The sequence below is a fragment of the Ictidomys tridecemlineatus genome, chromosome 2, assembly GCF_052094955.1.
Source record: "Ictidomys tridecemlineatus isolate mIctTri1 chromosome 2, mIctTri1.hap1, whole genome shotgun sequence".
In the NCBI taxonomy this organism is placed as follows: Eukaryota; Metazoa; Chordata; class Mammalia; order Rodentia; family Sciuridae; genus Ictidomys; species Ictidomys tridecemlineatus.
In genome coordinates this window covers 164115822-164640624 of record NC_135478.1, presented here as the reverse complement: position 1 = coordinate 164640624, position 524803 = coordinate 164115822, and the positions used below count along the sequence as shown (strand labels likewise).

Here is a 524803-nt window from a genome sequence, read left to right as displayed (position 1 = left end):
GGTAGGGTGTCTGGGGGGAGTTCTCCTCCTGGAGGGGCGAGTCTACTCTACCCTGGCTGCAGCAGTGTAAGAGCTCCCTCCTTGCATAGTCAGATGGAAGGGGTCTCCAGCCTGGAGGAGGGAGTACCCTCCACCCTAGCTAAGGCAGTATACAATCTCCCTCCAGACCCCCAGGTGGGATAGGTCTCTTCCATGGATTGTCGAGTCTTCTCTAACTTGGCTGCTGTGGTATACAACCCCCTCCCCCCATACCAAGATGAAGTGGGTCTCCCAGCTAAAGGGTTTAGTCCTCTTTCCCCTGGCTGCAGTGGTATACTAGCTTTCCCTGACACCCAGGTGGGAGGGATGTCCCGCCTGGAGGAATGAGTTCCCTCTACACTGGCTACAGCAGCATAGGAGCTCCCCACAACACCCAGGTGCCAGGGTTTTCCTGCCTGGAGGGGCGAGTTTCCTCTCTCCTGGCAGGGGCAATATATGAGCTCCCCCAGACAATCAGGTGCCAGGGAACTCTTGTCTGAAGGGGCAAGTCCCCTCTATCATGGATGCTTCAAGATAGGCACTCCCCTGACCCCCCTGGTGAAAGTGGTCTTCTTCCTGGGGTTTTGAGTCCCTGCTACCCTGCCTGCAGCTGTACACCAGCTCCACCCCCACCCCCGTTCAGGACACCAAGATGGGAGGGATGTCCCATCTGGAGGGGCGAGTCCCATCTACCCTGGCTAAGTGCTGAGAGCCATAGCCCAGTCAGAATGACGCATGGCATTTTTGCCAGAAGTAGTGGTTGAGAGGTGACAACAGCGAGTTCTCGTGGAGTTCCCCTTGAGTTCCAGTTGAGCTCTGGCGGGGGATTCCTGAAGAGTTCTCATTGGTTGGGGAAGTGCTGGAAGAGATATTTCTGGTTGCTGGTTCCTGGAGGAGCTGGTGGCATTGGGGAAGGTTCCCGGAAGCGGAGCATGTGTGGAGTGTGCTGGTGGAGTTCAGAAATAAAGTTTGTTCCTGCTTCAGTGGCTCTGATTTGTGCCCAGCCAGACTGCGGCAGCTAAGGTGGTTCCCCTGACACCCAAGTGGGAGGGGTCTCCTGCCCTGTCGGAATGGGCATGTCCCCACTAGCCTGTCTGCAGCGGTATATGAACTCCTAATCCCAACCCAGATGGGAGTGGTCTCCTGGGTAGAGAGGCAAGTCTCCTCTACCTTGACTGAGAGGTTATAAGAGCCGCCTCTGACACCCAGGTCTCCCCCCTGGAGGGACGAGTCCCCTCTACCCTGGCTTGGGCGGTATAATAGCTCCCCACAACACACAGGTGAAAGGAGTCTCCCGCCTGGAGTGTAGAGTCCCTCCTATCCTGCCTGTGGCGGTGTAGGAGCTCCCCCTGATACCCAGGTGAGAAGGGTCTCCTGCCTGGAGGAGCAAGTCCCTCTACTCTGGCTGCAGAGATATTCAAGCTCCCCCAGACACCCAGGTGGGAGGGGTCTTCGGACTGGAGGGGCAAGTTTCCTCTTACCTGTCTAAGGCAGTATACAAGCACCCCCAGAATCATAGGTCAAAGAGGTCTCCCACCTTGAGTGGTGAGTCCCCTCTACCCTGCCTGCAGCGGTATATGAGCCCCCTGACAACCAGGTTGATTGGTCTCCCGCCTAGTGTGGTGAGTTCCCGCTATCTTGACTGCAGCGGTATATGAGCACCCCCCTCATAACCAGAATCGAGGGGTCACCATCTGGAGGTGTATGTCTCCTCTAACCTGGCTGCTGCAGTATAGGAGCTCCCATGACAACCAGGTGTGAGGAGTCTCCCGCCTGGAGCATAGAGTTCCCTCTACCCAACCTGTGGCAGTATAGGAGCTTCCCCAGACACCCAGGTGGACAGGTCTCCTGCCTGAGGGGACGAGTCCTCTCTACCCTGGATGTAGCAGTATAAGAGTTCCCCCACACCCAGGTGGAAGGGGTCTCCAGCCTGGAGCAGGGAGTCCCCTCTACCCTGTCTGTGGCTGTTTCAAGCTCCCCCAGACACCCAGGTGGGAGGGGTCTCCTGCTTGGAGCCCGGAGTCCCCTCTACCCTGGCTGCTGCAGTAATCAAGCTCCCCCAACACCCAGGTGGGAGGCTCCTGACTGAAGTGTTGAGTCCCCTCTACCCTGGCTTTGGAGGTATAGGAACTCCTTCAGACACCTAGGTTTGAGAGGTCTTCTGCCTGATGAGGCAAGCACTCTCAACCCTTGCTGAGGCAGTAATCTAACTCTCCCTGACATCCAGGTTGTAGGGGTCTTCCATCTGGAGGGGCAACTCCCTTGTACTTTTGTTCCCTGGACACCCAGGTGGGAGGGGTCTCCTGCCTGCAGGGCCAAAACCCTCCACCCTGGCTGTGGCAGTATATGAGCTCCCCCAGACACCCAGGTGGGAGGGGTCTTATGCCTGGTGAGGCAAGTACTCTCTACCCTTGCTGAGGCAGTAATCTAGCTCCTCCTGACTCCTAGGTGGAGGGGTCTCCCATCTGGAGGGACGAGTCCCTTCTACTTTTTTCTCCCTGGACACCCAGGTGGGAGGGGTCTCCTGCCTGCAGGGGCAAAACCCTCTACCCCGCTGTGGCAGTATATGAACTCCCCCTGACACCCAGTTGGGAGGGGTCTCGCGCCTGTAGGGCCCAGTCCCCTCTACCCTGGATGCAGGGGTATTCAAGCTCCCTTGGACACCCAAGTGGAGGGTTCTCCCAACTGGAGGGGCGAGTCTCCTCTACCCTGATTACCTTGGTATAAGAGTTCCTCCTGTTTCCTGGGTGGGAGGGGTCGCCTCCCTTGAGGGGCAAGTCGCCTCTACCCTGGCTGCTGGAGTATACAATAGCCCCCTGACACCCAGGTACTAGGGGTCTTCGGCCTGGAGGGTCGAGTTTCCTCTAGCCTGGCTGCGGTGGTTTAGAGGCTCCCCTTGACAACCAGGTGGGAGGGGTGCTTTGCCTGGAGAAGCTAGTCCCCTCTACCCTGGCTTCTGTGATATAATAGCTGATACCAACACCTAGGAGAGAGGGGTCTCTCGCCTGGAGGGGTGAGACTCCTCTACTTTGGCTGGTGCCATATAAGAGTCCCAGGATACTCAGGTGGGAGAGGTCTCCCATCTGCATGGGTGAGTCCCCTCTACCCTGGCTGCAGCAGTTTAAGAGCTCCCACAGACACCAGGGTGAGAGGGTTCTTCCGTATGGATTGGTGAGTCCCCTCTATCCTGGCTGTGGCAGTATAGGAGCTCCACCTGACAACCTGGTGGGAAGGATCTCCCGCCAGGAGGGTAAGTAGGTAAGTACCCTCTATGCTGACTGCAGTGGTATATGAGCTTCCACAGACAGCCAGGTAGGAGGACTCTCCCGCCTGGAGGGGTGTGTCTCCTTTACGCTGGCTAAGGTGGTATACAAGTTGTCCGTGCACCCAGGTGTGAGGGGTCTCCTTTCTAGAGGGGTGAATCCCCACTATCTTGGCTGCAGCAGTATAGGAGCTCCGTCCCACACACAGGTGTGAGGGGTGTCCCGCCTAGATGGGCCAGTCCCCTCTACCCTGGCTGCGGGGGGGGGGTAATAGAGCCCCCTCCTACACCCAGGAGGGAGGGGTCTCCCTCCTGGAAGGGCAAGTCGCTGCTAGCATGGCTGCAGTTGTATAGGAGCCTCTCCTCCCCTGACATCCATATGGAAGGGGTCTTCCGCCTGAAGTGCTGAGTTCCCTCTACCCTGGCTAAGGCGGAATACAAGCTCCTCCTGACACCCAGGTGGGAGGGGTCTCCTGCCTTGAGGGGCGAGTCGCCTCTATCCTGGCTGCTGGTGTATAGGAGCTCCCCTGACACCCAGGTGGGAGAAGTCAGCTGCCTGCAAGGTAGAGTCCCCTTTAACCTGCCTGTGGTGGTGGTATAGGAGCTCCACCAGACATCAGGTGGAAGGAGTATCTTGCCAAGAGGGGAGAGTCACTTCCACCCTGGCTGCGCAGTATAGGAGCCACCCCCCCTCCCACGAAACCCAGGTGGGAGAGGTCATCTTCCTGGAGGGGCAAGTCCAATCTACCTTGACTGCAGAGGTATAGGAGCTCTCTCAGACACCCAGGGGGGAGGGGTCTCCTGCCTAGAGGGGCGAGTCCTCTCTAACCTGGCTGTGGTAGTACAAGAGTTTCCCCCATTCCCAGGTGGGAGGGGTCTCCCGCCTGGAGGGGCAAATCGCCTCTATCCCGGCTGCCTGTGTATAGGAGCTTCCCTGACACCTGGGAGGGAGGAGTCTCCCGCCTGGAAGGTAGAGTCCCCTCTATCCTGGATTTGGCGGTATAAGAGCTCTCCCCTGATACCCAGGTGGGAGGGGTGCCCCTCCTGGAGGGGAGAGTCTCCTTTCCCCTGGCTTTGGCGGTAGAGGAGCTCCCCCATAGATCCAGGTGGCAAGGATCTCCCGCCTGGATTGGCGAGTACCCTCTACCCAGCCTGTGGAGGTATATGAGCTCCCCTGACAACCAGGTGGGAGGGGTCTTCCACCTGGAGGGGCGAGTCCCCACTACCCTGGCTGTTGAGTTATAGGAGCTTCTCCCCAAACCCAGATGGGAGGGGTCTTCCACCTGAAGAGGCGAGTCCCCCCTACCCTGGCTGTGGTGGTATACTACATTTCCCTGACACCCAGGTGGGAGGGGTCTCCTGCCTGGAGAGGCGAGTCTCTGCTGCCCTGGCCTTGGCTGTATACAAGTTCCCCTGGACACCCAGGTGGGAGGGGTCTCCCGTCTGGAGGGGTGAGTACCCTCTACCCTGGCTAAGGTGGTATACAAGCTCCCTGCTACACCCAGGTGGAAGGGGTCTCTGGCCTGGAGGAAGGAGTCCCCTCTACCCTGGCTGCTGCTGTATAGGATCTCTCTTGACACCTAGATGAGAAAGTCTCCTGCCTGGAGGGTAGAATCACCTGGACCCTGATGTGGTGGTATAGGAGCTCCCCCCAACACCCACGTGGGAAGGATCTCTTGCTTTGAGGGGAGAGTCCCCTCTACCCTGGTTGTGATGGGATAGGAGCTCTCCCTGAAAACCAGGTGAAAGGGGTCTCCCTCCTGAAGGGGCAAGCCAGCTACCTTGGCTGCAGCTGTATCTGAGCCCTCCCCCCACCCAAGTGGGAGAGGTCTCTTGCCTGGACAGGCGAGTCCGCTCTACCCTGGCTGCAGCAGGATAAGAGCTCCCCCTGACACCCAGATGAAAGGGGTCTCCTGCCTGGAGGGGTGAGACCCTGCTATCCTGACTACAGCTGTATAAGTGCCCCCCAGGTAGGAGGGGCCTCCCAACTTGAGGAGTGAGTCCCCTCTACCTTGGCTAAGGTCCCTTTTACTGGCCACCTCCTGTAAATCACCTCTGTGCCCCTTATGGTGTGGTATCCTGGCAATACCCGGACCCTCTGCTCCCCCTCCTTCTTTCTAGCCTGGGCTCTTCAAATGGGTCCTGGCTGCCAACCAACCCCACCCAACCTCTGCACCAAAGGTATCCCCTCACAGTATCCATTTTTGCCCCTCCTTTGGTCTAGGTCCCTCTCTGAAGATCTACTCATCTGCAGCAGAGGAGCAGAATTGGCTGGCCTCTCTGCCCTGAATGCTCCCTATGGGAAACACAGCCCTGCCACTTGCCTGTGTCCCCTTTGCCTCCTGAAACTTGATGCCTGGCAGTTAACATGCGATTTGCTCCAACCCAGCCCTGAGAGATCCCCTCCCTTCTCTCCTCTGCCCTCTTGCCTTGCATGCTGTCCCTACCCAAACCCAGCCTTCCCTAATTCTGACATTTGCACTCTGGTACCAAGGCTTGGGCTCTCACCTGAGCCCTGTATCTGTTCCTTATGTCTCTTGGTGTAGAATGGATTCTTTTCTTGTTGGGTCTATCCTGGGGGTCCTTTGCTTGGGCCCACCAGCATGGTCCCCTAGGTGCCCCTTGAGCTTCCCTCTATCTCCTGGTCCTCTTGAAGCCCTTCCTCCCCTTCCCTACTTTCCCTTCGTGAAATCTCCTGCTTCTGGGTCTCTCATCATCATGGGTCCGGTTGCTCCCTTGCCTGGACTTCTTGCTTGGTACCTAGCTCTCACCCCTCTCCACACCACTGCCACCTTGAGTTAAGCCCTCCCGTCACCCTCCTCCTGGCCCCTTTCCTTGCCAGCCACCTTTGCCTAGTCTCTGGCTCTGGATACTCATCTGTGCCAGTGCACATTATAGGAAACAGAGCCCTGCCCCTGGCCTGGGCTCTCCCTGGGCCGTTGATCATGCCCCCGGAACCCTGAATCCTGCCCCCACTGCTAGATCCCCTGCCTTCCCTCCCCATCCTTGTCCACTTACCTGAGACTCCTGCCCCAGCTCTGGCCCTTGGCTCTCCATTCCCTGGCCTGGCTCCTCACTTGAGTCTCTGGTGGCCCTTCTTGCCTAGTGTTTCCCTGGGCTTGGTGTGCAGGTCCCTCTCTAGGGCTGCTTCCCTGCTCCCCTTGGCTTCCCTGTACTGCAGTACCCTAGTGCAGCCTCACCTTACAGGCCCCACCCTTCCCTGCTCTCCCCTGGCCTGAGCCCTCCTCTAGGTCCCTAACCTGGGCACTTGTATTCTGGCCCACATTCCGTCCACACTCGTCCTCTGGCCCTTCAAGCTGTGCCCTCCTTTGGCCCTCTTGTCCTCCCTGTCCCTGCGAGGCCTCTTTTTCCTGATCTCTTTCCCAGGATACTCATCCAGGCCAGGAGAATGGACCTTGCCTCTTGGCCCTACAGGCTCCATTTGTAAAACATACCCCTTCCCCTTGCACAAGCCATTTGGCCTCCCTCAGCCCGGGGCCCTACTCCCCAACACTGACACCATGCAGTGGGCCTGGTCCTTGAGTCTCCCTCCTTTGTGCCACCAGCTCCCTGCCTTGTCTCCCTCCCCTCACCAGCCCTGTCTGTATTCATGTGCCCCTGGCCCCGGGCCTTGCACTTGGCTCTCCTTTCCTGGGCCTGGCTCCTTGTTTGAGCCCCTGGCCACCCTTCTAGAGGACCCTGCTAATGTACCTTGATTTCAGGCCCCTTACTTGGGGCCCTGATTTGCCTCCCCTCTGTTTTCCTTTTGGTGTGGTATCCTGGCACTGCCTGGACCATACCCTCCACAGCTTCTGCCTAGACCGGGCTCCTTGATTGGGTCCTTGCTTCCCACCAACCCCCTTGCCAACATCTGGACGAAAGGTATTTCCTCACAGTCCCCTCCTTTGGCCCTCCTTTGGTTCTGGTCAGTCTCTGAGAATTTACTCACCCAGGGCAGAGGAGTGGAATTGGATGACCTCTACATCCTGAAATCTTCCTATGGAAACACAGCCCTACCCCTTGCCTGATCCCCCTCACCACCAGAACCCTGACACCTGGCAGTGGAAGTGTGCTTTGAGCCAGCCATGCCCTATGCCATTCCCTCCCTTCAATCTCCTTCCCTCTAGCCTTCCTTGCTGCTACAACCCTAACCCATTCCTCTCTGACCCTGAACCTTCACCTGAGCCCTGAGTGCATTCCTGAGCCAGTGGCATGGTGTCCTGTGACTTTGCCTGGTGTCATTCTGTTTTGAGCCCCCTGGCGTGCTCCTCTTGGTTTGCCCTGTGCTTCCACCTGACTCCTCCTTCCCCATACCTTTGTGTTTTACCTGGGCACACCCAGAGCCTCCTGCACATTGTGTCTCTCATTTTTGGTCGGTTGAGTGGGACCCCTACTTGGGCTCCTTGTTTGGGTCCTGGCTCTCGCCCCTCTCTGCACCCACCGTGACCCCGTGCCGTGCCCTCCAGTTGCCCTCTTCCTGGGCCCTGTCCCTTGCCAGGACCCCTTTGCCCATTCCATAGCCTGGATTCTCATCTGGGCCAGAGCACCTTATGGGAACAAAGACCTGCCCCTCCCCTGGGCCCCTTGCTCTCCTTTGGCTCTTGGTCCTGAACAAAGAACTTGGACACCTGTCAGTGGCCCTGGGCCTCAAGCCAGCCTGTCACCTCTCAGATCCCCTGCCTTCCCTCCCTGGCCCTGTATACTGTCCTGAGCCCCCTGCCCCAGCCTTGGCCCTCAGCTCTTCATTCCCTGTCTTGGCTCCTCCCTGGGGCCTCCAATACCCCTTCTTGCTCCATGTTTCCCTGGACTTTGACTTTGTGCCCCACTCTTGGGCCGATTTTCTGCTTCCCTTGGCTTCCCTTCTCTGAAGAACCCTAGTGCTGCCCGCCTGCCTGGTCCTGCCCTTCCCTGCTCTGCCCTGGCATGGGACTACATCTAGGTCCCTAGCCTGGTCTCCTTGCTGGGGTCCTTGCCCCCAACCCAACAACACACATCTTCTGGCCTATTCCTCTGTGCCCTCCTTTGGACCTCCTATTGTCCCTGTCCGTGCCACGCCCATTTTCCTGATCCCTTTACTAGGATGCACACCAGGGCCTGAGACTTGACCTGGCCTTTGGGCCTTTGAGCTCCCTTTGGGAAAATGTAGCCCTGCCCCTTGCCTGGGCCCTTTGGCCTCCCTTAGCCTGGGCCCTGCTCCCAAACCCTGACACCCAGTAGTGAACCTGGTCTTTGAGCCCTCCTCTCCCTGCGCCACTTGTTCCCGTTTCTATTCTCCCTCCCCTCCCCAGCCCTGTCCATTTTCATGAGACACTGGCCTAGGTCCTGCCACTTGGCTCTCCATTCCTTGGCCTCATCCCTTGTTTGAAGCCCTGGTTCCCCTTCTTGAGGATCATGTCCGTATCCCATGATTTCAGACCCATTTTTTATGGCACCCTTCTGTGCCTCCCCTCTGTTCCCCTTGTGCTGTGGTATCCTGGCACTGCCCAGACCCTCCCCTCCCCCTGTCTCTTCCTAGCCTGGAAGACTCCTTGAAGGGGTCCTGGCTCTCCACAGATCCCGCTCCCAATTCCGGACTCAAGGTATCCCCTCACAGTGCCCCCCATTGGCCCTCCTTTGGTCCTTGTCTCTCTGTAAGGTTCTATTCACCTGGGGCAGAGGAGTGGAATTGGCTGGCCTCTGGGCCCTGAAGTCTGCCTCTCGCCTGGGCCCCCTTCACCTTGACACCTGGCAGTAGACTTGGGCCTTCTGCTGACCTTGACCTGCACTATCATCTCCCTTTTCTCTCCTACCATCTAACCTTGCATGCTGCCCCTACCCCAACCTCCCTAACCCTGACATTTTGTGCTTCAGTTTCTGGGCCTGGCTGCTTGCCTGAGCCCCAGCCCACATTCCTCATGTTGCAAGGAATCGCGAGGTGTAACTTCACATTGGGTATGACCTTGGGTCCCTTGCTTGTGCCCCTTAATGCACTCCACTGGGTGCCCTTTTTGCTGCCCTCTATATCCACATCCTAGCACCAACTTTTCCTCTTCTTCCACTCATGCTTTCCCTTGGAGTGCTGGCCTCCTGCTTCTTGGGTTTCTAATGCTCTATTGGTGAGATCAGTCCCTTGCCTGGGATCCTGGCTTGGGTCTTGGCTCTTGCCCCTCTCCCCTCCCACTGTGACCCTCCATTGTGCCCTCCCATTGTCCTCCTCCTGGCTCCTGTCCCTTGCCAGGCCCCCTTTGCCTGATCCCTGGCCCTTGATTCATGTCTGGGCAAGGCGCCTCATGGGAAAGAGAGCCTTGTTCCTAGCCTGGGCCTCTTGCTCTCCCTGGGCTCTTGGTCCTGCTCCCAGATACCTGAGACCTGGCAATGGCCCTAGGCCTGGAGCCTGCCTCCCCACTGCTGTATCCCCTGCCTTCCCTCCTCTGTCATGTCCACTGTCCTGATTCCCTGACCCAGCCCTGGCCCTTGTCTCTCCATTCCCTGGCCTGTCTCCTCACTTGAGCCTCTAGTAGCCCTTCTTGCTCTGTGCTTTCCTGGGCTCTTACTGGGGGGGCCCTCGTTTGAGCTGCTTCCCTGCTCCCCTTGGCTTCCCTGCAGGTCAGAACCCTAGTGCTGCCTGCATACCGAGCCCCGTCCTTCCCTGCTCTTTCAGGACAGGGCCCTCCCCGAGTTCCCTAGCCTGGTATTCTTGCTGGGGTCTTGACCCCCACCCCACCAACAAGCGTCCTCTGGCACTTCCTGTTGTGCCCTCCTTGGGACCTGCTGTTGTCACAGTCCCTCTAGCGTCCCTTTTCCTGATCCCTTTACCAAGATGTTCACCAGGGCCAGGGGACTGGACCTGGCCTTTGGACCTGCAGGCTCTCTTTGGGAAAATGTAGCCCTTTCCCTATTTCTGGACCCTTTGACCTCCCTCAGCCCAGACCCAGGTTGCTCCTCAACCCTGACACCCATCAGTGGACCGGTGCCTTGAGCCCTCCTTTCTCTGTGCAAACCGCTCCCCTTTCTCCCCTCCCTCCCCTCCCTCCCCTCCCTAGCCCTGTCTTTTTTCATGGGACCGCTGCCTGGGCCAATGCACTTGGCTCTCCATTCCTGGACCTGGCTGCTTGCTTGAGGCCACACTTCTCCAGGACCCTGTCCCTTTCCCCCTCCTGTGCCTCCCCTCTGTTCTCCTTGTATTGAAGTGTCACCCTCTTTCTCCACAGAAAAGTATTAACTAGGCTTCTTCAGAATTCTTCACCATGGCTGATTTTAGGACTGTAAGAAAAAGAGTCTCTGCAAAGGAGTTCAATGTAGATAAACTTCCTATTTTCCTGTTGCTCTGTTTTACTTGGCAACTGACCAACAAGATTTCAGCACTCCAGGTGCTGGGCAGCCCCTAACTAGTTTTTCACAAACATATCCAGTACAGTAGTTTTAGAAATGGCAAACAAGGCTGCTGGCCTTGAGCTGTGCTTAACAGAGATGTCTACATTTTTAAGATAAGTTACCAACTGGGCTCCATGGTAACAACTAGCAGGGAGAGTAAAAATGGGGAAAAGAAGCTCTCTCCTTCTCAGGAGAGTTAACTTACCCAAAACAGTGAATGAAAAAGCTGCTTTTATATGAACTTCTGCAGACTGTGAACTTCTGAGCCTCTGTCCTTACATGCTGGGTATAAAATTCTGAAACTACTTGAACTTGGGGTTCATGGGATCGATTGATTACAACAAAAGATGTGCCCTCTGAGCCTGGCTGTAGCCAAATAAAACTGTTTCCTACTATGGTTGGTGCCTTGCCTCATTTGTCCCTACAACATTTGTGGTGACCCAGATGGGACAGAGGAGGTAGGGAAGACTATTCTGACTCTCTTGTCTCTGGGGATTGGCTTCTCTGGGGCAGTGGGGGAGCACTTCCCTTGGTGCACCCAGGCCACTCTTGGCCTAAAGGAGGATCCACTCATCCAGTGCCCTGGGGTTGCCACCCTGGAGCACAAAGGGACCCAAAGGCAACAGGAACCAGAATTTTGGAGCATTGCCCAACTGAACAGGTAGGACCCGGGTCCATTTGTTTTTTTGTTTTCGATGCAAACACTTTATAAAAAGGCTCTCAGACTCAGTTAAAAGTCAGTCAGACACAAGTATTCAGTAGGTATTAGCACAACAGAATCTGAAGTGCGCTTTGCAGATTCCACTGTAAAATATAAACATTTTGTAAAATATATATACAAGTATATGTATATACATACATATTTATGGAGATAGATTACTGGACATGTGTATAATTATTACCATTTTGTTGATTTACTTTCCTTTTGAAGAAAATAAGCTATTGGTAAAGCTTTCGCAGATACACATTTTCTTTTTTCTTTTTTTTTATTGGTTGTTCAAAACCTTACAGAGCTCTTGACATATCATATTTCAAGCATTAGTTTCCAGTGAGTTATGAACTCCCATTTTTACTCCAAATACAGATTGCAGAATCACATCGGTTACACATTCACATTTTTACATAATGCCATACTAGTAACTGTTGTATTCTGCTACCTTTCCTATCCCCTACTATCCCCCCTCCCCCCCATCTTCTCTTTCTATTCCATCTACTGTAATTCATTTCTCTCCTTGTTTTTTCTTCCAATTCCCCTCACAACCTCTTTTATGTAGTTTTTTTTATAACAATGAGGGTCTCTTTCCATTTCCATGCAATTCCCCTTTTCTCTCTCTTTCCCTCCCATCTTGTGTCTCTATTTAATGTCAATCTTTTCTTCCTGCTCTTCCTCCCTGTTCTATTCTTAGTTGCTCTCATTATATCAAAGAAGACATTTGGTATTTGTTTTTTAGGGATTGGCTAGCTTCACTAAGCATAATATGCTCTAGTGCCATCCATTTCCCTGCAAATTCCATGATTTTGTCATTTTTTAGTGCTGTGTAATACTCCATGGTGTATAAATGCCACATTTTTTTAATCCATTCATCCATTGAAGGGCATCTGGGTTGGTTCCACAGTCTAGCTATTGTGAATTGTGCTGCTGTGAACATCAATGTGGCAGTATCCCTGTAGTACTCTCTTTTAAGGTCTTCAGGGAATAGTCCGAGAAGGGCAATAACTGGGTCAAATGGTGGTTCCATTCCCAGCTTTCCCAGGAATCTCCATACTGCTTTCCAAATTGGCTGAACCAATTTGTAGTCCCACCAGCAATGTACAAGAGTGCCCTTTTCCCCACATCCTCTCCAGCACTTGTTGTTGTTTGACTTCATAATGGCTGCCAATCTTACTGGAGTGAGATGGTATCTTAGGGTAGTTTTGATTTGCATTTCTCTGACTGCCAGAGATGGTGAGCATTTTTTCATGTATTTGTTGATTGATTGTATGTCCTCCTCTGAGAAGTGTCTGTTCAGGTCCTTGGCCCATTTGTTGATTGGGTTATTTGTTGTCTTATTGTCTAATTTTTTGAGTTCTTTGTATACTCTGAATATTAAGGCTCTATCTGAAGTGTGTGGAGTAAAAATTTGTTCCCATGATGTAGGTTCCCAATTTACTTCTCTTATTGTTTCTCTTGCTGAGAAAAAACTTTTTAGTTTAAGTAAGTCCCATTTGTTGATTCTTGCTATTAACTCTTGTGCTATGGGTGTCCTGTTAAGGAATTTGGAGCCTGACCCCACAATATGTAGATCGTAGCCAACTTTTTCTTCTATCATACGCAGAGTCTTTGATTTGATATCAAGGTCCTTGATCCATTTTGAGCTAACTTTTGTGCATGGTGAGAGGAGGGGATTCAGTTTCATTTTGTTGCATATGGATTTCCAGTTTTCCCAACACCATTTGTTGAAGACGCTATCCTTCCTCCATTGCATGCTTTTAGCCCCTTTATCAAATATAAGATAGTTGTAACTTTGTGGATTAGTCTCTGTATCCTTTATTCTGTACCATTGGTCTACCTGCCTGTTTTGGTACCAGTACCATGCTGGTTTTGTTACTATTGCTCTGTAGTATAGTTTGAAATCTGGTATTGCTATACCAGATTCACACCTGATTCACACTTCCTGCTTAGAATTGCTTTTGCTATTCTGGGTCTTTTATTTTTCCAAATAAATTTCATGATTGTTTTATCTATTTCTACAAGCAATGCCATTGGGATTTTGATTGTCATTGCATTAAACCTATAGAGGACTTTTGGTAATATTGCCATTTTGATGATGTTAGTTCTGCCTATCCATGAACAGGGTATATCTTTCCATCTTCTAAGATCTTCTTCTACTTCTCTTTTTAGGGTTCTGTAGTTTTCATTGTATAAATCTTTCACCTCTTTTGTTAGGTTGATTCCCAAGTATTTTATTTTTTTTGAGGATATTGTGAATGGAGTGTCTTTCCTTATTTCCGTTTCAGAAGTTTTGTCGCTGATATACAGAAATGCCTTTGATTTGTGCATATTGATTTTATATCCTGCCACTTTGCTGAATTTATTTATTAGTTCTAGTAGTTTTTTTGTAGACCCTTTTGGGTCTTCTAGGTATATAATCATGTCATCTGCAAATAGTGATAATTTAAGTTCTTCTTTTCCAATTTTTATGCCTTTAATTTTTTTCGTTTGTCTAATTGCTCTGGCCAGTGTTTCGAGAACTATATTGAATAGAAGTGGTGATAGCGGGCATCCCTGTCTTGTTCCAGATTTTAGAGGGAATGCCTTCAATTTTTCTCCGTTCAGTATGATGCTAGCCTGGGGCTTAGCATAAATAGCTTTTACAATATCAAGGTAAGTTCCTGTTATCCCTAGTTTTTCTAATGTTTTGAACATAAAGGGATGCTGTACTTTGTCGAATGCTTTTTCTGCGTCTATCGAGATGATCATATGGTTCTTATCTTTAAGTCTATTGATATGGTGAATAACATTTATTGATTTCCATATATTGAACCATCCCTGCATCCCAGGGATGAATCCTACTTGATCATGGTGCACGATTTTTTTGATGTGTCTTTGTATCTGATTCGCCAGAATTTTATTGAGGATTTTTGCATCTAGGTTCATCAGAGATATTTGTCTGTAGTTTTCTTTCTTTGATGTGTCTTTGTCTGGTTTCGGGATCAATGTGATGTTGGCCTCATAGAATGAATTTGGAAGAGCTCCCTCTTTTTCTATTTCCTGGAATAACTTGAAAAGTATTCGTATTAATTCTTCTTTAAAGGTTTTGTAAAACTCCGCTGTATACCCATCCGGTCCTGGGCTTTTCTTGGTTGGTAGTCTTTTGATTGCTTCTTCAATTTCATCCATTGATATTGGTCTGTTCAAATTGTGTGTGTCCTCCTGACTCAGTCTGGGCAAATCATATGTCTTAAGAAATTTATCAATGTCTTCACTATCTTCTATTTTATTGGAATATAGGTTTTTCAAAATAATTTCTAATTGTCTTCTGTATTTCTGTAGCATCTGTTGTGATATTGCCTTTTTCATCCCTTATGTTAGTAATTTGAGTTCTCTCTCTTCTTCTCTTCATTAGCACGGCTAAGGGTCTGTCAATTTTGTTTATTTTTTCAAAGAACCAACTTTTAGTTTTGTTAATTTATTCAATAGTTTCTTTTGTTTCAATTTCGTTGATTTCCACTCTGATTTTAATTATTTCTTGCTTTCTGCTGCATTTGCTGTTGTTTTGCTCTTCCTTTTCTAGGGCTTTGAGATGAAGTGTGAGCTCATTTATTTGTTTGTTTTTCCTTTTTTTGAGGAATGACCTCCAGGCGATGAATTTCCCTCTTAAAACTGCTTTCATTGTGTCCCATAGATTCCGATAGGTTGTGTCTGAATTTTCATTTATCTCTTAAGAATTTTTTTATTTCCTCCTTTATGTCTTCTGTAACCCCTTGATCATTCAGTAACATATTGTTCATTTTCCATGTGATATTGGATTTTCCCTTCCTTCTTTTATCATTAATTTCCAGTTTCAATCCATTATGATCAGATAAAATGCATGGTATAATCTCCACCCCTTTATATTTATTGAGGGTTTCCCTATGGCATAATATATGGTCTATTTTTGAGAAGGATCCATGTGCTACTGAGAAAAAAGTATATCCATTCGATGATGGTTGGTATATTCTATATATGTCAGTTAAGTCTAGGTTATTGATTGTGGTATTGATTTCTATAGTTTCTTTATTCAGCTTTTGCTTGGAGGATCTGTCCAATGGTGAGAGAGGTGTGTTGAAGTCACTCATAATTATTGTGTTGTGGTCTATTTGATTCTTGAACTTGAGAAGAATTTGTTTTATAAACTTCGCAGCACCATTATTTGGTGCATAAATATTGATAATTGTTATAACTTGTTGTTTAATGGTTCCTTTTAACAGTATATAATGTCCTTCTTTATCCCTTTGGATTAATTTAGTCTTGAAGTCGATTTTATTCGATATGAGTATGGCCACCCCTGCAGGCTTGCAAGGACCGTGTGCATGGTATATTTTTTCCCCAACCTTTCACCTTCAGCCTGTGTATATCTTTTCCAATCAGGTGTGTCTCTTGGAGGCAGCATATTGTTGGATTTGTTTTTTTAATCCATGTTACCAGCCTATGTCGCTTTATTGGAGTGTTTAAACCATTAATTTTTAGAGTTACTATTGATATATGGTTTGTACTTCCAGCCATGTCTGATTATTTATCTCTTTTTTTTTTAACTTTCGTTTGTTTCTCCATGATTAGCTTTCCTCCCTCCGTCTGTCTTTACTGAGGTACTTCCCACTATTGGCTTTGGTTATTGTTTTTCATTTCTTCCTCATGAAGTGTTTTGCTCAAGATGCTTTGCAATGCTGGTTTTCTGGCTGCAAATTCTTTTAGTTTTTGTTTATCGTGAAAGATTTTTATTTTGTTGTCGTATCTGAAGCTTAATTTTGCTGGGTACAGAATTCTTGGTTGGCATCCATTGTCTTTCAGTGTTTGAAATACATTGTTCCAGGATCTTCTTGCTTTCAGCGTCTGAGTTGAAAAGTCCGTTGTTAACCATATTGGTTTACCCCTGAATGCAATCTTTCTCTTTTCTCTTGTAGCTTTTAATATTTTCTCTTTGTTCTGTATATTGGATATCTTCATAACAATGTGTCTTGGTGTTGGTCTACTGTGATTTTGTATGCTCGGTGTCCTGTATGCATCTACAATTTGTATATCTGTTTCCTTTTATATTTCTGGAAAGTTTTCTGTAATTATTTCATCTAGTAGATTACTCATTCCCCTGGTTTGAATCTCTATCCCTTCCTCTATCCCAATGACTCTTAAATTTGGTTTTTTTATATTATCACATATCTCTTGTATGTTTCTCTCTTGATTTTTAACCAGCCTATCTGAGTTGGCTAGACTCTTTTCAAGATGATATATTTTGTCTTCATTATCTGACATTCTGGCTTCTACTTGCTCCACTCTATTAATGATACTCTCATTTGAGTTTTTAATTTGGTTTATAATTTCCTTCATTTCTAAGATCATTGTTTGATTCTTTTTTATAATCTCTATCTCCTGATAAAGATGCTTAACTTCTTCTTTTATCTGTTTATGTAATTCATTCTCAATGTGTTCTTTCGCTGCTTGAATTTGCTGTCTCGTATCCTCTTTAAGGTTCTGTTCCATCTGTCTAAGATGTTCCATGAGTTCTTTATATGACCATTTTTCTGTTGACTCTATATCCTCCTGAATATTTAGCCTGCCCTGCATTGTTTGCACTCCTTTTCTTCCTTGCTTTTTCATGCTGTTCATATTGCTTCTTGTTCTGTTTGACTGCTGAGTTACTGTTTACTCCTATAAATTTATTTGATTCTTGGGAGGAAAGGTATTAGAAGGGAAGGGAAGAAGTCACTATAGAGAATGAGAGCAAGCAGGTAGCATTCAAGGAAGGGAGAATAAGAAAATTGAGAAGAAATGGAAAGACAGAAGAAACGAAGGAAAGAAAAAATAGAAAATTAAAAATAATTTAAAGAAAAAAATAGAAATGAAAAATAAAATTAAAAAATAGAATAAAATAAAATAAAATGGATTAAAAAAACATTTAAAAAGACAGTAAAAAAAAAATTTATAAATGCAGTCCTAGAGTTCAATTAACTGCTCTTCCAGTAGATGGAGCTATACCCACCGGGCCAAGTTTCTCCTCTCAGTAGGTGGGAGTCAATCACTGTGCAGCAGCTCTTCCTCCCGGACTGGGCGGGTCTCCACTCCTGCTGTTCGCTGTGTGGGCGGGGCCTTTCGCAGAGCCCATCAGGGGTTGTTTGCAGCGCTGGGCTGGCAGGTGGGGGGTGGTCGTTTGCAGCTCCGAACCACCAGAGGAGGTTCACAGAGTCGGGCTGGCGGAGGCCGGCAGGTAGCACCGGCTTCCACACTCACTGCAAGGGTGTAGGCAGTGGCTGCTTGGCAGCAGCCGGTGGCGGTTCACAGAGCCGGAGGGGCGGGGCCCAGGCAGGCAGCGCCTGTCCCCTCGTTTGCTGCAACGTGTGGACAGCAGGCGTTTGGCTGCAGCCTATGGTCACTCACAGAGCCCGGCCAGAATGGGCCCAGGCAGGCAGTGCCCGCTCCTAGGTTCGCTGCAACGTGTGGGTAGCTGCAGCTTGGCGGGGCCCCCTGCGGTTCCCAGAGCCCTGCCAGCTGCGGCCCAGGTAGGCAGCGCCCGCTCCTATGTTCACTGCAATGTGTGAGCAGCGGCCATTTGGTGGCGGCCGGCGGGACTGTGCCCCTGCTCTGTGTTGTCGAGATTCAGTAGTCTGTGACAAGCTGACAACTCCAATTAAACTTACTGATTCCAGCCGGTCTCCTTTCAGTGGAATTTTGCTTGAAGTTTCTCAGCAGGATGCATGTAGGTGTATTAATGAGTATCTCTAATCCCCTTACCACGGAGGCATTGAATGTGCTACCTCTTCGCCTGCCGCCATGTTGGGTCCTGGTCCATTTGTTTTTGAAACCCATCTGACTTCCCCTTTGAGGCATAAGCCGGTAGAAAAGAGGTTTGATCAACCTCTGTTGGGTCCTGAGTATCCTCCAAAGTGGTTGGAGCTGAAACAGACCTGGAGAGTCACCCAAGTAGTCTGTGTTCCGGGTCAGCAAGTAGAGGGGAAACCGTGACGCTCTTTTTGTTTGGTTTGGAATTGTTGGAATTTGGGCAGTATAGAAATTTTTTTCTGACCATATCTGTGGAAAAATATGTGAAAGTATGTGAATGAGAGGGAAAATGGAAGGGTTCCTACCTAACCTGAGGGCCAAAGAGAGTGTGGAGTCCTGATCCGCAGTTCCAAGGCACCTCATACAGTCTATGGTGGAATTTCCCCAAACAATGTCTAGGTGAAAGCTACAGGTTGGGGGTTGATGTGGACCCGCAAGGCTAAGAGGGCCCTAAGTCCCCACGAGGGGAACAGCCAGAGACAGATGCAGCAAGTCTTGTCTTAAATGTGTGACACCAATGTAGAGTGGAACATGGGAGGCACACAAAGGAAACTGAGCCTTCTGAAATGTTTGTTATAAATCTTTAGGAAGGTTTTTCTGGTAACTGTGGGGTGAAACTCACTCCACAAAGGTGGCATACTCTCTGAATTAGAATGGCCCACACAGAAGGATCTTTAGATGAGAGAGTCATTGCTGAGGTCCTTTTGATTATTGTTGGAGTCCCTGAACCATTTCTCTTACATTGATTGCTGTCAAGACAAGTACAGAAACAGCTCCCTTGGTTGAGAGCCTGTCTAGATGGACAGTCCAAGCTGATGTTATCCAGGAGCTTAGTGGTCTCTAAGATCCAGTGGAAATCAGCTAACCAGAAAACCTGATGGAGGAAAAACAGGAAGGGAAACAGTTTTCCCCATGAGCCAGAAGAGGACCCACCACCTTATGTACCACTATACCCAACTTTGCCAAGACCACTGGGTCAGCAAACTGTCCCCTCAGCCCCTCATCCTCAGAGGCAACAAATAGTGGCCCCCAATACTGGCTATTCCTTCCTCTGTCATGTCCTCAGAGCCAACGGCTTCCTAGAACCAAAGACTCTTTTACCTCCCAAGATTAAGGTGGGAGATTTGTCTCAAGACCAGAGCCACAACCCAGATGAGAGCACTCCAGATGCCCCTGCAAGAGACTCAAGGACCTGCCCAAAATGACCAGAGGAAAACATCTGAGGGAGATAAGGCAGTTTTGTATGCCAGCCTTTCATTACCATAGCGCTCATAGGCTAGAAAAATCATACTCCCTCCTACATAGAGAAACCCTGGACTATGACTCATCTGATGCAGCCCATTATCCAGACCTAGGATTGGGCCCTAACTAAGAAGAAGGGCTAAAAATAAAAAGATATCAAAAAGCCCTCATAGGAAGTCTAAGAGAAAAAAAAGAAAGTGTGCCCAAGAGTTAGAAGGAATCGGAGTCAACCCTAGGCCTAAGCCAGAGTTGCATCTGCAGACAAACAGAGCCAAGCAAAACCTCTCACTGCTCCAGCATCTCCCCTCTTGCAACTTTGATAGCCCTGAACATTTCTCTGGGCCCACATCTGCCTAAGGCCCCTCTGCCTTATGAAACTGGCAGTAATGATCAAAAGAGATGTATACAACTAACTCAGAGCTGAGTGTCAAGGCCACTGCCACTGCTGCCCTCTCCATGCCCAGAGGTGCCCAGGAGAGGAGAGGCACCATACAAGCATAGCTGCTACAATACAAGTTTGTCAGTGAAGAGATGCAGAGGCTCAAGCAACAGGTGACCAATGCAGCCTTTGGGGAACAGGCTCAGAGAGACATTTGCCAAAAATTACAAACCTAGAGGGCTTTACTGAGAAGTGTGCCAGAGAGCAGATGAAGATGGCCACCACAGTTTTCATCAATTGAGACCCAGAGGCTCAAAGACAGGCAGACCAAAAAGATAAAGAGGAGGATGGATCTCCTTACAGCTTCCTCACCACAAACCCAGAGTTCACTCAAAGGAGGGGTCTCACTAGAACAAAGTCAATGGTCCAAATGTTTATCAGGAAAAAAAAGCATGGCCAGACAAAAGAGGAAGGCTCCAGTGGCCCAGGCAGGTAAGCACCCACTGCCATGCTCAAATACTAAGCCTTGAACAGAGAAGGAATGAATGTTTTCCCCCAGCCTTTGGCCTCAGCTCCTCCTTTCAGTTTCTTCCCACTTGCTTGGAAGTTGTTGATTGACGAATATAGCAGAGGTCCGTTAGACACACACAACTGCATCTGATGCATGGGACCCAGAGCCTCAGGAGAGTTCAGATGCTGCAAGCCCCAAAATGAACCAGAAATATATTCATGTTAATACTCAATAGTGGGTTATAGGGTGCACACTCCAAAAGGACATGCCATCCTGGCTCCAAGCCAAGCGCTCTGAGCCACCAACCAAAAGGGACATAGAGCCCCATGCACCTAGGCATAGTGAACAAAAGCACAAGCAGGGCAGCTACTATATACAATTAGAGCAGGCTCCCACCTGACAAGAGGAGAAAGCCACTCACACAAAGAGCAACACCTAGGTCAGTACAATGTGGCTGCCACACCAGGACCTGCACGGAACCTGCCCTTCAACCTTGGCAGATGGCCCATGGCGAGACTGACAGAGGTGCCTTTTATACAAATGATGTCCTCCCAGGTCATCAATCACTTCTAAGATTTACATTAGATTTGAGAGTTGGAGAATCACAGCAGCCAAGATCCTGCAGCAGGAGATAACAAAAAATTTCCTGCATCTTAAAGTGCTAGAGGACCTAAATGGCAGTTCCTCCCAGGGGCTTGAGTACACCTTCCTTGGGTCAGCACTGGACTCTGACTTAAAAGCCCATATCTATCAAGAAAAGGTCAAATACTTTGGTTACCATCTGACTCAGCAACAGAATAGACAATAGCCACTGGGCCTCAAAAGACACAGGAAATCTGCCCAATTATATTCCCTTCAATCTGCCATCACATGAGAGAATTCTTGGGGGCTACCAGATTGAGCCATATATGAATCCCCAACTTTCAGTTATGGCAAACCCTTCTATGAAGCCCCAAAGTGGGGAGAATGGGATCCTCTAATATGGGGGACAACTAAGCAAAAGGCCTTTGAGGACATTAAATAAGCACTCCCAGTGCATCTGGACTGGGGCTCCCTGACCTCACAAAGCTTTACTTTCTGTATGTCCATGAACAGTCTAGAATGGCTGTAGGAGTCTTGTCATGGACATCTGTCCAAATAGCTGGTCTCTGTAGCTCCAGGCTGGCTACTTTGTTTATGGGCCCTTGCAGCCACAGATCTTCTGGTGTTGTAAGCTGATAAACTGGCTATGGGACAAAAAAATGGTTTTCAGGGTTTCTCATTCAGTTTTGACATTGTTTGAGTACAAAGGACAATATTGGTTAACTAATGGTCAATACCAGGGCATATTATGTGAAAACCCATGTATCCATATTGAAGTCATCCAGACTCTAAACCCAGAAACCTTGCTGCCCATTGGACCTGGACAATCTGATCACAACAGTATTGAAGTTATGGATGAAATGTTCTCCAGCAGACCACACCTGGCAGACTACCCTTCAGGGACTCTGATGTGGAGTACTTCATAGATGGAAGCAGTTTTATAAAAGATGGGGTATGTTTTGCTGGATATGCAGTGGTCACTCTGGACTCCACTGTCGAGGCAGAACCTCTGCCTCAGGAAACTTCAGCACACAAAGCAAAACATTGCTTTGACTCAAGCACCTCAGTTGACAGCAGGAGTCTGTGTGGATATTTACATAGATTCAAAATATGCATTCACTCCCCATCATGTTCATAGGGCCTTATGTAAGGAAAAGGGGCTAATTAACTTAGGAGAAAAAAAAAGGCATGATGTATGGGCAAGAAATTCTTAAACTTTTGGATGCACTCTGGGCTCCCAGAAAGGTTGTGATTATATATTGCCAAGATGATTGAAAGGGAAATACTGTGGTTTCTCAGGACAACCTGAGAGCTGACAGAGAGGCCAGGTTAGCTGTCTGCAAGAAATGAGAAGAAAATCCAGTCCCCAGTTTAAATGCTGCCCTTCTGCCTGGCTGACTATCTAACAGAATAGGAGCCAACAAACTCCCAACATGAAAGTCAATGGTTTATGACTGAAAAAGAAAATTTTCTCCCAGGAGTATGATGGTGATTTTCTGATGGCTGGTATAGCCATCCCAGAGATTCTAGCCCCACCCTTTATCAAACAGTTCCACAGAAGAACACATCATACATACAGCACTTAAGACAGTTCTGAGTCAACATTTCTATGTCCCCTGGCTCACAAACATCACATGGATGATCTGAAAACAATGTGAGGTTTATGCTCACAACAATCCTTGTTAGGGGCCAGAGCTCCCACCAGGAATCCAAACTATATGAGGAGCACCTTTTGAAAGTTTACTTCCAAGTAGACTTCACTGAACTACCATGCTCAGGGGACTATAAGTAACTTTTGGGTTTTAGTGTGTTCCTACTCTGACTGGGTGGAAGGAAACCTTTCCCACCCACCTTGAAAAGGCTAGGGAGATAACCAGGATGCTTCTCTGGGAAATGATTCCCAGATTTAGTATCCCAATAACTATTGGCTCAGACAATGGGCCAGCTTTTGGGCAGAGGTGATATGATTACTGACCAAGAGTTTAAACATCAGATGGAAGTTTTATACTGCCTATTGGCTGCAGAGTTCTGGTAAAGTTCAAAGGATGAACAGGACTTTAAGTCTCAATTGGGTAAGCTGTGTCAGGAGACTCACTTACATTGTGATGAACTTCTTCCTATCACACTGTTGAGGATTAGATCCACTTACCCTAGGAGGACTGGATTCTCTCCTTATAAGATAATGTTCTTGAGGCCCCCCTCTTATTAGGGGACCATTGGGAGACTTTAGGGAGATAGGAGAATTCACCCTGAGATAACAGCTTCAGACCTTAGGGCAAACTTACAGGTTTTAAACCAAAGGGTTAGAGAAAGATTGCCACTAAGTTTGACCACAGGTGCACACTCCTTCAAGCCTAGAGATTGAGTCTGGGTCAAAGAATGAAATATTCAAACACCTACACTTCTTTGGAAGGGCCCTTTCCCTGTTATTTTATCCACCTCAACTGCAGTCAAGTTTGTAGAAATAGGTCCCTGGATTGACTACACCAGACTCAAGACTGCAGCTGCAGACTGGGTGAGCACTCCAGATGCAGCTACACCCTTGAAGCTGACTGTCTAGGGAAAAAAGGAGCACCTGAGAAGCCTGAGGGTCAGAAGGACAACATTCCTGCTCCAGTCACTCTGGAAGCTGACTAGTGTATACATGGCTGAAGCTTGAGGACACTAAGGCCCCGCTTCAGCCACACAGGAGGGAATGACTGATCAATACACAGTGAAAGATAAACTTTCCACCAGAACCAATGAATTATTTAAACCTCTAAGATAGTTGTTATACTATAATGCATTGCCGTGCCTTGCATATATATATATATATATATATATATATATATATATATATATATATATATATATATATAATTCTCTGGTTTTTGCCTCTGGTTTGATAACAGTAACTCCTACTGGACACTGGGTAAAAAAAATCATTTATTCTTTTTTATCTTGCTTATATAAATTTTCTAGGATTTGTTTGGTGTTATTAGTTTGGCTTTATTAATTTATGCTGTTTAACCTATGCTAACCAAAATGTTAGTTTATTATTTAGTTTGGTTTCCTTTGATAACCTTAAGGGGTTCTGTTCTACTCCTATTCCAACCATGGAGATCATGTGAACCATATGTCAAGACAATCCACTATAACCAAGAGTGGTAAAACTTATATTTAGGACCTGTCCTGCCAGAGGAATACAATTGATTGATGACTGTTTGGAAAGACAAAAGAGGTCCATTGGGAAGAAACTTGATTTACAAGGTCACCAATCTTGGGCTGAAGATAACTGGCCACCCCAGAAGATTATTGCCACCTTTGGTCCTGCAAGCCTGGCACAAAATGGCAGTTGGAGTTATAGAACTCCTGTTTACATGTTAAACAGAATTATTCACTTCCAAGCTATACTAGAAGTTATTATTAATCAGACTGCCACAGGCTTTGACCTCCTAGCCACACAACAGACCCAATGCGAGTAGCTAACTAATCAAAACCACTTGGCATTAGATTACCTACTGGCTGAAGAAAGAGAAATATGTGGAGAGTTCAACAGCTCAGGCTGTTGCATCCAAATGGATGATAATAGACAAATAATTAAGAATATCACCAACAATACAAGAAAATTAGCACATGCACTAGTTCATACCTAGAAGGGTATTAAACTTTGGGTCCCAAACATGCTTTTGGGAGATGGTTGTCAACTTTTGGTAGATATAAAAGCTTAACTGGTATAGTGAGTTCTTCAGTTAACCTGTTTATTGCTCTCATATTTGACTCCACTGTGCATTAAAACTCATGGGTCCACTATAGAAGCTGCTGTTAAAAGGATGACAACAACTAAGGTTTTGACATTATATAAAGCTTTAAGCCAATGTAATGGGAATGATGCTCTTAAATTTAAAGGAATAAATTATGGGGATCATGATTAAAGGGGGAATTGAAGTGGCACCCTCTTTCTCCACAGAAAAGTCTGAACTGGGCTTCTCCAGAAATCTTCACCATGGCTGATTTTAGAACTGTCCACAAAAGAGTCTCTGCAAAAGAGTTCAATGTAGATAAACTTCCTATTATCATGTTGCCCTGTTTTACTTGGCCACTGGCTGAGAAGATACCAGCACTCCAGGTGCTAGGCACCCCCTTACTAGTTTTTCACAAACATATCCAGTATAGTAGTTTGTAGAATGTACAAACAAGGCCATTGGCCTTGAGCTGGGCTTCACAGGGATGCCTACATTTTTAAGATATGTTACCAATTGGGCTCCATGGTAACAACTGGCAGGAAGAGAAAATGGGGAAAAGAAGCTCTCCCCTTCTCAGGAGTTGTCCTTGAAGAGTTAACTTGCCCAAAAGAATGAAAGAAAAAGCTGCTTTTATGTGGATGTTGAATTCTGCAGACTGTGAACTTCTGACCCCTCCCCTTACATGCTGGGTATAAAATTCTGAAACTGCCTGAAATTGGGGTTCAGGGGATTGATTGATGACAGCAAAAGCTGTGCCCTCTGAACCTGGATGCAGCCAAATAAAACTGTTTCCTGCTATGTTTGGTGCCTTGCCTCATTTGACCCTATAACAGTACTGTGGTATCCTGGCATTACCCAGACTCTCCCCTCCCACTGCTTCTCCCTAGCCTGGGCTCCAAGAATGGGTCCTGGATCCCCACAGACCCCCCACAATCTGGCACAAGGTGTCCCCTCATAGTGCCCTCCTTTGGCCCTCCTTTGGGCCAGGTTCCTCTCTAAGGATCTACACATCTGGGGCAGAGGAGTGGAATTGACTGGCCTCTGCCCACTGAAGCTCTAGTGCCAAGCTTGTCCTGCCCAATCCCCTCCCTTCCATCCCTGCCCTCTAGCCTTGTCTGCTGCCCCTACCCCAACCCAGCCCTTCTAACCCTGATGTTACACGCTCTAATCCCCGGGCCTGGCCACTCACCTGAGCCCCTGATCACGTTCCTTGTGTCCCATGGCTTCCCGGGGGGTCTCTTGTTTTTGAGTCTGACCTGGGGGGTCCCTTGCTTGGGCTCCCTAGTGAACTCCCCTCCTTGCCCTTTGTGCTGCCCTGTATCTCCTCATCCTAGCACCACCCCTTCCTCTCCTTCCCCTGGAGCTTTCCCCCCAGAGCAGGCCTCCTACTCCTTGGGTTCCTAATCCTCTTTTGGGTGGGCTGGTCCCTTGCCTGGAATTCTTGCTTGGGTCCTGGCTCTTTCCCCTCTCCAAACCCACTGCGACCCTGTGCCATGCCTTCTCATCACCATCCTCCCAGAACTTGTCCCTGGCCAGGGCCCCTTGACCTGGTCCCTGGCCCTTGATTCTCATCTGAGCCAGGGCATCTAGTGGGAAACAGAGGCCTGCCCCTCATGTGGGCCCCTTGCTCTCCCTGGGCCCTTGGTCCTGCACCCAGAACCATGACACCTGGCAGTGGCACTGGAATTCGAGCCTAGCCTGCCCCCTACTGGATCCACAGCCTTCCCTCCCCAGCCCTGTTCACTCTCTTGAGCCCCCTGCCCCAGCCTTGGTCCTTAGCTCTCCATTCCCTGGCCTGGCTCTTCGCCTCACCATCTGGTGGCCCTTCTTGCTCTGTGTGTCCCTGGGCTTGGACTGCGGGCCCCTTGCTTGAACTGCTTCCCTGTTCCCCTTGGCTTCCCTGCACTTCAGAACTCTAGTGCCTTCCTCCTTCCTGGCCCTGCCCTTCCCTGCTCTCTCCTGGCCTGGGCCCTGCTCTAGGTCCCTAGCCTGGGTTTCTTTCTGGAGTCCTGGTTGCTTCCCTACCAACACTGGTCCTCCAGCCCTTCACGCTGTGCCTTTCTTTGGCCCTCCTGTTGTCCCTGTCCCTGCCAGTCCCCCTTTCCTGAACCTTTTTCCTGGATTCTCACCAGGCCCAGGGAACTGGACCTGGTTTTTGTCCCTGTGGCCTCCCTTTGGGAAACTATAGCCCTACCACTTGTCTGGGCCCTTTGGCCTCCCTCAGCCTGGGCCCTGCTCCCCAACTCTGACACCCAGCAGTGGACCTGGGCCTTGAGCCCTCCAACCCTGTGCCACCTGATCACTTCCCCTCCCTCCCCTTCCCAGCCCTGTCCATTTTCATGCAACCCTGGCCAGTGCCACTTGGCACTCCATTCCTGGGCCTGGTTCCTTCCTGGAGCATCCGACTATACTTCTCGAGAACTTAACCCTGTCTCTTGATTTCAGGCTCCATTTTCAAGTCATCACTGTGTCTCCCCTCAGTCCCCCTTGTACTGTATTATCCTGGCACTTTAGGGACCCTTCCTTCCCCCTGCTTCTCTCTAGCCTGGGCTCTCTAATGAGTCCTGACTCCCCATGACCACCCCCCAATTCCAGAAGCAAAACATCCATTCACAGTGCCCTCCTTTGGCCCTCCTTTGGTCTGGTCTCTCTCTGAGGATCTATTCACCTGGGGCAGAGGACTGGAATTGGCTGGCTTCTGCATCCTGAAGACTCCCTATGGGAAATACAATCCTGTCCCACTCCTGGGCCCCCTTGGCTGCTGGAACCCTGACACCTGGCAATGAAATTGGGCCTAGTGTCAACCTTGCCCTGTGCGATACCCTCCCTTCCTTCCCCTACCCTCTAGCATTGCATGCTCCCCCTACCCCAACCTAGCCCTCCCTAACCCTGACTGTTTGTGCTCCTGTCCCCGGGCCTGGCCGCTCACCTGAGACCCTGACCTTGTTCCTTCTGTTGCGTGGCTTCATGTGGCATCTCTTGGTGATAGTCTGACCTGGAGGCCCCTTGATTGGGCCCCCTAGCACACTTCCCTCCTTGCCCTTTGCTCTGCCTGTATCTCCTAACCTAGTGCCGCCCCTTCCTCTCCTTCCTCTCTTGCTTTCCCCTGGAGCATGGGCCTCCTCCTGCTTGGGTCTCTAATCCACTATTGGTCAGGTCCATCCCTTGCCTGAGTCCCTGCCTTGGGTCCTGGCTCTTGCCCTTCTCCACACCCAATGCAACTCGGTGCCATGCCCTCCCGTCGCCCTCATCCTGGCCCTTCTCCTTTGCCAGGCCACCTTGGCCAGGTCTCTGAACCTTGAATCACATCTGGGCCAGGGTGCCTTATGAGAAAGAGAGCCCAGGCCCTCACCTGGTCCCCTTGCTCTCCCTGGGCCCTAGGTTCTGCACTTGAACCCTGACACCTGGCAGTGGTGCTGGCACTCGAGCCTGCCTCTCTCCTACTGCATCCGCTCCTTCTCCTCCCCAGCCCTGTCCACTGTCCTGAGCCCCCTGCCCCAACCCTGTACCTTGGCTCTCCATTCCCTGGCCTGCCTTCTTACTTGAGCTTCTGGTGTCCCTTCCTTCTTGATGCTTCACTGGGTTTGAATGTGGACCCCTCACTTGCACCGGTTTCCTGCTCCCCATGGCTTCCCTGCACTGCAGAACCCTAGTGCCGCCCTACTACCTGGGCCCCCCTTCCCTGCTATCCCATGGCCTGGCCCTCCTCTTGGTCCCTAGCCTTGGCTCCTTTCTGGGATCCTGGCCCCCACTCCACCAACACAAGTCCTCAGCCCTTCACACTGTGACTTCTTCAGCCCTCATGTCACACCTGTCTATGCCAGTCCCCTTTTCCTGATCCCTTTCCCAGGATGCTCACCACGGCCAAGGGACTGGACTTGGCCTTTTGTCACTTCAGGCTTCCTTTGACAAAATGTAGCCCTGCCCCTTCTCTAGATCCTTTGGTGTTTGTCAGCCAGGGCCCTGCTTCTCAATCCTGACACCCGTCAGTGGACCTGGGCCTTTACCCTTCTTTTCCCTGTGTCACCCACTCCCTTTTCTTCCCTCTCTCACCTTCCCAGCCCTGACCCTTTTCATGCAACTCTGGCCAGGGCCAAGGCACTTGGCTCTCCATTCCTGGGCCTGGTTCCTTGCTGCAGCCTCCGAGCATCCTTCTTGAGGACCCTGTCCCTGACCTGTGATTTCATGGTCCATTTTCAAGCCCCCTCCTGTGCTTCCCCTTGTGCTGTGGTATCCCGGAACTGTCTGGACCCTCCCCTCCCCCTGCTTCTCCCTGGCCTAGGCTCCCAGACACCTACCAAATCCTGAAGGATAGGATCCCCTACAATGCCTTCCTTTGGTCCCGGTCTCTCTCTGAGGATATACTCACCTGGGGCAGAGGAGTGGAATTGGCTGGCCTAAGTAGAAAACACAGCCCTGCCCCACACCTGGGCCCCCTTCGCAGCTAGAACCTTGACACCTGGCAGTGTTCTTGAGTCTAGGGCTCAATCCCCTCCCTTCCATCCCCTGACTCTAACCTTGCATGCTGCCCCTACCCCAACCATCCCATCCCTAACCCTGATCCTTCATGCTCCAGTTCCCAGGGCTTGGGCACTCACCTTAGCCCCTGACCGCATTCCTTGTGTCCTGTGGCCCCTGGCTGCCCTTCTCAAGGACCCTATTCCACTTGGTGTTGGGTCTGACCAAGGAGCCCTTGGCTTGGGGCCCCTTGCTTGGGCCCCCTAGCGTATTTTCTACCATGCCCTTTATGCTGCCCTCTGTCTCCTCATCCTAGCATCGCCCCTTCCTCTTCTTCCCCTCATGCTTTCTCTGGAGCACAAGATTCCTACTCCTTGGGTTTCTAACCCTCTGTTGGTTGGGACAGTTCCTTGTCTGGTTTCCTTATTTGGGTCCTGGCTGTTACCCTCTCTTCACCCACCGGGATCCCGTGAAATGCCCTCCTGTGCTGTCTTCCTGGTCCTTGTCCCTTGTAGGGCCCCCTTGCCTCGTTGCTGGCCTTTGATTTTAATCTAGGCCAAGGCAACTTAATGGAAACAAAGTCCGGCCCCTCACCTGGGCCCCTTATTCTCCCTGGGCCCTTGGTCTTGCACTTGGAACCCTGACACCTGGCAGTAGTGCTGCCACTCGAGGTCCCCCCCCGCTGGATCACTTGCCTTTCCTCCCTAGCCCTGTCCACTTTCCTGAGCCCCCTGCCCTAGCGCTGGCCCTTGGCTCTCCATTCCTTAGCCTGGTTCCTCACTTGAGCCTCTGGTGGCCCTTATTGCCCAGCATGTCCCTGGGCATTGACTGTGGGCCCCTTGCTTGGGCCGCTCTCCAAATACCCTTGGTTTCCCTGCACTGCAGTCCACTAGTGCCGCCCTCCAGCCCGACCTTGCCCTTCCCTGCTCTACTCTGCCAAGGGACCTCCTCTAGAAACCTAGCCTGGGCTCTTGCTGTGGTCCTGAACCCACCCCACCAGCACCCATCCTCCAGGTCTTCATGCTGTGCCATCCTTTGGCCCTCTTGTGGTCCCTGTCCCTGCTAGGCCCTCTTTCCTGTTCCATTTCCCAAGATGCTCACCCAGGCCAGGGGACTTGACCTAGCCTCTTGGCCCTGCAGGCTCCCTTTGGGAAAACATAGCCCTGCCCCTTGCCTGTGACCTTTTGCCTCCTTCAGCCTGGTCCCTGCTCCCCAACCCTGACACCTACTCTTTGATCTGGGCCTCGAGGCTTACCCCCCATGCCACCTTCTTCCCTCTCTCCCCTCCCTATTCTCCCAAGCCCTGCCAGGTCTCTGGAACGTGGCTTTCCATCCTGGGCCTGACTCCTTGCTTGAGCCTCTGGCTGCCCTTCTCAAGTACCCTATTTCTGTCCCTGTCCATTAGTTTCAGGCCCCTTGCTTGCACCCTCTCCTGTGCTGCTCTTCTGTTCCCCTTGGGCTGTGGTATCCTGGCACAGTCCGGACCCTCTGCTCCCCCGATTCTCCCTAGCCAGGGCTCCTCCAATGGGTCCTGGCTCCCACCCACCCAGCAACTCTTGCCCCCGCTTCTGTACCGGGGGTTTCCCCACACAGTGCCCTCCTTTGGTCCTGGTCCTTATCTGAAGATCTACTCACCTGGGGCAGAGGAGTGGAATTGGCTGGACTCTGGGCCCTGAAGGCTCCCTATGGGAAACAGCCCTGCTCCTCACCTGTGCACCCTTCGCTGCTGGAACCCTGATTCTAGTAGTGGTTGTGGGCCTTGTGCCAACCTTGGCCTGCGTGATCCCCTCCCTTTCCTCCCCTGCCTTGTCCCATACATGCTGCCCCTACCCCAACCCAGTTCTCCCTAATCCTGACACTTTGCACTCTAGTCCCCTGGCCTGTCTCCTCGCCTGAGTCCCTGTCTGGATTCATCCAGTTGTGTGGTATCACGTGGCATCAGGTGGTGTTGCTTTGTGTTGGGTCAGACCTGGGAGCCCCTTGCTTGGTGCCCCTACGGTATTCCCCTCAGTGCCCCTTATGCTGCTCACCCGCCTGCTGAGTCCTCATCCTCGCGTCATCCCTTCCTCCCCTTCCCTGCTTTCCCCTCGTGAGGTCTCCCTGATCCTTGGGTCCCTCATCATCCTAGGTCGGGTTGGTCCCTAGCCTTGGCTTCTTGCTCAGGTCCTGGCTCTCGCCCCTCTCCACACCCACTGAGATCCTGCCCCGAGCCCTCCCATCCCCTCCTCCTGGCCCCCATCCCTTGCCAGGTCCCTGTCCCAGGATTTCCATCTGGGCCAGGGCCTTGCTTATGGGAAACAGAACCCTGCCCCTCGCCTGGGCCCCTTGCTCTCCCTGGGCCCTTGGTCCTGCACCCTGAACCCTGATACCTGGAAGTGTCCCTGGGCCTCGAGCCTGCCTCCCGCTGCCAGATCCCCTGCCTTCCCTCTCTAGCCCTATCCACTGTCCTGAGCCCCCAGCCCCAGCCCAGACTTAGGCTCTCCATTCCCTGGCCTGGCTCTGTGCTTGAGCCTCTTGAGGCCCTTATTGCCGAGCGCATCCCTGGGCATTGAATGCAGGCCTCTTGCTTGGGCCTCTTTCCCGCTCCCCTTGGTTTCCCTGCACTGCAGTCTACTAATGCTGCCCATCTGCTCGGCCCTGCCCTCCCCTGCTCTCCCCTGGTTTGGGCCTTGAGACTTCTTCTCCCAGTGCTACCACTCCCATGTCTACCCTCCTTCACCTCTCCAGCCCACTGGGCCCTGGCTCGTGGCTCTCCATTCCTGAGCCTCGTTCCTCGCTTGAGCCTCCAGCCACCCTTTTCCAGGATGGTGTCCCTGTCTCTGTCCCTTGATTTCAAGTCTTTGCTCGAATTCCCTCCTGTGCCACCCTCTATTCCCCTTGTGCTGTGGTATCCTGGCACATCCCAGATCCTCAGCTCCCCTGCTTCTCCCTAGCCTGGGCTCCCCCAATGGGTGCTGGCTCCCCACTGATAACCCCCCCCCAATCTGAGACCAAAGGTATCCCTCATAGTGCCCTCCTTTGACCCTCCTTTGGTCCTGGTCTCTCTCTGAGGATCTACTCATCTGGGTCAGAAGAGTGGAACTGGCTGGCCTCTGGGCTCAGAAGGCTCATTATGGGAAACACAGGCCAGCCCCTTGCCTGGGTCCCCTTCGCTGACCAACCTTGACATCTGGCAGTGGACTTGGGCCTAAGGATGACCTTGCCCTGGGCAATCCCCTGCCTTCCCTCCCCTGCCCTCTAGCCTTGCAAGCTACCCCTAAGCCTACTCAGCCCTCCCTCACCCTGACCCTTCACCCTATAGTCCCCAGGCCTTGCTGCGGGCCTGAGCCCCTTACCGTGTTCCTGGTGTTGCACTGCTTTGCCTGGTGTCTCTTTGTGTCTCCTCTCACCTGGACGCCCCTTGCTTTGGCCCCCTAGCATGCCCCCTCTGTTCCCTTTGTGCAGCCTTCTGTCTCTTCATCCTAGTGCTGCCCTTTCCTCTCCTTCCCCTAGTGCTTTTTCTGGGAGCAAGGGCCTCCTGCTCATTGGGGTCCCTAATATCTTTTGGTGGGTCTAGTCCCTTGCCTGGGCTGCTTGATTGGGTCCTGGCTCTTACCCCTCACTGCACCCACCATGATCTCCCATTGTGCCCTCCCATTACACTCCTCCTGGTCCCTGGCCCTTGCCAGGCCCCCTTGGCCTGGTCCCTGGCCCTTGATTCTCATCTGTGTCAGGGTGCCTTATGGGAAACAGAGCCCTGCCCATTGCCTTGGCCCCTTGCTCTCCCTGGGTCCCTGGGGCTGCATCTGGAACCTGACATCTGGTGTGGTGCTGGGCGATGAGCCTGCCTTCCCCTGGTGGATCCCCTCACCTCCCTCCCCAGCCCTGTCCACTCTACTTAGCCCCCTGCCCAGCACTGGCCCTTCGTTCTCCATTTCCTGGCCTGGCTCCTCTCTTGAGCCTCTGGGGGCCCTTTTTGCTCCATGCTTCCCTGAGCTTGAACTGTGGGCCTCACTGGGGCCACTTCTCCGCTCCCCTTGGATTTCCTGCACCTGAGAACCCTGGCTAGGGAGAAGCAAGGGAAGGGGAAGGTCCAGGCAGTTCCAGGATGCCACAGAACAAGGGGAACAGAGGGGAGGCACAGGAGGGGGCCGGAAAAAAGGGCCTGAAATCAAGGGACAGAGACAGGGTCCTTGAGAAGTGAGGCTGGGGGCTCAAAGAAGAAGCCAAGCCCAGGAATGGAGAGCCAAATGGGAGGGCCAGGGTGGGCTGCCTGAACAGGGACAGGACTGAGGAGGGGAGGGAGAGGAGAAAGGGGAGTGGGTGGTGCAGGGGAAGGAAGTCTCAAGGTCCAGGTCCACTGATGGGTGTCAGGGTTGAGAAGCAGGGCCCGGACTGAGGGAGGACAAAGGGCCCAGGCAAGGGATAGGGCTATGATTTTTCAAAAGAAGCCCACAGATCCAAGAGGTCAGGTCCAGTCCCCAGGCCCAGGTGAGCATCCTGGAAAGAAATCAGGAAAAGGGGCCCAGCGGGACAGGGAGGACAGGAGGTCCCAAGGAGGGTACACTGTGAAGGGCAGGAGGACGGGTATGGGTAGAGTGAGGGCCAGAACCCCAGCAAGGAGCCCAGTCTAGGAACCTAGAAGAGGGCCCATGCCAGGGAAGAGCAGGGAAGGGCGGGGCCAGGGAATTTGGGTGGCACTAGGGTTCTGAGGTGCAGGGAAGCCAAGGGGAGCAATGAAGTGGCCCAAGTGAGGGGCCCACAGTCAAAGCCCAGGGATGCAGGGAGCAACAAGTGCCACCAGAGGCTCAAGCAAGGAAGCAGGACAGGGAATAGAGATAGACACCCAGTAGGGAAGTAGCAGGAATAACTTATGGGTGAGAATCCACCAAGGAGGAGAAGGCTTCCAGATCCAGGCAGAAAGCTTGGCCTTACACAGGAGGAAGAACAGCTCCTCTGCTTCAATGCAAGATAGAGGCAGAGAATGGGAGATGCATTGAGGCAGAGCAGCAGAGAGGAGGAAATTCCCATCTTTGATTCTTTTCTTTCTTTCTCTTCAGTAAATTATGATGCTAGGCCATTTTGTAGAAAGTGATTTGTGAGGGTATGTTGAAAAGGGGTCAGGGGATAATGGTCAAGGAGATGGAAGAAGTCATTGAGTGTAAGTTTACCTGAGAAAACTAGCAGGTCTCCTGGCAGTGTTGAGGATTGAGCCATTTGAAGATGTTGATGAAGGTACAGTGGTACTAATCTCCATTATATCCCCTAGTTCTTAGGGGCAGGCTGGAGACTTGATCCTGAGCTACATGGTACAGGTACTCAGACAAGACAAAGTGGAAAAGGATGTTAGAGCAAAGTCCATCATTCAAAAATGTGGACTATAAATAACATCTGCTGGGGAAATGACCAAAAAAAAAAAAAAAAAAAAAAAAACAAGCTGAAGGCTTGGGAGAAAGGAGAGTAAATAATGTTGCAGAGGTCATGGGCAGAGAGCAAGATGCTTAGATTATATTATTATAGTGGTAGAGATGTCAAGGAACCAAGCTAAGGATGGGTGGGTTGTCCAGGTCTGGATCTCCTCACCTTTTAAACTCTCTTCATCACATTCCAACTGCTGCCACAGTCCACCCAACAGCTTTGACTAAGGTCTCAGATGACCTCTATGTACTCAAATCTTATAAATATTCCCCATCCCCATTTTGCACAATTTCTCAGTGTTATATGATACTAAACTGCTCTCATTCTTGCAAAAAGTCTCTTTTGCTGGCTTCTAGGATAACACATTGCCTTATGTCTCCCAATGAGAAGTTCCAGACATTGAATGCTGTTGCCCAGTCTCCTGTTGGGGCCCATCCTCCCCTTGCTGAGTGGTACATTTGGAAGTTTCCTATTAAGGCTTGGTCCTTAGCTCTTTTACTTATATTCTTTCTTGGCAATCATATCTGGGGCTCATGGCTTAGCTCATCATCTTAGGAATTTCTTTTGAACTCTAAACCCATATATCCAATTACCACTGGCTATTCCTCTTGGATGTCTTAGAGATTTTCACGTTCCTTACCTATCAACCTGCTCTTATATGTAACTTACCCTCAAACCTGTTTATTTTCTAATGTTCTATCTAAGTGAACCTCTTGTTCCTAGGCAAGTCAGAAATTTAAGAGCCACGCTGAGAGGCTCTGAACATAGCTCAGTGGTAAAGTGCTTGCCTAACATGCATGAGGCCCTAGGTTAGGCCCTGGTACTACCACAACTCCCGCCTCCCTACACACACACACACACACACACACACACACACACACACACACACATACATAAAGCTATCCTTGATGCTTGCCTTCCTCCCAACTCCCTAAATCCATCCATTCACTTCTATGTCTAGTGCTATGACCCGGATCCAGGGCATCTCCCACCCAAGGTACTACAATTCCCATTCCCTCGGCACAAACCCGCTGATCATATAACCCTGACTTAACCCTCTCTGTTACTTCCCACTGCTCCTTGAATAAATACATGTTCTCATCATGTGGTCCTCAGGCCCAGGATGGCCTGAACTTTGCAGCTGCTGCAGGCATGCTGCCCCTGCAGGCATCTGCTTTACCCACCTGCTCCTGCCTGGTTCTTCCTATCCTTCACCTCTCAGTTCACACTTCCTGAGGGTATCCTTTCTGACTCCTCATCCAGGCTGGTCTCTGCCACCATTTCTTCTCATAGTTCATTGTGTGCCTTCCCTTCCTAGCTCTTACCTCAGTGTGGAATTACATATCTCTCTAGTTGGTCATTTGATTGTGTCTGTGCCCTACCCTGGACTCCATGCTCCATTAGAGCAGGAATCACATCTGGTTTTGCTCATTCTTCCTTCTTCCACTTAGTAAAATACTTGGATCTTGAGGGTGCTCTGATTGTTTTTTCTTTTTTAGTTACTAGGAACCACAGGATTTAAGCAGAAATGTGTCTTAGAAATCATCTGCTATCCATAATTTTCTAGCTAAGGAAAAGGTGTGGAGAGGTGAGAGATTGGGGGTTTGTGTACACATGGTGACATACTAATTAACAATGGAGTTAGAGTATGAGTCTTCATCTCTTTCCAGTCCAGGGATCTTTCCACCTCCCCCTAACAACTATTTATTGGATATAAATACTCTAGTAGTATTCTCTCCCTCTCCTTTCCTTTTTTAAAAGTAAAAAGCAAGAGCTGTCTGATCTTAAACTGTGCTCCTGTGTGTACGTACACTCTACAATCACAAAACATCAAACCAGGATATTTTATGTATATTTTAGTTGTAGATGGACACTATACCTTTATTTTATTTTCTGTGGTGGTGAGGATTGAACCCATGCCAGGCAAGCACTCTACCACTGAGCCCCAGCCCCAGCCCCTCAAGCCATTTTGGCAGACAAAGTAACATGCTCAGCATCTTAAAGATGTGCTCCCCCCTCATCTCTACACCAACTTGCATTAGTGATGAGGATGCTTCCTTGGGACTCAAGAGGTGGCTTCTTCCCTTCATCCACAGTAAAGTCACTGTGCCATCCTGGAAGCTGTGTACTTGTTAGAGAAAGTTACAAATACATTTCCCATGTTACAGCAGGTGATCATTTTCTGCACATCATATCACAGTATGATTATCCAAGTAGTTTGCTCAGTTTCCAGAGGTGGCTTTTTCTGCCTATCTGCATGTTTGCCAGCATGCGTGCTAAATAAAGCACATGGGCCCTCTGGTGGTCATCTGTAGGAAAAAGCTCATCTGCTGGAAGAGACTCGACTAGGTTGGAGTGAGAATTCTCAGTTCCTTGCCTCCACAAGCCATTTCTCAAATTAGTCATTAAAACTAAACTAGGGCCATTATAAACCATCTGAATAAGACAGTTTATGCCAGCAATGGACTAATTATTTTTCTGGTTAGGCTCACATTTTGCCAGACCCTGTTGCTAAGCAGAGCAATGACTGATGTAAACTGGGGCTGTGGTCTGTGAATTTGGCCCAGAGATGGAGGGAAAAGAAGAGTCTGATGGTTGTTCTCAAATGAGCAACAGACATTCCCTCCATGGGAAAAATACTGAGCACTACACAGCATCTTATAAATCACTTATACAACATGTAATTCAAATAACTGCATAGAGACAGGAGCTCTGAGCCAGTGGGTCTTGTGGGTGCAATGCTGGGACAAGGGACCTGTGAATAAGGGACAGGTGGTAGAACATGGGAACAAATCGATCTTGGGCTATATGTAGAGTTGGATGGTTTTGAGACAACTAAAAGAATGAAGTGAAGAGAGGGGAGTGGACAATATGGAGTACTTTTAAATGTCCAAACTGTATCATCAGGCAGGCCACTTAAGAAATCCAAGTTGCCTGTGGCTGAGAAGGCAGAGGTCCATGCAGGCAAAAGACAGGGTCATAGCTGACAGCAGGCACTGGGGAATCAGACTTTGAGATAGGAGGCAGTGCCTATTCTTTTTAGACCTACCCTCAACATGTTGGTAATATCTATTCTTGCTTTTCATTAAAATATTTTTGATGTGCCCTATTATCTTCTTTATATTATGTTTAGATTTATGTTTAATTTTCTCTGCATATGACAGCCTTTTAAAGTAAAAAATCAAAAATTTGCCTACTTTAAAACATTGGAGGGCTGGGGCTGTAGCTGAGTGGTAGAGCACTTGCCTAGCATATGTGAGGCCCTGAGATCAGTCCCCAGCACAAACAAAACAAGTGACAACAACAGAAATGTAAAAACCCCACTAGGAAATATGTTTGAAAAAGTTAAAAATCACAAAGAGATCAAGAGGGTTTAACAGTTGCTTTTTTTTCCACATTTGCCTATATTGTTACATATACCATTACTTAGATATCCACACTCCACTCCACATGATAAATTACAAAAGAGAGAGGGACTTTTAAAACCACATTTAATTTTTAATACAAAATCTGTTGCATTATTACAGAAGTGACTCCATGCACAGATAAATTTAGCATGTACCATTATGGAAGGGTAAAAAACTGTACTTTTATTATTCTCCTGAAACATTGACAAAATAAAGTAACTTTTCTCTTGTGCTCTCTGATGCCAAGGCAAGTCCATTGTATTTTTATTTTTGTCTTTCAATGGATAGGTTGATCTTTCAAAAGTAGATATGGAGAAATGAAAGCATTAAGGGCCACCTTAACCTGGGATTACTTCAAACTATGCTTTACCTGCATTTACCAAACATGCCAGGTATTAAACCTACTGTGCTCCATAGGCAAAGCTCTGAAGATTTCAGCTAGAAACCTGCTGTGGAAAAGTTCGCTATTTCCATGTCACAGCAAAAAGGGAGAAAAAACACAAAAGGTACTTAGATGCTTTCCAATCCCACACACTGCATGAATTAGCTTACTTCTTACACAGTGCAACATAAACATTGTTTACTTGTTTATTTGTATGTAACACCTATAAGCATATAGCATCTACACTTTAAGTATATTTACAAATTCAACAAAATATCTACATATAAAAAGCTTTACTTAAAATTAAACTTGATGCAAGTTATGAGAAACCAATTTATTGGCAAATGAAACTGAGCATTCCTTCAACCATAGGTTGTTATAGATTTTCATATTTAGAGGTAAACCATTTGATAGATATTGTTTATGAATAAGATAGAATATATATATATTTATTTCTTAGACTGCAGATGTAATTCCTTAGACTGTTGGCCTTTTAAGCACTTGTCAAATTTCTTAGATTCTGAAGTGTGTCCATTGTGATTTGCATATACATTGCTTAATGCTGCAGAGAGTTTCAAAAGCTCATATAGGTAAAGTCTTACAAATATAAATTATGTTGGCATGCTGTTGTATGCTTTTAGTTTTGCAATAACTTGTTTATTTTTCTATTAATTTTATACCATGTTGACATTCTTACTGAATGTGACCTGTTGGAATGGAAACCAAACTATCATGTTGTCTAGTTGATAATAAAATTTTTCTTTGTAATTTATGGGGAAATGTCCCTTAAAATAAACTGTCTTCTTACTTTAATTTTCCTTTTTTTTTTTTTTTTTTTTTTGTTTTCAGCATTGCAGTTTTCATTATCTCTGCTTTTCAAAAGTTACTTTTTGACAATGACAGTAATCTAAGATGGAGTCCACTGTACTGGCTGATACAGAATGCAGTATATTATGGAATGCTTATTGTCTGAAGGCACTGCATGTATCTTGCCCTGTGTTTTCTGGAAAATTTTTTGAAATTTAATTACAGTGATTTGTTTTCAATTCTTTCAGTATGGCACAAATGTCCAAATGCATTGCAATACACACTGTTTATGCCTAAAAACAACCAAACACAGATAATGTACAAAGTAGAACACTGTGCTGCTGTAATACCTGGAAGATTAAGAAGCCTATGAAGTAACAGGAGCAAAGAGCAGGTAACAGAGTCTCAGTAGCATCAGCAAATGCAACTGTCATAATTAACTTATTTAGCAAGTATATACTGTACATACTGTTCCTACCAGTCTCCCCAAAAGACTAACAACAGCTAGACATAGGATCACCAATTTCACAACAATGTCCACAAAGACATTGAAGTTCTAGAGAATACTACAGTAACACTCTTGACAATGAAAACGGAATTCATATTTAGGGGTTCAGCTGAGGATAGTATAAACAAAGTATCAAACCATGTTTTAATAACATACTTAACTTAGGTATGTCCTTTAAATGTGTAGCATTTCTCATGTATCCTATTGAACTGTATCTTGAAGAGGGAATAGCATGATTTGTTGACGATGTTGCATCATTTTGATCAGTTCTGAGGAAATCGAGACAACCCACTTTGAATGAAAAAGTATGCACTTTGCACTGCAGTTCACATTGACATGTCATTTGTGTTCTTGCTCTAACTTTTCTCATAATATTAACATACAGCAGAAAACATACTTTCTACCCATATGTTCATAGTATGAGAAGGCTGACAAACAAGTGCTTAAGATAAACATTCTAGAGAAATCAGACATTGGCAAAGAGCTTAAAAATTAAACAAAGGAATTCATGGCATTGACAGGAGAAGGTGCCTCTGAGCTCTCGTTTCCCTCTGCCGGTTCTTTCTCTTTCTTACCACTGTATTGTCCAATAAAGGAGCCATCCTCGTTGAATTGGCCATTCACCCCCTCTCCATAGTCAACCAAACTATCATCGCTGTCTTCTTTTTTCACAGTCCTGTCTGAAGGTGTTCGACTTCCTTTTTTCAAAGGCTTGTGGTCTTCTGCATCACTGGAATAAAGAGGAAACACTGTTGTCATGACTGGCAGTCGGTAACATCTTTTTCTTTAAAGATCACGCATGCAAATTATGGAAAAGCACTTGGAGTCCTGAGCTTCTGTAGCCAAATCTAATTGTCAGGCTGACTCCAGTGACTAGTATGGAGCTGGAATGAAGAGCAGTGCAGAAATGGTTGAATTATGAAGTCTTCAGTCGAATGGATGGCCTGCAATTGTGCATGTTAATTTCAATGAGAGAGGCTGACCCCTGATTTGAAAGCAATCCAGAAATAATCACAAGCATTAAAAAAGGAAGAATAGAGAAAAAATGGAGACCACTATTTTTAATTCAAAGTGAGAAGAGAAACTTACAGGAGGTAGAGAAGTTATTAGTATGTTAAACTGCATAACATCACTGATTCCTTGGACATGAATGGAGCATGATTTTGATTAAATGTGAAACATGGATTTTTTTTTTCTGAGCCAGAAGGAGAAGCAAAATCCTGCATTTCGAATAATTTTGTTATTGGCCAGACTTGTAAACTTCAACCTTACCTTTCAAGAGACCTACAAATTCCATTAAAAGGATGCAGAAGAAACAAATGAAAATAGCCTAAGAAGAAAAGCAAAATCCTTATACTGATAGTACACAGTATTTTTTTCCTATAAAACTGTTAGTCATGGGTAAAAACTTATTAATTTGGAAACATACACACTTTAACTTAAAAGCTCTCCATAATTTGTAGTATGAATGGCATGCCAATAGTCTAAAAAGCATGAGTGCTTCCAACACAAAAAATCAAAGACTTCCTGCACTCATCTTAACCCCCTCTCCTTGTGCCATGTGTGTCATCCAGCTTGTCTACATTGGATGGGAAGCTGAGGGACACACTTTAATAAAGCTTTATAGGACTCTATAGTAATTGTTATTTTTTCTTATTTCTCTGTTGAACACCTAAGCACAATTTCTAGGAAGTAGAAGAGGTATTTAAGGATGTCCACCTAATTACATGACTGTTCACGTAACTAGGTATGCACATTGGCCTATTAGATATTAAGAAATATCTTAATAGGTAATATTTGGGCAAAAAAATAGTGGAAAAAAGGGCAATGGCATAATCCAATATTTTGTTTTCTTTCAAAGAACCAAATGCAAGTCAAAATAGGAAACACCCAATATTAGTAAAGAATAAAAAGTCTTAATGTAACAAAGAGGTTGCTTAGCTGTAGTAGTTTATCTAGTAAATTTTAAGATGCACCAATATTCTGTCTTCTTTGTCAATAACTTCTGCTAGTGGTTTCATTTTTTTCTTCAATAATAGTATCTCAAGACTGGGAAGTAATGCTAGCCACATGACACTGGCTTTTGCTAATGAAAATTACCTATTTAACAACACACAAGTTCTTGTTGAAAATCTATATTATCACCACCACTGATAAACAACTGGGGTGGAGTCACAGAACCTTGAGCTGCTTGTCTTTGGGGGCATTTTGGAGAGCATAACATTCAGTTTCTAATTTGTTATGAAAATAGCTTAGACTACATCTTTGGGATTTACTCATTAATCTGTAGGCTTTGCAGGAATAGTTTCTGTGAAATACTGAACATGACTTGATGAAAAAGTCAGTTCTGCTGAAAAGTTCAATAATGAGCAGAATTTTGTCACTCGGATTCCAACTATTAGCCTTATTCTGCTTTGTAGAACGAGCTTCCCAAGGATACTACAGGAAATTTTTGTCTATGACACTACTTTGATCCAGCCATCAGTGCACTCACCCTTTCATCCAATAAATGTTTAATGGGCATCTAGGGAATGGGGATAAAGGAGCAAAGAAGACAGACTGAAACGCTGACCTCACAAAATTGACTTCTCTTAGGGTATAGTACAATTAACTATCAATATAACAAGAAAATTAGTGATGTTGGAAGGCAATTAGTACGATAGAAAATTAGTACTACAGAAAATATATTTGATTAGGATGTCCAAGGAAGGACTCCTTAAGAAGTAGTACTGGATAAAGCTTAAGAACTATGTTGGCCAGGTGGACAGCTGGAAGGAAAGCGATTCTGGCAAAAGTCACAAGACAGTGTAAGTGTCCTGAGGTAGGGGTGAGCTTGGCAACAGCAAGGAGATGTGGCTGGAACTGGAGGAGCAAGTGAGAAGCAGAGATTAATAGGAATGAGGAAGAGACTGGGCTATATCAGTGACCCATGGGACACTGAAGATTCTCCCTGTAACACTGAGTAAGATGGGAAGCCACTGGAGAGTTTTCAATGGCTAAGTGACAAAATGTGATCTACATTTTGAAAACATTATTCTGTTATCAAGTATTGAAAATATACCCCCTAGAGATAAGGCCTTTGTAAAGTACAGCTAATTTGGTACATGCCCATTTACTATGTATTAATCTATGATTAATTTGTGCTACACAGAACAGCAGAGCTGCAACACAGACCACATGGCCTGCAAAGTCAAAAATATTTACTTGAAGGCACTCAATAACATTGATAGGGTGAATTCATGAAAAAGTAACAATAAAGAGATGGTGGGCATTTCAGAAATTTTTCAGAATTCTAACATTAAAAAATTTCATTCCTTCTTTAATTTTATGATGGCAGATAAAACATGAAAATATATTTTCCTGTATTTTATGTTTAGGATAAATTTTAAGGAGTTCAGTGTGTTTTTTGAGTGGAACATGCTTTAGGCATGTGCCCTTATTAAATGCCTACTGAGTAAAATTCAGCAACAGCAAATAAATCTGATAATTATGTCTCATTGTCCTGTAGTCACTATCCTATCATGGTTTCATTGACATCCATGACCAAGAAACTCTTTCCAACCCACTCTCTAAAAGCCTGTCATTACTTATTTTGCTCACACATCAGTTCACATTTGTAAGAAGAATAAATCTGAAGTATGTAACAAAAGTGACACAGCTTGGCTTTGGTTAGGCTTTGTGAGTGTGGGTTAGCATGCTTGCAACATGATCACATTCACATGAATGGCAAGATTCCCATGGCAAGAGTCTCCATTTATGCAGTAAGTTATGAGTTCAAGTACCATAGATACATGGTTTACGTGCTGTGTTCATTCTTGTTTCAGAAAGAATGGATCTAAAGAATAAGAAAATACTTACACAGTTGGTTGAATTGTTTCTCTGACTTTTCTATATGCTAGTAAGGATGCAGATCCTACTGTCTGTATAATTAAAGAAACAAACAAACAAAGCTGCAGGCTTCCACATGAGGATAACTGCTTAGGGGTGGGTATTGGAGTGAGTGCATGGGGTTACAGCATATGGAAAAAAATCAAATTTGGCCACAATTGAAGTTCCATCCCTCTTTGCACTATGAAATGTCCTGTGGCTCAGAGCCCACCATATAGAAACAGTTTCATCCTCAGACTGGAAAATAAGCAAATTGCACATAGAATAAATTCACATTTAGGCAATCATCCTAATTTTGTGTGTGTCAGTATGATCAGCATTATATTTCAGTTTTGGAATGAAGGAGAATGAGAATTAGCAAGTGATAAAGAGCTCAAAACTTTCAGAAGGTGCAAAGCAGAGAAAGGACCCCAGTGATTTAGGGGAAAAAAGTGACACTAAAATGTATTTCTACAAAAAAAATTCTGTAATAAACAGTAGTTGGAACCGTTTTCATTAATTGTGCATCTAAGAAAATAAAGATCATCTGATTTCTTTAAACAGAAATGAAACCAAAAGGAAAAAATTCCGAGGTAGTGTCTGAAAATCACAGGACAAAGCCACTCTGTAACACAGGGTATTCAGGAATTTGGGGAAGTAGTTTTGCACGTGGTGTTGTCCTTATGAACTTTAAGATTCATTAAAAAAAAATCACATGTCTAAGTTGTGTTTCAAGTTGGAGACACCCATCAGAACTTTATTTCCTTTGGCCCCTCTGCCATCAATGCCATTATATGTGTCATCAGAGTTTTTGTCTTCACTCCAATTGGGTTTGTATTCAATAGGCCCAAATAAAAAAGTCTTTTCATCTTGAGAAATCATGGAAAAAGTTAAAGACAGTCATTTGAAAACGCTTCACGAACATAGCACACATGAATTCACACCAAGACAAAGGAAGATGATCAAACAAATGTAAATTAAATAGTGATTATGAGGCCAATAATCTAAATACTTGCTATGTACTGCTCTAGAGAAAATAACATATTCAAAGTAGTTGGTATATAGCTCACAGTACAGAAATCATAGAACCAGCAAAGAAAGCTTTGACGACCTTCTAATACTTGAACAACTATTTCCCTTTATAGATGAAAAAAAAAATCGAGACCTTGTCAAACTGAGTACCATATAAAAGAATCACAGGTGATGGTTGAGTTGACAGTAAAATTAACAGTCTCTTGGTTCCAAGCTGGTTCACAAAACTCAACCTCAATTTTAATCAAGTCATAATAGTGTAGTTTGCATCGTTACTCCAGGAAAGTCACATTGTTTTTTAGGTCATGGCTTTATATCACCATCATAGCAAATGATATTTGAGATCCATGAAGTGAGCAGTACATTGCCATATTCATTTAAGCATGATAATGGAAAACAGGAATCCATCACCATGTGGAAAATATATGAAGTGCTTATGGTTTATTTTCAACTCATGCAAATATATAATAAGTTTTCCAGGCTATATTAAAGATGTTGCTTCTTAACAATCAACAAAGGAGCAGTGTGAATATCCTGTACAGAATTATAACTATGAGAATTCTAAAAACAAGCTATTTTAGTGATTACATGCTCACCTGCTTACAGGAGAAATGTGTAGAAGAGTGAGTTAAATCAGTGAAGACACAGCTTGTAAGTGTAAGATGCAGCTCTCCTGGACTATGGGCATTTGTAGGCTGCTCTCATATGCTATAAAAACCTTGGGTGCAGAGGGAGGGGGTACTGCAGGAGGTTTTCCTATGCTTTCAGCCTCAGAGCCAACAACTAACATCAAGACAAGCCTCACTACAAATTTTTCCATACCCCGAGATACAGAATTTCTGGGAAATTAAAGAAACTATAGTTGTGTCCGTTGAAGAGAAGATCAGAATGTGGATGCTCTTCCTTGTGTCCAGACAAGGAAGGCAAAACCCTCGTGTCTACATGGAAACGTGCACAAAACCCATTCTGTTGGAAATATATGGCTTTTCTCAATCAGCCCTATATTTCTCACTGTTGGCATTATTTTACCCTCATGACACTGACATGGAAGTACCAAAAATGAGCTCCAGAAATGGGGCATTCTTAACACAAATATCTTAGATACAAATGCCACCTGGAAACTACAATAGTGAAATGTTTTATTATTTCACCCAAAAGTCTTTTTCTTCTAGTGGGAAAAAAAAAGCAAGCCTCAATTTGAGCTCAGTGCAAAGATTATAGAAATACCCTTTTGGGACACCAGAGTGATGATCTTTTAGAATACTTAAATAAATATTTTGCTACTGTTTTTAATCATGTCTAGAATAATAACTTCTTTCTTTCTGAAAAGACCTATATTGCCTAGGCAAAAATATTTCTTGTTTAAAGAGATGTTTAAAAAATCAGCAAATAGATTTTATTAATATTTCTTCTTAATGATTAAGTCAAGAATGTATCTTCAAAATTCTGTGAGTTAACACATGGACCAAATGGCTGTGATACTGCTTTATAATTAACTGCTTATAAAATGAGATACTCATCATTCCATGAACAACAGAAGTATAAGTATTGCTTAAGTAGAGCTACATATCTGAGATTAAAGGGTTTTGTTTACAATGGTTTTATAAAGGCACATTTCTTTATAATGCAGATCTTGTAGGAAGTAGGGTCTTTCATATTCTAATTCTCCCTATAACTTGCTGGCTTTGCTAGATTGATCAACACAACATGGGCCTCTGGAACATACTCTGCCTCCAAACATACTCTGCCTCCAAACCTATCACTAAAATGGAAATTTATATTTTAATGAAAAGAGAGAATGTTTTAATCTTGAGGAACATGTAAACATTTAGGCATGGAAGTATTTCTAAACTGAGGCCATGTGTACAGCCAGAGAGAGTACTTTGCTGTTTGAATCCTGCCTTGGGAGACTGTTTGCTGAGGGGCAGGGCCAAGAAGACAAAGAGAAACAGGAAGCAGAGGCCCACCTGTATTCTCCAAAAGTTCCATCATCTTCTTTCATCGGCTGAATTTCAGGATCTGCATGAGCATCTTCCTTTTCTTTAACTGAAAATTTAGAAATAGCATCATTATCTATTGAACTTGTACTTCATTATCAAAGTTATACAGCAGAGGAAAATAATTCTCTCCACAAGTAGATGTTATAGAACCATAAAAACAGAAATATTATGTAGTTGTGCATGTAATTGATACATTTGTCATTGCTGTGGGAAACTAATAAAATGAACATTTGTTAACACATAAGGTGACTTTAGTAAGTTTCCAAGATTTTTCCCCCATTTCACCCATCTGTTTATTATGTATATTCATGCTAACAAATTGTTTTCGTAAGTCTATTTTTTATGCAGTATTTTTCTTATAACCAGAAGGTAAATGGTCACATAAAGAAAATATAAATTTGATCTGGGGTTGTGGTTCAGCAGTAGAGCACTCGCCTAGCACATGCAAGGCCCTGGGTTCCATCCTCAGCACCACATAAAATAAATAAATAAAATAAAGATATTGTGTCCAATATAACTAAAAAGTAAATATTTTAAAAAATATATAAATTTGATGGACCTACTAAATTGAGTGAACTATCAGCCTAATAGAGAAAGCATGTCACATATCACAACATCAAAACTGGGCCTATGAATTACTTCCTTTGGAAAGCTTCATGCACTGGTCCTCCATCCCACCACTTGGTTTTTAGGTACTGCTTCAGTATTGGGAACTTTTGTGGAGCCTAAGAGAGTAAACTTGCATTATCAGAGAACAGACTGATTTGCTCTTCCAAATGCCCTATGCCTTTGACAGTAGTTAGAATGTCATTATATAAAAAGGGATTAAAAAAATTGAACAGAAAAATGCAAATTTCTGTATCTAGGGAAATATACTATTGCAATCTACACAATTCTTTTTAGTTTAATGAATAATTATAAAGTAATTTCAGTATATTTTTTTCTTACCTGGATATTTACCACCCTTGTTTCTTCTGATGAAGCAAACAATCAGCAAAATTAAGATAAGGAGCGCAACAGCACACATTAGACCTATGAACCAGCCCTGAGTCGCGATATCCACTTGCCGGCTTGCCATCGCTGGAAAACAAATCAATGGTATTGGTTGGAATTCGGTAAGGGGCAGAGAACTGTGGTGGCTTCTTGTAATAAAAAAAAGCCACCTTAATATACAAGCTTTTATACATTTCCCATGTGGCCCCAAATTGGAACCTGTCAGTTATTGATCAGGAATTATATAATTACCTAACTTTGTAAAATCTTCATCATTTAAATAATTTAAGAAATATGAATGCTAATAACATTAAATGGTATCAAACCCTGTTAAACACTGTGTTCACAGTTATGTAAAATATATATTCTCATAGAAACATATTCCCAAGCTAATTAAAAATTTATTGTTTATAGGATAAATTATAATATTGATACAATGAAAGGAATATAAAACTGAACTTTAAACAGAACAGAATGTATACATCTAATGGAGTATTTTTCCTTCAAAGGAAACCACTTTTGGAGCCTAAAGTGCCATTGCAATGTTACTGCTGTTTTTCAGAGCTTTGGCAATCTGTCTAAAAAGAAGATGATTCACGTGAGAAGTCTGTCACAACCCTATTTTATATAACACCTCAATTCCAAATGGAAATTTCTATAATATTGAATCTACTCAGATGATCAATATTTGTTATTTCTTAGTTTCTATCAAAAATATTTTAAAATATATTTTGATCAGTGGAGTTACTAGAATAAATGACCAGTTTGAAGAGAAAATACTCATTCACATGTATATGTTTTCTTTATCTCTTCATCTATTCTGCTTGAGTAAATAAATGTGAGGCCCCTTATTCAACCAGTCATTTCTTAACAAAACTTCTAAGAAAACCACAGGAAAGTGACCACTTCTGGTGCTATTCAAAAGTGTTAATTATATGGGACCAAGTGCAGCATCAATGGCTATTCAGACACACCCATGCGGATTTGTTTAAATAAATTTTCATGAATACTTTGTTAAAGGTCTTGATTTTTTTCTCATTTGACCATAAATAAGCAGGGTAAAAAATTTTCTTCTTTGACTTCATAGACATGCCTATATTATGCTTTCACTTTGATTGAATTTCTTCTGTCAACATTTCTTGTAGTTGGGTTAGATGTGTATGATCTCTGGAGAAATAAGCACAGCTACATGTATCCCGGGTTCTTCTATGTATTGAAAAGAAAGCATCTCATTGCCCCCTTTTCTCCATAGAAAGTAAGGGAGAAAATAATATGATAAAAATCAAGTGTGAAGAGTAATGTAAAAAATGTCTGAAAATATGTTCAAGAAATAAAATGAGCAGTGGAAACATGGTATCTGGAATAAAATCAAAGGCCAATGGCTTTCTGTGCCTCATTAGTTAGAGGGGTTTTGAGCTGTACCATAAGCAGACAAAATTGAAGAGTGAGTATAGGCAGTTTCCCTCTCCAACACACATCCCTGAGTCATTATGGTGAGGATGAAGATAATGGTAATAATAATGACAGCTAACACTTTTGTAGGCTTACCATATGCTAGGCACTGTGCTGAGGTCATATTTAATCTCTACAACAATCCTTTGAGGTAAGCATTAGGAATAAACCATGCCCAAAGAGGTAAAGAGCTTGCCCAAGAGCTGGAGATGGACACATGTTTGTCTGGCTCTGGTGAGATGTTACTAGCTAGTACACTAGCAGCTGCTACAATGCATTCCTAAGCATAGTCTAGACATCAAATCTACAAATATCTGAACACAGAATAAAATACTGAGATAGGTAAAAATGTTTGAAAAGTTAATCATTACATTCTCTTTGCAATATAGTTCTGTCAATTTGCCAAAGGTCTTTGTGTGCTTCTTATTCTAAACTGAATCCAAAACCAAGAAGCATAGTCTCTTGAGCATTTGACTTAAGTTAGGAATCTGGTTCTAGTATGCTTAATGATTTATTGCCTTGTCCTAAACAATTTCAACATTGACCTTTTCATCTATTTACATGCAATTGATAATGAAAAAATGCAACAAGATATTCAAATACTAGCACAGAATCTGTCTTAAAAAATGGAATGTCAGGCTAGAAGCTTGCTACTACACAACTGTGCAAAAACTGGATGTGTTTTCTTGACATTGGAAAACAAACACCCACACTGATTCTGAATTTTTGCCTCTCTTTTAAAGAAAAAAAAGTATTAAATATATCCCTAGCTCATTATTTAAGATTAATCAGGCACAATAAGCTAACAGGTACATGTGTACACACACACACACACACACAGTGCACCAGAAGTTGACACAAAACAGCTATTCTGCAAGTAGAAATAACTTCTATTGATTTCCCATCTGAACTTGGGATATAAAGCCCAGGATGACAGGATGAGGTTCCCAACCTCCTTAGGACACTCTAAATCATCTTATCTGTAACATAAAAACTCAGGCCATAACCAAGATTGTGAAGATCATAAACACACACACACACACACACACACACACACACACACACACACACATGAACAGACATATAAGTGAAGCCTATGGGTCTTTTCCTTCTAGAATATGAGTTTCAATGAGTGGGAATGGGGTGAAGACTAAAAGAGAGTTTTCACATTTTCCAAAGTTTTTACAATAAAATTGTATACAGGTATTACTGAGTAATCCATAAAGTGACAAAGTTACACATATAAAGACTATTCAAATATAAGGGCTGGGGATGTAGCTCAGTGGAAAAGTGAACCTGGGTCAAATCCTAAGTATCAAAGAAATAAATAATAAAAATAAAATGAGGTAGAGGAACAGAATTTTTTGTTGTTGTTGTTGTTGCCTAGAAGTTAATTCTAACAACTGTCCTCCCCTCTCAGACTGAAGAGCTGTGGATAATCTGTGCGTGGTGGTAGGAGGTCTCTGAGGAAGGTGCCCCTGAGTACTCATGGTCACCAAATAAGCTCAGAAGACAGAGAGTGACAGAAATGGCACTTTGTTCTACATTACTGAGAAAGAATCCACTATGTTTAAAAATGTTCTGTTCATTTTACAATAGAGATTTTTATAAACAGAAAGGGAAAAAATAATCTTGACAAAAGGTTGGAGGCAGCTGACAAAAAAAAGCTGTTAGGCACAATAAGAATAAATTTTAGTCTTAGAAATGTCAGAGAAGTGACTTTAACTGAGGGACAGAAGTGAGAAGGGGAAGAGAAGTGAGTGGGGTTAATGAGCGGTCACACCCGGTCACACAGGTGGGCTGGTGTTAATGAAACATCCTGCCAGGAACAAAGGGGAGAAGCACAGCCTCAGGTGCTGCCTGTAGTCTTGTTTGATTCATTTTTTTTTTTTAAAAAAATGCCTTAAAACTCCAGACTGTTGCCAGACATGGTGGCGTATGCCTGTAATCACCTTGAGAAACTGAAGCAGGAGGATCATGAGTTCAAAGCCAGCCTCAGCATCTTAGTGGGGCCCTAAGTAAGTCAGTTAGACCCTGTCCCTAAATGAAATACAAAAAGTGGCTGGGGATGTGGCTCAGTGGTTAAGTGTCCCTGGGTTCATTCCTCAGCTCATACAAAAAATCCAGCACACACAAAAAATCTGTAAAAGGCAGAGATGGTGTCACATTAAGAGGATTTATGAAACAACTAGGTTGAATCTAAGTTCCCACAAATTAGCAAAACTCAGAGAAGGAAGCAGTTCATGAATTCAGAAAATTTTTTTAAAAAAAGCAAAAAAAGTCAAAAGGTATGTTTTTACACCTAGGTATGATTTCACCATTGCCTCTTGCATGTGCAGGGAAGGAGCAAGAGCAGGAGAGGACAAGGACTGGTGTCAACCTGCAGGGCTAAGGAGGAAGCTCCAAAAACTGGGAGGAGAGGTAGAGGCATTCCAGAAGCAGACAGTGTTTGCTCCTAGGAGTAACAGGTGTGTGCAGTGGGTGGTACTGGTGAAGGAAACTGACCAAATTATATTGATTTATTGTGTGTATGTTTGAATCTATAACAGCAAATCCCACCATTATAATCACCAATAGTTTATTTATTTTTTTTAAGAAGGAGTAACAGGTGAACTAAGGTCACTAGAGTTTTCCATACTCATTCTATTTAACAGTTACATCTAGATGGAAAAATTGATGGTAACTGCCTGTGGCCTTGTCCTGTCTCTCATCACTGGCATGAAAGAATGGCCCATCTGTCACAATCACTCATCTTGAGCTTCCTGGCAGTTGCCACTGGGTTTAGTTTTGTTTTGGTTTCGTCTTATAAAAGAACAGAAAATGCTACAACTTGATTTTGAGGGTGAATCTAACTCATCTGCAAGTCAAGAACACACAAAGCCTTTAGGTCCAGAACAGCAGAACAGGTACAACAAGGGCTGACTGAAGCCGTCATTTGGGACGACCCATTTCCTTGGATTATAGCATTTGACCGTGTGTGGGGTCTGGTGAGGGCCAGATGCTGAAAGGACAGGCTTCTAATTTGGCTCTACCATGTTCCACCTATTGGTCTGGGCAGGTTCTCCGCCTCTACGTACTGACATGAGGTGTAAGTGGACAATAATAGTGCCCACCTCACAGGATTGCTGAAAGGACTGAAGGAAAAGCCACTTGCCTGGTATAGAATAGGACCGACTAAATGCTGGGACTACTATTCCCATTCTAGCTGTATATCTAGACTGGAGCTGCCAAAATTTTCAAATTAAAGTTTATTATTAATAATAATAAACAAACACCTTGTAAAATGAACTATGATTGGTTAGCTATGCCCTATTAAGTTTAATATAGGGGTTCTCTGGAACTATGTATATAAATGGATATGAAGATACAAGGAGCAGAATAATAGGGAAAAATATTTAACATTTATTCCAGCATATGGATGTTTTTAAAATACCACTTGATAAGTTTTTGAATATTATCCTTTGGTTTTTAAATTTTGTAACAAATATGGTTATATATTTCTTAAATTACAAGAAATTATTTTAAAAATCATCATGCTTTTTTTATTAAATACACAACAAAAAAATCCATTTTGCTTATGGGTTCTGCAAGGATATGCAATATTTCCTCAAGAATACGTGAAGTGACTAAACATAAGATGAATGTATGAGCCACAAAATGAGAACATACCATACAACTCTTATTTAAATTTAAGTAATCAGGGATTGCTTTCCATCTTGAAAACAAATATGAATATTCATGCATTTTACATGAGCATTTCTTTTTACTTTATAAATGTTACTTTTTTGTGTATTTTGATAATGTTTACATAACTAAAACATAAGGAAGTCAAACATGTTGTGACAAAAATGTAATATATGAAGTATAAAATTTCTTGTTCCTTACAAACTTAATATTTATATCAGTCATCTAATCAAATTGCAGTATTCTGCTGGGTTGAGATCCATTTTTTTATATAAGAATTGTGACTCTCTTACAAATTATTTCAATTTTAACAGCATTTAAAAAATTTCAGGTTAACTTTGAGGGAAATTTTATACATATACATTATATAAAAATTGAATTATCAAAATAATGTAAGTGAAAATCATATTTAAGTCTTTTTTTTTGTTAATGGTTTTTGGCAATAATGTGGCTGAAGGATAATTTGCTCAATTGTGTAGTTCATTTGATATGAAGAGCCAAAGACAATTAAAAACCAAAACTCTCAACCCAACAGAGCCCCACAGAAAGGCATTCGTGGCCCTACCCACAACACAGGTCCGCCAGTTCCGGTCTCTAACTAGAGCGCCACCTCTGAGCGAGAGCCAGAACTGGTGTGGTGTGTGCCTCACCTGGGCCTGTCTCAAACACATCCTCTGAACTCACAAAACCAGAGTCCCCCACAGCAACAACTCGAACTTTGTATGCTGTTCCTGGCATTAGACCCTTTAACCCAAAGAAGGTCCGAGAACCATTTACATTTTCTTTTCTCCATTCTTCTTTGCCTATGGAAATTTTGCAAAAAACAACAAATTTGAACATTTTAAGGGTCCAGAAGTCATATAATGCTTCAAGAAAGGAAAATCTTTACATGCTAAAGATAAAATCTAGGATGCTTAGAGTTATCATTTTAGATTATTATAAATCTGATCATGTTAAATGAATGAATAGAAGACCTATATGAAATTATCCTCAAAAATTTCCTGGATACTTTGTTTGCATATTAATTGCATATATTTCCATTGTGTTAATTCTTCTTTTTAATACAAAGAGAGCTTCCTTATCTGCTTTTTGCCTCATGAAACTGTTGAGCTTCTCTAGAAATGTTTATAAAAAGAACTGTTACACATTAAATAGGTTAAATGAACTATGGGAGGGATTAATTTTCAAAGTTCACAAGATGAATTTTTCAGTAAACTAAATGCCTTCAAATTTGTCCAATTTATAGACTCAACATTTCCCAAGTGTTGATTTTTCTGAGAGGATAGTTACTTCTTAAAATATTTATTTGTATGATAAAAGCTTAACAGAAAGTTAGACTAAGTTCAAAATTTTGTCCAAATATTCATTGACCATCTAGCTTATATACAGAGCACAATGAATTAAGCATTTTAATAAACTGGGTTTAATCAACTGGTCTTTAATAAACTGTTGAATATGAAAGTCGCCATCCCCCAGTAGATGTGGCCAGGATGGAAACAGTATGCCAATTTGGGAATATATCCAAACATTAAGACAAAGTTTTAATTTTCTGTAATTTCTTGTAAAATTTTGTTGGATTAGTTTGGGTAAAATGAATACTTTCAAGGCAGTTTTATTTCTGCTACATTAAGATCCAATTTGAAAAAATAAAAATGTCTTCTTTCCTACCTGTACCTACAAATTATTTGTTATTACTCTTATTTATATGTGTGACTTTGGAACCAATATTAAATACTGGTGTGAAAAACAACAGATGTAATAGTGCTCATGCCCCTTGTCATTCATAACATGATAAAAGACACTCCTCATTATGTATAAAACATATAGACTGACAATTGGCTATAATTTTTTCAGATAACTGATTTACAGGGTCAAGTTATTTTTCAAAACAATCCATAGTAAATCCTTGGAAATGTTCTTAATCTCTTGAAAAGTATCCCCCAAATTAAAATCAGGGTAATGAAATAGTTTCTTACTGCCTGCTACACCATATTCAACATAAAAGTTCACTTGCTCTGGTCCCTCATACTCCCAACTGATATTGGCACAGGTCTCAGCAGCTGCAGCAGTAAGATTGCTGATCCTGGGACTTACTGCTTGAACTAAATATACAATAGAAAAATAAAACAAACAAACAATCATATTGCAGCACCATACACACAATTTGAAAACAAGTTCAAATGTTCCAAAATTGTGCAAATAAGATTAAGTAAGAATAAATTTTAAAGTTTGGGGTTTGCTCATACCTCACTTTCATTACAGAAAAGTTTTTCATTTGTTAAAGTATTAAGAAATAAATAATCAGAAATAATGATATGTAATATTAAAATTTATAAGTTCTAATATACAGGTTCTGAACAATGTAAACTGTAATCCATAGATACAGTACCAGGAAATACCACAGTCCTCATTTACAGGTGGATGGATTTCACAACAACCCCAGGAACATATATCATTACAGTACATGTGAGACTTCCAGGCAAAACCCAATACTATGAGGCTATTTCTCAATTATATTTGTCAACTCAGTGCAGGTCTTTAAAGAATTTTTGCAAGAGTGAGAAAGAATGCTCCTTAGAATGTGGCTTTTCACCTGCTTTGAGGTAATGTTGGATTGTTAGAGTATGCTGGAAGAAGAGCTGCAAAAAAATGCCAAATCTGCTCTATCAGAAGTTAAGAAAGTAGAAATAAAAGGAGTAGGAATTATTTCACTTGACATATCTTAGAAGGCAAGATGATCTTACCTGTTAACCTTTGGTTACATAGCATTTTTTTCAAAAAATGTACTATAACTATCTTTTTAAAAATCCAAAGTACACAGTGCATATGGTACTATCAGCTTGCTGACTAAAGGCATCTCAAGTGACTAAAAATATTATTTGAGTATCCTGAGATTGACAATTCTATGAGCCTGATCTCAATATCTTAAACCAAAAATGCTAAATTTACAGAAAAGTAACTTACATCTTAAGAATAAGATTAGTTTGTTACCTATTAATTTATTACCCATTAATGAAAGTATTAATGGCTTATTCAGACTCTAAGATTCTAAAATTTGCTATATAATTTAGAAGCTAAACACTTTTGCAGAAACAAATGTAATGAAATAGTATTTCTTAGCATCAAAACCATATGTATATTAAAGAAGTGAAATAAAAAAAAAACTTGACCTCTGAAATAGAATTCAACAACACATGTTCCTTTTGTGCCTCTTTGTACTAATTATCAGATGCAATAACAGAGAGGAAAATTTGATTATTAAATTATGCATTAACTAATTTTAGTTTCCTGACACCTCCTTTTTAAATAAATAAACAATGACAGGAATATGATTAATCAACAGAGAGGGTCATAGGGGCATGTGTGTAAAATATCAGTGGCAAAGAACCCAGGCAAACCATTAAGTTCCATTAAAAAGTTTTAGAATCACAAAACTGGGGAGTTTAGTCTTGAAGTAATTATAGAAGATGTTCAATGAAGAACCATAGTGAAATATTTCTTAACAGAAAAGCATTTAGCTTTTATTTTTAAAGATCCAATGTACTATTATATATAGTTAGTACTAAAGTATTGATATAGGAAATGCACATTTGGCTTATTCTTAAAGGAACCCAGATATTACAATTTCCTAAGGTTATGCTGTTTGGTTACTTTTATCGTACAGAATTCTAACTCTTATACCATTTTAAATTAAAATATAAAACACTTTTAAAAATAAAAATTGGGAGGATTGTGAAGAACTTTCATTTTCATCCTTTTAGAGAATATCTACTCTGCATGGAAAAGGGAAATATAGAGGAGGATGAAATTTCTTGTTAGATTGAAAAAAATATCTTAAGGAAGGAAATTCAGAATTACAAAATGTGCCTGAGCAGTTTAAATCATACCATCATTTTATGTAAGCAATGTCAGATTTAGCTTTTTCTTCTTAGTTAAACATTATTCTTCCTTTTAGTTGAAGATACTGATTTAATATTGGGGACTTAATGAACTTTCAGAAACTCAATTTTTCCTTGTTCTATAATCATAAATAACTCACAATTCAAGGCAATAATACCCAATAGTAGAATCCCACCCCCCCCCCAACTCTTCTAATTTATTTATTTGTCTGTTTATCTAGCTAGCTAGCTAGCTAGCTATTTTACTGGGGATTGAACCCAAGGGATGCTTTAGCACTGAGCTATATCCCCAGCTTTTTTTTTTTTTTTTAAAAAGAGACAGGGTCTCACTAAGTTGCTTAGGGCCTTGCTAACTGCTGAGTCTGACCTTGAGCTTGTGATATTCCTTCTCTCAGCCTCTTGAGTACTTGGAATTATAGGCATGCAACACTGTGTCTGGCTCCAAACACTTAATAAAGATTTCTTTTAGTTATAGTTTATTAAAATAGGGGGTGGTGTTTTTTCCCTGTGAAATTTATATCCTTTTCAAATATGAAAAGTCAATGGAAAATTCAGACAGAATTCAGACAGGTTACACAGGTGGCCCTGTTGATGCACTTTCTCTGATGTACAGCTACAGCACAAAAAAGCCCAGCTCTAATTACAGTTATAGAGCAATAAATTATTACAAAACAACTAATGTTTTCAATCTATACCTAATCCTGGAATAGAAGCATACATATAAAATAAAATAAGCATATATTTTTCTACAATATTGTAGGAATTCTGAATTTTTACAACTTTGTCCTTTACATTCTAAACAACAAATAGAATATTATTAAGAGCACTGAAAATAGCTACAGTTCTATTCAAACTCTCTAAAATATGTCACACATTTTATAATTTACCAAGTGTCTGAATATAAGCAAATTTCTAAGGAAAGAGAAGAAATACATCCAACTTAAGCTCACAAGGGCTGAGTAATTTTGGGTCAAACCCTTACTGTTTTTGTTCTTCTTTCCTTCACTCCTATTTGTATTCATTTGTCTGCTACATGCCTGGGAAGAGCCCCTATTATAGGTCCCTCACTTGAAACCTCTACCTAGTGGCAGAGACTCTGCTGCTGTCTTAAGAACTGAACCAATGGCCAGGCATCAAAGGCTAGAGATCTTTGGAATTGCCATAGGCGAAAGACATATTACAAACAGCTAATCAAGCACAATTCCCCCAACAAGGCTTTCTGACACAGAGAGCTATCAGACATAAAGGAGAACAACAGGCATCCACTCAGAATTGTTTCTATATTTCAGAAGGGGGAGACTTAAGCAGTTTGGTGAAGACAGGATGGAGTAACACAGTTGAGCAGAGCATGCAGGCTGACTGGAAGATCCACTTGTAAGCCATCCAGTGAGAGACAGTCCCAAACCAGTCATAGGGTGTTCTAAGCACACAGTGTTGTGTCATGTCAGTCAAGTGTACTCTGTGTCTACAAGGAGTGCAGCTAAGTCAGATGGCATCAGGAAGCTCAGCTGATCTAATCCCTCACAGGTTGTTTCACCACAGGACTAACAAACCTAAATTCTTGATAAGTGACATGGCCCCATTGGTCTGTGACAAATCCACAGTTTTGGTCCTGTCTGATCCAGCCAAAATTATATTATGAAAAGCTAAGATTAGGATTTGCACCAGGGATAAGTTGAGAAAAAAATTTGGGGGAGAATTTAATATGTGGCTTTCTACTTGTAAAAATAACTAGAAATTAATTTTAAAGCCATGATCAGTCAAGATCTTCTTCTCCTTTTGGTGGTTCCAAGCATATTTTATTTTATTTTTTTACTCATGCTGCACTTCCCCACATTTAACATTGCAAATTAAACACATGTATAAAGTCATGCAGATGAGTTATTTTACCTTTGCCTGCACCTACATCAGGTGGAAGAATACCAGCTTCAATGAAGGGAAACAGAAATAGGACACTATATAGTTAGATGTAACACACCCATGAGCATGTATAGATACAAAAAAACACTTATTAAAAGCTAATGCATGCAAGAAGAATGAATTGTACCACATCAGGTACAGGGGACAGTACTATGTTGGTGTCCCCAAACTTACCCAGTATGCAAATCCACACATTACTTTATGTGCATTATTCATACTTGTTAATAAGAAGGCTTATTATATTTTGCACCAAATTTTGGATAAAAATGTTAATTTCTTTTGCAATGGAATATAATCAGTTGAATAATCCTTAAGCATTTTATACTTTAGAGACATGCAAAACCAGAAAATCTTTTACAATATTTTTGATCATTTTCAATAAATCTAAAATTTTCGGAAGGATTTTTTAAATAAGTAGAGAAAATTTTAATTCCTTTTCTATGTACTTTAGTGGAGCTATTTTGCTTTCTCTTTATGAGATAACATGCCAAAATACTAAATCCATTGCTCAAACACAAAATAAACACACTATTGAATAACTGTCTTGATTATTTACTAGAAAAACTAAATCAATATGTGGACTAGCAAATTATTTCCAGTGAATCATGATTAGAACTAGAATTGTATATATATGGGTAAGCAGCATGTGTGTATATATGTATTACAGGTATGAGTACATATGTGCATGTGTGCATATAAAGTTACATTCAGGAAAAAAACATTGCCTTGAACTTTGAACTCAGGTATGGCAAATATTGTAATTTCTTACTCCCACTCCAACATTTTAAGTTTTTTCATGTAGGCTAGAAAAAGACACCAAATAATTATTCCAATATGAACTACTGATTTCACTATATATTGGAATGAGAAATTACAAGTGTTTCTATTAATTAGGTCAAATGGATACTCTACGGTAAACAGAAAAGAGAAAGCATAAACTGAAGTTAAAGATTTTTATTCCATGATACTTATAATTATATGGATTTTATACATACCCATCTTACCTTCATCGGTAGTTGTCATTGCTTCTTCTGTAATTTGACTTCCTGACCCTGCTGATGTTTGTGCACACAAATAAAACTTATAACGAGTGCTGAAATTTAAATTTTTTAAAGTCCAGCGTGTCTTGTTGGCAGGAATTTTTAAATCTATCAGAGGGCCTAATTCGTGGGTACTGTTAACTGTCAATAAGAAATAACAAACAAGTTCATTCCCCAATAATTGTACATAATTACTTTTAAATAATTGTGTCAAGCAAAAATATCCATCCTGGTTTACAATGACTTTCATAATCTACTCATTCTTTGCCTAAAATAACTAAGTATAATTTTTATAGCTTTTATAATGTTATACTGTATAAAATAGTAGAGTACAATGCACATAACATGAAAAATGTTTTATTTTAGTTTATAAACTAGCAGAATTTTATGGTTGAATCATTAATAGCATGTTTTATGCTGTTTTTGCAGGTGGAGTCACCTGTGTTAAATAACCCCAAATCTTTCTTTCATCAACCTGGAGTCAAAGGAACCTCATTTTACCATTTTATATTCAGAGATAATGCCTACCTAATCTAATTACTGGACCCCTCCCCCCAATCCTACCATCAGAGATCTGTATTATTCCACTGAGTACTTAATTTTTAATTATATATATAATTTTTATTTAAAAAGTAAGATTTGAAGTTCCTTCTGTAACTAGTACTTGAAGGTACATGTATATATTCTACAGATATAAAATAAAAGTCTATATTTTAAGATAACAGTTAAATATGGTTTTTTAAACACATATTTCTTCTTTTCTTTCTCCCAATAACTTACTTGGCTGAAATTTTAAGGTGTATTCAATCAAAATGCCATTTGGGTGACTTGGTGGATCCCATTCCAAAGTGAGAGAGTCCCGTGTGGGATTAACAATCTTCAAAGACGAAGGCGAACTGGGGACTTTTAATGGAAACACATAGTCAATTCAAAAGTATTAAACACTTCAATGTGTATTAAAATAACATAGTTTTTTCATGTTTACATAATAGATTTAAAGCTTTGGTTTTCAGTAACTTGTACTTGATTCAGTTGAAAATACATTAATACAAATCTGTGCCAGGAATCTATTTATTGTCTTCTTTTTCTCTAACCATTTCCATTTAAACTCATGAAAACCATTTTTCTCTCAAAATACAAAATGACTGCCTTTATATAAACTTAAATCAAATATTTTTAAAGAACATAGTATTTACTTGATTTATAGAGGGTGTGTCACAATAAAAGCAAACTGGTTACTATGCAAAACTGACTTTACCAGACCTCTGAGGAGAAACAGCTGAATTCTGGGTCATTAAGGACTATTTTCCCCAGCAAAACCAGGTGTCACCAAACAATTGACACTCTTCCTGCTGAGCTTTGGGCCCACGCCAGCCTACCCAGGTGCAGAGCCACTCATACCCTGAGAGCTGACAGCTGCCCAGGATCTGGTGCTAATGGACAAAAGCCCAAGGCTGGCACACCCCTGGTCCTGAAAAAGGCCTGATGAGTGTTGGGTTTTCTATAGCAGAGACTGTCAAATGGCCAGAGGAAACATCCTCGTCTTTTATTGACTTCCTCATGGGAATGATGGATGGTGGCACATTTCCTTCCTGATGGCTTCTTTCCCTACAAATGCATTAATGGCATCCCCCGCCCCCCGCTGTCTTTATTCTAGCCAGAAACCAGGGAGTCTACCTAGATTTTTCTCTCTGCCTCATTTCCTCCATCTCCTGAGACACTAGTTCCTGGCAACTTCACCTGCTTAACTTCAACCATATCCATACTCTCCTCTCTTCTTCTTTCTCACTTCTCCTCCTTTGCCAGGTCTATCTATAACCATGCCTAGTATATAGTTACAAGCTTCTAAGCTCCCTCAAATAAATAAGTGGTTCTTAACTTTTGGGGATCACAAAGCACTTTGAGAATCTGATTACATCCAGAAACTCTCTCCCTAGAAAAATATGCATACATTTTGCCTACAATTTAAGGAGGCTCAAGGAGCTTCTTATAAGCTGAAATTGTCCCCCTGAGAGATTATAGTCTACAGGCTAAGAGCCTCTGGACCAGTTTCATATTCATAGCATCCCAAACCATGCACAATGTGGGGCCTCCCTTGCTGACCTCCTTTTCTTACCACTATGACCATGCAATCTGTAGTTTCCTATAGGAGCTCTACTATTTCAGAGCTTTGTGTCAGTCACATCACTTCCTTTCTTCTTTATCCTTTAAACCTCTGATTGTTTCTTCTATGACACCTTCCCCTGAGCCATCCAAAGGACCAGTGTGGGGCCTCAGTGGTGAAAACCTTGGGTGGAAGCAGCACTGCCTCTCTAAAGGGAAGTGAGATCAAGGACAAGCAATTGTGGGATGGGAACTCGGGACTCAGAGGCTGTTGGGCAGCTGCCACATCATGAGCCCTCAACCAGGAGCCAGGACAGCATGCATTTGAGAACTGATTTTATCAAAAAGATTAAGGTATTCACGGAAGCTATCTGGCCCCTTATTATGTCTGACTTGATGCAAAATTCAAAATAGATCAAACCTATTTTAGTGCCTTCTTGAATCTCTCTCCTTCTTAGTATATGATCCCCTCTCTGCCTCACCCACTAGGGTCCCACACTCTTCTTGCCAAATTTCTTTTTGCCTTCTCCTCCATCCACATACATTTGATTTTCCTTTGCTGCTCTCCTGCAGTGGTCCATACTTGCAGGGGCTTTGACTTTTCCTTCATTTTTCCAACTCATTTGGTCAAGACTTCCACCTTCTAATTCAGCTCAACTTCATAATAAATTATGAAAGTGCACTAAGAAAGAAGCTATAGAAGTCAACCACAACTCTTAGAAATGATTTCCTTTCTCAACATTTTTCTTAAGTATCACATTTAGATCTCATGCTTTTTGGATGAGGCTACTGACACTTAGAGAAGTCACAAAATGTGCCTCAGGTCAGAAAGCTAATAACCCAAATAATCATCAAATAAGCAAGTTTTCAGATAGTGTAAGCAATGGAGAAAATTTTTAAATAAATGGAGAGAGCCCTTTAGGGCAGTATATTGGGTTGTGGAGCCTTCTAAAATGTCCAGAGTTATATGAAATCTTCAAATCCTTAGGCCACATAGGAGTGACTTTACCACCTTTTGTGTGTGCTGTGCTTATCTCTAGGAAAACCACATTTGGCTTCCAGAACATATTTTACTCCAAGGCCCAACTGTCAGGTAAAACCTCTCAGGGCAGGCCATATGTTCCTGGATCTCAAAGGCATGCCCCCCTCCATACCTCCTTCTGGAGTAGTAAAGACTCTGTCAGGACTGGCTGGGCCCTCTCCTTTTCCATTGACCACACGGACATTCAGTGTGTAGTGGCTGAAGGGCTCCAGCCCAGGCAGCATGCCATGAGTCTTGCTGCCTTGGAAGGTGAGGATCTTTTTTTCAATGTGACGTCTGTTTCTTTTGGATGAACTCTGTGCCTTCCAATAGTAAATCTGAAATGGTAAAACAAACAAAAGTCAAGGATGAACAAAGGAGGAAACAAGATTCCCCGAGCTCACAAAAAAAAAAAAAAAAAAAAAAAAACAAAAAAACACCTTATTTTCCCAGAAAATTCCTAAAGTTCATTTTATAAGAAAATTAGTAGCAAAACTGATGGATATTGATTCTGAGGCAAGAGGAATAGCTGGGTCATACTATTTTGTTACAGGAGTATAAGTGAAATAAATGAAATAGCATGAGACTAGTAAGGTTCTCTCCAGAACATGAGGCAAATGAATAGACAATAAAAATGATTTAAGTCTTTTATTATATAAAATATTCTAAAAATAAAATTACTAGCCAATGTTTATGTATTTTTCCAGAGTTAATACATGTTCATGTACAATCATTTAGTTTGACCCTAAAAATCACAATGAGGCTTTTATTATTTTTTACAATGTAGGTGAGTTTCTGGGTTACTGAGTGACTGTCTCAAAGCCACAGGGGATCTTCTATTGCAAGTTTAGAGCTTTTCTACTAGGCCAAGCTATATCACTCAAAAAAATGATTATTTTTAAAATTAAATTATAGACATAGGTTTTGGAGAAATAGGTAAACAAAGTGTTAACTTTGCTAGCAAACAGAATTGTTGTTTATTAAGTTCCTCAATTTTTCTTAGGAATTTAAAGGCGTTTTTCAAGATAAGCCGACATGTATAATACAGAATCTAGCCCATGTTAGGTGGGGAAAAACGAAGATAATGCAGTATAAAAGTGGCCTCTAGGTGTCAGTGTTAACAAAACAAAGGTTTTGTGTGTGTGTGTGTGTGTGTGTGTGTGTGTGTGTGTATGTGTGTGTGTTTCTTTTGCTCTTTATCAATCTCTATGAATCCTTTTTCCTATGCATCCCAAGAACAAATACAGTTGATGTTCATAAGAATGACCCAGTTGGTTTATATGATCTTAAAATATAATCTGAATTATTTTAAAAAATGCCTAAATTATTATCAGGATAACTGTGTGTTCAATACATGTGGTTCATATTACTTTGGAATGAGTACAATTCAATATGTTCTAGTTCTTTAAAATTTACTTTTCCTCATTTTGTACACATTGTTCAGTTGTCACAATGTTAGATTTGGATCTAACAATTTGGAATGAGTACAATTCAATATGTTCTAGTTCTTTAAAATTTACTTTTCCTCATTTTGTACACATTGTTCAGTTGTCATAATGTTAGATTTGGATCATCTATCTGGAAAAATGGTGACAACTTTTTTTTTTTCCCTCTTTGGAAGAGTGATGTTTGGTATTAATTCTAGCTGGGGCGGGGGGGGGGCGGGGGGGGGTCTTATAGCCTTGCCTGAGGCAATAAACAAATGAGCTCTTGAGTTCAACAGCTCATGAGGAGAGGAACCAAATAATTCCAACTTTACACAGTGTGTGTGACAAGTGGCATTTGCCAATATCCTGTTACTAAGGGGAGACCATGAAATGTCTCCCATCACTTACCCGATAGCCTTGTAGGTGTCCTCGAATACTTTTCAGAGGTACAGGATCCCAGTGCACCTCTGCCAAGGTGCTGTTCACCACATTCACATGTACATTCCCGGGAGCCACCATAGGGACTAGAAAAAGGATAGGGGCAGGCAGTAGAAGTATCAGTGTTATTTTAAATTTCATGCAAAAAAAAGTCTCTATCTCTAATAATTTTTATCTGAAACATGTCCCAGCCTATTTTATAGATTCTATAGAATCTTATTCTAAAGACTGTTCAGGATTGAAAGTTGAATTTTTGGTTATCTTTATGAGAACAACATTTTTTTTTAAGTAATCCCTTTCTTACATTCTGAACTTCTTTGTGTGTGTGTGTGTGTGTGTGTGTGTGTGTGTGTATGTGTGGTTGTCTGTGGTTTTGGGGAATCAAAGCCAGGACCTTGACATGCTAGGCAAGCACTCTATCACTGAAGTATAGACAGTCCCAGCCCTGAGCCTCCTATTTCTTACATAGCAAACTTAAATTCATAGAAATTAAACAAAATAATTTCACCTTTCTCCTTTGCAAACCTAAGCATCTTTGGAAATGGCCTTGGTTTACACCTTGGTAGGTTTCTTTGGCTGGGGAAGAGTAAAAAGGAAATGGTAGGAGACACTTACGGTCTTCTCCAGAATGTCCCATGACTACAGCTGGCTCTGGAGCAAAGCCCACGTCATTCAGGGCCTGAACTTTTATCAGGTATGGGACAAAGGTTGGTGTGCCGGAGACAATATATTTGGATACATTTGCCACCACCACAGATGTCCATTCATCATCACCATCTTTCTGGCGCCAGCTCACTTTGTACTGAAGGCCTGGCCCATTAGATTCAAAACCATTCAGGGGCTATGGGAAAAGCCAAAGAACCTCAGCTTACAAAACAGATCGACTGCATAACCTTTTATGGGAACAACAAATCCAATTCCCAGACTTAAAGCGAGCATTGAGACACTGAAATACAAGCTATTCACCATTTTCTCCAAGGACCTCTTATCTTTTTTTTTTTTTTTTTCATTTGTGATGAGATTTAAGACTTGTTTGGGATCAACATTTCAAAGATTGCAAATTACTATCTTAAAGCAGTAAATACCACAAAAACCTTTCAAAGCCTGGCTGCATAACCAAGGGTGGGTAAATCTTAAAACATTTCAGTTTCTAGATTCCTTTATACATTTCTGTTTGTGTGATAGTATATCATTACCTGTTTTATTTGAAGACTGAAACTTATGAACTATTGCCCTGTTTATTAAATAAGGTTAACCTGTCATACTATCCTAAAATAATATATATTTGTGTGTGTGTGTGTGTATATATATATATATATATATATATATGTATGTACACATTTGTATACATATAAGTATATGTAAGTATCTAAGGTTTAAGGACTATACAAGTTAATATGTTATTTTTCAAATCCAAAAAAATACATAATTACTATTACTACTAATAAATCAACTACTGGGAATAGCTTGATGCATGTGCTCCAGGTAGTTATCTTTTAATAATGACAATAGTAGCTACTATTTTTGAATACATATATGTGCTAGGCATTATACATGTTCTACATATATTATTCCTTTAATCTTATGCAGTTGCTTCTACTGTTATTCTCATTATACAGATGCCTAACAGATGTTCAACAACTGGCTTAAGATCACACTATAAGTAGCAGATCTGGAGTTTGCACTCATTTGTTTTGGCTTCAGGGATCAACCTTTTTAACTACTACACAATAATGCCTCTTAAATAAAGATGAATGTGTGAAATTGGATTTTAATGAAGAAGACAGTATTTTAAAACAACTTTTTCTTTTCACTCTAAAAAGATTGAGGAAAGTTGAAAGCTTCATAGCTCACCTTCCATGTAATCACCAAATTATCAGGCTCTGAACCCAGTCCTTCCACAGCCGTGGGATTTTTATCTGGTTCTAGAAGTTAAGCAGCCACATACGTGTAAGCTTTGGTCATTTGCAAAGAGTGGGAAACTTCTGTATTCTATTTCATATCCCTGAAGTCCACCCTACCTGTGGCTTTTGTCAGATACTGTTCAGACGCCTCACTGGGCAGGCTCCTCCCGATGCTGTTCACTGCCATCACTCGGAAGGAGTAGTTCACATAAGGAGACAGCTTCAGCTGGGCTGTGGTCTGTGTTCCAGAAACTTCAGTTTGGTGGTGCCACAGCCCTGCCTCATGCATTGCATCTTCGTATTCAATGATGAATTCTGGGCATAACACATACACACACACACCACAAACCCAAGACAGTGAGTTCAGTCAACCTAGGGGTAAGTTGTAGCCATAAGTAATAGGGCAATCAAGAATAGTCAAGCCAAGTGCAGTGGTGCACGCCTGTAATCCCAGCAGCTAGAGAGGTCGAGGCAGGAGGGTTGTGAGTTCAAAGCCAACCTCAGCAAAAGCAAGGCATTAAGCAACTCAGTGAGACCCTGTCTCTAAATAAAATACAAAAAAGACCTGGGGATGTGGTTCAGTGGCCTAGTACCCCTGAGTTCAATCCCCAGTACTCCCCTACCAAAAAAAAAGAGTAGCCAAACATGGATTAGTTTGCTTTGAAAAAAAATTCACTAGAATATTTTTATTTTAGGGTTTCTTTCATTACCCTCAATACCAAAGTGCACTCAATAGTACCTAGTATTCTTTCTCTAGCATGCTGAGTTTAGTTTAGTTAAAACTATTTAGAATTGATCCATACACTCCAAGGAAAAGTTTAAATATATGAAAAGATGATCAATTTTTCATAATAGAAGGAATTAAAATAAATACAATAAGGTGCCACTTTTTACTAAACATATTAACAATAATCAAAGGCTTAACACATCTTGTTGACTGCCACAGAGAGAAAGAACCATTCTCAGACTTCACAGGAAGTGTAAATTGGTACAACTTCTATACAGGACAATTTAGAAAATCTTAACAATATTTAACATATATACTCTTAGAGAAATTGCACTTCTATCAATTTATTTTGAATAAATATATTCATGCATATTGTTCAAAGATGCATGAAAAATAATTCACATTGTAACATTGTTTGCAATTGAAACTATCTGTTTGCAAACAAGCTAAATATCCACCAGTAGGCCATTGATTAAATCAAGTAGGTCTATCCATGCAGTGGAATATTCTTCATGTTATAAATGAGTGTGGTTGCTTCATATGTACTAAAACAATGACTTCCAAACATAGTCTTAAGTGAAACCAAGTGTGGTATAAAAGAGTGTGTGCTGAATACAACCATTTGTATAAAAGAACATTTCACAAAGCCATGTTCACTTGGATATACATGTACCACCTCTCAGAGGGAAAGAAGCATTCTCAGACTTCAGGGGAAGTGTAAATTGGTACAACTTCTATACAGGACAACTTGGAAAATCTAAAAATAGTTAACACATTTACGCTTACAGAAATTGCTCTTTTATCAATTTATTTTGAATAAATGTGTTCACATTTCCACAGAAAATGCTTTCAAGAGATGTGACATTATCACAATATGACATAGAAACATAATGTTGACAATGTAAACCACCTCAAGCTAATTTCACAGAGGATAGACACTGATAATATTAGTACTGTCAGAAGGCTGGCATCCAGGAGCAGAAGGAAGATGCACTTTTTCAGTTCAAACCCTCTATAGCTACTAAAAATTTGTAGTATGTTTCTGTTAACTTTTGTAAAAATGTTTATTTAGGCATTCATTGATTGCCTACTATATGCCAGGTATCATGATGTGAACTGAAAATACAAAAGTGAAATACTATACATGTTACAGTGGTCTAAAGCTAAGGTCCTGGAGTGCTTTCAGTCTACGTTCCTTTGCCAGTGATCTCTAGTCTCATCAATGGATGACTTCTTCATTAATATCTGCAGCCCAGATCTCTCCCCTGAACCACAGAATTGAATATCCAATCTCCTACTCAACAACTGTACCTGAGTGTCTACTATTACTATAGCATCAAACTGGATATGAACAAAACAGTTCAATCTTCTTCCCCAACTGGTAGTGACAACTCAAGTCAAAACCTTAGAGTGTTTGTTGGCATCTCTCTTTCTTTCACACTTTCAAGAGTACTGTTAGGCTGTACTATTAAAGTATATCCAAAATCTGACCATTTCTCCACCTCCATCCCTCTCACCATCATTTCAAACCACTATCATTTCTCCTATGTGAATTATTACATAACCTTCTAATTCAGTAATTCTCAAAATTTCTTCTGCTTATGATATATTTGGTGTTTCAAGAATTTTTTTCCCACAGGTTTCTTAGATCAAAAGAAATATTTGATGTTTTCATGTATTAACTAATTTGGTCCATGCAATTTAATATGTATTTATGTCTTAAAAATTTAAACACAACTTCCCAAATCTAATAAACAAATTGGACACCACCACCTTCATTTCCTACTCCATACTGATTTTTCACATGGCACTTGCTTTTTTACCACAGAAAAATGCTTTCCAGAGATGTGACATCATCACAATATGACATAGCAACACAATGCTGAAAATGTAAACCACCTCAAGCTAATTTCACATGGTGCCTGACAGATATCACTATACTTTTTATTTTTAATTTTTGGTATTGCAGATTGAACCAGAGGTGCTTTACTACTGAGCCCCTTTGATTGTTTCATTTGAAGACAGGTCTTGCTAAGCTGTTTAGGGCCTCAATAAGTTGATGAGGCTGGCCTTGAACTTGTGAGACCTCAGTCGACCAAGCTGTTGTGATTACAGGCATGTACCACAGTACCTGGCTTTTCACCATTTTTTAAATATCAAATTTTTGAAATTAGTTTAATACATCCCTGTGAATTTGCTGAGATATCAGTTCACAGCAGTTCACTGCAGTTCACAGTGAAACCACAGTCTACGTGATCTCAGTATTCCCCCTCTTATTCTTTTATAGACTATTTTCAATGAAATAGAGTTATTTATAATGATGAGGGCTTCCCAACCTTACAATGGCTTGCCAGGCCCTGCACAATTCACACTCCTGCTCACTGCCCAACTCTTCAACTCTGTGACCTTCTCTCCTATTTTGCTTCCTCTGGCTCATTCACTGCAGCCACACTGGCTTTCCAATAGACATGTCCCTGTCTCAGGGCTTTTGTTTTTTCCCTTTGCTTTCCTTGGAAAGTTCTTTCCCCAGATTATTTCAGAGTGTGCTCACTGACTTCCTCCTCCTGTCCCGATTGACATACTTAAGTGTTAGCTTCTTTGTGTGGCCTTTCCTGACCTCCCTATTCCTAATTATACCACTGACACCCCCATCTCTTTCTCCTGATTGTTTTTTGATTGTCTAAACACACACATGCACACACATGTGCACACACACATATGTTTATAGATAGATATCTATGTGTTTGAGTTCTTTAGAAAGAAGATGTTAAGACAGAAGTGAAAGAAATGTGTTTAGGGAAATGTCCATGGAAGATGAAAGGGAGAGGAGACAGAAGTTGGCAGGAAAGACCTTCAGACCAATGCAGGTCTGATGACTAATGGGAGAGAGGAAGGAGAGAAGAGTGAGTGGGAAGAGTGCCCAAATGCACTATAACTCTGTGACAATCTCAGCCATGTCAACAAGGAGCCCCATCATAAAGCTTACCCATTGGAGGGGTTATCCATTAGGTATGGCTGAGCTCTAGAATCCTTGCTATGCTTGTTCCTGGAGCACCCCTGGGAGCGTGTGGCTCCTGTGAACATTACTTATCCTTGAGAAAGGTGCAGCTTATGGAGGCTGTCAGCAAGTATCCCCTGCAATGGGTTCTCTCTTGAAGGTAAACTGAGCAGTGACTTTGTCCTTGTGTGTGTGCATATGTGTACGTACACATATATGCATGTATTTGTAACATTATGCAAAATGATGTAATATTTTTATCATATGTGTGTCCTCATCAAAAATGTGCACTCCTTAAGGGCAGAGATTTTTGACTATTTTGGTTTAGGACAATGTCTGGCACGTAATTAGCAATCAATTTGCATCCGTTGAATGAATGAGTGAATGAAGGAAAGAGCAGAAATGCCTTGAAACCTAACAGTATTGTTTATCATAGGCAAAATCAGTTTCCAAAAAAATCCTAACCTGCTAATTCAGAGTCATGTGTTGTATTAGCTGGAGACTCAGCCTGTTCTGATCTAAGACACTGAAAACTCAGATGAGAAAAAGGGCACCACTAAATACAAGAGAGAAAAGAAGCATTTGGTTGATTTTATTGGGAATATTCTTCTTTGCCTGGAGGTGCAATAAATCAACACACTTATTATTTCAGAATAATTTTATATCATCATCAGAAAAGTATTAGAACTTCCTGCAGTCTCTACCTGAAGGCAATCACATATCTCAGGCCCATGACTGTGTCTGCTCTCTGTAGTATTTCTTCAGTTTTACAATTAAACCTCGATTACTTCTACTCTAACTTATTAAGTTCCTCCCGCATCCTTACGGTCTGGTCCCTCTTTTGACTTTTTTCACAGGGATTAAGACATCAACGTGAGGAGCTGACATTGTTGAATCTGCCACTTTGTAGCAGGGAGCCATAGAAAGAAAGGGACCTATATGGAAGTTAATGGACCTGATGTCTATACCCAGTTCTGGTACGAACTGTGGATTTGAAGGGACTTTACTCAATGAGTCTCATTTTCCTAACATTTGGAGGGGGCCTTTTGGCACTTGCTCCTCCTATCTTTTTCTCCCAGAAGTAATGGGCAAATTGAATAATGGACTTAAGATGCATCTTCCTACTGCAGTAGAAATTTTCAGGACTAGTGACACACACCTGTAATCCCAGTGACTTGGGGAGCTGAGGCAGGAGGATCACAAATTCAAAGTTAAGCATGCTGAGAATTAAGCCAATCCCCCCAAACCAAAAGATGAACATTTTCTCTGATATGTGGAAGCTAGCCCACCATAAGCAGGGGAGGGGAATAATAGAATTTCAGAGGATTAGACAAAAAAAGGACTGAAGGGAAGGAAGGTGAGATGGAAATAGGAAAGATAGTGAAATGAATCTGATATAACTTTTCTATCATGAACGGTTGCATGTGGGTGACTGCACATGGGAGTCTAGTGGATAGAAACATCTGGTGTCTGGGAATGACCAGTGGACATTTTCTCTGGTCAATTGCTCAGGGGCAGTGTGAATTTCTATCCTGCTCTGCTGAAGCCCACATAGCACCTGAGATGGGTGTGATCTGCCAATATGTCAATCAACCTGCTGACCGCAAGACATCATGAAGCAAGACTCTGCGCTTGAAACCTTATCCCTCCCTTTGATGTATCCCTTTAAATAAACCACCAGAGCATCTTTTCTTTGTCTAGTTTCAGCACCCATGTGGACTAGATTTATCAAGGGCTTTGCTTTTATAAATATATTTCTGGCCATTTGTGTTTTGTTATTCACTAATTATTTGAGACTTTAAGTTTTAGGGTGGCTTACATCCTCCTAGGAAGGAAAAAGAACACCCCAGTGAGATGCTGGCCGACGTCCCCATTACTTTTCTATGTACATATATGAAGATACCATACTGAATCCCACCATCATGTATATCCACAAGACTAGAGCCCTAATTAGAATAAGATATATTCCATGCATGTATAATTTTATTAAAATGGACTCTACTGTCATGTATAACTAAAAAGAACCAATGAAAAAAGATAAGTTCAAAGTCAGCTTCAACAACTTAGTGAGGCCTAAGGAACTTTGCAAGACCCTGTCTCAAAACAAAACAAAACAAAAATAGAAAGTGCTGGCTCAGTGGTAAAATGCCCCTGGGTTCGATGCCTGGTACCTAAATAAATAAATAAATAAATAAATAAAAATTAAAAAAGGTGATTCTTACAGATCTTAATAATGACAGTGTATTTGCTTCATTGATATATTCAGAAATTAGTGTCCTGTACTAGAAGCTGTAACCAGGAATCACACCACCTCTGAAGAGAAACATACATAAATCTTTTAGTTCTATTGGTAATAAAGCAGAGAATGCCTGTAAGTACCGTCATGAGGAACTGCAGTTGCATAATAGAAAGTGATTCCAAAACAGCCACTAAACTTATCAGCGATAGAGCAAATGACACCACATACTTGTAATGGGGCTGTTGTTGTCATCGCCTGGGGTCCAGGACAGCTGAACACTTTTGTCGAGTTGATTAGTCAATTCTAAATCAAAGGGAGGATTTGGCACATCTGTAGACCAAACACACACATCATGGTTAGCTATCTGTTTTTAAGAGGTTCTTCTTTATTCATGACACTAGCTATTCAGAGGGGACATCTTAAGGACAAAGCATACATGATGGTCAATGAGCATGCAAATGAAGTGAGATGGAAACAACTGAGGGTGCTGGGAACACCAGGGCCCAGCCAAGACAACCCATGAGGAGCTCTGCTGCTTGCTTTTCAAATGGAATGAAGTAATTTGTAACCAAAGCCAGGGAAGCAAACGGCTCAGGTTCATCAGCACTCTCAGTGTGCATCTTCAAATAAACACGAAAAGCACAAACATAAAGAGTAATGTGAAAGCTTAATTTTTAAGACACGGGGAACAGAATAGCAAATGCTGGAAAGCACATTCAGGCAAACAGATGTACTGTTAAAAGGAGATTCAAATGTTCTTTCTGAAACATGCTGAATGACAGACTTGAGGAGGGTCCTGAAGAATATTTATACTCTTAAGAATAGTAGTCCTCAGCATGCATAGTGTGTTTACTCTCAGACACTGGACACCGGTTGAACAAAGGTAACCCAGAAGCAGGGCTGCCTTATTGAATGGTGCCTCTGGGATCCAGAGTTAACACTCTGCCATGGGCCTTTTTTGAACCTTGCTTCTAGAAGTATTTCTGGTTCTTGGGGAACTCGAGGCCATATAAATATACGGGTTATTCTTTCTCATAAGTAGTAAAGCAGTAAACGTCTACCAAGGACACATTTTATATATAAAATAGCAATATATGTAAAATCTAGTCAATTTATGATTATGCCACAAAAATGAATTTTTGTATTTATGTGTTGAATAAAGATAAGGATTTCCTTTAAAAAAATTCTGGAAATGATTTCTATTTTCCAGAGTCAGAAAAGTTTTACATGACATTAATGTGCCCTCTCTCTGGGTTTCTAATGACTTATCTGTTGTGAATGAATAGTGGGTCAGCTTTCTCTGACATAAAAGTAAAAAATGTTCTAAATATCCATTTCTTCCCTGTTTAAATTTCTTGAAAATGGATCCCCAAAGCAACATTTATTTTCCAAAGCAAATTTTAATAGACTGAAATAAAATCTAACTTGTGGAACAATATAAGAATTTTTTTTCATTCTTTAAAATATGGATGACAGGTTTTGATAAAGCCCTGTGCCACTTGCTTATTTTACAAGGAAACTGTATCAAAGAGGAACTTTTGTCAAATGGAATGATATTTGTAATAGCACCTGCAATATTTAGAAACAACTGGCAATAAACTCAGTAAAAGTTCTAAGGTCATGATGAAGAAATGATTTATTACAGTAAATGAAGGACACAACAATTGACAAACCCCTATTCCTTAAAGAAACATGATGATGTGATAAAGAAAAAAACAAATTCTTTTTTCTGCAAATGTGAAACTGACAGAAAATAGAGAAAGAAGACTCATTAGTTTACCGTAAATGGGAGCTGGAGTTGGAGTAGGAGCTAGAAAGGACATTAATATAAAGGATTTTAATCAAAATTAGTAATGGAAAGATACAAGATAGCACAAGAAGACAAAGACTGCACGTGACTAAGTTAATAAAATTAAGCCCTATGCTTGGCTGTGAGATATGGCATTGATACACATGCAATAACAATTTAGGCATACAAACCCTTAACTTTTAAATAAAAGTAGATTATTCCCCCCAATTTTCTTATAAAAATGCCTCCAATATCCACCATTTTATCTCAGTCTGCTACAGAGCTTATCCTGAAATGATCACCTTGAAGGTATCTTTCAAAAAAGAAAAAAAAAACTATGGTTTTAAAACTATAATGAGCAAACATTTCATATTTACAATTTTCCTTTTTCTTTTCAATCGAAGACGTGGAAGTGGGCTGTGTTGTATTTGTTCTAGTTCTTACCGACAACGCTGAGCACAGCACTTGCAGAAACATTGTCCAGAGTTGTGTTGGCCACACAAGTGTAGGTCCCACCGTCATTGTCATTTACATCAGCTACCACCAAATGATCCTTGTCAACAGTGAACCTGTGAATATAACACACTCAGAGCTGTTGAAGTGGACAGCCAACCACACCCCAGGACTGTCTTACTGTCACAAAAGACACTGTGAACTTGACAAAACAGAAAGATATTTTTTTATGGTAAGAATTTCAGCAAATTAGAGTGAGAATCCTACATAATATGTTTTACTTTAGTAATGGTTAGAGTTGAAAAACAATTAGACTGAATAAGAATCTTGGGTTAGGAGAGATATTAAGTATAATGTCTTTCAACCAAGCCTCTGTTGTCTTAGGAGCTGCCTCAAAGCCCCCAGGGCAAAACATCACATGGTAGCTCATAAATAAATACTATTATTGCATGTCAATTTAAGAAATTTTAATAAAAGTTTCCAGCAGCATCCTTAGGTGAAGTGGGGGCAGCTTCACAGTTACCCCTGCTAGAGTGCTTGATTAAGGTTACTGCTAAGAAACATCTGAAAACTACTTATTCAGCTTAATTTCTATCAAAAGTACATATTTTAAAATAATCTATTATTTACTACAGTAATTTTGTGTCATTTTAAACACATGCATAAGGTCTCAAAGGAGAAAGTAAATTTTATCTGTCTTAGCACTAGACACAGGAAGATTCAGAGCAGCAATCTCCACTGAGAGTTTTTTAGAGGTTACTATTAGACATGAAAAATTGCTCCGTGGGTCAAAAGTCAATGTATGCAGGACTCCTGTCTGAATTTAATGAGGTTACATAAATCATAAACTGTCTTCCAAAGTAATTTCCAAGTTAAAGTTCACCTGACTTAACCTGATGGTCATTTCTTCATATTTCCTTCTCCTTTATAATCAGCTCAGATTCCACAAATAGAATTGGCCAGTTGAAGCACAGAACTAGATGGAAACTCTGGGCACTAGATTGGAAGGCCAAAAAGATTTTGGGGGGGGACATTCACAAGCAACAGGGCTGCACTCAGGCACCACAGGTTTAGATCAGCTGCAAGAAAACTATGGAAACCGTTTCCACTGGAATACAACACACCTGTAGCCACTGTGATTGCTAAGGCATATCCAGCTCTGTGTACTCACCATGTTTACTAAGTTAAATTGAGGGCCTGAGTTGGAAAACACTATGACTTTCCTTCAAGTCCAAATTAAAGGACTGCAACACACTTGTTTTTTTGCTTTTCCTTTTTCCTCCATGGTGTTAGGGGAAATTAAAAGAAAACTCACTCTCCAAATAAAAACTAAAATACTACAAGGATTTCCACCCTCTGATGCTTAGAGATCATATTTCTGCTCCCCCCCCCCCCCGCCCCCGCTCTTTTTTTTTTTTTTTGTGGAATGGGACTGAAAACATCTGTTGAGACTTTGCTGTTTAAGGTACAATACAATGGATGTTGTCCAAAGCCTGAAGGGTTTTTCCCATCCCAAATTACATAGGACACACATACACACACACACACAAAGCTAGACAAACATTCTCAGAGTCTGATTTCAATTGCACAATACCTTTTTGGTCCAAATATTTTACAGTAGGGAGAAAATATGTATCTCTTTACTTTGCACATAGCAGACTTCAGAATTAAAAACATCACCATTAAGTCACTATACAACAAATCTTTAGCTCAAAAACAACTTAACAAGAGAACAGAAAGAAAGAAAAATTGTCTTCAAATACCTTTCATCGTTGGGCAGCTCGCTGTTGTCCTTCAGCCATGTGACAGTGGGGACTAAAGTGTGATCATGTTTCACTTTGCATTCAAAGGATACTGTGCTCCCTCTTTGTACAACAGCATATTCAGGCTGTTTGATGATCCTGGTTGGATCTGAAATCCAGTTATTGTTAGCCATTGGCCAAGCTGGAGAAGTTGCTCAAAGTTAAATAATACTTAAAAAAATTCCTGGCTCTGCCTTACCTTTGATTTCCAAGTGAACATCATTCTTTGCCATCCCTAATTTGTTCCTTGCAACACATGTATACGTTCCTGAACTATCCTTTTGTGCCACAGGAATTTCCAAAGTTCCATTTTCATGTAAAATATAAATGTCTTCACGAAGAGCACTTCCTTTGGCTCCTTTAAACCTTCATTACGGAAATTATCATGATGAGAATAAAATGACTCATAATTTGAGTCAAACATAAAATGCCATGCTCAAGGTCAACACAATCATGATCTGCAGAACAGTGTCAAGTTTAAAGACATATGGAATCTGTACAAGCATACTGATGCTTGAATGTCAGGAGGTATACATAAAGAGAAGATAAGACTAGAGAACTTAACAAAAATGGTGTTTTCAGAATTAGGCTAATAATATGTAAGTCTTAAATTATAATTTTTATGAGAGATACATAATTTAATAAATATATTATTACTTATTTTATCCTAAATAGGTGCTAAAATAGGCAGAATAGGCAGAGATAAGATAATTCTTTTTATCCCCCCCCCACACAGTAAAGTATTATAACTCTATCTACAGGCTGCAATTTTAAAGGGATTTTGATTTCAAGGTTATATAGATTGTGTTTTTGAATGTCTGAAAAGGAAAATATTCAGGGAGAATAAAAAAACTCATATGTCAGATACCAGAAGTGAAGATGGACGAGAAAAAATGAGAGAAATTCAAACTATCATATAAGAGTGAATCTTGTCATCATCATGAGGAAATTTGCACCAGCATCTGGTTTCTGTTCTCTGTGGTTAAGGTGAGGGCCTAGGGAGATTTTCCTTTAATCCTAAACCTGGCTTCATTCTCATCTCAGTAGCTGAAGTCCAGTACAGAATCTGGAACCTTACAGAGGATTCACAAATGTCTGTTTCAATTACTGTCAGCACTTGCCTTGTCTCTCCCCAACTCTTTAAAGCCAGCAAGGTAGTCACGGGAGGAGGATGTGTACCAGGAGTGGTGAGTGACAAGGGATGGTCTGAAGTGGGAAGTAAAAAGACACAGGAGAACTTGACTGGACTCAATAGAAAGACCTGGTGGGAGAGGAACTACAGAGAAAATCTGGTGGTAATAATTTCTGTTTAGTTTGCATAACCTCTCCCCTATACACTACATGATGCTTTATTATTAAGGGAAGTCTTCCAACCAGTGCCACCAGTCACTGTTCATAAAGTCCCAGGTGATGTCCATGGCATTTAAAATAAAGCAACCTTAAATCTTAAATTAAAAAAAAAAAACACATTTACTAGCTTTGTGGTTGGTAGAATGTGCTGCTAAATAGGTTATATGTGTGAAAGTATGTAGCACAGAACAAGTAGTTAATAAATATTTGTGCATGAATGAATGAATTCAATGGTTAATAGTATGATGGATTTTGCAGTGTGTTTCTCCTGTTTGTTCTCTGACTAAAGCCCAGCATGTAAAAATGTGAAAGCTTTAGCAAATGCAAGTGGTTAACAACAAATAGGGCCACTACTTACCACTCAATGGTAGGCAGAGGAGACCCAAAGAAGACACAATCTAGCAAAGCAGGCCTGTTGGCAATGACCTGGTAGAGTGTATTTGCAGGTGTGAGGATTCGTGGTGGCTCAGCTAAAAACATTTAAACGGCACAATGAATATTAGAACACATTTTAGGTTTACAGTGTATTTACTGCACTTTGTATTAAGGTCATTAAAGTTTATGGTATAGCACAACCAACATGTCTCTTCCTTTATGTTCCTATGAGGTATGACACTACCAGTCATGGTGGGAAAAAAAATTTCCTTTCTTTTTGTCCTCAGCACAGTGTCTGGCACAAAAATAATGGCCTAGTGTATTTTCTTTGAATGACTGATGCATCATCACCCCACTGGGTGGGAATGGTGAGGAACAAATAAGCTGACATAAAAATCAGAGTGATGAGTGTGGTGACTTATATATAGAGAGGACTAAAAAGCTTCTTACAGTCAAGAAAACACAGTGAAGAGACAATCAACAGAAGGGAGAGAATGTTTACATACCATACATCTGGTGAGGGACTAACATACAAATATATAAGGAGCTCAAACAATTCAAATGATATGTAAAAACAAATAATTCAATTAAAAGATGAGCCAAAGACCTAAATTAACTAAGGAAGACATAAAAATGACCAAGAGGTATATTAAAAAATGCTCAAGACACCAATCATCAGAAAAATGCCAACTTTATCCAAAATGACATATCTATCACCGGATAACTATTAGAAGGGCTATTATTAAACAAGAAGCCAATTCTGTCATTTGTGACAACATGGGTGAAACTAGAAGACATTATGAGAAATGAAACAAGCCAGACTCAGAAAGACAAGTACTGCAGAACATCATTTATATGTAGAATCTAAAATGGAATATATAGAAGTAGAGAGAAAAAACAAACAAAAAAACAGAAGTCAAAGCTTCAACATTCACCAATATCTTAACCACTTAGCTATGTGATTAATCACCTTTATTTCAACATGAAGAAAAATAATAAGTATCGACCAGCTTCCTGGTATTAATTTTGTTTGAAAAGAGAGAAGAGTAATCTTAAGAGTTGAAGTATGACTGCTTGGTACCATAAGAACACTTTTGCATAAATTTGAACAAGTGTGGATTTTTTTTCCCAGTATGAGAAATGCAACCTTCACATAAACCACCCATTTCAGAATATGTGTGAGTTCTACATTGTCATAGTTTTCTGAACATATTTTAATGAATTAAGTTAATGTACATCTATGATTTGGATAATGGCCAAGCATTAAAATTAATAGTTCATTTTCAAAAACTCAGAATCATGAAATTGTTATTCAAATAGTCAGTTTCTAAGGACAGAAGAGCAGGATTATTTAGTTGCTAATGGCAGACAAAAGCTATTTTCCTTTTGGGGGTTTAAACACTGTAATCATCTGTGAATGGACTAGCCTATTTGATTATTTTCTACAATGAAAAATTGCCTTTATGCCAACTGTGTTATGAAAGAACATTAAGACTTGACTGATGTTCTTTAGGCCAAATATTTTATCTTATCCACCTTCATATATTCCTTATAGCTCCAAGAACTGTGCATTGAATCTAATAGAAGCTCAATATATTTTTGCTGAGTGAGTAGAAAATAATAGTAGACATTAATTTAATTTGCCATGTCTTTAATAAAGGGAGAGCTTACCGAGCACATTTACAAATGCATTTGCCAATAAATATCCATATTCATTAGAGGCATTGCACTGATAAACTGCACTTGATCTTTCTTGAACATTTGAAAAAATAATGGTATCACCATCTATTTTTCTGCTGGGGTCATCAGGAGCAACTGTTGGGTTTAAAAATAGAAAGTGTATTATATATTTCTTTTTCCTTAAAAGACACACTTTAAACTTATAAATCCCAAGGTCTACATTGTATAAGTAGGATAGAAACACAGACTGCTCTAGGCATATGAAGCAAGAAGAAGACAAGAATCCAGGCACAATCTATTTTTTTTTTCAAACTCAGAATTTAGTTGCTACATGGTGTTTAGGTATATGCACAGTATTCATTTAGTCTTAAGCAGATTAATTCTATAACACTAAATATTATTTTGAGAGATGCAGAAAAGCAAGCACAAGTTTGGATGAAAATTGCACAAATTCAGAAAAAAATATAGTTTTGTTCACAAAGAGACTGTGGATACTTAAGAGGAGGCCAGTTAACCATGAAAAAAAGTAACAACAGCTTTGCAAAAACTACAGTCACTCCAGCACATATAAACTTGTCACTTTTAAGAACCCCTTCTTGGAACAAACAAGTACACAACTAAGTATGAGGCTAGCAATCAAATGTGAAAATATTCACTTTCCTGCTTTGAAAACTCCTGGAGCTAAAGAAGAAATCAGTTGTGTAAAATTTCTCTTAAAGGCAGCCTTTTCAGCTAAATCCCTCAAGTACTTTAAAGATGCAAAGAGTGAGGTTGATCCTTACTGAAGTGGAATAGAGCTAGCTGGTAATAGAATATGTGAGGATTTAGTCCAAGGCATGCCCAGCAATTTGGAACTACTGTAGGATTAGAGATGAATTCCTCTTTTTTTTTTTTTACTGTGAATGCTAAACTGTAGTTTATGGTCTTACATGGCTTTGAAAGTACACTGTCTCAGCACACAGATCCAAATCAAAACTAAATAACTGCACCATTTTTTTTCTGAACTTTGCAACTTGAACTAGCTAAGAGAGCTTTACTTTCATTCTAAACACCATCTTATCCCTTTGATGATACAAAAAGGATGTGCATCTAAGACATATTTATTGCTGCACTGAGACTTCTCTATCACTCTGAAATAAAGAAATATTGGTTTATATGTGGCCTATTAACTTTTAATTAAGAAACAAAGTATAGTTATTCATCATTTTATTATACATACTCAAAGCATTTTGCTCACTCATTCTACAATAGACTTTTACTGTTAACGCAACAATTCACCACAAACTTAGTGGCTTAAGACAGCATAAATTAACAATCATTTAGTTCTGTAGATTGGAAGTCTAACAAGCGTCCCAATAAACTAAAAGCAAGGTACCAGAAGGCCCATGGTCTTCTCCTCCATCCTTAAAGCTATCAGTATTGCATCTCTTCAATCTTTCTTCTGTAGTCAATAGTTCTCTTCGATGACAGCCAGGAAAAAAAAAAAACTTTGCTTTTGAGGACTTCTGTCATTAAATTGGGTCCAAACCAGATAATCCAGAATAATCTCCACATTTCAAGGCCTTAACTTTAATTAATGTGCAAAGTTTCTTTTGCCATGTAAAGAAACATATTCACATCCTAATCCATGGATTAGGATGTGGAGGAGGCAGGGTATGAATTTGCCTACCACATATTTTTTTCAGTTTATTTTTCCAGTACTAGGGATGGAACCCAGGGGTACTTTCCTACTGAGTCACATTTCCAGCCCTTAATTTTCTTTTTTATTTTGAGACAGGTTATTGATAAATTGCAGAGGCTGTCTTTGAACTGTTGATTCTCCTGTGTTAGCCTGGCGAGAAGCTGGGATTACAGGTGTGTACCACCCTGTCCAACTCCTGCCTACTATATATTCTATCACATTTATAGACTGAAAATCTTTCAGATGTTTCAGACCAGAATATACAAAAAAAATGCACCATAAATTAAAGATTACAACAAAGATTTTAGCTTCCAAGGATTCTCAATACTCTGATTCAGGAACTACTCTTCATGGACAGATTAATGCCTTCATTCCTGAGCAAGCATGAGAGATATTTTTTACAAAAGTAGTTGTATGACACTGATCACAATCAATAGCTAACTTATAAAATCATTTTAGGTACTTTCATTGGCTCAGTTAGTGGTGAGGGTGTGTTAAAATATTTTGAATTGATTTCTTAGCTCACATTTGCTGGTTTTGACTTTAATCTCTTCAAAAATTGCTTTAAGGAATATTCTCTCCCAACCAGAAGACAAACACAAGTCATAATTTTCAACAGGCTACGGATTCATCAATAAATGATAGGAATGTCACATTGGACTGTGAAGTGAAGCTGAGGTGGGCAGCCTTGGACCTGAGAAGATGGTGTATGTTAGGACAGCTGTGCTCTTTGTCCTAGATGCCCATCTTGTACCATTGGGCCTTTCTGACTCATGCTCTCAGGGATACCCATCCACTGCCTCAATGCTGGAACACAGAGCAGCATTTCTGGAGATTTCTCTGTGGGTTATTCTTACACCTTGTGGACCCAGCACTTGTCTACTCAGTGTTGGAACTCTTCAAAGGGATGCCAATGCCAGCCACATACCCACTCTTATGCCAGGCCGTGTAATACAGTGACACGTATTTCAGCACAGATCTCTGGGCCAAATCTTCCTGGATGGGTAGCAGACTGTGTAAGCAAAGACCCTCAAATTCCTTGAGTATTTTACACTCTTAAAAAAGCCACACAATCATCATAATAATAATAATAAAAGGTATACTACCATGATCATGGAAGACATAACTCAAATGACAAAGCTAGAAGAATAATTTTTCCCAAGTGGAGATTCATCAATCACAAACATGCCTCATTTCTGTAGCTCAGAGTAGTGTTTTTCTTTGGTATCAACTCTTTGGGAAGGTATCGTTTCTGGAAAGCCATCTGACTGTATCTGCCTTGTTTATACTAAATGGAGCACTCTTCAAATATTTACTTTTGGCAAAGTATTTAGGAATAAAACAAACTGTTTTAGTATAAGTAATGATTAAGCAAATCTCTTTCTCTCCATGGTAGTTTGGACTACATTTTCCTTAAGCACTTATTGAAAACTGCAAATAAAAACAGGAACTACCACAGTGACATATGGAAACTCAGTTGGTAGCTGGACATAGAATGAAATCACTAGTGCAGAGACATCTGAAGCCCTGGGACACTGTGCGTTGGCTTGTGGGTGGGAGTAACTTACCAACTTACACACCCAAATTACCTAAAGAAGTAATAATTCATCCTAGGAACAACCAATTTCTATTGTTGTAAACAAACATGTGGAGAAAGACATTTAAGGGCACAGGATTAGCACGTATAACTTGAAGCCCCAAAATTAAGGTCCAGAAGTAGAATAATAGCTTTCAGAAAACACTTTCTGTTAATCTCACTGATAGCCGGCTAAATCTTTAAAATGTTTTTTAATAACTATTCATAATTAATTTTACAAAGAACTTTATGAAAGAGGTTAATCAGATAGTATATGCCTTTTGGATATGGGAAACTACAGACGGGAGAGCTTAATGGTTTCTTTAAGTGAAATTAATGCTGAGGTTTTCTGAAGTAGTCAACTTTATAAACTTTCCTGGAATTATGAGCATTCAGGAATATTGTAGAATCAATCTTTGGGTGGAGTTGAATTTTCCTTGTCTTCTACTTATTCCATCCCCTTAAGGGTAAACAACCAAGCCCCTTACCTTTGAGAAAAGGAAGAAGGAAGATGCTTTGACAGAATCTCAGGAATATCCTCCAGTGGGCCTCATTCCCTGGCAGCTTACTATGTGTTACTGGCTTTCAGTATGAGTGAAATATGTGATCGTGGCAGGAAGATATCTCCTGCCCTTTCTTGTCACCTTTGTTCTTTTCCCTTCTCATATCTGAGAGAAAAGAAGCCTTTCAACCTAAGAATGTGATATTATACATGTTCCATGCTGAATGGCCAGAGATCTAACACAACTTACATAGGAGATGATAAAAGAACTGCAGGCATCAGACTCTCCCACTTCCTTCTGGGACAGAGACAGGAATTATGGAGTCCACAGCCTTGGCCTTGGGGGTTATCAGGTTATCATATCACCAGGATGGCATGGTGATATGGCATGGACTCTCCAGTGGGGAAGGAAGGGAGGAGAAGAGGAACTTATGAACACTTATCTATTCTGGGGACAGTACAGAAATGTTTTATCCAACCTGCTGTCAGCAAGTTCTTTTTCTTTCTTGTTCTAGAGTTTAGCTCCCCATCCTCTCAGACACTGCAGGCTGCACAGTAAAATCAAGTTCTTTGGCACCAGTTCTTATAGCTGTGTTATTTTTTTACTTCTGTAGATTGTTTTGCAAACATTCTGGGTAGTTTGTGGGCAAATCCTACATTTAATATAATCTATTAGTTACCTCAAGGAGAGTTGTAAATAACTTAGACCCAGTGGGACAGAGCTTTATAAGCCATTGAGATAATTAGTGCAGGTGATTTGGAATTGATCCTTTCAGTTTGTAAAATAGAAGTTTCCAGATCTGAAATGCACAGTCGCAAACCAATAACTAATTTTGCTAGCCTATCTCATCTTACCCCTCCCTTGACCTGATCCTGCTTCTCCTTTTACAATATTTGTGTCCACTTGGCAGCCAGAGCCTGCAGAGTCACAGGAGGCAGTCAGTGTCTTTGGAGTAATAGCCCACAGAGTAGGGGTGGGAGTCTGTGTGTCTGGCAGTATGGGCCCCTGACTGTGTCTCTGCTGGGTGGCACAGAGGATAGACCTCAGGCACCTGGCAGGGACACTGCATGGCTTCCTATACAATGGTATTGCAGAGGCACAGCTGTACCCTGGCCCAAGCTGCCGGTCCACCCACAGTTTCTGCAGTCTCTTGGATAGAAGACATTGCCAGCAAGCCAGCTGGTGCCCATAGCCAACTTCTGGGGTCTATTCTAGGCTGATAATCCTTACAAGGCTCATTTGTGCCTCCATATATAGCAGCAGATTTTGCTATTGGTCCTATCTTCGCCTTCTCACATCTCTCTGCCTTCCTTCCCCTATATTCCAGCAATGCTGGATGCATCTGTATGGAACACAACTCAACAAGCTATGGATGAGAAACAAGCTGTTTTCAGAATGGTCCCCAAATCTCAAAACAATTCTTTTTGGGGGGTCTCTAAATTCATGTTGTAACCACCAAGCAGGGTGGAAAGGAGAAGCTCAATCATCCACTGATTTTTTTTTTAGCATTTTTTTCCCTCATTTATCCCTTATTTTGAATTAGGAGATGCCAATCTACAGTGGGGGCATGTTCACTTTAACTTAGCTACTTAAGGCTCAGTATCTACCCAAGAGACTACTCAGCAGAAGTTGTATGTGGACCAGCCACTGAGAGCCAGGAGTGGGGAACAATTGTGCCTCGGCAGTATCATTGTGTAGGGGTCCTGCAAGTCCATCACCTTTCAGTTCTGGGAAGTCCACACAGTAATCCATGCACGTCCATCTTGAACACCTTCAGGAAAGCTTCCCATCACCTTGGTGTAGACACAGCACCTACTCCCAGCACCACCTGAGGGCCTAGCTCCTTGCTTTGAGGCCACACTGTGGTGTTCCCCACAGTGCAAACTCTAGAGCGACTGCTCTGCTGCACACCAGAGGCCAAAGCACCCCAGCTCTGTAGGAGCTACAGAATTCCCATGTCTTCTTGGCCTCCTTTCTTTTCTGTCCCAAGGGGATTTGAAGAATACTTTTGGGATGGAAGAGATGAATTTATTTGGAAGCTGATTTGAGAAAGCTTGTCCTGACTCTTTCTGCTCTAGACCTATTTGGATGATTTGGTGTTAAAGAAGAAGGGACTAAATTGTCTCTCAGAGACCACTGCCTTCTTCCACCAAAGCCTTTTGTAGCTAATCCTCCCCCAAAACAGTATGCTTAAGAGGGAGTATGTATGAGTGCATTTTCAAAGTTCTTAACACAACTATAGTACAGGCTTCCCTCAAAGGTGCTGCTTACACTGGTGCTGTGGTCTGAATGTCTGTGGCTCTCCGGAATTCATACCTTGAAACCTAACTCCCACATTGAAACCTAACCCCCATGGAGGGAGTACTGAGGTGAGGACTCTGGGAAGTGATTAGGTCATGAAGGTTCCCCACTCTTGAATGGGGTTAAAGTGCCTTATAAAAAGTTTGAGAGAACGTGTTTGCACCTTTCGTCACATGAGCACACACAGAAGGCACAGCCCTAACCAGACAACAATTCTGTGGGAACCTTCATCTTGGACTTCCTAGCCTACAAAACCATGAGCAACACATTTCTGTTGTTTATAAATTATCCAATCTAAGATACTAGATTATACCAGTAGGAACAGACTAAGAGCCAATTTGGAAGGACAATGAGCAAATCAGGGGAAAAGAGCAGCCTCATTATTTAATCTCTTAGCCTTGTCTCAATTTTCCCTTCTTAGGGCTGCATTCTGACTGCTGAACGTGAGTTTAATCGACAGTGTCCCCAGGCTTCCCCATTTTCCCTACTGAGTGGCTAGATGGGAATTCCCTCCCACCTGTGTGTTTTGCTGAGTCTAGCTCTCAGAAGCATATTTAACCTTCCATAAATCACAAAGAACCTCTGAGCTGCAAAAACAGAAAACAAAAACATGGTGCAAAAGTGCTGAACAAGCTCCATCACTTACCACTATTCTGTATGTATCCCTAAGAAAGTCACATTACCATAAAACCTCCTTTAGTTCTGGGCTTTCTTTCACTTTTTCTCTCAATTTTCACTCATAACCCCCTGAGAGTGGCAGCAGCCTCCTTATATACAACCACAAAGTACTGTCACTTTTCCTTATCCTGATCATGAATAAAATTGGGTGTGAAAATACTGTAACCCCTTTTACTGGCCTTTTTAGAATCTATTTTCTCTTAGGAACCTATTTCCTCTGAGCGTAAATATAGGCTGTCTAATTTGAAGTATCTGATGACTACTATGTTTTGGGACACAAGTGACTTTCCCCAAAGTACTCACAGAACAGGGTGTGATTTACTCAGTCTAAACCTGTAGTTATCACACTTGATGATGAAAAACAGGACTTGTGCCATCTTAAAAATACTGGTTGTTTTCAGATCAGTCTTAGTGGGGAGAGTAAGTTTCAGGAAAGCCAGTTCAATGGACCTTTTGATTATGTAGAAGCGGACTCAATATTTGACTCTGACTTAGAGGCAATCAGGGGTCTAGCTGCTTTCTACCATAAGCTGAAGGTTGCCTTTATTATGCAGATATTGTCTGCAATATCTTTGTGGATGACTGTGACATTGACTGGGAGGTGAACTGAGGAGGGGATTTGAAGAAGAAACTGATTGTCTCTCTCTGGATCTAAGAGGACATCTGGACCCCAAGAAGTAGAAAATGTTTGGAGATTCCCCTGCCAGCAACAATTCATGGTGAGTAGATGGAGGAAGATGACGGTAGTGGGTTGTGTTCACAGGAGTCCAAGGGCATTGAGGGGCAATATCCATTTTGACGTTTTTGTCTCCCTTTGCTATTGTTCCCTTCTACTATCTTCAAGCCTCTAACCAAGTTTTTAAAAGTCTGGTCTTAGGAGATTAATGGGAGGGCCTGTGGCCACATTTTGGAGGACCATTGTGGGCAGCATAGCAGCAGCTTGGGAAAACCTGGCTAATAAGAACAAGCTGGGAGTGCAGCAGACCAAGGAAGGTGGCTGTAGGTGACAGGCACAGCCAGGGTATATAGGCATCACTCATGGGTGATTTAGGCAATACTCAGGGAAGGTCAGCTTGCAACAAATTGCGCATCCTACATAAGATCAGACCAGGGGATGTGTTCTTTATATGTTAAACGGGATGGTGATCTCTAAACATGGAGAATGTGGGAACATCTGGGCTACACTTAGGACTAAAAACTCTTGAAAGTAAGACAGCTGTGCTTCTTATTCTTGTTAGATCCATTGGCTCTAGGGCTACTCTCCTTGCCTGTCTCTTCTGATTCCTATGATTTTTTCCATAAATCACTTGATGTTTGATTATAGAAGATAATATGAACATTTTTGGTGATGTGTATTTCTGGCCATGTCACTCTTTCCATGTTATAAGGTAACAAAACAGAAGTATTGCCAAGTCCCAGTCAACACAAGCATGTTACACACACACACACACACACACACACACACACACACACACACACACCACTATTTTAATAATATAAATTACTGAAAGTCATAATAAATATCTAAAGGTAATGAAATAAAACTTTAAAGATCATTCAGCACATCTGTTTAACTTCTATATGGCTTTCTTCCTTGATCAGAGAAATTTCACCATTTGTTCACTGGTAAGAAATAGATATGCTTTGAAAATATCCTGCAACTACAGTCAATCAAAGAAACTTACTTTCTATTGGGACTCCATTTGTTAACCAGCTAATTCTGGGTTTGGGGTTTCCATTAGCTCTACAGATCAGGGTCCCATCCTCTCCTGGGGACAGCACAAGATTTTGAGGTGCCATGATCCAGTAAGGAGCCGCTTTATTAAAAGAAGAGAAAAAAATCAAAATATGAATCACATAAGTATAATAGCAAAAGAATATGTTGAACTATTTCAGTAATAAAAATAGTTATTTTGCAAAAAACTGTTAGTCTCATTTTTTAAAAAGTGAATAGTAATGCTTGAAACTTTTAGATTTTCAAAAGGATGTTTAAAGAGATTCCCTGAATGTTTAAACACACTCTAGATCTCTTTGACACAAATTTCATTTTATATTTAAATCTATTGGACATCAAAGAGGTGTCAGATTTATCTGAGGTTTTAGAGTAATTTACAGGTATAAGAAAGGTTAAGAAAAAATGAATTTAAATTCTGAGCCCTGCAAATTACATAAAATTATAAAATTAGGAAGCCCCTTGAGAAAATTTTCATTCTTGAAAAGCTACAAAGGTAGCTTCATCATACATCCTTCATTCAGTTTCCATACATCCTTCATTTAGTTTCCTCTGATGTCAACATCTTATTATAAGCAAAGTGCAGTTATTAAAACAAGAAATTAACATCAATGCAATACTATTAACTACACTCTACACTTTGTTTGGATTTCCCTCTTTTCTGCACTAATGTCTTATTTCTATTCTAGGATCCTGTCTCAGATACCACACTGTATTGAGTCTTTATAGGTAGGTCCTTACCTCCTCCAATCAGACAGTTTCTTAGTCTTTCTTTGTCTTTCTTGACTATTACAATGATAGTTATTTGGTAGAATGTCTCCCAACAAAGGTTTTCCTGATGTTATCTCATGATTAGCTGAAGTTTTGGGTTTTAAGAATACCACCAAAGGAATGGACCAACTTGTTGTACCATATTGAGGGAGGACATGAGATCAACATGACTTCATCTGTCTTGGTTAAGGTGGTGTCTGCCAAATGTCTCCACTGCAAAATTAGTATTCCCAGCATTCCACACTTTGTTCATTGTGAGTCATTAAGTGTGCTCAGGAGAAGGGAAGTAAGTTCCATCTCCTCAAGAAAGGAATATTAAAAAAAATCAGTGGACATGCTAAAATTTCCCCAGTTATTCATGCTTTTAGGGAAGAGAAACATTTTGAAGCTATAGAAATATCCTTTTTCTCCTCAAAATGTGACCCATTAATTTTAATGTTCATCAGTGAACCTTGCCTGCAGCAGTTGCCCTTATGGGATAATGGTGATTTTTGTATTTTCCTCATTCCTTCTATATTTATTAAATGGAATTCTGTAAGGAAGATTTGAAGGAGCAAATTTTTAACCTGGTGTAGATGCATTCTCAATAGCAATGAAAAGAGATTCAAGGTACTGTGAGTGCTGATATAAATTTACATTCATCATTACTGAAGAACATTATCAAAGGTATATTTAATTGAAGTATCAGGTCATTGTGTGAAAGCAAGAGGAATGCCTCTTAAATAATAATTTACCTTTAACTGTGACAGAAATGGTATGATGGATGGCTCCTAATGCATTTTTGGCTATACACTGGTAATTTCCAGAATCCGCTTCTGTAACATGAATAATCTGCAAGGTTTTCTTAAAGTTCCGATAAAATGTCCGGTTGATGGGTAGTATTCCATCTTCTTTTATCCAGTAAATAATTGGGGTAGGCCTGATGGGATAAACAATGATGTTACAAAAAAAATGTTCATCTGTGACTACTTTTGAGGGTGAGTTTTCATGCAATTGTATAACAAATTCTTTAGCATCACACTTTTATAAATAATGCTCAAAACCTACATTTAAAATGGTAAGATACCATTTTCACATAACCAGAACCATATTAATTTGTGGCACACCATACACTTTGACTTCAGTGATGCAGTGCTGCTATGATAAGCTGTTTTACCAAAGGGACCAAAGTATTTTCTTCAAAATCCTTATCAATGAGGAGCTCTCAAGTATTTTTACATGAAGGTATATATCAAGAGAATTTCAATTAAATCAATGATATTGAGCTATATTTTTTCATTAGCTAATGGTAAAAATGTGCAGAGAAACTGGGTGTGGTGGTACATGCCTGTAATCCCAGCAATTTGGGAAATTGAGACAGGAGAATTATGAATTCAAGGCCAACCTTGGCAACTTAGCAAAACCCTATCTTAAAATAAAAAATACAAATGGGAATGGGGATATAGCTTAGTGGTGAAGCACCCCTGGTTCAATCCCCAGTACTCCCCATGCGAAAAACAAAAAAAAAAAGTACTGAGAAAGGGCTCATAAATATATCTGTGTCCCCAGACTTTCACACATTTTCATAGCAAACAATAAGAACTTTTCTATTTTATAATAGGCTAATTGATGACATGAATTATGTGATTAGAGGATCAGTATTTTTTCCTTAATTTCTTTATTAGTTATAGTTAAAAATATTATTATATCAATTGTTAAAAATTCAAATTTGTGTATTATATCATCTCTCATTCAGCTGTGTTTTTTCTATCTTTTCTACTTCTTTGATGGTACTAGAGATTGAACTCAGGGGTACTCTACCATTGAGCTCCATTCTCAGTCCTTTTTATTCTTGATTTTGAAATGGGTTCTTGTTAAATGGCCAGAGCTGGTCTCTGCTTTGCCATCCTTTTGCCTCAGCCTCCTGAAAACCTGGGATTACAGGTGTGCCCAACCACCTATGCTTCTTACTAAACCCTGAAATATGGAAACAGATAAAAAGCCAGGATATAGGCTTGAAGTTAAATCTTCCAAGTTCCAGCCTTATCCTTAAATTTCTGTCTGATTTTGGATCTCTGACCCTTTGGAGTCTTAGTTTCCTTAGCTGCACGACCTGACCTAATGATTTCACAAGGTTTTCATGAGGACAAAATAAAGATCCATTCAATACAAACAATTCCTAAGCACTGAACTAGACACAGAGCACAGAGTTATGTGCTGGGAAGGTAATGATAAAGTTTGGTCCAGACCTTAGGAAGATCATAATACTTGTCATTAGAAATGCAAGTTGACTTAACTGATAGTTTATAGTCTTGGTTTGGATTGTTTGGAAGAATAGAAATAATTGAGCAATTACTGAAATAATATATATTTGATGAAATAGCTTCTAATTAAACATGTTGTGCATATAAAAAGAGGTAGAAGATGAGAAATCATTTTGAAATTTGAACAACTATATCGTATGGAACCTGAAAACATAATCTGTTCTCTAATAGTTAGACTAATTTGAATTTCATATGATCTGAAGATGAAAGGGGAATGGGGATAGAAACATAATATCATAGTTTCCCCTTCGAAGAGCCATGACTCATTTTGGAGGACTGCTACTCTATTGAGCAATTGTTCCAAATTTGGAATGTTTTGATTCTTTGGGTTTAAAGTTTGTTGTTCTGTAAGAGATAGAGTTCCAATCTTGGTTTTATAATATTCCAGAGTTTTAGAAATTCTTTCAGGAATATTGTGAAATTTCCAAAGACCAACCTTACTTTATTTCATATTTTATATAATATAGGTTGAGCATACTTAATCAAAAAGCCTAAATCCAAATACTCCAAAATTTGAAATGTTTTAAGTGTCATGTTAGCATTCAACGAGTAAAGTCTATGTAAGTATTACAAAATTTAAAAAGGAGATATGAACTCCAAAACACTTCTGGTTCCAAGCATTTTGGATAAAGAATACTCAACCTGCAAATCATTTGTGGGAAAATGAGGCACCGAATTTCAGAATAGGTAATTCTACTACAGTAGGTTGGAGGTTGGAGATTAAGCCACTTTCTAACAAAATAATAAAAATTGGACTTTTTCTTTTTAATTTCTTTTTTCTTTTTTAATTTTGGTGGAAAAGATGGATTTTTAACATATCTTTAAAGGAGGTTGTTGCCAGTATTCAGTCTAAGGAACTGTCATATGTAGTGTGATTTCCTGACTTGGCCAGCAGAGGCCTCCAAATGCTTCCTGAAGTAGTTATTCCTGGACTCAGAAAAGATCAGGCCACTAAATTACCAGGTCAAGAATAGCATGGATCACAAACTGTGAAGGCAGCATGCTTCTGGGATCCCATTCAAGGCTGTTAGAGGATATTTTCCTATCGAGGCCCTTGCTCTAGCCAGGGACTGTGTAGAAACTCGCCTGTAATATAGACCCATCCTAATAGTTGCTTTTGTGTCTGGGTGAGGTCTTTGCAATGCCTGTCACAGGCACATCAGTTCTGAGATGTGCACAGATGAGACATTTCAAAGAACCAAGGTTTGGCCTTGTGACCTGTTAATAGGAAGGAATGTAAGGGACAATGTGCTAGTTATGAGGCTAGGCCCTAAGATGCTTGGTGAATTTCTGTTGTTAGGAGAACAAGCCAGGATGAAACTTGCAACCAAGAGCTAGGCCAACAACCAGCAGACCCTGAGAGTCACAAACCCTCTTCTGAGTTGTCTAGCAGATGCATGAGCATGTTCAACTTACAGTACAATTTCCCTGCAGACCTCCAGACAAAGGATCAATAGTAAACAGCTATTATTTTTAAGCCACTAAGTTTTTAGAAAATAGTTTCTTGCAAAATTATATGTCCCTATTATAACATAGCAATCATGAGGTAACTACTGATACTTATTTCAATGCAAACACTACTACAGTAGTGATTTATCTGAATAATGCGAATCATGCACTCTACTCTGGAAATTAATTGATGCTTGATGAGATTAGTATGACAATGACTCCTCCTATGATAGTAATGCTTCTCCACCAGTCTGCTATATTTTTATAAGAAATGTACATCAGGGCAGTGTGTGAACTCACAGGCCTTCTGCAATGCACTCCAATGAAAGCACATTTCCTCTTAATTCCTCTTTGTGACTTGCATTGCCTTCTGGAGTTAAAAATGTTGGTGGCCTCTCTCTACTTGATTTAGCTGCAAAGAAGAAAATAAATATGCATTAAAAATTATGAATATATATTTCTAGAAACTCAGTCACTGTCAAAAAAAAACCTGTCTAAAATTCTAATCCCTTTTCAAGACTATTTAGCATTGATTATGAAATTTATTAAACTACATCCACTTACTCATTGAAACAGGAAAATACAAATACAAATAATTTGGGTTGTATAAGCTCAAGTTGTAGTAAGGAATGTTTTCCTTTTGTAAATCCTTTTAATCTAGGTTAGGGTTTTACAAATTTTCTGTGGATTGACAAATTTCAAAATGTTAACATTGAAAGGAAAATTATGTTATCAAACTATATATCCCTTAAGATTAGTGCTCAGCTTAAAAACAAAATTAACTGTCTATCTTCTAGAAGATATTAGGTTTTTCAAAAAGGTGTCATTATGGAAGAGGTACTTTGGTTTACACTGGGGATAACTTTACAGCCAAATCAATTTCCAAACTCAAAAGTTTATAGAAAATAAAACAAACTTGGAGGACTACTGACAGAGGTCAGGCAAATTATTTGCCATAAATTAAGAATAATGGTAGACTTAGATAAATTAAAACCAGTTTCCTCAATGACAAAATAAAGAAGGTCTTACTTCAGAGATCTTAAGGATATTTATGCAGGTCAACTTTTTTATGAACTCTGCAAAATATAACCTTAACTTCTGAAGGCCTCTTGGAAAAACTTGAAGTAGAAATTATAACATCTTAAGAATCTATAGCTCTTCACTATTTTCAAACTTAAATAAATTACCTACTTGGTGCTCATCAGAGCTGAATGAATAAGTAATATATGAATTATTCTCATTTCTCAGAAGAAAAAACTAAGTACCAGAGAAGAGAAATTAGTTTTCTAAAGAATTTAGAGATTTTAGGGGAAATTTTCTTTTCTAAAGTCACTTTGGGAATGGTCTTCAGGCCCATATTTTTTAAGAGTATATTTAAAATAAATGAAGCAAAATAAAATAGCAGGAGTTGGGCTATGTCACTGATACCAAAATGTTCATATCTAAAGTGTGAAAAATTAATATAGTAGAAATTCTGTTTTCTGCCTTCTGGATAATTAAGAGGGCCCTTTATACAGAACCCATTATTTTTATTGATAGAAGTACCACATTTTCCTTTAGGAAATTTTTTTTTCAATTTAAAAGAATGAAGTTAAATGCTTTATTTTTTAAAGTTTAATTTCACTGAAGATAGTAACTTGGTTTCATACAAAACCCAGAGAAATAGTATTACTATTTGTATTGCATAATGTCATGTGAAAATGAATTGGAAATGTGATGATTTACTATGGAATCCACTTAATGTTAGTCACTAAAAGCTTTGATGTAGAAGTATTCTAGCAGGTTAATACACCAGTCGACTCTTATTTAGTTCATGAGAAAAGTTTATGAATAAGACAAAAAAATGGAAAATATAATTCAAAACATATATGAAAGATTTTATCCAGATCAAGTGAAATGGTTATTTTACATGAGAACAGTTAAAAACAAGTTTCATTATTATACAGACACCATGGAAAATGTTTTAGTGACATGCTTGAAAGTTTACAGCTAAATTTTATAGGAAACACACATTGATACTAGTGATACTAAACATATAACTAGAAATTTCATAAAGAAATAAGGTTAAATAGCCATGGAGGTGAAGTTAGTGAACTAAAGTCTACAATGAAGGAGAAAATCAGTTACAATCACCATGACTCACCACCATTAAACTCAGTGTCACTCAAATTAGCAGCTATAGTGTCATTCAATTCATCCACTGAAATAAACAGAATATTATGAAGAGGGCACAAAAGTAGGGGAGAGGGGTCAAAAACCACTGGGCAACAAAAACAAAAGTATACAGCTGTGCTAAGTACCATCCCTACCATGTAAAAATGGTGCTTAACACTGTATATGACTAACTCATTATTAATTCACTCAGCCACCCCCAACCAGTAATATGTAAATCTGTGACTTATACAGCAAGATTGTCAAATAAAAGGCATTGTGGGGCATAAAGTACGCATCGATGTTCAGAATACCAAGTGATTCAGAAGGTCATCATGGAAACAGTAATGGCAATCACACCATACAGTATTTAGGATACTCATGCTCTTTCCATCTGCCACCACTAGTGATCCTTCACAGGTAGTTTCCTAATCAATGAGCCTATTTATCTCAGTAGAATTTAATGGTTTATAATTTTTCACATGTGTAAACATCACAGAAAGGAAAATTTGGAAATGAACTCTTACCTGAAACTACCTTCACAGAAATAGGTTGTTTTTGCTGTATAGTTTGAGTGTGATTAAATCTGGCATAACAGATATAGTCTTCACGGGTATCTTCTGGGAGAACATTGGAAAAATAAAGGTCTCCATTCAGACCTTGGGAAACCCTCTCACTCTGTGGAAGTCTTTGAAAGGCTGGAGAAAGGCAGAAGGAGAACCAGATCATTCCATCATAACATGGCCACACTCCAAATTAGCAACTTAACTACCAATAATTCTGTGGACACTTCACTTAGGGGAAAAATACACACACACACACACACACACACACACACACATGTACACACACAGATATAAATATATATATTTTAATACTTTTTTTTAGTTGTAGTTGGACACAATACCTTTACCATATTCACCTACCCAGTGCTAAAGATTGAACCCAGGGCCTCTCACATGCTAGGCAAGTTTTCCACCGCAGAGCCACAACCCCAGCCCAATATATATAATATTTTAATAGAGTTCTTAAGAAAAAGCAATTATATAAAAAAATGGAAGACACACTAGAACTTCAACCCTAATTTCATAGATGGAGGAAGAGACGAGATTAGAGTCATCCAGGGAAATGTTTTATTTAAGCAAGTATAAATAAAGAAATGTTTTACAAAAGTTTGTATGACTTTTCCTAAACTAATCACCCCTGTCTGTGCATATCTTAGAAAATGCTTTAAGAAAGTTCATAAAGATGTTAATATGATCTGTTTCTATATGACTGCTGGTCCCTGAGCAAGGAGTTGAGCATACCAGAGCCCCAATCTTGTCTGAGCTTATGATCTAATTAAAGAACCAGGCAGTGAGTGGGAAATTAACTAAAGGGTGAGATGACGACATTATTCAAGGCTGCAACCTGCCCCTGAGAAGCAACCCTTACCCCAGTACCCCTCTCCTCCTCCACTTTTTCCTTTCTGAATTACCTATCATCTATTGACATACTACGTCTTTTACTTTTCATATCCCTGCACCAGAATTCAAGATCCAGGAGAGCAGAGACCTCCATCTCTTGTATATATTGTTGTGGCTCTGGATCAGTGCCTGGCCCTTCAGAAGGACTCCCTCAAATACTCACGGAAAGATTAAATGAATAACCAAGGACATGCTGAATTTCTAGTTTCAGGCATGATAATTCATTTCCCCTCAGGTCCAAGAAACTGTCTAGCCTTAGGCATGGAGAGAAGGTCTGTTACCCAATGGAGGATGCAAGGAAGTGGAACTCACTATCTCTGCAAGAAGTTACACTTGGCTAGCTAAAAGGTCTCCTGAAGCTCCTGACTCAGTTAACAGAGCCTGAACTGTGAGAGTTCTTTAGTTCCAAAGTGAAAGAATAAGGAAAAGTTGCACATCTTAGTGGCCTTAGGCCAGGTATTTGTCTTTTGACAAAATTTCTTCAGCTTGAGTTGAAACAGGTGCCTGGTCTAACATTTCACAAAATGCAAAATCATGGTTAAAAGGCTCCCTCAGGCAAGAAAAGGCCAAGAAACTTGGAACCAGAGTTTAAAAGAATACCATCAGTTATATGTGTAAGCCAAGCTCTTGGTCAAGATAGGGGTTTGGTAGTTGTTGTAAATTCATAGTTTTATCCCCTGGAAAACAACAGTTTTAAAAATACTCAGAAAAAAAGAAGGAACATTTATTTAATGAATGCAAAGAGCTAAAGACAATCATATATATATTGTCTTTTTTTTATCCTGCAGTATTTTATGATTCCTGGGTGTTGGTAGATCAGATGTAAGGCAACGGGCTTCACTATGGTGGTATCATTTTGCTCTTTGAGTTTTTTTTGTATTATGCTTGGAAAAAATGTATGAAGATATGAATAATTTAAGTTATCTTCCAAAAGTGCTCTGTGGAACTAATTGCTTTCTCATATTGCAAATGCCATTTCCATCTGAAAGGTCAAAAGCTTTGTCAACAGCTTAATATGTACATAAATGATATAGCAAGCTGTGCAAAGTGGGAAAAAATTAGTTACATACTCAGATGACCTGAGAGTTTACATGCAGTATATCTTTTTATTAAGCAGAAAGGAAACCATTGCTGATTAGGACCAATGACCAAACACTGGGTCTCTTTTTTGACAGTGACATATGGAGAGTGTTGTTCTCAAAACCATTTGTCACTCATATATTGGGTTGGCTACTTATTCTTTCAAAACCTGTAAAAAATGTTATAAAGTGAAAATAAAAATGTGTTGTCATATTTATTTCTTTATATATTTGTTTTTAATTTCTTTGTGATACTTTGAGTGATTTCACATAAAAGTTAAAAAATGAAAATTGAGTGTTAAGAGTCAAATTTTCTCTTTAATAATACATGTAGCCTTTGGTTGCAGAGGAAATCATGCCACTGGGAAGAGACTTCTTGAAGTACTTTCTTTACCTTGCTCTTGGGGCACCACTCTTCCTGTGTTCTCTTCTGACCTCAGTGACTGCACCTTCTCATTTCCTTTCCTGGTTTCTCCTTAAGTTGGTGACCTCTTGAGGGCTCCTGGTTTCAGTCCCCCAGGCTCTGTTCTGCACCACCTGCACCCACCCCCCTAAATTCTCCCATCCATTCCAGTGTTCTAAGATGTGCTGTCTATGCAATAACATTGCACACACCACTGATCATCCTTCTGATACATGCACCTCTGACTCTTATTGGGCATCTGGACATGAACGCCTTATAGAACTCACACTCTGGTTGCTTAGTTTACAAGCCAAGCCATGTGTTTCCTCTGAATGCTATCCTATTAGCATAGGAAAATTGGGAGGGTAGAAGAGGCAGAGCAGTAAATAATTCCTTCAAGGAGAAGATCAAGGGAAGACAAATTTGAAACTGACTAATAGGTGGCTTTCTCTTTGCCTCAGTTTCCTCATCTGGAAAGTGAAAAAAATCATAAAATACTCCTCATGGGGTTGTTTTTAAAAATTAATGGGGTGGCCCATGTGATGTTCTTAGCAAAGGGACTGGCACTTAGTAAAGGCCCAATGAATATTAACTATTGTTGAGGATAAAATAACAAAAATATGACACGTTCAGAACAGTTCAGTTTCCTCCCCACTGAGGGCTTCTGCTATTTCAGGAAGTGGCAATCCATTTTATCAGCTGTTCAGTCTCCAAACTTGGTAGTTATCTCTTCTTCTTCCTCTCTCTCCTGCCCCCACCCCAATACATCCTGAGGGCTCTACCTTCAAAATAAATCCAGAATCTATCTCACTCTACTGCTACCACCCAAGTCCAAGTACCTTCAACTATTGCCTAGAGTACAGCAGAACGCCTAACTGGCCTCCCCTTTAGTCCTCTATACTCTCCATACCCCAGCAGAAGTCACTCTGCTACTATTTATTTTATTTCAGACAAACGCTCCTTCACTGGTTCGCCAGTTTATTCAGAGCAAAAGCTGAAGCACTTTTCTTTGAGTCCTGTGACTTCCATGATCTTGTTCATCTTCCTCTCTCTTGGATCTCTCTGTCTGGACACACTTGTCTTTTATACACACCAGGATGCTCCTACCTTAGGGCTTACACCTGTGCTCCCTTCTACATGAAACATATAGGGGCCCCACCTGCTGTCTTATTTTCTTAGGTCTGGGCTCAAAACTCTATTTTCTTCTCTTTTATAACATTTATTATCAACCAACAAAGATTATCTAAATGCATTTATTGTCTGCCTCCTTCTCCAACCCATCCTCTTAGATAGAATGTAAGCTCAGTGATAGTGGTGTATTTGTGGTTTATTTGGAGCAGTTTCCATTGTATAGTAAGTGCTTGATAAAATTGAAGGAATAAATGAAATGGCATGTTATTTATTTCAATGAGCAGTATTTCCCTGAGCATCTCTATGATATTTTATGAATACTTCATGAATCCCCAAAAGAAATAATTTATTATGACAGAAAAAAAACTTTATAAATAAACTCTTGAAGAAAGAAAATTCTTGTTGTTAAAACTTACAGTTATCCATCCAAAATATTATAGCTGGTGGTAATCCAATTGGGGGTCTACAGGGAAGTACTAAAGATTGACCATTTCGAAGTATTATTGGTTCAAGTTTTTCTTTGGTCCATAACGGTGACCCTATTAAATAATTTAAAAAATAACTTCTGCATTATTTTTGAATGAAAAAAATTTAATAAGTACTACAGAGAAAGGCAAACCAAACTTTTTGGGAAATAGAAATTTGAAATTTATGTATTTCAATGAGAAAATGACATTTAAATACAGTGTTAAAGGTTAAAAAATCAAAACATAGTAAAAAACAAAGAAATTATCACTCACTGCCATTGATAGTCTGAATTCTAAGTCAATGATTTCATGTCTAAAAATGTATACTAAACACATCATTATAAAGACACATAACTTTGATCTAAGCATGTTCTCCACAATGAGTATACCTTTGAATATCATACAATATTATTTAAGTCCACTAATTTGTAAGATTGACATGAGAATATATATGCTATGTCAGTAGTTCAGAAAAGGTTGGATTTCAGAATGAGCTGGCTTTATGCACATACATATATATCTGCTGGAAAGAAAGGAAAAGAATATTTGAACAGTGGCTATTTCCTTGAAAGAAAGAACACTTGAATGATTTTTAAATTTCTTTTTTTACTTGTAATTAATTTTTCTATAATGAACACATTATACATGTAATTTTAAAAGTTTTTTCAAAATGACCAGAACAGCAAATGCTCACTATTCTTTAAATATATGCATACAGGCTCTTGAGGTTTTCAAGAAACTTTTGGTACTGACCACTGCAAAAAGAACCACAATAAAAATTTGAAACAAAAGTGTTAAAAGAAATCACCTTCACCCATATACTGAATTTATTTTCATCTAGCTATAAAAAAAAACTTATACAAAAGGCATGTGAGAAAAAATTAGATCAGTTCCAGGATGAAACTTTTTTTAAAAAATAAATCCTGGTCTTTTATTCAGGACTTGGATAAAAGACACAATGGATTGGCAAAGCATTAGGCTGAGAAGTTTTGCTAAGGGAAAGCAGAAAGGAGCAATAACTTTCATGCAAAATAAAGTAAGAATATTGTAATCGATGTCATTGCTTTCTTATTACAGTATTTGGATGGTGATGTAACAGATGCTGAATCTTGGATTAATATTTTTCTATTTTATTTTGTGTGTGGTACTAGGGACTGACACCAGGAGTGCTTTACTCTAGGTACTACATTCTAGCCCTTTTTTTTTTCATTTAAATCAAATGGGGTATAATTTCTCATTTTTCCAAGTGTACAGGTTGCAGAATCACATTGGTTATACAGCCACATTTATACATACAGCAATACTAGTGTCTATTTTATTCTGCTGCCCTTCCTATCCCCCCTTCACCTCCCCCTCCCCTCCCATCACTTCTCTCTACCCAATCTAATGTGACACATTTCTTTTTTCTTTTTTTCCCTCACATCATCATACATGTATTTTGTATAACGATGAGGGTCTCCTTCCAGCTTCCGTGCAATTCCCCTTCTCCCTCTCATTCCCTCCCATCTCTTTTCCCTGTTTACTGTTAATCTTCTTCTCATGCTCTTCCTCCCTACCCCATTTTGAGTCACCCACCTTTTATTTTTGAGATAGGGTTTCTCTAAGTTGCCCAGGCTGGCCTTGAATTTGAGATCCTCCTGTCTTAACCTCTCAAGTATCTGGAATTATAGGCGTGCACCACCATGCCCAGCTTGGAACAGTACTTTAAATGATCATATTTGAAAAGTCTCACTTACTGGATGGGCGGACGACAATGTTATTAGAAATTGCAGCACCACGCTCATTCCTCGCCGTACACTGATAGACTCCTTCATAAGTCTCTGCTTTCCCTTCACTCATAATGTTGATTATAAGTGTTCCTGATCCAGGCTTCATGGTGACCAGAGGGTCTTTATCTATGTCAAAATGAGTTCCATTTCGTGTCCAAGAAAAGCTGCCCAATACATCAAGAGTTAAGTTTATTAATGATCCAGAAAAAATAGGATTATTTACTTTTCAACAAGTTCCTAATAGTCATGAATCCCTAGAAACAATCATTAGATTTTAATATAAAGTAGAAAAGCAATAATTCCCCATATTTAAAATGTTGCTCTGAGTCATGACTTAGAAGAAGGTGATGGTTATACATTTTGAGGTACCTGTCTTCTTCAAAGCTCAAAGCTAACACACATTGCCTGTCACTTATCCAAGGAAACACAGGAAACAGTTCTCTCAGGCATATTCTCTTTGAGTTTTATTAGCATTTTTTATTGCAAACCCCATTATTCATAGAGTTGATAACCTGTCTATAATAATCAGCTCTGGGCTGAAATGTGACAAGAAAGTATTGTCTATATGAGCTGAAAATTGATCAGACCCGTTTCAAATTACCAAAATGCAAAATGGAGGCTGGGATCAGGGTAAGAGTTACAAGTTCAGGGTGTTTTAAATGTTGGTTATTAAAAGTGGTAATTCTATATAAACTCTATTTTGAGAATTTTTACTCTGAGAGATGGTTTTACAAATTCCTTGAAGGTATGCCAAATTGTCAACTGAGATTTCTCTTTCTTGGTTTGATTTACACAAATGCCTCCTATAAAAGTCACAGTGCTCATGCGATTCAATGCTTCATAACTAGTAACAAATCAGTGATGGCCAAGGCCACTTAAAGGCATCCATCTCTAAATGTGCTTTCTGGGCCCACTTAGATTTTCCTTTATCTGTTCATCCTCACAGTGGTGGTTGCCACAAGGGGACCGTGGGGATGGGGCTCCTGGCACTTGGCAGGTAGAGGTCAGGGATGCTGCTAAGTGTCCCACAGTGCACAGGACAATAAAAAAAAATATTCCATAATGAAAAAATTATCCCACAATAAAAAAATTATACAACCCAACTTATCGATGGTGTTGAGGAGGAGAAACCCTATCCTATAGAGAATTACAGAAGGTAGATATTAAACAAGCAAGAAGTTGAAGGGGAACTTCACCAAAGAACATCATGTCAGGGCTTGTGTGGTAAGAATTTCCAATAATATGGCAGAATATCATTTTAAAGCAAACCTTTGATAAGGATTTTGATATATCACGATATTTAGTGCCAGTTAATTTTCTCCTCAGGTGCTGATTTATAATAGTAGTAAAATCCTATAATAGCCAAACTTGGAAATAAAATATCTAAAACATTTCACTTCTTTGTTACTTATAATTACATTTATTATAATTTAATAATCATTAAAGTTATTACAATTTACTAATTATTAAAAATCATTGTATTTTGATAACAACCTAAGTGTAAAATTCTAATGTACTGGACAAGCCATAGATCATCCACTATAGGACCTTGGATAAGTTATCTAGTATTGCTGGGCATCAGTTTCCCATCTAATAAATACACCAATTTGACAGGGTTTTGATGGATTCATGCCAAGATCCACACGAAGAATCCTGAGTACTGAATCCTGACAAATTGGAAAACTATTCAGGACTATATTACAGATCACTATAAAGGTAGTAGAGATCTTGAAAGTAGTGAATTTAACTTCTTCTTTTTCTTTTTAACAGATGAGGAAACTGAAACCCAGAGAAATGGGATTTGCTCATGTCATAAGGCCATTAGTGTCAGAGACAGGATTGGAAGGCTCTTTCCACATCTTCCCATAAATTATGAGCATTCTGCAGAAAATCTGCACATGAAAATGCAATAATCTGGGATTTTAAAAGGAACAAATTGGCTCTAATTAATCTGGGAGATAAAACCATAAATCAACAACTGATGCTTTAGGAATAAGCAATTGCCTTCTGTATCTTGGAAGAGTTAAAATGAACTGTGGAGTTGGTAAGATAAACCAAAGGGTAATCTAATCAATCACACTGAGAAATGTCTAACTCAAAAAGAAGAGTTCTACATGGCCTACCTTATTCTACAGAGTTTCCAAATTTATTTCTATACTTAGAGATTCCTGGACATATTTTCAGTACTGTCAAAAAGCAGAAAGTACACTCACCTTGGAGGAGGCTTCCCTTTGGCCTCACACTGGATCACGATATTCTCTCGAGGGTCAATAATGTAATCTTTTGGAGACTGGTGAGTGATGGTTGGAGGTTGTACCACTACATTTCAGAAGGAAGAATAAATGTAAAAAAATAAATCATGTAATATCATACAGCAACCACTTTTCCTAATCACTTGCAGGACACTACATTTGCTCCAAACATCTCTAGTAATTTCCAATGAGGCTGTGCATACCTCAATAGACTTTCAACCTCAAGTTGAAGTTGAGGCATGACTTCCTTGGGGTAACTTTACACACACTCACCAAGTCCATTTTCCCACACTAAAAGTTTGGGAAAATAATCACCAATATAATCCTAATATTAAGACATTTCTTTCTGATGTAACAATGAGAAATCCTTCTAATTCTTTTGGTAGAAATGATGTCTTTCAATGGAATTCAAGTTGGGATGTAAATTTGAGTCTTTCTTAGGAAAGAGTAATTTATAGTTCATTAGTGTGCTTATGTATTTTAAAATACATTGGGAACACGTTCACTTGAGAATCTTAACTTTAAAAGATCATTAAATTGGAGACCTGACATGCCTTATTAGAACCAGAGGTAGGTGAATTAGGAACAAGGCAAAAACAGTCTTATTTCAAAGATAATGAAATTGAAGTTCTGTGTTCTAGAAGACAATGTTTCCATTTCACTTTTCAAAGTGTTATCTGATCTTTTATTATGAAATTGTAGGGGGAAACTGTTTTGACTCTGAACAATCCAATCTGAAGAAAGCCAGTATCTGTACCTCTGCGGCTCTTCAATTTGCTCTAAGGTCACCATATCTTTCCTCTTGTGAAATCAGAATTACAATGTCAGAACAGGAAGACTCTAGAGAAACAACCTATTTCAACCCTTGTTTAGAGTGGCAAATGGCGTGACTAGGAAGGCACAAAGCAGAGAACAAAATTCTCTAGAAAATTCTCTGCTTGCTTACTCCTGCCACTACCTTGCACAACTCCAGGAGAGCTGTTTACACACACCAGTGGTTCTCAACCAGGGCAATTTGCGCCCACCCTTCCAGGGGTATTTGGTCATATCTGTAGACAATTTCAGATGTTACAACTAGATAGGTGGCTGTACTGGCCTCTCACAGGTAGAAGCCAGGGATGTTCCTAAATATCTTCAAGTATACAGGAAATCCCCCACAGCAGACTTATTTGGCCTAAATATCATTAGTGCTGAGCCTGGGAAACCTGGCACAGGCCACATCATGAAAGGCATTCCCAGAGTCCTGCCATGCAAGGGCCCTGATCCAGTACGCCTCCCCTCATCTGAAACTTTCCCTGAAACCCTCCTTTGAACTTTCAATTTCCTTTCCTTTGTTGATGCATTTGACTTTCTGGATCATTTTGGTTTCTCATCTTCTGGATCTTACCTGTCCTCTCTGCCCACATTCTGTGCTTGCTTTGTGAAAACTCTTCCACCTGCCAACCAAGCATTTTCCAAAGCTCAGTAACTGCCCCCTGCTCTTGTCCTTATTGAGGTTAACTGTTGCTGGGGCAAAATTTATTGCCTCTGCATATAAAGCTTTGTAAATCTGAGAACATGGTTCTCTTCTCTTGCCTTGGTCTGCAGCTTATTGCTGCTGTTCACTAGGCATTTCCTACTAAACATCCAAGTAAGTCCTAAATTCTAAAGCTAAATTCTTTCTGGTTATCATTTATTATGCACTAATTAAATGTAGCCTCCTGAACAATATAAGTTTCCTTACCCTTTAGCAACATACCATCGCCTTTTCATCTTCCAACTAACCTGCCTCCTCTTTTAGCCTTTCACCACACACGTAAATCCCACATTTTTCTAGCCCTTTCAATTTCCAATGCTGGTTAACAGATTGGTCCAGAGGTTCAGAATTTGTATGTTTGTTTCTTACTAACTGTGGGACTTAGGCAAGTTTCTTAATTTCTGTCTGTCCTAGTTTCTTCAGAGGGAAAGTGAGGTTTAAAAGTAGTATTTACATCCTAGGGTAGCTGGGGGAAATAATAAAATAATCTGTGTAAAATTCTTAGTAAATGCCAATATTAGAAATGTTTGCTATTTTAAAATTATTGCCATAATTATTTTTATTTGTACCAGATTTACCTATGAGGAGTGATTGATTGATCTCTCTATCTCTAGGAATACAGTTTGGGATGATGGAAGGAAGCCTGGGATTGCACACCTCAAAAATGGTGAGCATAGGCACAAATTCGGTGGTTTCAAATGCAGAGCTTCTCTCATGTGTCTACAGCTGAGCCAGCTTAGATGTCACTCCTAGCTGCCAGGAGTTTACCATCTGGAGGTACCTTTGTGAACAGTGCTCTGGTCACATGGCAATGAACAAATGTTTTGCAGTAATAAGTAGTAATAAGTGATTTTACATAATTTTCCTGGCTAACTCAACATCAAAGGAAATTTTCAAATGACTGAAAACTGACTATATTTTTTTTCAGATGATACATGCTGCCCAGCTGTCAGAGACAGCAAAAGGTTTTGCTTAGATTAAGCATTCAGAAATGATATAAGTGGGGGCTGCTTGTCTTTTGCATACTTCAAGACAATATTCTTGTCTGCTGGGTTATTCTACCGATGTCATTTAGAAACACTAGCCTGAACAGTTCTGAAGGCTGAAGCAGCAGTAGAGAGACAATGGCTGACCTGGTGAAGCTTCGGCATGCACCCACCTTCTAAAAGACACCAAAAAGATGTGTCTTTGTTCTAGCAAGCATGTAAAACTAGATAATCATTCTTGTGTATGTGTGTTGGGGATGGGGGATACTGTGGATTGAACGTAGGGTTGCTGTACCACTGAACCATATCCCCAGATGTTTTATTTTTTATTTAGAGAGACAGGTTCTCTCTAAGTTGACCAGGCTGGCCTCAAACTGTGGATCCTCCTGCCTCAGCCCTGCCCCCTCCCGTCACTGGGATTAAAAGTGTATTACAGCTTGCCCAGCGACTTGGAGGGCTGTGGATTTTCTCATTGAGTTACATCAGATGTGAAAAAAGCATGGAAGTTAGTAGAGCAGCATATTGGCAAGAGAATAATACCCAAGTCTTCACAATTCATGCAGGTAATATATTTGAACCTTGATAATCAAATGCAATATTTAACTATAGTAAACACACACGCTTAAAAAGACACTTGTCACAAAACATAACATTGTGCATTTAATTTACAGTACTAACTCAAAAAACAAAGACATAGTCAAAATTTCACACTGCTTAGTAATTTATAGAAAGACACTTACAGTCTTCAAGAAGTTTTGCTTTTTCCCCATCAATATCAGCAGGTGAGTGGGCAAACAGGATTAAAGAAAATCAGATGTTAGTAATGAGAATGTTAGAACCTGAAGATAAAATGGGTGTCTCCTCCTCAATTTGATTTGACCTAAAAACCCATATTGTGAAGGCTATAGTTGTGAAGTTGTAAGAGAAAGAAACTGGCATTGATGCTTTTGTTTGCTCCTGCAGCAGCTTCTCACATAAACATAAGAAAGAACAAAAGCAATGCTATAGGCAAAAAAGGAAAAAAAAAAAAAAAAAGAAGAAGAAAGAGATTCTTCCAGGAATAGGAATGGCTAATTCCAACCCATACATATTGTGCTGGACATGTAATTATGTTCAATTTGAAAAATAGCTGAACTCTACAATTAATTTGAGTTGTCACATACTGTGTATGTCTGATCCTATTATCCCAGACATCACTATGCACATGATAATCATACCTAACAATGGGACATCGCTACAATGACAACGCCCCATTCACGCCAAGCCCAGCACTGATTTCAGAATTTTATATTTCTATGAGTACTCTTCAAGTCTGTAATGAAACTTTTTAGGCTGTTAGCATCTTTCTGCTTCCAAATTTCTCAATCATCCAGGGATGGCTGGGTCCTACCTTAAGGAGTGGTTCACATACTAGAAAAAGGGTGTGAGGAACAGGGGCAAGGAAGAAATTACATTTGCATGCAGTTCTAATCATTCTGCTGTGCTTCCTGTCATTACTACTTGTAAAGGTTAATGCAGGAGTGCCTGGGTTATCCGTGACTTTCTTTTCATCATGGTGCTGCCTCTTCTCCATTAGCAGCGATAATTGAGTTAGCCCTAGGTGCCCGTTTCCCTCTGATTGTTATTAGATTGAGCATTCAGATTAAAAGGGAATATATTTAACATGAGAGAGAACAAAAGCATTTCTCCCAAGTATTTCTTTCTGTTGTATCTGTTGGGGAAAATGCTTATTTAGGCATTCCCATTCCAACAAGCTTGAGTAAACACATATAAATTAAAGCTACTGGATGAGCATTTTTTTTAAAACAAGCAAAATAGTGCATTTTATTGTATTCTGCAATATAGAAGTACAGCAAAGGAAGTGAACAAAGTGTGGGACAAACCACATCTCTTCTTAATGTCTTCCCACTGGCAGTTGTGATTTCTATGGCAAAAAAAAGTGCATCCTAACAATTGAATAGCCCCAGGAAAGTGCTGTCTTCCTTGCACCTTGGAAATCTTGCCAAACAGATGTTCTATTCAGAAAGCTAATGGATTTAGAGAGGTCATGCAGATTAGGGATAAAGGATAAATCAATTCCGGAGTACAGTAATTGTCCAGATTTGAAATTCTGCTTTCGATGGCAAGAAAAGTGAACAGTTGGAACCTAGAATTATCTTTATTTTTCACAAACAGGCCACCCAAAGCAGACAGAATGTGGTATCTATTTTACTACTGGGACAAGAGTAGACTAAATAGAATAGCTGTTGTTTGCTTCATTTTAGTATTTTTGCAGATTGCTTATTGTCAAAAATTTGTATCTTAGTCTTTGATCATGTCATTTAAATTAAAAAAAAAAAGACTATTCACTAGGCTTGTAGCTACGACACTTTTCCTAGTTCCAGACTCATATTTAGGATTCAAAATTAGAAAATGAAATAAATGTGCCTTGTCTAAATCAAGATAAATTAAGTATGGGTGGTTTGGGATACAGGGGATCTAGGGTGGAGGAGTCCATCCAGTCCTTCGGGAGCTCTCTCTGCCTAGGGAGGGAGAAAGTGACATGGTGATGGGATAAGTGGGGAGGTCTCCAAGATCCTTGTGAAGAGTTTACATGGTTTTCTTGCAGGACTATTTCTACAAAGAGCTGCCTGATGGGAGGATCTGGGCAGCTGCACAAGTCCCTCCTACTCAGGCTATTCCCTCCTTGGTACACAAAAGGCACCTGAGGGAGAAGGATAATGAAAGGGTGGGGACAGTGCTGCTGGCAGTTTCAATGGCCATTTCTATGATGTGAGCCTTTATAAACACCAGGCACTGAAGGTAAATGCCAAATTAATTTCGATTAGCTTTTCAGTATCACGCAGACACCTTGTCCATCCACACAGTTCAGGGTGATGGCAAATGCTGGGAGGTTTTGACTCCTAGGCCTAAGAGCTTTAAAATGTTAATACTTACGATCAAGAGGTACTTCCAGTGCACTAATCATCTGGCACAGGAGGAGAACCAGGGGCACTCTGCCTACAGATAAGCGCTTCTTTTTCGGCATTATTTTAAGCTGCATTAGTTTCACTCCTGCTGAGATCCACAAGCTGAATTTCCTTTTCTTCTTTCACAAAAGATTTGTGTGCAACGTTTAAATAATTTTTCATGCAGGGAACTGAAAAGAGATGGAATAAGAATAATAATTATAATGTATTAAAAAGAAGGAAATGAAGGACGGAAGTCGGCAGCACAGAAAATCAGCCCTGTATTATACATGAACTCTAAAAGGGAGTTAACTTTTAAATATTTAACTCCCAAGACTGGGATAATTATTTATTCATAAATCAGCTAAAATCAGTTCAGAAATATTTGTGGTGATATCAAGCAAATCTCTCCATTTTCCCATCCTTATGGTTTTCCCATTTTAAATATTTGAACTTAAAATGCTCAAAGGCCACAATGTCTTTCTTAACAGAGAGGAAAACTTGGCTTTTAAGCTTTTTGGAAAGCCATCACTTTGTGACTTTAGAGGGGAGGTTTAAAGCTTTTCCAATCTGAAGACCACCTCTAGGAAAGTTCAGGGCATTGCTGCAAATTTCCTTTAAACCCCAAACACTGATTTACCAGCTGAACAATGCCAATCCAGGCCATCACTGGCTCTCACTCAGAATATGACCCCAGACCTGGCTGGGCTCTCAGGTCCAAGGCTTCCTCACTGCGGTCACCCTCCTTCACAATGCTGATTAATTTTTCTGACAGGGTCTTCTTTGATTCAAGTTTGAGAATAGCCACACACACTCTACCAACTGAAGTCCATTCTCTTCCTAAACAAGTATCAAAACACCTCAGTATTCCAGCAGCAGTTTATCCTGCCAACCCCACCTCTTTCCATATCCATATAACTGTTTTCTTGTTGAATGACTTACTTCTGTTTTTTTCTTATGTCAACCTTTCAATATGTCTCAATTTTCTCACCTTCTTGTCTTTTTTTTTTTTTTCAATTTTCTTTCCAGGTATGCTTATCCATCACATTTTCTCATCTAAGTTCTAATTATTTCTTATATGTCAATTAAAGTGACACCTCCAAGAAACTAGCAATCATTTCACCACCACATCAGAATTCCTAAAATTCCTTGTTTTAAACATCACGTATATTACAAAAGATATACAAATAAATAGATCTGTGCATATGATTGTGTTATGCATACTCTCTTTCTGCACCTTCAGGCAAGGTCTCCCTCATCACCTTACATCCTTCTCCCATCACTTAGTAGAGTGTGCTTTGCACATGGAAGCATCCCACTGGAAAGTCCAAATCAATACAAAATATAGATGTTGTTTTTTCCTTGCAAGCTCCCACCTAGAGTGATAGGTTTGATAATGTCTTCTCATTCATGGAGACAGGTGGGTGTGATCCGTGGCTCTCTTGAGCAGTTGAGCAGTTAGGAGGAATATAATAATCACAAACTGGGGCAACTCCTACAACTTTAATTACTGAATAATTTGTATTATTTTTATAGTCGTGTGTTTTTATGATGTTCATCTTTCCCATTCATGATATGCAAGTCTCCTCAGGGCTGGGAGTATATTTGTCCTGTTCCCCAGTACATCCTCATCACCTGTCACAGTGCTTGGAACATGAAAGTATATAAACATATTTCTAGGGGAAAAGAATGAATGAAAGGAAGAAAGAAGAACACAATGGAGACAATACCTTTGAAGTTGAGATTGTCTTTAGATACTCTGACCATAGTCTACCCAAAGCAATATTTATGTTTATATTTATACTCTTTGGTTTGAAAACCAAAATCTAATCAATATGATTATAATTAGTTGTCATATCATGTCTATATGTGGAATAAAGCTTAAATGCAAAAAAAATAAAATAAACAAGGCTGATAATGTGTTTTGCTAGCAGCTAAGTTCTGATTTACACTTGGTTAAATCTATCAGAGGACACTTCTTGCAAAACAAAGAAAAAACTGAAGCTAAAAACATTACAAATATTATGTTGCAAAGCATCCACATCATGAGTTTTTGTTTAAGAACCAGGAAACGAATCTTTCTGTATTGTGATCTATTAATTCTCATGTCCAGGAAGAAATGAGATATGAATAGAAAAGTGATCAAAATATAAACCAGAATGCCTTTCTTTGTGTGCCAAAGAACATCTCTCCATTCAATCAAATTTACTCAGGTCTCTAGTGATTTTCCTGTCAAAATGCTAATTCTGAAGTCATACATTTATTCTGACAATAAAATGAATGGCACAAACAGCAACAAAACAAGTAGATCTTACTATAGTAGAAAAAACTCAGACACAAAGGACATATCTGCCTGTTTCCTGTGCCTTGTTAATCCAGATTATTCCATTCAAGTACCTAGCTCTCTGAACAGGTACTGGAAAACTCAAATACCTTCCAAAATTTGTACTAGTGTATTGTAATCACGTAAGATCTTCAACCACTACATACTACTTCTATGTTCTTCCTTTATTATTTACTTTGCTTTGATGCCTTAACTATCTTTCTCAAAATAGAGAAAACTATAAGACAACTTTACATGAAGAAAAGTATCAATGCACTATCTTTACTTTTTCAATGTATACATGAAATATACAATAGTGCATGAAATCAGCATCTGATAAGTAAAAACTCAAAATTCTAAGAAAAATTGAGAGAACACTTACTTAATGAGACATGAGTAAATAAATCTTCACACTGCATGGAGGCCATGAACAACTGTAATTGAAGATGTGGTCTCTCCTCAGAAGTTGTAAGTTAACTGCACCATTAGCCACAAGATCATTCTAGCAGAGGCTCAGTTAGGGGAGGACAAAGCAATGGTCTAGCCCATCCTCTGAATCCTACTCACGGAAAGTCACACACTCCTCCTAAGAATGCCCTCATAGGTGAAAACCCAAATGCTCAAGGACAGCATTAAGTCCCCAGCACTCAATCAAACTGAAAAATCAAATACAGCTGCAGAAAATTGAGCTTTCTCTCAGTAAAAGTAATGTGCTCTGAATGTCTCACAAAGAAAAACCACTGCTTCACACTCTCAGTACTGATGTCAACGCCCTGCCCACCCAGAGCCTATCTACTTTTACTTCACCTTGGAAGATAATGGCCATTCCCCCTTAATTGTGAATCATGAACAAAGACTAACTTATGTTATGTAATTATGTTAAAATGAAAAACCCCAATATGAAGCAGCAATATTGTTTTCAGTTAAGGTTAAGGAGCATGCTAGCTTATGATTTTCAAAATATATTTGCTATAGACATTTTAAGGTATGCTTGAATGAGAAAAGTTCTATTTCATTTTCAGAAAATAACTTACCCTCATATTGAAAATCGTATATTCTATTAAAATGACCATGAGTTAAAAATAAACAGCAAAGTCTTTTGATATTTCATTTAACTCCACTAAAAGCAACTTTTCATGTTACCTATAGAACCTGTGAAACAGAAAAAAAAATCTCCCATCTTCAACAAACAAATTTCTAATAAATAAATATAACAAACATATCTTTAATAAACTTTTCATAACTATAAACAAATTCAATTAAAGCTTCCCTTATTTCTTTTGCCTCAAATTAACTTTAAATCATAGAGCATTATTTACTATTTATTTCAAAAGAAAAACCTAAGGTTTTGACAAAAGAATTCACACTGAGCCTGAGAAAAGGGTGACCTATTATTTAAGAACTCTTGTTTCTGGAAAGAAAAAAAACTTTGCTTTTCTCTCAAGTGAAAGTTGAAATTATCTTAATTTTTTTTTAATCAGCTCTCCAGAAAAATTGGAAGGCCAAGCATTATTTACCATTTCCTTCGGCTTTGTTTGTGCTCTTCAGTATCCAACATGGGTGGTCCAATGCTGACTGCACACACAACATGATCTACATTCTCCAAGCCAGTAAATATGCTTATGTGATTGTGACTGGACACCCGATGACACACTATTGCTCTGATAGCCCATCAGTGGCTGGCATCACTCACTGTATAACTAAGTAGGCGTGGCATCATCCTGACTGTGAGTGGTGTTTCCTAGCAGCCAACTCTAGAATAGTCACTTTTTATATTTAAAATATTTACCCAAAAGAATAAGCACATGAATGCCCATCCCTAGTTGATGCCTGGATACTTTCAATCACAGATTTGAGTCTGAGAATGTAGAAAGAAGGTTAGAGAAAAATCATGAATAAAGTCACAGTTACATCTATGCAACTGTACAAATAAAAATGAACCTTGTAAAAAAGTTGTTTGGGGTTATGGGACTAAAGAACTTGTAAGGATCTCTTCAGACCATAGTATATTGTAAGAAGCTTCAAGGACTATATTTCTGTATAGTCCAAAAGAATCTCTCATAGTAGAGTTTCTACAAGGAATCTGGTAACAAACGTGGAACAGTGCCTAAGGAATGGTGAACAATTAACAGGTGTTTTGTTTTACCAGAATACAGATGACGGAACAGAACCTGATAATAGCTCAAAATCTTCATTCCTTAGAGTTCGATAGCTAATTATCTTATTCGAGACTTATGAGAACTCCAGACAACAGGAAAGCAGGTATCATATCCATTTAACAGATGAGGGGCAAAAAACCCCAATCACTACGGTTACCATTATTGAGCACTTTTCTGTGACAGTCATTGCCCTGAAGGTCCTCCATGAATCAGGTTATCCCATATTCCCAACAACCCCCAAAGATAAATTTTATTATCCCACTTACTGATTAGGACTCCAAGGACTAGGCTGGTAATCATGTGCTGAAGGACTCACACATGGATTGTGAGGTACCAGACCTAGAGCTCCAATTCTGAAAAGTCCTGATGCTTTCAGTCACCGAAAACTGTGAGAGGCCCTAGCATTCCCCTCCCTTCTATATTCTCCTACTTTGCAATCAGCCAATAAGCAAAAAGAATTACCAAGTTTCGTCACTGACATTTTTTTTTAAAGTGCTAATGGATTCTGAATATCTATAGATCTTCACACTGTTACTCATAGCACCGCTTCAGCAGCCTCTGCACAGTGAATTCCATGTGAAAAATACATCCTGAAATTTTACCACATGCTGGCCCTGGACTTTTAAAGGGACAGCAAATTAGGATAATGGAGACAAGACATATTTTTAAAAGCTGATTTTAAAAGAAGGCAATACATGTGCATGGTACAATATTCATAAAATATAAAAAGTTATTTAGTGCAAAGGCAACAACCAGAAGCCAGTTTCTCCCTTGAAAGATAGTCCCTGTTATCAAGTTTTGTGAATTCTTCTAGAGGTAGTTCATAAATAAACATAAAAATATTAAACAATATTTTAAGGATGTTTTGAATTCAGAAGATTATAAAATTTTGACACTGAAGTTAGACCACTGATAGGTGGGAAACAAGAGTTGATAAAGTGTAGTTATTCACAACACATGAAAAAAAATCTCTGGAAACTGACTTTTCCACATTTCTTTTAGTTAGCAGAGCAATGACAAGAAAAGAAATAGTATAATATGAAACAATGATGTAATTAGAGATCTAAGACAAAGGCTAAAACACGGTTAATGGAGAGACCTTATATGTGAGATGAGTAACAACCTGGCTGACGATGCACCTGTTCCACTCTTGTTCAGTCAGGTGTCTGAGACAGTCTTCAGGTTCAGCTTCAGGGATGAGAGAGCTGACTGGAAACGGAAGGCTGGCTGGACTAGAAGAGAAAGGGACTAGTTCTTCTAAAAGGATAGAGAATCCCCTTCTTCTTCCCTACTTCTAAATCCAATCACAATTAGCTAAGCAGAAGGGTGGAGACAACACTCCAAATGCTTCCATGCTCAATCTTTCTACACTGACCCTGCCATCCTGGCAGAGGCTAATAGAATCAGGGTGGGCATCTGAACAAAGGCAGGCAGCCATGTGGAGCCTGAGAGATGACTCCACTACTTGAGAGGACTGAAGAGTGACCAACCAAGTTGTAACAAATTCCTTTCTTATGAGGATCATGAATGAAAGGGAGACAGAGTGAGTCAGCATTTGGAGTAGGAACCAAGGACAAAGGTCAAACAGAGTCAAAGTAGCATGAGCAAGTATGAGTCAGTAGAGGACATTTGAAGTGTTGAAAGCAGAATGAAGCTGCTGGGCAGCCAAGGATCAGTGGAAGCAGAGACAGACTGCTGAGTGACCACAGCATTGATGCAACACTGGACAGGAGATAAAAAGCACCTGCTACTCTTGCATGACATGATAACCAGGCCTTTAAATCTAAGTGGCCCAAATCACATTCTAATTTTCTCTGAGGATAACCAGTGGTTACTGGTTGAGATGGCTTTCTGTCTTTCTTGCATCTTGTGAATTCTGCAACAACCTTTATTAGTATGGAAGGTAGAACATTACATTGGGGACCGCCAGGAAGCAGTCTTCCTGGTATTCCTCCCTTGTCTAGTCCTCTTTCACAGTGGCTCTAGGTTTGACCATGTGATGTGCTTTGGCCACAGGATTTTAGCATGCATTACACAAGTAGAGATGTGATGAGTGTTTGTATGCTGGGGCCTATCCTCTTGTCCCCTCTAGAAGGTTTGAGCTATACCACTGATGGAGAGAGATCAATAAAAAGAAACCCTGGGAGAGAAAAGACCATTTTGGACTTTCTGGTCCCAGCTAACTCCAAACTGAAAGCATATGAGAAAGTGACCTTTAAACCATTTACAACAGAAGAACCACTCTGTCAACTCTCAGAATTATGAGAAATAAATTGTTTTTCAGGCCACAGAATTTTGTGGTGGTTTTTTATACAGCCCCAGCATCAGTGAATTTATATAAACTGGAATTGGCTGTTTCTTGCAACCAGAAAAATGCCAATTTGCATGTTAGGAGGAGTGATGATCCAAATGCATAGGTCTCCCTGACAGATCATATCTGGAAACATAGGAATGTTTAAAGAATATAGTCTAGTGACATAGGATTTTTCTTCCCTCAAAACTTTTCTATTATTTGTTTTTAAACAGATTTCTTTGTGCACATGTTGGAGCAAGCAAAGGGTACATACTTCAGTCATATTTCTCACACAATATTTATTTAAACTCAGAAATAAATAGGAGATGGTTAACATGTTAATTTAGTATAAATATCTTTATTCTAAAATTATTGTAGATTATGCCTATTTGGGGTCTTAAGTATTATATTGCACAAAAGCAAAAAGTAAGCTTGAGAACAGGGTGAGGCAGTCCAGTTTTGACAGCCTACCCTCTTACCACCTCTATAAATCACACTAAAGTTCTGATTGAAGTCGAAGGCAGTGGCACAAATCTGTAATTCTAGCGGCTTGGAAGGCTGAGGCAAAAGGATCAAGAGTTCAAAGCCAGCCTCAGCAACAGCAAGGCGCTAAGCAACTCAGTGAGACCCTGTCTCTAAATAAAATACAAAATAGGGCTGAGGGTGTGGCTCAGTGGTCCAATGCCCCTGAGTTCAATCCCCAGTTTCCTCCCCCTCCCCTGTCAAAAAAAAAAAAAAAAGTTCTGATGCAGTTCAGCCCAGCCCTATTCCTCTCACTCTCCCACCAAACAGTAGACTGAAGAAAGGCTCTTGGGTTAGGTGGAAGAAAAAGGCCAAGCCCCAGAGAGAGACCTACTCCTTTACCACAAGGTCTACTTCTCAAGGGGTTTCTTCAGATAATAAAAAAAGAAACAAAATTTCAAATTTTAAAAATGGAAAGTAGGGAATTATTGTAAAGGTGAAGTCCGAGAAAGGGAAATTTAATTCTGAATATCAGTGTTGAGAGTGACCGATTTGGAAACATTTCTAGATTAAAAGAAGCTCTGGCTTTGTTTATCTTCTTATACACTGAAATTTCTACAAATATCATGAAAAGATATAAGGATCAGAAATAATTTATTAAAAATTTTAGACACACACATACAAAAAAGGCCATGTAGGATATTAGTATTCTAAATGTGTTCTACCTTATCTACTTGTCAAGCAAACAACACACGGAGAATGGCAGCCATTTAATAGTAGATAAGGGCCTTTTGGAATGCCTGGCTGGCTAGTCACTTTAAAGAAACTTATGTCACATTTCAAAGAAAAACCCTATTATACTTGGTGAGCAGGATGAGCTATTCAAGGTAGGGATACAGCACACAGGTTAGCATCTCAATGTGTGTTTCTTTACTGATGTGCATAGGGAGTGGTAGTGCAGGAGAAGAATGAGTAACAGAGAATTAATCTCTATACTCCAGAAGAAATTAACCTAGAAGTCTCAGTGCCCAACACAATGCAATTTATACTTCACTTATGCTAAGGTCCAGTGAATGTGTGGGGCCTCTGTTCCAGGCTGACAGGCTCCCACTTTGTGATGCAGCCATCTCAACAAGTAGCTTCAAAAATCCCATATCCTCCCGCTCTTACCTTCTTCTAACCAGAAGTGACACACACATGCAGCTGAGCTTGGTGGTGCATGCCTGTAATTCCAGTGGCTCAGGAGGCTGGGGCAGAGGGATCAAGAGTTTGAAGCCAGTATCAGCAACCGTGAGGCACTAAGCAACTTAGTGAGACCCTATGTCTAAATAAAATACAAAATAGGGCTGGGGATATGGCTCAGTGGTCAAGTGCCCCTGAGTTCAATCCCTGTCCACATACCCCCCCACACACAAAAGATGTGACACACACATATTTTGTTCACAGTACATTGACTGTAAGTAGTCAATGTCTCCAATCTCAAGACAGTCTGGGAAATGTTGAGGGTATGTGGAATATTTAGTAAGAACTACCCTCTGTGCCACATAGAACATGCTCCATTCCTAGCAAATCTGAAGTGCCTTTCTGGGAAAGAGTTTCAGAAGTGACATTCTGCAGGATAGCCATCTTCTTGCTTTATCTTGTTGACGAGTCAGGGAACAGAAAATTGGGTGAGCCATGGCTGATGGACTGTATGAGTGTTTGTTGGCTGCACCCAGCTCCTTTGTCTCCCTTCCAGCTGAATTTCTGAGTTATTCTTTTCTATAATTTGGCCTTTTTCCAATCATAGGCCCTGGTTTGGGATTGTGGAGGCAAAAGACTCAGATTTATCAAACCCAATGTACATCACTCTTGCCATGTCAAAGATTACTATAATCTTCACAACAACATTTCAAAATAAATTTTGCTAAGGTATCCTGGCTATGCATAATCACAACAGAACCATGAAAATGAGGAATGGAAATTGACATGACCTGAAGAATTGTATTTTCCACTTGCTATCAGGCTGGAGAAGGTATATTATCATAAACCAAACAGCTGGAAATCCTTCATTCCAGCCAGAGGCTATTTCATATAAAGAACAAATATCAGTCACTCGCTGATATGTGTTTTGTACTATAAAGGATTTACCAGTAAAACAGCAGAGTAATGCAAGAAATTTACTCCTGGCATAGTTAGTTTTCTAACAGGCCGTGTAAAAATCTGCACTTAGCAAAAATAAATAAATCAATGAGGGGCCACTTTCTTAAAAGAAAATTTGCCAGATTTATGTATGCAACCTTATTTACTTATTTATGCATCCTTCTCCTGAGCATTTAGAAAACAACTAAGTTTCCAGGAAGTTAAGTATAATCTCTTCAGGAGGCTATGTTCTCTGTAAAAGCTAAGTACACAAAAGCGTCAATGTTAGAAACAATATTCTCTGTAATATGATATTTCATCAATCTAATGGTTTAAGAGCTTTGGAGTAGACTGCTGTCTGTGCTAAAAGACTGACTTCTCAGGAACCACCTTTTCTAAGACAGGTACTTTTGTTTCCACTCCCAGTTACGCAAACGCCATAGCATATTCCATTGCAAATAGAGTAAAGGAAATGGCAATTCAAAGAGCAGTTGAGAAATATCCCCAGGAAGAAAGTATACTTGGTCTAAGTGTCCATAACCTGGAAGAATCAGGACAGAAAAGCCTCTGGTTTGTATCAAAGTTGGTTGATTAGAACATTAAGCCTAGAATTGCTGTCCAAAATTTTTTTTATGGGTAAACTGACATTTATTTCCAAAGACAAATATTTGTATTCTTCTGGAAAGAGTTGGGAATTAGGAAAAAAAAAAGTAAGTCAGGAAGACAAAGGCAATGCACTGAAAGAAGAGATGTTATAGATGTAATGAATTTCAGTTACATTGTGATTATTTGTTTTTTCATTTAGAAATTATGGCAATGCACCCAAAAAACTGGGCTAAAATTATAAAAACAGATTTCTTCAAGTATGTTAAAGGTCTCACAATCAAGAAAAAGAAATGTATGGCTGTGGGGGATGCTCAGGAATGGGCAGAATAAACTGCTGAGTGTCCAGTCCCTGCTTGTCAGCTGGCTCTGGATGAAGTGGTGAGCTGTGGATACCCTCCGCATACATGTACCTCAGGATGAGGGAAGCATCTTAAATATGTCTTGTTTGTCTCAGGAAGGCTTTCAAAGTTCAGGTTTTGTCTCCTTTGAGAATTTTAAATGGGAGTATTTTCACCTTTATGTGTATCTATAAAGCACCAATTTAAAATAAACAGACATATAAATAGAAGGAAGGGGAACAGGGGAGGGAAGAGAGGAAGAAAAGAGGAGACACCAGGGATTCAAATGGAGCCTAATAAATTCCATGCATGTATGGTTATGTTGAAATGAACCTAACTATTACATATAATGCACTAATAAAAGTATTTTTTAAAATAGTCTTTTCAGCCCTTGCTAGAGTATAAATCATTAATTGTTTTGGCCTCCTACTCCTCTAATAAGCCTTGAAAGAAAAAACCTTTTATTTTTGGAAGGTCTAATGGCCTTCTAGAAACAGTTCTAGATTTGTTGCTATCCATAGGAGCTCAGTGATGACATTTGATTTTTATCAAAGTTGGCTGTAAGAACAGCCTTCATAATTTTTCAGTTTTGTCCTGTTTTTTAACTGTATATTCAACTAGTTCAAGAGATATAGTTCTGCTTGGTAGGGTGGCTCACACCAGTAATCCCAGTAACTCAGGAAGCTGAGGCAGGAGGAGAGTGTAGCTGGAGGATGGCAAGTTCAAGGCCGGCCTGGGCAATTTCGTGAGATTTGTCTCAAAAGAAAAAATAAAAAGGACTGGAGGTAAAGTCCCCCAGGTTTCAATCCCCTGATATTAGAAAAAAGAAAGAACCATCTAGTTCTTAGATACAACCTTTTCAAATGGAATTTAAGCTATCAGCCAGACAAACAAGAAGTTTTGAAAGATGAAGTTTTGATTGGCATTGAGAACAAAGGTTTGGATGGAAACAAACTATCCTGTATACATTTCTGAGTAATGAGTTCAACAGGGGGAAGTAGCTGATAGTAACTTCTACATTAGATACTGAATATTTTGACTGGAGGAGGAGCTTCCAAAACTGAGAAGCAAGCTCATATCCTGTACAGAGATAGCAAAGTCCAAGAGCTGGAGCATTTCTAAAGTGTCAGTACTTAATGGACAGAATTCTCATTTTTACTAAAAGCCTTGAGGCTGTAGCATTAGAACAATTCTAAGTGCACTGAGTTCTTTGTACGATTGGTCAAATGTATTATTAAAAACATACATTATCACCCATTAAGTTTCAGATACTGTGGGATTCCAAAGTGAATTTGATAAAATTTGTACCCCTGAAAGTATTCAAATCTGGGCTGGAGAGAGGTAAGTGAGCTCTGTGAGAAGAAAAGTGAGTGTTAAACCATGTGGTGAGGAATCCACTAGGAGCAGAAGCTAAGTCTACAGAAGCATGAAACAAGATGTGTCCAATTCTGCTTAAGAGGAAAAACATCACGGGCCTTGGAAAAGTAACAAGAATACTCTACACAGGGGAAAGGGAAACTCAGGGAGTCACAGAAGCCAACTATGTTGTGTTTCTGACAGTATTCAGACAGAGCCAAAGGACTCAAAGAAGGAGGAATAGGATAGAAAAGTCGAGTTGGTGCCTGGGTATAAGGGAATTTAAGTGCTGTGTGAATGAGTTTTGAATGTATTTTATTAGATGAATTTTACAGTATTGAGCTGGGTACAGTGAAAGAACTTTTTTTTTTCCACAAGGAGCATGAAGAGTACCACTTTCTCATGCAAAGAGTGAAATGTGCAGGAAATTTTAGAGAGTTCAGTGAAATCCAGCTCAATCATTTGGGAATTGATTCTGTACAGATCAATGGCTGCCTGAGGCTGGAGACAGTGGGAGAGGAAATTGATGGCTAACAGGCAGAAGGGGACTTCTTTTAAGTGTTCAACAGTAGGGATGACATAGGACTGCTGGGCCAAGTTATAATTATTTAAACTGACAACAATATACCCAGCCTCCTGCCATCTATCATAACCACAACCACTAAACCATAAAACTAACAGAGACTGCCAATTCCCTGTTGGAGCATTCAGGAGACTCTCAGTCATTGTTTGGGGGAATAAAACTCAGTAATTTTTCCATTTTTAGCATAAAATGCAAGAAAATAGCTCTGTGATCTTGGTTAGTAATTGCTTAGATATGACACCAAAGGAAAAAAATTGATAAATAGAACACCATCAAAATTAAAAATATTTGATCCTCAAAAGACATGGATAAGAAAATGCAAAGACTTCCCACAGACTAGGAAGAAAAGTATTTGCAAATCATATATCTAATAAATGACTTGTATCCACAACATAAAGAAAAACGCTTAGAACTCAAAAATAGGAAGGCAAACATCTTAACAAAGCAGAAGGGCAAAAGATTTGGATAAACACTTCTCCAAGGAAAATACATGAATTTCTAATAAGCACATGAAAAGACACTCAATGTCACTTATCACTAAGGAAACATAAATTAAGAGCACAATGTGGTACTGCAACACAGCCACTTGTATGTCTATATTTGAAATGACTGATAATATGCAGTGTTGGTAAGGAAACGGAGAAACTGGAATCCTCAGATGCTGTTATGGGAACACAAAAACAGATACTTCAGAAAAGAGTTTGACAATTTGTTGAAAGTTAAACACTGCCTTACCAAATGACCTAGCAGTTCCATTCCTAGGTATCACGTAAGAGTCATGAAAAATATACCTACACAAACACTTGTATGCAAATGTATACAGAATTATTTATAATAATAAAAAATGGAAAAAAAATCCAAATATGAATCAACTGGTAAAATGATAAACAAAATGTGGCCTATTCACGTAATGGAATACTACCCAGAAGTAAAGAAGAATGAATTCCTATACAAAATGCAACAGCCTGCAACGTGGATGCAAACCTCAAACCATGCTAAGTGAAAGAAGGCACGATTCCACTGGTGTGAGCTTCTAGAAAGACCCAAACACAAAACCGACATTCCAGGGGCTGGAGGGGGAGGCAGGGGTTTTCTGTTGATGGTGGTGGTCTCTTTTTTGTAACTGGGGATTGAACTCAGGGGTGCTTAACCACTCAGCCACATCCCCAGCCCTCTTAAATATTTTATTTAGAGACAGGGTCTCACTGACTTGCTTGGGGCTCACTAAGTTGCTGAGGCTGCCTTTGAACTCACAATCCTCCTGACTCAGGCTCTCAAGCCACTGGTATGTGCCATCATACCCAGCTGATGGAGGTGTTCTATAACTTGGAAGGGGCGAAGTCTGCCCAACAATTAAAAATGTGCTAATACTCATAAAACCACCTTTAACATGGTTAAATTTTGTGGCATGTAAACCATACCTTAATAAAGTTGTAAAAAAAAAAGTTGAATACTACGTTTTCCAAATTAAGACACTCTTCAGAGGACATATTCCTGACTATATCCCTGGGTATATCCCTGGGTGAATGCTTCCACATATAACACTCATGCTAGTCCCAGTATAAGTTAAACAAATCTGTTTCTAAATGCAAGAAACTAAACAACATACACACACACACACAAAAAAAAATGGCAGACAATATATTAGTCTATGACTCTAACTAAATTATTGAAAGATTTCAAGAGGAGAAATGTACATAGAATCATATTCTAATGGAAATAAATAAAGCCAACAAGAAGAAGCTATGTTTGTCATTTTCATAAAAAATTCTATCACCATCTGCAAATCAGTTTCCTTAATAAGAGTTCATGACAATTTTCGGTTTTGCTCAAAATGGTTTTTGTGATATATTAAGCTTCACTTCTACATAACTTGATTTCAAATCAAAATTACTTCCAGCCTTACATTCCCTTCCAGCTCATCGGAGGCACGTGAGATGTAAACCTAAGTTAGGCAGAGAGGATCTGCTCCCTCACAGTCTCAGATGAGTGCGTTTGTCCCCTGCTTTACACGCCACACCGCCTCCTCCCGCTCTACCTCGCCTGGCATGCTGAGGATTACAAACACGTTGAAAAGCCAATGCTATTTATTTCTGTCTCACTAAGAAAAATAAGCCACCAGAAATAGAGATTAGAAAAAAAAAAAAAAAACCATCTAACTGAGACTCATCTACTGTGAAAACTGTTTTTCCTTAAGTAGAGACAGAGCCTGGGCCTCTTCTGCCTGTTGGGGAAAGAGTTGGTTGTCTGTGTGCTGTGATAGGATTTTTGCCAATTTCCTTCTCCAATTAGCACCCTGAGCTCTGGGCAGTCAGTCCTTTTGTCCTAAGGGGATGACAACAATCCCTTCGAACCACAGCATTCTTCCTACAGTGCTTTCTCTTAGTTATTCCCACTACCCCTGCTGTCCAGCCTCCTATTTCCCACTCTTCAGGAACTCTTCACATCCTTCTCCTTTCTAGCCCTAGGTCCTACTGGGCCATTCCTTTCTGACCCCTTTCTCTCAACTCCTTTCTCTCCTTGATTTTACATCATTTCACTCTTGCATAGATATCCTAATTAAGAACAGGCTTGCCTATTGACAGAAAGCCCGAACTCCCCATGTGGTTTGCACAAGTTGGGCAAAGTGATGGAATGAAAAGAGGAAGGACTGTGGAGTCAGACCCTCTTTTAAATTCTGGCTTCATCACTTAGAAGCTGAGTTGCACTGATTATGTTAAATAAACTCTGTATGTTAGTCTCCTCCCTTATAAAATAGGCAGTGGAGAATGAGAAACGTCACGTGCATAGCAATGTGCCGGAAGCACAGTGGACCCTCAGTAAACGGTGATTATTATAATCACACAGCCCATCAGCAATACCTCCCTTTCTTTTCACTCACTTTGTCACAAGCCCACAAACACATGAATCTCCATGCCTTTCACCGTTGTTCCCTTGCCCTGGAACACTTCTTTCCTGGAGAGAATGTTCCTATTCACTGGAGACACCCTCAAGATGTCAACCTTTGGAACTGTGTTGTCCCAAACAGCAACCACTAGACACATGTGCCTATTTAAATTCAAATTAATTAAGGTAAACCAAGATTACAATTCGAGTGTGCAATAACCATGCGTCTGGCCAGCGCCTGTCGTGTTGGACAGGCAGAACAAAACATTTTCCTCATGGCAAAAAGTCCTGGTGGACAGAGCTTTTCTAGAGGAAGATGTCTTTGCCCCACTCTCACGAAGAATCCATAGGTAACTTTATGGTTTGAGTATTGATTCTTTGTTTTTCCTCCATAAACTATGAGTGTTTTCAAGTACTACATAAACTAGTATTAATTTTCGAAATTAAACATTGAATGATGGATTAAAAAGGCTTTAAAAAAAATCTCAGGCTGGGGCTGTAGCTCAGTGGTAGAGTGCTGGCCTCCAATGTGTGAGGCACTGGGTGTGATCCTCAGCACCACATACAAAATAAATTAATAAAAAAGATTAAAAAAAAAAAAAAAAACTTTCAGTTGTCTGGAGGCTGGAGGCCCAGAGCCACAAGGAAGGAGTTCTGATATTCATGCTTTCAGGAGGCTGGTCCTACATTGTCTTGATTTGCTTCCTAGTCCATTTCTTATCCCATTTCCAATCCTTCATAATTCAGTTCCTGATCTCCCGGATCTGGCCTCTTGCCTCTTTTCTGATGTGTGTCATCCCAGCTGGGCTGCTATGTCCTGCCCTTGTGGTTTTTTCATGGCTTCCTTTTGAGCCTCTCTTTTTATTCTTTTGTAAGATTTTTACTTGTTTCTAGCTCCTCTGGGTCTCTAACCCAGCCCAGCTCTAGACCTGTGGCTAAGATTTCTGGACCTATAAGAAAGGGGAATAAGCAATATAGTTTCCAAGGAAACATCTAAAGATAGGTCATTGAACATGAAAATTCATCTAGCAGGATGCAGAAGTGCACACCTGTAATCCCACTGACTTGAAAGGCTGAGGTAGGAGGATCCCAAGTTTGAGACCATCCTGGGCCACTTAGAGAGACCCTGACTCAAAATGAAAAAGGGGCTGGGAATGCAGCTCAGTGGTAGAGTGTCCTGGTTTAATCCCAGTACCCACCCCCTCTAAACATACACAAAGTCTACCTCTTTGTCCATAGTGCCCCAAACAGTAACTGGCATAATGAAGAGTGTATGGGCTACTATTTTATCAGGAGGAATGAGGTATATGGAGAAAAGCAGCTGGGAAAATAAGACGTATATAAAAAATGGAGACGTATATAAAACCACTAAGCATGACTGATTGCTCAATCCATAGACCAAGCTCCCAAGGAGATATAAAAACTGGAACTCAAAACTGGCCCTAAAATGGAGTGGGGACAGGCAGAAGAATTTATTTCAGGTCCACTTGGTCAAATGTTTACTCCTTTGCACCTGTGGTTTGTGCATTCCAAGGCACGAGCTCTAGAGGGTCCTGCAAGTGTCACATAGGCACCATCCTTGGGTGAGAGATGCAAGGTGTACTGGTGTGAAGTTGGTTGAAACCCTCCTGGTGCTGGAGCAAGCTATTAGGAGACCAAAAGAATAAACAAAGACTTTAAAGTGGTACATAAAAGGTGTCTATCTTGAGATATATAAATAAAGTTTGCAAATTCTCGAGTCATCAAGGGCAGGATTTTTGGAGTCTGGCAAATAGGACATTTGCTTTGCAATGTGGGGTATTGTCATACTCAATTCCTGACAAGGTTCTAGGTACTCAATTCCTGGCAATCAACTGGTCCATAGCACAGAGGCATCCTGAGCAGTCTAGTAGGGTGCTAGGTTCCCAAGTGGGGCTGTGTTGAAGAGGAATTGAGGGTGGGATGATAGGGAGGATTGCTGGGTACAGAAGGGCTAGAAACACACTTGATCCACTGCATAATTGTGCCTGGAACTCAGAAAACTCTGAAAAAATTTCCCATGTTCTCTACTTTTATTTTATATTATTTAAGTCTTAAAGCTAATAAAATCACCCTGGAATACATTTTCACCTTTAATAAGGCTTCCCAAATCATTGTAAAACCACTTGAGGCCCATGTACTTGTTGTGGTACTAAGGGTGGAAACATTTAACTTTCTATCAGATTTTCCTTAAGTCCAAGCACCGCTTTATTTGTTTTTAGCATTTATCATAACTGCCTAAGCTTAGATCTATTGTAGACACTGGGTGTAGCTCCATTTTCTTCCATATCTTGTCCACAGCTGGCAGATATCTTTTGGAGAATAAAAATTGCAAATTCTGTGATTTGCTGTGTCCATTCATACTTTATTCATCAACAGATTTTTAGCAAGTTTTGGCTTCATCTCCATGAATTCTCAACTTGAAAGACTAAAGACACTCTAAGAAATTATTTATTTTATCTCCTCATTTCTAGACAGAAAGACAAAAAAATAAAGGCACCCCTATAAGAGTTGCTATATTGGACTTCAAAGTTCCCTCAGTTGGTCCTCTTATTTTAGCCACAGCTATAGGGACCTGTTTCTCTGCAAGTTTGAGCAGTTTTGTACAGATATGCCTGTACAGTGGCCTCACCTTGTCCCTCTTAAAGAATCCCTTGCCTCTTGTCCTAGGCATCTCTGATCTTCATTTTAATAGTCTTGTAATCCACACTGCACTTGAACACGCACAATCCAGCAGTGAAGGGGAATTAAGGCTTTGGGAGCCACTCTTGACGAGTAGGGATCTGCAGTCAGTGTACAAACACATCCCTGTTTCATCTCCTGGCAGAAAAATCTGAGAAGATTTATAAACCTCCTGACTGGTCCCAGGGGGAACATTCAAGGTAATAATGCATCCTTGTGTTGGCTCTCTCCTTTGCTCTGTTTCACTGCCCCTGTCCTGCTTTTCTGCTCCCTGAGATTACATTTCCAAACTACCACAGCATAAGGATTGGTCTCTGGCTCAGCATTTGGGGGACTCCAGGCTAAGAAAAATGAGCAGAAGTCTTGAGACCAGCAAAATCTTATACCTTGTATTTGTGTCCCAAGAGTACAGCTCTCAAAACTGGCCCCTGGTATACCATTGCCACTCTTACCCAAGGACTCCTCAATTGCAATGATTTGCAATGATTTGGACCCAGTCCAATAGTTTCAAAGTTCATCATCTTTCTACATTTGACGAATAGACAAACCTTACTACTACAAGTTTTGAGCATTCTTTTTCTCTACATTTATTTACTAAAATTCTGAAGGATAAGCTTTATTCAAGGTAGGCATGTCTATATGTGCAGATTCACTCTTTTCCTGAGTCATTTCTTCTTGGGACTCTTGAGTGTGGTTTTCCTCCATTGCTTCAGGGAGCAGAAGATGCTGAACTTCTCTGGGTGGCTTATTTTGACCCTCAGTGTGACAAAGGTCATGCTGCCTTGTTGGTTGGAATTCTTTAACTTTTCCTACTTCCATCATGAAGCCTCTTGGCTTAGCTCTTTATATTTCTTTGCTTCACTAGAAACATAACTACACATTCCCTTGATGCAAATCCCTTCATTCTGTACAGAAGCCCATAAACCACTGCTTGGAGAAGCATTTCTCAGACATCTTTAATGTCTCCTCAAGCTTGGATGCCAGCTTGACTTGGGAAACACATTGGGAGGAAGGTAGACAATATTATACAGCCTATGGAGACCACCAAAAAAGGCTCATCTTTCATGGTGTTTAGATAGAGTGGCATCTCCTCACTGTGGACCCTCAGGACCCATACTGATGCCATAGCAGAAACCCTCCAATTTCATCTCAGACTCTAGACTCTAGAGGAATAACGAAATTGTGTTATTTTTTAAATCTTTTTGCTTCAATTCACCCTGTTCCTTAAACATCTTCACAGAAAATAATTTGATTATTTTTTTCCTTGCTGATTTTTTTTCTTGTCTTTCTTTCTTTTTGTGGAAATGAGAATTGATGTCCTTTTTCTCTAAGTGAGAGATCTAGAATAACACTAACTTTAAAGGTTAGAAAGAAATCCTCTGCGAAAGAGAGACACAAATAGTCTGGCCTCTTCACTAACAGGTGCAAAATGACAGAAGAGCCCATTGCAGTAGAGTGTCTTAACGCTGAGCTTCCTCATCAGGCGGTGCTGAAACAGGGCCTGTCCACTTCCTGCCAACACCATCTGGCAGGTGCTGGCATTTCTCAGTCATGAACCAGGCTGCATAATTGCCTTGACTCATGGGGTGCTTCTCTGAAGCCCTTACCCCTGCCACGAGCACACTGTCACATAGAAACCACTTAGGAAACTAGAAGTCATTCATCTGACCCACTCCACAGAGCTCTGCTCACAGGCTTAGGGATGACTTAATCAGAAAAGCTCATTTTCGTGTTGGGTGAGTGCCACCAGGAAGGAACACATGTCAGACAGCTGAAAGTGACCTGGATCAGGCCTTACACCCGCCCCACACCTGAAGAGTTCCTGAACTTCATTTACCTTAGAATACCCTCAGATTGTCCTGTAGTCAGCAGGAATGCCTGCTATTTTTTTAAACACCACGATACCGCTACTAAATTAATGATATGTATATGAAAATATCATACAACTTACAACCTTGTTGGATACTTCCTGTGTGGAATTTTCTTTTCATTTATCTAGGAAAACATTTATTGCTGCATTAGTTTATTCTTAAAAATGGTTAGATTCTTTGCAAGCTGAGTTACATGTTTTCTTAATCAAAAAGATAATGCACAACTGGGGACTCAACAGAAAAAATCACAAAGGCCATAAAATCATTGGGTCTCACCTACAACCAGGATTATTGTTCTACCTTTACTTGAAATGATCACTCTAAAAGTAGTAACAAACTGTGTGCAACAAACTGAAATTTCAGAAACATAGTCATGTTCCATATTTACTGATACAATATTTAACTATAATTGGCATCAAACATTCATATGGTACCTATCTTTATTAGTCTTATGGCAACTTATTTCTTCTTATGGTTTTCTTGGTAGTTAGGACTAAACACAAAGATATTTTCTCTGTTTCTATCAAAACACATAACTCTTTCTGAGTTGTCTTTCTAACCAGAAATTGGGGTCTGCCTCCAGTCTTACTAACTAAAGAGATAATAAGCTAGGATTATAGGTTTTTAATTCAATGGATTCTGAGGGGAATAAAAAATTATTATCTCTTTGAGGACAATGTACAATGAAAACACAGTAATCTCAACACCTCCTTTCCCCTCTAACACCAATGAACAATGAGGTTCATTATCGTCTACCAGACAGATAAGAAATCTGACCTTATGTCTGCTCAAGAGTTTCTAAATATCAGGGCCTAAAGCTCCATCAGATGCTCCCAGGGGCAAAGGTGGCATCTTTGTAACCTCTAACAGTTCCTGGCTTTCACTCCACTTTCTGAAAGATAATGGGAGCTTCGAATGTAGCAGCCAAGGCTCACACAAGGCTTTAGGGGACAAAGCTGCATTTAGGAAGTGAAGCTGTGTGGTAAGACCCATGACATATTCCCAACTTTCCTTTCCTTTATCATTTGTGAAACCTGGTGAATCCTAATCCAGTTTAATACATGGGTAGAGTCCTCCATATGTTTTTCCATCTTTTCCTAATCATCAGTTTCACACCTGACCTCTAATTTATACTTTAAAAATTACACACAAAATTTGAATGTCTCTTTGTGGAGACATTAAAAATTTTCACATCTTTAAAACTGGTTCCTCCCATAGTCAATATTTATTGAGCACTTACCACTCTATTTGACCTTCACAGCAGGTCTCTGAGCTAGGTGTTATCGGTTACAGATAATGGCTTGTTAATATGAAGTTTCACAAGTAGTTAGCAGAATTCACAAAAAACTACAACAACATCTTCAAGAATTCCCTGGCATATTCGTATGCTGTTCAAAGCAATTCTCTTTAGACCAAGCCTTTCTTACTTGCAATACCTTTCACAATAAAGTATACTATTCGATGTTTAGCCAATGAACACATGCCTGTTAGAGAGGAAAATTGGTGACTGAGAAAAACAGGGGCTGCAAAAGATATTCAACATTTTGGATAGCTCTGAATTGTTTAAATCATTTGAAATATTCTATTCCCATACATCTTATCTGGTTTTTACTATTTTTCATGGAATTTTTCATTTTTTAAGTTTTAATACATTGTGTATGTATTTTATTTTGGGGTTCTTTATAAGAGACAAAGTGCCATTCCACAGTGTACTTGGTAAAGTTTCCCCACATCATTGTTCTCAATGAGGCTTTATGATGCTCAGTCTAGTGAGGTAAGAGCTAACAGAAGCTGCTCTCCTAGTCATGTTGGGAGGGCCTCAGCTCAACCATTTTAGGTGAAGAGTAAATATTTCACCTTGTCTAGCAGGACTGTTTCCTAAGTATCTGTAATAGGCAGAATAAATGCTGCATTATATCCCTCATAACAATGTAGACTTTGGAATCCTGGGAGGGTGAGCTGATCTTACCCTTATGAATTCTGAACATCTGCTCCATCTCAAAAAGTAAGCAGTCATTGTACAAAAGGTTTATGTTCTCTAATTAATTAAGGTATTGTTTTTTAGGAAAAATTTGAGTTCAAAGACACAAAGTTCAGATCAGATCCAGGGTCCTCTCTGTCCCTACATGCACAAAATCTTCATGAAAAGACAAACTCCCAAACTCTTTGAGAAATAATAATTGTTTTTCTGTGATTCACACCACCTTCTATGTTTAGAATTGGGTCTCCTGCCATCTGAAACAATGTTCTATACAGTTACTATATTTTAGGCCATGTTATCTTCAAGCTTAGTACTTTCCACTTGGGATCAAGTACAGAGAACAAGGAAAGAGGCATTATCTTTGTTTTTTAAAGGACATTCCTTTCAGTAAGTTTTAAGAGTCTAAGATTTTATCCCACTCAGAAGCTAACAGATTAGCTTGCTACAATTTAAAGATGTCATCAGAAGACACAAGACACCTAGGTCAAAGACAAAGAATTTCTTATGCATAGTAGTAGCAGTAGCCAGGGCATCATGCTTTCTTGCACTGGTTCTTAAAGATGTAGTTCCCATAGGGTAAATTAAAGAGGGTCAGGTTATGCCTGCACACACAGCATTCTACATTACACGAGAAGAACTCTGAACTTAGGGAACCAGAATTTTTTTTACAGTGAGTAGTAAGCACGTTTGCACTTTGTTTTCTCTGCCTCCCGAATCTATTCAGTGTACAACCATCAGAGAGTATCAAACTATCAAAAATTGTATCTGGACAAAGGGCAACCAGTAACTATGGTGCCATAGAACCATGGAGAAGTTTTGCCCAACGATCCCTTGATTTTGCAGCCGCCTGCTGTGGTAGAAGGGCACACTGTATGGCCAGGCAATATAGCAATACTCTTTGTTCAGGCAACCACCGGCTCTTGTTCAAGGCTCTTGGCTTTTGGCCCTGAGAATCCCAGGATTCCCAAAGGAAATATTAATGTAAATAATGATTTTTTAAATTACATGTGCCCATATAAAGTTATTACTCTTTCAAAAGTAACTTAGAGTTTTACTACAAATTCTCCAAATTCAAGCAATGACCATAAAAATCACATATTTATAGGGAAATGTTTTCATTTCTCATCCTTTTATTGAATTGTAATACTGCATTTAATTTTGGTGTATTTGGGGTTCTTTATAAGAGACAAAAAGTACTAATAGTTACATATAATCTCTGATGAAATATACAAAGATACTGTTGTAGTTTTTTGTGAATTCTGTGAAGTCAAAGGATAATTTTAATATATGGGAATAGAATATTTCAAATGATTTAAACAACTCAGAACTATCCAAAATGCTGAGTATCTTTTGCAGCTCCTGTTTTTCTCAGTCACCAATTTTCCTCTCTAACAGGCATGTGTTCATTGGCTAAACATCGAATAGTATACTTTATTGTGAAAGGTATTGCAAGTAAGAAAGGCTTGGTTTAAAGAGAACTGCTTTGAATAGCATACGAATGTGCCAGGTAATTCTTGAAGATGCTGTTGTAGTTTTTTGTGAATTCTGTGAAGTCAAAGGAGAATATTAATTTCAGTCAAGTGGCCTTCAATTTATAAATTGTTGATTCAGAGCTGGAGGGTAAAATAGGAGAAATCCCACATTTATTTTGAAATAAAGCTCACTTCTTCCACAGTATAACATTATTTTCCCCAGAGCCATTATTATATTCACACATAGAATCTACTTATGCAAAAATATTACCTGGTTAACCAGAAATCTATACAGATAATTAAGTGTGTGTTGTCTAACACAGTGCCCACAGTCTCGTAGAATAAATTAGTCTCCATCAGGGTTTTAAAAGTTGCGACTTGTATTTAGCCATTTTCAGATTAATATCTTAAATAAATGAAATTCATTTACATGTAATTTTTTCGCTTTTTCAATGAGGAATTTCTCCTGTTTACTCTTTGTAATTTTACTCTGGGTACTTTGTATAATGCAATACACTTTCCATCAGAGATAAGAGGAGGGTATTCTTTTCAAAAAGTGCTTTTGTTTGAGCATGCTAAGCATATGCTCAGTGGCAGAGCACATGCCTAGCATGCATGAGGTCCTAGTTTCAATTCCGGCATCCCCATAAAAAAAGTGCTTTCATGGGAATAAAAAATATATGTATTAAATTTTGTAGAATCAGAATTTAAAGCCACACGAGAACTAAATGCTAACAGAAAGCTATGAGTTTCCTCAGATGGGAAAAGAAGCAGTGAATTTTGCAAGAGGTGATACTGACAATGGACTGGTGCACTTAACTGTGTCCCATCCTCTGGAAGATACATAAGACATTCATTAGTGAATGAAGGTAAGAATCTAAAGTTATGCTTGCCTCAACAGCACATGAACCAATACTGCAAGATGCAAGTGCAGAGATGTCTGGCATAGGATCTGTGTGAGAAAAATATAAATTTACAAAATTTCTGTTTCTGAAACAGAAATATATTTTCCCCACCTTTTTACTGAATTCCATGTTTCTGAAAGTGAAAGACATATTTGCCTGCGGATGTCAGTGATTCCCAATTCCTCAATATCTTCCTGGATATTTAACAGAAAAAAAAATAGGAGGAAATGAGCACATGTAATTAGCAAGCCTTTGGTTTTTATTTTAATTTTTTTGGTACTGGGGATTGAACCCAAGGGAGCCTAATCACTGAACCACATCCCCAGCTCTTTATTTATTTATTTTTGCATTGGGTAACATTATTATTTTTTCAAATTTTTTTAGTCATACATGACAGCAGAATGTATTTTGACATATAATACATACATGGAATGTACATACATCAATCATATTGTCTATTTTATTCTGCTGCCCTTCCTATCCTCCCTATTCTTCCCCTCCTCTCCCATCCTTTCTCTCAGCCCTTTTTAAGACAGGATTTTGCTAAGTTGCTTGGTCCTTTCTAAATTGCTGAGGGTGGCTTTGAGCTTGTCATCCTCCTGACTCAGCCTCCCAAGTAGCTGGTATTACAGGCACAGGCCACCACACCCAGCTCACTTTTAAAATATATAACCACATCAGTTATAATATTATCTTGACGTACATATATAAATTCAGTTAAAAGGCAGGGAAAATACACAGATAGAAGTCTGGTAAATTCAGATTTATGGGATCCAACTCACAGTGAATCATTCCATTCTATAAACACTCTGGAGGCATCTTCCTTTGCTATACATCTTAAACACACTGTATGACAGGTGCTGCCCTACCCTTTACAAATGTGAACTAATTTTAATCCTCATAAAAGCCTTATAAAATATTATTACAATCCTAGTTCACAAAAGGGAAAACTTAGGCATGGCATTAGCATCTTGTTCAAGGTCATACAACTAATAAGTATCAAACCCAGGACTTCAACCTAGGAAGTTTGGCTTCGGGAAGGGCTTGGGACTGGGGTGAGGTGAGTGATGTATTTACCTCAGGTGCAAAAGTTTCAGAGGTACCCACAACTCAGAGACCAAGGCCATATTTTAATGAAGTATTTGAAAGTTAATGAAAAACATCCATTTGAACAAAATATAAAAAATTTAAATAAAGACAAGATTAGTATTAATGATTTTTTTTCTTTTTGTCTCAGGTTCAGTATGGCTTAGCATGGGATGGCTTTAAGTCGAGGTTTTTAACTACTAGGATATACAAACGTTTAATCATCTCTTTTCTCTCTGTAGCTCTGATTGCTGTTTCCAATTGTACAAATATAAGGAATTTGTTTCTTTTTTTCTCTACAAGATGGTGAAGTTTAGGTTTGCCTATCTCTGGTCTCCTTTATCTGACACAAGCAGAAAGAAGAATGAGGCTAGGACAGAAGGGGTAGGTGATAGGGAGGTATTCCAGGTGTCACAGAGGAAAGGGGGGTGAGATTCTTACTGGTTGTAGCTTCAAATATGACAAGATTATGTATCTGACAAAAAGAACATGTTGAAAAGATAATAAAAACAAAGTTAGACACAATTGCAATGAGTTTTATGCTTGAATAATATACTCCATTAACCAGCCAAGTAAATAATCAAAGACCTACATGCCCAAATCATTAAAAAATACGGTTTAAAGTGAATTAGAATTTTTATTAAAACTGAAAATATAACCTAGAAACTGTTCATCCGTAGCTATAAGATCCTGACTTTATCAACAGAGTACTTGTAGGAGTAAGAAGGAGTAAACAAAATTTTGTAGTTGTATAAAAGGTTTTGAATGGCCTGGGGATATAGCTCAGTGGCAGAACACTTGCTAGCATGGATATGGGTTCAATCCCCAGTACTGTTAAAAAAAAAAAGTTTTTAGCAAGATTTCATTAAATAGTATCTATACTGTATTTACATCATGGTCTGATTTTCATCTGGAAAAAAAAAAACTGGTTCTTTACCTTGTGTTCATTAGAGTTCAAAATGTTTCAGCAGATAGAGCTTCCCTTATCTTCACAATCTGTTATGAGAAATTTCAGTTTGCACTATTTTGTCTTTATTGTTGCTATTTGATAAGGAGCTATTTTGTTGGTTACTTGAGAGTTGGTCAAATAGGAAAAGGCAGCAAGATAGGAAGTGCAATAGTTGGAGATGAAAAAATAATTCAATAGAAAAAACAGTCATTTCTCTTAGGAGTCTGTCCTGGGTTCTAAGTTTGAACTGACTTGCTGTAAGAAACTCTCTGGTAATGCCCAGCATAGTTCTTTAGCCAGGACATTTTCAAGGTTCCCTTCATGTAGAGGTCAGCAACTTAATAACTCACAGTCAAATCTGAAATTTAAAAATGCTATCTATGTTGAATTTTAGCTATTGACACTTTAAATAACTGAGTTGGTACATTATCAGAATTGTTTTTAAAGATAGTGTGAGCATCACTAAACACAAAGGCAGTAACTGTACTAATTCAAGATTAGGAAGCTGGGGCTGGGGTTATGGCTCAGTGGTAGAGACCTTGTCTAGCACATGTGAGGCCTGGGTTTGATCCTCAGCACCACATAACAAAGATAAATAAATAAAGTTATTGTGTCCATCTACAGCTAAAAATATATATTAAAAAAAAAGATTAGGAAGCTGACCATACCCATATTCAGGGCAGCATCATTCACTACAGTCACAATTCAAGTGTCCATGGAGGATGAATGGACAAACAAAAGGTGGTATAGACATATAATGAAAAACATTTTCAACCTTAAAAAGGAAGGAAATTCTGACATATGTTACAAAATGGATAAATCTTCAAGACACTGCAACACAAAACAAACCAGTCACAGAAGGACAAATACAAGTTCCTTTATATAAGGTACACATAGTAGTCAGTCTTAAAGACAGAAAGTGGAAATGGTGGTTGCCAGGGGCCAGGGGAGGGAAGAAAGAGGAGCTAAGTGTGTAATGGGTATAGAGTTTCAACTATGGAAAATGAAACAAGTTCTGGTGAAAGGGATGGTCATGGTTACACAAACACTGAGAATATATTTAATGCCACAGAATTTACATTTAAAAATGGTTAAAATTTTGTGTTATGTCTATTTTACCATAATAAAAAAAACCAAGAAGTTGCCAGAAGAAGTAAATTTTTAAAAATGACTCTTTCCAATTGTTACATAATATGCCTTACTAAAAAAGACTTTTAAATCTATATACTTTCATTAAATAGGTGGATATGCTAGAAAAAGAGTCCTAAAAGAAAACATTTTTCCTGCCAGGACACAATGGTTAACATTTATCCAAAACACGCCCCTGTGCCATGACTTCCTTTTCTCTTCCATTTAAGAAGTTAGATCAGAAACTAGCATAGGGTAACTGGAAAATCTCACCCACTTATTTTTTAACTAAATAATTTTAAAATTCTATCACTATATTACGTGTGAAACTTCTTGTGAGATGCCTCACACTGATCTTGATATACCAGCATCCTGAGAGTTTGAGGGCAAAGATCACATGGAACATAAACTCACAAGCAAAATTTAGCATAAACATAAATCTATGTAGACTGTTCAGACATTGAATTACTGAAGTGATTGATTTTATCCCCTCAAGTAAGAATTATGGTGAAAACCAGAAAAAGCTAAAAATGTCTTGGTGCTAATTTTAACTCTATGCAATGGAAATCTCATTTCCTGTTCTAAATCTATAATTTTGATCTTATCAATCATCTCAGAGGACAGTAACAAATCTGGATCTAAAATTACTCAGAAAGGAATTTATATCTGCCTTTGAATATTTTTTAAAGTAAATTTCACCATCATTTTTCAAAGAAACTTTTATAAAATCCCACAGGGATCAGAAGTATATATTGGGTAGAATTCCTTTATTCACATTACAATTTGTGTAAGAGATGAGATCCACTTTATCTGCCATTAATTTAAATAAAAACAACAGCTACCATTGGTGTAGTAACTTCTATTTGCCAAACACACTCTGAAAGTAGGGGTTAGTACAAGCTCAACGATCATTTATCCAAACACCTTGAGAAATAAAAGTTGTGATGACAATCTTGATGTATATACAGTCTTTTAAAAGCCTATTAAGTGTAAACATCTGCAGTTTTATTGATGAATTGCTAATATGTTTGATGATGCTGTTCTAGACTCTGCTGGGTATGATATGCAACATTTATATATGCACTGTGTTACCTTTCTAAAATAAAAACTCTACAAATCCTGAACTCTAAAACTCATCTGGCCCTGTAATTCCAGGAAAGGAATTATAAACTTGCACTCCCACTTTACAGATTAAGACACTGAAGTTCAGAGTGTTGCAAGGCCATATAGCAAGTATGAAACTGGGGCACTTAAAGAGGCCCATCTACTTAGAACACCTGAACTTTTTCCATCATACCAAACAGTGGACAAATACACATCTATATAAGGATTTTAGGGCAAGAGATTTGGTATTTGGTGTTAATCTGAGTGGCTTCCTGGTATACATGCATCATGACTAATGTAGTAGGAACATTGATTACTTGAATGTGATAGTACTAGGATTTTCCTTGAGAAAAATGACAGTTTTCATTAATTTTATTTTCTTTGATTTTACTTCCTGTAATGATGAAACAGTTTGAAAGTTTTATATACTCACAAATTAAATAGAAACTTGTCTTATGTTTCACAATTGCTATAGATTATTCTATACACCTTTAAACACTTATATTCTTAAAATACAAAATATCTATGAATATACACACAAATGTCTAAAGATATTACATTTTTTTATGTGTGAGAATATAGATGTGGGGGGACTTATGCACAACCATGCTTGTGTTTACAAAGGATCTCAGTGATATTTGCAACTTAAGAGCAGGATAACTGGGCAGAGAGGGGTTTAAAGTGGAGTAGCCTATTCTTCACAGCAAAGGAAATGATCAAGAACGTGAAGCGAGAGCTCACAGAATGGCAGAAAGTCTTGCCACCTGCACCTCAAATAGAGCATTAATCTTCAGGATATTCAAAGATCTCAAAAATTTAACACCAAAAACCAAATAACATGCCAATTAATAAATGGGCAAAGGAACTGAACGGCACTTCACAAAAGAAGAAATATGATCTGTCAACAAATATATAAAAAAATGTTTGACTTCTCTAGCAATTAGAGAAATACAAGTTAAAACTACAGAGATTTCATCTCACTCTAGTCAGAATGGCAATTATCAACAATACAAGTAACAATAAATGTTGGCGAGGATATAGGGGAAAAGATACACTCATACATTGCTGGTGGGACTGCAAATTGGTGCAACCACTCTGGAAAGCAGTATGGACATTCCTTGGAAAACTTGGAATGAAACACCATTTGACCCAGTTATCCCACTCCTTGGTTTATACCCAAAGGACTTAATTAAAATCAGCATACTATGGTGATGCAGCCATATCAATATTTATAGTAACTCAAATCACAATAGCTAAATGATGAAATCAGCCTAGTAGCACTTCAATAGTTAAATGGGTAAAGAAAATTTGGTATGTATACACAATTGAATACTATTCAGCTATAAAGAGAAATAAAATCATGACATTTGCCAGTAAATGGATGAAACTGGAAACTATCGTGCTAAGTGAAATAAGTCAGTTTCAAAAAAGCCAAAGGCCGAATGTTCTCTCTGATATGTAGATGCTAACACATAATGGGGACTGGAGCAAGGGAGAATAGAAGACTTTGGATTAGACAAAGGGGAATAAAGGGAAGGGAGGGAGAATGGGAATAGGAAAGATAGTAGAAAGAATTGGACATTACTTTCCTATGTGCATATATGATTACACAACCAATGTAATTCTACATCATGTACAATCAAAAGAATTGAAAAGTTATATTCCATAATGTATGTCAAAATACATTTTACTGTTACGTATAACTAATAAGAACAAAAACCAAAAGGTGGAGTAGCCCAAGCAGTGATGTTGCATGGGAGCCTGAGTCTTGCACATTCAGCTTTGGCAGCAACGGTGCCAATATATACTATCAAGGACAAAAGCCTTATGTCTACAGGTAATTCTTGTATCCAAACAACTTAATAGTGAAAATAATAAAAGAAAGACCAGAATAACAAACCTCCCATGGAACCCTTTGGGCTAAGAGCTGGCCTCCTCTCAACATCAGTAGATTCACAGCTACCTTTCCTTACGTAGTGCAAAATAAAATGATTCTTTCCATTGGGCTAACAAGCCTCAAACCTCCAGCACTTTTGGCTTTTTTCACCAGAATGAAGGGCAATTTAGAACAATAGGGAGAGGCCAGAGTTTTCCTATGTGAGAAAGTAATGAGGCATTTAGTATGTAGTGTAAAAGCTCCTCTTTCTCTTTCTCCCTTGTCCCCCCACCCCCGTCCCCCGCACAAGGACAGTTAGTGGGATGCCCAAGAGCTACCACCCTGAGCACATCCAGCAAGCTGTCAGGCATCCTATTCAGTTGTGCTACAATTACCTTTAAAAAGAACTAGTGAAATCCCAGAGCGCCAAGTTGAAATGGAGGCCTCACCGTGAACAATGATGAGTGCATGCAACCCTAACTACCTCAACTTAATTTTTTTCACTGAACTGTTTCAAAGATCATGATGAAGTTAACTCTGCACGCCCACATTTAATGTCTCTGGGTCCTATTAAAAATAGTTTGACCTTTGTCATCGTAACTGGATTGAGGGGAATAACAATGTCATTGTATTTTACATAATGAAATAAGAGATCTGCTGAGACAACCAGCAGCTGTTATAAAGAAGACACAAATGCCATCTTAATATGATTTCTTAAATATTTAATAAGCTGGGTCTGTATGCTTCTAACACTAGGTCAAAAAAGATAACCAAATAATGAATTATCTTCTGCATGAAGACAGGAAAGGCAAGGAAGCGACGGGCCTATTACACTAAAAGCTCTTAAAATGGAGGCATTAAATGTGCTCAAAAATTAAATGATGAAAGACCTGCCCCTCTAAAATCCTAACAGACTTTACATAGGGGTTCCTGGGTAAAGGAAATAGTTTGTTGCCAGCTCACAATATGCTACATTAAGTATGATAATTATTTCATGGAATAACTTAATTTCAGAAAATTGCTTTAAATGATTGTATTTGTTTCCATTTCATAATATTAAAAATTATAAAACCAGAGGTCTACTTTGTCCTCTTAACCTGATGAAATGAACAAAATTAAATATATACTTTAGCAATTTCCTCATGTCTTCATTTATATACTTGTTTGCATATATATATATACTATTAACAATGATGAAAATTCAGCTACACATTTTATAAATTCCTTTGTTTTCATTGTTTTAAAGTCCCAAAGTGAGGGCAAAAAAAGCAAATGAATAATGAGAACTCTCAAGGAGCTCTGAGAATAGGGGGAGAGATTAGGCAGGAGGCTGCACCATAAATTACTGGTACTACAGAATGAAGGAACAAACAGCACAGGGATGGCACAAGGGGCCCTCCAAGTTCAGGGGAAGGCAAGTTGTTTTGGAATCACAAGTCAGAAAGGTTTCATGGGGTAGCAAATGGTCAGGATTTAAAAAGGTACTAAAGATATCCAGCTGGCTACCCAGGGCTGAGGAAAGGGTTATAATCTGTCCATCAGGAATTGTGGGTTGAAGAGCATGTTGGAAAGTCAGGGTGAGGGGTTTCCAAAGAAATCAGGAGACTTCAGTGTGAGATGCTGCTGAGCTCAGGGCCTCTCTGCTCACACAAGCAGGCTGGAGCTGGGGGAGAAGGGTGGCTCTGGCTTTGAATAAAGTTGGCGGTTTTGATGAGTAAACTGGACATACTAATAACTAAATTGAGAGTGTTTCAGAAATTCAAGTGCCTGGAAGACTTTTGATTAAACACAAGTGAATGAATTGAGTGTCTGAGACTTCATCTGGGAGCAGATCTAGGCCCACAGAGCACAAGTGTAGGGACAACTGTGGGAAAATTGAAGCTGCTGTGTTTTGTACTCTGTGAGTCCTGCTCTTTCAAATTAACAATTACATAAATACAAAACTGTCTTAATATGTACAATTTATTTAGTTATTTTAAATATACCTAGCTGTTAATAGTGTATGTGTGTGTGTGTGTGTGTGTGTGTGTATATATATATATATATATATATATATATATATATACATAACTTAGTAGTGCAACAAACTATAGCATCAAGAACAAAATATATTACTACACTGTTTCTAATGAAATGAGCAAAACTGAGTTTCTTACAGGATCTCACTGTTAATTTCTCTTATGAAACAAGCTGGAGGACTTTAGTATATCTGAAATGAACTGCTGGGTGGGTGCTTACCTCTCTCCTCCTCTTTCATTTCTCTTTCAAGAAAAAAAAATTACCTTTTTTATTTTTCCCCTGAAGACATGCTTACTAGAAATGTGTAGCACTTGGACAGGAGCATTCATCAACTTAGTTTTTAAAAGAAATTTTTATCTCAAATTTACCAAGAACAAAGTTAATAGAGGCCTTTAGTACTTTTAACAATATTAAATCACCTCAGAATCTCAGTATGAAATCAAGTGCATTTTCTATCAAGTTAGACATGAAAATTTTTGATATATTCAAGGTTTGCTGGCAATGGGCCAAAGCAGCACATTTATAAAGGAAATTGGTATTTTTCTCCTGATAGAGATGAGATCTGTCAGTCATCTTTGAGGATGGTTCTCTCAGCGACTGCAGACACTGGGTGGGGGATTGTGAAGAGAATATATTAGAGTTGAAAACAAATCTTCTGCTTTATAACTACACATAAATTTCCATGTAGAAACAATAAGTCATCACTAGTAAAAGAAGTGATCTTGATAATGCAAATCAGCTTGAAAAGCTGGTTCTCCACATCTACTGTACATTAGAACACCTGGGGAAAGCTGGAGCCTCCCAAAACCGAAAACTCTGGGCAGGACTCAGACATCAAAATTTCCAGAATCCTCAGCTGATTCCTATGTGCTTCAGGTTTGAGTACCCATGATTTAAATGCTTCTCTGTTCCTTACTCTTCCAAGTATACTACTGGCTTTTTGTATCCAAATTTAAAATTGTCCATGAAAATGAACAACATAAAGAATATTGTGAAAAAGGCAGCCGTGTTGGTTTCATATTCTGCCACAAGCTAAAGTGGGGGATTGATTTTTGAATTCTTTCAATCATTCTGGAAAGACAATCACACATCTTTAGTTTATCTAATAGCTGAATTACAAAGTACTCTGCAATTTGACCTGTGTGCTTTGCAATATAGCAGCAAAAGTACAATTATAAGAGTTATCATAATATTAGGCAAAAAAGTGACTATACAAAAAAAGTACTATGATTGTCTAGGAAGGAGGAGCAATCCAAATTGAAGGTGATGGCATCTAAAGCATTCATTTCAGTAAAGGAAAAGGAGCAGGACAGGCAAATTGAGGAACACAGAAGAAACTAAATATTTTAATTTGGTGGAAGCAAGATTTTTTAAAAGGAGGTAGGGGGTCACTTCTGGGAGGCTACCACGTGTCTGATCTGAGATTCTCGATCAGTTGCATAATGACATTTTCTGTCATAGTCTGACTTGACCTTTCTGCAGGTGACACTGCTGACGATCTGAACCCTCCTTTTTACACTCTCTTCCCTCAGATTCCACAGTCTTCTTCACTTTCTAGTTCTCTAATGTCTTTTTCCAGTGGCTACAGACCTCTCTTCCTCATTCATCTTATGCGTTTCTTATTCTTGAAAACGTCTTGCTCCAGAATTCTATTCCACCACATCTTCCTGTCCCATACCACAAATGTTTGATGTTTGAGTTACTCTTGGGTGCTGGGATTCCAAGATAGAGTCTCTATGTCATTCTCCCTCCTTCTCACCCTATCTTAACAAATCCTCCAGTTCAGCCAAGCCTTTTCCCTTAACCTCTAACTTTCACCTTCTGAAAGTGAAACCAGCTACTCTTGAATAACCTATAAGCTCTAACTAGATTTCTCACCTCCGGCTTCAATATCCCCTGTCCATTCTCCAAACAGTGTCCAGAGCATCATTACAAAATCCTGACCTTGCATCCTCCTTGCACAATACCCTGAAGTTCCTCGGTTAACATTCACACCATCTTCTTAGCACATAAGATTCCTTCTGATTTGCTCACTTCTAATGTGATCCCCTCCCACCTATACCTGTGATTCTAGTCATCCCAACCTACCTGCAATTGCTAGAGGAGATCATTTTTCTAACTTTATGCCTTACTAAATATTATTTCTCTGGCCGGTCTCACATTCCTCTCCTTTTCTTTCTTCAAACCTCAATTCCTTTCCCTGGAAGCCTTTCAAGAAGCTATGGTCTGATTCAGATGGTCTTTCTCTGTGCCCAATTCATGGCTAGACTGAATTCAAACTGTCGGTTTACTCTTCTGTCCCCAGGATGCATTTTCATTTGCACAGATGGTTATCTATTGGAAGCCCCCCTTACTTCACTTCACTCCTTTACAAGCCCCTCTCCCCTGGGAGCCTAGAAGCACCTCGCTGGGGAGGCCAGGATACACTTCTTGTTCTGCTTTGTGTTTCAAACACTTAATATGGCGCCTGGCACATAATTAACACTCCATGGAATGAATGAATGACTAATCAGAGATGTGCAGTAGAAAGGCTCATTCATCTACTCCTTGAATGACTGAAGCACCAATGTGAACAATGGACTGGGTGAAACTTTGAGAGAAGAGTGGAATTAGATGCCTCCACAAAAAGTCAGCAATTGGCAATTGGCAGGCAGTGTTGTTTTATTAAATTCACAGACTTGTCTAGCTCAGCCATCTGAGCTGTAAGTCTACTTAATGGCTTTATTCCTCCCTCTTCTCCCTCGGTCTGAGTCACTGGATACTGATTGCATTGTGCCTTCCTCAGGACTGCAGAAAAACAAAAACAAGAAAACCTGACTTTCTACCTTTTTATATATATACCCAGTTCCATTCCCTTAGAGTAAAATACTATGCCACTAAACCTCATAGGAGTAGCTTTTGTATTTAATTGAAGAATAATATGCATTGATTCACAATACCACAATACCAGTACTGGCTCCATCTCAGGGGGTACCATCAGAGAATAGGTGACTAGTTTCAATTTGCTTCTTAAAAAAGTTTTACAATGAGTTTCAAAATGGATATTTGATCTGGTTAGTTCTTCTCCCAAAGACAAACAATAGAATTCCCAGATTGCTCACAGGAGACAATGGGTTTCCCAAGGATAGCAGACTAAGGGGGGAGGTGGGGATTTAGATACCTCTGAAATGCAAATCCAAACTGCTCATAGGGATTGGTTCAGTGAAATCTCACTGCTTCATAGATAAAATTGTCTAAAAGCATTGGGAAGCTAGTCAACAAAACTCTTTTGCATATAGTTCTCAGTCATTAAATTTTGTCAGGAGTTAATGGCATGGTGAAAAGAGCAGAGATGGGTTTTCTTCTCTGTGTGTACCTAAGAAAGGCCATCATCTCTTCTCTACACAAGCAGTCTAGGAAGCTTAGGTTTAGGTTTAGTCTAGGAAGCTTAAGTCTAGGTTTCCTACCATGAAACCCCCTTCCAGGGTTTGCTTCATGCATATTTTCCATTCATTTAGAACAGGGGTCATATAGTAAGTATTTTAGGCTTGGTGAGCCATATAGTCTCTATTGAAACTGCACAAGTCTTTATTTTGGGAAAGCAGCCAAAGACAATACTAAACAAATATGCAGGTGGTATTCAAATAAAACTTTATATGCACTGAAAAATTATAATTTTCTCATCATTAAATATTCTTCTTCTCCTGATTTTTCTCCCCAATCATTTAAAAACGTAGAAGACATTATTTTTAGACTGTAGGCCATAACAAACAGACAAACAAACAACAACAACAAAAAAAAACTCAGAGGGCCAGATTTGGCCAGCAGCAGATTGCAGCCCCTTACTTTAAAGCAATATTCATTAGCTTTATCTGTAAGTGCAGAGTTGGTTCTGAATGATTACTTCAAAAATCAAATTTATCCTCAGTAAGTAGAAAAAAAGATAACAGATTCCTTGAGGTGGCTCCTTTATGTAGAACAACACTCACTGGGATGAATAAATAGAACAAAGCTAAGGAGAAGAAGACAGAAGAGGAGGAGAGGAAAGAGAATAAAAATGAATGGAGGTGGAAGAGAAAGCATTTACTGAATGATTAATATGTATCAAATATTCCTCTTTGTATTTTCTGTACCTTTATTGAATCTTCCAGAATCCTTGGAAGTCAGCATTACTACTTTATCCTGCCACTTTGCTGACACTTTGTTTATTAAGAGCAAGAACCATAATTCAAAGACACGTTTGTGTAATTACATGTCTGACTCTCTCCCCATTCCACTTTAGGGTCTACAAAAGCAAATATACTGTTTATTACTTTTAGACACATCTTACACAGTGAGGTTCCAATACAGTAAGTTTTTAAATCTTAAGAAATTCTTTAAAAATCTTAAGTCTATTAAGCACATTCTATCATATTAAATAGAAGCAATAGCTACTTCATGGAACACAGAAGATGTGTGTCAGTATAGTATTTTGAAAACTGTAAGTAAACCAGTGTGTATGTCTCTAGCAAATTAATTTAGATTCAAAAAGAAACTTATTTTGTATGTTGTAGTTCCCTTTCTTTGCCTGACAGCATTGGTGACACAAATCCTTTCTCAAGTTGGTAGGCATCAAACCTGTCCTTACTACTACCTCCACTTTCATAATGCTTTCTAGAATAAATTAGTAATTTGTAGGAACCAGGAGGAGTTCTCTACAAGTCTTTCCAATGACAGTAGGAAAAGCATTTTCCCTCTCCCAAAGATGAGAGATAACTAACCATATGGGCCATCAATACTGAATTTGCTTGTTATTTTTATCTTTGAAGCAGGACATATTCGCCTTCTGTGGAGAAGATATGAATTATTTCTTCAGCCAAAGGTTGTGATTTAGACCTTGGGGCTCAGATGTTGTTTCCAGTTGCTTTCTGACATTTCAAGGGGGTAGGGGTGAAGTTGGGGAGATAATCAACCTGCTTGGAATGGAAGACAGATGAATTGGGCTGGGACTTCCCTGAAACAAAAGTTATCTAGGAATCACAAATTATAGGACACAAACCTCTGTTACAAATTAAAAATACAAAATCACCATTAGAATAGTTGGAGTAATATGATCAAAGAAATTTGTCTCTTAATTAAAGTTTCTTTATACACTCCTGGCAATATAAACAAAATTATTACAAACAGGTTCTCTGCCCTTTCATTGTAGTGATTTAGATAAATTGAAGTATGTCTATAAGCTTTTTACTTTAAAAAATTCACAAACAAAATAGCATAGGTATAACACAATGTTTTGAAATATATATACATTGCAGAATGGTTAAATCAAGATAATTAACATATGTGTTGTACAATAAATTTCTTGTACTTATTCCTCCTATCTCAATGAAGCTGTATAACCTTTGATCAACACCTATTTGTAAGCGTTTCAAGGGCAGAGTCTTTTACTTATTTTAGTACCCTAATCTTGTACTGCCTAGGCAACCTCCCAATCTTGTTCATCTTTGAGGACAGAATGTCTATGGGCCAGAAGCACCTCTTCAGGTGAGCTAGCTGAAACTGGCTGGATGTGAGATGGTTACCAGAGTGACTCCCAGACAACCTCTAACTGCATTATAATAATGTCTGCATGCTAAATGACACACCCCCCAGACAATTGATGATTGCCATAAATGGAAAGAACCATAAAAAGAATAAAAGAAGGTGGTGCCGGAACTCCCAGAAAATCTCCACCCATTCCTATAAAAGACATGAACATTCTTTCCCTTGATTAGCCTTGCTCTCCCCCTTATTTCTTTTATCCTACATTTTTATAAAATTCTGGCCATGATTGGATTGAGAAGTTGATTTGTGAGTTTCTCTCTCACTTCTCCTATTCTTAGTCAAGAATGAGCCTCCTTTGCTCCTGTTATTGGTTCCACAATTCTGAAAGAGTAAAGGGACCCAGTTTGGGGCCAAAAATTAGTAACATCCTTACATTACAAGTAATGCCTGTCAGAGCTAGGCACACGGGAGGCACTCAGGAAATGATTGTTAAATTAAAAGGAATCAACAGCTAAATCACAGGAAGTCTTAAGGTGTCCTTCAGAGCCTTATCTAAGAATTCCTCACTAACAGGAATCTTGACTCTTAACTGATAAGATTCTTCTAATCCAGTGGACTCTCAAAGTGTGGTCTCCAGACCATCTGTTTAAGCACTGCTTTGCAATTTGTTGGGCATATTCTTTGGCCTTACCTCAAACCCAGTGGACCAGAAACTGGTATGCAATAAATCTATCAGGTGATTCTGAAGCATACTAAGGTTTTAGAACTACTAACAAAAAATAGTATTGCTGAGCTCATCCCTTCCTAAAAGGAAGGCCATGAAGAATTAGCACTTTAATCTCTAGTTTGGGGGCAAGCCTATGGTATTACTAAATATAAAGTTGGTAGATCAGATCATGAGGAAGCTTTTACATTAATCTCATCAAATTTCAAAGGCTCTAATTCTTCTTAGAGTCTCAAAGGTCAACACTTAATATTAGCTAAATCTAATACATTTATCTGTTGGAAAAATCCTCCTGTCATGATGTCCATGTTCTTTTTGCGCTTCTCCATCTTCCTGCATAAAATGTGGCATGACCAGCAGTCAAACTGGAAGAGTGAGGACTAGGGAGGTAGCTAGTGGTAGAGCACTTGCCTAGCATAAGCAAGCATTGGCGGGGACCTGGGGGTGAGAGACATAGTCTATGGAGGAAAAAGCAGAAAACAGAAAGGATCATATGGCCTGAAGATAATTTTCTGAATTTCATATCTTCCCCTGTTGCTCAACACCAGACTTCTTTGTCCTGAGAAAAACCACTACTCCTTCACTGAATTCATTTTTTTATAGGTTTCTGTCAGCTGAACACCATTCCTATGTGACCACAAAAGCTAAAAACCATTTTCCTCAAACATTTAACAAGGAATCATTTAGACGCTTTAAAAGTCAAATCAGCAACTATCAGAGCAAGACAGAGCAGAGTCAACAGTACAAAACAAAGTGAGTATTTCCATTCTTTGTGATTACAACTATCTAAACATTTCTGAGAGATTTCATGTGGTAATGTTTTTTTGAATGGCATCTTACAGAACTTAAACAATAAAGAATCAAAGTCAAAACTTGAAAAAGCTAATCAAAGAAAATGAAGTGTAATCTTTTTTTAAAAGCTAAATTGCATCAACATTTGAATATCCATTCTTTCTTTCCTCATTTCAGCATTGTGTACTATCATTATCTATTCTTTCGGGGTTTTGAAAAGGCTTTAGAATCTGCTGATTGTCATCAACCAGCTACTGGAGCCACAAAGCTCTCAATACTACTGGACCATAGCAAATGTAAAAAGGACAGTTAACTACTGCAGACAGGGTTTCTGTTGCCAGATAAATGGCATTGCAAAGCTGGAGTTACAGTGCTCACATCTGGACACTTTGAGAGAGCAATCTGCACATGAGCATGAACAAAACCGCCTGGGATTAGTCACATTTTCAGTGATTCCACAATGAAACCTGGAAAATCCAGGATCTAGTCACTTTGCTGTTGGCAAATAAAATATACAAGATCAAAAGAACTGGGTTGTGTTTCTGGGCAACCCCTTCCTCCATATATCCCTAATTCAACACCAGATTATTTTGTATAACAGGGATGTTTTGAATTAAACAGGCCATGGAAATATTTTATTATCTCTTGCACTTACTTTATGTAAATACTGCTTAATTTGACTCCCTTCTGAGTAATTAAAAATGCATTATCTCAATGGGAAATAGAATTAATTTCATTATGTAATTTATTTTTGAATTAAAAATAGCCAGATAGCAAGCAAATGCTTAGAGGTCATAAGCCTGATGATGTATAATTAGAGAACTAGAAATTATACAATGTAATGATTGGCATAATAACACAGGGAAAGACAAATCAATCCCAAATAGTTTACTTTCCCTTAAATGTCCTTCTTGACAGTAAAGTATGAGGACTGGATAATTACAGAATCACCAACTGATTTTAAAATAATTTAGTTATGCTGGATATGGTGGTGCATGCCTGTAATACCAGTGACTCCAGAGGTTGAGGTAAAAGGATTGCAAGTTTGAGGCCAGCCTGGCCAACTTAGTGAGACCCTGTCTTAAATAAAAAATAAAAAGGTCTTGGGATATATTTCCCTGTATTCAGTCTCAGTACATCAAATATGTGTGTGTGAGTGTATTATATATGTGTAAATATATATTATATATGTATGTGTATACACACACACACACACATATTTATTACCTATGGATATACTTATTGTATGTAAGTGAAGAGAGTGATTGATGTTATTTTGACCTTGTCTGAAATAAATCTCCATATATTCTTTATCACCCAAGTTGAGGGGAAGGAAGTATTGAGGAGGACATAACTGTTACCATCCTCTAAGAGACACTACAATCTGACTAAAACTAAAACATTAAAAAGAACCCGCATTCCAAATGGTCCTAATTTTCTGAAAGAGTCACATAGTTTAGCCAAAAGAAAATTGCATAGGAACCAGGAGATCTTTGTTCTGAAGTAGAGGTCACAGCTAAAAAAAGGAATGTGCCTAGTGGGAATGGACACACAGGCCACGAGGCAACAAGATGTTGCTGTTACTCTGCTCTAGCAGATGTGGTCAAGAACACTTTCCCAGTGCCACCTGGCTGCCCAATCTTTTTAAAACCAAAAAAAAAAAAAAAATTCAACTATTGACATGAAATTAACTGTTTTTAAAATGTGAGCAACTACTTTAAAAGTGCTATGTGGCCAGGTGTGGTGGTGCACATCTGTGATCCTCATGGCACAGGAGTTTCAGGCCAGTCTGAGAACCTATTTCAAAATAAAAAATAAAAAAAATAAGAAGGGCTCCAGTGTGGTTCAGTAGTAGAGTTCTCCTGGGCTTAATCTGCAGTTCCACTAAAACCTACAAGCAAGGTGCTGGGTGGGTCCAAGACTCTGGGATGAAAAGAAACAGGGCCTGATGATATGTAGACCTTGCCTGCTACTAAGTAGCTGTGGATCTCTTTCAGACTGTTTCCATATCTGTAAAATACAGTCCAAGTTTTTACTGATACCTATTTTGGTCTTCTGATATAATAAGCTTCTTTATTTATAAATAAACTGCTTAGAGATATTAATTCTCAATAAGTATTGAAATCACACCAAAATCAGAAAAGACTATCTCAAAATGCTGACACAATCTGAGTCTCGGAGACACGATTGGTCACACAGGGGATGACTTATTCACAGAAGTTTGTTCTGTCAATATGCCATATAGAAGTAGGTGAACATTGTTCAAACAAGTACTAACAGAAAGAAGTTTCCACTTTTGAGAGGCAGTGCCTCCTGGTGGTCAAGGACGTGCAGTGGAGTCAGTCTGACCTTGGCTCAAAGCCCAACTCTCCCCCTCATAACCTCAATCTTACACAAGTTACTTAAAGTCTGTGCACCTCAATTTCCTCATCTGTACAAATAGGGACCACAGTGTCTACCCCCAGGGTTATTATGTAGGTTAAGTGAGCCAGTATAAAATTCTTGGAACAGTGTCTTAGAAACATCAACAACCAGCTGTTGTTACTATAACTATCAAACAGCTGAAATGCTAAAACCACCTGAGAATAGCTAAATCCACCAAATCTCCTACACATTTTACTCTAAACCAATAGAAATTAAATGTAATCTTCATCCAATGGAGAACGATATCTATGGTTTGCCAAAAACAACTTGACCGGTTACTTGCAAATGAGAGGACCTAATATGCAACAATATGTAGAAATCTAACAGAGGTCAACCTAGGAAACCCAAGTCAATGCAGTGGAACAAGGGCCATGCAAAATCAAACAGTGTGAACGAAATGCCTCGTCCTTGGTTTCCACCCCCTTGTGATTAATTAACAGCCTTACTGCATCCACCCACCAGCTGTATCCTTGCTCTTATGCCTGACCCCAACTGAGGACTACAACAGTATAATGAAACTGTGCTTCTAATTGTCCAGCGGGCGATCATGGCTTGGCTAAGAAAAGCTCTTTCACTCCCCTCCTTTCTGATTAACTAGATGGCTTTATAAATCCTCTTAATAAGTTCATTTGTGTAACCCAAGGCTAGTTGCCCTTCCTTCCTGCTGCTAAGAGGGCTCAGCTGCTTATCTTTGGATGTGACCCATCAACAGAATTGTTAGGGAAAAAAAAATTAAAAATCTGTTAAACTGACAAGTAATGTTGATCTCACATCTCCTCTAATTTAGCAATGTTTTCCTGTGTCATAAAGGAATCCTAAGTGCAAGCAGTGAATTGTGAGACTTGTAGAAACCTTTGCTGGTTTATAAATAAAAGTCCTTATGATTCTCTCATAAGCAGTGAATTAGAAAATTGCCAACAGGTCCATGTAAAGTAACTAATATCCACCCAAATACATATTGTTACTGAATGATTTCCATATGCATTACCTTATTTAGTCCTCCCACCAGCTCTGTGAGGAAGTACTATGGCTATTCTCATTATACAAGTGAGAAAGTTGTGTAAGAAGAATACTGATTACTGCAGGTCAGATATGGTTTGGTCTCAGGTTTTCTGCTTTTAAAACTGGTGGTTGTTCCTTTATAACATGTGTGCCAAATTTTCATCTGTTGACTTGCCACCCTGCACCTGCCTCCCCATACTTTTCATTATGGGGACTAGGAGTTTACAATCTAAACCATCCTTGACCAGTTGCCTTTCCATTCAGTTCTGCTCACTGGAGGTTGTGTTGGTTAAGCTCTCCAACACTGTGAAAAGATACCTGGGATAAACAACTTAAAAGGAGCAAAGATTTATTTTTGCCTCTTTGTTTCAGTCCATGTTCACCAATGGTAAGGCAGAAATCATGGCAGTGAGCATGTCAGGAGCAAAGCTGCTCACCACACAGTGGCTGTGGAGCAAAGACAGAGCCAGGAACATGCTGGGATCTTAATATCCCCTTCAAGGACATATCCCTAGTGACCTCATGTCCCTCAAAAAGATCCCAGCTCCTAAAGATTTCACCACCTGTCAGTAGCATCTCAGGCTGGAGTCCAAAGCCTTTAGCACAGGAGCCACAGGGAAACATTTAAGATCCAAACCAGAACAGAGGTACTAAAGGGCAATAAGAAAGTATGACAAAGAAGATTCACAGTTCTGATACTTAAAATGAGGCAATTGATGGCAGTTACTACGGGAACTCAAGGTGCTGTGGTTCTAGACTCCAGCAGCCTAGAAAAGGCTAGTGTTGGGCTGGGGATATGGCTCAAGGGGTAGTGCACTCACCTGGCATTCCGTGCGGCCCGGGTTCGATCCTCAGTACCACATACAAACAAAGATGTTGTGTCCACCAAAAACTAAAAAATAAATATTAAAAAAATTCTCTCTCTCTCTTTAAAAAGAAAAAAGAAAAGGCTAGTGCTTTTTTCCAACGTGCTTGAGATAGCACCTCCTGAGTGGTTTTGAAATCAAATGCAAGTTCTCCAACTCACTTATACCAGCTGGAACAAGTTCACGGGCTCCAGCCCAGGGATGTTAACTACTTCTGCTATGGGCATCATCTCTTTTTCCTTTATGTTCCTCTTACTATATTTTTCAGTTCCAGCCTTGCACTATATACCACCGTTGTTTGAAATGCCTAAAGCAGCTTCCATTTTCCTGCCGCATTTTGCCTCACACACATATAGGCAATGCTTTGGGGAAAGTTTATAAAATAGAAGACAAAGTCATTGCATGGATGGAATTTGTAATCCATTTGGGTAGTAGAACTAATACCTTTGGGCCAAGAGTAAAAAAAAAAAAAAAATAGATACAACAAAGGGCTGAGGTAAGTGGTACCCAGAGTATTTGTGCAATGTGAAGGTCAATGTCAATGGGCACTTCATCACCAAATTTATTGACCTGGTATGAGGAGAGAGGCTTGCATTTGTGTTTTTGCTTCGAGTGGCATGTTATCAGCCAGTCCAGAGGCACCCCTTGTCCAGCCCACCCTTGGTCTTTCCAATCACTTTCCCTGTTGGGGACATGCTTGGTTCATACTTCCTGCCCCGCAGCCATCTCTGGAGCCAACTTGTCTGCCTCATTCTTTTTCAGTTTCCTGTTAACTTCTGGCTCATTATACCACCAGCATCCCTAAAGTCCACATTTGCATCACCATACATAAAAAAAAAACAAAAAAAAACTTTTTTGTCTTTAGTGAAAAGGGGCACAATTACGACATATGTAATTTGGGACAGAATTGCTAATTACAGAAGGGGTTAAGAGAGGAGAAAAAGTGATTAAATGATTGCTAGACTGTCAAATTTTTTCATCCCTCATTAAATCTACTCTTTACTCCTCTGAAATTGGAAAATTCTATATCATTTGGGATTAAGTTTTTATTTTTAAAACAACAACTACTCTTTATGTAGGGCTTAATCTGTACTGAGTACTTTGTATATATTTGCTCTTTCACACCTCTCCAAAACCAAATGTTTTCCCACTTTACAGATAAACAGAGGCCCACAGTAGTTAAGTTACTTCTTCATTGTCTTAATCCATTCAGCATGCTAGAAGTGTCACCAACTAGATGGTTTACAATCAGCAGAAATTTATTTCTCACAGTTCTGGGGCTGCAAATCCCAGATCAAGGCACGAGCAGATCTAGTGTCCAGTGAGGATATGAGTTTTTGGTTCATGGACTGTGCCTTCTCTCTGTGTCTTTACATGGTGAAACACAGCAAGGCAGCTCTCTGCGGTCTCTTTTATAAGGGCCCTAATTCCATTTTTGAGGGTACTGTTTCTTTTTTGTTTTTTGGTACTGAAGATTAAACCCAGGGCCACTCTACCACTAAGCTACATCCCCAGCCCATTTTAAAATTTTGAGACAGGGTCTCACTAAGTTTCCAAGACTGGCCTTGAACTTTCAATCCTCCTATACCTGGGATTACAGGTGTACAACACAGCCTCCTGTAAGGGCTCTGCTCTGATGACTTAATCACCTTCCAAAGTTGCTACCTCTAAACATCATCACACTGGAGGTTAGGTTTCAGCTGATGAAATTTGGGGAGGTCATAAACTTTCAGACCACAGAGTCCATGTTTCTTACTTGTTACTGGCAAAGCCAGGATTCACAGCATCTGACTAGATTGTCTGATTCTTGAGTTCCCGCACTAAAAAAAAATACACACTGAACTGTCCCTGTCTCTAGGGATAGAGAACATCATTTGTGACAATTATCTAAGAACCTTTATAGTCAGTGTCCTCAGCCAGGGAAAAGGATCCTGGGGGGAGCCTCTGCAGGGCACAGAGGAGATATATGGAAGAGAGGGAGTCCAAAAGCAGCTCAGCTTCTCTTTTTATGTACAGGAATTCTGCATATGACTGCATTTTAAAAGGACTTCACTGCACCTGCTGAAGGAGCATATTTGCACTCACACAGTTCCCAGAGTTGGTCTGAAAGCAAAGCTGATACTCTTTTCCACAGGGTGAAAAGCAGCACTTCCACTTCAAGTGTTTTCACATACTTCAAGGTCTTAAGAAGGGTGGAGAAAGCAGTCACCTAAGGTACTCATGCTGCTGACATTCTTTAATCCCTACAACTAGTAGAGTTAAGCTGGGCCCTTCAGTGTCCTGATATTTTTGTCTAGAAAGAATGGAAATATACAGCCACTATAGAATGACACTTGGATGAGACCTCAAAGATTTAATTTAAGTAGGTATAGAAGGATAAAATCCAGGCATATGGGAAAGTATACAGGTGACCCAGGGTGCCAATAATTTGTCTGACATATGACTGGAGTAGAAGCAGCTCAATAAATATAGAAATGAATTCAGGAAACCAGGTTTCAGCAGGAAAATTTTAAGTATTAGCTAGTAGGTCTAGATGTGTTTGTTGTGATTGTTTTGTTTGATTTTTTTTTTTTTTTTGAAGAGTACTGTGGGGATTTGCTAGCATCAAACAAATCTGAAATCACAATATGAATGCAGGCCCTGGGGTAGGACTTGCGCATTGACAAAGGTGTGTTTATGTGTGTCTGTGTGTGTGTGTGTGATTGTGTGTGTTTGTACTGGGGAGTTAACTCAGAAATCCTTTACCACTGAGCCACATCTCTAGCTCTTTTCATTTTTTATTTTGAGACAGTGTCTTGCTAAATTGCTTAGAGCCTCCATAAATTGCTAAGGCCAGCCTCAAACTTGCTATCCTCAAACTTGCTTCAGCCTCCTGAGTTGCTGGGGTTACAGCTTGTACCATCTCTCCAGACTTGATAAAGGTTTATGATAGTATTTACAGGAAACAAGTTGTCCTAAGTGTTATTACACAAAACGTAAACATTGCATTGAGGAGACATTTAGGAAAATTGTTCTAATTTATATGGTCTCTTGTGTTTCTAAGACTAGCAAATAGAATAAATTATTGGAGGTGGGGAACCTCTAAGAAACAATAATAATCTCTCTCCCCAAATAATCTGTATGTTTCCCTCTACCACAATGGCAGAATTCTTAATGTTTTTATAACCCAAGCAATGACTTCTTTTAATCCAAAAGAGGGTACTAGACAGACAATCTAATTTCTTTGAGGACAAGTGTTTTTACTTACAATATACGTGGCTATGCCAGTAAAGAGCCACCTCTGTGTCAGTGCCAGAAATGAGTCACAAGCCAAATGCCCAATTGGTCTTTGTAAACTTATGATTAGCTTTCAGCCCAACAGAGCCTGTGTTTGTCACTAGGATACTTGCTTTCCCAGCTACTGGTTAAAGCATCAGTGACATACTTCAAAGATTTTGGGAACAGTTTCTGTTCTTTTCGAAGAGCATTTGTTCTCTCAAAAACAAATGCTAGATTTGTTCATTTGCTTCAAAAAATGAAAGGAACATTTCTTTTGATTGTTTTCCAACCCCACCTCCGCATTTCAACAATGGAAGGCCATAAGACCCTTTCCCCCTGCTAGAGAATTTGTGAGTAAGCTGAGTTTCAGAACATGCCATTTCCAAACCTTGGGAACTCAAGAGTATTACATAAAAGTAAGGCAGAATTTATTTTAGTCGATAACATTATCTGACAAAGGGCTAAACATTAAAGATCCATAGTCATTATTCACTCATTCATCCATTCATTCATTCCTTGAGCAAATTAACCACCTACTATATGCCAGGCAGTATGCTTTTTGCTGAGTTCTATTAACGAACATAACATACAAATGTTCCTGTCTCACATACCTTACACTACAGTTGGGGAGGGGGTCAGAAATCATAATAAATTGTAAATTATATAGTTTGTTTGTTAAGTGGTCTTATGTGGAAGAAAATAAAACAAGGGAGGTATAATGGAGTCCCAGGTGTATATGTGTGCACATGCTTAATATATTTGCTTGCCACAGGATTAGGAAATAAATGATATCTGAGCAAGAGACAGTGAGCTACAAGTATGTATGTGGGGAATTATGTTCTAGACAAAGGGAACCATAGCAAAAAGGCCCTGAAGTAGGAATATGCCTGGCTTGTTCATGGGACACCAAAGACACCAGAGTACCTGGGGAGAGTAACACAAGCTAACTAAGGTCAGCCTAAGGGCACTGGCTTTGTATAAGGATAAGGAAAAAGTAAATAATATCCAGAATGAAAGAGTTGATAATTAGGAGAAAATGAATACAATTAAATACAAATTCAAATAAAATTCGTGTTGCAAAGTCATACTTTATTAGTAATGATCACATTTAAGAAAAAAGTACTCATTTATCATGATCATTGTCTCAAAGGCTTAGCTAAGATGATTATACTCTAAGAAGGTAGGGATTTGTAAGTAGATAGTATTACTGTGTGGCGAAGTAGGAGGTTCATGGAACAGGGCTCTCCTGTCCAAAAGAGAGAGACAAACCTTCACATAATTCTACTCATTGAATCAAATGATAAGGCTTCATTTCCCTTCCTTTGGATCTTCATGGTCATTTATTTTGAGAGTCTTCTATTAAAACACAAACACTGAATCAGAATGGGTGGGGGCAGAGAAGGGGTGGGAAGTCACATCCAAAGCAGGCAGAAATAATTGCTTCCCTAGAAGCCGTGGACCAAGCTAGTTGCCTTTATTCATTTGTTTTATTATTATTATTATTTTACTGTAGTGAGGAATGGACCCAGGGGTACTTTACCACTGATCCGCATCCCCAGCGCTTTTTATTTTGAGACCGGTTCTCACTATGTTGCATAGGGCCTCACTAAGTTGCCAAGGCTGGTCTTGAACATGAGATTCTCCTGCCTCAGTCTCCTGAGTTGCTGGGATTATAGACATGTACCACCATGGTTAGTGTTGGGTTCCTTGGAAAGAGGGAAGAGTTGGCATGAGGAGGGGGCAAGGTATAAGAAGCAAGCTTTAATTATGACGATTTCTATTACTAGGTCATAACCAGTGAGCAAACCACATTGGCACTAAATTCCAATAATATATTTATTTTAGATAGAATCAGTCACATAAGAGAGAAGAAGAATGTACAATATTACTTCAATACTACCTTGTAGCAGGCAAGCACCCCTCACGGATTATACTGTTTGGCCTAGAATTTATTTTCTCTTTCTGTAGCACCCATTTCTTCTACATGATGCACATGAACATGGAATGGATATTTAGAAGCACAGGTGCAGTGTGTTACACTGACAGCCTTTAGACTTATTAATCAGTGTAAACGGGCAGCAGGGTAATAGCTTTGACTTCCACATGAGACCTTATTTGTCATGTACACACAGCACATTGACCAGAACTCCCGAGGCCAAGTGTTTCTCTTATGAACTAATTAAGCATTCTGGTAGGTACAATACTAGCCCAGGCAAAGATGGGGCGGTGAACCACACGCACCCTAGAGCTGGAATATGTGGCATAAATCTCTGCTCTAGCATTTATTAGTTCTGTGCCTATGGAAAATGTACATAATTTTGTACCTCCATTTCTTCATCTATAAAAATGAAGATAATAAGTGGCTGTGAGGATAATATGTGTAAAAAACATGTAAAATGTTTAAAACACGTGGTAAACCTCAATAAATGGTAACTGTTATTATAGTGGAATGAAAGTTTTTAGAATCGGTATCCTTGGAAATATGTAATTCCACTGTAATCATATTACTGCCTACATACAAATTTAATACTTTCCCCAAACTTCTGTTAACCTTTTGTTATGGGCATTAAAAGAAGAAGATGAAGAAGAAGAAAAGTCCCTGATATTTAAAAAATACTGCTTGGGGAATATTGTGATTTTTTTGATTGTTGTTGTAACACTGTGTTAATTTTATCTTATTAAATATTGAAGAAGGGCCATCACCATTGGGAAGAAATTAGAACACATTATATGAAATTAAACTAATTTGTCTTTATAAAATACACTGTTAGAAAATCCCAGATGCTATTTTTACAATAAACATCTATTTTTTACAAAAGGTCATAGCATCATACATGTGACAACAAAACAGACAATAAGAAGACAAATGCATCCCTAGGTAAGCTGACAGCCTTCAGGAAAACACCTGGCGTCTATGCTGTGCTAAACTAAGGGCAACATGAATGCATAAGTCAAATGTACATATCCAAAGAAGAAAATTAAATATGAGCACAGGCCATGAGGAAACGTCAAGTAATAATAAAGAAACAAGGCAAAATTTTGTATCAGATCTGGCATTAAAATCTGGAATTTTTTCTTTTCTTTTCCAATTTATTGTAAGATTAAAATTTAAATTATGGTGCTGATTTGAGAATAATAAATGTTTTATGAGTCTTGGAAAAATGTTATTATTAAATTCATATACTCTTGCTCAAACTATAATCAACTCAGTAATAAAAAGCCTGTTTTAAAAAAGAACATCTATTTTACACTGGGGAAATAGGTTTTTCTTATATTGAATGCATATCCTATAGAACTAGAGTCCATTGAACCACAAATTCTCATTAGAAGATTTTAAAAAATAAAAGGGGTATCATAGAAGATTATCAATATTCTAAAAACAGAGTAAGCCATTCAATTATAAGGCACAACTATATAATGCCAAGAAAAGACAATTTTAATAAGAAAGTGAATTTAAAATGTAATAAACTCTCGAATATCATCTGCAAAATTCAAGATCATTTGAACTACTTAAAAGTGCACTGTATATCCTAACAAACATCTCTCATTCTTTTTATTGGGAAGTTAGTTAATGACAGATGATAAACATAATTTCATTACAAATACCAAAGTGTGTTATATGCCAACCAAATTCAGAACAATGTCAAAAAAAAAAAAAACAGAAAAAAATGAACCAGAACTATGCCAAGTAAAATGTGGAAAACAAATGAGAAGCCCCCCCATCACCACCATCACAGACGACATCTACAGAAATTATAACAAATATTGCAGCAGTTTTCCGGAAAGTAGGTTCTGTGGCCTGTATAGGTCACCAAGACGACTTCTAGGACACAAGACAGTAGTGGAGAATTACTACCAGGCACCTAGGAAATTGTTAACACCAACAAAAATTAACAGAATGATCTGGGGTACATAGGTGTCTCTGTGGCACAGACCTCCAGACCTCTTACTGTCCCATCCCTCTCTGGGATAAATAAAAGGAGTTTGGGGGTTTTATTTTATTTTATATTTTTGCTTATTCTATGTACATGAAAAATAGATGCAAAATTAAATGACTTTCCAAAATATGACTCTTTTCCACTTGACTGGTTGAATAGAAGACAAATGGACACTGGTATAAGTTTTGATTAAGAAATAACTAGGAGCTCAAAATGAAAAATTTACACATATAATTTGGGCATTTAAAATTATGATTTGATACACTAATTATGGTAGGATTTTTCCACAAGTGCACATGAATTCCCTCTGCAGTCAATGAATTGCTTTAGGACAATATTTCTGAGTTTTGTGATTCATCTTTGCACATGCCCTAGGGTTAAAGTGTCTTTCATCTTAATAAATCTAAAAGAATTATTAAGATGGAAATGTTTCATAGAAATATGACCTCAATCATCTGGGATATGTCTAACTAATCACTCTTTCCAAATAGTGATCAGAGGACAAAAATAAAACAAAACCCACAAAAAATAACAACAGAAACAATGTAGCTCTTTCTCTTATGTTTGACTCAAATCTGTCTGCTTGTAATAATGACATATTGTCCCATGCGATTGCTTTAAAAAATGTTTCCAGTGACCCTTGGGAATGTTATGTACTGTGTCCCTTCATATTTGCCCTTGGCAAAATTTCCCTTATTCAGATCACTCTTTGAGAAAATAATTTCAGTCCAAATTATGTACATTCTAAGTCCTTTAGTTAATAAGGGTTTTTGACCTTCTGGTTCATACATGGATAGTTCTTCTTTTGGAGATGATTGATGGCATTAATTCTCTTTGTATGGCATCTCCAGGAAACCATTCTCTTTTTCATAAAAGTGAAGCAATTCTTAGGACAAACTGGATGACCAGTCATCAGTGCTGCCAGCCCAATATTCTGAGTTCCAGAAGGCAGAGATGTCTCAGCTAATACTGTATTCACAAAAGAATGGGATGAATTTCTGAGTGAATTTAAACAAAATAAGAAAGGGCAAGAAGCTCCATTCTTTAGGGGCCAGCAGCTCCCATTCTCCTGGCGTTTTGAAATCTCAGTACACATGTTTTTACCCAAGCAATAGTTACCCGTTTTACTCATCATTTGTGTTCTTTCACTAGATTTTTCTAAAATACTGATGTCAAATTAACCTTCTCAAAACAATACTAGGCACACATCACTTTCACTCAAGAACTTAATGGGTTCATAGCTGAATTTAAATCAAACTCAGTATGGCACATTCACAACTAGGCATTTTCAATTCAACATATTCATAACAGAACTCTTTTCCTCTCAAAAGTGGAATTATTTTGCATTTTCTCTTCTCGTCAGGAGCATCATCATCCTCCCCAGTCTCTAAGACAGGGTCAGGCCTTGCTCTTCCTCATCCTTCATTCCCAATTGGCTACAAATCCACTCAAATAGTCTGTGAGCTGCCTCCCATACTTTAGCTCCTCAGCCAGAACCATGGTCCATTCTCTCTAGCCTCTTTATGTTCATGTCACCATGAAGAGTTGTGACATCTGCCTTTATATCACCATTATATTGTTACCATGCACAAATATACACGTTATTTTGACTTTTGGGGACAAATTACACCATATTGCAACTGTGTTGTAGATTTCAGGTGTATCTCACTTGTCTCTCTTTGAGGAAGTCTGAAACATAGCAGGTCATAAATAAATGAGTGAATTGTTCACACACATGAAGGAAGGAAGGAGGAAGGAAAGAAGGAAGGAGACATCTCCAAATTTACTATTTACCACTTCTCTTGTCTACTTTCTGCTTTAAATTGGTTTATTTTCCCCCTGTGCCATGTCTATCTTCCTCCCTGCTCAAGACTTTGCCATTTTTTCCTACTGTAATTTCTACACTTTTAAATTTAATTTTTATGAACTACTTTCAGAACTATTTTTCCTTCATCAATTAAAGTCAAAGCCTGTCCTAAACCTTGTTCAGTTCCCAACTACTTAGTGGCCACCATCCTTCAAATTCTGAGTACTTTTAGTTTACATTACACATTTAACTTTCAATGATACACTATGCTTTCTATTTATGTGGTTATCTGTGTATCTGAACATCTGATTTATATGTTTATAACTAAGGAGTGCAAGTTGCTGAAGGGCTTATACTCTTCAAACCTCTCAGTTTCCTATATAGTATATAAGAACTCAATAATGCTTATTAATGAAGAGGGTCACAGTACAGACATTACATATAGGTTCCATAAGTTAGTATTTTATTTGTATTAATGAAACCCAAATAACTTCAAAATAAACTTTGATTCACTGTCAATAAAATGCTGAGATTCTAGGTTAAACTATGGATAATGGTCCCACCACTTATTCAATTGTTACTGAACACATTACTTAAGAGAAACCTCACTTGAGTCTCAGCTGAGGAAAATCTATTTTATAAAAGAAACTCTTTCAATTATTTACTCTTTCTAATGAAGATCTTCCTATGCTCTAAATATTGGATTGCTTACTAGAGTAAGGCAGCAATATTTCTGTGGCAAAAAAAATTGGACAGAGTCAACAAGTTTATTATAATGTAGTTATCTTAAATCTAATTTCTCACTGAATTTGGGATTGATTTCCAGAAGAAAAACCTCAGAATTCAAAGGTTTCCTTTCAGGAAAATGAAAATGTCCATCATTTTGCCCTCAAGCCGCTTTATGTCACCAATAACCATGAGAAAACTCAAAAGAGAAAAAAGATGGTGAAAAGTTTTCTTTAGGAGTAACCTCTGGCTTAGTAGATGATGAGAATTCTTTTCAACTCAACAAATATTTACAAAGCATGAACTAGGTTCATGGGATGGTTTTAGAAATACATTTTAGAAATGTATTTATTTTTACTTCTCCTCTATGTCAAGGAAGTTTTCCAAGTGCTTTCAAAAATATAAAACAGATTGAAAATCAATTTGAAGACTGTTGGATTAAATCTAATCTGTGGTTGTATTTTGTATAATGGGGAAATGTTACATAAAGAAGAAATATTTTATAGGATATTTGGAACTTAGATATATTTTCCAGGTCATTTGTATTATTTAAATATGGTAGTTTTGTCTAGTTATATTTCTCAAATTCCTTCTCTGTTTTGTGGTCCCCTTGGCCCCAGGGAACAAAGCCATTTAGGAAGCTACATCTTTTCTGTGCTTTTTGACTAAATAAATAAATAATAGAACTTGTAGAAATTATTTTCCCTGTGCTTCTCCACGCTGGATTGTTCTTTGCCTATCATTCTCTCCTTTCATAACTTGTTCCTATGGCCTTTCCTTCACCAGGCTAACAGCTTCTGTCAGCAAGCTTTTATTCAGTACAGTATCAAAAGCTTTGCAGAAAAACAGATTAATCATGTTCACTGCTTCTCTTTGTTTGCCCCATCAATTCTTGTGGAATTCAAGCAAACCAAGAAAATGCATGTCTAATCACAAATGTGAACTCCCTCTTATATAGTTATTTTGGTGCATTCTCTTTTAAATATATCACATAATTAAAGATTCTCTGAAAACTAATAAGTTTCAAATGAGATTAGTTTTACCAAATGTCTTTTATATCAACTGTTAGCACAATGATTTAAACACATATTTTTTGTACCTTGGAGCGCCAAAAGAGAATGGTATAAATGCCACAGAAGTACTTATAATTTTTTTTTTAATTTCCTTTTCTATTTCCACATAAATCCTACATAACAATATGACATATCATTAGACATTTTAAAATAAAAGCAAATTTGGGTTAACTATTAATAATCAATTTAAAAGTCATGTATTCTATGAACTTTCAAAGTAGACTTTTGAATGGTCATGTCATTGATGTTTCTAAATGGACTCTATTAAAATCTTAGTCCTAAAAATATCAGAATACCATTCTTCACTATTAATTTCATGCCAAGATTTAAACAAGATAAATATTGGAAACTTCATCACTTCTTAATATAATTTTTTCATACAGCAATTTTCTATTACATAGAAATTCCCTCTTGTTCAGAATGAACTTGTTTGTTTTGCTTTTCCCAGTTGGAAAAGCAATTTTTCTGCATAGCACTCATGACTTCCTGTTTTAAAATACTATACAGTTGAAGTCTCAAAGTCAAAATGGGCAATGTTATCAACCCAGGTCCATCATTGGGCCATCCTCTATGCTGGTCCCTCTCACACCATTTTAGAACATGACTCTCTGATCATGGTAGTCTTTTTTGTTAAGAATTAAATGATGAGAAAGTTTTTAAAGTAGCAGTAGAATTTTCATGTCTCAAGTAACAAGTGAAAGATATTGGGAAACTGATGTGACTCCATTTTTGAAAAAAGCTTCTACCTCAAAGCCTGTTCAAGGAAGGGGGTGTGGCCTTTGTCCTTAGAAAAACCCACAGTGCCCTCCTAGGCACATACCCACCTAACTGAGTTGTTTGTCTGCAAATAACAGGAAAGATCTGCAGCACCATGTGTCCCTGACTCAGTTAGGCTAGAAGAGGACCCATGGCAATCCCCTAGCAACCACCAATCAGCATGAGACAGGAAAAATACCTGGGATGCCAGATGACCCCTGAGTAGTTTATGGTGGTTGATAACGTGTTGGGAAACCATGTAGTTTAGCATATACCCTCGTGGCTTAAACCGATCCGTTCAAATGATTCCCCCTCTTGTACTAACCAAATACCCCTACCCAACTTGTTCCCGCCAGTGAATGTGCTAATCAATGTGAAGAGTTGTTGTTTGATTTTCCTGCGGTATGGAATGATTTGCTGTGTGAGGTTGTGACGGATAGAGTATCCCCCAAAACCTATAAAATCTCACTGAACAAAGGACTGGGACTCACTCCCTGAGAACACTACATTGGGAACTATTGTGAGTTCAGGCTCGATCTTGAAATAGACTCTTGTGTGAATGCATTGGATTCGGCTCCTGGAGGTCTATTGGGGTCCCAGGAATCTGGCATTATAATACTAAGCAAATTTTTAAAACTCTCATTCATCTTTTTGAAACAATTAGATCCCTGCTTCAAGGAGGAGAGAGTGTCTGAGACATCAAGATCATCAAGTGTCTAATGGGCCACCCATATGCACATCTGTTTCCATATTATTCAAGTCCAAACTGTGCTAAGTTGTCTCTCTACAAAAACTTTTTGTCATTTGTAGAAAAAAATGGATGGAACTGGAGATCATTGTGTTAAGTAAAATAAGCCAAACTTAGGAAAAGAAGTATTGCATGTTTTTTTTTTTAATTTGGAATCTTATTTTTAAAAAAAGATATGAAAATCGGAGAAGGGAATTTTTAGAAAAGGGGAAGAAGGCAGGGGACTAGGTACCATGGGGAAAGGTTGGTAAGAGAGTGTAGTACTGAGAGAGAATACAATGAAAGCATGTTATGCTCATGTATGGAAATGTCACAATGAAGTCCATTAGTCTATATAATATCAGTATGTGCTAATAATTAAATTTTAAAAACAGAAAGCTTAAAAAAAACTTTGAAAAAAACAAAAATGAAATTCAGGGCAGAATTATTCAGAGGACCAGTTAGTGCCACCATGCGTTTATGTTTGCTAGTAGAGTACTCTTTCTGTGAACTTCATAGTTTATCCCTAGTAGATTATAATATAGAACACTTTGGTGAAAGGAGAATATTTCTGTAAAAGGAGAATGTTTCTGTAAACAAAAATATCTGCTAGATCTTTGGTGATATTTATAAATGCACTGGTGTGACATAAACACAGAGAAGACCATGTACATATGGGCCCTCGTAAGTGAAACAGCAGCCAGTGAGGAGGCACACTGGACACACCTCAGCTGCAGTAGCAGCTTAAGGAGGCATCCTAGGAACACATTAATCAACACATTCAAGGAATGCATTAATCAACACTGGCTTCCTTGTCAGCTGGCATGCCCCATTGTTTAACTGTAGCATGCTAAATAACACAGAGCAGCAATCTGAATGTGAATTTCCACCATGCTGCAAAAGACAAAACCCTTTTCAACACTGGTTCCATGCACCATATCCTACTCGACTATTTCAATAGAAATCATTCTCTCCAGTGTTCCTAGTAGTTTATGGACTTGCTTGCCGCAACAGTCAGCAGGAAACAAAGAATCTTTACAGACCAGCTAAGTTTGACAAAAGCTGTAGAAATGCCTTCTGCAGATATGAAAACTTGTATCTATCCAAGAGATTTTTTTTTCTTTTCCTTACAAAATGAATACTTTCGTGAAAAGCAAAACAAAACAAAACAAAGCAAAAAAAAAAAAAAAAAATCCAAGCATCTATTTGTGTATGCAGTCAGTTGTGACAGCAACATACTGCATTACCAGCAGGGGCCTGGGCCTGGCCTCCTGCTCCACACTGGGCTTCATTTTCCTCCTGGGTAGTTCCCTAGATAACCCTCCTGTCAGGATTCGACTTCCTCCAAAAGCAGCCAGGGATGAAATGTCCAGATGCTGGAAGAAACGGATCTGACAACACGCCCCCAGAACCTAGGCACATGCCTACTTTTTTGTACAAAGAGTGCATAGACCTGAGCACAGAAGGCTCTCCAGCATTCCTGCTGTGGGTCTCACTTCAGAGCAACCAGACTTGGAGGGTCCGCCTCAGGAGGTTATGGTGCACAATTATTAACGTTCAATAAATAATGATTTTGGTGATGAGAATGCTGTGCATAAAGATCACAATTCTAAATGAACAAGGGATGTCATTTTTTATTATTATCATTTGGAATAAGGTTCTTCATACTGGAAAAAATGATTTCAGTAGAGGTTAAACTTTCTGGGAACAAGGGTCACAGGGCAGTGGCTCCCCTCTATGTTTGGTAACACTATCCTGGAAATTTCAATGAATCTCCAAATTAAAGTCCATGTCCCATTGATCTAGCCTTCTCTCATCGCCTGTTCTAATTCTGGTCACCCTAGAAAACAATTAAAAATTATGCTCCAGAAGTGCAGCAGGAAAACAAATCTGATCTGGTGAGCATCTGCAAAGGGCTCTTTGTGAAGGTCACTGCATCAGCCCAGTGGTGTATAACTGTTAAGTTGCTATACATTTCCTCTACTGGAGTGACTCAGGCAATTTCTCCTTCCAATTTCAAAGCAGACATTTTTTCCCTTTTAGACTGCAATGGAGGAGGGGGAGAAACTCATGAGAACTGCAGGATTCCTTACTGATTACTAGTACTAACTGTTGCTGCCACAGAAACATAATGCCACCTTTCTCGTCATTCTTACCATTACATCACCCACCTGATTATCTCCCAAGAGAATGTCAATGTCATTCTTGAGACATCTTCCAGCTGCCCTTTCTGAGCCTTCAGAAATAGCTAGCAAACTGGGCAGCCAGGAGTAATGGGAGCGGGAAAGGGTGGCTGTCCAGAGAAAAATGTTGTGTCCCAAAAGAATAATGGACAGGATGCAAGGGTCAGAAAGGACTTAATTGATAAAGTCATCTCAATTAAGGACACTGTTATAACTCAGAAGCAAAGGACCAGGAAACATATTATAATCTACCCTCCCTACAGAAGCACTGTGCATGAGATTTAATATGCTTCCATCCAACCCCAGACACAGGATTGTTGCTCAAACTCCACACAGAGAAGAAACTCTGGGTACTACCCAGGATGGAAGACAGAATGTTCCTCTTTGTACTGTCATTCAGCTTCCAGGAGCGCTACACTTGGGTGGTGAGCCACTACTCGATAAGAAATTTGTCATAATTACCATAAAGAAATTGTGCAAGGGTGCTAGTGTTTCAAGAGGCTTAGCTGAAATCCAGAGCTTGCCCTCATGATATGTCAGGGTAAAGAGGGAGGAAGTTACCAAGTTTAAGAAAAGATTGTTCTGGTTTTCTAGATGACTAAATATTGATACAAATTCCACTTGTATAAAATAATGAAGAGCTGAATTTATTTATTTTTTGGTACTAGGGATTGAACCCCCTCAGCTCTTTTTATATTTTATTTTAAAACAGGATCTTACTAAGTTGCTCAGGGCCCCTCTAAATTGCTGAGACTGCCTTTGAACTTGCAATCCTTCTTCCTCAGCCTCCCAAGCCACTGGGATTATAGGAATGCGCCACCATGCCCAGCAGAGGTGATTATCTTTTACTTAGATTTAGAACCCTACTGGTTTTTACAAATTCTAAGCTCCCCAGGGAAATGGATGCATGTAGTATTTCATCTTTAGTTTTGTTGGGTGAATATTCTTTTGTAGACACTGTATGTCTTCTGGATTTGACTAGTACCTAATAACATGTGATTAAAGTGATTCTATAAGAAAAAATTCTAATAGGACACTTTATCATTAATAGCATTAAAATTATGCTCCTATTTAGGGGCTGGGGCTATGGCTCAGTGGTAGTGTACTTGTCTGGCATGTTTGAGGAACTGGGTTCAATTCTTAGCACCACATATAAAAAAAATAAAGGTCTATTAACAACTAAAAAAATTTTTTTTAGGAATTATGCTCCTATTTAGGCTTCTCAATAAACTATTGGCTTACATTTGAAAATCAACTTAATTATAAGATAAAGTTTTCCTTCTCCTATTAGTTTTGTTATCTATTCAGAATGTAATTATTGTTCTCCTAAGATGTATGAATAACTTAAAAAAAGTTAGTCCTGTAAGTCCCAGGAAAGAACAATTTTGAAGTCATCAGCCAAACATAATCAGTAAATAGTTCAATAACCTGTCAGATTTTTCTTTATACACAGCTTGCCAAATAGGAACATGCTTTAGATATTGCAAGGGCATTATTCTTCTTCAGATTCATTATGGTTATTACCACTACCAAACTTACACTAATGTATCAGAGCAGAAAACCTTATGTGGGTTACTTCAGGGGTTTCCCTGTGCCTCACTCTGGCTAATTATTAAACGTCCATCGTAGCAGTCCGGCATTAGCTCAAGGTTTTCAAATTAGATTGAAGGCAGATTTTCCATGGAGAGAACTTACACATTAGGTTAATGACAAGTGTCAACACACTTTTTATATGCAACATTGGACACACAGAGATGGCACTTCCCAAAGAAGGATGTGGGATGGGTGTGGTGGTTTGCAAACCATAGTCCACAATTCTGGCTGCTCACATCTTTTGAAAACCACGTCACACCATAGATCATGGGAAAGACAGTTGAAAACTCCAAGTAGCAACAAAACAAAAACAAAAATCAGTTTTCTTATTCTAATATCAGACAGAGGTCAATTCCTGAATGGTATGGGGAAGATGTAACACAATTATGCTTTAAAACTTTGGGATATTTCAGAGTCTTTGTGAGGCAAGGGAAAGAACTGAAGCACATTAGTCACTTAACCAAAAAAGGCTGGCCAAAAAAAATCACTAAGAGGTAGATACTGAAAAAGAGAAAGATAAGTTTTTTCACTTGTTCTTCTGGAAGACAGAGATTTAAAAATCAAATACCTTTCATGCAATGAAAAAAAGAGAAATCATTGACTGCACCCAGCCGGGAAATTCCCTTAGATGCACCCTCTCTGGTGGGTCCTCCGTTGCCACCTTAGAGTGCTTCTCTCCTGGAGTCCCTTTGCATGTCTTGTCTTCCGGTATCTTCCCTCTCACTAGAAACCACCATTACTGACAAGATCTTGCCCTCACTGTCTGCTTACCTCTTTCAGGTACTATGCTATATATTATCCCCAGAAGCGCTTGCCCTAACTCACTACTGACACCAGTATTTTATCGGCAAGCCACTATACTCAACACCACTACTACTAATTCCTAATTTCTAACAATTGCGATTTGGTATTTATTACATATCTCTGTTAAAGTAGGGAGAGATTACTATTACTTTACCTGGAAGATGCTCTTTATTTTATGAAATTGGATACTTTTAAGGGGAGGGCTACATCAGAACCTTATAAGTCATTCTGCATTAACTAACGGAGCCTTTTTAAAAAAATAAAGAGTGACATTTGGATTAGACAGAGGGAGTGGAGGGGATATGGGAGTAGGTATGATAGTAGAATTAATTATTACCTTATGTGCATATATGACTACATGACAGGTGTGATTCCATATCATGTACAACCAAAGGAATGAGAAGTTATACTCCATTTATGTGTGATGTGACAAAATACATTCTACTGCCATGTGTAACTGATTAGAATAGATGAAAAATAAAATTTAAAAATAGTAAAAAAAAGTGCCATTTATACAACATTAAGCCTTTTGGATACTGGGTATAATTATCTAACTTATGAATCTTGCTAGTCTTTACCAATTTTCACTTTTCAAGGACTTTTAAACAGAACAAAATGTGTGCTGTTTTATTTACAAAGCAATTTCCAGGCTACCAATTTGGAGATTCCTGATGATATTTTGAAACACCATAAGTAGTTAGTCATACTAAACCAGTTTCAATTTGACACAACGGAAGCAAATTCAACTGGGGCATGAATCATTTCCTCTAAGCAACAAAAGAACTTCTCAATGGATCAATTTAAGAATTCTCAAGATCAAGGGACAAGATGCTGCAAGGATTTTGCTACCTCACAATCTTGCATTCGATCTCAACTTTTCTTATTAAAATCCATGAGAGTTTATTTGTTAAATGAAGCCTATGAAGTGCAGAACTGACTGGATAATCGAGCTCTCATCATGCCTTAAGAAAGCTATTGTTGGCTAAGATATAGTTTTCTGAACTGTGTTCCAGATCTGTAGGGAAGATATTTTTCACCAAGTACAGCTCTGTAATAGAGGGCCTTTCAGAGGGCACCTTAGACCCTGCAGGGCCTGTTCTAGAACTGACCGTTTTGGTGACATAAATGAGAATGAGGTGGGCAGTGTGGGTGGGAAATAAGGGGTGGGAAAGTGATTTACAAAGCAAAAATCACATTTCAAAGTAACATTTAAACTTTCAAAACTGACCTTTTTATTATTTGGACTTCACTGTGAGATAAGAAAAAAAATCACATAAGCATCAAATTCAAAAGAAAATCCTTTTCTTATTAATGATGCTCCAATTTTTAATCTTTAGTTCCTTCAGAAATATTTTTTCCTATTAGCAGTGATTTTACTGTGCTATCTATTTTTGGTGTCTTACTGAACCATGCTTTAGCCAAACAAACAAAAACAACACAAAAGGACTTTAGAGGCTGGTTTTCTCCACTCTATTTGATCCATCCTCTTTGACAAGTAGTATGATAAATGTTTTTGCATTTCCTACTCCCTGTCTTTTATCACACTCTGGATTGAAAAGTATTAAATATGGCAATAACATTACACAATGACATCATTTTACGGTATCAGTCCCTTCTTTTAACTACTAATTTAAACACTTTAAAAAGAAAAGGCCCTACCTTTGAAGAAGGTCTTATTATCTGAAGAAGTCGTCCTTTCTTTTAATCCTTTAAACCAAAGGTCGTCTTAGCATTGCTCTGTGGACCGAAGAGTGGGGGAAATGTTAACAAGACATTGGTTGTCATCAATCACAGCAGAATGTCAATACATGAACTCCAACTCACTCCCTGATGGGAAACACAATTACAGAGAGAGCCCTGCAAGAAGAGACAAATTATGAATACATTTGCCAAAACATCTCTCTGTTGGCTTCAATCAAAAGAGACAGCAGAGAGGTGGCTGGAAGTCTGGGGGATGTCCCGCTAATGGATTACAGCCTGAAGAGTCCTGCCTGGTTTTTAATGTTCTGTTCAGGAAATAGAGTTGTTTGGTAATGTATACATATAAGGTGGGTAAAATAATCTCTTGCTGTGGATTTATTACATTTTTCATTTAGTAACACAGAAGTTCTTTTGACTATGTTTGAAAGGCCCCACGTTGTCAATGAAGGTCATACAGAGATGATGGGAACAGCAAGATTTGAGGAGGAAATTCCATGGGCTTCTGATGAAGGCTTAGCTACAGACAGCTCAGGACCCTGCATCCTCCAACTCTCTTCTCCTGGGCCTCAATGTTTCCTTTGCAAATATTCCAGCTAAGAATTAGCAAGGAAAAGATACTGTGGATGGGAAATAGAACAATCACAGCTCAGCATATTATGCTTCAGTTTTTAAACAGCCAATTCAATAACGCCCAAGGTTTTCTAAGGGAGGATTTGTGTATTTTTGGACTTTGGATTTCTGAAAACAGAAGTCATACTATCAACCTCTGAAAACATCCTTCAGAGAAGAGAAACAAGTGTCAATTCAGGAACTCTGGGCTGCACTCAAATGTTAGGACTACTGTGAATTGCAAAATTATTCCAGGAATAAAATAAAAAGGCATGTAAAAACCTCAGCTGTTTTAGTTTATGCATGTATTACAAAATATTTTCTGTCTTAAATTGCAAAAAAAAACCTTTATAATAATTACACATACAACTATTCTTTATAGATTTTCATTGTATCTAATATTATGGTATTTTTAGCAGGACAAAATAAATATCAATGTTGTGGAAGCTAGTGATTTTTCCTTAGAAGTGAAACAAAGGTTTTCTTGTCATGTGGTTCCTAGTTATTAAAAAACAAAACAAAACAAAACCTCTAGAAGTTTATAAGAGCAAGGCTACAAGAATTGAAAGTTATGTCTACAACAGCAATTCAATTCAATGAACTTATTTGAACATTTAATATGTATCTGTCAATACAATGTATAAATATAAATAAGTAAAAAAGAATATAAATATGCCATGCTTCCTACCATTAAGAATCCCGGTTCACATGTTGAGCAGGAAAAATAGCCAGAAATCACACCAACCACCATACAATGCAATATTAATAGAGAATTGTAAAATCACAGAAAAAAGGAACAACTAATTCTACAAAGGGTCCTCAAAGACAGCCTTCGGAGGTACCAATTGAGTTGAACCCAAAAGGAGAGTAGGAGAGCATTCTGGTAGACAGAGGGTAAGTGCAAAAGAAATGAGTAGCCTTCCTAGTAGTAGGGCAGTGAAGCTACAGATGTGGAGGGGGATGGCAAGAGGGGAGGTTAAGAGATCATTTGCAGGGGCTGGGATTGTGGCTCAGTGGCAGAGTGCTTGCCCAGCATGTGCGAGGCATTGGCTTCTATTCTCAGCACTGCATATAAATGAATAAAACAAAGGTCCATCGACAACTAAAACTTTTTTTTTAAAAAAAGAGGTCATTTGCAAGCACAGTGCAAAGATCATTGAGCATCAACCAATCTAGGAGCCTGCACTTTAACCTGAGAACAGTGTAAAGCCACTGAAGGTTTTAGACAAGAGGAAAGAAAATTGGTCAGTAGTACAGCTGACATGAGGCTAGGGATTAGTTTATGGTGACTGTTTAGAAAGTGTTCCAGCAGGGGTAATCCTGCCTCCCTCCCAGCCCACCCCCACTAGTTCACATTTAACTCCTTCTTGAAATGCAATAGGATACAAAGATGGAAATAATCTAAAGTTGAGAATACTGATATGGTTGCACATCTTTTTATTTTTTTAACGGAGCAATTTGGTAATTTTTATTTAATTATGTGAGTGTCCCTTTACAGATCAAATTTTGTAAGGTCAGCACGGGATGTGGTCTTGTTCCCTCTCCTCCACTTCCTCAACTCTCATGGCATATTTCCACAATTTCTCTCCCCAGGGCACTGTGGCTCTGTGTTCAATCTCCAGCACCACAAGGAAAGAAAAGATTTAATGAGATACTACAATGATCTAGATTCTGTATACATATTATAGAAAGTTCGTTATTTTACTCCAATTCTATGAGATAAATATCATTTTCTCTTTGATATACAGGCAGAAACGGAAGCACAGAGAGGCTATGTAAATGACTCTAAGTCATATAGCTAGAATGTATTACAGTTGGAATGCAAAAACCTCTTTTGTCTGAATACAAAGACCATGCTTTTTCTACTTTACCCTGTGGTACTTGAGAATAAACTTGGGAGGGGCTGTCAAGATTTAAGAAGAGGGCAGAAGTGGGCTGGAGTTGTAGCTTAGTGGCAGAGCACTTGCCTATCATATGTGAGTCACTGGGTTTGATTCTCAGCACCACGTATAAAAAGTTAAAAAAAATAAAGGTCCATTGACAACACACACAAAAAGAAGGTCAGGAAGAGAGAAGTGTGGACCAAGAGTCATAACACTGCAGGAAGAATGCAAACGGAGCAAGCTCTGTACCTGTCAGTAGGGAGCTGGGTTCCCAGTTCCACCACCTTCTATGGGCTTGGTTTAAAGCCCCCTGACTCCTATTGCACTGTCACATCTGGGTTTCACAGCCAAATCTACTTCTTTTGTTAATAATGTTTCACAAAGTGGGTAGGTATGGAAATACTATAAGGTGCAGTATGGAAGAAGATGCTTTCAAACTTACATTTTTAAAGGGAAGTCAAATGAATGTGGTTCTTTTGATAAGTGCTAATAGTTTTTCTTTTCTTATATTTTTTCTTTTTAACAAAATTCAAGTCAGCAAAATGCTCTGAAAAGAGCATATAAATAATTTTACCTAGTTATGGTTCATGGCATCACGTGGGAAGTTATTTCATTTATTTGCTCATGTATATTGCTGATAGAGTACTGCCACGTTTAACCTTCCTGTGGCAATGTGAACCTTCAAGCAAAGACACCAAAAAAACTAAATATTAATTGTATTACTATGTCAGTAATTATGCCAAACATCTCTTGGAAATGAATTTTTGTCATAGTCATCACTCTTGCTCTGACAGCTGTGTCCATGGGCTTTCATCACTCTGAAATGCATTAGGTCAACAGAATAGGGTAATGCATCATCGCTAAGGACTATTTTTCCAATAACCACGTAATGATTTAATTTTTTTTTACCAAATACAATCAACTTATCCTATTAAATAAAACCAGTCCGAAGTCTAAAGGTCAATAAGAAATCTGATGTATTTGAAAAGTAGCCTTCAGAAAAGATGAATGGCATTTAGGTGACAAATGTAAAAAACCCAAAGGCCACTGCACACATAATAAACCAATTACAATAAATGTAATCCAATGGTATATAGGTAGAACATAAAGAATTTAATAATTTAGAAAAGTGAAAACTTGCCTTAGCCACGCCTAGAAAAGCAAAATAACGAACTTTCTGAACTGCTCCAAAATAAATTGCTATTTATTGATAGGCATATAATTTTTGCAGGATTTTTTGTTTTGTTTTGATTTAAAGTGAGAATCTATAACATTCAATACAACTGTAAATGTATTATTGCAAACATTACTAGGTAAAAAGTATCCTCAAACAAGAAATACTTGTAATCCCTTTAAACATATGAGGCTGATTCCTTAAAATTGGCCTCCTTAAAAATATAGCTAAGGTAGATGATATTGACATATCAAGCATTTGATGCCCCCCCCAAAGCCAATTCTGTCTTCAGTTGTTAAAAATCTTCAAGATAAGTATAGCTGAGAAATACCTTTTGGATCATCAGTTGAAAACTTTACATGTAACAATATGTGTATATATCTGCACTATTATGGATTTATGTAGAATGCAAAATTATTTTGTTCTTGTATAACTATTAAACGATAGCAATTTGCAATGTTATTTTTAATCTTTGACCGTAACAAAACTTGAACAGTAGCAAAATCACAGACTAACCCTCAGACTATTCTTTTTTCTTAACTTCCTGCTTTTGACATGTTCTTTGGATTGAATTGGGGTCCATTCATACTTTTTAACTGAAATGAAAAGGATAAATAAATGACCCTATTAAAATTGGCATTGGCAGCCTAATTCTGTTTGGTGTGGAAGAAAGCCAAAATAATCTTGAAACTCAGTTCTCCCCTTCACAACAGCACATGAAACAAAATGCAAAAGGCAAAAAAGCATGGTCTGAAATAAAGCAGGTTCTCTAACTAGCAGCTCAACCAGATAGCACCTCAAAAGGGCAGGCCCTGACTTCCAGTGCATTTCACTCTTGCAAGACAAGTAAAATGGGTCCACAGGCCCAACAAACATGTTGGGCCTGTGGACCCATTTTTACATGCTTTTTAAAGGTCAGGATGGGAGCAAGTGAACCATCCTCATAGGAACTTGGAGATAAACAAATATATGTTGTGCTACACCTTTCAGGAAAAGGAACCTAGTGATTCCTTGATAAACAAAATAAACTAGAGCAAAGACTGACCATCTGTGAGAGCTTTAGATCTCATGTGACACTATCACTTGCTACCTTTCAAGCTGATTCAAACATCAGATACTAATCAAGCCACTGCGTGTGCACTGGAAATGGTGTTGTGAGGTATATAACTGTAACATTTCATGGTATGAGATACATTCCAGGGTTTCATAGGAGGAATTACTATAACCATAAATAGAAACCTGGAAGTTCAGTGTACAGTCATGGTAATCTGTGTACTCAAGAGTCATGTCCCTTTCTGTCATGCACAGTGGCTGTGGGGAGAGACTCCTCCCACTTCTCCTGCATCTGGGTGAGACTGAGATGTAAGAGGGCTAATATGTATAACTTTCTTTGCCCAGAAGTTGAAGAAGCAAGTGTCTTTCTGCCATCTCCTGTTTCCACTTCTGGCTGGATATCAATACCAGTGCCAGCATGGGTCCCTGGAGGATAAAGAGTAGAGATTGTCCCCTCCACACTTATGCTCTCCATCACCCAAAATGAACTCTTTCATGAGCTGGAAAGAACTCTAATTGCATGGCATTTCCACAGTTTGGGGTTTTGTTGTAAAAGCCAGCTCTGTCGTAATAAAGTCAGCACACTCTAACAGAATAAAACGTGAAACAGTTCTCATTGTTCCTTTATCTGTTTCTATAGTCTAAGAAGAATGAATTTCACTTAAAAATATTAGTGTATTCAGGACTACAGAACAAAAGTGATTAAGGGACATTAAATAAGTTCTCTGAAGCAATTAAGGTAATGGTGTTCATTTTTATTAGGGAAGAAAAAACTTAAAAGAAAGCTAGTTAAAGTGTCAATGAATAGATGAAGGTCTTAAAGATTTTATATAGCAGATAGTGAGACACAATTTTTCAGTTTCATTAAACATAACACAAACCAATAAAGAAGGTTTTCATGGTGATGTAGAAAATAACACTGTATCTAAGAAACTGGGGAAGACTGAAAATCGAGTTTTTTAAAGCATCTGGTTGAGCAGATACAGGAGGGAATCTAGAAATCCATTCTTGTGAAATGGGCAGCCCTAGAGAGTTCTGGTACAGGTGGTCACAGGGCACACAGGGAGCAGCTGTTGGAAGAATGTCTTTAAGATAACAATGGCTCACCAGTGAACTGTGAGGTTGTCAAATTTCTTTCCTAGAAGAAAGTAACATACCCTATTTGAATCAAATGGATGATGTGTCAAGATCATTGTATTGTCTTGAGCAACTAATAAAAAAAAGAAAGTAAAACTAGAGAAGTTTCTCATTCACAGGGCAGAAAATACACACCAGTAATGAACATCCTACAGTTCTGGAAATCTAGATAAGTAAGACATGATCTCAATCCTTAAGCATTCCCAATCTCATATCTGTGTGGAGCACGTATGTTTGTGTAGACAAGGTGGTGATGAGGAGACAGAGGAAACAGGTGACCTCTGGGTTTGAACTAGAGATGAGACTTCATTCCTGGTTGAGAAGATGGACCTAGATGTGGCCTCAAGGACCCTAATCTCTGGTGGACATCCTTCCAGGAACATAGTCTCCAGATGATGTAACCAACCAACCAAGATATAAGCTGACAGGAAGGAAGTCGAGGTACCCAACCTTATTCAGGAAGCAAAATAAGTTTATGTTTACATATTTAACATGTCAGACTTCCATGTAAAGTGTCTGAGAAGAAAAGACTAAAGCCAACAAAAGAAGTTTTATAAAGTCACAGCTATATGGGAAGTTACTGTTTAATGGGAACCGACTTTAATCTGAAATGAGGGGAAAGTTCTAGAAAGTTCTAGAGCTAGGTACAGTGATATACACATAACAATATGAATGTACTTAATGCCACTGACTCTGTATCCTTAAAAATTATTAACATGGTAAATTTTGTTATATATATTTTATCAAAATAAAAAATGTCTATAAAGTTCTAACTCTGTAAGTTCCTGGAAATACCGTGTTATGTACAGGGAAAATTTCAACCTATACTCTATGCTTCCACATCAATACTTTCTGTATCCTTGAAAAGACAGGAAGATGTTAATTAATTAACTAATTAATTAAGTTTTGATACCAGGGGTTGGACTTAGGCACTTAGCCACTGATCCACATCCCCAGCACTTTTTATTTTTTATTTTGATACAGGTTCTCACTAAGTTGCTTAGGGCCTCACTAGGTTACTGAGGCTGGCCTTGAACTTGGCAATCTTTCTGCCTCAGCCTCCCGAGTTGCTGAGATTACAGGCATGAGCCACCCTGCTTGGGAAAACATTAATTTATTGAACAAATATTTTTTGAACAATTAGTATGGCCCAGGCACTGTTCTAGGGATTAAGGATTCAGAACAGAACAGGAAAAAAAAATTCCTGTTTTCATAGAGCATTTTCTTATTTATCCCCCAAATACTCCACTTTATTAAATGTCTGTTATTTGTCAAGTTCCATGCTGGGCACCAGAATGACAATGGTTAAAAGGCAATAAAAACATCAGCAAACCAGACCTTCCCTGCCCTCCAGAAACTTCCAGTGTGGGGCAGGAGACAGATACCTAAATCATCACAGAAATGGAACTAAAGTATCAATTTTGAAAAAGCAGAGGTCTATGGGGCCCCAAGAGTTTGGTGATGGTAACTGGCTTAGCCAAGGGGGTCAGTCCCTCCTGAGGAAAAGAGGGCTGAACTGAGACCTCTCAGGCTACAAAGTAGGGTGGCCCAAGCTAAGGAGGGGAAGAAACAGGCAGGGCCCTGTAGACCTCTCAGCATTTATCTTAAGAATCATGGGAAGCCATCAATGTATATTAAGGGGACTGAAGGTAGGGGAAAAAAATGATTTGATCAGGAAGAATACTTATTTAGTTGCTTTGACAATTTAAGAACCACCAACTGAAAATGAAAGCAAGAATTATAAGGGATTCCCTACAGTTAAAAAAAATAATAATAGGCGAAGCACTTTGAAGCTTTCAGATGAAAGACAGAATTTAAGATATCAAAGAATTATAATCAGATAAGAAATTAAAAACAACTCTCCAGTTGTTAATTCTTCAGTGTTGATCAAATTGTTCACAAAATATTTGTTAAGATCCTATAATCTACTAACGAAGCTGGATTTGATTAAACATGTGTCACCTGAATTTGCAAGCCTGGGAAATTGAGTTGCAGATATTTTTAAAAATAAGACCAATAGTGGAAGTATTTGATCAAGGAAACAAAGTATATTAAACTTCACAAGATAGGCTTACTTAGGCATCTTTGTTGACACAGAAGGGGGCAAGGAGATATTTAACTAATTATTGTACTAACTTGATTAATATTTAAGAACTTGAACAACAAATCAAACACATATGCAGCATTTTTCTGTTGAATGATGGTTATCAATTCTAATATATGCTGTTAAATGGGAAAAAAATTAAGACTGGCTTAATACTATATGCTAACAGAAGACATGCGATAAAAAGAACAATTCTACTTTTTATATATACGTAGTTGCCCCTTACCCACAGGAGACAGGTTCTAAGACCCTCCAGTAGATACATGAAACCTTAGATATATATATCTCCATGTATGCAGTGGTCCCTCAAGATCTGAGGGGAATTGGTTCCAGAATCCCCTGTGGATATCAAAATCTAAGGATGCGTGTGTGTGTGTGTGTGTGTGTGTGTGTGTATAAAATAATACTGTTTGCATTACTTACATGTGTCCTCCTACATAACTTAAATCATCTCTAGATGACTAATATGACTCATAATACCTAATATAATGTAAATGCCACATAAATAGATGTTGTATTGTTTAGGGAAGAATGATGGGGAAAATAAAAGTGTGTGTGTGTATATATATATATATAAGTATCTGTTTTGAATATATATATATATATATATATATATATATATATATATTCAAAACAGATACTTATTTTTTTCCAGAATATTTTTGATCCACAGTTGGTTGGATTCAAGCATTCTGAACCTGTGGACAAGGAGGCTGATAGTACTGGGTATTTTCCTACACATGCATACCTATGATCAAGTTTTGTGTAGAGATTAGGCACAGTGAGAAATTATCAACAAAAACTAATTATAAAATAGAACAGATATAAAAATTCACTTCAATAAAAGTAAAATTTATGAATTGGTTACTTCTGGAATTTTCCTTGTAGTGTCTTCAGTTGACCCTGGGTAAATGAAGCCTCAGAGGGTGAAGCCCTGGAGGCAGTAGGCCTGCTGCAAACAGGTTGACCACATGCTCACCAACTTAATTTATGCAGACTAAATATTTGACAAGTAGGTGACAGACGTTTCTGTGCATTTCAAACTAGACAGAATAGGAATGGGAAACATCAAAGTTTTAATTATGCAGTGAGCTGATCTGACCTCTGAATGGCACAGTACAACTCTAGACTATGTTTCAGAGTTCAAAAAGTTTTGACATATAATTCACATGATTCATCTTTCACTGATTTTCATTTATAAAAGTTAGATCTTTCAATCTGCTTAGATTACCTTAAGAATGCACTGTATATAGCTGGAGGAATGTTCCCAAGGATGCTTTAGCCACATTTTGTTAAAAACTACCAACCCCCTTGATTTTATGGGAGCGATAGTCTCAAGAGGTGGCCACCACCAGCACTGTTTGAGACTCAGCCTCACAAAGATTTTAATTTTAAAGTTTAATTTAACTTGACTCAAAAATCTAGTGATTTTATTGACCTATCAATTTATGTTTTAGTCTGACCAATCCTAATATATTTGTATAAGAAACATTTTCAAATTTCATATCAATATTATTCTTTAATTCAGAAAATTGGAAATGGAACCACCATTTGACCCAGCTATCCCATTCCTTGGTTCATACCCAAAGGACTTAAAATCAGCATACTATAGTGACACAGCCATATCAGTGTTTTTAGCAGCTCCATTCACAATAGCTAGACTATGGAACCAGCCTCAGTGGCCCTCAATAGATGAATGGATTAAAAATGGTATATATACTCAATGGAATATTACTCAGTGTTACAGAAGAGTAAAATTAAGGAATGTGCCAGTAAATGGTTGGAGTTGGAGAATATCATGCTAAGGAAAATGAGCCAAGCCCACAAAACCAAAGGTCAAATGTTTTCTCTAATATGCAGATGCTAATTCACAATGGTAGGTGGGGGGCACTAGGGAAGAATAGCATTACCTTAGATTATGTAGAGAGAAGTGAAGGGAGGGGAGGAGATGTGAGGATAGGAAAGATAGTAGAATAAAACAGACATTACTGTAAGTATATATGTGACTGCATGACCAATGTGATTCTGCAACATGTACACTCAGAAAAATGAGAAATTATATCCCATTCATGTATAATATATCAAAGTACATAAATGTATTCTACTGTCATGTATAACTAATTAAAACATATAAAAATTTAAAAAAAAACAACCTTTTAAATGCTCCATTAGATTGTCTATTGGTGTAAAACTGTAACTGACATTTCAAGTAATAAATCAGATTATAAAGACAGTGGTATAGAGTAAATCAGATTTAGGAACAATAGGAAAAAAATGAATGCATTCCCTCTTTAAAGGAAATGGACAAAAAAATTAAATTAAAAGTAGAATTTGTGCATTTTTGTTGTTATTACTGGCAGTAAACAAAAATCATCATAAAGACGAAATGAGAAGAGGTTTTGAAAAACTTTCCAACATTTGGATAAAAACTTTTTTTTTCTTTTCAAAGCTGGCAAGTCATTTTTGGTTCAAAATTATCTTTAAATGCTGTAGTATTCTAGTTTCCTTTTGATACAGACATGAACTTACAAGCAGCCCCCTCACTTTTACATTTCCCCACAACTTCCTGAGTATTTGACATGCTCATTGAACTGAATTTGAGGTCCTTTCATAAGACTGGTCTGGAAAGAAAAAGGAATGAAGCACAACAGAAATGGCTTCAAATACAACTCCAATGTAGTTTCCCTAATGTTCTGTGCTGTGTTTCCCATAATATTGGTTGGCCATGAGTCCTCCTAATGAGAATTTTGTCTCTATTTCTTAGTTGTCTATGTGACTACTGATTTTTTGTTGTTGTTGTTGAGCCAAATGGAACTTTCTAGTATTAAAGAAAAAAAAAAGTATGGGGGGGGATACTAATGAGATTTAAGTTATGGCTTGAGAGGTCCTCCAATGACACATAAGCCCTTAACAGATTTCTCCACAGTAGTAAATGAGCAGAGTAGCCTAATCCTGGTCAATATCAAATGGCTTCAGGCGGCTCAAATACAGGATCCTCTAAATCAGTTTCCCCATTTAAGATGACAAAACTCTGGTCTCAGAGAAATCTGGAATACTATTAGTTCCAGGTCACTAACCATAATTAAGTCCCAATATGAAGCTGTCTACTTAAAGAAGTCATCTTTAATGTATCACAACCTGTATTAAGTAGACCATTATTTATAAATAAAGCAGTCAAATTATGAATTTAATAGCTTACCAGGTGACATTAGGGAAATTGCTTCTTTTCTGAGTACAAAATGGGGTTAATAATCCTGACCTATCTCTTAAGGTCTCTGGGGACAATTCCTGGAAGAATTGTCTAAGTGCTGTATAAATGTTACCAGTGTTATGAGAGCTTAGTTTCATTGTCATTGGAAGGCCACCATCATAACAAAGAATTCACAGGGTTAGCTAGAGGTGAATTAACAAAGCGAGGTCTATGCTAATACAAGTGCCCTATGACCTTGGATCACTGGGCTTGAAAAAGTGCACAGATTGGAATGTGAATGAAGTTTACATTTTCAGAGACAAGAGTTTTTGTTAATGTATTTCCTATTCAGTCCCTTCACTTTGAAAATCATTACTCTGAAAGTGAAACAACCAATTTCCATTTCCACCTAGATCTTTTTTTTTTTTTTTTTTTGGCATTATTCTCATTGTCATTCCCAGCATCATTTGCATTTCAGCATGACACTGGAGATATCCAAGGCCTTTCCTTCTGAATCAGCTATCCAGAATACCCAGAAACAGGCCTGTCAGTGGGAATGGACACCATATACACCACATTTCTTTCATTTTAAATTTTTTTTGTGTGTGCAATTTCCAGATTTCTGTTTCTCTTAGAGATAGTGAGTTCTCTTTTCTTCTTCAATTTCCACAAGTCATTCATTCAACCTCTGATGTACCAGGCACTGTCCTAGGTGCTGGGGATAACAGTGAATAAAACAGGCAGAAATCCTCTTTTCTCAAGCAGGTTATAGTCCACTGAGTGAAAACAAATAGTAAGAAAAATAAATAAATAAATAAACATAGTGTGGGCTGGGGATATGGCTCAAGCGGTAGCGCGCTCGCCTGGCATGCGTGCGGCCTGGGTTCGATCCTCAGCACCACATACCAACAAAGATGTTGTGTCCGCCGAGAACTAAAAAATAAATATTAAAAAAATTCTCTCTCTCTCTCTCTCTCTCTCTCTCTCTCTCTCTCTCTCTCTCTCTTAAAATAAATAAATAAGTAAATAAACATAGTGTGGGGGTGGGAACAAAGTATGGTAAGAGGATCAGAGTGCATAGATGAAGAGGAGCTCAGGGAGAAGCCTCCTTGAAGGATGTGCTTTGAGTGGATGGGCTGCTGAGAAAGTGCTCTGCAGGCAGGGTGAGGAGTCCTGGCAAATGCAAAGATCCAGAGGCAGGAGTTCATTTTCCTGTTTGAGAACATCAAAAAGGCTTGAGGGGTTGAGAAGAGTAGGTAAGAAGGGAATAAAAGTCAGAAATGGCACAGGGTGGACATCAGATGACCTTGGACTGGTATATTGTTTCAAAGCCTCTGACTTTTACCCTGAATGAAATGGGAAATGCTTGAGGGGTTTTGAGCAGAGTGACAGGATCTGACTTCCCCTCTGAAGGGTGAAATAGGCTGTTTGAGAATAGGCTGAAGGGGAACCAGGTTGAGACAAAAAGAAAAGACAATTAGAAAGCAGAATTGTGTTTGATCCAGTGTGATGGCACATGGGTAGATATTTACAGCTTTCAATGATCAAACACATCCTTTTTTTTCATCTAGTTGTATATATGTATATATATATATATATATATATATATATATATATATGAATTACTTCAGCCTCTAAGGAAAAAAACTTTTTCTTTAAAGTCTTTCCTTTCCTCTCCCTCCCAGTCAATAACAAGGGTCAAAACATTCCAAATTTAGATGTAGTCAAATCAGCAAGTGAACTATTCTGTAAAAAAAAAAAAAAAAAATTACTTGACAGGAATCTATTGAAGTTCTCAGTAAAGCAATCTGCTTCCCTTCAACAGGCTCAGCATCACAGTACAAAGAAGTGGATGCCTCCAGTTATGGTGGAGACAGGGCAGTAAGGAGGTGTAGAAGTCTGGGATGAGGCCAGCACCTTCCACTTGAGTTAAGTCCCAATACCAATGCACAAAATTTTCTTCTTCCTTCTTCTTCTTCCTCCCTCCTCCCTCTTCCCTCCTCCCTCCTCCCTCCTTCCTCCTCCTCCTTCTCCTTTTTTTTTTAGTGGTACTTAGAATCAAACCCAGGGCCTTGCACATTTTTGAGGCAAATGATTAGTCTGTTTTTATGACCATATTGCCCAAATAAGTAGTCCTTGACTTAACTCCTGTGTGTAAAATTTAATCCTGTTTTTAGCTTTAGCCAAGGCCAGGATCTCAGACACCATAAGCCTGGCAAACCTTAGCCCTGAGGCCCTGATCACCTAAAGATAAGAGGAGCAGGTGGTCCCTTCTCCAAGTAGGAGGAGCTGTAGTCAGGCACAATTCCAGGTTTTCAGGAAGGTGGTGAAAAGGACTACTTCCCAAAGGGAAGATTCCAGAAATGCCCCTTGTGGAAAAGGGGGAAATATATCATTAGTCTTTTCAACCAATGTATAAGGAAAAATTCTCAGCAACTTTCAGTACCATCAAAGAAGGATGAAAGTGTAACCAGAATTTCTGAGTTGCCACAGCATCTTCTCAAGCAGGTGAGAACACTCTCACTCTTGATCTGGGGCTCAATTTTGCAGAATAACTAAGATGGGGAAATTTCTTATAAGTGACCATTCTTAGTGTACTATCACTTTAAATAGATTCTCTTTCTCTTTTTTCCATCTTCGGTGACTTATTAGGGAGGGAAAAAAAAAAAAAAAACCCTACCTCTTGACATTTAGAAAAAAGATTTTTCCCTGGAGCTGGGGATTCTAAGCCGTTACTTTAGTTCCTCTAAGATGCACTGCTTGCTCTCCCGTCTTCTGCAGGGCTTTCCTTGTATACCAAATTCTCTACAAGGACTTCTCTGGCTGCCCAATCAAAAGGGCAACATTCAACCCCCATCTCCTTTCCCTACTTAATTTTTCTTTCAACACTTACCAACATCTAAAATATTAAATATTTTATTGGTTTATTTATATTGCTTCTTGTCTCATGTACAGGACAAAGCTTTCATGAAAATCATGGTTTTGTTTGTTTTGTTCATGCTATATCCCTAAGTGCCTAGAAAATGCCTTAACACAGATCATTAATAAATATTTGTTGAGTGAGTGAATCATCCCACAAAGTGATCACATTATAGTGTTAATTCAGAATGATATATTTAAAACATCAAGTTTAGCCAGTACTGCTTGCATAGAAAGGAAGGATACACAAAAGACTGATAACAGCATTTACCTTGGGGAAAAAGGACTTGAGAAGATATTTACATATAATTTTCATATCTTTATGTACTATTCAATATTTAAATCATTAGAAATGTTTAAATCATTAACCAGATGTCTGAGTGCCGTGAGTTATGGGCCATTTAATTTTTTATGATATTCAATAGTAAAAAACTAATGTTAATTAAAGAAATTATATGTGTAAAATCTAAATACTCATATAATTGTACTTGCAAAATAAAAAACACACTTAAGTAGTCTACCTTTTTGTGTTAAAAAATCATATAACAGGATTAATAGAATTGGCTTGAATGGCATGTTACCAAAGACTACTGTAGTAAATGAGGATTTCCCACTAAATAGTATATTTTAAATACTAAGGAACAAATCAGGAGAGAGAATATTCCTACGAACTTACTAATACTAATGACATAGTAGCAAGTATTTCAGCTGAGACCAAAGCTTGAAAAAGCATTTCAGTTTTCATTCAACTTTCAGGTTAAGTATCATACAATATAGTATCCATAATGAGATTTCCTGAGAAAAATGGGAAGAAGTCATGAAAACACTCAGTGAGAAGTGGGTTGACAAAGTGATGGAATTAAACTCAAAGAGCTTAGTTATTTGAAGAATAAGAAAATTCAGAATGAAAAGGGAAGAAGTGGAGAATGAGATTGAACAGATTATACTATGTGCATGTATGAATATACCACAATGCATTCCAATTATATATGTAATGATTATTCATCAGTTAAAAAAACAAATACATAGATTTTAAATAATAGGGAACAAACCAGGAGAAAAAAATGGAATAGAGGAAGGGGATCCTGGGAAGGAAGCAGGGGAAAGAAGGGAGTGCCTCTGGGACTGCAATGGAGAAAACTATGTTATATTCCTTTATGAATGTGTCAACATGAGCCACACTATTGTGTATAACTATAATGCACCAAAAATTTTAAAAATTAAAAAAAAGAAAATTCATAATGAAGAGAAGGCAGACATAGCAAGTGAATATTACTCAGTAGCAGAAATAACTTTTATTCTCAATGTCATTCAAGCAAATATGAGACGTAAATATAATTAAAGGATATATATAGATCTGATCATTTATTTTTCTGGAAATGAAATATAAACATCAAGTTTGGAAAGAGTGCCCTAGATCCTAATTTGTAACTTACAGTGGCCTGTGGACATGAGGCCCAGCAAATTTCTCAAAAGAAACCAAGGACAAAAGCAATCATCCCTGCATGGGTAGGTGCTTGAGGATTTCCCACTAAACAATACATTTTAGAAGAGAGGAAAGGAGGGAGCACAAACCTCATGCACCGCGTTTTCATCAACACTCGGTTATTTGGGAGTCCTTTCTCCTTTCCCTCTCACTCTCTTGATTTTCCACTTTCCAACCAAACAGGCTTTGATTTCATTTTTGATCAACCTAACACCAGCTGTTGCCAGAGCCTTTCTATTAAAAGGCTTAGTCCAAACAGTCTTATCATTAAAGCAAACACCAAGCACATGGAGCCAACACAGTGTCTTGGAAAGGGCACTGCTCTGAATGCCTGGGTGGGAATTCTCTCTGCCGTTCCTAGCTGTGTAGTGTGGGACATGACACTCAGTTGTCTCTAAATTTTACTTTTCTCATCTTTCAAATGTGGCTGAAAAGATTTGCTCTACCTGCAGAAGATGATTAAGTGAATCAAAGTAAATAGTGTAACCTACAAAGCACTATGTACAAACATAACTAATTTTTACAGTTACATTCATGATAGTTTGTTATTGTTCATGAAAAATCTAATGATAAAAAAATGTCCTGGGAAAATAGCAATATCTTTTAATACACTTGCTTCATGTCCAGCTGCAATAGATGAGTATTTCCAGGAGTGTTTCTAAACATGTAAAACTGTGTTTTTTTTAAATTGATTTTATTATTTTTTTAAATACACAACAACAGTGGAATGCATTACAATCCTTATTACACATATAGAGCACAATTTTTCGGATCTCTGTATATAAAGTATGTTCATGTTAATTTATGCCATTATACACACACTTTTTTTGCATTACAATTCTTAATATACATATTTACCACAATTTTTCATATCTCTGTATATAAAGTGTGAAAACTTTGTTTTTAATGTACTAGTTTGGTTGCATAAGTGTAATCATACCATGTTCCATTTCATAAGGTTCAAAAAACTGAGAGACATTAAAAATAATTTTACAGATAGTCTCTGAGGATATTTTATAAGCTGAAGCTAATAAATCAAATTATGGTATTTAAAAAAAAAATGTGTCTCTACTTCAGCTTTTCTCATCCACTTAACCACTGAACTCTCTGGAATACAAAAGAAATCATACAGAAAACCTAAGGGAAACCCTTAAGTAAGTGTTAATACAGACAGAATGACAATGAGACTCTTTTAAATCAAAAAGGCACATGAGTAAAGCTTATGCTGTATATAATATTTATTTATTAATATTTTAATTTAATACTTTATGTACATACTTCAGTTTTAAACAAATCGCACATAAAGTATTGTATTAAAATATTACTTAAACTATCAATAATGCAGAAAATAAGGAAGAATAAGATCTGATTAGAAAAACTGTTTTAAGGTACTATAAAAATGGTCCCTGACATTATTAAGAACAAATAACTACACGAAGAATGACCAAATGCATTGAAATTACTTGTTAACAAACTCTGTTGGTGTACCCTAATAGAAAACATAAACTCACTAGCATTTCAGGTTTTAAAAATATGTTCATATTTTGCTACTAAAAATACTCAAATCAAATACAACTGTCATTACCCCATCTAAGTCTCTTTTAAGTGTTGAGCAAGCCATGTGAAAGATACTTATTTTTGAAATAAACTCCACTAAACGGATTAAATAAAACCCAAATCAATGAACAACAGAGAACCAAAGCTTCAGACAAGTCTTAATGGGTGTAATACTATTCTAATTTTGACTTCAGTTTTAAACAAATCGATATAAAGATACCCGAGAAGAGGAACAAAAATCAATCGGTCCCAGTAAACAAGGCTGTCAAACATCATTTCCCTCTGTAAATAAACAAGCACAGGTTACCTGTAAACAAAGATATCCTAGCGCTTCCCATTCCTTCCAGTGGCAGGAGGAAGATCTTAAACAAAGTGCTCATCCCAGCACATTTCTGCAGATAAAAGCCTTGGCAATTGAGCCTTGCAGTGGCTGGACCATGTGCAGTAAAATGTTAAAGTCCTGCTCTGACAGCCAATCCAAAGCTGCTCAGGCCTCCCAGGCCTCCCAGGGTGATCAGCCTGGCTTTGTGGCAATACAATAGGGTTAAACATTTTCTCCTATCCATTTAGAAGCAAGCAATATCTGTTTAGTCGCTCAAAATTATTCAGTAAAATACAGAATAGGTCATGCTCAGTAGTACTGTTTCAAGAAAAGTAACTGCCACATTTTCACCTTTGAGGGGAAAGGGTAAGAGTGCTACATAATCTCCTCCTCCTCCTCCTCCTCCTCCTCCTCCTCCTCCTCCTCCTCCTCCTCCTCCTCCTCTTCTTCTTCTTCTTTAACTTAAAACTAACTCAAAATAACATTCTGGAAGCCCTATATGGTTTTTAAAATAAAATTTATTTACAGGACACAGTTCTTGACTGGCTTGTTTTATTGCAGTTACCAGAACTTAAATCACATATATACAAAGTCTATATCACACACGTGTACAACCTGCCATCCACAGTACTCATAATAGTCATTTTTTACTTTGTGCTTTCATGGTAGCCTAGAAACTTCATTTGCTTCAATTAATTCAATGCGATACCTTAGTAAAAATAAATGCTAGAATTATTCATTTCATTTCTTTTCCCTATCTATTTATTTTTCAATATCGTTCCTCTTTTGGGTGTGTCTAGGAAGCCCATTGTTATTGGTATTTACCTATCTAATCTGTAAGAACTTCAAAATGTTGGTAATGTACACAAATAAAAATAATAAATGGTGAGCTGGTATTCTCATTAGAGTGTTAGATACATTAGGATTATATCTCATGTAATGTAGATTTAAGAAGATCTAAAGAAAGTAACAGAAGCTGTTCTAAAATGTATCACGTTTGGCAGGACCTCAATGCTGGAGTTGACACAAATCCTTAAGCCACCTGGTTTTGCTTGAATTTCTTGTATAACTTTTCAAGCTTTAGGGTTTTCTAGGAAAAAACTTTAGGATAAGAATGTTTACAAGTCATTTACCAGCTACAATTCAAGTGTTCATTCATTGTCTTTTCAATTATCCTTATTTGCTTCCTAAAAACAAACCGAAGAATCTGTTCCACATCTATTTTACAGTGAAAATTATAAACAATAGATATATTTATCTTAAACTTTTTAAAAGTATATCTTGAGACCTGCCTAAAATAATGCCTTTTTTTCACAAAAGCACAACATACTCTCCTTTAAAACATATTGTCAAAGGGATCAACAACAATCATAGCTAGAACACCTCTAATAAACCCTAACCAAGTAGAGACATCAGAGAATCCTACTGGGTCCTTCCTCTGCACATCTGGCTCCTGGCCTAATACATCCTAATTAACTTTGACTTATGCTAATGAAAATTTGAAAAATAGAAAATAATTTTCTGATTTATTTTTTACTCTTTTTAAGAGATAAAACAAGCAGAAGGGGAAAGTCTTTAAAGTTATTGCTTCATGAGTGTGTAATTAGTGGTACCAGTTGATAAGAAAACAAAAATATCTGCTGGCCAATCACTGATACAGCACATGCTTCTGACAACAGAAAACAGAGAAAAGAGTATGATTTATAGTTATGACCCATTTGGGTATTTTCACTCCTTTGAAATGAAGAAAAAAAAATTTTTAATTCCATTGGAATATAGAATTTGCCCATATTTTTCAATTAATATGTTAACATAACCTTTTATTTTCCAAGTTAGCTGTTCCCATAAGTTTAAAAAAGGCTCACACACCAATCCGAAAGAGGGTGCATTTTAAAGGACAGTGCAAGGATTCCTTAAAATGGTGCTTTAAACTGTGACTGTGCACTGAGGGGTAAGGGCTGAATGGAGGAGAGAGGAGTTCGATTAAGCAGCTTGAGTGACCGAGCCTAATCTGAATTATTTCAGGACACTGCTTCACTACAGCCACGGACCCATTAAACGCTAAATGCTTCTGTAGGCCCATTTCTCGCTCTGGCTCCCACTGTGCCTGATCCTTTGCAAGAATGGCTACCCAGTGGGCTACTCAAAACATTTTCAGTAAATAAAGGTATGGGGTGTACCAGGCTCCTCAGAATCCATCATCAAATCTGTCATTTTATGATAAGAATGGGTAATGTCTTACCAAAACAGGACCATAAGGATTGTCATGCAGAAGGGGAACCTTTACACAAATTCTTTATCTTGCAATAAATTTTTATTAAGAAAGGTCAAAGTTGTGCTAGCTATTACTCCTTCCAAAAAAGCAGTTCTGCCCTCAAAAAAATGTAATTTTGGATATCTCATTTTAAACTCCTCAGGTTATTAATCCTTATAATCCTGTTAAACACATTCTCAAATAAGTCGTTCTGTTTTAGGGACCAGGAGAGGAAACTTATAGAACTAAAATGAACACACTCTGCTCTGTCTCCTATATTTTATCTCTCAGGTTGTCCAGACCTATCCACTTCCACTTTGTAACTGATCGTCTATATAATATGACTTGATACTGCTTTAACATAAGTGCATAATATTAGATGTGGTTTTTTTATATATACATTTCTTCATTGAAAACTAAACACATCTATTTAAATATTTATTAAAATAAATCAGAACAGTTCAATTTTTAAAATAGTTTCTATCCCAATTTTAAAGTTCAATATATTATAATGCCAAAGTAGAATACTCACGCTTAGTGCCTCAGTTTCCTCATCTGTAAAATATAGTGCTTTATTCAGCAAATTTTTATGAGGATTAATGAGTTAATAATCAGAAACTACCTAGAACAATGCCTGGCACACAGTAGGTATATGCTAGTGCATTTTGCTATCGCTGTTTTACAGTGCTGGGGAGTAATCCCAGGGCCTTCTTCATGCTAAGCAAGTGCTCTACCACTGAGCTACACCCACAGCCCTTTTTTATTTTTTATTTTGAGACAGGGTTTCACCGAACTGCCGAGGCTAGCCTGGAACTTGCAAGAAGTCCTGGAACACACCAAGACTAGGGTTTGTCTTAAATAAATAAAACACCATTCTGTGAATGAAACTATGAGCAAATTATTCTTTCAAGCATTCTTCCAATATTTTACCTTCATGATTTTTATTTTTGTTACTGTTTAATAGGCTTTCTTATTTGTCCAAAGTTACATTCACTGCCAGTTCTCTACAATATTTTGTAGGCTCTCCTAGTGCAGAAATGATGAATGCTTACTTTTGAATTTCTTTACAAGATGTAAAATAGCATATCAGTTAGCTGGTTGAATGAGATAAAGTTTTACTAAATTAGTCAATAAACTCAGGCTTATGAATTAACCATGAATTTTTTTCCTCTGCCCTGAAAAGTTATGCTAAACCCTGAAGCTCACAGGCATCAAAAGGTGTTTCTCAAAACTGAAGATGTGCAGAGTGGAGACAAGTTAAATGCCATGTCATTTGGTGAAAATGCCACAGGAGTCATCTGTTTCTGTAAATACAGTACGAAGACCCTGCAACCCCACAGAAAATTATGGCACAGCAGACTGGCATTCTATAGTTTTTTCATAAATTACTAATAGGAAAAATGCCAAAATTCTAGAAAGGCATTGTGCAGCTGCGTTGGGAGAAACTGGAAAAAAATGTTTCTGAGATAAACTAGTACATTTTTAAACATTTCAAGAGAACATCAGAGATTGGGTTGCCTTCTGAATCTGTGTACCATCAAAATAGCAAAACTGAAATTTTCTGCATTGTGAAAACTCACAGACAGTTATCCCATATTTAACCTTCAGGTCTTTCTTTATCTTTCTCTCAATCACTATCCCCCTGCCATTCCTGACCCACCTTATTTAGAGTACATACAGACCACTGTTTTAAAAAGAGAATTCTGTTATTGGTACAATTAAGAATAATTCTTTAAAAAATTACTGCAAATAAAAGTAATCAGAACACAGATGCCTTTAAAAAGAGAACTGATGAACTGACAGAATATCCCTGATATCCTTGTATTACTTTATATACAATTCCCTTATGGCTGCTCATGTTCATATGAAGCTATTATACAACGTGAATTTTATTTAAAACAAATGTCTAATAGTATTTTATTTAACGACTTCTTAGTGAGATTATCTTTATATACATATGAAAATTTATCAGACAATTCAAGAATGGAATAGTAACAATGTAACCATAAGTGAAATCTGAAAGATTGTAACAAGAGGTGGAAGCAAGGAAAGGGGAAAAAAAAAAAGAGGTTGTAAGGAACAAGAAACATTAGGGATCAAAACACATGAAATTGCTGTTTTGTAGGTCAAAAAAGGTCAAATTTCAGCAATTTCATATGGTTCAACCTAACTGTTTTTCTGAAACTGCTTGGCTCCAGGAACATCCAAATCATTTAACAGAAACACAGCTAGAGTTCCCATTGCAAATAATTCCATTTTCATTGTAAAACAAGGCTTATTACCATTTCCTGGATGTTTCGGTTGCTATAGCAATGACCTCTCAGACAGCCACACATTGCTGAAGTATATTGGAGTGCCTATATGATTGTCCTACCTCTTTTTCATTATATATTTATACAAACACAGACACACACACACACACACACACACACACACACACCTTTTCTGGATCCATTTCCCCTGAATATATCCTTGTATAAGAATATATGACATGTAAATTCTTTCCTTTAGGTGACTTTACTTTTGACATTTAAAACCTCATTTAAATAATGCAGAAGTCATTGATTCAAAAAATAAAATAAAGGTTTGAAATTTTTACTCTAATAAAACTCACCAAAATCACCCTAGCTGTAAGAGATCTTTTAAATTAGACATTTCAAATATTTTCTAAACTAAAATCTATCATCTTTTCTTAGAAATTCCTAGCAAGTTCTCTTTTATCATAGTTTTTACAATCATGTTTGTTGGACATATTAAAAACCAGGTGCCTGCAAATGCAGGTAAATGGATAAAGTTGGAGAATATCACACTAAGTGAAGTAAGCCAATTCCAAAAAAACTAAAGTCCAAATGTTTTCTCTGATAAATGGATGCTGATCCATAATGGGGGGTGGAGGGCATGAGAATAATAGAGCAAAGGGAGTGTGGGTAGTAGAGGGGGCATGGTGGTAGGAAAGATGGTGGAATGAGACAGACATCACTACCCTAGGCACTTGTATGACTGCACAAATGGTATGACTCTACATCATGTACAACCAGAGAAATGAAAAGTTGTGCTCCATCTGTGTATAATGAATCAAAATATATTCTACTGTCATGTATAACTAATTAGAACAACAATAACAAAACAGGTGCCTTTAGATTTTTCTTAACTATGCAAGTATTTAAGAGTTGGGAAAAAAATTTAAGAATCTGATGAAAGATATGCAATCTTAACCCAAGAAAATTCAGAAAGCCTTAAACACCTACTCTCATACAATAGGAGGTTTAAAACCCAGGCTAAGAGTTCCAAGAGATCAGTGAAAGTCTTTCAACCAATTTTACCCGCTCTGCTCCAATTCAACCTACTCATGACTCATCTTTCTTTCCTATGCCACACTACAGGAAATAATAATATTCTTCATTGTCTCCCATTTTTATTTCATCAAGGTGTCCTTATGGTTCATGCATGTGTGGATGCAAGTGTTTGTGTGCACGTGTGTGTGTGTGTGTATGTGTGTGTGTGTGAGATATAAGTAAAGTTGTAATCCTGATATTTTTTATTTTTGTATCCTATATTGTGTCATAAATATTTTTCATGTTGCTAATAGTATTCACAACTGTAACTTCAAGTGAATACACCACATTCCACTGAAATTCTGTACCACAATTTTTATCACAGACACCAGGAACTCTTGACTATTTTTCCTTAAAATAGAAGCAGAAAGGTGTTTATGCCATCCCAAATTATTAAATGGTTGCATTTCTATTTCCAGGGCAACCAGAAGTACAAGCTTTCATCTTTACATTTTGCAGTACTGGAAGTTATCTGAAGGTATTTTGGCCGGTTCAATAGATGTAAGACATACTAATCTTTCCAAACACCGAATCGCATCTATTACCCACACATGAAGCTATTTCAACTCCTATGGAGTAAATTCCTTAGTCTATTAATCCAAATCCTTTGCACTCCAGCCTTTACCTGTGAATCCCAATTGATTTGCCATGAATCTTAAACTGTTCAGTGAAACAGGTCTCTGATCCTGGCCTCCCATGCCTTCCCCGTTCCATCTCTATACAGCGTTTCCAGATGCCACTCTTGGAGCACACTCATTACTTCTTTCCATTAGTTTAAATCTTTCCCCTCCACCAATGACCAAGATCAAATCATTTGCACCCTGGATGATTTAACTGATTTCACCTAGTCATTAAGAATTACAACTCTTCCCCGAGACTTTATTATCTGGCCTTTAACATTGCCTTACATGGATGGCCTTGCTTTATAATCTGGCTTTTAAAAAATGAAATTCTCTTTTCTTCCCAACTTGAATTGCAAACATTTTCTGTAACTCTCACCTCAAACTCTGCACTTTGCACGTATTAGGAACCTATGAATTGTGAGGCCCATCATTAGTATCTATCAAGATACATGACTATCCTTTCCTGCATGATTCCACATATGAACTTGCATGTAATTAGAGAAAATATATTCCTTACAGTCAAATAAAATCATCTCCACCTTATCGCATAATGATTGGTATGAATAATTAGTTCCTGACTATGTGCCCTTCTTCCCATGTTGTCCCACCTTGTTTTTCTACACCATTTGTCTTTCCTTGAATAGTCTTTCATTTATTTCATCGTTTCCAGCAATTCATCTATCATTATTTTTCTCTTTGCCCAGAACTGTTCTCTTTCTCAGTTATTCCATCATGTTTCCATTTACTTTCCAGCTCACATCTACATATTTATAGAGAGGCATGGTGGTAAAGAGTTCTGAGATACTTCCCCACAAGTAGTTAAGAGTCCAGAATTCAAATTCTGATTCTTATGAGTTTTTAACCTTAGACTTTTTGCCTCTTCAAAACTCATTTTCTTCATTTGTAAATGTTCATAGTAGTAGTAACCTACCTCGTAGAGTCTCAAAGAAAAATCTTATAACACATGCAAGGCTGTTTCTCATTTATCAGTAAATGCTTAATAATGTTAACTTTTTATAATTGCCATATACCTCAACTTTCTTTTTTATACATTCTTCATTTAAAGTTTTGTCATTTCTCCCACTCTTATTTTCCTACTATTTAACACAAAAATTCTCACCACCTAATCTTTCTTTTCTTCACAATTAATTGAAAAAGAAAATGGAAAGCAAATATAATTAAAGAAATGCAATTTTACAAAATGTTTAATAGAAAAACAAAACTGAAAGCAATTTTATTTAGTCATTTTTCTTTCATCTAGGATTCTTCATCAGCTTTTTGCTTTTCAAATTCATTGTATTCTCTCTCTCTCTCTCTCTCTCTCTCTCTCTCTCTCATACACACACACACACACACACACACACACACACACACACACACACTTTTAAGCCTGCAATACTTACATAGTTCCTTGACTCCTTTTCTTTATAACCATGCCTCCTCAAATACAATGTATATTCTAGGTAGATTTTCTAAAACCCACTCTGTCAAAGCCAGTGATTTCAAAGTATTAAAATATCCAGAGATGAAAAAAGGAAACAAAGAGGTGTTGTTTATCCATCTCTCAGAAATAAAAGGAAGGTCCTTCTAGATGGGAGATATAGGTGAAATAGGTTGAACAGAGGTGAGGGAGGACAGAACTGGCTTGAACAGGAAGGAGAGGTGCTCAAAGTTGGTCTTTGCTGTTTGTGATCTGCCTGGAGGTGACAAGCATGAGCAGGTAGACCACAGTCCTGCCTGACTTGAGAAACACAACATGGAGTGCTTGTGCCTGTGAGTGATCCAGACATATTTAAAGGGGGGTGTTGGCTACCAGATATCCCCCTCCCCAATAGAATTCTTCAGATTATTTTTAAATAAAACAGTATCTAGCAATCCAGAAATAATAAAATGGAATGCCTCTGATGTAAATAATATTTTATACAAGATGAAGAATAAAAAATGAAGAGAAATTGAGAATAGGGAAGATTCAACCATTTTGCCTTTGGATATGGTTATGTAGTAAGAGGTGGAATCCTTCTATAACTGTTTTGGGCATATTTACATCTAATAAATCATATTTAAATTAATTTAATCCTCATAAGAACACTATGATGTATTTCCAATTATTGCCATTTTATAGAAGGGTGTACTGAGCATCAGAGAAGTAACTTGCATAAAGTCACACTGGAATAAAACTGTGGAGCTGGAATTTGTTAATGTATAAACCTTAGTGTTAGGGTTGCTGAGCACTGTCTCAAAGCACAGATACCATCATATCAGAATCTATATTAAATCTTATGTTGACTATATCATAAAAATCATAACTGTTAAAAAGCAATAAATGCTTCTGCCACTCACATGTTTCTTCACAGAATAAATAGGAGGTTCCCTATTTTTCTCCCTCATAACAAAGAAAACAGAAGAAAGTAGAAACTTCCCCTTCAAATTCTTCACCTGACTAGTTCATGTCTTATGAATCTGTTCCACCAGCTCCTTTTTTAAAAGTGTTCACTGCAAAAATGGGCTGAATGACTACCAAGTAAGAGAAGAGTAATTTTGGAAATGCTCAGAACTCTCAGATTCAACTATTTTGATCTTTCTTCTATTCTTTGGATGCACAGAGTGTCTGTCGCTTATCTTGCACAGAAGACTCCAAAGATACGGTGACTTCTTTTGTCTTCTTTGGGCTAATTCCAGAGTAGTGAAGAGAAAAATAGTCTTCACTGGCTTTCAGATTTATTTTTTGCTTCCAGCTGAAGCACAGAAATCTTGTTATATTAAAAACCAACTGCACAGCCTCTTTCCATATCTCAAATTACATTCCTGGGAGAGACCACAACTCACACTTACCACAGATGCATGACTCAACATCTTTGTATTGGCAGTCCACTGTTTCCCTTTGCTTTTTAATTCGTTGTTACTCCTCTTTTATTTTCCACAAGCAGCAGAAGGCACTACCAATGATGAGAATTGATAACAAGAACAAAAGCACATTTTCAATGACCTATCCTTAAATCAAAATATTAATTCTGAAAATGCCCCTCTCCCATTCTATGTAATTTGAAATGACCTTACACACGAATGCAACTCCACAGACCTGTTTTTATTCTGGTCTGTATGAATTGTTAGTGGTCCATGACCTTTGCTTCATTCAGATGATCTCTCTCTAGTTCAAGGTTTTGTTGACCTTATTTTCTATAGTTAATTACTCATATTTAAAAGGTTGTCTAATACCATCCAACTCATTTACATAACTGAGGCAGGCAAATCCACGACAGGACCTTAAGCTTCTTCTACCCGCCAAGTGTCCCTTCTCGGCTGTCTAATCCAATTTGATGCTTTTTGTGGTGCAGCGTCTGTTATTCGACATGTTGGCAGCCATTCATATGTACCCGGAAGAATGGATGCAGCCTTTATTTACAAAAATATAATAATGAAATGCCCAAAAGTCTTTTAAAAGGACACGCCAGAAAGATTTGCAGATTTAGGATCAGCTATAGGAATCAACAGCTAAAATTATTTGCCTTCAAATGGTACTTTATGTTGAAAATTTTCTTAAGAGAGAGAGAGAGAGAGAGAGAATTTTTTTAATATTTATTTTTTAGTTTTCGGTGGACACAACATCTTTTTTTTTTAAGAGTTATTTTTTAACATTTATTTTTTCTTTTTAGGCAGACACAACATCTTTGTTTGTATGTGGTGCTGAGGATCAAACCTGGGCTGCACACTTGCCAGGCAAGCGCGCTAACGCTTGAGCCACATTCCCAGCCCTGGACACAACATCTTTATTTTATTTTTTTGTGGTGCTGAGGATCGATCCCAGCGCCCCGCGCATGCCAGGTGAGTGCGTTACCACTTGAGCCACATCCCCAGCCCTATGTTGAGTTTTTTTAATCCCTAAGTATTGATAACAAGTATATGAAAAGTTAAGTCTGATTTGCCTTCCACCCTTAGTGTTGCGCTGGCCAACACCCTTAGTGTTGGCTGTCCTTCAATAGAAATCTAAACATCTTCTAAAGGATTGTATATGAAGAAATCCATCTTAGTTCTGGGTAGATTCCCCAACTTAAGCTCTTCTCATCCTGATACACTTTAAAATTTTCTGGACACATTTGTAAAATTCAGATGCAAAACTAATTTTCAGCTAAAAGTGTCCATATCTCTTAAATAATTTCAATTAAGTAGTTACAAATGAATAACTATAGTTTAGTAGTTAATTTCTAAGTTAATTTAGAGACATATTTAGACAAAATACTTAGATAAGATATAAAATTCTTGAAAGGATTTCCTAATATTATTAATAATAAAAATTATTGAATACTTTGTATTTTACTGGAAAGTTGATTAACAAAAGCTGATATTTTCTTAAATTGTTGTTTGTTGCTATGAAAAGTCATAGCATACATTGCTCCCCTCAAGTGACTGAGGTTCTGGCAAATTAACAATAAAATTCAAGCAACCATTCAGTGCAACCATTAGTAGCACTCTTGTGAAACTAACTAACATTTCTTTCCATTAAGTGCCAGTTTCCTAAATATTTAATGCGACTGTTGGATATAATGAATGGCTGTTATGTGAACTGTACTATTTGGGGGTGGGGGGCTGTTGTGCATATGTAAAAATTTTTTAGTGAAAAAAGCCATAGAAATTATTTAGCTTACATTCTTCAAAGTACACAAAAAGACATTATAGAAATTAGGACATCACTCTTACTGTCTTTAATTATATAAAGTCAAGGATAGAGCAGAATGAGAAGCCAAAACGGAAGACTTGCTTCTCACTCTATTTGAATAACAGGATTAGACTCAATCCATGGGACTTTCAATTAAAAAAAAATTAGCAGGACGTGATGGACAGGGGAGGATGATTATGGGCCCCTGATATTTTATAAAGAAAAAATTAACCAAAGAGAGAATGCAATGAGAAAACTGATCATTTCACTATTTATATTATATAGGTTGAGTATCCTTGATCTGAAATGCTTGGGATTAGAAATGTTTCAAATTTTGGATTTTTTTTTTCAGATTTTGGATTATATACACATACATGAGATATCTTGGGGATAGGACTCAAATCTAAAAATGAAATTTATTTATTTTTCATACACTCCTTATACACAAAGGCTGAATGTAATTTTATACAGTATTTTAAGTGTGCCTATCTATCACAGGAGGTCAGGAGTGAAATCTTCCAATTATGGTACTATGTAGGACCTAAAAATGTTTGGATATTGAAACATTTTGAATTCTAGATTTTTGGAAATGGGATGCTCTACCTGTATGTTGACATGAAAGAGGAGTGGAATGAGAGTATAAGGTCTAGATTCCAGATTCATCTGTGAAACTCATGAGCAATATGATACTGGGAGGTTACTCAATCTTTCTTTATCTCAGTGTCCTCAATTAGTGACATGTTGATTAGATAATTACAAAGATTAAATCTGGCACAAAATTCTTAAAATCCCATATAAAGAGTTTTGTCTCAAAATGAGGAAAATCTTCTTAAGTATTAAAGCTGTTAAAAAATGACACACATCATTAGCAAATAGTGAATTGTACATTTGAATTTGTATAAGAGAAAACATTCCCCGGTATTGGTCTAATTAGTCCCTAAATCTTGAATGCTGATCCATTTGGTCCTTTCTATGCACTAAATGGGTTTCCTCAAAATTTATATGGCCTTTGAGGGTGGAACCTTCATAATAGGATTAATGCCCTTAGAAGAAGAGACCTGAGAGAGATGTTCTCTCCAGTATGCAGCATGGAGGTGGTAATCTACAAACTAGGAAGAGAGTGCTCACTAGGAATCCTAATACCAGCACCTTCATCTTGAAATTCCTAGCCCCCAGAACTGTAAGACATGAATTTATGTTGCTTAAGCCATCAGTCTATGGTATTTTGTTAGAGCAGCCCAAGAAAACTAAGGCAGTCTCAAAAGCTATGCTAAACTCTGAAAGTTGTACCAGTTATAAAACTAGAATAAGAGTATGTATTAGGTAGCCTGGGATCAAAGACGGGGTGTACATAAAAGCAGGCCATAACAATGATTGTGGGCTATAGGAGCCACTGATGGACATTAAACATGAGTGATCCAATCTTTATTTAGAAAGGTGTCCCTGATAGCAGCGTGGAGAACAGGATAGATTTGAGAAGTTGCCAGGGAGACCAGCTGTGGTAAGTTCGGGTAAGAAATTATGCAGGCTTGAAGTAAGGCAGTGGGGGTAGAGAGACTGTGGGATTTGCTTAAGAGCAGTGTCAACACAACCCTAGAAGGAATGGAAGGGATTTACACCTATCAAGTCCAATCTCTGCATTTTACAGATGAAGAAACTAAGGGCTAGACAGATTAATCTACTTGCTTAAGAACCTAAATTAAGTGCAGAACTAAAATTAAGATTATTGGAATTTTGTTGTGCTCCTTTGTCATCCCAACACTTTTTTTTAAACTATTTAAAGTGTTTTTTCTGTGAAGGAGTTAAGTTATTTAGCATAAGTTTTCCTCATTTATTAAACACATCTGTATAGACTAAATATTTTATCATCATGTATTAATTTCTATTTCTACTTACTCTGTGGTCAATTATCTGGTTAACTCCATTAGAGTGAATTTTAATAATAATAATAATACATGAACTTATTTTGAGACTTAAAACATTCTTTTCTTCCATTTCCAACTCAGTTGTAAATAGAGGATCAAAAGTACTGGGTTTGATATCCTCTCATACAGTGATAGTGTTCCTCTGGCCAGTACACCACAAATATTTAGGGGGATTTAGTGATAGAGACTAGAGCAAATATACAGACCAGTACTCTAATGTGGAGAGCTTGCTACCTAACCCAAGAACCAGTAACTACATGTAACAACTACACTCTTGAAGTGCCACTAGTTCATATTGAAATGTGCTGTGTAAGTACATATTTGTTGGATTTTTTATTTAGTAGGAAAGTTTATTTCTCGACTCACATTCTCTCACATTCTTGTGAGATCTCATTAATCATTTATTGTTTATTACATGTTGAAATAACATTTTAGATTTACTGAGATAAATAAAATTTTAAATTACTACCCTCCTTTTTAAACATTTTTTTAAAAATTCAGCTATTAGAAAATTTAAACTAGTATACATGTAGTTCATATTATATTTATATTGAAAAGTATTACTCTAAAAATTCACAATGTATTTTGGGGAAGCAAAGTATTCATTTCATAAATAACATCATAACTATCAGGTAGGTAGTATAAGAAACTAAGGAGATGATTTCTATTGAGGCTAGTTAGGAATCCAGTCTCCAATACATCAAAGGTTGAGAAAATCTCAATAAAATAAAGTCCTGGCTTCTACCTCAAACTCTAGAATGAAAACCATCTCCTGAGGATTTGATCCAAAAGTAACTTCCAAGGACATATATTTCTCAACTAGTCTTCAATTCACAAATTATGAGCTGAAATAGCTTTTCCTCACTCAAAGGGATACAGAATATGCCTAATGAGGGGCTCCTTTAAATCAGAAACTTTTGCTGTAAGGATAGAGCCCAGTAAAAAGTTCTGAGCTGCTTCAAAAAATGTGAGGAATGTCCTGAGGCTGGGTAAACCAAGCGCTGTCCTTGGTGCTGAGACCTCTTTGGCTGAGCTGTTTCCTGTGCCTGTGATTTTAACCTTTCCACCTGCACCCTCTCCTAACTTTTTGCTGCCTGAATACCCACTTTTGATACTCTGTGTATACCTCAATGACCACACTCACCGATCCTGCCTAGGTATTTTTGTACATGCATCTCTCCCATCAGATTGAGCTCCTTGAGGATGGGAACAGCATTCCATATGTATCTTCATACCACATGAAGAGTGGTTGGTATGAAGTATGCACTCAATGAATGAACAAATAAATGTCCAGCCAACACCTGCAACTTTGCTATATCATGACCTGTTATAGCCCCTGCTAGGCTTCACCAAGCATAAAGTAGGATTTGATAAGAAGATAGATTTGAAGTGCAATTTTTTTGTTGGCAGAAATGGTGTGGGGTGGGGGAGGAAGGAGAGAAAGAATGTATGTATAGGGAAATTACAGAAGAGGGGAGGAAAAAGGCAATGACCCAAAGAGGTACCCACAAAATATGCTCAGAGTGACAACCTCTGTTAGGCTGAGACTGGAGGCTGTGAAGAAGATACGGGAAATAAAACTTCTCTGGCAATAAAGAGAATGATTGTTATGCTTTGGCTGGGAACAAGAACCTTAGATGTTTGTAGAGGGTTGATGGATAAAGGGGGTACTTTAGGGAATAGTTCATTGTGGGTGAAGAGAATCAAAGGCACAATAGTATTTAAAAAGATATTTAAAAAGTGAATGAAGGAAGAAGGCTCCTTTATTTTCTAGTATTGGGAGGAAATCCAGGACTACTCTACCACGAAGTTGCAATCTCAGCCCTTTTTATTTTATTTTGAGACAAGATCTCGCTAAGTTGCCCAGGTCAGCCTCAAGCTTGTGATCCTCCTGCCTCAGACTCCCATGTAGCTGGGATTACAGGCATGACCACTGCATCAGTCCATAGTTTGAGGCAGAGTTTGTAAAATTTAAAATTGGGGAAAAAAGGTCTTTAGGGGCAGCCAAGAAATGTGTGAGCTAATAAAATAGGAGGAATATACTCTCTAAATAGGATTTGGAAGAGTTTGTTGTATGATGGTCTATGTGCAGACTTAAGTCTCTACATGCAGAAATCTAAGTATGACATACATTATTTTGCAGGAATTTCACAAATGGTCTGATGAGCACCTTGGCCTGACAGGTTTTAGTTTGTGTATGTCAGGTTTTTGTTGCTGTGAAAAAATACCTGAGAAAAACAACTTTTAAGAAGGAAAGATTTGGGCTGGGGATGTGGCTCAAGCGGTAGCGCGCTCGCCTGGCATGCGTGCGGCCCGGGTTCGATCCTCAGCACCACATACCAACAGAGATGTTGTGTCCCCTGAGAACTGAAAAATAAATGTTAAAAATTCTCTCTCTTTCCCTCACTCTCTCTCCTCTCTCACTCTCTCTTTAAAAAAAAAAAAAAAAGAAGGAAAGATTTATTTTATCTCACAGTTTCAAAGATTTCAGCCCATGGTCACTTGTCCCCACTGCTTTGAGCATGTGGTAAGGTAAAACATCAGGGTGGAAAGCATGTGTCATAGAGCACAGCTACTCACCCCAGGAAAGATGGGAAGCAGAAAGAGAGAGAGAAAGAGGCCAGAACCCCAATATGCCCGTGTTCAGTGACCTGACTTCCTCCAACTCCACTCCACCTCCTAAAGGTTCTGCCACTTCCCAGTAGTACCATCATCTGGATCCAAGCCTTCAACACATGAGACTCTGGGGACACTCCAGATTCAAACTATAAAAAAAACTGGTTAACAATCTAGGCTTATTATTGCTCTAAGCCTTTTGGCTCTTTTAACTTTTTGCATATTTATTTATTTATTTTTATGTGGTGCTGAGGTTTGAACCTATGGCCTTGCACGTGCTAGGTGAGTGCTCTACCACTGAGCCACAATCACAGCCCATTTTTTGCATATTTAAATCATTATCCTTGTTATCGTCTTTTAAATTTGAACTATTTTCACTAAACTTATTCTTAGTCAATGATCCCATCTACCTTTAGGTCTTATTTGCTCTCTCTATACAGTTGTCTCTTAGTATCTGTAGAGGATTGGTTCCAAGACCCTTAGAGATAAACCTAAGGACATTCAGGTCCTTTAAATAAGCCAGCACAGTATTTACCTATAACCTATGCCCATTATCTTGTATACTTTAAATATAATTTCTAGATTACTTACAATATCCAATACAACATAAATGCTATGTAAATATTTGTTTCATGTGTTGTTTAGAAAATTATGGGGAAAAGTCTACTTTTATTTTTTCAGTACAGATGTCACTTTATTTTTTTTCATAGTTTTGATTCATAGTTGGTTGAACTCATGGATATAGACTTTACTTACCTTTCTATTATTAATGGTTGCATACCACTTTTGCATGACAGGAAACACAGCCTCTTACCATAGGACATTTCCATTCCCATGATATTTCCATTTCCCTGCTCTAAGCCACAGTAGTTTCTTATCTGGATTATTGCAACAGCCCCTTAATACATCTCCTTACTTATAATCTTATTTCCATATGGGAATCACTGTGATTAAAAAAAAAAAAACCAGATCATACGTACTGTTCAAAACCCTTTATAAACTTCCCATCTTATTCAAAGAAAATCCAAATTCCTTGCAATGCCTATGAGGTTCTACATGATTGAACCCTTTGTCTATCTGACCAAAGGCTACCCCTATCATTTTTCCCATTGGTGATTATGCTTCACCCACAACAGCTCCTTTAGTTGCCTGAAGCTATCATGTTCTCTCCTATCTCAGGGCCTGTACACTGGATGCTCCCTCCATAGAGATACTTTCTCGTTTATATGCCTCAGTCTTCAACCTTCAGTTTTCTGTTCAAGGTCACTTTCTCAGGTGCTACCTTGCCCTCACTCCATCATACCCCCTGAAATGGCAGTCTTGCCCCCAACACCACACCCTTACTTTGCTTTACTTCCCTTGTGATATTTATTACAATTTCAAATTACTGTTCAATACCTTGCAATGCTCCTTGTAACAAACACTACTGGTGTTCCTCCAGTATACCCTAGGCACTCATTGCTTCTGACACACTGATGGCTTCCTACCACAAGTATCTGTGACTATGCCCATATGGAGTTACCCTGAAGTGCCAGGCTATAGGTGGGGAAGGCCTGAAGAACTGGGAGTTCACACATTAACTGAGTTGATATCTCAGCCAGTGCAGATGGCAGAAGGTAGATAAATACTCCAGCTGCTCTAAGTAACACTTGGGTGGGGCAACACTGAGACACATTCTCAATGACTTCAGGAAGATCAGAGCAGGACTTAGCTCCAATTGCCCACAATGGACACCTACTCATCATTTCACGCTAATTGGCTTTATCCCTTTCCTCTCTCACACACTCACTCCTCTGTTGGTTCACACGCACAACTTCTAAACAAACTATTGCACTCAAATTTCAAAGTGTTGGGGCTGGGGCTGGGGCTCAGTGGCAGAGCGCTTACCTAACATGTGTGAGGCACTAGGTTTGATTCTTAGCACCATATATAAATAATAAATAAAATAAAGATCCATAAACAACTGAAAAAAAATATTTTAAAAGATTTCAGAGTGTTTGGGGGGCAGTGAGCCAACTTATTTTTTATCTTTTCTTTCTTTTTTCTATCTCCTTTCTTTCCTTCCTTCCTTCCTCCTTTTCTTTTTTCCTTCCCCACTTCCTTCTTCCCTGCCCCCCCTCCTTTCCTTCCTATCTTTATTCCACAATTTAATATTTTTAAAATTAGAATCACCTTCTAGCAGACAGCTTATCATAGTTTAGTTTGTAGCCTCTTTCTTTTCCTGGTGTTACAGGAGATAAATTACTTAATGATTGGGACTCCTGATAGGATATATGTGGCATGCAGAAGCTAGTCTGCTTTGTTCTTTGTTCTCCAGGGATACACTGTACATGAAACAGTGCATAGCATAGAATAGAGGCTTTATAAAAACACTTGGTCATGGTGTGGAATTGAGGGCATGGCTTTGTCTCCCTTCAAGAGCTACAACTTACTCCCCAGTAAAAAGGGACACTGATGTCTCTTATAGAATATTTTCATCATTGGACAGTGAGGGGCCAAAAGGCAATATTGGTGGGTACAAGAAGCAACAGCAGTTGAATTGATTAAATTAGGGCTGTCTCCACTGAGCACAGAATTTTGCATCAACTTTGGGATTTGTTTCACTTTATTTTTTGGCAGCTCAGAGGGAGGGGTGAATCCATAGAGATATGCAGGCCTTATTGCTAAAATGACAGACTCCAATAATTAAACATTTCTGAGGTGAAAGGGTAATTGCAATTCAAGATTGTAGAGCAAGTCATACTAGCTAGCTACTTTTTTATTTTTCAATAAGTTAGTGGAGGATATTTTGGGAACAAAAGAAAATATAAATTTAACAAAAGAAAATATTTGTCTTTTCGTATTTCCAGTGCAAACAATGCAGTGCACTCATATGGACTGTACAGACCCATTAGTCATTCACAGAGAGGCTACTAAAAGATGCTCTCACAGAGAGTGGAGACAGCTGTGCCATTGCCCCAAGAGCGCCTTAGGGCCTCAGGGATCCCTCTCAAAGCAAAGTGGAGATTAGAAGACCACTCACTCCCTGGCTGCGAAGTCATTAGAGCTTGAGAAGCACTAATAATAGAGCCACTGTTACATGGACTATTGCTATTCTTTGTAAGAATGAGCTGTTCTTTAAGAATTTACCTGAGATTATTTATTTCTGAACAGGCGTCAAAAGCTTACAAATCTAGGCTGTCAAAAAGTCAAAGTTGTGAATTTGGCTAACTTGGGGATAGAAGACATTTCATTCTATTGTCAAATCCCTAAAGTTCACCAGTCCATTAAAATAATGAGAATTGCAATGTTTCCCCTGAAATATTAAGAGCATCTTAATTACTTAATTTCTGGTGAGTGGCATACATACAAATTTCATGCATAATCTAATCAAAGAGCAACTGAACAGTGTTCTGTGTTAAAGTCATAGAGAATTTCCTTCAAAGGAGACACTTGGTTGGCTGACATTGAAAGAACTGTTAATGAAAGTAAAAATGGAATGTCAGATTTGCTTGGATGTCAAGTGGCTCTGCCTGTGATATACATCTTTCTAGTTACAGTCCTATGGAGGAATTAGATTTTTCATGTGACATTTTTGGAGTTGCTATAATAATCCACAAGTGGAAATATTTGCATGTATCTTATAATATTTTTACTGACAATGTTTTATTTGACAGATACCAACAGAATAATGGTAGTTAATCTTTGTTAAACATCAACTTTGGTTCCCTCTTGGGGAAAAAAAAAAAGTTCCTTCCCTAAACATTCTGATTTCAGGCCATAGCAATAATTCAGTTGTTCAAATCACAAAACTAGGCATAATCCTGAATTGCTTTCTTTCCCTAAACCATTTCTCTACAGCAGCGACAAACAGCTACACAATGTGATTGTAAAAGCCTCAACATTCACCCATATCTTAGCAAATGCCATTGATTACGTTTCCAAAATATGTCCCAAATCCATCCACTTCTCTCCAAGCCTGCTGTTACAAGCCATTACTATCTCTTGCCTTGAAAACTGTAACAACCTCCTAGCAGCTTCCACAGTTTCTCCTTGGCCAGCCACAGTTGATTCTACATGGAGCGCTGGAGTGGTCTTTTTAACATATAAACCAGTTCATACTACTCTCATTCTGGAAACCTGTCACTGATTTACCATTTTCTTCTGTATGATTTTTCATCTTCCTCTCACTACTATACTGTGAACTTCATGAAAACACGGACTTTTGTCATATTTTCTGCTATATCCTCAGCTCTTAAGACACATGGCAGGTGTGTAACAATTATTTATTGAAAGATCAAATGGATGGATGAATAAACGAGTTTTTCACCACGTGCTAGGCACAGTGCAAAGCGCTTTACTTGCAATGTAGCTTTTCATCTCCAGCAACCACATGATGTAGGGATTAGCGTAATTATCTCCTTTGTACAGAGGCATGCTGCGTTCATACAGTAGTAAGTGGCAGGGTTATACAAAACAGCAAGTATAAGCACTTCACATAACTCCATTTCTGATTTGTGATGTTGGATTGGTCATTTAATATATTTACATTTCAGTTTCCTTCCCAGAGGAAAAAGCAACATGTATTTGTGTTTCCCAAAGCCTTATATAAAACAGAGAATTCTGAAAATAGATAATTATCGATCCACAAGTTATTAAAGACAGGATTCAAGTCTAGCTCCCAACATATGAATGAAATACCCAACATAAAAATACATAAATATGTAAATGTCTATATGTATGTATATATATGTGTGTATGTGTTTGAAGAGGATATATACACACACACATATATACATATAGACTTCCAAGAAGTATATAAATGCTTCAACAATAGAAAATATATTAAAGCAATTCAATATGCCAAAGGATAAAAAGAGAAAACTATAGGCTCATCTCATTAAGTATAGAAAATATTCAATAAGATTCAATATTTGTTCAAGATAAAGTTTTCAGAAAACTAGAAATAGATGAAAAGCTCCTTAATCAATAAGAAAAATTCATCAAAAACTTATAGTAAGCATCCCAGCTTATGGTGACATTTTAAAAGTATTTTCTTTAAGATTGAGAACAGAAGGATGCTCCTTATTATCACTTACATGTGACAGAATACTAGAGATTCTAATTGAAAAGGTCAAGTGAGAAACAGAAATTAAAGTCAAAATCAGCAGTATCTACAGAAATATGATTAGCTACAAAGAAAACTTGAACATGTATAGACTTATTGACAAAACTCATTGAGATTTTAGCAATATTGTTGGATATAAAAATATTTTTAAAAACAGCCTCATTTTTATACATCAATAGCAACCTATTGATTTAAAAATATAAGTTAAAGTAATGAAACACCATATACAAAATACCTAGGAATAAGTATAATAAAAGATGCACAAAACCATCATGTACAAAATTATAACAATTGAAGAGTTTTAAGGCTCATTGATAGAAAATCTTGTCATAAAGAAATGACTTCTCTCCAATTTAATCTATAAATTCAGCACAATTCCAGACAATGTAATTTGTCCATGAAAATTGATAAGTTGCTCCTAAATGCACGTTGAACAAACACATAATGCAACTCTCAATGTGCAAATGATAGAAATATAAAGAAAAGATTCGGAAGAACAGACACAAAATTGATAATTGTTATCTCTGGGGAAGAGCATGTATTTGAAGAGGATGAGGGAAACATTTATTTTTTAAAAAAATAATAAGAACATATTTACATATTACCTGAGTAATGGACTACAAAGAGAAAAAAAATGATATATATTCCCTTTTCTCAAATGACTTGACATTTACATGTTACATGGCTATGGTCTAAAAACCTGTTTAGCCAGGAACTACAGTAAGATTAATTGTTATTTTAAAAAATGATCTTTTCAACCTGCGGACATACAGCTGTTATTGATCAAAGAGGAGCCAGAGGGATTGACTAGGGTGCTTTATAAACCCCATGCACAACACAGTGAATTGAAGCTCCTTAAAAGCTGAAGGTTCACAAGTCAGGAAAAGCTAGGAACTCCTGCAGAGCACTCAGCTACAAGGCAGACTAACTATTTTGCTGAGTCACCACTACAGCCAGAAAATAAGCGCTGAACTGAATGTGTGTGTCCCCCAAACTTTTATGCAGAAACCTTATCCCCATTGTAATTGTATTTGGAGATGGAGCCCTTAGGAGGTAATTAGGTCATGAGGTTGGAGCCCTCACAATGGTGAATATAAGAATGGTGTCTGTATAAGAAAAGGCACAAAAGGGATGGAGTCCTTTCTTTCTGTTCTCTGCCATCTGAGCATACAACTAGAAGGCAGACACTGGAACCAGGAAGGCACCTTCACCAGACACCTAATCTGACGGCACCTTGATCTTGGACTTCCCAGCCTTTATTTTGTAAGAAATAAAATATTTGGTGTTTAATCCAGTCAACCTAGAGTATTCTGTTAGAGCAACCAAAGTTGACAAGATATGATGGCAGGGAGACAAAAAAAGAAAGGGAGTCTTATTTGAGAGCTTTATTTTGCAAACAACATTGTAGGCATGAAATGTACAGGTTTGGTTTTTTGTTTGTTTGTTTTGTTTGTTTGTACTGAGGATTTAACCACTGAGCTATATCCCAGACCTTTTTATTTATTTATTTGTTTGTTTGTTTATTTTTGAGACAGGGTCTTGCTATGTGGCCCAGGCTGGCCTTGAACTTGAGATCCTCCTGACTCAGCCTCCTGAGTCACTGAGATCATAAACATGTGCTACCAGGTTGGCTGTCTTGTTTTTGTTTTTGTTTTGCTTTTTTTTTTTCAGATTTCCATTGTTCCTAATCACTTCAAAACATAATGGCATTAGAAAGTTCTATTTTGTTAAGTAAATATGATAAGAGACAGAAGGCCCTTGTTTTGGACTCAGCTCTTGCATTGGGCCCAATAACCCCAGTAGGTAATTGAAATGGAGTTATCCTGACCAAAGGTCCACATCACCAAACAGTACCTAAGTTTTAACTGGCCTTCTGAGCAATCAAGAGAGATAATAACCAGGGCTTCCAAACCACCCAATTTTAAGTCACATGATAATGAAGTTCCCTCTGCTTTAAATCTCATCCAAAAAGTAATCTTAAATTAACTTGTTATTAACAGATGTTATATTTGTATTTTCCCTGTCCCTATCTTAAAAGAAGAATAATTACGAAAAGACCAATACACTTTTTGTTCTTTGTTTCAGTGTTTCTTTTCCACCTTCCATTCTGTGTCTATAGAATTAACTCCTTCTGCTCAGTCCATCAGAACCTCTTCTGCACCAGTCCATCACTTACTCTCCTTTGTGGGATAAAGTGTTCCTGATTCTAGAATCTCTCTCTCTCTCTCACACACACACACATACACACACACACGCCAATCAATAAGATATTAGAATTTATTGCAGTTTTGTTTTTTGATCTTTCATCAAGTAGTATTATGGTTTAAATGGAAGGTCTCCTCCAAAACTCACATGTGAGACAATGAAAGAGGGTTTAGAGGTAAAACAATTAGGTTATGAGAACTTTAACCTAATCAATGGATTAATCTGCTGATAAGGATTAACTGGGTGGTAACTGTAGGCAGGTAGGGTATGGATGGAGAACGTGGTTCACTGGGGGTGTGTCTTCAGGGTAAATATTTTGTCCATGGTGTCTCTCTCTCTCTCTCTCTCTCTCTCTCTCTTTCTTGGTGTCGTGTTTCCAGCTGTTTTCCTCTGCCACACATTCCCACAATGATGTTCTATATCACCTCAGGCCCAGGAAAATGGAGTTGGTTGTCTATAGAGTGAAATCTCTGATACCTGCGAGCCCCAAAATAAACTTATAAACTTTTCCTCCTCAGAATCTTCCTTGTTAAGTCTTTTTGTAACAGCAGTGAAAAAAAGCTGACTAAAACAGGTGGAAACAACATTTTTAGCAACATTTTAGAAACTCTTCTCTCTTCATTTAAGTAGAGAAATTCCTGCTTATAATCTCCATGTTTGGGAAATGGGGATGTGGGAGGTTCAATCCTCTTTCCTCTCTCTCCTACCTTCAGGAAGTGAGTACCTCCTCTGTTGATTAAATCAGACCTAAGTATTCTGACCAAAACAGTTCTGAGATTTTTTGAACAGAATATTCAATTTTACAGGGGGGAGGCTTTCCCCTCTTCCTGCTGAGGTGTTCTATTTAAGGAAGAAAGAATGAAGTTGGAATCTGCTAAGGCTGTGGAAGCTTCTAGCTAGTCTTAAAGAGAAGAGCATGGGGAAAGGCGGGGAAGCCCTATCTTTCATGTGAACTGGCTTGTCCTGAAAAGCTGTGAAATCTCAGAGACAATCTTATTAATAAAACTTCAACAAACCAGTACTGAACCCAAAGATTTTACCCACTACCCAACCCAAAGATTTTACCCACTACCTTGCTTCCTGCAAGAAAAATGGTCTTCGGCTATAATTTCTTTTGAGGGCTTTAAAAGTTTTCTGCCATGGTCCCAAATTTTCTTTTGCAAAAAGTTTTTTCTTAAAAAAAAAAAAAAAATTGGGGTGGAGGGAGATGTGACATCTAGTCAGCATCACACATAGTGCCATGCCCCGGGATACATGGGGTGTTCCTAAAAGCTTGCCTCTCTTGAGCTGAGCCAGGCTTCCATGTTCCATGACTGCTTAACTGCTAGTGCTGGTCTGTTTCTGCTTCAGCTGATGCCCTGAACACCCTAAATTGTTCCCTCCTGTAAAGGAGAGTTTGTTTACTCTATTAGCAAAACAGCCTGGTTACTGCCTCTGGGCACATCAATGTGCCAGTCAACTTTGTTGGAATTCTGCCTGAGGACATCTGCCAGATAAGGACATCACAAAACCCCCAACAGGAAGAGGGCTATAATAAGGAAATGACTGAAAATCTACAGAAAACTATTGAAAAATTATTACGAGATAAGTCATGTTTTTCAGATAAGCCTAGATATGTTTATAAGCTCAGCACTTGGCTGATAGACACCAAAGTTATACTCATTTGTAAGCATATTTGGTCTAGTTCATTACACCTTTCATTCCAGCCTTATAAAGAAGAATTAGTATACTAGAGGTTTTGAAAGATGCTGAGAATTTATCCTTCTCAATCTCTCTCTCTCTCTTATACACACACACACACACACACACACACACACACACAATGTGTCCAACTAACCATCCATTTATTTAATAGATACTTGTCCAGGTCCTGTGGGTGACAGAAATAAAGCAGCTATAATTTTTTCCTTTAGTGGAACTTACAGGCTGAAGTGGGAATAGGATGTTCATGACTAGTGCCTGGTATGTTGTAAACATTCTGTAAACACAACAACATCGATAATTATAGTAAAACCCATGGAAAGTCAGGATTTCTATAAACTAAACACAAAATTCTACCAGGGCAGGTATTTGGAAAAGCGGATGCCTCCAATATGAAATGTGAATAAGGATCTTTTGGACAAATGGTGGCTGGCAATGGAAGATGGGAAATCATTCCTAGGGAAAAGTGAGAACAAAGGCACAAAATTGGGAAAACACAGAGCTGTGTGAAAGAGAAAGAATTTCATTTTGCTGGAACTCAGGGGGAAAATGGGAAGCAAGACAAACTTAGAAAGGCATGTAGGTGTTTTCAAAGTCCATGAAGGTTAAGGAAGTTGAGCTGAGGTCAATGGTTAGCCACCAGATTTTTAATTTTATTTTTCACTTTAAAAAAAAATCGAGCTATAATCCCACACAGAGAAATGCACAAATCTTCAATGTCCAGTTTGCTGAGTTGTGTCAAATGTCTACACCCAAGTAACCCTAACTAAAGTGTAGACATTTGCATCATCCCTCCTTTGTGTCACTCAAATCTCTTCCCCTTCCAACCTCCAGGGAAAATCAGTGTTCTAAATTTTATTCCCATAAATTAGTTTCCTCACTTCTTGAACTTTATAAAAAAGGAATCACACAATATGTGCCATCTTATGTCTGGCTTCTTCTACTCGACATGTTTTTGAGTTTCATCCATCCTTTAAAATGTCTTATACAAGAAAAGTATATGATTATGGCTGTACTTTGAATGATTAATCTGTCCCTAACATACAGAAGTTTCTGGAAATGTGAAAATAGCTTCAGCAATATATTTTAGAAAAGTGAGATCTGTAGAAATGTACAAAGGGGTTGAATTCAAATGATTTTGGAGTAGGCACAGGACTAGGAAACTTGTCAAATAACCACAGAATGAGAGGAGAAGGGAGAAAAAGCCAAAGATTGATATAATAATACCCTCCCCAGTTAAAATCCCTGCAAGGTTCTAAGTTTAGTCTGCTGATACTTTCAATAGGATTATCAGTTCTGAGAAAGAGGCTCAAGTAAGTGCAAAGGAGTAAGTACTTGGAGGACAAGGTAGAAGGGTGAAAAAGAAAAGGACAGATTTCAAAGATTAAAATATTTCTAAGGCTAAAATTCTCAAGAAATTCAAGGGTCTCTGAATAGTCAGAACAATCTTGAAATAGCAGGACAAAATCCAAGGACTCACGTTCCTGGTTTCAAAACTCACTATAAAGCTGCTGTCACTTGGATAATATGATAGTGGTGTGCAGACAGACACACAGATCAATGAAACACAATTGAAAGTCCAGAAATAATCCCTTTACATTTATGGTTAACTGATTTTCAACAAGGATGTCAGGACAATTCCAGGAGAAAAGAACAGACTTTCCAACAAATGGTGCTGGGAGAAGCAGTTATCTGTATTGCAGAATGAAATTAGACCACTATTGTCAAACCACCTACGAAAACGAACCGATCAGAGACAGGGCATGCCTTTAATTCCACTCGCTCGGAAGTCTGAGACAGGAGGGTCATAAGTTCAAGACTAGTCTCATCAATTTAGCAAGGCCCTAAGTAACGTAGTGAGATCCTGTTTCAAAATAAAAAAACAAATAAGGCTGGAGGTGTGTCTCAGTGTAAAAACACCCTGGGTTAAAGCCCCAGTATCAACAAACAAAGAAACAAAAAAAAACAGATTAAAGACCTAAATGTAAAAGTTAAAACTATTAAATTACTAAGAAAAAAAATGTACTAAGGAACATTCTTAGATATGACACAAAAGCACAAGTGACAAAAGAAAAATCAGACAAACTGGGTTTCATCAAAGGACACTCATGTCCTAGTCTGTTTTCTGTTGCTATAACTGAATATCACAGTTTGAATAATTTATAAAAAAATAGAGGTTAACCTCGCTCATAATTCTTGGAGCATGAAAAATCCAAGACCACAGTGCTGGCATCTGGTGAGGGTCTTCTTGCGTCATAACATGGTGGAGAGTACCACATGGTGAGATAGCAAGTATATCAAAGACAGCTTGCTTTTATAACAAAGCCACTCCAACGATAAACTATTTTAATCCTTTAATGGGTTTATCCATTCATGATGGCAGATTCTTCATGACTCAATAACCTCCTAGAAGGCTTCTTTCTCATATAACATTAACATGACTTTTAAGAATTAAGTTTTCAACATATAAAATTTGGTAGATATATTCAAATCATAGCAAACCTGACTTCAGTTACCACTCAATTAATCCCATTAGGTGATTAATTCACTGATTGGGTTAAGATTCTCAAAACCCAATCAATTTTTGAACCTTCTTATATTGTCTCACACATGAGGGTTGGGAGACATCTCACATCCAGACCATAACAGACATCTTACAAAAAGAAGAAATCCAGATAAGAAAGAAACATCAAAAGAAGGTTTATGCCATTTGTTATTAGGGAACTAAAAGTTAAAACTACAATAAGAGACCATATACTCCTATTATAATGGCTAAAATCCAAAGCACTGACAATACCAAATGCTGGTGTATGGGTTGGCGGGGAGATGGTGGAATGAGATGGAAATTATTATTCCTATGTATGTGTATGACTGCACAAATAGTAAGACTCTACATCATGTACAACCAGAGAAATGAAAAGTTGTGCTCCATTTGTGTAAAAAATGAAAAAAATAAATTAAATTAAAAAATTGATGTTAAACTTGAATGTGACATTAATGATTCTCTCAGTAAAGCCATTATCCCCAAGTAGAAAATGTAGGTAGAAGGAAAAGTGGTGGGTTCTAGATTCCTTAGTTTTGTACCTGCCCTTCGGCTCAAGAAATTTAAAAAGAATATAAAAAAGAAAAAAAGAAAAAAAAATGAGTGATCAGGCCAGGCATGATGGCACATATCTATAATCCCAACAACTCTGGAGGATGAGACAAGAGGATTGCAGGTTCAAAGCCAGGCTCAGCAACTTAAGGAGACCCTGTCTCTAAATAAAATATTAAGTAAGATAAAGTATAATTAGATTATAATATGAAGTACAAGTCTTCTGTACAGGAAAATTCAAATAATTTATGTAGATCCTCTAGCTTGAAGACATGGAATGTAATTCTCTGCTTCTCAGGTGTGAGGTTCTCATACTGGTGTCGCAAAGTGCAGAGTAGGAAAGGGTGGGCAGAGCGTCTTCACAGTGAAGAAACCTGGTATGACCTTAGCCAGATGATCAGGGTTAACATCAACATGATAAGTCTTACTGACAGCATGTATTCTTTTTTTTTTTTAATATTTTTTAGTTGTCAATGGATCTTTTATTTAATTTATTTATTTATTTGTTTTTTGTTTGTTTATTTATTTATTTATGTGTGGTGCTGAGGATTGAAACCAGGGCCTCACACATGCCATGCAACCGCTTACAACTCCAGCCCTGACAGCATGTATTCTTCATATGTGATGAAGATGACACTACATTAGAGGATATCGGGTGTGGTGTTTATGGGAACTGTCAATCTTTCTTTGCAATGTTTTTGTAAATCTAAACGTATCCAAAAAAATAAAATTTATCTTTAAAAGACAGAAAAAGGATTTGAATAGACGTTTCTCCAAAGAAGATATACAAACAACAACAAGCACATGAAAACATGCTCAGCATCATTAGTGATTAGGGAAATGCAAATCAAAAGCACAGTGAGATACTACTTGACATCCAGTCGGCTGGCTAACATAAAGAAGATGACAACAGCAAGTGTTGGTGAAGATGTGGAGAAACTGGAATATTCACACATTGATGGTGGGACTGTAAAACAGCGAAGACATAATGAAAAATAGTGTGGCAGTTCCTCAAAATGTTAAACATAGAATTATCGTGTGACTCAGTAATTCCCCTTCTAGGCCCAAGAGAATTGAAAACCTATATCCACACAACAACTTGCCCACAGATGTTCATAGCAACCAACCCAGATCTCCATCCACCAATGAATGAATAAACAGAAATGTGGCATATTCATACAATGGCATGTTATTTGGTCATGTCACAACATGGATAAAGCTTAAAATCATAGTAAATGAAAACATTGTCCAAAAAGCCATTCCATTCAATATGAAGTGTCCAAACTATGTAAATCCACAGAAACATGGAATGTAATTGGAATGTAGATTGCTATTTTCCAAAGTTAGGGAAAATGGGGAGCTATGGCTAATGAGTAGATAAATCCTTTAGGGAATAATAAAAAATTACATAAAATTTTTTTAAATTTAAAAATTATGAGACCAGGTGCAGTAGTGCACACCTATAATCTCGTGGCTTGGGAGGCTGAGGCAGGAGGATCACGAGTTCAAAGCCAGCCTCAGCAACTTCCCTAGGCCCTAAACAACTTAGCAAGACAGTGTACCTAAATAAAATATTAAAAAGGGTTGGACATGTGGTTCAGTGGTTAAGCACCCTTGGGTTCAATCCTCAGTGCCCTCCCCCTCCAAAAAATGCTATGAAATTAGATAATGGTGATGGTTGCACCACTTAACTGTGTACTTTCAAAAAGTGAAATGTATCACACATGAATTATATCTATATCTATATCTATATACAGATATAGATGTAGATATAGAGAGAGAGATGCCAAAACCAGCCAGTTCCTAGCTTACCTTGAGCTAAATGCAGTATTCATGTACCTAGATGCTCATGGTGCTGGAGAGTATAGTCTATGAAGAGATCACACTTATGTGCCTGACAATTTGGAATTTAAACTACATTATTTTATTTAATTCTCATGGTCACTCAAGCCAAGAAGTGTTATTGCCTGCATTTTAAACATACGGAAATTGAAACAGAGTTGGATTTAAACCTAGGCTTTTCCAAAGCCAGCTCTAAACTATTACATTTCACTTTATCTCAACCTCTCAAATCTGCAATTTCTCACCAAAGTGTCCTATTTGCCTAATACAACTGCCTTTACATTTTGACACTTTATTTTATTTTTAATTGATATGTGTAATGTGGTTTTGAAACATGTATACATTATGAAATGATCAAACAGGCTAACTAACACACCCAGAACCTCACATACTTTTTTCTTTATGGTGAGAACATTTTAAAATTTAAGATAATATAAAAATGTTTGTAGAATATTAATTATTAATTTATTCTTCCTCTTTGTATTCAGACAGATTCATATTCAAGTTGAAAACCATTCAGCTAAATTAAACAAACAGCATAACCTTCTTGATTACATATACAAAATCCTGCATCTGGGAATACTAAATAGTAAGGCCATGAATAAAAAGGTGCTACAAAATTCATACTTGCTTCAATTTTAAATATCTTATTTTTCGTCAATTCTGAAACAATGAAATTTTCTTTGGGAAAAACATGCTTTCTTTTGTAACTTGTGAGACTTTTTTGATCCAGAATTATGCTTTTCATAATTGGATACTTAAGTAACATATAAAGGTTTTAGGCATTACTGTATTTGAATGTGTCCCCCAAAATTAACATGTTGAAAGTTAATTGCCAATGTGATAGTGTTGAAAGGTGGCCCTTTAAGAGGTGATTAAGACATGAGAGTGGAGCCTTCATGGATTGTATTAGGGCACTTATAAAAGAGTTTGAGAGTATGGGTTCATTCTCTCAAATCTCTTCTGTCATGTAAGGTCACAGTGTTCAAGATACCATGAAAGAAGAGAACAGCCCTCACCAGAACTGAATCTACTAATGCCTTGACCTTGGATTTCCTAGTCTACAGAACTGTGAGGAATAAATTTCTATTCTTTATAATTACCCAGTTTCAAGTATTTTGTTATAGCACACAAACCAACTAAGACAGGCTTAGTATATATTAGATTAATAATTTTGTCTCATTACTTAAAGAAAATAAGTAGAAGTGTATTTAAAGGCAATTACATAAAAATTTCCTAACTCTGTCATTGAGCCTCTAATGTCAAAGGCTTGTGAAATTACATATTCTGAATATTTGTTTATTTTTTAAAGGTTATATAAGAATGTATACATTTCTTTAAAAGAGGCTACACTATAATACAGAGAGTAAAGACCACAATCAGATAACCAGAATTTAAATCTTTATTCTAGTTTTGGTTTTTTCATGTGTAAAATGGACATTAGAACTTCTATTGCTTAGGGTTGTTACTGTGGATTAAAGAAAAAATTTTTCAAAGAACTTAGAAGTCTCTGCATATTCTAAATGGCCTACAAAAAGTCAATTGAAGGAAAACCCACCAAGATGCCAGATGTTGGTGCAAAAACTTGACTACTAAATTTTAACATTGTGTTTTTGCCTCAATGGATTTGAAACTGAAATTTTGTACACACAGACATAAGGTTAGATTAATAACATTATTGGATATAGACAAATATATGTAGAGTAAGAAAATTAAAGTAGACCCCAGCAACTACTTATGTCCATAAGTAAGCTAAAGCTGAGGAAATCATGATGCCCACAAAAAACTAATGCAGAAAATGAAGACTGCCAAGAAATAACCAGAAAGAAGCAATATGTTTGGGAAAAACAAAAATGTAAAATGTAAATCAAGCAAAAGATTAGTTTCCTAAGCAAACACAATGGCAATGTGCCACAAAATATCAATACTCTGGGGGGCGGGGCTGGGGTTGTGTCTCAGTGGTAGAGTGCTTCCTTAGCATGCGTGAGGCACTGGATTCGATCTCCAGCACCACATAAACAAACTAAATAAACAAACAAACAAAAGATCTTTAAAAGTCTATCAACAACTAAAAGAATTTAAAAAAACCAAAACTCCCACTGTGGCTCCCAAAATATGGAAAATGAACATAACATTTTATGCAGTGGTGGACATCTAAGTATTTTACCTAAATATGTCACTTAACCCTCTCAGCAGCACTACAAAGTTGAGATCTTCATTTTACAGATGAGAAAACTAAGTGTATTAAATTCATTTGATTGTACCAAACCACATGTCACAAGGATCTTTCATCGTCTCCAATGGAAAACTGGGAAATCTTCAGATCAACCTGGGACAAAAGGATGACAATACCACCATCCTAAATCAAAATTCATTATCTTTGTACTCTGGAGCAACTGTACTTGAGGATAATTGATAAGAGACTATTGAAATGATTTTAAAGAGATATATAATATCTAATCCAATATGAAGGGTCCAAACTATACAAATCCACAGAACATAAATAATATTTACTCAATTCTTTTTTTATTTTTTTATTATTAGTTGTTCAAAACATTACAAAGCTCTTGACATATCATATTTCATACATTTGATTCAAGTGGGTTATGAACTCCCCTTTTTACCCCGTATACATATTGCAGATTCACATTGTTTCCACATCCACTTTTTTACATACTGCCATACTAGTATCTGTTGTATTCACTCAATTCTGTGTCAGTTAGCCACCTTGATTAGAATGGGAAAAGGAAAGTGGTCTTCTCAATCAATTATGGTCAATTACAGACTGAAACATTGGAGATGCCCATCAAGAAAGGTTCCTGTTTGACTCAAGCAGATATTTTGACTACTAAATTCAAAAAACATCGGCCTTGAAATACCATCCTGCTAAACTAAAGGGTTTTTGTTTTAGTTTGGTTTGGTTTTGATTTTGTTTTTTTGTAGTAGGGATTGAACCCAGGGGGGTCAACCACTGAGCCACATCCCTAGCCCCGTTTATGTTTTGAGACAGGGTCTCACTAACTTACTCAGGGCCTCACTAAGTCCCTGAGGTTGGCTTTGAACTTGCGACCTCCTGTCTCAGCCTCCCAAGTCGCTGGGATTATAGGCATTCACCATGCGCCCAGCTCAAGGTTTATGTTTTTAACACATAAAACTGAATAATCATACTAGATATGAAATATGTACACAGAATTTTTCACTTTGAATGTATACTTGATTAAAGTTTGAAGAGTGGGGCTGGGGATGTGGCTCAAGCGGTAGCGCGCTCGCCTAGCATGCGTGCGGCCCGGGTTCGATCCCCAGCAGCACCACATACCAACAATGATGTTGTGTCCGCCGAGAATTAAGAAAAAATAAATAAATGTTAAAATTTAAAAAAAAAAAAAAAAAAAGTTTGAAGAGTGGGCTGGGGTTGTGGCTCAGTGGTAGAGTGCTCACCTAGCATGTGCAAGGTCCTGGATTTGATCCTCAGCACCACATAAAAATAAATAAATAAAACAAGGTATTGTTTTTTAAAGTTTAAAGAGTGCTTTTGATTTATTATGGGGCAACTGAGGTTTTAAGGCTGATTAACTCAAATTAATAACCGAGATTCTATCTATAGGGCTCTTAAAGCAACCATTAAGTTTTGTTTTGTTTTAGAGAGAGAGAGAGAGAGAGACAGAGAGAGAGAGAGAATGAATCTTTTTTGTAGATGGACACAACACAAAGTGTTTATTTTTATGTGGTGCTGAGAATCGAACCCAGGTTCTGCCCGTGCTAGGCGAGCGCTCTACCACTGAGCCACAATCCCAGCCCAACCATTAAGTTTGTTTTTTTTTAAATAATTCATTGTTTACTGAGTAATAGAGTTATCTAGCTGTACCATACACTGGATCTCTATAGAAGTTTGAGGAAGATATTTCACATGCAGAGTTTGGGGAATTTTTCATATTTAACATTTTCCCAAAACAATTCTATCTCTAAATTCAATTTTCTTTTCTTCTAGAGCAAAAGGACATTTTTACCTTTACCCAACAGAGGATCATGTGAAAGAAAGGTCATGTGTTGTGTTTGTACAAATGCAAAGTGTCATATACTCATTTATCCAAAATGGTTGGGAAAAGGGGCAATTTGATTAAAACACATAATTCCATTGCTAAAAGTAACCATATAAACTATACGTTCTGATTATCAAGGTCAAGGAATTATATTAATAAGACCCAACTAATAACATATAGTACAGTTTAATTATTTTCATGCTTAGGAGAGTAGTTCACAATCTTCTCCTGCCTTCATATCACTATTGTGTCTTTTAATCATCACTGCACAGGCTTATCTGTAATGCCTAGGATCCGAATTTGAACCTCGCCAGGTTCAAATTCCAGATTTTTTTTTTTTTTTGGCTTTTGAGAGAACTGCATGTACATAATGAGTTATCTTAGGCATGTGATCCAATTCTAAAAATAAAATTCCTTAATGATACACAGATATCTTATACATGTATCCCGAAAGTAATTACAATATTTTTAATAATTTCGTGCATTAACAAAGTCTCATGGTGTGGAATTTTCTACTTGTGGTACCATCTCAGTGCTAAAAAATGTTTGAATTCTGGAGCATTTTAGATTGCAGATTTTTTAATTAGGAATGCTCAACCTTCATATAGTTTCACAAAAACACATGATTTGAGCTCGGAGGCAGCCTCTCTTCCAGAGAGAGGGGGCTAACAGGATTGTTATTTTTATCTTGATCCTCGCCAGGTTTTTGATGTTCTGCCTAGCTCCTACTGAGGTATATTTAGCACTAGCACTTCCTGCAACAGCCTAGGCCATGTGGAATCATGCTTTCACACCCCTTCATGACTGCTGAATTCATAATCTAAGTCCTGAAACATGGTTTCTGAAAGACTGATCTCTACTTTTGGAAGTAGGAGTAAAACATTGTTAAATGTGACTTGACTTATCAAATAAAGATTATCAGACCTTGTCAAAATCCATCCTACTTGCTAAGTACACACATACACACACACTCACACACACTCACACACACACATACACATACACTTTCACATGCAATTTCTAAAATAAAGTAAAAAATATTCTTCATTCACAAAGAGAAAATATTTTAAGGAATTAGATGAGCAGCAGGTATTTTAAATGACCTTCTACAGAAGACACTTATGTGTATATTTGGTTTGTAACAACAGCAGCCCAATTAATGTGATCAGACATATATTTCACTCACATGTTGCTATGGAGTCCTTTCCTCCCTGAAAATTAAATTTTCCATCTGTTTGCATGACTTTGTATTCATTGTCATGCTGAGGCCAGCTGATCTAACAAACATACCACTGAACAGATTCCTCAAACCACACACACAAAAAAAATTTTTTAAGTGAGAAGTAGAGCAAATAGCATGAGAAGCTATATAACTCTGAAGGATTTATTCTCCAAAAAGCAAACTAACACTGATAAAACTGAGGGAACTTCACTCACAGATACACTCCCACACGGGCAACTCATCATATAAACTTCTCAACAGGACAATGAACATAAGCTGTTTAAGAAATTCTGTAGATCCCAGTACTGAGTTATATTATAATCAACTAAAAAAGGGGGATTTAACAGACAGCTTGGTAATGATTCAGGCTGATTTTTTATAAAGTACCAAAAAAAAAAAAGTAAAACATATTAAGAATATTGAATGTATGCTATATATTGGCCCCTTTGTGAAATCATTAAAGATTCTTAAGTAAAAACAAACACTATAATATAGACAATGAATAGAATTTTAGTCTTACTGTGTTTAACATATCACATATTTCTAGTCATCCATACTTGTAAGTCCCAGAATTTTCAGACTATAAACTTATTCCAATTAATTTTAATTTATCTCAGTAATTTAATACACATAGGATTGTAATTACTATTGAATTTATAAGCTTATCTGCCCTCAAACATAATATGAATAATTAAAAATAATAAGTAATTAATAAGGGCTAGGGTTGTAGTTCAGTGGTAGAGCACTTACCTAGCACATGAGAGGTACTAGGTTCACTCCTAGCACCACATAAAATAAATAAATTCAATAAAGGCATGTGTCCATCCAGAACTAAAAAAAATTTTAAGAATAATATGTAATTAATAAATAATAATATATTTAATGTAATTTAATTATTTATATTAGCAAAGTTATAAATGTATCAAAATATTAAATATTGATAGTATTTTCTTCATATTTTAAAAAGTATTTTATAAAATATACTCCACTAAAATATTTGAAAGTACTTTCCTTTAAAACGTAATAAAATTTTTAAATTAAATTAGTTTAATTCTGTTTATGAAGAGAAATCAGCAGACAATCAGTTTATTATTTTTCTCTATTTCAAATATGTTTTGTTCCCAATTAGTTATTTGTTACTTGTTCACCCAAATTTGTAGGTTTGTTTTCTTCCCTGGATTGCAGATAATTTCACTTTCTGAAAAGTGTTCCCTACCCTGGTAGACTCATAGTTCTCAGAACAAGAACATTCTTGTGTCTTACCATAAATGTCAGTTAAAATGGATTATCCATTTTTGAATACTCACATGTTAATTAAATTGCTTTCTTACAATTAAATATCAGTTTTCTGATTACTTTTAACATATAAACTCATATTTTCCTTTTGAAGTCATTATGACTTAGGTATTTAGGAACAATTTTAAAAGAGGGTATAAACTTGAGCATTAGCATAATTTAGAGAAAATGCTATACGATAAACGAAATAACCAATCTTACTTGATAATTTTATATTAATGAAAACAAAGTGGTTTTTAGTATTTCTTAATAAACTACTAAAAGGCTCAATGGAGCTATCTGAAAACATCTGGAAATACAGAGTGGTAAGACTGGTGAATTCTGGTAAAACTGTTGGCATATTTTCTGGAGTTGGTGATTTCTCAATATCTTACCATTATTTTTCTAATATAAAATGGTCTCACAATGCCCTAAACATATGATGTAACTGATATAAATAATTACTAGAAGGAATTCAATACAGTTCTATAATCCTGGGAATAATTCAACCTCAAGCCAGTGTTATATAAACCTCCTTGTTAAATCTGTTCTAGACAATGTACACTTGGAAAGGGTTTTTTTTTTGTTGTTATTGTTGTTGTTGGTTTGTTAATTTTTGCTGTGATGGAGATTAAACCCAAGGCCTAGCACATGATAGCAAGCCCTGTACCACTGAACTACATCCCCAGCCCCTGGAGCGTATCTTTTTTTTTTTTTTTAATACATCTCGCTTTCTATGTCAAGAGTCTCAGCTCCCTCAGAAATAAAATCAGAGAGTCAGGGAACAAAGGATGTTTTTAATGTATGGCTTAAAGACTCCTGCTACATTCTGGTCTCATTGTTAAAGTGTCATTTCCAAAAAATAATAAACATAGATGACAAAGATGAATTATTTTGGTAAGTGATTAAATAAATCAAGAATGGTGCTGTTAAAATTTCCTAGGACAAGAAAATAGCAATTATCATGTTGTTTTGGAAATATTAATAAAATCAGAACTTTTGCCAATAGCCAAACCTTAGTCCCTATGTGCTTGATATTGTAATAAACATTTTCATGTGCTCTGAAGTAGCATTAAGAGCAGAATAGGTAAAAATTCACCATTTGCTGTATCTATTTCTGTAATATATCTCCCACATTAAATGTACAAATTACTGCTTCAAGGCTGTGGTTAATTTTAAGCCTAGCCACGATGGTAGCACACCCACATTCCCAGGCTTAAAATATCACATCTTTCATAACAACATCTTTACACCTTGCAGAACTCATATATGCAGAAATCATAGTAGTGACAGTTCTCCAACCAGGTTCTGCTTACATTTGCCACCAAAGAGTTGCTTGTTTATATGCACTGATGTATCCACCAAAATTGGATTTCCACCTTAAAAAACTGAGAAATCTGTTACAGATGATAGACTTGAATGAGATAGAATAACAGAAATTACTGCTGCTTCTAATAAAAATTAGTTTTTCAGATTAAAAATAAAAGTAAAACCAAAGGTAACTCAGATTCAATTCTTTTTACAGAGACTCCGAAGGTGTAATATAAATTATACGATGAGAATTGATTTTACCAGGCAGATGTTAGAGGCTAAGACTATGGATCACAAAAACTCTTTAGTGTAACATTAAGAAGGCAATGAAGAAAGCGGAAATTGGACTAAAACTTTATTTCCTTGGACATTTCTTGGGAAAAGTGTGAACAGGTTTTTTTTGTGGGTTTTGTTCTTCATTCTGCGACTATGTGGAATACGTCCACTAAGCAGGTGGGCAGGGTGGAAAGAGAAGGGTACTAAAAGGTCTTTGATTCTCCTTCCATTTTTCTCTTTCAAAATACTCAAGAGGACAGAATACTAGCATGAATAGTTAAAATTTCTGAACATCAGGGGAACCATGATAACTGGTAAATGAAATAATTTGACATCTTTAAAAATAATAAGAGTATGACTTATTTTTCTCTCTTTCCCTCTCTCTCTTCCCTCTGTATGTGTGGGTGGGTCTCTCTCTCTCTCTCTCTCTCTCTCTCTCTCTCTCTCTCTCTCTCTCTCTCTCTCTTTCTCTCTCTCTCTTAACCTGGTGTCAGAAGGGGAAAACTGAGCCAGGACTTGCTGTGGGCTGATGGAGTTGACTAAGGACCCTGTGCCCTTTTGCTTTACATGGCGTGCAGGAATCATATTCTCAGGATCCTCTAGTGATAAACTGAAGCAAGAGGTCAAGGAACTGAGCCAATGTACTAAAACTTCTGCATTCGTTTATCTGCACAAGCCCAACTTTAAACCTCAAGAGTAGAAGTCTGCTCACCACATGATTTTATTCCTTAGCCCTTGAGAATCTCATTGGCCAGGAGAAGGAGGTGCCAAGGCTGAACTGATGATTTACTGTGTACAATTCTAAACCATTTAACAGCACTCCAGCCCATTATAACCAAGAAGAACAACAATTTTGCTCTTCCACAAAGTGGTCTATGTGACCAACAGGTATAAAGTGGCAGCCAATGGGCAGTGATGGTGCCAGAGCACACTAATGCCCAGCCTCAGGTTCTTAGGTACAAGGAAATGTGATGCTATAAAAGTGTTCTCAGATGTTTGGGGTAAGTAAGCATATTTTTGTAAGTTGAATTATTAATAACTATTTATTGAACATCCCTCGCCGGAAGGCATTAGAGTGTATACACAGCCGATAAGGACCACACCTTGTTCCAGATGCTTATACAGCGGGAGTCCAGGCTTCATTAACATAAGTAATAGCTACATAGATGATATGTGATAAAAAATCGTGCACTCTTTCCAGAGAGAAAAAGAAAAGAGTGATTAATTCTAAATTAATTCTAAAAGAAACAGCTTTTAGGCCATGAAAACAGCCCACGTTAGCAAAAGCATTTAAAAATCATAGTTTGAATATGCTAACTGGTCTCGCTCTTTAAAAGACTTTGTTAATATTGCCCAAAGTGATATACAAATCCAATACAATTCTTGTTAAAATCCCAGTGGCATTTTTTATGGAAATACAAAACAATAATTCTCTAGTTCTCATGGAATCACAAAAGACCAGGAACAGCCATATCAATCTTGAGAAAGAATAAAGCTGGAGGCATCCCACTTCCTGATTTTAAAATACATTACAAAGCTACAGTCATCAAAACAGCATGGTGCTGGCATAAAGACAGAAATATATACCAATGGAAAAGAATAGAAAACTCAGAAATAAATACATTCATATCTGGTCAGCTGATCTTTAACCAGGGTACAAAGAATATACAATTAACTGTATTAAGAAATGTTCAGGAGGGTAATATTGGACCCTTAGGCCATACACAAAAATCACAGTGATGCTTGCCTGTTATCCTAGTGACTCAGGAGGCTGAGGCAGGAGAATACAAGTTAGAAGGTCAACCTCAGCAACTTAGCAAAGCCCTGTCTTAAAATAAAATACATAAATAAATTAAAAGGGCTGGTATAGCTCAATGGTAAATCACCCCTTGGATTGAATCCTCAGTACCCACCCCCCAAAATCAATTCAAAATATATTAAAGACTTTAAAGTAAGCCCTGAAACTGTAAAACTCCTAACAGGAGAGAAATTAGTATGACATCAGTTCTACAATGATTTCAAGGGTGAGTGTCTCCAGGGCTGTCCTGAGACAGAAGGTGTGTACCAAAAGCACAGGCAGTGAAAACAAAAGTAAGAAGGGGAGCTATGTAAAAAAATCTTCAGAACAAAAGGAAGTAATCAACAGAGTGAAAAGACAACCTATGGTATAGGAGAAAATATTCGCAAGCCACATGTCTGACAAGGGCTTAATTTTGAAAATATGTAAGCACTTCCTATAATTCAATAGGAAGACAACTAATAATCTGATTTTAAAATGGATTAAGGACTTGCGCAGACATTTCTCAAAAAAAAAAAAAACCCATACAGAGTCAATTGGTATATGAAAAATGTTCGATATCACTAGTCATCAGGGAAATGTGAGTCAAAACCACAATGGCATATCACCTCCCTCCAGTTAGAATGGCCATTATGAACACCACCACCACCAATAAAACAGTAAATGTAGGCATGGTTGTGAAGAAATTGGACTCTTTGCACACGGCTGGTGGAAATGCAAGATGCTGGAGCTGCTGTGGAAAATGGTATGGAGATTCCTCAAAAAAATTAAAAATGGAACTAGCATGTGACCCAGCAATCCTACTTCTGGGTATTTATCCAAAAAGATTCTAATATTTTTAAAGCAATATCAGCCCTCCTATGTTCAGTGTAGTACTATCCACAATAGACAAGATATGGAAAGAAACTCAACATCCACTGACTGATTAATGGGTAAAGATAATGTGTTACAGGTTACCCCTTATCTAAAATGCTTGGAGTGAGACGTGTTTCAGACTTTTTTTCAGGTGTTAAAATATTTATACAATATTTACATCATGAGATATTGTGAGGATGGCATTCAAGCCTAAATACAAAATTCATTTCTGTTTCATATAGACCTTATGCACATAGCCTAAAGACAATTTTATACAATATTTTTAGTGCACTTGGGTTTTGACTTCAGCCTGTCACATAAGGTCAGGCATAAAATTTTACACTTATAGCATCACACTGGCACTCAAAAACTTTTGAATTTTGGAGCATTTTGGAATTTCAAATAGGAATCTCAACCTGTGTATACATAGAGTAGCATATTATTTAGCCCTTAAAAAGAAGGAAATCCTGCCATATGTGACTACCTGGAGGACATTATGCTAAAGGAAATAAACTAACCACAGAAGGACAAATATTTCATGATTTCATTTCTAGGAGGCATCTAAAATAATCAAATTTATAGAATCAAAGAGTGCAGTGGTAGTCACTAGGGAATAGAGAGCGGGGGACGAAGAGTTATTAATCAGTGGGCATAAAACCTTTCAGATCAATAACAAGTTCTAGAGATCGTTTTGACATTGTCCCTGTAATCAACAATATCATGTTATATATTTAAAAATTTGTTAAAAGGGTAGATCTCTTGTTAATTGCATCTGCTGACGCTAAATCATAGGCTCAGTATGGTGGAAAGTGAAAAGCTAAAATCCATTATGGCTGCCAGCTTGCTGGTGTTGTACCATAAATCCTGTGCTAGGCGGGCAAAGGAGACATTGAGTACACAACTGCCTTATCCTTAGGCACCACGGGCTGCCTCAGACAATAACATGAAAGCAAGATTTGTGAACTATAAAGCTAGCAATTATTACTGGAATGCAAGTGGGTGGGCCACATGCCTCTGGACTTGAGGTGATTGATAACTTCCTAGGTTACTGTAGGGTGGGCTGTTTGATAATATTTATGTGGGAAATACCACGGCTACCACATTGATCCTAAAGAGGAAAATGTGTTGGTTCAAATTTTAAGATAGTAATTATTTTTGTCCCAAATTTTAAAATGCCCTTACCATCAGTAAAGAGTATAAAAGGGCAGTGATAGCTGCAGGAAGAAACATAGCCAACACCCAGAGCAGAGAGAGAAACAGAGAATTGCTTCACACAGCAATTTCCAAGTAAAGTAGAAGGCAGTACTTTATAGTGCATGTTAGAGAAAAGGAAAACCTCTTACTGACATAATCCAATACTCAGTACTTAAAGGCTATTCTTGAAAAGTACGTAGGTTAAGAACAAGAAATCTCAGTGATTAGTAACTAGGGCTCTGCAGGTAGAAGAAAGCATCCCAGTGGAACAAGCCCAAGCAGAGCAGTAGACATTTCTCCAAGGAAGACATAAAATGGTCACAGGTATATGAAAAAATGCTCATTGTCAATTTTTTTAGAGAACTTAGTCCAAATGAAACTTCAGACACATTTACTAAAAGTTATCAACAGGCCTTGATGAGGAGCAACCCATAGCTTACTAAAATTCAGCCTGTTGCAAATAGTTTGGCATAGTGTATCACTCCAATGACCAAATTGCCATTTCAAAAGATCCAAGCAAAGCACCTCAATATTTCATGTAATGACATGTGGAGCAGAAGGAAGACACCACCTGAATGTTGTTAACAGTCTCTGTCCCCAGAGCAAGCAACAAGTCATCTGAATTTATCATAGAATGCTTTGTTAAAAAGCTTGCTTTTACCTGAGTTTGTTCATAGTAGATATTAAACATGTATAAAGACAATAACTCCAATTACCAGGTGAATCTTTTTTCTTTTCTTTCTTCCTTTCTTTTATTATTATTATTATCATTTTTTTAATGAGACAAGTCTTGCTGTATTGCCCAGGGTGGTCTTGATCTCCTAGGCTCAAATGATCCTCTTATCCCAGGCTCCCAAGTAACTGGGACAACAGGCAAGTGCCATCACACCTAGCTTAAGTAACATTTCAATTTAACAAATATTTATTGAGTTATGTATTGAATGCTTTGATAAACACTAAGGTTATACAAATGAAACAAATCCCTTGCTTCAAATGCAAGATAAGCCCACAGCAACAAGATGCCATGTGGTGAAATAGGTGCCATAACAGAAGTAGAAATCAGAGCACAGAGAGGGTGTGAATAAGCTCACAGTCGGCAATTACAAAGACCTCAAAGAAGGTGTCTGCAGTAATGAGTTTTCTGCTCAGCTGTATTCTTAGGCAGGAGAAATCTTCTTGCTTATTTCCATTTCTAAGAACAAAAACTGTGCAGCTTTAGATATAGAATATTTATTGAGAATCTGGGCATGAAGTGGTACAGATGTCAGGAATTAAACTTATTATCTATAACACAAAATATCAGAAAGCTAGAAGGCAGGGAATCTAGCCACACAGCCCAGACTGCTTATCTTGCTAATAAAGGATAGCCTGCTGTTTTAGTCAGCTTTTTTGCTGTTACAACTAAAAGATCTGACTAGAACAATTTTAGGGGAAGAAAAGTTTATTTAGGGGCTCACGGTTTTAGAAATCTCAGTCAGCTGATAGCTGGCTCCATTCCTCTGGGCTCAAGGTAAGGCTGAACGTCATGGCAGAAGAGTGTTATGGAGGGAAGCAGCTCACATGATGATCAGAAAGCAGAGAGAGAGAGAGAGATCTCCACTTGCCAGATACAAAATATATATACCCCAAAGTCACACCCCCAATGTTCTACCTCCTCCAGCCACACCCAAACTGCCTTCAATTACTACTCAATTAATCCCATAGGTGATTGATTCACTGATTGGATTAAGGCTTTTATAATTCAATCATTTCTTCTCTGAACCTTCTTGCATTGTCTCACATTGTCTCACCTCAAATCCAAATCCTAACACCTGTCTTCAGTCCTATATTGATCTGATATATAGCCAAAGCAAGAAGGAAAAATTAACTCAGTAAAAATCATTAGGCTGAACAGATTCTTTATTCCACTGCCTTCCAAGCAAATTTTCCTATTGATTTTGGTATATACAAACATGTAATGTTTAAAGAAAAATCATCTTCATATTTTTTTTGCATAGGAAATAGTATGAACTGAAATCAGTAAAAGGTAAAATAAATAAGAGGAAGAGAATACACACTTAAAATTACTAACAGAAACCAGGAACATTTAGAGAATGATAGATGGCAGAATAGATGGCTAGTCTGATTTGATATTAAGCTGCCTTTGCTATTATTTGGTATATTTGATATTAAGCCTAAAGCATTCCAGTGTACACAGTTAACCTGAGGTGGACATCTGTCACTATAAAAACCATACTGTGCTTCCAAGCACACAACGAATTTCTTTCTGGAAGTTACTTTGACTTTGGATATAATCTGAAAATGCCTGGAATCCAGGTTTCTGCCTTTTCATTGCAAGGGGCAGCCATGTGATGACTCCAGCCTGATCAAGAAAATACCTGTCTGAGACTCAACTCCTAAGCACAATGCCTAAAAGACTTGAAAGGCTAGGGTTTGATTTGATCCCAGTCTCCCTGACCAGATTGGTCCTGCTGTAAGCAAATACCTGTTGTCCCAGCTTCTGGCTTACTGATTCCTTCCCATGTTCAAGTTGGTCCCATAGTCATTCTGTAAATTCTGTGCTCTCCTTGTGGACTCCCAATACATTTCCTTTTCTTCAAGTTGGGCAAAGCTGGTTTTGTTATGTGCAGAAGGAGTGTGGGCTGATACCTTAAACAGGTGATTATCAAGAGCTATAGCTGCAGAGGTAGGATACCTGCTCTCCCATCACTTAGAAAACTCTGACAGCTCAATCTACCAAGGAGTATTGTAAATCATGATAAGATTACCTGCCTTATTCCCCTTTTCTGTCTCTCTCCCAGTTAAGGCCCAGTTGAAGATAAATATTAGGCCAGATCAGTATTGGGAAATGGATGAAAAGATCATCCCAACATTTCTCTGTATCATTTTAAACACTAGCAAAAACCAACAATTACATAAAAGCTGCTTTTGAGCAACTCTTTCCGAAAAGATGGGCTACAGTATCTCACCAGTGAAAGTTTGTGGACTTTCTCACTTGCACTGTAAGTGACACTAAAAACATATCATCAATACAGCATAATTGATAGAAAATGAATAGAATATATCTTCATATTATATTCTCAAAACAAAATTTATGCATTGGGATATTTGTAGTCAAAAGAAAGAAAGAAAGAGAGAGAAATGGGAAGTAAGGAAGGAAGGAAGGAAAGAAGAATATTTAGCAAACAAAATAAATCCCAGAGAGCTGTAGCACATTTACACTTGGGAACCTGGTTTACAGCCTAGTGGGTAGAAAAATGAAAAGAATAACCTCACTATAAATATTCTCAACAAGAACACTGAATTTCCATTGGGAAATTATTAAATGAGGGTGGATGATTCCAGTTAAGAACAGGAAAGACCATATTAAGAAAATGGAGACAAGATTTTAGAACGTAAAGCAATCTGGGAGTCTCATAAAGTCATCATGGCCTTACCCCTGTTCCTAGTGACTTAGTAAGTTGAACAGGCTCTTGGATGGGTGGGAACACTAATGCACTTCAATCTACCCCCAAGGCAAATATGCCCTCATCTCTAATTATTTACCAATATCAGACCAATACTGTTTCCAGTGTTGTTTAAAATTGCATATTTATAGTTTTTGAATGCTCAGAATTTTCATTTCCAGCAATAGACTACATATTCTGAAACCCAACTAGACACCTAAACATTCTAGGTGAAGTATGAAAATGTTTATAAAAACAGAGCTATAAGTTATTAAAAAGGTAACTGTCCGAGAATAATAGTAAATGGAAAACAATAATCCAAAAATGTTGAGCCAGAAATAAAATCAATAGTTATGTGAGGCAATGGATTCAATTCTCAGCTCTGCATATAAATAAGTGAATAAAATAAAGGTTTATTAACATCTAAAAATATTTTTAAAAATAGTTATGGTCAAGTGTGTGTGAATGCATGCGTGTGTGAAGTGTGTTTCAGTGCTAGTTTTGGTTTTAAAAGCCTCTGGGAACTGTGGGGTGGGGAAGAGGCCTCAGAAGGAAAGGTCTTAGGGGTATATCAAGTGAGACATCAGAAGGCACTTGACAGACATAGGGGCAATGGCATGAACCCTGGATCTCCAAAGTCTATGGGTTAAATAGAAAGAAAGCTTACCCTACAAAGCAACAGCAAAGAAACTGTCCCTCTTGAAGTGATATTGAATAAAAGATAGTCTCCTTGACAATCTGTAATCTGAAGTTATGTCCCCCCTTTGGGTTTCAGGTCAATTTGTACTCTCTGCATGACCCCTTCTCTCTCTGTCCACCTCCCTCCAACTATTCAAAGCCAACAAATTAATTTAAAGCAGTACCTTAGAAACAAACCTAAGCCCTCTACAGAGAGATGTACCTTCCAACCAAACCTTCCTACAGATAAAGTCCCAACAACATTATTCCAAAAATTTGCTGAATATTCTGCAATTTTAAATTATATAAGAAAGCAAGACATCATGTGAGAGTCAGCAGAACAGCTGCCCAGACCTGCCCAGAATTTATACATTGGTATCACTAGGATTAAATATATATATATATATGATTATTTAAACAGATTACCAAGGAAACCGAATACATATGGCAAGAACATGTGACTATGAAAATGGAAGCAGATTTATAAAGAACCAAGCAGAACTTCTTGAAAACAAAACTATGATTCAGATGAAAAAAAAATTATTGGATATGTCAACTAGCTAATAAGACACAGGTAAAAATAGCAAATCAGGGAACTAGAACCTGAAGTGGGAGACCAGACTGCAAGGAAGAGAGACCCCCAAAAGTAAAACATATTTTAAAAATACAAATAAAAGGTCACTTCAAGGATTAAGGATAAAAATAGAGGACTAACACCTATAATAGGAACCTCAGAAAGATATGATCATGAGGATGAGGGAGAAACAACATGAGAAGAAATAATGCCTAAGAGCTTTTCATAATGGATGAAATACACAAATTCTCAGATTTAGGAAGCAGAAAAAATAACAATCAGTATTATACACACACGCACACACACACACAAATAATTAATGGCCCAAGTTTTTCTAGAATTGATAAAAGACATGAATTCATTGATACAGGAAAATATAGAATATGCCAAGAAAGATGTATAAAAAGAAATGCACACCTAGACATATTAAAATAAAACTACAGACCTGTAAGGACAAGAGAATATCTCAAAGCAATAAAACACACACACACACACACACCTCTCTACACAGAGAAGCAGTTAAACTTATTGCAGACTTTTCATCTCATACATTTCTGGCTTGGGTCTATGAACACCAATACAACCATTCACCATTATCTAGTAAAGTTGAATCCATACACACACTACTACTCAGCAATCAGAATTCTTTAAAAAAGGAAAAGACCACCACCACAAACTATGACATGTACACCAAGAGACAGGTACAAGAATGTCAACAGCAGCATTCCTTATAATCACCTCAATCTGAAAACAACCCAAAGGGATAAAGATTTGTGATTTATTCATAAGATGGAATGTTATCAGCATTGAAAAATCACCTTGAATAATTCTCACAAACATAATGTTAAGTAAAAGTTACCATGACATTAATCACATGAAGTTCAAAAAATATGTAAAGTTAAATGATGATGTAGGAAGAATTGGAGGAGGGGAAGGGGGTATGATCAAGGAATAAAACACAAGCAAGAAGAATAATGTTGTAGTTCCTATATTGGTTGTGTTTGTTTTTTTTTCAAAAATACAAAAGTATTTTGTTGATGGACATAATACCTTTATTTTATTTACTTATATGTGATGATGAGAATTGTACCCATTGCCTCACACATGCTAGACAAGTGCTCTATCACTGAGCTACAACCCCAGCCCTTGTTTTTATTCTTTTTACTTTACATATATGTTATTTTGATTTTTTTAAATGAGCTTACACATTACTATTTAACTCTAACAATAAACCTATACATGATACTATTTTATCCCATTTTGTATAAGGGAAACTGAGGCACAGAAAGATTAAGTAAATTGCCCAAATTTCCAGGCTAGCAAATAGCAGAATCAAGACCAGAATCTATGCAATCTGTCTCTATAACAATCTGTCTCTTGACTATAGTGTTATTCTCTTTTGTGCATATATAATATTCTACTGTAAAAGAAAAAAATTGAAAAAGAGAAAATTCTTTTGTGTTTACACTCCAGGAACTGATGTCATCAAACTTTTGCAAAAAAAGATAAATACGTGTGTCAGTGTAATGGGAAATTAACATCAAAAAGCTAATAATCATTTTGCCCATGTTATTTTTAATCTCATCACATTTTTCTTCATTTTCCAAATTGTTTTCAATGAACATGTATTACTTTAATACTTGGAGGAAAATCAAACTATTTAAAAATACTCTTGTCTTTAGCTTTTTTTTTTTAATCGCATATCCTACATCACTTGGTAAATTGCAGAGGAAGTCTAATTACATCTTGCCTGAAAAATAAAAGACAACTATGAGTGTTACTGGGTTCCAGAAAAGGGTCTTGGCTTTGTATCCAACATCAAATAGTGTTTTAAATTTCAGTGGAAAAAGAAGAGAGGGAGAGAGAGAAAGAAAGAAAATTAAAGAGGCTGATAAAGACTTATTTCTGGCTGGTCTTGCTTCAGGGCAATTCCAACCCCTTTCTGCAGTAGCAAAATACCCAGGGCTTCTCTGCCTATAGCCACCAAGCTAACTACAGAGAGACACAGAGAGAATTTTATGCAAAAATCAAGGAAATAGATTCATAATACAAAGAGATCAGTTGTCTGACTATCAAGTTTAGAAAAACAGACCTTACAAGAGTGTGAGGTTCCTGCTGACATTAGGAAGCGTCAGTGACCTGAAGGGGAGCACAGAATCTGCTGACTGTAGGTGCGGAGCACATAGGGTCCTTCACAGTTGCATCTATTTGGCTTTGATTTAGAATGAATTGGAGGAGGAGAAGGGGGTATGATCAAGGAAAAGAATAATGTTATATTTCCTATGTTGTTTGTTTGTTTTCCTTCGTATTAAAACATATTTTTAGTTGTCGATGGACATAAGACCTTTATTTTATTTATTTATATGTGGTGCTGAGGATTGAACCCAGTGCCTCATATATGCTAGACAAGTGTGGGGGCGGGGTTGGAGTGCATTTCTGGAAAGTAAAGGTGTTCTGAAAGGAAGAACAACACATTCTTTAGAAGCAGATTATGTTACAGTTTGGTAGTATTATTCAGTCACAAAACACAAACCGAAAGGGCAATTCATAGAGACACTGGGTCAGTTCTGGCATGCATATACCAGTGCTGAACCTCAGGTTTAGACAAAGCAGGAATGACAGGCTAAAGCTTTATCAACATTTGCCTTAGGAACTTTATAGACCCAAATAAAAAATATATCAGTTCTGTAAGTAAAGGTAACTGTCTCCAATTTACGCACTATTAATTCCAAAAAGCAACCAGAAGAGCACAGTGGAACATGTACTTTCTATGACATCTCTCTTCACCTGCTCCCCTTCCTTGATTTCAGTAGCTTGTGAAGTACAATGAATTGTTAACTGTCACCCTACAAGCTTCAGTTCACAGCTTGTAAGATGGACATAATCATACTTGCCTTACAGCACTGTTGTGAAGACAAGGTGAAGCAGTAGGAGTGCCCAGCATAATGTCCTTGCAGATGCTCTTGAAATGTTTCTTAGTTCCTGCCCTTTCTACTCACAGAACTACAAGTCACCACACACACACACACACACACACACAGAGGCTATGCCTTCTCAGAATGATGCAGACTAGGAAAATACCTTGTCTGGCTCAGGACCTATAAGATAAAGATTAACAATCCAAATATATTAAAGTGAAAACTGGGAGTTAGTTTTCACTCCAAAATAACAAATTACAACATAGTAACCGGAAAGGGAAGCTGTTAATGAATGTACATAAAGATGGCTAACCAGAAATAAAGACAAAAGCTGCCTTTTCTTATCACATTAAAGTGAAAACAAACAAGACAGGGAGGAGGTAGCAGAAGAACTAAAGTAAAACTTATGCTTCAGGGATGAGGATAAGGAGTTAGATGCCCAGTATCAGATAGACAGAGTCTCAGAAGTACACAGTCCCTGGGAATGCCAAGGAACACAGCTCCATGGTCTTGAATGGAGTTTCATTTTAAACATCGAAAGGCAGTCATTTGGCTCCCAGGGAATATAGCTAACTCTTGCTTTCCTAGCCAAAGAATATTGAGAAATTTAAATAAAAATCTAGAATGAGAGCTTTAAAAATATCTCTTTTAAATGAAGTATAGTCTCATACTTCATCAAATTTGATTTATGACAAAGACAACCATGCAATCACCCTTGGTTCAATAACCTGGAGATTCCTCATTCACTGCTTCACCATTTTATATAAGGTGTGTGTGCTTGGGTTAAATTTCTGCATTTCATTGAAGTCTGAGAGGGGCAACTGAATTCCTAATTCTGAAAAGTAAACATTATCATGATTCACTATACAGGTTGGGGCTTGGAAGCGGTTCATTCAGTAGAAGAACAAGTGGATGAACAGGCAAAGAAAAAAGAAAGAAAGAAAAAAAAAGCTTAAGGAACCAAGCTGGGCTGGGGGAAAGGAAAGCTTTTATATCCATATGAGTCTGAAACTTCAAAATGGACTAGACTATATTTAAACTTTTAAAAACCTGAAAGTAACTAAAAATCTATCAGAACTGTTGGAGAACACTTCAAAGGAAAAAAAGAGATTTGACAGAAGAGATTTGAAGGCAATGAAAGGAGTGAAAATTTTAAAACATCTTTCATGTTTGTACCTCAGAGGCTTAAACTGTCCTTAGATTAGAGAACTTCTCCAACTTTAAAAGCATATGTGAATGCCCAGGAGCTTGCTAAAACACACATTCTGACTCGAGGTTGTGGATTTTTCTTTCTTTCCTTCTTTTCTTCCTTCTTTCCTTCCTTCCTTCCTCTTTCCTTCTCTCTCTCTCTCTCTCTCTCTCTCTCTCTCTCTCTCTCTCTCTCTCTCTCTCTCTCTCTCTCTCTCCCCCCCCCCCGGGATTGAACAGGGCCTCACCCAGGTTCAACAAGTGCTCTACAACTGTGTTACATGTTAGAAGAAACCTACAAGTGTCTGCTGTAGGTTTACTATATTAGGATTTGAAGGCATATCCCTTAACCAGTTTTATTGTTTGACAGATACCAACGAGCTCTAGGTAGACCATCCCAAGGCTGAAATCAAACAACATGTCAAAGTGCTTTGTTAGTGGAAAAGAACATAGAATACCAGTGTATTACTATCACTGAAAGGATCGGGCAGGATGACATGCTGAAGACCCAAGGTGAGAAGCAGAACTAGGCTTAAAACCATTCTTATCTGGTCTGAAGCAAGTGTTTTGCATTTCAACTTGTTGCTACTTAAAAGAGATATGAAGGAAACATTATTTATTTCCATTCATGTTGTCAAAATTCATTTCCAAAAGACATGTACCTTCCTGTCTCAATGAATATATTACATTGAAAATGCTCATTTGTGGATGATTCAAGCAAGTGTATTTCCTGAGTGGGGGCAGAGATCACCATGACTATGGTAGTACTCTTGATGCCCCCAGGGGCAACCATAGCACTCTGCGTACTCACAGCCGTGCACAACACCATTGTCAACTGGGAAAGTGAAAGGAAGCCTAGTTGTAATTCCCAGCCATGTGGGAGAATTTCAGAGGTGAGGCAGAGCAATATGGGATAAAACAGGGAGGCTCTGTAGTGGAGAAGCATGTGCTGAAGGAAGACGAGGGTTGAGGGATCTTATAAGAACGGCAAGCAAAATATTGAGCAAAATCCCCAAAAGAAGCCTCAAATGAATTAGGCCTTGTGATGCTAAGCATTGTGCTAAGCACTGTGATTAATACCCAGATCAAGATAATTTTATGTCAGAACACTAAAGCCTACCCCACTGATACAGTACACAAACTCAATAATCAAGAAGGAGTCCTGGAAGACTAGGGTAGTGGCTGGGAACTTTTTCCCTTCTGAACAGAGCCACTTGAAGAATTTTAACTTGGCAGTAATAGAAAGAATGAAATGTATTGGGGAGAATACTGGAAGCCTGAGAATCAGTAAGACTATTTTATTCTTCTGCTAGTGAACCCATTTAATCAAAAGAAATATTAAATCATAAATATATCTATAGAGAAGAGGAAAGCATGGTTGCCAGGTATGCTGGAGCTCTGAGGCTGAAATGGCAGGGGTGAACCCTCAGGTCTGCAAAATTTCTTTGAAAAAGGTCACTGTGCTGTGATAAACAGCAGGAATTAAATGCAAAGGAAACCAGTACAAATGTGGTTTTATGAGACCAGATCATCTGTTGCAGAACAGATCAGCTGTGGCTGCAACAGATCCATATAGAGGCACTGGGTCCTAATCCCATGCTCTTTCACCTATACTAAGCTGTCTCAGCCTACTATTATTTGATAAGACATGCCAAAGAGAAAATGCAAAATCCAATATACTTCTTAGTAATTTAGAAACTTCTTAGTGGCTTCCTCTTTCTTTTTACACTAAGGTCTTAAAAAAAAGCATTTAGTCAAAAAATCTAGCCCAATATCCAATCTTTAATCTTATTTCAGCAATTAATCAATTGAAAAATAATTTGTTCTCCAAAGTTCCAGACTTCCTCATGTTGTTCCAAAGCCTTCAAGTAATACTCATAACTATTTCAACAGTGTCAACACAAGATTAAAGTAACAAAAGAGTACAAATAAATGGTTCAGGATGGTAATATTTAATTTATTTATATGTAGAATATAAAAATATGACAAACAGTCAAATTGAAAATTATGATAATATCTAGCAAATTTTCAAATATACATAAAGACACCTATTCAATGAAAAATATATTTGTTAGGTTTTCAGAAAAGCACACACCAGTGTATTTAGACACAAAGATACTATAAGAAATTTAGTTATAGAGAAAATGAAATGTGGGTAATAATAGTTATTTTGGTCCATTTGCAAAACATACATGTGTTGGAATTCCTAGGAAGGCTCATTTCTGAAATCCCAGAATCACACAATCTAGAATTCTCCCTGGATTTCCTGGGAAACATCTCAGGCACTCAAGTTGTCTTTTTTTTTTTTTTAAGATTTTTATTATTGTATATTCCACAAGTTCCTTCCTGTGTCAAGAACAAAGGAGTTCCCTTGATATAAAACCAATTATCCTCCTCCTTTAAATTATATCCATTTCCTCTTGCTCTGTCCTCTGAAACATGACAAAAAGAAATGTCCAATATGCTCCTCACAAAAGTTCTCCACTTACTTTCAGGCAGAGACAAGTTATGCCTGTTTTCTTATCTTTAGTCAATCTGGTCTTTTAACTTGTACTCATAGGACTTCCTTTTTTATCTCCTTTTGTTTGGGTACCCTTTAGAACTTTAAATTCCCTTTGGAATGCTGCTTAAATTCTCCGTGTACTTCATAAAAGTGGACTCATGGTATAGAAGAGATATATAAAATTGCAGATGATGCGTCTTTTATTAACCTCCATACTTTAATAAATTAAACATCAAAATAAAGACATTAAAATGTGTTCTATGATGTAACCTTGGTCAAAACTAGCACACTATTTATGGAATGTTTATAGGCAATTACTGGCCATTATAATAATAGTTATAATGTAATAAACATTTCCTATATGCCAGGTTTGAAAACATTGCTATCAACTGTAGGAGGTAAGTATTACTAACCCCATTGTTTTTTTACAGGAAAGGTCTGGGCTACATTGTCATAGATCTTGATTATGATTCCAGAGCCAGTACCTTATCACAGTGCTGTAAAGACACATGATCACCTGCGCATACGATCTTGTACTATGTGGTCCCGGTATGGTGACTGCTGCAGCTCAGGTTTTCCTGGTACCAGATGCTGAGATGAATATTTGCATGAAGGAATTTTACTGGTGAGGGCTCTTGAGCTCACCTGTTGGGGGAGTGCCCAAAGTAGGACCAGGAAGTGGGAGAAGTTGTGTTGTGATAGTCACAACAAAAGCCACAGCAGACCCTTCAGGTACTGTATTGTCCTCTCTTGCATTCCAAGATCCACCAGTTGTTGAATGCATGCTGCCCAGGGCAGATGGAGTGAGGTAGCTCTCTATAGCTAAAGGCTGAAGATGATCTCCAAAAGGAAGGATCCAGCTGTGGGCAGTAGACTGTCAAAACCTTCAGGAAGGGTGAGGAATCTGGCTAGTACATAAAGCTCTACTGCAGTCATGAGTCCTAACCAGCTTAGGATGTGGTTCTACATACCTCTTCATGGGTTTGTAAGTAACAAATCTTAATGTTAAACCTAAGATTGAGAGGAGAAAAGTGCTACAAATACTGTTTTGACTTATGTGTAGGACATGAGGAATCTCTCCCCCTTCAGCCTCTCTCTTCTCGCCTCTTCTATCTGTCTCATTGTTTTTTGTTTTTGTTTTTGTTTTTTTTTTTTGGTGGGGTGGGGGGTACTGGGGATTGAACTCAGGGGCTCTCTACCACTGAGCCACATTCCCAGCCCTATTTTGTATTTTATTTAGAGAAAGGTCTCACTGAGTTGCTTAGCACCTTGCTTTTGCTCAGGCTAGCTTTGAATTCCCCATCCTCCTGCCTCAGCCTCACAGCTGCTGGAATTACCAGTATGTGCCACCACACCAAGTTCTTTGTCTCTTTTTGTCTCATATCCTCTATATGATACACACATATTAATATGATTCTAAATAAAACATGAAAATCCTGATGGCAAAGAGGGGAAGCAGTAGAGGTGACAGAATAATTTAAAATACTGAAAACTTAATATTGCCATTTCTGAATCGTTCTATCAATAATCAAATCTACCTACCCTTTAAATGAAAGAAAAAACACTGGGTGAAAAAACCTGTTAGTGGTTCTGCATCCTCAACCATTTTTTTTAACCCTAAATCTTTCCTTATAGATTTCATTTTATAAAACATATTAAAAGGTATAATTGCCTGAGAATGTTTCTTGTCTAAAACAAATAGCACTAACACATTATTGATTCCAAAGAGGAAATCCTATTGCTTTTTTTTCATTTGTTAATGAGAACAACCAATTTTTTAAGTTTAAGAAAAAAGTATTTATTGTTTATTTGTATCTATTTATTCATCATGTAAAAGCTTTTTAAAAGCTAAAAAATTCAACAACTAGCAAGAATGGTTATTAGAACATGCATTTGAAATAGATCCCCAGGGTATAATGAATGCAGCTTATATTCTGGGAAAATGTGAAGAGTCATTAATTCATATTATGCTGCCTGGCTATTCCATCAACTAAGGCAAAAATAAATCCACTAGTCACCATTCTCATTTTAACACAAGCAGCAAGATATTAGTGCAGTAGCTGGGGTTCAAAAGTTAATAATAAACCTGAATCAAGAATAATTTCAAAAGTACTCAAACAACAAAAAGCAGTGGAGAGTAAAAATTCTAAATACAGCAGGACGTTATCTGATTAAACACCCGTTGTCATTGTCCTCCACCAAACTGACCTGCAAACTGCTGATGTGAAGTCTAGGACCTCTATGGTGGGATTGAATTTGTACCAAAAGTTTGTGTGTCAGCATTTCCTCTCCTCTGTCTTTTTAAAATCCCACACCACAGAAGGGCATAGGGTAACACATTTTACTGCTAAATATGATCCGAGCCTGTTGGAATACTGCCCACTCAAAAGTGTCACCCTGGCAACTCACCCATGGCTTCTGCTTTCTAATAGGAATTCTCTCCAGACAACTTTCCTTTGGCAGAATCCACTGGGTAAGAGGGCAGTGTGAATGATTTTTCCAACTCTAAATACTTGCAAGTGGCAACCCCAAAGCTAACATAAATTCCATGCATTATTTTGTTTGCATAATGGTACTTGTACATGTTCATCTAGATGGAATATGAGTAGGAAGCAGCCACCCCCTTCCAATCCATCCTGCTCTTCTCCCCTGGTAAGACAGTTCAGAAGATACTGCCACCAAGGCAGGTGACAGTAGTGAAAGCTGACTACCATCCCCCATTCCTTAGCTACCACATCTTGTGCTCACAGTCTGTAATAGTTTCCAAATTTGTTCACCCTTGCTTGTACCGTCCTGCCCAATGCATCCAAGCAACGCAGAAGGCAAACTTTTAGCATGTGCTAGACAGTGTCTCCCCACAGCTCTCATCCTTATCCATGACAGGCTCTTCCACTGCCAGTGTAATAAACAAAAATTGTCAAGGGTCTTCTGTTTTGGAGATATCAAATGTGTATGTGTTTATTCCACAGAGAATATGAGTGAGAAAAACAAAGAGAGAAAAACAAAGAAAGAAAAATGCAAAGAGAAAGAGTCAAACAAGGAGAAATATTCCTTGTTCCCTGCACATGAGTGGAAGCTCCTTTTGTTCCTGGTAGCTTTCGGGATGAGTGAATCATGTTTTGGACACGCACTCCAATGACTTACAGCCCACTGGTTTCACAGCAGAGACTGACCATTCTGTGAATTTCAAGAACAATTCATTGTCTTCAAGACCACCTACAACTTGCATGCATATGCCATCATTCTAAGTTACACCAACTCAGCATTTCCACATATTCATTTTCTGTACATAAAATTCATAACAGAATGCAGCACAATTGACTGAATCAGAAATATCTTCTGCTTAAAAGTGGTGGTTTTAAAATCATTGATGAGTGCTTTTTTTAAAAAAAAAACTGGGATTTAAACATAGGTGGTTTGATTCTAATCCTTCATTTTAGTGTTAGGACTACTATAGAGAAATAAAGAGTACCAAAACCAAAATCCATGCTTTTTTAATGTTTGAAAATAATAAAACATTAATTGGAGCCTCAAGTATTAAAGAAAAATCTGTTTGTTTAATCTAGTGTGACTAACCAAAGCAACTATCACCAGTGAGAACTGATTTAATTAATTCAACTCCCTATTTTAACACACAGAGATGACTCCACAGTTCAAAAAATATTTGGGATGAGAGGAAAAAATGATGCAGTGGAAAGGCCAGAGCAGGCTTCAAGAGACCAGGGCTCTGGTTCCAGCTTTCAGTATTAGATTTAATTTGGCTTCCAATTAATTTTCTCATGAATGAAAATGAAAGTGATAGATTAGCTCATCTTTAAATTTCCTGGAAGGATGGTAATAAAATGGACTAAAAAGTGTAAAACAGGAAGATTTTGTAATTTTCCAGAAAATCTTCAGGAAAAAAAAGTCAATTTGCCAATTAGGACCATAATAATCAAATAAAATTCACTCAGAGTCATGCTATTGTGTTGTATGAATTTAAGATTTTTACCCATGACATTCCCTCCAAGACAGCTCTGAGTAATGAATTTAAAAAGTCTAACTTGGGTGGATTTGCTCTCAAACAGTACAGCCTCTGTTGCAACAGACCCGCTCACCATGTGTCAGGGTGGCCCACTGGGAACACCCTGGGGTGGGGGGCTGACATCGCCCACTGAAGAATGCAAGAAAGACCCTGCTCAGTCTCCCATAAGCAATGTTTAAATACTGGGTAGGGCAATGGAACTGAGGAACTGAAAAGAAACCATGATTAATACAGAAAAAGAACTATACTTTGAAAAGAAAAGCACTTTCCCTAACGAATTTCTGTAGCTATTATGAAATTATAGTTTCATACTTTGGCACTGACTTCTAACTCTCCTAAATTTTAGGGTTTACATTGGTTTTAAAATACTGCTTTAAAAAGTCACCATATTTGTCCCTAGGAAACATCCTAATTCACTATGCCAAGAAAATAAGACGAGAAACTACATGTACAAATGAAATGGTTAATATTAGAGTTTTTTGTTTGTTCATTTGTCTGTTTATTTTTGAGAAAGGATCTCCCTATGTTGCCCAGGCTGATCTTGAAATCATGGGCTCACCATGAGGTGGGAGTGATCTTCCCACCCCAGCCTCCCCAGAAGTTAGGGACTTTAGGTTCCCAGGTAACAAATAACGTTAAACTAGAAACTAATAATGTAATGAGTTGTGTCTCAAGTGTAGGAATGAGTAATACTGAAGGCTTAAGTACAAAATCAAATTTACATTTTTAAAAGGATTTATAGTTATCACCTTCAAACTAGTAAGTCAATATATTCTAGACCTAATTTCTCCCCTTCCCTCTGCCTGATACAACTGCTTAATGGACATTTCTACCCAGATGTCCACTATATACCCCAAAGTCCTTCCTTCTCCAAGAATAAGTCTGCTTCCCTTCGGAATCCCTCTATGACATCATCATGCTCTCAGTCACCTAAGTCAGAACCCAAGAATCACACAATCCCCAAATCAGGGTATTCTAGCTCATTCATCCCCCACCCCCACCCTCCATGTTCCTTACTTCCTCTACCCAAATTCTAGCCCTCCTACTATTCTCCTGATGATTACAAAACAAATCTCTCCCTCTTTCAATCATGCTCACCTCCACTTCATTCTCTGTGCTCATTCCAGAGTAAATGTGCCTAAAATGCACAGGACTCCCAGCCTAATGCCCCTCAATGCTTCAGGGTTTCCTACCCCCAGCTAACACACACTCACACCACACCTTATGATTCAGCAACTCTGCACAACTTATTGCTCTGATTGTGGATTTCACATCCTTATCCCACTGCTCCTGCCTGCAGTGCTCTCCTCCTGATCTTTACCTGGCTAATTTCTGTTCATTTTTCAAGAGCCATTTCAGGGCCCATATTTTCCAGGAAGGCTGCTTTAATATGCTATCCTCCTGCACGAGGTTGCATTGGATGCCTTACCCACTCCTTAATGCATTCTCAATATCCTTGTGTCATACTGGAGTCGGTCACTTCTATTGATAGATTTGTCCCCTACATTTGACAGCTACCACTTGAAGGCAAGGACTTGCCACCTTTTCTTCCTAGAAGCCTAGCAAAGTTTACCAAACTGAACTGAAAATAATCTATGGGGGAAAATAAATTAGAGGATAGAAGAGTATTTAGGAGGATTATACATGTTTGGGAATAATAGCAATTGTTTTTCATACTTATGCAAATAATTCCCCATGGTTTATAAAGTTATTTGATTTAAATTATGTTATTTGATCCTTAAAGCCATATTAGAAGTCAGGGTAAGGCAGATATGCTGATATAGTCTATAAGTACATAAGGATTTTCTTGGAAGAGAGAAATATTATTGATATTTTTAAAGGGATGTGTTTGTGCATTGCATATGTGTGTGTTCTCAAATATAATTCTTTCTAAGTCAAAGCTCCACTTCAAATTGATTGACTTTCTTCATAACTACTATATTTTTCTCAAAAGGAAAATTATCAATTGTTTATAGAGAATTTTCAACAACTTGTTTCTCTACTCACTCTTTAAGGAAGTGAACTTTGGAAAATAGACAGCTGATTCAGACTTCTAAAACCAAAGAGAGAACGAGTCCCCTCTTACCTTCAGAGGATCCACTGGGCCAAGAGCCTCCCAGAAGTTTCCCCGTTTTCCGAAGCCGTTCTGTTCCCAGGATGATGCCAAGAGCTGAGAGCAGCTTCAGCAAATAGGGGTAAAGAGTGCCAAGGAAGAATATCACAAAGATTCCTAAAAAGGAAACACACACACAACAATGTAAATTGGTTTTGTTTGGTTAATTCTCTTAAGCTGAAATTTCATTTTGCTATTCTACTAAAACCAACAAGGGGAACTTAATACAAATGAAATTCACAATTAATTTAACCAAGCATTATTGTACTTAAGAACATCTGTATATCTTAAGACACTTTAAGTGATTCAAGGGCAAAAGGTAATGAAAAATGGTAACATATTTCCAGTTACATTTCAGAGAGGGAGAGAAGTCTGAATTACCCCTAAATAGCAGGAAACAACTATGTGCACAAAAGAAAGAGAGAGAGAGAGAGAGAGAGAGAGAGAGAGAGAGAGAGAGAGAGAAAAGGCACTGATCTTATTCGACTCTGATACTTTACTTCATGGGAATACAGCGTGTTTTACAATCACATCAACACACAGGCTGCGTCTGGGAAGAATTTAATACAGGCTGAAAAGAACAAACAATGAAGAACTTAGTATTTGATCAAGGTTGACGATGTCAGAGAGGAACTCAGCAATGCAATTACATTTTAGAGGTGGCTTTGAAGGCGGTGAGAAAAGAAGGCATCTGGGAATAAAGGAGTTGCTGAACACACAATTGTAAGAAGAAGAAGAAAAAAGCACAAGGTGAAGGTAGAACTTTGCAGAATGAAACCTTAATTAAATGGAAGCCAACAAACAGAAGTGCTTGAATAGAGTGTTTATTTAATACCTCACTTTTATGAGAAAGGGTAAAATTCACAGAGAGGATTGTTCAGAAAGCTTCTGCTACACCGGAATTTAAGATTAAGTTGCAGTAAGGAGAGCAGAAGCTGAGAGTTCTAGACCTGCCCCTCCACTGACAGTATGACCTTGGGCCTGCTAAATGCTCCCAACCTTGCCTGTGCATTAGCATCCCCAGGAGAGCTTTTAAGAAACATCCACTTCGGGGCTTCATCCAGGCCAAATAAGTCCCTGAGGGTAGGATGGCATCTGAGCATCAGTAGTTTTTCAAAAGAAAGTCAGAGAAAATGTTCTTTGATGACCTCTATAACCTCTGTCTTTTCTACATTTTAGTACCTGATAGCTCATTTGTTGTAAAATAGATACCTTTAAATTAATAGTGTCCAAAAGTTTAAAGATTTATAAAATTGATTCCCAAGTTTTAAGAGGCAGGAACTGAGGGTGAAGAGGGATATTGACATATCCAAATTAAATAGTCACACCAGGATGGAGTCCAGTCTGGGGAGAACAAAGCCAGATGGTAAGCTGGGGCCAGACACAACTCTGTTCCAGGCTGGGATTGGTAAGAGCAGAAGACAGAGCCATGCCACTGTCCAGGGACTGCAGATGCAGTCCATCCCTTAAGGATGTAAGTACCAGGCTGCAATGAATGCCTACCAATTCCTTAATGCACTCTCAATATACTTGTATCATACTGGAGTTGGAGTAAAAATAATCCTAGAAGCTAAGTTATTGAACATTTTATATGAGCTAAATGGTGTGTCAGGAATATCCTTGAAAGAACTCTGAGGCATAAGTATTGTCATCTGCCTTTTATAAATTATGAAACTGAGGCCAAATGAGATTACTTTTGTCTCAAAAATGGTCACTCTAGAATTATAAGAAAGCCAGTATCCCCTGACCAGGCCACTGCCTTATGGCAACACCATTGCCAGGCAGGCTGGAAGCAAGGCCACTCTGCCCTGCTGCCTATTTGTCTTTATTATGTCAACATATTCTTAAGTTGAAAAGTGAAAATGGAAGCATCTTAGTTCTCCCTGGTGCTTTAAGATTTCGTCAGAGCAAATAATTTCTGTTACTTGACAGAAGGTTAACGTTTTATGGAATGATTTTTATTCTCCATTACATATGCACTTCCAAATTAGCAGAGGTTCAATGTGGAGATTTAATTATACTGTATTGGAGAACTTTATTCTCAGACAACTATCAAAAGAGTCCTTACTGAAATCTGCTCTAAATGACTCAGTCTATCTGACATTTGAGTTTAAATGAGTAACTGAAATCTCTGGAACATCATTTACAATATGGGAAAAAATTTCCAAACATGCACACACTCCTCTTCAATCATCTTAAAGAAGTATTCATGTTGCAGTTTGCTGCTCCATTACATTCACATTATGGAAGTTATTTCTTTTCTTTAAATAGCATTGTTATTGACTGTAATAAGATCTAATTTACAAATATTTCACATTTGAAATACATTTTATTTAAGAAGCTAATGCAAAAGCATTACTGTTTCTGACATCTTAGGCATATCCTAATTACACTGAGTCAGAATTATCTTCATGGCTCATTTTAAGAATAATGTAAAAGAATAATAATGTAAAAATATGGCTTTCATTAGACACCTCTGGGAAGAAATGCAACAATAATGATAAAAATTAAAATTCAATTTGCAGAGGTGGAAGGAGCCTGGAAGGTCACTGAATCCAACCATCTATCTGCCTAATGCCCACTCTGTGTTTAGGGAATTCTTGTACCTGTCACTGATTCCAATTCTGGCCCAAGAAGACACATCCAGATTTGCATTTAATGCAAATGTCCCCAACCATAGCACACAATTCAGAAACACAGGGACAAGCTGTGTTTTAGCAGAGGAGGCCAATGATTGGGTCAGGAGTTAGCACTTTGGAGGCTGGTGGAGGACCCATATGCCAAGTCAATCAAACTAGCTTTGGAGGGATTTGGATAGGATATTGGGAGTCATGGGAGGATCTACTGAAAAGGCAGAGATAATCAGAAAATTAAGAAGAGAGACCATGATGGGAATAGTCAGTCTCTGAGGTTACCTTGGATCCTGACAACTTTCTACTTTTCAGATCCAAACAAGGGAACTGTGTGGTAAGTCCTGAGGGTATCCCACATACATCTCCCTGATGATTAAAATTTCCCTTATCTCGTTATAGGTTAGAATCAAGTGAAGACTTTATTTCACCCCACTAATATTTCACCTTCTTAGTTTTGGGGTCTATTATTGCAATCTGCCAAAAAATTTTAATTTCTCAATTCTGCCCTTACAAAATATTTGTTATGTCCACATCATCTAAAAAATCAAACAAGCACAACATCTAGAATAACATTCATGCTAGTGGTATAAAAGTGATGAAAACCAAAGTGTTAATAAATAAAAATAAACATTTTAGTGTCTTGGTTGTTACTGAAAATTAATAATTACCAATATTCCAAATTAATTGTAAATCATCCTGATGATACAAAAAGCTATATAAACTGGCATGACTGAACAATTCAATTGATAAAGGTTTCAACACAGGCTGGTTAAAGACTGCAAAACCAAAAAAAAAAAATCAGGCTTTAGTGGCAATAGAGAAAATGAGACCATAGTTGAGATAATTGGCAACATGAACTTTGTAGTCACAGTAATTACCTGTGCAGCAGACCAAGAAGTTATGTTTGAGAAACATATTGCAAAAGCAGAGCCAAGTTCGCTTCAACCTTCCCTGAGGCAATCATGAAAATTATTATAATCTGTCATTTTAGGTCATCTGGTATAGCCCTGCCAAAGTGAAATTGTTTTCCAAAAAAGAGCTCAACTGCTTGTCTAATTTAGCTTTTAGTAAGTCTCATGGAATCTCTCATTACGGTAAAAAGACCTATACTGAAGGACTTTTTAAGTTCTTATGTCTGCTTTTCTTAGTTTTTCTGTCTCTATCATTACTGTCAGGTTGTCAAGCTGCACATTCTCAGGTGGTCAGTGTCTCTTCCCAGAGAAACCCAACCTATCCTCATTGCTCTAACTGGAAACTCTTCATCCTCCCATGGCTGATTGTATGGCAAAGTAAAACCGAAAAGCTTCAAGAAGGCCTCATAGGCCAGTCTATAAGGAAAGTACACAAGAAAATAAGTTTATTCATGGATTTCATGGCTTCTCTGTTGACCATGCAGACGCCCCCTTGGTTTGCTTCTTTTTCTTACTTATGTTGAATTATCAAACTGTTCATTAAACAATTGCTGTTGCACACCCACTAAGGGTAAGGTGCTGCAAGCAATATGAAGTGCAAAGTCAACTAAGAATCAGCAACTTCTGATCAAAAAAAAAAAAACAGAAATAAAAGATAATAATACCTTTGTGTTCTGTGGCATTTTGAAATTTATTTTTCACAGAGTTAATTCCATTTTATACTGAAAAATAAGTTTCAGTAAATTCTCAATGACTTGTCATAGCCAGTAAGTGGCAGGAAGTAAGTCAGGACTCCAGATGTTTTGTTGATTCTTAGTCTACATTACTTACACTAATTCTTAAGTTCATCCATTGCTTATGCAGGTACAATGACTCCATAGCAACATATTGAGTGCTTACTCCATTCCTGTACTGTTGTATCCAAATAGCATGTCTTTGATCCTCCTAACAACTTTATGAAGTAGGTAGTTTTATTATCCCCATCTAATAGACAAGAAAACTGAAGCACAGAAATTGGACTAATGGCCCAAGGTTGTATGACTAGTAGAGGCAGAAAGTGATAAACCCCATGAGATCTATGCCACCCAGAAGAAATGTAGAGGAAGTTGCTGGATCTGTTGCTAGGAAGAAGGCTAAGCAAGTTTTGGAACGTTCTCTGGCATTTCCAGAACAGTGAGACTTTTCTTCTCTTGTAAATCCTGTGAGAAGACATTGGCAACAGAGATGAGAAAAGATGGCAATTCCAAGAAAAGAAGGAAATGCAGTTTTTCCCTTTCCCCTCTGCTATGGCTATGGATGTGTGGGTGACTTGGCAGCAGAGAGAGTTTGCAGCATATGAATACCATCTGCTGCTTTAACACTTGCTACATATATTTTCTGTTATTTTAAAATCTCTGGACAGATCACACTGGTTGGCATGGTCTTGCATTTGTAGGTTATGATTTGAAAGGGAATGCCCCAGAGGCTCATGAAGTGCAGTGCTTTGGCAGTTTGCTGGACACCAATTTGCGTTGCACAAATTCACAGACTGCTTGGGCACTCACACGTCAGTCAGCTTCCTTGCTTGGAGTCTCTGGGCATGTCAGGAGAAGGGAGTCAGGGAGAAAGGAAGTGCTCCAGCAGTAAGCAACCCTCACAGTCCAAACACAGTGCTAAGTGCTCCCCGAATGATAATTCTTTAAATCCTCATAATAAATGCCACAAAATGGATATTATGATGATGATTTTATTTTGTTTTGTAGAGTTTTAATAGTTTTTGTTTGCCTGTATGCACCTCAGTACAATGATTTTATATGTGGACACAAACCAGTCTAGTAACACATCCCAAAGTAAGAACTTATCCATGTAACAGACTGCATTTGAACCAGGTCTATTTGACCCCTCGCTGGGGTTTGGCCTTATATAATTCTACTGAAGCAATTCAACAAGAAAACACAAAAACAAAAACTTTGCAAGGAGGTAAAGTCACTAGATGAAAGAGAAAACTTTGGTTAAGACTGGAAAGGCTGCTAACTTTAGATGCAAAGTATATGCAAAAAAAAAAAAAAAAAAAAAAAAAAAACACAGCACACTCAATGGAAATGTGTTCCAGGACAAATCCAAGACTCTGTACAAACCTTTCCATATTCTTGAATTAAGAGATGCTCTCGGGTCTCATGAATAAGTGCCTGTAGGGACTGCTATGTTCCTAGGAATCCAGAGGCACAAGGAGAAATGTCAAAAACAGGAATAGTTCTAGCCTAGCTTTGGGGGAAAGAGGTAAAGATGTGACTAACTCAAATACAGTGCTTGGGTAGTTCAGAGAAGAACAGAATCAGGAAGTACATGCTGACAGCCTCAGGGAGTTACTGGCAGCTGAAAAAAGGGGAGAAATAGAATGGTAACTCTAGGGAGCAGCAGAGATGAAAAGTGATTTTAGGCCAAAGGAGATCTAAACACATTTGTAGGCTGAGAAGACAGACACAATAAGGAGAAACAGAAAGAATGAGGTATCAAGTTGGCAAAAGTAGAGAACAGAGCCAAGTGTACAGGGCTGGGAATAAGGGACACACACAGAGATTTAGGGAGTTCCTACTGTGCTGTCATGCACATCATAAAAAAATAAGCTACTTCAACATGATAAGGGATGCATGGACTCATTTCATGTCTTCTCCCCTGTTGGAGAGAACACTGATCAGATTGCAGGCTTTCTGGAATGGGCAAGAACTAATACAACAGTCCATATGCAGAAACCTGCTTATTTGCATATTGCCCAGTCTTCTTACCAAAAAAACAGTTGGAGTCAGTCAAAATGAAATGAAATGCCAACACACTTCAACAGTAATACAAATGTCTTGCAACCTCAAACTTGAGTTTAATAGAATAAACACAACAAATTTACTTTGACGACGCTGAAGAAAAAAAAATCAACTGAACTAGTTCCAAGTTGAGCAGGGGTTTGTTTATTTTGCTTAGCTCCAGTCATTTATTCAAATCGCTCAAGAAACATTTAATGAAAGACTACTGGGTAATGCACACTAGTCTGAAGCTAGAATGCTAATGATTTTTATATTCTTGCATCATTTTGATTGGCTTGATTTAGACAAGATCTTATTTTTACTTGGGGAATTTTGCAGTTTTTAATAACATTTATTTCTGATTAAAGAGGTATTTTTGTCTTTCAAATAAGAAACATACAGAAATTTTTTAATTAAAAGCATTTTCTTCCACCACTGAAAATAATAATTGTTAATGTTTTTGTGTGTGTTTTCCACATTTTTTATTTTGCCCATGTGAATGTGTCTGTACACTTATTTTAAATTAATTAATTAATCTATTTATTTATTTATTGGTAGTGGGGCATGAACCCAAAGGTGCTTTACCACTGAGTTATATCCCCAATCCTTTCTTCTTTTTACTACTTTGAAACTTTAAGACAAGGTCTTGTTAAGTTGCTGAAGCTATCTTCTAACTTGATATCCTTCTGCTTCAGCCTTCCAAGTCACTGAGATTACAGGTGTGCACCATTACCTCCCGCTTAAACTTCTTTTAATAAAGATTTTTAATGTTATCTTTATACCTTTTCCCCAAAAAAATAGAAGTGGTATCCTTCAGCACATTCTGATTTAACAACCTGATTTTTTTTTTTTACTTAACAATACACAATGAAAAATTCCCTCGTTAACTATCATAAAATCAGTTTTAGTATCTGTAAAATATTCCACCATATAAAGAAATTGCATGTATTTAATCAATGTCCTAATATTGAACATTAACATTTATCCTACCAGCTGACTTTTTAAATGTCATTTTCTAAAGATACACTATTTTAGTAGCACTGACTGAAAACCAGCCAGTAAAATTGTTACATAATTGATATGTGGAGTATTATTCTACTCTAAAGTATCATTTCACTCATCTGAGTTGGTGGCCAATAGAATGGAGAGGACTTCAGTCTGCACAGAGAAGGGCCAGCACCAGTGCCCACTTGGTCCTCCTTGCCTGGAGACAACCTTGCTCTCACCATTTGCTGCACTTCTGGAGTTTGACAAGTCTGACCATCTGCATGGGAAGAACAGCTACAAGTCATACACTTAACCAGCTCATGATTTTGAGGCTCTGTTTCTGTGGTTCTCAGTCCCCCTGGGCTTAGGAATCACCTGAGCCGGTTCTAAAACCACAGATGATGTTCACTGTCTTGATTGTGGTGATGGCTTCACAGGTGTTTACATATGTTAAAACTCACCAAATTGTCTTTTAAGTATGTACAGCTTGTTGTATGTTAATTATACTTCAATAAAGCTGTTAAAAAATAAAATCTCCAGATGTCCAAAACCCACAACAGCAGTTCTTTCATCAGTCTTGGGTGGAGCTCCCCAGGTAGTTTTTTTAATAGGAAGTCATAAACTACTGATTTAATAGACAATGATTCTTCTCAAACTTAAATGGATAAATTAATGGAATGATGTGAAATTGACAAGGGAATATTTTTTATTTTATCATTTTAAAGTAAAAATAAGAGCATTTTTTTAAAAAAAATCCTACTCCATCAATGTATTTATAAGCTTACTTTAGTCATTCCTAATAATTTATTAATAAAACTTGTAGAAGCCTATCGTGTACTATGTAGTATGCTAGGCAGCACAGAGACTATGCATATGTATGGAACTGACACTTTTTAAGAGCCCAATTCCCTTGAGTTTAAATTAAATTCACAGAAGTTTAAATATTGATTCATCTAGGAAAACTTACAAAGATAATATAAAAATAAAACTATTATGGCCCCATTGAATGATCACAGATTCTCTAGGAGTGCCATTTAAATCCAGGAGGTTTTGCTTTATTTGTCAAGCCACTGAGCTGGGCAGAAGCTTTTTAGCAAGAATGTGGGAAACGCTGTCCCAGAAAATTGGAAGCTTCCTGCCAGAGGGCACCTCACCTCCTGACAGGTGAGGCTGCATGCCAGAGTCTTCGTAGACCAACACCAAGACAGCTTCACATCCATAATAAAATAGCCAAGCTTTCTTATTAGAGAAAATTAATATTCAATATTAGCTCACATGTCTTTACTCTGTTATTAATAAGAAATCCTGAACATAATTAGTGTTGGCATGGAGAATAGTTTGGAACTGCACCCAGCTGGAAAGGGGCCATGAAGCATAAGGTTTCATTCCTCAGCCAGCTGAGCCCTCTCTCAAAGGGATTAGAAGAAAAAGAGATGGAGCGACCCTTACTTAGGAGGAAACACTTTACTTGAAGTCACTGAAATGACTGTAGGGGACAGAACTGTGGCTGTCACAGCCATAACCGTTCTCAATTCCTTGTTGCCGCCCCCCCCCCCAACCCCATCTCCACAAGGCATAGCAAGATGAAATGGGACGGATGCAGCACTCTGGAGTTAGGGAAGGCAAAGTATGGCCAGCTCAGAGAGCTGCCTGCAGTGAAGCAAGATACCCAACGCCTGCCAAGAAGGCTGCTAGAAGATGCAGACCGCCTCCACAGAACAAGACCCTCTTCGGACAGAGAATGGAGGCCAGGCAGTTTAGAGGTGGTGTGTGCAGAGTATTAAGAGAAATGTAAAATGCAAAAAGACATAATTTCCTGACCACTGGCCACCATCACTGCCTCAGCTATAAAGAGTAACATAAAGCTGAAATATTTTATATTCCTTATAGGAAAAAGAGGAAGGTCAGCTGCCAACTTACTCTCAATAACCAGCTCAGTATGTCGAATAGCTCTCTCCTATGAACAGCCTGTGACAGCCACTCTTGTGCTAAAACAGGGACTCCTCCTGACACTTCCTCCCCAAGCCTCCCCATCTGATCTGACACCCCTGCTGGCCTCCATGAGGAGTTACTTTAGATCCGTGTGGGAGTCACTCTTCAACTCCATTTTCGCTCTTGATGCCATTTATCGGGTTACCTCAATCTCTAGACACCAGGCCTAAGGATGAGTAATCCCATCTTCATCTCAGCTAAGGGGCCCAGGAACCTGGGGGTTTTGTTTGGTTTGTTTTTTCTGCCTTGCCCTGCCACACACACACATTGTTTTAGTATTTCAAACAACACCTTGTTAGTGGCCTGTGAGAAATTTATTTCATTGGTGAGAATTTCAACTTTAACAAAATTTTTTCAGGCAAAACAAAACCCAGTCTCAATAACAGCTGTGAACATCGGGCTATTTTTACCTTAACTTGATACATAAAATAATATGCATAGGTTGTTAAAATACTGTACATAGGTTGTTATATTTTCCATGTTATATCTTGCACAGGTTGTTATATTTTGCATATTATAATTTTCTTTTTGAAAGGCTATATTTGAATGAATGATTTATCTTAATCAAGCCAGGTATGTATCTCACCTTTTACTTATTTCTGTTACTGCCTTGAGTTTGTTTTTAAATCATTACAAAACCATTAAAAAAAACCAAGGTGGGGCCAAAAGAATCCAATAGGCACACAAAGTCCTGACACAGGAGACTCTCAGATAGAAAAATATAAGCCATACTAAGCATCACATCCCTTGATGAGATTTTGCTGTTTCCTTACAATAATAATTGTAGCCACTCTGAATATATTTCACCAAATTTCTTATTAAGAAATGTCCTGTTATAGTGATTTCAGTATGAATTGATACTCATCACACAGACCTTAAAAACATTATAAGTCATTTCCTATAAAGATTAGGAGATTATTTTCTTAGAGAAGAAATGAAGGTGAAACATGAGAGTGCTCTCCAAAATTCTGATGGGTTTCCGGGAGTACATAGCTAACTATCCTCACTGTACAGGAAACTCCCTGGGGCCTTCTCAGAAACAGGCTGATGCTTGGGTCTCACTCCCAGGTACTTAATTGGTCTGGGGTGGAGACTGGGCCTTGATCAATTTTTTAAAGCTCATTCTAATGTGTATTAGAGGTAATTCTTCTCCGAGGTAGATATTACTTTAATAGAGATCTAAGAACTTTGTAAAAAGCAGAGTTGTCCAAGGACAGAATGGGCCACTTCCCGAGGGGCTGAGTCTCCCATGACAGGGAGTGCTGAAGGAGGGGCTGTGTGCCTGAACCCCTATAAGGGACATCAGAGAGAGGGATCCTGAACTGGATCAAATGGTTTAAATCCTTGAAACTGACTTTTTGTATACTAATTCTACTTGGGATCAGCATTTGAAGTCAAGTAAACAAAGAAAATGCCTCGTTTACAATGTATCCTTGTGACAACTGATTGTGTAAAATCTTTCATATTGTCCACATTTGTTAATCTGCACATAAAATAAAAATTCGGTCACATTTTTAATATTACTATATTTTAAAAAGTTTTCTCTTCACAATGAATTGAGTTATACTATAGGTTTGATACTTTTCCCAACTTTCCACTAGTTCAGTTGGCTTTTTTTTTTCAAATTCATAAAAAAAATTCCTCATCCTAAATGTTCTGTGAAATGTCACTGATACAGGACTACCCTGGGAATTATCCTTTTTTTTCCCTCCGCTTTGGTACTGATATAAAAATTTCATCTGGACTTTTTGGGAGATAAATTTTAGTTCTTATTTAAAGAATGATACTTTTAGGTTTTTTTTCCCCCTTAAATTTAGACAAGTGAATAAATGCAGTAGCTTACAGAATACAAAAAAAAAAAGGTCATTTCATATCCTTACCCTTAGACTGAGATTTGTTTTAAGTTATGCTCTTTGTTGTTTATTATAAAACTAGGTTGATGCTATAAGCTATTTCACAAGTTGTCTTTTTAAAAGTGTGACAACCTTTCTTAAGATTGTTAAAATGGGCTTATATCTTTTGCAAGTCATATAGCACAGATGTACTTCATTTTATTATGCACTCCACTGTGAATAGATATTTAAGTTGAACTTGTTTTCATTATTAGACACAAAGCTGTACTGAACAACCATGTAAATGTATTTTTGTATACCTAGATTCCCAAAATAAAATTTCTCAATTTTTTTGCATTTCAAATTTTGATTAAAAATACAATTGACGGGCTACGGTTGTGGCTCAGGGGTAGAGTACTCGCCCTGGGTTCGATCCTTAGTACCACATGTAAAGCACTCTCCTAGAACATTCAAGGCCTTGGGTTCAATCTTTAGTACCCATAAAAAAAATAAATAAATAAAAATACAACTGACTTCTAAAAAGACTTTGATAATTTATGCACTCTATGAATGTATAGGAAAACTGTTTCTCCACTTCTTTGCCAACATTGCATGCCATCATTTTTTAATTTTAAATTTGTATTATTTTTGCGATACTGGGGATTAAATCGAGAGCCTTGTTCAGGTTAGGCAAGCACTCTTAACACTGAGCTACAGCTGCAGTCGAATGCCATCCATTTTAAATTTTCAATTTAAATCAAAGACAACTTTGGATTTTTGCCAAAGTATCAATAGCAATTTTCTAGATTGTTCTTTCTAGATTTGTTCCTACAAAAACCAATAAGGCTACACTATCACAGATGTATACAGTCTAATCCTCAAACTTGGCATTTTGCTCAAACCCTGAAGATTCCATGAGAACTTCGTAGACAACTATTCATTCCTTACAAATTCTTGGCATCATAGCCTTCAAAAGACACTTCAAACCTCACCCCCTCCAGGAGCCCTTCCTCGATTAAATTACCTCTATCTCACACACTCTTGTTCTCCCTTCACTCTGACCCCTCAATGGATATGTGTTTTAGTCTGATTTGACTTTCAGATCACCCTTCGTATCTCTTAATAACACCAATAAGATAGAAAAATAGGAGGCAATTAACCAACAGAAGTCAATAAAGGTTTATCAAATATTTATTATCCAGCCAATATCAATTTATTGGGTGCAGTATTGGACCCAATGGATGTGTCTTCTTAGATTTGTCTTTCCCTTCCCACACTGTTCCTCTGGCTGTTTGCTTAATATAAAGTCAAATCAGTCTCCCAGCGGGGTGATGGCTCAGCAGAGCTCAGCCTCTGTCATGTCCACTATGGTGGGAGCTGCTACAGCTCTGGTACTCTAGCCCAACATGACTATTATCATGGAGACTCTGGGTTCTCCACCACTTCTAGATTCCAATGGACCACCGTGCTGTGAAGTATAGGATCTGGCTTCCCCAAAGGCTGGTCGGAACAGCTCAGTAACACAACCTGGAAATGGAACTTAAAACCCAATGAGTGGCAGAAGGAACTAGATGATAAACACCTTGCCTTTTCTTCTTGTGAAAGTCCTTTATGAGATCTAGAGGTTTCAAAGAACTGTTTGCAAGACAATGTGTGTCGTAGGGCAACAAGCAGTGTTTTCTCAAGCAGCCATGGACAGCCTTGGTAACTTACTACCTTGTATTTTTCTTGCTCCTCACCCCACCACCCCATTCCCTCACAACTGCTATTCTGGAATTGCACCAACTCATCTGAGTTTTGCCAGAGGCTCTGTTTTCTAGAAAAAGCAGGCTCAAACACATTCACTTTTTACATAAACACCGCATTCGATTAACCCTGAGAAAGGGTGCAGAAGAGGTATGCAAGAAACTGATTCTGTCCACAACAATCTTAAAAATCTAACCAAGGTGGTGAAATAGCTTCACATACAACAGTAAGGGAAAAGGGGATAATCTCAGTGTAGAGGTTTAGAAAATGGTAACCATTTTATAGTGCTTTTTAATAGGGTACACAATAAATATGAAGGCATTCACAGAAGAGAAGAAAATTATCAGATCTCACCCACAGCAGATTGCGCAGGTGGATGGGCTTTAAACTAGAAGAGGAAAAAGCAAAGACTGTTGAAGGGTGCTCTGTGAAGAGTCTGGCATCCCAACAGCAGTGGTTGTGTTAAGAAGAAATGGAGGAGAAGCATAAGAAGAACTGTCCTGCCAAGCAGATGGGCTTAGTGGGAAACAGCAACATAGTCCAGGGTCTTAGCAGAGGGCTGTAGAAGCATAGCAGAAGGACATTCCCCACTCTTCATATTCCCATAGGAGAAATGAAATACCTGCTCCATTTCTCAGGAGACTGAAGTAGCATATAAAACATTCCAGCTTCCCCTCCTCCCTCCCTCCATCACATTTATGAACCATCAGCTTGGAGAATTTGGGAGAAGAAACTGAGGCTTCCTAACCACGAGCCTCCTGGCCTCTCCTCTGCGACTGCCAGTTGACAAGGAGGGTAACTTCCCCAACTTGTTCTGCCTCTATGAGCGGCAGCCTGAGGCAGGATCACAAGGATCTAAAGGAGGGAGAAGTACCAGGGAGCTCATTCGGCCAGTCAGTCACTTCTCTAACTGACTTTAACAGCTGATGCTTCTCTTTTTTTCCATTGATCTCAGTTTTGTACGCCATTTCTCAGTTCTTGTAAACTTGGGAGGGAGGATGGGAATATTATTTAATGACTCCCTAAAACATCAAAAGGAATCACAGACCTGCTCTAATAGAAATGGGCAAGGCAGGAAAGAGGCATGATAAAAAGAGATAATAAATGCTTCTTGGTTAAGTGGCTGCCCAACATTCTAATTTGTGCCCATAAACAGGAGATGACAGGGCTCTGTGGCTTCCATCCAGTTCCTCATATGTGGTTTTTTTACCCTCAATTGTTTTTTTTTTATAGTAGCCCTCTATGGCTATATTTCTGCCATGAAGTTTCCTTTTCCTTTGAGAGATCCCACAAACATTTCAGAATCATTTTATTTGTTTTCTCCATCTTAGAAGAATGACTCTTCCATGACATAACAGGGCCATCTGCCCATCCCTCTACACTAGTGTAATCAAGATATCCATCTCCATTCAGCAAAAATATAACTACAGGAGATCTGAGTGCCACAATGGCTTTAAATAAAGCTGGGAATGCAATTCCAGGAGTCAGGTAGAGACAGCAGAAAGCCAATGTGTTTCTTTTATAGAACCACAGTGTCTATTTTAATCAGTATTTTACAGATGTTTTGAGACATTCTAGTAAAGCTGACATGGTTGACAATGCTAGGCAGAATTGCCTCACGGGGAAAAAAGAAGAAAAGATTAAATCATAGGCATATGGCAAAGAAACCTGCTTTATCGGAACTATGCTTTGTCATCATTTCTGAGACCAGAGAGGTTTCTATGGCAGCAGGCCACATGTTTTGGCCAGAAGGCAAGCATGGAAGGATTTTTTTTCCCTTTCATTTTACATCCAATTTCTTACTACTTGAACAACAAATGATAATACAAAAGTCTTTCATAATTAGACAGATTAATAAACCAAGGAAAATCCTGAGCTTTTATAATATGCTTTACAAGATTTGAATTTTATGTCCATATCCATGTAGTTGAAGGCGTGGAACTTCCTCCAATGAAGCAGAATGAAGCCAGTAAAGGCAAAAGGGAACTGGAATGAAATTTCAGTCACTGAGAGCAGTTTGCACATCCCATTAGTTACTATTGCCATTAATAATCAAGGGAGGGGTAGAGAGAGAAGATAGGAAGGGAGGGGAGGGGAGGGGGGATAGTAGAGGATAGGAAGGGCAGCAGAAGACAACATACACTAGTATGGCAGTATGTAAAAAAGTGGATGTATAACCGATGTGATTCTGCAATCTGTATACAGGGTAAAAATAGGAGTTCATAATCCACTTGAAATCAAATGTATGAAATATGATATGTCAAGAGCTTTGTAATGTTTTGAACAACTAATAATAATAATAAAAATTATTTTAACCTTCAAAAAAAAATCAAGGGAGGTTTCTCCTGGATTTCGCCAGCTCTGTTATCTAATGACCTACCTTTACGAACCACCAAAAGAAGTCCTGCCATATGACAGTTCCCTCCCAATTCAGCTCAAGGATATTCATTTCCCACAGCAATTAACTGACAACCTTATAAAACCACATTCATCAGAGAAACTTCTAGTATTGAAACATCACTCTTCAGCTGTTGCTATTGTTGTCACGGGCCATTTATTTCTAAATTTTCTGTTTTCCCTTAAACAGTGATTGACTGAATTCCTCATGGTTCTTTGCATTTGCAACACAATTTATATTTCACGATTTTTTCAGATGATGCTGGTACTTCTAAGTATTCTTTAATAGTCAGGAATATCTTGTTATAATTTCTAAGAAGAAAAGAAACAATTTTCTTGTGACTGAGGTAAATATTCTAATAATTCAGTTGTGAACTCATATCTTAATCTCCTACAGATTTTCTTTTTAACTCAAATGTCCAGAACTCAACACCCCAGATTTCTGTCCACTAGGCAGATGGCTCCTCTGTTTTCTTTCTTAACAAAAACCTTCTTTAACAAAAGTACTGTGTGCTTACCTGTTTAACACCATGGGCTGACAGTTGCTACCTGTCTTTCCAATATGATAGCAGCTTTAATCTGCAGTGACTATCCAAGAATATATACGCAAAGTGGCAACAATTCTTAATGCCATATGCTTTTAGGCTTTTAACATTAAAAGCTTCTATCACTAACACTGGGCCAAAGGGATCCTACTGATTTCAGCAGAGGAATAAAGTTCTGGCCCTTAGAAAACCCCTCTGCTTTGATGTGGAGTTTACCAAAGCGGCACCTGTGATACACAGAACAAGAAAGACCTCTAGGTAACTAGGAAAGCTGTGACCATCTAATTCCTTGAGAGTTGTGTCTGCCACCAAGTGCATCTCTTTGGTCTTCTCCAAGTTAAAGGTCAGTGCAAAAGAACATGCTAACTTCAATTTCTGAAGTAGAGATTCTCTCACTAAACAAAGATGTCTGTGTGTCCATGAAGAACAAACTATTAAAGCAGATTTTGAGAAGATAGACAAGCTCACTCCATCATACATGCAGATGAGTGTCTCCAGGGAAACCAATGGCTGCCTGGATCCTTGGACAAATGCTTTACTGAAGAACATAATACCTGGGACAAATGATGGCATTCCATCCTGAAGTCTGTAGCACCACAATCTGACCCACAAAAGCAGCTCTGGACTGACCCCATGCTGGCTGTGAAAGGAGAGTTTTGCCTAGTATATATCTGGTATGTAAGTGTCCATGCACGTGCAACACTTACCGAGCACCTGCAAGTACTAGAAATTACACTGCATCCTCATTCTCAAGCTATGATGGAAACTAATACTTAACTTGATGGATTAGAATGTGATTAATATAATTTCAACATTTTAATAAAACCGTAAAAACACCTAGGTTTTTTCATGGTTTGTTTTCCAGTATGAAAATTTATTTGACCTTTAGCATGGGGGCTTCTGAATATGACACAAGTAATCAAGTCCAATAACTTCGTGGCAAGAAGAGATAATGGGGGGGGGAATGAGTCTGAATTTAAAACCTTACTTTGAGAGTTTTTCAGAAGTGATTCTTGGCTACCCATAATCCCCTCTCCCAACAGCTCCTAGCCCTTTTGATAATAAGAGGCACTAACACATTATATCCATACTTGGTTTCACCAAAAAAATTGGAGGGTATCTACCCTGGTTAGTGCTTATCACATTCCTTTAATCCCTCTCTGATACCTCACTTCATCTTTTCTGTTAAGAAGTGTCCTCTTCCCATAACTGTTCTTAGAAGATAAGGTTAGTCATTGTATTCCTGCAACATGCCTCTCATCTGCCAGTTAATTTCCCCAGAGGGTACTGTTGCCAGTTTTTTATCTTCAGATAATCTCCAATTAGCTTCTTCTCTTCATTATCCTGCCCAGTTCACTTTCATAATTTTCTCCTGTACATCCTCCTCCTCTAACATATTTCCCCCATGATTTATGCTGTGTTTCACTTTCCTTTATTTTCTTATTTACCTACTTGCCAGAAATTTTAGCTTTGAATGTCCAAAACCCAAAATAGATTAAAACTGCATGTACCATGTAACATCGCTCTTCCCATCTAAGTTCACTGAGCATTCAATCTTATGTTTATGAATTTGGCAGAGTACTTTGATATGTGTATTAAGTATGATTCTGATAAGACAGTTATAAGACAGAGGAAGGGGAGCTCACCTGGGATTCTCATTTCAAAGACAGCCCTTTTCCCTCAAGGGTCTTATATTTTTTCCATTGCATGACACAACTCAGAGCTCTCTAAGGAAGTATCTTTCAGAATTGTGTGTGTGTGTGTGTGTGTGTGTGTGTGTGTGTGTATGCACATGCATGCAAGATAGCAAGAAAGAAGTAGAATGGGAAGAAAATATTCATGGTAAATATCTCTTTAATAAGGCAAAAGTATATTGAAAGAAAAGAAGTGCTGGTCAAAGGTTAATGAAGCCATAAATGCTAGAAAGCAAAAGATCTAACTCTATGGCCCCACACACCCCAAAATAGCATACATGGAAAAGCAACCCTACACAGCCAGTGAAGAAGAATCCATTATGCCTGTAAGCTCACATTATGGTAAATGCTTGGGATTGTATGTGTATATATAAAATATGCACAAAAACAATATAAAGGAACAATCTTGTGTTAGATGGAGTGGAACAGGCTGAAAGCTTTATGAGAGAAATTAGTTGAACCAGATGTTAACATGTTCTGGTCTAAATTGCAAAACTCACCTTCGATATATCATGTTAAGGTATTCCCTATGATAGTAAATGTCATTTATGAATATTTTCACGTCTCACCCTCCTATATTTAAGTATTGATAATTAGACCATTGTAATTTTATTTAGAGTTCACAAATATTAATTTTTAAAGAATTTTTTTAAAAAATTACTGTTTTCTGATAAAATTTCCAATGTTATAATCATATATTTATCAATTAACAGAAATTGCAAGGAAATACGCAGAAACAATTTTGCCATCATCTGCCATTTGAACTTTAAATTCTTCACAGATTCTTCATAATTAGTATAGAAAGAACACATTTATGGAAAAAGTACATTTATTTTCATTTATTAAAAAAACACAATTATTTTTAAAAAGTCAAAACTTCCCTGAATGAGAAATATAATTAAAACCTATAAACACCAGGTTTTATGAAGGTGAATGGAGATAAAGAATGTGAAAGGATTTGGTGGAAGGAAAATAATTACTCATAAGTAGGTGTCACCATCAGCACCACTGCTGTAACCTTAGTAATAAAATTACCTGAAGAAAAAAAAAAGGCTGAGCAAAGTGTAAATGCAACACGACCTCAGTTCTGTTTGTGTGTTAAATAAGAGAGGCAGACGACATTTCCCCTGTCCTCTAGACAGGGAACTGAAGCTGTTCAATCCAGGATTCACGGAAAAATCAATAGGTAGTAACCACTGCCAGAGGAAATCACTTCCCTCTTCAATCATCCTGTTTTTTTTTTTTCTGACCAATTTGCACAGCTTATTTCAAGAACTCTGTGGTTTTAGCTATTACTAGGATCATAGGAGTATACAGAGAGTCTTCTAACCTGCCCTGTGGAGATTAACAATGTACTTAATCACATTCTGTCTAGCAGGCAGGCAATAGATTTGACGAACAGAACGGTGGCAGCTTTTTCTGCACAAATGGAGGTTTGTTTATGACATGCCATGAAGAGTGAACCAGTAGAAAGAATAGGTCTCTGGGAAGTAGAGATTCCAACCTCCCCTGCGCAGCAACATGAAATGTCGTAAATGAAATTCATAAATGACGCCTCCTCCAAGAGCCACCATCAAGTACTTAGGACTCAGCCTGTTTCTCCCATCTTCTAGGCTCTCTTTTCTGAGATGAATACAAGTTACATGGCCTACAAACCCCATATTCCATCCTAAAATAAATGTTTGGAGTAAATTACATAATGATTTAATGTTAAATGCTATGTTACCATAGCTAACATTTATTTAGTTCTATGTTGCATGGTCTATGCCAGACCCCGCAGTAAGCACTTTACATGTATTATCTCATTTCACAAGGTTTTGGGAAATGGTACTGTTAATATCCTCACTTTTACATATTTTTTTAAAAAAACAAGGCTCAAAAAAAGCTCAAAGAAATTAAGTAACTTGTATAAATTCGCCAAGTAAGGGGCCTGGCTGGGGTCTGGCTAAGGTCTGTATCCTACCAACCCAAGCTCTTTTAGGCATGTGAAATCTGTCAGACATACCAAGAAGCAGAGAATATAAAATACACTACCTCATTTGGGAACAAAAACACGTAAATGGAATGACACAGATCATCCTTGACATAAAAATGCATTTTAAAGTAGAATGGAATTTCTCAGTGCAAAAGAAAAAGGCAGTAAAAACATGGGGACAGAGGTGAAGCTGCATTCTATAAAGAAATTCCTATTAAGCACAGTTCCAGGTATGTAGAAGGAGATTAATAATAGTTCATGGAATACAGAACAATATTTTCCTACCTAAATATGTAAGAGATCAGATATGATCAATAGAATAATGACAGAACTCTCAAATAAGCACTTTAGCATGTTCTGTGGTTAAAGAGCTAGTCTCTCTGGTTTGCTCCTTTCCCACCCCCACCCTGGCTGGTCCTCTCTCCTCAGCTCCTTATGCTTCACTCCCAACCTTAGCCCCAGCAGCCAAGAAGATGCCACTGAGCAGGCTGAATACAGGAAGAGCATCTTCCTCCCGCCCAGGGCATTCAGAACAAGATGTGAAACAGTATGAGATGTGTAACCATCCTGGGAGAAGGTGCTGAACACAGTTGGGCACAGGACTTAAACTGTATTGGTGACGTCCTGCCTCTCAGGCTTAGGGGAGAGGATGGTAACACTTATTCTGTCGTTCTCAATCTTTTAGTATGTATTAAATAACTACGCACAAAATAACCACAGAGGTCAGAAGTAGCTAAGGGGATAAAGAAACTTACATGGATTCCAAGAAGGAAGTAAATAAAAACCTAAAACAAGAGGTGAGAAGGAAGAGAAGGCACTAGAAGAAAGGGCTGAGGAGGTGGGCAGAGAAGGAGGTGGGCAGGGAGAGGGGCTGATGCAGGAGCACAGCTCTCAGCATGGATCTCTTAGCAAAGAGGTTAAATCATCTGAGTCCAAGAGGAAAGGAGACTGCAGACATGAAAGTGAGAAAATTATGAATGAATGGGGTAAAAGTAAAAGGTAATTTCAAACGTGACCATATGCTTTGGGCTTGCTTTAAATTAGAATTCTGAGGCACCAACAGGATCAGTTTGATTGATGAGGCTCCAAAACAAAATCAATTGGCTCCTTAGCCATTTCCTTTTAGTCCGTATTTCAGATAAGAGAACCATCACTTTGAAAGCGGAACTTAATTTTGGTGACAATATCAGTAATACATGTTATATACTTCATGGTCCTCTTAAACAGCATCTGACCTTTTTTCTATTGCTCTGAGTCCTCACCAAGAATATAAGTGATATGCTCAGGGGCTGCTACTGGGGGACAGCTGCAGCCTGGCTTCTTCCACCAGGCTAGAGCAGGAAAAGACCAGAGAGTGAAACATTCAGCTACAGGGAAGCCAGATAATTGACATATGTTGACATCAGAGAACAGAAATTTCTTTTCTGGAAGCTGATCTTAAAAGTTTTGGCCTGCTGATCATAGTGACAAGTTCACATCTAAATATACTGTTGTTACCACCTCTTCACCATGTGCTTCTGCCTCCCATCCAGGAGGACAGCAGCCACACCACAGGCTCCAAAGTGCCCCAGGACACTTGTTCTGACTGTCAATCATATATGGTGCTTTTAACCCTGGGTTAATGCACTTATGTAAAAGAAAAGCAACCTCACCCCGTCACAGCCACAAATCTTAGGTCCCAGATTTAGCCTGGTGCTGACTGACTGGGGTGAGGACATATCAGGTTTCTTACCAGGAACAGACCATCAAAGGGAGCCGATGAGAAGGGAATGAGCTAGAATCTGCTGCTCTGGCCCCTCATGGCCTTCCCTGTGAAATAACAAAGATGGTGGCCATTCTGACAATTAAGAAAGATGAGGTATTGGAAAAACTGCTGTACTGTGGCTTCTGAGAAGCCCTAGAGAGAAAAAAAGTCTGTCAGACATACAGTTGACTTCTCAAACTACGAATTACAGTGCATTAACTAATTACTTGAATAAAAGGGTATATCATCTGTCAGGAAAGAAAATAAAGATGTATGGAAGCAAAAAGGGGCCTTCAGTAGGTAAAAAATACATGATTTTCAAACTTCAGACTTTTTTTCAATTGGATTTAAACAATCATTCTTGATGTTAAAAATTGAATGTAGATAATACTATCTATAGGTAGAATGCATGATTCACAAAGGTGCCTGAGGAAATAGTCATCTTGGTGAAAATGAACATGATTTACTCCAAAGTGAAAATATTAGGGGAAAAAAGACATACTGGAAACTTATTTCTCTTTGTTACTTTTGTGTAACTCCTTTTTCAATCAGAGTTCCTCTATGAAAATGATTTGTATGACTCTTTTCTTCATTCTCTCAAGGATGGTACAGAACTAGTGCATAGATAATAAATCAGTTCTTTACATTCAGTGACTACTTTAGGACAGTAGGAGCTGATGAAATCCATGAGCCACTGCTCCCCCACCCCCAATTTCATAGAATATTTTTACAAGCATGTGCATTGGAGCAATTTTCTGGAGTGAGGTACCATTGCCTTCATTAGTTTCTAAAAACACTCATTACCCAAAAGGTTAAGAATCACTATGACAGAATATTAATAAGAATATAAGAAAAATTATGTATATGGAAGAGAGTAACTCAGAGAAGTTAACCCATTAAAAGATAAAAGTTTTATGTTGGCCAGGTGTGGTGGCCCTCACCTGTAATCCCAGCAGCTCCAGAGGCTGAGGCAGGAGAATTTTGAGTTCAAAGCCAGCCTCAGCAACCTTGAGGCACTAATCAGCTCAGTCAGACCTTATCTCTAAATAAAATACAAAATAGGGCTGGGGATGTGGTTCAGTGGTTGAGTGCCCCAAGTTCAATCCCTGGTATCAAAAAAAAAAAAAACAGTTTCATATTATCAATGTTTATTTCATATATATTTCCAAATTCATTGCAGATTATTTTCTTCCTTTACATTTGGAGACTGAGATCCTTACACAATTACAAACTCCCAAATTCCTCTCCTAATACCCTGAGAATGAGGATCTGATCCTGGAAGATGGGACATAAATGCAGTGTTTTAAATCAGTGGGTGTATTTGTGGGTTTGGGAAGTTTTGGGGGTATAAACTGATAGCATGCCCATTTCCTCACAGTCTATTATGTGAGTCTGTAAAGATCCAGAGATATGTCCCATCAAGGTTGCTGCCTCAAGTAATAATCTTTGATTTTATATAACTTGCATACAGTTAAAACATACACTCTCCCTCTAATAGGGCCAAACTCAACATTATAGAATAAAATACAAAAGAGCAATCACTCAAGTATACAGAATTATCATGTTGGCCAGTTTGGCTTCCCTAACTATATTGGCAAATGATGTGGCATTCTTTTTACTATGGTAGGTTAAATAAGACTGTCGACACTGCACACTAAGTGCATCATGACAAGGAATGGGAGGAGAGTAGTTCAGACATCAGGGAGAAGTGGGATGAATAAGGAAAGCTTCAACATCCTTTGATGAGGCTGAGGAAAGCAAAGCTCTGTGCTCTCTCACGCCTTTTTAGTCCCTGGTTCTTTGGTGTATAGAGCAGCTGGTCTAAAATGCTGTTTTATTTATGAGGAAGAAATTTTTAAATTATGTACCACACCAGGATGACACTAATGCATTAATTATTTTAAAGAATGAATTCAAATTTTCAAGGGGTTATGGCAGATGATTCCAGGCATCTATGAAGCAAGGCTTATTATGTCTGAGTGGCTAAAAAGAGGGACAACTCTGTCATTAGAACTTAACACAGAGTGGAGTATAGCTACATTTCTAATTGCATGTTCATTTATGAGCTGAAGTCACACAATTACTTTCCATCTAATATTCTCTTATGACCATATAGGTGTCATTTTCTCCCCAAATTCTAGATGCTACTTGAGGACAAAGGAACATACTTTAATTATCCTATGTCCTGGGCACAAAATTTAAATAGAGTAATTATTTAGATACCTTTCCCCCGCTATTTTAATTGTATAAAATAATTATTTAGCCAAATACCTTTATATTTCCTATAATCTTTGACTAAATGGTGCCCAAATGGGAATGCCACTTTGCTCTGACCAGATGAAGTGTGTACCATTTTTCTTTCTCTAAGCAGAAGCCTCATTCAGGATAGTACTGAAGCCTATCCACTTATAAAACAAGAAGGTCATGATGGGTTTGGAGGGTCAGTTATGTTAATCAGAGAAGGCTCTAACATTTTCTATCATCAACAGATTAAGACCATCTGTCATTTGGTCTGAACAAAGGGCACCAACCTCATTTCACTAAGCAAACAAAACATACAATTACCATCATAACCCAAAATAAATACTTTCTTATTATTTGTTGTTTTTAAAATATTTATAACTCAGAGTTCATGTCAAAGCCCGTAAATATTGTTGGAGGAGGGCAACAAGCATAAAATACTGTAAGATGTTCAAATTACATATGGATCTTGCATATATATGGCAATTTAACATTCCTTGAACAGTGTTTTCATTATGTCAGTTATTTAATCAAAATCTATTACGGCTCCCCTTTGCCCTGACTTTATATATATATATATATAGGGTTGGGGATGTGGCTCAGCAATTGAGTGCCCCGAGTTCAACCCCTGGTATCAAAAACAAAAACAAAACAAAACAAAAAAACAGTTTCATGTTATCAATGTTTATTTCATATATATTTCCAAATTCCAAATATATATATATTTTAGTTGTCAATGGACTTTATTTTATTTATTTTTATGTGGTGCTGAGAATCAAACCCAGTGCCTCACACATGCTAGGCAAGCACTCTACCACTGAGCCACAACCCCAGCACCCTCCATACCCAGTACTGACTTTTGACTAAAGAAGCTCATCACAATTTGGTCCATTTCACTCATCCAGTCCACTTCTCTACAGTCTTACAAAAAAAATCTCTGCTGTACTCAAGCCAGTGAGTACAAATACCCCTTTCTTCTGGAATTCCCAATCTAGTCTCACTCCAAATCCTAGGGCTCTTCAAGACTCATCTCCACTTCTTTTCCTTTCAGGAAGGCTTCTGCAACCGCTGCCAACCCCAGGGAACACTCACTTCCCTGGAGACCCACAGTGTATGTTGTCTCTTTCCTATGACCTGGCAACTAATGAGCAATGCAGGCAGGTATAATTGCTCCTGGTGTGCTAGTCATCTGTCCTCGACTAGATGAATTCCTAGAAGGCAAACACTCCCTGTGTTCCCACCGGGCAGCCCTAATTGGATAAATAATGGACAAATTGCCTCACCCACATTTTTACTGATGAAGAAATGCATTTTGAGTTCCATGGTTCTTAAACTTTAGCTTGAATCAGAATCACCTGGATGGCTTGTTTCAAGCAGATTGTTAAAATAATCCCTGAAACCCCAAAGTTTCGGGTTCAGTAGTTTTGGAGTAGGGCTTAAGAATGTGCATGTCTAATATGATGTGATGCTGATGGTGGTGACTTGAGAAGCCACACTTTGAAAACCACGGGTTTGGCTCACTCTCTTGAGCAAGAGATTCTAACTGGCAAAAGGAATGTAGCACAAAATACTGGGAAAAGCATAAGCTGGAAAGCCAGGAGAACTTGACTTGTCCTCTTACTAGCCACTACCTTGCTTGAGCAAGCCATAATTTTAGTTGACTCTCTCACCTGTAAAGTTGCAATAGTATTGTCTACCCCACTGATTAAGACTACTGTTAAGAATCCAATGTGAATGAATGAGCACAATAAGAAGCAAATACCTATGAGTGCAACTTGTAAAGAAAGTTACTTTATAAATATGCCTGACACATAAACAGGTGTTCAAAAACAACAAAATTTTTTGTGGTGCTGGGAATTGAACCCAGGGCCTCACACATGCTAGGCCAATGCTCTACAAATTGAGCTACACCCCCAGCCACCAGTAAATACTTAGTAAGTCTAATTTTATATGTTTAGCTCAAGATTTCAACTGTAAGCCAAATTTCTTGAGACAGGGACCAATATTTTTCTTTGCTATGATTACAATGGTTGGAGAGAAACTCTTATTAGGATTACTCATTATAAGTACCACCAAATCTATCTGTGAAAAAAATAAAACATTTATTTATTATTATTACTATGCTCACTTCATCCAAAATAGCTGAACTGTGCTATTTTCTATTTACATATATGTATTTTGAAAGAGATCAGAACCTTGAAATCCGTTACTGAATAGGAAGAATACCAATACAAAAATCTTGCCAATTTTTTATCTAGAAAGAAAACATTGGTTGACAAAGAAAACAGTGATTGTTTTAAAAATCCTAGAACTCCTACCAAACAGACTTAACCCAATCTCACTCTAGATTTATAATTAACTATTTTACTACCATATCTCATTTTATTTGAGTGATTAACCATCAATCAAATTTTAAGATTCCCCTGTGGTCTCACAACCTACAAATTAGGGAAATGAAATGTCTCCTTTACCACAGAGTTAAGATCCATGACCTTCTTAAGTATGTATAATAAAAAAGGGTCATGGGTCACTAATGACAAATGGGCTTTGTGATGGATGGCTAAAACCAGGGAAAGGACAAGATAACATACAAAGAGAAACATTTTAAAACTTCAGAGAGATAGAAAGAGTACAAAATCCATAGTATCTTTACTGGCATTAGTTATATTGTTATGCTATTCTACACATGAAAAATCATTTACAGTTTTTCTACATGCAGTTAAGAAAAGAGGGTGGCCTTTAAATATGTTTTTGGATAATACAGCTGGAAGGGTAAGAAGTAACTGATTAAATACTCTTCATCAGTTGTGCCTAAATATATATACCATAAGTGAAAGTATACATGTTTGTACTTTTACACTTTTTGTTTCCACATTGTGCACACTTTAATGTTCAAATGAAGAGGAAAACCCTGTGAACCAACCAGCTGCCCAGAGAGTAGGGAACCAGGGCTTTGAGCATGTGACCTTTCGGCTTGTGAAAAGGTTACATGTTCTTGTGCATAAACTCACAAAGGCTGCAAATCAAAATGATGCTGAGATCCTTGGACAAAGGGAAAGAATAAGAGAACGAGAAAAGAGGGGAAGAGAAATTGAAAATCAAACAGAATCAAGCTGAAAGACCATTATGCACCATGACAGCCTCAACAGAGAAGTGCCCCCCTCTGTGGGTAAACCTGTAACACACACTCCCAAAAAAAAAAGAGTTTTCACAGAAATTTTTCTGGATATCAACTGAAATAATTTTATGTAGTTCAATGAGTATGCTTAAAATCACATGGGGTTCCTTTCCTTTTGAAGTTTAAAATTTGTTGTATTCTCTGACCATTCTCACTTCATTTACACCTATTTCTCAGTTCATGTTTGGATGGCAGAAGAAAAGAGTAGAGGCTTTTCTTGATTGTCAGACAGAATCTGTAATACTTGGCAAAGACAAGAATAAGAAGAAAGGGGCTGGGGATGTAGCTCAGTGGTAAATCTTTTGTCCAATGCACGTAGGCCCTGGGTTCAATCCCCAGCACCACACTTAGGGGAAAAAAAAAAAAACAGAAAGAAAAAAATAAAAAATTTGAATTTTGACATGCCACATGCCCTTCTCATCTAAAATTTTCTTTTCTTTTCTTTCTTTCTCCCACCCCCTCCCCACCAAAAGCATCCAAGGATTGTCAAGCAGTCCAGTTCTCCAGACTATAAAGAAGAAACACAGTGGCCTCATGCAAGCTTTCCTTATTCAGAGGACTAGTGAAATATGCATTGTGTTTCAAGTCCTCAATTAATAGCATTTAAGTTTTTAAAAAATGAACTGTGAGACAAAACCAGGGAGTCAATGTGAAGGAAGCTCCTCTTTAACCCAGATGATTCTTTCTAAAATATACACTCCTCAAACGAAAGACCCAGGTTATTTTTACTTTCCATTATTTCTGACCTTTTATGACTTCTCCAATTAAAGATACCACAATTCCTAAAAACTGTAAGTAATCCAAGATAATTACTTCAGGGATGCTAAGCTCCTCAATGCTGGGCATCAAGCAATCAGGAGTAAGGTGTGGGGAGTTGCAATGTAAAGAAGGTAACTACCTAAGCATTACTAAAAGGTGATGTTAAAAGAAAGACTTGAAAGAGGTGACACAGGAACAGACATGGAGCTCTATGGAAAAAAGGTTACAGGGATAGAAAAGTCAATGCAAAGTGCTACATCAGGAACAAGGGCTGCTATGGTCCAGTCGCAGCAAGGGGGCCATGGAGCTGCATGGGGATAGACAAGGCCAGGGAGAGAGCAGGGGCCACATCTAGTAATATCTTATGGGGTTTTGTTTTTGGTTTTATTTCTTGGTAAGAATCTTGCTTTTCCTCTGAGACAAATAAGTTGCTAATAGACCTCTCTAAAGAGTATTGTGATTTGACTTTTGTATTTAAAGAATCCTCTGTTTCCTACTTGGGGATAAGATGTAGCAGCAAAGATGGAAATGGAGAGAATGGGAAGAGGGTCTTGCAGTAATCCTGACATGAGATGATGATGCTTGATTCTGGGTAGAACTGCTACTGGTGATGAGGTGATTGGATTCTTGACATATTTACCAGTAGAACAAATGGGAATTTCCTAACAGATTCAATGTGGGGTATGGAAAAAAGAAAGGAATCTAGCATGCCTCTGACATCGAATCTGAAAGTATGGGGGTTGCTATTGACTGAGATGAAGCAAATCTGGGCTGGGGAGAAGAGCAGGTCAGGTTGGAACATACTAGACCATGAGGCACTGCACTTTTAACTGAGTTAAGGCTTGAATACAAGACAATACAAACGATGCTCCACCATTCACAATACTCTGTGCACACTCACACCTCTCTACCTTTGAACATGCTAATCCCTACACACAGGTTACCCTTTCATCCCCTTTCAGTACATAAATTCCCAACATTCTCCAAGATCTAGGCCACAAACCACATTGTGATGATTTTAACAACTCCCCTGGGCAAAAGTGGCTACAACCACTGCTTTTTTTAACAGCATTTTGTGGCCACTGAAACACCATGCCACCCAGACCACACTGTAAGGATGTGCTTGTGGCTTCACTGCTCTCTGCAGTGAGAACCCAGGAGTGAGATCCTGCTCATGGATCACTTAGGTGTCTCCTAGTGCCCTCATAAGAATAACTCATCCCAGCGGCTCTGGAGGCTAAGACAGGAGGATCACAAGTTCAAAGCTAGCCTCAGCAACAGTGATGTACTAAACAACTCAGTGAGACCCTGTCTCTAAATAAAATACAAAATAGGGCTGGGGATGTGGCTCAGTGGTTGAATGCCCCTGAGTTCAATCCCTGATACCCACCCCCAAAAAAAAGAATAACTCATGCCTGACATATACATTTGCTGAATGAATTAAAGAAAAAAGAAACAGTATTCATTAAATATCTGCCACTGTCATTTGCTTTTTCAAGACACTCTAGCTTATTATCTCAGTAATAATCCTGAGAAGAATGGCCAGTATTATATATATGTCAGGAGGGAAAATGAAGCTCAGAAAGCTGGACTTGCCCAAGGTCATGTTATTTCATGGCTGACTGAATTCCGGCCAAAGCCTTCTGACTCTTCAGAAGTGGAAAGTGCTCTTTCCACCAGATTGTGCTACTTCCACTGCTACAGGGTCTGCTCAGGCTGTCAACATCAGCAGCACCCCCCTTGTTGTACACATACTGTGTTTGGGAAATTCAGACCCTGCGTGGCAATGGCCAAAGACTGCAGCAACTCCTTGACAATTGACTACTGTCTTAATTTGGGGTCTTGACTCATAATTCTTGTCAAAAGAGCAGAAGGGGTTGGGGTTGTGGCTCAGCAGTAGAGCACTTGCCTAGCACTTGCAAGGCACTGGTTTGATCCTTAGTACCACATAAAAATAAATAAAATAAAGGTATTGTGTCCAACTACAACTAAAATATAAATATTAAAAAAAAAAAAAAGAGCAGGGGCTGGGGATGTGGCTCAAGCGGTAGCGCGCTCGCCTGGCATGCGTTCGGCCCCGGTTCGATCCTCAGCACCACATACAAACAAAAGGTGTTGTGTCTGCCGAAAACTAAAATATAAATATTTTTAAAAAATTTAAAAAAAAAGAGTAGAGGACAGAGACAGCATAAATTCACAGGACACAAAACAACAACAACAACAAAAAAAAACCTGCAAAACCAAAAATGGGGCAAGGCAATATTGGTAAAAATTAGTTTAAAAGATTTACTCAGAATTCAGGGTCACATTAGACAAACTAAGAAGTGGAGGTCAAGATAATTTGGCTTTTCTGTGAAGATTCTTTGAGTTCCTGGCACTTCTTTGTCTAAACTGAGAGAATATGAAGTTAGTAGGTGAATACAAGTTTTAGCAGAAAGTTAGCAGGGGAATGAGGGAGACAGACAAGAGGAAGCGCTGCTAAGAAAGGCATTCAGAATGTTAGAGGAGAGCCATTTGTGTCAGATGCTGAATTTGGATCAATGTTTTGCACAGGTTGTCCTTACAAACTTATTTACTTATTCAACCACTCATATTTTTCCTATGTCTACTCTGTCCATTTTAGTAGAAGCTTTAAAAATGAATATGGAGGGAAGGGGAGGGGGGATAGTAGGGGATAGGAAAGGTAGCAGAATACAACAATTACTAATAGGGGATTATGTAAAATTGTGGATGTGTAACCGACATGATTCTGCAATCTGCATTTGGGGTAAAATTGGGAGTTCATAACCCACTACAATCTAATGTATGAAATATGATATGTCAAGAGCTTTGTAATGTTGTGAACAATCAATAAAAAAAATGAATATGCAGGGGCTAGGGTTGTGACTTAGTGGTAGAGCAGTTGCCTAGCTTGTATGAGGCACTGGGTTCGATTCTCAGCACTACATATTAATAAATGAATAAAGTAAAGGTCCATCAACATCTAAAAGATACTTTTTAAAAATTATGATAAATAAATATGGAATATGGTTAATTGCATTACTGAAAATGAAATTAATAGCAATTACTATTTCCACTGAATCTTCAGAGACAGCATTATAATCCTTTAAGTTATGCCAAATAATACAGTCTTCTCCTTACTTAAAGAGTTGATATAATGAGACTATCAATTTCTACCAGATAGCAAATCCTAGATAAGACACGTATTTGCTCCAGCTAGAACAATGGGGAATTCTCAAAGTTTTAAAGAACACTGTTGACCAAACCTGTTGAAAATCTGTTGACATACATCAAGTATTTACTGTGAATATTGAAAGGGAAGAAAAAGTGTTCTCTCCCATTTCAATAACAACATGGAAAAATAAAAAGGAGAAGAAAAAGGAAAACTGTAAATCTGTCCATTTTGTGATTAGGCCCAAAGATAATATAATTTTAACCAAACATTTCCTGAGGTACTTGCAGGCAGGACCACGCCTAAAGTGGAGTGAGGTTGCAAAATGGAGAGTCTTCCTTTCCTTCCTAGCTCTTCTCAGTCTGAACCTCGAGGGGTCTTATGCTTTGCGAGCAGAATCCAGCTGAAAGTTTAAGCTTTCCAACTTGTGACTCCTCATTCCCCCTCCCCATGATGTGTCACTGCTCCTTGCCCACAGCTACCTCCTAGCTGCCCTCCAACCTATGGGTATGACAGCTGAAGCAGTCAGTCCTAAGAGACCCACACAGGTCCTGAATGTAGGTTCTGGCTTTTTAGACAGGGAATGCCAGGGTTTCTAGTCCCTGGAGAGAGATCTAGAATCTAAGTATGGTCTGGGGACCAACAGCTTCGTCATCTCTTGGAAGCTTATCAGAAATCCAGAATCTCAAGTCCCAATCATAGATTTACTGAATCTGAATCTTCAGTATTTTAATAAGATCACCAGGTGATTCAGGTACACATTTAAGTTTATGAAGCAAACTATACATCTCCTTGGCCTTTGGACTCTTCATCCCTTGCAGAATCAAGGAACCCAAGGAAAAGCACAATAGAGTCCTCTAACCACAGACCCAGGACAGGAATGCTGGCTGCCACGCCCAAAATCTGTAAGAATCATGAAGAATTTTCCTCAGGTATATACACTCATGTGCTGTACAATGACATTTCAGTCAATAGATGGCATATATGATGATGGTCTCCCCCCAAGATGATAAAGGAGCTGAAAACTCCTCTTATCTTGGGATGTGGTGGCCATCATAATGTCAGTGCACAGTGCAACATCACATGTTCATGATAATGCTGGTGCAAGCAAACCTATTGCACTGCCAGTCAGATAAAAGCATAATGCACATTATCATGTAAAGCACATATATCTGGTAATAAATGATTAAATTACTGGTTTAAGAATTTACTATACTACATTTTTATCATTATTTTACAATGTAGTCCCAGTCATTTAAAAAAAAAAAGGTTACTATAAAACAGCATGACCTGGGCTGGGGATGTGGCTCAACTGGTAGCGCACTCACCTAGCATGCGTGAGGCACTGGTTTCGATTCTCAGTACCGCATAAAAACAAAATAAAGATATTGTGTCCACCTAAAACTAAAAAATAAATATTAAAAAAAACAGCATGACCTGTTATGCTGGTCACAGCAGCCTCATACCTCATGCTTACTGCATTTCTTGATTGCATCAAAACCTATACCACCTAGGTTCACTCTGCAATGTTTGCACAATGATAAAATCATCCAATGAAGCACTTCTCAGAATGAGTGCCTATCATGAAATAATGCATGACTGTACTAGAAATCTCCAAATGTGGTTTCTTAGGGTTGAGAAATAGAATAGACTACTCAGGAAGTGGTATACTTGGTAAGTTCAGAGTTATTTATTATTCGGGGGAGGGTAGATGTGTGGTTTTATATTCACTTGATCCTTGACCCACTGTTCTAATCTAGATTCAAACCCTGGGAGACTTCATCACACTGGCATCTGAGAGACCTCAGTCAGTCACATTTATTGACTGTCAAGTTAGTATGTCAGAGATATAATAAATCTTGTCTAAATTACACTGTCCACGAAACTAAAGAGTTTATTTAATTGTAATTTCTGAAATATTTTGTGTTTTCCAAATTTTGTTGAAAACCAGTCTACTTCATGCCTTGTTTTTTGTTGGAGAGGAAAAAAACTTATAGAAATGGAAATTGTCATTCTGCATCCTTACAATCAGTATTTGATAAACACCATGAAAGTCCAGGCAGTTAAGCTAATCCTAAAGCAAATGACTTGAGCCTGCTGGCTCTACCACATAACTGCTCTGTGACCTTGGGCAAGTCATTTATTCTCTCTAGGCCTTACTTCTCACCACTAACGTGAGATGGTACATTGGACATCTTCCCTGTGTCTGTACTTTAGTAGTTATACTAGACTTGGTCAGTTAATAAATCCCTTTTTGTCAGTGGGGACAGATATTAGGCATGTAACAGGACTGGACTCTGAATTACACTGTCATTTTTCATCCCCGGGGCTTACATGGGGGTCAACACTGGCGAGAACTGTGACGACAGCCTACATCCAGATATCCATTCTGGTCTCAGGAAGACGTCTAAGAAGAGGATGCAAGAGGATGCAAGTACAGGGCAATGGCCACCTCCTAGGGTGGTTATGTCAAAGTATCCACCGTGACAGAACACTGGGCAAGGCAGTGAGGAGGCAGAGACATAGTGGACATAGTGGACAGTCTTGTCACCAGTGTCCCTCATTCTAGGTGACACTAAAGATCTGCTGGCAGGGGATGGGGATGTGGCTCAAGCGGTAGCACGCTCGCCTGGCATGCGCGCGGCCCTGGGTTCAATCCTCAGCACCACGTACAAATAAAGATGTTGTGTCCACCGAAAATCTAAAAATAAATAAATAAATAAATATTTAAAAACTCTCTCTCTCTCTCTCTCTCAAAAAAAAAAAGATCTGTTGGCAGGGATTTATAACTGGTTTCTCTTTCTTATCTAGTTTTCAGTTTTCTTCATAATCCAGTGTCTATCTCATCAGCACTCCTGTACGAGTCTATATTTATTAATTTGATATCATTTAGTATTGACTTTAAGTCTCTCCCATCTTTTTATTTTTCTTTTGGTGACTCAGTCTCAATTCCTTTAATTTTTCTTCTAACAGTCTAATTTTCAAGTTGTTAAAAAAAATAGGTGCAAGTCTCTACCTCATTCTTCATGGAAAAAAACAGTATCACACAAACCAGTTTTAATCACTTGTCAACCCTATGCAAAGGAAGTGGTATTTTCTTGGACTTTTATGTACCATAGGTCCTCCCCTGAGTGTTTTTAATAATCTCAATTAATCCTCACAACCACATTATAAGGTAGGTATTATAATCCCTATTTTACCACTGGAGAAACTGAGGCTTCTGGAAGTTAAAAAAGGAGACTGAGATTATACAAGTAGTAGCAATGGGATTGAACCTGGGTCTAGCTATTTCAAAGTCCTTAATCTCAATATATGCCAGACCTGTAAAAGTGTATTTCAGAAGTGAAAATATCCTTTGTATAATGGGACCCTGTATACATCTCATATTTATTTATGGGCCTATTCATTCTGATGAATGAGTCTTCACGAACACAGTGTGCACATAACACAGAATTAAGAGGAGGACTTCCAATACAATGGAGTTAAGATATTGTTCTCTCTAAAAGTTCACTATACAAATGGACAAAACTGCTAACAAACATTCATTACAGTGCTCTGAAAATTAACCAAAGGCATTTAACAATCTGAGACACATTTATTTATGACAAGTATTGAATTCAAGATTAGAAAAATGAGTCTATGGCAGTGTTCTTGCCTGGATCAGCCTCCACCTTACAACTCCTACCCCTGCCTCTCACTTGGCTCTGTCAGGATGGTATTTCTCTCACCCAGACTGTGAAAAACAGTAGCTTCACTGCACTTGCAAAGGGGGTTCACTCAATTAAAGCATTCACAATTAACATGGAAAATCTCACTGGAAAGCAATCAGGAATGCCAACAGTGTGGATAACCCGAGACTGCAGTCATTTGGGGGGACAAACAGAAAAACTAGTGGACTAACCAAATATTTAACAACATTCTGGTAGGTGAACCAGATACAAGTTAGAAAAAGTTCTTTGTGTATGTTGGGTTGACAAGAACTATGCAAATGCACAAGGACCTAAGCCATACACATACACATGGCCAATGGAGCTTGTGCACACAGAAGAAACACAAGAGAGTTCAATGGAATGTAAGCCAGGCTAAAAATTTTTGAATAATTTAAAAAAAAAAAAGAAACTAAATGGAGACATTGGAAGTTGCACTTTGCAAAGGAAACGTTCCACAGATTTGGTAAAATAAGGCACTAAACAAAAAATAATAACAACTACAAATTCCTTGTAGAAGGAAAGAGATGAAATATATATATATTTTCTGCTCTTATCTAAAATATCTGTACTGAACCAAAAACATGAAACAAACAAAGAAAAAGGAGGTGTGTCTCAAACACAAGGGGTAAAAAGCTATTGATTGCAAATGTCCCTGTGTGGTCTTAATATTGGACTCTGTGGATGAAGACTTCTATGCAGCTACTACAAATATGTTCAGAAACTAAAGAAAACCATGCATAAAAATTTAAAGGAAAACATGAAAATTATACAATTAATAGAGAATCTCAATAAAATACTAAAGATTATTTTAAAAGAATCAAATGGGAAACTTTGGTAGAATTTAAAGATGCAGCACCACCTATTATAGAAGTACTCTTAAATTTCTATTAAATAGTTCAATATCTGAAATGAAAATTTCTCTAAAGGCACACATACCAAATTTGAGAAAGTAGCAGAATAAATTAGTGAACTGGAAAAACAGATCAATAAAAAAAAACATTCAAGCTAAAGGGGTGATAAAGAAAACAGGCAGAGTCTTAAAGAGTTTTAAAGAACTCCAACCTTTACAACATAACAATCATAGTCTCAAAAAGAAAAAGAGAGGTAGAAAAAAATTATTGAATAAATGATAGCTGAAAATTCCCCAAGCTTGATGAAACACATTAATGTGCAGATTCAAAAGGTTCAATGAACCCTAATGGGATAAACACAGAGTTAGTTATCCAGGCACATCAAAATCAAACTGTTGAAAACTGAAGGCAAAGAAAACCTTGAAAGCAGCAAGTGGAAAATGACTCATCATCCACAGTGACACAATAATCTAAATAAGGACTTCTCAACAGGAAAAAAAAGAGACCTGAAGACAGTGGAATCAAATAATCAAAGTGTTGAAAGAAAAAATTCTGTCATTCAAGAATATATCCCACAGACAAACATGGTGGCCCACGCTCATCCAAGCAACTCATGAGGCTGAGGCAGGAGGATTGCAGGTTTGAAGCTGGCCTCAGCAACTTAGCAAGATCCTGTCTCAAAATAAAAAATGAAAAGGCCTGGGGATGTGACTCAGTGATTAAATGCATCTAAGTTCAATCCCTGGCACCAAAAAAGGAGAGCCACAAGCAGACTTTGCTTAAAATAACAATAACAACAACAACAACAAAACACCCAGAATATATCCCACAAAGCTTCAAAAACAAAGGTAAAAAAACGAGATTTACAGGTAAACAAAGATTTTGTGAAGCAAATCTTAGAAAGCTAAACAGAGTACTTATAAAATATGTAAACAATCTAAATGACAATCAAAGCATAAATTAGGGGGAGGAAAAGGAGATACAGTAAAGCAAAGTTTTTATATTTTATAGAATTAAGTTAGCATTACTCTGAAGTAAGCTATGATAAGATAAGCTATTTTAATGATTAGAGCTTCCATTAAGAAAACTCCAATAAAAAGAGTAAAAACTTCAATGGAAAAATTTAAATGGCACTGTAGAAATTATTTAGCACACAGAATAAATCAGTAGAGGAAAGAAGAAATGAAACAATAGAAAATAAATAACAAAGTTTTGGACATACACCTAACTAAATCAATAATTACACTAATTATGCATGTCAAGCATCATACAGGTAGATTTTTCAGACTGAAAAAAAAATAAAAAGCAAACAAAACTATGGACTATGGAAAAGAAAGACATCTTCAAAGGAAGAAGATGGAAATATATATATATATATATATATACTTTGTAAACAGGGCATAAGAAAACTACCTATATTTTAAAAACTGAATATGAGACAAGAAATAGAGACAAACTGAGACACTCAATGATAAAATAGTCAATGCATCAAAAAGATATAATAATTGCACATGTTATTAAAAGCAAAAGTTGACAGAATTAAAAAGAACAATAGACAATTCAAAAAAAGTTGGACATTCCAATACTAACTCTCAATAACTAATGGAAAAATTACATAGAAAATATTAGAAAGAATCCTAAATAATTAAACAAAATTATCAACAAGTTGGACCTGACATTTATAGAATACATCACCTAAAGACAGCAATTATACATTTCTTTTTTTAAAAAAAGGAAATCACATGAGTATATTCTTTAACCATAACAGAATTAAGTTAGAGATACACAAAAGGGAGAAATTGAGTAAAACCCCAATTATTTAGAAAATAGATAACACATTTCTAAATAATTTAAAAATTAAAAAGAAATCACAAGAGAAATGTAAAATTATCTTGGACTAAATAAAATGAAACACATCAAAATGTATGATGTATAACTAAAGTACTGCTTAAAGAGAAATAAATGCCTACATTAGAAAAAAATAAAGTTCTGAATTAATTACCTAGGCTTTCACTTTAAGAAACCAGAATAAGAAGAGTACACTAAACTCAAAGCAAGCAGAAGAAAGGGGGAAAATGAAGTAAAACCTCAGTTTTCTTTAACATCCCCAAATCAATCAATGTAGCATACTACATTAATAGAATAAATGACAAAACCACATTATCATTTTAGTAGTTGCAGAAAATGCATTTAATAAAATCCAATACCACTCACAATTAAAAATTCTTAACAAGCTAAGAACAGAAGAAAATTCCTCAGATAAAAGGTTTCTATTAAAACTCTATGGTTTGGGGCTGAAGTTGTGGCTCAGTGGTAGTGCGCTTGCCTAGCATGTGTGAGGCACTGGGTTCAATTCTCAGCACCACATACAAATACATAAAATAAAGATCTATCAACAACTTAAAAAATATATATTTAAATTAAAAAACTCTATGGTTTATATATTTAATGTAAAAAAGTTAATACTTTCTTCCTAGGGCCAGGAAAAAAGTAAGGCTATCCATTCTCGATATTTTTATTGAATTATATGGGACTTTCTAGCTAGTATACTAAGGAATGTAAAAATTAATGGCATCAAACTCAGAAAGAAAGAACCAGAACTTTGTCTTTATGCATAGATGACATGATGTAGGAAATCCATTTAAAACTACAAAAGTAAATGGGTTTAGCAACAGATAGTATATAAGATCAATATAGACCAGTTCATTTATTTCTGTACATTGCTAACATACAGTTAAAAATGATGTGAAGGAAATAATTCCATTCCCAATATCATCACAAAAAATAAAATATTTTGAAAAAAATAACAAAAGAAGTGCAAAGTATAGGCAATGAAAATTTGAAACACTGCAGAGAAAAACTGAAGAAAAATTAAAACAGAAACATTCAATATTTATGGATTAGAGAATTTAATATTGATAAGATATAATTTCCCCAAAATTGATCTACTGATTTAAAGAAATATGTATCAAAATTTTAGCAAATTCTTCACCAAATTAACAAGATCACCCTAAAATAGATAGCAAAATCTGTTAGCAGAAAATATAGGAGTAAATTTTTATGACTGTGGGTAAAGAAATAGATTCTTAGATAAAACACCAAAAGCACAAGCAACAATAGGAAAAATAATTACACTAGACTTCATCAAAATTAAAAACTTTTATACTCCAATAAATACTGTCACGAAAGTGAAAAGAAAAAAAATGTAGAGTAAAAAATAAAATAAATAAAAAGAAAGTTAAAAGTCCACAAAATGGGACAAAAGGTTCACAACTTATGCATCTGATAAAGGACTGTATCTAGTACATTTTTTAAAAATCAAACTCAATAAGAAAATAAATGAGTCCATTGAAAAAAATGGCAAAACATTTAAATAGACATTTCACCAAAGAAGAGTTACGAATGGTTCGTAAACATTTGAGAATATACTCCACATCATTAGCCAATAGGAAAATGCAAGTAAAACTACAAAAAAAAATATACACTCACACCAGAATAGCCTTAATAAAAAAGACCAGGACTTGGCAAGGATGTCAAGAAGCTGAAATCCTCATTCATACCTAGTGGGAAAGTAAAATGATGCAGCCCTTCTAGAAAACAGTGTGACAATGTCTTAACCATAAACTAAACATATATATTTAGTTGTAGTTGGACCTTTTTTTAAATTTTATTTATTTGTTTATGTGATGCTTAGGGTCAAACCCAGCACCTCGAATGTGCTAGGCGAGTGCTCTACCACTGAGCCACAACCCCAGCCCTGGCTTAAACAGTTTAAACATAAGTATACCATATAGCCCACAATCACACAACTAAGTAACTACCCAAGAGAAATGGGTAGTATACACAGTACACACAGAGACTTGCATGCTCCTGTTCAGAGCAGCATTATTCCCAGTCAGAGAAGTCCCAAACTGGAAACAATGCAAATGTCAATCCACTGATGAATATATAAACACAATACAGTGTCTCCATACAATAGAATACCACTGGTACATGCTACAACATGAAGCATCCTCTTAAACAAGCTAACTGAAATAAAGTAGACACAAGAGATTCCATGTTGTAAGAGTCCATTAATATGAAACATCCAGAAAAGGTAAATCTGTAAGAAAAGATAATAGACTACCAGTAGCTGAATGGTCTCAAGGAAATTTTATGGGGGTGGGGGAATGATAAAATTTTTCAAAACTATTGTGATGGTTTCTGTATTAGTTTTCTACTGCCACATAATATATTGCAACATACTTATAGGATTAAAACAACACACATTCATTATATTATAATTTCTCACAGGTTGGAAGCCCAAGCATAACTAAGATGGGTTCCACAAGGCTACAATCCAGGTGTCAGACAGGCTGATTTCTCACCTGGAGCTCAGGGTCTTCCTCTAAGCTTCCTTGGGTTGCTGGAAGAACTCAGTTCTTTGCAGTTGAAGAACCAAGGCCTTGTGTCTTCATAAGCAATTCCAATGGAGTTGTGAGCTTCTTCAAAGCCAGTAGGAGAGTGCCTCTTCTGGCAGTTCTTTTTTAAGGGTTCATGTATGATTAAGTCAGGTTCAGCCAGGATAATCTCCCTTTTCATTAACTCATAATCATAAGTCATGGAATCTTAATGATACCTGCAAAACTCCTTCACCTTTGCTACATAACTTAACCTAGTTATGGGAATGACATCTATGGTATTCAGAATCTGCCCATGACCTAGGGAGGAGTTTTACACAGGGCACATAAAGAAAGGATGAATATCTTAGGGACCATCTTAGAATTCTGCTTACCATAGGTGCAAAACTTATAAATTTATTAAAAACCTCTCATTATACACTTGTCATGAGTGAATTTCATGATAAATAAATAAAGTCATAAAAAATATGCCAAGTTGTTGTCTATAGTACTATTGTTCCATTTTTAAAAAAATTTGAACTACTTTTAAAAACTAAATAAATAATGATCCAAACCTACAACTCTCTTCTCTTGAAAATGATTCCACAGAAGTTTTCAGTATTCACTAACCATACCTTTTATAATTTGTTACCAATTAATTCATAGTAACTATTTCACATGAGCCCAGCAGCCAACTTTTTCACTAGCTGGGTTTTATTCCTCTGTCAGGATGAATAGAGGCTCACTTACATTCAAAGACTTCAACTTTCCAAAGAGTTGAATTACCTTTAAACAAGAGTGATCATTCTCTGATTTCTCCACAAGGGAGTGTCTCCAATCTGAGCTTCCCTCAAACAAAATTTGAGCAACAATGATTAGTTACACAAAGCCCCCATTTCACCTGCTATATAATTTCATTCACCCAAAGACCAAAAACTCTGAGTTCTGGAGCTCTTTACAGTATCTTGGACACATCTTTTAAGTGTGGTTGCTCATGGTGTTTTGTGTCTGCTAAACTGCTGTCTAAAAGTAAAAAACTTCCTGACTTTAGTTCACTCTGAGAATCTTCACTCTCTAAAGAGCTTACTGTGCAAAAAAAAAAAAAAAAAAAAAAAGTAAAGCAGCAAACCTCATTAATTCTACTTTAGGTGTTATCTTGACACCATGAAGCACTACAAATTCCCTAAGGGAATGCCCAACAATGTCAACTGGATGGTTATCTTGTAGGTTGTTATTCTCAAGTCCAGACTTAACTGTTACCATGGAAACAAATCACAAAAGGAGCTGTCCATCCTGGGGAGAGGGGACTGGAATTCTTTCCAGGATTTTATGTTAAATCTAGTAGAAATGTATACATAATATGTTTTTGTGAAAATAAAAAGCTTCCTTTAGAATATGCAAACATTATCTTGCTTTATAACACATGGACCACAGACACATAAGCAAACTTTTAAAGGTAATTATAATGTCACACAATATATATTTTTTAAATTAGGGTCATTTGCTTCCTGCAACCTTATTGACTACAATGGTCATAATATCAGATGAACTGAAAATCTTATTCAATTAGTCAAGGATGCAGTCACATCCATAGAATATGCTAGAGGTTAGATTAGAGATCTATATTCACCTAAAGAGCATCTTCAGGACACTGGCTGACATTGTCACCCACATGAAATTTTGCTTACAAGTTTGGGTCATACTCTATAATTTACAACAAGCCCTTGTTATTTACCACAATAGTATAACATAGTAACTTATAGGAGTTAAGTCTAAGGGATAAAGGTCAGATTCCTTGGATAACAGTCCAGCTCTACAACTTAACAGCTTTGTTATTTAATTTAATTTAATTTATTTATTTATGGGGGTGGAGGGTATCAGAGATTGAACCTAGGGCTGCTTAACCTCTGAGCCACATCTCCAGCCTTTTTGTATTTGTATTTTAAGACAGGGCCTTGCTAAGTTGCTGAGGCTGGCTTTGAAGTTACAATCCTTCTGTCTCAGCCCCCTGAACTTCTGGGATCAGCTATGTTATTTTAGCCAGTTACTTAGGCTCCCTAAGCCTCAGTTTCCTCTCTATAAAATGAATATAATAGCACAGAGCAAAGGTTGGCAAACATACTATACGGGCCAAATCCCAGTGCCAATTATGTAAAGAAAGTTTTATAAGAACATAATTCCACTCATTTTCTTATGTATTTTCTATGCATGGCCTACAAAGTCTAAAATATCTAGTGTCTGATCCTTTACAGAAAAAAAATTGCCAGCTTGTGACATAAAAGCATTTTTATGAAGATTAAACGAGATAATTCATGTAAGGTTCTTCATATGGTTAAGCAATTAGTAAATGTCTGGGCTTGCTGTTATTTAATAATAGTGATGAGTTGTAAAAAATTATGGTGATCTTATTTCCTAAAGTCCAGAGAGACCTCTTTATTTACTTCAGGAGCAGACTGCGCATGAAATAACACCTCAGGATCAGTGTGCTCGGCCCCTCTTTTTTGATGTACTGGTCCTGGAGGTGGCTGAGGTGGTGTGATCACAGGATGTGATGTGCAGCTGTCAGTGCAGGGCAGAGAGCCCGGTGGGCCACGGACAGCAGCTGCCACGAGTCATCCATTTCAAGTAACTGATACTCTGCCATTCCTTGATGGAGGATCTGTTAGTCACAGGTGTATGACACATGCAAATGCATGACTGGCCCCATTCCTCACTGAGCAGTGGACACTGGGGGTAGTGGTGGCAGAAATTACACTTAGATGATGACCAGCAGAGGAGCAGGCAGCCACAACAGAGCCTGTTTCCATTTCCCCAGGCTGTAACTGGTTTCCCAAGATGTATTATATTTGTCTAGAATTAGAAATAAAGAGTGGCCTAGAACCTAAAATTTTAAAATGTTAGTTTAAACTAACAAAATCTAGACTAACAATTCCAAATAATATAATGAATCCAAAGCTGGTAATTTATCATAGAAAGTGACACGGCTATCCCCATATTAGTACATTTGCAAATAAACATTGGTCAATTGCCAAACATTACAATGGTTCTCATAAACCTTTCAAACAATCCTCACAAAGTTGTCTTTCAAAACAAATATTTAAAAGATCTGAAGAGTTTACACTGATACAGGAATTTTCAGATACAAACTATTGCCTGTGCTCTCTGTTCCTGTCTAGGGTCTGGGCATCTCATCCAATCAATGCACTTCGCTAACTCTCATGTTAAAGGAAAGCTGTAGGAACATGCAAAGTTAAAACAGCCATGATTCCAAATTATTTCCTGCTGGATGCTGGTGAATTCTCATTAGTCCCTGCCCACAAAATAAATAAACTCAAGTCCATATCAAGGAAAATATATTGCCAGAAAGAACAATCAAACTGGCAAATAGTTTTATGTTGAAATGGAATCACTGAATCACACACAGTTGTAATATCTGCAGCATTCTTCCCAAGAATCTTCCTGCAAATCATTTTATTGGTATTATTTAAAACAATTAGGCTCTTTTTTGGATGTAGCTGCTTACTAAATGCCCTGCGCACAATCTTAATAAGTAAAGTCATTTCACTGGAATAGCTTACCACTAAGACAGGCAAGACTGCTGCCTGTAGAAATGAAGAGCAGGAATTCACTTAAAGTGAGCAAACTTCATCAAGGGCAGGATGAAATGGTTCTAGAGTTTACAGTGTATTCAAATATTCAAGTTGATACAAAGCTCCTGCTTCTTCAGAGAGCCAGGGGTGATGCCTGATTATTGTTAGCTGCAAAATTTTCCACATTGGCCCGGCACAGTGGAGCATGCCTGTAATCCCAGTGGCTTGGGAGGCTGAGGCAGGAGGATTTAGAATTCAAAGCCAGTCTCAGCAACAGCGAGGTGCTAAGCAACTCAGTGAGGCCCTGTCTCTAAATAAAATACAAAATAGGGCTGGGGATGTGGCTCAGTGGTTAACTGTCCCTCAGTTAAATCTCCAATACCCCCCGCCACACACACACAAATTCTCCACAATGACATCCTTTACCTTCCCCAATGAAGCAGCATATACACTGAAATTGTCTGTGAGCTCACCCATGGCTTTGTCTTCCTCAGCATGAGTAAATAACAACCATGTCATTTTTCATGGCAAAGGAGTAACAAGAGCATATGCAGAGACTTCAACACAGTAAGGTCCCTCAGGTCTCAGATGATGACAATCTACAATTGATAGGGGCAGCCCAAGGGAGTCAACTTGATTATGACCAAAAAGAAGAAGCCACTATATAGTCCAACCTTTTTCTATTTGTTAATAAAATAATACTCTCCCCCTAAATCCCAGCATTTCTATACCTTAATTCATGGTATGGAGGCTTCCTAAATACCTGATTTATATGGTATTTACTCCTTTGGTACATGAAATGTATCTATAAAGATATAGATATTGGCACAAATAAAGGAACATAAAAATGTGGAGAAGCTGCATTTTTCACTCTTCTCTGTAAGGGACAGGTTTGTAACCAATGAACTTATTGCATCCTGTACTAGTTTGCTAGGACTGCTAACAAACTTGTACCTCAAACTGAGGGGCTTAAACAATGTAATCTATTGTTGTACAGTTTTGGAAGCTAGAAGCTCAAGATCAAAGTGTGAGCAGGCCTGGTTCCCCCTAAGGACATGAGAGAGGATATGCTTCATGTCTTTCTCCTAGCTTTTGGAGGTTATTGGCAATCGTTGGCTTGCAGATCTCTGCTTTCATTTTTACATGGCTTTCTTCCACCATGTCTGTCTTTATATTCCCTTTTTAAATAAGGGCACTAGTCATATTGGATCAGGGCCCACCCTAAATACCTCATTTAATTAAATGAGGTCATATTCTGAGGTACTAGGGGATAGGACTTCAAAATATGAAATCTGATGGGACAAGTCAACCCTCTACACATTCATATTTCTAAAGTTCTGTGTCTACCTGTAGGTAGGATGTCAACCACTGTTTCTAAGTCCCTATCTCTTCTTTGAGGTGCTAAGGAACAGAATGCAAACAAAGTACCAGAAGCAATGATATGAACAAACCTGTCCTCTTGTATATATTCTTTTTAAAAAATACTGTTTTAGTTATAGATGGATAAAATATCTTTATTTTTATGTGGTGCTGAGATCAAACTCAATGTCTCACACGTTTGAGACAAATGCTCTACCACTGAGCTTCAGTGTTATATTTCTTTTTATATCAAATTTCTAAGCATATGCATTTGGTAAGCTGATGGATTTAATATATTAAAATTGTTTCATGCTTTATTGGTTTGTAAGGTTGCTCATTAGTCACGGCTGACACAAAAAATTACTGACTGTCCTCATCAAAAACATGAATGGGATTATGGCTTGAAATAAGACACAATTAGATTTCAAAAGCCTATCACAGATATTGAATGCAACTGGAGAAAAAAAGAATATTTATTGAATTTTACATCCTTATTCTATTATATTGACTCAAACTGACTTTCACATATATATATGATCATTTGTTGAAGGTTAAGGATATAGTTTGTGTTTTGAAAACAGTTTTCATCACATAGCATCAGTAAGGATATAGATCGCTCAGGCCAAGGTATAAGACCACTTCATTTATTCAAAATCAAGTAGCTACAGATATTGCTATGGATATGTGATGCCTACATACCCCTGAAGCAAATCTGCCAGATGCCATGGTGGAAAAAAATGGTGCATTCAACCTACTAACAACATAGATTGATGTCATCTTTCTCCCAGCACTTTTCTTTTTTATCATTGCTTATTATGGTTACATGTCCTTGTGAGGCAGAGCTAGATGATGAGGAAGTTTCTGTTTTGTCTCCATCTTCTAGCAAAGAAAAAGAAGTGCTTGGGTACTTCTCCAAACTTTTCCAAAGCCATACAGTAGGGCTGGAGATGTAGCTCAGTGGCAGAGCTTTTTCCTAGCATGCCCCAAGTCCTGAGTTCACCCCCAGTGGTGGTTGGGGAAGTCGTGTGGCAAAATAAGGTTTCCTAATCAACAGAGAAGGAGACCTCTACTTCTCAAAATTTAACTAATCAAAGAATTTATGTAACTTTTTACACTAGGTTTCTCTCAAATGTGGCCACACTGCCTTTAATCCAGCCCCAACAACCTACTAACTAGTTGGGAAAGTTCATTCAGTAATTTGACTCAATTTGGAATATAAACAATAGATAAGTAGTATTTAATGATCAACCAAACAGGGAAGAAATTTTGTTTTTAAAGCTGCAGCACGAGTGTTTCTGATCTGCTTCCCAGGCCCGCCTTCTCACTTTTCATTTCTGTTGTGCGTGCCTCACTTGTGATTTCTTCAAACTCCGATGGCAGAAAGCAATCTCAGGAAGTGTTTAACTCATCAGTGTGCAGCCACCCAGACACGTCCAGAGGGAAATGACAGCACCAGCTCCAGAGGTGGGAAAGGCAAAGACTTGTACAAATCTGGAATCATCTGCCATGAGCAAAGGCAGAAAATTATAGTGGAACCCTTTGGGATCACAAAGATATCATTTAGGACTGTATGATGGCAATTTAGAAATGATATACTTTTGGACTGAATGATTTCACTTGCCCACTCAATTACTTAATATAGAACCAAGTAGCAAAATGCAGTCTACAAAGTCCAGGCATGAAACTATGAATGTTTGATTTCCTTTTATCTAGACTTCATCAATGTCTTCAAACCAGAACTGAGGACAAAATCTCCCCCATTTTCTCCAACAGAAGATCCACTTGATATTTTTTACAGTTTTCAATATTCATGTATTCAGTCATTGATTCTTGCACTCACTCATTCATCAAATATGAGGCTCTTACATATGCACCAGGCACAATGTACAATGAGAAAGGTAGCTCAGCTTCCTAAGGGAACAGAGCAAAGAATGGGTTTCCATAGTCAGAGACCTGTGGAAAGCTGACAGAATTCTTTCATGAGCAAGGCCCCAAAACACTCCCAAACTTAGTTATCTTTTTTCCTTTATCATGTGGGACTTGGCCCCTCAAAATTATCCTGAGCAAATATCCAACATTTTCATGCAATTGAGGTGCTTCTTCAATTATCACCTGTCTACCTCTTCACTGATTTTATTTAAATAAAGCTATTAGCTTTATTTGCTGGCTTCACTTGGTTCTATTGCACTACATTCTTTCAGTAGGCTGAATAAACTGTCAACTTACATATTCCTTAAAAGTTGTTCCTGACTTGAACCTTGATATATTTTAAAAGCTCACATGTCATATAATCCTTGAGCACAGTAAAGAATCCTCTTTGATATGAATAATCACTCAAAATGGGTTTACCAAGTTCACATTTTCACATTACTTTCTTAAACTGGGACCACCTATATATAAAAGAACAAAATCACTGGAAAGAAGAGCTGATCTGGATAAGAATGTAATGCAATTTTAGCTTTGACTTCTAAGGAAATTCTTCTGAATACATTAATTTTAAATGTAAATGTATCCTCATATTTCATTTCACAGGGTAATTTATGAGTTATTTTTATCTTACGATGTTGAGCTTCTTCAATGACCTAAAGTCCCACCAAAAAAAAAAAAACCTAAAATATTTAGAATTGAATGCTGTGAAATGAATACTATTCTCTATTATCCAGGAAATTGCAATAAAAAATTTTATTCCCCTCCTTTTCTCTTTCAGATTTTAAGTTGTTACCCTTACAGTGCTCTGTTCTTCACTCTTCTCACTTATTTAAATTTTCTCCCACTCTCTCTGCTGAAGGACACTTCTCCAGGACGTGAAAGATCTCATTACTCACCTGAGTCTTCTCTCCATCAAAACCTTATGCTCTCTATCTCCAAACTTCTCTTTCCAGTCCCAGAAAATGAATCTGATCATAAACTCCCTTACTGTCTGCTGTTTAATGAATCCTCTCATAGCTCTAGGACAGCAATCAACCCTTGATATATCTCACCTTCCACTCTAATTTTGCAACATAGTAAATGTTGCTAGAAATATATGTGTGTATATGTGTGTATATATACACACACACATATATACATATATATATATGAATTAAAAGTTACTTGCATGTTAAAATTAAATTTCATGATATATACAAAGTATATAATAAGTAAAGTACATATAGCAAGTTAATATAATCAATTCTGAAGTAAATTGTTTTTTGTTTATATTACATGTTAATTATCTCTGAATTTTCACTTTACTATTTTACTCTCATTATTTATATGTCACTATTATTTTCCTAAAAGTAACCTATTAAGTATACATATATACACATATATATCTAAATATATTAAGTATACATGTATATGTATATGAAAAATGTATAATGAATTTTGTCCATCATGCTATAAACATCAGAACAAAAGACTATCATCAAGTTATTTAAATGGCTGAAGATGTCAAAGTAAAATTTGGCAATTTTTCAGTTTTAAAATGCTACAGTTTTTCAATTTCCAACAGTAGTTTTATGGAATACTAGGAAGAGTTTCAAATTACCCCAAACTGTTTTTTGTTTTCACTTACATTCTAATAACCTCTACTTCCTAGTAGCTGTTTTAACATTCTAGTTCCATCTGCAGCTAACTTCTCTTACTTAAATGTTTTAAGTAAGATGCTGCCTACCAAATTGAAACAGAACTAAGTATCATTTTAGAAACTTCATTAGCAAACATGAGAGTGATGGACCCCCACTGGAACAGAAAGCCAAAAATCACTCTTCTTAAATATATTCATGTAAGGCAAAAAACACTGGATAGTCAACATGTAAAACAGCCTCATCTCGTATATCAAAACACTCTGCAGACAACAGCAAAATACTCTAATGCAATTTTACAAAGGAAGCTGGTTGGACATGTCTATATTTATTCAACCAGATAGTAGAGAGGAAAGCTGAAAAACAGTCAGAAGAATATTTGCAATGCAATTAGGGGGGACAAGTGCACCTGAGTGAATGCCAGAAACAGGGGCCTCCCTTAATTCACACAATCCAATGTCTTAATGCGGCATACAGCATCAAACTGCACTTCCTACAGTTTTCAAAACTTTTGTCAGTTAACTAGATGTTTACCGAGTGCCTCGCTTGGGCACTCAACATTTCGGGTACACCATCCAGCACTATGTATGCTGTTCCAGCACCATCTGTCACTTAAGCTTGCACAGATTCAGAAATTTCAATTCAAACTAATCTACACGGCACTCAAACTGAAGCTATAATTCAAATTTCGACATGAAGCTTGAATTCCTTTTCAGTGTTCTTCAACTTTGACCCAGCTCCCCCTCCCTCCTTCACTGAAAAGGGCCAAGACAACAGCCCAGCAAGTGGGGCAGGCAAAACAGGCCTCCTTTGTTCACTTTTGTCCTTTCAGCTCTCTATTGAGGTGAGGGACTGAAAAGGCGCACCAGGCTTTGGAAGGCAGAAGCATGCTAGCTCGCAAGCCATCCTCCCTCAAAGAACCAAAAAGCTCCAGGGTGAAACTCTTTCACAGTCCACTCTTACCTTAAGGCATAATTAGTGGAAGATTGGTACTTTTCCTCTCCCTTATCATTGCCCTTGAGAGAGAAGCTGTTCATGGCATTTAATATGAGTTTGTAATGTTTGTCAAAAATGCATGCTGCAAATCATACCATTCAAATGCCAAGAGTATCTAAAACAGTCATGGAATTAGCTTTAAAGTTGAAATTTGGAGAAAAGATCACTACATGATGATTACATATACTGAATTTTTTGAATGCTCTCAGCCCACTTGAGAAAGATAAATTAAATTCATTGCATATTACCCAGTGGAAGACCTCCTACAGGATTCCCTCAGATTGCCCTGGGAATAAATTTTTCTGGTTATAGTGGATTTGGAGCCAACACACCATGCACACCATTAAATACATATATTTAAATATATATAATGTTAAAAATGCTATTTCTAGTCCTTCCTATCATTTCATAATAAAAAATTTTAAAGGATCATTTTTGTTGAATTATAACTGACATTTTATTCCCATGTGAATGAAACAATATTTTAGTGCAGAGTAACATAGAAGAAAATCAAGGAATACATAACACAAAATAAGATCTGTCATTCCTGTTTTTAAACTGAATAAGCCATTTGGACAGGATGTTCCATGGAGGAGCATTAGTAGTTATAATTTTGTTCCCTTAGTAGTGGCATTTCTTATATTCAGTAGCTTCTTAATCACTTGAATGAAGTCCTGCATCAGACTGTTAAATTTTTTTTTCTAATTTGAAATTCCGATCTTGTAGGCCAGTAAAATAGGTCAATTAAGTTGACACCACATCTTTTTTATTAGCTCAGCTAAGCAATTATAATTGGGTGGTGAAGGTTTATGCTGTCATCTTTGAAGATTCAGTGGTGGGGAGAAATGCCCAATGCAGAGCTGTAATTTACAATTCTAGCACATCTCTAAATATTCAGCATGAAGACATTCCTGTCTATGATTAGACCTGAGGTAAATTTGCTCTCAATCTGAGTTAAAATAATAATGTCATTTGGGAGCAAAAAGCATACTAATTTAATCTGTTCTCATAGCAAACTCATTTGGCACAAGTTTACTACAGATATGTATATGCTCTAATTCAACATTTTTAAAAAACCAACAAGAATGTATGTCACCAGGAGGGCCTATAATCCCAGCGGCTCAGGAGACTGAGGCAGGAGGATCATGAGTTCAAAGCCAGCCTCAGCAACTTAGTGAGGTTCTAAGCAACTTGGGACCCTGTTTCTAAATAAAATACAAAGGACTGAGGATGTGGCTCAGTGTTTAACTGCCCCTAGGTTCAATCCCTGGTAATAGTAATAGTAATAATAATAATAATAATAATAATAATAATAATAATAATAATAAATGTATGTCACCAGTGCCATCTAATCCTGGATTATGACACACATGCCTCACAACATCCATGCAAGGCATGGGGTAATCAACACATGTTGGAACCTGTACATCTTCTTATTATTAATAATAGTTAAGCCAAAAAGTCAAAAAATCTTGCAAATAAGTTATCCATATATGTGGTATATTAATTTGTAGCTTTAAAAAGCAACAGGGACAGCACTTCCTACCCATTTGAATGACTATAACTAAGAAAACAAAAAGTAATAAATGCTGGTGAAGATATGGAGAAACTGGAACTGTTGTATGCAGCTAGTGGAAATATAAAATGGTAGTCACTATAGAAAACAGTAAGGCAGTTCCTCAAAAAAGTTAAGATAGAATTGCCATATGATCCAGCATCTCTTTCAATTGTATCCAAACAATTGAAAGCTGTGACTCTAACAGATATTTATACAACCATGTTCATGTAAACATCATACAAATAGCCAAAATGTGGATGTAAACCAGGTATCCATCGACAGATAAATGGATAAACAAAATGTGACATATACATAGAATGGAATATGTAAATAAGATGTCATGGTTTAGATAGTGGGTGTCCCCTAAAAGCTCATGTTGTGACTTGGGGTAGTCAAAGTCAGAGACAGAAATAGGGGTTGCCAGTGGGGAAAGAGGACAGGAATTACTTAATGAGCCCAGAGTTTCAATTTGGGGGGATGGATAGTGGTGAGAGTTGCACATAATATGAATGCCCTTAACGCCACTGAACAAGATACTTTAAATGCTTATATTTGTAAATTTTATGTTTTACCACAAAAAAGTAACTCAGCCATAAATATCTCCATATTTCCCTTTTTAAAAGGTAATATGATAAATAATTTATAGCTGCTAAATCCAAAGGCAGGGCCATTTATATTTTCCTCTCCCATGCAGTCTTCCCCTTTCCATTTTGAGAAGGAAAATCAACAATTATCAGTTGATTTTAGTAGATTTTGTCAACCATGGAAACTTTAGTTAAACTCATAGAAGCAGAGAGTGGAATGTCGCTATTTCAGGAGTTGAAGATGGGAATGGGGTGAAAGTGAAACAGAAAGATGTTGGTCAAAGGGTCCAAAATTTCAAGAAGGAGGGGTAAATTTGGCAGGTCTAATGTATATCTGGGTAACTATGGTTAATACTATATTGCATTCTTGAAATTTGCTAAGATGGTAGATCTTAAATGTTCTCACTACAAAAAAAAGGTAATATGTGAAATGATGGATATGCTAACTAATTTGATTATGGTAATCACTTTATAATGTATACCTATATCAAAACATCAACTTGTACACAAATATGTGCAATTTTTAAATATCTACTTTTTAGTTGTAGTTAGACACAATACTCTTATTTTACTTATTTATTTTTATGTGGTACTGAGGATCAAACCCAGGGTCTCACCCATTCGAGGTGAGTGGTCTACCGCTGAGCCACAACCCCAGCCCAATACGTGGAATTTTTATTTGTTCATTATACCTCAGTAAAGCTGAGAAGAGTAGGAAGCTCTGTCTCTGATCTAATGCTCCTTCCCCCCAGCCCTTGTTTTACAGAGCTAGGAATCAAATCCAAGGCCTCACATATGCTAGGCAAGCTCATTATCACTGAGCTACATCCTCAGCCCTAGCCTCTGATACTTTTTTAAACAAAGGAGGTTTTTATTTGCCTGAGCAAAGGGTTAAGTAAGCCACTGAACTCTTGTCCTTAGCATCCAGGCCTCTCTTCTGTCTTCACCTGCCAGGAAGGTACAGGCTCCTTCAAGCGGGAAGGCATGCAATTTAAAATCAGAGTACCTAACTGTATTTAGTAATTTCCAATCATTTTCAAATCACTTCCTCTTCATCAACCATCTCGGCAGTTGAATCTAAACATGAAAAAATTCCCAGAGAAGATGAACTCATTAGAAGCTCTATATCCCAGTTATATTTGCTCCTGGCTGCTATGCTTCTCAGATAGAAACTGTTGCTTGGAAATGGGGATGAGACTCTATAGGCCTCTGATGTAGGCTGAAAATCAGGACCTTCTTAAGAGAGGGTCAGAATCAGCCTGGGCATCTCAATGGCTACCCTTGAAGAGAGTCATGGCTGTTGGGGGCCTTAGGGAGGTTTTCTCAGATACATTCTGTTTCATGATTTGAGTGCTGGTTACATCAGTGTATTCTGTTCTCCAAGCTGTACATTTGTGACTTGGGAAAAAAAAATTGATGTGGGGGAGGAATATGTGACCACAGATGAATATGTGACCAAAACTTGAATTAACCCCCTAAGGATAGAAATTCAGTTTTACTCATCAGTGTCTTTCCAGTACTTAGAATAGGAAGCCATACACTCAGTAAATATTTATGAATGAATGAATCTCTCTAAACAAAAGATTCTTGTGGAGTTCTATTAAATAGTTCCTTTCCATATACACAACATAATACCCACATAAGAAAATTTTTAAAAAAACTATACCTGCACAAAAGCATCATTTGAAGTGATTCTTAAGGAAATTTTTTACAGCCCAGGTGTACACATCCTCAACTTCCTTTCACATACACTTCTGAAGTGCTCACTCCAGCCACAGGAGGTAGCATTTCCAAAGATGACTTGCTTTTCATTTACTGTCACTGATGCAGCAACAATGATGTTATATAAGGGTACAGGCATTCAATCCAAGTACCACATCACTACCTGCGTTACAAGGCTAGGCAACTTCTCTCCATCCCACTGCACTCCTTTTGAAAGGGTTAGGTGAAATTTTGCATGAGTTTAATTATAGCTCTATAATTCCAGGAATGTGAAATGTTTAGTAACTTTCCTGTCATAAAGCAGAAAGAAGGTTGAAAGATGATCATGAATCAGAAAGATTATGAATACAAAATGAGTCCATTTTTTTCAATTGATTGGTTAATTATAATAATTCTGAAAACTATAGCTGATTTCACTTTCATTCACATTCTTCTTTTCTACTAGTTAACATGAAACATCTTTACAAATGTGCCAAACACTGTCATATATTTAGGGTATACAATGCTTGTCTATACTGCAGTCCTATTCAAATTCAACTTCCAATTTGAAGACCAACTCTTCTGCAGTCAAAACAGTCTTCAAAGGACATTCTGGATGTGATCCCTGAAAAAGAAACATTTGCAAACAGAAAGGTTTGTCTTTAAAAAAAATTTTTTTTTCTTAAAAATTGTGGCTGGGGATGTGGCTCAAGTGGTAGCGTGCTCGCCTGGCATATGTGAGGCACTGGATTCGATCCTCAGCACCACATAAAAATAAAATAAAGATATTGTGTCCACCTAAAACTAAAAAAATATATATATTTTTTAAAATTGTGATGTGCCAGGATCATCTCTTTTTAAAAAAAAAAATAATTGTGATGTGCCAGGAACATCTCTGATTTAAGAACACTTTAATGACTGTGATGGATTGGATTGTGTGTTAACACTCACGTATGTAAAAGCAAATAGGAATAAAATAACATGTAATGGACTTAAGGGCAATACAGAGTAATAAAAGATTATTCACGGTCCTCTGAATTACAATATTACCTACTATGGTGGAGAGGTTAGAATCAAATGGGCTTGTAATGTACTTTTATTATCATTGGATTTAGGCTTCACCTAATTTAATAATAAGCCCCCCAAAGGCCACATTTTCAGTCTTGGATGGTAAAGCACTGGGGCAAAAAGTTAACATTAGCCTTGGGAAAGTTACTTGACCAATCCAAATCTCTGTCTCCTAATCTTTAAACGCAGTTGTTGTGGGTAATTAAATGAGATGATGATATGTATAACATGCACAGCACCCAGCACACCTGAAGCTCTCAAAAAAAAAAAAAAAACACCACGTTGACTTCTTAAGAGTTAAGTAGAATGTATTAATTATGTAAATCCATTGCAGCACTTTTGGAAGGTCTCATTCACTTCCGAGCTATTATCACAATATTTCAGTAGCGGTCCAGACCTGTCGGTTTGTGTTTAGTAGCTACTCTGTTCCTTCTCAGGACAATCCCAGGGGGTAACTCCTGGTGCGGAATCAATGCCTCTTGCCCCATTATACTCGGTTCGCTCACGTCCTGCAGGAGCCTTCCATGAGGAAGGGCCTAGCCCCTTGGATCCGCACTTCTAAGCATTAAACTTACTTACGGGGCAGGGAAATGAAAAGAACGCTTCCCTCTCAGGACATCTCGGTGCCTGGCTACAGCTCAGTGCTAGAGCTACTGGCACAAAAAGCCAGGAAAGAAACAGGGTAGGCAAGAGACGCCACCGCTTGGCGACCTCACTCGGTGCCCGCCGCTGTGCAGGGGGCGATGGTCAGCATGAGGGCGTAGGAGACACAGACGCCGGCAACAGCCGGCGAGAAAAGGGAAATTGACTGCTAGCCGGCCGACTGGGCCCCGGAACTCTCCAGCGGCGCTTGCTACTGGTCCAACACCTCTCTTAGAGAGAGGACGGCTCCCTGGCTCACCCTATGGAGACATCTCGGTCCCTCCCCAGTGCTCCAGTGGATGCCGGCCTCGTGTAGCTGAGCTGACAAACTGCCTGAGGATGCTGAGGCGCCCACCCGCATGGCGTGGAGGGGCCCCGGGGCGGCGCCCGGCACAGATGGCGCTCGCAGCTAGATAGATGGATGCTCCAGCGCCGATAATCACTCCTGGTTCATCAACACAGCATCCCCGGACGAAGCGGTTGCCAGATTCCCACCTCTGGGAGCCCGGGTAGGGAAAAGGATCTTTTCAGTCAGTCCTAAGCCAGGGGGTCAGTCCGGACAAGTCCCAGTCCTCAGAGGCTGGGTGAGGTGCTAGGACTCCCCCGGCCCACACCTGTAGGCCAACAAAGCCCTCCGCAAGTGCCCCCAACCGGTTGTGCTCAGTGTCTCCCCGGTCCTCACCCTACCCAACATTCCCTGAGTCCTCTCCAGGGCAGTGATAGTGGAGGGAAATCCACATCACCTCATGAACTCAGCGATCCGAGCAGGTGTGAGCACATCTGAACAAAGCCCACGCCCAGATGTGTCCGTGGGGACCGGAACGCGCACACTCCCGTGCACGCCCGACCCAGCCCCGGTGCTCTTCATCCCACCACTGTAGCGTGACAACCTGCGCCCTCACAGTCGGTGCCCAGGAAGCCACTATGCCGGCCCCAGCAGCCTCTCTATGACCAACTGCCCACAAGGAGACCTCCAGGGAGGGTTTCCCGGAAAGCTGGGGCACCGGCGCGGATACAGAAGTTGGCCACAGCCTTCAGGAGGTGATAGGTGCCCGCCTGTGCCAACGGGCTGTGCCCTTACCCGGGTGCCCGTCTCTCTCCTCGGTTAGGTGCCCGCCACTGTGTCGAAGGCCTGTGTGGGAGAAGGGAGTTGGCAACCCCATTCACCCCTTGCAGCAGAAGCTGCCCGATAGGAGAGCGCTCGGCTGAACCCGGGCTGGTGTCCCACTGACAACGCAGCAGGCTCCCGCGCCCTACTCGGCTCCAGCCTGGATCCTGGAGCAGAACCGAGTGTCAATTGCTAGACGCACACGGATCTACTCACGTTCTCGCGAGGCGCCCACCGCTCAGTCCAGGCACAACCGCCCAGGACCCTGAAGCGCAGATGTCGTTGGTGTTTGATGAAGCGGTCTCCTCCAGCTGCCCCAGCTAGGCCACCCGGGAGCTGTCCCCAGCGCCCGCGCGTCTGAGGCTCGCACTGCGGCGCGCGTCCGCCACCGACCCGAGCAAAGCAAGGCTAGCTTAAGCCGGCGCGCGTCCCCGCCGCTACCGCCCTCCGCTCCCCCTTCACTGCGTTGTGCTGTAGCCTCTCCCGGCCCTCCTTCGCGTCCTCGCGTCCCTCCTCCCCCGCACTCTCGCCGGCCTCCCCCGCCCCTTCCCCTTCTGGCCAACCCCCTCCGGTCCTTCTGCTGCTGCGGCAGCGAATGGGCTCTAGCCGCCTGCGCCTCTGGGGACTGGGTGGCCCCTCACCTGAGCGACCGCGCCACCAGCAACCTCTGTCATCCTGCGAGAGTGTGTGGTGGTGGTGGTTGGAGTGGGAGGGACCGAGGGCGGGAGTGTTCCGGGGACTCGGGTGACGGATTTGGCTCCAAAAGATGTTCCATAAAATGGGTGGTTTTTAAATGCCACTCTCATAGGGCTAGGTTTCTGTAGGAGGTTTGCAGTCCCCGCACCCGCGCTACGGACTACCTTTCCTTCTTTTTTTCCCCTTTTTCTTTTGAAGGGATAGTTGAGATTGGTTGGGTGTCGTTTTTGTTTGTTTTGTTTTTACAACTGTTCCTTCAAATACCCTTCAGAGACAATACATTTCTCCTAAAGCAAATACTGCCTCAGTAATAGAATGGGCCCATCGTTTGGGAGTGTTTTGGAGTTTATTTATTGCAATGTAAAACGAGATTTTCTAGATGTGTAGTACTTAAGGAAATATTGCAAGCTGCACAGTTCAGGTTCCATAACCCACCCTCTGCAGCATCCAACATGATGTCCAAGGTTCTTAGCCTAATACTACTGTCCTCTGTAATTTACTCCATTCTAAAACCAAATTACTGGTCTACAGGATATGGGGGACTTGATCACTGACTGCGAACTCCAACTCTCACTTGACTCTGCTGGAATCTTGCTTCTTAGTTCCATATTTTAATTCAAGAAAATATTTTTGGAACCCTTCATCCCCCCCATCTCCACCCAAAACAGGTGCGATGGTGAGATTGGAAATGAAAAAGGACAGGGTGGTCCTTCAAGACCTTGACAACTCTGCCCTGCTCTTAACTTTAATTTGAACTTATCACTTTAACCCACAGTATTCCACATGCAAATGAGAGCTCTCTTTTCTTTCTCCTGATGCCAGCCACACCTGAACCTCTTTTAGTTCCTGAAACAGCACTGTGATTTCTGGTTACTGGGCTTAGCTCAAGTAACTTCCTCAGTCCCCTCTTATAACACTACCCTTTACCCCACCACCATTCACTAGGGAACCTCATATCTCTCAGTTAATTGTCCACAGGTCCTCCTAAAATATCTTTCCAAAAAAAGAAAGAAGTGATTGCATCATACCCTTACTTAAACATCTGGGCTGGTTCTCTGTTATTTATGGTACAAAGTCCAAATCTCCTGGTGTGCTTAACTGGCTGCCCCTAAATTACCTTTTTATCCTTCAGCAAAGCAAATTTTCATAACCATAAGCCTCTACATATGAGAGTTCTTCTTCCTACAACATCCTTCCACTTCTTTCTTCATCCTCCAGGGCCTCAAATCAGTGGTTACCTCCTTTAATAATTCTTTCCTGAGTCCCTGTTTTATTATAATACTGTTTGTCACATTCTAATGATCTGTTTGTGTGGCTCCAAAAAAATTTCTCTTTTTTTATATATTTTTTGTGACCTGATTTCCCACCAATGCAAATGAATCCAAAAACAGCTGTAATAACTCATTTTGCACTGCTTCATCATGCCTACTTGTTTAAAGGACTTCAGATCCCTATATCCCCTCCCATTTACAGTAATTGCAGAGTCCTGGTTTTTCTGCGGGGTCTGTCCTTATCGTGTCCTTTTACTCCTACACTGGTACACTCAGGCTGTCCTTTCACCTCAGCCACTGATTGAACACTCAAGACTGTTCAATCACCTCGGTAATTTCCTGACCATGTTCTTTTCCTTGAATCCTACAGGGCAAACCTGGAGGTAGGAAAATTATACCTTCCTCTGTTTGATTTTTTTTCTGATTCTGTGTAGCAGTTTGTCCCCTGTGCACTGAAGCAACATTGCTTATATCCCCCTATGTTACAATTTTGTAAAGACTTTGCTTTATAAAACAACTCCTTTAACTTCTACTTAGAATTGCTCTTTCTCTTTAGGTCCCAGCCCTGGTTCATGAAGCCAGGATGGGACAAACAGAATGAGGTCCTGGTGAGGTCCAGATCAGTCCTGAAGCCTTGGAGACCACTTAGAACACAGAGACACTCAGGGACCATTGAAGAAATGAGTATATGAATGAATCTCTAGCAAGTGACAGATTTTCTAGGCACAGCTTTCCTCAACTCTACAGTTATAATAATAATAATACAGGACTATTATGAGGATCTATTTAAAGCACAGGACAGTATCTAGGACATAATAAGTGCTCAACAAATTCTAGCTTGAACAGCAATTGTTTGATATGCTATTTGTCAGATAAATAAACATTTGAATTTTTTGCAAAGCCAGAAGAGGAAATTTCATTGGCAGCATGGAATAAAAATTAAAATTAAATAATTTTGATACTGTATAATAATTGTAATAATATAAAATTTTTCTGCAGTTTTAATTTCCAGTTTATTGTTTCAACTGCACTGCAGTCCTACATTGCCAGGGATTAGTCTCCTGAGAGGATGAGCAACAGGGAGAACCAAACAGCTGCTGCATGAGGAACAGAAATGAAAAGCTCATGGGAGGAGGGGACAGAAGAGTGATCTGAAAAAGGATTAGAAGGATGCCTGAGTGAGGAAAAGGACTTTCTAATGTAGTCTATTTGATTTCATTGTTGATGCGCGAGGCATTCTGATTTGTTTGCACATTGCCTGTGATATGCACAACTTACCTCTTTATCTTACCTGCTTCCATTCCCCACCCCCTCTTAAGCCTTATCCTTTCCCTCTATCCCTTACTCCAAGCTTCACTCCATCTGTGAACCCAGATGAAGTCTATTGTCCTCATCATTTGATAAAAATACTTTTGCGTGAGCCTGGGGCTGTTGTAAGCACTTTGAATTTATTAACTCATTTAGTCGGACAGCAATTCCATATAGTATGTTCTACTGTCATCTCCCTTTTATAAAATGAGGCAAAGAGGTTAAGTAACTTACAGAGATTATGCAGCTAGTATGAACAAGAGTCCACAGTCTTAACCACAGTGCCATGCCTTCTTGTCAATGGCAGCACACTAAAAGTTTGTTTGATGGACTTATATGAATGTCACTGCTTTAAAACATCTGCATCAGGAAGTCATGGAGCCCCCCAGTGGTACCTGCAGTGAATAGATTTTAGTCTTTCCTCTTTCTTCTTTTGCAGTTCTGTCTCAAAATTCTTCCTCTCTTCTTCCTTTTTCATTTTTTTTCTTCTCTTGCCTTATTTTTCCTTCTGACTTTCTTAGCCCACATTCATGCTGCAGGCCTCTGGTGGGTAGGCAGTGCACTTGACTCTGCCCTAAAACCTATTCTGTCCTCCAAAAACAAACATGAACCCAGCTATACTAAAAAAGAGCTGTGTGTCCATGAACAAGTTACTTCCCCTCTATGCCTGTTCCAATACCATGGCATGAAAAAGTTGAGCTAGGTGAACACAGGAATTCTTTTTTTTTTTTTAGCTGAATAATCTTATAATTCTGGCAGTAACTAAGAGCATTTTACTCCTATAATAAAAAGCAAATGAAAGCTGAGTTCTAGGTCAAAAATATTGGAATACATACCACACACACACACACACACACACACACACACACACACACACACAGTGTTTCTAAAGTAGTACCCTAAGGTGGTTTGCTACAAGAATGGCTTATACCAGTGCCATTATTATATTAAGGTAAGACTCTGGCTGGGCTACATGAATTAGATTTCTTCAGGGATACGCTAAAAGTAGAAATTTTTGAAGCCCTTCTATTTGAAAGAATATTGTAATCCAATATTTTCCAAAAGCATAGTTGTTATATAGGCAATTCTAAGATGATTCCCATTGACCCATATTCCTAGTGTTCATGCCTTTGTGAAATCCCTTCTACTTAAGTATGGTATTCCTCACTTTCTATCACTATAACAAATACCTGAGATAATCAACTTAAAAAGAGAAAAGGTTTATTTTGGCTCACAGTTTCAGAGGATCCAGTTCATGATTGGTTGGTGGCATCATTGCTTTAAGATTTAGGATGAGTCAGCACATCATGGCTGGTGTGCATGGTGGAGTAAAACCACTCATCTGATGACCAGGGAGCAAGATAGAAATAGAATCTGGGGTCCCACAATCCCTTTAAGAACACATCCCAAACAATGTAAAGACCTCCCACTAGGCCCACTCTGAAGGGTTCTACCATCTCCCAATAGCACCAAGCTGGAGAGAACCCTTTAAAACAAGGGCCTTTGGAGGACATTCTAGATCCAAATTATAGCAAGTATGGCCTAGACCTGGTAATTCACTTCCGAAAAATAGAATTGGCCAAAGTAGTGGAATGTTACTCTTGATATTATGTTTAAAAAGATTCTGACCTCTCTCTTACTCTTTTGCTTGCTTGCTTAGAGGGAAGCCAGCTACCCTGTTGTGAGCTGCTCTATAGAGAGAGACTCACATAGCAATAACTGAGGGAAGCCTCTGTCCAGCAGCCTATAAGGAACTGAAGTGCTTAGTCCAGTAGCCTGAAAGGAGCTGAGTGCTGCTGCAGTCAAATATGAGAGCCTGGAAGTCAGTCATGCCCCAGCCACGCCTTGAGATGACTCCAGCTCAGGTTGACTCCTTGATTGCATCCTCATAGGAATCCCTAAGCCAAAGGATTCAGTGAAGCTGTACTTGGTTTCTGATCGACAGAACCTGAGAGATAAGAAATGTCTTTGGTGTTAAGTTACTAAATTCATCACTAAAACAGTTGCTTAAATGCATTTTAGAATTCTGATTTTGCAGCTGACCAAATAAAATCTATTTCCTGTATAGGAAAGAGGAAAATTATCTACTGTCATTGTCAAGAGATGCAGATTTGGTACTGGATAAAGAACTGTGGGGACAGATGAGACATCATTGTTCAAAGTTAGCCTCAGCAACTCCTGGCTTCACACTCCAAGGTCATTCTTAGCTCCTACAACCATGCCTGGGTTAACTGTCTACTGGGCTCCATCCAGAGATGGTCCTTTCTTCTCTTGCCATAGTCTCTATTGGCCCACATCTCTTAAAGCTTTATAGTGGGTATTACTCACTATAGATAATAATAGGGTGTGCATTTATATATTTATAACATATAAATAATAATAATAAGATATACAATTTCATATATGCCCTGACCACTGAGCAATGAAAAATTTCCACTAATGCAAGACACCAGTTGCTTTCCCATGCTTCTTTTCACCATCTGCCATACAAACAATTCTGTGTGCCAGTCTGGCGCCATTTGGGTACATATCATACAGAAGCCAAAAACTTGAAACCCATTCCTTGCCTGGTGCTTAGCAACACAGTATTCCTACACCTATCTAAAGGAGGTAATGTGCAGGAATTGGAGGAAAATGTGACCTTAGTGGCTGCCATATGTAGATTTCTTCTCTGAAAGCTTTATGAGTCACTAAGATCTTCAGTTTGGCTCAACCCACCCCCATGCTTGGGGAATCAAGTTGGAAAGAGGAGGAACATTTTCCGTGACAACAAGCATGTTCCTGTAACCAACTCCTCCATCTGCTCCTAAAGTTTCTATCTAAAAGAATATTCAGAGGTTCTACTGAAAAGATTTAAGATTGGCCAAGGTCAGTGTGCAATCAGCCATTGCAGATGGGGTCATCAAGAATAGGAAACTGCAGCCTGGGGGTGGAGGGAAGAGATGCTGAGAAACACTTTTGATTTGTGCCCTTCATTTCTGACTCAAGGGGAACAGGTGACAGGTACAATGAAGATGAATTCACTGTAGAGGAAAGAAAGGAGTGCTTCAGATATAAACCTCAGAGATCTAAAAGAATGGTTCATTAAACAGCTTTTTTTCTTTGGGGGGAGGAAGGTGATATTGGGGCTTGAACTCAGAGCCAAGCACACACTCAGCAAATACTCTACCACGGAGCCACAAACCCAGCATTTTTTACTTTAAGACAAGGTCTTGCTCAGTGGTAGAGGCTGAACTTGAACTTTCAGTCCTCCTGCTTCACCCTCCTGAGTCATTGGAGTTACAGGTGTGCACCACTACACCCGGCAACAGCTTTCTTGGCTGTTTTGTTGCATTTTTAAGAAGAGAATGGATCTCAGATTAATAGACACTGGCATTGTACTTCTGCTTGCATTTACTTTTAAGCCTGGATTTAAATTTTACTTCGTTTTTTAAAATATATATTTTAAAACATGGTAAAATACACGTAACAAAATTTACCACCTTAAGCATTTTTAAGTGTACAGTTCAATTAAGTACATTCACCTGTTGGACAACCATCACCACCATCCATTTCCAGAAGTCTTTCATCTTGCAAAACTCAAACTTAATCTTCATTAAACAACTCCCCAGTGCCCTCTCCCTCCAGGCTCTAGTATCCCTGATTCTACTTGGTGACTATGAATTTTACTCTTATAAATACTTTATATAAGTGGAATAATAAAGTATTTGGGTTTTGTGATTGGTTTATGTAGCATGATGTCATCAAGATTCATCCATGTTTAATCATGTGTCAGATTTCCTTCTTTTTGACACTGAATAATATTCCATGTGCATACATAACATACATAACCACAATTTTTTTATTTATTCATCTGTTGATGGATGCTTGGTTGCTTCTGCTTGGATCTGATAAATAATACTGCTATGAATGTGTGTATGAATCTCTGAAGTCCTACTTTCAATTCTTTTGATATATGCACAGAGGCATGATTATTAAACCATATGAAAATTCTGTTTCAATTCTTTTGTGGCACCATCATCTTGTTTCCTATAACAGCTGCATCACTTTACATTTTTACCTCCTGTGCACAAGGATCCCATGTTCTCCCTATCTTTGCTAGAAAATTATTTTGTGTTTTTATAGTAGCCATCCAAATAGGTGTAAGTCCTCCTGATATTTTTAAGTGTCACATATCCGTAGAATCCAAGCAAGTTCTGTACTTCAGAATGCCCTGCTATGGCTCTTCTAGAGCCTATACCCCACATTCCTCCTTCTGGACCACATCTGGGTACCTAGGACTGAAGAGTTCAATGGGACTTGTGATAGGTCCTTCCACATGCTCCTGACATAAACTGCTCTACTGTGTACACAACTAGAGCCCCGGGGTGGTTGGTGCAGGGTGGTTGGGGCAGGGAGTCTTCCAGAGGCATGGACAGAACTTGAACATGGGTTGGGTTATTTATAATGGTGTGCTTGAGGGCTTTGAAGTTTGACACTAAGCCAGAAATGGGCCATAGACTGATTCTTCCCTTAATACCACATTCTACCACAGATCTCTGAAAATTCTAAGAATTCTAAATTCAAACCTGAACAGCCATTCAGATATTAACTTTCAAATATTTGGGCATATGGCATAGGGGCCTTCAATTGCCCTCTTTTCCCAACACCCCCCCCCAATTTGTTGGAGGAAGATCCTGAATGAATCTATTTTTAATGTAATGGGTATACTGATATATTAAAACATTGTAAAGATATTAAATTAACTTCTGGATTTAAGTAATTTTACTTTATTTTTAATTTTTTTTAGTTGTTGATGGACCTTTATTTTATTTACTTATTTATATATGGTGCTGAGAATCAAACCGAGGTCCTCACTCGTGCTAGGCAAGCACTTAACCATTGAGCTTCATCTCCAGCACCTAAGTAATTTTATTTTAATAATAGTTTATACTTAAATGGATTTCATCCTCATTTTTTTCATAGATTATGGGAGAGGAAGGAAGGCAAGATTAACTGGAACAATAAAATTTTCTTGAAAATGACTAATGCTAACTCAATGTTTGGCCAAGAACTCTGAGATATTTTTCCCCCAATAGCCAAATGTCTCAAAAATTTCCACAATTTTGTTAATTTCAGAGCAATGCCTTAAATAGCACTGTAGCATATATAAAATATGAACTACTGAGAACTGAAAACACACAAGTTGATTTTTTAAATAAATATCAATTTAAATGAGACAGTATATTATATATAGCATATATAATTAAATATTTTGCTCATAAAGATAATCATTTTTTAAATTATTAAATTTTAAATCTTGTGTAGTTATCTATTATGCTAATTCAACAATTATATATAGTGCTTAACACAATGCTTAGCACATAATAGTTTCTTTTTTTTTTTTTTTTTTTTTTTTTGCACATAATAGTTTCTGTATTTAGGATATTACTATGGAGAAGAGTTTAATATTTGTTGAATGGACCCTGAGGCTCAGAGAGGTTGTGACTTGCTCTAGGCCACATAGGAAAGAAGTTCTAGCTGGGTCCATTTGTTTTTCCAATGAATTCACTTATTTGATAAGTTTGTTGACATCTACCATATATTATGCACTGTTTAGGTGCTGGGGATGCAATAGTAAGAGAAACAAATGTCCCTGTCTCAGGGATCTTTTAACTTGGAAAGGAGAGCCTTAAATGAATATATTTTTGCCTGCTCATCTCATTTCAGTTGTAATAAGTACAATGAAAGAAAGGTTCAGGGTGCAAAAAAAAAAAATGGAACCAAAATTTAAGTCTGAGGATCAGTAACATTTACTTCACAGAGGGTTTAAACCCAGTTAAGTGAACAAGGAAGAAAACATTGTTATGAATAAAATAAATAAATAAAATTTCTAGCAACCAGGAGGTGAGAAGGGACTTGGGCCATTTAACAACTGAACCAAAATGAGGAAAGTGAAAGGATACATGAGGGACACACAGAGCCACATGATGTTATGGTATGGATTTTGGACACTGAAGGATTTTAAACTTCTGGCTTAAAGATGTAAATTGGATTTGAAGAAACAAGATTGGATATGGGGAGACTGGCTAAGAGGCTCATAAAGGCTTTAGGAAAAAGAAAAAAACATGGAGGTGATTAGAAGAGAATGGCATAAGGATCTGTAACATAAGAATAGGCCTGTTCACAGCTAAGGAAAGGGACAGGTAAAGGGGTTCTTCTTGTTGCCTCTTGTTGTTTTGTGAAGGGGATGCTAGGCTTCTGACATGAGATTCCACAGGCTAGTGAAACAGAATGCACTGAAAAGTTAGATTCATGGAGAAAGAAGGACAAAAAGATGAGCTCAGATGTCAGCATCTTGAGTCTGAAGTGCCATTGAGACCTCCAGGGTGAAGAGATGAGTAGACAGATGGGTCATGGCTAAGTACAGGAAAAGAGGTCTGGGCTGGGATTAGAGACAACAGTTGAAAAGTTGGCAAGGAGTGGGTCACCTGGGGAATCTTGAGCAGAATGAAGGCCTGTGAGACTTTTCCTGGAGGAAGAAGTGGCAAAGCAGACTCAGAAGTTAAAGAGGTAAAGGGGAAATTCTGGAAAGGGCCTGTTTGGAAGCCTCAGAAAATTACATTTCAAGGAGGGAATGGATGTTCAACAGAGTCAAATGCTGCTGATAGGCAGAGGAGAAGAGAACAGAAAAACCATCATCAGATGGATGATTGGCAATCACTGGGAGTCTCAGAGAAGGGCAAGTCAATAGATTGATGAGAAATCGGTTTGGAGTTGCAGAGTGAAGAGTAGATAAAAAGACAGAGGTGAGTGAGTGGTGGCACCTTCTAGCAAACCTGTGACCGGAATGGATGTATGGGGGAAAGGATGTAGAACTGGAGGACAGGTTTGTTTGTAAAAATGCAGGAGGATGAGTGTATATTTAAATGTCAATTGAGGGGCTAGGATTGTGGCTCAGCAGTAGAGCACTCGACTAGCATGGGCGGGCACCATATAAAAATAAAGGCATTGTGTTTTGTCCATCTACACCTAAAAAATAAATACATGTTTTCCAAATTAAAAATTAAGATCTGTGGCCAGCCACAATGGCGCACGCCTGTAATACCAGCACCTCAGGAGGCTGGGGCAGGAGGATCTTGAGTTCAAAGCACTAATCAGGGCTGGGGATGTGGCTCAAGCAGTAGCGTGCTCGCCTGGCATGCGTGTGGCCTGGGTTCAATCCTCAGCACCACATACAAACAAAGATGTTGTGTCCGCCAAAAACTAAAAATAAATATTAAAAAAAATTCTCTCTCTTTCTTTGGGGAGAGGGGATAGTAGGGGATAGGAAAGGTAGCAGAATACAACAGTTACTAATAGGGCATTATGTAAAATTGTGGATGTGTAACCGACGTGATTCTGCAATCTGCATTTGGGGTAAAAATTGGGAGTTCATAACCCACTTCAATCTAATGTATGAAATATAATATGTCAAGAGCTTTGTATTGTTGTGAACAACTAATAAAAAATAAAATTTGAAAAAAAAAAGCACTAATCAACTCAGTGAGACCCTGTCTGTAAATAAAATACAAAATAGGGCTGGGGATGTAGCTCAGTGATTGAGTCCCCTGAGTTCCATCCCCTGGACCCCCCCCACCCTCCAAAAAAATTAAAACTTGTATGTTGATGAAATTACAGAGCATTGGAAAAACCAGAATAATACAAAGGCATACAAAATTATTTCTGATCACATTTTAAATAAGATCAATAATCATAACTTACTAATGTGATTCAAAATAATTTCTATACCATGGACCCTTTTTGTACCTTTAATGTTATCAACCTTTAAAAGTTCTTTCCTACTACTCTAGCTTTAAAAACAGTGACTTTTTACTTAAAACCTGCAGTTAAAGAAATATGTGCTTCTGCCCCTTAATGATTTTATTACTCAAGTGATCAATTGCCCAGAACTGGGGTTCTTCTTGTTGATTCTTATTGTTTTATGAGGGCTATAATCATTCACCAAGAGTTGCTCTAAGATGAGAAGAGATGCCAAAATTCACATCATTTCCAGTTTGATTCCTCTTTCTAAAATTAAAGGACCTTCATATTAACAATTTAACAACTTTGCTGTAACATCACAAGAAAGTATCATATTATAGATTAAAATGATGATTAAGAATGAAGAAAGTAAAAATATCCATAAACTATACTTTAAGTGAATACTGGAACACAAAATGGAATATGCTCTTTACTGCAACTTTAAAAATACAAAAAGGAGGAAGATAATATACATTCTTTTAAGATAACAGAATTTGGGGCGATTTTTAAATCAGTTATCTACTTAAAGTGTGATTAGGTATGTTATATTTAAAATAAAATGTTTTAAGATCTTAATCTGTTTTTCATTATTTTCTTTTTCCTTTCCCCATTTTACTGTCATGCCCTAGGCCAGGCAGTGGTGGCACCTGAATGTTCAGCCTTGGCACAGACCTTTAGAGCTGAGGCAGCTGATGTTCTTACTTCAAAGCCCAGGGATTGCATGTCTCAGAAGTGTGTTCTGGGGTAGAGGGGACTCCACATTCTGGTGATCTTCAAAAATGGCCCAGAGATAGAATGCACTGTAGTTTTTTGACCTTATAATAAGGGAAGCACTCAGTGTAGTGAAGATTACATGCTTACTAAAAGAATTTCTGTACTTTGGCCTTTTGGTAGTTCTTTTTTGGAAATACATGGTATTTTAAAATAAAAAGAACTAAAGATAGAAATAAAAACAAACAATTCTAAACTTTGAAACTGGTAAACTTTTGCCCATTATTGCACACAGGCACATAAAAGATCTCTGTGATGAAGTATTCTGATTAAATCCTCATTTTTTTGAAAGTCCAAGTTTTTATAAAGTAATATGGGTGCTCAATGTCAACAATACTATTTTGTGACAACAGCAATGAATTTCTTTTTTCTTTTCTTTTGTACCAGGATTGAACCCTGGTGCACTTAACCACTGAGCCACATCCCTAACAATTTTTTTATATTTTATTTAGAGACAGGGCTTCACTAAGTTGCTAAGGCAGCATTGAATTCATGATTCTCCTGCCTCAGCCTCCCAAACTATGGATTACAAGCATGCACCACCATGCACGGCAACTTTTCAAACAATATGCAGTGGATGGTTTCTAAGTTTATGGTTAGTGTTTCATTTTCAAATTAATTTCACAAACAAGGATTTTAAAATTATTTGGAAGCAAATAATATGGACTGCACAAATTCATGTGCTGTATGAGCACTGAACTCTAAAATCTAAGACATTATTTCACATAAACAAGAGTGGGCATTATCTAGATCCTCAATCTTTATCCTCAAACTATAATACAGATTTAGCATCTCTTACCTGAAAATCTTGTCACAAGAAATGTTGCAGGGCTGGGGATGTGGCTCAAGCGGTGGTGTGCTCGCCTGGCATGCGTGCAGCCCGGGTTCGATCCTCAGCACCACATACAAACAAAGATGTTGTGTCTGCCGAAAACTAAAAAATAAATATTAAAAAAAAAATTCTCTCTCTCTCTCTTCTCTCTCACTCTCTCTTAAAAAAAAAGAAATGTTTCAGATTACAAATTTGTTTTTGAATTTTGAATTTTTTGCATATATAGAATGAGCTATCTTGGCGACAGGATCCAAGTCTACACGAAATTCCTTTAGGTTTCCTGTATACCTTATACATATGGCCTAAAGGTAATTTTAAACAATATTTTTAGGTTTCAGATTTTGGAACATTTCAGATATTGGATTTTCAGATTAGGGATGTTCAACCTGTACTAGTATTAATGTTTTTAGGCAGTACATTACATGGTACAATAAAACAGAATAACAAAAGGCAATGCAAAAAATACAGAGGTCATATCAAATGATTCCATGATCCTTTCAAAGCCTGGAAAGGAAAAAGGAGAGGCAAAGTTAGACTGTATTTGAGATACTGTATTTGAGAAGCACGCATTTTGCTTTCAGAACTATATTCTTTCGGTGAAAATTATTAATTTAAGGCACTTTCCTTCCATACATTAATTTCTGGGAACACAAAGATAATATTTAATATTTTAAATAAGCACCTACTAGATTTCAGGCACTTCGACCTATATCATTGCTAGTGTTCACAACTCTGCATTTTTCAATGATAAAATTCTGTCTCTAAAGCCATACTTTGAACAAGTTAAATTTCTCCAAAAACCTTTAACACAAAACCTATTACCTCCCATGAGCTATGACCAGGAGCTTTGGACATATAAAAAAAGATATCAATGTAACATACTTTGTTCCGTTTGTGTGTTTCTACATATAAGATACTGTTTTGCTTTTATTTATTTACTCATTTATTCATTTTGCAGTACAGGGGCTCAAACACATGGCCTCACATGTGAGGCAAATGCTCTAGCCCCCTTCATTGTGTCTTTAGAGGATAAACTCTTTGAGATGCTAAAATGCCATACAGAAGCAGACTAATGGTACAAATGGCACTTAACAAATGTCATTTAGATGACAAGTTATTTCCATTTTATAAAAATAAAAGCAAGTCTCACGGAAATACACCTTTTATATGAAATGACTGGGAAGGAACACAAATTACCACCATGATCAAAACATATTAAAACCCCCAACAAAGGGCTGGGGATGTGGCTCAAGTGGTAGTGCGCTCGCCTGGCATGCGTGCGGCCCGGGTTCGATCCTCAGCACCACATACAAACAAAGATGTTGTGTCCGCCGAGAACTAAAAAATAAATATTAAAAATTCTCTCTCTCTCTCTAAAAAAAAAAAAAAAAAAAAAAAAAAAACAAAGTCCAACTATTTTTGGAAAGCACTGGAGAGGTGTGAGCAGGGAACTGAACACGCAGGTCATCAAAGGTAATGAGGAGCCCACACAGACCTTGGCCTTCTTTGTACCATAATTTTCACAAATTCTTTGTGGAATTACTGCTGGCCTTGCCAAAGCTACAGGATAGTTATAAGAATACAACACGAGGAAGTTGTTTGAGAAAGAAAATGGTTACTACAATTATACGTGTGATGTATAGATGTGGTACTATAGTTGTTCACTGAAGGTAGAACCCACTTGGCCATGTGTTAAGAGAATGTGTGGAAGGATCTAGGCAGCAAGGCAGCCCAAGAAAAAGATTCAACCTGACAAGATGAGGAAGATCCCAAGTTAGGCTGCAGTGATGAGGAACAGGAATATGGTCTTAGAATAAGCAGATATCACTCAAATAGAGAAAAAGCTCACCTTTCAAACAAAAGAAGGCTTTTATTCTGTGCCCAGAAGAGCTGCATGAGTCTTTGTCAAGATGTGAGACATCAAATGGTGTGAATGATGTTTACTGCAGGCACTAGGTGAAAGAAAATGACAGGCCCTGTGATCTGCACATTTTTTTTTTTTTTTTTAAGTCTAGAAAGGGTCCTAGCTCACCCTGAGGAAACAGATCTCAGCTGTGATTCTACCTACTAGCACAGGAAGCAAGTCCCTTTTTCAGACTCTAAAAAGAAATGAACTCAAAAAGTACTTTTTAAAGCATTTTTTATTTCCCTATCTCCTCATAATGGTATAAAGCAGATGATTCAATAAAGCCCAACTCAAGAAAAATATTACAAATTCATATAATGTATGTAGCAGTGTCCTAGAAGCTATGAGATATTACTAAGAAGCATATGGCAAATTGAAATGGGAATGCATAATCTAGTTAGATAAAAATAACCTGTATTTCAGTTATGTATTGGCCAATGAGAATATTTTCTTCATTTTCATATAGTTTCAGCTATATGTTTAAAAATTGAAATCATCAATTTTGCAGACATTTTCATATGATTGCTATATTGGCTTTCTTCTGAATACAAGGTACTTTTTTTTTTCTTTCTTTCCAGGTAACAATCTAGTTGTGAAAATTACTCAAAATAGGGTTGGTGTCAAATTCTTATTCTTATTTGCACTGAGGATTATGCCTGTGATGAACTGGACAACGCAAGTTTCCACATGTTGACATCACCATTTTCCCATACTGAAAACAATGAGAATGATATACAAGCCTGCATTACAAAATTCTATGCCGTCTAAAGTCACCAAAACCCTTGTAGCATATAATTCCTTATTACATTCTATTTGCATATAAATATAGGTATTTGTATTATATACCAACGTAGTCTAAAGTTCCACTGCTTCTACAGTTTTAAGTGTCCACAGACAGCATTTTTCACATTATTCATCACAGGAAATTACTACTAAGGCATGCTTAGATGTGTATGGATTAATTATACCCTGATACCAAACATGTTCATTCAAAAATCAGTAAAATAACAGCACCTGTGATTTACAAAATGTGGTTTCAATGACTGAGGGATAGAATAGGTTTTCAATGGCTCAATTTTAGTGGCATTATAGAAAAAAAATGTGGTTTTTAAGACTACATCTGAAAGATAGAGAGATGTAAAATTAAATTGTCTTTGTTTAACATTTTGTTTTGGGTTTTGTTACTGGGGTTTGAACCCAGGGGCATTTTACCACCAAGCTATATCCTCAGTGCTTTTTTTATTTTTTGAGAAAGGGTCTTGTTAAGTTGCTGAGGCTGGCCTCAATCTTGTGATCCTTCTACCTCAGCCTCCCAAGTCACTGGGCTTACAGGCATGCACCATTATGCCTGGCTTGATTAATTTTTTAAATCTGAGAGACTGTTAAGAATTGCTTGTAATGCTCATATGTGTTACAATAAATACAAAAGCTGAGAACTGAAAACTGTTATCTTAGAACACTTTTTCCCCAGATGGGACCCAATTACAAAACAATATGAAAAATAAAAAAATTTCCCTTTGCAAGATTCATATGTGCATACTAAGGATATGTGTATTTTGGATCTTGGCATATAATATTCTGTTCTGCTTGATCAAAATACAGATTTTTTAAAAACCTCTGTGTGTGGTACTGGAGATTGAATACAGGGGTACTCTATCATTGAGCTACCTCCCAGCCCCTCCTTCTTTCTTTTTTGGTACAGAGGATTGAACAAGGGTGGGGGCTGGGGGGGGTGTTAATCACTAAACCTCAATCCCAACCCATTTTTTAAAATTTCTATTTTGAGACAGGGTCTTGCTAAATTGCTTAATGCCTTGATAAGTTGCTGAGGCTGTTTTGAATTTGTGATCCTCCTGCCTTAGCCTCCTGAGCCACTGGAATTACAGACACAGGCCACCACACCTGGTTTGGCTTTCTTTTTGAAACAGGGTTTCCTTAAACAGCCTAGACTGGCCTTGAACTTGCAATCTTCCTGTCTCAACCTCTGAAGTTATGGGATTACAGGCATGGGCAACAATGCCTGGAATTTGGGTTGTTTTTAAATGCACATTCTTTTAAAATTATTTTGATGACCAATTTAATTAAAATAATACTAAATTACTTTTTTTGGATCACAATCACACAATATAAATAAGATGACATCACCTTCCTTTCTTCTCAAATAACTGGATGGACTTTCAGATTGTTTATCATGTTTAATAGTAGCAATGTATACTAAAAGAAAGACTAGTACCAAGTAACAGCTATTGACTTACTATTTTTCTTCTATAAAGTAGGTCCATTTATTTTGATCTTTGAAATTCACCTTAATAACACAAATTAGGAATTTAAATATGAGGTAGATTCTTATCATGTAAACTGCTCATATTAAATCAGACTGAATATTTCAAATATACCTCACAATCTATGTTGCCTGGAGACAAGAAATGAATTTGTATTAAGCTGAAGATTTTTATCATGAAAGTAAGTCAACATTACAGTCAATATTTTATTTTTAATAAACTAATTATTCAAATGAATAACATATCTGTGGAGTGTGATGAATTCTAATCTGTTCACATCAGTTGAATGAAGATTATAATAAACAAAGTAATCAGTGTGACTTATGAGAGACACATTTATCAAACCTTGGACCAATACATGCAAACTGTTTAGCCCAAGGACATCTGTACTCTATGAATCTTTTTGGATGGTGGATAGCTCCTGCCAGCAACAGAACAAACTGTTTTTTTAATGTGCTCCTCCTCCTATTTCCTAGTCATGAAAGAGTAATTACCATAGATTTGCTTCAATAAGTAAAATTAAGTGAACAGTTCAGTTGTATTTAAACTTGGCAAGAGAGAGAGAGAGAGAGAAAGAGAGAGAGAGAGAGAGAGAGAAGGTAAACAAGGAGCAATAAATACAAAAAGAATTCTTGTTACAATAGAACCAAAATGGAATTTTATAAAGGATCCATGCGGGCTGGGGATGTGGCTCAAGCGGTAGCGCGCTCGCCTGGCATGCGTGCGGCCCGGGTTCGATCCTCAGCACCACATACCAACAAAGATGTTGTGTCCGCCGAGAACTAAAAAATAAATATTAAAAATTCTCTCTCTCTCTCTCCTCTGTCACTCTCTCTTTAAAAAAAAAAAAAAAAAAAAAAAAGGATCCATGCATCCTAACTTTGGGCAAAGTAGTCTTCAATATCTGGAAGAAGAAATGTTATTACTTGCATTTGTTAGTGTTTGGGGTGGAGTTCTTCATTGGAAGGGACTGTCCTATGCCCTGTGCATTACATAATATTTACCTCCTCTGATTCCTGGAGTATTAAATGCTAGTAGTTCCCCAAGGCAAATCTCTCCTCCCCCTACCCTGATCCAGATTTGCAAATCCTTCAGGGAGATGGGTAAAACCACTGCCAATAGACAACCACTTTAAACAAAGACTTAAGGAGCAGTATCCATGTAATTTAAGTTGGAATAATTTCTTTCCCCTAAAATACAACTCTGAGGTCAAAAAGATTGAAATGACATCTACTGAGTGGAGTACATTTTTTTTTTTTTGTCAATTAAACTCAACACTTCAGATTCAGTTTAGTAAAATGGATTTCAAGTCCATTTCAATTCTAGGAAGGATATTTTAGGAAAGAGGAACAGACGTGGGGCTAAGGAAATGGATTGGTCCTAGCTCTACCACTTCTGGCTGTGGCATCTCAGGCAAAATTTTCTAAGAAAGGGATAATGATATTCATGTCACAGGCTTGTAATGACAATGAAATATGTAATACTGTAAACCTGCTTAGCCTAGTTACCAGTACTCGGTAAGCACTCAAAAGGTACCTATGTTATTAGTTACAATACTGACATTCAGGCTGGTGAAATATTCTAAACTGAGTACAGCTGTTTCTAGGGCAAAGCTCATTAGGTAAAATTCTGGGATTTGAACTTTAGGGGTTCGAGGTGCTTCAGTAATAAGCAACTCCATCATATATGAAAAGGAAGGGGCTGTAACTACTCTATGGGGTTAAAAAGCTCAAAGGGAGCTCCTCCCTGTCATCAAAACAAAGCTGAAAGGCTCCCCTCTGTCCCCTCAGACTGCATGCAGGCTTTTTGTAACTTCATTCCCTCTCAAAAGATTCCTTTGACGTCTGTTTTCTCCTGGATAAAAATGTGGTGTAGGAGGGGAAGAAGTACACAGTATAATTATAACCCAGCTTGGGTGCTCTCCACCCATTAAGGGAAATCCCATGCAGCCTCTGTGCCTCTAGGGACAACTCCATCTAAGGAACTATTTTTAATAAATAATAATATCTGCAGCAAGAACAGAACTGAAATATTTCCAGTATATCATTTATTACAGAAATAATAAACAAGACAGCCAGGAGGGCCTGAGCATCAAAATAATTTTTATTCTATTTTTCAATATAATTGAGTTGGAGGATTTATTACATTTCATAAAGTAGATTATTATTCCTCATTGCTTCTTTGAGAATGGCAGTCATTGTATAGGATTGGAAATTCATTTGAATATCTCTTCCTATCTTTCTCTTGCATATTTACAGAATCTTCTTTTTGGGTTGTTTTTCAACAAAGAAAGCACTGGCCTCATTATAAAATGCAGGTTATCTCAGGTGAATTACACAGTTGTTCAGATAACCAGTTTCAAGTACAAACGGGGACAGGAACAATTGAAAACTAGTGCACCACACAACTGGATGTACCTACTACGTAGATGTCATGCTATACGGTTGAAGAAAGAAGCTACGACCAGAGTTCACTTGTGTATTGTCCCTTTCAAGAGAAAAATAATTGGCCAAGCACAAACAAGGAACTGAGAGTAAACATCAGCTGCAAAACAGATGAAGTGTGTCAGGTTGCAGAAAGAGTGACCTTATAAAAACGTGCACTGTAAATATTACTTTATTGTGCTTGAAATTTGCTTTATAACAAAGAATTCACCCCAAATATTCATAATTCCAGTCATCTGTATTTTCTTACATTTATAAGTTGTCCTAGTTGTATAAAAGTTTGTATATATTTGTGATCTGAAAGGGCTATTTTACATTATTTTCAGCAATCACTGGAAGCTTACTTATCCTGTGCCTAAAAACAAAGTAATTTAGATGTCACAAAATTTTAGAGTTAGCTTTCCTCTTTTTGCAAGTAAAATATCTAAAGCCCAGAGACATTGTCCATCTTTCTCAAAGTCACAGAAGGCCTGTGCAGCAGACACACCATTAACATCTATACTGCCAACTCCTCCCAGCACTCTTAGAATGTCTCATTGCTTCTGAGAATCAATGTTAAAAAGCAGCATTATGACAATCTGGGCAACAGGGTAAGCTTTAGCTTATAAGTGCAAAGCAAAGGGTTCTTACATTTATTTTTCTTGGGAAATCTAGACATGATTTACTTGGCAAATAAATAACACTACAAAAATGAATCTGTTTGGCACAATGTTTCAAGGCAATGTTTTAACTTTTGTGAAATCCAGAAGGATTTAATGAAGGAGTTAATGAAGTAAGAAGCCTAAAAATTTGTTTATATATTACTGCTCATAGGTGGGTTCAAATGCTATAAGAAATGGGGAGCTATACTGTGAACAATAAAAAATTAAAAATGACATTACCCTTTAATAATAGATTATTTCAGTAATTTATTTTTGTTGATGATAGAACTATTTTCTCAGTAACTTCAAACAATTTTGTAACAGCAAATGATAAACTTAAATCTAGAAAGGTAAACACAAATTTATCATCTTGAAATTTCAGGGGGAAAAGGTGGCTTGTTGGAACATCACCTATTTCTTTAACCAAACAATGTTGAAATAAGCAAATTTTGAATAGAAAAACGGTATCTGCTTATTTCTTATTTCAAATGTAAAAGTATTTTAACAGAGAAAATTCCATTTTCTGCATTTATATAGATGATAGCATAGTAAAAGGATTGCAGAATGCAGCTAATGAAAAAATATGTAAGTGTAAGGAGAAATTAACTTTCCTACATGAAAGAAAATCAGTGATCACGTGAATTCAACATGATTTTGATGACTAAGCAAAAATATAAAGGATAATATGATATTCTCAGTTTCTTGTTTGGCACGTATATTAATGATTTTTCAAACAAACAATTTAACACCAACATCTATTAAAACTAGCACAATAATAAAATTCCTAAAGCTTAGTTAACTGTTAACATCTTAAAAAACCTAATTCCCATTTGAATTCTGTAACCAAGCATATTTCTGTACTGTGCAAACTCCTCAAAGCATTATCATTTTCAGGATTCCCCAGAATTCATAAGTATTTCAAAGTTAACTGATGTTGAACCACAATTCCTTACTGAATCTGGCGGACCTTCTGAATGGGCTTTCTTTTTCAGAACATACGCATACACTCATCACAATTTTGAAAAGAATGGAAGACCTTCATACATGTCAGTTTTTAACTTTATCCAATCATTAATTTTCTGCAGAGTTGTTTTTTCTTGACTTAATATTTTTGCAACTTTTTTCATTTTTTGTTCATTTCTTTCTATATACTTCAACCCTTCCAACTGCAGCTGATCCAGTTTTTCATTTCGACTTTCATCAAGAGGTATGTTTTCACACATGACAGGATTGAATCTAAAATAGGTGTCAGGAGGTAACAGGCCATCAAGCATTACATGGACTTCTGTTAAAACAGAAAAGGAGGGTAAAAGGTGGGTAAGAGAGGGTGAGTTATTCTACAATGATCTATTCATCATTAATTTCTTCCTTATAGGTCCATTACAAAAATTTATTTATTACTCAAACAGTAGGAATATAGAATTCATAACAATGAACAGAACTTCAAAATGAAATTCATCTTCCCCAAATACCATATACATTCTGCTAAATTAGGATACTTGTTCCAATACTCTCTTTTCTCTTTCCAACATTTTTGAGGATCATCTTTATTGAGGTATAATTTATATGCAATAAAATATACCTATTTTAACTATATAATTTGACAAGCTTAACAGCAAAGAATCATGACAAGGCATTTCAATACCCACCCACCCCCAATTCCTTCAAGTTCCTTAATAGCTGGTTCTCCCCTACCCTTTGCCTTTTCTAGCATTTCATACAAACAGAATCCTAATTCTGTAGTTCTCTGTCTACTTCCTTTCACTTGGCAAAATGCTTTGAGACTCATCCACAGTATATCATATACCAACAGTTCTTCTTATTGCTGAGTTAAGTATTTCATTATGTAGTTTTATCAGATTTTGTTCTCAGTTCTTATTGTGGCTCTCTTCAGTTTTTAGCTTTAGGAAAAATCCTGCAATAACATTTACACTTAAGTCTTTGTGTAGACATATTATTCCATTTCTCTTGGGTAAAAACCTAGGAATAAAATTCCTGGGTCATATGGTAAAAGTGTATATTTACTATTTTTTTTAAGAACTACCATATTGTCTTCCAAAATGGCCATACCATTTTGACATGCTAGAAGGTAAGTAGCAATATCTTGTGGTTTTAATTTTCATTGAATGACTAATGGTGCTGAGAAGCTTTTCATGCACTTATTAGTCATTTGTTTTCTTCAATGAAGTTTCTTTTCAAATCTTTGGCCCACATTTTCCCCACTGAATTGTCTATGTTCTTTAGATATTCATTCATGTTGCATGTACGTGTGCACACATTCGCACACACAAGGTTTTACAAATATTTTCTTTCAGTCTGTGGCTTGACATTTCATTTTATTAAAAGTGTTTTTTGAAAAGCAAAGTTGGTGAACCGCAGTACTAATTTAACTGTTGTTTCTTACTGGTTCATGCTTTTTGTGTTCTATTTTAAAAATCTTAACCTACTCAAGATCACTAAGATTTTCTCCAGGGCTGGGATTGTGACTCATTGGTAGAGTTCTTACCCAGCATGTGTGAAGCCCTGTGAGGCACTGGGTTTGATACTGTGTCCATTTATAACTGTGTTCAAACTGTGTTTGAACTGTGTTCGATACTGTGTCAATTTATAAAAACATATTTAAAAATTATCTAATCCAGCATATCCATCTAGAAATTTAGAGCTCTTACATACTAGGTCTAATAATCTATTTCAAGTTAATTTTTGTATGTGGTGTGAAGGGTTAAGTTCAACTTTTTGGACTCAGGTATCTAATTGTCTCATCATCTGTTGAAAAATCTTTCCTTATTGAGTTACCCTGGCATCGTTATCAAAAATCTTCTGAATTTAAATAATGAATCAATTTCTGAATTCTGTTATATGCTATTAATCTACATGTCTATCTCTCTTCAAATACTATAGTTCCTTTCTAACTATAGTCTTACAGTCTTGAAATTGGAAAGATAAGTTTTCCAACTTTCTTCTTTTTTCACTATTGTGTTGGCTATTCTAGGTTCTTTGGAAAACATCTGTATACTTTTAAAAAAAATTTTAAATTCTTAATTATAGATTGACAGTACCTTTATATATTTATTTTTATGAGGTGCTGAGGATCAAACCCAGTGATTCACATGTACCAGGCAAGCACTCTACCACTGAGCTATAACCCCAGCACATCTGTATATATTTTATAGTATTTGTTTATTTTTAGCCCCCCAAAAGTCAGTTTGGATTTTCATAGGAACTGCACTGAGTCTACAGGTCAATTTGTGATCTGATACCTTAACAATATTGAGATTTTTAAGTCACTGGCATGGTGTATCTACTGATTTATTTTGGCATTTAATTTCTCAGTAATGTTGTATAGTTTTCAATATTTAGATCTTACACAATTTGTTATGTAGTTAAGTATTTAATGCTTTTAAAATATATATTCTTAGTTGTAGATGGACCCAATACCTTTATTTTATTTATTTATTTTTATGTGGTGCTGAGGAGCAAATCCAGTATCTCACACATGCTAGGCAAGTGTTCTACCTCTGAACCATAATCCCAGCTCTAATATTTTTATGCTATTATAAATGATATCTATTGATCTATGTACATATCTATTTCAGTTTCCAATTGTTCATTGCTAGTATGCAGAAATACAATTGACTTTTGCATATTGACCTTGTTATTTAAACTTGCTGAACTCAATTTTAGTTTTAGTGGCTTTTTTATAGATTCCTTTAGGATTATCAACATAGACAACCATATTGTCCATTTTACTTCTCGTGTCTTTCCTTTATTGCCTTATAGCATTGGAACAAACCTCCAGAACAGTGTTGACTTTATTGGTTCATGCTTTTTGTGTTCTATTTTTAAAATCTTAACCTGCTCAAGATCAAAGGTGGTAAGAACAGAATTCTTACTCTGTTCCTGGTCTTAGGTGGGGAAAGTATTTAGTCTTTCAGCATTAAATATGATGCTAGCTCTATTATTTTGTTTATGCCCTTTTTCAGGTTGAGGAAGTTCCCTCTGTTCCTAATTTGCTCAGTTTTTATCTGAATGTATGTTAGATTTTTATCAGTTTTTTTTGCATTTACTGAGAGAATGTTTTTTCTTTTTTAGTTGAGATGGTGAATGACACTAATTTTTGATTGTTAAACAATCCCATATTCATGAAATGAACCCTTGTTGTGCATATTGTATGTATTTTCCTTTTAATATATTTGCTGAATTAGATTTATTATTATACTTTATGGATTTGTGCATGCATATTAATGAGAAATAGTGACTGGAGTTTTTCTGGGGTTTTAAGAATATAATGTTTTAGTATCAGGGTAATTCATGCTGGTCTTTTAAAATAAGCTAGAGAATATTCCCTCCTCTTCTATTTTCTGCAAGTGTTTATGGAGAACTGGAAGTACATATTTTGAGATATTGCTTTTTTACCGTTTTCTTATTGTCTCCTCCAGTTTATTAAACACAAGGAGAAGACTTACAATAGCTACTATAATATCCTTGTCAGCTAATTCTGTCATTGGTTTAATATTTAGGTCTGTTCTAATTTTTATTTGGGTTTCTCCAGGTTAAGGGCTGTCTTTTCTTGCTTCTTTGTATGCCTACACATTTTTTTACTGAATGCCTGACATTCTGGGTTTTACATATCTGTATACAGGGAATTTGTTGAATTCCTTCATATATTGTTGGCTTTTAGGTCAAACAATGATGATGTTAATTGGATTAAATGTGTATTTGTGTGTGTGTGTGTGTGTGTGTGTGTTTAGGGTTTCTTTTAAACTTTGATGGTAGCTGGACTCAATCTGATTTTTTTTTAAGCTTTCCTAGGGTGGATCTATAGCATTTCTTAGTCTAGAACTAATTTGATACTATTACTACTTCTATGGACTCCACCACAAATCCTGTGTATAACAAGGCCATTCTCATTGATGAAAATCTAGTTGATGGAAATTCAAGCTAGTCTGGTTCCACATGAGCTCCAAGTATTATTTTCTCTAATCCTTTTTGGTGGATCTTTCCTCTGCCTTGAGTAGTTTCCTCACATGCATGCACAGATCAGTACTTGATCAAAGACCAAAGGGACTCTCCTGCATTATCTCTGGTACACTATTTATTCCTTATGTAGTTGCTTCTCTGTGGTATCTTGTATTATAATACAAGACATCTTTACATCTCTAAACTCTAAATTCTGTTTACTAAACTCCAAGAGACTGATCTATTGTTTTGAGTTCTCCCTCTATGTGCTAAGTATAAAAACTCTTCAGGTAGCAAGCTGGGTAATCTTGATGATTACCTCATTCATTTTCCTTCTCTCAGAAATACCTTTTGTATGCTGCTTGTAATCTAATATGTGAAAACTACCGTTTTGTCCAATCGTTAATGGTAAAAGGAAATATCTGGGCCCTATTAATTATATACGAGGTTGAACCACATGAATTTACTGTCTTTGCAGGTACATAACAATTTAGTATCAGTAATTATATGCCTCAATAAAATTCTTACCACATCTTTTTCAAAGTTAACATTATTACACTATTCACATACTTGTATCATTAACTAGAGTGTAAGTACACTGAAGCAGCATTTCATATTTCTAGAAAATTCCACAAGGGCTGACAACATGGTTTACAGGAGGTACTAAATTAAGTATTATGAAGCTGGCTGATTAAAGCTGTGTCTCTTGCTGGAGTTGTGGCTCAGTGGTACAGCACCTGCCTAGAGTGTGTGAGGCACTGGGTTCAATTTTCAGCACCACAAATAAATAAATAAATAAAATAAAGGTCTATCAACAACTTAAAAAAATGTTTTTTTAAAAAAGCTGTGTCTTGGCAGATGGCTAATGGCAACAATATTTTATTGAATCAGAGAAATGCAAAACAAAATCACAATGAGATACCAATTCACACCTATTAGGTTGGTTATTAAAGGCAAGAGATAACAAGTGCAGGTGAGGATATGGAAGTGTACTGTTGGTGGAAATGCAAACTGGTGCAGACATATGAAAAACAGCACAGAGGTTCCTCCAAAAACTAAAATTAGGCCTGACATGATGTCACACGCCTGTAATCCCAGCATCTCAGAAGGCTGAGACATGGGGATTGTGAATTCAAAGCCAGCCTCAGCAACGGTGAGGCGCTAAGCAACTCGTCTCTAAATAAGATACAAAATAGGGCTAGGGATGTGGCTCAGTGGTTGAGTGCCCCTGAGTTCAATCCCTGATAAAATTAGAACCACCATATGATCTAGCAGTCCCACTCTGGATATATATCCAAAGGAAATAAATAAGAATCTTTTTTAAAAATATTTTTTAGTTGTTGATAGACCTTTATTTTAACCATTTATTTATATGTGGTGCTGAGAATCGAACTCAGTGCCTCATACATGCAAGGCAAGCACTCTACCACTGAGCCACAACCCCAGGCCTTAAATAATAATCTTAAAGAGATATTTGCATTTGTATGTTTGCTGCAACATTTCTCATAATTACCAATATATGGAAATAACCACTATTTATCCCACACACAGTGGAATTTTATTCAGCCTAAAAAAAGAATAAGCCCAGCAATTTGCAATAAGACAGATGAACCAGAAGAACATTATACCAAGTGAAATAAGCCAGACACTGAAAAACAAATATTGTATATCACTCCATATATAGAATCTAAAATACCCAGAGAAACAGAGAATAAGATGGTAGATGCTTGGGGGCTGGGGATGGGAAGATGTTGATCAAAGAATATAAACTTCATAAGATAAATAAGTTCTACAAATGAAATGTATAGTATGGTGACTATAGTTAATAATAATATCTTGTATGCTCTACATTTTTTAAGGGAGTAAATCTTAAGTGTTTTCATTGCCCATCCCACAAAATGGTAACCTTGTGGGCGATGGATACGTTAATTAGTTTGGCTGTGCGAATTATTACATAAGGTATACTTATATTAAAACACCCATGTTGTATACCTTAAGTATTATCTGTCAATTATAATAAAGCTGAGGAAAAAACAATACCCTATTAATGTAACAATAAAATTTCAGATGATAAGAATTTATCTGTTTTTGTTGGTTTTCATTTAAAGATAAAAGACCTTAGTGGGGAGTTGAAAATCCTCATTTAGGTTAACAATACAGTCAATAACATGCTGATATGCAAAGAATGACATCTTAGAAATAAGAAGCTGTTAAATGATAATCCTCTAAATTTAATAATGCATTTCACACACATAAAAATAAAACAATACTAGAAAGAATGTAAAACCAAAATTCAAACTAGAAATTCAAAATATACTCTCTGACTGCCCAGTACATGCCATGCCCTGGAGTCAATGGTAAACTGGGGTAAGGCAAAGCAAACTGCTGGGGATTAAACATTGAGCCTCACACATGGCAGGCAATGCTCCACCACTGAGCTACATCTCTAGCCCTTTGCCTCACATACTTGTGGGACTAAGAAATAAGTAATATATATATATATATTTCCATAACAAAACAAATGCTCCAAGAGGAAAACAAAAACAAACAAAAGAAAGAAGACTAGAAGCAGGGTAAGTGGTAGGAAGCTGGGCAAGTGGTCAGAAAAGGTCTCTCTGAGGAAATGACATTTGAGCAGAGACCTGAATGAAGTAAGGGTTAAGCACATACCCAGGTATGTGCTGTACAAAGAGAGTACAGCATCTGCAGAGGCCCTGAGTCAGAAGGGTTCTTAGTAAGTTTGAAGAATAGTAAGAATCAAAGAGTGGCTTTGAGAGGAAGAAGAGATATACTAGGTCTTATAGGATGTATGATAAATTTCAGAGAGAGAGGCTGTTGAATTTTGTTCCACATGTTATAGAAAGTCTAAGGGGTTTTTGAAGAGGAAGGTAATTCGATTTACATGCTAGATGGATTTTAAATGGATTCAGGAAGAAAGGAAGCAATAATTTATTTAATTCCAGTTTGCCTCCACATCACTAATAATCTAATTCCATAAATACTCTCACAATATTATTATGTGTACATTCGAACCAACCTGACTCCTTTTGTGACTTTTGCTTTCTTAACTGGCTAAAGAATCTCCATTCAGGCTTTTGTGATATTCCTCCAATTCTAAGGAAGCAAAGAGAGCACCAGTTCCTAGGTGGAAAGCAGTCTCTCTACTTAGGGAAACTCTAATAAAAGTGAGGAAAAAGGAAAACAAAATACTTGTTCCCATGTGTTTCCTAGGCACACAATATAGATACAACACTCATATGAATTTAAGATCAACATGTTCTATCTACCAAAAACTAATCACTCTAAGTTGAAGTATCTTGAAGTAACACAGAAACAAACTAACCTTCTGTGTCTGTAGCACTGTTGATAACATTAGAAAGTTTGGTTTTCAGGCTTGTGTATGTTGCAGTATTTCTCACATCACTCTCATAACGTCCAGTGCCCAGGGATACTATACACTCTAGTGGTACATCCGGCCAAAGACATTTACACTCATGCATTGCTAATGCTGAAGGATTATTCAGAAGCAAACCTCCATCCTGTAAGAAACATGTTAAAAAATAAGTGAAATTACAGGATATGAACATGAAAACAAAAACTGTATTTTAAACAGATCGGTATGTATACATTTGGAAAACTGAACTATATAATAAGCCAAAGTATTTAAAAACAAGAGGTTCTTTTAAATAAATTTATTTCGTATATCACAGCTGTAAAATTAGCTGCAAACCCACCAACCTCATGAGGAAATTTTGTATTAAGCTTTCCTTTCTCATTTGAACAACTTCTTGGACTGCTTTGCATATTTTCCCCCACTCCCTCCCCCAATACTGAATTGAACTACTTTTTAAAGGCACACTATCTTTAACTGGTGGTTAATGGATGGTACATTCTTGGTAAATCCTATAAAAAGTTAACAGAAGAGAACCATGGTTCTACCAATTGAAACTTTCTTCTCTCCCAAGATAATTATTTAAAATTTTATCAATGATACAATTTCAAGGTATTATATCCAAGATATTGCAGTTATAACCTAAACAAAATAGGTCATACTTTATATTTCTAAGCATTTACCAATAATCAAGATTACTTTAAAGAATTCAAAAGAAAAGTATTTAAAATTTAGGCAAACTATAAGAAGATGCATTGTGCGATTATATTAAAATATGCTAAACTATTAATATTATATATTTTACTTAAAATTTTTGATATTTATTTATTTTTTAGTTGTAGTTGGACACAATACCTTTATTTTATTTATTTTTAAGTGGTGCTGAGGATCGAACCTAGGGCCTCACACTTGCTAGGCGAATGCTCTACCACTGAGCTATTTTACTTAAAACTTAGGGAAAGACGTCTGATTTAAGGTAGTTTAAGTGACTAATCAAGCTCTTTTCCTATATACATCTAGTAATGCAGTTAAATGCTTATCACTCCTAAAGTCCAAGTAGCATGGCAGAAAATAAACAGCAAAGAGCAAAATCCTAAACTAAATGTATCAAAGAGCAAATTAAGAATGTGAGAAGTAGGCCTGGAGTAGCACTGGTAAAGTGATTGCCTAGGATGTGTGATACCCACCATTCAATCCTTGGCAGTGTCAAAACGAGAAGTAGGCCTTTGACTTTCTCTGGTACCAAGTACATGGTTTCAGTTCACTAAGAAAACCCTAAATGACTACCTCTGTACTCAGTGGCTAGCCAAAAAGTTTAGTGACTATAGTTTTAGGGACTTCGATCATTATGTGAACTGAGTTTGAAGTCCACGAACTGCGCCTACATTTGCTGAAACCAATCACCATGGATGGTGGGACAAGTTTTTCTGGACCTTAGGCCCATTTTCCTCCAAGTAACAGCAGAGATCAAATGTGCATGCCATTCTAAACTCCACTGTGCCTTCCATTCTCTTCTTCCGTCCCACTCATGCAGCCCTCCTCTTTTCCTACATCCTAAAACCCTCCCCTGTGCTCTTACCAAACTGTTCCACAGTTTAAACTCCCAGTGTAATCTCACCTTCTTCTGAAAGTGCTATCTTCTTTTCTGACTTAAGTCTTTTCCTGATATTACTACCCAGGTACCTTAGGGTTGGGAGTGGGCTGGTAGTATCTGATTTACTATTTCTTCTAGATCACTAGGGCAAATTAACTTGGAAAAATGCTTCTTAAAGGCTCTGCTGCTCATTATATGCTACATATTAATCTACAGTCACTCATTTGGTGAATGAAGTCAGCATCTGGTTCATAGATTTCTTTCCACCTCAAGCCTTTACATCACCCCCCATATGACTTCAACATATTTTATAACTCCTTAGAGTCTCAATTTTTAATCCCCTTATCCTCAAAATGCTATTCATTCATTTATTCTTCAAGGTCACAAATCAGATTATCAAAATAAATGAAATTATTTAGTAGTACCCTTTTAGGTCTGACTTCTATCATATAAAATGCTTTTGACATTTATCCATATAGTTGAACATGTAATTCATTCCTCTTTACTGCTGAGTAATGCCATTGCTTAGATATACCATAGTTAATCCACCAGTTGAAAGTAACTATTTTTAAATTTAGCTTTCTTCATAAATCTATTGAAAGTCATATATTAGTTGGGTATGAGTACTGCTGAACTTTGTAAAAAAAAAATCAACTTAAATTCTTCAAATGATGGTAATAATAATTATTTCCTAAAGACTTTTTCAAGTATGAATTTAAATTTAATCTTTCAACTTTTTCCTTTCCTTTAAATAATAGGACACTAGAAGGATACTCATCTCATGGTTGGGAAAACATTTAATTATAATTTAGCAAAAAAAATCTTTTTATAAAACAATTTTTACCTTAAAGTCTATGTTTATTACACTCTGTAATTTATCAAATGGATATTTAAAACAAAATGCTTTCCCATTATTATAAAAGTCTGCTAAAAGGTTTAGAATAGTCAAAAAGAAAAAAAAAAAAAAAGACAAAGGGGCAAAAAAGGTTTACCAAGAACTGATTACAGAAAAACAATCCCAAATTTTAAAACTGCCAGTTTTCCAATGGTTTCACTAGCCATTTTTCAAAGTAAATTTCTGTTCCTTACACTTTACCCACTTTTTAGTCAAGAAGTACAATAGTTACGATTTTTGGTATTGATTCTCATCTAGTGGTGATTAGACTTAAGCTTTTCTTATATTAATTTACTCCTGTCAGACACCTCTTCTACTGGTAGGTCCTTAGGCTGTTATATATATGGTATTTCCTTGGCCTTTCCATTGACTCAAGTATTTATAATTATGATTATTTACTTAATGTGGACTTAGTACATGCCAGGCACAATGGTAGGTGCTGAGGATTGGAAAAATGAACTGATGGAGTAATTTACTAATTATCTTCTACAAAACACAGAAGCCTGCATCTTAACTATATACTGTACGTTTGCTTAATAGCATAAAATATAAAGATTTTTTTTTACTTTTAATATACATTTAATCATTTCATATCATAAATCAGGGCACTTGCCAGGAACCAATGGACAATATCAATAACTCTTAATCATATCAGCTTTTCATTTTAGTTTAAATTTTATTATAGTAAATTATATATAAAATTGGCCAATTTAAAGAGTATGATTCAGTAGCATTAGTTACAATGTTTTACAATTTTTGTGTGTAATGTTTCCAAAAACATTTTTACCATTCAAAACTCTCAATCATTAAACAATCATTCCCCATTCCTCCTCGCTATTCTTTCTCCTACCCACCTCATATTTTGTAGGACCAGGGATGAACCCAGGGCTTCACACATGGTAGGTAAGCAATTTTGCTACTGTGCTACATCTCCAGTCCTGCCAATCTCATTCTATTCCTAATCAGCTATTCATTCTTCATATATCAATTCAATTTACAACTTCTTTGATGACCCTGACAGAATAAATATCTAATTACTCTCAACACTGTACATATTTTTATTAGTGAATTTATCATCTCATTTTATAACCATATTTATAGTTTTCTAGCCTGAGTTATTTGAGGACAGGATCCAGGAAGCACAAAAAATATGCAAGCTATTATTAAAAACCTTAATATCCTTCCCAGCTAGTACAATGCCTAGCACTGAGTCAGCATTCACTACATTTATGTTTAGTTACGATGAAAATTATTAGTTGTGGCCCAGCACAGACATAATTTTGCAGGTGTTGGGCAGGCTCTTTCTGCTAAAAATATTCTTTACCTGCAATAGTTGTATTGATTTTTTTTTTAAAAAAGGTTAATGTATCCTAACCTCTGAACATAACCTTTTCAAATATTAACAAAGTCAAAGAGGAATGATATGTTAGAAGCTATCATCAAGACCTTCAGTGTAATGGCTTCAAGTGTAGTTTGGTGGTAGAGCACATGCTTAGCATATGCAAAAACCTGAGTTCAATCCCCAGGATACTTCTGCTCCCCCAAAAAAGTCTTTAGCATAAGTCAATGTATCAGATTCTTCCTATAAAGATAAGGAATGAACAATTTAATCTTGGAGGTAGAGATAAAAAAAGATAAAGAGATATGGGATAATTTTGTGTAAAAAAATACAATTTCAAGAAAAATATGCTACTACTTGGCAGGCAGGAGTAACTGGAGCCTATTCAAAAAGAATTCTTCCTACTCTACCATTTTCTAGAACATGTAACACACTTTATAAGTACTATAATAATATTCTTCTTTTTATAGTCAAAAGAAAATGAAATCTTCCCATCCATCTACTCATACCTCTTAATTATAGCACTACTTTCAATAACTGCTCAAATAGAATATTAACCTATAATTTATATTCTACGAGGCTCCAAAAAGGATATAAAGTAACTTAAAATAAGACATATGTCAGACATGACAGTTAAAAGGGATTTTAAAAATGAGACTAGAAATAATTGAATATAATTATTCAAAAGTTTTAGAATAGGAAGGTTGTAGTAAGTATTGTGTTTTAATTTTAACTTTGAAAACTTCTAAAGATCAGAATGAGGCAGGAACTCTGCTTTAATTTTTTCTTTGTTTAAGCAATCATGATCACTCACACTTCAGAATATTCATTTCTTTTCTTTCAGTACTGGTGACTGAACCCAGGGCCTCATGCATGGTAGACAAGTGTACTACCACTGAACTAACCCATAGTTCTTAATGAAACTGAGATATCTTACTATATTGCTCAGGCTGGCCTGAACCTTGTAATCCTGCCTCACATCCTGAGTAGCTGGAATTCAGGCATGCTCCACCACGCCTAGCTTAGAATGTTCTTATCAATCTTTTTAGTTGTCTTTTAAGGGGAAATATACCCTATGTCTTCTTCCTCTTGGAAGAAGAGAATGTATAATAAGAAAACTATTAAATAGGTTGTTTAGATTCAGATTTCATTGGAATGTATAATAAGTGTGCCAATTTTTCTGGATGCTAACGATTTACATGAAAGTGTAAAGTATAACCTCTATCCACGTGGTTATGTATTTTACAAAAATTTATTTAAGCAATTTTTAAAATATGTCGTTCAAAATAAACTGAAAGGTTTGCTCATCAATATAAAAATTACAGGGCTGGGGCTATGGCTCAGTGGCAGAGCGCTTGCTTCGCACATGTGAGGCACTGGGTTCGATCCTCAGCACTACATAAAAAATAAATAAATAGATATAAAAAAGTTAAAAAATAAAAATGGTGAAGCATGAAAAGAAATATCACTAGTCTATCTGATATAGAAAAAGATCCACTGAGTTATTTTGTTACACACACATACAAACACACATATGCAAGAAAGACTGAATTAAACATCTGAACTACTTTTCCTTCAGCAATAAAGAGAGCAAGTGAGATGACTTCTTTTTTTTTTTTTAATTAGGGATTGAACCTAGGGGCACTTAACCACTGAGACACACTCTCAGCCTTTTAAAAATATTTTATTTAGAGACAGGATCTCACTTAGTTGCTTAAGCCTCCCTTAATTGCTTAGGATGGCTTTCAAGTTGAGATCCTCCTTCCTAAGCCTCCCAAACTGCTGGGATTACAGGCATGCACCACCCAGCTGAGTGAGATAACTTCTTTTGAAATCTGAAAACGTTTGGTCCCAAAATGCAGGTATCCAAATTTATTACTTGAAATTCTTGCTGATATTTGGTGTAACTGAGAAGTCTTACCATAATGACCATCTTACAGCTATAACTTCTGTATATTTTAAATACATTGTCTAAGTTATTTTTCCACTTGTGATATGGCAAGAATAAAATAAGAAAGGGGGAAGTTGTTGTTAAAGACAGCAAGCTACATATTACAGTCAACATTTACTGTGACCAATAAATCCTGAAATCTATGTTAGAAAGAAATTCAATAGCCATCACTTGCTGCCCTGAGGGGGTGGAAGAAAAAAAAGAAAGGCAAGAAGGGAAGTGCCTTACATAATTCAACAATGACAGATTTGACCAAGTAAGAAGTAGTTTGAAGTGACTCTTAAAAGAAATCCTATTTTAATGTCTTTACTACAAAGATTATGATATTACTCTCAGAAAAATTAAAAAGAAAATAGGATCATTGACCATAAAATTTTAGAATATATCTAAGCTATTCTATCAAAACATAGGAGAAAATAAAATTGATAAAAAATTTCAGTTATTAATAACACATGTAAATTAGAATTATGCATTAGAAATTTCAAAGCTTTATAGCCAATATATAGTTCATAAAGATCCAAGTATAGTAATGCTACCTGAAAATCCTTGTCAGTAATATTAAGACTTTTTTCCAAGAGATAGGTAATTACTAAGTAAAGAGAACACACAAACTTCAGTAACTAGAGAGGAAAGTTAAGATTACAGACTATATAATGAGGCTAATTTTAAGTGGGACATCATATAAAAATTACCATATTAAAAGCTATTGGTTTTATTTTTTATCTTTTAGGTACAAATTATAGAGTAAGTATTCCAAGCCAGGTGTGGTGGCACATGCCTGTAATTACAGAAGCTCAGGAGGCTGAGATAGGAGGAACACAAATTCAAACCCAGCCTCACCATCTTAGCAAGATCCTAAGCAACTTAGCAAAACCCTGTGTCAACATTAAAAATAAAAAGGACTGGGGATGTGGCTCAGTAGTTAAGTGCCCTTGGGTTCAATTCCTGTTACCAAAAAAAAAAAAAAAAAAAAAAGAAAACAACAACAAAAACAAAAAACTTAAGCATCCCACAAATAGTGGGAAACACCTGACAGAAAGAAATTAAGTACATGAGACTACACAAAAAGAATGACCAGAAACAATACTTATCTCTACAAATAACTTAAATTTTAAACTATAATTATAGGTAGTATCCTGTCACTGAATAGTTGTGACTCTAATTACTTAGCCTTTCTTAAGACCCCAATTCCTTACTTGTAAAATGGAAATAGTTGTCTCATAAGTAGTAATGATTAAATGAGACAATCATGTAAAAAAATTAAACAAGTGCCTGGTACATAGCTAACTTAATAAATGTTTAAGTATCCTCCAAACTATACTCTCTAAAATTGTCATACTGGGTTTTGCATTTGCTGGAACCTATTTCATATTTAATTTCATGTTTGAAAAGCTACATACTGCCACATTTTTCTTCAATAAAATTATCATAATTGGCTTTAAACCACACTGTATAGAATATTTCAAAATTTTCCTAAATTATACATTCAAGGCAGAAGACTTATAAATTTAAGACAGACAAAAATATAATGAATTGCACATCTTTTGAAATATAAAAACCTTAAGAAGTCATCTTGGTTGAGTCTTACAAAGTTCAGAGACAGTTAATAAATGCTGATTGTTTTAATCATGTAAAATTATAAAAGATAGCCATACAAGTCAACTTACTTGATGAAGATCATTTCCCAATGCATATTCTGCAAAGTAGCCTGGAGCTGCTGATGAGGCTCGAATGGCTTGCCACATTTTATACTGACAGCCTCCCAAATAATGAGAGTTGATTCCAGGAAAATGACCATAGTTTCTGAACACAAAGGCTTTTGGCGTTATCCCTCTGTTTACTATGGTACTTACAGCAGCTACCTAGTGAAATAAAAAGTGACAATACCACTGTAAGCAGCAATATTTGGCATCTATAAGTTAAATACTATTGAGTAGTATGAATGAACAATCTACAACTCTCCAAAAGATCAATGTGTGGCATAAATTTAAAGTTCAGCAAAAATTTTAAATTAGATATTTCTTTATGGCACAATAGATGTAAGAACTGAGACCATTCTGAGAATTGTATTAGAATAATAACAAAAAATATCTTTGACTATATAATTGGATTTGACTTAAAGACATTCAAGAAGGCATATACTTCTCAATTTTTATGTGTTAATTGGCATAGCAGAATTAATAAAAACTACTTAAAGATTAATAAGTACACTATTTTCACAATATTATTTACAAGTTTAGTCTTTGTTTTTGTGCTCTTTGAAAGCATTATGACTTTGGTAAAGCTGAAACAACACTACACAAACTCCTAGGGCTTTTATTTGTTATTAAAACTTGGTAGCTGATAATTTTTATTAAAAAACTCTAACACCAATCACTACATGTCTCAGATTTTATGGCTGTACATTGAATGTATGTAAAATATGTTGTATGATGATCTGCAATACAAACTTAATAAGCAGAAATATACCAAGGCCAAAGTTTTTAGTATCCTATGCCAAGCCCTGCCAAGGACCCATCTGCTTTGCTATTTAATAAACAAGTCATAGCCTGAATTCCTATAAGTAATCCAACTCTGTCTCTAGGTTGCTATGGTTAAGAGTTGGTCATGCACTTAAGATCAGAGGGTCTTTCTCTAATTATTATAGGTAAAACTGGATTAAAACATGTATAGATGACTGCTGTCTTTATCATAATGAAGCACTTTTTAATATGGCTAAAGTTTCCTTCTATTCAGTCTATTCTTTTATTCAAAGTCAACAACTTCTGTGGAATAGAAATGGAGCCCTAAAGATACAGGGAAAGAAGCAAGAGGCATAGAGTTCATCCCAGGATCCTCTCCAAAAGAGCTATCACAGCCTATAAGGCCCTGTACACAGTCTGTTCTGCCTACTGTGCCAGCCTTATCCGCACATGCTGCCCTTGGGTTCCTGGGCTGTAGTCTTCAGGAACTCTTTCAGTTCTTGGAATTGTCTATGACTCTTCCTGCACAGCTCATTCCCTTTGTCTCTTTGCCAGAAATGCTCCTACTCATCAGCCTTCACATTAAGATCTCAAAGTAGCCCTTCTTTTACATCCCTTTAAATGTGTGCTTTCAGAAAACTGTTTCTGTGTTCTACAGATTTTATTTCAGAAAAAAATATATCTCATCTGCGTGATTATTGAATGAATAGCTAAACTGCTCTACTGGACTATAAACTCCATGACTATGGTTGCTTATGAAGTGCCCAGCACAGTGCTACCACAATGAGCACATAGTTGATAACTGCACAATGAAGGAAAGCATGAAAGACCAGAGTTCAAGAGCAACAGAGGAGCTGTATCTATTGGACTTTTCTTATTACAGCTTGTTATCTGAGAATGCATATAAGCTGCATGGGATTCTTAGGCATATAAATTATATTCCTTAATCAAACAAGTATTATTAAAGAAAACAAACTCAAGTAATACTCAGGTCATTGAACTTCAAATAAATAAATGGGGAGCTATACCGAGCTTATATATGATATATAGATTTTTTTCTTTAAAATCTAGGGGAGGAAATGCTATAACTTCCCTAAATTTGATTAAAATAATTATTATAAAATAATTCTTCCTTATTTTTAGTCTCTGACTTTCATGTTTTTAAACCTTTGTAACTTTTACTAGATATACAAAAGATCTAATCATCACATCCTAGATCATCATAGAAGAATAAAATCTATTAGCAGAAATTTCTTAGAATTTTTCTCCTTAACAAAAGAGCCCTCAGAATAACTGCTTTTGTCAGACCTTGTTAGAAATGGGTATTATTTAAGATAATACACTATACTTACCTTAGGACATGTAGGGTTTCTTGCTGTTTCAATCATTAGTGCAGAACCCATTCTATCCCTTTATTAAAAAAGAAGAAATAATATATATCAAAATGATTTTCTTTCTTAAGAATCAGAAAACAAGTACTTTTTTTTTTTTTAATGGTACCAGGGATTGAACTCATGGGTGCTTAACCACTGAGCCATATCCCCAACCCTTTATATTTTTCACTTTGAGACAGGTTCTCCTTAATTTGCCTGAAGCTTCACTAAATTGCTGAGATTGGCTTTGAACTTGTGATCATCCTACCTCAGCTTCCTGAGCTGCTGGGATTATAGGCGTATGTATGCCACCACACCCAGCAAAACACACTTTTTTTTTTTTTTCCTGGCGGTACTGGGGATCAAACTAGGGCCTTGTCCATGCCAAGCAGAGAAAATCATTTCTGTGTTCCACATATCTTACTTAAGAAAAAAATATATCTCATCTGTGTGATTATTGCATGAATAGACTATAAACTCCATGTCTGTGGTTGCTTATGAATCCATCCAAAGTGCCCAGTACAGTGCTGCCACAAGGGGCACATAGTTGATAAACTGCACAAGGAAGGAAAACATGAAAGACCAGAGTTCAAGAGCAACAGAAGAGCCACATCCACTGAGCCACATCCCCAGCCCAAAACATGCACTATGAAATTACTATTTGCAGATGGCTTTCTCAAGGTGCTATAAGGAACAAAAAGAAGTACAACAATTTCCCCTAAGAGGCTTACAATCCAATTAATGCACAAGAAACAATATGCAGTGATTTATTAATCCCTGATTCAGACTGTAAGTATAGTTCTGAGGTGAAGAAATAAATATAGGATAGAGTGTAGTTTGAGAGAGATACTGAATGATGGCAACATCCTAAAAGCCACTACCTATATAGAACAAAGGCATAAAAATAGAATAAATCTATTTTTTTTCAGGGTCCTGCTGCCAGGATATAGAAGTTTCGTTAAGACTGCAGGAGTGCCAGGTATAGTAGTGCACACCTGTAACCCCAGTGACTCAGAAGGCTGAGGCAGGAGGATCACAAATTCAAGCCCAGCCTCGGCAACTTAGCGAGATCCAATCCCAAAATACAAATTTGAAATAGTGATGGGAGCAAAAGGTTTTATCTGAATGGTAGAGTGCCCCTGGGTTCAATTCCAAGGGTAAAATTAAAAGACTACAGAGTGTTTATACAGTATACTTACCTAAAAACCAGGTCAAGACATTTACATTTAGACATTAAACTTGCTTTAGTGGGTAACACAGAGCCAATGTTATAAAAATTGCTTGTAAAAATATCTCAATTGGTATTTGAATTAATGGGCAGTAATTTTTACAATTCCATTACAAGGGAATTTAATTTCAATGTAGACTTTTTTCAGTCTTAAAGATTATTCTCTCTGCCTTGCAAATACTATGGCCTTATCAATCTTCCTCTAAGTAGTATTTTCCTAATGATGTTTTTTCAAATCACACTTAAGTTTCTCAACTGTTAGTAAATCTCATAAATAAACTGCTTGGTGATTTACCCTTTACAAGCTTTTATAAACATCAGTGTACTAGTGTAATACTTTCCAAAATGAACAAGATCCTTATCTTTCCCAACCTGATCTATGTTTCTTCTATATGAAGATCAATTCAATTTTACTGTTCTACAGACTCTTGATATATATTTGGAACAGAAATTCTGGGAGCATTCACACTTTCAAGCAAAGTTCAAACTTTATTATTGTTGTTGTTTCAACCTTGGTTTACTAAAAGACCTAAAATGCTTTAGTGATTTATGAATATAAATTTGAAGAGAAAGGAATGATAATTGCTTATTACAGAAAGACCAACATATAAAAAAAATTCTTAGCAATCTCAGATTCTACTGATGCTATAATCAAAATAGTACCCACAAAATAACACAAAGTCATCATTATAGGAAAAAACAAACACGAAAGTGTTCTCAATAAACAGCAAGATTAAAAAAGTCATGACAAACAAAAGAACCAGTGGATAAGTATGGTAGAGTATAACAATAGTGCCCCCAGTGAATCACATTTCCTCAAATCCATGTCCTTATATATTGCCCTTTCCAACACAGATACTTGGTTTAAGAAGCTTCAAGCAATGAGACCTCAGCAAACAAGGGATAAGACCAAGACTTGATAAGTGATTATGCATTGAGGCTTGCCCTCTGAGAATGCTGAGATGGAGATGATGAGATGAAGCCCAGGATAGAAATGACCATGTGAAGAGAGACTCAGCTGTTCCAGCCATATTAACTGAGCTACCAGTTGCCAGTAGCAAAACTGAATACAGGCCAGCACAGAAGAAATGCCCAATCAAATCACAGAATCAGAGACTAAATCATTATTATTTTAAGCTACTAACTTTGAGAATTAGTTTGTTTTGCTATAACAGTTAAGAGAAAAATCAAAGAAAGGATAAAAAGTTTATCAAAGCTATGATTAAAAATAAAGAAGTCTCTGAAAAAGCAAAAATGAAATAGTAATATGCAAATATGAATATTCATGAGAAACAAAATGAAAAAGAATTTCACAGTAAAGTGATTATTTTATGTTAAAATTTTAAATCTTTATTTAAAAATCTTTAAGAAGCAGTATTATGATTTCATGAGAACTGATAGGAGTTCTTCTTTCTAGTAAATGCAAAAGACCTAAAATAAGTAACATTTTTATATTTGCAACAATAGATGGAGAGATTTCACAACTGGAAAGATGTCAACATTCCACAATATAACCTGTACAATTCACATTAACTTCCATTAAAATATTAATAAGATTTTTATGAGAAAGGTAACCAAAAATTCACTTTGAAAATTAAATGAAAATAGTTAACAGAATTATGAAAAAGAATAAAGGAGATTCATTATTTCATTCAAAAACACCTTATACAAAGGCTCAAAACTAAATTTACAGAACTAAAAAAAATCAAAGGGAAAAATAAAAAGCTTGGACATTATACTCTCATGTAAACAGATAAAGATGGTGTTTTAAATCAGTTTAAAAAAAAGGAAGGAAAACTATTTGGTAATGGTACCGGGACATTTAAATTAATGAGAAAATAATACAGTTTGACCCTCTCACAATATGTCTCAAAATGAATTTCAGTTGACCTAAAAATATAATTTTAATAAAACCTTAGAACTAGAAAATAATGTAGATATTTACCTACTTTCAGGGTAGAAAAGACTTTATAAAAATCATTATAAAAATGTGGCTAAATTAAAATTTTTTAACTTTCTTCATTAAACAGATGATTAATTAGAAAGTACTTTTTCAATATATGGTTATAAATACAATATAGTGTGCCACATCCTGACAGTAAAATAAGCAAAGACCTTGCCCTCAAAATTAATAGTCAAAAAACAAAAAAATATTGAAACTCACTAATAAACAAAGTGACATCAATTGAAATACTGGTTTCAAAAACTGTCAAACTGATATATTTTAAACATTAAATTGTTGAGTGTTAGGCTGGGTTTGTGGCTCAGGGTAGAGTGCTCGCCTAACACATATGAGGCACTGTGTTTGATCCTCAGTGCCACATATAAATAAATAAAATAAGGTATTGTACCCACCTACAACTTAAAAAAAAATTCTTTTTTTTAAATTGTTGGGTGTTCATAAATATTTCCTAAGATAAATACAAATTGATTCTGGTAAATAAGTATATATATGTACTTGTCAAGATTTTTTTAAACATGCATACCCTCTGACCCAAAATTGCACTTCTAGAAATTTTCCTTAAAGCTAAAGTAAAGATGTAAGATGTCCATGGAAACTTTCTTTTTGAAATATAATGACATCTTAAGCATCCTTCTTTTTCAATAGCTAATTTTTAAAATAAAAAAATAGTACATTCATTAAAGGGAAGAGTGAACACCATCAAAATGTTTCAAAAATATTAATGAGATCGCAAGAGACTGTGATAAATACTAAATGAAAATGCAGATATCAAATTACATGTGCATTATCATCCCCAAATTGTGAAGGGAATGAAAACACACATACACACACACACACACACACACACACACACACACACACTCACACTCTTTCTCTCTCTCTCTCTCTCTGTAAAAAATTCTAGAAAGAAATGTGATCTTAGTAGAATTACTGGTAATTTTCTTTATATATTCTCTATTTCCAAATGATGAATATTTTAAAATGACATCAACACTTGATTCAATAATTATGTTCTTACAAACTGATCTATTGGTATATTCTGAAATATGGACATAAATTTAAAGTTTTCTATCAAAGCAATGTTCATAATCACAAAAAATAAAAAGCAATATAAATATCTTGAATGCCCATAAATATCATATATGGAAATGGTTAAGAAATCACAGTACTGTCACATTCTGTATGTAGTATAATGTAATATTTAAAAATGTGTCAAGAAATTTTAATAAAATTGGAAAAAGGGGGGAAGATATCAATTTACAACTGTAATGTCAGCTACACAAAATGTTTATAAACATGTACACAATCTAGGAAACACCTAGAAGGAAATACATTGCAAGGTCTACAGCTTTGAACAATAGGATTGCAGTTGATTTTAAGTTTCTACTTTCCACTTATACTTTTTGATTCATAGTATTTGTAAAGAAATTAAAAAATCATTAAACAGCTTAGAATAACGACTTCAGAAACAACAGCGTGCAACTGTGGTCTATATACAACATAGTCTCAAATTTTTAAAAAGGTAATTTTCTCATTTATATGCAAATCTCATACACATGAACCCAAGAATTTATGACTACAATGTGGTTCATTAAAATAGGAACAGTGATTATCTCCAACTAATGGTATTAATAATGAGTCTTCTTCATATTTTTTGTATTTTAAAACTTATATATGCATATATACCTACATAATTAGAACATTTTTAAAAAGAATTATAACTTACTTAAGAATCTTTTCCCATGTTTGACTGTCATAGAATGCATGACTCCAACTCATTTTGACTGTCCCAACAATGACATTTTGTGAAAATACATCTGATCCTAATTTTCGATAAAGTTCTTCACATTCGTCCAAGGGCATATGAAACAATCCCAACATGAAAGCTAATATGGCTCCTAAAAGAAAAAAAATTCTTAGTTTTTATGAGCATTGATGTTACTGCACTTATAATTTTAAGAACTCCTGGGTCATAGACCTGGCTTAAATTCTAGCTTTAACACTGGGTCAATTCTAGCTATGTCACCTGGGACAAGTTCCTTAACTTCTCAATCCCAATATTTTTTTACCTGTAAAATGGCAAAAAAATAACAACTAAAATTCCTAAGCCCCTTGTATTGTGATAACACATGGAAAGGGCTTTACCAGGTCCCTAAAATGATAAAATACATCTACCTCAAGATGGTAATTATAAAAATTTTTAAATATACAAAAATATTTCTTTATATTAAATATATAAGAAAGATATCATGGTTATTAAAGATATTTCTCACAATAATTACTTCATTTTAGTCATAGAACACAGTATATTTAATAACTCACGAATTCATTAAGCAACTACTCTTTCAAGTTGGTTCTAGAGTCAATGTAATTAAAGAAATCACACTCTGGGATCTCCTTTTAAATAGCTGATTTCATGTACTAGTTGTAATTGGTAGGAAACACTGCCACCTAGTGTGTCTCATTGGCCTAACCCTTAAATAAAGATAAAAGGGAGGAGAAAGCTTTGGGGTATGAAAGAAAAAGAGAAGAATTCTATACATATACCAACTACCTCTTGGTCCCCATCCCCTGCCTCTCCCTCCTACTAAGGATTAAACTCAGGGGTATTTCACCACTGATCATGTCCCCAGCTCTTTATTTATTTATTAAGTTGGTTTTTTTGTGTTTCATTTTTTTTGTTTGTTTGTTTGTTTTGTTTTGTTTTTTAAGAACAGGTCTCACTAAACTGTTTACAGCCTTGCTAAATTGCCAAGGCTGTCTTTGACCTCGAAATACTCCTGCCTCAGACTTCAGAGGGATTATGGGAATGCTCCACCATGTCCAACCCAACTAGCAATATTTAAAGGTAACTTTTCTTTTTTGGTACTTGAGATTGAACCCAGGGGCACTCTACCACTGAGCTACATCCCTGGCTGTTTAATTTTTAATTTTTTAATTTTGAGACAGGGTTTCACTAAGTTGCTCAGGAGAGCCTTGAACTTGTGATCCTCGTGTCTCAGTCACTGGCAATTACAGGCATGTATCCCAATGTCCTGCTAAAAGTAGCTCTTTTTAAAAAATATATATATATTTTTAGTTTTAGGCAGACACAATACCTTTATTTTATTTTTACGTAGTGCTGAGAATCGAATACACTGCCTCATGCCTGCTAGGTGAACATGCTACCACTTGAGCCACATCCCCAGTCCTAAAAGTAGCTTTTTAAACACACAGATTCTCAGATTTCTAAATTTAAATTCTGCCTTCAAAAAAACCATATAAAAATGACAAAGGGAGCAATCTTCAAATTGAGAGACTCCCCTAACAGAAAAAAAAAAAGTATTCACCTTTAATTTTCTATTGGTTTAAGTACAATGTCTGCCTTCTGCTTCATTGCTTTCCTTACAATGAATATACCATAAAGCAATAATTTATAATCTGCCCTTGTTATAGTAGTTTATTGAAAACATATTATAAAAACACATTAAAATCTTTCTGAATGTTAACTTATTTAAAATAAATATCTTTACAGGTTTATTAGGCAAACTGAAAAATTATTCACATCAAACATGAAACTAATGCCCAACATTTCGTAATATAACCACGATCTTTAACCTAATAATCATTACCTGTGCTTACGCCACAAATATAATCAAAGAGCTGATGAACTGGCTTCTGAGTAAGTTCAACTAATTTCCTCAGTGTCTGAAGAGCAACTACACCCCTATGGGAAAAAAATCAAAAGCAAAATGAGAATTCCTATTTCAAGGAAAATAAATCCAAGTCATTGAATAAAATAATCCTATCAACTGCTTTTATAGTTTATGTGCTAACATGAAAACTAATATGCAAATCAGCATTAGTAAAAATTGCCCATCCAAACATTTAGGATTATTTTTAAAAATTCAATATCTAAATAAAGGTTATCAAACTTGTGGTATTGCAGCACATCTAAAAATGTGTATTAGTATTTATTTGAATTAGAACACAAAGATGTGTGGATAAGATATTTTTTAAAATACTCCAACTCTGAAAAATACTTAAAACCTCACCTGACCAACTTTGGGATGACATACAATGGTTTCTTCTTTCATCAGTACAATGGGTCACCTATGTTCTATATATTTGTGTTTTACATAGTTTAACAGATTCCCCCACACCCTCTGGGAATTGAACCTAGGGGCACTAAACTTAGACTAAGTCACATCACTAGCCCATTTTTTTTTTTTTTTTAATATTTTATCTAGAGACAGGGCCTTTCTCTGAGTTGCTGAGGCTGGCTTTGAACTAACAATCCTATCTCAGCCTTTCAAGCTGCTGGGATTATAGTTGTGCTCCACCATGCCCAGTCAGATTTTTTAGCTCCCTTTCATTCATTTTTTTTTTAATTCAGTAAATTTAGGACAAACCTCTGCATTAAAGTATATTCACTAATGCTGCTGAATTTGTTCATTCATTTTTAAATCTTTGCCAAAGGCCTGACATACTTCATAAAGGAATGTGAGAAGATAAAATAGCCCAGGAAGTATAGGTCAACTTAGGGCATATATACCATATGGACAATTCTCAACATTGGGACAATATACAAAAAAAAAAAAAAATCAATGAAAAGTTCTATTCCCAATACACGATGTAGGCCAAGTCATTCCTAGAACAAAAAAAGCACTTAGTCACCACATAATAAAATTTAGAGTTTCAAATTGTGCATTAATTCTGCCAATAGGAAGTCACTAGAAATCTTACAAAGTCTAAGATTAAAGTAGTAAGATTGAAGATTGGTAATGAAATTATCTCTTTCTGAATAAAGAATGCATTTATTTCTTGTATAACACCAGAACTAGCATGTGTAAGGGAAGACAGGAAACCAGGGAGTTATTGACATAAACTCCTTTTCTAGCAATCACTTTTTAAAAATAATTTTAATATTTATTATTATTATTATTATTATTATTATTATTAGTTTTCGGTGGACACAACATCTTTGTTTGTATGTGGTGCTGAGGATCGAACCCAGGCCGCACACATGCCAGGCGAGCGTGCTAGCACTTGAGACTTGAGCCACATCCCCAGCCACGCACTTTATTGATTAGTGACTGACATGCATGAAATCAGTTTTTTTGATGCCTAAGGCTGAATTGAGTCTGAGGTTTTTAAAAGAAGATAAAATAGCCCAGGAAGTATTTAAAAGTTATTTTTCTATCCTTACCTCGTTCCTCCACCATCAATTGTGAGAATTCGGATGCCCCTCCCTTTCACTGGATCCACATAGCCAATTAAAGCCAAAATTTCTCTTACTGCAGCCTGAAGAGTTTCATCCTTAATTTGTCTCAGTCGTAGTAAATATGGAATAATTTTTTCCTACATTGAGAGAAAAGATATTTGGTTGGCTTTTGTCAAATCGAGAAGAAAAATGGATGATTATTTTTAACTAACTCAAGTGGATCATCACATAAAATAAAGGTGTAAGTATACATTATTTTCTCACTAATTTACATTATAGATTAGCTTTTGACATGTTAATATCAATATGTATTTAGGATATATTTGTCCTAATACAACAAAAAGTAACTTCTAGCCATATATCTTCTTTAAAATGTGCAATGTTTAAAATTTAGAGAAAATATAACTTGCTTAATACAAATTTAAAAATATTATTTGTGACAAAAAAAGGTTAACATCATAAATTTTATACATATTTTGTCCGAATCCTGAAGAGGATAAAACTCCTTCATAGTATTCCGTATTAGAAATTAAACTGTTATCAAAAGAAAATAAATAAACCATGTTGTGTATAGTGCACATGGGACAAAAAGAAAACTTATAGTAGAATACAAGCAAATGTTGACTTACAAAATAAAACTGAGACAGAAGATAAAAGATAACCATTAAAATTAAATAATAAGTTTAAGATGGGGCACTGGCATGTGCCTATAGTTCATCTACTCAACAGGCCGAGGGAGAAGAATCAGTTATGCCCCGGAGTTCAGTGCCAGCCTGGGCAACACAGCCAGACACTCTCTCTTAATATAAAAAATAAAATAAAACAAATAATTATTTAAATAAAACTAGGACTGCAAGATTTAAATATTAAACTTCATATTGTTAGTGATAGATAAGAGCTTAACTCTTAGGGTTCTACACTGAGCTTACTCACACAGGAGCATTTTATATAGTCAATACCCCAGGTTTAAGGAAATGGCTAAGTGGTAGATACACTTTGCTGTGTAATCTGTAGGCCACGAAAGAGTTTTTCAATATATTACCCATTTTCTTTTTTTTTATGATCAAATCTGAAATACTACTGCTCTAAAGGTTTTCTTTTTTTTTTGTCCCTGACTAGTAATGAGTTTCAAAGTGCCCTTATAGGAACTTGAACAACCGGTGGAGTTTAGAAAGGCAAATTTCCTTCTCTAGTTAGGATGGAACACTTTGTTACAGATCAATGCTCATGCCAAGAAAACTAGAACAGCTTGATAAAATGCAAGAAAAGCACCATCTGTTTAAAGGCATCGTAGAGCTGCTGAGGCAATGAGTATGGGAGAAACTAGGAATCTGAAAAAGGGATAACTGCTGGAAAGTGAGCTGATAAACTATAGCCTTTCTTTCCTTAGGGCACTTGCTGGTTCTGTGAAGAAGCAAAAAGATGGAAAAACTGGGCCTGAATCAGAGAGAGGGCCACAAATGAACAGAGAAGAGCTGAGCATTTAGTCTCATGGAGTTTAGAATGACAAAACTAAAGACACAAGGCTCACCTCCGGACATTTGCAGAATTCTGAAACAATGAGATATGAAAAGGTGAGAAAGCTAAGATGAAGACTTCTGGAATTCAAGAGTAGGAATTTTTTTTTTTTTTTAAACTCTTGAGATTGTATAACCGATGAGAGTGGTGGCAGTCAACACAGAGGCTCTCAACTGAAAACCCTGAGGAAGGTGCCTCCCAAACAGGGAAAACAAAGGGTATTAACCAAACTGTAACCCAGCCTTGACCCAGTTATACCCTAACTGAATGAATGCCCCATAACACCAAGCCAGGAACAAAATCAACTCTCTGGAAAAAGGAATCTGGATCCTATGGAGTGTTGTTGTTATTGCTGCTATTATTTGTTTTTATTCATGATGTCTAACATCTAGAATGCATGTCACAGCATGAAATGATCAAAGACCAAGAGGTGATCCTCCCATTATAAATACTAATAAAAGATGCTAAAATAAAAATAATAAAATTATCATTCAAAAGCAACAGATATCTACAAAGTAAATTCAATGAAAGAATTGATGCTCAATGAAAATACTGGGGGAACATAAAGATGACCTACCAAAATGGAATAATATACCAAATTCAAGGCATGGAAAACTCCATTTTACAAAGATAAAATTTACCCTAAATTGTTCCATAGATTCAAAGCAATTTCCACATGATTTTATTCTCTTTTATTTTTATGGATAAATTAATTTGAAAATTCATATGGAAATATGACAGGCCAAGAATAACCAAGATAATATTAAGAGGAAGAACAAAGTTAGGGGATTTATACTACCAAATGTTAAATTTAGTGTAAACCTACAATAATTTAGGCAGCATAGTAGTGAAGCAAAAACACATAAATATGCCAATGGAACAAAATCCAGTGTCCAGAAACAGACTCATATTAGTGACCACATTTATGACAAGTCTTTTTAATAAATGGTTCTGTGTCACTTGGACATGTGTATTTAGAAAAAAAGGGCAGAACTCTCATCTCACACAATGCAACCAAATCTATTCTAGATAAACAGCAAATAAAAGCAGGAAAGGTAAAACAAAATTTTAGAAGAAAATACAAAACCAAAAAATTTATTCAACAGAACACAAAGACAAATATAAATTAGACTAATATCCATTCATCAAAAAACAACAGAAGGGGCTGGAGCTGGGGCTCAGAGGTATAGCACTCACCTAGCATGCATGAGGCACTGAGTTCAATCCTCAGCACCCACATATAAATAAAATAAAGATACTGTGTCTACCTAAAACTAAAAAAAAAAAAAAAAAAAAAAAATTAAAGAAAAAGGTACACCCCAGAGTGGGAGAATATATTTTCAAGACACACACACACACACACACACACACACACACACACACACACACACCTAGCCATAACAAATAAGGAAACTATACAAATCAATAATAAAAAGCTGGCTAACCCCCCATCCCCCCCCAAAAAATGGGTAAAAAGTTTAGCTGGGAAAGTTCTCAGCAGAGCATATGATACTGACTTGCCTTAAGCAATTTATAGAGTTCACTGTTTTCAGATGCTTATTATTTAGGGAAGAGCAACAATTTTCTTCAAACTATCTAAAGTATTAATTTACCTGAATATTCATTTCCATAGCACATTTTTTCTTGGTATTGCAGAGTCCTTAGATTTGAGATCAGTTGTGAAACATTAAGAGAATCCCTAAAGTTTCAATTAGCAAGAATTTTCATGGCAGACTAAAATTGAACACCACTCAGAAATCCAACAACATTACAACAAATGTGATACACAATGAAACATGAAAAAATGAGAATGAATAATTGACGACGACCACACAATACACTGAGTAAAAGAAGTCAATTAGCCAAAACTAATCTGTGATTGCCTTTTTGGGAGACTGACTAAAAGGGGTACAAGAGAGACTTCTGAGGCACTGGTAATATTCTGCTTCTTCATCTGGGTTCAATTTGTGAACTTTATGCTTACAAATGTATGTGTGTGATACTTGAATGTTTAAAATGATTCTTTAATATTAGTCTCTCCCTAAAATTCATCTGTTGGTTTTCTTTTTTTTTAGAGTACATTGTTACAGCATCCCAAATCAACTATACATCACCGAAATGTGAAACAATCAAAAACACATGTATATTTAGAAAATTTGTCTTTTAAGTAGGATATTTTTAAATATGAAAGACAACCTCAAATTTTAGGAACATGAAATATTAAAGTTTATGTATCATAATATACTTGTTATATAATATAAAACTACGGAAAGGTGCATTATTCAAAGACCTTTTCAGCAAGGTGATTTGTCAAAAAGTAGAATAAATGTGAATGAGTAAACTAATAATTTCTTGAATGACAAGCTAAACACAAGCAATAATACATTTCTAATACAATTTTAACAATTGTATTATTACAGATAAAGAGACTCAAACACATTTTAGAGAACTTTCTAAAAATAGTCTATTTAAATAGGTCTAAATTATATTCACTATTTTAGATTTTCAAAAATCAGGTAAGGGAAAGCTCATTGTTTCACTTAAGATTACCAGTAGCATCAGTACTAAGGTCATTAAAATTCTTAGGCTTTCAAATATGGAGAGGCCATGAAATAAAAACTAGCAAACGCTTTACATATGAATTATGTATCTTGTCTTAAGAGTAGTTAGAAGTAGGCTGTAGTTGTAGCTCAGTAGTAGAATGGTTGTCTGGCATATGTGAGGCACTGGGTTCAATCTTCAGCACCACATAAAAATAAATGAATTAAATAAAGGTAAGAAAAAATAACTTAAAAAAAAGAGTAGTTAAAAGTACAAACATCTATACTGCAAGTAAGAAAACTTTGGCAGCTATTAGGTAATTCAACTAATATACTGATACTAATCTTCTATTTTATAAATGTTTAACCTCAAAATATAGATGCCAATACTAATAGTATAATTTATATCACAGACTAGGGAATTCATTGGCATAATGTATATCACAGAATCAATGAAGCAATTACTGAATACATACAAAACTACAAATAATTTCAAAAAAATAAAAAAGAGAAAGGTGTTGCTTTCTCCATTGAAAAAGGTTTATTAACATTTTTATTCCAAGACAAAGCTAGATTAAATATATTAGAAATTACCTTGACAGCCACTCCTTTGCCTTCAGGAAATTCTAGAAGATGAAAAGTCAATTCTTCAACTCTAGTAATGCAGAGCTTTGGGTCAGCTGTTCTTCTTAATGCCTGGACCAATGCCCGGGTTCTGTTATCAATACTCACTCTTGCAATAATCTACAAAGACATAACATACATACATAATATATTTAGAATATGAAACTGTTCTAACAAATAGCTAATGTTTCTTAGGTTCTATTAGGAAATGAAACTTAAAAATCTGACAAAAATTAACACAATCAAATCACAGTGAAAAACACTTGCCTTTTCTCGCTGAAGAGATAAGTGTTTTTTCTCCTCTGCAGTTTTTTCTTTGCTGACAGCCTGCTCAGTTTTAGTAGGATCTTCCTGTTCTTCTGGCTGACTCTTCGAATCATATTTTAATTTGGGGACAAGTCCACCAATATAACCACCTACCAAAGCCTGAACACCTTCAGTGGGTCGAGAAAGAAAGTTAGCAATACTTTGCTTAGTAGATACTGGAAGAACATCAGGCATTCCACTCTGACTTGTAGGCTTGTCCACAGTATCTATGGAAGATCCAGAGCCTGGCTTATCAGTCAGGATGCCAGGATCTGGAGATATGGACTTCTTTTCTTGAGTCTTTTCACCTTCAAGTTCGGATTTGACCTGAAAATGTTTATTTTCCTTTTTTGGAGACATTTTTTCCTCACGTTTGAAGTATGAATTAATATGATTTGATAAAAAGTAGAATGACTCTCCAAATTTTGTAGTTATGCTAGTTGAGTAACGAAAAAGGCTTTGTTTACCTAAATCTTCTTTATCTGTAATGTGACTTTTCTCTTCTGCAACAGGACTCTTTTCTGCTGATTTATCACTATATTTTTTCAGAGATTTGATGGCTTGTTTAAAAGTTTTCTGTTTTAACCAGTCACCATCTGATACTTTTCTTAATATTCGAGAACTTGGCTTAAATTGAGCTAAACGTGAAATCATTTCATCGTGATTGCCAAAAACAGCCTTTGAAACAGAGTTCAAAGTACTTTTAATACGGGACATATGAATGCTTACTTTTGTAAGTCCCTTAGGAGCAGAAGTACTAAGTTTCAAAATTCCAATATGTAAACCATGGTTGCTTGGGGAGTAATAGTGCTTACTCCAAGAATAAGCTTCATTTTTGGTCCATTTACATCTTACTTTGCTGGCATGGAAACCTCTTTGTAGACTGATATGGCTTATCCTCCAGAAATGTTTAGGTAAACACCCAAAAAGCAGCTGCTTGCTTCTCTGCTTCCCACAAAGACTTCTTGCATTACTAAGGAGGTAAATATATATATCTATAGTCAAACTAAAAGACATAACTTAAAAATCATTTATTTTCTATATGACATTCTCTCACTTCATTTGTGAATGCTTCATTTAAGAAATGCCATAATTCATGGTCTTACCTAAAATGGCAAACACACACAAAAAAAAAAAACGAAAAGAAAAATTAGGATTTAAGTTAAAATCAAAATTGAGTATAATATAAAATTTGAATCATACTTAGCAAACTGCCTCAAAAGAAAAAAGAATATATTTCCAATATAGCTGATACATATTTCACTTTTAAACTAATAGAAAATAATTCCCCTTGTTAGCTTGAGTAATAAGATGTTTAGAAAAAAGCTAATCTAGGAAAGTTTCCCAATAGGTAGATTTTTCTTCTACAACACATAATTTAATATGCAATTTAGACATTATGCTATTTTTTCTTCCTATTGTTAATTCTTTGATTAGTTTATGTGACACCAGACTTTAAGTGCTTTGAAGACAAGACCAACTATCAGAGTGAATAAAACAAAACAAACAAAACCCAACTATGTTGTTTGTAAAAAACCCATTTTAAATATAAAGACACATAAAGATTAGAAAAATATGCCATGCTAACACTAATCAAAAGGAAGCAAGAGTAGGTATGTTATTTTCACTCAAAAAGGAAAACACATAGAATCAGTAAGGACAGTTTCACAACACCATCAATCAACTGGATATAACTGACATTTTTAAACTACTAAATCAGAGAAAAATACACATTCATACCATGCCTATATGGAACATTCACCAATAAGGACAACATTCTGGGTCATAAAAAACAACAGAACATAGATTATATAATGTCTGTTCTTAGACCACATGAATTAATTAAAATATAAATTAATAACAGAAAGATAACTGGAAGCCTCAAAATATATAAAGACACAGAGAGAAAGCGAAAGAAACATGAATTACTACCTCAAAAATGAAAGAAGGAACATGACTATCCAATGGACTTTGGAAGGATAATACAGAAATATTATGAATAACTATATGCCCACAATTTTGATAATCTAGATGAAATGCACCTACTCCTTGAAAGACACAATCTGCCAAAACTCACACAAGAAGAAACATACAATCTGAATAAGCCTATATCTATTAAAGGAATTGAGTTAATAATTAAATAACATTCCAAAACAGAAAACACTAGGTTCAGATGGTAGCAAATAAACACATGTAAACAGAGCAAAAGCATGTAAAAAATCCACTATGAGTACACTAAGAAATTGTGCAGTAGTACAGTTTTACTGTAGGACCCAGTGAGATTACAGGAGGAGAAGGTAGAAGATGATACTGAGGAAGACAAAACTAAGAACCTATTGTCATTATCCAGATAATAGTCTCAAATAATATTATTTTAAAACATTTATGGGAAAGGACATGGGAAAGGACAGAAAAAAATGTAAACCTGTCTGCTTTGTTGGCTCATCTGAACTTGATTTGCAGACAATGTGAGAAAACAAGTTAATAGGAAAGCCCTTGATAAAATATATTTAAACTACTTTTAGATAAAAATTCTTACCAATGGAGGAAAATCTACAAGTTGAACTTGAGGTCTGGGCATATAGTCACTACCCTCATGGTGCAGAGACCCTAACGGAACTGGTCAGCTGGTGACAACTGGAATTCCAAGTCAACTGAAGCCACCAAGTAAAGACACTTCCAAAGCCCAGGGCAACTAGACTCCCACACTAAACAATTACCATTGAATGTAAGCACGGAGATTACAAAACATGCAAGGAGATGAACTGTCACCTACAGAGAGGATCAGCAAATGCAGCCAATAAGAAAATGTGCAACCAAGATTCAGAAATACAGAAAAAATAAGTAGATTTAAAATGTTCAGAGATATATCAGAAGCAAAAATAAAGTGAACAAAAGACAGATAAAAAGTGAAAAGGAAGAGCAAAATTTTTGGATGCTACATGCTAGTTTTGAGACCCACTTATAATCTAATGACAAAATAGGTAAATAAAGGATTGAGGGGAAATTATGTAAAAACCAATATAAAGGACATAGTCTTAAGGCAGTTTAAGGGAAAAGCATTACATAAACATAAAAAGGGGGAACTATATAATAATAAAAAGAACGAGCCATTTACTTATTAAATTTCAGGTAGTCTTGTGGGCCAACACAATATTTTAGAAAATAAAAAAATAACCACTAATAATGTATATCATCAGAATGAGATGTGCTATGAATTAAAATAAAGCAGGAGGTAAGAGAAGAAGGGCATAGAGAATACTATTTTAGAAGTATAATTAGAAGTGAGTTGACATTTTACTAGAGGATCTTATGTGAGGAAGTAAATTATTAAGAGAATCTAGGGGGAAAACTTTCTAAGAGGAAAAAGCAAGCAAAACTTTGGAGACAGTAATTAGCCTTCAGTAAAACAGCATGCACAAGGTGGATGAAGGGAAGTTAGAAAGAGGATTAATCATTGAGATGAGTTCAAGATTGAGGCGAAGACAGAGCAATGTAAGCCTAGACTGTGATTAAGAAGTGTGCATTGTCTCTTTCCAAAAAGATTTAATCATCATGAGTTATCATAAAGGTATCTTTCAACTTTGCATAGAACTATAGACTATAAAGGGGAAAAAAAAAAAGAAGAAAGAAAAGAAATGGAAACCACAGCAGGCGAATGATTTTATGATCCAAATGAGGGATTTTAATATACTCCTCTCAGAAAACTATGACTATCAAGCAAAAATTACAAAACTTAGAGGATGATCAACAAGTTTAACTTGTTACCAAATGCCAACACTAGAAATTCAAGGTAAATATTTTGAGAGTAAATTCAGTCAAACCTAAGTCAAGAGTGCAAAAAATGGGGAAAATAATTCAAAGTTCCATCATCAGTGAGAAAAGAATAACAAATACAGAGGCGGTAAAAATACAATGGAGGCTTATATAAAAGAAGAAGCAGGCGAAGTGGCACACACCTATAATCCCAGCAGTTCCGAGGCTGAAGCAAGAGGATTGTGAGTTCAAAACCAGCCTCAGCAATTTGGTGAGACCCTGTCTCTAAATAAAAAAAAAAAAAAAGCTGGAGATGTGGCTCAGTGGTGAAATGCCTTTGGGTTCAATCTCCAATATAAAAAAATAAAAACAAATAGAAGAGGCTTAGATAGAAATGGAGTTTTAACTAAAGGAATCAAGGGATTTGCCAGGAGGAGGTCCATATTGAAGTCTAAGAATGAATTACAGATGTTATGCAATCATTGCAATAATGTAGCCAAAAAGGTAACAAGGGTCCTAGCTAAGTAATAGTATTGGAATGGAAAAGAGGGCTACTGTAAGCCATATCTGGTAACAAGTCAAGGAAACTAATTGAATAATGAAACACAGGATTGGTGACACCAAGAATGGGATATGGAGAAGTAGGTGTCAAGAGAACTGACTTATGGTTCTAAATCAGACACAGAGGGAAAATACCATTTGCGAATATGAGAAAACTAGGAAAGAGCTAAATTTAATATGAGGGAAAAATGAATTTTCTTTTGGATTTACAGAATGCAAGTTGGGGTATATAAATTAAAATGTACCTAGACTGTGGATTCACGTGTGGAATTATCAGCACGTGACACCTGAAACCATTAGACTACACAGATTTACCAAAGGATAGTTTATGGTATATATTACCTGAATATTCTTGAACCTGATAAATGCTCCTCTTTATTGAAAATGCTTACTTGCAAATATACATTATATCTTCTGAGACATTTCAGAAATATTCCCAGACCTACTATAGTATTCCTTGGGTTTCAAATATCAAAGCTCTGGCTTAGAGAGAACAACATGTGTAGTAGAAATTTGAGTGACATTCAGGTTTAGGAAGAGAAAGAAACGCCCTCCAAGGAAATGAGAGAGCATGGGAGAAAAGATATCCTCCAAAATTCAGGAGCAACTTTTAAAAAGTAATGGACATTAAACAGGATAAAATACAAGATAGAAGAGAGAAAGTTCAAAGCAGAAAAATGACAGGACAGGAAGGTGTCTAGGGCCTAGAATTCTAACTCTGACCTTTTTATAAATATATGTTCCACAAGTGAAGCAACGTCCATGCTTCAGCACAATCCTTGTCTCAATTAAAGGAAAAAAACAACTCAAAGTACAAACTGTACTTGAATCAACTCTGCATGTGAAAACAAGTGAACATATAAATTAGTGAAACTGATCCAGCATCCAACATCACTAATGAAAAGGACACTACTTAAAAGATTTTATTTTAGATCTCAGAAAAATAAGATCAACACTAAAGTTTAATTAATAAAAATTATGAAATAACATGTTCTTATACTGAAAGTAACACTAATCTGCATAAGAAATTTAACAAAATAGCTAAAATGAGCTTGATACAACTACTTCACATGCATAAACTAAGTTTACAGCTTACTGTACTTTTTAAAAATTCTCAGATTTTAAGGTTCTTTATATTACATTATTTTAATGACTTTTTCTTGAGATCCTGAAACATACTTTTGTCATTTTTGACATCTCAACAATTAGGATCCAGAATACAACTGTTCCTGGAAATAAAAATAGTATTTTTAAAACTACTATATGATAGTCCCTTACGTCAGGTCTCTGCTGACTCTTGAAGAGTCCACCACTTAGAAAAGTTATCATTGTACTAGGGTGGAACCAGGTTCCTCTCAGCATAATCACAGAAATGGCAAAAAGGTAGGAAGTATTGCAATAAAAAAAAAAAAAAGACACGCACTTGAATCCGCTTAAGCAGTAGAAGCAGGCAGTGACGGGGCCAAATACGGGTGGGGCGAAAAAGAAATATCTAGCAATAAAAGCACGAGGTATACAGTGACAGTCAAGATCAATGTAAAACAGAGAAGTTGTTTTTGAGAGTCACCAGGGACCTGCTGGAGAATACTACAATCCAGCGGAGACAGACTCCGCGAAACTGGCAAATCGCACGGGTGGGACAAGAGGCGCAGGGAGGGATTAGCGAAACCAACCGCGTCCGAGAGACTGCAGCACCCGAAGAAGCAGAGAAGGGCAGGCGGCGCTGTGCACCAGTCAGCCCATGGACCCGCGGCCCCTTCCGGACCCGGCTGCCACTGGGTGCCTGGATGCTGGGACCTCCACGAAGCCGGGCATCTCCCCTGACTCTGAAGTGCCCAGGATAGAGAGGCGGAGGACTCCGTAGGCAGGCAAGTGCCCGGAGCGACCAGCCTGCCTCTCATCCCGTCCCCATCATCTCGCGGCCACTTACCGGGATGCAGGCCGCAATCACAGGCGACGGTGGATACTAATCTCTTACCGACATTGACGTCTACTCTGGCCGGCCCGCTTCAGCTGAGCTTCCAGCACAAACAAGCGCAGCAGCCGGAGCTCCACCCACTCAGCTCCGCCCCGCCCCAGCGGAAGTGACGCACAGGTCGTTCGGGTCTACCCGCCTGACAGCGTGCAGTTCCTCTGCCTCCCACAGGCACTTGCCCTCCCGGTCAATCTCGGCTTCGTCCCCGCCCTGAGGCATGCGCAATAGAGCGTGACAGCGCTAGCCCTGAAAGCCGCGGCAGAGGGGCTGGTGTGCACGCGTGCGTGCTTCCGGAGAGGCGTGGCTTGGCAAAGGGGCGTATTGGCATTATGGTCTTGTCTGGGTGCTGGACCTGAGCGAGACAGGTTTTGCGCCGTGTCGGATCTCAGAATAGAGTCCAGACTTGCTTTTGAGTCACCCGTACGAAATGTCACTTAAAAGCACTTTTCATATACATTGTTGGAAGTTAGCAGATTCGGTCTCTCCCGTGGTTAAGACACTGCTTTGGAATTCTGACATTTTATGTGTATCAAGTAGGCAAACTAGAACCCACAGCAGGTCTAGTGTTAACTATCAAAACTGTTAAATTCCACCTTCAACAATAGCCTTCTCAAGAGTGTCGATGCTATAGCACGCTGTAAGATTATTGTAAAGTCCTTTAGGAAGGGGAATTATATGAGCTGCCAAATTTAGTGTGTGTTAAACTGATAGTATTTTTAAAAAATTAAGGAGGAGAAACCAACTTCCTAGGCCCTTGAGGCACAAATGGCTGGACTATGTACATCATAATGCCTGGTAAATCCCAGCTGTACATAAACTAGACATCTTTAGCTACACAGTAGTTAATAGATGTACACCACAAATTCAAACATGGAGGAGAGTGGCAATAGCTTTAGTACTTGAGACATTTTTTCCCATTTTTAAAGAAAAAAAAAAGAAAATACTATTTTGGCCTTGCTAAAACATAAATTGAGACGATATAGGACTACTGCAATAGGTGTCAAGACAGTAAGGGAGAAATTGAGCTTGATCTAAACACAAAGACAGCTGGAATTTAGAGTCAATGAGCAAAGTGACTGGTCAGTGGATTGAAAATTACCAAGAGGTGACATCAAGAGTCAGGTACATTCTTGCTAAAATGGCTTAACAGGATTCTTGCTGACGGTGCATGCCGATGACCAGAAATCAATTACAGGATGGAAGAGTCTTTCTAAGTTGACTTACAGGATTCCTGCTGAAACTGGATTTAGGTAGGTATGAGGCGGGGCCAAAGGCAGAGGCCTAGTTGAGAAAAGGGATCAGAGGAGCATAACTAAAGTTCGATAAGAAGAGAGTCTGTCATCATACTCTTTCCCCTTGTTTTCCTACATTCTCCAGTTTAATCAGATAATATCAAATATCCAGATTTTTTTCCCTGAAATTTCCAAGTAACTCTCAACTCCTCCTCCTTCTTTTTTGACCTGCCTTACCCACCACCTACCTTTAATTAGTCATGAAGCTGATGAATCTCACTGTAGAACCTCTTGCATGTTTTCTCGGTTCTATATTATTTTCACTTCCTCGGTTTAGGCTTTCATCCTCACTCATCAATCTCATCTAAACTGGTTTTACAGCTAGTAACTAACCTCTAGCCTAGTCTCTTTTGTGCAACCAGAGTAATCTTTCAAAATTTCAAATCCAATTATGTATTCTCCCTGATTAAAAAATATTTTCTTTCATGTCATAGAATAAACCAAAAGGGCAAGATAGTCTCTGATCTGCAGCCTTCCAGGCTTCACTTTCCCACTCACTGCCTCTTACTTTACCCTCCAGCTACACCTATACTTAAAAAAATACTGAGCTTTTTCATATTTAGTGCCTCCATCAATGCTGTTGGCTCAGCTTCCCTTCCTCCCTCTTCTAATGATTTTTATGTTCTTCAACCAGAAAAATCTTACCTTATTGTTTCCTAGAGTAAATCATTTCTTCTGCCTGTGCTTGCTTCTACTATTGCCCTAGCTGCACAGTATTGTAATGTACTCATTTATATGTAGGCAAGCATCATACAAGCATGGAGTGTAAGGAAATTATATTTGTGTCTTCCGGATCTAGTATAATACCCAACAAATAGTATACTTTAAATTTCTGCATAATTAAATTGACTTAATTTTATTCAGGTTACTAGTTTGAAAAGTTGAAAATGGAAAATAAAATCCACTTATGATTTTTTTTTGATGTTGGGCAAAATTTGAGAGGGAAAGATAATTTTATTTACTTTTTACCCCCCAAAATTTGTAGTATGAAAAATAGAAAATTATTATGTGTGTTAATAGCAGACCGATTCCTTCAGAAAACTATCCATATTTGGAATAATGATAAGTACAGTAATTGCTTAACCCTGTAGTCTTCTGTAGCTAGGTAAAATAGACATTCATATTGCTCCTGTATCATTTATTTATGTGCTCATATTTATTTACAAGGTTTACTGATTTTGTTATCTATTTTAGATTTGTTTCCTTCCTCTATATCAATCCCTCTTTCAATTAAGATCAGTTCATAATAATTCTTCAGAGAACTTCTAGTCTCTTTAATGTTGAAGCAAAACTTAGTGCAGTAGACAAAATAAATTTAGTCATATTATTGTAAAATATTTCTCCAGATTACCCAAGTGAAGGATAAGCTAGAAAATACTCCAGAATTATGGTCATTGTGGTAAACTGAATGGTGGCATCTAATAAAAAGGCACTTGCCCAATCCTGGAACCTATAAATATGTTGCTTTTATGGCAAATGGGACTTTTGCAGATGTAATTGAGTTTACAGATTTTAAGAAAGGAAATTATCCTGTATTATTCTTGGGGGCCTAATCTAATCTGTTTGGACCTTAAAAATAGTAGAGACGTGGCAGAAGGAAAGTCAGAGATATTCAAGAAGGGAGGTATGGGGGAAGGCAGGGAGCAATTTGATAAGAAATGTAGGTGACCCTAAGAGAGGCTTCTACCTGAAAGCCATCAAGAAAAGGTACACTCAGTCCTATAGCCTCAAGGAACTCCACTCTGACAACAACGGAAATAACCTTGAAAGCTTATTTTTCTGTAGAGCCACCAGTTAAAAGCCCAGGTCAGCTTGTTTTCATTATTGTGACACCAATAGCAGAAGAACTAGCAGAAATGTGACAGATGAATTTGAGTTGTCTTAAGTCAGTAAATTAGTAGTATTTTTTTTCCAGCAGCAACAAAAAGTGAATATGAATAGCTTTATGTAGTTTAAGACATGAAGGCAAAGATTTTATCTCTTTTGGTTCTTAGCACTGAGGTCTGCATTTATTAGGCACTCATTAAATATTTGGTGAGTGCATACTGAATGAATTAGATTCTTTAATTCAATCTTTACTGAGTGCATACTATATGCCTGACATTGACTATTTTCTGGATATAAAAAAAAATTGAAGATATTCCATGGAATTCAAGGAATAAACTAGGTAATTATGAAACCAAAATTAGGCAGTCAGTATAAATAGGTAAATCGAGTTAGGACTGATCAAGGGGGCTAATTTTGATTGAGTCCAAGGAAGTTAGACATTGCTCCCTGAGGGATTGAAACGTTATTTCCATCTGAGCCCTTCTTCCACCCTTATCAAGAACCTGCCCCTGCTCCAACTTGTTGCCAAGGTAACCTGTCCCAGGAATTTCCCCTCCCTACAGGAGGTATAAAGTTGTTAATTATTGTGTCCTGGGCTGCACCATCCTACCCTTCCTCCTTCAGCCCACCAGTTTCCCACCTTTTGACCATCCCACCAAGCATTCCTGGCCCTAGTCCTGGGCCTAGTCATGTAAGTAGGAGGGAAAAAGATAAGGGGAAGAAGGCAGGACAACAAAGGAAGCCTAGGACATAAAAAGGGCAGAACACCTCATTTCTTGGGATACCAGGATACCAGCTATGCCCCCTTCTCCCTCCCAGGAGAAGTCTATTTTACCCCCTTTAAAAATAAACCTTGCTTTATATGCTTGCCCTTGCATGCTTCTCTAATATTCAAACTTCAAAATATGAGGAAGCAAAATTCATCACTAATAACTGGTGGTATCAATTATACTTGTAATGTGTAAAGAGTATCATGAAGATATTGATCAGATGTTATAGGAACTCATAGATATAACTCCCACAGCCTGTTGGGTCAGGAAAGGCTTACTGGGGGAGAGGACCTTTGAGACAAATGTCAAAAAATGACATCTTGCTGGGCATAGTGGGGCATGCCTATAATCCCAGTGGTTCCAGGGGCTGAGGCAGGAGGATCACAAGTTCAAAGTTAGCCCCAGCAACGTCTCAGCAAGGCCCTAAGCAACTTAGTGAGACACTGCCTCAAATTAAAAAGGACTGGGGATATGACTGGTTAAGCACCCCTGGGTTCAATTCCCAGTACAAAAAAAAAAAAAAAAAAGACATTGTTGACAAGGTACATGACAGTAGTGGAGGCAGTAAAGGTGAGGGAGAAAAGAGAAAATTTTAACAGAGAGAAGGGACCACTCATGGGATCAAAGGCATTATAGTAACGAGTTAATAGGTGCTGAAAAGAGCTACTTGCTTCATGTTGCTGATATTGGAAATGTGATAGAAAGTTGGGTGAAAGTTGAAACTGAGCTTGGACTTTATTTTCTAATTGATCTAAATCACTCTCAGACTTTAAGGCAAAGAACAATGTGGTAGAATTTAAGTCTTACATAGATTTCTTTTGGCACCATAAGAAAGCAAGATTTGAAGATAAGGGGGCCTGTTATTATTTTCCTATTTAATCTCTTAATAAAACCATTCTTTTTCCACCCCAAAATTTACCTTGAAGAATTTTCCTATCTATACTTGTACTCCAGGCCTCTCTGTCTTGTTTGAGATCAGTTTATCTAACTTCCTTCTGGGAAATACCCCAGATGAATTAAGCAAGGAGAAAATAAAAATTAGTTATATAAGGTAGTTTTCTGAGTGAAGAAAGAATGGTTTTATTAGCAGAAAAACTTTATCTCAGATTTCAGCATGAGTAACAGCATAAAATCTAAATCTTTTTTTTTAATAAATTTTTTTTTGGAAAGAGGGAGAGAGAGAGAGAGAGAATTTTTTGATATTTATTTTTTAGTATTTGGTGGACACAACATCTTTTGTCTGTATATGGTGCTGAGGATCGAACCCGGGCCGCACGCATGCCAGGCGAGCGCGCTACCACTTGAGCCACATCCCCAGCCCACAAAATCTAAATCTTAAGGACACAAATAATTGCATTTTCTTTCATTTGCTTTTGAATTTGAATAATATTTTACCCTTTACCCAATAAAATTATTCCCTGCCTTACTTATTCATAGAACATGTCACCCATTTAAAATTTGGGGGAAAATGTAAAAATGCCCTAATATTTAATTTTATTGTCAAGTTCTTGTAAGCAAGTATCTATAGTTCTATTTATTATCTTCAGAGTTAAGGCAGGTTTGGTGGACACAGCTCAGGTTTATTTGGACAGCCTCACAATTTACTGGTTTTAATACTGTGTCATGCGAAAACTTCTGCAACCCCCCCTTTTCTTACCAGTGAAATTTCTCAAAATCCCAATTCAGTCCTTAAGGACATCATGATCTATGATCAGAGTATGAGGTACCATGAGTAGACTGCATGCATACTGTGAGTAGCCTACCCCAATTTCCTCAATAGTATCCTAGGGTATTGGGTTTCTCAAGAAAACAGTAGTTCCTAGACTTTGTCTTCAGAGAAAAGTTTTTCTCAGATGAAGAGGAATGCAGAGCAGAGAAGGGAAAAAGTAGGGCCACGAAGCAAGCAAATATACACTGATAGGCAGTATGAATGAATGCATGCATAGATGCAACAGAGCAAATGGCACTTTTCCTATAATGCTTTGCATAATTTATGAGTGGTTAGACATTTGTCAGGTGCTAGCAGCATTGAGGAATGTCTATGAAAAGCATTTGCTTCACAGTGGAGCACACTTAGATTCCAATTTTAACTTTGCCACTTTCTTGAACAAATTACCTAATTTTTAAGTCTCAGTTCCAACAATTAAAATATATACTGTTTACCAGAATTTTTCATGGACATTTGAATCCAATTTGACCCAGACTAACTATTTTTATTTCCTTTTGGAGCTGATGATTGAACTCAAGCATGCCAACCATGCAGTCTACCTCTAAGCAAAACCCCTAGTCAGATTGTTTATTTTTAAAAGGCTATAAAAGTTTCTTGTATCACAAAATTATTCAATAATGGACTCCAGAGCTATAAAACCAGACATATTATTTTGTCACCCTCAAAGTGCTAGCCAGCAATACTCATAACCTCTCTAGTCTTACTTTTCTCATCCAAAAAAATGGTCACAGTGATACCCATCACATATTGTTCTGTAGAGCAATAATTGTGATAACACATGTAAAATATCCAGTATCTATTAAAAATATTTATTGTATACCTGATAATTGTGGTAGTCCTTGGATACATATCAGTCAAAACAGATACAATTGCCAGGCATGATGGCACATCCTCATAATCCCAACAACTCAAGAGGCTGAGGCAAGAGGATTGCAAGTTTGAGATCAGCTTCAGCAATTTAGCAAGGCCCCAAGCAACTTAGAGAGGTCCTATCTCAAAATAAAAAATGAAAAAAGAGCTGGGAATGGGACTCAGTGATAAAGCACCCCTAGGTTCAATCCCTGTACCAAAAAAAAAAAAAAAAAAATTCAAATGCAGTCCTAGCCTCATGAACTGTACAGGAAGACCTTGAAGATATTGCAGGTTCAGTTTCAGACCACTACAATAAAGCAACTGTTATTGTAATGCTAGATTGATGGGACCCCAATAGACCTCCAGGAGCCAAATCCGATACAATCAAACAAGAGTCTTTATTGCAAGCTCAAGCCTGGATTCACAACCGTCCAATGCAGTGGTCCCAAGGAGTGAGTCCTGACCTTTAGTTCAGTAAGGATTTATAGGTTTTTGGGGATACTCTGTGTCACTACATCATACAGCAAATCATTTCACATTGCAGGAAAATCAAACAACTCTTAACATTGATTAGCACATTCATTGGTAGAAACAAGTTGGGTGAGGGTGATTGGTTAGTTCAAGTGGTAGGTACATACGTTTGAACTGATTGGTTTAGGCTGTGAAGGGTTGCAAGAGTGTGTATGCTAAACTTGCAGGGTTGCCTAATCATTTTATCAATCACCAAGAAACTCCTGGGAGGGTCACTTGCATTTCAGTTATCTTCCCTGTCTCACTCTGATTGAGAATTAGGCCTCAAGCATTCTTTTGGTCTTTTCAGGAATGTGCATTTGCTGAGTCAAGGACATCTAGTACTGACAAATGACTCAGCAGAGTAGCTTAGGTGCCTAGGATCAGGTTTTCCAAGGACCAATCAGGTCACAATCCCCACCCCCTTGGACAGACCCTGCTCTGAAGTACAGGCTGGTTTTTCAAAAATGGAGTCACATCAGTTTTTTATTATGATTTGAATATGAGTTTTCCAGTCCATTCTACTCTGAATGGACTCACTGGGAGGTAACTGTAGGCAGGTGGGTCATGGCTGGAGGAGGTGGGTCACTGGGGGTGTGCCCTGCAAGCCCCTTTTCATTTTGACTTCCTTCTTCCATGAGGGGAGCAGCTACCCTCTACCTTGCCATTTTGCCATATTGTCTCATCTTGGGCCCAGAGCAATGGAGTTGGTTGTCTGTAGCCTGAGACCTCTGATACTATTGTTGCAGGAAACAGATCTGTGAAGAAGAAGCAAGCAGTGAGACTGGGGTGAAGGACAGGTAGTGAAAAACCAGCCTCTACCTGAAAGCAAAGCCTGTCCAAGGAAGGGACATGACTTTTGTCCTTGGAAGGACCCACAGAGCACTCCTAGGCACATTCTCACCTGCTAAGTTGTTTATCTACAAATAAACAGGAGAGATCTGCTGCGCCAGGTGTCCCTGACTCAGTCAGGCTAGGTGGGGATCCTTAGCAACCCCTTAGCAGCCACCAATCAGCATGAGACAGGGAAATACCTGGGATGCCAGATGACCCTCCCAGTAGTTTGTGGTGGTTGATGTAGTTTAAAGTGTTGGGAAACCATGTAGTTCAGCACATACACCCCTCTTGGCTTAAACCAATTAGTTCAAATAAATCCCCCTCTTGTAGTAACCAATCACCCCTACCCAACTTGTTCCCACCAGTGAATGTGCTAATCATGTTTTAGAGTTGTTATTTGATTTTCCCACGGTGTGTGATTATTTGCTATGATGTATGTGAAGTCCCTGCCCTCTCCAAAGAATGTATAAAACTGCTGCAAACCCTGGGCTAGGGGCCTCTCAGCGTCACTAGTTGCTGTGTGTGCGTGCGGAGGACCGAGCTAGCTCGAAATAAACACCTCTTTGCTGCTTACATCGATCTTGGGTCTCTGGTGGTCTTTTGGGGGTCCTGAATTCGAGCATAACAGTAACTGATTATCAAATAAAAAGAAATGGGTAGATAGTATTCCATAATACCAGGTTATTAACAACCTCCCATGGGGCTGAGAAGGATCACATTTTCCAACATAAGCAATCACATCATGGATAGTTCTCTTCCTGCCCTTTTGGTCACATAAGCAGGATAAGAGGAGAGGGGGCGTGAGAAGAATAAAACCTAAAATCTATGAAAGTGGCAGGATACTCCCACTCCCTCGGGAACAAGCTTGGGACCCCCTCCTCTCCTGAGGAATCTCTCTCTGTCTCTCTCATCCTTTAAAAAAATTTCTTTCCTGCATTTGCCTTAGGGTTTCTCAGGTGTTTAATCTTCAACACTAGGATAACAAGGTCCAGGTCCTGATTTTTAAAGACAGGTTTCCAATGGAAGCTCTGCCAGGATTGTCACCAAGATAAGCTCCTCTGCACCCCACATCATTCTGAGGTGTGCCTTTCTCTTTCTTTCTTTCTGGAGGACAATAATGGGGACCTGTCAGCTAATTAAATGCAGTTAGTGCAAGCCACCACTCTACAAGATTCAGGTATGAGGATTCATGGCCTACTATCTCCTAAACACCTGTACTGTGGGTCAAGAATATTGGGTTCTGCCAAAGCCATTCCTCACACTCCCATTAATACTGCCAGTTATTGGTGATGAGTCCTGCTTCCTCACATGTTAAGTTAGAGAAGTACACGGAAGCAAGCATATAAAACAGGGTTTATTTCCAAATGAAGAATGTTTTCTCTGATATAAGGAGGCTGATTCATATCTGGGTTGGGGGGAGTGGAGCATGGGAGGATTAGATAAACTCTTGATAGGGCAAGGAGGGGGCATGGGGGTAGAAAAGACGGTGGAATGAGATGGACATCATTACCCTAAATACATGTATGAAGACACAAATGGTGTGACTATACTTTGTGTACAACCAGAGATATTAAAACTTGTGTTCTATATGTGTAATATAAATTGTAATACATTCTTCAATCATGTAACAAATTAGAATATAAATAAATAAATAAGGAGGGTTTATTTAAAAAGGGGTAACATAGACTTTTCCCAGGAGGGAGAAGGGGGGGCCAGAGCTGGTATCCTGGTAGCACAAACCATGGGCGTTTGACTATTCTTTATGTCCTAGGCTTCCTTTGTTCTCCAGATCTCTTCCCCTTATCTCTCTCCTTCCTGTGTGCTGTTACTAGGCCCAAGAGATGCTCAGGTGGGGTGGCTAAAAGGTGAGAATTAGATGGGCTGGAGGGGCCAAGCAGGAAGGGGGCCCAGGTTGCACTAACAATGTTTATAACTCCCCGAAGGGAGTGACAGTCCCAGGGACAGGTTGCCTTATCAACAGGTTGAAGCAAGCGCAGGTTACCTTGGTAAGAGTGGAGGAAGGTCTCTGAAGCCATTAGCATTTCAGTCCTTCCATCCTCTGGATCTGACCTTGTCTATCTGCCTATCTAATTCTGGCTTCACTATCCAGGCCATGGGTCTGGCAGTACTGGGATCAGTGTCCCTGATCCCAGTTGGCCTTGAGATGCCCAGGGAGATGAACAAAGGGATCAAACTCTAAGATTCTGGCTGGGGCAACTCCCCAGTGAATCTCAATAGTTTCTCCCCAGACCTCCTCTGGGCATATCTTAGGGTGACTGGGTCCATCCAGCAGTGTTGGTGAACACCCCAGTGACATACACCTCCATATGAGGTGAACTTCACTCTCCCCACTTGCTCCTCCCAAGCACTTCCCTCTCCCTCCTCCCTATCAACTCCTTGCCAATCAGAGGCTAGCTGTTCAGACTCCAGCTGTTGAGAGAGGGACATTTTACATGGCATGGTTCCTAAGGAAATGCCTAGGTTCCCTTTGTTCACATATTAAGCCCCTTACAAGTATGTAGGGAATCCCCCATTGTTGTTTCTATGCTCCCTGAGTTTCTTTGGCTGCAAAATGGGAGACGTTTTTCTTTCTTTTTTTTTTTTTTTTTAAAGAGAAAGTGTGTGTGTGTGTGTGAGAGAGAGAGAAATTTTAATATTTATTTTTTAGTATTTGGCGGACACAACATCTTTGTTTGTATGTGGTGCTGAGGATTGAACCAGGGCCACACACATGCCAGGCGAGCGCACTACCGCTTGAGCCACATCCCCAGCCCCTGGGAGACGTTTTCAATTCACTCCTTTGATGAAAGGAAGTTAAGCATCTAAAAACCAATACATGTCCTCCTTTTCCTCTGGAGATTCCTTTAGCCCACAGAGCAGAGGGATATAGCCCACTGTAGGTTGTTCCCCACCCCCATGGGTCATCACATTTGGAAGTTTAATGGTGGCATGAGGAGATCAGTCTTGCCGCTGAATCTGAATCCTCCAAGGTCTTTGTCATGTCACAAAACAGGGACCTGGTTCATTCTTGTTAGTGAAGCAGCAATAAACCCAGCAGAACCAGGTAGTGAGAAATGGGTTTGCTGGCCATCAGAAGCTCATCTAGGGAGACATCCCTAACAAAATGTGTTCACATGGAAACTTCATTCTTAATAGTTATGCCAGGTTCACCACTAACCTACATACTGAAAAACTGGGATAAGTTTGACCCACAAGTGCTCAAAAAAGTGCTCATTTTCTTCTCCTGCCAGGCCCGGGAAATGACCTAATTACAATCAGAAAAAGAAAATGTCTTACAATATTCTGCATCCAAACCTTCTCTCATTACAAACTAGGGGAATAGAAAATGATCTCCAGAGGAAACAAACCATAATACCACACCTTAAGAGACTAATATTGCAAAAGAAAAAAGTGGTTAAAATGCCCTATGCATCAAGTTTTGCCTCTCAAGCTGAAAACACTAGCTTACTGTATTTGTTAGCCTTCTTCGAGAATGCTCTCTCTCCAAGGATTGCATCTGAAATGTAAGCTACAGAGGTGATTATCCAAAACCAGTTTGAGACCAAAGAGGAAAAAAAGTGTCACTTTTAAATTTAAGCAGCTCTGGGACCTAAGGGACTTAGGTCGAGCTAAGCATCTTATCTGCTCTTGCACTCTACCACCTGCTTTCTTAACAAGTTCTTCCCTAAATACTATGGCACAGGGAGGAGAAATAAAATGATCTCAAATATATGTCTTTTTTACCTTGAGAATCTTTTCCTGATATGGTAGGACCTTCACATTCTTTAAATATTTGGCCTGACTCTAATCTAACCCCAAAGTGCATGCTGATTTGATAAAGATGTTCTGCATGCTCCTTTACTAATTATTACTATGTCTTGATTTTAGAACCCCTGTTTTTTTTTTAATTTCTGTATTTTGAGGCTCATGGTTTTATGATGAATTCACATTTGATCCTGCATGACTAAATAAATATATTTTTCTGATCAGTTTTATTTTATCTAACTATAGAGGTTTTTATACTTTGTCTTTGTTCAAAGATAACTTTTTTAAGGGTTACCTCTTGAATACATTGGAAAAATCTCCTTTCACAAAATAATAACAAGGACATAGACCTAATGGTGTTGAGAATAAATCCAATAGACATTGAGTACAAGAGGCTACTATGGCTGTCAGACTTTATACCTAACATTTCCAACTATACAGGACTTCCCTATATTTAAGTAATAATGTAAAAGTCTGATAGGCTTTTTTAAAATTTCTAACAAGTTAAATCTAATAGAGGTTTTAATAAACATCTGTAGCTTTGTCTTCTACCTGTGAAGATCTATAGAATAGGACTATTGTCCTTAAAAATTTACATTTCCAAATAGATACCATGTCCTCACCAGTCTTGTCATGAGAACAACTTCTTAGCTCTTGTACTCCTGATGAAAAATCGCCGGTTTCCATCATTGTTATGATATTCATGGACATGTTCCACGATGCTATGACATTTATTTGTATTAATCACATTCTAGTACTCATGTCTTCCCGTTTCTGTCATAGAAGCAACCTCCTTTGAGATGAATATACAGCCTGTTCTTTCTGAACCAGACTTTTATAACAGATCTCTCAATTGACCCAAAACATTCCTAAAAGGGAAACCCAAACCATATGCCACATGTCAGCCTCCTCTCAGCCTTAAGCAGCCAGAGCAGACGTTGCAATTTCCCTTAATCAGAAGAGGGAATGAAACTGGGGCAAAGGACAGGTAGGTGTTTATCAAAGAAAAGGAAATAAATAGATAGAATTTCTTCATCGACTGGGTGCTAACACCTCTTGGGGAAGGGAAAAATTGCACTTTTGAACACAAGCAATCACACCCAGGTGGGTTCCTTTCCTACTTTTGGTCACTTTGGATAATGTAGACATGAGAACAAAGGAAACATAAAATCAATAAAGGGGCAAGACACACTCCCCTTTGGGTCCTCTACTGTCTAGAGGAAAGTTTCTGTCTCTATCTATATCTCCCTGTTCTCTTAAATAAAATTTAGTTTTCACTCTTGCCTCATCATTTCTCAGGTGTTTAATCTTCACCATGAAGGGAATGAGGACCTGATCCTGAGTTTCAAGACTGGCATCACAATCATACATCCCACAATTTCATCTGTCTTTTTACCTATCTATCTATGCATGCATCTACTTGCTTATCTGTCCCATCATCTATTTTTCCATCCATCCACCCAACCAACCAATCAGCCTAAAAAACCACTAACCAACATTAAGTGAAAACCTCTTAGGGGTTAGGTTCTGTACTGGGTGCTGAGAATCCAAAATTAAATAAGATCCTGTCCCTGTTCTCATGGAAGATAGTTCATAGGCTAGGAGAAGTGCTTAGAGCAGAGAAGTTTTGTGACATGTGTGGGACTTTGATGTTTACTTTGGCCCTTGGTTCAGAATGGTTTGTGTCCTTATGAGGAAACCAGAGTGGGGCCCTTCCTGCTTCAGCTTGGCTTGTGTCCTTATAAGGAGAAAAGAGTGTCCATTCAGCATGGACATTATAAGTAGATATATAAGAGAGTGGCAGCCATTGGGTTTCTGTTCATAAGTATAGGAATCTCTTGGTGGTGACCCATTGGATTCCCAGATAGAGCATTTTGTGGTGGTTGGTGGCAGTTGTTGGCCGGTGGTTGTGGTCTTTGGATATTGTTTTTTTGATTTGGGTACCCCCACTTTTATTTGCTATTTTTTTTTTGTTATTTGATTTGGTTTATTATTTTTGTTTTAGAAAACATCCTAAAATGGTGTTCCATTTTAGGAAAAGCAGTGAACATAGTCAGAGCAGTGTAGTACTACAGGGACCAGACTCCTTTGAGTGGAACTTCATAGAACATTATGGATTTCTGCAGAACATTGGGCGGGGGGGCAGGGCATTAGGCAGGGAGGCAGGGCATTAGGCAGGGAGGCAGGGCATTGGGCACTAAAGTGAAACTTGCCCAGAAGTTGCAGTGAAGGTCTTGGCAAAAGTAGCCTCGAACCTTCCCCTCCTGTGGATTTCATGGTGGGCTTGGACACCCAAATGTGATCCAGGTCATTGAGACCATCAAACATATGTACATTATAATGGAGTATGCAGGTGGGGGACATCTATGCTACCTCATCTCAGAACTTGGTAGCATGCAGGAGAAGGAAGCCCACAGACTCTTCAGGCAGATGGTGCATGTTGTACAGTACTGACAGAAGAAGGCTATCGTGCTTTGAGACCTCAAGCTGGAAAACATTGCACTGGATGACAACGGTAAAGTGAAACTCATTGACTTTGGCTTAGCACCAGACTCACAGCTGAGCAGAAGGTGAACAGGTTCTAGAGTACTCTTCTATACCTTCTCCCTGAATTTGTCTGGCAGGAGGAATATGAGGGCCCCATCGGAAGCCTGGAGCCTGGGTGTCATTCTCTATATCATGCTCATGGAGAGGCACCCAGTGATGGTCAACATTGCTCAGCAGTTGAGGAAACTGATCATGGGGAGAACAAAATGTTTCAGATGGAGCTCAGAGCCTCATCCATGAGATCCTGATGGTGGATTCCATGCAGAGTCCCATCCTAGAACAGATAATGCGGCACCCATGGCTGAGCCAAGGCAAGGAAGCTTCACCCAGTTCTTCTGGAGAGGCCCTCCCCAAACTCCCAGATCCCTCAATTATTTTTTTTTAAATATTTATTTATTTTATTTGTTTAGTTCTCGGCAGACACAACATCTTTGTTGATATGTGGTGCTGAGGATCGAACCCAGGTCACACGCATGTCAGGCGAGCGTGCTACTGCTTGAGCCACATTCCCAGCCCCCAGATCCCTCAATTATAACAACCATGTTCAACATGGGTTACAACTCCTATAACACCTGGGGTGTCCCTGAAAAATAAAAAATATGATGACACAATGGCTAGGTATCTCCTGTTTAGGCACCAGAGAACCCAGGTTGAGGACTGCAAGTGCAAGAGGGAGAACGCAAATTGTGGGGTGGTTGGGCTTTGCCTGTGCCCTGTGCATCTTTCCAGCATCTTCTCCAAGAAGTGTTCCAGTGAGCCTACCCTTCCCTTGTCCTGTGAGCAGCAACAACAGCCTGAGAAAGCGAAGCAGCCCTGGCAGAAAAGTGGTGGCAGTGCCAGCTTGCCTGCTATTCCTCTCTGCATTTTCTACAGGGACACACCCACTCCCAGCCTAGCCTCTCAGCATGACCCTGTGCCCAGCAGGCCCCACCCATCAAGGGCTGCAGAAAATGGCAGCTCATTCTCCCAAGGTACTTCCACAGTACAATTGCAGGGGTTGGAAGAGGGTGAGGAGGAGGATCACCACAGCCTTCAACAGCTCAACTGTTACCATGCTTCAGTAGGTCAGCATTGAGGAACAGAGTGGATCCATTGGAAATGCTAAGCCAATACCAGCAGAACCAATGGACAGCCAGAAGACCCTGAGGTATGCCAGCTGGCTCAGGCTTCTCCACACAGATTCCAGGAAGGAGCACATCTGGATCCACCAGGAGTCTCCTCTGCCCCCACCTGAAAAGACACATCCTGGAGACTTTCTCTTGGACATTCCCCCTGCCCTACCCTTTGTCCTTTCTCCAATGCTTTGGGAGAAATTTATTCTTAATTTTTTTCACAAATTGTATAATAAAATTAATGTTTCAAAGATTTAATAAAAGGCAGTGTTTCTCAGCCTGCATAGACTTGAAAAGAGTTAGAGCCTTGCTCTGGATTAGGTATTGGCTGAGAATAGTTGTAGCTGATTTGATCTTTTGTACAGACCCACTAAAACTGTCTCCTTGTTATCAGTAAAGTGGTTTCATTTTCTTAATATTGGTGTGTTCACTGGAGTAGCATTTGAAAAATTAATTTATTTTAATTAGATATATATGACAGCACAATGCATTTTGATTCATGGTACCCAATTGCAGCACAACTTTACATTTCTATGGTTGTACATGATGTAGTGTCACACCATATGTGCAGTCAAACGAGTACTTAGTAAATGATGTCCATCTCATTTCACCATCTTTCCTGCCCCCATGAACCCTCTCTTCCCTCCCTCCCCTTTGCCCAGTCAAAGTTCCTCCATTTTTCCCATGCCTCCCCCTCCCCATTATGGATCAGCATCCACTTATCAGAGAGAACATTCGGCCTTTGGTATTTTTGGAATTGGCTTACTTCACTTATCATTATCTTCTCCAACTCCATCCATTTACCTGCAAATGCCATAATTTTATTCTCTTCTAATGCTGAGTAATATTCCATTGTGTATATATACCACAGTTTCTTTATCCATTCATCTATTGAAGGGCATCTAGGTTGCTACTACAATTTAGTTATTGTGAATTGAGCTGCTATGAACGTTGATGTGGCTGTGTTACTATAGTATGCTGATTTTGAGTCCTTTGGGTATAGACAAGGAGGGGTGGGATAGCTGGGTCAAAACGTGTTTCCATTCCAAGTTTTCTAATGAATCTCCATACAGCTTTCCAGATTGACTTCACCAATTTGCAGTCCTATCAGCAATGGAAGAGTGTGCCGATTCCCCTACATCCTCACCAACATTTATTATTGTCTATATTTTTAATAACTGCCATTCTGACTGGCATGATATGAAATCTTAGAGTAGTTTTGATTTGCATTTCTCTAATAACTAGAGATGTTGAAAATTTTTTCATATATTTGTTGATTGAATGTACATTATCTTCTGAGAAGTATGTGTTCAGCTCCTTAGCCCATTTATTGATTGTTTGTTTATTTGTTTTGGTATTAAGTTTTTGAGTCTTTGTATATCCTGGAGAGTAGTGCTCTATCTGACATGTGTGGCAAAAATTTGCTCCCGAAAGGTAGGCTCTCTATTCACCACATTGATTGTTTCTTTTGCTGAGAAGAAGTTTTTTAGTGTGAGTCCATTCCATTTTTTAATTCTTGATTTTATTTCTTGCACTTTAGGAGTATTGTTAAGGAAGTCGGGGCCTAATCTGACATGATGAAGATTTGGGCCTACTTTTTCCTCTGTTAGGCTCAGGGTCTCTGGACTAATTCCTAGGTCCTTAATCCACTCTGAGTTTGTGCATGGTGAGAGATAGGGGTTTATTTTCATTTTGCTGCATATAGATTTTCAGTTCTTCTAGCACCATTTGTTGAAAAGGCTATTTTCTCCACTGTATGTTTTTGGTCCCTTTGTCTAGTATAGCTGTATTTATGTGGGTTTGTTTCTGTGTCTTCTATTCTGTACCATTGGTCTACATGTCTATTTTGGTACGAATACCATGCCCTGTTTGTTACTATAGCTTTGTAGTATAGTTTAACATCTGGTATTGTGATGCTTCATGCTTCACTGTTCTTGCTAAGGATTGCTTTGGCTATCCTGAGTCTCTTACTTTTCCAAATGAATTTCATGATTGCTTTTTTTATTTCTGTAAGGAATGACATCAGGATTTTAATTGGAATCATATTGAATCTGTATAGAGCTTTGGGTAGTATGGCTATTTTGAAAATATTAATTTTGCCTATCCAAGAGCATGGGAGATCTTTCCATCTTCTAAGGTCTTCTTCAATTTCTTTCTTTAGTGTTGTGTAATTTTCATTGTAGAAGTCTTTCACCTCTTTTGTGAAGTTGATTCCCAAGTATTTTTTTTTAGAGGCTGTTGTGAATGAGGTAGTTTTTATAATTTTTTTCAGAGGATGCATCACTGATGTATAGAAATGCATTTGATTTATGGGTATTGATTTTATATCCTGATACTTTGCTGAATTAATTAATTAATTCTAGAAGTTTTCTGGTGGAGTTTTTTTTTTTTTTTTTTAATCCTCTAAGTACAGAATCATGTTTTCAGCAAATAATGATACCTGGAGTTCTTCTTTTCCTATTTGTATTCCTTTAGTTTCTTTTGACTAATTGTTCTGGCTAGAGTTTCAAAAACTACGTTGAAAAGAAGTGGTGAAAGAGGGCATTCTTGTCTTGTTCCAGTTTTAGAAGGAATGCTTCCAATTTTTCTCCATTTAGAATGATGTTAGCCTTGGGTTTAGCATAGATAGCTTTTACAATGTTGAGGCATATTCTTACTATTCTTAGTTTTTCTAGTGTTTTGAACATGAAACAGTATTGTATTTTATCAAATGCTTTCCCTGCATCAATTGATATAATCATATAATTCTTATCTTTAAGTCTATTGATGTGATGAATTATATTTATTGATTTGAATATGTTGAAGCAAACTTGCATCCTTGGAATGAACCCCACTTGATCATGGTGCACAATTTTAAAAATATGTTTTTGTATGCAATTTGCCAGAATTTTATTGAGAATTTTTGCATCAATGTTCATCAGGGATATTGGTCGGAAATTTTCTTTCCTTGATGTGTTTCTGCCTGGTTTTGGTATCAGGATGATACTAGCTTCATAAAATGAGTTTGGAAGGGTTCCTTTCATTCCTATTTCATGGAATAATTTGAGGAGTATTGGTATTAATTCTTCTTTGTAGGTTTTGTACACCTCAGCTGTGAATTCATCTGGTCCCAAGCTTTTCTTGGTTAGTAGGCTTTTGATGGCATCTTCTATTTCCTTTCTTGAAATTGATCTGTTTAAATTGTGTATGTCCTCTTGATTCAGTTTGGGTTGATCATATACCTCTAGAAATTTGTCGGTGTCTTTGAGGTTTTCTATTTTACTGGAGTATAAATTCTCAAAATAGTTTCTAATCATCTTCTCTATTTCAATAGTCTTTGTTGTGACATTTTCTTTTTTTTCATCACAAATTTTAGTAATTTGAGTTTTTGCCCTCTTTCTTTTCATTAGAGTGGCTAAGGACTTGTCAATTTTATTTTTTTTTTCAAAGAACCAGCATTTTGTTTTGTCAATTTTTTGGATTGTTTCTTTAGTTTCAATTTCATTGATTTCTGCCCTGATCTTAATTATTTCCTGTCTTCTACTACTTTTGGTGTTGGTTTGTTCTTCTTTTTCTAGGGCTTTGAGCTGTAATATCATTTATTTGTTGATTTTTCCTTCTTTTAATGAATGAACTGCATGCAATGACCTTAGCACTGCCTTCAAAGTGTCCAAGAGATTTTAATAAGTGTATTGAAGTTTTTATTCACTTCTAAGAATTTTATCTCCTCTCTGATGTCTTCTGTTATTCATGTCATTTAATAGTGTATTGTTTAGTGTATTGTTTAGTCTCCAGGTTTTGGTGAAACTTCTCTTTTTAATTTTATCATTGATTTCTAATTTCATTCCATTATGGTCTAATAGAATGCAGGGTAGTATCTCTATCTTTTTTTTTTTTGTATTTACTAAGACTTGCTTTGTGGCATGACATATGGTCTATTTTAGAGAAAGATTTAGGTGCTGCTGAGAAGAAAGTGTATTCGTTCATTGATGGATGTAATATTCTATATATATCTGTTAAGTCCAACTTATTGGTTGTATTATTGAGTTCTATAGTTTCTTTGTTTGGTTTTTGTTCAGAAGATCTATGTAGTTGTGAGAGAGGTGCGTTAAAGTCACCCAGTATTATTGTGTTGTGGTCTATTTGGTTTTTATATTTGAGAAGCGTTTGTTTGACATACATAGATGCCCCATTGTTTGGGGCATAGATATTTATGATGGTTATGTCTTATTGATGTATGAATCCTTAAAGCAGTATGAAATGTCCTTCTTTACCCCTTTTCACTAACTTTGGTTTGAAGTCCACCTTATCTGATATGAAGATGGAAACCCCTGTTTATGCGGTCCATGTGAGTGTTACTTTTTTCCCACCCTTTCATTTTCAGTCTGTGGATGTCTTTTCCTGTGAGATGAGTCTCTTAAAGGCAACACATACTTGGGTCTTTTGTTTTGTTTTGTTTTAAATCCAATCTATTAGCCTATGTCTTTTAATTGACGAGTTAGGTCATTCACATTCAGGGTTAATATAGAAATATGATATGTATTCCCAGACATTTTGGCTTAATTTTGGTTTTTATCTTAACTTGGTTTCTCCTTTGATTGGCCTTTCCTTTAGTGTAATTCCTCCCTTTGCTGATTTCATTGTTGTTTTTCATTTCCTCCTCCTGGAATATTTTGCTGAAGATTCTCTGTAGTGCGGGCTTTCTCACTGTAAATTCTTTTAAATTTTGTTTGTCATGAAAAAAAAGCTTAATTTTGCTAGATATAAGATTCTTGGTTGGCATCATTTTCTCTCAGAGCTTGGTACATGTTGTTCTAGGATCTCCTGGCTTTAAGGGTCTGGGTTGTAAAAACTGCTGAGATACGAATTGGTCTCCCCCATATGTGATCTGATTCCTCTCTCTTGAGGCCTTTAATATTCTATCCTTATTCTGTATTCTAGGCATTTTCATTATAATGTGCCTTGGTGTAGATATGTTGTAAATTTGTCCATTTGGTGTCCTGTAAGCCTCTTGTATTTGATTTTCGAATTCATTCTTCATGTTTGGGAAATTTTCTGAAATTATCTCATTGAAGAGATTGTGCATTCTTTTGCTTTGAATCTCTGTGCCTTCCTCTATCCCAATAACTCTTATATTTGGTCTTTTGTTGCTATCCCATAATTCTTGGATGATCTGTTCATGGTTTCTTACCATTTTCACTGTGTGATCAACTTTATTTTCCAGATTGTATACTTTGTCTCCATTATCTGATGTTCTGTCTTCCAAGTGAACTAGTCTGTTGGTGATGCTTTCTATTGAGTTTTTTATTTGGTATATTGTTTCCTTCCAAGGATTTCTGATTTTTTTTCCCCCAGAATCTCTAACTCTTCCTTGAAATAATCTTTTGTTATTTGTATTTCCTCCCTTATCTCCTTGTTGGTGTGATCAATGGTTGCCTATATTTGCTCTCTTATCTCTTTGTTGGAGTGATTAATTTTTGCCTGTACTTGCTCATTTAGGTCATTCTTTAATAGACAGATCATTTTAATTATGTACATTCTGAACTCCTTCTCTGATATTTCATCAACTGTGCTGTCAATGAATTCTATTATTGTAGTATCCTGGTTTGTTTGGAGCACTTTTTTCCTTTGTTTTTTCATGTTGTCTATGTATCTTCCTTTCTTGCAGTGTGGATCTGAGGTATTACAGTTTCTACCCAATAATCTTATAGTATTCGTGCAGATTATCTGTACCTCACTTTGGTGTTGGGTTTCCAGTCCCTGCTGGTGACCCACGATGGATGCTACTGCAACTATAGGTGGTGGCGGCAATATCAGAGGTACCTCGAGATAGCTGTGGGGGTGTCCCAAGATGAATGTAATCTCTTTCAGAGATGTAGCTGAAAGGGTGGGTCTTACAATGACTTTGGGCTGCCTGTTCCTAGATATAGCTGTTTCTAGACGTTGTCTTTTGTCACTAAGTGGAGACTACTGCATGGGGAGGGCTATGGTGATGGGTGCAGTTTCCCAAGATGAAGGTGAGTTAGGCCTGGGCTTCCATTGGCTCCCACACAGGTCCACAGGGGCAGTCCTGGGATGGGACCTGAGCTCCAGCATGGGTCTGCCAGTTGTTGGGTGGGACAGGCCTACCCTGGGCCTGGGCTCCCCTGCATCAGCGGGGACCATTCCCAGCCTGGGCCTGAGCTCTGGTATTGTATTTTTTTTTTTTTAAACAAAGGATTGGACCCAGTGGAACCACTGAACCACATCCCCAGGCTTTTTTTTTTTTTTTTTTTTAACTAAGGCAGGATCTTACTAGATTACGTAGGGCCTTGCTAAATTACTTAGGCTGGCTTTGAGCTTGTGATCCTTCTTCCTCAGCTTCCTTAGCCACTTGGATTACAGGCAATCTTGCCCAGCTAGCCTGAACCAGTTTAGCAGAATGCTAAATTAATTTTTTTAAAAATGGCAGTTATAACAACCCAACTTTATGCAAAACAGTAATCTAGTATAGTTCCCATCTTCAAAGGGTTTGTAGACTTATAGAAGAGGCAAGTCTCTGTATTTAAGACAAGAAAGAACAGAATATGATGTCTAACAAAAGAAACAAAGTGATGTAAGAATTCAAAGGAGGCAGTGATTGATTCCAAAAGGAGGTTAGGAATAAAGTTGTCAACTTTAGCAAAATAAGAAATTGTGCTCCTTTTGTGTATGATTTGTCAAAATGCATTCAATTGTCATGTATGACTAATAAGAACAAATAAAAAATAAATAATTATCACATGAGACTTATTTCTTGTAGATTTTTTGTTGTTTATCTAAAACTCAATTTTAACTGGGGAAATCTCATATTTTATCTGGCCACCCTAATTAAGGAGAGTTGCTGCCCAGCCATAGACCTTAATTATTTCCAAGTGAAAGAATACGCAGTATGTGAAATAGGCATGGAAAGATGTTTAGTATAAAAAGAACAACATCATGCCCATTACTCTGGGGGAATAAAAAAAAAGAGCAACAGAACAAAGGCACAAAAATGGGATCTGTACATGCCCTTTCCTGAGAATGGGGTGAAAGCCAAAGGATTGTAATGAAATGAGCTATAAAGCAGGAAATTTACAAAGAGCTAAATCTCAAAGGAACTTGAATGACTGAATTAGGAATTTGATCCTTTTGATGAAGACTTACACTGGGATATAAATCAGGTGAAAGTGATTTATATTTCATTGCATTTTGAATATTTAAATTACAGATATTACATTGCTCTAAGAGGAGAAAGTAACATGGAAGTAGCCAGGTAGGAGTGCTCTGAAGAAGTGATTTATTGGAGAAAAATGGGACACTGAAGGAAGCTAGTAGTGACTTCAGATTAAAAACAGACAAAATAACAAAATAAAAAGTCCTATCTTAAAGGAATAGGAAATTAGTATTTTCTAGGAAAATGAGTTATTGTCTAGGCATGTGAATCATAGACTTTAGAGTAGGTGAAGCAAGCCCATAAGCAAAAAAAAAAAAAAAAAAAAAAAGTTCTGAAACTATAATGTACCTTCCAAATCTCTAAGGAACAGGAAGTGAAACAGTTTCAGAGAATCATAATGTATTAGTCAGGAAAGTATCTTATCTCATCAAGGATGCCCAAGTAGGAAAACTTCCCTAATTATTGGGCCAAACAGGTACAATGACAGAAATTTGCAGCATGGATGAAGGAAGTATTTGCTAGCTATTGCTGTAGCTTCAATGATGGTTTCAAGTATATTAAACTATAAGAAAAAAAGAATCCCTGAGGTAAAATGGTCCCAAGAATGTGATACGAGGTGAGGGAAAAGTCAGAGCATGCTATCTCAATAATGTTCTATAACATTAATTAATTAATGTTCCATAATACTAATTACTATGAGGAAACCATATAAAGATAATGGTGTTTCTCTTCTTCTTCCTTTGACATTGCAGAAGTAATTCTAATTTCTTGATTCATTTGCTGTCCAAATACCAAGAGAAATAAACAAGTAAACCTGACTCCTATCCCTTGAAAATTACTATTTAAAAATGTTCAAACTTTAAATATTTTAAAAGTTGAAAAAAATACATTTTATACTATTTTCAGTATTTTATTTTATTTTATTTTATTTTTTAAAGAGAGAGTGAGAGAGAAAGGGGGACAGAGAGAGAGAGAGAGAAATTTAACACTTATTTATTTTTTCTTAGTTCTTGGCGGACACAACATCTTCGTTTGTATGTGGTGCTGAGGATCGAACCCGGGCCGCACGCATGCCAGACGAGCGCGCTACCGCTTCAGCCATATCCCCAGCCCTATTTTCAGTATTTTAAAGAAACTGTTTTTAAAATAAAAAAGAGAAAAGATTAGTAGCACCATATGGGTGTGACTGTGTAGTATACACAGAGTATATGTATGTGTGTATGTGTATATATTGTTTTTACATTCACTAAAAATTTTTAGTTTTACTTTATGCTCCATTGAAAATTGAGGTGTACATATAATGTATAACATATTAAATTTTAAAAATTTGAAAAACTTTGGAGTAATTTAGTTAGCTTTATTATATACAGGTAGACTGAAATCTTGTTTTAAGCACCATAGTTAAATAATTTTTATTACTCATAAGTAAATATGATACAACTGAATCATTTTTAATGACCAATCAGATTTAGATCTAACTTTTTGGTTTAGTTATAATGATAGACTCAAATAAAGTTTGGGTAGATTGTGATTTTGTATAAACGCCACAATTTCCTATTAATTCCAAGGCAGCCCTCTTTGTGCCACTGTATGTAAACCCTGGTAGCCTCTACACCTCCTCCACCTAATAATATTATGATACATAGATTGGCAAGTGGCTTCAGAGTATTGGTATGTATAGTCTCTAAATATATTTCAGTGGGCTGTCCATGTGCTCAGATTCTTCTTATATTGACTTAACCAACTATGGGCTGAAAATATTTTTTAAAAAAACTTTTAAAAAAAGTTGTGTGTACTAAACACATATATTCTTTTTCCATGTTGTTATTCACTAAGCAATACAGTGTGACAACTATTTACATAATATTTTCATTGCACTAGGTATTATAACTAAGTTAGAGACGATTTCAGTATATGATACATAGGTTATGTGCAAATAGTATACCACTTTATATAAGGGACTTGAATATGTATGGCTTTTGGTATTTGATGGGGGTCCTGGAACCAATTCCCTAGAGATTCTGAAGGATAATTGCATTCAGAAACCACTTTTATAGTTTTCTAAGTATGATTAAACTTTTGGGAAATTGATTTACTCAACCAGATTCATATGATATTTGATTTGCTAGCATGTTCATGTGTTTGTTTACATTGGGAGGTAGGTGACTTTTTATTGATATCTGCTGTCTAGGATATCTTTTTAATTAGAAAAAAATCAAAGCATGTAGAAAAGAGGGGCTGCTATAACAAAGTGGCTGGGAGAGAATGTTCACACACACACAAAAATGGAAATAGTAGGAAAGAACTTTTTTTTTGAAACTGGGATTGAATTCAGGGACACTTGACTACTGAGTCACATCCCTAGCCCTAATTTATTTTATTTAGAGACAGGGTCTCAATGAGTTGCTTAGCATTTTCCTTTTGCTGAGGCTGGCTTTGAACTCATAACCCTCCTGCCTCAGCTTCCCAAGCAGCTGGGATTACAGGCATGTGCCACTGCACCTGGCTAAGAAAGGGCTTTTTAACAAGAAACCCCTCAAAGTTTTTTTTTTTTTTTTTTTTTTTTTGTGTGTGTGTGTTTCAATGTTTGTCTTGACAACATTTGATGATTTCTTCATGCTTACAGTTCAAATACGACTGTGTCTTAAATTTCATGACTTTGTTGATTTTATTAACTAGTATATTTCTGAAACTATGTATTTTGGGGTGTTTTGAACTTAAATTGAAACATTAACTTGCGTATGTGTTTATGTGCTTAGTTGTCACTAGTCTCAATTTTTTTAATGATATATTCTTACCATAAATATACTTTTCCATTAATTAATACTCTCTTGCCTCCCTCCTTTCTCTCTATTGCACTCTTAGGGAAGTGACTCTTTTTTTCTAAACTGTATCTCATTTTTGCCTGTTTGCTCATTTTTAAAAACAAATTTTTAATTTTAATTTTTTCTACATTTTTAATTTGTACATTATTGTGTGCAATATGTGTGTGTGTGTGCACACACACACACACATACATATACTCTGTGTATACTACACAGTCACACCCATATGGTGCTACTAATCTTTTCTCTTTTTTATTTAAAAAAACAGTTTCTTTAAAATACTGAAAATAGTATAAAATGTATTTTTTTCAACTTTTAAAATATTTAAAGTTTGAACATTTTTAAATAGTAATTTTCAAGGGATAGGAGTCAGGTTTACTTGTTTATTAAATTGTGTATTACAGTTGAACATTTGTACATGTATGCAATATAACAAGATTCTTTGGCTAATATCATTCACCTGTACTTCCTCATTACATCTTTACCTTTGTTTATTTAAACATGTTTTCCTTGTAGATTCTAATCCCAAAAGTACAGGCCATAAATATGCATGGACTTTTTTCTTAAATCCTCCTGAGGGTATGAAGAAAGGCTCTTTTTTTTTTTTTTTTAGAGAGAGAGAGAGAGAGAGAGAGAGAGAGAGAATTTTTTAATATTTATTTTTTAGTTTTTTGGCAGACACAACATCTTTGTATGTGGTGCTGAGGATCGAACCCGGGCTGCACACATGCCAGGCGAGCATGCGGCTTAAGCCACATCCCCAGCCCAAGAAAGGCTCTTTATTTTCGCTAATGAAGTATTTGTGAATCATAGTAAAAAGAAGTCACTTCTAGGAAAGCTTCTATTTAATTATTACTTTTTTTTTTTTTTTTTTTTTTGGTACTGGGGATTGAACCCAGGGGTATTTAACCACTGGGCCACATCCCAGCCTTTTTTTATTTTTTATTTTGAGTCAGGGTCTCACTGAATTGCTTAGGGCCTCCCTAATTTTCTGAGGCTGGCCTTGAACTTGAACTTGATCCTTGTGCTTCATCTTTCAGAGTTGCTGGGATTGCAAGTTTGCACCACCAACCCTGGCAATAATTAATCTTCTGTATGATGTATGTTTTGTTAACTCCAGCCTTAGGAAGTGACAGTTATCATTTTTCTCCTTAGAATTGGAAGTCAGTCTCAATTGGGGAAATTTAACTTTCTTTTTTTAAAAAATATTTATTTATTTTTTAGTTGTAGTTGCACACAATACCTTTATTTATATGTAATGCTGAGAATGGAACCCAGGGCCTCGCACATGCTAGGCGAGCGCTCTAGCACTGAACCACAACCCCAGCCCCTAACTTTCTACTTATAAAATGCATACATACTAGCAATAAAAGAATGAAAGAAAGCCCGGCACAGTGGCACATGCTTGTAATCCCAGCAATTTGGGAACTGAAGCAGAAAAATTGTAAACTGGAAACAAACCTCAGCAACTTAGTTACCGAGAGCCAAAGCAACCTGGTGAGACTCTGCCTCAAAATAAAAAATCCCCAACACTAAAAAAAAAAAAAAAAAGGAAAGAAAGAACTGGAAATTCTAAAACAGATGTGTTATACTTTCTAACACTATGGAACTTAAAGTTTTTCCTAAATAATAATAGCATAATTATAGCTTTTAGTAAAGACTAAGATAATTAGATCCTGTGCCTATATTTACCTCATTTTAAATTTAACAATTGACTGTACTCTTTTGCATAGTTTGTTTTTTGCTAAATTTAAATAGCTAAATTTAAATATAATTATTATGAGTTTGTAACTTCTTAAATCTCATTTTCTGTTGCCAAAAAAGGATATTTTCTGTTGCCTAAAAAGGATATCATTTAGACTCAATAGTGTTCTTAAAAGTCACCTAGTCTAAATTCTTTATTTAAATATTTTGATGAGATCTAAAGAATTTAAATAATTTCTCCATTTTTATACACCTAGTAAATCAAACCAAAGAAAGAGACTATATATATTTTATCTCTTAATTTTTTATCTTTTTTACTGTTTTTATTTTTCTAGAACACATCTTTTGTTCTATTATGAATTACTTATAGCAAATTGAGACTTTTTATGCTGAGCTAATTATTTTAATATTTTGTGGTTGTATGAAACAAAAAAACAGTGTTATCAGAAGGAAATGACTAAGTATTACTGAGTTTCTACAAAATCTTTGAAATTTTAAGTTAACATAGATTATAAAGGAAAAATAACAAGAGTTAAGTCAATTTAAGAATAGTAGTGCAAAGCAAGAGCAGTAGTATTTTTGAAATACAGATTATAAGTGATGTAGTATCCTTTAGTTCATGTTTGTTAGCTGCAAAGAATCATGTGTAGCCTTCCAAAAATCTTCATTCCCAGATCCTGATCCTAGAAATTGTAATTTGGTATGTCTATGGTGATGCTATGGAATTATATTTTCGTGACACCATGTGATCCAACAAGTGATTCAACCCTTTTGGGTTTATAGACTCTTTTGGAAATCTGGCAAAGCTAACGGATCCTTTCTTGGAATATCCTGGTTTGGATTTAGAGACCACTGTTAGGGATTTGGGTACTTAGGGGCATACTTTTTAAAGGAAAGCGGCAAGTCCCTCGGAAGAATACATGCCTTGGGGTTGAGGAAACTCAGTGTGAGGACTCTGTTTGTGCCCAGAAAATCTGATAAGGTGTGAAATGTGTAGATTGAGGGAAATCCATTTGCAACTGGGCTGAAGTCTTCCTGGGAGACAATCAATGCAACCAAAGCAAAGGAACCAGGTACTATGAATTTGATGCTGTAACAAAGCTGAAAGCTTAGAAACCTTTCTTCTCCCACTGAATAAAGACTGATAGTTTTCTGGTCTGTCTTGAGAGAGAAGCCTATCAAAACGTGCAAAAACTCTTCCATTAAACTTTGTAATTTCCTGGAAGTGCAAGTGGCATTACTACACAGAACATGCAAGGCAAATAAATAAATGCCCACGGACCACTGTTTTGCTACCAGCCATGGAGTAGAGCACACACCAGAATCCAATTGCGGAATCCCAAAATTCTTCAAGGGTCTCCTGAAGAGCTTTTCAGGGGTATAGAGAGCCTGTATTAACAGACAGTCAGGGATTTCAGATTGCTTTATTCACTGATGCATATCTAAAGTTTGTAACTGTGCTGTTTACTAAGTACTTACTATTTGTTAATAAATAATAAAAAAATGAAGAAAAATGACTTTATAGTCAGATCCGTCAAGCCTGGAGAATGTAGGTTATAATAGGTTTTGTTTAGTAGTAATACCAAGTCACTGCTTCTAGAATACAAATCCAGGAAATTGCCAAAGCTGTGAGAGAATGTTAACAGAAAACACATCTGCTTGACTGAGCATAGTGCAGCCTGCATGTAATCCAACTGGATCTGAAGGTTGAGGCAGGAGAACCATTGAGCTATATCCCCAGTCCCTGTGATTAAACTTTGAACTCAAATTAAGTTGATGCTTGCAAAATAATTTTTTAAGTACACAATTGTTTTGTTGAGGACTGAGGTTTAGGTGACCTATTTTTGTTTGTTTGTAATACTTTCTAAATAACATAACATTTGAATTCTTTTAAAACGGGGACTCAGGAAATTTCCCTAATTTTGAAATCCTGGAAAGACTGGAGTGTATCTGAGAAAAAGGAGTTACTTTACTAGGTCTTCCTCTGCCTTTGATTAGCTCTCATAATTTTTGTTTTTTGCATATTTTTACTGGTGCATCCTAACTGTACATAATAGTGGGATTTATTGTTCCACATTTATGCATGCACACAATATAACAATATAATTTGTCCAAATCATTCCCCAGTATGTTCCCTTTCCCTTCCCTCCTCCCCTGTCCCTCTCCTCTACTGATCTCATCTCCAAATCCCACTTCCCACTCCACCTCTTTACTTTTTCCTCTCTTGCTTCTGCATAAAGTTCTCATAAAGTTTTTTCTGACTTTTGGATCAAGTGATGATTTATTTCTCTGACCATTTCCTATGATATATAATTTATGATTACTGAAATCTATATTAATAAAAAATAAACAAAACAAAATGAAACAAGGTGTAGGAGAGAGCAAGTTAAGATTTTTTAATCCTTTCTTCACCAATGGGTGAATACCTGGCATCTATTAGGTGACTAGAAAAGAGAAGTGTTCATGAGGATTATGAATTTGAATGAGTAATGTGAGAACATTGTTGTTTCATTTTAAAATAATCTCAAGCTAACAAAAATAGAAAATACTTATTTTTTTTACTCCATTTGAGTGTAAGTTAGTGTATCTGATGCTGCATGCCTTCTACTATTTTAGCATGAATTTTCTATAAACTAACTGTATATACCCATAATATAACCATTGAACTCAGGAAAGTAACGTTGTTTTGTGACTACCATCTGACCCTTCGGTCCCATTTAATTTTCATATTTTTTTTAGTTTCCACTAAAGAACTAAAGTTCTTCAGTCTTTCTTTGTCTTCCATAGACTTGACACAAACAAGTTTATCTTTCTGTTTACTTTTGGTTCATGAATAGATTCGGATTATGTATCTTTGGAAACAATACCACAGAAGTGATGCTGTTTTCTCATTGTTTCTCATTACATGAGTAGTACTTGATTTTGACTTGTCTTATTACTGATGATATTCACTGTGGTGACTTGATTAAGGTGAGATCTGCCAAATTTTTCCACTGTGAAGATCTTCTTTGTCTTTTTGTAACAAATGTTTCGAAGGTAGTTATTTAGAAACTTCATATGATCCTATCCAAACATAAATTATCAAATTAAACCCAAAAAAGCCTCTTATAAGGATCATAAAATAGTTTTTTTCTGTACTTTTTCTCTCATTACCTACCCTCATCAGAACTTTGAATGTAGGAGTTAGAAGAAAACAGAATTCAAATATAACTTTATAAAAGGTGTGAGTTTAGACTCTTGAAGAAACTGCTTAAGAACCCTAGTTGAATTATCAGAAACAATAGCCACACAGGCACATGAATCTGGTACACTGTGATGGAACATTTTAGCATTTCCAGGGTTGAAAGGAACTGGAGGGATAGGGAAGTGATGGTTTGAATAGAGGAGAAAGCAGAAATAATAACATGAATTATGGGTAGCTGAGGATACATGGCCATCACCTGGCAGCTGTAACTATGGTGACAAACCTTCAGCCCTGAGTTACTGTCTAAGATATGGTAGACAAATGCCCTCAGAGCTGAGAATGAACATCAAGTTCATTATAAGAAGCATGGAGCCAGGCACAGTGGCATATAATTGTAATCCCAGCGACTCAAGAGGCTGAGGCAGAGGGATCACAAGTTCAAAGCCAGCCTCAGCAACTTAGCAAGGCCCTAAGCAACTTAGTGAGACCTTATCTCTAACTGAAAAATAAAGAGTTGAGGATGTTGCTTAGTGTTTAATTGCTCTTCAGTTAAATATCAGGTACTAAAAAAAGAAAGAAAAAAAAAGGAGCAAGGAAATATTGCTGTCATCAATCAATCTAGGATATGAATTGAGGGCAATCAGCATTCTAGAACAAATTTCCATTATCCTCATTCACAGCAGGAAGCTTGATTTGAGTAGGTGGCCTTGTAGAAGACTTCTCCAAATGACATTGGCAGGAGTTCAGCATCATTTCCTAAACAAGGTTTGAGATGATTGTGTGGAAATTCCACTGTTTTGCTGTGGTTGTTACTATGGTTACAAAACTGTGTTTTGCAGCCCTGAACACTGCCCATCATTACCATGATGTTAGGTCTGCCCTTAAAGAGCCTTATTCTCGACTGAGTTTCACACCTTCACAGAAGCAACATGCAATGTAGTTGCTCACTCAAGTGGATATATTTTCTCCTTTCTACTTATCTCAATTCTGCCAGTCCCTTGAGGCATTCTTAAGGCTCACTGACTTCAGAAAGCCTCCATAACTCCAGTAACATCTCTCTCTCTCTCTCTCTCTCTCTCTCGATTATTGATTCTGCTATCATTTACATGTTATGTTTAATTCATAATCTTATCTCCTGTAATTCATTAACAACAACAACAACAAAACAAAGAACCTCAACCAAAACCAGCATTTTATTATAGCTTTTATAATATCACAATGCAATTGTAAGCCACAAACCAATATGATCTGCTCAATGGGTTAAATAAATCTCTATGTTTTTACTGTTTTATTTCTATATTTTACTAGTCTCAAGTAATTAGATAACTTTTCTACTCATTTCCCAACCATGGTTACAGAATACAAGCAATTCTATTACTCAGAGGCCTTTCTGTGTCCTGAGAAATGAGGAAACATTTTTTCCTAAAATGCTCATTATTATTAACTTGCCTAGCAAAGAGAAATTTCTGAGAATTGGGACTTGATGGGGGTGGGGGGTGCTTATATGTTCTTTCACTACTTTAAAGCCAAAATAAAAAGAGCTAGCTATATAGAAGCCTGACATCCATATGAATCTTCTAATGATTTTTAATATGCCCCAATGAGGTAATCTTTTTGGAGGTATCATTCAATAAGAATGAGTCTTCCTTGGACAAAAAAGGAATCAAGGGCTTTATATATTGACTTTATTTATTATAAACAATTATTCTACATTAAAAATAAAAAGGAAGATTAAAAATTCATAATAGATATTCAATTGCTTCATTTACAATTTCTAATTAATTAAGTTCTCATAAACCAAATTAGTTATTAGGCTTTTACCAAAACTATTTATGAACAAGGATGTTGTTTAAAAAGCTTGAAAGATCTGATTAAATTTCACGGTTTTATTTATATGTATATCTTTGGGAAATCACTTATAATTCTTTGGTTATATCAGCTGCAAAGTTCAGAGTAACTTTAAAGTTAAGTGGAACTCCATCAGCATCTAGTATAAAGTCTTTTTAACACTAATAAGAGAGAATTTCTCAAGAAACAAATTGCAGATTCATTTAATTATAGAAATTTGTTTCAATGAATTCTGAATTATTAGCTATCCCAGTATCCTTAACAGCCCAAACATCCTAGCTCAACCCTTGGGTTCCAACTCAAATATTACCTTATTCATGAAGATGTTTTCATTCTCTATTCAAAAGGACATCCAATAATCTGGTAGTCCTATTCATTACAGCATTTTGAACATTAAAAATAAGTCTGAATCAGCTGAAGATCAGAAAAAATATAATTAATTATCCTAAATTGAGATAGCAATGTTGGCAGGAACTTCTATAATTTTTAGAAACTGTATACCTCTCCTAGATATACTCTAAAAAGATATACTCTAAAATGGTTTAATACACATTGCTTAGCATGGTAAATTTGGGTGAAATTTTCCAGGTTCTTTTCCAATTAATTTGGAATATCACAGCTGTCATTATAAGGCCAGATGGTAGGAATGTTTGCTTCCATTTGTTCTGGTTTATCTTTTTCTATGTAACCAAAACTTAGTGGTTTAAAAACTTGTTTGCGGACTGGGGATGTGGCTCAAGCGGTAGCGCGCTCGCCTGGTGTGCATTCGGCCCAAGTTCGATCCTCAGCACCACATACAAAGATGTTGTGTCTGCAGAAAACTAAAAACTTGTTTGCTTTATTATATTTCATGATTCCATTGGTTAAGAATTTAGGCATGGATTGGTTTCTTCTATTCATATGAAATTGACCAAAGTCACTTAGTGGCAATCAGCGAGCAGACAGCCTGATCTGGAGAGGTCAAGATGGCTTTACATATATGTTTGGTGTTTTGGTGGAATGGCTAGAAATCTTGGCTCATAATTCTTGACTACAGAATTGTCATGTGACTTCTAGAGCATAGTGAGCACTAGGTAGTCTGACTTCTTACATGAAAGAATTTTCCAAGAGACCTCGGCAGAAGCTGTAAAGCTTTTTATGATCTAGCTCTAGAAGTCCCAGAATGTCAAGCGTGTCACTGAGGCCAATCCATATTTGAGAGGAGGTTCTGCACTCTGCTTCTTGATGGAGTATGGCATGCTTTCCCAGGGAAAGAAATTGATGGTGGCATCTATCATCATGATGACTGGGGACTGATATAAAGCAGTCTATTTCCAAAAGAAAAGTTATCTTTAAAATACTGCAATTTTTAGCAGCTATGACCTTCAGTTTTTTACATTTATGTTTGAAATATTTCCTGTATTTTTTTTATTGCTTTACTAAATTGTTCTAGATGAGGGTATCGGAGACCTATGTGACCTAGATTTTCCTTGGTACTATTTTTCATCCACAGTGATTTTGACCATGTGTCAAATTAAATTTTGTATGATACTTGAGGTAAAGATGTACATGGGAAAACACAATGCATTGCACATCACAAGTTAACATCAAACCTTAACATTTTGAGCCAGCAAGTTATATAATTCAGCACTGGGGCTTGCCAGCATATGAAGGAGATTAAAGATGATACTTAGATCAGGGAATAATCATTAACAAGATTAAAAGGGGGAATGGATATCATTACAGATCCTATAGAGATCAAAAAGATGTCTAAGACTATTATGTACAACTGGATGCCAATAAATTTGACAACTTACATGAAACTGATTTTAAAAAAATACAATTTATCAATACCAATGCAAGATCAAAAAGAAAATCTGAATAGTCTTATTTCTATTTAAAAGAATAGAATTTGTATTTAAAAACCTCTCCACAATGAAAACTTTGGGCTCAGGTGATTTTGCTGGTGAAATCTACAAAATATATAAGAAAATTGAGTTTATCCAAGGTCCAAACTACCAAGAATCTTCTTTAGCAGGATATTTACATAAAACAGGTTAAAAAAAGAAAGAGGTTAAAAAAAATTCATGTAAAAAAAACTTTCCACAGATTCTCTTTAAAGCTCACATTTGAAGTGCAGTAAAACAAATTTAGGAAGACAGAACAATCAAACGACCTGACTGAAAACATGACTCAGCTGAAAAAACAACACCAAATTATATTAAGTTTCATTTTTGTCCTACTTAGAGAAATATAGATTACCATAAATTATGTGGAACTTGTGGCTACATTTAAACAAAGACACACACTACTAAGAATGACAAAAACAGCTGAATTATTCCTTAAAATGAATTGACACAAGATTTAGGAAGACCAGTAAATGAAGCATAGCATTATTCATGAAGATGTAGCATTAAAAAATTCTACACTGTGTTAAAGTGTCATGAAAGTGTCTAAATAGATGAATATAGTCTCTAGAGCAATTATTAAAAAGAGTACATGTCACTTCTAGGGAGTTAGCAACAAATTGTCCATGGCAATAAGATAGAATGGCACATTCTCTGTAAGCCTCAAATTATACTTCATTTGCTTTGGGTGCAATTGTGAAAATCTTAACTGAAATATTCATTAGCATTTTTTTAAAAACATTTTTAACTCTGTGGAGATGAAGAATAGATTTTAGTAGAGTTTAAGCTTCACAGAATAAAATCCAAAACAAGAGATAAAGCATACTAGGTGAAAATAATTGTTTAGAAAAATATCCATTTAGAAAAAATATCAAAGACTTGGCTTAAAAAATTCAACTTAGAAATTTTAGATAAATCAAATACAGGGAAGATTTAGGAACAGGCAATAAATCACATTTATTACTGCTTACTGCTTTAAAATTTTTTTAAGTTCTATTTTTTTAAGGCATTCTACATATTGCAAACAGTAGTCCTGAAGTAAATATTTCACGACTTTCTGAGTTTGGTCTCAAGGCTTTTAAACCCTGACCCTCAAGCCTGCTTTTCTCTTTATTTTTCTGGAAGTTCTTACATCCTTTGAAGTCCTAATTTTTATAGTCTCTTCTCTACTTGCTGTTAGGTACTATTGAGATATATATTAGGGTCAGAAAACCAGCACAGAGTTAGGAATAGGCTTTGAGACTGAGGATTACAGTGTTTACAGTATTTAAACTAACTAGATCTGAGCATAACACATTCACTTTATCAACCTCTATCAATCAAATATAACCACAAGAGATAGCAGATTATTCTGGTGTTTTCCCACAAACAATTGAAGCCCTTTTAGATACCAAAGATAAGCTTCTACCTCTTAGGAGCTTGCAGTATAATCACAGAGATACACATAAAAGGGCAACTACAATAAAATATGATTTATAATAATGATAATTGATATAATTTTAAAACAATGATATCAATAGAGTATGTGAAGACAGAGGCATGAACAACCAACTAGATGTTACTGTCTTGGTTTGTTGTCTACATTTAGCAAAGAATTAAACAGAATGCAGATTTAGTGAGCAAGCAGCAGGTTTATTGCAAAAGTGAGAGAGAGTCCTCTCCGAAGAGAAGGGGTCCCAGAGCTGTGTGGGAATCCAGTGAGTTTTGTCCTGTTCTTTTTATGGTCTCTGGAATTTCCTCCTTTTCTTATCTCCTCCCGTGTCCATATACTCCTCACTATTATTGATTGGTGCTCCTCCATGCATCTGTTTTAGTTTTTCTATTGGATCCCCTGCTTAGGAACATGAGTACAGAGGTGTCTGTCTGATTGGGTTCCTCGCTTGTATCCACATGCTATTTTGTTCTGCCCCCAACTTCCTCACTCAGGATCTTGCCCTGGTTGCCTAATCCCTTCTACATTTCCCTCATGGTGAGTATAAAATAGTGGGGAATTACCACATAGAAGAGATGATATTTGAACTGGTTTGTGATAAGTAGAACCCTTACCCACACCCAAACTCCCAAAGTTCTGATTTCAGTTTTGTCATAGATTAAAGGAGGAAGAGTAAGAGGAGGATGAAAGAGAGCTGTGTGGAACTATTTTATTGGGGTTTGAAAGCAAATTCTCCTATGCCATGCAGTAGTTTTAAAACCAGAGTGATCTCTATTCTCTTTATTTTTTAAAAAATATTTATTTTAGTTGTAGGTATACACAATGAACTTTATGTTATTTTTATGTGGTGCTGAGGATCAAACCCAGAGCCTCACAAGTGCTAGGCGAGTGCTTTACCACTGAGCCACAATCCTAGCCCCTAGTCTCTATTCTTAATAGGGTGTCTCTTTATTTTGTATAGTGCTATTGCTAAGGAATGAATATTGCTTTGTATGACATGAGCTGACTTTGGTGTTCTCTTTATCTTATTAAAATGGTTTTGTTTACAGAACTCTTCTTTAAAAATGAATTTCTATGCTGTTAGAAATGTGCACAGTAATGTGCTTCTACATACCCACAGAAGAGACTAAATTATATTACCAAAGCAAGGTGGATTTAAAATTTTTTTTTAGTTGTAGTTGGACACAACACCTTTATTTCACTTGTTATTTTTGTATGTGGTGCTGAGAACCAAACCCAGGGTCTTGAATATGTGGCGAGGCGAGTGCTTTACCGCTGAGCCACAACCCGGCCCTCTCACAAGCTGGATTCTTTAGTCTTCTGAGTACCAGCTCTATTTCCCTCCTATGTCATATAACATTGGTTCCTTTGCATTTTATTATTTCTCCAAATCAGGAAACAAAATTGATAGGCTGGAAGTGGATGTGCTGAATGATGTTTCAGACACTCAATGTTGTCTTACTTGATTTTTAAAAAATGTCTTGGTACCAGGGATTGAACACAGGGGTCCTTAACTACCAAATAACATTTTCAGCTCTTTTTCTAAGTTTTATTTTTGAGACAGGGTCTTGCTAATTTGCTAAGGCTGACCTCAAACTTGTAATCCTCTTGCTTCAGCCTTCAGAGCTGCTTGGATTATAGGTTATGTGGCACCACGCCTGGCTAAGCACATTTTAACAAGGCAAAATAAATATTTATTTAACATATTACTTAATGTTCCAAAGAATGATAGACATTTATTACTGAAAGACTTTCCTAGGATTATTTGAATAATCTAAAAATTGTCCTTTGCCTGTCATTCCTCACTTCTCAAAAGCACGTTTTCACATTTTAATACCACACCAGTGAATTGATTGACGTCTTCATGGTTCAGGTACATTCTAGTCTAATGCCAGTGAATTCATTTTCATCTAGACTAACCAAGGTTGCAAGCTCAATAAAATTAACCTCATTTCACATTTATGATATTCTAGTTCATTGAGTGTATTTAAACACCACACATTTTTATTAATGGAAAACCTGAACCATGCACTAAGCCAAAACAAAACAAAACACTTACGATTAGGCTCTCTCTGAAATTGGCTTCTGCTTCATTGCTTTTTTAAAATTATGTTTCAGAAACCAAGAAACAAGAATCAAACTTGTGATGGAGGTTTCAAGATGGCAGATTCCTGGCTGCTCAGTGGCATGAAATCAAGAAAGTAGATAGGCAGCTTCTTAGCAAGGTGGGAGAAAAAATAAAGAACTGTACTGGGAATTAATTTTGGATATTCAAAGCAGATCAGAGACTCAGGAGGTTGGATATAATAAAAGAAAGAAGAAATTCCCAGCACCACAGCTGCTGCAGCCACTGGTGGCACCTGCCAAAGCAGCCCCCCCCCCAAAAAAAAAAAAGTGGAGGGATAAAGGAATTAAATGAACCCACGTTTTTAGGAGGCTTATGGCTTGTCTGGGTACAGAGAGGTAAGAGATCAAAGACATTGCTGGACTAACCTAAAAGGTATGCTGCATAATATGCTTGTTTGGAAAGATGCCACATCTCTCCCACTTGTCCACAGAAGATGGAGAAAAGAGCCATTTTGCAGTCACAGCACAGTAGCCAGCAGCTTGGGGAGCCAATTTCTGGAAAACTCGAGCTTGGCCTGAAATACAGGCCTGGCAAACCCACTCTGGTCACACAGAATGTGCCTAAATGACCAGGAGAAAATTAAACATGGAGGAGTATACACAGGGTAAATCGAAGTCACCCCTCCCCCTTGAGTCTGGTGGCTCTCAGGTCTGGCTGGGAAAGAAGTGCCTGCTCCTGGCCAGGGATTTGGAAAGGGCAGAGGCTGGGACTGACTGAGTTTGGAGACTGAACCTGAGAGACCAGGAAACACAGGGGCCATGAGTGATAGAGGGAAGATGCCTGGGGTGTAGTCTTCCAGCATGGGCTGGCAATTGCTGGGCCTTGGAGGTGTGCTGATTTAAAATCTTCAGACCAATTGCCATTCAACAAATAACCTGGAGCCTACCCTAAGCCTAAACCCTGCTTCTACAAGCTCTGCCTATGGGATTTCCTCTCATACTCTAGAACTCTACCTAACACTGCTGAGAATCTTTTGAACTCTAACAGAAAAATTTCTTTAACATTTTATCAAGATTTCTTTTAATTTTTATTTTTTAAATTTACTTTTTTTTCTATATTATTTTCTCTGTTCAATTGTGACCTAAATGGTTCATGGACACTTATAGTCATCTTTTTTTTTTTTTCCTTTTCCTTTTTCTTTTTTTGGCACTGGGGATTTAATGCAGGGAAACTTTATCACTGAGCCACATCCCCAGCCCTTTTTATGTTTTATTTTGAGACAGGACCTTACTAAGTTGCATATGGCTTCACTAAATTGCTGAGGCTGGCTTTGAACTTGTAATCCTCCTGCCTCAGCCTCCCAAGTTGCTGGGATTACTGGCATGTGCCATCATACCTGGCTTCATATTTCTTTTTTCTCATTTCTAGAATTTTTTGAAGGCAGTTATTTTTCATGGATCAGTATTTTGAAGACTAGGATGTTTGATTACTATAATTTGGTTTGGTTTTGTATTTTTTTCTCCCACCTATTTGTTTCTCTTGATTCTCTTTCTCCCTTTTCTTCTGCTAATGGCCAATCTGTTTTATTCTTTCACTCTTCCTTTTTTTTTTTTTTTTTTTTTTTTTTACTTCTATTATCTCTCCTCTGTTCTCACCCTGTTCACCATTCAAAATTGTAAACCTTTTGCATTCTGTTTTTACTGTGGGCAGTAACTGATCACATCATTTCTGTTTATTGTGACAATGATATTGTAGATATCATAGCGGGAACTATTTGGTTTAATGCTGTATATTGTTTGCACTCATTGTTATTATTCATCACCCCCTAAACTGTTAAGTATTGAAAACCTTCAGGGACACTATCAGTCCATAGGGTAGAAACTCAGCTCCATACTGTTAAATGGGTAGACACACAAATGACAAGAAGAAGCAAGGGAACAAATCACCCCAAACAAACCAAGATACTCTCTAATAACAGAATCCATCAAAACTACACTGGAAGAAATGTCAAAGAAGGAGTTTAGAATGTTCATAGTTAAACTGATCTGTGAGGTAAAGGATGATGTAAGGATGAAATCATAGAGAAAATGTAGGCAGTGAAAGATTTATATAAAGAGATGAAGATTCTGAAAAAAAAATTCAAGCAGAAATCCTTGAAATGAAAGACTAGGTAAACCAGATTAAAAAGTCAGTGGAAATCATCAACAGTAGACTAGACCACTTGGAAGAAAAAGTTTCAGGCAATGAAGACAAAATATATAATCTTGAAAATAAAGTTGACCATGGAGAAAAAATGTTAAGAGATCATGAAAAAAACTTTCAAGAGATGTGGGATAAAATAAAAAGGCCAAATACAAGATTTATCAGGATGTAGGTTCAGAGATGCAGACCAAAGGAATATGCAATCTTTTCAATAAAATGAGAAAATTTCCCAAACTTTAAGAATGAAATGAAAAATCAAATATAGGAGGCTTACAGGACTCCAAATGTAGAAAATCACAATAGGCCCACATCATGGCATGTTATTATGAAAATGCCTAACATACAAAATAAGAATAGAATTCTGAAGCTTTCAGAAAAAAGTGAGAGGTAACATTTAAAGGAAAAACCAATCCAGATCTCAGCTGATTTCTCAATGCAGATCCTGAAATTAGGAGGTCTTAGAATAATACATACCAAGCTATGAAAGAAAATGGATGCCAGCCAAGAATACTATACTCAGCAAAATTAAGCTTCAGAATTGATGATGAAAAAAAAAAACTTTCTATGATAAAAGTTAAAAGAATTCACAACTAGAAAGTCTGTACTACAAATCATACTAAATAAAATATTTCATGAAGAAGAAATGAAAAATAAAACTGAAAACCAGGAAAAGGAGAAGAATAGTCAATCAAAGGATTAACTAATTCAAATTAAAAACCAGACATAAATCAAAATGACAAGGAATAAGAATTATTTCTCAATAATAACAATGAATGTCAACTGTCTAAACTCATCAACCAAAAGACATACATTAGCATATTGGATTAAAAACATGATGCAGCAATATGATGTCTCTAAGAGATTCACCTCATAGGCAAAGACATCCACAGGCTGCAGATAAAAGGATCGGAAAGAACATAGAATTCACATGGGTCTCATAAACAAGGTTCTATCCTCATATCAGATAAAGTAGACTTCAAGCTAAAATTAATAAAAAGGGACAAAGAAGGGCATTTCATATTGCTTAAGGGAATTATACATCAACAAGACATAACAGTCATAAATATTTAAGCCCCAAACAATGGAGCATCTATGTACATCAAACAAACCCTTCTCAATTTCAAGAATCAAATAGACCACAACACAATAATACTCAGTGACTTTAACATGCCTATTTTATCACTGGATAGATCTTTCAAATAGAAACTAAATAAAGAAGCTATAGAATTAAAAAATAAAATTAATAAATTAGACTTAACAGACATTTATACATAATATTTCATCCATGTACTTCTCTAAAATAGACCATATCTTAGGCCACAAAGCAACTCTTAGCAGATACAAAAAAATTGAGATAATGACTTGCACTCTAAGATAATATGGAATGAAGTTAGAAATCAATGATAAAATAAAGAATAGAAGCTACTCTAACACCTGGAGACTAAATAATAACACTATTGAATGACCAATAGATAGCAGAAGAAACCAGGGATGAAATAAAAAATACTTTGAGTACATGAAAAGAGCAACATAATATATCAAAGTCTCTGGAACACAATGGAGGTGGTTCTAAAAGGAAAGTTCATTGCACTAATCACATTCTTAAAAGAATAGAAAGTCACCAAACAAACAACCTAACATTACATCCCAAAGTTCTAGAAAAGAACAAATCAACACCCAAATCAGTAGAAGACAGGAAATAAGTAAAAATCAGAGCCAAAATCAATGAAATGGAAACATTAAAAAAAATTCATGAAACAAAGTTTGTTCTTTGAAAAATAATAAAATTGAAAAACCCTTAGCCAAGCTAACCAAGAGAAAGAGGGGAAAATTATTAAAATTCATGATGAAACAGGGAAAAAGCACCAGGGGGAGGAAGGAAGGGAGAGAGAGAGGGAGGGAGGGGGGAGGAGAGAAAGAGGGGAAGAAGGGAGGGAGGAAGGAAAAAAACCAGTTAACTCTGGTGAGCAAGAAATGAAGAAGGAATATAGTTTGGATCTGGAACATCCCCAGTCTTGTGTGTTACAGGTTTGGTTAACAGTCTGAGGCTTTATTGGAAAGTCATGAAAACTTTGGAAGGTAAGGCTCACTAGAAGGAAATTAGGTTCTGAGCACATGCCCTTGAAGGAGATTTTGGGACATTAGGCCCCTTCCTCTCTTTGTTTCCAAGCCACCATTATGTGAGCAGTTTTGTTTCTTTTTTTTTTTAATATTTATTTTTTAGTTATGGGCGGACACAACATCTTTGTTTCGTATGTGGTGCTAAGGATCCAACCCGGGCTACACGCATAGCAGGCGAGCGCGCTACCGCTTGAGCCACATCCCCAGCCCAGTTTTGTTTCAATACATGCTCCCCACCATGATGTTTGGCTTTGATACAGGCCCAAAGTGATGGAGCCAAGTGACCACAGAATGAAACCTCAAGCCAGAACAAATCTTTCCTCCTTTTAACATGTTTATTTCAAGTATTCTGTCACAGTGACACAAAGTTGACTAACACACTGGATTTGCAGAACACTAACTTTGAAGTGTATGTGTAATATCTGTGGAATCAGTTTTATTCATTCTTCATCTCTAATACTCATCATTTTATGTAGAAAGTCTTCATTTTCCCTTCAAAATATCCTTCTTAGTCTATCATTTCCCTTTACTTAATTCTGTTATATTCCTGCTACCCACTATCTATTATTATTCCTTCTTTGTTTTCATACCCCCAGCATACATTTTCATACCCCAAAGTATAAGTGTTTTATGAGTTGCCTAGCACAATTTCTTTTACAGTGTCAGAGTTCCATGAATATTTGTGAAACAAATAGCACCTATTAAACCATATTTCAGAAACTATTTTGCTGGGTCTAATTCTATCTCCACAGTGAGACAGTGAGTATATAAATTAACCAATTTGCAGCTTCATGACTGTATTATTGACTCATAATTCACACAGACTGTATTTAAAAAGTAACTTGAACTACAGCATTAATAATGCTACTTAAATCTCTCCTAGCATGTTATAACCAGGCTGTACTAAAGATAAAATAGCATTGCTTCTAGACTAGGGTTTTGTAACTTGAGATCTATACTATCAGAGGCCTCCAGGAAGGTCATTGGATCCCCTAAAATTTAATATGAAGTTTTGTGGGATAGGCATTTGTTCCTGGAAAAATTAGGAAAATTTCTTATTAAATTAGGAAAAATTTAATTTTCCTCTTAAATTAGGAAAGAGATAAATGATACCCCAAAATTTGAACAGTACTGCTCAGGGCAATAATACCTTACATTTTATCTTTGTCAGTTTTACAAAAATATAAAGCTCTTTACGTATTCTTTAAAATCCTAAAATGCAGAAATGGCAAAGGTATTATTCTAGATTTGAATCACAAATTCCAGTTCAGGGGCTGGGATTGTGACTTAGTGGTAGAGTGCGTACCTAGCATGTGTAAGACCTGGGTTCAATCCTCAGCTCCACATAAAAATAAATAAAGGTATTGCATCCATCTACAACTATGTAAAAAACTTCCAGTTCAGCTATGTGATTTTCATACCCCAAAGTGTAAGTGTTTTATGAGTTGCCTAGTACAATTTCTTTTACAGTGACTGAAAGAAAAATTGACACATATACAAAGCAGCCTGGATAAATTCCATACAGAATTCTTACAAAACAATGCTATTTCACATTTTTTTGGGAAATAAATTCTAATGTTCAAATTATCATATGTAAGAAAATAAATTAATGAAGTGTCCTTTTGGATCATGGGAAAATAATATGTAAATTTGATTCTATTTTATTGGTTATTTTTAGATATACATGATACAAGACAGAGTATATTTTGACATCCATATATGGAATATAACTTTTTCTTATTAGGATCCTGTTTTTGCATTTGTACATGATATGTAGTTTTATAGTATATTCATGTATGAACATAGGAAAATTATGATCGATTCATTCCACTGTCTTATTCCCATCCCTCCCCCATGTCCTTTCATTGCATTTTGTTTAATCCAATGAACTTTTATCCTCTCCCTCTCCCCACTTATATTGTGTGATAGTTTCCACATATCAGAGAAATTGTTTGGCCTTTGGTTTTTTGAGGATTGGCTTGTTTACCTTGGCATTATTGTCTCCAGTTCTACCCATTTACGAGCAAATGCCATAAATTTCATTCTTTATTAGGGCTGAGTAACATTCCATTGTGTATAGATACCACATTTTCTTTATCCATTTATCTGTTGAAGGACACCTAGACTGGTTCCATGGTTTAGCTATTGTGAACTGAGCTACTATAAACATTGAAGTGGCTGCATCACTGTAGTATGCTAATTTTAAATCCTTTGGCTATATACAGAGGAGTGGGATAACTGGGTCAAATGATAGTTCCATTCCAAGTTTTCTGAGGAATCACTATACTGCTTTCCAGAGTGGTTGCACCAATTTGCTATCCCACCCTTAAAGTATGAGTGAAACTTTTACCCCAAATCCTTGCCAAGATTTATTATTATTTGTATTTTTGACAATTGTCATTCTGACTGGAGTGAGATGGAATCTTAGTGTAGTTTTAATTTCCATTTCTCTAATTGCTAGAGATGTGGAATATTTTTTCATGTATCTGCTGACCATTGTATTTCTTTTTAGGCTTTATTTTTGCCTCTACTACACATCCATAGTCACTTATCATTAAAATTTTCACTTGAAGAATCTTATTAGATGGCTGAAATGTGTAATGCTGGACTTCACATTTTTAAAGCCTGTCTACCAGAGCGCAATTTTGTGCTCCTTAGTTGCCATTAAAAATGGTCAAACTTATTGATTACTTAGAAACAATAAAATTTTAACATCTTTCAATAGAAAACAAAAGAACAGCCTAAGTTTTAATTCCTAAAGTGAAAATAATATTTAAATCATTTTAAAGGGCATAAATGCCCCCTTTAAAGACAAAACCATATTTTCAATCCAATATAACTTTAAAAGTCCATTTTATCAATCAATTAAAATTTCCCACTTTTTTAAGGACAATTTATAGTTTAAGGTACTTTTTCCTTTTTTTTTTTTTTTTTTTTTTGGTATCAGGGATTGAACCCAGAGGCACTTAACCCTGAGCCACTTCACCAGCCCTTTTTTATATTTTATTTAGAAGGAGGGTCTCACTAAGTTTCTGAAGTCCTCACTAAGTTGTTGAGGCTGGCTTTGAATTGTGATCCTCCTGTCTCATCTTCCCAAGCTGCTCAGATTACAGGTATGTGTCACTGTGCTTAACTTCCAATTTTTTTTAAAGTCATGAATTTTCCCCTGAATATTAATGCAATCTCTGTATAGTTCTTAGGCAATAAAATAGTTTTTTATCTTCTTAGGTAATGTGATATGGTATTAAAAAGAAATGAAGCTGGTGTGGTGGTGCACATCTGTGATCCCAGTGACTCTGGAGGCTAGAACAGGAGAAGTTCAAGTTCAAGGTCAGCCTCAACAATTTAGTGAGCCCCTCAACAGCTTAGTGAGACTTTGTCTCAATACATTAAAAAAAAAAAAAGAAAAAGGAAAAAAAAACTGGGATGGTAGAGCATCAGTGGTAGAGCACTCTTGGGCTCAATATTCCAGCACCCCCCACCAAAATAGATTAAGTATGGGAAATAATATGTTGAGAGTTCACACAACATAATTTATAAATTTTGTTAAATATTGTCCAAGTTAAAATATACATAGATGTTTAGAATATATTTATAAGAACACTTAAATTTTCATTTACTTTAGAATTGGTCAGTTTGTTTCTAAAGTGAAATACTCATTTGTTTTCATTACTTGAGTGTATGCAATCAGATAGATTCTTTTGAATGTATACAATGCTGACAAAAATATGGTTCTGTACTTTAATATCTAAAGAAGAAATTGAATAGAGAAATACAATCATACATGGAAAAGTTAGAACTTTAACAAGTTACTATAACATCACAGATATATGAGATAGAGGCAATATCATAGCCAAAGGTGTGGGATCCAGAAATATCTATTTTAGAAAATGAATTCTCTGTAATATAAGAAAATGTTTCTCTACTATCACCAGAAGATATAGAATTCATGGAAAGAAGACAAATTTACTAATGATGCAGGAGAACAATGGGTTACCATATTAGACATTGTATACTATTTGTGTTATATGCTACAGAGACACTATCAAAAAGCTAAACTTTAGAAACTTGGAACAAAATCACTGGTAACAGATTGTCCTTAAGGTTTCTGTGAAATAAATTGTAAATAAAATGACATCAATATTTAGAGCTAGTTTTATTGAAATATCAAATATATATGTATTTTTCTCTTAACACCTTCAGGTTATTTATTTCAAACTTGGGGAGGATAGTAGCTTTTATATTAGAACTATTTAGTTTATTAGTTTTTATTAGCTTTAAAACTACTTTGGTATTGCCCAGTTCTTCTGTGAGAATAGAGAAGTCTTTTAGTGGACTGTTACAAGCTCAGGGAAGGATGAAGCTAGAGGATTTGCTATCAGGGGAAAGGCAATTTATATAAACATCATCATATGTAGTTTGCATTTTATTGCTGCACAGAACTAAAGAAGTTAGCTGCTTGCTATCCAACAGCCTCCTTTGAATAGTTTACCTTTGAGTAGTATGTTGTTCCATGTGACCCTTCCCCACCCTATTTACTGGATGCAACTGCAATCTATAAGACTTGACTCAAGTGATGCCAATTCATAGGTTTACTGGAGTTTCACCCATTTAAAAATGTATAGTGGGTCAAGTGGATCATTCTGTTGGGAATTTGGAATTGAAAAACAGAATGACTGAACTAATTAATACTGGAATTCAAAAAGCTAAAGTACACAAGTTAGTCAAACCCAGGGACCCTGTTTATGAATTCAGATTATAAGATTTGGCTGGGAGGTGGGGTGGGGAACAAATGCCCTTTAGGAGGTAGTTGCCATGAAGGAACTGCTTGCTCTTTTAGATGTTTCTCAGTGGCAATTATCATGAGGCACAGCTGAGCTGCAACTCCTACCTCTGGATTCTTGGGCCATTCTTGTTAAGATTATTTTAATTCTAGTCTTCCTTATGCCCCTTCCTGAACTGGACTTTCTGACAGCAGAAAGAACCCTAATTCAAATCTTTAGCATGATTAGACTTGTTTTGATCATTGGCTGAAATCTCACACATGTGCCATGGCAATGGTGGGAATGAATTCATTTGCTGGCAAAAACACGCTCTAAATTCGGGGAGAAAACTCTATAATAGTATCTTTTGTATTGCCACAAATCTGGATTTGGCAAAGAGCATGTTCAAACACTAATTGTTTCTTGACATCTTGTAACTGATGAAGTAATGAAAGTAATGAAATTAGTAATGAAAGTCTTACTAAAATGAAGGTTAGAAATCCAGACTCTCAATTCACAAAGATGATTTCCTGTTCTGCTCCTGAAGATTGAGGAGGTTGAGGAAGAATCTTCACCTGATTTCTCCTTCACAGTCTTGAGCTATTTCCTAGGAAAGCAGAATTGTCAAACCAAACACATTTATATGTCCATCTGCTTTCCTCCCTCCCTCCCTTCTCCTTTCCTTCCTTTTATGGAGTCTTCCTCTCTTTCAGCCATCCATCTTATCTTCCCTACTTCCTTCCATACAAATTCTGAAAAATACTCTGATAATTTTTAGGAGGCTCAGAGTTTCGAACTTTCTAATTCTATAATTTAGGAAATCTTGGTTTTAGAATGCATGTTTTAGTAGCAAATCTGTGACTTTTTTTTTTTTTGCCTTAGTGACAAGAATTGAATTTTTCTAGCCAGTTCTCATATCTGGATCATGACTGTGAGTTTCCACAGTAGCAAAATATTGAGGAATGACTACATTTTTTTTTCTTTTCGGAGAACAGTAATAAAGTCTCTATGTATAAACACAAGAATACAAATACATTTTTTTGGTTTTTAATCTAAGACCATTACAAAGAGTAATCAAACAACAATGTTACTAGCTGGCATTTCTATAGCTTTTTAGTTTACAAATCATATTTGCATATGTGATGTTATTAAATACAACCTCTGAATAAAGCACGACTTGTATTTCAGTAAAAAAGCTGAGTCCTCAGTAAACTAAGTTGAATCTTAGATTGTGACCATATTATTTTACTATCGCTTCATTAACAATCACCTCACCTTAGTGGCTTGAAACAACATAAATTCCTTATAGTTCTATAGGTTAGATACCAGGTATGGGTCTCACTAGACTAAAATCAAGGTGTTGGCAGAGTGTGTTCCTTTCTAGGACACAGCTGTGTCCCTCATATAGGGAGAATAGTTTCCTGGTATTTCTTCCTGTAAACACACTAACCCTATTGAATCAAAACCCCACCCATATCCCCTCATTTAACTTTAATTCCTTAAATGCCCTATGACCAAATATAGATGCGCTTCAAAATATATATAGGAGGCCACAATTCAGTCCCTATCAGGGGTGTTTTATGATCGTTTTGATTTTCTCAATGAAATCCTCAGGTTGGAAGATAAGCAGGCAGGAAAAAAGTCCACCAATGCTGAAATATAATTTTGACAGACTGGTTGAGGGAATAAAGCAAGCAGACACAGGGACAGATGCATGTCTGGCATCCCTGCAAAATGCTAAGAAATTCAGTGAAGGCAGATCACAGGATAAACAAAATTACAGAGAATCAGATATAACAGTAATAACTTTGGCTTTATCTTATAGGTATTAGTGAGTAATGTGAGATGTCTGAGCTAGAGTGGGTGGGTGATAGATTTATAATTTAGGTTAAAAAAATAACAGCAGAATCCAAGATAATATGGAAATAGAAGACTGAAAACAAAGGCAAGATTAGCTAAGAGGCTTCTGTAATAGTCCAAATAGGAAATAATGTAGGCCAGAATCTGAAAATATTAATTTAGAGGTTAGCTGGGTTAGGTTGAGAGTACCTTCAATTATTTATAGAAAAGGCAAGGGTTGGGAATTTCGCAGTAGACTTTGTGCCTAGCATGCACAAAGCGCAAGTCCTCCAGTATTAGTGATTCAAGTATGTGCATATATATGTGTGTATATGTATATATGAAAACCATGAAAATACTTATACTTTATTAAGTTAAAGTTAAAATAATATTTTGTGACTTGTTATTTTTATATGTATTATTCACTTTAAGTATCAGTAATATGCAATATGGGAATACTTAAGTTTTCCCCACCATGGTCATTTAATAAGATAGTTCTGATCTTTTTATAATTAGCAAACACATTATCAAATACCAATTAATTTTATTAGCCTAAAACTTAACTGAAATATAATAAAAATAATTACCATTCATTAACAAAATGATCAGCTGTTCAGTTAAATAATTATTGAGCACCTCCTATTTTCCAGGTCCAAAAATTATGTGTTACCTCATAGAATTCTCAAAACCATCCTTTTAGATAATAGTATTTTTTATTTAACAGATATTAAAGAATATATTGTCTCTTGTTCACATTTGGGTTTTACCAAAACGACTTTGCTTTTACATTTATATTTCTTAGTTCATGCAGATATAAACTTTATTTTTATTTATATCACCAACACTTCTCTTTCCCAAGAGAAAAACTTTGTTTTCCTAAGGACATTATCACTTATCTATAATTTGCTTATAAATTTTAATAAAATACATGGGAATATATAATAAAGTATTACTCTATTATTTTGGATTTAAAAAATGATACAAGCATATACTTTAAAAGCTACACCTATTAAGAAATAGATAGACTATAATTTCTAAAATATGCATATATATTTAAAATTAACCTATATTTTTGGTTTATAAATATAATTTTATAAATAAGGATGTTAAAAAACTTAAATGACTTAAACATGGTCAGCTACATGTAAGGTACTGAAATATATATTCTTTCAAATTTAAGGTACCTCTCCTAAAATCTGAGTTCAATTGAATAAAAATTAGAATAGCCATATTTTCCTTTATGTAAGATACCTAACTATAGTCAAAAGGTCAGAGAATGCAATAATAGTGAATATCAAATTCTCCCCAATTTCTATTATATAAGTACATATAATCTTATAGAAAAATGGTTTTAATAAAAGTATCAATAAATACAAAGGGAAGGAACTACAAAGAAACCGACTGAGTTCTAGTAAGGGCCCTTATTTTGCAAATTAGGGACTGGGGCTCAATCTTGATAAGTACTTTGGTCATGTCATATGTCAGTGGTAGAACCAACCTCATCTATTTTGGGGTGTTTTGACCATATCATTGGCCTCTTATTACCGACTCATTATTATTTACTATATTTTCATTTGGGAAACTACCCAAATTTAACTATTTTTCTCTTCTTCACAACAACTATTTTTCTTATTAATGAGCATTTTAAGAATAGGATGCAGTTCATGATATTAGAGCACTTTTGTAACTTCATCAAGATGAGAACATTATATAGGAAAAAGTTCACTTTATAGGAAATTTGGTTTAGCTGGAAAAAGCATATATAAAACCATAGCTTTAAAACTTCTTTATATCATAGTGACTTCATATGTTGTGAAATGGTTTTCTATAATCTTGACATTTTCTTCTGATAACCAGTTTTCCTGTTTTAGCTGGCTTATAAGAGCTTCCAAAGACTTTAATCTTCCTAGAGTTTGTTGCTCTTGTAGCTCTAGAAGGGTTATCTTTGAATGTAGTTTACAGACTTTTTGCCAAAGATGTTCTTTATTTATGTCTTGTCTGCAATAAGAATGTTCAATTTGTAAAACTTCTGCCCCATGATCTATAGTCTTATATAAGGAGTCTTCAGTGTCTATGTCTTCCATTTCCATGGTTTCTTTGGGGGCAGGTATAAAGGAATTAACTACAGGTTTAGAATTTTCTGTGGGCACAAAAATGGCAATAACAGATTGTTTATTTGTGTTTATATCTTCAACTGTTTGATTAACTGCGCTGAATAAGAATGGATTTTCCTGTGATTTAATTTCCATGGAATTATTTGTAAAGTTTGGATTAGCAAGATGACTGGTTGTTATTTCAAGTACTTCTTGGCTTTCCAAAGACTGGTGACTACCTTCTGAATTTGAAGTCGTCAAAGTAATAGTTGTAGAATTTTGATTCTCAAAAGATGTATGAAATTCTCTTAAATCTAAATCTTGGTTAATTGATTTTTCCAGGGTAGATTTCAGATTTTCAGTGTCTTGCTTAATTAGATTAAGAGTTAATACTTTATTTTGTAAGCTTCCTGGCTTTGGAGCTGTTGGCTTCAGCAAGGCAGATGAATCAAGCAATTCTGCATGTTCAGGAAGCACATCTGTGTTAACTATAATATTCTTTGCCTCATTCGATGCAAATGATTCTTCTGACCTGGCTTTTAGGCACACTTCTTTCTCTTCCAATTTTTTCTTCTGAGATTTTTTTTTGGAGAGGTCTTTTCCCTAGAAAATAATATTTTCAAATTCTAAAAAGACTTATTCTCTTATTAATTAGTCATGACTACTTAATTATAACTTTAGGCACTATGCTGGGCAAGCACATTTGTTTAGTTAAAAAATAGTCTAAACATATGATTTAAATATATCTTAAAAATGTTTTTTGAAAAGCATTAAGCACATTCAATATATAAAACATTTCAAACCATTAAAACACCCAACAAAAAAGCTTAATTTATTATTAATTTACATTAATAACTTAAGATTGTATACATTACCTTCTGTCTCTTAAACTACACTTCACAACAATTTAAGTTTTTAAAAACTACATTACTTTTAGTAAAAGTGCAAATTAGTGTTCCTTTTCCTCAAGTATTCATTTTCCCAAAAGTTATCTTTCCTTCTTACTCTCTGTACCCATCACCTGCCACCCTATGATGTGTCACCATGCTCAGCATTACTGCCCCCACTCCAATACCTGATAGTCTTCAGGCAAAGAAAATATTGTTGGAATTGCAGTTTGTTTTAAATAACGAATACCCCATCTGATGTCAAGAGAGTCAGGAGTAAAATGGTCACTACATAGGAACTGGTATTTACTAGGAACCCAAGAATCACGTTTCATATTCTTTAACCATTTTTCAAGTCTTTCTTTGTCATGTAGAGGAAACCTGAAATTATAAAAAACAAAAACAGAAAAAAGAAAATTTGCTGTATTTTTACATTTTGCTAGATTCTAAACATATATATCTAGCACTATTTGTCAAGTGCTGCAAAAGCTAGATACCCATTCCCACTAAACAAGAGCATCTTCATGACAACTACCATATTATCTCTCTACAGTAAGAGTACTAAGACACGATATAATAGAAGCCAAAGTTTTTGCCTGAGAATAGCTTGTAAAACAGAATTCAGAGTCCCTTCAAGTAAAACAGGTATTCCTGCAAAGGATAAAATCTATTCATATTTTCTGTGGATTATGTTCCACCTTTATTTTATTGTACAGTTTGACTATAAGTAGGAAAGAGCATTGCATAAATTACAAATTTCCTCTCAAAGTATTCATATTAATACTACAAGTCACATAGTTTCTTGCCTATAATTTTAGGCAGCATTAGCTTTAATTTTAAAATAAGGCAACATTAATTCAAACAAATGATTTAGGAGAATAAAATGAATTCTTGCATAAAACTACTAATATTCCATTCTCTTTACTGATATCAGCTTCAATTCTACCCATGTGATATTACTTAATTTCTGTAACCTACTTACTGGGAACTCTAAAATTCAAGTTCTAAAAAAGGAACTCTGAAGCCAGAAAAGAACTAAACATGTTAATAAAGACAAACTTGGATATTTTATTTGAAAGAAATAAGATATAAAAGAGAGAAAGGCAAGATAGTTCTCCATACATTTTGTTCCTTTATTGACAATAACCTGGGTTTAGAGTTGGCTTTAACATATTGCAGTTTGTTTTAAAGGCAAAACTGGACAATGGCAGAATTTAGTAGGAAAAAATTTCCAACTAGGGCTGGGATTGTGGCTCAGTGGTAGAGGGCTCGCCTAGCAACCCAGGTTTGATTCTCAGCACCACATAAAAATAAAGACATTGTGTTGTGTCCATCTACAAAAAAATAATTCTCTCTCTCTTAAAAAAAAAATTTCCAACCAGTTTAAATGTTTGCGTTAAAGTGTTCTAAACAGAAGTTTACAGTGACATATATCTCATTTAATGATTTTCCTAGGCATGTTCTAAATGATAGTTTCCTATTTAAAAAAATAGTAACAATATGGGTTTCTCATACAAAATGTAGCTATCCTACATGCCCTCTCATCCCAACTACTTAGTTAATGCTTTATAGTAAGCAGAATTTTTTTTTCCCCTTCCTAAATTCTGCTAAGTTTATAAGATCCTAGGGGAAGAGAGTCTGGGTATTTTGTAGGAAATAATTTTTAATTCTGATATCATATGTGGAAAAAAAATTAAATGATCTTTGGAAGTTACTACCATAAAAACAATATTCATATGTTTTAAAATATTCTAAGCTTGCATATGACACTTAGATTTAGAAGTATGATACGCATAACCAGAAAAAGCATTTAAAGGTAAAAAGAATAAGTTCAACCTTTTGGTATGTCTAAAATGAGAAGAAGCCTTTTAAAATAATGCTTTCTCATACAATTCTTATGTAAGGATGCTGTTTCCAAATTATTTCCATTGTACCTATAGGGTAAGTTAGCAAACCATTAAAAAAATAACATTTTGTGACTATCCTAACTGCAATTACTAACTGCAATGCAGTAATTCCTCAACAAATAAATCTTTAAGAAATCTCTTAGGACATGTTTCCTGAATAACTGAGTAGCTTCATACTTGTTTAATTTGTCTGGTAATTTTGTTTATTTTATGTAATCCCCCCAGTACGTATAAAAATCACACTATAAATTGCACATTGTATGCCTCTATTTACTGAATTACCATTCATATAAACTTATATACTACAGCTTGCTATAATGTGAGGATGAGCAAATTCAAGTCTTCAAGTGTGGTAGTTTGGTGCTATTAGGGAATAAAACTGAATTTTTATTTTGTGGATTACACAGGTAACTTATAAAACCCCAATTTTAAAAAAATCTCACTTTTGATTCACATTTTGAGGAAAAAGTCTTTACAAACCATCTTCATAATTCATTTGGAATTAGTTTTTCCTCCTTAAATATAGTAACTTTGAGATCCATATAGGTTAAACAATTGATTAGTGCAGGATTATGCCTCCCAAATCAAAGGCCAAATAAACCTGGGAAATATTAGTTTAACATGATCTTTTACTACAAATCTTAGAACTATTACTATAGTAGCATCTGCTTTTCAACTGACATTCTGTGGAAGGGATCCAAGGAGACATTACTGGATATATTGTCATGTAGTATGAATTACTTAAGGTTATCAATTTTTTTCCCCTCAATACTTCAGATGATGGAAAGCAGCTGACCATTAGTGAATGATAGTTTTTGGTCTAAAGGAAAATGGGATTCACAATACATCTGGTGAAAATAAGAAAAAGAAAACGAGATCAGCTCTAAAAAATTATTTTTAAATACAAGGAAAAAAAGAAATAGAATATTTTAAATATTTTGATTTTCACAGGCTTTTTATATACATTAAGCCTGTACCTCCTGCAAAGTAAGCGTGAGTAAGTTCCACTAATATCTCTATTTTACAAATGAGAGCTGAGCACTGACAGTCTAAATTACTTGTCATTCAGCTACGAGTAAAGGAACCAGGATTTTTTAATTTAGTAAAAATACGGCTTTGGAGCCTGAGACTCTTTACACAACACTGCTTCCCTGTTCTGCATGGAAATCAGTACTCTCTAATTTCACGGAAATAATTCGGGGTCCTAGTCATTCAGAGTACCGTTTACCCTGTTCTATTCATGAACAGCATACACATCTCTGAAAAGGACACAGGTCATAACTCCAGCTTTGACACCAAACTTTCAATGTCGTCGGTTACCTAATCTTTCCTGATCAAGTTTCTCAGGAGGAAAAAAAAATGGATTTAAATTACACCTGTGCGATCTCACAGGGAGTGCAAATTAACTTTGGGCGCACCTTCCCACCTAGCAGGTTTGATGTACCCTAAATGGTGGTAAATGTCATTTCAGGAAATGATGTCAGGTAAAGTGGAGTAAACGTTCTGAAATATCATCGCGCATCTCTCAAGATTCACTGTTTTAACTACTTTGTTAAGCATCAACAGGCCCCTCAAGATACACACTGAACACTCCTTGCGCGATGACCACTACGTCAAGCAACTGAAGAACAGACAGGAGCTACCCAGGTCCTGGCTCCAAAGGCTACAGGACCACGGCCTAACGCTAACGCTTCTGCCCAAGGGACTACTCACGGGTAAAAGCTCAGCTTCCGGTCTTTATTGTTCGGTCCTCGGCGGTTTTTACAGCAAATCGCTGCGCAATAGCGGGGCATCACTCGGGTAAGGTCCCGGAAGACCGGGACCAGCGAGGGGCGCAGGCGGGCCCTTCTTCCTGAGGCGGGGCAGCTGGTCCAGCAGCCTAAGCCACCGCGCCTGCGCAGAGGTTCACCCAGGGGAAAGACGTAGGAAATGTCGACTCACTTCCGCCTCCGCAGGCTTCAGTACGGCCCTTCGAAGGGGTGGGGTAAGAAGTGACGCACAGGCTGAGCGGCAACAACAGTTTTCCACGTGCGCGTAGGGCGCCAGGGTCAGGTGGGTAGGTGGGAGCCAATGGGGAAGCGTTTCGTGTAGGTCGTCTCCTGAGGCGGTGGCTCCAGCAGCAGTCGCCCGCCAGTTGGGAGCGGGCTGAGAGGGGAAGCGGTGTCTTAGGCGGTGCGGGGAGCGAGAGGTGATTGTGCCGGAGGCAGTGGGGCGCGCGCCGGCTCCAGGAGGCCGCGGAAGCTGGGGTGAGGGGCCGAGCCCCAGCAACCGAACGGAGCGGTTCGTGAGCGTCACCAGCGCCTCGGCTCGGTGGAGGAGGAGCGGTAGCTGGAGAGTGCGGGTGAGGGACGAGGCCGGGAGTCGCTGGGAGTGGGATTTGGAGCGTCCCCGGAACAGTGGCTTCTTGTTTGGGGCAATATTGGCCTCCATGCCTGTCGCGGTTTCCGCAAGGGCTTTGGGCTGCGGGTTCTTGGCGAAGGAAACATCAGGAGATGACCAAACCACAAAACAGTGTTCTGTGTGTTGGGTTGTGTCGTTGGCTTTCAGACAGCTTCTCGCTGGACTGGGCCCCAGGCCTTAGGGAGCCCTGATGGTGGGGCTTGGACGGACAGGGCTGGTTGCCTTGTGATGAAGATTGGATGGTCCAACCGCTGGCACTGGGAAGTAAGGCCCAGGCCGCTGTCCAGCGGGTCCGAATGAGAAGTCAGCTTAATGGAAAAGTTAGTTTACTAAAAAATTATCAGATGTTCAACTTGAAACCTTGGAGTAACGTTTATTAGCCATCGAGGTGCCTGTCAGTGGTTAGACCCGCCCTTGGAATCTGGAGCAGCCCGCCTTGGATGCGGTGTCCACTGGACATGTTCTCTTTGTGTTCTTTACACCAGGAGGTTGTACTTGATCCTTGGTACCCGTGACTATGAGTAACGCTCTGGAGAAAAAAAAAGTAATACACCTGCTGATTATTCCCAGGAAAGGCCACAGGAGAGGAAGGCAGGCAGTTTCAACAAATCATAGTGCCTTTTCGTCAGCCTTGTTAGGTCATCATAGGTTATTAAGGATTTCTATGGTACAGCATTAAAAAAACAGGATCACTTCGTTTTGAATCTCAAATCATAAAGTATATATTATCAGGAATTCTTAAATTGAAATCTAAGTTAAAACTTCTAGTAATTTAAAGTTAAGATAAATATTTTAGTTACTTAGAAGTTTGAAAATAAGAATCTGCTTTAAAGTACCCATCAAATCACTTCATATTTTCTGACAGCCTTAATAGAATTCTTAAATAGGAGTAAATTTAAACAGAACTTATTTGTCTATACTTCTTTGTTGAACGTTTGGGATCTTGCATTTGTACAGGTTTTATAACTTACAAATTGTGTTGACCTTTTAAAGAACAAGTAGAATTCAACCAAATTGAGAAACATCTTTCTTGGTTTTGCCATTCCTCTCATACTTGAGTTAAATACAGAGGAGACACAAAACTTTTAATCACTGATTTTTACTAGACATTATTGAAGACCCATCATATATACAAGCATAACAAAAATTAAAGAAAAAAATGCAAAATTAATTTAAAGGATCCCAGTCTTTCTTTCAAGAATTTGTATTCTGAAAAGAAAATAATGTATTCAGCTTCACAGGGGGAACAGTGCATTACCAATGTAAATAGCCCAGGATATCTAAATAGTAGAATTCTTCCTTCCCTAAGAAAGCAACAGTCAGCATTCATTTCAGCAGGTAAGCCAGACTGGAAATAGAGATGTAGTGTCACAAATACTAACACTACCAATACAATAGAATGTACAAGATAGTATTTGCTGAACATTTTTATGCTGCATTATTTACTTCATATATAAAGGTTCATTGGGTTTCTTTTTAAAAAAGTGTTAAGATTAGTTCCATGGGTAAAATTTTTTCCCCTTTCTCTTTTAGGATATTAGAAATGGCTACTCCCCAGTCAGTTTTCATCTTTGCAATCTGCATTTTAATGATAACGGAGTTAATTTTGGCCTCAAAAAGCTACTACGATATCTTAGGTGTGCCAAAGTCAGCATCAGAGCGTCAAATCAAGAAGGCTTTTCACAAATTGGCCATGAAGTACCATCCTGACAAAAATAAGAGTCCTGATGCTGAAGCAAAATTCAGAGAGATTGCAGAAGGTAAATAAATGACTTTCCTTATGTCTCATGGGTATTAATCGGTAAAGAGAATGCTAAGAAGTCTATGTATTTGAAGGTTTCATGGAGATGGGAGGACACACAAGTGAGGAATTTACATATAAATATAGTGAGATTGTGAGACTTTTTTTCATAACAGATAATACTTTGGTTCATGAATGAATGAATAGACATTCAGATCTTAAAATATTGAAAATATTATTTTATTATTTGTAAAACACTGCTGTTTCTATGTAAAAAGGAATTTAAAAGAGGAATTCTTGCAACTGATTTATGAAACATAATATTAAGTATGTAGATTAAATATAAAAAAAACATTTTCTTCATTTAATCTGTATTTCAAAACCCATTTGTCTTTAAAGAAAAAGTATGAGAAACATTTTAACTTAAGAATAGTTCTAAAACAAATTGCACTTTGTGAATATTCAAGAGTTGATGGTAACTGATTAGGGAGTTGGAATTAAAGTTTTTCATTAAGTAGTAAGGAAGTGAAAAATCAAATTTCTTAGAACTTTGTAATTGTTGTCAACAAATTTCTTTTTGGTAATGGTAGCATTCATTTAACCAATATTGGTTATTTAATGTTTTGTAGGGCTTTGCTTTTACTTGTGATATGAACTCCTTCCCTAAAATATAGAGTTAAAATCATATTTGAAGAAATTTGAATATATGTTATTTATCTCTTTCAGCATATGAAACACTCTCAGATGCTAGTAGACGAAAAGAGTATGATACCCTTGGACACAGTGCTTTTACTAATGGTAAAGGACAAAGAAGCAGTGGAAGTCCTTTTGAGCAGTCGTTTAACTTCAATTTTGATGATTTGTTTAAAGACTTTAGTTTTTTTGGTCAAAACCAAAACACTCGGTCTAAGAAGCATTTTGAAAATCACTTCCAGACACGCCAGGATGGTTCTAGTCGACAAAGGCATCATTTTCAGGAGTTTTCTTTTGGAGGTGGATTGTTTGATGACATGTTTGAAGATATGGAGAAAATGTTTTCTTTTAGTGGCTTTGATACCAGCAATCGACATACAGTACAGACTGAAAATAGATTTCATGGCTCTAGCAAGCACTGCAGGACTGTCACTCAACGAAGAGGAAATATGGTTACTACATACACTGATTGTTCAGGACAGTAGTTGGTTCTTTTTCTTTTCTCACTAAACCCACCTAGTTGACTCTTTGTCAGTATCTTTGATGTAAAACAGTTTTCTGTGAACTATTTTGACAAGTGCATGATTTCACTTACTTTAAACAATTTGACATAGCTATTAACATATATTTAAATTGTTTTTGAAGAATTCAGCAACATTCAGGTAGTAGACAAAATCAAATTATTAATTTTTCTGATTAGGAAAGGTTCTTTAAAGAGAGATAAATCTGCCTGGGTTTTATTATTATTATTATTATTTCCTTTCTACCTGCCCTTGGGTTCAGTAATGTGGCCAGTTTTATCATCCCCTTCCCCCACCAAAAAAAAGATTGAGTTTGCTTGATACATCAGGATTAAACTTTAAAAGTTATAATTGTGTGAAGTTGAATGATTTTTGCAGTGAAGCCTTTGCTAATTTAAAATTGCATGCTCTGTAGCATCTGAATTGGGTTGCTAAATGTATGTGAACTAATTTATTCAGCATAGGAGAGCGGTATCTTGGTTAATTGCCACTGAAAGCTTTAGAAAGGGATGGTTTGATATTTACCACAGAACTGTGTCTTTCTATTTAGAATTGAGGTAAGAGAAATGATTATACTGCTCTTAGTTAAGCTGGAAAAAAAACTGAAAACTTATGAAACATTGCCAAGAGACTGTTATGTGTTTAGTCCCTAGCTAATGATTTTGTAGGGTTGAAATCATAGCTACTTATACATCTTTTTACATTTCTTTCTTAGTTGTTGGTACTCTAGGTCTTAATATGAATTTATGTGTATTTTTTTTGTGTGTGTGTAGTTCTTCCTCTTTGCACTTACGTTTATCTAGAGATTGACTAATACCTCATTCTGTTTGTAAAGCCAGCCAGTAATTTCTGTGCAACCCTATTATGTGCAATATTTTTAAATCCTAAGAAATGTGTGCTTTTGTTTTCAGATAGATTTATTTCTTTAGTTCTGCACTTTTTCACATTATACTCCATATGAGTATTAATCCTATGGATACTTATTAAAACTAGTAATGTCTCATACAGCATTGTGTGTGAGTGTAAGAAATATAAATATTTACAACCCAATATTCTCTGTTGTCATTTTATTGTTCAAAGTTTATTATGTACTTTTGGAGGTATAAAGGATGTATATAAGCAATGGGACATATGCAGATTGTAGGGTGTATTCCCCATGAAGTTACTTTTGTCTAATCCGAAAACTCTGATAGGATCTTGTTTTATTGTCATTTGATAATTTGCTGTTTTCTTTTCCTTCTCTCCCAAATTTTGGTGGCTTGAAGATTTTATTTACAATAGTTTTGGCCTATTTGCTTTCCCAAACAAGTGTTCTGCCACCAATTTTTTCTTCTTTAGGCCTGGTTGGGAAAAAGCAGAGACTGCAAAAAACTGTAATTGTTAATTACCTTTAATTTTTTTTTTTTTCCATTTCACAGCGTAGGGGATTGAACTCAGGGCATGCTGGGCAGGTGCTTTAACACTGAGCTATATCCCCAGCCCTTAATTTGAGAATTGTTAAGAAAATTAATTTATTATGTTTGTGTTCCTTACTTTTTTCTTGAATGTTAAACCTAGTATTTTGTTTTGTTTTGTTTTTTTAAAGAGAGAGAATTTTAATATTTATTTTTTTTTCGTTTTCGGCGGACACAACATCTTTGTATGTGGTGCTGAGGATCGAACCCGGGCCACACGAATGCCAGGCGAGCGTGCTACCGCTTGAGCCACATCCCTAGCCCTATTTTTGGAGTTTTTAAAATTTTTTTTTTTAGTTGTAGATGGACACAGTACCTTTATTTATTTTTATGTGGTGCTGAGGATCAAATCCAGTCTGTCAAATATGCCAGGCAAGCACTCTGTCACTGAGCCAATCCCTAGTTTTGTTTGATAATAAAAAAATTATCTTGAATTTGGGGTCAAGGCTCATAAATAGCCTATAAAACAGAATGAATGCTGCAGAAAAGGGTGGAGGTCTCATTTTCAATTTTTTTTTAATTTAAATTTTATTTTTTTTACAATGACAATAGAATCCGTTTTGATATAATTATACAAGCATGGAATATATCTTTTTCTAATTAGCATCCCACTGTGGATGTACACAATGGTGAGATTCACTGTCATGTTTTATATATATACACATACGAACAATTCATTCCACTGTCTTTCCTTTTCCTATCCCTCTTTCCTTCCCTCCATTCCCATTGTCTAATCTACTGAACTTCTATCCTCACCCCCTTATTGTGGGTTAGCTTTCACATATCAGAGGAAACATTTGATGGAGGTCTGATTTTCAAATCAGTATTAGTTTTAAGGATGCATTATTTTTGTATTTTTCTCCAAGGCCTGATTTTCTGATTATTGTTCTTCATTCTGAGCATTTATTTATTTATGACTTGACTTTTGACTGTTTGGCATAACTTTTTTCCAAGGAAAAATTGACCCTGAATCATAGAAACTTTAGATAAAATATCAAGAAAGATACTTGGGTAATTTTTTTTTTTGTGTGTGTGTGTGTGTGTAGTTTGGTATGTAAGCAATTGGAGATTTTACTAATAATCGTAAATTTCTTGAATAAATGGTTTTCTGGTTTGTACAGATTGAATGTACAAATAGAAAATGGAAAACTATGAGGAAATGACAATACAGTAGTCTAATGTGTACTTCCTTCACAAAAGTCAAAAGTCCTACCCTGAGTAAAATAGTAATTTTCATATGACTTTTATCTTTTCCTTAAGCATTCAAGAGTCTAAAGGAATATGATAGACATAGATGATATTAAGTTCATCCAAATTCAGATCTCTCAAATTCAACTAAGAATTTGTGCCAGGCATGATGGTGCATGTCTGTAATCTCAGGAACTCAGGAGGCTGAGGTAGGAGGATTGAGTTCAAAGCCAGTCTCAGCAATTTTGCAAGGCCCTAAGCAACTTGGCAAAACCCTGTCTCTAAATAAAATATAAAAAAATGAGCTGGTGCTGTGGCTCAGTGGTTAAGGCCCTGGGTTGAATCCCCAGCACCCCCTGACCAAATTATACATTCTTGGGGTTATTGTATTGAAATAGAGTTTTGTTGAGCAATTGAAGGAATACACTAGGCATGTTCTGTGGTTCATGGTCTGTAGTCCCAGCGGCTCGGGAGGCAGAGGTGGGAGGATCTCAAAGTGCAAAGTCAGCTTCTGTAATTTAGTGAGGCTCTAAGCAACTTAGCAAGACTATGTCTAAAAATGAAAGGGTCTAGGGATGTGGCTTAGTGGTTGTGCATCCCTGGATTTAATTCCTGGTCCCAACAGAACAAACACTAGGGAAAATTATATCATTGCCAAACAAAATAAGCAAATATCAGTTTCTTACTATAGAGTAGGTCTCTAAAGTTTTTATATTCTTTCTGTTAATGTTGACATTTTAAATTCAGATAGATTGAATATAGTAAAGTTATGATTGTTTTCTTCTTTCTTAATCCCAAGGAAATGATAGAAAATAAGAATAAAAACATGAAAGTGCTAGAAAACAAAAGCCAGCAGTTTTGAGACATTCCAGCAGGGTATCAAGTGGAAGAGATTGGACTGAGAAGTTAGAGAAAAACCATAACCAAGATATCCCGCAGAAGCTTTGAGGCTCATAATGGGGGAAGGAATTTGCCATAGTTTAATCATGTTAATTAATAGAAGAATTGCACTGGGAACCCCTGCTCTTTTCTCTTCCCAGGTAAATTGTTGACAGAAGTAAATTCTTCAGGCTGAGAACTAAGAACCACTCTTGAAGAAAAGGATTGTTCCTGGGGAGCTCCTAGGGAAGGTATGGAGTTGTGATAGGAAAGCTGAGTGAGTGGAGAAGTAAAAAAAGCAGCACTTCAGTTCCATAGTAAGGCCTTTTTACTTTCCCTTTGTAGAGAACAATAACTTCTGATTTGTCAACCACATACTTCCCCAGAACCCTAACTCCTGTTCAAAGAGGAGATCTGAAGCAGACACACCGAGGAAACTTTGTCAGCCATTGGCAACTTCATGCAGTTTTCTAAATACGGATTTCCAAGCACTATCAGACATTAATGAAAACTAACAGCTGGGAAGAGAAGCCCCAACAACCAAACATGACATAAAGAAATATAATTCAGGGACTAGAATATCTTAAAAAAATTTAGTAGTATTAGATTTTTGATAAGTCAGGCACAAGTTCTTGTCTAACTTGCTTATTCCAGGGGTTCCTTCCATATAATGATGGCATCAGGCAAAATAGATGAAGCAGTGTTAATCCATATGTAGTTTACATGACAACAAAAGTCAGCAGGGGTGGAGGGTGGGGGGTGGGGGGTGGGGGAATGTGCAGTTCATTTGTTTATTATGCAGGTTTACCTTGTCCTACAAAATTCAGATTCTTCCTTGTAACTTTGCTACTCAAATGTTCTCCCCAGGTGGAACTACCTAGATAATTTGTTAGCACAGTTCCATTTATTGGTATAATACAATAATTTTTCATCATAAAAGGTGATATAATACATCATAAAAGGTGAGGGAGTACTTACATTCTTGTAGAAGGAGACAAAACCATGATAAGCCAATCCCCAAAAACCAAAGAGCAAATGTTTTTACTGATAGTAGAAGTTAAACCACAATAAAGTGGGGGAGGTGAAGAAGAGAAGTTCCATAGATTAGACAAAGGGAATGAAGGGAAGGGAGGGGGAATAGAAATAGGAAAGACAGTAGAATAAGTCTAACATAATTTTCCTATGTACTTATGAAAATACCTAAGTGAATCCCACATTGTGTTCATCCATAATTACAATAAGATATATATCATGCTTATATAATTTTATCAAAATCGATTCTATTTTCAAGTATAACTTCAGAAGAACCAATTAAAAAATACCAAATAAGGTGATAAACTGAGGATAAAGAAAATAGCACAGGAGAGAAAATTTGGTAAGGCAGGCAATTTGAGAATGTGTTGTAATTTTCAACAGGATGATCAGTGTAGGCAGCATTGAGAAGGTGAATTTGCACAGAGACTTGAAGGGAATTATTTACATGTGTGAGAAGCTCTAGTAATAGCACAGAAGCCAGTGTATTAGCTGGAGGCCAGTGAGCAAATGAGAGTAGCAAGAGATGAGTTCATTAATGTAATAAGAGTTTGGAGGTGGCCCTATAGTTCATGTAAGACTTTGCAGCCTTTGTAAAGGTTGTATAGGTTTGGCTTTGGAATGTGATGTTTTAAGTAAATAAATGTCTTGATCTTTTAAACATTTTGAAAGGATCACTGTAGCCGCTGTGTTGAGAATAAATCACAGAGGGGTAATTTCTTTGGTGGAATAGGAAGACCAATTAGGATATTTCAGTATTTTAGACTGAGAAATCCTTGCAGTATGTGCACTGCACCAAGGTGTTAATGGAATTGAGATGAAATGGTAAGATTCAGATGAACTCTGAAAGTAAAACTACAAATATTTGCTTATGAATTGAATATAGATGTGAAAGGAGGAAAAGGATGATTCTGAGCCTTATATTCTAAGTAACTATGAGGACAAAGTTACCTTTAACTAAGATGGAGAAAGCTACAGGAAGAAGACATTTAAGAGTTGAGTTTGGATATACTAAATTTGAGATAAAGATGTTTTTGGAGTTTGGGGAAGAAAGCTGAGCTGGCAATGTTCGTATTGGAATTGTCAAAATACGGGTGGTATTTAGAACTTTGAGATTGGATGGAATCACTAAGGGAATGGTTGTAGATATTAAAAAGAAGCAATTGAAGAACTGAGCCGTCAGGTACCTACAAAGGTATCTGAGAAGCAGCAGCTAGAGAGTCATGCAGTTTTGTGACTTGGAGGAAAGTAAATGTATCACGTAGTAAGAGGGGGTCAGCCTTGTAAAATGCTGCTGCTAATCTGCAAAGATGCGACTTGAACTGTCCATTGTTTTATTTAGAATACAGATGTCAAAAATGACCTTGACAAGACAAATTCTTAACAAGTGGTGAGGGTGTGTGCCTGTCTGCAGAAGGTTTAAAACAGAATGGCAGTAAAATTAAGTGCTCTTAATGGAAGTTATTTGGATAAAATAATTATCCGTGGAGGCATTTCTGGACAAAATTTTCACACAGGCATTTTAGTTGAGTTTTAGTTATGATTCCTTCAGTGAGCAACAACTTGTTCTTCAGAATGGTTTGCTACAGAATTTTAATAAGTATTGTGTGAAAAAACAATCATGTTCAAATAAGCTTGTGAAATCTGTATTAATATTTAAACCTTGTTGTATATATTATATTTCTTTATTGGTGGATACTGTGGTCTGAATAATTATGTCCCTCCAAAATTTATATGTTGAATCTTTACTTGCCAGGCATGGTATTAGGAGTTGGGGCCTGTGGGATGTGATTAGGTCATAGGGGCAGAGCCCTCCTGAGTAGGATTAGTGCCCTTGTAAAAGAGCCAGAGAGACCACTGGCCCTTTCTGCCATGGGAGGTTATTGTATGAGGACAGCTGTGTTTGAACCAGGAAGAAAGCTCTCACCAGACAGCAAATCTTCAGGTACCTTCATCTTAGATTTCCTAGCCTTCAGATTGAGAAATAAATTTGTTTTTTTATAAGCCACCGTCTAAACAGTATTTTGTGATAACAGTTCAAACAGACTAAGACAATGTGCTTCTTAGAGCTTTCAGTCTTTATCTTGAATAGATATTTGGTAGAAAATACCCAGTGTTATTTGCCATACTTAGCAGGCCATGGAACCATTTTTACCAAATACCTTTAACCATATCCAAGTGTGCTACAATAAAACTTGGTGAATACTAGATTAAACAATCAAATTATAACAAATATTTTGAACACATACATAAACACATACCAAATAATACTTAATGTATAGGATCATGGCATATATTAGGCTGATACTTGTGCTCCCATTAGCTATGGATTACCTCTGATTGAAAAAGGTTATCCCATCAGAGCCCATTATGGTTTTCTTTAGACTGCATTTCATCAATGTGCCTTTCTTTTGATTACTGTTCTAACTACTTGAATAATGTTCATAGTATTTTTTTCTTCAGGATTATTTTACATCAATAATGACATCAAGCAAATTATGTGATTATAATTTAAATACAAATTCCTTTATTTTCCCAAGTAAATAGAAATCATCATTACTAAATTGTATTTTAAAAATAAGATAGTATTTTAGGAGGGACAAATAAAACTGTGACTATTAGGTTAAAGGGCAAATCATTATGACAGTCTAATTCTTTTACTAATTGGACCAGTATTAGCATTTGATGGTGTCAAACAGGTTCTGAGAGTTGAATAGTAAACTGAGGTATTTCTATTCAGTGATAAAATAAACAGTCATTCACACACATACATTATTTACATATGTATGTATTTTTTGTGTGTGAAATATCCTTTGTGACTGCAAAATAATGGTATTAATATAAATTGGTCAAAATATTAACATATGTAATCAGTCTTTCTGGAATTATTTAATTTTTTACTTTGTATATATGAAGTAAAAATTATTGATCTTATGTCATTCCTGATGTAAATTTATATAACAAAGTTTCTGTTAAGTGCTAGTGAGATGCTGTCTGCTGTAGAAGAAAAAAAAGGATTCTTTTCTCTTCCAACCCCCAACCACATAAAAAAATAAATCAAACTGTGGCTATTAGGTTAAAATCAAAAGGATGAAAAGGGAGAGAGGGTAAGATGGGAGGAGAAGAACAGAAGGCACCAAGTCTAGATAAGCAATGTATTGAGGTTTTGGGCCTGGAGGCAGGAGCGGGGGAGTTGCAGAGTAATATGTAGTGTTTGGTGGGGGAATGTTGTCAACAGAAGTTTCTCTAAAAAGTTTTAGTTAAACAGATTTATAAAAAGTAATATCAGGTTCTGAGATGAATGAGCAATAACTTTGAAGTTCTGAACAGGTTTTTTTTTTTTTTTTTGGTAGTAGAGATGGAACTCAGGTGTACTCCACCACTGAGCCACATCCCCAACCCTTTTTTGTATTTCATTGAGACTAAATTTAGGGTCTCACTGAGTTGCTCAGCACCTTTGCTGTTGCTGAGGCTGGTTTTGAACTGGCGATTCTCCTGCCTCAGCCTCCTGAGCCAATGGGATTACAGGCATATGCCACCATACCTGGCAGGAAAATAGTTTTGAGCCTATAACCAAAAAGATCAATTATTAATCAAGGATGAGACCAAAAAACAAACAAACAAACAACAATAACAACAAAAACCATCTGGTACAACCTGGGAAATGAGACAGAGAACTGAATGTGTATTCTCACATAGGCATTAAGAAAGCTAAAAACAAACTGAGAGCAAACATTATAATTTGATATTTGGAAATTTCTTGAAAAAATTTTCTTTCATAAATTTAATTATTTAATTTATAGTAAATTTGTTTATTATATTACAGATGTTTTCTAATATAAATACAAAGCATAAAATATTCAATTACATTTATAGGTAATTATGTAAACTGTGCCTAACATATGGGAAGGAAATGAGAAGAAAAGGTTAGGTTATTAATTCTACCATTTTTCATGGTAGGTAATCATCTGTCTAAAGTTATAAACCAATACTAGTGATTTAAGGATATTTGAAATTTTAATGACAACCATCAGAAAAGCTCTGACAACAGACACCAGTAACATAACTTCTAAGGAGTGGGACAGGAAGGCTGGGGAAGACTTGTTTTGCTTTTTACTTCAACCTGTAATGATTGAATTTTTGTTTGTGAATGCATTTTGTTTATACTAGTATAGAGGCTTGAAGGTTCAGGTAACAGAAAATTGTAAATTAAATTTTCTGAAGCAATAAAAGGCTTATTTTCTTCTCTATCAACAAGTCCAGAGGTTGGGCAGCTCTAGGAGTGGCATACTTAGAACCTGGTTTTGCTTCTTTGAAGTCTTTTTGGCTCTGATCTCTCTGTGTGTTGGCTTCATTCTCAGACTGATAATAAAATGACTATTATGAGCAATGAAACCTTTTAGAATGCCTTGAAAATATTTCCTATCTTCCTGGCCAGAAATGTTACCTGCTGTGACATGTCCATGCCCAAACCAATCACTACAAAAGGGTAATATGACCACCATGATTCATTTAGGCCAGTCAAGACTCAGCCTAGTGGCTCTAGTCCAGTCTCTAAAACTGAAAAGGGTGGACACCTGGCAAAAAGCTGTTCTACAAGGATGGAAGGGAAAGGTGTGCATATACTCTAACCAGTTGAATATTAAAAGACCTCAGTGGTCTTGAAGTTTTCCACTTTGTGATTTCTTCTTTACCATTTAATTATTTAGATGTCTTTAAAGGACATTGGGTACCTCTTTTTGTATTCTGGAATGATTGCTGAATTTTTGTTTTACTCAGGGACCAACCTTACCTTAAACACTGTAGAATGTTGGCTTTAGTAGATTTAACATTTATAGTTTTAAAGTACTTGGGGCAGATCTCAAAGTTCCATAATAATAATTTATGAATTTTCTGAAGTCCAAAATTGAACTGCATGTCTTGGTAGTCTATTAATTCAGCTAGTGAGCCTAACTACATATTTAACATCTATATATCGAAATATCTTGTGTGGTTTGTAAATAATCTTTATTTTAGGGTAAAGATTATGTAGGCATTTTTTATATTTAGTGTAGGTGGACACATTGCCTTTATTTTTATTTATTTATTTTTATTTGATGCTGAGGATTGAACCCAGTGCCTCACCCGTGCTAGGTGAGCACTCTACCATTGAGCACAATCCCAGCACTTATGCAGGCATTTTAAGGGGGAAATGTTTTGCCAAATGGTGTTCACTACATTTAAGACCTGAGTCTATTTCCTCAAGGTCCAGGCTATTCTTTTTTTCCTCGAGTTAGTTGTTTTGCTGCCCTCTCCTTTCCTGCCAGAGTCAAACCTACATTTTCCTCATTTATTTGAATACTGGCTTTGAATTATAAACTACTGGCTTTTAGGGAGTCAAATCTATACTGGATTATTTCCCTTAACCTTGGCCCAGCAGAGTTCTTGTTTTCACTCTTTCCTCACCAATTTATGCTGTGTAGGTCCTAAGAATGCCTCATGATAGGATTTTTTTGAGTTATGATACATCATGCAATTGCCACCCATTAATTAGAAGTTTTTTTAAAATTTTTTTTTTTAGTTGTAAGTTGGACACAATACCTTTTATTTATTTATTTATTTATTTACTTACTTACTTACTTATGTGGTGCTGAGGATCGAAACCAGCACCTCGCACGTGCTGGGTGAGCACTCTGCCCCTGGGCCACAATCCCAGCCCCTCATTAATTAGAAGTTTTAATAAATCTTTCAAAAAATTTATACTATTCAAATTTTTAAACTTAATTTCCTATTATTTAAATATAATTTCACATAATCACTTGAAGAAGTGTTATATGACTCATTACATGTATTAGGGAAAAGTCATTAAAATTCTCTGCTGACATTTTACAATTTACTTTTAGTTAGAACTTAAATATATTAATAGGTAATTATTTAAATGTGCTACATCATTTTCTTCCTTTAAATTAATTTTACCATAGCATTTTCCAAATGGTTACTGTAAAATAGGTTATATAGTTCATAATCAGAAGGGACAAGTGTTTGATCACGAATGGTATTTGGTTATCTATATTCATTTTTGTCACTTAAGTAATACTGATTCCCTGACCCAGATCACTAATATAGGCACATATATCTGGATATAAGATATGAAGAAAAACATTTTTCTTTGCCTTTTGAGGATGGTTATGATCCATTCATCTCTGTTTCCTTTTCTGTGTAGGCAGAGAAATATGTTAGTTAATATAGACTAGTCAATGCTACAATGACAACCCCAAACCTTAGTGACTTAACACTACAAAAGTTTCTTTTTTTCTTTTCCTTCCTTCCTGTCTTTCTTTTTGCTTTTTGATAGTACCCTGGGATGCTGTAACACTGCCCTACTAAACCCAAGCCCACATCCCCCTTTTTGTTGGTACTAGAGGTTGAACCTATGGATGCTTTATCATTTAACTACATCCGAGTCCTTTTTATGTTTTATTTTGAGACAAGGATTTGCTAAATTGCTGAGGATCTCACTACGTTTCAACTTGTTTTCTTCCTATCTCAGCCTCCAAGTTGCTGGGATTACAGGTATGCACCACTCTGCCCAACAAAATTTATTTCTTATTCACAAAAGTTTCCTTATTATCCAGAGACTTCTCAGAGTCTTTAATATGCTAATTTTCACTGGACATCTCCAAGAAGCAGGTACACTTGTGTGTGTGTGTGTGTGTGTGTGTGTGTGTGTGTGTGTGTGTGTGTGTGTGTGTTGGTGCTGGGGATTGAATCCAGGGGAATTTTGACCCTGAACTCCATCCCCAACCCTTTTAATGTTTTATTTTGAGACAGGGTCTCATTAAGTTGCTTAGCGTCTCACTAAGTTGGTAAAATTGGCCTTAAACTTGTGATCTTCCTGCCTCAGCTTCTTTAGTCACTTGGATTAGAGGCAGGGACCACTGTTCCTGGCAAGAAGATTGAGCATTTGTAAAATCTATGCTTAAGAAACCTAATTTTTCAAGAAATATCTCTCTGGGCCAATTAAATAAAAGAAGAATTCCGTGTGGTGCTCTTTGAAAACTGTGGATTAGATATACCTTTAAATCTAATTAAAGAAAAAACTTTTGAGGAAAGGCAAACTTAAGCTTTACTATAAAAGCTTGTAATGAACAAGTGCTACATTAATGTTCCCCACAGAGCTATTATGAGCTCTGTGAACATTTACTAGAAAAGCAATTTGAAGAGTCATAACCTTAAAGATGCAAAGTACGTGTGCATACTATTATGTTGTTTTGTTATTGTTGTTTTGAACACTAGGAAGGTCTGATTTGCCCAGTAATGACATATGTACTTCATTTTACTGGCCAACTGTGGTCTTATGATGGCATTTAAGAAAAGGGATCAGGAAGAAGGGACTGTAGTAGAGTGAGAAAATGGTAAATGTTAGTAACATCTATTTTAGGGAAGCACTTTATAGGTAAAGTGGTCCATCTGTCCTCATCTTCTCCCCTCCCTTGCCTTACCCATTCCCTTTCTCTTTTATCTCTTCAGTTCTTTTCTATTTCTGATTATACTCATTTCCTAAGTGACTTCATAGATTTAATATCAATATGCCTGCAGTTCCAAATTTCTGACTAACCAAGATTCATTCATTCAAAACTCAAGATTCATATATTCAACAGCCTAAATTATACCTGAACTCCCACCTCAAACCTGCTGCATCTCAGCTGCTTGCAAATTAATCCTTCCATTTGCCCAAGTTTAAACCTTGGAGCAATTTTTAATTTCTGTAAAGCTCTTCCATTTGCACCTGTAGTGAATCCCAATGGATATGCCTTCAGCACATTTCTGGAATCTTACAGCATTTTATCCTCTCCAATGCTAACACCACCATCATCTTTCATATGGATTATTAGGTAAATTTCCATGCTTTACCCCTTATATTCTGCTATCAAGAAACATTTAGAATTATTCCTTTAAAAGGTAAACCAGAACTTGATTGTTCTCTGCCTAAAGCCTTCCATCTGCTCCTTTCTCATTCACAGTAAAAGCTACATAATTTAAAATGATCTACAAAGTCCTATGCAATCAGCCCATCCTCCTCCCCCTCAACTAATTTTATCATATTGTACTTTTCTCCTTGTTTACTCTGTTCTTGCTGAAAGGTTTACTCTGTTCTTACTAGGAACATGCCTGGTATGCTTCCTTTCAGGGCCTTTGGACTGGAGGCATCTGAACTATTCTCCTATCATATGGTCAGTCCCTTCAACTTCTTCAACCTCTGCTCATGTGACACTATTTCCATGTGTTTCTTGACCAACTTGCTTAATACCATGCTGTGTCCCTCTTCCCCGATATACCATATCCCTCTCTTTCACTTTGTTTTCCTTTTTTTGGCATAGCACTTATTTTATTATTATTATGGTATTATCTGTTTCTTCCTGATGGAATGTAAGCTACTTGAGGATAAAGATCTTTGTTTTGTTCACTGTCATACCTTAAGTATCTAGATCTGGGACTGTCACAGAGTGGATTCTTATTACTATGTAGTGATCGAATGAACTAGATATCTCATAAGATGTACTTATCTCATAATTTGGTTTTCTGAAGTGTTACAAATTTCTTCATTTATAGGATATAATAGGCTAATCTGAATTGGGACATTTTGATTATACCAAATCATATCTATTCATGAAGATATTGATATACTGATTTAGTCATGTACAAAATGTTTTTAAAATTCCTACTAACATCTCCTTTTTTTCTGCCATTCTATCATTATTTTTCTTTTGGGTATTTTAATGTGAGAAAATAATTTTCTATTTAAATGCTATTGTCTAAATTGTCAGAGATACTATCTTTTAAGAAATATGGTTGAAAGGAGACAAAATCACCTTATATAGCAATACTGGTGGATCTTCAGATATTTAGAAAACTTAGGTGCAGCCCTTTAATTATAAAAAAGATTATAGGGGAACTTAAAACTTTGAATAAAGGTAGTTAAAGTGTTAACTCTTTTATATAGACACCATTTCCTGAATGGGCTGCATGAGTTTATCTTTTAAAGACCTATGAAAGATTAAATCCTCTGAGGGCTACTTTGTGGGACTTGACAAAGAGCTTTCACAAAGAATTTTAGAGCCATTTAGCCCTGGATCCAGCTATTCCTGAAAACAGTCCTTCTCTTTGCTTAAGCCAGTCTGAATTGAGTTCTATCGCTTGTCACTCAAGTGGATGGACCCTTTATCAAGTGTCAAGAACAACTAGGAGGAGTTATACTGAATTGCCCCACAGAAGAAAAAACAAAACAAAAAAAAACAAAAAAAAAACAGGAGTCCAAAAGAAGCTAGTACCTGTTTAAGAAGATGGAAATGTGCTGGGCTGAGGCAAGAGAGTCCTCCTCTGAGGGAACTGGGAGGAAGTAGGAATAGCTGATTAATGAATGGCAAAACTTTTTCTCTCACACAGCTGCCTGGAGACCTCATGGAGGTAACGCATGCATGTTTGTGATTTGTTCCTTAAGTGCCTCGGTCTTAAGGTCCAGCAGTGTGAATCCCTGTGACCAATCCCATGGTCAGTGCAGGCTACAGGGTTTCCCAAATGTCCTGTGGCATAACAGGGTAATCCAGTTGCCCAGTATATACTAGAAAAGTATTTCCATTTTTGTTGTGTTTCCTGATATTAAAAAAGAGGTTGGGAAGAATTCTTAGAAGAGAATTGACCTGTGGAGCTTCTATCACACAGCCTGTAGTATGTTAGTCATCCATCCTTAAAGATATTCACTTACTAATCCCCAGAAACTATGAATATGTTCAGCTATGGCAAGGGGAAATTGAGGTTGCTCATCAGCTAATTTGAGAGCATCTTGGATTATCCAAGTGGGCACAGTGTAATCCCAGGATCTATAAATGGGGACAGAGAGGCAGAGTCAGAACCTGGGACTTAGCAGAACACTGGACCTACCTTTGTTGGCTTTGAAGATGGAAGAAGTGCCACCAACGAAGAGCTATAGTCAGTTTCTGGAAAAGCTGAAAAAAGATTAGAAAATGAATTCTCTCCTGTGGCCTCTAGAAAAGAGGTTTTAAACTAGTAAGGCCCATTTTGGACTCTGGATCTCTCAAATTGTAATGTCATAAGCTGTGTTTTTAGGCTGTTGAGATTATGGTGATTTGTAACAGCCGCAATAGGAAATAAATACAATGCTCATGAAGGGCACAAGTTCAGTGCTTGAAAGCAAAAGTCAGTAGCAGAAGGAGGATCAAAAATGACAATGGCAAGTGAAAGTCAGGGCTAGGCCTCTTACTTCTGTTGTCACCATATCAGTTCAAGAATTCCTGTGCATTTCTCAGATGGATGGCATGTGCACCAATAATGATGATGTTGACTATCTCATCAGCAGGCAGCAGGAAGATACTATATATATATATATATTCTGTATACACACACATATTTATTGCTGGGGATTGAATCCAGGGCTTTGTACATGCTAGGTAAGTGGTTTACCACTCAGTAATCTCCAGCCCCAAACCAGATTTAATTTCATTTGGAAAATTACCAGAATGTCATGGAGCAAGCTTATATTCAATAATTTTCCTTGTCAATTATGTAATGTCAATTTTGAACTTTGTTCACTTACAGTCTTTTGAAATCACTTTTGGAACAATGGTAACTTCTTGAACTATGTCTGTCCTTTACCTAGTAGATATCTACTCTTTGAGGTTTTTGTACTTCTCTCTTTTTATGTTATCCTCATCGGTAATAAGCACTACTTTATTTTTGTTGGCAATTGTCTCTAAACATTTGTAGTGTGTTCTTCAACTTGCACATACTTTGAGCAGTACCCATCAACTGACAAAGCTTATCTCTTCTCCTATTCTTGACTGCTTCTTCCATCTCAGTGATCAACAGGAAGCCCAAGCCCTCCTTATTTGTCCTTCCATCCTCATTTCTGAGGACATCTTGTGGTCCTGCTGTCTTAAAGATACAAAATCATCTAAATGATTATTAAGTTATCATACACTAAGTTTCTTACTAGTCTTCTTTCTGTCGAAGCCCTGTTGCTTGTAGTTTGTCAAAGGCTTTCTTTTTATTCCATTCTCAGATCAATACCTTACTCTCTTCTTTTTTTCCACTGAACTCTAAGCATTATTAAAAATAATGACCATTTGTCAATCAACCGCCCAAACTTTTAATTAGAAGTTGATTTATATCAGTGATATGGGTTCATCATATAATGAAAATGCAGAAACATTAAATTCATTTTCCTTTCAAATGAAAGCACACCACTAATTGGACTAAAATGTTCTCGTATTAGTGATACCTAATCACATCTTTGCCACTCACTTTTCTATATCTGGATGCTCTGAGTTGTCCTGAGAAACTGTAGTTTAAACTTGCAGTTTTACTTGTTGACTGTGAGTGGATGGTCAAATGCAATTTTTCACATATCTTAAAGTATTTTCCATAATAAACCACAACAAAAAGTAACTTTGCAGCTTTCAGTTCGCTATTATTTTTCAAAAAAATCACATGTCTTATATTGATTGAATTGAAGTTCTAATGTAGCATTTGTTTTAATCAGATGAATCAGATGCCTTAGGGCTAAAATGTTTTTTTGAAATGGTCATGTTCTTCACTTTTCCGCTATTATTAAGAAAGAAGATAAAATCACCCTTATTCTTTTTAGCTGACTGCCTGAGGGACAAAATTTTTTCATTTAGTTTCACTGATGCATTAGCATTTGTGACACAGTAGAAGCTGGAACATTACAAATGTCTGTAATTGTTTGCATTGCTGTAGGGAATATAGTGTTGTTAATATCTATTACTGGACTAAATGAGTGAATTAAGTAGCCAAAAACAAATATGATTGTCAAGCATGATTTAGTTGGAGTATAGCTTTGGAACAGCTGCCAAATTTAATATGGAGGGTGGAGGAGGTTTCATAATATTTACAAATACCAGTGTTGGACACCTCCATTTCCCCACTAGATGGAAGCCTTGCTTTGCTTTAGATCTAGTATAGCCTGCAGTGTGGTGTAAAACGAATACGCTTCTATTGATTTTTCCCTTTATTCCATTGCTCCGATTCTATTGTTACCTCATGTATGCTTTGGCTCTTTTGTAGTGGGCCATAAAAATAAGACCAGATCAAATATGAAGGAGGGAAGGATGGAGAAACCAGAGGGTGAACTGCTACTAGCACAGACTCCATGGTGAGGGAGGTGGAGGTTTTACTTTAGTTCCTCAATTTCCTGGTTAGTAACTCCTGCCCTGTTCTTTGATTCATGACTGTACATGGCTGCCAGAAGTCTTTCTTCCTTACATATTCCTGATATGTATCCAAATATACCTTCATAATGTATGTTTCTGCATAAAGATTCGCATTCCTATTTGGCATCAACCAATACTGTACTCATGAAACAGCTTTTTTGATTAAGTAGAGGGCTAGGCACTTCTATAACAACCCTCTCATTCTCACAATTCTGAGACAGAGGTTATGATCCATATCTTAGCTGGCTGGCAGTTAGCTGTTCTGGGAAGTTAATCTACTAAAAATGTATTCCAAACAGGATTGCTGTTGACATTTCCACAGTATTTCAGTATTGTGGTCAAATAATCATTGGATTTCCTTGATTCTGTAACAGTATTCTGATTGTGGGAAATCCTTACCCCTTTACCCATCAATGATATTTCTGCTGTGTTAGGATTCAAAACCCTTTCTTATGTGTCTGAAGATCTTGATATATAGAACAATTCTTTTGAAAAGACCAGCTGTTTCTATTAAAAATGCAACATAGAATATCCCTAGCTCTAGCCAGCATCTCTGCATGACTTCTGAGGAAGAGAGGGATTAGGAGCCTGTGAAATCTCCAGGACTGAAGACGAAGTTAACTTTCCTGGCAGGAGGTAGAGTGGAAGCAACCAACTACGGCATCTGTAGTGTGTCATTTTGATTGCATGTGTTTTAAGAGGTCAGTACCTTCTAGGACTTTATTAGATTTAATGAGTGGTATTACTTCTCCTTTATCAATTCCTGGACTATTATGGGTTGTGACTTTCATTTTCAGGTTGTTTCAAATCTGTGGCTGGATTTACTGTTAATATCCATGATATTAACACATATGTATCTACAGGCTGAATTGTGTGAGAGATTAATAAAAAAACAATGTTTCAGTAAATCAAATGTTCCATTTCACAGTAGGGCTGTTAGACTTGGAGGCAATGAAGCTGTGAATTTCCCAATTCTCCAAAGATCAGGATCTTTGTAGCTCTCTGCCTTGAGATATGCTACAGTCAGCCTCAGATAAAACCTAACATCACTACCCCTCCTGGATTACCTGACTGAATGCTGGGTCCAGCTCACTGGCTCTTTTAATCTCTCTTGATAATTTTTTTTTTTTAAACTAGGCATTGAACCCAGGCAGGAGGGGGGCGTGGTTAACCACTGAACCACATTCCCAGTTCTTTTTATTATTATTTTTAAAATTTTGAGGCAGAGTCTTGCTAAATTGTTGAGACTGGCCTCCAACTTGCCTCAGCCTCTTGGGTCCCTGGGATTGCAGGCATGTTAAGTACTCCCACATTCTAAAGCAAAGAGCCAGACATATGAAAACATGAAATTTGGTTCCACAGCAGTTATCATTTCAATGCCATCTCCAGATGGTAGGGCTCAGGATCTGCTTCTCAGCTGGCCTTTCTGAGTTTCAGTATTACTTACTCCAGTTCTGCCTTCCCCTACCCACACTCACCAAGGCGTGCTTCAGGAAAAACTGCTAGGATGGTTTGACATGTGCCTCCTAGAGTGTGAGAATCACTAGGACTGAAATCTGACACATTAGCAGGTCTTGAGACTATGGCTAGAGCTTCTCCAGCTGTGAGGAAACACTGGGTTGTGCTGGGGATGGCTGCCTCTTCCAGAGTCCTGGAGCTGGGGTGCATTGCCATTTGGCTAGAAATGAACACTGTGGAAGGCAACTGGAAAGAGTTGTCTTAAGAAGGTTCCCATCATACAGGACTGCCCCCAAAGTCAAAGCAGTCTCACCTTAAGAGCAAACAGTCGGGTGGGGCAGGAGACTGAACAGGGGCTAGAACAACAGGTGCTACAGGTGGCCCAGCATCCAGGGGATGCAGAGAAGGTCCTCTGACAGTGTTTCTCCTGGGGCATGCTCTCTGCAGAGCCTCCCAGAGTTTTCAATTACAGCTTTCTTTGACCATCTACTCAGCCCAGTGGGCCCAAAACAAGATGATGACTTTTCCCAGGCATATGGGATTTCATGTCTTTTCTGCCCCTCTTTGTCCTCTCACGCAGGCCCAACTTTGGGCCTCAGAGAGTCTTAGCAAGTAGAACAAGGAAATGAAAAGATTATGTCCTGTGATTGCCCACTGCAGGTTTCTGGCCTGAAGGAGGAAGGGGAATAAAACTGAATAAAAACTGAAGTTTTAGTGTTTTATTTGGTCAGATATTTGATTGCCTTGAATGCTCAGAGGACTTTTTTATGACCTGAGACTGACTTGAAAATAGATGGGACCTGTCAGGATTTCCTGCAAGAGCTCCAGAGAGCAAGCTGAGAGCCACTTGAAGAGTTGAGGGGAGGAGGGACTTACCCTTCTGTTTGCATTCTCCACCCTGTGAGGTCTGTTATTCCAGTAATTGGCTCTATTGGGAGACCCTATTCAGGTGGCAGTGGCTGTTAGAAAGTGGCTGAGGCTAGTCTGATTTCCTTGGTCAACAGTACCCTGGAGAAAACCTCTGGGAAGTGATGGACACATGTATCACCTTGACTGTGGCGATGGAGTCATCTGTGTTCAAATGTGTTCCAAGTTGTTACATTGCACACATTCAACAGATGCAATTCTCTGTGCATCAGTTGTACATCAATAAAACTGTTTTAAAAACAAGCAAGCAAGATTATAAGATTTAAAAGAATTACAGAGATACTCTCACAACTCTGAGTTTATCAAGTCTTTTTTTTCTACCAGAGTGGTTTTCTGGGTCCCTCCTCTCTATGGAGTTTTGAGGTCAGAATGAAGAGTACCAAGATCTGCAATTCAAAGAAATGTTCATGATTTCTTTCCTCTCATTGGCCAAAATTTCCTTCTTTGGAGAATGCACAGTGACACATAGGGTTCGTCTCTTATTACCTCAGCTTTCTCAGTAGAGGAAATTGATTCTAATTTAGCTCTTTTTATGAACTTACTCATTTGTTCATAAAACATGTTCATAAACCTCTACAGCCATGGTCCACATTTAAGCAATTAAAGAGAGCCCAGATGAACATTTTTTTTTCTGGTTGATAATGACTGAATGAAGCAGCTCAGGGCCTAAGGGGAAACTGAGGCTCCCTACCCGACATTAACAAGCAATACTAACTGATAATCCTTGGCAGTTATCCTTAGCACTTTGCAAACATTAAACTTAATACTCTTGTGATCTTGTGAGGCAAGATGATGCTGTGTTATCTCTGTTTTTTTTTTTTTTTTTTTTTTACAGATTAGGAAACTATGTTAAAAATTAAGAAGCAAATGCAATAAAAATGTATCTATCTAAGCCTTTGGCTTGTCACAGTCCTGTAGTGGGTACAATGGGAACAACAAATACATGTCTCTCCTTTTCTATTCCTCCTTCCCCAAACTAAAAGGCTGCTGGAAATTTCAAGGGCATTTTAGAAACAAAATTACTCTCGCCACACCACCACCTTTTCTGCTTAGGTCTTTGAAAAATTTAGAAATCAAGAAACATCTAGCCCTGTAATTAAAATGTGAAAACAAAAGCTATTTGTAGCAGAAAAGCATCCCATTAATGTGATTTCCTTGTGGCGGATTGACAAGTTCAAAGCAATGAAGCATGTTGCCATGGGCACCAGATTCTGTTTGCTTGACTGGTTCATTTTACTTAGCAGCTGAAGGAGGAGGGGAGCATTCAGCCAGGAGTGGCTGAGCACTGTTAGAACAGATTTGTAATTTTTATGTAATACCTTCTCCTTATAAGTCTATATAGATAACAGCTTCAAACTGTTTACAGTTGCTTTAGGGATGGAATTTCCAAAATCTCTTAGGAGTATGAACTGCAGAAGGGGGCAGCAAGTGTCTTTCTCCCTTCTCAAATATGTCATCCGTAAAGAGCTGCAAATAAATATTTGTCCAAAAGATAGGGGATGGACGAATGGGTACTCGATCATGAACTAGCTGCCTGAATTAAACTTTGGGTTAAGGAATGGGGGTTGCGACAGAAATTGTAATGAAGGAGAGAGGGCAGGGAATGTTAGGAGAGGGAAACAAGCAGACATTGTAGCATGGTTTGTAGTCATTAGACACCAGGGTACAGAATTAAATGTTTCCTTTTGTAGAAATAGAGTGGGAGAGAACAGGAGTGAGGGAGATTAGAATGCTACTTTTCCTAAAACTACTGAAGTCAAATACATAAAAAGCAAACAAATAGTGCCAGGCTGATTATGTCCTGTGTCCACCCTCATCTAACTCTTCCTTCATTAGATGCTTAGAGTGCTTAGAGCCTTTAATAGGAAGCATGGTTGGTGCTGGGGGGACTCGCCCTGGAGGGGCAGAAGTGGTTTCCTGGAGCTGAACCAAAGAATGAAGTTTTGCTTCATTTGTTTCATGTTATCAGAGCCAGGTGACTTTCGTTTTGAATTATGCATTTTTCTTCCCTGACAAATGAAGCCTCCTGCCAATGCCTTCAAATCAGGAAAGTCTCCTGTTCCTTGTATGCAGCAGCAGACATTTCACAATTTAAAATGATGCCTCCAGGATTGCAATGGAAGTGGCAATATTTCATAGTGATTTTCTCCCTTCCCTCTCACTCCTACCTCCTTGTTCAGTGTCATCTAAGCAAATTCTGGCAGTGTCTTTTGTATCTGCATGATGCCTAAGTAAGCAAAAGACAGGATAAAGCAAATGTCTTCCAAATCTCCATTTATCATGAATAAAAATTGTGGTTTCAGCTCTTTTGCTTGATGCAAATCAGCTGATAGATGTATATCATTGGCAGCAAACCTTATGACTGACATGGCCCTTTCTGATGCTGAATATGTATCTATTTTTTTTTCTGGAAAGTGATTCAATTATGAAATGTAATCAATTGTTGTTAATGCTCTCTGATCTCTCTACTCTCCCCATTCATCACTCAACACAACTTTTCAGAACTCCAGTCCCCAGATGGATTGCCCCAGGGTTCAGGGTAGCTCTTCTTGGTTTCCCTTTCTGAGATTCAATCTATTCTTCCTCTCCTTGCATTTCCTCCTCAACACCTCCAAACGTCAGCTGCTACCAGTTACTCTTTACTCTGTTATTCATTGGTGCTTGTGGGTAAACATTTCATGATGATTTCTGATAATCTGATAGATGAAGTCATAGCAACCATTAATGTGCAATAATAGCATAGTGCATAACTCCAAGAACATTTTGGTTAAAATCCTCTAGCAAGAGGAAAAAGTGAGACAGGAGGAGATAGAGGGTGGAAGGGAGGGGAGTAGATCTGGTGGAAAGAAGGCCTGAGGGAAAGTGCTTAAATCTGTTTTAAATTGCCTACTGCTCTAGTTACTAAATGCTTTAGTCCTTTCAAAATTTCCAGCAAAATTTACTCTCTGGAAAGATAAGACATTTTCATCCTGTATTTTGCAACCCCCCTGTACATTGCTGAGAACTTCTAAAGGTGGGTAGAAGTAAATCTTCCCTTCAAACAAAGAAATTGACATTTATTATTTATATTATCCTTTTCAAAGTTTTATTAGTATAAATAGATACCATAAAAGTAGTATGTGCCCTTGTAAACTCTTCAAATAACTCAGAAAAGTGTGAAGAAAAATGTCCCATTTCTCAATTCCATTCTTTCAGAGATTACTATTAATAATATACTATTACTATCAATAATAAGACTATTCTTTTAGACTAGAAATGCATATCAGTATGTGGCTTATGATTTATTATAAATGCTTCACTGTGTATGTTTTATCTTTAATCAATACCTTAGGGTTGATAAGTTAGCTTTGGCAGGCTCTGGTCAAGAGAAACATTCCAGGGATGGCTAGTCACCACTGAAAGACTAATTAGAGGTCACATTCTAGAACTGTGGTCAGCTTTCCATATCTATCTATCTATCTATCTATCTATCTATCTATCTATCTATGACGATGGATAGTAGAAAATTTTTTTCTTTAGTAAAACTATCAGTGCTCAAGATATATGAATTGTCTATGAGTGGTATGACGGCACTCTTGCCCTAACTGCTGAATAGGGAACAAGAATCTGGTTAAGTTCCAAACTCTCCTTTTGCACAGCATGGAAGTCTAGGATCCCACTGTGTTCTGTGTGCAGTTATAAGGGAAAACTTTACCATTAAACTTTGCCAACTAGGTGTACTGCATGCTGCAGGTAGACTATTGTCTCATCTGCATTCTGGTGGCACTTTTAATATTAAGAGGTCAGTTGCAGTGCCTAAAGAAACAGAGAACTGATACTTCCTGGAACTAAAATAAGAGATCATGACTGTGTTTGTGCCTCCCTGCTAATAAATCTTTGTCTCCTCAGCTAACATCCATCTGAGACTTGCTTTTGCTGTATCCCCTCGTGATCAGTTGCAGTAGAAGCGGCTATAACTGTCCCCTGCTTCTAATCTTTAGAGGTTGCAGCTCTCTATCAAAAAGAATCTCATGATTCTGAGTAGATTGGCTTGGGTCAATTCCTAGCACGTGTACATAACATGAATAAAAAAAGGAATAAGTAGATATTAAAAAGTGTGCTCATTTAAAAAACAAAAAGAGGATTATACAATCTATATTGCTTGTTCAGTAGAGCTAATCAGCAATTATGGGAATTTTGAGTACCTGTAGGATACTGAAAGAGATTTTAGTGTAAGATGGACTTTAACAAAATCTTCTCAAATTTCTTTCATCTAAGTGAATGTCCATTCTATTGATGAGGAATTGAATTATCTCTTCATAGGAGGCCAGGCATTTAAAAAATATTTATTTGTTTTTTGGTTTTAGTAGTAAAACACATTCATGATGAAATGGTTGAAAAATACAGAAAGAAGAAAGTTGAAATCATCACTAATACTCCCATTAGGAGAGAAGTTATTGACAGTTTGACATGTTTCTTTCTACTGTGAGAGTGTATGTTTAGACATCTGTGAAAAACACTTATAAATGAAATCATATCTCAGGTGCTTTTAGTATCACCCTTCTCTCATTTAACATTATATGGAGAGCATTTCTCTAGATCATTAAAATGACTTAAAAGCATAATTCTATGGCCATTTAATAACTCTACCATAGAGATATACCACAACTAAACTATTTTCCTATCATTGGACATTTAGATAAACAGAATTTTGTTGTAATATTTTTGTATTGTCATAAATCTTAGTGTTGAAAGCTTTGGTCTCATCTCTTATGCTAAAATACTGGGTGTTGTTTGGAAATTATAGTTTATACATGACCTATTTCAACCTGCTCTTTCGTCTATCATCCTCCAAAAGTAAACAAACAGATAATGCTGTGACCCTGTGCTGTACTGTTTAGAAATATTTGAAAGGTTTCTAGAAAAAAATGTAAAATATTCCAAATAAGAGTACTGTCAGTGCTAAAAGCTATGTTTTGTTTTGTAAAAAAGAAAAAAAAAAGACTCTTTATTCTCTTGAATGTAGTTCATTAGTGTGGGTTTAATGTTCCAGTCTGACTTGATCACTGCAGGAGTCTTGTGCTCAGGTTCTGTTCCAGCTCCATTCGTCCCAGTGGATCTGTCTGGTCATATCATTTTGGTGCCATCCACTGGAGCACCCAAATGAGTTCAGGTCATTGAGTTCATTCCTCACTGAGTTCAGGTCATTTTTTGTTCATTGCTGTTTTCTTGAGGAAAAACAAACATTTAAAACTTAGGCAGATGCCAGTTGTATCTGAGGAGCATCCTAGCCTCAAGCTCTAACAGAGCAGGGGAGAGGTGGAACTAGCCATCTTGTTTCACAGTGAAACAGAGAGAATTCACAGCTGTTCTCTGCCATCCCTCTCATCTCATGAGTCTGTGAAGTGACAGTTTCCATGGGCTCAGGGTAGATGTTGGGAAGCTTTCTAGAGTCCTTTGACCCTGGTAACCGCTAATTAAAGTGCCACCAAGATGCTTCCTGCGACTCCCAGTGAGTTACATATACATTTTAAAGAGCTGACCTTTCCTCCCTCTCTCTCTACACCATTGTGAGTGCTATGGGTAGTCAGCAAATAATAACAGATAATAATCCTCTCCTGTTCTTTCAAACCTCTACAGAAATGCAAATCGCTGCCTTCAGAAGGAAGCACACAGGCATATGAATTTTATATCAGCAGGGATTGCCAATGAGTCATGCTTGATGTTGTTGTAAAAACTATTCAGGTAGGAAGGCTAGTGCTGCAATAAGAAAATACGATGGGGAGCGACAACCTTTCCTGAATGCTCAATTATGGAAGAGCGCAAAATGCACAACCACTCACACATCCCACCAAACAGACAATTAGATAAAATATCTGTCAAAGTCACCACAGGAAAGGGAATTAAACTCTTCAAAATCAAAATGGTTATCAGAATGCCAAATAGAGTCAATCTGTAAGGTGGTGAGCCCTGCTAATAGGAGGGTGAGTGCCAGAACTCATGCAGATGTGTGTTATTTATGCTCTTAATTGTTATTTCCAGAAGTTGTCTAGCTGCCAGTGCACATGACTTAAGTACTGTAAAATAACAGATGTCACACATCACAAGAACAACAGGGAGTCAATATAAGCAGCACTGTAAATCTGACTACCTTAGATAAAAAAGAGAAGAAGAAAAAGTACATAAAAACAAATGAACCCATGGCTATAATTTATAAAACAAATTATCTCCTTCAAATATGTTCTGTAGTAATTATGTATCTGCATTAAACACACTTAGAAAAGCTATCTTGAAATAATATCTTATTTGGGTTACAAAGTTTCCCTTCATTCTTTTTTATTTGTTCTTTTTAGAAATACATGACAGTAGAATGTACTTTGACATATTATACATACACGGAGTATAACTTATTCTAAATTTGATCCGATTTTCATGATTGTACATGATGTGGAGTTACATTGGTCAGGTATTCATATATGATCAAAGGAAAGTTATGTCTGATTCATTCTACTGTTTTTCCTATTCTCAGCCCTCCTCCCTTCCCTTCATTTTTCTTTGTTGACTCCAATGAACTTCTGATGTTTGCCTCCTTACCCCGTGGTGGATTTCCTTTATTCTTCCTTTTTTTTTTTTTTTTTTTGTACTGGGGATTGAACCTCAGGGGCACTCAACCACTGAGCCAATTCCCAGCCCTATTTTGTATATTATATAGAGACAGGGTCTCATTGAGTTGCTCAGTGAGGCTGGCTTTGAATTTACAATCCTCCTGTCTCAGCCTCCAGAGCTGCTGGGATTACAGGCATGTGCCACTGTGTCCAGCTCCCTCCATTCTTAACAGAGATAGTGAGAGAGAAAAAAGAAAGACAAAGAGAGAGATATTGAGAGAGAGAGAGAGAGAGAGAGAGAGAGAGAGAGAGAGAGAGAGAGAGAGAAAGAAGAAGAAGAAGAAGAAGGAGGAGGAGGAGGAGGAGGAGGAGGAGGAGGAAGAGGAGAAGGAGGAGAGGAGGAGAGAGAGTGAATATGAAAGTCAAAAAAGGGAGAGGACCAGCCAGTAACATTTTCTAGTGAAAGGCATGTGGGATGCAAGAAAAAGATTCAAAGAAGCCTTGGATATAAATGTTAAAAGCATTCCAAATGATCTGGCAGGAGATGTGCCAGCGAGGCTTATAACATAGTACTAAATGATAGTGATGAGCCCCCATCGGACTGAGACCACCAGACTAGAGAGTTTTACAAAGACTTATGGGAGCTCAGAGATTTGAGCATAAAGACAAATTAACAAAACAAGATTCAACTGAGGAAAGTGAACACAAACACATCTGGGGAAAATAATCTTAAATAAAGATACCCAACTGGAGAAAAAAAAATGTGTAAAGCCTGGATCAGGAGTGAAAGCAGATAGTAAATTCTATCTGAATTGCAAGGTATTACAACAGCTTAGATAGGTGAGAATTCCCTTTTGGGGTTTTCAATGCAGAGCTGCATCATTATGAAGCACTGACAAGGAATTCCTGTCCCTCTTTACAAACAGAATGAAATCCTCATTATGTATCCTATCATCCTATCGAAGTAAATGAATCTCCTTTGCTCTACAGAGCACATTTCGAGGTGTGTATGAATGCGTGCATGTGGGTGACCCTGTTCTAACTCCAACTCTCATTTCTAGTCAAACAATGTTACAGAAACTTCTCTACACTAAAGTATACTTTTCAGATCTTGAGGAAACAATGATGATAATAGAACTTACTATGTGTCGAGCACTGTTGTAAGCACCTTACATATCTGAATTATTAAATCCTTAAAACAAACCCTCTGAAAAGGTGCAACTGTGTCCATTCTAAACAGGGTACAGAGAGCTTAATGAACTTCCCAAGGTCACACCTTGAATAAATAGCCATTCTGGGTGGGATTCTAGCCCCGGGCAGACCAACTCAGGGCTCATGCCCTTTTAGCACTTCTTAAAACTTCCTGTCTGCAGGTAGGAGGAAGCTAACTAGGCATTTCCTGGAAGTTTGGCAGATAAACTTGATCTCTGAGAGTGAAGGGGCTGATGCCACCACTGCTCATCCCTGTGTATGTCTTTCTGTCCTCTGCCAAGTTAAACTAGGTAGCCCACAACACTGAGATCCAGGTTATATTTGGCGGCTCCAGACCCTGGAAATTTGTCATTTTTGGCCCATTGAGCTGCAATGGTCTTTGAGAGACATGGATGTGCTGAAGACTGTGAAGAGCCCAGAGAGATCTAAGGATCCCTGATGACTTTTATCCTTTAGTTGAGAATTAGATTTGTAGTTATTTTTAGGAAGCTGTTTAAATACTTGCAGTAATTTTTGAAAATTACTCCGTGCAAACATGTGTGCTATTTAAAAAATATTGTTTTATCTAGAGGATACCAGAAATGGTTTGTCTCCCCAGAATCTTGAATCACAGATGGCTGCCCCAATACTATGTTTTGAAGGAATCCATAAGATCATGACTACACATAATACATGTCTCCCCGCACCACCACAGTGCTTTTTTTTTTTTCTCCCTGGCTCAAGACCCTCACTATTGAAGTCACTACTTTTATTAAACAACAAAAGCACACTGCCTTTGGAAGAGCATTATACAAATCCAAGTGAAATGCATATGAGTCTCTTGTAAATGATGAAGCCCTCCTCTAGGCATTGGCAGCAATGAGTTGTGACCCGGTTTTCGTAATTGTATGGCCACCCTTTTGTTTCCTCATCTTTCCTATTAGCATTTTCTCAGTTTCTTGACTGACATTATTTTACTGTAATGTGCTAATTTGTTTCCCTAAAATTCATATACTGAATTCCCAAACCTTCTGATATGATTTTTATTATCATAGTTGTGGGGGAAATATTCGTGGACCACAGAGTTCCTCTTCATAGTCTAAAAACCTGGCATATTTTCCACTCTCGATTCTGCTCATATACAGCCTTCTCTTGGGCATCTCTAAGCTACTGTGTAGAGAGTCAAATTATGTCAAGCAAGGAAAGGAGCCCAGCTTCATTTTGCTGGACAGCAGCTTGAGTGGGAGGGGCTTGTGGAAAGAGTCACGGGAAAGCTGACCCAAAGGGCATTAGCTAATAGATCACCCTCTTTCCTCTTTCCCTAACCCTGGAGAAGTCTTGAGCACATTTTTATCCTTCTTAAAATTCTACAAAGAGCTAAACCAGTCAATATACCCTTAGAGTTTAAGAAGAAGGAAAAGAAACTCACCTAGAAGCATTTGCAGATAATCTATAAACCAATCAAAAGCAGCAATTATGCTCTCATTTTCTTTGTATCATACCGTTCACCCTAATTTGTTTAACTAATTTGGCAAACATTTCGTGAGTATCAGGTACTGTGCTAGATGTTGGAAATTATAAATGATTAAGATATAGTTCCTTTCTTACAAAAGGCAGAACCTAGAGGAAAGAAAGATGGTCACACAATAATTATAAAATAATGTGTGATGTACATTCCTAGTTCTAGGAAAAAAAGGTTACCCTATCTTTGAGGTGGGGGGAGATTAATTCTGTCTGGCTTTAAAGACACTCTGGCATTTGAGCTTGGCCTTGAAGGACAAGATAGTTTCTCAGTATCTCATTAGCTTGGCATCCTGAATATAGCAAACATTTAATAAATGTCATTGCCTAATAATCTCCAAGATAGAGGAAAATAGAATTCCTTGAAGGTTAAGTCAATTGTTGTTTCCCCCAGATTTCTGCCTGGATTGCTCAGAGCCCTGCATGGTTCTAGCCTGGCATCATTTGACCCATATAAATAATCAAGGCTACTGAGGTGATCATACAGACAGTGCAAAGGAGTGAGAACTTGACATACTGTGAAGGCCCAATTAGTTGTTGAAATTGTTATCTCTCCTATTTTTTCCTCTTTGAGAGTTTTATATTTTTTACGTTTTTGGTCTTGGCACCACATTTGTAATAACACCAGTAATTCAACCCAAAGTACATCTTGATGAATGACAAAAATTTATTGCTGTGGTGACATGTCATCTGGCTCCAGAGAGAAGTTAACTTAGAGCTGTAAGTTTTAGGTTTTCTAATGAAATTTTGATTAAAACAGGCTTTTTCTCTAGTGATATTCTGTGGACTAACTCAATATTTAGAAAATAAATGGTAAATAGGCTGCTGTAAATTCTTCCGTGTAGTTATTTACAACTTTATAGCTAACAGTAATGATTGAATTATCTCACTGTATTTAATTTCTATTTTTAGGCATCCTAAAACAAACAGTTTAAGGTTTGAAAAAAAAAAATTGGTTGTTCCTAGTGATTGTTTTTGTCTGTATCTGGATAGTGTCATATATCTGGGTGAAAAGGAACAAATTCTACCAATCATCAGGCATTTAAAAAATACCCGAATTAGGATGATATAGAGAAATAAATAACCAGGTATGTTATTTAAATTTGACAGCAGATGTATAAAGCCTTGGAGTTCAGGGTCAGAAATAGTGAAATTCTAATACTCACCACAAGGGGGAAGTAGAACACCAAAAGTGTAATAAATTGTCTCCCAGTGAAAATATGTAACACATATATTTATGTTAAGAAGAACTGAATTCTAAAGAAATAAGAAACTTACAAAAAATGCCAACTAAAATTTAGTAATTCTTGTGGCCTTGTGTCAGATTAATGTCAGTTTCTTTATGGTTGGTAAGATTTCCTACAAATTTTACCTTCGAACTAAATATATAGTTTACAAAATGAAATAACAGGAGTAAAAATCACCAGTAAAGGGAAATACCACACATCTCATTTTGAATAACATGTGAAACCTTAAATATTCAGGGTTGATTGTCAATTTTTTTTTTCATGTGACTGGCTATCTATGGAGTATATATTTTTGAGGCTGAAGTATCAGTGGAAAATAGACTGGCTCAAGTAATGATAAGCTATGCTTTAGCATTTAAAAAGAGCATAAAAGTATTTGAAATGGTAAATTTTCCATCTGTGCTTTTGGTCTTGCTTATTGAGCCTTTTATCAAGAGAGAAAGTCCAGCACATCTTCCATTTCTTGTCAAGTCTGACTCAATGCTCTCTTCTTGAGGAAACAGTCTTAATCTCATTGTCCCTGAAGCAGATGCCTCTCCTTTTCTGTGTACTGGAATCCCCTGGAGAAGTTGTGAAAACAGATGATTAGGACCCCTCCCCAGAGATTTAGGTTCCTAAGTCTAGAGCAGGGGCCTAAGATATGTACTGTCTGGCAAGCTCCCAGGTGACATGGATCTGCCCATCTGGGAACACACTTTGAGAACCATGTTACCATGTATGCTATTCACTACTATTATAGAAAAAATCTAAAGATTCCTTGTTTGCTTTACTGGTGTTTGATTTGGTTAATATTGATAGGGGTCCCCAGCCTCCAACTCACATAGCCAGCCCATAGTATGCCCTTTGAGAAGTAGCCATGGAGCACGGAGACTGGCGTGCAGGCAAGCCTGCCATGCCAGAGAGGACCTTAGACACCCAGGGCTGAGATAGATAGGATGTCTACTCCATATGACAACACAGCCAACTGGAACATCCAGGATGGGAGGACCTCGTGTTCCTATTTCTAGACAACTTAGTGGAGCAGTCTGGAATGGGATTGCAGGGCTAGACAATAGAGTTGGTACTTTCCAAACCCTAATTGCATAAATTTGGACCAACAGCATTTTGACCAACAGCATATAACCTCCTAGGCTGGACTGCTCCAGCAGCCACTTGTTTTGGGGGCCATCTCTTGTTCCAGTGAGATCAGTGATTTTCTTTTCTTCACACCTAAATGAATCCTACTCCTTTCACTCTTGTCTTCCATTATCTCCTGAATTTCATTCTTTGGATTTGCAAGACAAGAACTGGAAAAAAAGTTGGTGGTAAACTGCTGGATTCTATTGCAACACTGGAGGGCATAGCCTGCCATTTGGAACTGCAACACAAAGAGCTGAACCACTCCACTTGAATCTGGCTTTGCTGCTGGTCTCCTCCAAGCAACACAGGGACACATCCCCTGCTGTGATTAGATATTAACTCTGAAAGGACTTTCTCAGATTCTGAGTCCTGCAGTTTAGGAGAACTCTCAAACTCTAATTTCAACATTACTTGAAACTAGTGGCTGTTGGGGCTCAGAATGTTTTCTTATCTCTGTAGTTGAATTTACTTATTAGAATATGACTATTGTCTCTCACTGTTGAGCACACTGGTTTCTCAGGACATTTTATGTGTCTGTGTTGTATTTTTTCTAAGCACACTGTAATAGGTGGGCCTGCAGCTTTTATTCCTGCACAGGTCCTGACTCCCCCGTTGAGCCAGTACAGAGCTGTGCGCACCATTCTCAATTACCAGAGATACATTCATCTTCCAGTGAACAGGCTATCAGTAAGTAATTCATGCGGAACGTAATAACGCTGATGTAAAGAGAGGATTTGGGAAGGAGTTCACTTAGCCCATTCAAACTATAGAAGTCAACTTGCTGGAGATCCTGAAGATAGCTAATGTAAGTTCTAGTCCAGCCTCCAAGTTTAAGATCCCAGGAAGGCTTATGTGTCAGGTTGAGTGAAAATGCAGGAAAAGACAGATGATTTAGTTCAAGCTTCAGGCAAGAGGAGTTAGGACTTGAAGTGATAAGATGAGAGCCACATGCTTTAGAGAGGGCAATATGATTTACTCAGACCGCTTATTTAAATGTTAATTTCATCCCCAAACATACTCATTCATTACATTATTGCTCACACCCAGAATAATGTCTAACCAAATATCTGGGTACTCCATGGCTCAGTCACATGGATGTATAAAATTAACCATCACTCTATGTATCTATCATCATCGGTTAAATGGAAATTGATTTATTGTCCACATTCCTTTATATTTTGCTTCAGTGAAAGAAAGTACAGGACAACTGGTATGGGGATCTGACTTCTAACTGTTTTGGTCACTAGATTAGTGGCTAAATGGTAGCAGTGCGATTTGGTTTAACCCTCAGGAGGAAGATTAAAATAGTCAAGCTCACCTAAACAGATATAGTGAGTAAGACAACCAGGACTCACCTCTGTGACCAAAAAATTTCCTGCAAACACACAGTACTGTAGATAGTGTTTATTAAAGACAAGCTGTTTTCATGTGTTAGATCATGCTCCTCATATATATTCCTTTAAAAACCACTCTATTAAAAATATAAGAAGTGTATGCAGAAATGCAGAGATCCATGAGGGTATTATAAAGCAATGGCAACAATTTCAAGACACTGAAGATCAACACTGGCTCTTTACCAGTGTGGCAAAATGGGCGTTAAAAGACTTTATATGGCACATGTTCTAATTGCTTAATGAATTAATTCAGGCAAAACAAACTGGTAGACCCCATAGACTCTACCACTGATTCCCTAATTCACAAAAAGCAATACACTCACTCTCCAGAGATTCTGCAGTGTGTGTAATCTCTACAAAACAATCTGTGAAGTTCTCACTTCTAAATCACGATTCTCTTCACTCTACCCTATAAGAAAGTGCAGAATACCCTGCAGGGCCTAAGAAGACACTGGATCTTTCTCTAATACTCCAACCCTAGCTTCAGGGCACCAAATAATAAGGGTTCTTTCACAAAAGCCATAGTTAGAGTGTTTACGAAATGTTTTCAGCCCCTTAGATAAAAGAGATGTTGTACATGTTGGTACGCTCTTCTCGAGTGAGATTTTTCAAATAGATTAAAAAATAATGTGTATTTTTTTTAAAGTGAGGAGAAATGAAAGAATTCTATTTACCCTGCAGAATTTGCTTTCGAACTATCCATATTTACCCAAATGGCCATTTCTAGTTGCCTGATAGTGGCTTATACATGCTGATGTTTACAAACAGGTCATGGCTGCTGAATGTGTCTGAACACAGGCTTGGGAAGTGGTACCACACACCCACATGTCCTTCCTGGCTACGGAGATGTGCCCTTGAATTTTATTTCCTTGATTCCATTTATCGTCCCCTGGCTGCAGCCTCATTCATTTCAGTTTCCTTCTCATTTTGGTGATTTCCTCACTTCTCGCCAGTATTCCCTAGAAGTTCTGAAGTCACATTGCCTGGGTTTAATTCCTATCAAGTTGTTCTTTGAGTCTCAAGTTTCCTTTTCTCTAAAATGAGGACAGAATCTATCTCAAAGAGAGTTGTTAAGACACACAGAGATCAGTACAAATCCTGACAAATACTAATGCTCAATTACTGGCCGGCTGTTGTTTCAGTTTTGTCTTTAGCTCGTCCTTATGTGACTTTGATTCCATGACCTGGTGCTGATGATTTCTCCTGCTTGTTTCTGTGGCACTGGTGTCTTGTTCCAGTGCTCCTACAGTTGGGTGCCCCTCACCTCTTCTCTTACAGCCTTTGATACCTACCTCCGAGGTTCCTGTGGTCAGGAGAGCTCCTGCTTCATATATATATATATATGAATATATATATATATATATATATATATATATATATATATATATATATATATATACTTATAGTGGACACAATATCTTTATTTTTATGTGGTGCTGAGGATCGAACCCAGGGCCTCATGCATGCTAGGCGAGCGCTCTACCTCTGAGCCCCAGCCCCAGCCCCTGCTTCTTTAGCACTGACATTTTTGCACTTCAGTCTCAGACAACAGCAAATGCTCTTTGGATACTCTTTGGATTTCACTACCTAAGGGGCCAAGTCAGCAGTGGACATGACCTGATGGTTTTACCCATGATTCACTTAGCCTTAGCTATTGTTCTACTCATTATTCATTGATTAATTGAAGATGTGGAATTAGAGTCCCCTTTCCACGGATAATTATTCTAATGCCAGCAATGTGGATATTCAGCTTCTTTTGTTTCAGCCAAGTTTTAGTTTGAGCCATTACTTGCTCAACTTTGTATGCCTTTGTTATGGTAGTCCTCATTTGGCTATTAGCTTGAAATATTTACTGTCACCCCAAAACCAATTATTTTTGTTTTCCTCTAGGTTAGAGGTCAGGCCTTTGGGGCCCAAGGGAAAAAAAAGGTGACAAAATTCTGAAAATTTATTTCCTGCTCAATGCAGAAGAGGCAGATGGAGGATTTCCTCGCTTGCAAGATTTATAGGACACAGGTTTTCACTCTGAAGAATTGGTGGGAAAAATAGGGAGTTAAATAATCAAGAAAATTGTACACTATGAACAAAAAAGCTTAAAAAGGGTTTTACCTATGGAATAAGGCATAGCAAAGAAGCTCTGTTTGCAAAGAACTCAATCTTTGCTGGTCCTTTAACAATAAATAAATGATCCTTACTCTCCATTAATTTTGAATACCTGTACTACATTCCTATAACCAGGGGTTTGTCCTTTTGTCCCATGAATGAGCTGAAGACAGGGCCTTACTTTAATATGAAACACACAGATTCTGTTGGATTCTATTGCATTCTCATGCTGCTAAAAAAGTCTTTTCATGTTCAAATTCCACTGTGTTTTCAATGTCAGGTTTTTTTCTTTCAAAAGGAAAAGGGTCCCCTGTGGAAGTTTATGAAAGCTGACACATTTTCTTGTAAAATAACCTTCTGAGACCATATGGTTTATCGTTAAGCACATATTTCTGGACCTTTTAAAATGACTATTATGAAATTAACGTGAGATGTTTTTAGAAAAGTGAATGCTATTGACTCAGTAGGGCAGAATGCCTTTCTCCTTTGTGGTTGTTCCTCTTTATAATTCCCTGCAAAAGACATTTTCAGATAATTAAAAAAGGTATTTTGGTCTGCGGAGCAAAAATACTTATCAAAAGAGGTTATATAACACATGCATGGCAGCCACTTGTCAAAGTTAAATACACCCATTTCTTCCCCCAAAGCCATTAGATCTATTACCACCTAATTGCTTGGAAAATTCATTTTCTTTTTCTCAAATCACAGCCTTAATTGAGGTCTGAAAGCTCACCAAGTGCCTCTTAAATCAGTAAACCTAACTTTTTTTTTTTTTTTTTAATTCTATAATTTAACTTTGTGGCCGAGGCCATCTTTTTTTCTTTGAGACAGTTATGGCAGTCAGTACTAGTAGGAACACTTCTTTGAGAAATAAGAGAACTGAAGCCCGTGACACATTGTTTCTGATCATGCACATTGGGGTCAAGAGTTCATCACAAAGTGAATAGAAATTAATGCAAGCTTATTATTCAATCATACTGAAACCAAAAGATTTTTTTAAAAAAATCAAATTATGTGGGTGTTTTATCCTGTCAGAATGAGAAATACAAATTTCTTTTTCATTCTGGCTGTGGAAATCTGCCCTCCATGTGGCCATTTTCAAGAGTATCATATAGTGTAACACACACAACCTTATTCCTTGTTATACACACCCTAAAGAATTTACAGAACAGGAAATAATTTGCAACTTTGGTTTATGAAATATCAGAGTGCTTTCAAGCAGAAACAGTGATTAAAGTATATAAGTTGATGTCTGAAATCAGATTTAATTTTAAACACAGAAGAGAAATGAAAATAAATGTGACTTTAAAAGATGAAGTAGACACAATCATTCAGGATAGCATTACTATTTTCAGAAGTTGCCTTGGGAAGCTATGGATTGATTTGAAAAATCCTACCTTTGTGAAAATGCTTTTGCCTGGTCCAGTGGTTCTCACCTGCAATCCAAGCAATTTGGGAGGCTAAGGCAGGAGAATCACAAGTTTGAGGCCAGCCTTAGCAACTTTGTTGGAACCTGTCTCAAAATATAAAGTGCTGGTACTATGGCTCAGTGGTAGCATGCCCCTGGATTCAACTCCCAGGATTACCAACCCACTCCCCAAATGCTTTTAAAGGCCTTTGTTAGGATTGCCTCAGAGTTGGTTTTGGACTTGGATCTCAATGTAATTGCACTTTTGTTACTGGTGTTGTTGCCTTGGCAGGGCACTTTATTATCAAAATTGTCTCTGGTGATTTTTTGTTTAGAAATTTATAAGAATGTTTTTATGGTTTGGATGTGAGGTGTAGCCCAAAAGCTCATGTGTGAGACAATGAAAGATGGCTTAGAGGAGAAATGATTGGGTTATGAGAGTCTTAACCCAAACAGTAAATGAATCCCCTTATGGGATTAACTGAGTGGTAACTAAAAGTGGGTAGGGTCTGGCTGGAGGAGGTGGAAATTGGGGGTGTGGCTTTGGGGTATATATTTGTATCTGGCAAGTGGAGACAGAGCTCTATCTCTCCTTCCTGATCACCCTGTAAGCTGTTTCCCTCCACCACACTCGGCTGCCATGATGTTCAGCCTCACTGCAAGCCCCAAATAATGGAGCAGGTCTTCAATAGATAAGACCTCTGAAACGGTGAGCCCTTAAATAAACTTTTTCTCCTCTACATTTGTTCTGATCAGATCTTTTAGTCACAGCAGTGAAATAGCTGACTAAAACAGAGCAAAAGATTCCAAAATATTTTGTGCTGTGCCGTGCTCTCTTGAATGGTTATATACTTCCTTTTCCAATCCAGGACAACTTCCGGTTGTAATTGGGAAGGAATGAACTGGATTAATAAGCATCACTCTCATTTGATCTTCCCCAAAGTCCTATAAAGCAGGTATTATCTCCATTATCCAAACCAGGAAACAGAATCACAATGTTTAAACAATTTAAGATCCCTTAGAACTAGTGAAAAATTGGGATTTATCTGGCAAAAAATACTTATCCTTCTAAGGTAACAATGCGACTTTGGAATAACAAGTCCTGTTGTATTTGTGACAATCCAGACACACTACTTTTAAAATATACTGTACATGTCATATCTATGTAAGCTTGAACCGGGGTATCAGGGATTTTTTAGTGTTTTGTTAGCGATTATGTAGTTTTGAGAAAAGGCAAATGAATGTCACTTATTTGTGTGGAGCAAGCATTGTGATAGGAAAACTCAACAATCCTGGGCTCCATTGACAGTAATAATGTTTTACCTCCTAGTGTTACAAAATTTGCCTCATTAAACAAGATCAAGCTAACGAGCCAGTAGGAAGAAAGCTCCATTTCCAACAAGCAGAATTTAAGAGTAAATAAAACAACCTATGATTCCAGTGAAAAACATGGGGAGGGAAGACCAGAGATGATTTGGGCCTTTACTTCAGACCAAAGAGCCTGCAAACATAATGAGTCCTTGTTTAGGTAGTTATGCATCCTTCTTGCCCAAGTGACTTGATTTTGAAAGGTAATAGAAATGGGAGATATGCAACAATTTAGCTATGGTCCAAAAGAGGCCATCCTCTTTCTAGTATATGCCAATTAAACAGAACTAACATGGATATACTGTTCCAGGTGGGAAAACTAACAACTCCTGCTCTGCCTGGGACTTCCTGGTTTTAGCACTGGTAGTCTTGTTTCCTGGGAGTCCCTAAGTCTGTGCAAACCTGGATGATTGGCCTTTGATGCCAGGTTCTTCTCTAACACTTTATATTTTGTAACCCATTTAATCCTCATGACAGCCCTGTGAGGTGGGAACTGTTATTATGCCTACTTTTCAGATGAGGAAATACTTGCATAGGGAGTTTAGGAAACCTTGTCGAAGTTGCCCTAGGTAGCAGGTGACAGAGACAAGGTTTTGAAATTAGGCAATCTAGGGCTATGTCAGATGGCGTCTTGGATTTCTTTCAGATGGACTGCCTCTAAGAGTATCCTGTTTTTCACAAAAGGGAGAAAGAGGTCTCCTTGGGGATAAAATGATGGCTGAAAAAAATCCTCCCACTGTCATGGTGTTTTTTGGGGGAGGGTTGTTAGTCAAGAAAATGGGCAATCACTAGGTCTGTGGGGAGGGGGGAAGAAATCCTGTGTGAAAGTAACCAGCCTGAGGGTAGGGACTGCCAGAATGTAAAGGCCCACATCTGCTTGATGTGGAGGGGTGGCCATTAAGAAGAAATATCTCCTTAGCCTTCAATACTGAGAGCTCATGGAACTGACAACAATGTCTATGGCTGTAGAAAAGTGAAAATTAATGTGAACCACTCTGGACTTCCAGTGAAGCAAAGGACAGGGTGAGGAAATCTGGGATTCATCAATTGCATTGTGAGTGTCCCCAAGATCAAGGTAGTGTCTGTCTGCAAGTCCATGTGCTCCATGGAAGACTGGGTTAGGGAAATCATGCCACTGAGTTGGGAGATTCTTAGGCATGTCCGTGATGGGAACATACCTACCACCACCTCCACAATAACCACTCAAAACAAAGAGACAAGAACAAAGTGAAAATATTAAAAAACAAAACTTGGAATCATTTTTCTAGAGGGAGTTGTACTATGTTGCTCGTATGCAGAGTGATTAGCAGGTTTCAGAGCTACTCCCTGATTTAAGCCTGATTAGTAAGAGAGTAATGAAACTGTTACACATAGGTTTGCTCAGGAATGTCCTAGATTTAGCACAGAAAATTCCTGTGCCGGAAGACTCCTTAGTCCTGAGTCCTGGATCAAACTGGACAGTTAGCTGCTGTATCAGAAGACTGGCTCTGGAGCTATCAAATCCCAATTCTAAAGTTTGCTCCAAGTTCTACAACTTTGGGAAAATCACTTCACTTCTTTTTAACCTCAGTTTACTCATGGTAAGAACACTTACTACATGGTTATCACAAATGTTAAATAGTACCTGTCGTCATTGAAGCCCCTTGCACAGAATAAGTGCTTGATTAAGTTTAGTTATTATTAGGAAATATCACTAGGAAAGGGTTTTTCTACATGTCTAATGTTTTGTCTAAACCTCTTAACATAGGCCTAGCTCCCAGCCTGTGGTACTACTGGAAGATGGCAGGATCTTTAGGAAGTGGGCTTAGTGGAAGAAATCATTTCCAGGATGGCATGCACCCGGAAGGGAATTAAGATCCTTGCCCTCCTCTCTTTCATTCTTTGCTTACCAGCTCCTATGAGGTGATCAGGACTCTTCTACCAAGTGCTCTTATTATGATGCTCTTTGCCACCAGAGGCCCAAAACAATAGGGCCAAGAGACCATGGACTGAAACCTCTGAAACAATGAGCCAAAATAAACATTTTTTTTTCTTATTAAATTGTTTATTTCAGGTATTATGTCACAGTGACAGATAGCTAGGACATCTCCCTAAAGCAATGAATTTTGATGTTTACCAAATATTTTTGGTTCCTTGTTTAGGTACATGGTAGGATTGATGTTAGGGTGACCATGTGATTTGCTTTGGTTAATGAAAAAGGTGAAATGATAAGTGCAATATCCCAGTGGAAGTTTCCAAAATGAGTACATGGTGGACTATGCTGTCTTTCTCTTGTAATTATCTAAAACATTCCTGGGAAATGGGTCCTGAACTAAGGACAAAGAAGAAGAAAGGCCCTAGTCTACCTATAATAGATTCAAGACATTAGTGAGAATTAAGTGTTTGTTGCTTAAAGTTGCTGAAAAATCCTGGGTTTGTTGCTACAGCATAAAGTAGCCTACACTAAGGAGGTGATTGTCAGAACATAGCTGATGGACTTAACACACTGTCCATTTGATTGGAAAAAGAGGTTTATTTTTGACTTTCAATTATATTTTCAGTTTTGTTATATGAAGAACCCGAGGATTCTGTGCATGCTGTGTTGTGATTTGGCTTGCATTGGCAATGGTGTCAATCTCTCGTAAAATGTGCTTATTATATTTTACCTTACATTTGCTTGCTGTTTCTGTGTAATCTCTTTGTTATTCACAACCCTGGCTGCACATTATACTCTTCTGGGGACATCTAAAAAGTATCCCCATCCAGATTGTGTCCTAGACTGGTTGTTTTGTAGAAGTTCTCAGGTGATTCCAATGTGCAGTTAGAGGCTTCAGCCTGAACCAGATCATTAACTCCCAATGAAGGGCTATGACCTGAAATTGCTGGATACCCTCATGTCTATTTTAAGAAGAAGCCCATAACACAGAGGGCCATGGCACCATGAAGGGGAATGAATGACATAACTTAGAGGAGGGCAGCAGACCATTCTACCATATTTTGAAGTGGTATTAGCCAACCCAGAACAAGCACTCAGCAAAGTCAGACACCTTTTGGGGAGGGTAATTCAGGGATGTAGGTGCCAATTAAATTCTTGTAGAGTTTAGCATGTTAGGAATGTTCACACCATTAGGAGGATGTAGTCTCCTTAAGAAAGAGAGGACCACTTCTTGGTAGGCATACTAACAGAAGTTCTCCATTTTCATAGAAGGATAAAGCTGATCTACAAGCACTGTAGGGCGACTCGCTCTGGGAGGTGACACCTTGTCTCCTACTGTTTCTTTGGCTTCCCTTGTAGCTGACCTTGGGTCTTTTACTATTGTATCAACTATTCATTGTCTTTTTGTTCCTGGTTTCCTCCAACTGACATGCATACACTTGTAAAGGCCCTAGGATTTTATTTCTGCCTCTGTCCTCATTTGTGCTAATGAATGTCCCTTTATGGTTTGGATCTTCTCATCCTGACTCCTGGTGGGTACATGGAGCCAGTTTTGCTGCCTCTGGGGAGCATCGTCCATTCTCCTCTCTTTGTTGCTTTGCCCACCTGGAATGTTTCTATTTTTCAGCTCAACCTGCCAGCTCATGCCCACCCAGGCTCAGAGGAGGCTGAACGAAAGCGAGGTCCCCTGCCTCTGTGTGGCTTTTGTTGGCCTCCTTGTCCTTTGATATCTACAATCTGACTGAGAGCTGCCTTACTCCAGGAGGAAGCCTTTGCCTCTCTTTGACTCCTATCTCTGCCACCTTCTCGGAGCATTTAAATTTAGATCATAAGCAGAAGTTAATTGGAGATAAAAGTTTATAGTTAAGCAGGCAGGTTGTAGCACAATATTCCTGTAATCTAAAGTAAGTAGGATTCTCTCGGGGTCATTGGAATGTACAAAGGTATTCTTCCAATGCATTTTTAAAACCTAGATAAATTGTGTGTCATATAAAATGCATTATAAAAGGTTCCAATTGAGTCATTGGATTAAATGAACCTTTCAGCACCTTGCAAAGAAAAAGAGATGGTATTTGGCGTGATGGAGTAGTCAATGCTTGGCTTCATACTTACGTGGTGCAGCAATCTTCTTAAAAATAGAAATAAAAAGAAATAAAGCGATGAACTCCTGACTCTGTATTAGATGTAAAATATTTCTTTTTTTTTTTTTAAATCAAGACTTCCATTCTGACTGGAGTGAGATGAAATCTCAGTGTAGAACAAGAATGGGGTCCTAATTAGAATAAGATATATTCCATGCTCATATAATTTTATCAAAATTGATTCCACTGTTATGTATAACTAAAAAGAGCCAATAAAAATAATATCAAGGCTTCTGGGATTCCCAGGAAGGTAAATAATATCTAAATGGCATCTAACATTTACACCTTCCTTTAACACACTCCTTAGTGGTTACTAGTCTACATCTCCCCTCAACCAATTTCCACCACTGCCTGTTAAGTCATTGGTAACTCATAAGCTAAAAGCTGTCTATATTTCTTTTTCTCTTCCTTCAAATAACCAGTGTCACATTCTGCTAATGTCACAATTAATAGGAAGCTGGAAGCCAATCTCTGACCAGTGAGCAATACAGACAGATGCCATCAACATATTTAAAAGGTTTAGTTTTCTTTATTTTGAGTTTATGATTTTATAAAATTATTTAAAATATGCTATCAATTTGAAATCTACTTAGATAGTTTCATTTTTGAAGAGTTTAAGGTCATCTTCAGTCATGTTTACTTACATTTGAATGACACTATTGTTACCTTGATGGAGAATAACTAATGAGAAGATTTTTTCCTGATCCTACATTGCCTCAATTCTACGTTCCAATTCTATTGCCTCTCTCCTGCCTTTGTTTTCACCACCTCACCTGCAGATTCTTTTTACCAGCCCTCTCTCTGATTTGACTGTGGTGTTCTCAGTTTGTTTTTTCAATTTAAAACAATATTTGCTTCAAGGAATCTTGTCTGCTTGTTCCTTGTTTATGCATCTATGCCATGATTATTTTTCCTAAATTTGAAAGAAGAAGACTTGATCTTGCTAACATTATATTCTTGGATAGTGATGATAAAAAGCAAAAAATAGGAAGAAATCAACTGTTTATGTTAAAATGGCCACAAGAAACATGAAAATCCTTGGGTAGAATTTATCCTATCATTTATGGTGAAGGTTCTTGAAAACTGTCTTACAGGCACTGGTAAAATTAAAATTTATAAATTCTTAATTAGAGCCCTCCATTCAATTTTTTACTAAGCAATAGCGTTTGCCTCATACAGACTTTAGTTCTTCCAAGACGTTTTTCATTCCAGTACTCCTTGGATATATTCCCAGTTTTTTTTTTTTTTTTTAACCAGCTCTTAAGAGGACGGAGGAAGAGGAAGTCAGCTGAGATTCTGGCAAAGTGAGGGTTGTGCAGCAGAGAAGGGGTGGATCTGTAGCCAAGAGTGGTTGAATAAACCACCTGAACTAGGATGAACTGCCTCTCTTAAGTGAAAGGAGTCAAACCATGAATCCCACCATATAGCAAATTTAACAGAAGGTGCCAACAGAATGCCCCTGAATAGGCCCAATGGCACTTCTATGATGGCCAGTTCAGAGCAAACATAAAAGATGGAGAATGTAAATCCCAGACCCCCTCTCCCTACTGTCTGGAGGACACAGGAAACACCCTTCACATGCCCAGTTGTCCTCTTGGGGAAGAGAAAAGAAGAGTGCATCTGAAAGACTGGACATTTATCCAAAAAAGACAGTTCCCTGGAGAGAATTAGATTAATTTGCAAGAGGAGAATAAATTCAGTTTTTATTACCACTCAGCAGGTGGGTGCTAATGAGGAAGATTAAATTGTTACAGACAAAATAAAAGAAGCTGATTTTTTTTCTGCACATTTGTGTGGAGTGAGAGAAACTTTGGAAACCTCTGCTGTGTGTGTGTGTGTGTGTGTGTGTGTGTAAGAGGGAGAGTGGGGGAAGGGTTCATCTTAGTACTCAAGAAGGAAGTCCTTGCACAGAAGGAAAAGTTTGGAACTTGAATCTTGGTGGTTTTGGCAAGTTGTGAGCAGTGTTTCCCACCTCCAACTTGCTCCCAGTCCACAAGGATACTCTGGTCTCCTAGAGGAAATAGAATGAAAAAAGGCCAGCTGGAAATATAAGCAGCACACAAAGGGCATGCAGAAAAGCTATTATTAACTTTCTTTTGGGAATCATGAAAGATTTTATTGAATAAATGGTCTTTGAGATGTACTGTGAAAGATGAGTAGGTGATGAATAACAAGTTCAAAAGTAGGTTGTTCAAGAGCTCAGAAGTCAGTGACTATAAAGCATGCATAGGGAAAAGTGAAATGTCCCAATTGTGCAGAGCTAGGGTGGGGCTGAAAAGGTAGGATGCAGCCAGCCTGGGAAGGAAGGACAGAGAACTGGTCCTGTGTTACTGAGGGTATTGGTAACCATGAGTAGATTTTGTTTACCCCACTTTCCTGTCGAAATTCCTTCATGACTCCTCTTAGTCAATAACTTCACATTCTGAGTGTGTCTAATAACATTTCCAGGTGTTCCATGAGAAAAGAAGTTTCAAGTCATATAAAGTTGGAAATTCTAGCCTTGTGCTAGAATTTGGATGTGGTTCGAGTAACCCTCAAGAGTCTACTGTTATTAAAGGCTTGATTCTTAAGTTGGGACCCTGGAGGTAGTGGAAACATTATGGGGTGGGACCTACTAAGATGTTCTTAGGTGGTTGGAGGCATGATCTTGAAAGGTAGTTCTCATGAGACCCTTGGATTTTTGAGAGAAGGTTATTGTAAAAGTATGAAGTCTGGCCTCTCCTGTATACTTTGCTCCTGTTTTAAGCAAGATGTATCACTCACTTGCTCTGAAATGCACTGTACCATCTGCCATTTGCTATGAGTTCCTTGCCAGAATTGGGTCAATGCAGGCTTCATGCCCTTCAACCTCCAAAACTATGAGCTTGATAAACTTCTTTTTCTTCATAAGCAGCTGAGTCAAGAATTTTGTTATAGTGATGAAAAGCTGACTAAAACACACTTCATCAAATTTTCCATCATCAAATTCTTGGAGAGTTATAATACTCGTATGAGTATTAAAAGCTCTAATAAATCCAACCACAAAGAAACCTGTTGATCATTATTTACTTTAACAACCCAGCATTTCCTGGATCAGTGGGTTATGGAATTATTTTTTGTTTTGTTTTGCATTAACCTCTATTTACATCCCTTGAAAGTAGTGTTAGTTCTCTTTGACTTAACAATGCACCAATACCTTGTATGATGACCTGGCCTCTCAAACCTTCTGTCTGGTTCTTTATCAACTATTTGCTTCAAGCCCAAACACCCAAGCCCTCGCTCAAGGCTGAACACTCAACCCTCTGCTCAATGCCGAACACGTAACCCGCCTTGTGCCAACAAGGCAGCTTGCAGACCCAGAGATCTCATTAGATTTGGGCTATAAAAACTCCCTCCTGCTGGGCCCCCTCTCTCTCTTGCTATCTCTCTTTCTCTCTCTCTCTCTCTCTCTCTCTTCTCTTTCTCTCTGTTCTCCTCTGTTGCACTGCTGTAATAAAGATCTCTTGGTTGCTCTGAGTGTTGTGGTCACTTTCCTTTCAGTCCTCTATGCACTAAACTTCTTCAGCATTTTCTGAATTGCTATATTCCTCAGAACTCACCTGTATTTCCTCTTTGTTTGCAGACCAGGGAAGAGTTTGCTGTTCTGTTTTTTTCCTCTGATGAATTTTTTATAGTATATAATTATGGTGATTGGTTTTTTCCCATTCTTCTTTGTTTCTCTTAAAGGTAGAATGGTTACTTTATTGATTTCTGTGTTTCCAAGCAAGTGTCTAGCACATAGCGTGGACTCAATTTATGTTAAGTATGTTAAATAAGAGGATAATTCTACTTGGGCTTTACAAATAACTGTGGAGAAGCGTGAGAGATGAATTTGAGAGAAGACAAGGAAATATGGGAGGCAAGGAAATGTGGGAACTCATTGTAATTTTGAGAAAGAACTTAGGTTTATACTAGAGTACTAGCAATGTAGAGAAAAGAGGGTGGCATAGATTTATTGGGCATCTGTTTATATGCCAGGCACCAGACAAGCGGCTATACATCTTACCTTATCCCTCTCCAACACCTGCCCTGGGCAGGTCATGTGAGTGAGTGTCTAGTTACACTCCTTTCTGAGAAAACTCAGAGGGCTTGTCAAAGTTCTTTTTTTAAAGTTCTCCATGCAGATGTAGCCATGCTTTGTCCTGTAACCTGACCACATTAGCCAGACTTGAGCATCTGGAGGAGGAGCCTGTCTCTAATGAAGTCATCCACAGACTGGCCTGTGGATTCTGAGGGATGGGCATTAGGTTCTTTCCCTAAGACAGAGCTCTGTTTGGCCAGCGATTCCAACAGACCTGTCTCTTATGCAGCTTGATGATGAAAGATACAAAAGTGAGTGTAGTGGGAAACTGAAAGAGAAGCAGAGAAATATGCATAGAAATGGCCATAGAAAGAGAGCAGTAAAAGTAGGAAGTTAGCAGGACTCATAACATGGAGAATAGGGGGAAGTTGGTGTAGAACAGGAAGAAGCAGGAGGAGAAAAGGAAACAGAGAAAGAAAGAGACTCTCTGTTTTGACAGAGTTGCTAGTGCAGGGAGCAGTGGCCTCTCACATTGGAACTGGGTGGGTTTGGGTCCTGACCTGGCATTGGTGAGAGCAGCACCTACACTGCTGTGAGTCATCATCAGAAATGTCCTGGTTATCTGGACGTGACTGAGACAGTTTCCTTTCTTCCTGTTTATCCTCCTAATATCCTATAGAATATCTTTATAATATCCCAAGATAATTGGGCCATCTCTCTTGAACCTGAGAAAGCCTAGCAGAGCATTATTATAATTTTATAGGTGAGAAAACCACGGCTCAGAGAGACTAGGTATTTTGCTCAAGCTCATAAAACTAGTAAGCACTAGAGTCAGAAGCAGAAGTTACATTTGTCTGACTCAGAGCTGATATTATATCTAATTCAGTATAAAGCTTCCTCCAGCTGGGAAGCAGAGAATGGAGTCAAGAAACACTGCAGAATTAGCATCCATGGTGCTTGGCGACCTAGTAACTGTTTCATTTGCATATCATTAAACAAAAGGTCTCAGAATGTTTTTTCTCTTCTCTCACATTTTTTTTTAAACCTCCATTTGCACTGTAGGAAGGTGATACAGAATCACAGACTCCAAGGGCTGGATGCTGTGGAGTCCAGTTCTTTTTATCCGTTAAAAAAAAAATAAAAATAAAAACGGAAACACTTGTGAATTTGCTTCAGCTTAATAGCAGAGACTTCTTAAATATAATAGCTCTTGATTTGGGGTACTTGTGAAAAAAGAAAGCTTTTCTGCTGCCCGCTAGTCTAGGTGAGAAGAAGAGCAACATCCATCTCTGCAGAATTGACAACACTCCTTGCCCTTCACTACCACCTGGAAGCATTGCTGTTGACAAGCCTTCTGCCTTCAGAGGACACCCCACCTACCCTGCCTCTGAGGGGACCTCCAAGCAAATAGTGTTAGCTCTGTCTCCCCAAATTCGAAGACAGATGAGTTGGACACAAGGTGGTCTGAAGTTTTATCATTTCTAAACATATACATAAATATATTCATATATATATTTACATACCATGGTATGCAGATGATTTGGGTGGACATTTAGACTACAAAAGACATAAATATATAAATATATGCTTATAGTCTAGAGCATATAGCACAGAAAGCCTGGGAGAGCCTTCTATAAGGAGTATTCTGCGTGAGAAAACACAAATGCATTCAGTATCTTTTCTCCTGAGTACATCCAGAAGATAAGGGTCAGGTTTTTTTTTTCTTTTCTTTTTTTTTTTTTTAATTTCTTTTCTTTTTTCTTTCTTTTTTTTTTTTTTTTTTACCAAATTCTAGTCCTAGTTTAGAATCTGTCATATAATAGTTACATGTTATGGACTGAATTGCATTGCCACAAAATTTACCTATTGAAGCTATAACCTTCATAAAGGAGGTAATTAAGGTTAAATGGGTCTTAAGTGTAGGACTCTCATCTTAAATAACTAGTGCTCTCATAAGAAGAGAGAGAGATGAAGAGTGCAAAAGGTCATGTGAGGATGAAATGAGAAGGTAGCTCTTTACAAGCCAGATAGAGAGGCCTTGCCAGAAACTACTACTGATGGCACCTTGGTATTCAACTTCTGGCCTCCAGAACTGTGAAAAATGTATTTCTTTTGCATAAGCCACCTGATCTGTGGTATTTTGTTATGGTCGCCTTAGCAGACTAATACACTACCCTTTTTTTAAATTATTTTTTTTTGAAAGAAGGAAAGAATAAAGGAAGGTAGGAGAAGAGATCTGGCTTCTCTGCTGACTGAAATACATGCTCATGGGTAAGTCACGATAGATGCTCTCTTTTGAACCTCTAACTCCTGATAGACAAAATACAGTTGAAAACAAGGGTCCTTTCTCTGGGTTTCAGGGAGGAGTAATGAAAGGAATATTTGTAAATTACAACATTCTATTTAAATATTAGTTGTTTTTATTTAGGAAACTGCCCCAATCCAACATTAGTAACTTCATCAAAAGCACTTATTCAATGGCTTTTTTATTATGGCTGCTTGCTAGACTATGAGGTTTCTAGACATCACTTCTTATTTTTAACTGCAGAACTAATGAACAAATATTGAAATCTGTCTTAGATGATAAAAGAAGAGTAGGGAATAAAAAAAGATAGGATAGACTTCTCTGTGTTTTCATGCTTTCAAAAATTATATATATATATATATATACACATACACATATGCTCATAAAGATTATAAGGTCACCTCATATTTATATTTCCTTCATATCATGCTAAAATTTGTGGGACTCTTCCAGGCTTTCTGAGCTATATGCTGTTATGATTTGGATGTGAGATGTCCCCCAAAAGCTCACGTGTGAGACAATGCAAGAAGGTTTGGAGAGAAAATGATAGATTATAGCCTTAACCTAATCAGTGAATTAATCCCTGGTGGGATTAACTGAGTGGTGACTGGAGGCAGGTGAGGTGTGGCTGGAGGAAGTGGCTCATTGCTGATATGCCTGTGGGGTATATATTTTATACCTGGAGTGGAGTCTGCCTCTTTCTGCTTCCTAATCACCAAATGAGCTGCTTTCCTCTGCCACACTCTTCCACCATGATGTTCTGCCTCACCTGGAGCCTCGAGGAATGAAGCTGGCCTTCTATGGACTAAGACCTCTGAAACTGTGAGCTCTCAAATAAACTTTCCCTCCTCTAAAATTGTTCTGGTCGGGTCCTTGTAGTCACAGCAGTGAAAAAGCTGACTAAAACATATGCTATGGTCAATAAGGGGCAGTCTGAACCTGGCATTTATGCTGTCCTTCTGTTCCTGAATTTTTATAAACGACAAAAAGAAAGATTAAAAAAATTTGTCAAGCAGCACTGAGAAATCAATGGACTGTTAGTGAAGCTTGGAAGGTGTGGCGAGTTTTAGTTATTCAAGATGATTAAGTTCTAGAGATCTGCTGCAAAACATGGTACTTATAGTTAACAATATGGTATTGTGCATTTTATTTTATTTTTTAAGAGAGAGAGAGAATTTTTTAATATTTATTTTTTAGTTTTCGGCGGACACAATATCTTTGTTTGTATGTGGTGCTGAGGATTGAACCTGGGCCGCACACCAGGCAAGTGCGCTACAGCTTGAGCCACATCCCCAGTCCCGGTATTGTGCATTTTAAAAAATGTTGAGGATAGGTGTCATGTTAAAAAGCACATACACATACACACAAGAACACAAGAAAATTTTAGATAGTGGTGATGGCATCACAGGTGCATGCATATGTCCAAACTCATAAAAACATATACATTAAATATGTGTTGTGTATCGTATATCAATTATACCTCTAGAATGTTTTTAAAATAAGATAACAAAAACCAAGAAAGTCAAGTGCTGGAATAGTCTCCTATAGGCTTGTCAAACAGAATCCTTAATTGTGAGCCTATTCTTAAGCACAGTCATCACTAAAAGTTAAGAGGAGCTTGGTGCAGTGGTGCACACCTATAATCCCAGCTACTTGGGAGGCTGAGTCAGGAAGATTGTGAGATCAAGGCCAGCCTGGGATACTTGGGGAGACTCTTTCAAAATGAAAATTGGAAAGGGCTGGGGATGTAATTTGGTGATAGAGCACCCCTGGGTTCAATCCCTAGTACTGGGGAAAAAAGTTAAGAGGTAGAACAAGATGGCTGCCGAGGTCTCCAGTAATCTTTGGACAGACACATTAAGTTGAACAACTATTCATGTACCAAAAAACCTTCACAAGAGCTAAGGAAAACAGGTAAGAGACCATAGTGCCTACTTTCAGGATAATAAAATGAAAATATGTATTGAAGTAGGCAGGATGGAATGAGTTTGAACCCCTTCCCAACCTTAAGCAGCCCAGTCTAGAGAGAGACGCTTCCCATTGGAGGAGGGAGAGAGAATTAAGGCCAGACTTTAGCCTTGAGACCCAGTACCAGGTCCCTTTTGGTAAAACCCAGTGCTGGGCAAAGCCCCAGAACCCCTAATGTCAGGCCAATACCTGTAGACCTAGCTGCTGCAAATGCTTTAGGCAGGTGACTGCCTTTGCCATCTCTCCTCCAATTCAGGTGGCAAAGAAAGGAGCAGGGCATGAAAGGTAGCACAGATTTTTGTCTTGGAGTCCAGTCCCAGGCCCACCAAAGTGAGACCGAGCACCTGGTAGAAACTGAAGTCCTTGTACATTTGCCAGAGTTCACAGATAAAGATTCTAGACATGTCCTAGCATCAGGTGGAGGTCTATGTACCTGTGAGATGGATTCAAGTTTCAGTCAACATCTGTTCCAGTCTTGGAATGGGCCTGGGGCACATTGCTCTCTTCCTGAGACTGTCCAGGTCCTTGTGGCTGTGAGACTCAGGCACAACCCAATTTAGTGTCAGTTTGGATGGCCAAGACACTGGTTAACCAACATTCTGTCAGGCTTGGTCAGCAAAGTGTCCCCCATTTGCTGGAGGTAGAGCAGGGAGGTAAGTAGAAGACTTTGTTCTGGAAATTAATGGAACTTATCTTTTTGATGATAACCATTTTAACTAGAATAAAATGATATCTCATCATGGTTTTGATTTGTATTTTTCTGATGATTAGGGATAGTGAACATTTTTTTCCAATATAGTTATTAGCTATTTCTGTGTCTTCTTTCGAGAAGTGTCTATTTAGCTCTTAAGTCTAATTTACAATTTGATTATTTGGGTTTTGTTATTGTCATTCAACTTGTTGGGTTCCTTACATATTCTAGATATTAATCTCTTGCTTGATGGTTTGCACATATATTCTCCAATCTTGTATGTTGTCTAGTAATTCTGTTGATTATTTCCTTTGCTTTGCAGAAGATTCTTAGTTTGCTATAATGCCATCTGTGTCTTTTTAGCTTTGTTGCTTGTACCTTTGGAGTCCTATATAAAAAAACACTACCTATCCAGTGTCTCAAGATGTTTCTCCTATGTTTTATTGTAGTAATTTCTCAATTTCAGGTTTTACACTTAGGTCTTTGATCCATTTCAGTTGATTTTTGTGTATGGTGAGAGGAAGGGATCTAGTTTCATTCTTCTTCATAGGTATATTCAATTCCAGCACCATTCTTGGTGCAGTTGAAAAAATTGGTTGTGTGAATGTGGATTCATAAAGTAAGAGATGTTAATGAGGAAGAAGAAAACATGGTAAGGGCTAGGTGTGGTGGCAAATGCCTGTAATCCCAGTGGCTATGGAGGCTGAGGCCAGAGGATCTCAATTTCAAAGCCAGCCTCAGCAACAGCAAAGCGCTAAGCAACTCAGTGAGACCCTGTCTCTAACTAAAAATACAAAATAGGGTTGGGGATGTGGCTCAGTAGTTGAGTGCCCCAGAGTTTAATCCCTAGTACCAATCCCCCCATACCATAAAATGGGAAGGTGTAAGACTCATTGAGAAGAGTAATTATACAAATTCAAAATGTTCTAATATTTTAAGCCAAGTACATAAAACATTCATGTCTTTGGTATGAAGAATAAAAACATTTACTATATTTACAGGCAATATATTTATAACTATATTAATATGATTAAAGATAGACAAAAATAGAAATACAAAAACCTGTGCTACCTTTCATGCCCTGCTTCTTTCTTTGCCACCTGAATTGGAAGAGAGATGGCAAAGACAGTCACCTGCCTAAATTAGATGTAAATAATCAGAATGTAGGGAGAAAGGAGTGAAAATGTAGAGTTTTCTTGTCATTATATTTTCTGTTTTTTCGTTTAGCAATAAATAGTAGGATTTATTCAAGTGAGAAGAAAAGAGTCAGATCTCCCACAAGGCAAGATGGGACCCAATAGGGGTTACCATCTTATTAGAATGTTCTTTTGTTTGCTTTGTTCTTTATGATCATGTTAAGTTGCTATCATTCAAAATAGCTTGTTATGATCTGAAGATTTTTTTTTGTAATCCTCATGGTAATTACAAAGCAAAAATCTATAATAGAAAACCCAAAATAAGGAGCAATGAATTAAAATACACTGCTGGAGTAAATCACTTAGCCACAAAGGAAAATTATAAGAGAGGGAGGAAGAAAGGAAGTACAGCAAAAGTAGAAAAGACTTGCATAATGGCTGTAGTAAGACCTTACCTATTAATAACCATCCTGAATTCTCCAATTAAAAACAGAATGGCTGAATGAATTAAAAAAACAAGACCCAACTACATGTTGCTTATAAGAAACTTATTTTATCTCAAAGAACACAAATGAATAACAATTCTTCTTAAATATTCCAAAGATGAAAATGGAAGGAATTCTTCCAAATATATTCCACAAGGCTAGCATTACCCTGCTACCAAAGCCAGGACACAACCACAACAAAAAGAAAAACTAAGGGCCAATATCCTTGATGAACATAGGTACAAAAACCATCAACAAAATATTATCAATATTTGTAAATCCAATAGCACATTAAAATGATTGTTCACATGATCAAGTGTGTTGCAAGAATGGTTCAACATGAGCAAATCAATAAGCATGATATACCACAATAACAGAATGAAGGACAAAAACCATGTTATGCACAAAAGGCATTTGATAAAATACAACATATGTTTATGATAAAAATGCTGAACCAATTGCATATATAAGAAATGTACTTCAACATAATAAAGGCCATTTATAATAAAGCAAAAGCTCACATTGCATTCAATGGGGGAAATGCTGAAAGCTTTATATATAAGATCTGGTAAAATACAAATATGTTCATTTTCACTGCTTTTATTCAACACAGTGCTAGAAGTCTTAGCCACAGCAATTAGGTGAGAAAAAGAAATAAAGGGCATCCAAACTGGAAAATAAGGTAAATTGTCACTGTTTGCGGATGACATGAACTTACATATAAAAAAAAAAAAACAACTCCGAAAGTTTCACCCAAAACTACTAGGACTGATAAATGAATTCAGCAAAGTTTTAAGATCCAAAATTAACATACAAAAATCAGAAGCATTGCTATATGCTAATAGCTAATTATCTGAAATAGAATTCAAGAATGCAATCCCATTTACAATAGCAACAGCAACAACAATGGCAACAATAAAACAACTCTAGGAATAAATTTAACCAAAGAGATAAAATATCTCTATAGTAAAAATTATAAAACATTGATGAAAAAAATTGAAGAGGACACAAAAAAGTGGAGATAAATCCCATACTTAGGAATTGGAAGAATCAATATTGTTAAAACATCCATCCAAAGTGATCCACAGATTCAATGAGATTCTTATCAAAATACCAATGTTATTCTTCACAGTACTAGAAAGAGACAATTCTAAAGTTTATAAAATTCCTTATGAATTTTATTTATCCTGAATAGCCAAAGCTATCTTGAGCAAAAAGAACAAAACAGACATTACACCACCTGGCTTCAAAACATACTAAAAAGCTTTAGTAATCAAAACAGTATAATAGTGTTATAAAAATACACACATAGGCAAATGGAGTAGAATAGAATGTCTAGAAATAAAACCTACATCCACAGCCAGCAGATTTTACACAAGGTGCTAAAAATATGCACTGAAGAAAGGACAGACTTGTTTTGTTTTGTTTGGTTGGGAAAATTGGATATCCAGATGCAAAAGAATGAAACTAGACCCCTCTCTTACAAGAAAAAAAATCAACTCAAAGTGGGATTAAAGGCTTACATGTAAAACCTGAAACTTTTATATAAAACTACCAAAAGTAAACATAAGGGAGATGCTTCAGAATGTTAGAATGGGCAAAGATTTTTTGGACAAGATCCCAAAAGCACAGGATACAAAAGCAAAAATAGACAAATGGGATTATTGCATCTAACTAAAAAGCTTCTGCTCAGCAAAGGAATCAATCAAGAGTAGAGACAACCTGCAGAACCAAAAAACTCAACAGCAAACAAACAAACAAACAACAACAACAACAACAAAAAAACAAAACCAAATAACTCAAATAAAAGTGTGTAATAGATCTAAATAGACATTTTTCAAAAGAAGACATGCATGGGCTGGGGATTTAGCACAGAGGTGGAGCATCTTCTTAGCATGTACAAGGCCCTGGATTTTCCCAGGGCCAATGGAGTTGGAGGCAGGGAGACATAAAAATGGCCATCAAGTACATGCAAAAAATGCTCAACTTTTCTCAAGGGGCAAATGCAAATCAAAGTCATGTGAGATATCAGCTCACCCCAGGAAAAATGACCCTTATCAAAAAGACTAAAGATAACAAGCATTGGCAAGAATGTGAAGAAAAGGGAACCCTTGCACACTGTTCATGGAAATGTAAATTTGGACACTACTAGGTATATATCCAAAGGTAATGAAGCCAGCCTGTGGAAGAGACATCTGCACTACCAGGTTCACTAAAATACTATTCAAAATATTCAAGAAATGGGAACAATCTACAACTCCATTGACAGATGAATGGATAAAGAACATGTGAAGCCAGGCATGATGGCAAACACCTGTAAACCCAGAAGTTCAGGAGGCTAAGGCAGGAGGATTGCATGTTCAAAGCCAGCCTCAGCAAAAGTGAGGTGCTAAGTAAGTCAGTGAGACCTCCTCTCTAAATAAAATACAAAATGGGGCTAGGGATGTGGATCAGTGGTTGAGTGCCCCTGAGTTCATCCCTGGCATCCCCTGAAAAAAAAAAGAATATGTGATATATGCACACAATGTAATAATATTCAGCCATAAAAAGTATGCTACTAGATAGAACTAGAGCTCATTATATTGAGATAAACCAGCGACAGAAAGACAAGTATTGCATGATCTCATTCATGGGGAGTTTAAAAAAGTTGATCTCATAGAATCTGAGAGAGAGAGTAGAATAATGTTTGCTAGAAGCTGGGGAGAGTGTGTATAGAGGGGGTGAGAGATGGGGGAAGCTTGATCAATGGATACTAAGTTATAGTCAGCAGCAGGAAGTTCTGTTGAGCTATTAAGCAGTAGGAACTACAGATTATAATAATATACTGCATTTTTCAAACAGCTAGAAAAAAGGGTTTTGAAAGTTTTCACCATAAATAAATGATAAACGTTTCAGGAAGATATGTTTAACTTGATTTAAACATCACACAATGTATACATGTATTGAAATAGTACATGATACACCATTAATATGCACAATTTTTAAATGTTTTATGCATCAGTTAAAAGACTTAAAAATTAAAAATAAAATTAGGCAATACTCAAGACACTCTCTATTCCTAGAAGTGATAGCATGAGAACCTTCGGCTCACTTAGTATGGCCCCGAAAAGACCTGGAGGAGCCCTTTTCCCAGTTTTGGGTGGGAGTGGGACTGAGCCAAACCCTGCTTCCTATGGGAATGTAGACTTCCTCTCTCTAGCACTGCATGACAACATCTCATGTGTCCCAATGTCTCCAGAAGCAGGGCAGCTGGTGTTTCCAGACAAGTCCTCTAAAGGGCTGCACTTCAAACAGACTGTATGGGGCAAGCAGCCCTTGTACTTCCATACCGACCAGGCTGCTTTGTCTTGTTACCCTAGTGAAGAATGCAGTTTGCCATGCTTCAAGGACCTGCATGGAAATGCAAACTCATACTATGCAGCTAGCAGAGCCTTGGCTCTGCATGCATCCTTGTGATATAATAGAAGAAAGGGGGCGCCCAGGCTTCTCTTCCCGCTGCTCCTGCTTTTCCCTCTTCTTAGCAAAGCCAGAAGCCATGTCATGTAACACTCTGCTGTTTGTCCTGCATTCTGGAGCACATTTGGTAGGGCAGCAGGCCTGCATCAGAAAGAAGAAGAAAAAAACCTCAGCAATTTTGAAAACTGCATTAAGAAACCCAGCCATCCATCCACATAGCACTCTCTCATTTTTGGACCACTCTTATAAGCCGATTAAATTTTAAAAATTTGTTTTTACCTCATGTTACAACTTGCTAGTTTGCAAAGATGCATATACTACATCATGTTGGAATAAATTAACAATAACTGAGGGAATTTGGACAAAGGAAATATGAGTCATAGGAGAAGAATCCATGAGTATACAAATGCTAGTCATTAAATCCTATACCCTTGCAAGAGACAGGCCCAAAGTTTTCTGTAACAACCATCAAGAAGAAGAAAATACAAACCGACGTGATTCTGCAATCTGCATTTGGGGTAAAATTGGGAGTTCATAACCCACTTCAATCTAATGTATGAAATATGATATGTCAAGAGCTTTGTAATGTTGTGAACAACCAATAAAAAAAAATAAAAATTAAAAAAAAAGAAGAAGAAGAAAATACAACCATTATAGGATTCTTAAGGCACACAAAACTGGATTGTCTAGGAAAACCACTATTCCTGATGCTGTGTCAATAGGACATTTTTTGCTCTAATGACCGGTGTCATTACAATTTGTTACAGTTAGGAAACATTTCACTTCTTGTGCTGTTTCCTGCAAGGGTTTGATGTAAGCTGATGCAAATTTCCATCATCTCTTCACTAATGAATTGGCAAACACCTTAGCCAGACTTGGTGATAGGTGTTACCTTTTTCAAGTTTTTCTTTCATCATCCTGATTCTGTTCCATCCTCTTTTTTATATTACATTGTTGCTTTGTGTCTTCCCTTGGTATTCATTGCAACAACCACTTATATTACAACATACATCATCAATTGCAGGAAAAACTCAGCCTTTTGTCCAGTGAAATGATTTAAGTTCAGACTTAAGATACTTAAATTTACATCAATTGTATTCATAAGAAAGCTTGATACTGCCCATGTACTTTGCAAAATTTTTTATCTTAGCTTGTTACCAAAGAATGCTTTTGTTTTCCAGGATCCTGGTCTTGCAGCTTGCCATCTCTTGTTCTTATCTCCATGTTCCTTAGGCCCTCTGAGTATTCAGAGTAGTGTTTATACATTTTGGCAAGAAGAATGTATTTTAAATGAGGTCCAACCTTATAGGATTTGCTTTGGGCAGAGTGTGACAATGATTAAATCTTCCTACATGACAGGTATTATGCTACATATTTTATATCTGTCATTTCATTTAGGCCTCACAATACTGAAGATACATGTTTATTGCTTCTATTTTACAGATAAAGAAGCTGAGACTCAGAGAGGATAATATGTCCATGAGGGGCATATCAGGATTTTAACCATGGTCTCTTTGACTCCAAAATGTATGCTTTGAACTCCTGGCTGCATGATTTATGTTTTATTCTTCCTGTAAAAAAATAGATTTTATTTTTTTACAGCAGCTTGTGTTCACAGTAGGATTGAATGAAAAGTATGAAGAGTTGCCATATACCATCTGTCTCCTCACAGCACAGATACCCCACTTCCAACATTCACACCAGAGTGGTAGAAAGAGAATTAAGTCTAGACCTTAATCTTTTTTTCTTGGGGTACCAGGGATTGAATTCAGGGCCACTCAGCCACTGGACCATATCCCCATCTCTATTTTGTATTTTACTTGAGATAGGGTCTCACTGTGTTGCTTAGTGCCTTGGTTTTACTGAGGCTGGCTCTGAACTCGCCATCCTCCTGCCTCAACCTCCCAAGCTGCTGGGATTACAGGTGTGTGCCACTGTACACAGGCCTAGGCCTTAGTGTTTTTTTTTTTTTTTAGAGGAGGAGTTGCTAATTTGGGGCTCATGGTTTTAGAGGTTCAGTCCATAGATGGCTGACTCCATTGCTTTGGGCCTAAGATGAGGAGGAATGTCATGGCAGAAGGGTGTGGTAGTGGAAAGCAGCTCAGTACTGGCCACTAGGAAGCAGAAAAATGGCTAAAGTTCACCAGGGACAAAATAAAATCCTCAAAGGCATTCCCTCTCCAGAAGCCACAGCCTACCTGCCTGCAGCTACCACCGGGTTAGTTAAATCTCTATGGGCTTAAAATCCAGTTTCAAGAAACTTGATGCTATCAATTCACTTAGGAGGGATGAACTTCTGAAAACTGACTTCACCTGGGTTTATTTATAAACAAGTGCTAACATCAGCATTCAGTAGGATTTGACTTTCTTGTCACTAGAAAACCCTTATCTAAGGTAGTCCTTCTCCTCATCAAGCTTCCTTGGAATCCAGGTTGCTAACCATGAAGCTGTGAGGTAATAAGAACATATAGAGATCATGGTAAAGGAAAGTGAGTAGTTTTGAAGGCTATTTTGTTTTTTGGTAGTTGCAGAAAGTAGAGAATTACACCTGATTTCCCACAGAGTACCTATTTCTAGTGACTTGAAACATCTAGATCCCAGGTCTTCCTGTATCAGTGTGAACAAATAGTTATTCTTCAGTTCTCTTTTTCGGAACTTCATGCAGATTGACACCTTATTTTGCTTGCATTTTCAACAAAAAATAGTGTCCCAAGTTATCCAGAGACAAAGCTTAAGCTACAGTGATACAGCTCCATGATGAAAGAAATTTAGAAACACTCTAGTGGCCTGCACAGTTCACTTCAAAGTACCTCTCTAGGGTCATTTCACAGAAGGCTAATCACACCCATTTTTATGTAAATTAATACAAGCTTGGGGCTGGGGATGTGGCTCAAGCGGTAGCGCTTGCCTGGTGTGCGTGCCGCCCAGGTTCGATCCTCAGCACCACATACAAATAAAGATGTTGTGTTCGCTGATAACTATAATATATATATATATATATATATATATATATATATATAAATTGGAAAAAAAATTAATACAAGCTTCAATCTCAGAGGATGATTTTCTGATTTTCATTCCCAATTTTGTTTACAATTTTAGTGATTCTTATTCAGGCTTTTAAGTTTATTATACAGTGATTACAAAAAAAAAAGAAAAGAAAAGAAAAAAGAGGCAAAATATCTTCTTACCTTTGCTTTTTAACAGAGTTCATCTGAGACTGGGACTGTAACAATAACCTTGCATATATGTGTGACAATTCATATGTGTTTAAGGTTTATTTATTTTTACTTAGGATCTGAAATGAAAGTGTCTTATGTGTTAAAAGTCATGCAAAGCACCACCTGACAATATGGAAGTTTTAGAGAAAGAAAAATAGCAAATTAAAAAAACATAAATCCCTTAATTTCTCTCAAAATGCCCTTGTATCAACCCCAGCCCTGCCCCTGACTTAGGTTGCTTATGACACTTTGACTGAGTGAATTCCACCCTGACTTGACCTCAATTGTGTATCTTATGTTACCAGGACAGTTTCATTCTCTTGGGTTCCTAAAACCCAGGTCTGCCAAATTAAGTGTCACTTTCTATTGAGTATGGGATGTGAACTACTCCCTTCAAAGGGACACTGTGAGAAGAACTCATTTTCCCAGTCTTCCAGGTGACAAGGCTTTTGTTTGCCAGTATTAAATTAACAAGTGCAATGTCTGAACATAAACAAAAGAATGTGAGTCTGTTACTAATGGCTGTAGTTTTAGTTCCAAATCTTCCTTGTTTTCTTTTCTCTGAGGCTGGTCTTTAATTATGATGAGTAGCACTGAGAATTATTATTATTATTATTTTTTTAAAGACATTATTTATAAAAGTGACTTGCTCACCTGTATCTCCTGGTTAATCTTCAGGTTGATACTGTAAAACCAGTGCTGGATGTGTCCCAAGATTGTAAACAATAAGAGCTCTGAGGTGAGTGTGTGTGTGTGTGTGTGTGTGTGTGTCTATGCATGTGCATAGTGTTGTAAAATGGGGCAAAAATGATCCATCCTGAAAGTCTTTTTCTAATCAAAACAATTTTTATTTTGACCAGTGAAATGGGCCAGTTGAAAAATCAGTCTACTATATTTTCCAAGCTTTCTGTATTTCACAAGAATTCAGATATCCTTAAATATGTCCTTTTTGAAATCAAAGGTAAAATTGTTTTATTTTCTTTATCATGAACCAGATTCTTAGAGACAAAAGGGCTCTGCCATCTTATGCCTCTTCTCTTCTCAAAATGCAGGGTCAAATTAGAACTGTAAAAACCATAGTCAAGATCATCATCACACCCTGTCGGTTGTTCCTGCCAGAAGAGGGCTTATAAATAAACACTGAAGAGTCCAGTGCTTCAAAGCTATAATAGGATCCCCCTTGTGTACTTTTCCTTCTTTGTGCAGACATTAGTCAAAGTAAATCCCATTTCACTTAATAACTGCCTGGATTAAGAAAGTGCTTTGAAAGGACTAATTTACATAAAGTAAGCTAATTTGAATAATTGGTCTTACTTTGGATACTGAAAACAAAATGCATACCCGCAATTTGTAAAAGATTTTGGCTTGGTTGGCTCTGCTTCAGGTGTTTCTTCTTATATCAATGAGGTCAAAGTTTCTTTACTATATTTATGTGTCAGTGAAAAAATGTTAAATAGAAAATTTCCATACAAATAAATTGTTCAGCAACTAATTACTGGGCACTTTGCCTCAAAATTTGTACCTCCTTAAATTGAATACACATTAAACAAAAGTTTCAATGAAAAACTAATTCTTTCAAAACTAAGGATTTAGTGTTTACCTTCATAAAATCCTACACAAGGGCTAACAATATTTAGTTCTACAAAAAATAAAGATCAAGAATGTCTTTAGAAGTTAAATTCTTTTTGTAATAGTTGAATTAATTTTTATAAATTTTTTCACTTAAATTTTGTGAAAGAGCCACTATATAACAATTCGTATAGTTTATGTCTAGTTTCATAGTATTTAGGTAGAGGTTCCTGAACTTTCTCCCATCATGCCATTCTTAATGTCCAATAATTTTTGAAAAAGTAGGCAAAAGAAATATCTAACATATCTATTTATTGAGTAGTTAAACCCAAACAACTTAAATGTTTATGTCCTGAGAACACAGAAACTGTTTAGAAAAATAATACATATAAAAAGAAAGAAAATAATATTTCATCCTGAAATGACTAGTTATTTACTAATGATATGTGTATGCTTGTTGGCCACTGTAAACACTCTCAAAGCTTGAAAAACAGATGAATACTCTAATGCTTATTCCTTGTTCCATATTGACTTGCTTTTGGGACATGATTTTTATCATAGCAACAGTTCTACAATGATAAGATGTCATTGGGAAGAATGTCAGTAGCTCTAATGTAGACACTAAACTACACTGGAGCCAGTCCTTTATGTGGCATCTGACAGATATCACTTTATTTCCCTAAAATTAAGAATCTGGAGGCACCTCTGTGAACTGACTACAGTTCCCCTAGGGGCTTAGTAAAGTTTGGGGAGGGCAACATTTAGGTCAATATATTCTATAAAGTTTTGCACATTCATCTTACAGTTTATCAACTATCTAAAGCTAAATTACTTATCTTTTCAATTCTAGGCACCAATGGTAGTATGATAGTCATTAACTGTTAAAAGAAGAGAAACATTAGTTGTACTAAAATGCTCAGTAAACATCCTTTTTAAATTACTTTTTTCTACTTCATGGATAATGGTAATCTTTTTCAGGAGAAATATTTGTTGGAAACAGTGATTTAGTTTAACTCTCCAGAGAGCTGTATGTAAGCATTCCTTGAATGTATCACACACTGGGATGAATCTAGCTATAGGATAGAATAAATGGCCAAATGGGGAGCATCACAAAGCCAGAGTATTTACCTGACTTAAGTAACAGTATTCCTGTCTTCTACTTTGTTTGAAATTTCCATCCTTGGAATTATTCCTTTGTGAATATAAGAAACTCAGGACACACGGTTCATTAAAGAAGAATAGGGAACATACAACTGGTTTGGACTGTTCTATATTATTATGCACTTGAGTTTCATATGAACTATCACCTAAAAGAGAACATAATTGTGAAGCCTGGATGAAGAACTGATAGGAAAGATTTAGAGTGCAGAGTGGTGTGTAGAAGAGCAGGACTGGACCAAGTGTGAAAGACGTGAGCAGCATGAAGATAAGATGAAGATCTGGATTGGGGGTGCTTAGAAGAGATAAAGAACAAGTAAGATCTGGAGATTCAATGTTCCCATTTGAATGGAGTTTAACACTTTCAGGTTGCTTGCTAAGCTTTGGGTAGTCCTTATGTTTTTTTTACTCTTACAACTAATAGGATGCTACACATCCCCATATATAAACTTCATGCACATCTCTGATAATTTCCTTAGAGCAAATTACTAGAAGGAGGATTGTTGTATCATAGAATGTAGGTATATTAGGACCTTTGATACACTTTGTTGAAGCAATGTACTTAAAGGTGATAACAGTTACATATTTGTCATCAGTGTAGGAGAATAGATGGGAAATGGCACTGTCATTGCATGTCAGCTAAATCCATGTACCAACAAGAGAGATTCTGTCATCTCTTCAAAGGCCAGAAATTGAGAAATGTTAGAGTTATAATAAAAAATAAAACCCAAGTAATTTTACTAATAATGTTAATTTATAAATACTGCTAAGCTTCTGAGGACATACCCTAGTTGAGATTTTGGCAGCAAATTCTAGATACTCCTTAAGAATGAGGATACTGAGCCAGAGTAATTGAAAGAGTGTTTTAAGATTTGGTCTTGGGGCTGGGGTTGTGGCGCAGTGGCAGAGCACTTGCCTAGCAAGTGAGAGGAACTGGGTTCGATCCTCAGCACCACATAAAAATAAATAAATAAAATGAAGGTATTATGTCCATCCACAATGAAAAAAAAAGATTTGATCTTAATGTTTCTACCTGGCTTAAACGATCTCTAAATGAGATCTCAGGATCTATTTTGTCAGGAGGCATGGGAGACTGGAAGGGGTTCACTGAATGGAAAGAGAAGGCAATGGTCATATAGATCCAAATCTCAGGCCACACTGAAGAGATGTTTTTCTTTGTGTAAATTTATGTAAAAGGATGATCTCCATTTTAACTGAGTATTGAATAAATGTTCACCAGATTCACAATAATAAAACATCAAAGAATGAAAGATTAAAAGGTACGAGTTTCCATTTTTAATGGAAAAAGGAAAAATATTTATATTTAGGCAAATGTTGATTATCAAACATGTTGTAATTTTTTTCCAGTTCAAAATAATTGCTTCTCAGTGAGAAAAGCTTTCATTGACACCCCATCTTGAGTGATAACAAACATATTGTAAAACCCATCCAACTGATGAATGGTTTTGGCTTTTATGGGAGTTTTCAGTAAGATAAAGAGACTGGAGTGGAGTAGAGGAGAGACCATCTGTTTCAGTGTTGAATTTTAATTTTCTATTATTAATATAACAATTAGCAATTGATAATTGTTCCAGATAAAAGATGTGTTTATAAATATTTAAAACAAGATGAGTAGATTGGTTGGATGACTTGGAGGAGATTGGGATCAATGCAACCAGAATTTAGTGGTTATATGGTTTGTGTTCCTTGTTAAATTCTGGAATGGCATGGTGATATAGAACAGCAATAAATTAATTTCTTTTTCACTCTTGTTTTCATGCAATTTCCCACATTATACCCTTTGCTATAATATGTGCCATGTTCAATTAAGGTGTGCCTGTTTGCTGAAGTATTTTTCAACAGTTCTGTTGAAATCTCATGAATGAGGTCAGCTCACAAGGTCAAACTAATACATGCTAAATGCTTGTATGTAATTTTTTAGCTGGAGACAGGCCGTGAGGCATTTATTTGACAAAGTCCTAAGAATAATTGGTTCTCCAACAACCTTGACAGAGTAGGCTTTTTGAGAATAAAATAGGTCTTTTTTCATTCCTTTTCTGTAGCTCATTTTAAGTAGCATCTTATAACAATCCCAATTTTAAAGTTAACTTCTATTCACCCAGTGAAAGTAACTTGTTTCTTTTGATCCTTTTAGTTCCTGGATCTCTAAATTGCTTAGAGCTGTTCTCTCCAACTGTCACTGTTAATCATGCACATTTGTTTTGCCTTATGCTATTAGTAGGATGGAATTTACTAACTTCTTTGCATGATCCTGTTATACTGATACACTTAACATCTGCCATAAATGATTTATTAGGACTTAGTGAAAATTATTTTTAAACCTATTTAAGGTGAAAACTTTGTTGAAACTGGAAATGATGTACTAATATTTCAGTACTCTACGTAACTTTCTAATTATAATTAAGATAGATTTTCATTTCATTATTATTTTGGAGCCTCAAACTGTCATGATTTATCTTTTTCATTATGCAGCATTTTTTCTTCAAATGCATTCATAAAATGTTCATTCTATCCTAGTGAGTGCAGTCCTTTGGTTTGCAATTTCTTTTCCAGATCAGACGCATATTTCAGACTATGCAAGATTTTGTGATTTTTCAGAATAATGTAAAAGCCTAGACTAGGAGTGTAACTTAACAGATGGAACACACACACACAATAACTGGAATTTGGTGCTTATTTATTTACCCTTTTATATTGCTCACATCAAAGGTTATTTTATTCAAATGGGTCAAATCACTTGGGTCACTGAAGCTAATGTAATGAGTCTGGCTGTTTATGTTAAAGCATTAGCTTAATGCATTAATATGCCTCCTCTGAATAAACAGCTCTCTTGAGATTATTTCAGCCCAGGAGTTCAATAAATTTACCACCCCTGAACGTTAGGTTTAAATAGAGTTCTACTCTCTTGGGATTTGGTCCTCACCAATTTAAAATCAAACTTTACAAGGGCTTCTGGTGGCATTACCTTTTCTTCCTTGCCTATGCTCTTTCTTGTTTTGGGAGACCTTATGACTCAGTAGACTCCTTTGTATACTTTGTAGGCTTGTAACAATTTTATTTCTGTAATTGGTGACTGGAGTCTGCTGCAATTTCCTAAGTGCCATTTAACTTTGGGTGATTCATTAACCTCTTGGCTGTGACCTTGTTCTTATGTGGCCCTGTGTGTGTTTGTGCGTGAAATGATTAAAAAACATCTCCAGAACTGCTGGGGGGAGGTGAGTAGCTGGATAGCTGGGAGAAGACTTTCTGATAAGATAGAGTCAGCAGACCTAAGTTCTAAGGGCTCAGTAAGTTCTGACTAATGCTATCATTATTAAAACATAAATCTAGCAGCATTGACTCACTAGGGTATGAAGAACACTTATTGCTACAGTGAGGCAGAGCATGGACAGCACAGGGGAGAGGATCATGTTAAGAAAGAAATCTCCATTTCAGTTCTAATAAGTGTCACAGCTTTCATCTGAATACTCATTTTTAAAGAGCACATTGTAGCAAACATCCATAGAAACACTTCAATAACTCATTCTGCACTTTAACCATCATTAATTAGATGCTGAGAATAATCTACAAGTAAAAAAATAGAGTTGTAATCTTGAGGTCCATGGGTGAAATTTGTCCTTTAATGTGCTTTGCTCGATTCTCAGTATGGATCCTTATTAGCTATAGGCTTCACTATCTCCTAATGTTTTGAAATTGCTAAGGTTTATAACCTTATATACCTTTCTTGGCTTTGCAGCTGATTGAGTTTATGCTCTCTGATAATCAAGTATTTGCAGTAAGAGTCATTTGATACCATCCACAGGTGTCCAGGTAAAGAGTGATGCTGAGCACCAATAGCAGGCTCTGTTTGGCCAGGTAGCAGCATTCAGACCATACCAAAGAGTGACCACTCCTTTATCTCCTGCTGTTTTCTCATTCTTGAGGAGAAACTAGCTCTTGCTGCCATGATCTCCTGTGGAATATGTACATGTGCCTAGAAATCTTTATAAATTAACATGATTTGCACATCACTTAGTTTTTTTGTCTTTAGTGTAAATCTAACAGTTTTCATTTTTTTGCCCTGGAAGAAGTGACAAGTTCCTTCTTTTTGTTGGGTGTATCTTGCCTGATGATTATAATCCTATTTCCAATGTTCATTCTAATGCATTGATGGTGGACTTTCAGTTGTTATTACTATTCTGTGCAGTACTTCTGTAAAGTGCATCAAAAGTCTTATATTTTATGATCCATCAGTTTTCTTCTAGAAATTTGTGCTGTTGAAATAAATCAGATGCCCACAAAGATTTATTGATGAGGATGTCTGGTATCTTATTAGTCCTATGAATGAAACAAAGTAAGTATCAAAATGGATATTTGTTAAATGGTAAATTGGAATTCACTGTAATCATAAAAAAATTTTATTAGAATATATAGAAACATAGAGAAAATACTTACAACAAAGTATTCTGTGAAAAAGTTCCTTATGACTTAATGTATATGCTGTGATCTCACTTGGATTTTTTAAAAAAGTAAATATAAAATTTATATTTATAGAACTAACCTGAAAAATATTAATAGTTGCTCTTTGGGAGGTAGGGGTATGGTTGAGTTTTCATATCTGCATGTTTTTCTGGGTTTTCTAAATGTTACTTTTTTAAATGACAAAAATGCTAAAAATAACCATTTTTTCAGGGGTGTTCTTGTGCTCCAGTGGCTAACAGTAAGCAAACATCATTCCTTAAAGACTACTCAACAAGTTTGATTTCTGGCTCTTCAGCCTGCCTACACCAGTGGAATTGAGCATCTGTCCCTCCAGGGGGGCCATTCAACTACATGGCCTAATTTTCTGATTTTAAGATAATGGTGATTTGTAGATCTCTTGCCAACTCAAGCAACTTTTCAATTGTAGAGGAACTGGAAACTTTTCACTGTCAGAGCTAATGGTCCATATCAGTACTGCTATCCTGTAGAATAATTATGCTTTTAAGGGGACTGTTCTCTGTTACCCTGTGATGGTTAAGTGTGGGGTGTTCTTTTTATTTCAAGAAGAGTGGCTCTAATTTAATGCTTCTGAATGATAGTGAAGGGAGTGGACATTTGTTCTTACAAGAGTCTTTTTAATAGGACCATTGTCTTGAACAATGTTCCCTTGGAAACTGCTCAGTGTCTGTCATGCAGCAGGAATATTAGATCTGAAGACATTGGGTGTATGTGTATAAGTGAATTCATATTAAAATGGCCTAAGAGTAGTACAGAAAAAGTCAGGGCATCTGTACCCTTAAAACTCAAATATAAAATATCTAACTTGTTTTTTAGAAGAGAAAAAAATGCCATTGTAGCTCTCTCAAATGTTGATGTGGTATGTAAAATTTAGGTCTAAAATACACAACTCCCAAACTCACATGGGCTCTCAAATTCTTTCTTAGTTGCTACACTATGCATTATATGAAGAATTTAATATATGCCACTACAAAGTTGATGGCTTGGCATAAGGGTCTGTGTATACATGGTATTTGGGAGATGTGGGAAGGCAAATAAATATAAAAAAGTGTTTATTAGCATTTACTGCCTTGATGGAGATTATAAAAGGGAACACCTATATTCATCATGTGGCATAGACAGATTGTACTAGAAATATAAGGTATTATTTCAGTTAATGAGCTCAGACCATAATCTATAGGTGATAAATACACATGCTAAGTATTTAAGGGGATATCAGAGAACATCCACCTCAGGGGCCCTGAAAGGCCAGTGTGCATGTGTGGCAGGAGATGTGTAAGGAAGCTTGAGCATTGTCAGACTGCTAACACCCACTCTGCTCTAAGGGGTTATATGGGAATTGGATGGAGGAGCATGGAGTTCCTGAGCTGTGTGAATTCTAAGAAATTCCCAGAAGTTCCTGCCCAAAACTCACTCAGGGTTTAACTTTCTCAATTTTTAAATGAAAAATGCCAGGGTTCAGAGAAATTAAGTGTTGTCACATAAAATTACCCGATTAGTTTTTGAGAATATTGAGACTGATCCCCTAATACATGGGATGCATTATTTTAATATGCAAAATGAAAAGAGATAGGTAGGAAAAAATCTCAAAAGCTTGAGCAAAAAAATGCTTCTCTCATTGCTTTACATTTTCCACCTCAACATGACCCAGCTTGTCACTTAATTAATTGATTACCTTTTGGATTGGTTCTCTCTCTGTTGCCCAGGCTGGCCTCAACTTCCTGAACCCAAAGGATCTTCTTGCCTCAGGATCCATGCCCGGCTTACTTGTTGCTTATTGATGAACTCAACTCTGATGACTGCTACTGGCCTATCTCTGTGTCATATTTGTCTGTATTTACCCTTTAGTACAGGAATGACTGACATATGAGAAAATTGTTTTTATGATGTCTCTTCAAGGGGTTGAAGTAAGTTGGGAAATGAGGAAAAGGAGACAAATATGTGTAGATTATCAATTCAAGAGGTTATCACTGAAGAAGAGTGATGATGGTGGCTGAGTAACTGAGAAAGGATGAAAGATTTTATGGGATATGGTGAAAAAAATGAGATATTAATGACATATGGGGATACTTCAGGTTTTGCTAAAATAATGCTGCATAAGAAACCAGCTCACAACCTAGTGGAATTCAAAAACAATTATTTTCAAACAGGCTTGTGGATCAGATTTGACTTGAACTCTGCTGGGCTTGGGTGATGTTGATCTGCAAGTTGATTCACTACGGTCCACCTGACTATCTTTCAGTGGCCAGAGGCAATCCAGGCTCATACCCTTTTCAGGGTGAATGACAGAAGCATAAGTGGTCAAGCTGAACAGCACATTTAAGGGTTCTGCTTGGATAAAACTCCTTCACACAATCCATTGGCCAAAGAAAGTCACATGACTTAGCCCAACATTGATGGATCAGAGAAGTACACACCTTTCACAGAACCAGGACAAAGACCACATACGTTTTGGTAATGAATTTCAGGGTGGTATGTGGCAAGATATAAAGATCCACTGCTCTTCACTGGCACCTTCCTGCTGTATGTGGACTTTAATACATTGATTCATTTTCTGGAATGGGTTCCCACAGCTGTGTCTGCCTACTTCACAATGAAGCATTTAGCTTCACACTCTGCAATTAGGGTGTCCAGGGAGGCTTCACTGAGAGGGTGACATTGAAATTAAATCTTGAAAAAGGCAAGGGAGAGAACCATCCAGATATCTGGGGAAGGATATTCTAGGCAGATAAAAGCAAGCAAAGAAGTGTTAGAAGAGAATGTCCCTGTTTTGTTCAATGGTCAGCAAGCAGCCTAGAGTGGTAGGAATAGCACGAAAGGGAACACAGTGGGAGATGATGAGCTTGGAGTTCTAGAGGGTATTGATGGTAGATTAAGCAGAAGAGTGACATGATCAAACTTCTCTGCAAAGGATCATCCTGGTTGTCCTATTGAGAATACACTTTAGGCTGAGAGTGGAAGCATGGAGAGTGCTATTATACAGTGAGATCCTGTCTCTAAATACAAGATACAAAATAGGGATGTGGCTCAGTGGCTGAGTGCCCCTGAGTTCAATCCCTGATACTCCCCCCCCAAAAAAAAACCCACCAACACCCCCCCCCCCAAAAAAAAAGCCCAGACAAACAAACAAAAAAAGAGATGATGATGACTGACTTCAAGCAAGGCAGTCACAATAGAGGTGAAGAAAAAAGGCTTATATTCTGGACATATTTTGAAGGTCAAGTCAATAGAATTAGTAAGTATGTGAAATAAAGAAAGTCAACCATGATTCCAGATCTTTTGGAACAACTGGAATGATGGAATTGTCTTTTGCAGATATGGAAAAGATTGAAGAGGAAGTAGGTTTGAAAATCATTTTTTCTTATGGCAAGTTTTAAGATTTTTATTGGATGTCTAAGTCTAATTGAATAGGGAGTTGGTGTGGCAGATCATATTATTTGTTACAATTCTTTCTTCCCCTCCCCAATCCTTTAGCTTCTCTTGCGTGGAATGTGCTTCTTTGTTTCATTGGTGATGGGCTTAGTTGTGCTGCTCACTTTAGCCAGTTAAATGTGGGTAGAAGAGATAGTGTGTCAACTTCATTGAAGCCCTAGAGAGTAGGGGTGAAAGAAGAGATATGAAAGAAAGAGTCTTTTAGGACAATGAGAAAAATACACTGCAGCCCCTTTGAAGATTTTACCCTCTGCCATGAGAAGGAGCACGTCCTTGAGGAGCTACTAGTACCTGCATGAAAGATATGTGGAGCAGACCTGAGCTGCACCTGGAGCCTGAAGCAGAGGTGCCTGGCAAGCCTGCAGACAAATCATCAAGAAATAAATATTAGTTACTGTAAGCCACTGAGCTTGTGAGTTGTTTGTTACACTGTGTTATTAAAGCAGAAGCATGACTAATGCAGTTAGATATTTAAGACTGGGGTTTATGGGAGAGGTCAGAGCTAAAAATATAAATCTGAGAGTCAAGGGCCTGTAGGTTGATGGATCATCAAGGAAATGAATGTAGGTGATGAGAGATCCAGAGAATGAACCCTGGGGTCCTCCACTGTGAAGTTGTCATAAAGGGGAGGAAGACCCAGAAAAAGAAACTGAAGAGTGGCTCATGCCGGGGAGAAAAGAAGAATATAGCGTCCTGGAACTCAAGTGAAGAGTCTTTCAAGGTGGAGGTTGTGATCAACCAAGTCAAAAACTGCTATCTCCTCATGTAGGTGGAACATTGAGATCAGAGTTAGCAACCTGGAGATGACCTTGTCAAATAAAAGCTTTGACTAATTGGCAATTATATGCGTGGCAGGTTAATATCATAGAGATTTAAACAATTCAAGAAAGAGGTAAAAGAATTTTTGGAGCAATAGAATTTGTTTGATAGAGGAGCTGGGCATGGAAAACTTACCTGTGATAATTTGAGAAGGTGGAATCTGTGAAGCTGTATGGTTAGAGGTGGTGGCGGTAGTTTCTAGAAATAACTTTTTTTTTTTTTTTTTTTTAGAGATAAAGGATGCAAAGTTATTAGCTGAGAGTGAAGGTGAGGTACTCAAGTTTCGAGGTGAAAGAAGAGATATGAAAGAAAGAGTCTTTTAGGAAAATGAGAAAACTAAGTAGAGAAATACAATCCATTCTCTGGCCAGTACTAAAGACTGTTGAAATTAGGGATTGTAATTTAAAGATACAGCTGGACTGTTTTTCTCTATTTACTTTTAGCTTCATAAGTACCAGGACAGAGTATATGGAGAGTTAGCTTTAACCATGTTTAAGTTTTGCCAAGTTAGAACCATGATATAAGAGGCTAAGGGAGTGGAAGTTTTATGCAAAAGAGAGATGGTGAGTGATAAAATTTAACCTAGATAAGGAAGGCAATAAAATCTGACTAGGATATGGGAAAAAATCATAGGTCCTGATTGAGAATGGAGTAGAGGGGAGAAGTGGGAAAGACAAGAGGTAGTGGTGGTGGGAGAGTGGAATACTTGATATTCAGCACATGGGGAATATGATGTTAATGATGGCTGGGTTAGGTGGAACTTACGACCATTAAAGGAGAGGAGCTCGAGTATATTGGAAGGAACGTCCAGGTGGATGTTGAAGTTACCAAGACTGTTGATAAGAAGAGGGCTCAGAGTGACTATGAACCAGGCAGGCGCTCAATTCTTTAAGGAATGAGGAAAGGACACAGGTGTGAAGATAATTACAAAATGGAGGAGCAGCATATGGACAGTCTGAAGAGATGAAAGGAAACCTTATATTTTTGGGAGATTCTGGTCAAGTTGAGGACATTAAGGGTACAGAGGATTTTTACTGATGACTGTAGATTCCAAGAGCTCCTGGACATGAGATGTTGTGGTGTAAATGGTTGAAACCTAATATATTAATGTTAGAATCATTGGACATTGGTAGTTAACCAGGGTGCTTTTAAGGGATTTAACGTTCAGAATATGAGACTCTTCTTTCCTTATCATAATAACTTTTTTTTCCTGATTATGTCATGAAAGCCATGTTTCAATATTGAGGTATTTGACAAGTTAAAAGCCAAACAACAACAGCAACAACAACAACAACAACAACAACAACAACAACAAAAACCAAAACATGTTGAGAACATGCATACAGGACACAAACTTGCAGGACTCTTGTATCTTATCTAAAAATATGTCCATCCATTTCTTTGTCATGTGTGGATAGGGTTTGTGGGGGCACTACCTCTGATTTCAAATAAATTTCAGAGAGGATAAAAAAGTGGCCAAATTATTTAATAGAAAAATAGTAAATTGGGGTCTTGAATCCTGTTGTTTCTGCTCTGACCATGCTGCTGCTGTAGGTCCCCTTCACAAGGGAGAACAATGTAATTGGAGAGTTGTCTAGCCTTACTCTCAAGGGACTCTGTATTAAGTTTTTCATAAGATCTTGCAGACTAGTACCCTTGGAAAAGATTAATTCATATTTTTCTTGGTGCAAAGATTCTCTCTTCCAAATTAAAGGCTGGAAAAGATCAATGAGTTCATTTTGGCCAGTCCACTAGAAATTTTTCCTTTATTTGCTTAGAAATTGTGGCATACATATATTTTATTTTTATAAGACACATGTTTAAAGCTCTTTCACTTACTATGGTTAATTTTGTGATAGAATTGAACTTTTTGCCCACTTTAATTTATGGAGTTACAGTGTTATATCTGAATACTTTGCTTAATTGGCTTCCAGAGAATGACTGACAGGCATGGACTACATTAATCAACTCTGAATCTCCATAGAAATTTTCTTTTACCTTCTATAATAATTTTATGCTTACGGGCTGTCAGGAAATAGTATAAATCCCTATGGGAACATCACATTCTAGAGAAGCTAGTCTGTGGAAAGATAATAAACCATGCAGCTCCTTGGCACCGTGGTCCTCTAAGATGGATTTCTTGAATAATTATACTGTGATAGGTTGAGAAGTACCACTTGACCGCATTTAGAAATGAAATACATTTTAGTTCATCAATAGCATTCTTTAGTTTGGAGGCTTGAGATAGCGGTTGTAAATACCTCAGCCCTTTATTCTTCTGCCTTTCTTGAAGAAAACCACATCAGGATTTTATTTCTTTCTAAACATCAAATGGAAAAAAAAAATGACCACTAGAAAGAAAATAGAACATAATGAGCTGTATGCTAAAATGGGTATAAATCGTTAGGTCATTTCATTTTTCAGGTGGAAATGTTAGTTGATTATAGAGTACATAATGTAGTTTCTATTAGGTAGTAAAATTATACTACAGCTTTATTTAACATAAATCAGGTTCACACCTCTCATTTGTTTATAAATTTTCATGGAGAACTCACACATACCTTAAAAATTTTGTAGCAAATTAAAATATATCATGTGATAATTTACATGGTTTATCTTTACATACTTGACAAAGTGAATGAAATTTAAAATCACAAAATCTATGCAATTTTCTAATTTAGTAGTATACATTGTGGTTTCAATTAAAAGACTTCTCTAGTTAAACAAATAGGGGAGTCAAAGTGCATCGAGGGTAATCAATGATATCATCCTGTTTTAACTCAAGCTGTGCACATTCTTTTGGCTAACTTAAAATAATACCAATGTTTTTTACTTGTCATTTGTTTTCTAAGTTGCTTCTAATCCATTGTTGGAAATTGATTACTATATGGTTTCATATTACCAGGAAGATCATGCACATTAAAAATATCACGTTAAATAAAAAAAGTGATTATATTAGTTTCCTACTGCTGCTGTTAACAAATTGCCAGAAACATGAAAATTTGCTCAGAAAAACAAAAGTTTTTATTTCATTATAGTTCTGGAGGTCAGAAGTCTAATTTGGTTCTTATTGGTGTTGGCTGGCTTGTGTTTCTTTTCTAACTTCTATAGGCTAACTTCATTTCTTGACTCATGACTCTCTTCTTCCATTTTCATAGCTAGCAACATCAAGCTGAGATTTTCTCATGAAGCCATCTCTTTGGTTCTCGATATTCTGCCTTCCTTTTCCACTTAGAAGGACCCCTGTGATTACTTTCGTCCCACTTTATTTATTTTTAATTTTAAATTTTTTAAAAATTTTTATTTGTTTTAATTATATAAGTTATACATGACAGTAGAATGCACTTATATACTTTGATATATCATACATAGATGGAATATAATTTCTCATTTTTCTGTGTATACATATTGTAGAATCATATTGGTCATATAGTCACATACGTACTTAAAGTAGTAATGCAAAAAAAAATAGTGTTACCTTAGATTAGGTAGAAAGGAGGGGAAGGCAGAGGATGTGAGGATTAGAAAGATAGTAGAATAAAACAGACATTATTGGTCCCACTTTAAATAGTCATTTTCCTCATCTAATTAGTAACATAATCCCACCTGCAACCTCAATTCTTCTTGTAATGTCACCTCATGTATTCACAGGTTTTAGAGATGAGAACTGCTTTGGAAAACTTCTGCCTTCCAAGGTGATTGAGCAGTATGAAATGCCCTTCTTTGTTCCTTTTGATTAACTTTAGCTTAAAGTCTATTTTATTTGATACGAGGATGGAAACACCTCCTTGCTTCCACAGTCCATATGATTTTTCCCAACCTTTTACCTTCAGTCTGTGGGTGTCTTTTCCTATGAGATGAGTCTCTTGGAGGCAGCATATTGTTTAGCCTTTTTTTTTTTTAATCCAATCAGCTAGCCTATGTCTTTTGATTGGTGAGTTTAGGCCATTAGCATTCAGGGTTATTATTGAGACATGATTTGTATTCCCAGCCATTTTTGGTTATTTTTGTTACTTAACTTGACTTTGTTTTTCCTTTGATTAACTTTTCCTTTACTGTAATACCTCCCTTTGCTGATTTTCATCATTGTTTTTCATTTCCTCTTCATAGAATATTTTGCCAAGGATGTTCTGTGTGCAGGTTTTCTAGGTGTAAATTCTTTTCACTTTTGTTTACCATAGAAGGTTTTTATTTAATCATCAAATCTAAAGCTTAATTTTGCTGATACAAAGTCTTGGTTGGCATCCATTTTCTTTTCAGAGTTGATATATGTTGTTCCAGATCTTCTAGTTTTCAGGGTCTGCGTTGAAAAATCTGCACATAACTCAGTTGATTTCTCCCTATATGTAATCTGATTCCTTTCTCTCATGGCTTTTAATATTCTCTCCTTATTCTGCATGTTAGCATTTTCATTATAATGTGACCTGATGTGGATCTGTTGTGATTTTTGTACATTTGGTGTCCTGTAGGCCTCTTGAATTTGGTTTTGTAATTTATTATTCATTTTGGAAAATTTTCTGATATTATCTCATTGAATAGATCATTCATTCTTTTGGTTTGTAACTCTATGCCATCTTCTATCCCAATAACTCTTAATTTGATCTTTTTATGCTGTCCTATATTTCTTGAATGTTCTGATCATAGTTTCTTACCATTTTCATTGTGTGATATACATTCTTTTCAGGATTATATATTTTGTCTTCATTGTCTGAGGTCCTGTCTTTCAAGTGGTCTAATCTGTTGGTGATGCTTTCAATTGAGCTTTAAATTTGGTTTATTTTTTCTTTCAAGGATTTCTGTTTGGTTTTTCTTTAGGACCTCTATCTCCCTATTGAAGTAATCTTTTGCTTTCTGTATTTGCTTATGTAGCTCTTTGTTGAAATGATCTTTTTCTGCCTGTATTTACTCTATTATATCATCCTTTATTCACAGAAAATTTTGATTTTTGCTTGTATTTGCTCATTTAGGTCATTCTTTAATTCATAGATCATTTTAATTATTTACATCCTGAACTCCTTCTCTGTCATTTCATCTGCTATGCTAGCCATGGATTCTAATAAATGTGGTATCTTGATTTGTTTGGGCCATTTTCTTCCCTTGTCTTTTCATGTTACTCATTTGTCTTCTCTTCTAGTGCTGTGGATTCAAGGCATTACTGTTTTTACCCTATAGGCTTATAGTGCTACTGTAGGGTACCAATACCTCACCTAGATATTCGGTGTTCCAAACTGGTAATTACCCTGACTAAAGATGGTGATGGAGGTGACCCAAGATAGAGGCAGCAGCTTTCAATGATGGGGTATTGGTTGGGTGGGGGGAACCAGGCAATGGCGTTGTGAGACGTGTTCAGAGATGAGCTCTGTAGTGTGCAGTGTTGCAGCTGTGGGATTTCTTCAGAGCCTGTGATGTCCCCAGGTGCTGGCAGGCTACCACGAGTAGGGGGCTATGGCAGTAGCTGCTGAGTCCCAACATGGAGGCGACTGTGGGAGCCCCATGTTATTAGATGGGGTCCATAAGGGAGTGACAGCCAGAGTTCCTGTGCGTGGATAGCGGCTGAGTGTGGAGCAGTGTTTGGGAATTCTGGCTGGTGCTGATGCCATGGTCCTGCTAGTGTGGGCGAGTAGTGGGGAGTTGGGAGTTCTTTTCTAACACTGAGGCCCGGGTCCAGAGCAGCACATTGGCTGTGATTCCTGCACAGGATCAGCTGTGGAGGGGTCCTCTCTCGCTCTCAGCAAAGCAATATTCCCACTAGTTGAGACCCAGGTCACAGAGTGACACAGAATGCTGCCTCCCTCTGGCCCGCCATCTTGGATCCCCCCTAAAATGCTTCTTAAATGCTTGTTAGCTTTTGTACTTGAAATACACAAAAACTACTAAGTCAGCATTTCTCAAATTTCAGTCTTTTATCAATACCTTCATGATTTTGTCATGTTATTTCATATTTTTTGTGCATCAAGTCACTTTCAAAACTTAATCTTTTAAAAATATGTCTGTAAGAGGAAACAAAGACAGTACATAAAATGATACTATAATGGTGAGTATATGCCATTACAAATTGGCACAAAGCTATAGAATATACAATATTAAGAGTGGTTTGTAATGTAAACTATGGACTTAGGTTGATAATGATATTTCAATTGCAGTTGAGGGATGTGGATAGTGTGAGGCCATGAATATTAGGGGCAGTTATGGGATAATTTTGTATCCTCCTTTTAATTTTGCTCTTAACCTAAAATTTCTCTAAAAAATTCTAAAGTAAAAATCATGAAAATACAAAGAATCCAGGCAAAGACTAAAGGAGCTGCCCACAGATTCAGTGGCTTGTATAAGTGCAGGGCTTGCATGGGGCTGGCCATGTCCATCCTGAGAGATTGGGTACAGGAACAAGCAGAAGGGCCATAGATTCAGTCTAGGCAGCAAGCTGGAGAGGTATAAAGTAAATGGATGAGGAAAGAGGGAGCCTGCCAAGGAAGGATATGTTGAGTGGGCTGAGGGTGAGGAGAGATGGGGGGTTGGTGCTAAATGTGGGGTTACAGGTAGGAAGCCTGCAACTGAAGAGTGAATATTGGCAGCTGAAAGAAGAGTCTCTTAAGTCAAATAATCCTTTTATCTGTTGTCTACATTTCCAGGCTAGCGCTCTTATGGTCACAAAAGACTGCCAGTACCAACCAGAAAAATCAGGCTTCTGTTTTGCTTTCTTTAGAAGAAAGAGAGAAATGTGTTGCTGCAGAGACAGGCAGGGGTATGATGTTAAGTGTGAGCTCAACTGTCAAGACCAGAGCTGGTCGAGAACCATAAAAGCCTTAGGATGTAAGTAGCAGAGATAGGCATGGGAGAAGAGATGTAGAGAAAATAGGTGGCATTCAAGAAGCGACATTTCCTTGAGAAGAAAGGACCAGTGGGCAGAGAAACCATGTTCAGGGTATGATGTAAGTGTCATGGTGTCAGTTTCCAGATACGGGCACAGCCAACCAGGTCAAATACTGCAGAAGGATCAAGGAGGGAGGGTGCTATGAAAGCCCACCAAGGTTGGCATTTAGGAAGGATTCACAGCTACAGGAGTCTATGTTGTGACTTATGAGGCCCCTCTGTGATCTGCTTTCTATTTCCCTACAGGACTCTTGCTGATGTCTGGCTTCCTTTTTCTCTGTCAGAATGTCTCTAGGTTCCTTTGGTGTGAACAGCTCTTGTTGACTCCGCTATCTTGTGACAGGCTGCTGCTGGCAGGCTACTGCCAACATTCATGAAGGTGCTGGTACATCCCAGCCCAGAGGATCAAGAGGGGACAGTTAACCTTTGACAGAGGAGTCCCATGGTGGGAAGGGAGGCAAAGATAAACTGAAGGGAAAGTTGTATTTGTAGACTATTTTGGAAGACTAAAAGACAGCACAAATATCCTTCAAACTTTTAAAATATTAAAAACCACCAGATCATACTTTGAAATAATAAATTTTATGGTATGTGAATTATATTTCAATGAAAAGAATTGTAGATAAACTCCAAGAAAAATTTCTGGAATACTATGTATCAGAAATTCTTTTTGCTGTTGAGAATTCATTAGTGAGTAAAACAAACACAAAATTCTGTCTTGGTGGAGCTTGATTTTAATGGGGGGAATTGTAGTAGACTTCAGAGTTCAAAGAAGGATCAGAGTAGTGGCTAAAAGAGATCTGGGGAGAGAAAAAAAATGCTGCAGGTGGAAGGTAAGGAGCTAGGGAGGAGAATGGAAAAATGATAAACTGGTCCATCTTGGGAGGGAATTATTTTCTAAAATAAAGGAAAAGCAGGCATAGATACTACAAAATTTTAAGGTCAAAGTACAGGAATACACCAGGCATGGTGGAGCATACCTGTAATCCCAGTGGTTCTGGAGGCTGTGGCAGGAGGATCACAAGTTTAAAGCTAACCTCAGCAATGGCGAGGCACTAAGCAACTCAGTGAGACCCAGTCTCTAAATAAAATACAAAACAGGGCTGGGGATGTGGCTCAGTGGTCAAGAGCCCCTGAGTTCAATCCCCAGGACTGGGGAAAAAAAAAAGTACAGGAAGACAATGATGCCTTTGTCTGGTGGTGGTATTACTATAAAGAGTAATGGAACTGTCATCCCATGTTGACTTACTTTTTGGCCATAGAGGACTGTATATCCATTTCATAGTCACAGGACTTCAGCACACCTCACCCAGGGCAATCATGTTTTAGAATTTATTTGACACTATTGATCACTGGTCGGCATGTCTACTTGTACACCTGTCCTTGCCTAAGTCTATCTTTCCCACCAGAGCCACTGATATACAGTTCTCTGCAGGCCGTTTGGTCTCCTCTTTTAAGGTTGTAAATTTTTGCAGAAGCCAGGTCTGCATGTTTAAGTGCCTTGTGTCCATGCTCTTCATGATAGCTCAATAAATATTTGATGGATGATCACAGTTTGTTAACAGCAACTTTATTTCTAGAAGAATTGTGTTGCCTGGGTATATATTCTAGTATTTCAGTTGGTAGGATATGATAGAATATTCTATATTTTATTAATGCTTATAGTTATGAAATGCAACCTGTGATTAAGTAGGGGTGTGTGCGTTGGAAAGGACTCTCCCGGGTGAAAGTATCCTAAAAATCCACAAGAGGGAGATGTGTTGCCATTTAAATAGAGTGGAGCTAATGAGATATCAACTCCTAACTTTTCCAAGCTGGATACTTAAATGTATTTCCCCAGTTAAAAATGAGAAAAAGGCAGGCTTTCTAAAGTTTGGCTTTACACTTTTCTTTGTGGGTGGGAGGGATTAGATTTAAGGATGCTCAGTTGTTTGCTGTCTCCTGGAATATGCATGATATGTCAAGGTTTATGAGGCATCAACGGCTTCAGTGAGCATATCTAAAAGCTTTAAGGATTTTTGTCTGTTTGGTTTTGATCTGATTGTGGCTCTTTTGAGGATGGATTGCAAAACAGCCTTTTCTCTTTCCCCCCTTTACATTTTTCCTGGCAGTGGCAGTTTAAAGTTAGTAGGGCCCAAATTGGGTTGCAAGTATTTTCTGGGAAGTGCTCTTACTAGTCTCATTGTCTTTGTTGGGCAGGATGTCCCAGCACAATAAATCCTTTTGGTCTAGAGGCCTTTACCTACCAAGAGGCACAGCAGACCTGCAGGGAATGGTACAGAAGAGGAGCAGAGGGAAACATTATTCTAAATAATGTATACTTATACTTAGAAATTCACATTCCTTGCCTGACCTGCTGTTTTTGTGCTCAGTGGGGACAGAAGTGCTTTATAATTCTAACAGAAATATTTGCAACATTATTATTAATCACATAAACTTTATTTGGTTTCTCTTTTGAAAGCTTTCTTTTCCCCTCTTGGGTGTTTACAAATGATATTGACTAAAGTTTGATATTCCTGACCCCCTTCCCCTTCTTCTTTTTGATACTGGGGATTGAATCCAGGAGCACTTAACCACTGAGCCACATTCCTGGCCTTTTTTTTTTTTTTTTTTTTTTAATTTTGAGCCAGGGTCTTGCTAAATTGCTCAGAGCCTTGCTAATTTGCTGAGGCTGGCTTTGAATTTGTGATCTTCCTGCCTCAACCTCCTGAGCAGCTGGGATTGCAAGTATGCTCCACCATGCCTGGCCCCTCCCTCATTCTTACAGCTGTTTCTTTCCTTGCTCTTCCCTTTCCCTCATTGTAGCATTCCATTCTCAATATTCTTCAGCTGATCCTTTCTTCTTCTCATTTCATTGTCCTCCAGCTTGCTCCATATTATCCTCCACCCCAGGAAGGCTGTGTGTGAGATTAAGAGCACAGTCCAGAGATGTCTCATTAAGCTCATATCCCAGTGCCTACACTGACTAGCTGTGTGTGATCTCAGGTGGATTGCTTCAACACTTTAGTCTCATGAGCTGCAAATTGGGAATGGTGATCATACCCACCTCATTGGATTTGTCTGACGACATGAAATGTTCATATATGTAAAGGACTGTTGACTAGGACCTGTCACAAAGCAAACACTCTTAAAGTGTTGGCTGTTATTAATATAGGTAACCCTTCATAACCCTGGGTTCTATGTTGATTCAACCAACTACTGAGGAAAAATATTTTAAAAATTGTGTTTGTATTAAACATATACAGACTTGACTTGTCATTATTTCCTGGATAGTACCGTACAAATGTTTATGTAGCATTTACATTGTATTAGGCATAATAAGTAATCTAAATATGATTTAAAGAATGTGGGAGGATATGCATTGGTTTTCTGCAAATGCCATGTGATCTTGTATAAGGGGCTTGTGCATTATAGATTTTGATATCCTTGGGGGTCCTGGAACCAATTCACTACAGGTATCAAGGATGACTATTATCACTATTAATCTCTTTCACTATAGATTTTCTTTGAAAATCTCAACTATCTCCTTTATATCTTTTGTGACTCTAGGCATAGTTACTAGGGCTTTCTAGACATGTCCACGTAGGCTTCTGTGTTAGCCCTTTTTTGTTTTTGCTGTGACAAAATATTTGAGACAGACAAACTTAAAGGAGGAAAGGTTTATATTGGCTCATGGTTTTAGAGGTTTCAGTCCATGGTTGCTTGAATTTATCACTGTGGGCCTATGACAAGGCAGAAAATCATAGTGGGAAGCAAGTGTTTAAGCAAAACTGCTTACCACATGGTGACCAGGAAACAGAGAAGAAAGAGCCAGGGTCAAAATAAAGGGCATGACCCAGTGACCTACTTCTTCCCACTAAAGTTTCTCCCACTTCCTAGAGTTTCCACTATCTCCTAATAGCTCATTAAGTTATAAATCTATAAATGGATAAATCTATTCATGGGGTCAGAGCCCTCATGATCCAGTCACCTCCCCCAAGTTTCCCACCTCTGAAAACTGCTACAGGGGACTGAACTTTCAACACATGAGCTTTGAGGAAACATTTAAGATCAAATCCTAACAGCTGCCCACAGGTACTAATCAATATGCATTGGTTTTCTGAACAACTCATCTATTACTCCTCTTTCCCTGTAACCTGCTTCCCTCCATCCCCCATTGCCATTCCTTCTTTCAGTCAATGGTATATATTTTTTTTTTTGTCTAGTAGCCAAAGCCAAGAGATAATGAGTTATCCTTGCTTTCAATCCTTGACCTTGAATTCATTTGGCTATCCAATTATGTCCATGTTCCTAATAACACTTTATCCACATTGGAGCCCTCACTTACTTTAGGGACCCTGAGCCCATCTCCTTTCCTATACTTGTACCTTATTCTTTCCAACTTGGTCAGAATGATCTTTCACAAATACAGATCTGATCCCATACCTCCTCAGATTAAAATTATTTTATATTTTTCATAACTTTCAAAGCTATTTGTGGCTTGACACAAATTTTAGTAATCTGGCCCCTGATTGTCTCCCTGTACTGGCCTAATTGCTTCTTGCTGCCACACCGAAAATATTGTCTCTTGTCAACTTAAGGGCAGAAAGGTGATACCTTATAATATATGCAGCAGAGAGATTAATATCTAAGTTCCTTGTATTTAATTCACACCCTAGCACACAGTACATACTAAAAACACATTAATATCTCTGTGAATAAAGGCTTAGACTCTAAATGAATGGGAGTTCTTTCTTGGTCATGGACTTTAAACTGTCCTCAATGTGTTCATTGGAATCAGCATGTTTCCCAACATAATTAAAATGTGAGAAACGTTTCTAGCACATCAGTAATATAGACACTTTCAAATAATGTCTGAGGAAATGCAAGCTCAAACTTACAAATAGCCTTTTACATAAACAACACTCAGAGGTGCATTTTCTCCTTAATGCATGTACATAACTTCCATTAACGTTCTTTGCCTTGGTGTTTAGCTTTTATTTTTATGTCTGTTATATAAATCTGAGTCTTGACACCTTAATGGAAAGATCTTGGTATGTGATGACATCATATCAAATGCAAAGTAAAGGTATTCAAAGCATTTGGAAAACTTGCATCTGAGAATGTCTATAATCCTGAAGGAAAATTATTTTAAACTGGTGATGGTGTTTTCTAAGGCCCTGAGGCTCCCTTCACCCCTCTAACTTACATCTCCTGGGTGATTTCTTATGGACAGCTATAGAGAAATGGCATGATAAGGCCCAATCCTATATGATGGGCAAAAGACCCATGCTGGAGAGACATTAGGGAGAGATGCTGAAAGTCATTGGGGATGGTAAGGAGGAGGAAAAGGTTGTGGGAAAAGCTGTGGCTCATTCTTGTATGTGTGTGTGTGTGTGTGTGTGTGTGTGTGTGTGTGTGTGTATGTGTTGGGGGGATTAATGTGTTTTTTGGCACATAGTTGGTGTTCACTATTCTGATGAGACTTTGTCCCATATCCTGTCATGTATGTTGCTTCATATCAAGTTTGGAACAGAGTAATAGTCTGGATATACCAATGCCTTCGGAGTTTTCTTATGTTCTGGGATTCTGAAAAGTTGGAGGTCAGCATAGCGGTTGATTCTTCTCACAATTCTCACTTGGGCCTACTGGATAGGACAGAGGGCACTGGAAGTCTGAAACCCAGCACCCTAAGGTTAACTTTATCCACTGTCCATCCCATGCACTTTGGCAGAGAGACCCCTGATGAATGATATGTGGATTTGACCTTCATGATGAATTGTAGCCCCATTTTTAAAATTTTCTACTTTGTTCACTGGATCAGACAGAGGCTGAGTTTAATTCCAGGCGACACAATTCTCCAAATGGGAACCTCAATAGATATTTCAAGGATCACAGGATGTGATCTCATCAGACTCAGAACTCACAGAACAGATCTGGTGTCAGAGTTAGGAATAGAGCTCAGTTCTCTGACTTTAAGTCTGGAACCTCCCTCTCCTAATCCCACACCAAATTTCTCCCATTCTCTTTCTTTCCATTTTCTTCTACCTTGTTCCCATTTTATTTATCTTATATGGGAAAACTCTCACAATGTAGAAGACACAGTCATTTTTATAATACCAAAGTCCTAACAACCATTTCTACAATGACCATTCAATATTAATAAAAGGCATAAAAACATGTATTTTATTTTTTGAAGATTTTATTCACCATTAACTTTCCCTATACTAGATAGCTGTGTCTTGACAGGTTGGTTGGCTCCTTTCATGTTATTTCTTTTTTCCTCTCACTTGCCCAGGACCTTGTGCATGCTGGATAAGTGCTCTACCACTGAGTTACAACCCCAGCCCCTCATGGTTCATTTTGTACCTGGAAAATTGTAAAGGCAACTGATTATCTTGCTCTCAGGTTTTTTGCCAGGTCTTTTGTGTCATTGCATACAGGCGTGACATTTCTGCTGACAATTGTATTCTAGTTGCATAAATTATTTTTCTTTTTATTTAAAAAATATCTCAAGCATATAGGTAAGAGCAAGAGTAATATTAAAGATGCTCACATTATCTGCTACCAAAATGTAATGCTTATTAACATTTTGCCACAACCTCTTCAGATACCTCTAAAGAAATATAACATTGCAGATACATTAGAAAGCCCCTCAAAAATCTCCTCATGGACAAGCCTTGTCTTTAATATATGCCCATTACTTTGTATTATGTCTACATAAACAATGTGTTTCTTAAAATAGTTTTCTTTTGATTAGTGTCTTGTGACTGTATAGGATGGTGAGATTCACTATGGTATATTCATATATGTACATAGGAAAGTTAGGTCAGATTCATTCCCCTGTCTTTCCTTATCTCATCACTCCTCCCTTTCCTTCATTCCCTTTTGTCTACTTCATTGATCTTTCTTCATCTTTTTTTTAATCCCTCACCCCACCCCCCTTATTTTGGATTAGCTTCCACATATCAGAGAACACATTTGACCTTTGATTTTTGGGGACTGGCTTATTTCACTTAGTACAGTGAAATATCCAATTGGATAGCCTCCCATTCTATCCATTTACTGGCAAGAGCCAGTAAGTTATTCTTCTTTATGACTGACTAATACTCTGCTGTATATATATGCACCACATTTTCTTTATCCAGTCATCTGTTGAAGGGAACCTAGGCTGGCTCCACAGCTTGGCTGTTGTGAATTGTGCTGCTATAAATATTGATGTGACTGCATTATTCTGATTTTAAATCCTTTGGATATATACTGATGAGTGGGGTAGCTGGGTCATATGATAGTTCCATTCCTAGTTTTCTAAGGAATTTCCATACTGCTTTCCACCAATTTACAGTCCTACCAGCAATGTGTGAGTGTACCTTTCCTCCACATCCTCACCAACATTTATTGTTAATCGTATTCTTGATAATTGCCATTCTGACTGGAGTGAGATGAAATCAGTGTAGTTTTAATTTGCATTTCTCCAGTTGCTAGAGATGTTGAACATTTTTTTTCATGTTTTTGCTAAGCATTCAGATTTCTTATCTTGAGACATGTCTGTTTAGTTCCTTTGCTCATTTATTGATTGGGTTATTTTTTTTTTTTGGTATTAAGTTTTTTGAGTTCCTTGTATATTTGGGATGTTAATGTTCTATCTGAGAAGCAGGTGACAAAGATTTTCTCCCATTTAAGCTCTTAATTATTTCCTTTGCTCTGAAGAAGCTTTTTAATTTGATGTCATCCTTCTTATTTATTTTGATTTACTTCTTGGGCTTTAGAATCCTGTTAAGGGAGTCAATTCTGGAGGCAACATGTTGGAGTGTTGGGCCTACATTTTCTTCTAGTATGTGTAGGCTTTCTGGTCTAATATCTAGGCCTTTGATCCACTTGAGCTGAGTTTTGTGTAGGTTAAGAGATTTGTGTAGGGTAAATTTTATTCAACTACACATGAATTTCCCATTTTCCAAAAACCATTTGTTAAAAAGGTTATCTTTTTTCCAGTGAATATTTTTGGCATTGTTATCTAGTATGAGATAACTGTATTTATGTGGGTTTGTCTCTGTGTCTTCTATTCTATTCCATTGGTTATCATGCCTGTTTTGGTGCCAGTACTATGCTGCTTTTGTTATTATAGCTTTGTAGTATAATTCAAGGTCTGGTGTTGTGATGCCTCCTTCTTTGTTTTTCTTGCTAAAGATTGCATTGGCTATTCTGGGCCTCTTATTTTTCCAGATGAATTTCACAACTGCTTTTTCTAGTTCTGTGAGGAATATCATTGGAATTTTGATGGGAATTTCATTAAATCTGTATAGCACTTTTGGTATTATGGCCATGTGGCAATATTATTCTGCTTATCCAAGAACATGGGAGGTCTTTCCATCCTCTAAGGTCTACCTGTATATCTTTCTTTAATGTTCTGTAGTTTTCATTGTCAAGGTCCTTCATCTCTTTTATTAGATTGATTCCCATTTTTTTTCTTTTTTAGGCTATTGTGATTGGGATGGTTTCCTAATTTCCCTTTCAGTTGATTTCATCATTGGAGAATAGGAACAAGATTGATTTATGAGTGCTGATCTGTATCCTGCTAGTTTGATCAATTCTAGAAGTCTTCTGGGGATTTTTTTTGGGTTTTATAAATATGTGATCATGTCACAGCAAACAGAGATAACTTGAGCTCTTCTTTTCCTCTTTGCCTGATTACTAATTTTCTTTTCTTGCCTGATTACTCTGGCTAGAGTGTCAAGGACTATGTTTGAATAGAAGTGATGAAAGTAGGTATCCTTACTATGTTTCTATTTTTAGAGGAAATGCTTTCAGTTTGCATTTAGAATAATGTTGACCTTGTGGTTTGTCATATATTGCCTTTACAATCTTGAGGCAAGTTCCTTCTATCCCTAGTTTTTCTATGTTTTAAATATGAATAGTGTGGTAATTTGTTGCATCCATGGAGATAATCATGTAGTTCTTGACCTTAAGTCTTTTTATGTAGTGAATTACATTTATTGATTTCTGTAGGTTGAACCAACCTTGCACCTCTGGGTTGAAACCCACTTGGTCATGGTGCACTATTGTTTTAATGTGTTTTTGTTGTATGTGATTTGCCAATATTTTTAAAGAGTTTTTGTATCTATGCTCATCAAGGATATTGATCTGAACTTTTCTTTCCTTTTTGTGTCTTTTGTCTTGTTTGGGTATCAGGATGGTACTGGCTTCATAGAATGACTTTGGCACCGTTCCTATCTTTTCTATTTCATGAAACAATATGAGGAGGATTGGCATTAATTCTTCTTTAAGGTCTGGTAGAACTCAGCTGAGAATCCATCCAGTCCCTGGGCTTTTCTTTGTTGGAAGGCTTTTGATAGTTTCTTCATTTTCATTACTTGAAATCAGTGTGTTTAAGTTTTATATATCCTCATGGTTTAATTTCAGTAGGTCATATGTCTGTAAGAATTTGTCAATATTTTCAAAATCTTCTAGCTTATAGGAGTATAAGTTTTCAAAATAGTTTCTGATGATCCTTTGAATTTTAGCAGTGTCTCATTATATTTCCATTTTCATCTCTGATTTTGTTAATTTGAGGTTTTTCCCTTTCTTTTGGTTAGTTTGACTAAGGGTTTATGAATTTTGTTTATTCTTTAAAAACAACTCCTTGTTTCATTGATCTTTTGTATTTAATCTCAATTTCATTGATTTTGGCTCTGATTTAATTATTTCCTGTATTCTACTGATTTTGGTATTATTCTTTTTCTAGGTTCTGAGATATAGCATTAATTTTTTTTGTATCTTCCTTTCTTTTAATGTATGAGCACAATGCTATGATCTCTACTCTCAGAATTGCCTTCATACTGTCCCAGAGGTTTTGATCTGTTGTATAACTATTCCCATGTATCTCTAAGGTATTTTAATTTTTGAAATTTGTTTTAATTAGTTATACATGACAGTAGAATGCATTTATGCACTTTGATATATCATACATAGATGGGATATAATTTCTAATTTTTCTGAGTGTACATTTTGTAGAATCATATTGGTCATGCAGATACACACACACACACACACACACACAGTAATAATGTCTGTTTCATTCTACTATCTTATCCCCACATCCCCTTCTCTCCCCTCCCATCACTTCCCTCTACCAAATCTAAGGTAACACTATTCTTCTCTAGTGCCCCCCCTATTGTGAATTAGCATCCATATATTAGAGAACACATTTGGCCTTTGGTTTTGTGGGATTGGCTTATTTCGCTTAGCATGATATTCTCCAACTCTAACCATTTACTGATAAATTTCCATAATTTTACTCTTTTTTAAGCTGAATAATATTTCTTTGAGTATATATACCACATTTTTTTATCCATTCATCTATTGAGGGACACCTAGGTTGGTTACATAGTCTAGCTATTGTGGATTAGGCTGCTATAAACATTGATGTGGCTGCATCACTATATTATGCTGATTTTAAGTCCTTTGGGTATAAACCAAGGAGTGGGATAGCTGGATCAAATGGTGGTTCCATTCACAATTTTCTGAGGAATATCCATACTGCTTTTCATAGTGGTTGCACCAATTTGAAGTCCCACCAGCAATGTATGAGTGTACCTTTTTCACCACATCCTCTGCAACAATTATTGTTGCCTGTATTCTTGTTGATTGCCATTTTGACAGGAGTGAGATGAAATCTTAGAGTAGTTTTGATTTGCATTTCTCTAATTGCTAGAGATGTTGAACACTTTTTCATATATTTGTTGATTAATCATATTTCTTTTTCTGTGAAGTGTCTGTTCAGTTCCTTAGCCCATTTATTGATTGGGTTATTTATTTTTTTGATGGTAAGTATTTTGAGTTTATATATCCTAGATAGCTTGTGTTCTATAAGATCACAGTAGAATGAGATTAGAAATCAATGATAAGGTATAAAAAAGAAACCACTTTAACACCTGAAGATAAATACACTATTGAATAAGGAATAGATACCAGAAGAAATCAGGGAAGAAATGAGAAGAAAGTAAATTCAGTCACTGATAGATGAAATATTCTATTAATGTCTGTTAGGTCCATATTATTAATTGTATTTTAATTCTAATTTGGTAGAATCATTACTTAGTTTATGTTTGGATGATCTATCCAGTGGTGAGAGAGATATGTTAAAGTCACCTAGTATTATTGTTTTGTGGTCTATTTGATTCTTAATACTGAGAAAGTTTTTTTTTCTTTTTTGATGTACACAGATGCTCCATTGTTTGGGGTTTAAATATTTACAATCATTATGTCTTGTTGATTTCTTATTCCCTTAAGCAGTATAAAATGACCTTCTTTGTCTCTTCTGATTAATCTCTTGAAGCTTTTAAAATTCACAATGTGTTTTTAATAATTTACATAAATGGATTGTAGTGTATGTACTCTTAAAGTCCACTTTATCTGATATGAGAATAGCTATCCCTGCTTGTCTCTTCTGATTAATCTTAGCTTGAAGTCCACTTTATCTGATAGGAGAATAGCTAACCCTGCTTGTTTATGAGTCCAATGTGAACGGAATGCTTTCTCCCATCCTTTTACCTTCAATCTGTGGATGTCTTGCTTGTGAGGTGAATCTCATGCAGACAGCATATTGTTAGTTCTTGTTTTTTAATTCAATCAGCCAACATTTTTTTTTTGATTGAAGAGTTTAGACCATTTACATTCAATGTTATTATTGAGAGAGGATTTTTATTTCCTGCCATTTTGGTTTATTTCTAATGTTTAAATCAAACTTGATTCTTCTTTAGTTGACTATTATTCTAGTATAATTCCTCCCTATGCTGATGTTCATTTTTATTTTTCATTTCTTCTTCATTAAATATTTAATATGTTTTGTAGTACTGAAAATCCTTCTAGTCATAAATTCTTTTATCTTCAGTTTATTGTGGAAGGTTTTTATTTCATCTTCAATTCTGAAGCTTAATTTTGCTGGGTATATTATTTGTGGTTAGCAAGACTTCCTGGCTTTCAAGGTCTGAGTTGAGAAATCAGTTTAAATCTGGATTTATTTACCTCTAAATGTCATCAGTTGTTTTTCTCTTGCAGCTTTTAAAATTCACAATGTGTTTTTAATAATTTACATAAATGGATTGTATTGTGTGTACTCTTTTACAACTTTCTATTTATTCAAGAAAGTTTCTTTAGCTATATCTATACTGATATAGTAACTTATTTTTAATTGATCCATGTATTACTCATTTGGGCTGCTATATGTGATATTAGTTAATGAAAAATAATTTATCTTTCACTATCAATAGATATTGAAGTTATATTCAGTTCTTTTTTTATTATAAACTATGCTATAGTAAACATCTTTTTATGTAGTTTTAAAAGTGCACTTATGTGGGAGATTATCTGTAGGGCACCTACTTAAGAGTAACAGTTTTGCTTTGCATGGTATATTTAATTTTTCTACTACTTCTAGCTTTCCACATTTAGGTGTATGGTTGAGTTATACTCTTCTAATCTATTTGAAGTTAGTTATAGTTGTGAAATTTGTTTTGTGCAATTAAATATTAGCAGAACCTGAACAACTGGTGAGAATCCACCATATTCTCTTTGCCTCTGCCTCAGTAAACTGTACTGACCATTTGGTGAACTATTCATTGTTGTTGGTCTCAGAGAGTTTGACAGAATAAAGTCTTTAGTTGACTTGTAACAAATATTTGGTGTGAACTATCAGGCGTTAGCAAACTATGGCCTTGTGTTGGTCAGGTTTCTGTAGAGGAGCAGAATCAACAATCAACAGAAAGTATAATTATAAAAAGGGGATTTATCAAGTTGGCTTACATGACTAGAAGCTGGATAGTTCACAAGGGCAATCTGCAGGCTGGAGAGCTGGAAGGAACAGCAGCTGTGCAGATCAAAAGGCTGAAGCCCCAGAACAAGAGGGATCAATGGTGCTACCCTAGTCTGAGACCGAAGGTTTTTGGACAATCACTGGCAGAGTCTGCTTTGGAAGAGTGAAGAAGGGAGTCTGATAACCTCAGATGATGAGTCACAGCAGCAATCAGGGAGCAGTTCAAGAGGAATTGAGAATCCAGCTTGCATCTGCTGTTGTTTCTTTGTTCTTCCAACTTTTATTCCATCCAAGCCATCATCCTATTGGACAGTGCTGCCCATGCTTAGGGAGGGTCTTCATTTCAGATGGCTATCCAACATGCCAATTATTCCTAGACACACTCTCATTGACACACTCATAAGCCTCTTAATCATTGGTATCTCTTTGTTTCCCCCATTGTCATCTCTTAATCCAAACAAGTTGACAATTTAAATTAACCATTACAGGTTTGCTGATCAAATCTTGTCCCCTGCCTATTTGTTTATGTATTGTCTATGCGGAGTTGAGCAGCTGAGACTGAAACCACGTTACCCATAAAGTTGAATTTATTGTTTGCCACTTGGCCTTTTGAAGAAAAAAGTTTTATTGACTTAACTTTAACTCACTGAGAGTCTGGGGATTTTTTTTTTTAATGTTGTAGTTGGACACAGTGCCCTTTATTTATTTATTTATTTTTATGTGGTGCTGAGGATCAAACCCAGGGCCTCGAATGTGTGAGGTGAGTGCTCTATCACTGAGCCACAATCCTAGCCCCAAGGGGATGTTTATTACTGTAGAATAACAGTAATATCCTGAGTTATGATGTGCTTACTTAGCATCAGGTGATATTACCTGAATGAAGCTTATTGCCAATCTGATGGGTATATTAAAAGTATTTTTTTTTAAATCAAGGAAGTAAGCCATTCTGCTTTGAGCTTGTCTGTTGATTCTCATGAACCTAATGGTTCTTTTATCCCCGCCCCCAACAGCTTTATTGAGGCAAAACCACATAAAATTTACCCGTTATAAATATATAATTATTACTAAATTTATAGAGTTGGGTATCTATCTTTATGATTTTTAAAGTAGAATTGGGTCATGTCAAGCTATTTTCCCTATAGCAATTCCATCTGTTTTAGAGCAATTCTCCAAGTTTCCTGATCCCTATCTGTAGTTAGTCAGTCCTCATTCCCTCCTCCAGCCCCAGACAATCACATATGGCCCATGTCTGTATAGATTTACCATTTCTGGAGATTTCATAAAAATGGGATCATATAGTAAGTAGTCTTTCACATCTGGCTTCTTTAATTTAGCCTAATGTTTTTGAGATTCATCCATGTTTTAGCACCAATCAGTAGTTTGCTCCTTGTTATTACCGAATAGTTTTTTTCCATTATATGTATAATTCTACATTGTGCTTATCCATTGACAAGTTGATGAAAATTTGAAGTGTTTTTACTTTTTGATTATTATGAATAATGCAAGTAGAAATATTTGTGCATATGTCTTTACATGGACATGTGTTTTTATTTCTCTCGAGTAAAGTATTAGAAGAGATGGTAAGTTTGCATATTGTCTTTCAAAGATATCACCAAACTGTTTTCCACAGTAGCTGTTTCATTTTACATTCCCTTGAACAACCTGGGCAGGTTCCATCTTTTCTGCATCCTCATCAGCACTTGGTTGTGTCAGTCTTTTGAAGTGTAGCAGTTTTGGTGGATGTGCAGTGGTATCCTATTGTGGTTTTAATATTCATTTCATTAATGATGTTAAGCAATATTTCTTCTGTTGTGACCACTAATCATCTTTATGAAATATCTATTAAAATCTGCTCATTTTAAAATTGGGTTGTGTTTTCTTTTTATTGTGGTGTTGAAATGGTTCATGTGTATTCTAGGTACAAGTCCTTTATTAAATTTATGATTTGCAACTATTTTCTCTGACTTGATTTCCCTTTTTTCTTTCTTAATGGTGTCCATTGATTCAAATGACTTTAATTTCGATTAAGTCCAAGTTATTATTTTTCTCTTTTATAGATCACATTTCTTGGTGGTGTTTTTAAGAACTCTGTCCAATTCAAGGTTATGACAATTGTCTTCTGCATTCTTCTAGAAATTGTACAGTTTTAGCTTTCATGCTTAGAAGTGAGATCCATTTTGAGTTGATTTTTTGTGTATGGTAGGCCTAGTGATTCTCTCCTCATGCTTTTTGGGGTAACTGTGGTGAAGGAGGGAGTATCAGAGGTAAAAAACTGGAGCCTCACTGAGACTGATGAAGAAGGGGAGAGAGTCAGAAACCCCAAAATACATTTTCCAATTAGAATTGCAAATACAAAACATGAAACTTTAAAAATTATGGAAATACCTTCCTGCAGTGAAAAATCCATCTCAGAACATTATCAGCATTTGTTTTGTGAGCAAGTAATAATGAGAGCTCGATATATTCCTCTTATGTGTATAAAGTTGAGGATCTTTGCAAAAAAAAAAAAAAAACTAATCAAAGCTTATGTAACTTTATTTTTCCTTTCAGTTTTACAGACTTCAGAGAGTTATGCTAGTCCAGAGAGACTTAAGTTTTCTTCAAAGATTTCAGGACATAACTCAGCAAGGAACACTTTCATGATTTTTTCATAAAATAAGGGGAACATGGACGTCTTTCAGTAGGACTAACACTGCTCTCTGTAGAGAGTTAATTGTACACATGGAGAGAAGTCTTTTTTCTTTCGAGTGCAGCAATTTGGGAGCTGATGGGAAGTTACATTGCGTCTATATAGCTGCAGAATTATGCAGTATGTAGCTGTATTTCTAACCCGAAGGGGAAAGCATCAGAGTCACAATCAAAGTAGCAACATCAAAAAATATCCTCAGAATTTCTACTCACCAGTAAAAAGTTCTAGTTCCCATTCCCCTCTGTTGTTTCCCTTTTAGGAAGAGTTCTGGGTGCTGTCTGCATGGTCTGAACTCTTGTCTGCATTCACTATTGCTGTGAAATCAGGGCTGGAAAATTTCACTGTCAAATTCAGGTTCCCACATCACCCCTGGGACCAGAATCGAAACTGGCTTTGAATCCTGGTTTTGCTAGTTGACAAATCATTTGCTCTCGTTAAGCCTGAGTTTTCTCACCTGTAAAAACAAGATGATGACACTGTACTTCCAGGGTTACCATGCGAATTAGAGAGACTATGAATCACTTAGCATGGTGCCTGGTTTAGCTTAACCCTTTTCAGCTCTGAAATTGTCTTCCTGATGTACATACCATAAATGGTGACCATAAAAACCCACTGTGGCTGTAGTACGGATAGGTCTTCTCTTTCTTCCTTTCTTCATATCCCCTCTCTCATCCCCTCTCTCCTCTCCTTTCTTTTTTCTTCATCTTCTCTCTCCCTTCTTGTGGCAGATGACATCAGTGCTGCAGATGTTTTGATGAAGACCCTGAGCCTAAACCACTGTCATTGAAGCAGAAGTCCTTTCTTCTGTTTAGCCACCATTGCCATCATCTCCATCATCTCCTATATGACCCTTAGGATAGGGCCATACCCACAGATCTAATAAGATCTTTAATTTAAGGGTGACATGTGCTTAAATGTTGCTAGTGCTGTAAGGTACTGGCAAAATTTGGGGGCAGGGATCCTCTTCTGCAGCATGAAATACTGATCTGAAATGCAGAGTTTTGAGTGACTGCATTATTTGGGGGAAACCCAGACATCTTTCCAATGTGGCCATCTAGCTGTAGTCCTCCACCCCCATGAAAAATGGTGAAGGAACTTTTTCTCCTTGCCCTGGGGTTGCAGTTTCTTCCTCACTTCTCCTCACACCAGCAAATGGCTTCATTATACAACCTGTATCCAATGCATCTGCCAAGTCTTTTAGTGCCTCATTAAAAAAAATACACCCTGATTTCTTGGACTTAGCTCCTTTGCTATTGTTGCAAACCTTAATTCAGGCCTCCATCATATCTCTCCTGTACAAGAGTCTCCTTATGGCTGAACCTGGTTTTACTTTTGAATCTTGTAATAATCTATGTTCCATTTTCCAGCCAGAGAAATCTTAAAATATAAATCACATGCATTATCCTACATAAAACTCTCTAATTGCCTCCTATTACTCTTAGAACAAAATCCAAACACTTTATCATGCATTTGCAAAGTCCTGTATATCCTGGACCCTCTAGTATCTCTGTCATTATCTACTACTTTATTTTCATTTTCTCCAGTGTGCTGCAGCCACATTGATCATCTTTTTGTTCTTTAACCCAGGAAAATTAATATACACGGCAGTCCTTACATTTCCTTTGCCTTCTCCTTTGCCTAGAACCCTCTTGTCCTTTATCCTCCCATGACTATTTTTTCTTTTCCCCCTGGAAAGGAAAGCTCACATGTTGAGGGCTTTCCTGACTGCACAGTGAAGCAAGGCACCTCGATTCTTCTAGTCATTTGCTATTGCTCTGTCAGTGTTTTAATTTTGCATTTACGTGTGCATATATATTTTATTTCACTGGTATATACCTCCCCCAACTGGTATACTAATTCCAGGAGTTTTAAAAAATTCTATTTTTTACCCCTTTATCCTCAGGGCATAGAAAATACACTTAATAAATACTTGTGCAATAGTTGAATGAATAGATCCACATCCAAAATTACTTCCCTCTTCAGAAAGCACATCTGATACTTCTTCTGGGTAAGATTTTTGCTCCATAGTTTCTCTTTCCTATTTTGGAGGAAGATCTCATCACCCTCCCCTTCATGGGAGCTTCCAGGAGGAAATAGATCTAGCCAGTTGTGCTTTTAGGATCCAAGGCAGGATTCCAGCCTCAGTACCTCCTGTCCTCAGTCTGGGTTTTTGTAAACAGTGGCCTTCTCTTTTTAGCAAGATGCTAGTGTCAAAGAGACAGAGTATGGGCCAAAACAGAGCTTTCAATCAACTGGGTTCATTGGGAAAGCATAACTGAAGCATGGAGTGAAATTGGATATTGAGATTGTGGCTAGTGGGAAGCTGTGTTGAAAAAAAAACGGTGGTGTCAGTGGTCTATGGGAGTTTAGGTTTGTCAAGGGAAGCATGGAGTTTGGGACTCCCTTGGGGACCTGCCTCGGCTGTTTTTTTCATATAGCCTTTGCATCTCCCTCTCTTAGGAAGGCTATTGTGCTTCTTTCCATAGTAATACTTATACATTATTTCCAGGTTTATAAAGTTATGATTGCTGTGTTAAAAATTATATATATGTAGGTATACAACTTGGTGTTTTAATATAAGTATAACTTGGGTAATAATAATCAAGATAATTAACATATCTGTCACCTGACAGGGTTACCATTGTGTGTGTGTGTGTGTGTGTGTGTGTGTGTGTGTGTGTGTGTGTAGAACACAGAGATCTCCTCCTAAGGATATCTAATGTCAAATATATAATGTGGTGTTATTAACACATTTTTAGAAAAATATATGCTTTTAGCACAAAATCTTAGCACTTTATCATGCTTTTGCAATGTCCAATGTCCTGTGTATCCTGGACCCTCCAATGTCTCTGTCATCACATACTACTTTGCATTGTATTATAAAACAATGAATCACTATGAGTTACAATGCTGTACATCGGATCTTTAGTGTTTATTCATCTTATACCTGAAAGTTTATATTCTTTGGCCAACATCTCCCATTCCCCACTCCTCTCCCCCTGAGCCTCTAGTAACCACAATTTTATTCTTTGTTGCTCTCTGTTTAACTATTTCAGATTCTAACTGGAAATGGTATCATGCAATATTTGTCCTTGTATGTCTGATTTATTTCACTCAGCATGATGTACTCCATATTCATCCATGTTATCACAAATGACAGGACAGCCTTCTTTTTAAAAGCTGAATAATATTCCATTGTGTGTGTGTGTGTGTGTGTGTGTGTGTGTATCTGTGTATCTCACAATGTCTTTACCTATTCATCTAACAACAGAGTCTTAGCTGTTTCTGTATTTTGGCTATTGTAAATAATGCTGCAGTGAACATAGTAGTGATTTCATTTTGAGGTATTGGTTTCATTTTCTTTGATAAATACCCAGAATGGGGTTGCATGTTTTCTCTGAAGCATCCTATTCATTATTTGTCCTTGGAACAGGACATTTCTGTTCATTCGTTAATCATATTTTTAAGAATGAGCCTTGGACTTAGTTTCTAGTCACATTCAATCTTTTACACTAGATATTGCTTGTTTACATGAGGATATCTTTACTTGAGATCTATAGGCCATAATTTTTTGAGGGAATATGCAGAGATGTTGCCTTAAGGAAACTTATGCACATAAATCAGAGCTTGCTGAACTCTAACATATACATTAGAGATGATCATTCACAAAACAATAAATAATGGAAACTCTAATGATTCAAAAGAATAATTAATTTACAGGAATAAGATTGTTGCTCTTATTTATGCCGTAACAAAAAGATAATGTGCGCAAAAAGCTACTACTCATCCTAAAGTGGAATACTCATGGACTTTTCTCAACTCTGCCATATGTAAAGAGGGTGAATTTTGCTTGGATTCAATACTGGGCAAAGCTATTATTTGCTTAAGACAGCAGTAGAGACATGATTTTCCTTTATTTTCACATACAAAAGTACCACACAGAAATAAAAAACTTCCCCAACTACCTTCCCTGCACCAGGGTGTTTGTTGCATTTATGCTTCACAACCACCATGGTGGATGCTCTTATCCCTGTTTGGCAGACAAAGAAATGGACAGAACAACTGACTTCTAAGCAAGTTGAAGCTTCACAAATTTAATTCTTGCTTTGTGAATAATGGTTGTACGTCTTACTTCAAATCAAAATCACAGCAGGTTTTTGACTTCACCAATTTTATCAGTGAGTAGGAAGCTAAACAATGATGTCTATAAAAGCATGAGCAAGAGCTGTTGCGCTAGAGTTTTGCAGAAATGGAAAGATGTAAGAACACTGATTTATTTCTTTCTCTCTTTTCTTCCTTTTTCCCTTTATTTTCCTCTTTCTTTCTTTCTTTGCTCTTGACATGTTGAAAACGTCTATAGATAATTTGGGTGTGAAAGAAGTTAAGAAGTGTGAATTAATGTACCATGCTGTTCTGGCATTAGGAATATGTTTGTACTTCATTTTAACTCTCTCTCTTCCTGTTTTTTGATGACCTTATTTTTGTAACTATGCACTGTTCAGTTGAAATTCTCCAGGCATGACTATATCAGAATTAGATTAATAAACTAATACCCAGAAAAAAGACTAAAAAAGAACATCATTTATTACTGTTAATTTTCTAATCAGGATTTGTATTCATTCAGATGAAAAAGTTACAGAATTTGAAAATAGCCATTGAGAAGAAAGATTATTTTTTTTAATGCAGAAAATATCCAGATAAATCTTCTGAACTTCCTAAACACTTGATAGAAGTTTAACTATTTTCCTAAAGTGATAGCTTGTTTTAATAAATATATCTAATCATACCCTACACAATTGAGTTCTTTAAAAATGTTTGAAGCATTCTGGAGATACCAGTGTTTTTTTTTCTTTTGTTTCATTTCTCCTCCTCCTCTTCCTCCTTCTCCTCTTCCTTCTTTTTTACAAATTTAGAGGAAAAATAGATATTTATCTCTTCCTAGGAATCAATTGACTACTACTTTTAAATATATATTCCCTATATATTCTGAAGAGATAGAATCAGCAAGTGTTGAAAATTGTAAAAAGAGATGAAGTATTAATATTATATATTTTTGGTTTCAGAACTGGTTAGAGAAGACATTGGAAGGATATGACAGTTTGTTTATGACATGTTTGGTAGACATCAGGGTATCAGTAGAACATCCGGGGTATCAGTACTGAGTCTTTCCAAGTGAGCACCTAGGTGGAAGAAACGAAAAGCAGAATAATCGGAGTCTGGAGTCATTCTTGTGTGAGCATCAGAGATACAAAGGAAAAAAGCGTCCAACAAGAGTCCATCAGTCAGACTGTGACCTGAAAGTAAATTAGCCTCTAAACACAATTTTAACCCAGTGAGTGAACTAAATGTCAGACTTGGAACCCAGAACACAAACTCATGAACATAGCCCCTCAAAGCAGATGTGCTTTCAGATGCACCCATGCTTAAATATTAAGTGACAAAAACCTCAAGTGTCACCTAAAAGCTAACCAATCCTAATCAAATGTAAGTGTAGATGATGTCTAAATCTGTGTTTTAATTTTTTTTTTTTTTAGACTAAGGCTTCAATTCCACCTAGAGGAGCTAAAATGACTAACTTACTTTTAAAATTCAGTGGGTTGGAGATTGCATTTCCTTATAAGGAACATTCATAGATAGTATCTAGGCAGGTTCTTCTTATTCCAATGTTTCAAAATCAACATATTGATTTCATGTTCTAAACAGTGAAATATTTTTGAAATGAAAGAGATTAATCTCATGAAATCGCATAACTACAAAGATAATCCAAATTAGAGTTTGGGGACAGAACTACAATGAGAATGGTCCTTTACAAATACCAGTTACAAGAAAGAGGGACACTCTACCACTGTCCAATCCCCCTCTCTGACCAAATAAATCTTGTTGACTTAAAAGAATAAAAAATACATGTTTGAATATGTTTTTTTTCTTTTCTTTTTTTAAATTTTTTTTTATTGTTACAACTTTCAAAGCAATAGAAAGATAATGCTTGTTTTAGGCTCAGAATTTTGATGGGGAAAGGAAGGTATAAATAAATGAATATGCAATGTATCACGATTCTTGTTCATACTCAGATCTGTACAAACTGATTCTTCATTACTTCTGAATATGTCCCCTCTGCTTCAGAGTTCTCTTCCTTCTTACATCCAATTCCCTTCTGTGGGTAACAAATTCAAAGTTTCTCCAGATCTTTGAGAATTAGAAAAATAAAATCAATATATAATGATTGGAGACATTATGTTTCCCACATGTAAATCTGGAAGAATAAATCATGCTTGCCTGTAGTATAATCAACAGTATTAAAATCACTACAGAAAGTATGTGCCAATGGGATTGAATGGTAGCAGGAAAGCAAAAGCAAATAAGGAGTAAGGGCATCATCCTGGAGAAAATCTGCTCTGGTTGCATGGGTACCTGGTCTATTAATCAAGTATGTATTAGAGGAGATGGAAGCATCCAGCTTTCTGTGCTTGCTGCTGTATTCGTCATTGATATAATATACTTTGTTCTGATTTTCTATACTGACTTATGGTTACAGTTTGGCTTCCCTATAGACTTGCCCCAATGTCAATATCATATCTAACATGTGAACTGCTATGTCTCTTATTGTACAGGTGTGCTTTGCCATTCTGCTTCATACCTCAGTAGGTGGTGAGTCCAGTTATAGAAACAGGTCTCTAAGAGACTGATATTTTAAAATGGATAATCTCTGTGTGCATATTGAAGGCCATGTTCTGAGCTAGGGCCTTTCATTAGATATATGTGATCATAGTAAGATCTGGCTGAGATGCCAAGTCACTGGAGTTTGGCCAATTGTATTTCTACCTTAGCTCATCTCCTCTTTCAAGTGACAGTGCCTGATTTCACATTCCACATTCCTCCTTTTGGGGTGGGCTTTCTTCTATGCAACTCAATCCTGCCGGAAGAAACTGTTCACAGGTGATCTCTCTTAGACTGATGATTATCAACCTTGGCTGCACTTAGAATTACCTGGAGAGAATAAAACTTCTCAATGTCAAGCTCACATCTCAGATCGAGTAAATCAGAACCTAAATGGATGCATTCCCAAGTAATTCTGATGTGTAGCTAAGCTTGAGAACCACTGCTTTAGAGAGACCCTGTTAATTTATCCAGTCCACCTGAAGTTTCCCTTCTCCAAGCTCCTGTTGTGCAATCTGTTTATACTTGTCTTCATATGTCTTGTCTTTCTAAATTGAAAATACACTCCTCATGAGAATTATATATGTCTTAAGTGAATTTTTTGTATAATTTGTTAAATTACTTCTAATATTCATAAATATCTTCGATTAATAGTAGTCTATCTTGTTTATAATGAACCATTCTTCTCCCAGACTGTTTAAACATATAATGCTGGTGGACTGTTGGCCACAAGCTTTACAATTTGATAATCCTAATCTGTCATGTACAGCACAAGGTACCTGGGAGAATGTGTACTGGAGTGTGCATGTGTGTGTGAGTGTGTATATGCACAAACAAATGTTCCCAAAGAACAGTTGTTCACTTACGATGCTTCAACTCAGAAGTTTTTGACTTTCCAAGGGTAGGAAAAGAGTTTGTGTCCAGCAGAAACCTATTTAAGACTTTGATATGTGGGATAATACTCTCTTATGATGCTAGGCAGAAGGTATGAGCTGCAGGTCCCCACCAGCCACCTGATCACAAGGGAACCCACTGAGGCAGTGCAGTGTACTATGTTGCTAAGCTATGATGTGTGGCAGGTTAAGTGTATTAAATGCATTTTAAATTTATGGTATTTCCAACTTGATGGGCTTATTGGGATATAACCACATTATAAGTCAAAGAGTATCTTTAATTTGAATTCTGCTGAAATTCCAAAGCAGCATATTAAATAGTATAGGGAAATTGATTTAATTATCTCATGATATTGACATCCAGTTTTCATGATTCTGTTTTTTTTTCATTTTGTACAATCAGAGGCTTATACTTTTATTAAAGTTTATTAATATGCTTCATCAATAGGTATTATTACCAGCTTGGCTAGTGATTTAAGTGTATGATAATAAGTTCCTATGTCCCTAAACTGATACCATGATTATAGCATTCTCAGTTTTCAAGTGGACAAAATAAGACTAGTATCTTAGAGAAAATAATTCTCTGCAGATTTCAGCTGCAGTTTTCAATGGATTTGCAGATTTCAAATCAGTTCAAATGGTGACTTGGCCCACACAATTCCTCGTAAATGTAAATGGAAAAGTTTAACACACCTTCATTGAAGTATTTCACACTTTGACTTTATTTTTTTACCGAAATGTAGCAGTAATCTTGAAGGGGTATGACTCCAGGGAAATCTAAAAAGCTAACCAAAAAGCAAAGGTGTTGAATGAGTACGTGCAGCTTAACCTAGTAGTGTTTCCACCTCCTTTGTTTTCCTTTTCTCCCCCTTTCACCATGATTCATAGTGAGTCATGGTTGTTTGAAAACTACGGGATTAACTATTTATGGTTTGCATTATACAACCAGGAAGAATTTGTCATTTTTCTGGGATAAGAGCTCTAATAAAACAACCAATTAAACTTGAAAATTAGACTGGAAGTTTATATTCTTTCCCTTGTACAGTTCTGTCAGAGGAGCTGGTACTGATTCTTATTTCTGACATTTACTACAGCTACCTAGTTGTGGTAAAATAATGTCATGATCTGCTTTTAGGAAAACGTCTTTCAAAATGGAGGGATTAAAGAATTTTGACTTATCACCTGTGAATGGGTCAAATGGTTTTACCCTTTAAATATTCTATTTGTTTCTCACTCACTGAAAAACAGCTAAAGCCAGGTTGATTTCAGAAAGGACTCCATTTTATTCCTGAAAAGAATTGAATATATGGGAAGTGCTTTTAAACTTAACAATTATGAATATTATCATTAGGCAGTACTTAGTGCATCTAGATTCCTTTTGTGATAAAGTGTGTCTTTTTTTTTTTGCTAAAACTCAGAATATACCTTTTCCTAAAATCAGGCCCACCCAGGAGTCGCTTTTCTGGCTCATTCCAGGAGAAGGCATCTTGAAGAACATTGTGTTCTTTCCTGTTTGTGTGCCTCCTGCAGTAGCACTTTTGTTGATTAAAGATAATTTGACAAATGGAATTTGAAAGAGGATTATTAAAACAGCTCACAAAAAAATGCAGCCTCAGAAATTTTGGAAACCTACAGAAATGACTTCTTAAATGTGTCCTTTAATAATTTATATTTGACATTTTAGATTCTGAGCAGCTGCTGAGAAGAGAATTGGAATACAGACAATGTGTTACCTAAGATTTCTCTTAACTAACCAGGTCTAGAAAGACATGTTATAGTTAGAGTCAATTTTATGGGTTTTATGGCAAGGAGGGACTAAGCAGTAGAGACATTGTATACTAATTGGGATGGCATTATAATCCTGTTTAAGCATTGAGGTCAGTTTGATTTAAAGATAGAGTGTTTTTAAATTAGATTATTGGTAGGGAGTATTTTGGTTGCAAGAAACAGATCTTTTTCAACCGTGCGGAACACAGGTATACTCTTTACCAAGAATGGGAGTCAAAAGAGACCTGAACTTTACTGGATTCAAGGTCACTCTTGAGTCTTAGAGGTAGAAATGTATGCACCCTTCTGCTTATGCTCAACCATTTTGGGACTCTGCTGCACTCCAGATGCCTGTATCTTCTGTGTCCTGGTTCAATCAACCATTGGACAAGAGGGAATAATTGACCTACTGTCCACTCTACAGACAGGATAGGCAGGGAATGATTCCTGATAATATGACTGGGACATTGTCTTAAAACACATTGTTATAAAAACACATTGTTATAAAAAATCTTACTGGGAACTAAGGAGGAATGAATATAGAGAATTTTTATTACACTGTGGGGAAAGGATGTTAAATTCAGAATTGCCTTTCTAAGCAGGAGATACTGTAGATATTCATTATGGTTTGGGTCTGAAATGTTCCCCCAAAGCTCCTGTGTTACAGGCCTGGACCCCCAGGCAGCAATGTGCAGAGGTGGGGCTAGTCAGTGCATAATCCATAGCTAGTGGAATGGACTACTGGGAGGTGGTGGAATTTGGGCAGGTGGGGTGTAGTTGGAGGAAGGAAGTCACTGGAGAGGTGCCCTTGGGCACTATATCTTGTCCTCCGCCTTTTTCTTTCTTTCTGCTTCCCAGATGCCATGAACTAAGTAATTCTCCTCTGTCATGCTCATCTGCCCTGGTTTTTCTGCCTTAGAACCAGTTGACCACAGACTTAAACTTCTGAAGCCATGAGCCAAAATAAATCTTTCTTCCTTTAAGTTGTTTTTCTGAGGTTTTTGTCACAGTGACAAAAGGAGCCGATTAACATGATATTCAAGTAGATATATTCAGAAGGCATTTGGTTGATTGACTCTGAAGCTCAGGATAGAAGACAGGGTCATACAACTAGCTTTGGTTGTCATTAGACAGGTGAAAATTCAAGTCATTAGCTCAAATGAGATTGTCTGAAAAGGGCAAATAGAAGAGCAATATTCAGAAAATGTGAGGTGAAGACAAAACCCTGTGGAACACCAAGAAATATCAGATAGGGAGCTAGACATACTCATAAAGGTTTTAGTAACAGAATAATCAGAGTGGGATAGACTAGGAGAGAATAATGCCATGGAAACCAAGGGTACACAATTTTAGAAAAGCATGAGTCTCTACCATTCTTACATGGGACGTTAAGGAGCAATAAAGTAAGAATAGAAAATTGACAGGTTTGATACACTGAGGTTGTTGGTGGCCATTTGCAGAACAGTTTATGAAGAATTGAGGAGAACATGTAGTGGGCAGGAGGTAAAAAACAGTTTTTTTTATGGTTGGAAGAAAATAGGAAATGGGTAGCAACAAGGATGTGCAGGTAACTAGAGTACACATTATTCTGGAGCAACTGAACAAGGAACAAAGCAAGCATAGGTAGGGCTTAGGCCAAGGAAGGAATGCATTTTTGTTCTACAAGAAATTTGAGTAGTTTTTTTTTGTTAGGAGTAGGAGGACTAAAGGGTTGTGAAAGATTATGGCACAAACCAAGCTAAGAAAAAGATGTAGAGGAAGATTTCACAATGATAGTTCCTAGTCTATTATAGTTAAACTGAGCTTTCAGAAGTAATTATGAAGAGTATATAAAGTATAATATCTAATTAAATTTTAAATTGGTTTATTATATCGTTGATACATGTATCCAAGTTTTTCTGTCTCTGATCTTTTATTACAATGATGGCATTTCCTATCTTCTCCTTTTTCTCATCTATATCACTACTCAGAGGTAACAGAAACAATGAAGCTTCTCAAAAATCCATTATAGACTACTTTAAACTACTTTTAACCATTTTGATTTGCCTAATATTTTAGTGAGAATCAAAATATAATATCGTTGACTGAAAATCAGGAAGAAAATCCTAATGATAAAAAATATTTTAATATTTCTCTCAGCAAAAAGATTTAGTAAACACCACATCTACCTCTACTAACTTCAATCAAGTGATGGAAGGGACTTTCATCAGTGGGAAATATTAAAGAAAGAAAGTTTTTCATAATAAGGAGCTTTCTGCCATTTCAAAAGTTGAAACTGCTTCCTTATGATATATGGTGATTCTAGACTTGCCTTTAGACATCACTGGAGTGAAGTCACTCCATATCAGCCGTGCTAGAGAGCAGAGACAGGGACTTGGAAAGACATAGCATGGTTAACCAAAATAAGTAAAGAGTAGACAATCAACAAAAGTTTGCAAATGAACAGGAGAAAGGCATTAAATGTCTAAGTATATATTCTTTTGTAATCCTTTTCTCTCCCTCCTAATGACACTCAGTGACATAATGACTAATTAGTTCCTTTCTACAATCTTTTTCTCTCATACTAAACCTATATGTTATTTGAGATTAGAACAAACACTAAACCAGGCTTATTTAATATTGCACTAATTTTGTCCTATTCTTTTTGTTTTCATCAAGAAATTAATAAAAATACAAGAGAATGCCTTTTTCAGTTGTAATTCAAATCTACAATTCTATCTACTAACTCACATTTAAAGTATATTTCCATCAGTTTTCTCTACAATTTTAAATTTGACTGACAAGACTTTAAGATTAGTGCTACACCCATATCATTATATTTTTCACAAGAGCAAAACTAAAATGTCTTTGTTTACTATTTGTTTCTAGAATTTATTTTGAAACATCTTATGTAATAAACATCTTGAAATGGAATTATCTCAGCAAACACAAATATGTATCATATATATTTTTATACATTGGAAAAACTATCCTGTTTAGAATTTGAGAACTGAGAATAGCATCTATTCCTAAATGATTATGATAATAATGTATGTCTATTCTTTGTTATACTTCTCTATTCTTTGCAATTTTGTGTATGAATAGCAAGTGCTACATATTGTTTTACATCACTTTTGCAAAATTTTTTTGTCACATAAACCAAATATAATACCATGGGCTTTACCATCCTATAGGACCCCAAAGAAACAGGCCATGTGTGCTTGCATATTTCAAAATGTTTCCTCGTTTTTAAAACTACCATTTGAATGTTTTGTTTTAGAGATAACAACTCAACAAATACAAACCTCAAAGAGTCAATTGCATTTCTACACACCAACACTAGAAATGTAATTGATATGAGTCCAGAATTATGTCCATACATACATGGAACTCTAGAATTTGACAAAAGTGGCATACCAAAATTGTTTTTCAAAGTAGTGATACCAATATACATTCTTAAGAGCAATGCATAAAAGATCTTGTTGCTCAAAAAATCTAACATATAATATTGTCATACTTGTTAATTTTTGCCAATTAAATTGCATAAATTGTACCTCATTTACATACCTATATCAAATAGGTCAAATATCTCTTTATATTTTTATTAGTAGTTTTGTTTATTAATCTATAAAATTATTTTCATATCCATTTTCCTTTGAATAATTTTGCTTTTCTGAGGGGTATGTGAAAGTTCTCTATATGTTGTTGTTATTAATCCCAATATCTACACTGTCTTTATTTTACAAATTTTTATGTAAAAAAAGTTTTTAAACTTGATATTTTTGATATAATAAAATCTATCAGTCTTTTTATAGTATTTTTTCATGTTTAATAAATCTCATTCTGCCCTGAAAGCCTAAAAAAAAAAAAAAAAAAAAAAAAAAAAAAAAAAAAAAAAAAAAAAAAAGGAAAGACATAGCATGGGACATTTATACAGAATGAATTAAGGAAATATAACCGTGTACCATCTGTTGCAAAATAATTTACAGTCTCAACACAAATTCTTGATATTGCACCATGGCTTCCTTGAGACGTGAAGTCAGACAGAGCAGTTAATTATTTTTTGGAGTGTTTGTCATTAACTGCCTCACTCAGCTATGCATGTTGTATTCAAAGCTTTAAGGACCTCTGTAGACCTGTAGCAGCCAACATTTTTCTCTTTCTAATAAAGCAGGAAAAAGAATACTGTAGCTCTACCTGACAAACTGGTAAGGCCCAGAATGTTTTACATCGACTTCATTTGATGCT

At 37.6% G+C, this 524803-nt stretch overlaps 4 protein-coding genes across 50 annotated transcripts; 1 reads left to right on the top strand and 3 right to left on the bottom strand.

Moving 5' to 3' along the window:
- Positions 1 to 37914: 37914 nt before the first annotated feature.
- On the bottom strand, positions 37915 to 303636 carry Nrcam (neuronal cell adhesion molecule). 45 transcript variants are annotated; one of them, XM_078040082.1, is made up of 34 exons: positions 303110 to 303369; positions 247172 to 247315; positions 170952 to 171029; positions 108889 to 109090; positions 106692 to 106721; positions 103411 to 103516; positions 101165 to 101361; positions 99378 to 99500; positions 95410 to 95580; positions 94875 to 94931; positions 93032 to 93143; positions 89714 to 89898; positions 88162 to 88293; positions 79729 to 79872; positions 78041 to 78152; positions 76532 to 76698; positions 76294 to 76441; positions 74522 to 74646; positions 74069 to 74098; positions 72517 to 72618; positions 66442 to 66639; positions 66275 to 66345; positions 65036 to 65261; positions 64391 to 64506; positions 62689 to 62893; positions 60212 to 60334; positions 59387 to 59572; positions 58362 to 58397; positions 54549 to 54674; positions 53223 to 53375; positions 47392 to 47523; positions 46411 to 46489; positions 40120 to 40274; positions 37915 to 39813 (listed from the first exon to the last, which is right to left on the bottom strand). In XM_078040082.1, the coding sequence occupies exons 4-34, from the start codon at positions 108992 to 108994 to the stop codon at positions 39746 to 39748; spliced, it is 3921 nt and encodes a 1306-aa protein (XP_077896208.1). In that variant the 5' UTR covers positions 108995 to 109090; positions 170952 to 171029; positions 247172 to 247315; positions 303110 to 303369; the 3' UTR covers positions 37915 to 39745. The 45 variants fall into 45 exon arrangements, with proteins under 45 accessions (XP_077896208.1, XP_077896201.1, XP_077896199.1 ...); XM_078040075.1 differs by adding an exon at positions 152383 to 152453 and having other exon boundaries at positions 37915 to 40274; positions 303110 to 303368; XM_078040073.1 differs by lacking the exon at positions 303110 to 303369 and adding an exon at positions 303535 to 303636 and having other exon boundaries at positions 37915 to 40274.
- Positions 303637 to 321822: 18186 nt separating this feature from the next.
- On the bottom strand, positions 321823 to 360597 carry Pnpla8 (patatin like domain 8, phospholipase A2). Of its 2 annotated transcripts, none has more exons than XM_021733701.3 (10): positions 360420 to 360597; positions 354134 to 355278; positions 353837 to 353986; positions 349170 to 349321; positions 347593 to 347687; positions 345708 to 345879; positions 340770 to 340827; positions 338623 to 338817; positions 331129 to 331324; positions 321823 to 324111 (listed from the first exon to the last, which is right to left on the bottom strand). In XM_021733701.3, the coding sequence occupies exons 2-10, from the start codon at positions 355187 to 355189 to the stop codon at positions 323837 to 323839; spliced, it is 2349 nt and encodes a 782-aa protein (XP_021589376.2). In that variant the 5' UTR covers positions 355190 to 355278; positions 360420 to 360597; the 3' UTR covers positions 321823 to 323836. The 2 variants fall into 2 exon arrangements, with proteins under 2 accessions (XP_021589376.2, XP_005335998.2); XM_005335941.5 differs by having other exon boundaries at positions 354134 to 355145; positions 360420 to 360591.
- A 48827-nt stretch (positions 360598 to 409424) lies between these two features.
- Thap5 (THAP domain containing 5) lies at positions 409425 to 415548 on the bottom strand. The gene is made up of 3 exons (XM_005335937.4): positions 415331 to 415548; positions 411899 to 412091; positions 409425 to 411426 (listed from the first exon to the last, which is right to left on the bottom strand). The coding sequence occupies exons 1-3, from the start codon at positions 415408 to 415410 to the stop codon at positions 410518 to 410520; spliced, it is 1182 nt and encodes a 393-aa protein (XP_005335994.1). The 5' UTR covers positions 415411 to 415548; the 3' UTR covers positions 409425 to 410517.
- A 37-nt stretch (positions 415549 to 415585) lies between these two features.
- Positions 415586 to 420022, top strand: Dnajb9 (DnaJ heat shock protein family (Hsp40) member B9). 2 transcript variants are annotated; one of them, XM_040291708.2, is made up of 3 exons: positions 415586 to 415669; positions 417551 to 417777; positions 418485 to 420022. In XM_040291708.2, exons 2-3 carry the CDS (start codon positions 417561 to 417563, stop codon positions 418934 to 418936), a joined length of 669 nt encoding a protein of 222 aa, XP_040147642.1. In that variant the 5' UTR covers positions 415586 to 415669; positions 417551 to 417560; the 3' UTR covers positions 418937 to 420022. The 2 variants fall into 2 exon arrangements, with proteins under 2 accessions (XP_040147642.1, XP_005335995.1); XM_005335938.4 differs by lacking the exon at positions 415586 to 415669 and adding an exon at positions 415820 to 415958.
- Positions 420023 to 524803: the final 104781 nt, after the last annotated feature.

What these genes read in the sequence shown, in the direction of transcription:
- Nrcam (XM_078040073.1), bottom strand. Translation starts at nt 108,994, where the DNA reads ATGCAGCTTAAAATAATGCCGAAAAAGAAGCGCTTATCTGTAGGCAGA. An exon ending in AATATTTTGGATGGATAACT is followed by an intron (nt 95,581 to 99,377) that starts GTAAGTTTTAAC and finishes GCCTTTCTCCAG; the next exon opens with CCTTTCAAAGACTTCCACAG. An exon ending in TGTTCACTTGGAAATCAAAG is followed by an intron (nt 76,442 to 76,531) that starts GTAAGGCAGAGC and finishes ACTGGATTTCAG; the next exon opens with ATCCAACCAGGATCATCAAA.
- Pnpla8 (XM_021733701.3), bottom strand. Translation starts at nt 355,189, where the DNA reads ATGTCTTTTAGTTTGACTATAGATATATATATTTACCTCCTTAGTAAT. An exon ending in ACATGGGAAAAGATTCTTAA is followed by an intron (nt 340,828 to 345,707) that starts GTAAGTTATAAT and finishes TTTTTAATAAAG; the next exon opens with GGATAGAATGGGTTCTGCAC. An exon ending in CAGTGCTACAGACACAGAAG is followed by an intron (nt 324,112 to 331,128) that starts GTTAGTTTGTTT and finishes CTGTTTTAACAG; the next exon opens with AAGTCCATGTAATGCTTGAT.
- Dnajb9 (XM_040291708.2), top strand. Translation starts at nt 417,561, where the DNA reads ATGGCTACTCCCCAGTCAGTTTTCATCTTTGCAATCTGCATTTTAATG. An exon ending in ATTCAGAGAGATTGCAGAAG is followed by an intron (nt 417,778 to 418,484) that starts GTAAATAAATGA and finishes TATCTCTTTCAG; the next exon opens with CATATGAAACACTCTCAGAT.
- Thap5 (XM_005335937.4), bottom strand. Translation starts at nt 415,410, where the DNA reads ATGCCCCGCTATTGCGCAGCGATTTGCTGTAAAAACCGCCGAGGACCG. An exon ending in CGGAAGCTGAGCTTTTACCC is followed by an intron (nt 412,092 to 415,330) that starts GTGAGTAGTCCC and finishes TTATAATTTCAG; the next exon opens with GTTTCCTCTACATGACAAAG. An exon ending in CTTTGCCTGAAGACTATCAG is followed by an intron (nt 411,427 to 411,898) that starts GTATTGGAGTGG and finishes ATTATTTTCTAG; the next exon opens with GGAAAAGACCTCTCCAAAAA.